At 38.6% G+C, this 576,716-nt stretch overlaps 5 protein-coding genes and 1 non-coding gene across 20 annotated transcripts; 3 read left to right on the forward strand and 3 right to left on the reverse strand.

The window, feature by feature from the left end:
- Positions 1 to 43,885: 43,885 nt before the first annotated feature.
- On the forward strand, positions 43,886 to 113,259 carry NFAT5 (nuclear factor of activated T cells 5). Of its 11 annotated transcripts, none has more exons than XM_036012102.1 (14): positions 43,886 to 44,013; positions 58,158 to 58,219; positions 58,673 to 59,231; positions 63,888 to 64,080; positions 66,590 to 66,780; positions 68,491 to 68,663; positions 82,618 to 82,752; positions 82,879 to 82,931; positions 88,345 to 88,477; positions 92,638 to 92,721; positions 100,235 to 100,383; positions 101,106 to 103,611; positions 104,474 to 104,713; positions 105,377 to 113,259. In XM_036012102.1, exons 3-13 carry the CDS (start codon positions 58,702 to 58,704, stop codon positions 104,707 to 104,709), a joined length of 4,383 nt encoding a protein of 1,460 aa, XP_035867995.1. In that variant the 5' UTR covers positions 43,886 to 44,013; positions 58,158 to 58,219; positions 58,673 to 58,701; the 3' UTR covers positions 104,710 to 104,713; positions 105,377 to 113,259. The 11 variants fall into 11 exon arrangements, with proteins under 11 accessions (XP_035867995.1, XP_035867999.1, XP_035868004.1 ...); XM_036012106.1 differs by having other exon boundaries at positions 58,673 to 58,812; XM_036012111.1 differs by having other exon boundaries at positions 58,673 to 58,812; positions 92,641 to 92,721.
- Positions 113,260 to 116,916: 3,657 nt separating this feature from the next.
- On the reverse strand, positions 116,917 to 128,146 carry NQO1 (NAD(P)H quinone dehydrogenase 1). Its single transcript, XM_028502003.2, has 6 exons — positions 127,756 to 128,146; positions 123,982 to 124,146; positions 123,742 to 123,872; positions 120,063 to 120,176; positions 118,890 to 118,991; positions 116,917 to 118,084 (listed from the first exon to the last, which is right to left on the reverse strand). Exons 1-6 carry the CDS (start codon positions 127,760 to 127,762, stop codon positions 117,779 to 117,781), a joined length of 825 nt encoding a protein of 274 aa, XP_028357804.1. The 5' UTR covers positions 127,763 to 128,146; the 3' UTR covers positions 116,917 to 117,778.
- WWP2 (WW domain containing E3 ubiquitin protein ligase 2) lies at positions 126,346 to 302,689 on the forward strand. Of its 5 annotated transcripts, none has more exons than XM_036012113.1 (24): positions 126,346 to 126,689; positions 185,828 to 185,912; positions 191,732 to 191,879; positions 192,231 to 192,352; positions 223,248 to 223,385; positions 225,130 to 225,226; positions 248,151 to 248,278; positions 259,988 to 260,198; positions 273,010 to 273,099; positions 281,282 to 281,456; positions 288,344 to 288,398; positions 291,945 to 292,026; positions 292,578 to 292,706; positions 293,112 to 293,187; positions 293,460 to 293,531; positions 293,748 to 293,836; positions 295,736 to 295,895; positions 297,216 to 297,349; positions 297,679 to 297,819; positions 298,489 to 298,609; positions 298,945 to 299,049; positions 299,966 to 300,062; positions 300,231 to 300,303; positions 300,804 to 302,689. In XM_036012113.1, exons 2-24 carry the CDS (start codon positions 185,843 to 185,845, stop codon positions 300,901 to 300,903), a joined length of 2,613 nt encoding a protein of 870 aa, XP_035868006.1. In that variant the 5' UTR covers positions 126,346 to 126,689; positions 185,828 to 185,842; the 3' UTR covers positions 300,904 to 302,689. The 5 variants fall into 5 exon arrangements, with proteins under 5 accessions (XP_035868006.1, XP_028390561.1, XP_035868007.1 ...); XM_028534760.2 differs by lacking the exon at positions 126,346 to 126,689 and adding an exon at positions 162,019 to 162,100 and having other exon boundaries at positions 300,804 to 302,688; XM_028534762.2 differs by lacking the exon at positions 126,346 to 126,689 and adding an exon at positions 162,028 to 162,141 and having other exon boundaries at positions 300,804 to 302,688.
- Positions 139,306 to 149,774, reverse strand: NOB1 (NIN1 (RPN12) binding protein 1 homolog). The gene is made up of 9 exons (XM_028501734.2): positions 149,618 to 149,774; positions 149,385 to 149,517; positions 147,795 to 147,925; positions 145,750 to 145,821; positions 145,420 to 145,548; positions 145,120 to 145,317; positions 144,455 to 144,552; positions 143,363 to 143,507; positions 139,306 to 140,062 (listed from the first exon to the last, which is right to left on the reverse strand). The coding sequence occupies exons 1-9, from the start codon at positions 149,678 to 149,680 to the stop codon at positions 139,793 to 139,795; spliced, it is 1,239 nt and encodes a 412-aa protein (XP_028357535.1). The 5' UTR covers positions 149,681 to 149,774; the 3' UTR covers positions 139,306 to 139,792.
- LOC114488465 lies at positions 177,355 to 177,461 on the forward strand. The gene has a single exon (XR_003683782.1). It is a non-coding gene; the product is annotated as a U6 spliceosomal RNA (small nuclear RNA).
- Positions 302,690 to 314,580: 11,891 nt separating the features above from the next.
- On the reverse strand, positions 314,581 to 323,411 carry PSMD7 (proteasome 26S subunit, non-ATPase 7). The gene is made up of 7 exons (XM_028501869.2): positions 323,218 to 323,411; positions 321,133 to 321,224; positions 320,009 to 320,101; positions 319,242 to 319,339; positions 318,596 to 318,676; positions 316,271 to 316,362; positions 314,581 to 315,562 (listed from the first exon to the last, which is right to left on the reverse strand). Exons 1-7 carry the CDS (start codon positions 323,289 to 323,291, stop codon positions 315,124 to 315,126), a joined length of 969 nt encoding a protein of 322 aa, XP_028357670.1. The 5' UTR covers positions 323,292 to 323,411; the 3' UTR covers positions 314,581 to 315,123.
- Between the last annotated feature and the right edge of the window lie 253,305 nt (positions 323,412 to 576,716).

A 576,716-nucleotide genomic window follows, 5' to 3' on the forward strand; every position in this document is an offset into this window, starting at 1 on the left:
CACAAAAGGAGGATTACTTTAGAAGTGGAGGATGCCATGGGACTCTCGATTTCTTTGACAGTAGTTTTATGAAAAGCATAGTAATCATTTTACCCTATTCTGCTCGTATGTTTCAGAGCCTAAGTTTGTGAAGAAATGAGCAACAGAAAAAATACTACTAATAGAGCCTCAAGAGTTGGTTTTATTTCTTGATATGGTTGGTTTTTGCTTCTAAACTTCCTAATACTACTGTTAGGTATTAAAAAAAGAGTTTTAATTCTAGTTTGGCCTTGAGACCTCATGGAAAATAGTGTAAGCATTCCTTTTCTTGTTAGAGACTAAAAAAAAAAAAGAATCTAGAGTGGTTAGTTAAAATTAATAGATACTAGGGCCACCATGGATAATGGAGAAAGCTAGAGATGTGATCTTAGTCACATTTTTTTTAAAAAGTCTTGTGTTTATCAGAAAATACAATTTTTCCCAACAGGGTTTTTTTCCCTCTGTGTTTGGGAGGATTTTGGGGGGGAAGAAGTCAATCTTAATTTTTAAAAGAATTTTGAAAAGTCTGTGCCCTACAGTACAGAATAACCAATTAATATGAGGTGAATGTGAAACTGCAAATAGACCTATTTGCTCTATATCATCTCAAGTCTTCTAACTAGGTATACTTTCCCTGGGACTTCAGTAGATTGAAGTAGGGTATGTGTGTGGGTACATGTAAGGATCGCTCCTGTCAAACCCCAACCTACAACAACTATTAAATTAATCTTGTAATTTTTAACTGTCATATTCCAGGAACAAACTTCATTTTGAAAACATAACTCAATGGGAAGTAGGACTTATTTATAGATAGATTTTAAAATACCTATGTCTTTCTATCTGTTTCATGTGCAGAAACAATGCATGGAAATTTTTTAACTTTTAATTTCTGCCCTGGCTGGTATAGCTCAGTTGGTTGAGCGTGCACCTGCAAACCAAAGGATTGCCAGTTTGATTCCCAGTCTAGGGCACAATCCTGGGTTTTGGGCCAGGTCCTTGGTGGGGAGCACGTTAGAGGCAATGACACATTGATGTTTCTCTCCCTGTCTTTCTCCCTCCTTTCCCCTCTCTCTGAAGGTAAATAGATAAAAATCTTTAAAAAAAATTTCTGCAGGGTCATTGGAGCAGTATAGCATCTAAAACACTACCAAAACTTGTATTATTCTACTGCTTTTGGAATAATTGTGTTGAGTTAAGAATACTTTTTAAACATTTTTTTTTTCTGGTAGGGATTAGCCTTTGAATTAAGAGATTTTTAAGTACAGAAGAGTTGGAATTTTTGTTTGGGAGTTTTTGATAATTTTTTCCCTATGGTTAATATTCTTTTTTAAATTAAAACATTTTAGGTATAATTGATATATTAACATTGTATTAGTTTTAGATATGTAACATAGTGCTTTGATATATGTATATATTGGGTGTGATTACCACAATAACTTTAGTTAACATCCATCACCACACATAGTTCAATATTTTTTCTTCTGTAAGAACTTTTAGCATCTACTCTTTTAGCAATTTTCAAGTATACAGTATTGATAACTATAGACACCATGCTGTACATTACATTCTCAGAACTTATTTATCTTTTTTTTAAGTTTTTTATGTTTATTTATGTATTTATTTATTTTTAGAGGGAAGGGAGGGAGAAAGAGAGAGAGAGAGAAACATCAATGTGCAGTTGCTGGGCGTCATGGCCTGCAACCCAGGCATGTACCCTGACTGGGAATCAAACCTGCGACACTTTGGTTTGCAGCCCATGCTCAATCCACTGAGCTACACCAGCCAGGGCTAGAACTTATTTATCTTATAACTAGGAATTTGTACCACTGACCACCTTCACTTATTTTGCACCTCTCCCCCCCACACCTGTCCCCTACACCCTGCTACTGGCAACCATCAGTCTGTTCTCTGTATCTATGAGATCAGTTCTTTGATTTTTGGTTTTTTAGATTACACATACATATAAGTGAGATCATACATTATTTGCCTAACTTAGTTCCTTCTGTGGTATATCCATTTAACAGAAGACTATTTGGCCATAAAATGGAGCAAATTACTACTGATATGTATTACCACATGATGAACATTGAAAACATGCTAAGTGAAAGAAGCCAATCACAAAGGACCACATATTGCATAATTCTATTTACATGAAATGTACAGAGTAGGCAAGGAGATTAGTGGTTCCTGGGGGTATGTTGAGGGTTGAGGGATTAGAGGGATGATAGTTACAGGGTTTGAGGGGTGTTTTGGCGGGAGGTGAAAAGGTGTTCTACAATTTAGTGCTGTGATTGTTGCACAAGTCTGTGAATATACTAGAGCCAAGTGTCTAAATACTTAGAGTAAGATATTATTCCCTGCCTTAGAAAGGAATGAAGTTCTGATACATCTTATAACACAAATGAACACTGAAAACATATGCTAAGTGAAATAAGCCAGACACAGAAGGGCAAATATATGATTCTATGGCTCCATGTGATATCTAGAATTGAGACAGAAAGTTGAATAGCAGTTACCAGGGAAAATGGGGAAAAGGCAATGGGGAGTTATTGTTTAATGGGTACAGAGTTTAGGTTTTGGATTCTGAAGAAGTTCTAGAATGGATAGTGGTGATGGCCACACAGCATTGTGAATAAAGTTAATGCTATTGAATTGTACACTTTAAAAGGATACATTGTTAAATTTTATGTTATGTATATTTTTATCAGAAATGTATATGTTAAAAACATAGTTAATTTTAAGAGTCTGAGATATATGAAGTGTTTTGTAAAGTTAATGAAACAAGATAATTGTGTGGTGGCACATGGAACAGACTATTTTCATTCTTCCATTTTAACAGAATATATTTTAGTTGATTTATGTTTAGTCCTTTTATGGTTTTCTTCCATTTTTTTTTCTTTTGCTTTCTACATGGGACCCAAAATCTTTAGCTTTAAATGTAACTTAAACACCATTAAGCATGCAACATCTTGGATAATAACAAATTTTTGATGAGCCAGTCTAGACTACAGATGACTTTGTGAAAAATTCATGAAGTAGACACATTAACTTCATTTAGATTGGCAAATTTTTTACTATTAGTACACATGGTTGATTCATTTTGTTGATTTCTAGAAAGCAAATGTTTATAGTATTTAATAGTAGCAAGAAGATTGTAGTTTTCCAATAAATGTCACAGAATTGTGGCAGTGAGCCAGGAAGAAGAAAAGCTGCATTAGTGAAGTGAGACAGACTTCTGTAGCTATGGAAACTGTAAACCCTACTAAGTCTCCAAAAGGTATGCCTTTTGTATTTCTGTTATTAATTAGATATTAGTAGATGTTAATGAGGACCCTGGATAACTGATTAAATATAGGTATAATGGTATTCATTAAAAGACCTGGTTAAGAGGAATTGTTGGGCAGTTTAGTATTTGTTCATGTGAACATCAAAATATTTAATTTATCTCTAATTTGATTTACTGTGGCCTCAACTGCTAGAATATTTTCTATATAAAAGGATGTTTTGGCAGATTATTGCCACAGCTCAAGTTTTAAGTTTATCTAAGAATAAATGAGAGAGTGTGAACAGAATTCAATTTAGTAAAATTAAATTAATCTCAACTGGTACTTATATGTTTATTGGTAAATGCATATTAATATGTGCACAAGCAAATTTTTTTGCTATACATTATATTATTCCAATTGAAATCCCAACTTTTTTCATAGTAGCTGAATATTTATTATAGTATTTCTTTATCTTTTTAAATTATTATTCTATTACAGTGGTCTCAATATCCCCCTATTTACCCTTCTCCGCCCATCCTACCACCCTCCACCCCTGCTCCCACAGTCACTTCCCACACTGTTGTCCATGGCTGTGGGTCATTCATACATCTTCTTTGTTTAGTCCCTTCCCCTTCTTTTCACCATTGTCCTCCTTTCTCCTCCCCTCTGGTCACTTTCAGACTGCTCCATGTTTCTAAGCCTGTGGTTCTATTTTGTTCATTAGTTTATTTTGTTCATTAGATTCCACTTATGGGTGAGACCATGTGGTATTTGTCTTATCACCGACTGGCTTATTTTACTTAGCATAATATTCTCCATTTCTATCTATGCTGTCGCAAAAGGTAGGAGTTCCTTCTTTCTGCTATGTCATATTCCACTGTGTAACTGTACCAGTTTTTTTATCCACTCATTTACTGATGGGCACTTAGGCTCTTTCCAGTGCTTCATTATTATAAATAGTGCTGGTATGAACATAGGGGTGTATAAGTTCTTTTGAATTGGTTACTCAGTATTTTTAGAGTATACTCCCAGCAGCAGAATCGCTGGGTCAAAAGGCAGTTCCGTTTTTAGTTTTGTGCACAAGTAAATTTTATGAATAAATACCATTTTAGGTATAATTGGCATACCGGTAATTTATGATAGTTTTTATATTGTAGAACTAGTGCTTTTGGCAAGTCATAATTTCCTGATGGATACCCTGACTAGCCTATAAGCTTAATATTTTCCCCAATTATAGAAACCAACTTACTCCTAAGAATATTTAAGATTAGGTCTGTACTCAGGGTTGTCTATACTTATTTAGTGGAATTATAATGGACTGTTTGAGGTGGCAAGCTTCAAAAGGGAGATGGTGGCTAATTCTAAAAAGAGAAAGGTAACCTAGAGCTGAAACATAGCCATTGAGTAATTGTGTTCTCACCATTCTAGTTTGCTTATTTGTGTGTAAGTCAAAAGGTGCATTTTCCCTTAAATTTAGTTGTGTTTTGTTCTTATATGCTTATACTAGGAACTGTTCCTTCAGTTTGCTTGGCCTTTTCATAAACATCAACTGTCAACCAGACATAGAAGCAAATGATATTTTAGAATCTCCCAAATCAAACAGATTTAGAAGTAAAATTTAGCAGTCCTTTATTGTATGAGGAAAGTGAAACAGAAAAGCTCTTTTGGAAAAATCATTTAAGGTTGGACCGTATCATAGTGCCCAGAAAAGAGAATTTTGGAAATGCCAAATTGGTGAAGAAAAGGTTTAAGGACTTCTTCCATTAAGGACTTTTAATCTTCACCACTCTACTTCTGGAACAGAGATTGACCAGAGCATTGGAGAGTCCTTCTTTGTGTGTTGGATCTCTCCTTTTCCTCCTTCGTTTTGGTAGAATGTTGTTCAGCTACTTGTCCATTAATTGTATATTGAAGAGAGATCATGGACTGTAGTAAGCATAGCTCTTCATAAAGAGACTGGATGGTGAGAAAAGGATTTTAGTAATCCAAATAGGGATATGCTATACTAGGACAGATAAGCACTCCTCATTTGGATTATAAAAACTTTTAAAGGTAGATAAAACTTTAACTCAGAAATTCAAAGGATAAAATTTAATAAAAATAAGAGTAAAAAAGTTTCATCAGTTAAAACAGCTAGAAATAGACAAAGTAAAAAAGCAATATCCCTAATTTTGGTATTTAACTAAAATTGAATAGAAACTTTAGGTCTAGAATCTGTACCTCAGCATGACTCAAATTACCCCTTTGAGTCTTCAGGGTAAGGCTTTTGCAGGAAGTTATTTTTCATGATACTGCATTCCTTTGTTTTTCATTTTTCCTTTATTGTATATTTTGTCTTCCATCTTAAGTGACTTTGTCATTCCAGGTTATCTAAAGAGCTCCTTACTTTGGCATTTGTAGGACTTCTCAGTACAATTTTTAATGAATGCTCAGTACCAGGTACCAGGTAAACACAAGTATTCTGAATGAACCAATAAATTGACAAATCTTGTTTTAGACAGTTGGGCTATGGTGTACAATAAAGTGGTTTCCAAATAATTTTAGGTTTGAGCATTTATTAAAAAAAACTATTGGTCAAAGTTCAGTATTTTTCAGGGAGAGGTTTTTCACAGTACACAGCAGTATTTTTTCCTTTGTATCATTGAAATAAAACATTTGAATTTCAATTTGTAAATATGAGAAAATTGTCATTGACAGTTAACTTTGTCTTAGGATAGAACATTGTAAGGAGGAAATAAATTCTGAAGTGGTTTAGACAAAAATATATTTTAAGTTTAATGTCCTACAAATTTCAGGTTGTGTTCTCTATCTTTTTCTGGCTCATTTTCCCCTTGACCTGACAGGATACGAAAGTTTGTCCCACATAATTATTTTTTAGTTTTGCTAAACATTTTTTAAATGGCTACCATTGACCAAGGGTAAAAAGACATTAAGTCTCTCTTGCCTCAAAGGTGAATTGTTTTCTAAAATTGTTGTCTCTTGCCTCACTCTATTGAATAAGATCACTAAGAAGTTATGTTGTGGGGCCCTGTTCTCTGTTTTACAGCAGATCCAATTCCAAGGTCTAAGGTCCAACTATATGGGAACATTTACTGTCCCACTTTGTGGGGCCTTGGAGCAAGACTGCTTGGGTTCAGGTTCTGGTTACATTTTTCACTAGTTGGGTAACAGCTTGGAAAAGTTAATTGACCTCTCCATGCCTCAGTTTCCTCATCTGTAAAATGCTATTGATAATAGAATTTACACGATAGGGTTGTGAGAATTGAATGAGTTAATATAAGTGAAGTGCTTAGAATGGTGTCTAGCATAAGCTACATAAGTTGCTGTTGTTATTTGTCTACATGTTTTTTTAAAGGTTCAAAAAAACATAGTTTTATTCTGAGATCACTAGTGCCAAATTAAAAGTAGAAAACATCACATTTTAAATAAAGAAGAATAAACATCAGCATTAGTCTTTTGGGCATTCTGTGTTTGTGGCCATTTTCCTTTGAGTGTTTTTTTTTTTTTTTAAGATTTTATTTTTTTAGAGAGAGAGAGGGGAAGGGAGAGAGAAAGAAAGGGAGAGAAACTTTGAAGTACGAGAGAAACATCTATCGGTTGCCTCTTACATGTGCCCCAGTTGGGGACCTGGTCCACAATCCAGGCATGTGCCATGATCGGGACTGGAACTGGCCACATTTTGCTTTGCGGGATGACACCCAACCCACTAAACCATACCAGTCAGTACCTTTGAGTGGTTTCTTGATTGTAGGAATAGTAACAGTGCCACAGTTTCTCTGGGTTTAAAAACAACAATTTGTGCTAGTGCAAGAGCAACTAATGCTGTCGGCCACCTCTTTTTTACTAATGATTTGTACTGACAAGGATATCTGGTCATTAAGGCTCAGTTTTCTTACTCTGGGTGTATAAGATGAAGGGGAAAAGCTTTAGATAGTCAATTCCAGGCTGGTCACCTCAGAAAAATTATGTTCTGTTGTATCTTATTTACAATTCAGTTGATATAAGGGAAATTGTGTAATAAGGGGAAAAATATAGAATTTGTAGTCAGAAAACATTGAAATGTCAGTTTCACATTTTGCTAGTTGTATTGTTTTCATCCTTTTATTCTCATTTCCTTTTGAACAGAGTTATGAAGTTTATATGAAATAATGGTTTTCATTATTTTCAACATTATTTGAACTTAAATTTCTAATTTGCTCTGGATATTTTAGAAAGAGTCCAATATATATTTCAAGGAAAGAAAATTAATTTTTTGAGATAAGTCATTCTTTTTGGGTGTTTAAAGTATTTTTAGTAATTTTTTTTAATTGAAAGCTTAATTTTTCAGATATAAAAAATTATACCTTAGTTTATTACAAAATAACATTGGGCCATTGTGAAAAGTATAAAGCATATAAAGTAGAAAGGAAAATAATATGTAATCCTTCCACTGAGGGGTAGCTACTATGCACATTTTGACATACAGTTTATCATTCTGTACTTTCTGTCTTTTCTGTGTATATATGGACATTTCATATTTATTTTTCTAAAATAGGATCATATTGTGAATTTTGTAACCTGCTTTTTTCTTAGTACATTTTGAATACCACTCTAGGTTTATAAATGGAGCATAACTTAGCTTTATTTTTATTATAAGAATGTTAAATAATATCCAAACAATAAAGAATAAAGTAAAAATCACAAAACTACATTTCATAATATTTATTATATTTCTATGCATATGCATTTTACATAAATGGGATTATTTTTATATGATTCTGTACCAGGGGTGTGAAACTCATTTTCACCAGGGACCTCATCAGCCTCATGGTTGCCTTCAAAGAGCTGAATGTAATTTCAACTCCTTAATAGTTAAGGAGTAGTTACATTTGTTTATACAGTCCTAAAATTATTTTGGCCCTTTGAAGGCAACCACAAGGCCATTGTGGCCCCTGGTGAAAATGAGTTTCATACCCCTGTTCAATGCTGTTTATAGCCTTCTTCCTTCATTCAACAATATTTTCTGTTTTCTATAACCCAAGTAGATCTATGTATGCCTTTATTTTTTTGTGGTACATTGTATTTCCTAATATTGATGTACCATCATTGCTATTATTTATTTAATGTCTTCTATTAATGACATTTAGGATGTTTCTCATTTTGTTTTTGTCAGCAATGCTGTATACAGCATTCTTATTATATGCATGTCTGGGTACTTAAAATTTTTTTTTGTTACTTTAACTTATAGAAGTGTAATTACTGGGAAAAGCGAATACACAGAGTTTTGGTACCTATTGCCTCCAAAAAGTTTTTACAAATTTATATTCATTAGCAACACCAACTTTTCTGAACTTTGTCAGTACAAAGTATTATCTTTACAAAATTATTACAATTTCATATTCTGTGCTATCTTATTTTAATTAGCACCATTACAATTGAATATTTCTCATGTATATATTGGCCATTTGTGTATCTTTTTGAATTGTCTGTTCTTATCCTTTACTAATCATTTTCTGCCCAGTTGATTCAAAAGTTCCCTAAGAAGGGAAATGACAACTAGTTTATTATGGGTAGTATGTGCTACTTAGTTGTCACTGATATTTTCCCATCAAAAATTATTATAGTATCTATAAGCTTGTAATCATTTTAAACGCCAATGGTCCACAGTTCTTAAGTAGTTTCCATGTACTTTATAAGATTAAGATTAACTTGATGTTCTATTGGTTCCTCATAATGTTACTTAGCTTCAAGTTTTAAATGGCATTAATATTTATAAAGGTGACAATTTTACCTCTTCTAATCACTCTCCTCAATTCATCCTTCTTAAAAACATACATTCTAGTTAAAAAGATAAAGTTGTTCATTTTTAATAACAACATATTGATCCCTTATTGTGAAACTAATGGCTGCAGATACTATATTCTTTAAAGCAAATAATGTATTTAACTGATATTTTATAAAATCTGAAAGTCTTCAGCTCCTGTGATATTAAAGATTAATTATTTGGAATTTTTAAAAGATTTTATTATTTTTAGAGAGAGGGGAAGGGTGGGAGAGAAACATTGATCAATTGGCTGCCTCTTGTATGCCCCTAACTGGGGACCTGGCCTGCAACCCAGGCTTGTGCCCTGACCGGGAATTGAACTGGTGACCTTGCCGTTTGCAGGACAGTGCCCAACCCACTGAGCCACACCAGTCAGGGTGATTATTTGGAATTTTGGAAATTTTATGCCTCTCCCTTTTTTTAAGGTATACATCATTGGTAGAGTGAATTTTCTTTTAGTTAATAATTTTGTGATTCTGTTAGATTGCTTCTTTGTTAGCCTCAGTTTTAGGTGCTTGCTATTTCAGAGACAGACTGAGATACTTGTGGTAAAATAACAATTTCCTCAGTAGTACCTTGTGTCATACTATTAGTGTACTAACTGATTAATTAATGTAAATCCCAAAGCTTAAGTAATTGTGCTGATCTGAGTATACTGCTAAGTTCTCAATTTCTTTAAAATGTTTATTTAGATTAGTTAGTGAAATTTTTAAGTAGAATAATTTACTTTTGGAGTATAGTAGTGTTTATACTTGGGAGTTTGAAACTGGGTACAGAGGCATATATATAAGAATAAGTTCCCATCCATTTTCTACTTGGGTAATTTAGGACTGTAATCCTTTTTAAAATTTAAAATTAATGATAATTTAATTTTATTTTTTGAAGAATCATGAAAAAAAAACAGATTTAAGTACATATTTTTGCCTGGTGCCAAAAATGAATAAACTAGTTTTAGGTGTTTAATGGGTTTTGAGTATTGTAAATATGTACATATGCTTACTAAATATGAATAAATTAATTAAACAACAAAATCGTAGGCAGAATTTTATTTTAACTGGTCAAAATTTTTTTTTAAAGATTGTATTTATTTATTTTTAGAGAGAGGGGAAGGGAGGGTGAAAGAGAGGGAGAGAAACATCAATATGTGGTTGCTCATGTGGCCCCCACTGGGGACCTGGCCCACAGTAGTGCAGGCATGTGCCCTGACTGGGAATTGAACCTGTGACCCTTTGGTTCATAGCCCACGCTCAATCCACTGAGCTACACCATCCAGGGCTTAACTGGTCAAATTTTAAAATGTGACTTTTACTGAGTTCCTGTATCTCTATCTTTCTAGATGATGTTATTGTGAAATATCTAAGAAGGAAATTAGAATGACATTTGCCATTGGAATAATTTTAATGCATCTCTAGTATTGCAGCACAGTTACATTTTAACAAAGTAATTTTGAGAATACTGATAAAAATGGTTATAATTGTAAAACAGGTGGGTGTATAGAATAGGGTGATGAAAAGGAAGAAAATGGTAAATTGAATTTTTGAGTTCATTATTACAAGAAACTATGCTATTTTTGTACAGTATAAGGATATATCAGGATTTTTAAAATATAAAGTCCTGTGTTTTATAACCTGTTTTCATGTTAGAACATTTTTTGAGATGCTATTTTCAGCTGTAGCTGTTAATGGGCTAGATTTATACCAGTCTTTCTGGTTGTTCAATAGCCTCTTAGCACTTGACTACTTTTGTAGGTTTGGGTAAATCTACTATGTGTTTGTTGAAACTGCCAGGAGCTGGAATTAGAACTAGTCTACTTCTAGTATATATTCCAAATTTAATTTCATTTTGAGAAAATGAACTTTAATAACTTTTTAACAGTCTGACTTTATAAGTTATAATAAACAACAAATAGGATTATTTATATTACAGGACAGTGGGCAAGTAGATACTGTATTTTTTGGACTATAAGATGCACCCTCCCAAATTTGGGAGGAAATGGGGTGCGCCTTATAGTCCAAATGTAGCTTACCTGGCTCGCTCTTGGGGGGGCAGTGGTGGAGCAGGGTCACAGGTTATTAAATATTTTACCACATTTTTTGCTTCACAAATTTTTTTTCCTATTTTCCTCCTCTAAAACCTAGGTGCATCATATGGTCCGGTGCGTTTTGTAGTCCTAAAAATATGGTAGCTTACACTAGTGTTATATTATTCTTTGCATACTACTTTGTGGAGCACTTTGGTATATATATTATTTCATTTAAATTTTTTGACACCTGGGAGGTATACTCATCATCTCCATCTTATAGATAATAAAATCAAAACCCCAAATGATTAAGAGACCTGCCCAAGTAAACACTGTTAATCAGTAGAAGAGGTAGGGTCTTTTTTTTAAGCACATATTCTAACTTCTGATTATCCCTTTTTTTTTTTAAACCTTAATCAAGATCATTTATCTACTGTAACTGCAGGTAAAATGGTAAAAGACAAAAATGTAATTTCTTTACCCTAAGGTTACCCTCTACTTGGGGAAATAGACCAGTAAATAATTAATTGACAATAGCATGCTAAGGGCTCTGAAAAGGTAAGTACAGATTGATGAGGTGGGGCATGGGAAGGTGCTGATGTGCCAGGGAATCAGAGGACTTTTGATAGAAGGTGACATCCAAACTCAGTTCTGAAATCATAAAAATTAGTCAAGTAAAGGTGAAGGGGCTGCATTGAAGGAAGAAAGTTCCAGGCAGAGGGAAAAGTATGTTGGAAGATTTGGATGTGAGCAAGAGCATAGTATGTTGGAGAATTGAAAGAAATTCAGTATGGCTTGATCCATAGAGCTAGAAATTGGGGAAAGAAGGGGAAGATAAGGGAGGGAAAATGTATAACCATGAAAGATATGGTCAGCCATACCAGGGCTGGATATGATAGGAGCCTGAATTAGCTCAGGGATACAAGAGCCTAAATTAATAGTAGTAGAGCAGAGAACCTCAGATATCACAAAAAGCTGAATTGATATGATAGAAATATTATGTATAGTCAACAAATGGTATTTTATACAGTTATTATATGTCTCATGTTTTCTTTATATAGTAGAGGGCATATGATGCTAATAGTTGAAGACAGATACCTCTGCACTATTCACCATGTTAAACTTTGGAGATTGGCTTTGGCTATTAGATGTTTTTGCTACCATATTTAGCTTGCAGGGGGACTGCTTTGGTATGTCTAGGTTAATCTTCCTCCAAGGTATTCTAAAGTAGATCTTGGACCTAAAGTTAATAAAGAATAGATAAGTGAGACTTACCCTTGCTAGACCTTAACCTCTGTTGTCTAGTGAAGAAGGTGTTAGGGAAAAGCCAGGGAGAAAGTAGGGATGGAGGGGTGGAAGTTATGACTTGATATAATGGTATTTAGTTATTAACTTAATATCTAAGCATAAATTTAAGTTAATACACTGAATATTAAAATACTTGGGAAGGTGGCCACTTACCATTTGTTCAATATATTTTGTTCCCCGTGCTTAAAATATAAAGAGGCTCAGCGTTGTTAATAGAGCAGATACACAATTTGTAAGTGCTACTTTAAAATAATTGTTTCGCCCTGGGTGGTATAACTTAGTGGATTGAGTGCCAGCCTGTGAACCAAAGGGTTGCTGATTCAATTCCCAGTCAGGGCTCATGCCTGCGTTGCAGGCCAGTCCCCAGTATGGGGCACATGAGAGGCAACCACACAATGATGTTTTTCTCCCTGTAAGTAAATTTTTTTAAAAAAATAAAATAATTGTTTCATACTAAAAATAAGGCAGCAGAAAATAATGAGTTTAGTTTTGTATATGTTGAAATGAAGATGCTTGTGGAATAATGAGTATCTGCTATGCACCAAGCACTGATCTGGGTCCTGAGGATACAGAAGTAAAGAAAACAAAGTCTCTGCCATCACCAGTTTATATTCTGGTGGTTGGAAATAGACAAAAAAATAATTATCAAATGTCAGAGGGTGAGAATAACTAATCCATAGAGACAGAAAGTAAGTTAGTGGTTGTTAGGCACTCAAGGGATGAGAGAGTCAGGAATGGCTGCTAATATGTATAGGCTTTTTGGGAGGGTGGTTATAAACATGTTCCGGAATTAGGTAGTGGCGATGTCTGCAAAATTTTGTGAATATACTCAAACTGCTGAATTGTACAGTTAAAAAGGTTTACCTTTCTGTTATGTGAATTATATTTCAGTAAAAAGAATGTCAGGGAGTGAAAAAAGCAAAGCAGGTTTAGGAAAAGAAAGTAATAGGGAATACTGTTTTATGTAGGGTAGTCAAAGTGTCTCAGAGAAGTGGTGCCTCATTTGTACAGAGACCTGAAGGAACTGAGGGAGTAAGCAAGCTATGGGGTTATCTAAGGAAAGAACTTTCTAGATGGAGGAATGGCAAGTAGAGAGAATTTGAGATTGTGAAGGTGCTTGGCATGTTCCAGAAACAGTAAGAAGGCCAGCGTGGCTAGAGCAGAGTGGGTAAGAAGGAGAGTTACAGTAGATAAAGTGAGAGAGGCATTGGGGTGCTTAAATCATGTAAGGACTTTGGGTTTTACTCTAAGATGGGAGCTCAGGAGTGATGTCATCTAAATTAGGTTTTAGGTGGATTATTCTGGTTACAGTGTAGATAATAAACTATAGGAATGAGGTAGTAAATCAGTCAAAAGGCATTGCATTAGTCCAGGTGAGACAGATCAGGATGGTAGTAGTGGATATAGCAAGAAGTGGTGGGATTTTGGATATATTTTGTCAGAAGAGCAGACAAGATTTGCTTATAGATTGGATGTGAAATGTGAGAGAAAAAGATGAGTGAAAAATGATACCAAAATGTTTGACTTGAACGACTAGAAGAAAGGAGTTCTCATTTAATGAGATGCTAAAGATCTTATGGATGGGTAGGTAAGTAAATTAAGAGATTGGTTTTGGACATATTAAGGATGAAATGTCTATAAGTATTCAGATGGAGACACTGAGTAGGTATTTATAGCTGCAAATCTGGAACTAGAGGCAAACATTGATCGTCATCAACTTATGGATATCATTGGAGTAATGGTTGAAGTTGAAATTAACAATCAGAAGAGAAGGAGAAAGAAGATTGAAGATTCATTTCCCTGGGACAAAAACCAAAATATTTAAGGGGCATGCAAAAAGGAGTAGACTAAAGAGGTATTAGTGAGGGAAGAAAAACAAACAAACAAACAAAGATAGTGAAGAGAGTTTTCCAGAAAGCAGTAGTCACTAGTGTCAAAAGTTGAAAGTAAATCAATTAGGATTTTATTGGTAACAGAGAAATTTTAATGAAGTTGTGGAACAGGAAGCAAGTAGTAGTTGGCTGAATAATAAATGAATAGAGGAAGTGGCCGCAACAGGCAAGGACAACTTCTGTTGTACTATGTGTGGTTGTAAAGGGAACAGAAGGTGGAAACTAGGAATCTACAATAGGAATAGGAATCTTGTAGAGAGAGAGTTGAGGATAAAGGACAGGAAAGAAAGTTTTGGAAGAGCACAAAAGAAAAGAGTATTTAGTACACAGGGTTACTTATTGAGTCTAAAGAAAGAGGTAAGGATAATTTGTATCTGGGAAAGGATGAATGGGAAATTCATGCCTGTGTTCTCGTTGGAGAAATAAACAGTCATTTGCCAAGCATGATAGATATAGGGTAGTGGGTAGTGGCTTTAAGAGAACCATTATGAGAAGAGTGTGTGTGTGTGTGTGTGTGTGTGTGTGTGTGTGTGGTGGTGGTGGTGGTGCTGGTAGGGGAACTGGGGAAGAATAAAGAAAAAAAAGTTGCCTGAACTACTTTGAGGAAGGTCATGAATTCATAGTGGTACTCATCTGTGTGTTTTTCTCCATAAAAACTTAGAAGTGATGCTATGTATGATGCCAGATAGGTACTGGAAATAGCAGCAGCAGGTGGCGAACACTTTGTAAAATGTGTTTGTCTAACCACCAATCTGTATACCTGAAACTAATACAAATAATATTGAATGTAAACTGCTGCTAAAAAAATAAACAAAAAAACCCCTTAGAAGCTATGGTTCAGGAATGTCAAAGATAAGTGGTTAAGGTCATTGAGGATTGAGCATGATTAGCAGGATGAATATGACAGAAAAATAGGGTGAGGTAAAGGATTTATTCAAGAAACAACCTCATTTTTTCCTTGAAGTTATCTCCATTGGTCTTTTTCATTTTGTACTTCTTTTCTCTGCTAATGCTGCCTTATGTTTAATTTATTAGAAATATATATTCTTGCGCTGGCTGGTGTGGCTCAGTGGCTTGAGTGCTGGCCTGCAAACCAAAGGGTACTGGTTTGATTCCCAGTCAAGGCACATGCCTGGGTTGCAGGCCAGGTCCCCAGTAGGGGGTGCACGAGAGGCAACCACACATTGATGTTTCTCTGACTTTGTTTCTCTTTCTCTCCATTCCCCTCTCTCTGGAAATAAGTAAATAAAATCTTTAAATATATATATATATATATATATATATATATATATTCCTACCTTGAATTTTAAAAATATGGAAAAGTATAAAACAAGGACAAATCATATGAGAAAGCCTGCCACGTCTATATATGACCATTGTTAATATGTTGGTGATTATTCTTTCACACATTTCTGTGCATATATACACATCTACTTACATTTTTAAATTTTTATTATTTATTTTTTAATTACAGTTTAATATTCTGTATTAGGTTCAGGTGTATAGCATAGTGGTTAGATAATCATATGAATATACTTTACAAATTGTTCCCCCTGTTATTTCCAGTACCCACCTGGAACCATACATAGTTATTACAATATTATTAACTATATTTCCTATGCTGTACCTTACATCCCGATGACTGCTATATAACTACCAGTCTTCTCAATCCCTTTACCTTTTTCACCCAGTCCCCAACATCACTCCCCTCTGGCAACCATCAGTCTGTTTTCTGTATCTATGAGTCTGTTTCTGTTTTGTTTGTTCATTTACATTGTTTACATTCCACATGTAAGTGAAATCATATGTTACATGTTGTTTTCTGACTGATTTATTTAACTTAGCATAATACCCTGTAGGTCCATCTGTACTGTAACAAATGATAAGATTTGGTTCTTTTTATTTTTAAATCCTCACTTGAGGACATATTTATTGGTTTTAGAGAGAGAGGAAGGTGGGAGGGGGAGATATGAAAGAGAAACATCGACTGGTTACCTCTACTACATGCACTGATTGGGGATGGAAGCCACAACTAGGTATGTTCTTTGACTGGGAATTGACTCACAACCTTTAAATGTATGGGATGATGCTCCAACCAACAAAGCCACCTGGGCAAGATTTTGTTTTTTTATATGGGCAAATATTATTCCACTATATATATATATATATGTACCACAACTTTTTTTTACCCACTCATCTGTTGATGGGCACTTGGGTTACTTCCATAATTTGACTATTGTAAATAATAGTGTGATGAACATAGGAGTGCATATATACTTTTAAAGTAGTGTTTTGAGTTTCTTCGCATATATATACCCAGAAGTGGAATTGCTGGGTCATAAGGTATTTCTATTTTTAATTTTTTGAGGAACCTTCATACTGTTTTTCATTGTGGCTGCACCAATCTGCATTCCCACCCGTGCACAAAGATTCCCTTTTCTTCACTTGGTTGTTGATTTGACAATAGCCATTCTGATAGGTATGAGGTATTATCTCATTGTGACTTTAGTTTGCATTTCTCTGATGATTAATCATACATTTTTGTATATACATATGTATTTGTACATTATGCATAAATGAGATTATATAGTACATCTTATTTTTTTATCTGCTTACTGATAGTAAATACAGGGTGGTGCAAAAGTAGGTTTACAGTTATTCAGATGAAAAGTAATACAATAATTAATAAAAATAACACAAGAATATACTATGTGTTTTGCATACTCACAATTGTAAACCTACTTTTGCCCTACCCTGTATAGATCTAATATAATAGCTGCAAAGTATTCCATGGTTCAAATAACAAAATAAACTTAAACCAGTCAGTTTTTTTATGATGGAATATTATTTTATTTTTTAACTGTTATAAACATCACTAGAACAAACATACAGTTATTTTTACTGTTACGGGTATTTCCCATGAATGAGTGTGCTAATATTTATGTAGCATTTTCTCTACTGTAAGCACTGATCTAAGCACTTAAGTATATCTTTTTTCCTAAATTTCTTCTATTAAATTTTAATTTGAATCCTTCGGACTTGCATCTTTCAGTGTTATCTTGAGAATGGAGTAACTAAATAAAACTACTTGATGTAATTAGATAAGACCACAACCAAACCATCCTATAATATAGTGTTGGGGTTAAGTGCTTAGGGCCTAAGCCTTAGGCTTTGTTGTTGGAAGGGAATCTGGATTCAAATTCTCTCCTGCTACTTATTTTAGTTGTAGGGCTCTACACTTCAGTTTTCTAGTTTGTTAAATGAAAGGCATATAGAATATAAGACCTTTTTTTATTGAGAAAAATTTATAACTAAGATGAAATAATTACTAAAGTATTTTCAGCTAATTAAAATCTTTTTAATGTTGCTTTTCTCTTCTAGAATAAGGGAAGCTAGAGAAATCTTGGTTATCATTTTTGTTTAATAAGTGCTCATAAATGAAATCTATGTTATTATAAATCAAAGATACTTAATGATAGAAGAAAATGTTCATTATGATTGTTAAATTTTTAAAAGGAAGATATAAAACTATAACCCTACTTTTATTTTTTAAAAAGACTGGTAGGAAATAGATTAAAATGTTAGAATGACGATCTTTGAGAATTGGAATTTGAAGGGACTTTATTTTCTCCTTTGCCTATCACTTTTATAACTCAGTAAAGCATAAAGATCTTAAAATAGAAATCTTCATATTTTAGAACATTCTTTTAAAATTATTTTTATTTTTATTTATTGGGGTAATATTGATTAATCAAATCACATAGGTTTCATGGGTACAATTCTATAACACATCATGTGTATGTTGTATTGTGTGTTCACCATCCCAAGTCAAGTCTCGTTCCATCACCATTTATCCCCCCTCCCCTTTACCTTCCTCTACATTGGCCCACCCACCTATTCCTCTGGTAATCACCATAAGTAGCAGAGTGAAAATTTGAATCCAGATCCTTTCCAACTACAAAGCCTAATCAAAGTCTGTCTGTGAGGTTTTTGTTTTGTTTTGTTTTGTTTTTTTTTGCTCAATCCCTTCACTCTTTTCTTCCAGCCCCCCAAACTCCTCCCTCCTGACTGTTGTCAGTCTGTTCTCTATGAATCTATTTCTATTTTGTTTGTTAGTTTATTTTGTTCATTAGACTCCACATGTGAGTGGAATCATATGGTACTTGTCTTTCTCTGACTGACTTATTTCACTTAATATTCTCTAGGTCCATCCATGCTAGGTCCACCCCATAAAGGGTAAGGTTTCTTCTTTTTTTGTGGCCAAGTAGTATTCCATTGTGTAATTGTACCACTACTTTTTTACCCATTCTTCTACTGATGGGCACTTGGTCTGCTTCCTCATCTTGGCAATTATAAATTACACAGCAATAAATGTAGGAGTACATATATTCTTTTGAATTAATGTTTCGAGTTTCTTCAGATATATTCTCTGAAGTGGACTGGCTGGGTTATAAGGCAATTCCATTTCTAATTTTTGGAGGTAATTTGATGCTGCTTTCCACAGTGGCTGCCCCAGTATGCATTCCCATTAAAAACAGTGCACAAGAGTTCCTTTTTTTCCACATCCTTGCCAACTTGTTTGTTCATTTCTTTGATGATAGCCATTTTGACAGGTGTGAGGTGATATCTCATTTGGTTTTAATTTTCATTTCCGGATGATTAGTAATGTTGAGCATCTTTTCATATATGTATTGGCCATCTGTATGTCTCTTCGGAGAAGTGTCTATTCAGGTCCTTTGCCCATTTTTTTTAAATTGTGGGGGGTTTTTTCGTGTTGAGTTTTGTAAGTTCTTTATAAATTTTGTATACTAACCCCTTATCAGATGTATCATTGATGAATATGTTCTCCTATTCAGTGGGTTGTCTTTTCATTTTGTTGATGGTTTCTTTTTAGTTTGATGTAGTCCCATTTGTTTATTTTTTCTTTTGGTTCCCTTGTTTGAGGAGCTATATCAGAAAAAATATCGCTATGAGAAATGTCAGAGATTTTACTGCCTGTGTTTCTTCTAGGAATTTTATGGTTTTGAGTTTAACAGTTTAAGTCTTTAATCCAGCTTGAGTTTATTTTTGTGTATGGTTTAAGAAGCTTGTCTAGTTTCATGTTTTTTCATGTATCTGTCCGATTTTCCCAATGCCATTTATTAAATTGACTATCTTTACCCCATTGTATATTTTTGCCTCCTTTATCAAATGTTAATTGACTATACAGACGTTGGTTTATTTCTGGCTTCTCTGTTTTCTTCCATTGATCTGTGTCTGTTTTTATTCAAGTACCATGCTATTTTAATTAAATATCAGGTAGTGTGATTCCTCCAACTTTGTTCTTGTGTCTGAAGATTTGTGTGGCTTTTGAGATCTTTTGTAGTTCCAGATAAATTTTTTGTAATATTTGTTCTAGTTCTGTGAAATATGCCATTGGTATCTTGATAAGAATTGTGTTGGTTCTATAACTTGGTTTGGGTAGTATGGACATTTTAATGATATTATTTCTTCCTATCCATGAATACTGTATATATTTTCATTTATTTGTATCTTCAGCTTCTTCAGTTTGTTACAGTTTTCCAAGTATGAGTCTTTTACATCCTTGGTTAAATTTATTCCAATGTATTTTACTTTCTATAATGCAATTGTAAATGGGATTTTGTTTTTTAGTTTCCCTTTCTGATAGTTCATTATTGGTATATAAAAATGAAACTGATTTCTGGGTACTTATTTTGTATCCTGATGGTGAATTCATATCAGTTCTAGTAGGTTTTTGGTGGACCTTTAGGGTTATCTATATGCAGTATCGTGTCATCTGCAAATAATGACAGTTTTACTTCTTTCTTTCCAATTTGGATGTCTTTTATTTCTTCTTGTCAGTTTGCTATGGCTAAGACTTCCAGTACTATATTGAATAAGAGTGGTAAAAGCAGACATCTGTATCTTATTCCTGATCTTAAGGGAAACATTTTTAATTTTGCCTGTTGAGTATGATGTTGGCTGTGGGTTTGTCATATATGGGCCTTATTACATTGACATATGTTCTCACTGTTACCCCTTTGCTGAAAATTTTTATCATAAATGGGTACTGGGTTTTATCAATTTTTTTCCTGCATCTATTGATATGATCATGTGGTTTTTTATCTTTCATTTTGTTTATGTGGTATATCACAAATTATTGGTTTGCAGATATTGTACCAATCTTGCATCCCCAGAATAAATCCCACTTGATCATGGTATATGGTCCTTTAAATGTATTTCTGGATCCAGTTTGGTAATATTTCATTGAGGATTTTAGCATCTATGTTTGTTAGGAATATTGGCCTATAATTTTCTCTTTTTTGTAGTTTTTATCTGGTTTTAGAATTAGGATAATGCTGGACTTGTAAAATGAGCTTGGAAGTCGCGTCCTTCCTCTTGAATTTTTTGGAACATTTTGAGAAGGATAGGTGTTAGTTCTTTGTATGTTTGGTAAAATTCACCTGTGAAGCCATTCAGTCCAAGACTTTTGTTTGTTGAGAGTTTTATTATTGTTTTTATTTCATTACTTGTAATTGGTCTATTCAGATTTTCTGATTCTTCCATATTTAGTTTTGGAAAATTTTACGTTTCTAGGAATTTATCCATTTCATTCAGATTGTCCAATTTGTTGGCATACAGTGGTTTGTAATGTTTTCTTACAATCCTTTGTATTTCTTTGTGTCAGTTATTCTCCTTTTTCATTTCTGATTTACTTATTTGGGTCCTCTTTTTTTTTTTTTGATGAGTCTGCTAAAGGTTTGTCAATCTTGCATATCATTTCAAAGAACCAGTTCTTGGTTTCATTGATCTTTTGTATTGATTTTTTAAGAGTCCATTTCATTTATTTCTGCTCTGATCTTTATTATTTCCTTTTTGCTACTTACTCTAGGTTTCGTTGTTCTTTTTCTAGTCCCTTTAAGTGTAAAGTTAGATTATTTTTTTCTACTTTTTTATTGTTCAGTTACACTTGTCCCCATTTTTATCCCATTACTTTCCCCTGCCCTACCCACTACCCGCCTCCCTAAAGTTAGATTGTTTATTTGAGATGTTCTTGTTTCTTGAGGTAGGCCTGTAATACTATGAATTTCCCTCTTAGGACTGCTTTCACTGTCCCCCATGGATTTTGGGTTGTTTTAGTCTCATTTTTATTTGTTTCAAAGGATCTTTTGATTTCTTCCTTCATCTCATCATTAATCCTTTCATTGTTTACTAACATGTTATTTAGCCTCCATATCTTTGTATGTTTTTCAGTTTTTTTTTCTTGTGATTGCTTTCCAGTTTCATACTATTATAGTCAGAGAAGATGCTTGATAGGATTTTAGTCTTCTTAAATTTATTGAAACTTCTTTTGTGTCCTAACATATAGTATATACTAGAAAGTGTTCTATGTGTACTTGTGAAGAATACATATTCTGTCTGCAGCCCTGGCTGGTGTGGCTCAGTGGATTGAGTGCTGGCCTGTGAAGCAAGGGGCTGCTGGTTTGATTCCCAGTCAGGGCACATGCCTGGGCTGTGGGCCAGATCCCTGGGAGGGGGCACATGGGAGGCAACCACACATTGATGTTTCTCTCCCTCTCTTTCTCCCTCCCTTCCCTGCTAAAAATAAATAAATCTTTTTTTAAAAAGTATATATTCTGTAGAACATTTTAGCTCTGAAACTTTTATGATACCATCTTTGAATTTTTACTCACAGATTTTAATTCTTAGTGTCTATATTTATTGCAGCCCTCTAAGTCCTCTTCACGTTTTTCATTTATATCATGTGTTGCAGAACGTAGAACATATTTCTCTCTAAAAGTCCAATTCTGGATTATCATTTCTTCTATATATTCTAAATAAAAGAGAGGGAATGTAAGACTTCCAGTCAAGATGGTGACATAGGTAAACATGGTTCACCTCCTCGCACAACTACGTCAAAATTACAACTAAACTATAGAAGAACCATCACCTGAAACTGTCAGAAATCAAGTTGAATGGAAGTCTGATAACTATGGAATTAAAGAAATTACATCCATCCAGACTTGTATGAGGGTCAGAGTGGTATAGATATGAAACGGGCTGGTCCCATATCCACATGTGGTGGATTAGAACTCAAGAGGGGTATTTTAGGAGTGAGGCATCCCAGCCCCACACCAGGCTCCCCAGCCCATGGGTCCAGTGCCAGGAACCCTGACACTCTGCTAAGAACTGGGAACACAACTGTCAATAAGAAACAGTCTCTCCCCTCTAACAGCTCCCAGTCCAGAGCATCAGGCAGATTTGTACCTATAATGACAGAGAACTTGACTGGTTATCATGGAAACAGGGAAGAGGAAGATCTCAGAAGCCTACAGTAGGGAAGGCTTCCTGGAGGAAGGATGCACAGGCTGAGCTGGTTGTAATGTTAACCTTGAGAAGATGGGAGGCAAGGACATTCCAGACAGAGGCAACAACATAAGCAAAGTGGTAGGTAAAGAAATTATATCAGGGACATCAGGGTCTTTCAGGAATGGACAGTTGGGAGAGGTCATACACCATGTTCTGGAGCCTCGCTTTTACTCTGTAGGTCAGAAGTCCTCCCAGTGTGTTCAGAGTAACCCCAGTGTCTCTCACAGAAGCTTTAGAAGACTTCGTCAGCAGAAGGGTGGGTGGGGCTGGGAATTGGTTCAGACTCTGAACCCCAGCTCTAGGACAACCAGATTCCTTTGGAAGTTTTACTTAAGATATTTACATGAAGACTTCCAGTCAAGATGGCAGTGTAGGTAAACATTGCTCACCTCCTCACACAGCAAAATTACAACCAAACTATAAAACAACCATCACTCAGAACTCTCAGAAATTGAGTTAAATGAAAGTCTGACAAGTACAGGATTAAAACAACCACATCCATCCAGACTGGTAGGAGGGGTGGGGACACGGAATGGGCTGGCCCCAGATCCATGTGTGATAGATAAAAATTCGGGAGGGCTATCTCGGAAGTGAGGAGTCCTAGCTCCATACCAGTCTTCCTAGCTCAGGGTTTCAGTGCCAGGAAGACAAGTCCCCATAACTTCTGGCAGCAAAAATCTGACCCTACATAGATATAATTTCTATATCTATGAACTATATAAATAGTTTCTACATATATAACATCAGAAAATAGACTAGGCTAGGTAAACTCTTTAAAAGTCAGATTTTAAGTTCTTTGAAAGTATATACCTTCTTTTTTTTTAATAGGAAGTGTTTTGGTACTACATCTTTATTTCACCCTCTGGAAGATCAGGTACTTACCAGCCTTCGACTATTGTGTACAGTTTTTTTTTTTTTTTTCATTAAATTTACTTTTGGAGAAGAATCAAGAAAGTTGTGATCTTTATGGTTAAGAAAGTTGAGACCACTGTTCTAGTCTTTAAGCTCTTACAAAGTTTATGAAAGACTCATCTTTTGTTTTCTCCTTCCCCCATTTCAAAAAAAGACATCAATCTTGCAACCCCTAGTGTGGAAGTTGGAAACTCAGATGCCTACAGGGACTCAGTGTAATGTTAATTGGTGAAATTGGCTGAATCCTACTTGCAGTAACTGAAGAGGACACTAAAAGAGGCAGCTTCACTTTTCCCTGTGGGTGTGTATATACTTAGTGTTGCCAGATCCTGTTGACTCATCAAGAGGAGCCAGAAATCTGGATTTTTATATAAAATCCCATTATTAAATGTTGACATCCAGTTCAAAACATTGTTCAGACCAAACAGAGCACTTTTTAAAAAATTTCTGTTCATTTGGATATCTTTATTATACACATATTTGATGTTGCTGAAATGAGCAAATCTTGGGTCTATGATTTAAAACACAATACTCATTCTTTATTGTACTGATTAAAGCTAAGTAAAATGGATATTATTTGGTTTCTTAAATTTATCTTAAACATATATTCATTCCTAGGACAATAAGCCATTGGCTCTATTGCTACCTGAAAATAGCTATAAGGTAAAACAAATGTTTGCATTTTTTAATTGAATTTGTTGGGGTAACATTGGCTAATAAACCTACATAAGATTCAGGTGTATAATTCTGTGGTACATCATCTGTATACTGTATTATGTTCACCACCCCAAGTCAAGTCTTCTTCCATCACCATTTACCCCCCATTCCTTCTACCTCCCTCACAACCTCCTGCCTCCCTGGTAATCACCATACTGTTATCTGTATGAGTTGTTGTTGTTGTTGTTATTATCATTATTTGCTTAACCCCTTCACCTTTTTCACCTAGCCCTACAAATCCACGGCCACCACCAGCTGTCAGTGTATTCTCTATCTGTGAGTCTGTTTCCATTTCAAACAAAACAGTTGTGCAGTCTGGATATGTACCGTAGAAAGTATAAGACCTGTAGACAGGAAAACTGTATTTTGAAGTGAATTCAGAGCCATTTTGAAATGGGCATGAGATTTCACCTGATTGCCTTTTGAATAAAATAAATAATGCTCATGGAATATCTACTTAACACCTCATTGCTTGCACTTTTGGGAGCAGGAATTATGACTTTATTTTTTATTAGTAGCTGTAATAAATAGATATATAACTCAGTAAGTCCTAGCAACCCCTTATTCAATGCATGTAATTTAAGCAGATGTGGCTCCATCAGTAACAGAGCTTATAGGATTATGAGAGAGACAATCATAGATTATAATCAGTGTGCATGTAAATTTATGGCATGTTTTAGGTTGGGGAAATAGCTGCAAGTACTGTGTTGTTAATGTGTGTTTAGCTCTTGTTTACTTTCCCAACTATATTTTTAGTCTTCCTAGGACAATAATTATTATTATGGTATTTTTTTTACTTTGTCTCCTTTTTGTAAAAAGTAAACTCATTTGAATAATTAGAATTTAATTGTTTTCATTTTTTAACACATTAGAAATCCCTCTTCTGAGTCCTTTTGTACTAACTGTTTCAGGCATCCATTCTTTTGCCTATCCATTCAATAAACGTTATCTTAACCTTATCAAAGGTGCCAAGGCTCTGAATGATCTGCTTTCTCCCCACTAACCTCATCTCATGCTAACACAGGGAAACCCTTAATTACTATATTTTAGCTATACTGTGCATCTTTCAGTTATTCAGATATGCTATGTCTTTTTCTGCCTAAGGACTTTTGCACATGCTGTTGCCTCAGATTGCCTTTCTTCTTTCTCTACTCTTTGAGTTGTTCTTCTTTCTTATCCTTAGGAACCACTCAGGCCTTCCCTGACCATCTTCTCTTAAAGTAGTTTTTACATGACTCTTTATTGCAAATTCCTTTTAGTTTTCTTCATAGCATTCATTTCACTTCAAGTTTTTAAAAATTATTTCCATGTTTTTCTCTTTCAGTAATTATAGGAAAACTCCTTAAGGACAGAGACCATTTTTGTCTTTCTTAATTTTGTACCCTTGGCTCACAGTAAATTACTTTTGACTAAATTAATCATCAGCATAATAATCATAGTGTATGCCTGCACTATGCTGGACAATGCATTCGAGCTGTATTGTATATTTTATTGCTAGGACTCACAACTCTACAAGGTAGATAGATATTACTGCCATGTTACAAATGAGCCAATCAAGGAAGGCTTAGTGTGGTAACTTGCCCAAAGTCAGACAGAAAATAAGTGATAGAACTGAAATGAAAGCCCAGTTCTCACTACTTTTGCCCTTTTACTATGACATGCTACCTACCTCTTATTTATTGTAAATAATATTGGTATTCTGACAGAAGGATCATATTGTTTGTACAGTGACTATAGACATTTCTAAGGAACCTTGTGGCTCTCTCCTTCCTCTCTTATTCCCTTTCATGCAAAAAAGATGACAATAATAATTGAAATGCCTGTTAATCATTTGCTATATATAGTGCATCAGGATTTTGACTAGCTGATCAAGCCAAATGAGAATTCATGTACTTTTGTTTAATAATAATATTGACACCTTCTAGTATTAGAACGTTTATCCCAGGCTTAATTCCTTATTTCTTCTGTATGATATAATTGGCTCTTTAAACATGAGTAGGTACATAAGAGTTTCCTACCTATTATCTGCATACAGAGCACAGTTACAGGCAAATAGAAATAATTAAATTCTCTGCTAGAGCACTTTGAAGCCATCTCACTAAAGTCCCTCAATTTTTTACCTCTTCATCTCAAAAATTTGTTTGTGTTTTCTCGTTTTCTATTTTCTGTGTCTCTCATGTCAGTGGAAGAAGTGCCCAGTCTTTTTCTAAGGCACCCTCAGTCTCCTGGACTTGACTTCATGACATACTTTATCTTGCCTAAATATTTTCTGACTCTCCTTTTTCATTATTTTATGTTTTTGTTTCCTCATGGCAGTAGTTTTCACACTATATTTAGCTATGATTTCTATGGAGATACCTTTGCATACAATATCATTTCAAAAGACATTATACTTAAAAAGAAAGTTAGAAAATGAATTCCGTATAGTATAGTATAGTATAGTATAATCCTATAACAATGCCCTAGAAAACTATTGTGCTATATATATTGGTATACTTATCTCAATTTCTTCACCATTCAGTTGTTCCTTAACCCTTTGTTAGCTTGTAAACATTCTAGGACATTCAGTTGTGATTTCATACTTACCAAATTTGATTGTGTTTATAATTCTATTCTGTATGTCCTCTCTTGGTTCTTCAAGCTGTTTTCATTACTGGATATTTTCCTTGTTCTATCAAGTATAAACAATCTTTTCTTCCACACAATAAAATAATTACTTTTTTTACTTTTCCTTGTCTCCTTAAGTACTTGTCTCCTTCTTTTTGGTAGGCCTTTGTGAAATAGTAGCCTATGTTCTGCTTTTACACTGCATTTACTTTCCCCACTTCTGTTTGGTCTTCCGCTTTGTGCCTCTAGCACTGTCCGCATCACTGCCTTGATAATTCTTTGGCAAAAGTGTTGAGGAGTACCTTTTGACACATCATATAAATGTATTCCTTCAAGTTTTCCCTTGTTTGAACTAAATGAGGCATTTTCACTTTTGGCAGTCCAATCCCAAGACTTCTTTTTTTGATACTCATCAGGCTCTTTTCTCACTCTTTTCTAGCTTCTTTTCTCATTCTGACTCTTCTGCCTCTTCATTCTTTATACAGTCTGTCAGCAGTCTTTATGTGTTCCCACAGCTTCTGTTTTCTTGCTCATTCATACATTCATCAAAGAAATGCCTTTTTGTGCTAGGCACCATGTAATTGCTGAGGAGATAGTGAAAGAGACGCAGCCACTGTTTTTATGATGGGTATAGTGCAATAGGAAATATGGGTAGATAAACTCACAGTTGTGGAACAGTGTGTGACAGATATTCTGGTAGAGGAAATACATAAGATGGTTACCTAAGAGTGGAGTGGTCAGAAATGTTTCTTGGAAAGGAATAACAGTTGAAAGAGGCTTTGGGAAGGTCAGTGTTTGAGGCAGAAACTATAGCATTTCCAAAGAAATAAAGGCAAAGGAGTAAGTACATGGCTAAATAATTGAAAGTTATTGAGTCTTGAGAATGTGAAGGGAAAGGAGGGAATGGAGAGGGATAAAGCTGCAGGGTCATAAAATAGGCGCTCATGTAAGTATTCATTCAGCAAATAATTAGTGCTCTGTTGTTATTTTATTTCTACACTGCCACATAATTATGCAATTCAGTAGTCTAGTTTGCACTTTTCCTGCAATGACCAGTCAAAAGCAGGTTTTATAAGATATCTGAGTCTATGATAATTGGTTATCGATATAGACTAGTGTTTGATAGGTTTGTACTGGCTATATTACTAGATCTGACTCAAAAGAGTCAAAGACTCTTCTATAGATTAATCAAGACCATAGCATCCTGTCTTTAGTCTTTAATTATAATCATTGTCAATAATGTATTGTATAACCTATTTGTATTCTCTAAGTGTTTAATATATATGCCATATTTCAATTAGATTTTTTGAGGCCATAGACTATTGTGTCTTTAGTTTACATTTTCCTTTGTGCCTAGAGTACAAAAGATACACTTGTATGTGCCTTTGTGTAGAGATTATTTTTATACTTTTACAAGATTAAGACTCATTTCTTTAAACCTTGAGAGACTTAAGCCAGTGTCTTTTACATAAGGTACATATAGTATTTATTGAGTATTTAATTAACCTGAAAAATCTTTAAATATATTGAAGGTTGTGAAATATAAAACACAATGATATTAGTTCTTCATCCTCTCTGAACAAAAATGTATTAACATGGGTTAAAATTACAATAAAATAACTTTTGCTTTTAGCCAAAACTATAGCCAAGATAGAGTGACAAGGACAATTTACTGTCCTGCCTAAAACATCTAAAAAGCCAGATAAGATATATGAAATCATGTTACTCTTTACATTTAACATCACACAATGAAGGACAAAGATCCCTGAGGAAAAAAGAAACCAATGAGATGAGTCCTACAAGTGCCCTGTCCTACTCCCTGGAGGACATTTCCAGGCTGGGATGCAGAAATGTGGAATCCAAGTTGAGCCTAGTGGTCTCTCTAAGGTACAGAGGTATAGCAAGGTGCCTGGGGAAGTCAAGATAGCTACAGTTCTTAGGGAAGGATACTGGAACAAGGAGGGAAATATACACAGAGAACTGTGGAGATCTGCAGAGGATTTGAGTGTTGGGATGAATGGTGATAATTACATGCATTCAAGAAAACTACCTAAGACTCAGAAAAAGGAAATTACCTGAAAGGATTAGGGGAAACAGTACTCAGACCTCACAGAGAAATGGGTATGGTGTCTGTTTGCACTAGCCAGGTAGAAAACCTCATAATTCAGGGGACATTGGGTAGTGTTAAGAAAGGTCTTATCTCAGCAGTAAGAAAAAATTAACCCTGGACTATACATGCTGTGGGTCATGCTTAACAAAGCTTTGAAAAGCAAGAACTGAAAAGATCAAACTATTTCCAAGTAACTTAACCATATGCCAAAACACAAGCCCAAGAATATTTATAGGACTATAAAATGTCCAGCACACCACAAGGTAAAATCCTTAGATATTTGTTTGTTTTGTTTTCCCTCACTAAGATTATGATAGTAAATTCTTGTTTTTTTGTGTGTGTAGAATCAGTCATGGTAAAAGATTTACTTATTCATTTATATATTTATTCATTAAGAACATCATTGAAGTGCTGATTATGTGCCAGGCACAATAATAACATGGCAAATAAAATAGAGGGAATTTCTAACTTTAGTGTTCTAATTGCATAGTTGGGAATGCTGGGAAAAGAATTTGTCTTTTCAGCCAGCTGTTCTGCTTAGGACCCAGCATTAATCAGTCTTGGCTATATTAAACAAGTCATAACATAATTGGAACATAACTTCTTTGTAAAATCTGAGGGTCATGCTGAATACTTCACCACTTCTACCTCTAAAATTCTATGTGTTTTTTTTTTATCCTCACCTGAGGACGTGCCTTATTGATTTTAGAGAGAGGGCAAGGGAGGGAGAGAGTGGGAGAGAACCAATGATTGGTTGCCTACCATACATGCCGCATCCAGGGACCAAACCCACAACACATGTGCATAGACTGGGAATTGAACACATCTCTTTGGTCTACAGGGAGGTGCTCCAACTAAGTGAGCCACGCTGACCAGGGCTAAAATTCTTTGCTTTTATGTGAATTTTAGACTAATCTCATGGACTACATTCATTCCATTCATACAATACTTGCCTTGCCCTTTTTATATTGATTCTATTCGTCTTTTTTTTTTTTTCACATAACCTCTATATCTTGGTATTGATTCCATTGGTTATTTATATATTTGCAGTATACCTTACTGGATTGTAAGCTATTTGAAAACAAAGATACAGGACTTCTGGTCAAGATGACAGCATAGGTAAACACAGCTCACCTCCTTGCACAACCACATCAAAATTACAACTAAATTATAGAACAACCAAAACTCAGAACCGTCAGAGATCTAGTTGAATGAAAATTTCACAAATACACAATTAAAGAAACCACATCCATTCAGTCTGAGAAACCACAGAACCACCACACACACTGGACAGCCACAGACCATGTAGAGAACCACCACACTGCCCCTGCATAGCTGATCCTCCATGGAGGATGGAGACTGGTGGTCAGTGGCCACAGCCAATCCTTTCAGCTGACTGGCCTGGGTAAATCCCTCCCACTGACCTGCCAACAACAACCAAGGCTCAACAACAAGAGGAGGGTGTACTTAGCCCACATGAAGGGTATACCTCAAGTACCCAGCTTGGGTGATAGGGGAGGCTGTGCCACTGGACACTACAGGACACCTACTGCATTAGGCCAGGATATCAAGACAGGGAGTCATAGCAGCTCTACCTAATACATAGAAACAAACACAGGGAGGCTGCAAAAATGAAGAGACAAAGAAACATGGCCATGTGGAAAAACAGATCAAACCTCCAGAGAAAGAACTAAACAAAATGGAGATGATCAATCTATCAGGGGTAGAGTTCCAAACACTGGTTATAAGGATGCTCAGGGAACTTAGTGAGGATCTCAACAGCATAAAAAAGGTCCAGTCAAAAATTAAGGATATGCTAATTGAAATAGAGAACAATTTACAGGGCAACAACAGTAGAGTGGATGAAGCTGAGAATCAAATCAATGATTCAGAACACAAGGAAGCAAAAAACAATCAATCGGAGCAACAAGAAGAAAAAAGAATCCAAAAAAAAAAAAAACCCCGAGGATAGTATAAGCAGCCTCTGGGACAACTTCCAAAGCCCAATATTCACAGGATGGGGTGCCAGAAGGAGAAGTGAAAGAGCAAGAAATTGGAAGTCTATTTGAAAAAATAATGAAAGAAAACTTCTCCAGTTTGGCAAAGGAAATAGACATGCAAGCCCAGGAAGCACAAAGAGTCCCAAACAAGATGGGTGCAAAGAGGCCCACTCCAAGACACATCATAATTAAAACACCAAAGGTTAAAGATAAAGAGAGAATCTTAAAAGCAGCAAGAGAAAAGCAGTTAGTTACCTACAGGGGAGTTCCCATAAGACTGCCAGTTGACTTCTCAAAAGAAACTTTGCAGGTTAGAATGGATTGGCAGGAAATATTCAAAGTCATGAAAAGCAGGGTCCTACAGCCAAGATTGCTCTACCCGGCAGAGCTATCATTTAGAATCAAAGGGCAGATAAAGAGCTTCCCAGACAAGGAAAAACTAAAGGGGTTCATCATCACCAAACCATTATTATATGAAATGTTAAAGGGGCTGATTTCTGTATTTGAACAATGATTAACATAAAGTAAAATTTTAAAAAAGGGGGCTGATTTAAGAAAAAGAAGATCAAACTATGAACAATGAAATGGCAATAGATGCATACTTGTCAAAAATTAAACCTAAAAAACAAACTAAACAAACAGGAAGAACAGAGACAGAATCATAGACATGGATAGCGCTTTGATGGTTGCTAGGTGGGATTGGGGTGGGGGGAATTGGTGAAGAGGTGAGGTGATTAAAAAGTACAAATAGATAGTTGCAGAATAATCATGGGAATATAAGGTACAGTATAGGAAATGGAGTAGCCAATGAACTTATATACATGACCCATGGACATGAGCAATGGTGTGGGGATTTCCTGAGGGAGTGGTGGTGCTGGGTAGACAGCTGTGAAGGGGGGAAAATCAGGACAACTATAATAGCATAATCAATAAAACATAATTAAAAATTAAAATAAAAATGAGATGACTGGCTGGTTTGTTTGGTCATCAGTAAACTCCATTTATGTCACTGATCATTTCTGGGTCACTTTCGTCCTGTATTCTTCCACACTGGCTATGAGGGGATATGAGTCTCAGTATAGTGAATCAACTTCAAAGTTAACAGAAATCCTATCCTGAGGGTGGGCACAAAGCAGTGAAAGAGAAGGGAAAAATTGGAAACTTAATTGCACAGACTCCCCACTGCCCTGCTGCCTCTTGTGGGAATTCTGTTCCCTAACTGCTGGTTGTCCAAATCCCATTTTCTACTGCTTCATTCTGCCAGTTTCAGTTCCAGGAAAAGATGAAAAGACCTCAAATGCCCATATTCCCTCAGTTTCCCCCAGAAGAGTCCAGGGAGATAAATGAAGAAAACAGCTAAGAAAAGTGTGCTTTTCTTGTTCTCTCTCAACAAAGTAACAACATTAATGATACAATTACAGCTATCATTTACTGTGCTTTTGGGACAGGGGCAAGCTCAAAATATATATATTCCAACTTAATTTCAAAACAATCCTGTGAGGTAGGTTTTACCAATAAAGAATCTCAGGTTCAAGTAATAGTAAAAAAATGAGAAACACATGTGAAAAGCAAAGGCAGAGAATGATAAATAAAGATAAAATTTGGACAGTGGTTTCCTTTGACAGGGAGAAGGAGATAGTACAGAGGAGGAGCAGATGAAAGTTGGGCTGACAGTGGGCTCACAGATAATCTTTTCACTAAAACACAGAATCTAATCAAATCAATCAATACAATAAAAATTAAAGTTATACATGAATAGTGCATAGCCTCACAGAGTTATTATAAGGCTTAAATAAAAAGATCTGTTAAAAAGAACTCTATAAATTACTTTTTCTTCTTGGAGTTTTTATCCCTATCTCACCACTGTTAACCTGATAGTATTCAATGTTCAACTGCTTTAGGGTCAGAAAGACCAAAATTATCAGACAGCCAGTCCACCTACTTTTGACTTTTCAGAAGACTATTTATTTTCAGGTAACAAAATAAAAGTTGTACACAACTAATACTACAGACTTAACTCAGGAAACAAGATGTTCCTGCTCAATTGTCAAGCAAGCAGTTAAATGGAAATATTTGTGGAAAACAGGACACTCTATGTTGGGAATGCTTAAAAATTAACAAAAAGTGAATTAGTGCTCAGCACTGATGTTACTCAAATAATGCTCCCTGATATAAGATGCAAACACTATAATACTAAAAAGTCCATTTATAGATGTTTGTATCTTGTTTTAAAAATGGGATTTCACTTTTTAAAATTATATTTTATTGATTATTCAGTTACAGTTCTAATTTTTCAGTCTTTGCTCCTTTCCACAGAACATCCCCCAATCCCTCAGGCAATTCCCCCCACCATTGTTCATGTCCATGGGTCGTGCATATAAGTTGTTTCACTAGTCCATTTCTTAAACTGTACTTTATATCCCCATGGCTATTCTGTAACTACCTATTTGTACTTCATAATCCCCTCACCTCTTCACCCATTCCTCCACACCACTCTCCCAGTTGCGTATGAGAAGTGGGTGAAATGACTGGATATGGCGCAAGGGCCAGGAAAGCCCCCAGAAGTTAGCCAGCAATGGCATTGTCCCCTTTTTGACTCTTCCCCGCCACACACAGAGCCAGGGTTCCCCCACCCTGGCGAATATCCAAGGCTCTGCCACACATGACTTAACAGGTGCACTAAAACAGAATCAAAGCAGCTGTACCAAGTACACAGACACAAGGAGGCTGCCAAAATCAGGAGACAAAGAAATATGACGCAAATGAAGGAACAAAACAGAACCCCAGAAAAAGAACTAAGTGATGCAGAGACAGCAGCCTATCAGACGCATAGTTCAAAACACTGGTGGTCAGAATGCTCAAAGCTCTCACTGAATATGGCAAAAGCATAAGGGAAGAAATGAAAGCTTTACTAAGGGAAATAAAGAAAAATCCACAAGAAACCAACAGCTAAGGAGAGAAGCTGGGACTCAAATCAATGATTTGGAATGTAAGGAAGAAATAAACATTCAGCCAGAAGAACAAGAAGGAAAAAGAATTAAAAAAAGACAAACAAATAAGGAGAGTTTAAGAAGACTCTGGGACATCTCCAAAAAGGCCAATATCCAAATCATAAAGGTGCCAGAAGGAGAAGAGGAAAAGCAAGAAATTGAAAGCTTACCTGAAAAAATAATGGAAAAGATTTTCCCCAATTTGGCAAAGAAAATAGACATATAAGTCCAAGAGGCACAAAGAGTCCCAAACAAGTTGGATCCACAGAGGTCCAGACCAAGACACATCATAATTAAAATGCCAAAGGTTAAAGATAAAGAGAATCTTAGAAGCAGCAAGAGAAAAGCAGTTAGTTACCTACAGGGGAGTTCCCACAAGACTGTCAGCTGACTTCTCAAAAGAAACTTTGCAGGCAAGAAGGGACTGGCTATAAGTATTCAAAGTGATGAAAAGCAAGGACCTAAACCTAGATTATGCTATCAGGCAAAGCTATCATTTAGAATTGAAGGGCAGCTAAAGTGCTCTGCAGACAAAGTGAAGCTAAAGGAGTTCATCATCACCAAGCCCTTATTATATGAAATGCTAAAGGGACTTATTTTGGAAAAAGAAGATCAAAACTATGAACATTAAAATGACAACAAACTTGTAACTATCAAAAACTGAATCTAAAAAACAAAAACAAAAGCAAACAAAGCAAACAACTAGAACAGGAATGGAATAATAGATTTGAAGACCATTTGGAGGGTTTTCAGCTAGAAGGGGAGAGGAGAAGAATGGGAGGAAAGGTATAGGGATTTAAAAGCATAAATGGGTAGAAAAAGAATAGATGGGGAGTGTTAAGAACAGCACAGGTGATGGAGAAGCCAAAGAACTTACATGAACAACCCATGGACATGAACTCAGGGGGAGGGAGAATCATTGGAGGGAAGGGGCAACCAGGCAGAGGGGGGAAAAGGGGGGAAATGGAACAACTGTAATGCCAAAATCAATAAAATATATTTTATAAACAGAAAAGAACTTTCTTTTTTAATTTTTTAAAATATTTTTAAAAATTTATTTATATTTAGAGAGGGAAAGGGAGGGGGGATAGAGAAAGAGAGAAACATCAATGTGTGGTTGCCTCTCGAGAGCCCCCTACTGGGGACTTGGCCTGCAACCCAAGCATGTGCCTAACTGGGAATCAAACATGGGGCCCTTTGGTTCATAGGCTGGCGCTCAATCCACTGAGCCACACCAGCTAGGGTGAAAAAAACTTTCAAAAAGTCCTTGCCAATGGTTTTGTAACTAATTGCCTTATTCTTGCATCTCTCTATTAACTCGCTCAGTAAGTTGGTGAATCAGAAGGCTATGGCTTCACATTAGACATTCTAAAACAAAATGCCTGGCACCTCCACTGTGCCAGCATAATTCTACATTGACGAGAGACAATGTTCATTCTGTCAAAAACACTTCAGGCTTGACAGTCATCATACTTGGCATCTCCACTGGAAAAATGTACTGGCTCCAGGTCTACTGGATATTTGGTTTCTAAAAGGTTATGAAGTCCAAGAATAACTGGTAGGTGATACTCTGTTTTAACAAATTTTTCTAAGTTTAAGTCAATTTACCAGTTTGCTGTCACATATTCACTCAATCATATCACTTCTTCCTGTATTTCTTTTATTATTTTCTAAAACAACCTTATGTTTCAAGGTAATTATGAATTAATATACAGCAGCATAAATTATATCGGCTTGGGGAATAAGTAAACTAACTTGAACTCCATAATCATTTTAACATAGCACATCATTTTTTTTCTTTTCTAATAGGTATTACTTTTCACTTAAAAGCTTCACATTTACTTTCCAGGTAACTTGTTAACACTTATGAAATACAGAATTGAGTATACTATTGAATTAACCATTCTGATTATCTACATTCTTTATTTATTTATATTATTTTCTGAAGAAATTAAGGCTGTTCTAGAAGGAAAGAGATGTTCTACTCATACCTATGACAAACTACTCACTAACATTAATGGTTTATTTATAATTTTCAAAGATCTTATAATAATACTTTTACAATACATATGTGACAACTGTAGAGTTCAAACAGAGTCCAAGATGGGTGAGGAGGACCCAGGGCTGAGTGTCAGAACCCTTCTGGTGTTAGGAGGGTATGAAGTGTCATGAGGAATGAGATATTTACGTGGTGTCAAAGTACAACTCCACAAAATATTTACTAATTACAAGAAGAAATAGAAAGAAGTCTGACATATAACATCTTAATCAAGTAATCAAAGTATCATCAGTAATGACACAAATAAAAATTGTATGCCACCTGAGAGGATTCAATAAGAATAAATCATTATTTTTGTGCTACTCTTGTCAAAGATGCATAATTTGAATAATGATGAGGAAACATATAATCCCAAGCATTTAAAAAGAAGCATTTCCCAAAATAACTGAATTCCAATCTTCAAAACTATCAAGACCATGAACATCCAGGAAAGGCCAAGAACTATTTCAGACTGAAGGAAATAATAAGACATGACAACTAAATGGACATGTAATTCTAAATCAGATCTGTACACTATACAGGATATTATTGGGACAATTGAAAAAACTTAAATGGGGTCTGAGGATTAGGTGGAAAAAACCAATTGATGTTACGTTAAAATTTGGTGGTTATATTGTGATTATGTTAGCAAATATTCTTGTTCATTGAAAATGCTGAAATATTCAGAGGTAATGGTGCATCATGTCAGCAACATCCTCTAAAATAATTTAGGAAATCTTTGCACTGTACTTACAACTGTTTTATAAGTTAGAGATTGTTCTAGAAGAGGCATATGTACACATTTCACTAAAAATGTAATAGTTAATTACTATATAATCAAAAATTCAGCTCTGTAACTAGTAGTTTTACTTTTTTAAATTGTAATTTCCAAAGAAATGAACATGTCAAGGGAAATAAGCTTATTTAATGTCTTCATATTTGTATATCTGGCCATCAAAAAACAATTTATGTTGTCCTCCCTCTCACTTTTGCTACTATTTCTGTCTACAATCAATGAAACAAAACCAGATACTTTAGTAGTACAATGAGAATGGAAAAAATATGAATTTAAACATGTTTGGGAAACTGATGGAGAGAGGTCTAGTAATTGATGATGTTGAGCACACAGACTGCTTTATTTTTGTTTTGTATACAAAATCTGTCCCAGACCTGGGGTGGAAAATTATTGATTTATTTAAAACATTCCTTACTTTTAAAATACAGCTATGCAAGAAATAAAAATTAAATTTCCTCATGACTTCACTATCCAAAGATAAATATTTAAAAAACTAGTATATTTATGTTTCCTTTCCATATTTTTCTATGCATTTTTAAAGTTGAATGAAAAATGCACGTGACATTAACATCATACTTTTCACAGAATGTAACATTAATTTTTCATATGTACTGTATCTTTGACATTCTATCACCATGTGTCATCTTTATGTCTATTTTCTATTGCTCCAATTAATTCAAAATTCCTCAAGGGCCAAAATTATGAAAAAAAAAAAAAAGAAAGAAACAGCCAAAAAAGGAGGACAATAAATTTGTGCCTAGCAACTGTTAGGAAAAAAAAAAAGAAAGAAATTATGGTATGCCTTCTTTGAATGACTAAAGTTTAGCAGTACCTTACTTATAATAGGCACTCAATGTTTGCTGATGAGGCTTATCAAATACTAAGGAAAGTGACTGGGTAATAATTTTAAATTGTGAATTAAGCTTCAGGAAAGTTTCATATTATTTCAGAAACACTACTAACTAATGAAAGAAGTAATAACATATCAGTGGTAGGGTGACAACATTGTACCTGCTACAGAATAAAAGCACAGTTCAATAAATATCCTCATTCATGTATTTATTCACTTAACAAATATATTCTGACTACCTACTGTATATCAAGCATGTCCTAGGTCCTTTGAATATATCAGTAACAAAAGAGACAAAATTCTGAGTCACAGACATTCCATTACATGGACTTAAACTACGATGACTGATTGCTTGCTTGCTAAAGAGACAAGGAGGTTCTGGTGTCCTATAGTTTTCTACTCTTATTAAACTCATGTTTAATTGTACTATCACTAAAATAAGTTCATTTCTGGAACATAAGCAGTAGAAAATTCTCCATGTATATTTATTTTAAACCTTTATACGAAACACTTAATATAATGAATACACACTTATAATTTAGTTGAGTGTTTACAAAACCAATACTGAATAGAGCTCATTTCCACTGTTTAACAGTTAACTATATTACATGACTATATAACAGCCATTTCTTTTTAAACTAAAATAACAATGCAGTTATAAGTGTATGAATACTCTATCAATGAAAATAAGTACAATTAGTATTATTTTATGAATACTAATTTGTTTTTCATCTTAAAAGATAATGATTTGCTCATTTACTCATTAAACACATTACTGAATGTCCATTATGCGCCAAGCAAAATAATACAGTAAAAAAATAGATGTGGTTCTTAATTTCAGTGTTATTTTTAATTTCATCGACCATACATAAGATAATCCAGGAATTTACTTTATAAAAGAAAAGCCTAACTTTGTCACCACTAATTAATTTTGTGTGCATATGTGCAGATAATAAAGTAACCTGCATCGGTTTTTTAATTATATTTTATTGATTGTATTTTTGCAGTTGTCCTGATTTCCCTCCACTGCCCCTCTCTATCCAGCACCACCACTCCCTCAGGAAATCCCCACACCATTGCTCATGTCCATGGGTCATGTATATAAGTTCATTGGCTACTCCATTTCCTATACTGTACCTTATATTCCCATGATTATTCTGCAACTATCTATTTGTACTTTTTAATCACCTCACCTCTTCACCAATTCCCCCCACCCCAATCCCACCTAGCAACCATCAAAGCGCTATCCATGTCTATGATTCTGTCTCTGTTCTTCCTGTTTGTTTAGTTTGCTTTTTAGGTTTAATTTTTGACAAGTATGCATCTATTGCCATTTCATTGTTCATAGTTTGATCTTCTTTTTCTTAAATCAGCCCCCTTTTTTAAAATTTTACTTTATGTTAATCATTGTTCAAATACAGAAATCAGCCCCTTTAACATTTCATATAATAATGGTTTGGTGATGATGAACCCCTTTAGTTTTTCCTTGTCTGGGAAGCTCTTTATCTGCCCTTTGATTCTAAATGATAGCTCTGCCGGGTAGAGCAATCTTGGCTGTAGGACCCTGCTTTTCATGACTTTGAATATTTCCTGCCAATCCATTCTAACCTGCAAAGTTTCTTTTGAGAAGTCAACTGGCAGTCTTATGGGAACTCCCCTGTAGGTAACTAACTGCTTTTCTCTTGCTGCTTTTAAGATTCTCTCTTTATCTTTAACCTTTGGTGTTTTAATTATGATGTGTCTTGGAGTGGGCCTCTTTGCACCCATCTTGTTTGGGACTCTTTGTGCTTCCTGGGCTTGCATGTCTATTTCCTTTGCCAAACTGGAGAAGTTTTCTTTCATTATTTTTTCAAATAGACTTCCAATTTCTTGCTCTTTCACTTCTCCTTCTGGCACCCCATCCTGTGAATATTGGGCTTTGGAAGTTGTCCCAGAGGCTGCTTATACTATCCTCGGGTTTTTTTTTTTTTTTTTGGATTCTTTTTTCTTCTTGTTGCTCCGATTGATTGTTTTTTGCTTCCTTGTGTTCTGAATCATTGATTTGATTCTCAGCTTCATCCACTCTACTGTTGTTGCCCTGTAAATTGTTCTCTATTTCAATTAGCATATCCTTAATTTTTGACTGGACCTTTTTTATGCTGTTGAGATCCTCACTAAGTTCCCTGAGCATCCTTATAACCAGTGTTTGGAACTCTACCCCTGATAGATTGATCATCTCCATTTTGTTTAGTTCTTTCTCTGGAGGTTTGATCTGTTTTTCCACATGGCCATGTTTCTTTGTCTCTTCATTTTTGCAGCCTCCCTGTGTTTGTTTCTATGTATTAGGTAGAGCTGCTATGACTCCCTGTCTTGATATCCTGGCCTAATGCAGTAGGTGTCCTGTAGTGTCCAGTGGCACAGCCTCCCCTATCACCCAAGCTGGGTACTTGAGGTATACCCTTCATGTGGGCTAAGTACACCCTCCTCTTGTTGTTGAGCCTTGGTTGTTGTTGGCAGGTCAGTGGGAGGGATTTACCCAGGCCAGTCAGCTGAAAGGATTGGCTGTGACTACTGACCACCAACCTCTGCCTTCTGTCATTCATCTCGTTTTTACATTGCTTCACCCTCCCACCCCAGATTGGGAAGCATTAGTTTACTTTTAATATCTGAAAATAATTTTATTTCTTCATTTCTTCCTTTCCCCTAATTGCCCTGAGCTCTGCACCATTGCGCCAAGATTAGACAAATTCTTACTCTTCTGAGCTTGTGCTCTTACTTTGCTAATTTCTTTATTATTCACTTATGTTAATAATTCATGTTAACAGAGTTACTTATAATAGCACACTTGCGCTAATTCTACTACGTGGATACTTAAGCCGTTGTATTGAGATTTCGGTCAACTAAAATTCATAATGAACCATTAAGTTGATTAAATATTATTGCACAAATTATTAGCAACATTAATAGAAAAACTGTACATATAAAACAATAGTTACCCTATCTTGGCAGACTGATAACAGAATTCCTTAGAAAACAAAAATAAAATAATTTCTAATTAAAAAAAAACGAGTGAGTGTACAGAAACAGAGATCACATGGAGGGGTTTAACAACAGGGGAGTGGGAGGAGGAGAGAGGGGGAAAAGGTGCAGAGAATAAGTAGCATAGACAATAGGGAGACAATAGAGAGAGGGCAAGAATAGTATGGGAAATATAGAAACCAAAGAACTTATGACGCATGTACATGAACTAAAGGTGGGGAATGTGGGTGGGAGGGAGTGGGCAGGGTGGAGGGGAATGGAGGGAGGGAAATGGGACAACTATAATTGATAAAATATATTAAAAACAAAATGAGTGAGTATATTTAATAAATAACTGGACGAGTAATTTTTTACCAGCTATTATATTAATCCTTATTAAATACTACTTTATTCTTTTGGGCAAATATTCTAACTTTTCTCATGATATGTGATGATTATGACATACAATATATCCTTCTTAAGCCTGTGTCATTCATAGGTTCTCTACTTTTGTTCAAGTTATTAATATAGTAACCACCTCCCTCCAAATTGAACCCATGTATTTTCAGTGCTGTTGCCTAGAATCATCTATCTTACTAGGTTTACATTTCTTCACCTTGTTCATAAGAACTTTAAAAGCTTTTCATCAGACGTTTTACTAATTTAGGGTGACTATGTCTGTAAAATTTTCCTGATCCTCTAGTAGAAAAGCCTTAAAAAGCTAGTTAGATTCATTTGCAGCTTGACCTTCTTCATAATTTTACTTTTTACAAATAGAAACTATACCATGTGTATTTATGACTACTTGTTCAGGAATTTTTTTCATGGGCTAGTGGAGGCTGTGAAAGTGTTTAAATTGGATTGAATTTGAGACTAAATGACAATAGTACTAATAGCATAATACATATTCCTTAAATCTTTCATTTTATGAGAAGCAGATTTAAGAGTATGGCCAGTATATGTGGTTGAGTTTATATAGTTACAACTCAGGGAATATCTTCGACATAATGGAGTAAAAGAAGAGTTTAAATGAGGATTTAAAGTCTTACAGAAGCTGTTTAGAATAGCAGACCCAACCCACTTCTGTCTGAAGTCAGAGCCTGTGATGGTAATGACTGTATTAACTGCTGCTGTCTTTGGAGAGAGATGATTAAACTTCTGACTTCTTTAATCTCGAAACACTTGAGTCAGTTAATCAAAAAATACCTTTGATGAGTAAATGAATCCAGTCTTTCTACCCCATCCACTTGATCTTTAATGTTACTTCATTTTTACAGTATTTTATCTATATGGGAAGGGCTGAGATATAGTAAGTTCTATATTTAGTTACTTTCCAATGTATTATTGTTAACATTGCTTTTGTACCTCTAATGTAGACTCGATCTATACCCTTCTTTGGGAAAGGCAGAGTGTTTCAGTCAACAAGGGTTTGTTTTGATTTATTTATTTTAATTAATAGAGAAGTACAGAAATAGTCCCAACCAGTGAAACACTGTTAGTGATGGAGCTATTAATAGGATAAATTTTTTTACCTTAATAAATGTATTCTATTTACATCAAAGTTAATCTTTATTTTCAAATTTCCCTTTTGTTTGGATAGAAAGTGACTTGAGTATATTTCTCTTTTATATATAAGAACTCTTGTTTTCAACATGGATTGAGAAAAATAATTGTGTTAAAATCAGTATTTGATGACATGGCATTTCTGTTTTAATTAGGTTCTCCCTATATTTTTTGAAATATGGAAGTAATTTACTTAAGGCTTTTAGCAACATTTTAATAAGCTGAAAATTTTCAGTCCGGGCATATTATATAATCAGACAGATGTCAAATTTGCCAAATGCTTTGAAGATATAAATTTTAAGTATTATATAATAGGATTTTTCAAAAAAACCTTTTATGTTGATTCTTTACTAACAATGAAGATTATTTAATAGTACAACTTATAATTCTAGCTTTCGTTCACAACTTCTTCTTTATCCCTATCCACATCAAAGTTAATATACATACTTTTGAAAATTTAAATTTATTACATTTTTTCCAATACCATGTAGTCCCCTTATACCCTCCTTCCCCACTCCCCAACAGTACCACACAATATACCTACTTTAATGGTTAACTTGGAGGATCAAAGTACTTATGAATTCAATAATCAGTTAACAAAAAGTATTGTTTTTTACCAAGACTGAAGTGTCTTATATGGCTACCTATGTTATTTTAATCACTCATACAAATAATTAATAATCTACTTGTGCTCATATATTGTTGGAATGTTGGGTTTCTTGGAATATTAGTGAAGTCCCTTAAACTCTGTGCCATGGTTCTTTGGAAACTGGGCATGTGATTCTAATTGGTCCTTTGAAGTTCTTCCAATATTGATTCTACTATCTTTAGAGAATATGTTGAGAATTATGTCTGTCCAAAAACCATATAATAATAACTATAACAGAGTTTTTAAACAGTAGATATAAATTTAGTTTTATGGATAATTAGAGTATTATAAAATACATTAAAAATAAATCATATTCTTAAGTCTGGAATGCAAAAGTAATCATAATCTAATATAGGCAATAGCATTTTCTGACTTAAGAGTATTCTATACTTGTACCTTTCTAGAGTTAGAGATTTGTCAGAGTAAGAAGTATGTCCTTGAGCCATGACATTCATTTTTTAGCTTCATTAGGAGGGAAAAATGCATTATGATAGCAAATTAAAATATTTGCTAAAAGATGCTTTGTAAAATAGCAGGACTAATTGTCTACTTGAAGAAGGTAGTTTAAAGCTGATATATTATCTAATATAGTTATGTTAATATGTGAAATATGGTAAGTTACACTCATACAGGCAAATGTTGGCACATCTTAGGTTATTTGCCATTCTCTTATTCTGTCTAGTTTTATACAGTTTTAAAATTTAGTAACTTTCTCTGGAGATCATTTTAAACATAAAAGGTAAAACCCAGAAGAAAGCAGGGGGCAGAACTAATGGAAAATGTATTCTTCTGTTCAATAATATTATATGATAAAATAAAAAATATTTGCTAGCAATTTTTACAGCAGTAATTTTATGGAGTCTGTGTGTGTGTGTGAATAATATAGTTCCCCTTGTGAGTGAAAAAGATGTATTTGTGCTCATATATGAAGTTATTGACTTACATTCTTATCACAATTTTTTCTCTCCCCTTCATCCACAGAATCTGTATATGATCTTCTCCCAAAGGAGTTACAGTTACCGCCATCTAGAGAAACATCTGTAGCATCAATGAGTCAGACAAGTGGTGGTGAGGCAGGCTCGCCTCCTCCAGCTGTAGTTGCTGCTGGTATGCATTTCATTTTACTTTATAAAGAAAACTAGGGTATTATCTGGCCAACATGAACAGTGCTGGTAGTTTATATCAAAAAGAGTGTGATTTGAGGCTTTGTTTTAGGTTTAATTTTTTAAAAGATACTTATTTATTTATTTTTAGAGAGGTGACATCAGTTGCCTCTCATACACCCCCAACAGGGAACCTGGCCTACAACCCAGGCATGTGCCCTGACTGGGAATTGAACCAGTGACCTTTAGGTTTACAGTCTGGTGCTCAGTCCACTGAGCCACACCAGCCAGGTTGGAGGTTTTAAAATACAAACTTTTAAAACTTAAAAAATTCAATATAATTTTGTTGATACAATGGTTATTTCTTAAAATTTCACATTGGCACATCTACTAATACCATGTCCTAAAATGTACCTTATTTTCAACTGTGGGAATGAGTTAAAGGTCTTCTGTTGGCTGCACATGAGAAGGTTAAATACCAAGCCATGGGTAGAAAATTGTATTTGTTAAATTATATTTAACAATTATTTTTTAAAATTTGTTTTAAGAAACAATATTTTACTTTGTATAATCTGGAAAAGGACTCATTCACTCAAGTCTCTTTTTTGTTTGTAGCATGTTTCTATAACCTTTTCCCTACTTTAAAAACTAATGTGACTTAATACTTATTGTAAACTCAGTTGAAAGTAATGTAAGATTTAAATGTAATATTTATATGACATTTTTATATCAAAAGTATGGAATTAATGTTTGAAATTTATTAAGCTTATTTTTACTCAGCTCTCAAATCATACACTTTATATAATTATAATTATGTAAAACTGTTTCAAATTTTTATTGAATTAGAATGAAAGATTGACAGACTAATAGAAAAAAGTCTTGATTGGTAATAAATTATAAGAATGCTTTCAAAAATACTACATTGCCCAACTGTGTTTTTCTTTTGGTTGGGTTTATAGACTGCTAAGTGTTTGGTTAAAAAAGAGGAAAAAATGATATACTCTGAAGTTTTATGTGTCCTAGTAATTAGAGGTTTATTGTCTAATATGATACCTCTCATCTTTTCAAATGGTACTGAGACCATCAGAACATTGTTTTCAGTATATTCTTTTTGTTTCAAAAGAACAGTGAAGTGGAAGGTTTTGATTTAAATGAGGATATTGGTACTATAGTAGAACTTCAGATATTTTTTTATATGTGTTTACCTATGCACCATTAACTTTGTGTGCCAATCTTCCCCTGAGCTGTATATTGCAGTTCGCTGCCTTCCTAGTTGAGGGCAGGAAAACTTTAAACATGGCAAAGGAACTTATCAGCCCTGCTCACTGTTCATGTGTTGCCAGACATTTTCTAACAGATTCTGTGGATTTAATTGTGAGCTTTTTGGTAATGAAATTGGTAAGATGACCTGGTTTTGCTTTGTATCCACAGGGTTCCAAAATGTCCCTGAATATATTTTCTGAAATGTAAAGTTTTAATCTAGTTTAAAATTTATATCAAACAATAAAATATGAAAAAAGATATTTTAATGAAATATTTCACGTTAAATCCACAGGTAGAAATTGACTAACTGATTTATTTTGTATCTTTTGAGATTGTTTTTTAAAGACATGTTGAATCTGTATAGAACTAAAAGTCTGTTTCTTCTGTGCTTTTTAACATCTTTTGACAGTAGATCCAGAGTTTTGTTTTGTTTTTTTAAGCTGAAAAAATGTTAGCTAGGTTTGGGAAAAGAACAACACTTACTTTTCATAACACCAAACTGAATTCCTGAAGTTTATATATATAAATATTGCAAGTTCTTGAATTTGGGTCCCTAATGGAATGTTGATCCTCTCTTCCTCCCTCTGTCCCTCTCTCCATATATTTGAGAAAATCCTCTCCAGGTAAATCAAATTGAAAAGTATCAGTTGAAAAATCCTGAAAATATGAGAATGAAACCAGGAAGTATTCTGAAGTAATAAATTCTTACTATATTGAGAAGTTGTTGACTTTGTAATGATGGTAAAGAGAGTAAGGAGGTAATCTTGACACTTTTCTTACATTCAAACACAGAAAGTTTCCATGATCTAAAGCCATTTGAAATTTTTAAGTCATTTGAAATTTTTAAAATATAAATTTAGTTTTAGTAATCAACATAGTCTTATTCCATGGTTCTAATATCTTATTGGTAGAATAGAGCCTTTGTCATACAACATTCTAGGTAAGAGAGTTTAAATTATAAAATTATTGTAGGGAGATCAATTAGTATATATCATTAGAGTTGCTTTTTTTATTTGACCTATTAATATCCTTAGTGACATAACTGTCAAAGAGAGAGATTTAGAGTAAATTACTAGTTACTCAGTGTTTCCTGCCCCCCAAACTAGATTTCTTGGGAAAGGCACATTAATTTAGACTTTTGTGAGTTTTTTTTAATCTGTAGCGTTTGCTGTTTAAGTATTAAATGCATAAAAATGATGACTCTTGATGTAGTTAATTCTTCAGAGTTTTGAAGGAGCCGGATTGGCTGCTATCAGTTATGAGGGCCTGGTGGGAACAGACTTCTAGTTCTGCCATAAAGGTTTGTGTTTCACAAATTCTAAATCAATTTAAAATTTAAAATTTAGAGGCTTGGCATGTAGGTGTTTATGTTCATTCTTTATTATTTAATTATTAAAAATGTGTTTCTCAGATTCACCAAACTAGATATTTTTCCTCTACATATTACTGAATGAGTAGACATGGTGCTGCTAATCCACAATCCAGAATATTGGGTAAAAGAGTGTCTCTCAAATCTTTTCCTGCCTCTACACTATTTCCACTTTTAAATACTCCCAGCAGTAACATCTTTCTATCCGGTAAGTCCAAGGTTTGAGGGTGGGGAAAGGAGGACTTCTCCTATACAACTCTTCCCCTTTCCATGGGATCAGGTGTCAAAATCTGGGAGGTGTAGTTGAGAATCAGACAGTCTGAAATTTGTACTCATCCCCATTTTTTAAAGACCGCTGTTTTTGTCCTACTGGTAAGGTAATTAAGAGTTTGAAGTTCAATATGTGAATGAATAAAAGTTTTAGAAATGCAGAGTTTCTGAACAGTAATATTGTAGGTTCTCAGTAGTTTAGAGAGAAGCTGTTTTCCTAATACAAAAAGAGTTATCCAAATGAATTGTTATTTTTTGCAAAAGAAGGAATTGAACAAGAAGAAATATAAATTGTGAAAGGATGCTCTTTGGGGTGTGTGTGTGAGTGTGGTTCTTCTAGTATATGTTATAAAGAACTAAAATGTAAGTATTTAGGAGAAATAAAACAATTATAGCAGAATTTGTGGTTTTTTGAAAAGAGACCTGGCAGGTATTTTTCTTAAATAACAGCTTTATTGAGATATAATGCACATACCAATTAAATGTATTTTATAATTTTTTAATGTTTTTAAATTTTTTATTTACTTTTTAGACAGAAGATAAGGAAGGGTGAAAGGGAGAAAAACATCATGTGCAAGAGAAACATAGATTGGTTGCCTTTCACATGCCCTTAACCAGGGACCTAGCCTGCAACCCAGGCATGTGCCTTGGCTGGGAATTGAACCAATGACTTTTCAGTTCGCAGGCCAGTGCTCAATCCACTGAGCCACACCAGCCAGGGCCTTAATGGTTTAATTTAAATTAATAACTTTACATGAAATGATCCATATAATAAATTTTTCTGTTAGAAGAGACATTAAGTAGTGCTTTAAATTCTGTGACAGAGTCCCGGCCAGGCCCCCTGTCGGGGTGGCTGCAATGAGGAGAAATCCCAGGAATCATATTGACATGAAGATTCTTACTGCACTTGTATTTTTTTTATTAAAGTTTGCATGGTTTCTAATAAAAGATTAAAACCTAAAAAAAAAAATCCGTGACAAAGTAATTAATAAATTTCAAATACCTAGTAGGTATTTTCTGTACTGAAAGAACTTAGTACTATTTACACAGTAGGAGAACACAATAAAAACTAAATTAATGTCATATAATTAAAAAAGTTATGCTTTATTTCATTGTAGACATCTTAATCACCTAAATTAAAATTTTAGGAATTTCTAAACCATCCATAACATTAGAACTACAAAAATTGAGTTGAAGAAAATATAAGTTGTCACTTTGAGTTCCATGTGATAGGAATTGTACCAGGTAATTTGCATGTCATCATATCTCAATCCTTCCAAACACAGTATAGTATACCTCTTTTCTTTCTTATTGGGGTCTAAGTTCTTTTCTCCTTGCCATTGTTATTTAGGGAATTTAGTGTTGTGTGCCTTCACTTCAATTTAGGAAACACAAGCTCCTAGAAGACACTGTGTAGGATATTGAGTTGAAAAAAGCTATGCCCCTTCTCCTCAGCAAGTTTCAGGATCTACAAATGGGAGTATGATTCCTAGAGGAATTTTACTTTTTCACAGCAATAGAATTATATAGCTCATTGAATTTAAGTTATAACTTAAAAATTCTACTCTTAATTATTTTTATTGAAATTACAAAGTAAATCTAAATATACACATACATATAGAAATTACTTATGTATGCATGTATGTATAAATTTATGCTAATATCTGCCTTATTAGAGTGAAAAGCATAAGCAATGTGGGACCATAAGAGTTAATTCAGAAATAACTACCAATTCAAGAGGCTATCCATATTATCAACTTTAATTTACAAAAAGTACACATGGCCTGTTATTGATTTATTCCTTAAATTTTCCCTTTTTATTCTGTTTTTAGCAATAACGTTATGAATATTGACTTACTCAGTTTCTGGTAGAATAAGCAAATTTTTATATTGCTTGAGCCTATAGAATAGCATTTTTAAACTGTTCACAGATTCTTAACTATTCAGAGGCCAAACAAATACATAAAATTAACACAATTTCTGTTTTTATGTGTTTTGTACAATTTTGCATTATTAATGCACAGAAATGGACTTTTTTATACCATTAATAAGATTGATAGTATCATCAGAAAAAAGTATTGCCATATGACTCAGTGATTTTAAATCTTTTGCATCTCATGGTATGCATACATGTAAACTAATTACTAAAATTCTGTGGCACACCAAAAATATATTTTTGCTGATCTGACAAAAATAGGTATAACTGATTGATGTACAAAAAATAATAATAATTACCTACTCTTTTTGCTTCAGAGTGACTTTTAAAATCTCAGGCAGTTGCCTAACGTGTGTGTATATAAGATTTCTGGTACTAAGAATTAACCAATCAGATGCAACTTTATTATGTGACTTGACCATTAAGATGTAACTCTATTATATGACCTATATATCTTTGATTCAAGGTGAGGAAGGGAAGGAGAAAGAGAGGGAGAGAAACATCAATTGGTTTCTTTTTGTAGGCACCCTGAGCTGGGACTGAACCCACAACCCCTTCAGTTTACAGAATGATGCCCAGCCAGCTGAGCCATACTGACCGGGGCTATTGTTAATTTTTTTTTTTTTTTTACAATATAAGGGAAAAGAGGTCAGTACCCCTGACTAAATAGTCAGGTATTGCATGTTTTAAAAATTCTTGTGGCATACTGGTTGAAAATCACTGCCATAACTGTTTTATAACAATTAGTTGTGTAAATAATACTAGTGATGTTGTATAAATAACGCTCCAGCTGGGACAGGAGTAAGAGGATAATGAGGTCTGTCCAGAAGGTATCCAGTCATATAATGTGAAAAATACAGACATTTATTGAAGAAGATACAAGATACAGGAAACATTTTATGTAGGGCAATGATGCCTTAGTCCCCTTCAAAGTAGGCCCCTTGGCACCTCACCCAGTTCTCCCAATTGCCATCAGCTGCCCCTCGTAATTTCCTGAATCTCATTGATGGTCTGAAATCTCTTCCCTTTCAAAGGTGATTTTAGTTTTGGGAAAAGCCAGAAGTTGTAGGATACCAAATCTGGGCTGTAGGGAGGCTGAGTCACCTGGGTGATTTGATATTTCACCAAAAAACTGCATAGGACGTGATGCATGAGTATGTTGTCGTGATGAAGTTGCCAGTCACCAGTTGGCCATAACTATGGGCTCCCAAATCATCTGAATAGTTTCCATGGAGGAATATTCAAGCTAATGCAAAATTTGATTTAGATTCGTTGCTGTACTTGCTCAGTCATTTTGCATGTGATGGTCACACATTACACATGTTCACTCAGTGGTGTCTACTGCCCCCATTGACTAGTATAGTGAAGTCATCATTGTTCATTATGTAACATCCCAGTCCACTCTCCTTGGCTGCCAGGTTATATGGATGTCATGCAAACCATTCTCATTATATTAACAATGGATGGATTTTTCCTGGACAAACCTTGTACATTAGGATAGGATACAACAATAGACTTTACCTGTTTCTGTGACATTTTTTTCTCTTAAAATCATGCATAGTAAAATGTTAACATCTGTTAAATATGAGCAGAGGGTACATTGGTGTTTAGTTTTAAATATTTCATAATTTAAAAAACACCAGGTGGAAGCTGATTAAAATATTCAAAAGCCCAATGCACTATGCTTTTTAAAAGTAACAAAGATATGGCATATAGTAGATACTGAATGAATTTTTTGTCATAAATAAGGGTACATTAACTTTTCATCCAAAAATACAAGTATTATATTTTTATTCATTGGCAGTGTTTACTTAGATCTCTGATGTAAAATTCATTCTTCCCGTATTACTCCCTCATAACAAGGTATTGTCAATTAAAATAAATCAGAAAACAGCCCTGGCTGATGTGGCTCAGTAGATTGGGTGCCAGACTGTGAGCTGAAAGGTCGCTGGTTCTATTCCCACAGTACATGCCTGGATTGTGTGTGGGTCAGGTCCCCAGTTGGGGGCACATTAGAGGCAACCAATTGATGTATCTCTTGTACATTGATCTTTCTCCCTCCTTTCCCCTCTCTCTAAAAATAACGAAATAAAATCTTTTTAAAAAAATCAGAATGAACGAGAAAGCATTTCAACATGCCAGGCCCATATGGCCATGATGTAGATCATACACACACATGTACATGTATTACAGTTTTATTGCTATTTTGCACATATGAAATAAAATTAGTATTGACTTTGGAATTACAAAGACATAATTTGAATTTGATTGCTATCATCATTCCTATCAAGTAGACAGAAACTTGTAGAAGTTAAATAAATTTCTTATAATATCATCCCTGTGACTAGATGATAATACCAACTTTTCCTTAATGGGACTATAAACAGAAATATATAAAATATTTAACATTACCTGATAATTAGTGACCATTCAGCAAACATTGACCTTCCTCCCATATGTTTCTTCTTTCATTTGTTAACATTTTAAAAATTAGACCTTATTTTTATAAGAATAATTTCCAACTTTGTTTTGCTTCTTTCTTTTCATTTTCACTGAGTCTGTTTTTGACCTTACTTTGAAGTTTTGCATATCAGTCGAGATATAGCCACACACATGAGCCATAGGATTGATTTTCTGACTTATTTTACATCAACACTCTCTCAGTGGGAACCCTTGTAGAAGGAACATTGACAGAGGATGAGTCTTAAAGAAAACAGCTCCCAAAGGGATGATTCTGTAAAGTTAACTAAGAGTTCTTAGAATTCTTATCACTTTTTAAAAAATGAAATGGTAAATTTACATAATCAGTTATCAAAACTTCTGGGGGAGCAATTTATGACTTCTATTTTTTTTTTGCCTAGACAATTTATTCAGTGTAGAGTTGGATCTAATACACACTCTAGTCCAGACCTAGGTGTAAAACCTGATTGACTAATGAAAGTAGAAGGTTTTAATCATACAAATACTATTTTTCCTTTTTTGGTCACCTCTAAAAAAGGAAATCTGAAGAAGACATTGAACTAGTGTTGGCAGGATTACCTTTATTATTTATAAAGTATTTTTAAATGCATTATATGATAAAGCATTGAAGTGATATTCAAATAGCATTTTCAGAACTTTCCAGCTTTTAAGTTTATGTAAGTGATAATCTCCACATTACCTTTCAAGTGGTACAAAAATTGTCCTTTTTGCTTTTTAACTTGTCCTTCCTGGGGTGTTTGACAATGTAATAAGTTTAGTTATAAGCTAGTATAATTATTTATATAACTTTTATAAACATTATGATTTATTCAGTTTCTGATAGAGTAAGCACATTTTTATATTACCTGCCTCCATAGAATAGCATTCCAAAACTGTTCACAGATTCTCAACCATTCTTTTGTGTTTAAATTATTTGAGGTGGAGGATTCTTTCTGGGCTTTAGTCTGTTCACCCAGTGTTAACAGTAATGCTACCCTCTAGTACTTAAATGACTAGATGATGGAAAACATCTTTCTTTCCCCATAGGAGGGGATTTAAAAAACAAATTCTAGCCCTGGCCACCTAGCTCAGTTGGTTAGAGCATCATCCGATACACCCAAGTTGTAGGTTTGATTCCTGGTCTGGGCACATATAAGACAACCCATAAATACATAAATAAGTAGAACAATGAAGTGATGTTTCTCTCTCTCTCTCTCTCTCTTTCTCTCTCTAATTCAATAAAAAAATTTTAAATTCTCTAATGTGTGCCTAGTACATATTTTACATTGTGCTTAGATACTTTGGCTTGAATAAGACAAAATATATATTTAGAACATTGCTCTTATAAGTGTCAGGACACTTAGAAATTTTGTAAGAATTTTTCAGAAAACATTCTTTAATACATATGATATGAATATATTGACATACTAACAAAAGAAAAATAATTATTTTAGGAGAATTCAGATTAAAAATGGGAGAGTAATTATTGTGTAATATTAGAACCCTGACTGGCAATTTGATGGACTGGAGAAGAAAAATATGGTCTCTGATAAATCAGTAACAAACTTTTCACCTTTAGCAATAGTGCTAATTATTTTTAAAAATAGAGCCTCGGGGATCAGACATTTTATGCACAGTAGCATATATAATTTAAAAGTGTAAATTAGTAAGTTTTTGAAGGGGGATGAGGAAGTATATGGAAGTTGGCCCAAGAAATGAAAAGATTCTTTTGATGCTAAAACATAAATATTTTTTACTGTTTGAGTATAGCCTCTTCCACTCTTTAAGGAACTTGGGTAAGAGGACAGCCTAAAACCACCTGTATGAGAGAACATTCTGGCTTATGGATTAGATTGCATTAGTAAACCAGAGAACAGTTTGGTGAATATGAGTTAACAAAAAGTTTGGATAAGAAATTTTCCCATTTGCATTTATTTGGTTGTGAATAATTTAATTTTAAAGGTTGTTTTAAAACACTGCTTATTGTAGCATGTAAACTTATGTTGGGTGGGAAAAGTACAAATGGGAACTTGAAACTGTTTTAAACATAAATGAAGTGATCAACCCTACAATTTTTGTTTTTTGTTCTTTTGGGGGGTTTTTATAAAATAATCTGATTGCTTATTTTATATGCTGGGATGCTAGTTGTTTTTTCTATTAATACACTTAACTTGCATTCTAGCTTCGTCATTCAGAGACAGGCATCGTGTGGTGGGTTGTGTGACAGTGTCTGTCAATAGTGAAGACAAATAGTGCCAGAGACACTTAACCCATCCAATCTCACCCAGGGTATAGGTCGGTTTTCAGACTTCTTCATAAGTCTTTTTTTCTTTCTTCCTTCCTTCCTTTCTTTATTTTTCCTTTTTGTTTTTTAATTTTTTTTTTGTTTCTAAATAGTGGATTGATACTGATTGAAACTTTTGGTAAAGTTTTAAACTTTACATTAAAACTGTAAGAAGAAGAAAAGTAGAAAATGAAGGTTGGCATGTAAGGTGTTGACAAAAGCAGGTTTGCAGCCACTTTGTGTGTCCTAGATTTTTCAATCCCTTGGCAACATTAATGTTGGCCTTATAATTTTTTCTCTAAATATCTTTCTTCTTTGATGTGAAAATATATCCTTGTATCTGGTGACTTTTATCAGACAAGATACTTAGATCTGAAGCTATTGTTACCAGAAAGAAAAATGAAATACTTAAAAACAGTACTTTGGTTAAACAGTGTTTTTTTTTTTTAGACCGGAAGTTGTTTCCAAACACCCTGTGTTGCTTTTTATGATTATTTTCTGAGCGGTCAGTGATTTACTCCTTCTCCGTTCCACTATTGGTTCACTCAGTACACTTGCAAAACGTTATAGCTTTTGTTTTTAATGGATTTCTTAGGAAAATTGATTTTTACACTGACGTTGAAAATCTAGGGAACATATTTTTATTTTGGAAGCTTAGTTAACTGTCATTTCTGTCATGTATTTTAAATCAATAAAAGGCATTTGTTCCTTCTGAGAATTCTAAAGAATGTTTCTAATTTCAAAGCTTTCAATAAAAAGTTTGGTTAGTTCCATATAAAGTATCATCTCTTCTTTATGGTATGTTAAACACTAAAATGATACGTAATTAAAATAATTTATACTTCACAAATCTATAGCTAATAATTCTTAATTTTAAAATACACTTTAAGCAAGGAGTATATAAAATCTACATGGGTTTCTATATGTGGTACCATTTAAAAATCCATTTTTGTCTTTCTAATCAAATTAATAGTATTTGCAAATCCTGAGTTATCCATGTAGATATTGTCTGCCACTCTTTTCATTTCAACTGCTTTGACTATTTGTAGTAAACCTTAACAAATCCATTTTCTTAAAAGAAGCCATATGTCCAACTTGAGTTCATCATCATTATTGGCATTTTATCTACTAATTGGCTATTCTTAATAATAGAATTATTAGAACACTATAGATGTGATGTTTCTTTTCATTTAGAAATTTTAGAAATAATCCATTCTTTTGAGAGTATAAATTCATGTTAGTAAATTGTAGAAATAGTTTATTTTTTCCCCTTAGGTTTTCTGTGCTCTCTGTGGTCACAGAAATTACTGTGGAAAAATAAAATTGTTCTAGGTTCAAAGATAACTTTTTCATTAAAATATAATAAAAATGTATTCATACATTACTTAGGTGAAAGAATAAGTTTAAAATTTTAAGAAAAACTTCAGTCTTTATGAAGGATTCATAAGGGATTTAAGAATAAATATAATTATAAAGTTATAAAATAAATACATTATAATTAGTGAGATAATACAAGCAGTTACTAAAACATTTTTTGTTGGAGTTTTAATATTTTGATATGCAGCAATTAAACATAATATCTACATTCCTAATAGATAAAAATGGGGACTCAAAACCAAACAAAGGGGAGGTAATTAGGCATATTTTGTTTATAAGAACTTATAAATAAAAAAGAATATATACATGAAGCAGGATTGCATTAGCATTTTTTGTTCAACAAAATGTCAATGAAGTTTTTTCTTGCTGTTTAATCATATAGTGACCTTAAGTATATTTATAACATTTCCAGGAATGTTCTTTAGTGCTTTTCTGGGAATGCTTAGAAATGACAAACTAATGTTTAAAAATCTAAAATGTTCTTGATATTGTTGTTATGCCTTTATTTTTAATAGCTAATATTAAAGATATTTTATTCTTAGTACATTTATAGGTTAGTGCCCAAGTAGGTAATTTAGCTTATATATAGTTTCAAGAAAGAAAATTATTAGAGCACTCTTTGTAGAAATGGTGAATTTTACCTCTAGACTCTTAAGTTACTTTTAAACCTTTTCCCACTATCATATAATACTATTATGGTAATATATAGTCTAAGGATTTTGAATATTAAATCCTTTTTTTAATAAACCTTATGTGTCCATTAGTACATTTATTTGCAAATTTAATATAACTCAGCACCCATATCAAATATTGGCTTCTCATAAATTAATTTAATAACAAATAACATACAAGGCACAATATAGGTGTTGGAAAGGCCTCAGATGGGAAGAATACTGTCCATGCTTTCAAGGGGCTCATAGTCTTATCTTCCCTCCACCTCACCTGTCATTATTAATACACTTAGGTGATGTCTTGCTAACCAGAATATAACATCTTTATGTGAAAGATTTTAAACACCATTATAATCATCATCAGAGCAACAATGATACTGTGGTAAAGAGTTTTATAGTTTTAAAAAATTGTCTCATTTTTGTAGTCTTAAAATGAGTAGAATCTTTGTAGTTTAGGGCCAAAAATGAGGTAGGCTTTAAAAACTAATAGTACTTTTTAATTAAAGGGTGCTTACTACTCCTGTCCTTTGACAGAATTTATGTTTTCAGTTTCATAGTTTTGTGCTAATGAACTTTTTAATTTAATAACTATGTCCAGGAATCTACAGGTAAAATATTAAAATTATGTGTTAGGTGTTAAGGAAAATGTGTAGAATATTTTAATTTATGTAGGGTATGAGATCACAGTTTGGCATACCTGTCCCAGAACAGACATTTGTGCATGAATATATAAATTGGGTTTTATAAACATGATTGTTTTGATAATATTTGCAAGATAAACTCATGTAGTATACCTCAAACAGCAATACATGGTTATATCTTGCAGATTAAATTTATAAACACCACATAACTTGCTTTTGAGTGCCTAATTGCTTTTCACCTGTACTTTCCACCTGTCAAGGACAGGGATCCCTGCAATGTTCATATTCTACATTCTCATGTGCATGGTACTTAGATTCAAAGAGCATGGGTGGATGAAAACTGTTTATAGAAATTCAAGTTCACAGCATTCCTGCTGCATGCTTTGTGTGTTCCACTACAAATATTGCATACTGCATACTTGTATTTCTTTGAAAATAAAGAACATGGGCTCATATACACATAAAAATTTAGTTTCATTTTTGCCAATAGTTGGAACAGATGGAGCAATATCAAACATAATACCTTTTCTATTTTTTTCTAAAATGAATTCTATTGTGTTTTTCAAAAAGCAAGGAAAAAACTTGTTATTTAAACCCAAAGTGGCTACAAATCAGCTCCTAAACTGTCACTGACATTAGCATCTAGATTTTGTAGTTTTTATAAATCTTTTAAAATATTTACTAAGAAAACATTGCATTAATGCATGATACAAAATTGATAAATTTTTCTTTAAATTGGAATGCAGTTTAAAGTGACTGAATTTTCCAATTTCAGCTACTGAATTTGACAAAGATACAAACTGGAAAATGGAACTGGTATCTTCTAATTGTTGTAGGTTTGACTTATGGTAGTTGACTATTTGACTTATGGTAGTTGAGAATAATTTCTCCAAGGGGCATTAAGTAGATCACATTATTGATGATAATACTAACTATAGTGCTCTTTAGTCTTAAAAATAAGGAAAAATTATGAGTGAATTTAGTTCTTTTGAATGATCTAACTATTTTGGTACATGTTTTCATTAAAAAAATAGATCTTTGACACATGGCTTTTGATTATCTATGCATAGGCATTCTTGAATTTCACTCTTTATATTTATAGTTGATATGAATGCTACAATTTCAGTAATTGCATATCACAATTTTAAGTTTCATCAGACTACTTAAAACTGGCATACTTGGCTGTAGACAAAAATTAATTTTAGATTTAAACATATCTTTTAGTTGTCTGTTACCTGTTTATTTTTCAGCGAGCTGTTCTGCCAGTTGCCACATATTTGAAAGGATCTACTTAAGTCTTTCTTGCTAAACATAATAGATAAGTGGTTTTATAAAAGATCTTTTTATGGGAACTAATTCTGGTGATCTCCAGAGACTTTTCCTGCTTAATTCTTTGTTGTTAGATTCCAGCCAATAAAATTTACTATTACTCATATTAGGAAATTCCTTTAATAGTTTAAATCAAGCAGGCCCTTTAAAGAGAAAGGAAATGAACAGTGGTAACCAGTGGCCGAGTATAATTAAGTACTTTGTACAAGAAATCCATCCAATAATCAGTCTTTACTCTGCTTTTCATTCTGCCATTTAGGATGGATTTATTTATCTTAGAGATCATGGTATTGAACTGCCACTTTAACTTCTAGAGACCCTCAGTGGTTAACTGCTTATCTTCTGCAGCCCAGCATGTTCCAAATCAAACCTTTTTCACTTTTATTCTTCTAGATCATACTGACAAGAATCTTAGTGATGGTACCAGTTCCATTTGCCTCCAATTCAGTTGATTATATATATTTTTCTCTTTATTTCTCATTTTATAATTGATATCTGGAATAATCAGCAGCTCTTTTCTCATTTATTTTCTCATATTTTTATTCCAGGATTTGCCTCTGAAGCAGGGAGTGTCTGCATTAAAAATGACCTGTAGTTCTCTGCTTCATAGGTTAGAAACTTATTTTAATATTTTGTGGCTAAGCACAGTCCCACTTTTCAAATTCTATAATAAATTATTTAATTGGCTTTGAATGTGGACCACAAGCATATATTTTATATTGGGGCTTTCTTTATTATTTTAAATGATTAAAATTCAACCGAACATCCAGCTGAGGCAATAAAAGCTTTATTCTTGCTTTACAGCTTAAAACATTAATTCAGATTTTTTAAAAAATCTATCAATTATAACACAAGTAACATTATGCTATTTGGGCATTTTTTAAAAAATGAATTTCTTAGGCCTTGTATTGCTTGAAGCATTTGTATTATAAAACTTAACCAAATTTCAACTATTCATTTTGGGGAAAAACAATCAGTTCACAAATTACATTTTCAATGGGACTGCTAGCCAGCATAGGTGAAAACATGTACAGTGTATTTACTTTTAAATTGTACACTGCAGATGCTTCTTCAGCTCCCTCCTCTTCCTCCATGGGCGGTGCTTGCAGCTCCTTTACCACCTCTTCCAGCCCTACCATTTATTCTACCTCAGTCACCGACAGCAAGGCTATGCAAGTGGAGAGCTGCTCCTCAGCCTTGGGGGTAAGTAACAGAGGGGTAAGTGAAAAGCAGTTAACCAGTAACACAGTTCAGCAGCATCCATCAACACCGAAGAGGCACACAGTCTTGTACATCTCACCACCACCTGAGGACTTGCTGGATAACAGTCGGATGTCCTGCCAGGATGAGGGGTGTGGATTGGAATCTGAGCAGAGCTGCAGTATGTGGATGGAGGATTCCCCCTCCAACTTCAGTAACATGAGCACCAGTTCCTACAATGATAACACTGAGGTACCTCGTAAATCACGAAAACGAAATCCAAAGCAGAGGCCGGGGGTCAAACGACGAGATTGTGAAGAATCTAATATGGATATATTTGATGCCGACAGTGCCAAAGCACCTCACTATGTGCTTTCTCAGCTTACCACGGACAACAAAGGCAACTCAAAAGCAGGAAATGGGTTGGTATTCACATTTTTTAAGTTCTATCACCATTATGCAAAACAAACAAAATCATTCCTTAATTGCTAGCTCAAGTTTGCATATAAAGCAAAGATACTAATTTTATCATTGAAATACCTGAAAATTTTAACTTAAAATTACCAAGTTTCACTAGAGAAAAAAAAATCAATAGATTTTAGCAATAGGTATCTTATTATGGGTATGATTAAATAGTATAAAACAATAATCTGTTTTGAAATAACTTAAATTTCAAAGAGATTTATATTTTAAAAATAACTAGCATGTAATGTCCCTATAGCTAAAACAACTCAAAATGTTCACAAAGGACTGGTTTATTCTCTTTCACATTGTCTCTCTATATGGTTCAATCCATTTCCATTTTTGTGAGGATTTTAGACTTTTTTTATTTCATGGAATAAGGAAAAACTAAATTGATGGCTTGATTTTCACAATTTAGATTTATGCATTTATTTTAAGCTTTGATACATTACATTGATTTGGAATTTTTAAAAATACATAATTTTTTTCCCTGAAATTCTGGGTTATGTATTTGAAGGGTGATAGAACAGGATTATGGTACATGTTTGAGTTTTCATTCATTTCTGCCAGCTCACAATACTCACTAAATATATTTCTGTAACTATATTACAGAATATTTACTGCTATATAGTACAGAATACTATGAATTATTTTTAACTTTTTAATCCCTTTAGTACTTTTATTGTAATATTTAATTGCTAGACTTTTAAATTAAAATTTCCTATAGTATATTAAATATAGTTTGATAAAATTTAACACACTGGATTTTGAGAGATTTTTTGGGGAGAGGCAGGGAATGGTCCTTCAGTTTGACCCATGATCTACAATTTCAGTTTGTCACAAAAAGTGATGGAGAAGCTCTTGATTGGTTTAGTACATGATGACATCATTGATATCTTTTGAATAGTATAATGAGCATTTTTAATGTATATTAAGCTTGTCCTTAAATATCTTCTCAATACATTTTTAAACTAATATCTACCAGTTAAGCTATAATTACTCTATACTACTTGCTTCTCTAGTCTTATTTAAAACTCCTTTAGGGTGATGCAGTTAAGTGAAAATGCACATTTAACTATGTTTTATTTTCAGAAAGTCCAGATTAGGAAATTCTAAAAGAAAACAAAGTATACCCTTTTTAAAAATGTTGCCATTAGTGGATTCAAGAGTTATAGAATATATTTGCAAAACTGTTAACCTATATAAAAATGCTCAGAAACATAGTAGCACAGATCTAAAAGACTCATGTATATCCATCATTAAGTACAGGTATATGTTTATTTGACCTTCAATAGGAAAAGGTTTTTTTTTTTAAGTTCTAGAGACTTATTTTCATACTGAAATAAATGTAAAAGTTTCAAATAAAAAATAAAATTTTTGACTTAACACACATGGTTTTCAGTTGCTATTAAAGAGACATCTTGATCTACATCTTTTCTGCTTCTCCTTTTATATGATAGATATCTTTTTGTATGATAGACCTTAGAAATGATTTGAGGTTACCCAGGGAAAGTATAATAACGTTTGTCAAGACAAAAATCTGTCATAAATAATTCATGGAACAAAAACTCATCAAGCAGAAGAAATGTTCAGCTTCTTAAGTAATGAAAAATATTTTATTTTAGCATATGGAAATGATGGAAGAAGTTTAAATTTTGAATTATTAAGAACTATATCAAGGAAGGATAAAACCATACATAAATATATAGAAAATAGGCCTTTGAAGACAATTATTAAGATGATATCAAGCCAAAGTCCTAAAGATATTTAAAAATGTTTCGAGAGCTAAGGTATGAAGTCTTAAATGTAATGTGCTATAAACTTATAATTTATATAATGCTAAATTACAGAAAATATACTCTCAAATTATTGTAGTATAACAGTTCGTTGATCTGTAAGATGGGAATAGCATTTTTGTATAATTAAAATGTTATGTAAAAGTTTATTTAAAAAACAAAACCATTAAAAAAAAAACTACTCAGTATTTAAACATCCCTAGCCATATCATTCTTAAATTCTTCAACTAAGTGTCCTGAGAATTAGTAGCTTTATGTCTCTTAGAGGTAGTCATAGAAACTAAGATATTATGTTATCTGGATGTGAATCCTGTTTTAGGCATTTTATAGTGAAAATTATTTTTGTACTACAAACAACTGGAAGGATATGCAGTGCAAAGGAGTTAGAATGTCATTTTAAGACTCCTGAATAGAAAATGCCAAGAAAATTGGTTTTCTTTTTAGGTGTCATTTAGAAGTAAAATCCATACAATTAAAGTGCTACTTTCTTATTTTCTTCTTAAGCTATTATGCCTTAAAAATTAGTAATTTGAATGACTAAGAATTAGTTGTTTTCAATAATTTTACATGTCTAGAGAGATAAATATGTATTCTATTTTTACATTTAAATCTAGAGAATAAAGATAATTTTAAGGACTTTTTAAAGTAGCATTTCATAAATTGTTTACATTGCTATTCTTCCTTAAGTCCCAATGTGTATACTTTTTCAACTCACTGAATAGTCTTCATTCAAAATGAGATTTTTTCACTTAAATAGTAAAACTCATTATCAACCGTTCTCATAAATATTAGCTTAAATAGTATATGAATATAAAAACTATTATCTTGCCAAATTGATTGATATGCTAAATTTTCCTTATATTTTAAGCAAAAGTGTTCATTTTTCTATTATAAAATTAATAGATATTAATTTTAAAATATTTGAAAAATACAGAAATAGAAGAAAATAAATAATCCATAATCTAGTCACTCAGTACAACTGCTGTTAGTCCCTTTCAGTTCATATTTGAAAGATGTTTTTATATTAGTTTCAGTAAGTGAATGTTTTTGCTTTCATTTAAAAATGAGTAAACAACAGAATATCATTATAGAATTTCATAAGAATGCACATTATATTCAGAGCAGATGTTTGCATTTCTATGCAGAATGATGGAAAGTAGAATTTATTGTCCAGCTTCAACTTGATACTTTTGTTCATAAAATCAATTTTTCCAGGGTCTTTTAAATGATTTACTCAGGTAATCTGACTTAATTATGGAATGCCTTGGCCAGTTAGGATCCAGTGCTTTCTCATCTTACTATTACAGAAGCCCCTTTTTTCCTCTCCTTTCTTTGTCCTTTTCTTCTTCCTATTTGCCTTTATCAACAAATTTTTTTTCAGCACCTACTCTTTAAGGATTGTGCAGGGAATATGAAGATGACTGAACCCTACTTTTTCTCAGAACTCTTCCTCTTATCCAGTCAGTCTTACTACATTCCTTTGTACCCCTTCTTTCCTCCATTCTTCTGCCCTTTTCTTAGCCATATGTTGTACTCTCAGTGGAACCAGGACTGGTTTTGTTATTTGATAATTTGAGGCAACAACTTGGTTAGATGTGCAGGGGTAAACATTAGAGCCAGTTTTAAGGCTGCTTAGCCACCGTTGCTCCTCTATGTTTGAAGTCATAATATTCCTCCTGAGGCCTGTTTGTGTTTGGAGGAAATTTTGTCCACAGTCATCTCTTGGCTTCTGTACCATCAATGTGAGTGTAAACTTAGGACTGGGAGGGTTGTACAGAACTCATTACAGGCCCTGACTCTATTTTTAAATGTGCATGGATAATTTCAAACTATTTGAAACCAAGAATATTGTTTTCTATTTATTTTTATCATATATTTGCAGTGCTTCAGATTAAAGGTATTTACTGAAGTCCTACACCATTTGAAATATTTTTCTTTGAATCTATATTCCACATAGAAAAAGAATGATAAAATAAATATTAGAAACACAGTTTAAAAAAAAATAAGTTAGATTACCTTATCTGTAAAGCCCAGATTATAAAATTTTTATGTGCTAAGAGCTTTAATTATGGTGGGCCGGATTGGGAGTAAAAGGGAGAAAACTGTACTTGAACAATGATTAAAATAAAAAAATATATTTAAAAAGCTTTAATTATTTAATCACAAATAAAAATACTGTGAAAATTACACTTCTGGGAAAAGTTGTTTGGATAAAGCTAATTATCAACAAACATTAAATCACTGATTTTTTAAGTTACAATTTTTTTCAGTTTACTGTCCTGAGAAAACTATCAAAAGAATATTCTACATGTGTCTTTGGTGGTTTTTTAAGGCCTTTTGTTTGCTTGTTTCTTTTATTGCTATCCCTACTTTCTTTTTTGTTGTTGTTGTTGTTGGCTTTGTAACGAATAGTGGTAGTTAATCTTGTAGTTTTGTATAATACTCACATATATATGTAATTTAAAAAATTTATTTTGACTGAAGTATAGTGTGGAAGGTTGGAAGTGGCATTAGCTATATTCTTTCCTGCTCTTTCCAGTGTATTGCATTCACTGTTCCTTCCTCCTACTACACATATGCATTCTTTGTCTTCCCTGTCTTTCTTTTACTTTTCATCATTAGTTAAATTTTATTACAAAATTTAAAAGTATACTTTGTTATGGAATGTATCTTCCCTTAGACTATATTGGATTTTGTCAGTAAGATAATCAGTTGTTTTTAATGTTACTGCCAATTCTGTTTCCTCCTTTATCTTAGATGACTTTTGTAAAAAAATAACACTTTTTAATATTTTTTCCATGTTGTGCTTTGACTTCTCAGAACATTGGAAAACCAAAAAGGAACTGGAGTAAAGAAAAGCCCCATGTTATGTGGACAGTATCCTGTTAAAAGTGAGGGAAAGGAGCTGAAGATAATTATACAACCTGAGACCCAGCATAGAGCTCGGTACCTGACTGAGGGTAGCCGTGGCTCAGTAAAGGACAGAACACAGCAAGGTTTTCCTACAGTAAAGGTACTTTTTTCTTTAGCAGTATATAGAAGAATTTACTACAGTTTTACTTATTCGTTATTTTCTTTTTAACCATCAAAAGCTGCTTGAAATAGAAGGATAGACTTGCTAACTATATGTAATAGAAATTAAGTAAAAGTCTGAACTATAAGCCAAATATTGTTACTTTAATATCATGTGAATTTTAGATTAAATGAAAGGAGAGATGAGAATGTGTTCTGATTTAAAAAAATCTGGAAATTATGACTTATCTTCCTCTTATATTTGGTATCAGTAATGACCATATTAGAATATAAGTATAAAATTTCTTCCTAAATTTTATACTTAAGAAGAAATTTTAAAGTGAATTCAAAGACGTATTTCAGAAATTATTATGGACTTAGAAAATAAGGTATGTGTTTTAAAAGATTTTATTTTCAGAGAAAGGGGAAGGGGGAGAGAAAGAGAGGGAGAGAAACTTCATTGTGTGAGACATACACTGATGAGTTGCCTCTCATATGCCCCCAACTGGGGACCTGGGCCAGAACCAGGCATGTGCCCTGACGGGAATCAAACCTGCAGTCCTTTGGTTTGCAGGCTGGCACTCAGTCCACTGAGCCACACCAGCCAGAGTGAAAAGAAGGTTTTTGAAATGGCTAACATAATTAGGACTGTTCAACTCAGAAAAGCATTGGTTGATAGGTAACATAAGTCTTCAATTTAAGGACTAGGATATCAACTGAGTCTTTATCTTTTTCAGAATTTAGACTGAAGAAAAAGGGAGCTTAAATTTAGCACCTAGGATACCTTGTTACAAAGTATATTTCTCTTTGAAGACAAACCAAAAAAAGGGGGTAGAGGATGTTTAACAAATGTTCCAGCATTTCGTATTCCATACGAAATAGAGAGGAATTTTGGCTAGTTACATAATAGATTCTTGATAAATAGTTTGTGTAAGTGTGTTATTTGAACAACATTTAGTTGGACTGCCTTTCATTTTATATTTGGATGAAATAATGCTAGAAACTTGGGAACAGGAAATTTACTTGTGACCATTTATAAGGTTGGTTAATAGTCACATATGTACTATATCATATCTACCCCTCTACCACTCACCACATCAGCTCATCCTCAGTCCCTTAAACTTAAAACAAGTAACAGACAAGTGAGAAATTATGCTTTTTGTAAATATTTGTCTAACTAGACATGTTGATAGTTTGGTTAAAATTTTTGACCTAATTGCTCTTACTTTAAGTTTTGCTATATCTAAGTACTCATCTGGTCACAAGTATTGTTAGATAATTACCTGTGATAGGGAGTGAATTGACTGACCTTGAAAGTTTGTTTATTCAGCCAACTGGTGTGCCTCAGTGGGTTGAGCATCCTCCTGCAAACCAAAAGGTGCCTGGTTTGATTCCCAGTCAGGACACATGCCTAAAGTTTTGTTTGCTAGATGCCTGGTTGGGGGTGTGCAAGAGGCAACGGATCATTGTTTCTCTCACTCATTTATGTTTTTCTCCCTCTTTCTCCCCCCCCCTCTAAAAATAAATAAGTAAAATCTTTTTTTAAAAAGTTTATTCATTCAACAAATACTGCACCCCTCTATATGCTAGACACTGTTCTAGGTACTGCTGACTGAGTTTGGGTAGATTGCTTCTGTGCCTCATTATGATATCATATCACAGAGATATAGCTATATTGGGATAGAAAAGATGTATGAGTTTTTCCCAACTATTTTGGTATACATTGTACAAGTTATTTTGTGATTTTCTGCATTCTATATTAGTAGCTTCAATGTTTAATTATAAACCTTATCAAAAATCAGCATGGGAAACATTTGTTCCCAAATGCTTTTTTAAATGTTTATTTATTCTTCAGCGTAGAAGTTATAATTTAATTTATGAAGACTTACTAGACACCTGTTATCCATATAGGTCCTGTTTCAATTTAGCAGTTTTTAAGACCATAATGTTTTGGTCTAGGACTTAATAGTGTCATATGTGTGTATCTAGTCTATGAAAATGAGCACCATTTTTTAAAATGATTTATATAGCTATACTCCAAACACTTTTCTACTCAAATAGCCTTAAAAGAGTAAAAATTTAGTATAGGTACTCATTAAATGATAACAATAATGATGCCACTAACACAGTGTAATGAATTTTCCATTAGTGGTTGTGGTAAATCCTGAGTGACCCACATGCTCTTTTGGCAGTCCATAAATTTATAAATACCTAAAGGACTGTGTATTCATTCTTATCTGTGTGTACATATTAATTATAAATGATAATTTATCATTAAACATCTAAAATTGAAATTAAATGTGATTATTGCAGAACTTAAACTTTATTTTCTATAGAAATAGCCAATTTTCCTTTAAGAAAATATTTCACCTCTGTTTTTCTTGAGGATTTAAATTATTTCTCTATTGTAACCCAGTTATAAATATAAGACTTGGTATTAAATATTTGATTTTGCAATTAGATTATTTGAAAGGCTAATTAGTGTTTATGCTTATGTTATCTCACTTCAGCTGGAAGGCCATAATGAGCCAGTGGTATTGCAAGTGTTTGTGGGTAATGACTCTGGTCGAGTGAAACCACATGGGTTTTATCAGGCCTGCAGGGTAACTGGGCGAAATACAACCCCCTGCAAAGAAGTGGACATTGAAGGCACTACTGTCATAGAAGTTGGCCTTGATCCAAGCAACAACATGACACTAGCGTAAGTAATTAGTAAAAATTTTATTTATTTATATATGGAAGTTTTTTTTAATTCCCAATGTATAGAAGATTGAGTATCTTATTTATTTTAAATATTACAAATTTAAAAATACATTATCCCAGAATGATAATGTGTTAAAATGAACTCTTTTACCATTTGTCAGAGAATTTCTGTGGTGAAAGGCAGAAAAATAAAGCCAGATGAAATGCTGGCTTTTCAGAAAGTGATACAGAATAATTTGTTGGGATTAATAATATTAACATTAAAAATAAAAATTACAATTTGATTTGCTTTCCTCAATTCTGTTTTCTTACTGTAGTAGAAACTGTTTAATAGAGACCATTCATGGTACCTTGAACCATCTTGATGTGAAAAGCATATTGCTAGTCTAAATATATATTCTGTTCTTATTTTCTTATATTACAAAAAAAAATTATGTCCTGGGATAATATATTTTTCATCTTAAGCACTTTAACTGCCTGAAAAATACTAGAAGTGTTAATGATTTGAATTAAAATTCTTTTTCCTTAAGCATTTTGTTAAGGATCTTTAATGCCAAAGTTGAACCATAACAGCACCAAATATATTGATACAGAATATACCTGTGTTGTAAGGTATACCTGTATTTGTATTGGATAGCTAAAGACTTTTCTCTTGTTGGTTTTCAGTTTCCTTTTGAAATCTATTTTGTATAGGTTAGTAGGAGGTTAACCGGAAAAGAAAATTTTGAAAAAATATTTAGTAAAGATTTATTTTTAAATTTTTGAAAATTATAAAAATAAATAAATATAGTCATAAATATAGTGGAAAAAAGGAAGTAATTGATTATAAAAATAGTACCTAATCTTTGTAAGTTGAAAATATAGAATAATTAAAAAATAATAATCATAAAAGGCTAAAACTGTACCCCTCAAAAGCCAACTTCCCAGAAGTAACCACTATTTTGATATTTATCTTTCCATCCTTTTTTCTGATAAAATTTAATATTGTACCCACTGTTTCATAACCTGCTTTTCACTTATCATGAGCATTTTTTCATAACATTAAATATTATCCTATATCATACACTTTTTAAAATGATTTTTAAAATTTTATTTATTTAATTTAGAGAGAGGGGAAGGAAGAAAGAGAGAGAGACATCAATATGGGAGAGATTCAGTTGCCTCTTGCACACCCCTAGCTGGGAACCTGGCTCACAACCCAGGCATGTGCCCTGACTGGGAATTGAACCAGAGACCTCTTTGTTCACAGGCTGGTACTCAATCCACTGAGCAATACCAGCCAGGGCTATTGTCTACTTTTTAATGGCTACATAGTGTTCCGTTCTTTGGGGGACAGTTGCTAATATTTTTAAAAGTAAAACCAATTTCCTCTATTTTAATACCTGAATTAATTGCCAAAAGAAATAGGCTAAATTTATTTATTAAAAAATAGCAAAAGTATCTTTTGTTAATCATTACTTATATTCTGATTTTGAAATAGTGATTTTACATTTTTACTGTTTTTTTTTCCCTTTATAAATGAAAAGCTGACAAGATTAGGAATTAGGAATATTCAGAATTTACTCTTCCTTACCTTCTGAAATTGGAACCTTATATTACATATTCAAAAATTAATAAGGAAGTAACTTTTTAAAAATTTTTGTTTTATTAAAATTATATTTTATGTACAACAGAAAATATTAGTTAATGTATTTTTTCCTGTGTGTAGGGTGGACTGCGTAGGGATATTGAAATTGAGAAATGCTGATGTTGAAGCCAGAATAGGGATTGCTGGTTCCAAGAAAAAAAGCACTCGTGCCAGATTGGTTTTTCGAGTTAATATCACAAGGAAAGATGGCTCTACTTTGACTCTGCAAACACCCTCTTCTCCAATTTTATGTAGTAAGTAAGAAAATATGGAGATATTAAATATACAGAGCTTTTCTCTTTTATTTTCTATTTATCTTTCAGATATCTCTAAATTTCAGATGTTTCACATACTCCAGCTTTTGATCATATAAAATTTGAATAATTAAAAACTATAGTCAGATTTTCTAGACTAAAGGTGGGTAATTTTAAATAAAATTCAGAAGACGTGTAGCATTTTGTAGTTTTCTGATGTCATCCTGTACTGATTTAAGAAGTAGTTTGAACAGGGGAGGGAGGTGGGGAAGTCTGGGGTGGTGGGGAGGGTTGGGGGGAAAAGGCAGAAAAGTGTACTTGAACAATAAAAAAAATGTTTAAAATAAGAAGTAATTTTGAATAGTTTACCAGAAGTAAATTGCAGAGTTAAAATATTTTCTCAACATCTTCATTGTGTGATAAATTGCTTTGATCCTAACTGTATTTTGTGTTGTAAACCTAAGAAACAGTAGGTAAAAGATAGGTACACCTCCTATGTTCATTGCAAGCATCATTTACAATAGTCAAGATAACGTAAGTGACCTGGGTGTCCATCAACAGATGAATGGATAAAGATGTACATGTACACAATGGAATATTAGCCATAACAAGGAAAGAAACTTGCTATTTGCAAGAATAGGAAGGGCCTAGAGGGTATTATGCTAAGTAAAGTAAGTCAGTCAAAGAAAGACAAATACCATATGATTTCACTTATGTGTGAAATCTAGAGAACAAAATAAATGAACAAAGTTGAAACAGACTCATAAATACAGAGAACAAAGTGATGATTGCCAGTGGTGAGGGAGCTCAGGTGGATGGATGAAAAGGAAAGAATAAGAGGTACGAGTTTCCAGTTATGAAATAAATAAGTCATAGGAATGCAAATACAGCATAGGAAATATAGTCAATAATATCATAACTGTGTTCAGTGACAGATGATTACTAGACTTATTGTGGTGATCACATCACAAGGTATATAAATGTGAAATCACTATGTTACACACTTGAAACTAACATCAAATTGTATGTCAGCTATACTTAAAAGAAACAGTAAGGTAGAAGCAGGACTTTGTAAATACACAGCAGTTAGGGATCTGATTACAAATTAAAGTATTATACTTTAGTGTTGGGAAATGGGAAATGAAATTTTTATCTTGCTAACCTGAGCATAGAAAGTAAATGACATGTGTATTTAAATTCAATCATGTTGTTGAATGCAAATCATCACATATTCTGGTTTCCTTCTAATGAGTATTATTACAAATAACAGATAAGAAAATATTTCCTTTATACAATGCTCAAGAAGATTTTCATTAAGCATAATTTTCTGTGGTATATTTTTCTTTGTAATTTATACCTGAATTTAAAAGAACAGAAGAGACCCATTCCATTCAGTTGAATTTCTTGTTGGATTATTGTGGCTATTATGACCTTGCTACCCCTTAGGACAATTACAGAGCCTTTGTTATTTAATTATAGTTTAGTTTTGTCAGATTATTTATCCTTGTAAATCTTGTTTTTCCTTTCCTTTTAATTCATCTCAGAAATTATTGTAGCCATTAATTAGCTTAGCAAACACCTGATTTTAAAAAGAAAGTACTAAAATATCTCTGATCTTAAGAGAACTCAAATGGATTTCTCTACTTTCCATTATTGTGAAAAATTTGTTTTGGTACTAGTATTTCCTTGGGCTATTTAATCTGGGTAATGTTCAATTATAAATAGGCTGCTTTTAAAGATCATGGGTTCTGTGTTCATTCTATCACATTCAATTAGGGATAGAATGAATACTCTATAGATGGTTTATTGAGTTTTAAAGCTTTTCTAATTGGGGTAGTTCAGTTCTGAATTTACTATAATTCACAAGATGTCCCAACTTCAATAGTATGAGGATGGAATTCCAATTTTAGCACAGCAAAGGCAGTTCTTTGAGTATGAATAACCATAGCTACACTCTGAAGGCCAGAGCCAGGGGATGATAGATAAAACTCAGACCATACTGCTTTAGCAGGGATGAGGAATTGGGTGCCAACTTTGTCCCTTCTTTCATTAGTTTGTTCATTTATTTCCTCATTTTCTATTCATTAAGGTGTTGTTAAAGTACAAATATCTAGGTAAAGATAATAGAAACGACAAAAGAAATAGGAAACATACTTTTCTTCCTTTTTAAAAGATTTCATTTATTTTTAGAGGGAAAGGAAGGGAGAAGGAGGGAGAGAAACATCAGTGTGAGAGAGACATATCAATTGATTGCCTCTCATATGTGCCCCTGACCAGGGATCGAATCTGCCACCCAGGAGTGTGCCCTGACCTGGAATCAAACCCATGACCTTTTGCTTTGTGGGACAATGCCCAACCAACTGAGCCACACCAGTCAGGGCATGACTTTCTTTCTTTTTTAAGAAACTATTTGTTGATTTGAGAGAGAGAGAGAGAGAGAGAGAGAGAGAAGGAGGGGGCTAGAGAGAGACAGAGAGAAATATCCATTTGTTGTCCTACTTATGTATGCATTCATTGGTTGCTTCTTGTATGTGCCCTAACTGGAGATTGAACCTGCAACCTTGGACTAGCCAGACAACTTTCTGACTAAGTGAACTACCCAGCCAGAGTGAAAACATGATTTTCTGAAATTTTCATCTGTAATTATTATTGTCATTTGTTAATTATTAACATTAATGATAATTATATGCCCACATTGTCAAAAAATTATATGTCCCTGGGAGGTCTGGGGTGGATATGAAAGCCCTAAGAAGCAGCAGCTTGCAGTAGAAGGCATATATAGCCAATAATAAAAATGACTATGTTCTGAACTTTCTATGCCAGGGATTTTCTTAACTACTTTATAGGCATTACATCACTTAACCCTTACCATCACATTAACCCTTACACATCCATATATGGGTTCCATTCTATAGTTGATGAAACTGAGTCTTAGATTAAATTATTTCTTCAAGGTCACATAGCTTGTAAATAGTAAGACCAGCATTCCAAGCCTGTGCTCTTAGCCACTATACTATATTGCCACCACAGTCATTTAAAGTATAGTGCTGAAGACCAAGTTTGAACAATTCATTTCATTGTAGCCATAGCCTCTGGATGGTTAGGACTATGGTTATAGTATTTTATGTTAGAGAACTGTTTCTTCTACCTAGGAAATTTATGTTGAATAATTTAAATTTTTTTATGCCTTTAGAAAGTAAATTTAAGTTTGGGGATTTTACTTGAATATTTTTATTATCCCTTCTATTTCCTTTGTAGATGTCATTTATTGTAGAGGTGTGGGACATATATTTTTATCCCTTTAGTTGACTGTTTGGTCCTTACCATCTGCTTAGAGAAACTGGATTAGATAAGCATCAGCAGTACTTTCTTTTTTAAAAAAGGGGTACCTTTTGGAGTATACTCCCCATGTCGCTTTTAAAAGAGGAAGTGTTAGAATAATAATTTGCAAATAAGCTTATGTAATAAAGAGCTTCCATACTTCTTATTAATTTACTATTTTCATAGAATTTCATGCAGACTTTTTTTCTTTAAACATTGTGTATTTAGCTTAAACCATTTCTAATAGTAATTTCTATGAATATCAATTAGATTTAATCCTTTAGGCAAGAGTGTAAGCCTCTTGATCTGTACACTTCTCCTGATGGATTAATGATTTGATTTTTTAAAGACATCTATCATCCTGCCCTGGCTGGTGTAGCTCAGTGGATTGAGTGCAGGCCTGTGAACCAAAGGGTTGCTGGTTTGATTCCTAGTCAGGGCACATGCCTGTGTTACAGGCCAGAACCCCAGTGGGGGCATGCCAGAGGCAACCACACATTGATGTTTCTCTCTCTTTCTTTCTACTTCCCTTCCCCTCTCTCTAAAAATAGATAAATAAAATATTTTTTAAAAATCTATCATCCTATGTAATGAATGTCATCATCCTGTGTTCAAAATGTAATATTCTTTGATCATTAGAGGTTTTCATTGAATATACTACCCAAAGGTATGTAGGTTGGTCAGACAATCTTACTTTATTAACTAGAAACAAAATGAAATTGCTTTTTAATTGTTTTTAATTATTACTCTAGATCAACAGGAAAGTGTATTAACTAATATTTTCACAGCAATACCTTATTTCTACATTGCATCTATGTTTTATAAAGAACTTTCATGTATGGTGAGGTCTTAGGAAGTTAATAAATGTTTCCCTTGTAATTGGAATTAGACACATAGGAGTTAAAGATATTGAGATGAAAATATTAACTTTATTACTGATAAAACTGACAGAAAAAAGACTGGACTTCTTTATAAATCTATCCACTCCATCAGAGCAGCCCTCCACATTTGTAGGTTTCTAACCAACTGACAGCAAACAGTCTAAAATTTATGCTTTATGCAGGTATGGAGATGAGTTGTTTCACTTTTTATAAAACAAGAAAGGGAAGGAATCTTGATTGTTTAAGGTAGGACATGGTAGATGAAAGAGATATCTAATTTTTATTTGCCCATTGATTTGAGCTTGTGTCTACTACAGAATATAGGTAAGGATTTTATTTTGTTTATAACATAATAGTGTATATTACTTCTTAGATTTTATAACTTATAAGTTATAATTAATTAGCAGGGTATTGGCATATAGACATTTAATTGATTATTTTAAATTTATAAACAATCAGATTCATGCATGCTTTCTTTTTTATAGTAGTTTACTAAGTTATAATTTGCATGCCATATAATTCAGAATTTTGAACTGTAAAATTAAGAGGTTTTTATTATGTTCACAAAGTTGTGCAACCATCATCGTCTAATTTTATAACATTTTTATCACCACCTCAAGAAGAAACCCTGTACCTATTAGCAGTCACTCTCCATACTCCTGTCACCCAAGTCTTCGGCAACCATTATTCTACTTTCTGTCTCTCTGGATTTGCCTCTTCCAGACATTTCATATAAATGAAATCATATAATATGTGGCCTTTGTATCTGACTTCTTTTACTTAATGTAATATTATACTTCCAAGGTCTATCAATATTGTATCATATATCAGTCCTTCATTCCTTTTTATAACTGAATGATATTCAGTTGTTTGGATATGCCATATTTTGTTTATCCATTAATTTGTTGATGGACATTGATGTTTTTTCCACCTTTTGGTTGTTATGAATAATGCTGCTATGAACATGTGTGTACAAGTTCTTTTGTGGACCTGTTTTCAATTCTCTAGGGTATATACCTTGGAGTAGAATTGTTGGATCATATGGTAGTTTCTTGCTCAGCATTTCTCTGAAATCCATCTTAGGACTCATAGAAAACAGGTTTTTTTGTTGTTGTTTTTTAAGATTTTATTTATTTATTTTTAGAGAGGGAAGGGAGGGAGAAAGAGAGAGAGAGAGAAACATCAATGTGCGGTTGCTGGGGGCTATGGCCTGCAACCCAGGCATATGCCCTGGCTGGGAATCGAACCTGCAATGCTTTGGTTTGCAGCCCATGCTCAATCCACTGAGCTACGCCAGCCAGGGCAGAAAATAGTTTTTTAAATCACCATTTTCTATACTTTTACTCCCTGTTTTAATACCATTTTTCCAAAAATGTTGAAAGGAACAGTTATTTTGATCAGTTTCAATTTGAACGTTTGTTCTCTGTTCCTCAATCATTTTCTGTGACCTATTTTTAAAAGACAGTGTGCTATGTTACTAAAATTTTTCATATTTGTGGAATCAGTCAACAAATTTTGGAAGGTAGTAAAATTGTTCAGGTGAGGTTTTTGTTTTTCTATAATTAGTTGTGCTTTTTGAGGCTACAGTTTAATTCGTAGAAACAGTACAGTGTTCTAACAAAATAATGCCTCATTGTCAGTCAGTCACTTATTCAGTATAAATACAGTGCTTCTCAGTCCTAGCTATCTGTTCAAGTCTCATTGCATTAAAAAAGAAAGACACGCCGCTTAATCTCCAAAAGTGAGTCTTATGAATGTTTTGGAAACTTCATGATTAACTTAATGGATAGTTACAGTGTGCCCAACTCTGGAAATAAAGACATGATAGCTTAAGGAGCTTACAAGTCCAGTGGGCTAGGGTAAAAACTGACAAACTCCCTATTATACTATGAAATTATATAAAGGTGTATATAAGGTACAGTGGAAACATAGAAAAGAAGAATCTCTAATCCAGACTACTTGAAGATAGTAAAATTTTACCTGTGTCTTAAAGGACAAATAGGGATAAACCCAGAAGGATAAGACTTAGATGAGGGTCATTTTGGGTAGAAGGAAGTGTATATAAATATATTCAATGAATATATGACCATAAATATATGGTCAGGATGGTGGCATAGGCAGACATGGATCACCTCTTCACACAACCACATCAAAATTACAACTATAGAACAACCATTACTCAGAACTGTCAGAAATTGAGGGGAATGGAGTCTTACAACTATGGAGTTAAAGAAATCACATCCTTCCAAACTGGTAGGAGGGGCTCAGAGGTGGAACAGGCTTGTCCATTACCTACATGTAGTGGATAAACATTTGGGAGGAATATCTCGGGAGCAAGGAGTCCCAGTTCCACACCAGGCCCCCCAGCCTAGGGGTTCCAGTGCCGGGAAGGTAAGTTCCCACAACTTCTGTCTGCAAGAACCAGCAGGGATCGAGTTGCTGGAAAAAACTGCTGGATCCCCAAGCAGTTCTTCTTAAAAAACCCACACACAGATTCACTTACTCAGGCTTACTCCCTCTGATCTCCAGCATCAGGGTAGCAGCTTGAAAGCACCAGTGGTGTACAGGGAGAAACTGAAATGTCTGGCATCAGGGCAAGCAGAGGCCATTATCCCTTTTCTAAACCCTCCCCCACAGAGTTGGCAGGCTGGTGCCATACTTGAGACTCCATCAACCTGGCTAACACTGTTTGACCTGCCTTGGAGATCCCCAGAGACTCCACCCACCCAACTACAGGCCCACCCAAGCTACTTTTCTGTATAAATGGCTGGTCTTGGCTTATGCTTCACAACTTCTTAAATCCTCTGAAGCAACAGCTGGCCTCAGTGAGCCCAAGGCCCAGCACTAGCAGCAGCCAGCCTAGATTCACAGCTTGGCTTCACCTGGGAATCTTCAAGCCCAGCATAAGTAGCAGCCATCTTAGACTGCTTTTATAGCTCAGGCAGAGTGGGCCCAAGCAAAACACAGGTGGGGGCTGACCCAGGAACCCCAGGGTCAGTGCACCCAGTGTACAGTTACAGACGACATGGAGCAACACTACACTGCCTCCGCACAGTTGATCCTCCACAGAGGGCAGAGGTTGGTGTTCAGTGGTCACAGCCATTCCTTGTAGTTGACTGGCATGGGTAAATCCCTCCCATTGATCTGCTAACAGCAACCAAGGCTCAACTATAAGAGGAGGGTGTACTCAGCCCACACAAATGGCATACCTTAAGTACCCAGCATGGGTGATAGGGGAGGCTGTGCCACTGAACCCTACTGGGAAACTTACTACATTAGGCCACATTACCAAGGCACAGAATCAAAGCAGCTCTACCTAACACATAGAAACAAATACAGGGAGGCTGCAAAAATGAAGAGACAAAGAAACATGGGCCACATGAAAGAACAGACCAAAATTCCAGAAAAAGAACTTAATGAAATGGAAATGAGCAATCTGTCAGATGCAGAGTTCAAAACACTGGTTACAGGGATGCCCAAGGAACTTAGTGAGGACCTCAACAGCAGAAAAAAAGGTCCACTCAGAAACAAAGGGTATACTAATTAAAATAGAGAACAATTTATAAGGTAACAACAGTAGAGTGGATGAAGCTGAGAATCAAATCAATGATATGGAACATGAGGAAGCAAAAAATAATCAGAGCAACAAGAAGAAAAAAAAGAATTAAAAAATGAGAATAGTATAAGCAGCCTCTGGGACAATTTCAAGAGCCCCAACGTTTGCATGATAGGGGTGCCAGAGGAGAAGAGAAAGAATAAGAAATTGGAAATTTATTTGAGAAAATAATGAAAGAAAACTTTCCTAATTTGACAAAGGTAATAGAAATGCAAGTCCAGAAAGCACAGAGGGTCACCAACCAAGATGGATGCAAAGAGGCCCACTCCAAGACACGTCATAATTAAAATGCCAAGGGTTAAAGATAAAGAGAGAATCTTAAGAGCAGCAAGAAAAAAGCAGGCAGTTACCTACAGGGGAGTTCCCATAAGACAATCAGCTGATTTCTCAAAAGAAACTTTGCAGGCAAAAAGGGACTGGCTGTAAGTATTCAAAGTGATGAAAAGCAAGGACCTAAACCTAGAATACTCTATCCAGCAAAGCTATCATTTAGAATTGAAGGGCAGATAAAGTGCTTTGCAGACAAAGTGAAGCTAAAGGAGTTCATCATCACCAAGGTCTTATTATATGAAATGTTAAAGGAACTTTTTTAAGAAAAAGAAGTCCAAAACTATGAATAATAGAAGGGCAAAAAAAAAAACCACACCACAAATCTATCAACAATTGAATCTAAAAAACAAACTAAGTAAACAAGAACAGAGGCAGAATCATGGATGCAGAGAGCATTTTGATGGTTGCCAGATGGGAGGGGGTATAGGGAAATGGCTGAAGAGCTGAGGGGATTCAGAAGAAGAATTATTTACAGAATAGCCGTGGGAATGTAAAGTGCGGGGTAGGAAATGGAGTAGCTACAGAACTTATAGCATGACCAATGGGCATGAACAATGGGGAGTGCTCAGTGGAAGGGACCAGAGGGGGAAAATCAGGACAACTATAATAGCATAATCAATAAAATTTTAAAAAATAAAGTAGAAAACTTTAAAAAAGATATACTCTTTGAAAGAGTTTGCTTCTTTTAAGGGAATTAAAAACAGTTTGATGTGATTGGAACAAAAAGATATCTATGAAGTGATAAGATTTGAGACTAATAGAGCTAGGCAGGATTTCCTTCATAAAGAGACTTATGTGTGAGCTAAAGAATTTTAATTTTATCCTGACTATTTTAAGGAGCCCAAGGCTTGAACTTAGTAAGCTTTGGAGTGGAGTGTATGAGGCAAGAGGAAAAGTAAACATACAAATAATACATAGTGAAAGAAAAGACCCCCAAAATCTTTATTTAAAAAAGTAAAAATAAGAATGTCTGTTCCATTATAAGTTTCTCATTTGTGTTTATTTCCATAAATAAAACCTTTTTGGCTGGTTTGAAAAGTTGGAGTAGAATGAGAGGTGAAAAGGAAATAGGTTAATAAGAAGGGTTAGAATTGGAATGGGAGGTAAAAGGAAACAGGAAGATGAGAGTGAGGTAGTAAATGAAGAGGGACCAAAAGGTGATAGAGGTGGAAGGGAGGAGAGGAAACAGATATTTGATATTCTATCTAGAGACACTCAATGGAAAAAGGCTTAATGCCAGAATTCATGTTGTGCCTTGTGACCTGCTTCTGCTTGTTGGTCTAACAGTGGCTATTGGATACATTGCTTGTCTTTGTGTTTATTTGTTTTTAAGAGGATGGGAGAACCATCCCCTTTTATATATTTTTTAAGTTATTTTTTAATTTATTGATTTTTAAAGAGAGAGGGAGAGAAACAGCTGTTCGTTGTTCCACTTATTTCTGCATTCATTGGTTGATTCTTGTATGTGCTCTGACCCCAGGGATTGAACCCACAACCCTGACATATAAGGTTAATGCTCTAACCAACTGAGCTCTGCTTATTGGTTAATAACCAACAAGAGGCCTGCTAGGGCCTCTTTTACATTCTTGACATCTTTAGATTTCTCCAGACAATAAAAGTATATATGTTTTCTGTTTTGATATATTGTTTATATTATTTAGTTATACTATATCAAATTAGGAATATGAATCTTCATACTTTTTTGCTGTTTACTGTCTTGGAATAATTTTTGTTACAGTTTACATTCAGTATTATTTTGTATTAGGTATACAGCACAGTGGTCAATCATACACTTCCCAAAGTACTCTGCCCAATATTTCTAATACTCACCTGGCACCATACATAGTTATTATAATATTATTGACTATATTCCCTGTGTTGTAGTTTACATCCCCATGACTGTTTTATAACTACCAGTTCGTACTTCTTAACCCCTTGACCTTTTTCATCCAGTCCCCTAACCTTGCTCCCTTTTGGCAATCATCAGTCTCTTCTCTGTATGTCTGAGTCTGTTTCAATTTTGTTGGTTCATTTATTTTGTTCTTTAGAGTTCACATGTAAGTGAAATCATCTAGTATTTGTCTTTAACTGATTTATTTTACTTAGCTTAGGTTCTCTGCCCACTTTTTAATTGGATTGTTTGTTTTTTAGATGTTGAGTTGTATGAATTCTTCATAAATTTTGTGTATTAACCCTTCTTCTTCCATTCAGTAGGTTGTCTTTTTGTTGTATTAATGATTTTCTTTACTCTTCAAAAATTTTTTAGTTTGATATAGTCCCATTTGTTTATTTCTTTCTTTTGTCTCCCTTGCCCAATCATAGCTTTCTTCAATAAAGTATATTAGATTTTATCTTATAATGCTTATTGTATTAAATAGGACTGAATTTAATAAGTTTCTACTTCCCTTATGTCTGTATCACAACTTTAAGAAAAAAGATACATTGAGTAAACTTTTTCTCTTCACAGACATTATTAAAAAGCCTTACTAATTCTTTTGACAGGTTGAAATATTTGTTTTGCTGGTTTTCAGTATTCAGATATTCATTCATTTTTTTTCAGCTTTGCCTTTTTTTTTTAATCCTTACCCAAGGCCATGCTTATTGATTTTAGAGAGAGGGAAAAGGACAGGGGAGAGAGAGGGGAAAGGTTGTGGGGGAGAGAGGGAGCAAAGCATCAATTGGTTGCCTCTGGTACATGCCTTGACTGGATACTGAACCCACAACCTAGGCATGTGCTCTGAATAGGTTTCAAACCTGCAACCTTTCAGTTTCTGGTTTACGGGATGGTGCCCCAACCAACTGTGCCGCACCAGCCAAGGCTCAGCTTTGTTTCTGAGACCATAATTTGACAGCATCTAAAAACACACTTTTTATAGTACCAGAAAAATGGTTAGTTGTGTTTTTTTGTTGTTAAAATTTTTTAAGTAGTGTGATCACTTTCAAGAGTCAGCTTACTAATTACTTAAAGATAAAACTAAAACAGTTAATGCTTAAATAATCCTGACTTTAGTTCTGTTTAGTGTGAAGTCTGTCCTGTTAGGTAAGCATTCAACTTTTTAAATAAAAACAACCATTTAAGGTCAAAACTTTAAAGTTAAATTATCTTGGACAGTAACAGACTAGCTCTTTGTGTAATGTAAATATAAATATATAGGAGGTAAATATACATTAAACCTTCAGAGGGTTCTTATTTTGCCATCTCAGGCCTTTAATACGTAAGAGGAAAAAATGAGCTAGGAAAAAAATTTCTGATAATAATCAGTGAAATGGAATTTCCACATACTATTTGAAAATGGAGGGAAAGGTTATAGACTCTCCACTCATTTTGTTAATACAACATATCATATAATTTTGTATCTCTTGTTTGCTAATAAAAAATATTTACCATATTTTGAATGTCCCTTAAAAACAAATATGTAGTTCCATTATTACTCCAAAAAGTTACAAATTAGTTCAGTGAATTAATTATTTAAAAAGGATATGTAATTGCCAGTGTCTGACCAATAACTTTCCATTGTATTCATACATTAACCCTGTGAGTTCTAGACAGTATATATGTACACATATTCATAATTTCTTTAAACTCTCAGGCATTGCTGAAAATTTCATTTGCCATTTAAATATTTAATAAGGGTAAGATACTTGTTTGTATCAGTAAGTGAGGCTAAATGATGCTGCAGTAATAAGCAATCAAAAAAAATCTCAGTGGCTTAAAATAGTTTTTACTTCTCTCTGACTTTATGATGATATTGGTGTGTTCAGGAAGCACCTCCATTCTCTTCACTCTGGGATCCAGGCTGAAGAACCTGCTAGTATTTGGGATATTGCCATTTTTGTAATGGAAGAAAAAAGAGATGGTTGAACCATGTGAGGCTCTTAAAACTTTTCTTTGGAACTAGCACATTACTTCAGTTCATATTTCATTATTCAAACAAGTCACATGGCTAATCCCCATGTGAACAGAGCAAGAATTACAGCCTTTCCACTAGGGAAAGAGGAGCAGTGAATATTTTTACAATAACAGTTTCCCACATTACTTGTAAAGATAAATTAACTACTACATATGTAAGTATCTAAGGATTAAAAACTTAGAATATCTCATTAATTTAGATGTTGATACAAGTGATATATGTTTACCTTTGTAGTGTATATGTTATAAGGGTTTACTAAAACAACAAATAGTGTAATTTCATTAACCAGTGTTACCCCAATAAATTTAATTAAAAAAAAAAAAACAACCAACCAACCAGCCCTGGTCAGGTGGCTCTGTTGACTGGAGCATTGATCATCCTGCTCACCAAAAAGTTGCAGGTTTGAGTCCCAGTTAGGGCACATATAGGAGGCAACCAACTAATGTTTCTCTCTCTCTCTCTCTGTCTCTCCTCTCCCCCTCCTTCCCTCTTTCCCCCTCTCCCTCTGTCTCTCCCCGCCTCCCTCTCCCTCTCTCTCTCCTTCTCCCTCTCTCACACTCTCTCAGACTCTCTCCCCCACCTCATACTACCCATTCCTCTCTCTAAAATCAATAAACTAATCCTTAGGTGAGGGTTAAAAAAATAATTAATTAATTTAAAAAGCCATAGTGTAACTATGTCAAAGTGCTTAACCTTAAGGGGAACAGCTTTTTGAGAACTTAAAAGGTATTTACTGCCTTGGCTAGTGTGGCTCAGTAGATTAAACACTGGCCTGCACTGAAAGGTTGCTAGTTCAGTTCCCAGTCAGGGTACATGGCTGGGCTGTGGGCCGGGTGTCCTGTTGAGCACGTGTAAGAGGCAACTGATTGATGTTTCTCTCCCTCTCTTTCTCTGTCCCCTGCCCTCTCTCTGAAAATAAATAAGTAAAGTCTTTTTTAAAAAGGTATTTACTGACATACACTAGTATCCTAGAAAGTATTCTGGTAGAAAACTAGTACTTAAGTGTCATTAAGGAAGAATGTTTTGGGAGTCAAATATATTGGGGAGACTGTAAACTATACTAATATCTTGGATACTTAGTGTGCATCAGAGTATGAAATGCTTGGAGAAATTCATTTAGCTTTGCTTAACCCAGTATTTCCGTGATATTACTTGTTTGGAACCTAATTTACTAAGCAACACCTATTAAGTTTTCTTAAGGAAATCCTGGCATGAAGAAGTTGGTAAGCTGATTACAATTTATTCATTAGATCTGGCACTTCAGTGCTTGTCAACCTCTTTGTTAATTTTAATAGTGGTTTATAGTCTTTGTAATTGAAAATCAAGTGCATTTTCTTTTTAACCTCAGGGTATTCCAGTTCAGGGAAATTTCCCTGGTAGAATTATTCTTAATTGGATACAGTCTGTGTTCAGGTATTCTTTTGGTGTAGGTCTTCTGACTCCTGGGTCTAGATCCTTAAAGGAGCCCCAGTACCACCCAGAGGCACTCATTGCCTCAGAAATCTTACAGTGGCATAGCATGTTTTTTAAGGTTAGGATTGTGGGACAAGCATGTTTTTAAATTGAAGTTGTAAAAAATGTTTTTAAGACAAAAACAAGACCAAGTCCATATTTTAAAACTTAATTATTTCTGTAATGAGAAAACAAAGATGACATATAATAAATTAAAACTTTATCTTAGACATAAATCCATTCCCATAAAACCTTATAAGAATTATTAAAAATTAATAGGGGCTTTTCTATTTTTTCTGTTCTCTGTTAGGGTAAACGTTAAGTTGTAGAATAAAAGAAGTCAAATGTAGAGGTCAACAAAGACAACAATTGAGGATTGATTTTAGGTAAAAAAAAATAAGTGTTGGTGGTTCTTTTTATGGAACATTTATGTATACCCACAGCTCAGCCAGCAGGAGTGCCAGAAATTTTAAAGAAAAGCTTGCATAGCTGTTCAGTGAAAGGAGAGGAAGAAGTATTTTTAATTGGCAAGAACTTTCTGAAAGGAACTAAAGTGATTTTCCAAGAAAATATTTCTGGTAAGTAGGCATAATACTGGTATAAAGATTGTTGCATATTTCACTTTGTTATAAAGAAACAGTCATAACTGCAAAGTAAAATTTTTTTTCAAAATTTTAGTAAGCCACTGTTTTTATTTCAATCAGATGAAAACTCTTGGAAGTCAGAAGCTGAAATTGACATGGAATTATTTCATCAGGTATAATTTAAGCCTTTTTATAGTTTGATGGTTTACTCTGAGAAATTCAATTTTGTTACGAAATTTTCTTGAATCAACAGATTAATTTTTTCTTTATATGGATTGATGTAAGTCATTTCAAGTTTCTTTGTTGAATTTCTTTAACTGAAATAGAACTATTCCACTGATGCTAGAAGTGAGAGTTCTCTATTTTAAAAAAGTTAAGAGCATTAGCAAATTGTCATTGCTAATAATTAATGAAACGTTCCTATTATTTATTTGCTCTGGGAATTTAGATTATCTTAAATCTTAACCTATTATTAGTTAAATCAAAGGAAATTTATTTATTGAATACCTGCCATGTTCCAACTGTTTTATGTTTGTTAGTCACCTTTTTGTATTCAAAAGCACAATGTGTTAGATTTGTATTAAAGAGTGTGTATTTGTAGGCCCTCGCTATGGATTGTTTTTTAGATAACAAGGAAAAGGAGCTTGAAAACAAGAATAAAGAACTGACTTAAGGATTAATATGCAGAGCAGATAGGACAAAACAAATGTTGAGACTAGCAGAAGAGGATAAATTTATATGCAAATCAGAGAGAAAACATGCAGAACAATAGTGTGTTTAGGCGTGGATCATAGAGACTAGAGAAGTAGGGACATAATAATGTGTAAAGTGCTGAAAGCCTAAAATTTAACATAAAATGCAGATAGGAATCAAAAAGCAAATGAAAATAAGCAAAGAGATAGAAAAGGCAAAAAATTGAGAACCTCTACCTAGTTTTTAAAAATAGTTCTGAATTCCTTTGTATTTTATTTATTTTTATTCCTTTGTGTTTTAAGAAAAATCTAATACAATTTTTAAATACCATACATCCAATATGTTATGTCCAATATATTGCCAAACTCAAAGCAAAGGGCATAGTACTTCCTAAGACTGCTCTCCCTTCAGACATCAGCCACAAGGTCAGTGGTCCGTTGGCCACTCTCACTTTTGAGCAGTTGGCTTCAAATTCAGTGGTTCCCACTCCCCTCTTAGACTTGCTAGAACAATTCACAGAATTCAGGAAAGAACTTTACTTAACTATTTTAACTTTGTTACAGCAAAAGGACACAAATCAGGAACGGCCGGAGAGGTTCCATAGAACAAGGTCTAAAAGAGTCCCAAAGATGAAACCCTTCTCTTTTACCTCTTTTCTTCCTCTTTTCTTCCTTCCTTCCTTCTTTCTTTACTTTTGAGGCATGAGGTAGTTATATTTTTTAAAAAAACTTTTCTTCAAGGCATTATGCCAGCTATAATAATCATAAAAATAAGATATGTGGTGGAATGGAAAGGAGTTATATCCTTATTTGGTAGCTATACCTAGAGATCCTGGGGGTTTTTGCAAACAAATATGTAAACAAATTAAATTACAATATGATCTTTCATTGATTCTGTGGTTCTACTGTTCATTTTAAAATTTTTATTTTTGCAAAGAGAACTTTCTGGATTTTTTTCCCTAAGGAGATTTCTGGGAAGTATTTAGAGTAGAATTTTATCTGAGGAATAAAGAATTGATCCTAGAGATTATATTAAAGAAAAAACACAAAAATTAAACATTTAGAGGGATGGATGATCAGAAAACCTATTAAAAGAAATGAGATTTATTGGGTATAAAGAAATATCAGGCCTATACAGAAAAGTTGAAAGGGCCTCTATAATATTAAAAAATGTTCAGAAGATGGTATAGTAGAAAAGACCATTTGAACATAACTTTGCAAATTGCAGTTATTAATAATTGTGGTAGCTATTTATTTGCAAGCCCAAAATCAACTCATTGAGTATTAAACTTTTTCCATTATACAAAAATTGAGATTAATGAAGTTGGAGAAAACAGTTCTTTGTTTAACATTTGGCTCTTTTAGTCAAGGCCATAATATGTGATAGGCATATTGCCATTATATCTACTCCCATTTTAACAATTTTAGATAAGTTCTATAGGCCATTTTTTGCTCTTACACACACACACACACACACACACACACACACACACACGGGGTGGGCAAAAAGTTTACAGTTCTATGTGAAATAGTTTATTCTTGTATTATGTATTAATTATTGTATTATTTATTTGCATTACAACTGTAACCCTAATTTTGCCACCCCTGTGTGTGTATATGTTGGTTTTGAAAGAAAGCAAGAGAAAAGATGCCTACATCAAAACACATCGTAATTAAATGCCAAAGGTTAAAGGTAAAGAGAGAATCTTAAAAGTAGCAAGAGAAAAGCTGGTCTCAAAAGAATCTTTGCAGGCTAGAAGGGATTGGCAAGAAATATTCAAAGTCATAAAAAGCAAAGACCTACACCAAGATTACTTACCAAGCAAAGATATCATTTAGAATCAAAGAGCAGGTAAAAGAGCTTCGGGGGAGGGGGGGAGCTAAAGGAGTTCATCATCACCAAGCTATTATTATATGAACTATTAAAGGGACTTATTTAAGAAGAAAAAGATCAGACCTATGAACAATAAAATGGCAATAAATATATATCAACAAATGAATCTAAAAAACAAACTAAGCAAACAAGCAGAACAGAAGCATAGATACAGAGAACATTTTGATGGTTGCCAGAGGGTGTGGTTCTGGGGGAATGGGTGAAAAGGTGAAGGGATTAAGGAGTACAAATTGGTAGTTAAGTTACAGAATAGTCGTAGAGATGTGAAATACAGTATAGGAAGTGGATTAGCCAAAGAACCTATATGCATGGCCCATGGGCATAAGCAATGGTGTGGGGATTGATTACCTGAGGAAATGGGGGTATTGGTGGAGGAGGGCAAAGGGGGGAAAATTGGGGTAACCATAGTAACATAATCAATAAAATAGAATTTTTTTAAAAAAGGAAAGAGAGCTAACAGCTTGAAATGTGGAGGTGATTTTAAAAGGGAACTAGAAGCTAAAAATCGGGTGTATTAAAAAGAACCAGGCAGAGGTATATTTGATTTAAGAGTAACTTGTTTTTAAAAGCATAAAACAAGCATTAGTGTATTAAAAATAGAAAATTGTATAGATTATTGTTTCTCAACCTTTAGTTTTCTAGGTTCTTTCTATTGCATTGTTTTGGAGTGTAAGAATAAAAACATGTGAAGAAGCTTTTGGAATTTTCAGTATAAATATGGAAAACATGTTCTTGATAGAGATACCAAAAAGATCCTCAAAATTTGTGTGAATAACTAAACTAAACAAAGGCTTGGGAGTTCAGACGTTATGTTTTTAAATTGGTTTATTCAGGAATGATAAATTATCTCTTAGGAGAGTGAAAAAATCTAGCACCACTGCTTGTAAATTCTGAAAAAGTTTATCCCTTGGGGAAAAAGAAAATTGTTATTTTTGAATCCAAGAAGATTTTTCTAAGAAATTAAGATTCAAATGTTCTCCTTTTACCCCAGAGGACATTGTACCTGCTTCAAAAGCCTCTAATCCTTTGCTTGTTTTGTCTGTACTGTACTCCTAGCCCAGTAATAGTTAACTGCTCTTAATTTGTAAGTCATATTTAAAAACAACTTTCTATCACCATTCACAATTTACTTAGTTTTTAATCCAAATCACTTGTAAAATAGATTCAGACTCAGGAAATATGAAGAATTAGTATCAAAATACATTTGTTTGGTTTTTAAAAGGTTTCAAAGTAGATTTGCTTAAGTAACTGACTTTTTGACACTAATTCTGTTACTCATTACCAAAACCAAGTTTTTATTCAGAAGAATAATTTGTTTATAGAGATTGCCAAATAATTTTAAAATGGGAGGATACTTCACATGTCCATCTGTTCAGCAGTCTTTTAAAGTGCTTTGTGTTGTAGTTGCAGTGTTTAATCCAAAGAGTAAAAACGAGGGTAGGCCAGATTTAAAAACATTTTCTTAGAAGTTGGGTTAGTGCAGTTACCTTTTTTGATGACGTATGATATAGAGTATGTGCTGTCAGATATTTTTTGTTTATAATGTGACTATTTCAGAGTATTTTAAGATGGCTTAGACACAAATTAAGTGTTCAAAAATTGGAACCTTGATCTTGGCCCTATTTGCCACATGTTCTATTAAAACCGAGTCAACCAACTATAGTTTAAATAAAAAATGTTATCAAACCCACCTCACCCTCAACTGTCACCATTGGCCTCCTGCATATCAACATCCTAAAGTAGAAAAGCATAATCACCATCCCTTGATATTCCTTCCTATTACTATATTATACCAGGGAAGAATACACAAAGTCTAATGTGGTTTATAGTGTCTTACAAGAAGATGTAGTACCCTTGAGTAAGTGCTGGTGAAGCATTTATGAACTCTTCCCTTTTCTTATAAGGATGCTTCTCCCACTTCTCTGATAAAAAATAATTTTGATTTACTGGGGTTTGGGTAAACAACCCTATTTGGCTAAAGGAGAACTAAAGTGATTAGCAAGCAGTGACCTGCCTTGTGAAATACATCTCACCTAAGGTTGTACAGAACATATGGTAACTGATACTGTGCTTGGTGAGCATATTTTTTTCCTCAAAATTTATTCATTTTTGCCCTGGCTGGCATAGCTCAGTGGATTGATCGCAGGCTGTGAACCAAAGTGTCGTAGGTTTGATTCCCAGCCAGGGCACATGCCTAGGTTGCAGGCCATAACCCCCAGCAACCACACACTGATGTTTCTCTCTCTCTCTATCTCTCTTCCTCCCTTCCCTCTCTGAAAATAAAGAAAGAAAGAAAGAAATAATCTTTAAAAAATTTATTCATTTTTTTATTCAACAAATATAGTTGTGTGTATTTTGAGTAAGGTGCTTAACAGGATAGATAGACTGAAGAACAAAATGTCTAGGTTTTCATGGAACTTAACATTCTTGAGGTTGTAGAGAGACAAAAATAAATAAATAATCACGGTAATTTCAGGTGGTAAGTGCTGTTTTAGAAATAAACAAGATTATGTAATTAAGACTGGGAGGGGTGCTACCTTCCTTCCCAAGGATAGTCAGAGAAGGCTTCTCTGAGGAAGTAACATTTGAATAAGACCTGAAAATGGTTAAGAAAGTAGACATTTGGACAGGTGAAGGAAAAATATTCCAATAGGAGAGAACAGTGAGTTGTAAAGGCTCTGTGGTAAAAATTAGTATGTTAAAAGAATGGATGGAGAACGTCATTGTGGCTAGAGTATAAACAATCTGGGAGAATGGGAATGAGATACAGTTGTCAGGGCGGGAAACTTAAAAGCCATTGTAAAACATTTGGATTTTATCTTAAAGTAGTTTTAAGGTTAATATCCTGATGCCTGTGAATCTGAGCTTTAACATATTTTTTTCTAGTAGGACTGTTAAACTTTATAGCTAACAGGAAATGTACTTAATTATAATTTTTATTTCAAAATTTGTATTTAAATGTTGCTTCTTTTCTGACTCTTGTAATTTTCTTTCCATTAGAATCATCTTATTGTGAAGGTTCCCCCATATCATGACCAACATATAACATTGCCAGTATCGGTGGGAATATATGTAGTGACCAATGCTGGAAGATCTCATGATGTTCAGCCATTCACTTACACTCCAGACCCAGGTATGTTGAAATAAAAAATTCTGAACTATAAAATGAATGATTAATTTTGGAAGGATATGAAAAAGACTAGCCAATGAAAAAGAAAAAGTTGTATACTAAGATGAATTGATACTAGTATTTTTTGGAGATAGCATTATTTCCTAAGAAGATGGCCACCAAATACTGCTTTTACTTTTATGTTTAAAGGGTATCATTTCTGCCTTATGCTCTAAAGTCAGACTCTCCAGAGTTATCATACAGGTTACTCTTTAGTAAGAATTACCATTCACTGAGTACCTCTAAAGTGCAGAAAGGTGAAAGTGACAACTTCAGGAAACTGCTAATAGTTTAGTGTGGCTGGCTTTTTTGCAGGATGCATTTTGGGAGAGGTGAGAGATAAGCTTGGAGAGATAAGTGTTAAAGTTACAAATATAGAGTTCTGTGCCTGTAACATTTCCTAATCTTTATAATCAAAATATGAAAGACTACTGGTGAATAAATATTTTAAATATAATTTTAAGCATTTAGGTAAAATAGATGCTTTAGAAACCAGAGCAATAAGAGCAATGGAAATGTTAAAAGTTTGGAAGATCTTTAGATCTTCTGGGTAAGAAGTATATTATGAGTTGTTTGCCTGCATTCATTTAGTTGCGTGAAGAAGAAAAGCCTTTTCCTGGCAGAAGTAGGGAGAACATTTTGGAAATGGAAACTCTTCACATGTTCCCATTGACCTAGGTTTGATTTCTACCATGCTTACCATTGGTTCACTTCATTCCAGGCTCAGGTATTTTCAGAATTTGCAGTTCTTCGGTATCTGTAAGTTATTCCCAAATAGTTCAGGATTCAGTGAGGTGTGAAGTGAAAAAAGATGGCAGGGAAAGAAATCTCTGGCAACAAAAAATGATGGAAACAGTAGCTAGGACTGTTTACTAGTCTACTGCTGTAACAGTAGACTAATTATAACTAGTCATGATAAATTACTTTCTATCACTTAGTTGGACCAGTTTCCTTTTTTCATTTTTAAATCATGCTTGAATTTCACAACATTGACTATTTTCCACTAGTTTGCACAGAAGTATGGTACAATGTAGCACTAATGAAATCTCCTTAGTATTTGTCTCAGAATAAAAGATCACAAGTAGAAATTTCAGACAGAAAAAGGACAAATTTAGAAATAATATACTGGCTTCAACAAAAAAAGGGAAGAGAAAACTGGCTTAAACTCAAACCAAATATTTTATAGTTTCCATTCTAGGAAACTCAAAAATCCAAGAAACTTTGATTTAAAACTAATGGTACTTTACACCCCAATAAATTCAATTAAAAAAATTAATGGTGGTTAAAGCATTTTAGTAACTGCTAGTTACTAAATATTGATACTGAATATTTTGTGTAAGAAGGTACTTACTTGTGTGGGGAGAAAGATGACATAATCAACACAAAAGAACTTTTTCCTAAGGAGCATCTGTGTCATTTGTGTGGGAAGGGAAAAGAGGAGTGTATGTATGTGTCAGGAAATAGCCGTACAGTTTTTGCTGCCTTGAAAATCTGAGGTTTTGTTGTTGTTTGTTTTTATTGATTAATTATGAAGAACTTCAGGACTTTGATGTGCTAGAATCAACACTGAGAATCCTCATTTCTGAATAAGTGCTGATTATTAATTTCTTTTTGATAAATTGCTAAATAAAACAGATTTAAGTCTTCTGCTTTAAAGCCTATACCAATTGGCTAGATTTAGCCACATTTAGGTACTTATTAATACAGGTTTATTCTTTTAAATATCTTTTATATTTTGTATGTCATAGATAACATTTACTCTCAGAAACCCTTAACTGAATACACAGTGTACAAACTTTGTAATGAGATCAAATGTTCAGCTTCTGCCTTTATGATATAGCTAATTAAAGAATCTTCCTATAATTTCACTTTTTTGTATTATGTAAAATGTAATTTCAGGTGTACATGTGAGAGAGAATATAATTTTAGGAAGACTTGGCTAGGGAGAATTTGCACTATCTCATTGTGATAAATTAGTTGCTATACACCTGGAGGGCCTTGGTATGTACCAGCCAGTGTTTCCAAGCTCTGTCTATGCTATAGGCCTAAAACTGCACACATAATGAGAGTAGTTGTGCAGAAAATTTGGGGATCTTGAGTACATGGTCTAAAAGTAGAATTGGAGCAAGGGCTCAAGTGAACATAAACTGGTATGCACCTCTGACCCTCAGTCACAAGCCCTTCTGAAGCCCGCTGGGGCTATACTGCCAAAGTACATCACATGTGCATGCTCTCAGGCATTTATACATAGCAGAGCCATAAAACCTTTGTTTCATTGCCATTTACTCACTGAAGCTTTCCTTGATCATTAAAGCACATTTTATTTTATTTTATTTTATTTTATTTTATTTTATTTTATTTTATTTTATTTTATTTTCATCAGTCATTTAAGACATAGAAATCACATTAGGTTTTTTTGCAGTGACTCTTCAGCAGTGATTCCTTTTAAGAAATGGAGGATATAATACTTACATTTTTTGTTGTTCAAAAACAAAATGACTAGAATTTGATTTAAAAGTAGAAATTTAAATTTTTTTCAAATATTTTCTATTTTTAAATCTGTGATTGTTAGAGTTAATGTTATACTTAAAAATTGTCTATGGATTTTTTTCTTTTTCTTTTTTTTTCTTTTTCTAAGTATATTTTATTGATTATGCTATTACAGTTGTCCTGATTTTTGCCCCTTTGCCTCCCCTCTACTCAGCCACCCCCTCCCTCAGAGGATTTCTTTTTCGTTAAATTCTCTGTATATCACTTGTTGAACCTCTTGTACAGCATGTTAAGGTAAATAACTTCATTGTTAGGAGATGTATATATTTTGTCTCTTTATTCACAAGTAACTATCTTTTTGTAGTCCCTTTATATAGCTATCATTTTGCACTGCCATATCAAGAATAAGAAATTGAGCCCTGGCTGGCGTAGCTCAGTGGATTGAGCGCGGGCTGGGAACCAAAGTGTCCCAGGTTCGATTCCCAGCCAGGGTACATTCCTGGGTTGCAGGCCATAACCCCCAGCAACCGCACATTGATGTTTCTCTCTATCTCTCTGCCTCTATCTCTATCTTCCTCCCTTCCCTCTCTAAAAATAATAAATAAAATCTTTAAAAAAAATTTTTAAAGAAAAAAAAGAAAAAAGAAATTGAAAATAAGCTGACTTAATTCCCATTTTGAATAAGATAAGGAATATAAAATAAAAACATTAAAAATTAAAATTAAAATCTACTTAAATAAGTTTATCATATAGTCATTTTAGGCAAGAACCTATTTATTTGGAATTTATTTAACTCTGTTAAGAAGAACTGATCTCAGCCCTGGCCAGCATGGCTCATTTGGCTGAGCGTCATCCTAAAAAGCAAAAGGTCGCTGTCTCTATTCCTAGTCAGGGCACATGTCTGGATTTTGGGCCTGGTCCCCTCTTGGGGCATGTGCAAGAGGTGCCCCAATACACCAGTCAGTGTGTTTCTCTCACACATCAATGTTTCTCTCCCTATATCTAAAAATAAATAAATAAAATCTTAAAAAAAAACAAAAGAACTAATCTCAGTTCTTAGGCCCATTAAATTTAAAGTTATCATAGTAGATTTAGTTGGTATGATTAGATATAATAGCACAGTAATTCTCCATTAATAATAGCAAAGATTTTTTCAATGCTTTGCAGAAAGAATAATCACAATGCTATATAGATGCCATATTTTTACCAGTTTTTTAAAAATTTAGCTATATTAATTGATTAATATTTCTGAATTCATATTTTAATATATTTATATAGCTGAATTATGAATTTTATTCATGCTGATGTTACACAGCTTATTTGATAAGCTTAAAAATTCTCCTATCACTCTTCTACTCATCAGATATTATCAATGTGTATACTGTAATAAGAATTATTTTTAAGCTGCTGTTGGTTTTGTTTTGATAAATGAGAATATGCTTTTGCCCAACTGGAGATGGTGAATTTTAGAGCATAGACTGGTAATTACAAAACTAATTTCAGCTTAGAATTGCTATTAATCAAATAATTTAATGATTCTTTGTGAGAAAATATTCCAATTACAGGATTTTAAAATATACATTTTGTTAAGATGAATAAGTTTAAATAAATACATTAATCTTTTTTTTTAATAGCAGTAGCTGGTGCTTTGAATGTAAATGTGAAGAAGGAAATATCTAGTCCAGCAAGACCTTGCTCTTTTGAAGAGGCCATGAAAGGTACCAAGTTGATTCCTCTCAAAAATTGTAAAATAGGTGATCCCATATATTTTATTTAGCAAACTTTACTATTTTGTTTTCTCTTATGTACTTGGCACACTTAGCAGGGTATTTTCCATGCTGTAAAATAAATATTTGTTTGACTTCACTGAATGCAGAGGTTTGTTTCCCAACTTGATATTTCCCATCGTTCACCATATAAACACCTTATTTTTTAACATGTTGGAGTGGAGGAGTTTTCTGTTTTCTATTCCCCAATATTAAAAATTTTATAAGGATATATAAAGCACAATAATGTATGTCAAAAATGGGACTATAGGCTTTTTGCTAATAATATGGTTAGTACTTAACATTGAGACTGAAGAGACCAAAATGTGAACTGCCAGCATTTGAAAAAGTTGTTTTAGGTGCTTTCTCTGATATCTTTATTTACTCCCCTGCCAATCCCAAGAGATAATGAAGATATCTTCAGAATGTTATAATGTGGTAGATTCTTTTCTTAACTGATTTCCAATACAACTATAACACTCACTGATATTTTTGTGTCATTATAAAGGAAGATGTCAATTACATAAAGGCGACTGATTTATTTCTATAACTCTGGCTTTTACTTATATTATTCTGCCATAAAATTCATGAATTTAATTAAATTATAAAATTAAAAATACTTAAGTTTTTAAGGATCACAATATGCTTAATAAATTTTATCAGATACAGTGGATTTTTTCCTATTGTCTGTAGTAAAATTTAGCATTCATGTATATAGTGTATTCAATATAGCTTGTTATTATAATTTCTGACCATGAACCTTTCCAAGTAGATTAGTGAGAAATTATGCACTGCCAAGATTATCTGAATCAACTACAAGAAAATTTACAAATCTGCACCATGGATAACCATTGCTAACGTATATTGGACATATATTAAGTGCTAGGCAATATGCTACACTCTTTTACCAGCATTATTTCATTTCAGCTTCCAAACTATGAGTTAGGTAATTTATTATTCTCATTTTATAGATGAGGAAGCCAAGGTTCCAAAGAGGTTGAATAATTTGCCCAAGGTCATTTGCTGATATTAAAATGAATAAACTAAGCTTCAGAATATAAAGTAACACCTCTAAGTAAAAATAATTCAAACTATGTTCATTGGATAAATAGTGCCATAATTAATTAATCCTTAAAGTCCAGAACATTTATGGTGTATTCTTTGACAACTTTGTGCTTTTCTACAAAAATTCCCTTATGATCTTTTCTTAAGAGTATCAGGCTGATGGAACACTTATGTAATCCAATGTGAAATTTTTCATACATGAATTGAAACAGGGGTGTCCAACCTTTTGGCATCTCTGGGCCACACTGGAAGAAGAAGAATTGTCTTGGGCCACACATTAAATACATTGCAACATGTAATCACCAAAGAAATCTCATAATGTTTTAAGTAAATTCACAATTTTGTGTTGGGCGGCATTCATAGCCATCCTGGGATGCATAAGGTCCTGCAGGTTGGATACCCCTGAAAGGTTGAAAGGTTTTAAACACTGTTTAAATTTTAGTAACAAAATTATTTGGTCAGTTGATCAAAATCTTACAAGCCTAAAAAATGGATAAGAAACAAACACACGTACACATATTATCCTTTTTCAAAATTCAGACCTCCTTGTTTTGACAATTTTATCAACTGAAATCATGATAAAAATAATTTTTGAGGAGATATAAAATTGCCCTGGCCCAGTGGCTTGGTTGGTTGGAGCATTATCCCATACATTAGAAAGGTTGTGGGTTTAATTCCCAGTCAGGGCACACTTGTGGGTTTTGGGTTCAATCCATGGTCAAGGCACATATGGGAGGCAACTTATTGATACTTCTCTCTCTCTCTCTCTCTCTCTCTCTCTCTCTCTCTCTCCCCCTCCCCCTGCCTCCCTCCCTCCCTTCCCCTAATCCCCTTCCTCTCTTTCTAAAACCAATAAAAACATTATTCTCAGGTGAGGATTTAAAAAAGATATAAAATTAAATTGAGAAGGTATAAGAAGACTAAGTGGTAATGGAAAAATATAATAAAGATTATATATTAAAAGTTAAATTGAATATCCAGGTATTTTATCAGTTTAAATTTTTCATTTGTTTTCATAAACACAACATCATTAATTAGAAATGATTCATCAATTTAAAAAACAATAGCTTTTAGAATCAGGAATTTTCCTTGACAAATGGCTTATTTTTATGATTCCTTGAAATCATAGCTTTAATATAATGTTAAAGTACCATTTGGGAGATTTAATTAGCTATACTTTAATAATAAAGACTGAGCAACATAAATGACTTTTAAATTTGTGTTATGGCATTAATCAAGTAACATCCTTGTAAATAGCCATCAATTACAATAAGATTTAGATTTTGATAGTAAAATAATGGTATTATGGTCATATATTGGAAGCTTTTACTCTGAAGTAAGTTTCTAACTCCTTGGAGAGAGTTTGGAGGAGTGGAGAGTAGGGAGGATAACTGTACAGGGACTCAGTGAGACAGTAAGTCGAGAGCCAAAGCTTTATGATTCATTTTTCAGTTTTACCCAACTAGGTATATATCCCTAACACAAGGGAATACAAATAAAATGACAAGATAAAGTATATGTGTAAACTATTAATAACAGTTTCTTCAGAATATTTCCAGAAAGTTTTCTGTATCTGTATAGGTGCAAGTAGATGTGAATGTAAACCCTAGCTAGACCACTCAAAGTCTCTGTGATACAGGTTTAGAATCCGGGGGTAAAACGTTGATGTGCATTCCTTCAGTTTCAGCTTTGTAAGGAATGGTTAACTGGATTAGTGTAAAAAATAGTTGAGAGCATATCCTTTTCTCTAATTGGTTGGGACTTTGGGAAAGGTTTAGGAATTTAGAGGAACCATAGAGATAATCTTGTTTAATCTCATTTTACAGGTAAATAAACCAAGGCCTAAAGAAATTTAAGTGATTTGCTCAAGTTCATATAGCTAGTAACTGACAGAGGTTGCAAGTTAAATTTCCCTCAAAAGTCTATATTTCCTCCCCTATAAATCTTAATTCATATTTAACCATACATACCTGTATTTTACCTAAATGCTGCTTACTGATAACAAACTTACTAGAGATTATTCTGAGTTTCCAAAGTTATTATTTGACATGGATGGAAGAGAACACTGTTTAAAAGTTGTTTGGCTTAGTGTATAAATACCAATATTCTTATTTTTAAAATATTTATTTATTTTTAGAGAAGAAGGGAGAAAGAGGAGGAGAAACACTGATCAGCCTCCTGCACACCCCCCAACCAGGGGACCTGGCCTGCAACCCAGGCATGTGCCCTGACAGGGAATCAAACTGGCGACCTTTCAGTTTGCAGGACAATGCTAAGCCCACTGAGTCACACCAGTCAGGGCAGTACCAATATTCTTTACAAATTCAAATTGATAGTGGAATGGTTAAATATGTCTCTTATTTACCTTCTAGATTTTCAAAATTGGCTTAAAAGTTTTTCCCCAACCCCTAGGTTATTTGTATTTTACTTGTTTGTATTTTTTTCCTCTTTCATTAACATGTGATTTTCACATAGCAGGGATTTATTCATCGTATTCATCATCATGGGATCCCCAGAACCTAGAATAATACCGGAACTTTGTAGAGACTCAATAAATAGCTAGCGAAAATGTAAGAAGAAAAGATAGGGTGACATTTCTCAAGCCATTTAATAGTCAGACCTTATTTACAGGTCTATTAAGATACAGTTAAGGGTTCTGGGACAAGAAAGTATAGACTCACTTTTCCCTATTCCTTCTAAATCTGCTAAATACCTTAGAAATAATTCAGCAATCATAAAAGGACTTTGAAATATAGAGAGAAGAAAATGGACTGGCTAGGGACCTCACATCTTGAAGAATGATACCAACTTGCCTGGGTTTTCTTTTTGTCTCCATTTATCTGATTTAGGCACCAGAGAGGTCTGCAACTCAGAACTGGCAATAGGCATGGGCAAAAAGTAAATCAATCAATGAATAAGCAGAGCGTACTCTCTTTGGCCATAAGGCCAGGAAAGGGGAAGCCCACAGAGACTTGTTGGGATGACTCATACTTACGGACCTCAGCTGACCCAACCCCCACTTATATTGTAATAGGAATAACACAACTTGGGAGGGTCAACCCATCCCATGCATCATACCTGCCAAGTAACAGTGGGCCCAGTCTGCCAACAGTGGAACTCAGAAAGGCCACAAACATAATGCCAGCAACAGTGGAACCCAGGAAGGCCACATATATGCTGGGTCAGTCTAATTGCAGCAATGGCAATGACAGAACTCAGGAGGGCAACCCATCCCTTGCCCCACATCAGGCTGCAGCACACATGCCCCTCCACCTGCATTGGTGGTGCCAGCAGACCTTGTGTCTCCCCATCATACCACTAAGAGCAGACAGAGACCCAGAACTAGCAGCTCCTAGCCCTCCATCCAAGAGCAGAAAAGGTCCAGGCCAAGTGTACCCCAACCCTCCACCCTGTGACAGAAGGCAATTCAGTGGTAGAAGGTGAACCAGACCCAAACCTCCACCTAGTGGCATGAAGTTGCCCAGACTCTGTAGTCTTGACCTTCTGCCCATTGGTAGAAAGCAGACCACTCAAGTGCTTCCCACCCCCAGCAGCATCAGCAGTGATAGAACAAGAAGCCCATTAGTACCAGGAGACTACAGAATATACCAGAAGAAATACTTAGCCTCCTGTAGGTCCAGCATTCCTCATCCCCACCTAGTAACACCAGGCAGCACCTTTCACTCTTGCAGGCAGCACCAACAGGATTCCAGCTGGAGTTCATGCAGAGCTAGAACAGAAAGCAGACCAGACTAGGGCTCAGAAAACTAAGTTGTCAATGGCTGTAGAAAGACTTGTATCTTTGTGTGAGCATTAGACAAAATGTTCTTACTTTTCTATACCAATAGACATACCTGTTTGTCAGTGGTCTCCTTAGGAGGAATAAAAGACTCTTGCCCAACTTACTCCACCTTTTCTTATTTTTCAGAAGGGAAAAAAGCTGTGATAAGGATCTTTCTGTGAATAAATTTTTAGGAAAATTATGTATAGACCAGTTAAGCAGTAACTATAGGTGATACATTTATTTGTCACTGGATATTTATATTCAGTTTCTAATTGAACTATAATATAAACTTGTCTTTAAATATTGGAAATTTTTAGACCAGAAATACTATTAATGAAAATATGTAACACTGCATTGTAAAATTAACCAAACAATCCACAGCAAACTAAAATGACTACAATAAAGGTAAAGAAAGATTAATTCATTAATTTCTTAATTTATTTAAAAAATATTCATTGATTACTTACTATATATCAGGCAACAACAAAATCTCTGCCTTTGTGGAGCTCATATTCTAATAGAATTCAAAAGCAAAACTAGCAGCTAAATATTACAGGATCAACTTAAGACAACACTAAGTCTTTCAAACTGTCCTGTGAGACAAGCCACAAATACTTTAAAATGCCTAATGTGTGCATGATCTGGTTTTCTCTCAGTAAAAGTTAGATTATGAGTTGAATTATATTGGTATTGGTAGAATCTAGGTGAAAATAGGTCCAGAGAACTCATGAATAAATGATGTATTTCTCAGAGTAATAAATCATATAATGCCCAAAGCTAAATTTAAGATCACTTGCCCCTCCCTCAATATAATTGGTTTCCACAGGAATTGTTTCTAGCCAATTGTCTATGAGACAAGTTGAAATAAGTTTAAATATTTTTAAATCAGAATATTTACAAATGTAGCAGTCCTACTTATATACCACATACCATTTAAAATTCCTCTTTGTAGCTAAGATTTCTTCTCAATATCAAGTTAAGAAATTTAACAGCTATCCCTTCTGGGGACCTATATTTCCATAGGGTTTCAAAGTAGTGGAAAACTTTTAGATTAGAATTTGGGTTGTGCTCAGTTCAGAAGACTGTCATTAGTGATATCATTAGGCTTCACTAAGTCCACCAGTGGTAGACTCAAGTAGATGAAAAAGAATCAAGGGGAGCCCTTTCTGGTATGGTTCAGTGGATTGAGAGCTGGTCTGCAAACCAAAAGGTTGCTGGTTTGATTCCCAGTCAGGGCACATGCGTGGGTTGGAGACTAAGTCCCCACTTGGGGGTATGCGATGTAGCTGTCACACATTGATGTTTCTCTCCCTCTTTCTCCCTCCCCTCCCCTCTCTCTAAAAATAAATAAATAAAAATTTTTAAAAAAGAATCAAGGGGAAAAAGTAGATATAATGAAGTGCTAGAACATACCTCATCTACTATATATTGCCTCTTCTTGGTGTAAATCTCTAACTACTGAAAATAGGGATAGAAGAAAGTGGAAAATACTTGTTCGTTTTATTTTGGGAATTTAATTGGTAAACTAAAGTCCTTGGAATCTAATGAACAAACTGAACTCACAAGAAAAATAAAGACAGACTTGTAGATAGAAAGCAGGCTGACAGCGTTGGGGAGGCTACAGGTAGCATAATTGAGCAAAAAAGAAAGAACTCATGGATATGGACAACAGTGTGTTGATTGTGGGGGGAGGGGTGAGTACAGATAAAAGAGAGTATGGGGAAATAAATGGTGATGGAAGAAAATAAAATAGTCCTTAAATTTCTGAAAAGAAAAAATTTTAAGTTCTATCAAAAAGGGAAAAGTGTTCATGTGTCAACTTGGTAAATTCAAGTTTTTCTAAGACATTAATTTAGAAAAGCAAATTTTATTTGACTACATGGTGGCATTTTCTAATGAGAAGCTTGATTTTGTTGAAAAATTTTCAGACAATCCTGTGGCCTTTAAAAAGGTTTGACTTTATACCACCAGGCAGCCAGCCATAGGCTAAAAGGAGAGCTGTAATTGAATAGCTTTAATCTCATGGAGATTTCCAAGTTGTATGTTATAATATATCCTGGTTATGCTGAGAAGTGTAATTCAGGACCCCTTTGAAGGCTGCTGGGAGGTATAGCTTGATAACAGAACTGCTTAAGCTCATTGATATTTAACCCACAGTCTCAGCCTTATACAAGGAATCCTCAGACCAATGCTACTTCAGAAAAAAAAGGAGAATACATTTTAATATACCAGTTTTGTATTTCATGCTGCTACTTAGCATCAAAAAACTGTGCCTTGGCTGGTGTAGCAGAGTTGGAGTGTTACCCTGTAACCAAAAGTTTGCGGGTTCAATCCCTGGTCAGGGCACATGTGTAGGTTGTGGGTTCGTTCCCTGGTCCAAGGGCTTATAATCCCTGGTCTGGGCATGTAAGGGAGGCAACCAATAGATGCTTCTCTCCCTCCCTTCCTCTTTCCCCCCCTCTCTAAAAGCAATGAAAAAATTTCTTTGGATGAGGATAAGAAAAAGAAAATTGACATTTGAATAATGGCAAATAGTCATCACACTATAGAATGAAGTAGTTGATGACTTTAATGATTTTAAATTTTTCTTTCTTTTTTTTGTGTGTGCATGTGCAGCGATGAAAAATACTGGATGTAACTTAGATAAGGTAAATATTCTTCCTAATGCTCTGATCACTCCACTCATATCAAGCAGTATGATTAAGAGTGAAGATGTTACTCCAATGGAAGTAACAGCAGAAAAAAGATCTTCCCCTATTTTTAAGGTAAGCCACATTGACTAGTGACCTATTTCTTAACCTCAGATATAAAAGTTGCTATGTTTTAAGTGGTTTGAATTCTTTTTCCCATGTTTATGCTTTTTACTTTTTCTGTTTCTTTCACATTTGTTTCTCTTTGAATGCACTTAATGATTTTTGCTTTTCAGAATAAATGCTTTTATACTCCAGTAAAATAACATTCAAAGTGACTTCCAGTATCCATTTTTGACAAGGAAGGAATTAATACATTAGCTAGACTTGTGGGGTGGGAGGGTATTAATGAAAGTACTGGTTTAGCATTTTTGAAATTAGAGACATTTTTATTTCTTTTCTTTCCCACTCCTTTCCTGTAATTCTCTTTCCCCTTTCCACTTGTTTTCCCCCATAATGTTACCAGTAAACCACAAAATGGAGGTTTTTTTTAAGCTTCCTATTAATTCATGAACCATAGAATTAATGTTCTTACCGTCTTATACATATCAATAGCTGATTATTCTTTTGCTTTCTTGTTTGACTGTCTTTGCTTATAATATGTATTTTAAAAATCTTTTGACAATCAAATATGCTGTCACCATGACTCATAGTCTTATATTTGTTTTCCAAATAAGATATAGAGTGGGAAATTGGTTCTGCGTATGCATATGTTTTTAAAATAATGTTAATTTTTAAAGTACCATATGAGTTCATTTAATATTTATATGTACATATTGGGGATTTTTATTTTTTAGACTACAAAGACAGTTGGATCAACTCAACAAACATTAGAAAATATCTCTAACATAGCAGGAAATGGGTCTTTTGCATCATCATCATCTTCCCACTTACCCTCTGAAAATGAAAAGCAGCAGCAGATTCAACCCAAGGCATACAACCCAGAGACCCTGACAACTATCCAAACACAGGACATTTCACAGCCTGGTACCTTTCCAGCAGTTTCTGCTTCTAGTCAGCTGCCTAATAGTGATGCACTACTGCAACAGGCTACACCATTTCAGACAAGAGAAACTCAATCTAGAGAGGTATTACAGTCAGATGGTACAGTGGTTAATTTGCAACACCTGACCGAGGCATCGCAGCAGCAGCAGCAGTCACCACTACAAGAACAAGCACAGACTTTACAGCAGCAGATTTCATCAAATATTTTCCCATCACCAAGTAGTGTGAGTCAGCTACAGAACACAATTCAGCAATTGCAAGCAGGAAATTTTACCAGCAGTACTGCTAGTGGCAGCAGTGGAAATGTTGACCTGGTCCAACAAGTTTTAGAGGCACAACAGCAGTTATCTTCAGTTTTATTTTCTGCTCCAGATGGTGAGAATGTTCAAGAACAGCTTAGTGCAGATATTTTTCAACAAGTCAGTCAAATTCAAAATAGTGTAAGCCCTGGAATATTTTCCTCAACAGAGCCAACAGTCCATACCAGACCGGATAATTTAATAGCTGGAAGAGCTGAAAGTGTTCACCCACAGACTGAAAATACATTATCTAATCAACAGCAGCAACAACAGCAACAGCAAGTGATGGAGTCATCAGCTGCAATGGTGATGGAGATGCAACAGAGTATCTGCCAGGCAGCTGCCCAGATTCAGTCAGAGCTATTTCCTTCAACTGCTTCAGCAAATGGAAACCTTCAGCAGTCTCCAGTTTTCCAGCAGACTCCTCATATGATGAGTGCATTATCTACCAATGAGGACATGCAAATGCAGTGTGAATTGTTTTCTTCTCCTCCTGCAGTTTCTGGAAATGAAACTACGACAACCACCACACAGCAGGTTGCAACCCCTGGTACCACCATGTTTCAGACATCAAGTTCAGGAGATGGAGAAGAAACGGGTACACAAGCAAAACAGATTCAGAACAGTGTCTTTCAGACCATGGTCCAAATGCAACATAGTGGGGACAGTCAATCTCAAGTTAACATTTTTTCATCTACAAAAAGTATGATGAGTGTTCAAAATAGTGGTACCCAGCAACAAGGTAATGGTTTATTCCAGCAAGGTAATGAGATGATGTCACTCCAATCTGGGAATTTTTTGCAGCAGTCTTCTCATTCACAGGCTCAACTTTTTCATCCTCAAAATCCTATCACTGATGCTCAGAACCTTTCCCAGGAAACTCAAGGTTCTATTTTTCACAGTCCAAGTCCCATTGTCCACAGTCAGACTTCTACAACCTCCACTGAACAGATGCAGCCTCCAATGTTTCACTCTCAAAGTACCATGGCTGTCCTACAGGGCTCTTCTGTTCCTCAAGACCAGCAGTCAGCCAACATATTTCTTTCCCAGAGTCCAATGAATAATCTCCAAACTAATGCAGTAGCTCAAGAAGAACAGATTTCATTTTTTGCAGCTCAGAACTCAATTTCTCCACTTCAGTCAACATCAAACACTGAGCAGCAAGCTGCTTTCCAACAGCAGCCTCCAATATCACACATTCAGACCCCCATGCTTTCTCAAGAGCAGGCACAGCCCTCCCAGCAAGGTCTGTTTCAGCCTCAGGTGTCCCTGGGTTCCCTTTCTCCTAATCCAATGCCTCAAAACCAACAGGGGACAATCTTCCAGTCACAGCACTCAATCGTTGCCATCCAGAGTAACTCTCCATCTCAAGAGCAGCAGCAGCAACAGCAGCAGCAGCAGCAGCAACAGCAGCAACAGCCACAACAACAACCTCAGAGCATTTTATTCAGTAATCAGAATACCATGGCTACAATGGCATCTCAGAAGCAACCACCACCAAACATGATATTTAACCCAAGTCAAAATCCAATGGCTAATCAGGAGCAACAGAACCAGTCAATTTTTCACCAACAAAATAATATGGCCCCCATGAATCAAGAGCAGCAGCCCATGCAATTTCAGAACCAGCCCACAGTTTCCTCACTTCAGAACCCAGGTCCTGCTCAATCTGAATCGCCACAGACCTCCTTGTTCCATAGCTCTCCTCAGATTCAGTTGGTCCAGGGATCACCCAGTACTCAAGAGCAGCAAGTAACTCTCTTCCTCTCTCCAGCATCCATGTCTGCATTGCAGACCAGTATAAACCAACAGGACATGCAACAGTCTCCTCTTTATTCCCCTCAGAACAACATGCCTGGAATCCAAGGAGCCACGTCTTCACCTCAACCACAAGCTACTTTATTTCACAACACTACAGGAGGCACAATGAACCAACTACAAAATTCTCCTGGTTCATCTCAGCAGACTTCAGGAATGTTCTTATTTGGCATTCAAAATAGTAAGAAACTCTAATTTTTCATTTATTAAATGTTGCTAGTTGAAATGGTCAGACTATTATTATTACTAGAAGGAAGCAAAATGCAGTGATTTTAAGAATGTAGATTGTAGTTAGAAGTAAGTTCAAGTTCCAGTTATACTACATACAGACTGTGAGTCTTAGACAAGTTATTTGACCAGCATGAATCTCAATTTCCACATCTAAACTGGTGGTAATACTACATATTTGACAAGGATATTGGGAGGATTAAATATGGTTATGTATATAAATATATGTGTTTGCCACTTTAAGTTATGAATTTAAAGGAAAACAAAGAATGACAGAAAAATATCAGCCAACTAAGTAGTTTTGAAGGAGGTAGAGACCCATCTTTAATATTTGTGTACCAAGGAAATTTTATAGGGCTTAATATGATAACTAGACAAAGTTGTATTTGCATACTTCTTAGACTCTGCGGGTCTAAAACTGTTAAATGCAGGGGTGTCCAACCTGCAGCTCATGGGCCACATGCATCCCAGGATGGCTGTGAATACAGCCCAACACAAAATTTTAAATTTACTTAATGAGATTTTTTTTCTGATTATGTGTCACAGTGTATTTAATGTGTGGTCCAAGACAACTCCTCTTCTTCCAGTGTGACCCAGAGATGCCAGAAGGTTGGACACCCCTGGGAAGAAACCAAAGAAGAATATCAGTACTTTTCAGTGAAAACCATTTGGGGGTTGGAGGTGCATCAGGTGCCTCACTTTTAGTTCTATGCTGAGTGAACACAATAATGACTTAGCCTCAGCAACTAATAAGTATCTTGTGAATCTTAACAGAAGGTAATCAGGTAGCTTCTCTATTTTAAATATCTCTGCAGACTGTAATCAGCTTTTAACTTCTGGACCAGCTGCTTTGCCAGATCAGTTGATGGCTATAAGTCAGCCTGGCCAACCACAAAATGAGGGCCAGCCACCCGTGACAACACTTCTTTCTCAGCAAATGCCAGAGAATTCTCCACTGGCATCCTCTATAAACACCAACCAGAACATTGAAAAGATGGATTTGCTTGTTTCATTGCAAAACCAAGGGAACAATTTGACTGGCTCCTTTTAACTGGGTATGTAAGTATTGCATTTTGGCTTCTTTCTTATTGAAAAGTATCAGTGAATTGTATTCTTAGCAGATTTAAGTTAAGTAATAGCACTGTTTAGACTCTAATCTTTTTCTTAAGATTGTACTTACTTATTTTTAGAGAGAGGGGAGAGAGGGAAAAAGAGAAGAGAAACATTGACTGGTTGCCTCTTGCATGCCCCCACCTGAGGACCTGGTCAGCAACCCAGGCATGTGCCCTGACCAGGAATCGAACCAGCAACCTTTCGTTTCAAAGGCCAATGCTCAATCCATTGAGCTACACTAGCCAGGGCAACTCTAATCTTTTAAAATATGGTGTTCTCACAAGATGATACTTTTTTACTCTAGGTTACTTGATGAGTGATAGCTTATGGTCATATTGTTAATGCTGGATATGCCTTCTGGCTCTAAACTTCTTTGCCTTGGAATGAGAGAAATTCCCATGTATTATATATTGGATATAATTAAGTCTCATTTTTCCATTCCTCAAGAAATAAATATTAAGCCAGAAAGTTCTTTGGAAGAATAAATATGATAGAGTATCATTTATAGTACTGTAATATACTCTGGGATCATTCCAGGTAAGAGGATCTTTATAAATGCTTCCCCTTCCTAGTTATATTAAATGTGTTCTTTTTTTTTTTTTTAGAAATTCTATGAAGAAAATCCTGATTCCAAGATGTCCCAAGATCTTGTGATTCCACGAGGATTGAACTGTTACTTTAAAAACAAGATGAAATATAAAAACTGTGATTGAGTAAATGTATAGGTTTTACTCTGGCTGCAAAAGAGCACACCTATGCTGCCTGTTGCAGTGATTAGCCACCATTGTTAACATCTTCATATTTTGTATTCCTAATAACAATGATGACTGAGAATCTGTTTGAGTTTCTAGCTGACAGAATTAATTGTTGCTATTTTCCTAGGCGCTTTTTCTTTAAAAGTACAGTTTAAATTTAAAGCCAGACGGTTCAGTTATCATTGCTATTAGAAAATAATTCATATTGTCATATTTACTTTTGTTCTTCATTATTTTCTTCCCTGTATTGTTCTAGTCAAGTAACAGCTTTTGAAAAAGGAAAATTCAAATAATAACTAAGGCTGTGATTTTTCAGTATAAAGAACACAGCTATTGGCCAAACTGAAGGAATCCTTTTCCAGTTTCATAGAAAAACTGAAGAGGTAACACGTTCTGACAAGTAAGCTGTATTAAGAGCTCTCCACAGTTAAGAGGCTTCTTTATCACAAAGGCAGACAACACAAATTGGGAACAGCTGGAATGCTATGCATTTTGTTTTTCAGATTGTTGTTAATTCTCTTCCTGCTAAACAGTTCAGGCATAACTGCATAGAAAAATAATTATCTTGCTCTATGAAAAAGCGAAGGGGATAATATATGGTAAATTATATTCCGATATCCTCCTGCAATAGTTTCAACGGACAGCAGTTTGAATCTGTTTTCTTTTTAATTTAGTCTTGGGCTGATTGTTCCCTTTTAATATTCATCAATATTATTCCCCTTTTTCACTTTATTTTAAACAGTTGGTGATATATCCCTAGTTTGTGACCCTGTAATGACTTAGAGGAAAAGGCCACTTTCATCTGGGGTAGCCCAGCAACTCCTGCAGCACAGGTGGGGGCTGCCTTTTCAGGAATAAGGAGAACTGATTCCTGAGAAACAAGAAACAATGCATTTCTTCCCATGAACGGTGCTGTTCTGAAATCTTCAAAATTTTTCCTCTAATAGGAAACATGTAAATTTTAATTTAAAGAAAAGGCAAAGTAAAATTTCTTAAAACATCACTTCTCCCTGAGCTGCAGTGAATGTAATTCACTTGTCACCTCAGTGATTTACAGTTTGAAGTGGTCACTTATCTGATGGTTCCCACAAGCCTTAGGCTTTACAGGGTCATGTCATTGACTTAAAATGAAGAATTAACTTGTGTTACATCTATTGAGAGCAAAATAACTCACTCCAGAACTTGCAGTTGCAGCATTAGTTACATGGTTTTGGGTGTTCTCACCACCCATGGGATGCCTGCTTCTCACTATAGCCTGTTGTCTGGACACATGCTTATGTTGTACTTTTCTTTTGGCATGTAGAAAGCTGTTAATACAGTTTAAGGCCAAATTGTGTGTTGCTTCTATAGGTAGCTAAGATGTTTTGGTATTCTTGTCTGTTTCATTTATTTTTTTAAGTGTACAAAAATAGCCTGTTAATTGTTTGTTGAAAGCTACTTTTCTGTTTGTTTTTTCTATCCTATACATATAGTTGAACTTAGTGGAATTGTGGTCTTGGTTTTGTTTATACAGCCAGATTTTTCCCCTTTTTGTGATGATCTTCTTTGTTTCTTTGAATGTGCTGTCCTTCTAATTTGTTTTTTCTCTTTGTTCTCATATATTCTTCCCTCTGCCCTCAACCTTTCTTTCTCTCTCTCTCTGATTGAGAGGCATTGAATTACGTTTTCAGTAGTACAGGCTTCTTGCCGATATGAAGGGAACTTTTCAGAAAGAGACCTACTCTGGGTCATTTAATTTTGAATACAGTTTTCAATCGTTCAAGTTTTGGATGGTTTATATCTAATGTGTGTTTCATTTTTTTGGAAAGCTATATTTTGTATTTAGGAAATGGTATACTATTTTGCTATTTGTACTGAGTGAGTACATTGGCATAAATATAGAAATTTATATATATACATATATATAAACTATTCTTTTTTGCCACACATTTTTGTGGTAATTTTGTGAGTTTGTCTGATGTTCTACCACAACGTGGCGTCTGATAACAGTGAGGGGGGGTTTGTTATGTCTTTATTGAGTATTTAAGTATCTTTTGAAACAAATGACTTGTTCATCAGTGGCCATTCCATCAGGCAGTTCCTTGATGTTCTTGGTGGGCTAAAGGCAGCTTACGGTCTGTTTGCTGGATCTTTCACTCAGCAAAATGTTAGCGTAAGTAACCCATCTAGGCAGTTGTGTTAAATGGTGTTTCATGAGAATGAGCCATTCAGCCTTCACTCACTATATATTTAATATTTTATTATTGTTTTTATTATTAATTGGCTTTCTGTGTTCTATGCCTTTTATTTATAAAGACACTAAAAACATGTTTGTAATTTTAATAACATTTTCCCCATCTTGTAATATCCAGAGCTACTTTATAAATTCTCTGAACTGAAAGCATTTTCCTCATTATATCTCTTCTCTCTCCACCCCTATCAGGAAAATTACCCAATATAGTTCAGGTTATAAGAAAGACCAGCCACACAATCCAGTGCTTCAGTTTTAAAATGTAAAACTCCAACTGCAGAGAGTTGATGAATGTCAGAAACCTTACCCAGCAGGTATAAAAATAAGTAGAAATAAAATACCGTAAGTTCATTTCTGAGTTTTCTGAATTTTTTTCTGAGATTATACAGGAGACTTAGAAAGTCTATTTGTTCACCAAGTTCTAATTAGAATGTTAATATTGCTCTGTGGATGAAGTGGTGGCAAGAAGACTGACTGTGTGCTGACTTCTGTTGTTTAGCAAGAGGTTTGTCATTGTAAAATGCTGATTGCCAATGCCAAGTCACCAGGGACCAATTTTCTGTTTTATAATATCTAAGTTTAGAACAGAACATACACCTGAACTGTAATGGTTTGATTGGATGAAAGCAGAAAACCCAATTTTTATTTTCATAAATTTTGTGGTTATTTGTATAAGGGCTGTGCTATGCTACCATACTACCGTATTCTTATTCAATAATGATGTTGGTTTTTTTTTTTTTAACATTGTTATATGTTCCTTGCCCCTAAAGGTCAATATTAAGTACAGCATTCTGAATATACAATTTGGTTACAAAAACTATTTGTCTTCTCATTGAAGAATTAGCTTAGTTATCAGTGGTTGATACTTGTGCTAATAATGCAGTTTCCAGATTACTGTTACAAATTACAGCTACATATAGGGATAGACCCCATCAGCCAGCAAAGGCCTCGGAAACAACAATTTATTAAATTTATTTATGGCAGAAGGACCTAAATAAGTTTTGAACCACATTTTATTCCTTTATATTGTTACATTCAATTGTTCTTTTAGCAACTCACATTAATGCTTGGAGCTTATCTCTGTGTGAGTGTGTGTTTTATTCCTATTGTCATTCCATTGTATAGCCACACCAACATGGGAGAAGATAACTTAGAAGTCATATTTTGCGTTTGAGCTTTATCATGTTACCTTTGTAATTAGAGTATCATGTTGCCATTTAGCCAATGCAAATCTGTTTTTACCAGTTTCCCTAGAAAGGTTTTTAAAGGGCTTTGTTTATTATAGAAGCAGTATTAATGAGAGATCTGCCTTCCTTCTTTTCCCTCCTATTTTGCTTTTTTTTTTCAGGGGGGGATGGTAATGTTGTATAGTATATATGCTATAGTTGGGAATTTCATTATAGTGCATTTCTGGCCCATCAGAACCCCATTTAATTTGCCTAGGAAAATCGTGCCCAAGGAAATAAGAAGTAAGTTACATTTGAGTCCCTTTAGAACTAAATAATTCCTTTAGATTATTTAAGCCATTATAAATGCTTGTTTTAGAAAAGTAAAATCTGTTTAAATGAATCAGTAATTAAAAAGCAGAATTAAATGCTTTGATAATCAAGGTCTCAAATTCCACAAGGTTGATAAATATTCACTAAGAGTAACTGCAGAATTTTTCGTTTTGCTGGTGAAATTTTTTGTTCTAGTAACTGTTTCCTAGTTGGTTTTTTAAATAACTGGAAGTTATATAAGACCTGTTAGCTTTACTCAGCTTCATGACCACAGGTTTCATCCCCAACCGGACAACCATGTTGTATCCGCACACCTCTGGTTATATGGAGGGGCTTAATGGAAGAGAGACTGAATGGTTCAGAAGCTTTTGAGAGTAGTAACTCCGAGTATATGCCCTAGTAAGTGGTTTAGTAAAATCTTATATAATGTATAAAAAGAGGTTTTCTCCTCTGCTTATTTGTATCACTAGAGCTAAAATGTGGAGATAATGTTCATAATGTAATAAATATCAAATTAATACCTACAGTGTCATTTGTGAATTATCCCAGGGCTCTAATTACTTCTTTAATCCCCATTGATTTTCATGCCATTCTAGGCTCACTTATTAATAAACTTCTATTTTTACTCTACTTTCTCTTTCAGGAAAATTTTTTAAATTAATATTTTATATCTAGATTAAATGGAAAAGTGCCTTTTACCATGATAGTGCACCTTTTACGTAATTTCCTTTTTGCTATTGCCAAAAACATGTAAATTATTTTAAGAGGTCCCAACCTTCAAATTTTCCATTTAACCATTCTTTTCTCCATTTCTTTCTTTTCTTTTTGAAAATTTAATTGGATTTATTAAGCAGTTCATGAATCAGGCAGCATCTCATCTAGCAACTAGAAGGGCACTTGAAAGGGTTGTGCAACATGGAAGGTTTTTATAGCTCCATTTCTTAATCATCATAGGAAATAACTTCATAAGTATCTAACTCCCTTTGGCCTAAGAGTAACAGAAAAGGTAGGTTACCAGAATTGTTCCTTTGAGGGAGGGTAAGTAAAAGATTACAGAATTATACTCTTTAGGCTTTATAACTAAATTTGTCTTCATTTCAACCAACTAATGAAAGGTCTTAACCTGAATGCTAATGAAAATTTTACTACCTGTGCAACTCCATGCATACAAATGTGTGTAGTTAAATTTCAGGAAGGAAGTGTTTAAAGCATCTTCTATGATCTTAATTAGATGAATGAAAATAAATCACTAACACAAAGTTTAAGTAAAACCTGGTAATGTCAGTTTTTCTAACTAGACAGAGCCAAGTAACTAATTATACTACACGTTTTGCCCATTAGACCCTCAGTAATCTACCTATGAAAAATAGTGTTAAAGGAAATGAAAAAGTTATATCGGAGTCCCTCCAGAACCAAGATAATGCCTTTCAACCAGATACAGTTGAATTGTGTCCCTCTGGTTTTTGTTAATTTTGCCTGTGTTCCAGCTACTTAACACAGTGGTGGTGCCTGAAGAGAGGGCCATCAGCAACAGGTCAGGACAGCAACAGCTTTGGGATGAGCTGCTTTCCCCCAAGTGAGTATTTCTGTGGTTAGTAACTCTGAAGACTCAAACGTTTACGCAATATTCTTAATACCCTATTAATATTATGCACTTGAATCATTCCAAAGAAGTCAAGAATGCTGTATAGTGATGATTCCTTCTTAATGACATCTTAACTGCCTAGAATATTATATCCCTTTTTATTTTGGAGAGCAACTTGGCATAAGTGCTATGTAAATATTTTCTAAAATGACTATAGTAGAGCTTAAATGGGACTTAGACTTTGAAATGTAATTGGTTATAAGGGGAAATGATTACACTTCAGGAAATCATTTTAGAAACATTAAAATGTTCAGCTTACTAATCTGTATGCTAGAAAATTAATTAAAACCAGCCCTCTTCCTATATATTTTGTGTTAATGTACATAAGAACATTGTAGTATATAATTTTCTGCATAAAACCAATGGTTCTCAAAATATGGTCCTTAGCCTACCAGCCAATTTTAGCATCACCTTTGAACTAGTTAGAAATGCAAATTCTTGGGTCCTATCCTAGACACACTGAGTCAGAAAGGGGAGAGTGGGGCTCAGCAGTCTGTGTTTTAACACCCTCCAGGTGATTCTGATGCACTCATAAAGCTTGAGAACCACCGGTGTAAACTATTTACAGTGAGATCCAGAAAGCTGGCTTTTCCATACTCATAAAGATAGGGTTATGCATTGTTCTTTATGTAAATTCAGCTTAACCTGGTTATTATGATCCTTTATTGGCAATGATAACTCATTCTCAGCACTGCCTATAGTATATTTTATGTATATATATAATTAGTTATTGATAATTCAGTTAACTTAGTTTGGCATATTTCTACCACTTACTAAAAAGTTTACATTAAGTAACTGATTTAAAGATATAGGTGCAATGTTCTACATTTCTTTTAATTGCTATGACATTTAAGTAGCTAATATAATTGACAGGTGCTAAATTCTCCTGTTCATTCATAAAATGGGTACATTGTGGGCAGTGATAATACAAGTTTTTTTTTTTCATTGCCTCTTACTTTACCAGCAGACCACAAGTTTGGTCTGGTTAGGTCAACTCTCAGAACAAAGTTGGCATTCCTATATTTATATTTATATTTGTATCTGAGACATTAAACAAGATGGCTGTCCAGACCAACAAAGCACTGTATTTCATTTCTTTTTTTAATACATGAATCTTTAAGACTAGGTTGCTTTGTATAAGAACTTCTGCAGAAGATATAACTATATTAAACAAGACAATGTGTTATATAATTTGGGCATTTGTCCCTTGTCAGTGTATGTATGCATCATGGTAAAGATGAACTATCCACAAGACAAGTAGATTTATTCATTCACTTTATCTCCCTATGTAATTTAATATTTCTGTAATTGTTCTAATCTTCCTCCCACTGTTTACAAATCACCAATAAAAGTGCACATTTCAAATTAAAAATAATTATATACTCTATAAAATTCACCACTGCTTAATACTAGCAGTAGAAATGTAAGTGGCTTACTTTACAAACTATGGTGCTGGCAAATATAAAGGCAAACTTTTGGGAGATGCTCTAGCTACATTCCTCCTTTCTTGTGCCCTTTCCTCTCTTCCTCACTTGATTGCTTAATATATTCCTGTACCCAAAGTATTCTACCACAGTGCTGTATGACTTCAACTTGTAATGTCTCCTTTGAAAGCCCCATGTTTAAGCTCCATATCATACCCTGCTCTTTTTTTTTAACCAGAAATAATTGCCTGGTTTGAGTAGTTCATAGGGATCACTTATTATTTTAGCTAATGAACCTCAGGACCATACACACACACACACACAGACACACACACACACACACACACACCCCATCTCACATGTTTGAGGGTGGGTTTGGAATCAGACATGTGTCTGATAAAGAGCTGTCCTGCACCGAAGTGTTTGACTTTAGGGGCTACAAACTGATCTAGTGACATTCAGCTCATTTCTTTTCATCTAACGAATGTATCTTCTCACCTTGTTCCCTTACTTCTAATTGATAAGCTCCAAGTAGTTGCTAATTATTGACAACTTTTACTTAGTCTTTTTAATAAATGTATTACAAGTATTTATTAACCTATTCTCAAGTGGTTTGGATACCATTCTGCCATTTAAATTTTATTTGCTTGAGCACACTGATCAACCACTGAATTGCCTTCTTCCATTGTCCTGCAATGACTAAGGGTTACATTTTTGTGTATACGGCTTTCATAGTTGGGGTCGCAGAGCACTGACACCAGATATTTTCAGTTTGTTCTCTGGGGGAATTTCATTTGCATCTATGTTTTTAGCTATCTGTGATAACTTGTTAAATATTAAAAAGATATTTTGCTTCTATTGGAACATTTGTATACTCGCAACTATATTTCTGTAAACAGCTGCAGTCAAAAATAAAACATTGAAAGTTTTCATTTTGCAGTGGGTACTGTCTTTTTTCCTCAAGCTCCGTGGGTGGATTCACATCCACGAATGCCAGTTTTGAGTAGCATGAGTATGTGGCTGAAATGATAAAATCATTAGGAAAAGGTATGAAATATAGAAACATTTTCAAGTAGTTATTTTGTGCCTACAGTGTATAAAGTGCTTTGTGTGACAGAATTTTTGTTTTCCTTAGTTTAAATGTTTCATGCTTAGTAAAGTACTACATACACAAGGCAGCGAATCATGTAGCATGGAGGTGCTTTTGATGAACACCAAGTTTCCCTAGCCACAGTCCCAATCTCTTTTTATTCTTTTGGCAGTTATTTCCCCATGTATAAATTAGTGTTTACCAGAATGAAACATGTAACAACATACCACTGGTGGTACTCAAAATGATTTCAGGTGATATACATGGGAAACACTATTTTTAAACATAGTGTATGTGTTTTAATGTTCATTAGAAAAAATATAATGTGTATCTCTACTAGACTACTTATAGTCTAGTAGCTACTTATAGTCTAGTAGGTACACTACTAGAGTCAAATTAAAGAAAATATTAAATGAATACTAACACAGATGATACATGGATACCACAATTGTAATATGCAGAAACTGATGTTTAGAAGTACTGCTTTAGACAGTACACTTATATACCTTCTTATCAAATATAGATGGTGTCGATTTTTGGAAGTGATTTGAGTTTTTAACATATCCAAATATATCTAAATGACTTGTCACTTTAGGAGGATTAAATTAATTATATAAGATAAATTATATGCATAACTTACTTCAACAATGCTGCCATTCGAAATATGCTTAAAAGTTGTCCTTTTTTGGCATTTATTGACTTCAGTAGCACTGGAAAGGAGTAATAACCAAGTAAAATGTAATAATTATAAATATCAAAAATACTTGATCAAAAACCAAACAGCATATGTGAGCAAAAGACCGATCTGGAGATGAGACTGCAAGTGGCCGCCAGAAAAGCTGATGCAATCCTGGGATCTAGAATTCAAGTCACAGTGTCCGGAGCAAGGGAAGCATCTGTCTTGCTTTACTCCAGGTCGGTAAGAGTACTGCCTGTCATCTTGAAAGGAGCAAATTCCCAGCAGCCCCATAACCAGACCTCTGTAAGACCTGGAGCACCAGTACCCTGCTCAGCACACAGCAAGGGCTCTGGAAGTATAAGAGCTAGTTTCTCAGCAGCAGCATTTAGCTGTCAGGGACAGGAGTTGACTGCTGCTCTGTGCTTTAGCTCATGGTGCCATCATCCCTGCTTCTGCTAAGGCAATGTGATATTTAAAAGCATAGGCTCTTGAGTTTGCCCTCCTGGTTGGAGCTTTGGCTTCTACACCTAGTATTTAACCTCCCCATTCTTCAATACCCTTATCTATAAAGTGGAAACAAAAATAGGACCCTCCTCTTAAGAGTTGTTATAAGACTTAAGTAAGTTAATCCATGTAAAATTACTTAGTTCCTAATACACGTAAATGCCTAATAAGTATTACCTTGTATTAGTATTACTAGTCCTGTCATTACTCTATACTCTTCTGTCTCTTGTGAACTGGATCCAATATCCTTTTGCTTTTTCAAAGACATGTTCCTTTAATTGTCCCCTTTCTGCAACATCAAAACCTTTTCTCTAAGTCATATCCACTGGTATATAAATGTCCCCTATCTCTTACAAAAATCAAATAAGTAACTTCCTTTGATCACATACCCCCATACACTCCACTTCCTCTCTTTCTTTTCTTGAACCCATTCCAATCAGGCTTTCATGACAGCACTACTGAACTGATTGTTGTCAAAACCCCCAGTGGCCTCCACATCCCCATATCCAAAGGTCAAGTCTCAAGCCTCTCTTACTTGGCTTATCAGCAGTATTTGACACACTTGATCACTCTCTCCTTGAAACACTTTCTTCACTCGACTTTCAGAGCACCCCACTCAGTCCTCTGGCTTCACTGGCCACTTTTCTCGTCTTCTAGATGTCAATCATCAGACCTCTCTTCCACTATAACCCAATTCCTAAGGGATGTCATCCAGTCTCATTGCTTTAAATATTATCCATGTGTTGAAGATTCCCAAATGTGTATCCTTAGCCATAATTTCTCCTTTAACTCAATTCCTTATTATCTAACTTCCTACTTGACAGCTTCACTTGGCTGTCTTGATAATAGATATCTCAAACATGTCTGAAGTCAGATTTTGGTTCCACCCACCCCACCCTCCCCAACTCCTGACCCCACCAACCTTTCCAAATTCTTCCTGAACTTAGCAGATGGAATCTCCATTCTTCCAATTGCGTAAGCCAAGTACCTTTCAGGCTTTTTTTTTTTTAATCTGACAGATCCAACCCATCAATAAATCGGTTACTCTCACCTTTGAAATACATCCAGAATCCAACTACTTTTGAACACATCGCCCTTGTCTCAAAACATGTACATTGCGACAGCTTCCAAACTATCTCCCTGCTTCCATCATCACCCCTTATACTTGAGTGCTCAACATACCAGCCAAAATGAAGCATGTCAGATTGTGCTACACCTCTGCTCAAAACCCTCCAGTGACTTCCTCTCTACATTCTCACAATGCTCATAAGGCCCTATGTGATCTGACCCCAGCTATGTGTCTGACCTATCTTTTCCTCAGACATACTAAGTGCTCCTGCCTCAGGGTTAGCACTCACATTACTCTAGCCTGGAGTGCACTTCCTTCAGATACCGACACAGCTTGCCCTCCCACTTTATCCAGTCTTGCTCCAAATACAATCTTATTGGAGAAATCTTTCTTGATCACCCTGCATAAAACAAGACTCCTTGTATCCCATCACTAACCCTCCTACTTTTTCTTCCTGATATTTATCACCACTTGACATATATGTTCATCTATCACTCTTCATTAGAATGTGAACTCCATGAGGGTGGGCACTTTGCTGCATTCCCAATGCCAAGCCCATTGATTGGATAAATCTGAATAGATCAGGCAAATCAGTACCCCTTGGCATTTATTTACTGCACTGTTTTTCTTGGTTTCTACACCACACTCTTTCCTGGGTCTCTTTAAAATGTCCTTTAAATTCCCGAAGAGGATCTTGGTTAGTGTTTCATTACCATCCAGTATGAACTAGCCCTGTTGGGCAACTTCTCTAGCCAGGTTACCTTACGGGCTTCTGGCCATAATTTGTTACTGAATCCTCTCACCGTATCTTCTCCAGTAGATTCCACTTTTGCCCAAATGCTTCTATTTCAAGCTTTACTGAAACTACAGAGTGTGGGTTTGTTTTGTAGAAATGGATTTTATTTCATTTAGAACTTTTAGAAACGTACACAGGACTGCAATGAGGCTGAAGGCAAAAGACAGTATTTTCAAACTGAAGCACCAAGTCATGTCACTGTGGATACTTCAAAAGGAAGAACTACCCAGTGCCTGTTGGCATCTGGCAAATGAGGTTCTCCAGACGCCATCATTTCCTTGGCAGGTAGGAAGCTATTCCCAGTTTCAGGCAACCTTGCTTTGCATCATTTGTTGTTTTCTTCCAGTACACCACAAGAGGGCAGTCTTTCATCACATTCAAGTAATTCTACTTGAATTACACCAACTGTGTGTACAGCTACCCTTAACAATTTACATGCAAAATTAGAATATTGTGCCAAAATTGTTCACCAAAGTAAATGAAACTCTAGACTTACAACTTTATCCCGAAAGTCATGGGACCAAAATACATCCTTAAAAGAAAAGTCATCAATTAAGCAATGAATTGTACAGGGGAAAAAACCTTCCAGATGGTTACACAGGTCAGAAATAAAGCAGTGTTTTGGGAAGTCTGTTTTAAGAACTGGGGTACTATTTCTTGAATTCATTCATCATAGTGACTTGTAGTATATAGACGTGTTGTTTTATTTCTGTAGACATTAAAGTAGAAGACTGAGATAAAGGAGACTTATTAACTTTTCATTTCATTGTATCTCTGTGTACTGTATACTAGCAACAAAAGTCAAAGGAAGAGTAGCATTCATATTAGGAAAGTCAGTCACTATGTAGTAATTAAAACCAAGATATATCACAAACAAGCATAGATTACTGATTACTAAACAAGTCCCCTAAGTCAGACAGATTCAGTCATTGCTTTCTCTGGACAACTCCCTTTTGCCATAAACTACAGAGAGTTGGATGCTTCCTAGTCAGATTTAGCCCTAAAAATGTATCCCTAAAAGAGGGATTAAATTGTACAGAGGACTTTACAGAATTTGACATCTTGCTATACCTTTCCCTGCTTTACACCTTAAGTGGCCTCTTGAGCCTAATCAGATTTTGCCATGATAGCAAGTGTAAGAATCAGTTATGTTTAACAGACTGATCCAAAAAATGTATCAGTAATCTATTCTTTGTCCTATGCATTCCTCATGGAAAAAGAAAAACACAGATCTTAAAAACTACAAGTCAAGGAAGCCTGAAAAAGAAACCAAGAGTTCTGGTTACATGTTAGAAGGAAATCAAGTCTTATGAATCTTATTCCCTGGCTTTGATCTGGTTGTCAGTTGGAATAGACTTGCCCAAATGATGGCCCACAGAGAGGCCACATTTCTTGTTTTTCTGTTCTTCCTGGACCTCCTTTTTCATTAAGAATCCTGCCTGGAAGTTTAGGTCAAAGAAACTACTTGGAGCAAAATACAGTGGAGTCTCATCCCAAATGTTTTCCAGGCGTTTCTTCCAGCCTTCCAGGACCTGAATTCGGGCATCTGCGGGAATGTGTCCAACGCTGTATGTCAGTTGAGGTTCTAAGACCTGGAAGCCACAGAAATGCAGAGTGCCACTCTGGGGATACACAAAACACAAAGGTGAGTCACAGTGGAAACCCCAAACCGCTTGTAGCCTATACAAACTGCAAAGGTTAATCTGGGCTTCCCCAAAAAGACACTCCAAATGGAGGCCTGGGGTACTCTGGAGAATCAGTTCAGAGCTGTATTCTCTCACCTTTTGCTCTCTATACCTAGCTGTTACCTATTTTAGCCTATTCAGTTATGCTCTTCTTTATATGAATAAAACCTTGCAACTGTGCCAGCCTGGGATCCTCTGCTAAAAGTGCCGGAAGTTCTGTACCCTAAGGGAGAGTTGCTGCTGTGCCTTCTCTGTCTCTCCACAGAAGCAGACAACTGCCTCTCAACCATTGTCCTTATCACTTATTCTCCCAGAGTAATATTAGTTCTCCTACATCCTGACAGACCAGTGGCCAACAAAAAGCACACTTTAGACTTCAGTGTTACTAGCTGAACTAAAGCATTTCTTAATTTTGGGGGGCTCTAATAGTCTGTGGGACTGTGGCAGCAACTTGCACAAGGACAGGAAGGTTGGAGAGAGATGTCAGCCATCTGGAGAGAATCAGACCATGTGGCTTACAGAGTTATCCACACTAGTCCTCGGTTAGGAGAGAGTGGTGTGTGGATGCCGGCACACTTGGGTTATTCTGTAAGCCTGGGGCCTGGGAAGACAGGTAAGTCTTAGAAGGAAGCATTACTGTGCTTTCACCTCAGGTCTGTTTTCAGTTGTTATCTTGAGGACTTGGACCCCATAGAAAGCTCAATTAATTAATCCCCCTGAAGGTTCACTGAAATTGAGGTACCTGAATTGGCCAGAGAATGATATTCATGTCCCCATGGACACCCTGCAGAGAGTACATGGAGTTGCTGCCGCCGGTGGTGATGGAGAGCACTGCCTTCTTATTCTGCAAAAGATAAGTCATTACCCTGCACATCTCCTTGGTGGCAAGAAGTTAACGAAACAGCCCCAGGGAAGAGAACACACAAGTCCACTCATCTGTTATTGACATTACTTCCCACACTGGCTCCTCAGAGCCACACAGTGGGACACTGCCCAAGTACCAGCCTGCACAGACAGGTGGTGAGCACGGGCAGGCTCACCATTTGTGGTACCATCTTTTACAACCCTGTAGAACAAGGGTTCCATATTCCTGGGTGTGGCAAATCCAGGGATGGTTGGCATAGAAATACAAAATCAGTGCTGACTGCTTGTGCCTAGGGTAAGTTATTTGTTGGTTGTTTTATTCTGTCTCCCCAAAGTGCTAGTCATGCATCTAGGCGCATAATCTAGGTCTCAAAATGTTGCTTGAGCAGTACTTGGGTCCCTGAAAAATGAAGACAGACTATTTATTTTTACTATGGAAAATTTCAAACATAAAATAGTACAGTTGACCATTGAACAATGCAAGCAGTAGGGGCGCCACCCCCACCCCCACACACAGTCAAAAATTCACCTATTACTTTTGACTGCCCCAAAACTTAACTACTAATAGCTTGCTGTTGACTGGAAGCCTTACCAATAACATAAACAGTTAGTTAACACATATTTTGTATGTTAAATGTATCATATACTGTATTCTCACAATAAAGCAAGGTTTAGAAAAGAAAATCCAAGAAAACATAAGGAAAAGAAAACACAGTATTTATTGAAAAAAAAAATCCACATGTAAGTGGACCCGGGCAGTTTAGACCTGTGTTGTTCAAGGGTCAGCTGTATAAAGATATATCTATCACCCAGCTTCATCTCTCCGAATTTTGCTGTTCTAGTTTTATCTAATCCCCTTACCTCTTTTTTCCTGGGGCATTTTAAAACAAATCCTAAACACCCCATCATAGCATCTATTAAAACTTGATTATGCTTCTCTTCTAAAAGGACCTGGAGCATGATCTTAGTATCTAATTGTGCTCAAATCTCTACCTCAGGACCAAATCTACCCAGCATCCAGCTGTTAGGAAAAAAAGAACCAGCCACCTACCCGGAAAGGTCCCTTGTCATACATGGCAGCATACGTGTAAGCAAACTCGCCGATAAACACCCGCTCAAACCAGCCCTTCAGGATGGCTGGGACTCCGAACCACTGCAGTGGGAACTGTGGGACGAGTGACAGAGAGGTCAGGTCAGGAGCACCCGCAGCACAGGAGGCCTCACTGAGGCAGCACTTGGTGGGACCTCACTGAGGAGGGCCAAGCCTTTCTTCAGGCCCTTGTCATCCCTTCTGCAGGAAATAGCACATTTAAGAACAAGTATCATCTTTGGTCAGTCAACTTGACATTCTTGTTTCTGTCTAAAGGTGCAAATACCGGTAGGTCTGAAGAAGGCCACACGCAGGTAAGATTTGCTTCTACGAAAGCGGGTTTGACAATGCAGTTTAGACAGCAGGGAGTGCAGACAAAGTTCACTTCGATGTGTGATGCCTAAATCAGTATTTTCTCAAGAGCTCGCTTTTAAGTGGGTGTGGTATCAAAAATATGAAGCATGTACCTTGTGCTCAGGGATGTCAAATCCAATCAGTTAGAATAAACAGAACCACTCAAACTTACAAACGGTCAGTGTGACTAAGGGTTATCAGGGAATTCCTATGACAAAGTCGTGCTGGGCCTTTTGTCCTGATAAAAGCAGTGCGAGAACTATACCAGTATTTCTTCTCCCTGACTCATGATTTAAAGGCAGTGACAACTGGGACAAGCCCAGAAGAAAAAAAGCTAGGACACGGAATTTGTGGGACTCAATAGCTCTCTCTCTGAAGGGTTGCTGACCTACAGAAGAGGGGCTAAGGAAGAAGGGTTTTAGAATAGAAAGAACATCGGATTGCAAGTGAGTTGTGTTCTCACCCCCCGTCTGTCACTAACTTGATGCCTGACCTTTGCCACACAAGACCCAGACGTTCTCTAAGTTTCATTTGCTTCCTCTGTAAAAAGAGCGGCTGGAGGGACCTCTAGTCGCTTCTCCCATTCTCACATTTAAGACTCTCCAATTGTGAGGGACCAGATCTCAGCTTTTATGAAGAACAGGGAACATATTTAGGCCAGATTTCCTTCCCTGTGAGTGTTCTGCAGTCAGAGTTGAAAATTGAATTCGTTGGCTTGCAGGGTATTGAGTTTACTCTCCCTCAAGTTGTACTTGGAGAAGTGAGTAAGCTGAGCAGGAGGCTAGCCCCTATGGCACTTTGGAATAAGTTAAAACACTTCTTCCCAGGACTCTATCTCCACATTGAAATACTGTCCTACAGAGTACACTGATTTTTCTAGAATAGGGCTTTTCCTGTCAACTGTCAGGAAACTGTTAAAATAAATACACAAATCTGCAGCGTTTGCATGACCCTTCAGTATGTTGCTATTTTGCCGTGATAACCTGCACGGTTGTACTGACAGTAAAGAAAACATATGTGTTGGTCTCTCTGGTTTGGGGGCAGACAGGTGGGGCACACAGAGAGGGCACACAGATGTTGCTTTCTCTGGCCTCCAGCTCTGGAGGTGGGCAGGGTCTAGAGTATGAGCCAGGGCAGAGCTGGGGGGCATGGGTGGTTGGTGTCACGTGGGCTTTGGACATTGAGACTCTGACCTCACTGCATTCCTGTTGCTTCTACCATCACCACTACCAGTCTCTTTGGAATCTTAGGGTGGGGGCACCTTTGAGGGTTATGGCCGCCGCCCAGGATTTGAGTGTGGGAAGGGAGAGCAGCCTTGGCAAATGGGGCACCTGTGCCCTGCAGGTGTTCACAAGATCCACTATCTGTAATGTCCTTGGCACAATAAAACCAAATGCCAGTTTAAAAAAAAAGAGAGAAAGAAAACATATGCATTGGATAGAAGGTAAATTAAAAGACCACTAAAATCCTTTCCAATTCTAGACTATGATTCTGAGATGCAAAATGGAAAGCTGCTGCTGCTGCTGCTGCTGCTGCCTTGGCTGCACTGGGATAAGATGCAGTAGACAGCCTGGACCACGAAGGCATCCTTTGTGGCTAATGGTGTGGCTTTGATTCACAGCAACTGGCCTGGAGTAGGAGAAGAATTCAAAGGTTGGATTCTTTGCAGATGACCGAATAAGTGCAAAAACCATAGCCATTATCATCCTTCTAGTGACATTTCCAGTGTCATATACATTCAATGTTCAGATCAAGAAGCTAGTTGGAACTGGTAGAAGAAGTCATTGAGTACAGTCTGGTATAGAAAGAAAAGAAAGAAAGAAAGAAAAGGATGACTGACAAGAAGCATACACATTTCCGGTACTGGCTGCTAAATGGTGGTCAGCTTCCAGAAGAAAGGCCACCGTTTGCTGCTGAAACACATCGAGCAGGACAATGCACATTGACTGGGAAGCTTCAGCAGCAGGGAAGTCAATCTCATAAATCACTCCACAAACTATTCAGGGTGCTTACAGAGAGAGAGAAGTGCAGGCTTTGTTAGAAATTCCATGATGGATCTAATTGGTTCACTGCAGCATTATTAACAACAGTCAAGATAGGAAAGAAATCTAAGTGTCCATCAATAGACAAATGGATAAAGAAAATATGGTACAGCACTGGCCAGGTGCTCAGTTGGTTGGAGTGTCATCACAATACACCAAGGTTGTATGTTCAATCCCTGGTCAGGGTACATACAAGAATCAACCAATGAATGCATAAATAAGTGGAACAGCGAATCAATCTTATTCTCTCTCTCCCCCTTCCTCTCTCCCTCCCTCCCTCTTTCTAACATCAGTTTAAAAAAGATATGGGCCCTGGCCAGTTGGGTCAGTGGATTGAATACCGGCCTGAGAACCAAAGGGTGGCCGGTTCATTTCCCAGTTAGGGCACATGCTCGGGTTGTGGGCAAGGTCTCTCTTTGAGCCAGTGCAAGAGGCAACCAGACATTGGTGTTTGTCTCCCTCTCTTTCTCTCTCCCTTCCCCTCTCTCTAAAAATAAATAAATTTAAAAAATTTTAAAAAGATATGCTACATATATACAATGGAATATTATCAACATGGATGGATCTAGAGGGCATTATGCTAAGTGAAATAAGACAGAAAAATAGAAATACCACATGATTTCAGTTACATATGGAATCTAAATAAAATAAATGAACAAATAAAATAGGAACAGACTCATGGTTACAGAGAGCAGACTGATGGTTACCAGAGGGGAGGAGAGTTGAGCAGCGGGGTGAGGACAGTAAAGGGATTAAGAAGTACCAACTGGCAATTACAAAATAGTCACAGGATATAAAACACAGCATAGTGAATATAGTCAATAATACTGTAATAACTCTGTATGGTGCCAGATGAGTACTAGACTTATGGGGGGGAGAACTTTATAAATGGATCTAACTACCCCATTGTACACCTGAAACTAATAAAATATTGAATGGCAACTGAAATTGAAAAATTAAAATTAAAAAAATCATTAATTAAAAAAAAATTAAACACACTGGGGGGAAGCTTAAGACTGACATGTCATCTTTGAAATCGTGTTCATATTTTCACAGAGTAATACAGCCCGATTCACAGTATCTGTGAATCTGTGTAATGCACATTTGAAGTAATCACCTTTCTTTACAGAGAATGCAGCAAAGGGGGTAAGTGACTTTTCTAAGGCCACATGGCTCCTTAGGTGGCAGGTCTAGGACAATAAGAACTCGTGTGTCCTGACATCCCCTTTGCTGTCCCACCACACCTGAAAAATCACAAGGTCTGCAGCTTCCAGCTTCTTTTGTTCAGCCACAATATCTGGGCTCAGACGGCCCTCTTTATAAGCTAGAGCAGACTCGGCAGGATACTGAAAGTTCTCAGGGTTCTTCAGTTCACCTGCAGAGAGGAAAAAGAGAGGCTGAGGCCATGGGGCCAAGGCAGGACCAGAGAACCCACGGGCAAGAAGTTCCACAAAGACCTAATTAAAGGAGGGAGCTGCTCCTACCTGTGATGTCCTTTCTGGAGAGGACGGGATTGAAGTTCATGGCATACAGGTCCGACACCGTGACCTCCCATCCTTTCCTCTTCAAAGCCTCTACAGCAGCTTCCTTCATGGCATAGTTGAAGGACGTCCGCTCGGCATGAGCCAGTACAATCAGTGCTTTTCTGGCTATTTAGACACATGCAAGGCATATGGAAGAAATCAGTTACCAACCAGCAAAGCCTGAGCTACAGTGGAGCTGAGCCGGGATCCATAAGGGAAGAGATCACTTTGTTAGACTTTAGGTCATGCAGTCCATCCACTGCAGCCAGAAATATCTTTCCTCCTTAAAAGTACCAATAAAGGAGGCGCTATAACTACTCAGTGGGAAAACAGAGGCTAATTTAATCCATGGTGTGGTACGTAATCTGCCATGTGCATAAAAATAAAATTATCCCCTTAGAAGACTAACATAAGGTGTTAGACAGAAGTCAGTATAGTGGCTTCCCTTGTTGGGGTAGCGACTAGAAGGGCACAGAAGCGGGTTTGGGGTGCTGGCAATGTTCTTTTTCTCAGTCTGATTGGTGACCACACAAGCATGTGTTCCATTTGTGAAAATTCACTTGTGCACATTTCAGTGGGTTTGTTGTATTCAATAAAAGCTTTTGTTTTAAACTATCCCACTAACACACCACATATAACAATAATTTACTGGCAGATTAAAGATCTAAGTTAAAAAAAATAAAACCATTAGGATAGTATAGGAGAAAAGAGAGTATGTGTATAACCTTAGGATAGAGAATACTTTTTAAGAAAGGCTACCTGGCTGGCATAGCTCAGTGGATTGAGTGCGGGCTGCGAACCAAAGTGTCACAGGTTAGATTCCCAGTCAGGGTACATGCCTGGGCTGCAGGCCATGACCCCCAGCAACCGCACATTGACGTTTCTCTCCCTCCCTCCCTCTCTCTCTCTCTCTCCCCCCCTCCCTTCCCTCTCTAGAAAATAAATACATAAAATCTTAAAAAAAAGAAAATAAAAAAAGTGAAAGAAAGGCTAGAGATTCAGAAACCATGAAGAAAAAGCTTGACTGATAAAGTCATGTAAAAAATTTTTAAGAATTGTGTGTACTGAAAGTCACCATACACAGAATCAAAAGAGAATCCACTAGAAGATATCCTCAACTCTTATCACGAAGAGTTATAATCTGAAAGAATGCCTACAAATAATTAGAAGACAGACGATGCAACAGAAAAATAAGTCAAGCATATGAACACGCTCTTCACAGAGGAGGAAATACAAATGGCAATAAATAATGAGAAGGTACCCTGCCCGGCTTGTCAGAAAAGCAAATTAAAATGAGATGTTATTTACCTATCAGACTGGCAAAGCAATTGAGGACAAGCAACACTGAGAGCTATCAAGATTGCAGGAAAAATGGCACTTTGCCGGACAGAATATGAATTGCCTCAGCCTTTAGGGAAAGTAATAATGTTGAATCTCTTAAGAGTTTAAAGGCACATAAATCTTTGGTCTAGCTGTCCAACTTCAGGGAGTCTGTTCTACAAACGGAACACATCGGGATATAGGAACAAGGATGTGTGTTGCACCGTTCTTTTCATTGGCAAAAATTACAAATAACCCAAATGTCTATTTTGGGGGGAAAATTTGAATAAGTTATGGTACCTGCATACTACAGAATATTGTGCTGTTAACAAGAATGAGTTAACTATATTCAGTGACCCAGAAAGATAGCCATGATATATTAACTGATAAAATGAAGTGAACGTGAATCCATTTTTATAAAAAACAAAGGAAACTACATAAATGTAGGTATATTGGCGGTATATTGGCATGAGGGAAAAAACAAGTGGCATGATCATATGACCTGTTAATTCTTGGGTGAGTAAGAGATGGCAAGGGGGTAGAGGCAGAGGGGCAAGATGAATTTTTTCTTGGCCGTCAGTATTAATGAAGTTGTTAGAATAAGCATGCTTTATTTTTGCAGCAAGAGCAATGAATGCCTGCTTATTGTGCACTTGGCACTGCTGTAAGTGCTTTGCATTCTTTTTCCGTTGTCAGTAACCCCATGAGGTAGACACAGTTAGTATCCCCCCCATACTATGGATGAGAAAACTGAGGCACAGAAAAATTAAGCAAGTTACTACCTGAATTTACATAGTAACTGGGGAAGCTGGAGTAATTTAAAAGTATAGCGACAGAGACAGTAAATCTTGCAGCAACGTGGGAGGTGTGGGGGAGGAGTACCAGCGACAGGAAGCTCCCCACCACCATTTGTCCTAACCGCGGGTGCCACGGCTTCATACCACTTTGCTTGTGCTTCACTGGCGACTGTGGGCGGAGCCGGGGGAGAAATCACCTGCAACTTTTTTGTCTTGTTTGAAGAAAATTAACTAGAAAGGCGCATTTAAGCCTTCAGTTCTCTGCCTGCTTTTGTTATGAACTACACCTGGCAGAGGCAGCTCTGATTAGGTTAAATTCAGCCAGGTGGACGCTGCAGGCCCCTGCACGCTGAAAAGGAGGGTCTCTGAGTTGGATCCTGGCGTTTCTGATTCTGTAAACTCTGACTTTGGTGGAATCAAGTGCTATGAGGATTTAAGTGCTATAGAGGTGCTTCAGAAGGCCTGGGAAAATGGAAAGGAAGTTCTGAAGCCGCCTCAACAAATTTCCAGCGCCCTTGTTATCGACTCGGACTGAACACGCCTGGGAGAAAAGTGAGTACATGAAGCGGTGACATGCATTTTCTCTGTGATCTGACCTTTGCATTAGTCATATCAGTGTTTACTGCTCTGTTGATTTTTGTTCTCTTGGCTTCCTTGCTATCAATATACACAGTATTTACTTCTTATCAGTATTAACAAGCATTTTCTAAGTAGAAAAAAAAGTTGTTTCCCAGAAAATAAGAAAATCAGGATATCTATGCCTTGCTTTCAGGGAGCTCACCATCTACTAGCTATAGGCATGCCTATTGCAGAGAGAGGAGAGAGAGAGAGAGAGAGAGAGAGAGGGAGAGAGAGAGAGAGAGAGGGAGAATATGAATATGTGTCACAAACAGGAAGAACATATTTGTAAGAAATATAACTGCCCCAGGCAGATATCTTGTTGGTTAGGGCACCGTCCTGATTCACCAGGTTGTAGTGCCATCCCCAGTCAGGGCACATACAAGAATCAACCAATGAATGCAGAAATAAGTGGAACAACAAATTGATGTCTCTCTCTCTCTCTCAAATCAGTAAATTGAATTCAACAAAATTACCCAAAGAGAGGTGATAAAACACACAAATAACCAATAGCATCAGCAGGATAGGAGAGGCATGGGACAGTTTCAGAGAGGAAAACTTTACTTTAGGGCTGGCCGGTTAGGAAAGGCCTTCCGAAGGCGCTGCTGTTGGAGCTCTGTCTTGAAGGACAAATGGGATTCTTTTCAGCACCTGCAGTTTAAGGCCCCTTACTGCTTGCTGTGCAGGCCATTTTCTATCTGATAGGCGCGCCGTGTCTAACAGCTGAGCACGTCTTTACTAAAGTATCCTTTCTCCCTGCGCTGGTTACTTTCAGACTTCAGCGGGGAGGTCGTCTCTCCTAACCGCTTACCCGATTTTGATGGGGGGTGGGACAGAAACGGGGGCTCCCCTCCCCTGGCGTCTAGTTGGGGTTCATCCCGGGACCCTAATGCGTTCGGTTTTCCAGGTTTGAGTCAAAAACACAAAACTCAGGGCCGAGTTCCTACAGCTTGCTGCAGAGGAAGGCGGGCTTGGGGGGCGGGCTCGGCGGGCCACTCACCAGCCATGACTCCGGGCGGTCCGCTGATTCGCTGGGGTGGTGGTTGCTGGAGCGACCCAGGTCGGGATAAGGTTTTAGAAGGGTTGTGAGTGCGGGATAAGGTTTTAGAAGGGTTGTGAGTGCTGCCCGCAGACCTGAGGCTACTTTATACTTGTCGGGACCCAGCCCGGCCCACATGAGGGAACCTAGCAAAGGCGGAGTCGGCCGCACGGGCCCAGGGATGCAGGGCGGAGCTCTTCTTGGTGGCTGCAATTCCAGGATGGAGGTGGGTGGAGAGTCTGGAGCATGGAATAGGGACTACCACCTTGGGACACAGGAGGAAGTTTCGGATGGAGTCCTGGCTTGTTTGGGCACGCCTTCATCCTTCTCTTAGCCCTGGGCAATATTTCCGGCTCTGGAAACTGGGGAACAAAAAGCCTGTGGTTCGTTAGTTTTAGATTCGCTGAGTCACTGTGACTCCAGATTGCTTGCCAGGCGAGCAAGTCTGAGTTGGCCTGGAATACTTGCTCTGGGGAAAGTGTCTTCCCCAGTGCCTTTGCTGGGTTCGTATTCTGTGGTTTCCACAGCTCTAAGTTATGGGGAATTCTCTTCCTGGCACTGGAAGCCTGGCCCCGGGGGGCCTGTTGTGGGCCTGGGACCCCTCGCTCCTCAGGGGGGACCTCTGTGGCCTAAATAACTCCGACCAATTTTTATCTGCCACCACACGTGGCTGTGGGGCCAGCCCACTAGAGTCTGCTCCCTTACCAGTCTACCTGTGGCTCCTGTGCATCCGTAGGTGCAGGATTTCCACTCCAGTAGATTTCAGGTGGTTCTGAAGGATGGGATAAGTGGAACAACAAACTGATGTCTCTCTCAAATCAATAAGTTGAATTTAACAAAATTACCCAAAGAGAGATGATAAAACACACAAATAACCAATAGCATCAGCAGGATAGGAGAGGCATGGGACAGTTTCAGAGAGGTAAACTTTACTTTAGGGCTGGCCGGTTAGGAAAGGCCTTCCGAAGGCGCTGCTGTTGGAGCTCTGTCTTGAAGGACAAATGGGATTCTTTTCGGCACCTGCAGTTTAAGGTCCCTTACTGCTTGCTGTGCAGGCCATTTTCTATCTGATAGGCGCGCCGTGTCTAACAATTGAGCATGACTATGGTTCTTCAGGTTAGTTGTAATTTTGATATGGTTGTCTGGACAGCAAATATTGTCTTACCAAAATGTACTGTGCAAGTTGTCTTTATCAGGACTTCGATTACCTAAGAAAACCCAGTCTTCCGCCATGATTAAAATGCCAAAGGTTAACAATAGAGAGATGGGAGGGTGGGTGTGGGAGAATGGGTGAGAGGTGAGGGGATTGAGAAGTACAATGGGTAGTTACAGAACAGCCATGCGGATATAAAGTACAGTATAGGAAATGGAGTAGCCAAAGAACTTACATGCATGACCCGTGGACGTGAACAATGATGGGGAGATTGCCTGACAGAGTGGGAGGGGAGAAAGGGGGGAAAATCAGGACAACTGTAATAGCATAATCAATGAAACAATTTAAAACAGTCTTTTGCCTTGGCTGGTGTGGCTCAGTGAACTGAGTGCAGGCCTTTGAACCGAAGGGTCGAAGTTGGATGCCCAGTCTAGGGCACATGCCATGGATGTGGGCCAGGTCCCCAGGAGGGGGTGCGGGAGAGGCAACCACACGTGGATGTTTGTCTCTCTTTCTCCCTCCCTTCCCCTCTCTCTAAAAATAAATAAATGAAATCTTTTTTAAAAAAGTATTTTCAATATTAAAAGAGAGCCAAGTTTTGTTCACCACTACGTGACCTTATTTATGTATTTACCTCTAAACTCCTTCTATTGTCGCTTTGGTTAAATAAATAATTCAGCATTATTTTATAATGACCCGTGATCCCATTTAATCAGATGTTGAAATATTTTGATATTTTTCCCCAAATCAAACTCTGAATGGAGTCTTTTGACCCCAAACTAAATTTGAGATTTCCCAGAGGGCCTCTTCTGGGGGGAAATGGGAATTTTAGCTGGGCCATTTTTAAAGCGGTATGAGCCAACTTTAAAACAATATAAAAGGACATGTTTTAAAGGGTGTAGGCAGCCCCGTCCAACAGAACTTGCTCTATCTGGGCTGCCCAAATAAGGTGGCTATTGAGCATTTGAAAAGTGGCCAGTGCAACTGAGGAAGTAAAGTTTTCATTCTGATTAATTTAAATTTAAACAGCCACCCGTGGCTAGCGACCACTCTCAGGCAGTGCACGCAGGTCTCAGTGCAGAAGAAAGACCGGAGCTGGGAGCTGGGTGCAGAGGCTGTGAGGTCAGTAGCATGCCCAGTCTGCCCTCGCCGTGCTTTTCCGCTCTCCGTCCTTCTGTGCTTGCTCTGTGCTGGCTCTGCAGGTGGGAATATAACCTTATTCTATACTTCTCATACGTTTATGTACTACTATGGAAACCCTCTCATTAATTTGTTTTTCTATGTGATCGAAAGTAGAAACCATGCTATGCTTATCCATGGACAATTCTTCTAACTTAACTATCCCATCATGTACGGAGAGTCAGTAGAATTTATTCCTTCTCCCTGCAGCATGGGAAACTCATGCTGATGGTCACTCATTTATGAAGGACTTACCATGCAGCAAGAACTGTCCTAAATACATGTACATATATTAACTCATCTTAAGCCCCAACACAACTCTTTGCTATTAATCTTTTTTTTTAAAGATTTCATTTATTTATAGCCCTGGCTGGCGTAGCTCAGTGGATTGAGCACGGGCTGGGAACCAAAGTGTCCCAGGTTCGATTCCCAGCCAGGGTACATTCCTGGGTTGCAGGCCATAACCCCCAGCAACCGCACATTGATGTTTCTCCCTCTCTCTCTCTCTCTCTCTCTCTCTCTCTCTATCTCCCTCCCTTCCCTCCCTAAAAAAAAATAAATAAATAAAAGCTTAAAAAAAAAAGATTTTATTTATTTACTTTCAGAGATAGGGCAAGAGAGGGAAAACAAGAGGGAGAGAAACATCAGTGGGTGAGAGACACACCAATCGGCAGCATCTTCCACACCCCCCACTGAGGACCTGGCCTGAAATCTTAAAAGGTTTATTGGGCTATACAAGCCATGAAACTTGCCCATTTAAAATGAACAATACAGTGGCTTTAGCATGTGTGTAGATTTCACAATGATCACAATCATCTAATTTTAGAACATTTTCATCCCCCCAAAAGAAACCTGGTACCATTAGCAATCACTTCATTCTCCCTGCCTGTCCCACCACTCACCTATTCTGTCTCTGGGTTCATCCATTCTGGACAGCTCCTATAAATGGTATCATACTTTATGTGGTCTGTTGCGATTATCTTCTTTTCACTTAGCATTATGTTTTAAGGTTCATACATGTTGTAGCATGTATCAGTACTTTGTACTTTTTTATGACAGTAATATTCCACTGTATGGATAAACCAAATTTTGTTTATCCATGTGTCGATAGATGGATATTTGTGTTGTTTCTACTTTTGGATATTATGAATAATGAATGCTTTTATGAACAGTTTTATGCAAGTTTCTATGGGGACATAGGTATTTATTTATCTGGGGTAGATATCTAGAAGTAGAATTGCTGGTAACTCTATGTGCAACATTTGAGGAACTGCCAAACTGTTTTCCAAGGTAGCTATACCATTTTACATTACTACCAGCAATGTATTAAGTTTTTAATTTCTCCTCACCAACACTTTTTATTGTCTGTCTTATTTACTATGGCCATCCTCTGTGTGCAAATTGGTATTTCATTGCGGTTTTCAGCTGCTTTTCCCTAATGACTAGCGATACTGAACATCTTCTCATGTTGCCATTTATGTACATGTTTGGAGAAATGTTTATTTAAATCCTTTGCACATTTTTGAAGTGCATTGTTCGTATTTTTATCATTGAGGTGTAAGGGTTTTTTATAGAAGTTCCTATATGATTTACAAATAGTTTCTCCCATTGACTTTCCTTTTTCACTTTCTCACTGGTGCCTTTGGAATCACATAAGTCGTAAACTTTTATGAAGCCTAACTCACCAAACTTCTCTTTTACTGCTTGTGCTTTTGGTGTCATAGCTACGAAATTATTGCCTAACCCAAGGTCATGAAGATTTGTACCTATGGTTTCTTCTGAGACTTTTATAGTTTTAGCTCTTATGTTTACATTTTTGATCCACTTTATGGTAGGTTTTTTTTAATCCCCACCTGAGGACATTTTGTTGTTGTTGTTGTTGTTGTTGCTTTTAGAGAGAGAGGAAAGTGGGTAGAGAGAGAGAGAGAGAGAGAGAGAGAGAGAGAGAGAGAGGAAAGAGGGAGAGAAACATCAATGGGAGAGAGGCTGCCCAACTGGTGATCGAACCCACAACATCACAACATTTTGGTGTACGAACGACGCTCCACCCAACTGAGCCACACCAGCCCAGGCCCACTTTGTAATAGTTTGTGAGTATGCTGTGAGGTAAGGAATAAAACGATCATTTTACAGATAAGGGAGCTGACACACCAGGCAGTTATGTAATTTATCCATGGCTGTAGAGCTGGTCAGTTGTGTAGTGCAGAATTTGAACTTAGGCCCTTGAACTCCAGAGCTGCTCCCAGCCATTACTTGCTATCAGAATTCTTGAGTCTACCTCCAGGTCAGTCACGAATGCCCTTCTCTCTGAGCTTTGGTTGCCTCATGTTTAAAAATCTGGGTTTGGGTTGCATGATCTTTAAGGTCCTTCCAGCTTTACTTTGCTGTCAGCTTAAGATTGCCCAATGCTGCCCTGGCTGGTGTGGCTGAATGGTTGAGTGCTGGCCTGTGAATCAAAGGGTTGCTGGTTTGATTTTCAGTCTAGGGCACATGTCTGTGTTGCAGGCCAGGTCCCAGTGGGGGGCATGTGAGAAGCAACCACACATTGATGTTTCTCTCTTTCTCTTTCCCTTTCCTTTCCCCTCTCAAAAAAAAATAAATAAAATCTTTTTTTTTAAGATTATTTATTTATTTTTAGAGAGGGAAGAAAGGGAGAAAGAGAGAGAGAGAGAGAGAGAAACATCAATGTGTGTTTTTTGCTGGGGGCTGTGGCTTGCAATCCAGGCATGTGCCCTGACTGGGAATCGAACCTGCGACACTTTGGTTCGCAGCCTGTGCTCAATCCACTGAGCTATGCCAGCCAGGGCTGTAAATAAAATCTTAAAAAAAATAAGATTGTCCATGGTCTTATCTGAGTAGGCCTTTGTCCTAGGAGTATACATGTCCCAGGCATGGTGTATCAACTGCAAACAGTGTTCTCAAGGCCTCCCCCTGGTTCCAGGAAGCAGGCCAGCACCACGGAGCTCGGAGCTGAGGAAGCTCTGTTGATAGCCTTCATTATCTAGAAACAAAAAGCAGGGGCAGGAGAACCCTCAGGAGTGCCCCCACTCCTCATGGAAGAACACAAACAGCCTCATTAGTCACCTGCTAAGGTGCTGTATCCACATGTGTGGTTGCTTTTTTGCACTAGAAGTCCCCAAAGCCCTCTTGCTTTTCTCTGAGCTGTGAATGACAGACTCATTACAAGAGCTCGGGGCCATACTTGGGCCTGTCTGGGGACCTGGGCATCTGTTGTCCTTTGTGGTTCCCGTGGCTACCAGCCAAGTATCCCGGGAGGGAACGGGTCCTTCGGGTTAGGGGAGAAAGGATTCTCTTGCTGTGAGCCCCATCCTGTCCTGCCATGTTGTCTCGCTACCACCGTCCCTGTCACACAGGACACACGCCCTTCTGCCGGGTGTCCTGTGGTCCTGTGTTCTGCCTAAACTTTGTCATGTCATGTAGAGTGTCAAGTAGGTCAGCCTCTATTGGGCTTAACCACATGGTTAAGCTGAAATTTCTCTTGAAATGGCATGCATTTGTTATGAAGAGATTTTATCTGATAGAACAAATTGGGCTTGGGTGTCAGATCCCATCAAAATTTAAGGAATGAAAGAGACCTGTTTTCAATGTTTGATCCTTTCTGGCCCACTAGTAACTCCTCAGCTTTTGCTTGAACACCTTCAGGAGGGGGAACTCATTCATCGTTGCCTAAAGCAAACTAGAAGAAAAGGAAAAAGCACTTTCTGCCTCTTGACTATTTTCTTCCAACTGGTCTGAGTTATGCATTCAATTCCACATGCAATTCTTAAACGTCATTCAAGACCCAGGCACCAAGCTTCATGAAGTGTATAGAAAGATTAAAAAAAAAATACCCAGTTCTCAACGTTTGAAGAGTTCTAAGCAGCTGTTAGTAAATACGCACCGCCCTTCCTCATGATTGTGGGTCACAGAATTGCAGGCTCATCATTTATGACAATGTACCTCCAAACTCAGAAGCACACAAACACAGTGATCTAGACATATTCGACATTTCCACTCTAGATACCTTCCTGTTGGTACGGACTGGGGTAAAAAACAGCTAATAATTGAGGGCCGTTCTAGACATCCGAGTTTTGCATATGCTGCTTGGCTGTGAATTACGGTAGTACAGCTTACATGCAGAGTGTCAGGGAAATGCCAATAATGTTGTCCTGTTGATGGGAGACACCTGGTTCTTCTTGCTGACGCATGTAAAGAATTACATATCAGCAAATCTGGTAGTATGTAATCAGTTTATTGGTGGCCTGTTCCCATGGAAGAGAACAGGACTGGGTAGAGTAGAGGTTGAAAGGCAAAGTTTCAGGGCAAAGCAGGGTGAGAAAAGCAAGAGAGGCTGGAGATCAGGGTGGCAAGCCCCTGGGCAGCCTGAGGCCGGGTGGCCAGAGGCCCTGAGGCCCAGGAGCCAAGAGCACCCTGAGTCCCCGACAGAGAGTGAGTCCTTCGTTCTCAGGACTTACATAGTTGATGGGATAGGAGGGAAAAAAGTTACATATTGATTAACACATAAATGTGGTGCCAGCTTTCCTGGGGGAATGTGACTACCCAAACTTAGGTATGTGTGGGGGTCTGTTACCCAAATCCTTATCTTGCTCCAGACCCCATTTGTTCATCTCGTTGTAAAACAAATATGTGACAGGAGGCAGTTAATTAAAATTGGGGCACTTTCCAAAGTTATTTATGGGCTCTTTCTGTAAGCATCAGGGACTCCCTCATAAAACAGATAGTGACCAGAGGTAGGCAATTAGCCAAAATTGTCTCATGGGCTCGCTCTTTGGGCATTGGGGACACTTTCTCACATTCAGGGACGAAAGCACTGTTTCAAGGCTTTCTTTCCCAGATAGTGGAAATGTTACATAGAATTTCAAGGACTTTCCTTCTTTCTTGCTAACATCGTGTTTCTTGTGATGTTGGAACACCTGGCAATATTATCAGACCAGGCTTAGGACTGCTGAGTTAGCCTGTGAGACTTGTCTCCTTCCTCCTCCCTGCCTTGGTTTACTATTTATTCTACCTAATTGGTAAAAGGAGTTTCCTGGCAACCAGGGTGCTAAGTGCTGGCCAGTGACAGTATTGCAGTCTCAGAGTTCTTCGTGTGCTGTCTCCTGCCTCAGTACTGTTACCTGTGTGGTATGTTAAAGAAGATGGCAGTGCAGAATTATCACCTCATTAAAAGTAACAATCAAGGAATATTTGCCAGTAGGGTATGGATTTAATAGGAGTTCTGAATACCCTGAACTGGCAATCAAAGCTTTCAAGTACAGTTTATTATACAAACAAGTGTTCCTTATGTTTGTTTTCTCAAAAACCGAGTTACGTGTATCTGATCAGGGTTTCTCCCTTTCTACTGCTAAACCCCAGACAAAAGATTTCACTTCAGACAACTAATATCCATGTCATTTGTCACACTTAATTAAAATAATTGTGTTAGAATTTTGGATTTTTTTAGTGGAAATGTTATCCTTATTTTAAAATATGGCTACAAAATATAAAACAGTCCATTTATTTCTGTGTCATTCCACCAATCATTCCTGTCTACATAATTTAGGGTTGTGTGTGTGTGTGTAACAGGCAGATTATTAGCATCTTTCTATTACACCCTTACAAATATTTATTGAGCACCGACCACATTTCAGGCACTGTTCTATGTGGTGAAGATAGATCAATAAACAAAGCCCTCTCCATAAGGAGCTGGGCTTCTAATAGTGGGAGATGGACCAAGGAGCAAATTTTCTTTTCCAAAAATTGCCACAGCGGAGTTTTCAATCTTTGCCTGCTTTTCTAAAACCTTGATACCACTCCGAACAAAATGTGCAATCAAATTCTCTTTCCTTTTAACGTGGGCAGGACTTTGTGACTGCCTCACCCATGGACCGCAGCAGAAGTGATGCTGCATGACCTCTGACACTAGGTCATAGGAAATGCTAGGACTCTACCAGGGGTGCCCAAGCTTTTGGCATCTCTGGGTCACACATTAAACACACAAATGTGGGGGTGCTCTGCCCGCAGGGCCCCTCTGGCCGGCACAGATGAGAATGAGTCTACCAAGACATGATCTGCTTGGGGAGGAAAAGTGGCTGATCTTTCAAAGAAGGGCCAAGAGCGTTTTCCTCAATGGGCTTTTATTGGGTTTGTTTTGCCCAGGAATACAGGTAAAGCTCATGAATCATTATCAGGCAGTAAGGATCCAACAATAGATAACATACAAAGAACTGTGAGGGTCTATTTTGAGTCAGGGTCAGATGGCTAAAGAGCTGTAAAACTTTGAGGAACAAACTTCTTGCTTGGACCTTTATCATTTAATTGAGAGCATTCTAAACAATCAGTTTTCACAGGATTTTACATATTCTTTGTTAGAGAATCTGCCCTTTCCAGCACAGGGCTACACCCACCACCAGCACTGTTTCAGGCTTAAATCAGGCAGGGGAAGTGAGGCAGCCAAGAGATTAGGAGACTTCTAGCAGGCAGAATGAAGACTCAGGCTACATCAAAGCCGAGGGGCGAGGGCCCATTACCCCCTTTTGTTGTAGCCCCTCAAGTCCTTCCCTGGGGCCTCCCTGTGATTGTGCCTGTCTCAGGTCGTTCCCCCCTTGGGGAAACTTACCTGTCATGTGCTAACCAATCAAGCATTGGGGGCCAGGCAGGGTGAAGAAAAAGCAGAAGTGGCACTCCTGCCAGGGGGATAAACTGTCTCCTTAGTGTTTTATGGGCTGAAGGTCACTCACTCAGCCTTAGCCCTGCTGGGGTTACAGCTCCTGAAACTAGGCAGGGCGGTTCCCAACACAAACACTAATGAAAACTGATGAGTGAAAAAAAGGTTTTAAGTAAATTTATGATTTTGTGTTGGGCGGCGTTCATAGCCACTCTGGGCTGCATGCTGCCCGTGGGCCGAGTGTTGAATGGCCCTGCAGATCCCTCTCAGGACACTTAACCTTGGAACCCATCAACTATGCTGTGAAGTCCAAGTTCTAGGAAGAGTCTGCACTTGGGTGTTATGGCTGACAGCTGCTGCTCTCAGTCTACAGCCTTTTGTCAACCACCAGACATTTGGGTAAATGGTTCTTCAGATAAACACAGCCCTCTGCCTCGCCACCACCCCCACCTTTTCAAGGCTGCCATACAAGCTGACCTTGACCCATAGAATCTGTATGCAAAGTAAGTGGTGGTTTCAACCACTAAGTTTGGGGGTCATATTTATGCAGCCATAATAACTGGAGAGGCAACAAATATGTCAAATGGTGATAGGAAGGAAGTGGGGAGAAGGGGAGGAGATGGGGTTTGGGCAGGAGAGGTAGCCAGATCACACGATTGCCGGGACTGGCCAACTACAGCTGCTGGAGCACTGGGTGGCTGTCACCACAGCCTTTCATTCCCACAAGTCTGGCTTACATTTGTGCTGCAGTGGTGAAGTTGGGTAGTTGCAACAGACCTTTTTCTTTACAAACCTGTAACACATTTTTTAAAATTTCATTTTTAAAGACTTTTAGAGAGATGGAAAGGGAAGGATAAAGAGAGGGAAACACTGATGTACAAGATATAAATCAACCGGTTGCCTCTTTCATGCCCCCAACTGGAAACCTGGCCCACGATCCAGGCACTTGCCAATTGGGAACTGAGCCAGGAACCTTTTTTCGTTTGCAGGCTGGCGCTCAATCCACTGAGTTACACCAGCCAGGGCAAACTTTTTTTTTTTAAACCTGAAGTGTTTTATTTCTTAATTTGAAGTAAACCGTGCAATGTTATGACTTGGCAAGGCTGAGTCTTGGGTGTGTGGGTGTTACATGTTACTCCTTACTTTTCTGTGTTTCACTAAGTATGACAAGGAGAGATGGCAGGGGCAGAACTCTCACCAGACTCTAGCCACCACTCACCTCTCCTCCAGCACCCAGGGGGGCTCTAGCTGTCACTCTGTTAGGTGGCACCCATGTATGAATTTCACAAAGATGGTGGGTGAGGGAGACACAAAGTGTTCGTCCCATTTTTCTGTCATCTCAATGGGTACGTCTGCTGCATAAAAGCACAGATGGACCAAGCTGAAAACTTGGCCTGGATGCCCAAGCTGTGTGACTTTGGGCAAGTCACTCAACCTCTTGTAGCTCAGAACAGCTGGTGATAATAGTCCCAGCGGCTCATAACCATGTTCTGTGGATTAAATGGGCTAATGCAGACGAAGTACTTAACACAGACCCTGCGATGTTTAAGTGCTTAAATTGTTAGCTTTTTACAACTGTGTACTAGGCAGCTGGTAAGAACAATAAGGTAGATCTCTGAGCTGACATGGAGTGCCATCCAGTGGGGAAAACTAGTTTACTGCTTTACTGGGAGAAAAAAGGAATGTAACACACACACACATTATTTTTGTAAAACAAAAGGATAAATCAGAAACAAATGACAGATTTATAGATGTTAAGGAGAAATAGGGGAGGGAATGGGCTCTAGCTCTCAGCATACATCACTGACTTTCTAGTTACAGTTTTGACTTTTGGAACTGTTTTCATATTTTAAAAAATAGGACAAGAAAAAATTTAAATTGAATTTGAACCAAAATAAAAATTTATATAAGATTACCATACAGGGAAAAAAAGAACAAACCCTAATTTAAGGAACTGAAGATAGACTTGGCGTGCACACTAACTGTACGAAGAACTGAGAGATACGAGGACTCAGCAGGTACACTTACCAAGTAATCAAAGTTGGCATCACTTACAGTGCTGCACTGAGGACCTAATTACCACCCACATAGTATCCCTGCCCACTGCGATAACCTCAGTGCAATTGAGGAAACAATGTCACACCCAAGTGGAGGGATGTTTTAAAAACCTGGCTTCTACTATTTAAGAATGTCAATTTCAAAACCTGACAGAAGGCTGAGGCACTTTAGAATGGGGAAATTGCTACAAGGGACAGTATTGGGATAATTCAGTAAAATGTGAATTGTTATATGCTATATAACAATATGGAATCAAAATTCCAGAATTTGGTCATTGTACTGTGGTTACATAAAAGAACATCCTTTCCCTAGGAGATACTTTGTGTACTTGGCTGCACACAAAGATAAAAAGCAAGTAAGGAGAAATGTTGACAATGAGTGAATCTTGGTGAGAGGGCCTATGGGAGTTTACAATGCTGAACTTTCCAGCATGACCGAGATGTTTTCAAATTAGAGAGAGAGGAAATATGTCAGTGCTTAGTTTTATTATAACAAATAGTATTATTTCCTTACAAAAAAGAGCAATCTAAATGCTTGATCTTCGTGTATACTTTAAGTGTTAGCCTTCAAATTACCAAAGAAGAAAAATTCTGGAAAAGTGCCCAGAAGCTTGCAACCACATTTATTAAAAAAGTATTATCACTTGGAAGTTCCCCTCATTCAATGTTGAAGATTTACTCCAGTGCACTGTTTGTTGTTTTCATCAGCTTCCCCTGAACATGGCAGGAACCCTGGCTCTCTGGGTGCTCACAGGCCGAGGCACAGCCAAATCCCACCACAGACCGCCCCCTACTCTCCACAGGAGTTGTGAAGCAGCATGCAGAAGTTGGGCCTGTTCTTTCCATCCAGATGGTTCTGGAACCGGCACAGCTGGGGGAGTGCAACACCAGACCTTCTCAGCAGCTGCAGCAGCTGTCCAGTTTGCCTGCGGACCTAGCGCTTCACCTTTTCTTCACAAACTTCTTTCTGGAAGCATTGGGATTTGACCGTCTTCTTCCAGCCCCCAAAGTGTTGTCTCGGACCTGCAGGATGGCTGACCGGCTGGAGATGTCGTTTTCTGCAAAGGGAGACAGCCCAGCTACGTAGTCGGGGGCAAACACATCAGTTTTCTGCCGGGCCTTACGGGAGAGTCGCAGCTGAGGGAAGCGCTGGTCCTCAGTCAGGTGAGGGTTCACAGCATATTTGCCCCCTTTGGGGTTGGGAAGTGAATACTGCAAACAAGACAAAGACAGGCCATCAGAAGGACAGTGATCCGATTCATACAAGCCAGATCCCGTTAACGTCAAGCTTATCTGACAGCTCAGGGTGCAGGCGATGACATCAATGGGATCTCTCATTAACTGCCTACTATGCACCAAGCACATGACATGCATCTTCTCACTTGATCCTCACCTCCACTCACAGATGAAAAACCCAACAGAGCATTATGATTACATACCCTCAGCTAGAGATAGGAAAAATTATGTAAGTAAAAACTCTAGTAAGGAGCCCTGGCTGATATAGCTCACGGAACTGAGTGCAGGCTGTGAACCAAAGGGTCGCTGGTTTGATACCCAGGCAGGGCACATGCCTGGGTTGTGGGCCAGGTCCCCAGTGGGGGCCACGTGAGAGGAAACCACGCACTGATGTTTCGCTCTTTCTCCCTCCCTTCCTTCTCTGTCAAAATAAATAAAATCAAATCTTAAAAAAAAACACACAAAAAAACTCCAGTAAGGAAGTACCATTTTTACAATGGTACATATTAGCAATTCTGAAGCGATGACATATATTCTAGTGTGAAACAAATAAAATAGGGAAAATGGGTGTCATGAATATGAGGGGGGTCTAGAATGAACTCTATGGTGTTGAGTTGAAACTGAAGTTATAAACTCATTGTCTAACACATGTGTGTATTTATATATACAACATTTACCATTTCTGTCCACTGTGGGCTGAGATTCAGTGGCACCCTAGACAATGAGCACACCCAGTGCCCAGATCTTTGCTTCTAAAACCCATCCTCCATATGGATGACCCAGAGCTGCTCAGAGAAATGGCTGACTCCAGGGCAGAGGCAGTGTAACAAGAGCTGGAACACCTCCCCGTGCCAGAAATAAAGTGTTTAAATAACTGGGACACAACAAAAGGGCACAGAAGCCACTTAACAGGCCTCCATGAACCGTCTGAGCATCTAAATAACTAATGACAATAATGGATCACAGCCTACAGACTAAACAAAAACCCACAAGACCACACTCATACAAACATATTAATAGGGAAAATTCCTCTTTATAACAGAATGCCAAGTAATGAACACAGAAAGAATAATGGAATTAGGAAATCACCACTGGGCAACCAACCATCACTGTAAAAACTGAACCAAGTAACTTTAGCCATGAGTTAAAGCCCGATGAAAAACAGTATTTACACAGTATTAGAGTATCTTTTCCTAAGTACCTATCACATATAATAACTTTATAGGAAATGTGTGGCAAAGTTTGAATATGGTCCACTGATTAGATAGTAGTACTACAGCAATGCTAACTTTTTGTTTTATTTATTTATTTTTTTAAAGGAAGAGGAGCAGTCCACTGAATGGTTCCTCAAGTTTTATTTTTAGAGATTTTATTTTATTTATTTATAGAGGGGAAGGGAAAGAAACATTGATGTGCAAGAGATACATCTGGACATTGGTCTGTTGCCTTTCGAACACCCGCAACTGGGGACCTGGCCCACACCCCAGGCATGTGCCCTGACTGGGAATTGAACCAGTAACCTTTAGGTCCGCAGGCTGGCACTCAATCCACTGAGCCACATCAGCCACAGCAACTTCTTGGTTTTGATCACAAGAAAACTGGACAACTGATTATCATCTACCTCCTGACAAGACGCACTGAGGATACTTCACTTCTAGTGTTTTTGCCAAAAATTGCACAGCCCAAGTCTAACCATGAGGAAAAATACTAGATAAACCCAAAGTAAGGGACATTCTACAAAATAACTTGCCTGTACTCTTCAAAAATGTCAAGGTCATGACAGATCAAAGGCTTAAGAATCCACTTCAACTGAAAAGTGACTAAAGAGACATGACAAGGAAATGTAATGTGTGATCCTAGATGGGGTCCTGGACCAAAAAACAAGCAAAAACAAACAAAAAAAACACCCTTCTTTTGCTACAGGGGAAATTTATGGTCAAGTTTAAATACAGTCCATTGATTAGATTGCAGCAATGTTTTAATTCTTGATTTTGATGATTATACTACGGTTCTGTAAGACAATATCCTTGTTTCAGGAAGTACTAATGCAGCTCGGAGCAAAGGATCATCGCGTGCAATTTACTCTCAGACAGCTGAGGACCCCCACACAGCAGCTCCCCCTTATCCATAGGGGAGAAGTTCCAAGATCCCTCGTAGAGGCCTGAAACTGTAGATTATACCAAACGCTATTTCTGCTGTTTTTCCTGTACGTACATATCTATGATAAAGTTTAAAAGATATTAACAATATAATAGAACTACTGTAACAGTATACTGTAATAAAACTTATGTGACTGTGTTTTTCTCTCAGTATCTTACTGCACTGTGCTTACCGGCGAGGGGCAGGGCGCGGGCACGCTAGGTGGCGTGAGGCTACTGCAAAGGTGACTCGGAACATAAGCACTGCGATGCTGCGACGGCTGATCTGATGACCGAGCCGGTTAAGTGACTAATGGCAGGGAGCGTACATAGTGTGAGATTTCAACATGGTGCTCAGAATCGTGCACAACTTATGGACTGCTTTTACTTCTGGGATTTCCATTTAATATTTCCAGACTGCAGTGGACTGTGGGTAACGGAATCTGCAGTATGCAAAACCACAAATAAGGGGGACTACTGTATAGCATGATAAAGCATACATGGTAGAAGATTAACATAGAGAAGTCTAAGTGAGGGGTAGATGGGAATTATTTGCACTATTTTTGCAACTTTTTTACAAATCTAAAATCATTTCAAAATAGAAAAATTTTAGGAATTCTCACACATCAGTGGCAGTCGCCACACCCGGAGAACTCAGTGCCCGGCTGTTTACACTCAGTCATTCTGTCTCCACCTTTCTCTCCAGATTCCTCAAAACAAACGCATGGCTGCCGCATATCCAGCCAGGTCTCTCTCTGGTGCTGAGCACTTAAAACCCCTCTATCTGTCCAGTCCATGAAGCTTCTGGAAATTCTGCCCATCCTCAAACACCTGTAGAAACCCCACCGCCAGACTGTACATGACCTCCCTCTCTCTGACCCCACGCGCATTTGGCCGTCACCATTTATGGAATTACTGGGTATTCTCATTACACTGCAGACTCCTCTAAAGCCTCCCGTGGGGGCTCTGTCATGCACTTCCCCCATCTGTCTCTGCACCTAGATTACAGGCTGTCAGGAACTATCTTGTAGAAACCACGAGAATTTTTTCTGACCTCCATTCTTTTCCATGCTGGTGCTAAGAGGTGTCACTTTCCCAGGCTCAGCCCGTGTCAGAGGGCGGTAGACCTGTCACTCACCCGGAGGCCCCGTGGATTCAGCACCTTAGGGTTGCGGGAAAAGTGCATGTGCAGAGTTCCATCGTCGCTGACGGTCACAGACACTTTCTTCAGGGTCTTGTTTCCGCAATGGGAACAGAACACTCGGCTCATGTCAGATGTTGTCCTGGAGACATAAAAGGAGACGCTCTGTACTGGAGCCACGGGCAGCAGACCCTATCCCCAGAGCACAAGGTGAGTCCAGGACTCCAGGAGGAAAGGACAGCAAATGGGAAAGCCTACACTGCACTAGACACATCAGAGACCAAGGCCACCCAGCCTCATGCTGATGATACGAGCAAGCTGCCGCTGCATTTCTCAGAAGGCAAAGACACCACGAGCAAGGATGCTACTATGAGGATGGAGCACACTGCTGCATTAATGATGACCTCTTACTGAATTCTGTCAGGCATTAGTCTACAAGTTTCACACGAAAACAGTCCTATGGGGTTGCCACTATCTTCAATGTACAGAGGGGGAAACCGAGGCAAGGTAAGGTAGCTTACTGAAGGTGACATAGCTTATAAGGGCAGTTACAAACCTGCAGTGTCTGGCTCCAGAGTAAGTGCTCGTAACATCACCGTAGTTTCTCAAGGGGCACATTATTATAACTCTAAATGCTGTGTCCCCAAACGTGAGCCCAGGCACCATGCCAAGAGGCAGTTCTGGAGTTGCCAAGAATCTATTAACGAATTATATAGGAAGCACAAAAGCTGCTTTCGTCGAATGTGTGTGGGCGGTGAGAGCAGGCACCAGCGCCTTGCCTTTTTCTTGCCCACTAACACCCCATGGTGGACCTCCCACCTGTGCGTCAGAGCAAATCCCGGGCATCGTTCCACCCATACACATTTCAGTACTTATCAAAAGAGGGGGCTCTTTGCTCCAGAACCCATATCCTGAACCCTCTGCCACAAAGATAAGGACCAAAAGAGCCTCCCTCGATTTCTTAGGTGGGATGAGGGATACACATGAATGAGGTACACAAAGCAAGGCTCTCCTTCAGGAAGTGTGGGAAGGGACAGGAAGAGAGGAGCGTTGAGTAGAAGGCACTGGCTCTGATGATCAGCGACTTACCTGAAACAGCCGTGGCAGCGCAAGATGTAGCTCCGGGCCTCCCGGATGAGCATGCCGTTCACTGCCAGCACGTGCAGCCCCATCTGGAGCAGAACATTCTGCCACCAACAAGTTAATGCAGAAATGAACTCAGAGCACAATTCAATTTTCTTTTAACCTCTGTATAATTACAGTTAAAGAACTTCACAAACCCTGGTTGGGCTCCCAAAGGGCTTCTGTTAAGGGAAGGTAAGCTTAGGGCAACTCTCAAGACATGCAAACTAGGACAAGGACGCAGGTTTATCTTGGTGCTGGGGTCTGTGCTCATCATCCACTGCAGCCCCTCATTACCAATCTCTCTTAACAGACATTTACTTTGTCAGAGCAAATAAACTTATTTCTGGGCTGGAAACCCTCTCTATTTTCTTTAAGTACTTAATAGAGAAAAGAATGTTTACACACTGAAGGAAATGCATCAACAGATTATTAATAGTAAGTATTAAAAACTTAATATCCTAGACATATTCTGTCACCATGACTCTCTAGCCTCCAAGCAGATGAAAAATCACCAAAGAGCACAGGCAATACATAATAGCTCCGCACCCCCCCCCCAAACCTCTGAGGGACCACTGCCTGTGACAGGTGTGACACTAAGCCCAGGGCTAACTGGTGCCCATTCCACCCACCTGCATGGCAAAGTCTGTAGTCACGCAGCCGACCCGCACGTCCTCCGGGACGGTGCACTGCTCAAAATCCCGCTGGATCTGCTTGATGTTGCTGGGCGTTATCCACCCGTCATCGTCATCACTGTCTTCATCTTTCCTTTCTTCAAATCCATTCTCTTCCTTCTCATCCTCACTTGCAACATCCTCACCTTCGTCAATCTGAAACATACATAACAGAATTCACCAGCTCCCAGCCCACAGGGAACAGCAGGGGGAGCTAGTGTGTTGTCACCAGCAGGAGATAACAAAGCAGGGCCTTACCAGCAGCTCCTGCAGGTCACAATCAATATTAGGCAAAGGGTTTCTCCAGAACATGAAGGAACTGAATTCGAGGTCCTCAAGCTCCCTGTCTGGGTGTCCGTGTTTTACTGTTTCTCGTGGGGGTTTAGGCTGAGGTTAAAAGAATAATAATTTTAATACCTGAACACTAGTGGGTTACAGACAAAGTGATACAGGATATACAAGTCAGATCAGACAGGGCTGGCTAAATTATGATATTAGTCTACGTAAATCTGGTTCACTGTAAACAATTTGTGGAGGTCTGACCTGTAACAGAAAGGGCACAACAAAACGATTTCTCTAAGGAATTACCTTTGAGGGCAGATGGAAGCCAGAAATGTTTAGAGGAGTTTCCGGGTGCTGAATCGATGAGCTCACTTTAACCTGTAAAAAGAAAACTGACAGCTCTAAGTAAAGAAATACACTTTGAAAATTCAACATGGGAAATTGAAACAAAACAGGTGCTCCCTCTTGGGGAGCACGCCCACGCCTCTCCCTTCCCCCTCCACTTCCCCCAGGCACCTTACCTCTGCCTTTCTCTTTCCTAAGCTCCAAGGGCCCTTCTTCCACCTCTGTAACTTGTTTCCTGGGCCTACACAGCCCAACTAGCTCACTCCTACTACCCCTGTAACTTTCTAAATAAACTTTCTCTTATAGCTTGGAAAAAAAAGAAAAAAAGAAAAAAAGTATTTTCCCTTGGTTAAGATGCTCAATGTTTAAAAAAACTGGAAAATATATACAGTCACGTGCCACTGAAAGACAGGGGTACATTCTGGAAGATGGGTCATCAGGCAGTTCCCTTGCTGCGCTATGTCCCGGAGTGCACTTACACGGCCTGGGGCCGCCTAGCCTGCTGCGCGCACCCAGACTATACAGCATGCGCCATTGTGCATGTGGTTCATCATGGACCGAAAGGATGTTATATGAAGAATTATTCGGCGATTCCACTACCCCATAACCACTTTGGGACATCTTTTTTTTTGTCTTTATACATAAAGCTGTATGAACACCACCATCAATAAAGCTTGGAAGTATCTTTGGTTGCATCCTTAGGATTAAGTGCCTAAGAGTGGAATTGCTGGGTGAAAAAACAGGCTGTTTTAAAGCTTCTGATAAAAAATACCTAACTCCTGCCCAAAAGGCTGCGGGAAAAGGCAATTTGTAAGAATGAGGAATAGATGGTACCAGCCAGAGTCAGTTTATGTACAACATCCCTGCCCCCCATCCCCAAGCATTCCACTGACACACAGAAGTCTGTATCTGAGGCATCGTTTTTAGATCTTGTGGACTGAAGGACTGTAAACCTAGTTGAAAACAAGTTGTAGGCAGTTTCAGTGAGTTATAGGAATGTGAGTCCGCCATGGTTTTGGTGACTAAAGACAGAGGACATTAAGCAATTCTTTGTTAACACTATTTGAAATTAATTATTATAAGGTTAATTATTTGGCTTCCCAAATCCTCTGGCCTGGAAACAGCCCATGGGGCCCAGGCACAAATCTACCATTATTCTCTTCAACCTAGCTAAGGTGGGCAAGTCCCCAACGGCCTAACAGGAACCCAGAATTCTGAAGGTATCAAGGGTCTCAAAAACAAACAAACAAACAAACAAACGGCTAGCACTTAGTGTTCTTGCTTTGAAAAGAACTGTTTCTACTACAAAAAAGTGACAAATAGTTGATTCTTACTCTTCATTTTCAAATTTAACCAATTTTCCCAAGAACCTACAGATCAAAAGGCCAACACACATTTGCTAATTGCAATGTATGACACTTATTTGGATTATGACCCAAGCAAATAAACTTTTAAAATTTTATAAAATTGGGAAACATGAATACTAACTGGTTATTTGACAATAGTAAGGAATTATTTTTTAAAAAGATTTTACTTATTTATTTTTAGAGAAAAGGAAAGGGAGGGTGAAAGGGAGAGAAACATCAGTGTGTAGTTGCCTCTTAAGTGCCCGCAGTGGGGACCTGGTCCACAAACCAGGCATGTGCCCCGACTGGGAACAGAACCAGCGACCTTTTGGTTCGCAGGCCGACACTCAATCCAGGGCAATATTAGGGAATTGGTAGTAGTAGTAGTAGTAGTAGTAGTAGTAGTATTGTATACCTATAATGATTTTGTGGTAACTTTTTAAAAGAGACATGCTGAGAAATATCTATCCGTGAAATACGATGTCTAAGTTCAAAAGGGCTGGTGGGTAGAAACAGATGGAAACAGAAAGATCATGAGTTGATAACTGTGGAAGCAGCATGACGGGGACCCTGAGTCCATTATACAATTCCCTCTACCTCTGTGTATCTGATACTCGCCATAACGAAGTTAAAACAAGATGAGCAATTCTTCCAATTTACCTTTTCTGGTTCTTGTTTTAAGTGTGACACCCCAACAAACTCTGCTTCCAACTGGTAGGTAAGTGCCAGGACTTGGATATCTGTGGCGGAGAGGCTGGGATAGTCCCCAGTCTTCTTTGAAAACTCAGTCACTGTAAACAAAAGTTTCTCAACTTCAGTTAGAGGCAAAAAGCCATATGACCTTAGATAACCATAATGAAAGTATGAAAAGAACTTAGGATCAATATGCCAAGAAAAACCTCTTTTAACACTATCATCTATTGCCTCATCTTTTTTCAATCATAGCTGACATTTGTATTTCCTACCCCAGAGATTCATGACAATTAGGTTTACAGTGATATCCTTATTGAGTACAGATGAAGGAACATGAGAACAAAGTTAGTCATTCAAAGTTAGCATAATACTTGCAGACAATAAATTCTTTATCTATGGTAAGTTTGGGTATTATGTCAGAATAAGTCTCTTCCTTCCCAGTTCTGAAATTATTTTACTTTAACAACCCGGATTAACAGAATGGATGATCAGATTCCAAAATGTGATGGAAAGTTAATCCAACCTGTAACTATTGTAGTGTATGATAAAACAAAAAATATTGGTTGCTTTGTAACAAATATTGAAGTTTCTGTGTATGAAACAAACATTCCCCCATGTTTATCACATAGTAAATGCCAGCTGTTACTACCGTTATTCTCCTGAGACATCATTGATAAACACGTGCAGTAAAACTTTCTGACACATTAACAGAAAGATGTGTTGTGCTACACTGCCGCATGGAACAGTAACTACACTGCTCACCTTTCCTAAAAAGCAGATATTAACAGAGCAATTCCATTGGGCACTGTTAAAATCTCTTCATTTCATCCCTCAACCAAGTCCCATTAAATAAATACTATTAGTACTTCCTCAGAAAGATGTAGCGACTTGTCAAAGATTTCACTGTAAGTTGGTGGAGAAACCTACAGAAGTCACAAACTAATAATGTAGCCATCATCTCCACTATCAGCCTCCAAATCCTAAAGACACTTCCAATCACTAAGACCTTTCCTGCACATCATCACCTTGATTCCCAAGAGAACAATACTAAGTCAAGTTTAGTTTTTATTTCAGGACTAATGTAAAGCCAAAAGCCATCCCCTTCCCACCCTGGTTTTTTGATTTGAAGCTGACCTCCACAACCAAAACAGTTATGCAACACAATTATCATTTTGATCTTTTGAAATAAATGGGCCAGAGTAAGAATCTGGGCTCTTCTATTTTTAACCCAAACAAATTTACTGGATGCTTGCAAAGCGCTAGACACTATGCTGAGTGACAGTCGTCATTTAGTCCTCCCAGCAACTTCTGAGGTAGGTGCTATTATTACTCCTGCTTTACAGATGAGGCAATCGGTGCCTAGAGAATCTGGGTGATATACCCAAGGGTAGAAAGCTAGTGACTGGCAAGGCTGACTCCTGACTCAGGAAGCTTCTTTTCCATCACAATCTCTTTAGAACGTGTAGTTTCTAAACCAACTGTTGATAAAGCAGCCAGTCCCCACCTCGCACCCCGAGCCAGTCGCATCTGCGCCCTGGGACCCAGCTTTGCACTCACCCAGCCGCACATATTCAGGGCAGGGCTCCTTGAAACGCAGCTCGTAGGGCAGGACGGCAAGTCGCCGGCGCGTGGCCTTGTCCCGAATCTCGCTTACTACATCCCGGATGGTATAGATGTTCTTCCCAATGTCCTACGAGACACCGGCCCAGGTCATCATACCCACCAATCTCCTGCGCTCCTGCAGGGGCTGCCAGGCCAGACCCTACTCCTCCCACCCTAACGCCTTGTACCTGCAGAGCCGCGTCCCGCAGGAAAGCTCCAGCGTCCGCCACAACGTGTTCCACAGGCGCCATCTTAGGCAAATAATCCAGAGTGCGCTTGCGCCAGCCCCTACGTACTGCTGGGGCCTCTGGGAGAGTGTTATAGCTGCCGCAATTTAGTACCGCCTCCGGGCGGCAGACTCTGTATCTCCCGGCTCAGGCTATCAGGACGCATGCGCTCTACGCCAGCGGCCCACCCACGGGCTGTGGGCGGGGCCAGACTTGGGGGCGGGGACAGCGCAGGGCTATCTGAGGACACACACCTCAGTGTCCCAGGCCTTGATGCATTTTTGTACTCTTAAATATAAAATCTGTATATATTCTCACTGTTAAAGTCAGTCAATACAGATAACCTAATTTAATGATCACAAGCCTATAAGGTACTGTTTTACAGTCAAGGGATAGCTGCTCAAGACAACTAAGTACAGCTAGTAAAAGCTGTACTTAGATTACACCCAGACACCAAGACAAACCAACTTGGGGCCACTTTTTTAACCATTATCCTAGTGCAGTGATTTTCAAACTTTTCATTTCATGGCACAACTACTAAAATTCTGTGGCACACAAAAAATATACATATTTTGCAGATCTGACAAAAGAAAAGGTATAATTTTGATTCGTTCACAACGGACAGCTATTGTTTTGGCTGTTGTCATTTTTAAATTTGACAATCTAAGGGAAAAGAAGTCAGTGCCCCAGACTAAATAGTCAGGTGTGTCATGTTTTAAAAGTTTTCGCAGCACACCGGTTGAAAATCACTGTGCTCTAGTGACCAATGCTTACATGTCCCCACTTCATTGTGAATATTTTGAGGCCAAGGGTCTATGTCTTATGTACTTTAATATCCTCACCTCACTTCCCTAAGCAAAGCACATTCAGTTATCGCTGAATTGGACTGAAAGGGGTATGAGATGATTGCTGAATTCCCTATCAAACCTGAGATTCATCCTTTCGAGATCTGACCTAATACAAAATCATGCTGGTGACTTTTGGTGAAATGTTACTTGGGTTTTCAGTCACCAGTGTTCAGTGTTGTGTTATTACAAACCTTCTTTGTCAGTCTTAACCCTTGATTATAATTTATGCATTCTACTTAACAAAAGTCCTTCAGTTGCCCTTCAGCAATTGCCTAAATCCTTTTTCCTTCCCTAGCCCTCTATCTCAACTGTTCTTATCACTTAGCCTCTTCAACCTCCAGAGCCACTCACTGGTTCCTGCCCTACCTGCCCTGCCTGAAACAGCCCAATCAAAGGCTGTTTTTCTTTTTAAATTGAATGGGGTGTGGGGGAGAGAGAAACAACATCGATTTGTTGTTCCACTTATTCATTGATTCATTAGTTGACTCTTACATGTGCCCTGACCAGAGATGGAACCTACAACCTGGGCGTATTGGGACAAAGCTCTGACCAACTGAGCTACCCAGCCAGGGCCTGAAGGCTGTTTCTAATTTTTGAGTTCACCATATCCAATTTTTTGTTTTTTATTTTTTGCCATCTCATTTTCTCTGCACAATTTGACATGGCTGCACAACTCTTTTTTTCTGGACTGTCTCTCTTTCCCTGACTTTGGTGGTATTTCACAGTCCTGATCCCTGTAGCATCCAGAACACGCGAGAACCAATATCGGAGACTTCAGGGGTTCAAAGATGTTATTTTATTGGCCAAGTTTAACCTGCGCAAGGGTGAACTCTCAAAGTGTCCAGCGACACAGTGCCCACAAGGAGCTGCAAACGAGAGCCACCCCGAGCGCGTACAACTACTTTCTTATATAGGGGCGGGCAAGCAAGCGTTATACAGAAGCAGACGTGGCAGTTAGCAATTCGCTTACAGAGACTGCGCGCGGGAATTTCAAACCAAGCATTTTTGCATAAGGCGGGAAGGCAGGCTGTTTGTTCATTAACCTAGTAATCTCCTGGCTCTAGCTAGCTAGTTTTCTATTTTCTCATTAAAAACTACCAAGCACTGCTTATCTAGCCTACTCAGGGGAGAGCGTCTGCTAGACACAGGATGTTTGCTTATCTGCCCTGTGTCTCCCTTATCATTTCCTTTTAGCTACAATGTGGTTCTTGTCTATTAGAGGAAATTTAGTTCTTAATTTCATTATTCCCAACATTCCCCCGTTTTCTCTTGGGGGTTGTCAAACCCTTGACTCTTCATCACTAGGGATAATGGTATAGGGTTGGGATAAAACCATTAGCTTTACTACTTCTATTCTTTCTTTAATAAAGGCTATGACCCTATTTAAAATTAAGGCCCTATAGTGATTGCTAGCAGGAGTATATCTTAAGGTCTAGTCTACTTTTCTTCTAATTGATTTTCTGGGGATTTTTGTCCTCCAAATCTCTATTTGGGAACCCTTTGGCTGCACCCTCCTTTTAGATATACCCACTTTAAATTCTTTTAAAGGACAATGGACGAAGGTCTCATCTTCTTAAAACTGCTTCCAGCTGGAAACGGACATTGTTTTACCCACCCATGGGTCAGGGGTGCCCTGAAAGGGGGGTGCAGCACGGAGGGAGTCCTTCCTGTAAGGGGAAGGACCTTACAGAATCCTGGTCAGTTGGCTGTCACTAGGAAGTCACAGGCTCGGTGTCCAAAGGCTGGCATTACTGGACCATTGGCATCCTGGTTATATTCTGGAGGTGACAGACTTGGAAAGAGTTGGAAGGCACAATTAAATCATAACCATTAAATGACAAAGGCAGGGGCTTAGGTATGGCTTATCTGGAGGAAGGTGTACAAGGCATGCTACACCTATCCAAAGCTTTTGTAGTCCATTATACTTTACTCAGGCTGAGGGAATATATTATGATTTCCCTCCTTTCAGATATCTAAACTTTTCCTGTTCAAGCTATTAAGACAGAAAAGGGAAAATCAGTTTTAAAGTGAAGCCCACAGATCGCCCAAACTGCTTACTAACCCAACCACTTAGTTTAGCCAAACCATTGAGTCTCGGGAGTGATGATGAAAATGGGCTCCTTAAGCGAGGTTTATATTCATTCACTCATTTAACCAATTACTCAGGTAATGAAGTCATAGGCATATGCCCTATGAAAACAGAAGAATACACAGGTTAATTCACACAACAATCCCCAAACCAGTCTCTGTGCCTGTGAGACTGTCTTTTGGGAAGACATTCAATTGCAAGGTTCTTCCTGCAATAACATTTAGTAATAGCAATTTCACAGGTCCTCCATACCTGTAAATTGTACATTTTTGGTGATATTACAAACTCAGTTTCAACTTTCAAATGAAAACAAACTTTCAAGACAGTTAGCTGCACCATTCTGATGTCCAATACTAAGCATTGTGATTTTCCTTGAACCACAATTTTTCTCCTTAAGATCACCCTCACCGTTATTACAGGGACTACTTTGAGTCCTGCTTTTAATTTTGACTGTTTGTTTGCATAAACACACCAAGAGCAGCCTGGATCACTTATGATCCTTGAGTCTACCTTGCTGGAATTCACACAGGGAGCCTTTAGATTGACTTCTCTGTCTGCCCCCCTTGGAGCACAGAAGCAGAGCCACACATCTGGCTTCACCTGTACCAATTGTTTCACTCAAAACCTTGAGGCTTCCATTGTGCTTACAGGTTTCTTTTGGCCATCTTTCAGGAAAGCAACCTTCGTTCCTTCCCTGGAAAGGCTGCCATGAACCACACAACCAACCAAAGTACCAGGCTTTTTCGTGGGCTTATGCTAGCTTCACAAGTCAATCCCAGTTCCTCAGGGCTTTCTGGTGATGACCAGAACCCATACATGCCTCCTTCAGGCGTGACATTCCAGTCAAAGTCATGGTTAACAAAACCACTATTAATGACTGGTCTTATTGGTTTTATGCAAAGAAACCTTATATTATCACTCACTTCTTCAGAATGCCAAATCTGGAAGGATCAGGTAGGGAGAAAAATACAAACCCTGAAGGAAAATCTTTTCCCTTCTGATATCCACCAGGCTTCTTAAAACCTTTTCTTCCACAGACTTTCTGCAACATTCACAAACCCTTTATTTTATACAGCTTTTGATATCCACCAAGATTGCATTTTTATGCCTTATACCTTCTTTTATAAACTAACACCACATAATTCCTTTCTAAAGCTTTCCTACAGAGTGTGAAGTTTCAACTTTCCCTGGAATTCTCAATTTCTTTTTAGAGCAGATACAGAGTGAAATCCAAAACACAGAGTTTCCAGAACAGTACACAGGTAGGGGCATTCTCTTGCACAGAGACATGCTTCTTCAGGCCCAGTCTTTTGGCAGAGACATGCTGCTTTGCCCATGGCTGAAGCACTTATCAGCCCCAAATGACCCTGTCTGGGTCCCGAGTGGCAAAAGCATTCTCCCCAACCGGTTACAGGTAACCTTTCCTAGGTCTTAAAGTACAGAAGGCTTCTGATCAGAAACAACACCAATGTTAGAAATCTTGCTTGTTTCCTACAAAACCAGAAAACAATTCAAGTTTCCTTTACTCCAGGTTTAAAACTTTCACATCCTTTACACATAATTTTTACATATCCAGATTTAACCATCAATCTCTTTTAATCCTGGTTCCTTTCCCACACTGGGAAGGACTATACTTAAACTCAGTACTCAAACTCAGTATGTGGCAGCCAAAAGTCCCTAACACTACAGGTACCTTCCACTAAAAGTCCCTAAATTCGCAGGGACATCCTGCAGCTTTCTGAAGCTTAGATCTTGCAAACATCCTATAAATCAGACGGTCACCTTTGGACCTCAGTTCATGACCTTCAGAACCAGAGCCATTCCTATCAGAACCAGTTACACAGAGAACCTGACTGATGCAATGGCAACACAGCAGCAGCATACAGTCCATAATCTGGAGAGATCCCTTAGCCCACCACCTTGTCCAGTTCCAAGATGGTGGCACCCATGCATGCCGGGTCATCCAAGATGGCGGCGCCCATGCACAACCCACCCTCCATGGTGGGGCACTCACGCGGCTCATCCTCCATTTTTCCCAAAATGGCGCCACACCCACATGGTTTGCTGTCCGATCCCCACCATACATGCAGGCTCGGCTTACAGAGCCTAGGGGTTTGCTTCCTCCCCAAATCTGAGCATAGGTTTCCTTACTGCCACCTGGGCTCCCCGAAACTGTAAGTGAGCAGACAAGGGCAACCTGGAAGCAGGATACTAACCAAACTATTATTCACAGCTCCATTATTCCAAAATGGTATTCAGAAACTAGTTTTCAACCAAAACACTTTCACGTTTCTGCTCCCTCCCCGTTTCATTTCCTTTCCACCTTTCCAGGCGTGATAGGCGGCCAATGCCCTCAGGAGGAGCGCAGAGAAATTCTCGAAACGGGGAAAACTCCAAAGTCTCACTCTCTCGTACCTGAGGGGGTCGGTCTGCCATGGACAATTATCGTCCCGGCAGAGATGCCAAAAACTTACAGAACAAACAAGGGGGGCCTGGGACGATATACTATTATTGAAAGAAGGCCCCGGGTGCGTTACGTCCGCCGCCCTAGGAAAGACGTCTCTCAATGCCAGAGATTCGTGAAAAGGAAAGAAAATGTTTATTTAATGCTATACTAACTTAAAGTAGTGACCTAATGTCTTTATCAAAAAATCCTAAAGTCCCTAAAAACACCCACAAACAGACACAGTCCTTCCTTAATGTCAGGATGGGCAGGGTAGGACAAGTGGGCATCTAGTTACAATTAGCATTTTGGACTACAAATATGGCCACCATTTGGACTACAAGTAATATGGCAACTGAACTCTGACCCAGAAGAGGTGACTGACATCAGACCAGGAGCCACCAATGCTAAGTTGCTTCTTTGTTCACCAAGACCCAATCCTTGGCTCCTGCGCGAAGTCCAGCCATATAAAACTCCCAGCCTTTCCCTTCTCCCGCGCTGTCTTTTCTTAGCCCCTCCTCCGGGCGGGGAAAACGTCGCCTGGGAGAACAAACTTCCACAATAAAGCTCATCTGCCTGTTTCCATGGCTGATTGGCTGTTTATTTCCTCGGCGGGGTCTAAGAAAACCTTACATTTCCCCCTTTGCTTAGTCCAGAGTACCGTATTTCAGGAAAGGAAATAGAAGTCCATGACTCAGGTAGTCTTCTGGTCCTCCCTCTCTCAGGGCTACAGGAGTCTCCACTCCGTGAAGGCCGCGTGGTTTCTCTCCCAATGGCTGCCGTGTCTGGGTTTAAATCCCCGCGCCAATCTTCTTCTGCAGCCCCATTTCCGACTCCTCCTACACTCAGCCGCACTTACCCTCAGTCTGCTGTCTTCTCCAGCTTTTCTGGTCGCCATCGTGGGTCTGGGCAGGTGTCACCCCATGTCCTGGAGCCAATCTTCTCCCAGCTCCCACGCAGGCGCTGTAACTCAGGGGACCTGCCTCCCAGGTCCCATCTTGCGGGGGAGGTCCCTTTCCATCCCCCTGGCCTTGAGCATGGCCATAGCTATTTAGCATATCTAAGTGACCAGCCAAAGGCTATAGGTATGCTAAATGACCATGCCATGGATTAGCTGCAAAGCTGCCCTGTATGTTCTTGCTCTGTGTGCCCCTTCCCCCAACTCATACCTGTGGGGGAAGGGGTGAAGACACCTTAAAATCTCCTGGACACCTTGAGTTCCGGACCCCATTTCAAATGCCTATTTGGGGTCCCCCCTCTTGGCTGCACCCTGTAACAATCCCTCCTTTCCAAGTACAGATTTTGCCACCTTTCTTATAATATGGTCTCTTTCCTCTGATGTAGAGAGTCTGCAAAATCTGCTGACAATCATCCCAAATTGGCTGGTGAGTCCTAAAATGGTTTCTAGGAGGGAAATCAATCCCTGGGGTTTCTCAGAAAACGGGGGATCCTGATGCTTCCAATTATACAGATCATTAGTGGAAAAGGGAACACAGATTAACCGTGGGGGTGCCCGCGGCGGGGCTTCTGGTGCCAGGGGCGCCTCCCAGAGGAGGCAAGATGGCGGCGCCTCCCGCGCCCATTCCACAGTGAGTTCCCCCTCGTATATGTGGCGGGCTGGAAACTCCACCTATCTCCGGCAAGGAAGAATCAGGCTCCTCCTTGCGGGGATAAGGCAGGGGTGCATTCACAGGATCTAAATGGTCCTCCAGCAGCCCTGGTAAGACAGGGTACAGCTTTGACCATCCCGGGGGCCCACCTAATGCGGTCACTGGGGTCTCAGTTCCCCTCCCTTTCGCCTTATTCCCCGCTGATGCTAGGCACACCGCCCGCCTCCCTCTCTGATTTCCACCCTGACACTTCTTGATGTATCGGGGCCGCTAGGTGGCAATGTCGACCCAGACATCTATATAGAGGAACTGATCTGGATGGGGAACCCTGTATACTGTGGCTCGAACAGCCACAGAGGGTGGTAGAACAGTAAGAGGGTGGGCAAGTCAAAGGTCCTCTCCGAGGGTCATCCAACATCAAAAGTGGGCCACTCGAGCTGGCTAAGGGTGCGGAGGAACTCTGGATCTGGCGAGAGCCCACCATAACCCCTCGCCCTCCTCTGGAAATCTGAGAAGTTCTTTAGCAAACAGTCGAGGGGTGATCCTGGCACCGATTCTTGTTGTCCCATCTGGACCTGGTATGGGGGCTCTAGGATTAAAGCGACAATCACAAAGACAGACTACCCAACAAAGGCAAAACCAAACAGAGTTCGGACACAAGGATCATTCACAAGTTTAGGCATGAAATTCAGCAATTAACTTGTGACACAACGTGTAGACAAAACAAGACACAAAATACAATCGCTCGCCCGCCTGGCCTGCCCTCTCGCGAAGTGATGTCGATCTTGGCTAAGGCTGCCCGATCAGAGTCCGGGTTAGACTGCCAGCCGTTATGCCGTACGATCTGACACAGGATCCGCAGGTTAGGGCCCTCTCATGCCCCGTAGGTTTCCCTGTGGGGCTACAAACACAGTCATTCACGAGCTCGTTCACTCACACACTCAAATATTTCAATCGCAGCGTGGTGCAGCGCAAAAGGGAAGGGAATCTAACGTGACCGGTCACTACTTAATTTCCAAAACCAAATTCCAGGGGTGGCGTCCCACCTCTGGAGGTTCCTGGGTAGGTTATCAGCGGCGTCCCACCTACTACCTCAGGATTATTTGCTCTGGAGCCCAGAAACCAGAAACCAAAAGAGTATCCTCAGCGAATACTTACTCAGCTTAGCTGCCCATCCGGTCTCCGAACCAAAACACCAATAAGGGAGATATCTCACTGGGGCCTCCATATGTAGCATCCAGCACACGTGAGAACTAATATCGGAGACTTCAGGGGTTCAAAGATGTTATTTTATTGGCCAAGTTTAACCTGCGCAGGGGCGAACTCTCAAAGTGTCCAGCGACACAGTGCCCACAAGGAGCTGCAAACGAGAGCCACCCCGAGCGCGTACAACTACTTTCTTATATAGGGGCGGGCAAGCAAGCGTTATACAGAAGCAGACGTGGCAGTTAGCAATTCGCTTACAGAGACTGCGCGCGGGAATTTCAAACCAAGCATTTTTGCATAAGGCGGGAAGGCAGGCTGTTTGTTCATTAACCTAGTAATCTCCTGGCTCTAGCTAGCTAGTTTTCTATTTTCTCATTAAAAACTACCAAGCACTGCTTATCTAGCCTACTCAGGGGAGAGCATCTGCTAGACACAGGATGTTTGCTTATCTGCCCTGTCTCTCCCTTATCATTTCCTTTTAGCTACAATGTGGTTCTTGTCTATTAGAGGAAGTTTAGTTCTTAATTTCCTTATTCCCAACAATCCCCTACCTCCCTAATGGCTTCTCACCCTCCCTAACTGGGCTCTTTCTGCCTTGCAAACAGGACAACCTCCACATAATGGTCTTGGTCCCTTTTTTTCCCTAAGTTCTTTTCTTCAGCAATATTATCTATCCTCAAGGCTTCATCTATCCCATTTAAGGAATGTCTCCCAAATCTTTAGGTCTAATCCTTTTTTATTTCCCCAGCTAGCCTTCTAGGCACATCTTTCAAAAAGCTTTTTGGCATTTTCACTTAGGAGGAAGATTACAACTGAAGTAATGATCTCTCCCACCCCAGCTTAAACTTTCTTCATTTGTTAGAGTTTCAATTTTTACTTGTTGGCATTTTACTAATGCCAACAAAGGCATTCAAGATAAGAATCTCTGAGTTATCTTCATTTCCACCTTCACTTTCAACCTGTATCTCTCTTGCTAACCTTATTGATGTCACTGCTGAAATGTTTGTGGTGCCTGGGTCCCTTCTACATTCATCCCTGTTACTCTAATGAAGTTATCTTATGCCTGAAAAATGTAGTCCATTTAATACTAGTATTCCTATCTCTAGTTTCTCCTTCTTCAATTGGTTGCTCCTGTTGCTTTAAAAGGAAGGACAGAACTTGACTCCATAATAAAAAAAATTTATTGAAATTGGCAGTGATCATTCTGTGAACCCTAAGATGGAGAAGATCTCAGTGGTTCGCACACTTAAGTGTGCCTCAGAATCACCTGGAGAGCTTGCAAACACAGATTGATGGATCTTAGTTTTTGATTCAATAGCTCTGGGCAGGGCCTGAGATTTTGCATTTCTAATAAGAAGTTCCAGGTGATGCTGACGCTGCTGATCTGGAGGACACACTTGAGAACCACTGATTAGGGAAACAGTGAAAGAATGATCAGGCTTTGAACCATTCTGGTAAACACTAAGAATACTTATTAATATGCAGGCATACCTTGGAGATACTGTTGGTCAGCTCCAGAGCACTGGAATAAAGAGAGGGACATAATAAAGTATTGTAATCTTTTTGCTCTTGGGGAGGTCTTGCCTTCAATTTGTAGAAAATGCAACACTCTGTAGTGCAATAAAGCAAAGTGCCATAAAATGAGGTATGCTTGTAAAAAGATTCTTGACACTGTAGCTTTTATCATTTACATAGTATTTTCATCTGTTTTCTGCTTCCCTGTAAGTCTCTACACCCCCTAAAGCCTTAGAAGCACTTTCATTTACTTAACAAATATGTATGGACAGCTAATTTATTACATCACCCAACAGCAATGAACAGCTATGAACAAAGTGATATTTTGTGTAGCAACTAGGGGCACCTTTACAGTTTATGACTTGGAAGCCAGGTCTCAAAGGATGAGTAGGGCAAAGGCACCAAGGTATGAAAGTCCAAGGAGATGTTCAGGGAACTCGGGGTGGTGCCTGTGGTCACAGGGACCTGAGGACTGGGGCTCTCTGAGGTGGGGTGAGCCCTAACACACCACTTTTTGAAGCTCCTGGTTTTTTAAAAAGTGAAGCAATCTCAAACACTATTAGGAAAATTGTGGTCAGTTTAAACAGTTCACATTAATAATATTTTCAAATTCATTGGAAGACAATGTATAACTCATTGGAGATAATGTCACCTTTTAGATGTAAGGCCCTTTACAAAGGAGAAGGCACTGCTTTGGTGCTGGTGAAGATCTGAGTTCATTTCCAGGACTGGAAAGTGTAGAGGCTATGAGGTTCTATGCTTAACAGTGGATTAGGGGAGAGAAAAACTTGATGCAGAAGAAACACTATGTGAAATCAGTAAGCATCTCTACCATTACCCCTGGATTTCTTGCTGCTGCCTCTGCCCTTGTTTATTCCTTGGCCTGAAAATTGTGCCTGCCAATCACTGCTTAGTCTCTAAAAGTGGCTCAATTTCTCCTTTGTAAACTTGTCCCTGATTATCCAAAGGAGATTTTCCCCTAAGGACAGATCTGAACACTTCTTTCTCACTATACTTTGGACATTTCAGCTCTGGCTGCTGTGGCTTAGTGGATTGAGTGCTGGCCTCTGAACCAAAAGGTACTAGTTTGATTCCCAGTCAGGGCACATCCCTGTACTGTGTGAGTCAGGTCCCCAGTGCAGGGTACATGAGAGGCAACCACACATTGATGTTTCTCTCCCTCTATAAAATTAATAAATAAAATCTAAAAAAAAAAGACATTTCAGTTCTGTCACTCAATGAGCAGTTACTATATTATTTCTGCTTTGCATTGTAGTTAGTTGTGTAACTTCTTTAAGTAGGTTGGAAGTCAGGGACTAGTTTTAGGGGTCTTTTCCTTAAACAAACATGTCAATTTACCTTTTAACTTTTGGGGGGTGTTTTTATGATGACATACTTCAGATTTTTATGTGCCTTTTAAAAAAGTCTCATCTGCAGGACCTACAACAATGAGTTCAGTGCTCAATAAATGTTGATGAAATCTATTCATTCAGCAAAGTATTTAAAGAGGCCTCCTATGAGCCAGGTACTGCTTTAGGAACTGGGATATGCAGGGAGGGAGCTATGGAAGGGGAAGGAAGAGATGAGTTGTGATTGTAAATAGGGTGATCAGGAAAAGCTTCACTGAGACAGACAATTGAGCAAACATCTGAAAGCCATGAGAGGGTGGGCTTTCCAGACAGAGTTTAGGTAAAGCAAGTCCAAAATCCCTGCGGTCAGAGTGGCCGAAGCAAAGTACTGAGGGGAGGATTAGTTGGAGACAAGATGAGAGAAATACAGGGGGAGCTATGGGGGAATGGTTTTATAAACCACAATATATACTTTAGCTTTTATTCCTTCCAAACTTAAAGACTCAATAATAACAATAATTAGTACAGTGCTTATGGCTAATTTGTAGTACTTTTAATCAATGGTGATTAAAGGTGAAAAACTGGGCCTTCATTCAACTTGCAGAAGCTGAAGGTCCAGACCATCAGTAAACAATCTTGATTTTAATTCATAAATCTCTATCTACTCTCTAGACTGAGAGAACGGGAGTTAGTGTGGTGTGGGGATAATCCACTCAGGCAGGGATTTTGAAGCTTCTCTGCTTTTGCTTTTTGTTACAAGAACAGATGCTCCACAAAAGCTGAGAGTTTTGTGTTTCTAGAGCCTAGAACAGTGTCTGACTCGTAGAAGGCATATTGTTGACAGATTTAGCAAATAAAAATACAAGGTGTCCAATTAAATTTGATTTTCAGGTAAACTTTTTTTAGTGTAGATATGTATGTCCCAAGCACTATTTGGGACATACACATTACATAATGGTTTATCTGAAATTTGAATTTAACCGGTTCTCCTATATTTTATCTGACAACCCTACTAAGGAGCTCAATAAATATTTGATGAATTGAATGGCTTCTTCTCACCTGTAAAGTGGAGCCAATAATAGACCCGCCCACAGGGTCGACGCAGGGAGCTTAGGAATCGCCTGCCACTAGTGAGTCCGCAATTTATTTGATTGCTCGGGAGCCGTCCAGCGAACGGAAAACACTTACACTTCAAAACATACAAAAGATAAGAAAGCCTTTCTGCAAAGGACCCCAGGCCAGGCCTGGGTTGCTCACACCTGCGGGTGCGGCCAGCCTCTTCCGGGTCAGTTGACCGCGCGCGGCCACGTGACCCGGCCCGAGTGCGGGCGGTGGAAGGCGGAAGTGGGAGAGGAGCTAGGCGCCGCTTCTGTGGTCCCTGCAGGTAGCGAGAGTCGGCACGCTGGGCTTGGCGAGCTGGCGGAGGTGCGGGACAGGCCTGGGGTGGCAACGGCTTGAGGTGAGCCGTGGGCGGTGCGGTCTGGGAGCCGGGGGGCTGTGGCTTCCTGTGGGAGGGGCCTGGCGCCGCGGTTCCGGCCTCCAAGGAGGGGTGTCCCGGCTCCTGCTCTGGCGGGGTGGGCGCGCCGCGGACCGTGCACCCGGGCTGCACCGAGGTGGGCGCGGAGGCAGCCAGGGGTGCGGTGGCTGACTGCAAGTCCTTCCGGAAAGGGAATGGCGCTTAAGGGACAGGGATGGAGAACGGTGACCTCTGTGGAAGGGTCTAGACAGGAGTAAGGGGCAACTTGGAACTGAACTGGAGGGGACGCCTGAGAATGGCTGTGCGCCATGGAGGGAAAGAAGGAAAACTCGAGATGATACCTGAATCCCAGTTGAGAGTCTCTTCCTTCTTTCTTCTGTGGACATGATTGTTACCCAAGAGTTTAATTTCGGTCCCATTCAGTTTTTAAAACTTTAGGAGGGATCACGGAATCTTTTCTTGCTTTCGTCACACCCACATGGTCCTGCTTGGGGTAGGATTTCCACTCTTGGGGACCCAGCCCTTCAGATCATCTTTCTTTGAGATTTTCCCCAGGTCACATCAACTTCTAGACAGAAAAAAATGTGGGCACTTTGCCCTGGCCATAAAATGGCTTTTAGCCTAAGCTGTTGAGCATGACCTACCTTAAGCATTATAGTGACTGCTGAAACCTTGGACGGTGTCTATTTTGACTGCTTTATGACTTTTTTTCCTTCAGTCTAAATTATTCAGGTTCCCTTACCATGTGACTGCTTATCTTAACACACTAGAACTAGGTAGGACGCTGCGAGGTCTGTGTTGTGCTCCTTGCAACTATGACCTGGATCATGATTTTGAGATTAAATGCGTTTGTGAAAACCTGTTTATCCTTTTTTCCTTTGTGTTTACTAAAATTTGCAGCAGGGAAATGAATTTCATGGATGCTGTATAACCAGACTGAACGTTCAAACCGGACATTCACAGGAACAGACATCATTTTGAACCCAAATGTTACAAGTAGGGGGAAAAAAGTTCTTTGCTAATTAGTATTATGAGGTCAAGTTTTTGAAGTATTTGCTACACATTTAAAATGGATTTCTGTAGCTGTTCTGTGAGTTAGTTTGGGCAGGTGTTATTGTCATTTCACAATGAACAAGCAGAACTAGGAGAGATGGCTTGATTTTTCAACAATTTATTGCTATTTCTTGTTTACTGGTCTGTTTCTCCCTGTTAGACTGCTAATTCCTCAAGGGTAGTATTCATATCTTATTTGGCTACTAGCCCAGTCTCTGGCATGTTGTGGGCACCTGGTAAGATTGGCGAATAAACATTTCTGAAGGTCACAATGCTGTAAGTGGAAGACAAGGGATTTGAACCTAAGTCCTGGTTCTCCTTTTGTCATACTTGCCATATGAAGATGATAGGCCTGAGAAAAAGGCTTAAATGGGCTTCTCAGTCTCTTTCACTTAATGACTACTTTCCCATTTACAAAGGGCTTAAGTCAACATCTCTTTTTAATTTTTACAACGGTCCTGTACAGGTCAGTATTGTTCCTATTCTACTGATGAAGATACTGAGGCTTAGCAAAGTCCTTGCTTTAGAGTCCAGAGCTAGTGAATGACTTAGCTGGGACTGAAGCCCAGGCCCTTTATCTTTAAACCCATACTCTTTCATTCACAGAAGCAATATAAAGTTTTATTTTAAAGTATCTTTCTAGTATAAAATATGTCATTTTAAGGAAAAATAGTAAGTAAATAACAGCAAAAAGTGTGAGTATAGAGTGCAACTAAAGTTCAGAAAACTCTGTATTCCACCATAACTGCCTCTTCCTGGGAAAACATTCTTTCATTCAATGAATATTTGTGAGTGCCTACTCTACGCCAGGCATTGTTCTAGAGCTGTCTGGTATGCTGGCCACTGGCTGCCACATGGGGCTGTCTAGCACTGGAGGTATACTATTAGTACAAAATACTGTATACACCTGATTTTGAAGACTTAGTATGAAAAAAAATACTCCCATTGATATTTTTATATTATAGTAAATATAATTTTAATACAGTGTAAATATATGCTGTATATGATACTTTTGGGGAGTTAAACAGTATAATTGAAATTAAATTCCCCTGTGTCTTCTTAGTTTTTAAAATGTGTTTCCTAGAAAATTAAAAATTATCTTGGCCCTGGCCGGGTAGCTCAGCTGGTTAGAGCACTGTCCTGATATGCCGAGGTTGCAGATTCGATCCCCAGTCAAGACATACAAGAATCAACCAATGAATGCATAACTAAATGGGACAACAAATTGATGTTTCTCTCTTCCTCTCTCTCCCTCTGTCCCTCTCTCTAAAGTCAATAAATAAAAAGTAATTAAAAAATTATGCTGGACAGTGTTCTAAACTCTAGGAATATGTATATAGTACATAAGAAAGGCAAGAATCCCTGCCCTTGTGGATATTTTAGTGGGGAAAGGCACAATAAACAAAACAAAATAAAATGCATATGATATTACAATAAAGCAGGGAAGCAGGGAAGCAGGGCGTGGAATGGTGGCTGGGGTTGCAATTTTGAGTTTGGGTCCTCAGAGAAGCCTTCCTGAGACGGTACCCATTGGGTGAAGATCTGAAGGAGGTGAGGGAAGGAGCTGTGTGGCTGAACGGGGACACAGTGTTCCAGGCAGAGGGAACACGAAATTCAATAGCCCTAAAGGAGGATCACTCCTGGTGAGTTTGTGGACCAGCCAGCGTTCCCTGGATGTGAGTGAGGGGGGATGCAGAGGATGGGGTCAGAGAGGTATTGAGGGTAAGGGGAGAGATGGACAGGTGGTGGAGGGCCTTGCAGGCCATTGTAAGGATGTTGGTTTTCACTCATATAGTTGGGGCCTTCGGAGGGTTTTGAACAGTGGAGTGGACGTGATCCTTCCTACCTTTTAGCAGGCTCACTCTGGTTGCCGTATGGAGAAAGAATAAAGAGGAGCGAGACTAGAAGCAGGGAGACACTTTCAGAGGCTATTGCCATGTTTCAGGTGAAGGATGGACCCAGTGGTAGTGATGGAGGTGGTCAGGAGTGCTTGGGCCCTGGGTGTATTTTAAAGTACAGCCAACAGGGTTTGCAGATGTGGAATGTGTGTAGGAAATGAGTCACAGGCAACTCCACGGTCTTTGGCGTGAATAACTGAAAGAATGGAATTGTCATTAATTGAAATGGGGAAGAATGCAGAAGGAACAGGGTTGGGGCTCAATTTTGTTCATGTTGGTTGTGAAATGCCTATAGAAATCCAAGTGCCAGTTTTGTGGACAGTTAGATAGGGAAGTCTGGAGACAGGCCTGGACCGGAGATGTACATGTGGAAGCAGTTAGCCTGTGGACAGATTTTAGAGTCAAGAGACTGGTCGGAGTCACTTAAGGAGTAGTATGGATACGTGTCCAAGGAGTGCTTTTTATCGGAAGTTAAATTTTGACATAAAATCTCAGTGTATACTATTACATGAGTAGGTGTTTTAAGTGTAGCAAAGTATTGTATATCTCAGGAAACTTGGTTTTCCCTCCTTTTTACTTTTCATCTAAAGACCCTTTTGAAAATCACAAGCTAATGGGTTTCCTTTTTTCTTTTTTTTCCTGAGGATGCTACTCTTCCAAGTGTGCTTATTTGTAGTGCTGCTGAAATCAGTTTGAGTGCCAATTTCTGGAATTAGTCTGGCTTTCTGAGTTGGCAACCAATTTAGAGACTTCCAAGAAGGATAGGAGAGAAAGCCTGGATGGGTGATTGATTTTTAATGTTTAAAATACTGGTTTTACCTTACACATATGGAGTGCGTGTTACTTGTTAGGTACCCCATTGTTTTATAGATTTGAAACAAACAGAGCCTCACTGAGGTGAAGTGGTCCACATGAATGAGGTCATGCAGCTAAGACATGGAAGAGCTGGGATTTGAATCTTGGTCTTCTGAGTCCAGACCTGATGTTTCCATCAGTGAGACGTGCATCAATGGGTGCATGGATATAAACTCCCAGGGGAACCAAACCAGTGTGCTGCTTTTGTGTGCTTTTGAGTCACTTTGGACAGTTACAAGACTGGAATTTCTGAGAAGCAGGAAGAAAAGGGAAGATCTTGTTTACCTTAAAAAGAGCTAACTGAATCTTTTTTGGAAGTTTGCAGGCCCCTGTGCCTGCTCTCCCCACAACCTTATAAACAAACATTTTGTGATGTAAGTCAAGTGTTAAATTAATGCCTACTTCTAAGAAAACACCAAATACGAAGATTTGGCAGCCCTGACCAAGGACATGTCCTCTTCTTTGTCATCCATGCTTTTTGCTTCCTGTTTTGTGGTGAGATCTGCTTTCCAGTCTGTTTTATTATTAACCTGTAATTCCACTGTGCTCTCCTGTCTCTGCCTGTCTCTCCTTTATGCATTTGGTCTTTGTATGGATGTCAGTTGGCAAGGTTCAGTTCTATTCTATTGTTTTTCAGTATGGGCCTTTGGAGAGTGGAAGGTAACTGGGTGAAGGAAGGAGGCCAAGAAAGAAACATAAGTGTTGGAATGAACTGGAAAAGCATGGGAGTGTGAAGGAAAGGAGGAAGCTTTTGAGCAGACCCTTCTCTTCCAAATCTTTCAAGAAGTGGAGGCTGGGTGGGTCTATTATAGTTATAAATAAGAGGCTCTGCCTGTTTTTACAGCTGGCTAATTAAACATAAAATTTGAGTGCTGGTGAGTAGTTTTGCTGTTCCCTGGCTCATCTGCTACACAGGCCCTTTCATCTCGAGGTCAGTGTTCAGTGGTTTCTTGACTCAAAGCTGGGCCAAGAATTTCAGGAATCCCAGAGCCTAGAATTACAGCATCAAGAAGAACCAGTTTAGCTTGTACTTAATACTCCAGGAGCACTTACTATGTGCTCTCTGCTTTACCTGAGTTAATTTAATTCCTACAATAAGCTTATAAGGGAAGTAGTAGTATTAGGTTCATTTCAGAGATGAGGAATTGAGTTTTAGAGAGGGTATGTTGCTTGTTCAATATCACTCAAAGGCTACTGGGCATTTAAACCTTTTTCCCTGTAAGAAGTTGACTGGTCTGAAAGGTTCTTGCTGAACTTGGGTAGTAAGAATGATCAGGTGCTTTACATGTTTCGAGAGTTATCTGATGTGTGGTTGCTTTCTCTCGCCAAAAGCCCTTTGAGGATTTATTTAATGGGGGTCCCTCAAAACAAGCTATCTGAGCTCCCAGAGGGCAGGGGCCCCTTGGCATTCACCTTTGGATTCCAGAGCCTTGCACAGACTGGTTTCTATGAGCATTTGTTGAAAGACTGACCCTGGTGGAAGACTGGACAGGGTGGGTAAAAGGGACCTGGAGGGGGCACAGTCAGAATACTGACTGCTTGCCTGCTGAAGGTGCACTCGGCCATTACACTTCCCTGGCTTCAAGAATCAACCCATCCTAACCCAAATGTTGAGGTGTCCATCAATTGTTGATTGGATAAACAAAAAGTATATTCATACAATGGAATATTGCTCGGCCATAAAAAAGAATGAAGTACTAATTCATGCTATAACATGCGTGGATCTTGAAAACATGCTAAGTGAAAGAAGCCAGACACAAAGACCACATATTGTATGATTCTGTTTACTTGAAATGTGCAGAATAGGCAGATTCATAGATACAGAAAGCCCGTTAGTGGTTATTAGGGGTTAGGGGGCAGAGAGGAATGAAGAGTGACTGCTGATGGGTATGGGGTTTCCTTTTGGGATGATAAACATGTTCTAGAGCTAGATAACAGTGATTGTTGAGCAACTCAGACTATGCTAAAAACCACCAAATTATATGCTTTAAAAGGGTGAATTTGTGGTATGCAAATTATATTTTAATAATAATAGAAAGAGTCCACCAGTCCTGTTTTGAATGCACCCCCTGTGTTTTGTGGCAGCCAAGTGAAACTTTAGTGCAGGCAGTGGCAGCTGCTCTCCCCCATCTTCTGGGGCCAGGGCACCATGTGTTACTCAGCTTCCTCTGATGTTCCCAGTTGAATGAGATACAAGATGTTCTCCCTGCTTTTTTGATCTCAGGTGTTTCAAGTGTTTTAACCAAAAAGAACTGGGATAGATCTTTGTTGTCTTTTGGGTGTCTCTGGAAACTGAACCAGTAGGTGGACCCTTGATATCTTTCATGTAAGCTAATGAGAAGGACTCAGAAATTAACTGCCCTAGCTAATAATTTCTTCTCTTTATAACAGCCAGTGAGTTATAGGCAAAGAAAGCTGGCATTTTTTTCTTCTTCTGAGTTTCTTATTTAAAATTAAAGGTGGAAGGGTGCCCTTTTTTTTTTCCTATCACCAGTCATCCCTCTTATTCCCTCCTCCTCCTCCCCACCCCCCACCCCATTTAAGGGCACTCTTCACTTCAGGGCAGAGCTGATAAACCTCTGGAAGCTGGTAGTTCAGGTTGCACTACAATCTAAGTGTGGGTGGAGGGCAGCTGTCCTGTTGGTTGTGAATCCACTGATGCAGGGCCTGGGGCAGGTCTGCACCGCAGTAGGGGAAAGGACAAACTCGGAGGGGAGGAAGGGCCTCGCAAACTGGAAAAGGAAAGAGGCAAAAAGGAGAAGGAAGATGGGGAAGACCAGAGAAAGGCTGCCTGTTACTCTAATGGAGCCCTTCTTGCGTCATTCTGTCACTTGTCATTAAAATACATACATTATTTTCAAGTTCTCAAGAGCTAATCAATTGTGTCGGTAGTGACGTCAACAAATTGCTTTGAAATAGAGTTTCAAAAATACTTTTTTAAATAGTGAAAACATACTGATATGTTTAGGATCCTGCTTTGTATTGGAATCATAATTAAGAAATGGGCAGTTTGGGCAAGACCATACCCCCTCTGGCTGCAGGTTATTTCTTAACGAAGTTACTGAGGGGCCTGGATCCAGGCGGGTTTGGGAGTTGGGCGCCCCAGGGATGTGTTGCTGATGTGCGGAGGGCTTCCAGCTTCAGCCTGATGTCAGTTGAAATTCACATTTTCTAAAGCCTTGTCGCTAATTATACTATTTTTTTAATTCCTAATCTGAGTAACAAGTTAACACAAATTTCAAATTTATTCTTTCATAGTTCTGGAGGCCAGAAATCCGAAATCAAGGTGTCAACAGGGCTATGAACCCTCTAGGATCTTGGGGGAGACTCCATCTTTGCTGCTTCTGGGGAGTGTAGGCATTCCTTGGCTTGACGCTGCACGACTCCAGTCTCTGCTTTAGTCTTTCTCTAGCCTCCTCCGGTTTCCTGTAAGAACACTGGGCCCACCCTGAATCCAGGGTGATCTCATCCTAAGATCTTTAACTTAATTACATCTGCAAAGACCCTATTTCCAAATAAGGTCACATTCACAGGTTCCAGGGGGGTTAGCACTTAGACATATTTTTTTGGGGGGGGCACATTTCAACCCAGTACACTAATTGAATATATATGAGATGTTCTTATTAAAATTAAGGACATTTTACTTGAACAACAATAAAAAAAATAAAATAAAATAAAATAAATAAAATTAAGGACATCATCCTATGACCTGATTTGAAGAGAAGCCTTTTCCTTTCTTGGATTTAAATTTTATTTATGCACAAAATAATACATGTTCATAGTTTATCTTAGCAATCTAAGACTTATAATGTGACAGCATTTCCTTGCTTCACCTCATTTTATTCTTGATTCTTAATCCCTGGAATCAATGACCATTAACTCTTAGGTTTCTTCTGGTACTGATTTCTGCTTTCTAATTTACATTTACTCTGTTCTTCTACTGTTATTTCTTAGCTTGTCAGTTTTATCTGTTGTTTTTTAATCATTGAAGATGAGAATTTAGCTCTCTTTGCAGCCAGTCTCCACAAACACACACTTCTACCCCATCTTCTGATCACAACCATAGCACAAGTTTGGATTAAATTGTTTGCTATTATGATTATAAATATTACAGCTGAGCCACGTTGTGTATTAGGATTTTACTTCCTTTCTTACACAACTTTTGTTTTTACTAGAGTTGCATATTCTCTGTTTTGTTCATTTGCATAATTTGCAGTTTACCTATCACTAGTTCAGCCCCAAGCATTCTGATGGAGCTAAAATAATGCTTCCTTCAGTGCAGTGAGATGCACCATGTAACCTGTTTCTTCCATTTTCTTTTCACTCATGTAGAGATGACAACTTCCTATAAACTGTCAAATCTGGTTGCTTTCTAAACTGTTGCCACATAATGCCTGGACTTCTCTTCATCGCTATTCTAGGACTTTCTTTTGCCTTTCCCATGTGAGAACAGCATCCTCCATCTTTTCGTTTACTCCCCTGGAGCACATTTTCCAGGAGCTTCCTGAGAAAGCTTTGGAAGCAACTTTTTTTGAGACTGCAAATCTGAAAATATTGTTTTCCTGTCATGCTTGATTGATGGTTTTCTTGGCTATATACTTCTAGATTGTCAATAGTTTTATCTAAAATTTGAAAACATCTGATTGTCTTCTCACACTCAGTATTGCTATTGAGAAGTCTGATGACGTTCTGATTCCAGTTCTTTGTAAGTGTGACTGGAAGCTTGTTCTGAAATTTCATGCTATTGTGCCTTAGTGTGGTTCCTTTTGCATTCACTGTTTGGGCATACAATTGGGTCCTTTCTGTCTAGACATATATTTAATTTTGGAAGGATTTCAGCTTATAAAAAATCATAACATTTCTTTTATAATTTTTTTCTCTTTTTTGTATCTAGATTTACAGTAGTCAGGTATTGGACATTTTAAAGGAATCCACTATTTAAAAAACAAGTCTTTTTTCTCCTATTTGTCTATTTTAGACATTTCGTATAATTGGAACCATATGACAATTGTTGTTTTTAGTGTGACTTCTTTCACTTAGCATAAGGTTTTCAAGGTTCATCCATCTTATAGCATGAACTAATACTTCATTCCTTTTTATGGCTAAATAATACTCTATTGTATAGATATACCACAGTTTACTTATCTGTTTATCACTTGATGAACAATTTGGGTTGTTTCTGCTTTTGCCTGTTATGAATAATCCTGCTAGAAACATTCATGAATAAGTTTTTGTGTGGATACACATTTTCAGTTCTTTTGGGTATATATTTAAAAATGGAATTGATGGGTCTTAAGCTAATTCAGTGTTTAACTTTTTGAGGAATTGCTAAACTGTTTTCCAAGGCTGCTCTCCATTTTTCACTTGCATCTAGCAAATACAGTTTCTTCAAATTTTCACCAACACTTGTTATTGTATATGTTTTAGTTTTATCTGTTATGGTGTATCTCATTGTGGTTTTAATGTGCATTTTTTTAATGACTAATGATGTTCTACATCTTTTCTTCTGCTTATTGGTCATTTGTATATTTTCTTTGGAGAAATGTCTATTCATGTCCATTGCCCATTTTTCTTAAATTGGATTATTTGTCTTTTATTGTTGAGTTGTAAGAGTTACATATATATATTCTAGATACAAGTCTTTAATCAGGTACATGATTTGCAAATATTTTCTCTCATTCTTTGCATTCTCTTTTCACTTGATGGTGTTCTTTGAAGCACAGTTTAAATTTTGATAAAGTCAAATTTATTTAGCTTTTCTTTGTGCTTTTTGTATCATATCTAAGAAACCATTTCTTACCCTAAAATTCTGAGGATTTACACTTGTGGTTTCCTCTAAGAGTTTTATAGTTTTGCTGTTATATTTAGGTTTGATACATTTTGAGTTTATTTTTGTATAAGGTATAAGGTAGGGGTTCACCTTCATTCATTTGCACATGGATATCCAGTTGTCCCAGCACCGTTTGTTGAAAATGCTATTATTCTTTTCCCACTGAATTGTCTTGGCACCCTTGTCTAATATCAGTTGAACTTAAGTGTATGGGTTTGTACCTGGACTCTCAATGCTATTCCATTGTTCTATATGTCTGCCCTTGTGTCAGTACCACAGTCTTGATTTCTGTAGCTTTTTGACAAGTTTTGAAATTGGGAGTTGGGACTCCTCCAACTTTGTTCTTATTTCTCAAGATTGTATTGGTTATTCTGGGTCCCTTACACTTCCTTATGAATTTTAAGATCAGCTTTTCAATTGAGTTTTCTCCCATTGAAGTATTAACTAGGCCCCGACCCTGCTTAGTTTCCGAGGTCAGTCAGAGGAGATCAGGAGCATTCAGGGTGGTATGGCCGTAGAGGAGTTCTTTTTTCTTTGTTTGTTTTGATATCTTTTATGTCTGAGGCTTTCCTCAAATAGTTGTTTACATGTAAGCCAAGTACCAACAGGCTGATTTGTGATCAGGTGAGGGAAGGTGAGTGGGGTTGGGGGATACTGACTTGTCACATTTCATGATGTAGACTTTGATGTATCTCCCTAGATCAGTATGGTGCCTTATCACTACCCTCAACTGTGTCCGAAGTCCTCAAGTCTGGGTTAGCCTATTTAAAAGCTAAAATGTAACTCTCTTGTCTGAGATTCAGGAGGGTTAACTGCCTAGGTGAATTGAGTGGGCAGGGGAGCCAGGGACCTGTTTCCCATAGAAGCTTTTACCTGTCCTCCTGTTTTTACTTTCATTTAGGCTCTCACTTTTGGAAGTACTTGGTGCAACCAATCATTGACCTGTTCTGGGGTTTCTCAATGCCAGTCATTTTGCTTCCTGTTGACTTCTCCCATTGCAGGTAGTTAGGTTTCAATGTCAACTGACTTGCCATTTCCAAAATGTTGCTGCTGTCTCTGTTATTTCCTTTTCCATTCTTTTTTAAATGGGTTTATGTTTTTGTGTTGTCTTCCTGTCATTTTGTTGGGGTTTGAGAAGGGAGCAGAGATAAATGCGTGTGTTTAATCTGTCATGTTTATCAGTAGCCCCGGAAAACTATCAGGGAAGGTGGTGCAATACTTGGTCTCGTTGAAACCACCCCAGACATAGATCTCCTTTACTGTATTCTGTCCCTATTATTATTGATAATATTGCATATTATTCCATGTAAATTTTTCATATAATTTTAGTTTAGCCTTAAACATTCTGATAGAGGTAAGTCCTATTTCAGTGCAGTCAAATTTGTTGAGGCCTCAACTTACTCAGTAACACTAAGCCAGTGATTATTACCTGGAACTTTATATTAGAATCACATGGTGAACTTTTAAATAACATATCTGGCCCTGGCTGGTGTAGCTCAGTGGATTGCGCGTGGGCTGCGAACCAAAGCATCGCAGGTTCGATTCCCAGTCAGGGCACAAGCCTGAACTCTCATTGTTCTATGGCCCCCAGCAACCGCACATTGATGTTTCTCTCTCTCTCTCTCTCTCTCTCTCTCTCTTTCTCCCTCCCTTCCCTCTCTTAAAATAAATAAATAAATAAATAAATAAAATCTTAAAAAAAAAATAACATATCTGTCCCCACATCACTGCAGACCAATCAAATGGGAATCTCTGAGGTTGGAATTTGGTTGTCAGTAGGTTTTTTTTTTAATTGCACTTTAAAAAAATACTTTATTTATTTTTAGAGAGAGGGGAAGGGAGGCAGAAGGAGAGGGAGAGAAACATCAATGTGTGGTTGCCTCTACATGCCCCCAAATGGAGACCTGGCCCACAAGCCAGGCATGTGCCCTGACTGGAACCGAACCACCGACCTTTTGGTTCCCAGGCCAGTGCTCAATCCACTGAGCCACACCAGCCAGGGCTTTAAATTGTACTTTAGATAATTCAAATGTGAAGAAAGAATTGAGACTCACTGCTCCAAGGCATTTCATATTTCATTAGGGATAATTTTACCCAACAAGGTAAATTCAATTACATGTCTTATGCCTGTCATTCTCCTCTTCCTTCATAACTCTCCAGCTGTGCTGGCCCTGTTTTGTCCCTTGTAGTCCCAAGACACACTACCATCTCAGGAACTTTGCTCTTGCCCTTTATCTGCCTGAAATGTTTTTCCACAAATGTCCTCAGTTACCTCCTTCAGCTTCTTCATATCTTTGCCCTAAATTCACCTTCTTAATGAGACTCCTTGTCCACAATTTTTAAAATTTCCACTTCTGGAGGACTGCCAGTCAAAATGGTGACACAGGAAGATATGTTTCACCTCTTTGCACAACCATATCAAAATTACAACTAAAATATAGAACAGTCATTACTCAGAACCATCAGAAATCAGGTTGAATGGAAGTCTGACAACTACAGAATTAAAGAAACCACATCTATCGAGACTGGTAGGAGGGGTGCAGATGCAGAACAGGCTAGTCCCTCACCCATGTGAATCAAAAGGTTACTGGTTCTATTCCCAGTTAGGACACATGCCTGGGTTGTGGGCCAGGTCCCCAGCTGGGGGCGTGTAAGAGGCAACCAATTAATGTATCTCTCACACATCGATGTTTCTCTCCCTCTTTCCTTTCTCTTTCTCCCTTCCTTCCCCTCTCTCTAAAAATATATAAATAAAATCTTTTAAAAAAAAAGAGAAATCCAAAAAAGCGAGAATAATATAAGCAGCCTTTGAGACAACTTCAGTGGGTCCAACGTTCATATCACAGAGGTACCAGGAGAGGAGCAAGAAATTGGAAATATATTTGAAAAAATATAGTGAAAGAAAACTTCCCTAATTTGGTGAAGGAAATATATGTGCAAGTCCAGGAAGCACAGAGAATCCCAAACAAGATGGATGCAAAGAGACCCACTCCAAGACACATCATAATTAAAACGTCAAAGTTTAAAGATAAAGAGAGAATCTTAAAAGCAGTGAGAAAAGCAGTTAGTTACCGATGGGGGGGTTATCATAAGACTGTCAGCTGATATCTCAAGAGAAATTTTGCTAGAAAGGATTGACAAGACATATTCAAAGTCATGAAAAGCAGGGACCTACAGCCAAGATCGCCCTACCCAGCAGAGCTATCATTTAGAATCAAAGGGCAGATAAAGAGCTTCCCAGACAAGAGAAAACTAAAGGAGTTCATCATCATCAAACCATTATTACATAAAATGTTAAAGGGACTCATTTAAGAAAAATAAGATCAAAACTATGAACAATAAAATGGCAAAAATACATATCTATCAGCAACTGAAACTAAAAACAAGCTAAGCAAACAAGAAGAAATGGATACAGAGAGCATTTTGATGTTTGCCAAATGGGAGGGGGGAGGGGGAATGGGTGAAGAATGAGGGGACAAAGGGGGACAAAGGAGGACATATAGGTAGTTAAAGAATAGCCTTGGGGACATAAAGTACAGTATTGGAAATGGAGTAGCCAAAGAACTTACACACATGACCCATGGATGTGAACAATGATGGGGGGATTGCCTGAGCGAGTTGGGGTGGAGGAGGGTTAAGGGAGAAAAATTAGGATAACTGTAATAGCATAATCAATAAAATATAATTAAAAAAATAAAATTTCCACTTCCTCATCCCAAATCCCTCCTTTGTTGTTCTACTACTTGTTATCTGTGTTGTTAGTTCTCTTCTTTGTTTTCTGTTTGGCAGCCCTTCTCAGCACATGCCCTTTCCCTACGTATCAGTCTTTTAGTGTGTAAAGAAGCCAGTGGGTGGGGCTTTGTTCATGCCTTCTCCCGTGTTCTTATTATCTGTGTGTAGATACAAGTTTCTGACCCATATCATCTTCCACCTCCCTGAAGAATTTCTTTTTAACATTTCTTGCAGAACAGGTTTTGTTTGAGAAAGTCCTTTTGTCTTCCTTCACTTTTGAAGGATAACTTCATCGGATACAAAAATTCCAGGTTGGCATTTTTTTCTTTTCTTTTTCTTTCAGTGCTATAAATATTTCACTGCACTCTCCTCCTGTGTAAGTACTGCGTAGTGACCAACTGCGCCACTGGGGCTCTGCACTCTCTTCCTTGTATGGTTTCCGACAAGGAAGCTCCTGTGATTTGTATCCTTACGCCTCTGTAAGTAAAGTGTTTTTTCCCCCCTCTGCTTTCTTCCCTTTCCCCTTCCCCCTTCCCTTCCCTTCCCTTCCCTTCCCTTCCCCTTCCCTTCCCTTCCCTTCCCTTCCCTTCCCTTCCCTTCCTTCCCTTCCCTTCCCTTCCCTTCCCCTTCCCTTTCCCTTCCCTTCCCTTTCCCTTCCCTTCCCTTCCCTTCCCTTCCCTTCCCTTCCCTTCCCTTCCCTTCCCTTCCCTTCCCTTCCCTTCCCCCTTCCCTTCCCTTCCCTTCCCTTCCCTTCCCTTCCCTTCCCTTCCCTTCCCTTCCCTTCCCTTCCCTTCCCTTCCCTTCCCTTCCCTTCCCTTCCCTTCCCTTCCTCTTCTCTTTTTCTCTTCTTTTCTTTTCTTTTCTTTTCTTTTCTTTTATTTTTAGAGAGAGTTGAAGGGAAGGAGAGAGGGAGAGAAACCTCAATATGGGGTTGCCCCTCACCTGCCCTCAGCTGAGGAACGCAGCCCAGGCATGTGCCCTGAGCGGGAACTGACACTGCGACCCTTTGGTTCACAGGCAGTGCTCAGTCCGCTGAGCCACGTCAGCCAGGGCCCTCTGCTTTCTTTCAAGATTTGCTGTTTGTTATGTGTAGGTGTAGTTTTTTGTTTGTCAGAAATTATTATTTTTTTGGTATTTATTCTGTTGGATGCTCTCTGAGTTTCCTGGTTATGTGGTTTGCTATATGTCATCAATTTTGCAAAATTCTTGGCTGTTGATACTTCAGATATTTCTTCTGCTCTGTTTTCTCTTTGTCTGGTATTCCATTTATGTATATATTGTACCTTTTGAAATTGTCCTAAAGTTCCTGAATGTTCTTGTTTTTTCTGAAGTCTTTTTTTTCTCTGTACATTTCAGTTTGAGAAGTTTCTGTTGACATATCTTCAAGCTCATTCATTTTTTTCTCAACCATGTCTAGTATACTGATGAGCCCATCAAGGCACTCTTTATTATGTTATAGTGTTTTGGATTTCTAGCATTTTCTTTGGATTCTTTCTTAGAGTTTCCATGCCACTGCTTACATTGTCCATCTGTTCTTGGGTGTTGTCTACGTTTTTCACTGGTGCCCTTAACATATTGATCAGTTATTTTAAATTCCTTGTTTGATAATTCCAAAATCTTTGTCATACTTGAGTCTGGTTTTGATGTTTGCTTTGTCTTGCCACACTTTTTTTTTTCTTGCCTTTCAGCATAACGTACAATTTTTAATTAAAAGCCAGATGTGATATATTAGGTAATAGGAATGGAGCTGAATAGGCCTTTGGTTCGGAGTTTTGTGTTAATCTGGCTAGGATGTGCTTGCTTGGGCAGTACACATACTAAAATCAGAATGATAAAGAGAAGATTAGCATGGCCCCTGCACAAGGATGACATGCAAATTTGTGAAGCATTCCATATTTAAAAAAACAAAACAAAATAAAAATCGGGGTGGTGTTTGATAATTGCTATAACTATAGATACTGGAGGCCTCAGATTCCTCTAGTGTTTTTATCTCTCCTGTTATCTTTAGAGAGAGGGCAAGGCAGAGAGAAAGAGAGGGAGAGAAATACCTGTGTGTGAGTATTGGTTGCCTCTCGCATGCCCCAGCTGGGGACCTGGCCTGCTACCCAGGCATGTGCCCTGACTGGGAATTGAACCTGCAGTTCTTCAGTTTCCAGGCAGGTACTCAGTCCACTGAGCCACACCAGCCAGGGCTCTTTGGTGATTTTTTAAAACATTGGTCTTTCCTCCCATCTCTCCACTCCCCTGCCTGTACCAGGCTTATGCTAACTCCGTTTCTTTGGAGTGTTTTGGATGCAAATGCTGCCCATTCCTTATTACCAGGGATGAAATTACTTGAGTCCACATACAGTTGTGCTGAGGTAAATGCAGAGTAAATTCTGCGTCTCAGGTTTTGTGAGCTTCCTGTAGTAGGTGGTAGGGGTGTGGACCTTATGCCCATAAGAAACTATATCCAGTATGCACTCGAGGCAGAAACTAATAGGTTGAAAATATTTTGACGAGGCTAGGACCTGATTTCCCTTCTATGTAATGCTTACTTTTCTTTTCTTTCTTTTTTTTTTTTAAATGTTATTTACTAGAAAGAGGGGAAGGGAAGGAGAAAGAGGGAGAGAAACATCAATGTGTGGTTGCCTCTCACATGCCCCCTAATGGGGACCTGACCCACAAACCAGACATGTACCCTTACTGGGAATGGAACCGGCAACCCTTTGGTTCACAGGCCTGCACTCAATCCACTGAGCTATACCAGCTAGGGCATGTAATGCTTATTTTTCTTTATATGTGGTTTGGAAAGGTTTTACAGTTGAAGATATCTACCTTGTAATGTCAGAGAGGTATCTTGCTAATTGGATCTGGAAAGATAGACAAAGCCCACAGAATAACATAGATTATGTTTAATGAACTGTGGGCTCTATGAAAGACACCAGCGATAGAAAACGAGGTGGTGTTATCTGCTGTTTCTCTTGCTTTCCTAGTTGGTTTCGTTCTGAGCCTCCTTTAGTATTTATCTGATTGATTTTGTTTTGGGGCCATGAAGTATAGATCAGGAGGTTGGGTTGTTTTCCCATTTAGTCGGCCATGTAGGACCTTCAAGCTTTATCCTCCTGGATTCTCTTGAGTTCAGACCAAAGGTTAAAAGCAGCTGATGCTCAGGGAGAACAAGCTGATTTAAAAACTACCCCCAGCCAAGTTAGGGAAGAAAGAGTCCCAGTAGATGTGAAGACTTTAAAGATTCTTTTATTTTTAAAGTCTATAAATAATGGATTTCCAGCTTTTAGTGCTTTAACCTCTGTTTCTCAAAGCCTCTAGGCTTAATTTATACTCATTAGTTTTTCCTTCATTACTCAAGATAAGATCTCCCCCTCCTTAAAATTATTGTTAAGTTATGTAAAAGATCAAACATTTGAAATGGTTCAGAGAATAAGATAACAAACAGTCACAACAACTACCATCTGGATTTAATGAATATTAATATTTTGCCATATTTGCTTCAGAACTTTTTTCTTTAAAAGATAGAGTATTGCAGATAAAGTTGAAGTTCCCTTGGTCTCTCTCCTCACTCCATTTCCCCATCTCCATCTTCTGCTACCTTGGACGCTAGAGGTAACTTCTGTTCTGAATGGTGTGGTTCCTTCCCATCCACGCTTCTATACTTTTATTCCATTTGTGTATGTTCTCAACAATATACACAATTGTTTTGTGTAAGTTCAAGTGTATTTCAATGGCCTCATACTATACTTAGGCTGCCACTTGTTTTTTTTTTTTAGCATATTAATTTGGGATTTGTGCATATAGATTGAATTCATATATTTCAAGTATTATATAGCATGTCATTTTATAAGTATATCACAATTTGTCCATTCCTTCATCAATGGGCATTTGGGTTGTTTATAAAATTTTGCTATTATATACATTGCTGTGATGAACATATCTGAATATGGTTTCTTCTGCATGTGTTGCAGGATTTTCCCCTGGAAAATACCTAGGTGTGGAATCCTAGGAGGTACGCTGTATACATCTCTAACTCTACTGGTGGTTGTCAGTACCATCTAATTGGCATATGAGGCTTCTCACCAACACTTACTGTTTTTTGTAAAAAATGGCTTCTCAGCCCTGGCTGGCGTAGCTCAGTGGGTTGAGTGTGGGCTGGCAACTAAAGTGTCCCAGGTTCGATTCCCAGCCAGGGTACATGCCTGGGTTGCAGGCCATAACCCCCAGCAACTGCACATTGATGTTTCTCTCTCTCTCTCTCCTCGCCACACTCCCTTCCCTCCCTAAAAATGGATGAATAAAATCTTTAAAAAAAATGGCTTTTCCATTTCCTATACTGTTCATGACCTCCCACTGTCTATTTTGTGCCTACCGACCATACTTCTTATTCCCTGTACTTTTTCCCCCTATTCTCCTCCCTGGTCCCTACTGATTACCCTCCATTCTTGTGACTCTGTACCTGTTCTAGTTGTTTGCTTAGTTTTAGTTTTTGGTGTTTTTTTAGGTTCAGTTGTTGATAGTTGTAAGTTTGTTGTTATTTTACTGTTCATATATTTTTTAAAGATTTTATTTATTTATTTTTAGAGAGGGAAGGGAGGGAGAAAGAAAGAGAGAGAGAAACATCAATGTGCAGTTGCTGGGGGCCATGGTCTGCAACCTAGGCATGTGCCCTGACTAGGAATCGAACCTGCGATGCTTTGGTTTGCAGCCTGCGCTCAGTCCACTGAGCTATGCTAGCCAGGGCTACTGTTCATATTTTTGATCATCTTCTTCTTCTTAGATAAGTCCCTTTCACATTTCTTATAATAAGGGCATGGTGATGATAACACCTTTAACTTGACCTTATTTGGGAAGCACTTTATCTGTCCTTCCATTCTAAATGATAGCTTTGCTGGATAGAGTCATCTTGGATGTAGGTCCTTGCTTTTCATGACTTTGAATACTTCTTTCCAGCTTGTTCTTGTCTATAAGGTTTCTTTTGAGAAGTCAGCTGATAGCCTTATGAGAACTCCTTTGTAGGTAACTGTCTCCTTTTCTCTTGCTTCTTTTAAGATTCTCTCCTTATCTTTAATCTTGGGTAATGTAATTATGAGGTGTCTTGGTGTGTTCCTCCTTGGGTCCAATTTCTTTAGGAATCTCTGAGCTTCCTGGACTTACATGTCTAGTTCCTTCCCAGGTTGGGGAAGTTTTCCTCCTATTATTTTTTCAAATAAGTTTTAAATTTATTGTTTTTCCTCTTCGTCTGGTACCCCATATGATTCAGATGTTAAAGTGTTTAAAGTTGTCCCAGAGGTTTCTAAGCCTCACCTCATTTTTTTTGATTCTTGTTTCTTCATTCTGTTCTGGTCGAATGTTTATTTATTCATTTTCTTCCAAATCATTGATTTGAGTCCTGGTTTCCTTCTTTTTGCCGTTGGTTCCATGTATATTTTTCTTTATTTCACTTTGTATAGCCTTCACTTCTTCTTCTAATTTGCAACTGTACTTGGCTATTTCTGTGAGCATTCTGATCACCAGTGTTTTGAACTCTGCATCTGATAGGTGGCTATCTCCTTGTCACTTAGTTCTTTTAGTGGAGTTTTGACTTGTTCTTTCATTTGGGCCATATTTCTTTGTCTTGGCGCACCTGTTAGGTTATAAGGGATGGAGCCTAGGTATTCTCCAGGGTGGGGCAACTCCCTTCACTACATTTTGGTGCTGTGTGTGGGGGAGGTGTCAAAGAGGGAACAATGCCTCTCGATGGGCTCTCTGCTGGCTTTCAGTCACTTCCCTTGCTTCCCACCAACAGATTGTGTCCTTTCAGGTGCTGATTCCTGGGTGGATGAGTTGTGTATGTTCCAGAGTCCCCTGGTCCCGTCTAGTGGATTCTCCTGTGAGACTGGGAGTTTCTCCCACTGCCACAACCCCACAGACTTTTACAGCCAGAGGTTTTGTGGCTTTCGTTTCCAATGCTGGAACTGTGGGTTGTGCGGTCTGTCTTGCTCCCCAGTTGTTTCTCCTGGCTTATCCACATACAAATGGGGTATCCTGGTCCACCAGCCTCCTCCTCACCCTCCCAGTTTGCCAGCCACTGCCTTGTCTTGCGTCCTCACCGCCCTGGCTTCCTGTCTCCACCCCCCTTACTAGTCTGGATGAATGTTTCTTCTTGAACTCCTTGGTTGTCAGACTTCCATACAGTTTGATTTTTCTGGCAGTTCTGGTTGCTTTTTGTTTTTAAATTGGTTGTTATCCTTCTTTTGGTTGTGTGAGGAAGTGAAGCGTATCTGTCTACACCTCCAACTTGGCTGGAAGCCTGGACTAGATATATCTTATAATAAGGCAAATTCTTTTTTTGGGGGTGGGGGGGAGGAGGGCAAACATCTTGAAGCAAAAAAATTGTTCGACTCTTATCTATGAAAAATGTCAAAATCAATTTCACTGAGCCATAGCTATATTTAATTCTCTTGTTCTTCGAGTAATATAGTCAGTTAATAACCATGTTTTAAAGCTGAACAACTTCAAAATAGAAAGTTAGGAGGAGAGATCAGATCTAAGTAGGATGAAAGAAGGTAATAATGATGTTAAATGGAATCGGAATTTTATATTGTTTTTATAGCAGCAGTTCTCAAGAGTGGTCTTCAGACTCTGGTGTCCCTCTGAGATTTTTAGGGTTTTGCAACAGCAAAACTACTTTCCTAATAATTTTATTTGCCTTTTTCACTGTTTTCATGTTTGTGCCATGGTGTAAAAGCAAAGGTGAGTCAAACTGTTGGTGCCATGGCATGAATCAGGGCAGAGCCACCAGGCTGTGCTGCTGTCATCGTATTCCTCGCCTCAGCACACTCAACAAAAAGAAGAGAAAAAAGCCAGTTTCATTAAAAAATGTGCTTGATGAAGCAGTATAAATCACTTTTATTAAGTCCTGACTATGAGCACATGTCTTTTTCATATTCTGTGTGATGACATGGGAAATATGCTTCGAGCACTTTCGCTGCATCCTGAGGCGTACAGATTGTGTTGAGGAAAGGCATTTGTGTGATGGATGGAATTGAGAGCTGAAGTAGTTGTTGTTGTTGTTGTTTTTTTTTGAAATACATTTTTACTTAAACTAACACACCAACTGAAGGTACTAGATTTGAGTATTCGGCAGTATTTCATTCAAAATGAATGAAGTGAGCCTGTCACTTCAAGGGAAACAACTGACAGTGTCTGCTGACAATGATAAAACTGAGTTTTCAAGTGAAAATTAGGATTTTGGAAAGACTTACATCTACCAGCAGGAGCCATCAGCTTCTCAGTACTTACAGGCTTGTCTGATGAGATCACTGGTAACATTCACAAATGTGGTTCTTCTGATATTGTATAATGAAATGAACATAATTTGTTACTTTATAATGACATTTGGAAATCTGCATATCTCAAAGAACTAATATTTTCCAAGTGACAGTTTATAATGTTACAAAATTATATGAGTAAAGAGATCCATTCAAAGCACAAAATGGACTTCTAGCCAAGATGGAGTGACAGGGATGGCGGCTATATTTTTTAAAAATTATATTTCATTGGTTATGCTATTACAGTTGTCCTGATTTTTTGCCTTTGCTCCCCTCTATCCAGGGCCCCCACTCCCTCAGGCAATCACCCCATCATTGTTCATCTCCATGGGTCATGCATGTAAATTCTTTGGCTACTTCATTTCTTATACTGTACTTTACGTCCCCAAGGCTATTCTGTTATACCTATTTGTACTTCTTTATCCCCTCACTAGTTTACCCGTTCCCCCACCCCCCTCCCATCTGGCAAACATCAAAATGCTCTCTGTATCCATGATTCTGTCTCTGTTCTGTTTGCTTTGTTTGTTTTTTGGTTCAATTGTTGATAGATATGTATTTTTGCCACTTTATTGTTCATAGTTTTGATCTTATTTTTCTTAAATGAATCCCTTTAACATTTCATATAATAATGGTTTGGTGATGATGAACTCCTTTAGTTTTCTCTTGTCTAGGAAGCTCTATATCTGCCCTTTGATTCTAAATGATAGCTCTGCTGGGTAGGGCAATCTTGGCTGTAGGTCCCTGCTTTTCATGACTTTGAATATGTCTTGCCAATCCTTTCCAGCCTGCAAAATTTCTCTTGAGATATCAGCTGATAGTCTTATGATAACCCCCCCCCCATCAGTAACTAACTGCTTTTCTCTTGCTGCTTTTAAGATTCTCTCTTTATCTTCAATCTTTGGCATTTTAGTTATGATGTGTCTTAGATTGGCCCTTTTGTATCCATCTTTTTTGGGATTCTCTGTGCTTCTTGGACTTGCTCATCTATTTCCTTCACCAAATTAGGGAAGTTTTCTTTCACTATCTTTTTTTCAAATAGATTTCCAATTTCTTGCTCTTTCTCTTCTTCTTCTGGCACCCCTACAATTCAAATATTGGACCCACTGAAGTTGTCCCAGAGACTGCTTATACAATCCTCCCTTTTTAAAATTCTTTATCTTGTTGTTCTGATTAGTTTTTTTCTTTCTTATGTTCCAAATCATTGAATGTTGGCCTCATCCCCTCTACTGTTGTTGTCCTGTAAATTGTTCTTTATTTCGATTAGTGTATCCTTTGTTTCTGACTGGGTCTTTTTTATGCTGTTGAGGTCCTCATTAAGTTCCTTGAGCATCCTCATAACCTGTGTTTTGAACTCTGCATCTGATAGATTGCTTATCTCCATTTTGTTTGGCTCTTTTTCTGAAGTTTCGATCTGTTCTTTCATTTGAGCCATGTTTCTTTGTCTCTTAGTTTTGTCAGCCTCCCTGTGTTTGTTTCAATGTAATAGGTAGAGCTACTTTGACTCTGTTTCTTGGTAGTGTGGTCTAATGTAGTAGGTTTCCCTGTAGTGTCCAATGGCACAGCCTTCCCTATCATGCAAGCTGGTTATTCGAGGTATGCCCTTCATGTGGGCCGAGTACACCCTCCTCTTATAGTTGAGCCTTGCTTGCTGTTGGCAGATCAATGGGAGGGATATACAGTCAGCTACAAGAATTGGCTGTGACCACTTACCGTCAACCTCCGCCCTCCGTGCAGGATCAGCTGTAACAGGGGCAGGGTGGTGGTGTTCTGACATGGTCTATACCTGTCCACTGGGTGTGCAGGCACTGAGGTTTCCCAGGTGGTGCAGATCAAGGTCAGCCCCCACCTGTGTTTTGCCTGGGGCCACCCTGCCTGAGTTATAAAGAATCTGAGAAGGCTGATACTTGTGCTGGTATTGGAGATTCCCAGGCAAAGACAAGCTGTGAATTTAGGCTGATTGCTGTTAGTGTTGGGTATGGGGCTCCTTAGCAAGAGATATGGAGGCTGAGGACTAAATGAGGCTGACTTTGGCTTGTTTGAGAGGATTTGGGAAGTTGTGAAGCATGAACCAAGAGCAGCCATTGTTATAGAGAAGCAGCTTGGGTGGGCCTGTAAATTGGGTGGGATTGAGTCTTTGGGGATCTCCTAGGTGGGGCAAACAGTTAGTCAGATTGATTGAGTCTCAGATATGGCACCAGCCTGCTGGCTCTGTTCTTTGGGGAAGGGTTCAGGAAAGGGTCAGTGGCCTTTACCCGCCTTTCTGTCTGAAAGAAAGCTGTCACCCAGTTCTCACCTTGATGCCAGACACTTCAGTTTCTCCCTGTATGCCACTGGTGCCTGATTAAGTCCATGTGTGGATTCTTTAAGAGGAATTGCTTGGGATTCTTGTGGTTTCTTCTAATGACTCAGACCCTGCTGATTTTTGCAGCCAGAAGTTATGGGACTTGTCTTCCTGGCACTGGTACACTGGGCTTGGGGGCCTGGTGTGGGGTTCACCTCCTTGCTCCCAGATTTTTATCCACCACAGGTGGGTGTGGGACCAGCCAATTCTGTGTCTCTGCCCTTCCTACCAGTTAGATGAATGTGGTTTCTTTAATTCCATAGTTGTCAGACTTCTATTCAACTCAATTTCTGATGGTTGTTCTATATTTTAGTTGTAATCTTGATGTGGTTGTGCAAGGGGGTGAGCTGTGTTAACCTGTGCCACCATCTTGACTGGAAGTCCCCCTGTTCCCAGACTTTGATATAACCGTGTTCTTCTTAGGCTACTCAAGACCCATCCAGTTCAATAGTCATTGTAAGACAGACACACACCACTCTACTGAAAGTAGCATAGCCACAGTTGCTTTGAGGTTTATATTTTCTTGCTTCTGTCTCTTTAAACTCAGATAGTAACATTGGGTCCAATTCCTCAATCTCTCACCAGATAGCCTCTAAATCTACTGCTGTGTTTGTCTTGCAGTGTCCTGGTGATGACATGGCATCTGCCAGCTCCAGCCGATCAGGAGTGGCCCTGCCTTTTGAGAAGTCTCAGCTTACTTTGAAAGGTAAGTGGCACTGTGTGAAGTGTTAGTCATTTTGAGGTCCAGCCCACATTATGGGGAAGATGTGGAGTTATACCACATGTTGGTCTAGAAAACCAAATTCTGTGAAATGGCTAAAGATTGTAACTGTTCATTCTCTTAGGGTTCTTGTGTTGTAGCTGGAATTATTGAAGAAGAGAAAAAGGAACTTTTGGCAAAAATGATGTAAAATGGTGATTCTTTCATGCCCCAGGCCTCTTTTCTGTCTACACTCATTCCCTCTGTGATCTCATCCAACCCATTGGCTTTAAGTGCCACCATTATGAAACCAATGCCAGATTTGTATCTCTAGTCTGACTTTTCCTCTGAACTCCAACAGCCCACTTGTTCATCTCCATTCGACTGTTTAGTAAACATCTAAAATGTGACATGTCTGGAACTGAGCTCTGAGTTTTTCTCACATGTCCTGTATTCAGTCAGTCAGCATATCTGGCTGTGTCTATCTTCAAAATGTGTCCAGCGTTCAGCCACTTCTTACCATCCCCCCCATCCCACAGGCTGCCATCATCTCAACCCTGGACTAAGGCAACAGCCTTCCTGCGTCTGCCTTTTGCCCTCTTTCATTCTGTTGGTCGCTCAGCAGCCATTGATTTTGTTAAAATATACGCTACCTATTGTTAGTTTTTTTCTCAAACATACCGAGGGCTTTCCATGTTACTCAGAGTAAAAGCTGAAGATCCCACGTGATATGATTCCCTAGTTTTTCATCTCACGCTTCCACATTTACTCAGCTCTAGCCACATGGCCTCTTTGCTATTCATTGACAATGCCAGTCACGTTCCTACCTCTGGGGCTTTGCACTTGCTGTTCCCTTTGAGTGAAATGCTTTTGGCTTGGATATCTACCTGTCTTGCTTCCTTACTTTCTTTGGATATTTACTCAAAAGTCACCCTCTTCAGCCAGGTCTTCCTGCTCTCCCCAGCTAAAGCCTCCCCAGCCCAACTTCCTCACTTCCACCCCCTTCCCTACTTTGTATATTTCTTCTCAGCCCTTGTCACTATCACAACACCTATTTTTATGTACTTCATTTATTGACTGTCTCCTTCAATAGAATAAAAGCACCATGATAACAGGAGTTTTTGTCTGTATTGTTTACTTTTGACATCTCGATGACTAGAACTATACTTGACACATAGTAGGCCCTCAATAAAAATTGCTCAAATGAAAGAATATTGCTTCAGAAGCTTTAGTTCTGCAGAAGAGTCATGGACTGAGAGACGCCCAGGGGCGGGGGGACAGCACTCAGTATCTGAGCTCAGGCTTCACAACATGGTCATCTCGAGTCATACTTGTGTCTCTTGTTATTATTTTTGAAATGTAAATGTTATTAATGTATTTAATATATTTGCATACTTTAACATTATTTCTTTCCTTAGCCTCCAGTGCCCCAGCTATGAGGAAACTGGTATTATCAGTTTCTTGTGTGTCCCTTCCAAGAAACATCAGAGGGGGATATATTTTTAGAATTTCAAGAGCCAGGCTGTCTTCCTTGGAAGGAACACTCTTTGAGCAGTGTATGAGAGCACCTGTTTTCCACCTCTTTCCCAACACAGTGCATTGTCAGACTTTGTCCTTTGTCAGTCTTATTGGTAAAACGCTGTTTTCCTCAGCATAGTTTTAGTTTGCATTTCTTTAATTATGGTACTGTTTAGCATCCTATCATACATTTAAGGGAAATATGTATTTTCGTTTTCTATAGATTGCCTGTTCATGTACTTTTACCTCTTTCTTTTGAGTTATTTTTTTAAAGTGTTGAAACATTTTAATGATTTTTCTTGATGTGTCATTGCTGTGCTGCTCCAGCATGTTGAGGAAGAAGAGGATTAGAATGAACTGATAGGGTTTGCAATTTGGGACTCCAGCCTTTACTGCCTTACCTAGTAATTAGCAAGCCTAGGTTAAAGCAGAAGCCCGTCGATGGAACTTGGTGATGTCCTGAGGTCCCTACTTTGGGTTCATACTATTGAGGAACATCCACTGACTTCTAACAGATTTCCCTGTTGCCTTTCTTCAGTGTGAAGTAGCATACTAATGTGGAAAGAGCTAACTTGATAATATAGGTGCTTCTCATTATATGCATTTAATCTACAGGGATTTGATGCTGCCATCCAGGAAAATGGTGGGGGAGAAAGAGAAAGAAAGACATAATAATTTGAATAGTGTGGGTAGTTCTTCTTCCTCCCATGCATTTCACTGACAGAGCCTACAGTGCAGTTTGGGAGATGTTACTATGCTGTTTCCTCTCTTTGCCTCTGTACCTTCGTGCCTCTTCATATTGTAATCCTAGAGATTTGAGATACACTTTTTAACTATATCAGGCCCTTGAACATTTTATCTGATATTTAACTTAAGTAACACAAAGCACAGCAAAGCAAAAAACTGACACCTATTGAAAGGTAATATGCCAGGTTCTATTCTGGTGCCTTTCTAAGAGCTTTTCAAAGGGTATAATTTTGGCTGTATGTGATTTTTGCTTTATTTGTTGATCTTAAAAGCTATATAGTATGTGAAGATGTGATTCCATGTAGAAGAGACTGGCATTTATACTTCATCAAACAGTAAATGAGCTTTCTAGATAAACTTGCTTGTGTCTTGATGACTTTACTTTGGCTTGTCTTTTAGAAAAAGAAACACTCGATATATCACTCTGCTGCTTAACCATAAAGTAGAGGGAAGATGTTTCTTTATGGTGGAGAGACCTGGAAGACCCCACCTTACCCGAGGGATTAGATTTAGCATCCCCAGCAGGGCAGGCTAGTGTGTGCATAAGTATACAATGTAACCTATGTGGTACGTTCAATGTGAACATTCTTGGCAAAAACGTTCAATGTGAATGTGATCATGAGAAAGTCAGAAATGTGCAGAATATGGCATATTTCTAGATGACAGCTGGTAGAAGTCTTTAAAAATCACTGTCATTGGAAAAAGCAGGGAGAACATTCTACATTTTCAAAAGTTAGGGAGGTAACAATCAAATGCATTGTGCTCATCTTGATTGGATACTAGATTGGGGGAAAACAGCTATAAAAATGTGTTTGGAACAATTTGAGGACATTTGGATATGGAATGGATATTGGAGTTGATAGAATAATTGATTTTTTTTGGTATATTGATGGTGTGCTTAGGAGGGATAATGTTTTTATTCTTAGGAGTTGCATTCTGAAAGTATTTGGGGCTGATCTCTCATGAGTCTGCAATTTACTTTCAAAAGATTTTACAGAAAAAAGTGTGTAGACACACACACACACACACACACATCTAGACATAAAATATGTGTTTTTATCTTGTGCATTCCAGCAGGGTAGCCATATAGCCCCATAGAACTATTTACATTAAAAATAAATTAACTAAATTAAGTTGATAATTCAAATCCTCAGTTGCACTAGCTGTATTTCCAGTGCTCAATTGCCACATGAGTCATGGCGGTGCACTGGACAGCACTGCTGTAGACCATTTTTGTTATCACAGAAGTGCTCCTGAATAGCATTGATTTAACATAGAGCAGGGAAAAAGCAAACATGGCAGAATGGTAACTATTGGTGAAGAGCAGGCAATTATTTATTCCTTCAACTTTTCTATAGATTGGGAACTTCAAAATAAGACTACTAACTGCAACCTGTGGTCCTAGATTGGACCAAAAAATTCTCTTTTCTCTTTTTCTATAATGAACTTTGATGGGACAGTTGGCAAAGTTTGAATAAGATCTGTACATAAGATAATAGTGTTAAGGAATACAAAATTTCCTAATGTTGACATTATACTACAGTTATATTAGAAAATATCTTTATTCTTAGAAATATACACCAAACTATTTAGGGGTAAAGGGACACAGCATCCTCAACTTGCTCCCAAAGTTTCAGGAAAAAAATGTGTATGTGTGTGAGAGAAAGTCAGGGGAGAGAAACAGAATAATAAAGCAAATATAGTAAAACAGTTGGTGTGTGGAAAGTTTATAGGAATTCTTTATATTATTCTTGAAACTTTTCTAAAAACCTTGCTGAAATGATGTAAAAATTTAAAAAAAGGGAAAACGTAGGAAAAAAGATAGGGGGAAAAACTAGAGGACAGGAAAGGAAGCATCATGGCCAAGTTCAAAGAACTGGGCCGGGAGCTGGGAGGCTCAACTTGGGGCTTAGCTCTGGCTCCAACTAGTTCTAGGATTTTGTCATTTTACCTCCCTGTATCTTAGTTGGCCAAATTATTAAATAAAGGGTTTGAACTTGTTGATTTCAAGGAAACTGTCTAGATCAAAATTATTAGGACTCATCATTAATCCACCCCTGACTTTTTTTTTTTAAGAGCTTGCATGCAGAGCTACTCTTGTACCACAAGGTGGCCTCAGTTAACCTTGATCTATCTGGACAGTATTTTTCTACTCTGGGCCACATTTCCTGTACCCGGCCTTTTTTTTTCTGGTACCCTCCTTTGTTGTTCCTGAATCCTAGCCACAACCTATTTTTTTTTGTCCTTTGAATTTTCTCTACTCTTCTTTTGGGCCTGGAGAGGAGAGCCATTGCTAAAAACAATCCAGAGGTGGGTTGGTTGTTTGCCACATTGTGGACCCTTATAGGACTGTCACCTCTCAAAAGGGTCTGGGAGGGAGAGGTTTGCCAACCCTTGACATGGAGGAGCTCAGGCTAGGATAGTCCTGCCATCGTGGGTTAGGCATGTCAGTAATATGTTCTGACTTGGGGCATTGGATTGAAGCCACTTAGATGTGTTTCATCGCAGCGACCTGGCTGACATGTGCTCTAAGAGGAGCTTGTCTAGTCTCCTGCAAGTGCTTGCTTAGCTTGTGCTGAGTCCCTGGCTCGCTGGTGCCAAGTGAACATCAGAAACACTGCCACATGAAGAGGAAATGCAGATGGTTAACAAACACATGGAAAAACATTCAGTCTCACTAGCAATTTAAGAAAAGCATTAGAACAAATAAGCAAAGTCTGGTAATGGCATACAGCATGGTGTAGTCAGACTGCCCAGTGGCACATCCTGGCCCAAAGCTCCCTGGCTGTGTGGCCTGGGGCAGGGACCTGGCTTCCTCAAGCCTGTTTCCTCCTGGATGAAATACATTCCCTGCCTCAGGGGTTCATTGTGAGGGTTCAGTTAGAGAATGTGTGCTTAGCATAGTATCTGTAAAAGAAGTGCTCATTAAATCACAGCTATTATCTTCATACCAATTTTTTTTTTACCTATATCATATTTACAAAGAATGAAAAAACAGTGGACTCAGTGTTATGCAGTGTTGGGTGAAATGGAGATATTCTTATAGCTTTCATGGACATTTACATAGGTTTACCCTTTTTGGAAAGGAAATTAAGCAGTTTTAAGAATTTTTAAAAATGTCCATATCCTTTAGAAGAATACTTGAAATGCAAGCAAATACTCTATATACATTTGTGGTAATTTTCCCAGAGCAAAAAATCGGAATCAATCTATTCATCAGTGAAAGAACAGTTAACTAAATTATGGCATATTCTTATAACAACCTTTTACAATGTATTTTGGGAGGAGAAGAGTTTTTAAAGAAAGAATTGGAGATATAAAAGATGAATGTCTGAAAGTCTGGATTTACCAGTGTCTTGTTTTTGGATAGGAGTGATTTTTATTTCTTATGCTTCATATTTTTTAATGTCCTCACATTTTAAAAAATAAGTTTTCTTAGAATCAGGAAAAAACAACATTTATTTTTTAAAAGAAACAGCTAAAAAGAGTGAGACCATCTGCCACAGGGGGGCAGCTAGGAGCCCTCCGCCTCATCCTTCACTTCTTTCTTTCCCATCCAGTGGTGTCAGCAAAGCCCAAGGTGCACAATCGCCAACATCGAATTAACTCGTTTGTGGAAGTGGCAGTGGATGGACTCCCCAGTGAGACCAAGAAGACTGGGAAGCGAATTGGGAGCTCCGAGCTTCTCTGGAATGAGATCATCATTTTGTAAGAGAGAACCCCTTCTCTTTGAATGCAGTAACATGGGGGAAAGAGAGAAGGCGCTCCAAGGGGGTTGTGGGAGACCCAGGTGTCCTGTGGAGCCTTAAACTCTTCTGCCCTTCGTACCTGACGTGCTGCCTCTCTCTAAGTGTTTCCACTTGATCGAGCTCATAGAGTGTTCATTATTAGCTAGATGGTTACAGGGTCAGCTTTGAGGGTGGGGGAAGGGGTCATGTGAGCATCTTCCTGTTTGGGGTTTTCTTTCCCCCTTCCAGTTGTCAGCAACATCTGTTTTCTTCTAAGCGGTAAGGGTGACTGATTTGCTTGGATGTGATGAATCAAGTATTTTTTTTCCAGGAATGTCACGGCCCAGAGTCATTTAGATTTGAAGGTCTGGAGCTGCCATACCTTAAGAAATGAACTGCTAGGCACCGCCTCTGTCAACCTCTCCAATGTCCTGAAGAACAATGGGGGCAAAAGTACGTATGAGGAAGGGGTGGCTGATGTGGTTCACTTATGTGGGTGGGGAGAAGAATTCAGAGGCATGGATTTCTCTCAGCAGGGCCAATAAACCCGGTGATGCCGTTTCCTCCAGGACGGGGGGCTGCAGTGGCTCTGCTCCCCTTGGATGCTGTCTGGAGTTTTAGAAAGGCTGAACACTTCTTTCTTCCTGCTGAATTCAGCCCCTTTTCCCCGGGGCTGTAGTGGTGGGGTACAGTAATGTGTCCTCTTGATCCTTCGTAAGGTCATTGCTTTTCCTCTGCCTCTGCCCCTCTTTTTCTAGTCCAGGAGAGATGGGACGTGTAGAATCAAACTGTCAAATGCCTCCAGCCAACACCATTAGTTCCCTAGTCTGGGTCCTGGAACAGAACAAAAGGAACTGTGTGCACGCGTGTGTGTGTGTGTGTGGGATGGTGTTACAAATATTGCCCTGTGCTTAGTAGGCACTCAATAAACATTTATTGGATGTTAGAATGGGATGGAAGCTCTATCATAATTATTCAGGGTGCCTCTGCTGCGTGGAATTCTAAACCCTAACATCTATTTATTGTTGTTTGTGGTCGGTGGCATAACCGTGGCTGTGGTATCTGAACCCTCTCTCATAAAAGCCTCTATTCATAGCAGTTCCATATGTGGCGAGGGAATGCCACAGAAAGAAAGGCGCCTTTTTCTCTTGAAGGCTGCTGTCTAGAAAATATTTTCTGAAAGTGGATGTAGCTAAAGAGAGGTGTGGGGGTGGGGTGTGTTGAGTCCCAGGGAGAACGCTGCATTGATTTGCGTCCTTTCCGAGGCCTGGTCCTTTCTGCCGGGCACACAGAGATGTGGTGAGCCCACCCTGGCTGTGGGAATGGCTCAAAACTAGGCTTATGTCTCTGTTTCAGTTCTGCAGGGAACTCACTGATGCTCAGTCTTCCGAGCTGGTCTTTATTATCCCAAACTTTAGGCTGCCTTTTATGATTGGATTCTTAAAGCGGATTACATCCATTATGTCATTTGGAAACATATTTGTGCGCGTTCTCGCATTCGGGTCAGCGGCCCGCTGATTCAGGTCGGCTCACAGGATGAGCGTCCTTTTCTTTCCTTCTGTACTTGTCCAGTCAGCATACTTTTTCTTTTGATTATAAAAGTTACTGTAGAACACCTGGGAATTACAGAAAAGCACTCAGACACACGAAGAAAATAAAATTCTTCTGCAAGCCCAGCACCTAGTGATGATTATTAGCATTTTGATATATGCCCTCCTGAACTTTTTTCCTGTGTGCAATTGTATATTGATATTTAAGGCATCAGTGAAACAAAATTGAGATCATAGACAAACGGTATTTTGCAACATGCCTTTTTCTATTGAAAATGTATCAAGTATCTTTATTTTTAATTATTATAAAGTATACATAATGTCAAATGTATCATCTTAACCATTTTTAAGCGCACAGTTTAGTAGCATGAGGTACATTCACATTACATGCAGCCTTCACTGCCATCCATCTCCAGAGTTTTTTGTTTCCCAAACTCAAACTCTGTACCCATTAAATACCAACTCCCCTTCCCTTCCCTTTTCTCAGCCCCCCATTATTCTGCTTTCTGCCTCTGACTCGGACTCCTCTAGGTACCTTGTGCAAGTGGAGTCATGCAGTGTTTGCCTTTTTGTGACATGCTCATTTCACTTAGCATAATGTCCTCTAGGCTCATTCATGTTGTAGCAGGTATTGGGATCTCCTTTTTAAAGGCTGAATAATGTTCCATGGTATGAACATACACATTTTGTTTATTCATCCATCCAAAGACGCTTGGGTTGCTTCTACCCTTTGCCTGTTGTACATAGTGCTGTTTTGAACATGGGTGTACAAATATCTCTGTAACTTCCTGCTGTCAATTCTTTTGGATATATACCTAGAAACAGAATTAGTATTTGCTTACTAATACTAATTACTCATGTGCTATTTCTATTTTCAATTTTTTGAAGAACCACCATACTGTTTTCATAGCTGCTGCACCGTAAAATATATCAATATAGCTTTAATTTTTCTTCTGAAATTCAGTTTTTGATGACTGCCTGGTACCAGTCTATCAGATGGCTGTGTGAAAAAAATGAATATTTGGGTAGATTTCAGTATTTAACAATCACAAAAAATATTGATAGCCTCGAAAGTGTTAAAGTCTTTGTGCCCACTGTTTTAAATTTACTTGAGATAAATTATTGAAACGGACTTGCTGGGTTTAAACATTTTTCAAGGTTTGTGATGCAGTACATACTGTCAGATTACCCTCCAGAAAAGTTCTACCAATTTACTTTCCCAACAGCAATGGCCGAGATCGCTGGTTTCTGTTGCACCTTGGCATTTGTTGGATTTATCTGTAGGGAAAAAATTATTATGTTTTACCTATTTGATAATTAACATTATTCCAGAGTTGGTTCATTTCTGTCTTCCTGGCTGTAGTATTTTAAAGTAAATTAGAGATGTACTGGCATTTTATCCTAGATTCTTCAGCATACATCCCTTAAAAATAGGATGTTTTCTTACATAACTACCATATCAGCATCACACCTTTCAAATTGACATGATTGCCTTATTATTACCTACTACCCAGTTTATATTCAATTTTATGAATTATCTCAGAGTGTTGTTTTAAAGTTGGTTTGCTTGAATCTGGGTTTGGACTGGGTCCTCTCATTCCATTTGGTGGTTACTTCTGTGAAGTATCCCCACCTCCACCGCACTGATTCAGTTTAAAGTGTGTTTATTGCCTTATCCTTTGCTCATCCTTGTATTGAAGTGTGCAGTTTTCGCTTTTAGTGTTAAAAGAGCTCTTTATATGTTAAGGCTGTTATTTTTTGTCTTATAATTTGTAAATGTTTTTCCAGCTTTTAATTTGCATTTTAATTTTGAAGATTTTCTTTTTTCAAATAGATATTTTAACCCTTTGTATTTTCAGCCTCTTCTTTTAGGCTTTGAAAGGCTTTACCCATTCTGAGATCAGGTAGACATCTCTATTTTTTTTCTAACTCATTGTGATTTTAGTTTTTCCAAATGAATTTATTGTTATGTACAGTGTAAGTGGGGAATCTACTTACGTTTTCCCAAATAGTTAACCAATTACTTTAACACTGCTTATTGAATAATCTACCTGTTTCTTCCTAGTGATTTGATTTGCTACCTTTAGCATATATTAAAAACATATGTATACTTGGGCCTGTGTAGGGACTTTCCATTTTATTTGTTGTTTTAACATCACTCTGTCTTAGCTGTTGTGGCAATGTATTTTAATATCTGACAGTTCACGTTTCTCTTCTCTTCGAAATCTTCCTCCCTCTTTTCTTTGCACATATGACATCATCACATGATGCAAATTATTTTGTCAGGTTCTCCCCTCTTCCTGCTTTCCTTCCCTCAAATCCCTTGAGATTTTACTAGAATCCTACCATTTGTAAAGCTCCTTTCTGGAGAATTTCCATTCTGACTCTTCCTATCCAGGAATATGGGATGCATTCAATTCATTTTGAAGTTATCTTTAGATAGACTCTTTTAATTTTAAAAATAACTTTGCTGTTACTTTTAATAGTATCTTTTCCTATGGTGTTGTCCAACCTAGCGTTTCTAGTATATGACTATTAGTTTCTGCATTTTCTTTTATATTCTATCAGTTGCTGAATTCTTCATATACGTTTAGTTTCTTTTGGCTTTTCTTTGTAGGCATTTATGTGGTTTCTAAGACTGATAATTTTGCTCACTTTTACTTCTTTTTCTTGTGAGTTGCTTCGTGTACACTTTCCTGTTTTAGTGGTGCTGGAGCAGGTGTCCTGCCCTATCTAATAACCATGCTCCTAGTGACTCTGCTTGCGTAAGATTGGGTGTTAGTAACCTGTTTTCCTGGTTTATTAATTTTTTTTTTAAGTCAGGAAAGGGGTTGAATTTTTAGCAAATACCTTTTAACCAACCATTGGAATAATTATATGATTTTTCTTCCTTCAATTTATTACATTAGTTTCCTAATAGTAACAATCTTAGAATTTTTATAATATACCTAATTGCTCATGCTAGATTATTTCTTGAAAGTTATGTTAGAATTGCTTGTTAATATTTTATTTGGGGGTTTTCCATCTATACTCACAAGTTACATTTGTCTGTAGTTTTGTACTATTTTTGTCAGGTTTGGAATTGAGGTTAAGCTAATTTTATACACTAAGTTGCAGTGCTTTCCAACTTTGGGAACAGACTGTATAACATGGGAATTATCTGCTCCATGAGCACAGGAAAGAGCTCACCCATGAAACCCACTGGGTCTGGCAGATTTCTTTGAAAGAATTCTTTGATGGCTTTTCCAGTATTTTACCCCATAATGATTGGTTTGTTCAACTTTTCTGATTCATCTTGCATCGATGTAGTTAATTTAAATATTCTAGAAAATTGTTGCATGAGAGTCTCAAATTTATTAGTATAAAGATATTAAACAGCATTCTCATTTAAGAATGTTTCTCCTTTTTCCACTTATAATTTTTGGTATTTGTGTTTTTCTCCCAGTTTTTTTCTTGACTAGCATAAACATTTTGTTTTGGTTTTTAATTAATATTTTACAGGACAATGTCTTGGATTTATTTATCAACTGTACCATATTTTCTAAGGATAATTTCCACTTTTGACTTTATTAATGTTTTTCAACTATTTGCCCTTAGGTTTGTTACATATATTTATTTAATCAGTCAATAAGTCATTTATAGCTTTTTTTTTTTTTTTTTTTGTGCTTGGTATAGATTTTATTTTATTTTATTTTTATTTTTTTAAATTATATTTTATTATACCATTACACTTGTCCCAGTTTTTCTCTCTTTGCTCCCTTCCACCATGCATCCCCCACTCCCTCAGGCAATCTCCACACCATTGTTCATGTCCCTAGTTCATGCTTAGAAGTTCTTTTTTTTTTTTAAAATATATTTTATTGATTATGCTATTACAGTTGTCCCATTTCCCCCCTTCTCTCCCCTCCACCCTGTACCCCCCTCCCACCCACATTTCCCCCTTTAGTTCATGTCCATGTGTCATACTTATGAGTTCTTTAGTTTCTACATTTCCCATACTATTCTTGCCCTCCCCCTATCTATTTTCAACCTACATTCTATGCTACTTATTCTCTATACCTTTTCCCCCTCTCTCCTCCTCCCACCCCCCTGCTGCTAACCCTCCATGTGCCCTCCATTTCTGTGGTTCTGTTCCTGTTCTAATTGTTTACTTAGTTGCTTTGGTTTTGCTTTAGGTGTGGTTGTTAATATTTGTGAGTTTGCTGTCCTTTTACTATACATGTCTTTTCTTTATCTTCTTTTCTTAGATAAGTCCCTTTAGCATTTCATAAAATAAGGGCTTGGTGATGATGAACTCCTTTAACTTGACCTTATCTGAGAAGCACTTTATCTGCCCTTCCATTCTAAATGAGAGCTTTGCTGGATAGAGCAATCTGGGATGTAGGTCCTTGTCTTTCATGACTTGGAATATTTCTTTCCAGCCCCTTCTTGCCTGTAAGGTCTCTTTGGAGAAATCAGCTGACAGTCTGATGGGAACTCCTTTGTAGGTTACTGTCCCCTTACCTCTTGCTGCTTCTAGGATTCTCTCCTTCGTTTTTACCTTGGCTAATGTAATTATGATGTGCCTTGGTGTGTTTCTTCTTGGGTCCAACTTCTTTGGGGCTCTCTGAGCTTCTTGGATTTCTTGGAAGACTGTTCCCTTTGCCAGATTGGGGAAGTTCTCCTTTATTGTTTGTTCAAATATGTGCTCAATCTGTTGCTTTTCCCCTTCTGATTCTGGTACCCCTATAATTCGGATATTGGAACGTTTAAAGGTGTCTTGGATGCTCTTAATCTTTTCCTCAATTTTTTGAATTCTTATTTCATCATGCTTTCCTGCTTGGTTGATTCTATCTTCCTTCTGGTCCACTGTATTGTTTTGAGACTCATATTCCTTCCTTTCACTATTGGCTCTCCTCCGCGTGTCTTCCTGCATCTGTTTTATGGTAATCTGCATTCTTTCATCTAAATTTCGTCCAAAATCCACCAGTTCCGTGAGCTTTCTGATCACCAGTGTTTTGAACTGCACATCTGATAGATTGGCTAATTCTTGGTCACTCAAAAGGATGAGTCCCGGGGGACTGATCTGCTCTGTTGAAAACATATTTATTTTTTCTTTTTCCCCTGCCTCTCCTGTTTTTTTTCCGGTCTGGTTGCTCTTGTTACGGTGCGGGGCGCAGCCTTAGGTGTTCACTGGGGCTAGACGCCCCAGTCGCTAGATTATGACGTTATATGTGGGGGCGGGGCGGGAGCGGGAGCGGGGTGGGAGAAAACAATGGCAGTAGTTCTGTTCCCCTGGACTCATTTATAGCTTTTGAGTTGAAAGCCTAGTGCATTTATTTTTGTTCCCTCTTGTTTAATAATGCAAACTTTTTTTTTTTAGAGTATAAAGTGAAAATGAGTTTATTAGTGAAGCCATGAGACAGAGAGGGGCTTCTCCACAGACAGAGCAGCCTGCCTCCTCCCCCCCCCCCCATAGCAGATTTTGCTCTCTTTATTGAGATTCATTTAATAGGGGATGGTAGCATATTCAATAGGGGGAGAAATACTCAGATTCTTCCAGGAAAAAGAGTCGGGACTTCTCTCAGAGGAGCCCCGTCAGCCATGTTGTGTCCTTATATGGGCTTCGCATTTCTGATCATGGCATGAGGGGTGTGCCGTTTAGCATGCTAGTATATTACAAGGAGCATATAATAATGGTAATAATGTATTACAAAGAGCATATAATATGTTAGGTGAAATTAGTCACAGTGTTGGATCGAGCTGGTCTCTGCTGGTTTTGAGCCCTAAATCCAGTGGAGTATGGTCTTCCTCTAAAACATTGTTGCTTTGAATTTGACTTTGATTTATTTCCCCCCGAGCATTCAATTTTTTTCTTTTAAAGTCCACAAATCTTCAGTGATACACAGCTCAATGAATATTTATATTTGTTTACACTTGTGTAATCACCACTCAGATCAAGACAGAGAAAGTTTCTAGAGCCCCGGAAGAATCCCTACGTGCCTTATAATTAATATCCCTTTCTCCCACCCTGAGCTAACTACTCTTCTGACTTCTGTCACAATTGATTAGTTGTGCCTATTCTTGAATTTCACATTAATGAAATCATATAGTATGTTTTCTTGTGCCTTGTTCATCATCATATCTGTGAGATCCATCCATGTTTTTACATGTAACAGTAGTCTTTTTTTCATAGGGGTGTAGTATCCTAGTATATAAATATACAAAGATTTATTTGTCTATTCAGTTGGTGGACATTTGGGTGGTTTCCAGTTTGGGGCCATTATGAGCAAAGCTGCTATGAACATTCATATACATGTATTTTAGAGGACACATACATAATTTCTGTTGAGTATATTTATACCCAGGGGCTTTGGTTCCTGTGGTGGATGTGTGTTTAGCTTTAGTAGATGCTAGCAAGCATTTTCTGGTGGTGAACCACTTTCCCATCTCATACCTTTTGCTGTGTTCTTCTCACTGTTCGTAATTACAGTTGCGATTTTCCCTTTAAGCCCAGAGTATTTACAAGGATGTTTTCTAAGTTCCCGAGGACTTCTGTTGTTTGTGAAAGCAGCTACAGCTCCTGCCACTCTTTCCAACACCAGCCTTAGTGCTTTGAGTGTGTGGTTGCATTGAGTAGTGAGGTACTTCAGATGCGAATTTAATGGAAAATGTGGGTTATAATAGGGCAATGGGCTGCTTTTCTTAGAAAAGCAAACCTTAAAGGATGATAATGGCATAGCTGATATGTATATAATATCCCAGCCATGTTTTTAAAAGTCTTCTCTTAGCTCAAGACTGTTTCTGGTGATTGTAAATCTGTCATACAGAGAAGTGGTTATGAACATGTAGACTTTGGAGTCAAACTACCTGGGTTTGAGTCCTGATTCCACTAGCTTTGCAATGTGACAGTAACTTAACCTTCTGTCTCCTCTTCTGTAAAATGTTGTTTTGAGATTAAGTGAGCTAACTTGGCACTCATAAGTATATATAAGCAGTAGCAGTAGTAGTGGTTACTGTCTCCTTCGACACTTTTCTTCCCAAGATTGGGAGGTTCAGATTCAGAGATGGACAACAAAGATCCTATTTCCTAATGTAGGACCTGCTTGCCTGAATGGGAGGCAGCCAGTAAGTTTGCCAGGACAGAATTCTACGACTGAACACAGGCCAAAGCTTTGGGAGTTGTGGAGTGGGGAGTCTGACATTAATGTGGGACGTTTCAGCACCATTGTCTTGGTGCCTGCACCCCTTGAGGAGCTGCTGGGCTGGATGTTTCCAGACTAAGCATCAGTAAAATTACGTAGGGTAATGGGTTGCAATGTGTTAGGTGACTTCTCTGACTGTGGCCTGGTCTTCCTGAAACCACCTTTCCTGGGAAAGGGCCTGATCAGTAGCAGTTGTCCTACCTGGAGTTTTTCTGTCCCACGAGACACAATTCCTTCTTTCATTTGCTCCCTTGTTTTCTCCTGGGTGGACTTGGAAGTTGACTGGGAAATGCAGCTGGTGTTTTTTGCCTTCCCCTGGCAGAGGGTTGTTATGGTGGAGGGTTTGACTCAAGTCCTGCAGTTGCATAATGGACAGCCTTGGCTGACTTTCTGTGGGGACACCAGTCTGGCTGTGGCTGCAAAAAGGACTTGACCAAAAGTGCTGGTTTGGCTCTTAAAGACAGCTCTAGTCATCTCTGCACAAGACACACTTTGAGGTTGAATATTGATTTTCAAAAACTATTTTTTAGGGGAATTTTCACACAATCCCCATCATCCAGCTTCTGTAGTTATCAGCATTTTTTTGACTGTACCTGCCCACTGGATGATCTTTCAAAATTGATAGCAGGTAGGGCCCAAGACTCAGTTTTCTTTTGGAGCTCTCCTCTTCTGCAGCTGGCCTCATTAACACTACGGACCTTGGCATGGCCAGGTTGTCCTACTTTCAAGGAGGGAAATGTACCTTGAGATAGATTTAAAAAATTTTATTTATTTTATTTTTAGACAGAGGGGAAGAGGGGGAGAAAGAGAGGGAAACATCAGTGTGTGGTTGCCTCCTGCGTGCCCCCTTCTGGGGACCTGGTGTGCAACCTAGGCATGGCGCTAACTGGGAATTGAACTGGTTACCCTCTGGTTTGCAGGCTGGTGCTCCATCCACTGAGCCATACCAGCCAGGGCTGAAGTAGATTTCTTGAAAACTTCTTTATTTCAAAATAACTTTTTAAAAGGTTACAAGAATAGGACAAAGAACTCCCATATCCCTCAACCACCTATTAATATTTTGATTCATTTGCTTTAACATTGTCTCTAAACATACATGTATAATAATTTTCTGAATCATTTCAGAGAAAATTATAAACCTTGTACTGCTTTATCCCTAAATACTTGTGTCTATTTCCTAAGAAGAAGAGTATTTTCTTACATAACCACTGTACAATTAACCAAATGAAGAAATTTAACATTTTTATAATATTATTATCTAATTCATATTTTCTTGTTGTTGCAGTCATGCACATAGAGTGAATTTCCCCCCCAGTCCAGGATCTCAGTTAAAATTATGCATTGCATTTAGTCGTCATGTCTCCTTAAATCCGGGGTCAGTTCCTCAGCCATGTTTGTCTTTCATGACACTGTCATTGTTGAAGAGCACAGGCCAGCCTTCTGGAGAATAGCCCCTCATCCTGGCTTTGTCTGATGTTTCCTCATGCTTAGATTCAGGGCATGCAGTGTTTTGCAGGAGCATGCAGAAGTGATGTATCCTTCTCAGCGCCCTCATGTCAGGCGCACGGCTTTACTCGTTTCATTATTTATGATGTTGATTTTGATCATTTGGTTAAGGTAGTGTCTGCCAGGTTTTTATGCTGTAAAACTGCTGTTTCTCTTTGTAACTAAAAAGTCATTTATGGGGAAATACTTTGAGACTGTAAATAATCCGTTCCTCATCACAACTTCACCTACTGGTTTTTGCATTCAGAAATGTTCATTAATGATTTTTGTCTGGATCGGCTATTACTGTGATAGTTGCAATCCCTCCCACCCCCAATTTTATCGTTCCTTCCACATTCATTAGTTGGCGTGCTATAGCAAGGAAGTGCTTTTTCTTTTCCTTTAGGTATGCATGTATTACTAGTCTTAACTCACAGATTCTTATTTTGTTCAGTGGATTTTCATTTATTACGGCCATTATTTTGATGCTCGAACTATCCTTTGTTTGGCTAGTGGGTGCCTTGCTCCTATATCCTTTTGACATGTCCCCATCTTATTTTCCAAACATAATCCAATATAGATAGAATTTACTATATGATAAAGGTGGCATTTCAGATCAGAAGAGATAAACAATGGCATTAGGACCATCAGCTAACCCAGACCAGCAGCATGGTCCCCAGACCTGGAAGCATGTCAGAAATGTAAGTTCTGAGCCCTTATTCCAGAAACTCTGGGTCTGGGTCTGGGTTTTAACAAACCCTCCAGGGAATTCTGGTGCATGCTTTAGTCTGAGAAACGCTGAGCTACCACTTGGGAAAAATAAAGTTAGATACCCTCCTTATACTGACACTTATAATGGTTCTCTTTATTTAGTTTTTTAAACATTTAACCCTTTAATCAGTCAAGTTTATTTTGGTATATGATGTGGGATAACGATCTAGTTGTTTTTTTACCATAATACAATAGATTTACAGTCTCACTATTTTCATTCAGGGGTGTGTCATTAAGATTCTATTATTTTTAGAGAGAGGGGAAAGGAGGGAAAAAGAGGGGGCAAGAAACATCAGTGTGTGGTTGCCTCTTGGCAAACCCCCCTCTGGGGGACTGGCCTGGCCTGCAACACAGGCATGTGCCCTGACTGGGAATCAAACCGGCAACCCTATGGTTCCACAGGCCCATGCTTAATCCACTGAGCCACACCAGCCAGGGCTCTTCTCACTGTTCTTCTTCTTTAAAACTTGGCTCTTGAGCCTTCGTTTTCCCTGATAGACGTTATATATACACATATGCACACATATCTACACAGACATGTAAATATCTATTTCTGTGTTTCTATATTAAACACCATGAGTTCATACTGAAACCTCTGATTCTAATTCCACTCCACAGCGTTCTTCCTAACCTTCCTTCATTCCATATGAGAACCCTGCCTCTTAACATCATCCATATGATAACTCATTCCCTCAGTTCTACGATGCCCAGAAGGCGGTTTGAGAATTGCAGTGCTCATAGCACTGTGATCAATGAAGTAGACTTCGAAAAGCTCCTTGTTTATGCTGCTGTCCATTTTCTATATGTCTCTTTTCTTTACACCATGTGTATCTCCCAGATTAAAAAAAAATAAGAAGAAAGCAAACATCTCCTTATTTCTTTAAAAATCTTACAAGCAGAGGGTTGTTCCCACACTTTATGTTCCAAGAACAGAACAGATAGGCCAGTCAGGAGGGTACACTGCCTCCCTCGCTCTTCTATGAGGATGGCGAGTGGTGGTGGGTGGGCTGTGCACCTCAAGGAGGCATGGCTGACAGACAGTGCGTGCATTTATTTCAGAGTAAACACAGCACTGTTTTTCCAGTTTTTTAAACTGAAAGATAAACAAAACTACCGATCCTTGGAACTTGAGTCAGAGGGAGAAGAGGGAAAGTGAAAAAAAATTGCTCTACAGTTAAAAAACAATTTTAAACTTAAATTTGAAAAATCGTTCACTGTTTCTTCAGCTGAGGAGGAGGTGGGCAAGGGAGAAATGTGAAAGGATGGGACATAGCTACCAACTTGAAGGGGCCGGGTGATAGAAACGGCCAGACCAGTCCCGCATAGCCAATTAGTTGTTTGTATGAACCCGATAAACCACAAGACCCGGTTATTTCGGTCTTGAGGAATGCTCACAGGAAATTCCTGAGGAGCTTTCTCTTCCTCCCCGAATTGCAAATATTAATATTTTTCTCATTATAAAAGTAATATATGCTCCTAAAACTGAAAATATTATTGCTATTTTTCCGATATTCATGATTGTTGAAAACAAAGGCAAAATATTCTTAGTGCTTCGTATGTATGAGGCATTGTTTTGTTGAATCCTTGATCTATATTAAAATATATTCAGTACTTCATACGCATGCGGTGGATTGTATCACCATCCATCCCGTTTGCTGAGGACATGCTGGCAGACGTTATATAATTTGCCTAAAACCACACAGTAGGTGGTGGCAGAATCGGGATTTAAATGAGGCCTTTCTGTCTCAGAGATTTTGCCTGTAATCTCTGCATATACTGTCTTCTAAGGAAAGAGAAGGTTAAAATCACTTGCAATTTGATTTTTCAGAGCTAACCCTGTTAATATTTTGTTGTATATCCACTAAGCTTTTTGTTTTGTATGTAAGTCATATATGCATGTATGTGTGTATAAACTATTTTTTTCCAGAGTGGAAACTCACTATACATATTGCTTTGTAACTTGCTTTTTTTTTTAAACCCAGTTTTTTCCTCTTCAATAAAAGCAGATTATTTTTAATGGCTGCAATAACCTTTTTTGTATGAAAGCACCATAATTTAACCAATCTTTTATTGGCCATTTCTGATTCTTCATTACTATAAGCAAGGCTTTTTTTTAAAAATTGAATTTATTGGGGTAACAGTGGTTAATAATATTATATAAGTTTCAGGTGTACAGTTTTACAATACATCATCTGTATATTGCATTGTGTGCTGACCACCCAAAGCCTAGTCTCCTTCCGTCACCATGTATTTGACCCCCTTTACCCTCTCCATCCTCCTGTTCTCCTGCGTCTCCTCTGGTAACCACCATAATGTTATCTGTGTCTTTAAGCTTGTTAGTTTTGTTTGTTCATTTGTTGCTCTTTGTTTTATATTTCACGTATGAGTGAAATCATATGGTTCTTGTCCTTTAATGTCTGACTTATTTTACTTAGCATGGTGCTCTCAAGATCCATCCATGTTGTTGCAAATGGCAATAATTTGTCATTTCTTTTTGTTGCTGAATAGTCTTCTGTTGTATATAGGTACCACGTCTATATCCATCATTGGTTTAAGGACACTGAGGTTGTTTCCATTTCTTGGCTATTGTGAGTAATGATGGGATGAACATAGGGGTACACATATCTTTATGAATAAGTGTTTTGAAATCTTTCAGGTAGATACCCAGAAGAGGGATTGCTGGGTCATATGGTAGGTCTCTTCTTAATTTTTTGAGGCAACTCCATACAATTTTTCACAGCGGCTGGACCAATTTACATTCCCATCAGCAGTGTTCAAGGGTTCCCTTTTCTTCACATCCTTTTCACCAGTTGTTTTTTTGTCTCATGGATAATAGCCATCCTAACAGGTGTGAAGTGGTATTTCATTGTGGTTTTGATTTGCATTTCCCTTAGAGCTAGTGTGGTTGAGTACTTTTTTACCTACCTGTTGGCCATCTGTATATCTTGGAAAGTGTCAGTTCCTCTGCTCATCTTTTAATTGGATTTTTTGTTGAGTTATATGAATTCTTTATATATTTTGATTAGTAGCCCCTTATCAGAGATATTGTTTACAAATATCTTCTTCCATTCAGTTGGTTTCCTTTTTGTTTTGTTGGTTTCCTTTGCTGTGCAGAAGCTAGTTTGATTTGGTCTCCCTCATTTATTTTTGTTTTACTTTCCTTGCTTTTGGGGTCAAGTTCTCAAAAACCCCTCTGAGACCAAGGTCCTTAAGTTTATAAGCAAGACTTTTTGGTAAATTTTTGTAAAGATATCTTTGTGCTCTTTTTCTTTCTTTTTATGGTAGTAAATTTTTAGGAATGCAATTGCTGAACATCCAGTGTTCAGTTTTCATCCTTAGAGACTGGGTGCAAGGAATTGATCCCTCCCTGACTTTGTTTTTTCACTTGGTTTTCAGGACACCACATCCTACTGGTTTTCTGTCTGTCTTCCTGGTCACACTTTTTCAATCTCCTTTGCTGGTTTCCTCTTTGCCAGTCTGGAAACACTGGAAGTCCCAAATTAGTGTAATCCTGTATCTACTTATTTTGTACCCCTTTCTTTCATCATCTAATCTGGCATTGAGGCAGGTTAGTTAGAAGCTAGGAAAATTCCTTGACAAGTAGGATGGGGAAACTGAGACAGATAGTTAAATACATGACTGAACAATTCTATGGCCAGCTAATAAATCACAAGATCTTATCTTCCCTAATCAAGGACACTCAGCAGGAAATGGTTTGCACCTTCCAGACCCTGCCAGGAGCAGACCTGCCATGGTCCTGGTGCCTTTCCCGTGATGTTCTCTGAAGGCAAAACTGAGCAGAGAATGACCCTGACCCCTCCTGATGCATCAGCGTATCAAAGGACAGATCTGATTGAATATTCTGATTGAGACCTTCCCTAAAATTCCCACCTTCAGAAAACAGATAAAAACCCTTAAGACAAAGGACTCAGTGCATGGCTCCTTTGAGCATGCCCACGTCTTTCCCCCACTTCTTTCTATAGGCATGTGTGTTTTGCCTTCTTGTTCCTGAGCTTCAAAGCTTCCCAGGAGACTTGCAACCAGAGGGGCAGTGAGCAGTGGTAGCTTGTCCTGGGCTAACCCCCTGAACCGTCTCCAAGGGCCCTCTTTTTCCTCTGAAACTTCTTTCCTGGGTCCATGCAGCCCAGCTGGCTCACTTCCTCTGCCTCCATGACTCTCTTCCTATAGGGCTAAGGCAGCCTCGCTTAGGCTTAACTCTTTTCCTTATATTTCCGAAGGGCCAAGGCAGCCCTCTCAGGTCACTCCTGTTGCTGTAATCTTGCCTTCCTTGGTTTCACTGTCCCCAGCTTTAATAAACGTACTGTCAGAAATCACCTGGACTTGTGTCATGAAATCTCTCAAAGTTAAGAACATGCACATTTCAGACCATGCCGGAGTAGACCTGCCTCAGTTCTGGCTCCTCTCTGGTGACAGTATCATGAGCATAAAATTGGTTTGTACATTTGTCACTCACAGCCTGAGCCTCCCCCGGCTTCCTCCATCTCAGGCAGTGGTGATTCTCTGTTGTTCAGACTGAAAACTCTGGTGTCCTCCTTGATGTCACTCTTTCTGTTATATCCCACATCAGGTCTGTCAGCCAGTCCTGCCCATATTACCTCCAATATATATTTGAGGATCTGACTGTTTCTTACCATGACTGCTCCTATTTCCAATGTCCACGTCACTGTCACTTCTCAACTGCTCGAGGCAGGACCCCCTAGATGGCCTCCCTGCATCTGTCTTTGTCTCAGTGCAGAATACTTTTGAAAGAGCAGCTAGGATAATCCAAACTGTAAGTCAGATCTTATCACTTCTCCATTGGGGTTTCCCATTGTGCTAAGAGTAAAAATTAATGTCCTTCCCTAATCGGTCTAACAGACCCTCCCTTCTCTTCTTGTCACTTCTCTGTTACCTCATTTCAACCATTCTCCTTCCCCCTCCCAGCCCCTTCTGGCCCACAGGCCTCCTAATTGTTCCTCCACCCACCGCTGCTCTTACCTCAGAGCCTTTGCACTGGCCTTACCTTCTCCCTAAGATACTCCTCCTCATGTGTCCTCATGGTTTGCTCCTTCACCTCCTTCCAGTCTACCCAGATGTCACCTCAGTGAGGCCTTCGCTGACCAGGTTGTCTTTTAAAACAGTGTACAAGTCAGCACTTTTTGAAAAACATACTGAGTTGTGCAACATCACCATGAACTTTCCTATCACCCCAATAAGACCCCTCACGCCCATTTATAGTTCATTCCCATTCCCACCCCCAGTCTCTGGCAACCACTCATCTGCTTTCTGTCTCTGTGTTTTTGCCTTTTCTGGTCATTTCATACAAGTGGAACCATACAGTGTATGGCCTTGACCAAACTATCTTCATTGTGATGACTCCTCCCTATATAACATTTCCTATTTTCTTTCCCTGATATGTATTCTTTTTTTTTTTTTTATCAATATCCTTGTATAATTCTACTTATTTTGTTGATTGATCTCACTCACTGTCCTCTATAACAAGAATGTAAGCTGCATGGGGGCAGGCATTGTTTGATTTTTGTTCACTCATGTGCATTCCTCCACCCCTGTGCTGAGAACACATAGAAGACACTAATATATAATATTATATAAAAATAATGTAAAATAATATCAGTGGTGTGTTATGTGTATTATATTGAATTGGATGAGTGAGGATGAACATCTTTTCTTGTGAGTTAGTTTCTGCGGCCAGTGTCATGGCTCACCTCCGAGGCAGAGCTGGGACCTGGGCAGTGCTGGGTGGCCACTCGGGGGAGTCCCCAGGCCACATCTGTCCCAGCCTCCAAATGTCAGCCTTTGTTCCACTTCACCCCATCCTGTTGCAGTTACATCAGTGACTACTGTTTTCCTGATTGGCACCAGATGCCAGGCGCTGGGATTTAAACCGTCTTTAACAGTCTCTGAAAAGCTCCCTGTGTATTGCTTTCCATCACCCTGCACCTCAGGCAGATATGGCCAAGCCAGAACCTCAAGGAATTCCCGAAGAAGCCCAAAGCCACCCCCTCCCCTGGCCCCACTCCCCAGCTTCTCAAAGTTACAGTGGGACCCAATTCTCGGCTTTAGTATCAGTGGAGAGCTGTTTGGAAGAAAAGGTCCTTTTAGCCAGGAGTCTCAAAAGTAAACACACAGGCCCCTGCAACAAATCTCAAAACAGACCTGCTTTCTGTGTCACTGGCTAAGAGGCTGCCTTGTGAAATGTTACTTGAAGAAAGAAGAAAAGCTTTCTGTCAGGATCCGTTTCCCATATGCCGCCTCTGTGTAGCCTGGGGTTTACTGCTGTCTCTAGAGTATGCCGTGAATGTATCGGCTTTGGAAGGTGGTCAGCCTCATGGGGATGCGTATTTTAGCAAAGAGTGATTCCACCCTTCCAAACATGACTGTAGGTATATTATGGCATTTGCATTTTGGTCTGTTGTAGGTGGTCAAGACATCTTTTCTATGTTTTTTTTTGTGTGTGTGTGTAAGAATTTCTCACTGTCGAACCATATTTTTGTGTGAGAGGGGCTTTGTGTCTTCTCTATAGGGTGTTTTCTCAGGCTTGTGAGACCCTGCCTGAGCAGGGGATGGGTATGAAGTTCATTTCCCAGCATCGCACAGTGAGTCCCTTTGAGCCCCAGGCTAGGTGCTGAGGTGCAGTGGTGAACCACACTGACCAGCCTGGAATTCAGGATGCAGAGAGGAAGGCAGACGGACACTGAGCGGATAACTGGTGCCCATTGCTCCTGTTGTGACAGGCAGGACAGAGGAAAGTGCAGGATCCTCTGGGAACGTATTCCTGGGGGCTTAACCTTGCCAGGGCTGGGGGCATGTCGAGGAAGGCTTGCTGGAGGAAGTGACACTAGGACTCCAAAAGGGTGAGAAGGGCCAGGCCAGCAGGAGAAGAGCATTCCAGGCTGAAGGAACAACATGGGGCAGCTTTGAGGCAGGAACAAGCTTGGTGTGGGCAGGTCACACAAAGAGGCCCCTTTGTGTTTCACACCCCAGTTCAGGTGAGTGACAGAGTTGCCCAAGGTCCTGACCAAACAGTGGCAGGGAGGAGGTGCCCAAGCAGTGCTGCCCACATATGTAATTTCAAATTTTGTAGTAGCCACGTTTTAAAAAATAAAAACAAAACACATGAAATTAATTTTAATAATAGATTTACTTAGCCCAGTATAGCCAAAACGTTATCATTTTACTATATAATCAATATAAAAAATAATTAACAAGATACTTTACATTCATGTATCTTTTTGCATCAGGTCTTTGAAGACTTGCTGTGTCATTTACACTCATAGCGATCTCATTCGGACTGGCCACATGCCCAGTGGCCATGTGTGGCCCACATTGGACGGTGCAGGTCTTAGAGGTTAAGTTACTTAGGGAAGACTTGGGAAACTTTTCTTTCAAATCAGGTTATTGTTCATGTAGGAGTGTACTGTTTGTCCATTTCTAGAAACTTCTTCCATTCCTCTTCAGCCTGCCCCACATAGGTGTCGTGCCATCTCTTCGAGGATCTGCACTGTTTCTAATCAGCCATGGAACATTCAGCTTTTAAATGACAGCTGTTATAGGCATGAAATGGTGGCCTTGCACAGAGCGCAGAACTGGTGATAGGAAAATGAGACTGTTGCCTGGATATGAGCTGTTTCCTTCTCCTTGCCAAAAAAAAAAAAAAAAAAAAAAAAAAAAAACCACCAAAAAAACGCAAAGCCCAAACCCTGAACATTTCACATCTGACGTTGTGGGCCTCTGCTTTGCGCCAGTTATTTGAGTGGCTCCCGCCTGATTGCCCATTGCAGTCTCCCAGCTTCTCCCGGGGGAGACGCTGCGGCTGCTGGAATCTTATTAAGATCAAATCTCATTTATCTCATTTGAGTGCTTTATTTTCCCTTTTCCTTTGGTCTTCCAGGATTCTAGGAATATTTTTCTTAGAGTAGGAGACTTAATCTTGTAGGAGAGCGGTATGTCCGGAGGGAGCGAGATCCTGGCCTCGAGGAAGAATGCCACAGTTACACGAGCGGTACAGTTGGTACCGCTGCTGGGCATGGAGAGGGGCTTTTCCCCTGAGTGTCAGGCCAGGCCTGGGTGAGGGGTGCTGTTTGTTACTTACAGCACAGCAAGGCACCAGTTTCTCAGAATACGATGTCTACATCTTCCCTCCCTCTTTTCCTTTCTCCCTCAATTAATGTTTATTTGCACATGTATTAATGAATTCATTCTCTCGGAGAGGGCACATTGAAGTAAAGGCTGAATTCACCTTGAACATGCCCCTCCCTTGATCCTAAAACTTTCCTCAGTGGATAGTTGCTTCTGTATACATTTTAAAAGATTTGTGGAATACATTAAGTGAAAAATTAAAGGGTCCAACTCCTGGGTCTAGGCTAAAGCCAGTGTTGCACTAGTACTTTGTAAGTGTGTATTTGTGTTAGTGTTTGCAGGTACAATGGCTTCCTCCAAAGTTGTCCACCGTGAGTTACGTCATGGTGAACAATTTGGCATTTGTGCACATATGTGGAAGGTGTCAAAGTTTACCTTTCTGTATTGATTTAATTTCTTATAATGAGCATGTTACTATTTTTTAAAAATTAAGTTATATTATTGATTGTGAAAATAACATAGCTTACATGGGACAAAAGTTTAAAACTTCACTATGGAAAATTCCCAATATAAATAAAAATAGAGGGAATGGTGTAATGAACTATCCTGTACTATTACCCACTTTTAATAGTGATCAGCACATGTCCAGTTGTCTTTCATCTTTATCCCCCACTTTTTGGGGGTATATTTCAAAGCCCATCTTAGACATCATGTCATTTCACTTGTAAACACTTAGGTATACAGGTATAACTGATATGGAAATTAAGAAAAAACCATCCACTATGCAGATAATGGAAATAAAAAATAAAACTTATTTATTTCATATCTTACTCTTTAAACAGAATGTATTATTTTTCCCTGATTCATTTATTTCCTTGCCTTTTTACCTGTTTTTACAGGGTTTTAACAATAGAGTACATTCTATAACTTCATGTTCTCTTTTTTAAAACTTAACATTGTAGTATGAATAATTTTACATGTTCTTGTATACTCATCATAACCATTAGTCCAAATCTTAATGTGGCATATTTCAGTCATCTGAAGTTGTAATTTTTAAAGGCAATTTTTAAAAAGAGAAGAATCTTAACCATAAAAATTCTCTCTTAGCTGAGCTCCTATATTTGCTATTCAAGACCATTTAGAAGGAGGTTTGTTCATTGAAAGCCTGCCTCTATCCGGTGTTAAAGCATGGCTTTCGATCCAGGGAGACATGCTGGATCCCAAAGTTCCCTGAGGGCGGGCAGAATGGACGCACTGTTGCAGTGGGCACATCGAGGAATAGCTGTTAATGGGTGATGAGGATGTCCTCTCCTGTGGGGGGAGGACCTCTAGTGACAAGGTGGCAGCAAGTAATGTGAACTGACAGTTTATTCTTAAGATTTAACTTTCCCAGATCTGTATTTATTTTCCCTAAATTACTTAAAAAATTTGAAAAACATTCTACAGCTTGACAAACTGAGATTTACCAAGACATGAAACCTTTTGTGTCCTGTGTTAAAGGGACCCTGCATTTGCTTGAGAGAGACTCTTTGTCTGTAATGTACCAGTACCTTATTAGGTGGGTCACTATGATGAATAGCCAATTCTGAAGTGTGCACGCATGTGCACTTTTTTTTCTTTTGTAAAGTAAAAATGTGTGTAGCTGTATGGGCCTTGGTTATAGATCACTGGGACCCTGAATCGAGAGAAATAAGGACGTTGATGATTGACCAGTCTATCATCTACCATAATGAAGATGCATGTGCCTGATCTCTCCTCCCTCTTTCCTGTGGATATGAGGGAGCTGCATCTCTCCTATGAGGAAGGGCAGGCTGTCCATCTTTGGAGCCCATTCTTTCCTGCCTTTTCAGGATTCTTCCTTATTTTCCTGCTGTCTCTTTGATTGTTCTTCTTGGTCTTCTTTGCCAGGTCATCTTTGTCTGTTTGACTAATAACTGTGAGAGGTTTTGTTTTTTTTTTAATTGTATGTTTTTCCCATTACCATTTAGTCCCCTTGTACCCACTACCTCCCCACCCCCTGAAATCACCACACTGTTATCCATAAGTCCTTTTTCCTTTTTGCTCAATCCGTCTACCCCCTCCCCACCCCTCTCTTAAACTGTCATCCTGTTCTCTATCTGTGAGTCTGTCTCTATTTTGCTTGTTACTTCAGTTTGCTCATTAGATCCCACATATGCGTGAAATCATACAGTATTTTTCTTTCTCTGACTAGCTTATTTCCCTTAACATAATGTTCTCTAGGTCCATTCAGACTGTCGCAAAGGAAGTAAAATTTTCTTCTCTTTTTTTTACAGCTGAGTAATATTCTCTTGTGTAAATGTCCCATAGTTGTTTTATCCACTCATCTATTGATGCACACTTGTGCTGCTTCCATATCTTGGCTATTGTAAATATGCTGCAATGAACACGGAGTGCTTATGTTCTTTTGAATTAGTGTTTTGGGTTCCTTTGGATATATATTTCCAGAAGTGGGATAGCTGGGTCAAAAGGCAGATCTACTTCTAATTTTTTTAGGTAACTCCACACTACTTTCCACAGTGGCTGTACCAGTCTTCATTCCCAGCAACAGTGCAAAAGGATTCTCCTTTCTCCACATTCTCACCAGCACTTGTTGTTTGTTGATTTATTGATGATAGCCATTCTGACAGGTGTGAGATGATACCTTATTGTGGTTTTAATTTGCATTTTTCTGATGATTAGTGGCATTGAGCATCTTTTCATATGTCTATCGGCCATCTGTATGCCCTCTTTGGCAAGTATCTATTCAGGTCTTTAGCACATTGTTTAATCAGGTTTTTGGGGTTTTTTCTGGTATTGAGTTTTATAAGTTCTTTATAAATTTTGGGTATGAATCCTTACCAGATGTATTGGCAAATATGTTTCTCCCATTCTGTGGGTTGTCTTTTTATTTCATTGATGTATTCCTTTGCAGTGCAAAAACTTTTTAGTTTGATGTAGTTCCATTTGTTTATTTTTTTTCTTTTGTTTCCCCTTGCCTGGGGAGAGAGATGTTATAAAACATTGTTATAAGCTATGTCTGAGATTTTGCTGCCCATGTTTTTCTTCTAGGATTTTTTATGTTTTGGGGTCTAACATTTAAGCCTTTGATCAATTTTGAATGTATTCTTGTGTATAGTGTAAGAAGGTAGTCTAGTTTCATTTTATGCACATATCCAATTTTCATAATACCATTTATTGAATAAACTATCTTTAGCCCATTGTATGTACTTGCTTTCTCTGTCAAATATTAACTATAAAGGTATGGATTTATTTCTGTGCTCTCTGTTTTGTTTCATTGGTTTATGTATCTCTTTTTATGTCAGTTACCATGCTGTTTTGATTACTATGACCTTATAGTATAGTTAAGTAGTGTGATTCCTTCAACTTGGTTCTTCTTTCTCAGGATTGCTGTTGCTAAGCAAGGCCTTTTGTGGTTCCATATAAATTCTGAAATAGTCATTCTAGTTCTGTGGAATATGTCATCACAATCTTAATAGGAATTGCATTGAATCTATAGATTGCTTTGGGTAGTATGGACATTTTAATGATGTTAATTCTTCCTATCCACGAACATAGTATGTGCTTCCACTTATTTGTATCTTCTTCAATTCTTTCTTCAGTGTCTTACAATTTTCCCAGTACAGGTCTTTTATATCCTTGCTTAGGTTTATTCCTAGGTCTTTATTCTTTTTAAAGCATTGTAAATGAGATTGTTTTCTTAATTTCCCTTTCTGTTAGTTCATTGTCGGCATATAAAAACGCAACTGATATCTGGATATTAATTTTGTATCCTGCTACTTTGCTGAATTTAATTATCACTTCTGGTAGTTTTTTGGTGGAGTATTTGAGATTCCCTATGTACAGTGTCATGTCATCTGCAAATATTGACAGTTTTACTTCTTCCTTTCCAATTTGGATGCCTTTTATTTTTCTTTCTTGTCTGATTGCTGTGGCTAGGACTTCCAGTACTGTGTTGAATAAGTGAGGTAAAAATGGACATCCCTGTCTTGTCCCTGATCTTAAGGGGAACCCTTGTAGTTTTTGTCCAAGAGTTTTCTAGTATCCCATTGTCTTCTGTGATTGTATTCCCATTTATATCTCCTCTTTATGCACTCTTTATGCCTAACCACCATGTGCAGGTGACCCACAGATTTGAAACTCCGCCTTGACCTTTCCTTTGAGTTCCAGATGCACATACCTAACTGCTGTCTTGCTCTCTCCTCATGGATGTCAAAAATACCTCAAAGTCAACATGCCTAAATATGAACTCATCCCCTCTTCCCCAGACTTGGTTCTCTTTCAGAGTCCCATATTTCAATGTAGAAATCCTCCATTTGTCCAGTTAAGTAAGTTAGAAACCCAGGATTCATCTTTGATACCTCCACCCCTCTTGGCCACCCCCTTTGCTAATCTGTTTTCAGGTTCTCTTGGTTTTTACTTTTGCAAGTCTGCTAATTTCTGTCATCTCTATCTCTATTGACCTGGTCCTTTTTTATGGCTTCCTGTCTGCTATGGTTTTATCTACCCTTACTTTTGTCTATTCTATAAGCACAAAGTAAATCTTTTCATATCTTGATTAAAAACCCTTAAGAACCATGCTATAGTTTGTAAGGTAGAAAAAAACTCTTCAATATGCCAGATCCACAGGGTACTACACTGGCCACCATATAGATCTCCTACCCAATTTGGATCACATTCCTTTTGAGTTCCACTCATCTTTGTTCAGTTTCCTGAAAGCATCCAGCTCATTGTGCCATAGTGCTTTTGCACATGGTATTTCCTCTGTCTGGAGTGGTTTTCCTCCTCCCTACCTCCCCTCCCCAAACCTGCTAGTTGTCTGCCTGAAGCTTCAGATCCCAGTGGAGTAGTCAGTTCCTCAGGAAACTTTCCCTGATGCCATGCACAGGTCAGTTATCCAGCTGCTCATGGGACTGTGGATCTCTTACATGCAATCTGTTTCATAGCTGTCAGTTTACATTTTCTTGTGAGACGGTTTACTTACTTTTCTTTCTCCTGAAAGCAGAGACTATGTCTGTATTCATTCTTCATTATAATCCAGCATTTAGCACAGTGTCAAGCACATAGTAGGCATCCAGAAAATGCTTCTTGTATAAATGAACAGGGAAGAAAGAGAAGAAGAAAAGTTTACAACCTGGCTTTGTAAAATGAAGCTATCCTCTCTGGAAGAGTTAATGCAACCCTCAGTAGGCCCAACTTGAGTTTGGAGATGATTAATGGTGGACCCCCCACAGCAGCACACAGAAGAGGCTTCAAGGCCAAGGTAGACCCTTCCTTAGACCCTGTGTTCTGGGAGAACCTGCCAATGTGGGGGACTCTGTGAGTGACAGGGGCAGAGGGAGTTGAGGTGAAGCAGAATCCACATTGGTACCCCAACAAGCATTCCAGTGTTTACCACCTGATGCTTGGTAGAAAAGACTTTCTCTTGTTAGGCTCTGGGTAAGGTCGGAAGCCAAAAAGACATCGTAACAGTAAATCCTGGAAGCCTCAGGCTTCCTTTACTGCAAAGGGAATGTGAACGAATGTTCTCTTTAAACCTGGAGTAGACTCCAGCCTATGTGTGTCAGAGTTATGGGGAACCGGGGGATGGAAAAGAGACTGTTTACTCTCTGCCCTCTTGGAATTTCCTCCGGTTTCATTCCTCTGTGCACCAGTGTTTCACAGCTATGTGGAGAATGAACACTCACCTGTTAATGAATGCCCTGCTTATTTTCACTTTCTTTTGATGGGCTTATGGGGTTGAGGGCAGGGAGGCAGGAAGGAGGTTGGTTTGTTCCACTGAGCAGCTCTGTTAAGGCCATATCAATCACATCTTCGTCAGGCTTCCGAGACTCTTAACCTAAGAGTACTTGGTCTCCCTTAAAAGTATCATACTTTCGTGTTTTGTTTTATTTTCCTCAAATTTCCAGGTAAATCCTTACACTTGACTTTGAGTTAGGAAGAAAAAAAGGTTTTTTCTTTTAATAGGTATATGTGTGTACATGCATGTACCTTTTGGTAATGTGGGAGTGGGGAGGGACAGTGATGACAAAAGATTCTAAAGTAGAAAGTTTTGTCACTCACTACCGTGAAACTGTCCAAGCAGGAGTTCTGGATTTCATAACTGAGTTGCATTATTACAGTGGCACAGTTTGGCAGTTTGGGTTTACATAGTTTTTTCTTTTGTTGGAACAAGGAAGGCAACATCCATGCCTCATTTATCAATACTTATTAGTACCATATGCAAAAAAACATGGAAAAGTCCACATCAAGAAAGGAGAAAAGTAATTCTTTGAAAAATATTACTTATTCTTGTTGCATGTAATAGCTCTTCCCGGTAGGAAATTATTAACCTGAGCCACTAGCAAATCTGAGGCTTTGAAGTCAGGAAAAATAAGGGTGATTCCCTAAGCATCTTGACTGGTATATTTTCTGCCCTTTTGTATTTCAAACTGTATAAGTACTGTTAAATTCTTGTAAGTTTTTTAGTTAGTTTAAGTCACTGTTTGTGCCTAGGCTGTGCTTGCCTAAACAAAACTATTATAGACAATGTCAAGTATACAAAAAGGTAGAAAGTGGGTGTGGGTGGCTCAGGGGAAATATGTGGGGCAACTGAGATTGAACAACAAAAAAAAGTGGAAAGAATCGTCTGTGAACCCCTGTGTGCCCGCCACCAGCTCCACGGCTGTGTGAGGAAAGGCTGTTCCTGTTTCATCTCACTGGATTATTTTCATGTGAATCCCAGACACATTTCATCTACAATATTTTATTTAATTAAATTAATTAATTAGTTAATTATTTTTTTTTGTCTGACAGCACAGGTTTGTTTATTCTGAATCATGGGGCTAATAGAAAAAAAACTTATCTAGAGTAGCGTACAAACAAGGAGATTCTCAGATAGAAAACCACACATTGTGTCATGCAGCAAGCACCCTTCCATTCAGTGCACTAAGTGAATTACAATGGCGTCTCTCTTTCAGAGCCTGTCTTCTCCAGACATATTTAAAAGTTAGTTTCATTGAAATGTACAGTACAGATAAAGACTAGGGAAAAACTGTTGATAGGTATCAGCCCATGTGGCCCTCGTTAAAAAAAAGACTGCTCTCTCTGAGTCTAGATGTATTTTGTTAAGGCCTCTTCCATAAAGGGGGACTCTTCAGCAGCCTGTTGACATGCTAATAATGGCCCAGTTAGCACTCCTATTAGGGCATATGCAACCAAGTGGGTTCCATGTTCTCAGCTATCTACAAGTATTTCAGTGTGCATCTTTAAGAGATACGGAGTCTTATAAACCAGGACACCAATTTCATACCTATAAAACTTAATGGTAATTATTTTAATATCATCAAATATTCAGTCAGTTTTTACATTTCCCCAATTATTTTACAGTTTTTTGTTTTGTTTTGTTTTTTCCCCACCATTGGTGTATTTGAGTCATATCCAGACAAGATTGATCTGTCTCCTATGGCTCTTTTAACTGACAGGTTCTTCTTTTTTAACCCCTTGAAATTTGTTATTGCAGGAACTGGACAGTTTGTCCTGTAGTTTCCCACATTTTAGGTTTTACTGAATTGTAGGTGAACACGTTCCTCTGTCCCTCTGTGTTTCCTATAAACTCATGGGTAGATCGAGAGGCTTGATCATCAGATCAAGGTTCTCTTTCTCTCTTTTTTTCCTTTTTGATGAGGTGGTGTGTGATTCCATCAGGAGACACCTAATGTCTGTTTGTCTCTCTTGGTATGCCAGCTTTTGAAGGGATCTCCTGGCATGTTCCTTAAGATTTTCCAAATTCTTTCCCCCTGGATTCTAGTATCCATCCAGCCCTACCACTCTCTGTTGACCTCCATAAAGCAGCATTGCAGCATATTGGTTACCATTGGGTACTTTGAACAGAACAGAGGGGCACAGTCCCATAACCAAAGAAGAGTGTTTGCTGATTGCTGAAGTTAGCATGAGCTCAGGACTTTGGCTTTCTTGGTGGAACTAAACTCTCTTGCCAGCGGAATATTTTCATTATATACGTTCCATTTGGTTGTAATCGAATCTGACTTCCTCTAGCCATGCTATAAGTTAGCCCTTTTTTCAGCCCCTGCCTGTGATTTGCTCAAATCTTTGATTCCAAAAGACTGGTGGGCCTTTGAGGCCTGGCTGATGTGCTGGATGGGAGTCATGGCTTTTTATTAACACGTAATAGGAAGGAAGCCAAGGTAGAGTCTCCCTTGGGCACCCTGTTCCCGGAAGACACTGCCATTGCCTTGGCCCAAGCCACCATCTGCTCCTACTTGGAATATTGCAGTCATCTCCTACCTGGCCTTGTCTGCTTCAGCCTTTGCTTCTCCCGCAGCTGGAGTTGATTGTATTACTATGGGAACCACGTCCCTTCCTTGCTCAAAACCCTCTAATGGGTTCCGATCTCACACAGAGTAAACATCACAGACCGTGGCAGGGCTCCGAGGTCTTCCTCGTGGACTCTAGTTACTGACTGTCCTCGCCTCCTGCTCCTCTCTTCCTTTGTTCCCTCCAGCCACACCAGCCTCCCTGCCATTCCTCACACCTGCCAGGCATGCTCTCACTTCCGGCCTCTGCTTCCTTTTCTCTGCCTAGAATCTTCTTCTTCTAGATACTGATATGGCTCCCCTGCCTCATCCTTCTTTAAATTTGCTCAGTTGTCATCTTCCCAGCAAGACTTTCTCATCACCCCAAACCCTCCTCCCACCTCTGGCACTCTCCACCTTCTTGCCTTGTTTCATTTTTTTCTACTACATTTGCAACCTCCCAACAGATTACGCCATTTACTTAAAAAAGAAAAACCCATTGCTTATCTCCTGTTTCTCTCAACTAGAAATTAACACTCAGGAGCACAGATTTTTTTTTTTTGTCTGTTTTGTTTCTGCTGACTCTCCATGACTAGAACACTAGATGCTTAACACTGCAGGACTGCAGATAGAGCAGGACTGGGTGAGGCTGGGAGTAGCTGGTGAGCTCCTCTGCTAAATCTGATTCTAGTTACAGAAATAAACCTACTACACCCAATTTTTCATTGGTGTCTTGATTTCTGAGCTGTGCCTCAAAAGGCAGTAGGAAGACATGCTTGCAGAGAAAGGCCCTTTGTAGAGTTGTCGGCGTTGGCTGTAGTGAAACCTGAGGGCCCCAGAGGCAAGGTGCCTAATGCTGCTATTTATAACTAAGATTCCAGTATATGTTTTCCAGCCACACTTACTCCTTTCAGCCTCCCCTGTATGCTCAAGTCTGTCACTCAATTAGCTAATGGCGTCTTTAGTCCCATTATGCATTGTAGGGCTCCCCTGGCTCAGCTCTTTTTTTTAAAAGAGAATAATGGGGTGTTCTGTTCTCAGAGGTTTAATTTTTTAATAGCCTTGCCAATTAAATGAAAACCTTTTTCCAACTTTTTATTATGAAATTTTCAAACATACAAAAAAAAAAGAATGGAAAGAGTAACACAATGAACACCCAGATGCCCTCCCTCCACTTAGGCCCGACCCTTTTTAACATTTTGCCTCATTTTTTTAACCAGCATGTGTGAGCCCGTGGGTGTGGGCATTTTCCTCTGAACCGTGTGAAGGTAAATTGCAGATATCATGGCACTTTAGTCCTAGAAACTTCAGCCTCTTCTCCTATAAATCCATTTAAGACTAAGTGCTGATACCATCCTAATCTTCTCTTGAATCTCACAAGAAAAAGAACATTTATATGTAAAAGCATAGTACCATTATGGAACCTAAGAAAATTAACAGTAATTTCAGAGGTTATTTAATATCCAATCTGGATGCAGATTTCCCCACAAGACTATTTTTTTGAAGCCCAGGGTTAGTCAAAATTCACGCATAGCATTTGAGTTATGTTTCCTTAAATCTAGGAGAATCTCTTTCCTGTCCATTTCTAAAGAACAAAATGTATTTAATAACACTTTAATAATTTTTTTTTGTATTTTTAAAAAGAGAGAGAGAGAAACATTGTTTTTTTTTTCCACTTATTCATGCATTCATTGATTCTTGTATGTGCCCTGACTGGGGATCTAACCTGCAACCTTGGAATACAGGGATGATGCTCTAACTAACCAATGAAGCTACCCAGCCAGGGCTGATACTGACTATTTGAAGACTCCAGGACAGTTGCCATATAATGGTTTGTCCCTGTGATGGTTATGTAGCTTTCCTGGAAAGATTTTGTGGAGTTTGTTGCCACAACCTGAAAAAGTCTCAGAAAGGTCAAAAGAAGAGTGATTGACTATAGAATGAACAAGGTAGACCAAAGAGAAATTGGGACTCTTCAGCCTAAAAAACAGGGAATTCAACAGGGAGATAATAAAAATGACAGTGTATTAGGACCTTCCTGGGTGCTGTTTATTTCTTTACAAGTGTTTTCTGAAAAATGTACTCTTCCCACTCCCTGTTCTCTAGGGAGACCGGTGGTCATATGAAGTCATTTGTGTTGTGCTACACAGCTACTGGGTAGTAGGACTGAGGTCGAGCCCAGTCTGCCTGGCTGGCACCTACCCCCCACCTCTGTGCTGTACTCCCTGCTCGGGACTTCGGCACAGGATCTCAGAATGACAGAGTAGGGAGCCACTCCTTGACTTTCTTTTTTTGAAACAGTAATAAACATTTATTATCTCACGGTTTCAGTGGGTCAGGATTTGGGAGTGGCTTTTCTGGGCAGTCAGGCCTGGGATCTCTCATGAGGTTGCCGTCCGTTTTTGGCTGGGCTGCAGTCCTCTGAAGGCTGGACCAGGGCTGGGGGCTCATTTGCCTGGGTGGAGAGTGGTGTTGGTGGTCGTCAGGCCTCAGTTCTCCCTCTACCCCAACCACTCATAGACTTTGAAGGAACTTGTTTTTAGATTATCTGTTATTTTATAGAAATATTTGGAACTCACTAAGCCCCTCTGTGAGACTGACTTGAAAATAGCAACAGACTCAAAAAGATTTGGAAAGATCCTTTATAGGGAAGAGAGGTTAAGGGAGGGGAGCAATGCTTAGGAGAACTTAAAAGTCTGAAGGGTAACTGGTTTCTACTTTATTATAATAGATCATTGAATTGATCCAGACTTTTAAAAAAATTTTTTTTTGCTAAGTTTAAAGGGTTGTGTCTGTTTCTTAGAGAGATTTGGGGCAGGCTTTCCTATGTGGGGAGGTTGTTTCTAGCAAGTGCTTGCTTGCCTTGTTCTAGAAATTCAGTGAGACAGCTTATAACAGTACAGTCACAACTAAGAGATAAAACTAAGTGGTAGGTGGGAGGGAGGTTGGAGTGTGTGGCACTTTCCTGGTCTGGCTTTGTAAGGTGGGGGGAGGCATGGAAGGGCCGCACACCCTTTGGAAATCCTCATAAACACTGCTCTCTGGGTGACTATTGAACAGCCCTGAACTGGAGGTTACAGCCCCCGAGCAGTGACTGGCTGGAAGCTATCGGTGTGGCCAGGCCTGGTGGTGGGAGTCAGGGGTGTGTGTGTGTGGCAGTTTCCAGCCCACCTAGGGTGTGGGGCTTCTGCCTGGTGCTGGTTTGTGCTGTTTTCTTGCTGTGGTTCCCCAGCTCTTCTTGCTCGCCCACGGGGCTGACTTGACCTGGTGTTCTGGGGACTATGGGAATCTGAGCTGCCTTCCCGCCTCAGTCGCAGAGCCAGGGGTTGACCGGTCTCTCCTTCTGGGACGAACCCAGGGCCATGCGACTCTGCGGCTGACTCTCTTGTATTGAAGTTTTATTACTTAAAAACTTTTTCCTTATTTCAAAATGAAACATTTTCAAGTTTGAAAACAACAGCACTTTTTAACACAAGTAAGAAAAGAATAAGCCCCTGATATCCTTCATCTGGAGATGACTCCTGACGACATTTCCTCAGGGTTCCCTAACCTGTTTCTTTTCTTTTTGCCACTATTTTTTATATGGGTAGGGGGATGCTGCTTGACAGAACTATTTCTTCCTCTGTGTGCCATCAGTATCTCTATTTTTTTCATGGTCCCGCATGTATAAGCAAACAAATAAGTAATGTAGATGTTAGGTAGTTAACCTAATAATCTAAAATGTTTAGAAGAGTACAGCCTTGCTTATCAGCCTAATACAACAGTGATGACAATTGGACAAGTATTCCTTCCCTTTCTTTTTTCTGTGCCACAAGACAGATTTGAAGATGCAGAAAAACGTTGCCAGGGGAGTCGGAGTAGGCGAAGTGGGAGCTCATAACTTACAGAATCTTAACTCCGGGCGCATTTGCTTTCTCCCATCCATGTTGCCTTTTGTGTCCAACAGTGGAGAACACACAGCTGACCCTGAACCTGCAGACGGAGAACAAAGGCGGTGTTGTCTCGGGTGGTGAGCTGACAATTTTCCTGGACGGGCCGACTGTTGATCTGGGAAGCGTGCCTAATGGCAGTGCCGTGACAGACGGTGAGTGCTGCCCTGCTCCCAGGGGTGGGGTGGGGAGTGGAGGAGGTGTCCAGGGTTTGGTTCTGTCCCAGGTCCCTGGGTTTGGGTATGGCTCAGCCAGCCCTGGCCATAGCTACCCTTGATTCTTTTTAGCATCCATAGCGTGATCAAAATCATGACATGATTTTACAAGGACAGCTTTCTGATAAAGGACCAAAGTAAATGTCAAGTCTTTGTAAGCGTTGCTTGGTTTGAGAGCAGAGAAAAACAACTTTTCACCACACATGGGCTTTGGAAAATAAAATATCTTTATTTAATGTTACTTGGCCCATTTTTCTTCATCTCAGTACAGTTAACCCTTCTAGGGAGCTTGAAGGTGTCTTTTATGAGATGGTTTGGTTGGGAAAGGGGACTCTGTGTCTTAAGAGATTCGTACTAGCAAAATATATACAGAAGCAGGGAATTTGGAGTGTTTCCCGTTATGTCCTGAATGTGGGCTGTTTGTTTTTTGATCTAGTCTCAAATTAGTCACCTTTGGATCTAGCAGGAAATTATTTCATGAAGTCTGAGATGGGTTGGGTTTCTCCATAATTTTTCTTGTTAAATGTGATGTAACTAAGGTACTTTCCAGGCCCGAAACAGGCTTTCTATAGCTTCAAGGGAGTGAAATTTGAATTCTAATTCAAGGGCACTTAGTGAATGGTGGGGCCTTAACTTGAGATTCCTCCCTCAACTGGACTGGATGGTGCTTGGGTACTTTTGGTGCATGGAGAAAAACAGCACCTGTGTAGATAACTGAGCACTGAGTATGTGCTAGATCTTCGACCAAGTGCTAGCTAGATGGCAGGGGCAAAATTCACATGGTGTCTCCTCCTAGGAGGTTATAACTTACTTGGTGGGGGCAGGGGATGCTTATCATCAAACAAGTAAACACACAAATAATTGTGTAACTATAATGGCGATAAAAGCTATGAGGGAAAGGTAGTGGGTGGTATGAGATTCGTGTACTTTAGGGGGTCTCATCTAAATTGGAGGGGGCAGAGAAAATTTCTTTGGGGAAGCTGATACCTGTGGGAGTATAAGGAGTTTAGACAGGCCAAGGTGGGGGTGTAGGTCAAGAGGTGGCTGAGTTAGAGGTGGAGGGTCCCATATGCAAAGGCTCTGAGGTGGGAGTGAGCTTGGCCTGTCGTAGGAGCAGGATTGGGATGTGGGGAGCAAGGAGAGTGGTGGGAGGTGAGCCCACAGAGGCAGGTCGGCTCAGATCACACAGCCTTGAAGGCCTTCATAAGGATTTTGAACCCCATCCTAAGAAGCAGGAATCTGTCAAAAGGTTTTTAGCAGAACTGGATTATAATTTGATTTCAATTGAGTCTGATTTGGCTTTTTAAAAGCTCGAGTTGTGATACGAAGAAATGCCCCAATTCCTTTCCCCAACTTTGGGTGGATAGCATCATTCTCTGTGCCATGTGGTTGGCTGAGGTTCATGTAATGTGGAAGGCAACAAGCTTGTAGGTGCCTTAGACATTCCTGAAGGTCTTAGAGAAGAGGAGCTGTTTCCCAGGTTTGAGCCCCTCTGATTTGCAGCCCTGATCAGATCTCACTTGGCCGCGGTGCCAGTTCCTTCTCGTGCTGCTTGCTTGACTGTCTGTGTCCCCCCCACAGTGGGTCACTAATACACAGGTGAGCTCTGTTCCCCTAGTCCTGTCTCAAGCAAGGGCCGAGCTTCTCAACGTTTGTCTGTTCTTGTGACGGACCCCCTTTCCAGGATCACAGCCATGTTCGAGAGAATCCAGCGGGACAGCTGTCACTTCAGAGAACCGGCACCAGCCCCCCAGCACAAACTGCTTCGGAGGGAGATCCCGGTAAGACCCCTGTGGATGAGGAGGAGCCTGGAAGATGCTCAGAGCCATTGAAAACATGCTGGCAAGTGGCGAGGAACAATTTATGTTAGAAACTGGTGGAAATTTCCAGAGAGCTTATAACTGACTCAGTGTGCAAAGGAGGCCCAGAGAGGAATACAAAATTTGGGATTCTCGGAAGGGTCAGGGGTTGCTTGTCAAAGATCAGGACTGGCTAGGTTGGTTGTTTGGGTAAGAGGAACTGCTGAACAGAACTGGACTGCTTTCTATGCATCAGGTGCAGCGGCCACAGCTGCCCTTCCAGGATACACACAGAAATGCACAGTGCACTGCTTCTCTGAATGCAATGTTTTCTGCCTGTCTGTTTCTACTTTGGGGGCTGATCCATGGTTCTGTCTGGAATGTTGGCTAAGACCTCCGTACTTAGAGTCTGAGTTGTATTATATATGTTATATGTATCACGGGTGACTTCATTTTATTTACTGATGTTCCCATCTTAACGCCTGTGTTCATGGTGCAACCTTATTTTCGTGGCAACTGAATTCCCAAGCAGGAGAGTAGTTTTAAGTGTATTAGGGAGATGGGGAGGGGGTTGGGAACCTGTTTTTATGGTTTATTACAATGTATAAAAGTCCCAGGCATTTTGTTAATCTGTGGAGAGTAGGTGAATAATTGGTAAAATCTTCCCAAACAAAACCCAAGGAGTGGAGAAAAACGCTTGGAGAAACAGTATGACCTCAACAGATACTGGAAGGGTTCCTCCGAGGACAGCCGTCAGCCTCTCAGGATCTGGTTGTTCTGAGGATTTGTGGTTTCGGTGTCTGGAGCAATAGGGGGTTGGGTGTTTGGATCTTTTGTCTGTGGCATCATTAGAGGTGTTGTTTCCCTGTTGTCTTTTCTCTAAGCCTCTGCAAAGGTGTCACCCTGCACTCTAAAGACCAGTTGCCCATTTCTGTGACTCGCTGGGTGACTTACAGATCTGGACGAATAGTCAAGTGGCACAGCATAAGGACTGACACTGTACCTGACAAGTCTGTGTCTGCCAAGGAATGATAGACACCCAGAACTAGAGAAAACAGAATGTCTCCAGCGGCGAGTGGCTGGCAAAGAGGGACACCTGAGCACTTCACTCTCTGAGAACGATGCTTCTTCTTCGCTTTGCACTAACCACCCTCTTGGCCTTTAGCTGACTTGGAAAGTTTGTGTCAAACAACTGATACTTATTTGGAGCTGGAAGGCAGAGTTCAGCTTTTAACAAGTGTGGACTTCAGTTCTTGACCTATTTATTGCTCTCTGAAGTTCTCTAGTTGAAAGACCTAGAAATCCATCCACAGTAGGCCGATAGCCCTTCTTTGTTGTTGTTTGTGTTGAGGATTGGTGACTGCTAAAGCAGCAGCCAGACGTCGACAGAAAATCGCATGCATTTTTGCCATCACACACAGTACACATCCAGTGCTAGTTAATTGTTGGTGGGCAAAGTACCTTCCAGCTCTTTAAACCACATGGGAGTCCCCCTCCATCCACCTGGTCACTGCAGCTTTTTCATGCATGGCCTCGAGTTTTCACAGGCCTCGGCCATCTAAGTGTTTATTTTGTGGTCACACGGAACCTGCTGCCATTTAGCAGCAAACGCTTTTGAAAGTATCACCTGAAGGTAGTATCTTCTGTGTCCCTAAGAACCCTTTCCCTGTTGCTGCTGGTCAGTGTGCACATGCAGGTGGTAGCAGAGCAGTCGACTCCGTAAGAGTACTCCCAGTACAGTTTGCTGTGTGATGCTGGACAAGTCACTAAGCCTCTTGGTGTCTCAGTTTTCTCAGGTCTTGCACACTGGGAGTGATCAGGGAAAGTGGTGGAGGTTTCTTTGCTCTGGAGACTGTCTCTTGCACCGCTCCACCCACTCCCCTAACCTGAGAAATGTGGCATTACTGCTGCATTCACATCAGTTAAGAGGGTGATGAATCAAACCTTCAGGATTCAAGGACAACCCTCTGCTGTTCTTGGGTGCCGGGGCAGAGAGAATGATGGGCTTCTGTCTGCTGCCTCCCAGACTAAATATTTATCTTTCACTGTCTGAAGGGTAGGTTTTTCTTGGACTTGGGTGTTATTTGCCATGATCAAAGGTGTTCTGACATGCCTGTGAAGGTGAAGATTGCAATGACAAAGCAGCCTTTTCCTCTCCTTTTCCACTGTGTTATTAAGCCATAGAACTGGAACCATGTAAGGGTTTTATCTTAGGGGTTCATCTACCCAAGGTCATCTAGCAAAGGCACCTTTTGGTTGCTGATCAAAACCTCACAGCTCCATCTCTCAGTGAGATTTTGCCAACTCCTTAAGAATAATTGAGTGAGCCCTGGCTGGTGTGGCTCGGTGGATTGAGGCTCTGCCAACCTGTGAACCAAAAGGTCACCGGTTTGATTCCCAGTCAGGGCACATGCTTGGATTGCCGGCCAGGTCCCCGGTTGGGGGCGTGCAAGAGGTAACCAATCAATGTTTCTCTCTCACATTGATGTTTCTCTCCCTCTCTTTCTTCCTCCCTTTCCCTATCTCTAAAAATAAAAATCTTAAAAAAAAAGAATAATTGAGTGAAACAGCTTTAGTTATTTTATCATCTGGTCTGCCACATGAAAACCAGCGTGGGCTTGCCACCAAGAATTCACATGGCATAAATGTATTTGCAGACAGACGGTTAGTACATAGTCAGTGGGTCTGGTTGATTAAAGAAAGAGTTAACATCAAAATTGTTGTATAGTCCTTCCTATAATGAAGTACTGACCCTTGTGAAAATGAGAGAATGATAGTTACATTAATATGGTAGAATCTTGGAAACATAACATCGAACAGGAGAAGCAGGTCAGAGAAAAAAAACATACAATATGATGTAATTTATATAAAGTTTAAAAATGTAAAATTAGATCATATATGTTTTTTTATGAATGTGACTTTATATTTGGTAAAACTATAAAAAATAGAAGAGAGTGATTAACGCTGAATTCAGGAGAATGGTTATCACTGGGGGATGGAGATGGGTGTAAAGAGGAAAAAGCACACAGAAGCTTCCAAGTGCTGGGAATGTTACCATGGTTCTTAGCCTGCGTAGGTCCCTGAGTGTTCATCTTATTGTTTCTTTAAACTGATATACAGGGTTGGCAGAAGTAATGCCTGCGTGAGTGTGGTTGAGGGGGTGGTAATAATATAAGTGTAATAATAACTAATAGTTTTAATTTGAACATTTCACCTAAAATGTCATATGGTGTGCTTGAGTGTGATATTGTTATGTTACAGAATTACATGCTTATGATTTTATAATAAAAGATTTTGTAATAAATAGGGGTGTTATTTGTGCCAGACCCCATATATTTAATCATAGTCTTTTGTTTACATGATACATTTCACAGTAAAAATAAAAAAGTGTCACATACTCACAGAAAACTGAACTACGATGGAGAAAATGTTTGCTGTCGAGGCAGATTTCAGAATCTCGGATTTCTTCAGCCTCGATAATGACCACTTACTTCTGTTTTGCCCAGTTTATACACATAGCAGTGTAGCTGATGATTCTAAGTCAGTGTTCCACGTTGGCCTTGCGTTCCTGTCACTTAGAAACCTCAGGCCTGCGGATTTAGTTTGGGAGGTAGGGGAATGGGTTCCAGATGAAAGCTGGTTACTGCCAGGTAATGTGTTAGCACAGCACTAAACTTGGTGGCCTGAGAGGGCTGGCTCACACCATCTGGTGTTTGATTGGAGTGGGACAAGCCTGTGGCATACCCAGGATTCTGTTAGTGTGCCACCCTGCCCTGTGTCTTCAGCCAGAGTGCCTCATTCCAGTAGTAGAGAGTGCCCAGGGTGTCACGGGTCCCTGGGGAGAGTGTGTGCTCGTTGGCTTGGGGAGTACCAACCACACTCTTTTATAATCCCCCTGTGCTTGTTTTCTTTTGCCGGAATGAGGGCTGGCTTTGGGAGCCACGCCTAAGTCAATCCAGGTTTTGAAGATCTAATGATGTGTGCCTGGTATGGTGCATACGTTGCACAGGGCTTGCCTGAAGCACTTTCCACAGCCGCTCACAGTGTCGTATACACAGGATGTATGTGAATCAGGCAAATAAAACTGTCAGTGCTGGGGGAACTCAGAGGAGAGAAAATCAGTGGAGAGGGACACACTGAGGGGGGAGTGTGGTGTGAGTTTGCAGAGAGACTTATCCATTGTCCGTTGTTCAGTACAGACCTCGGGGATTAGTTGAGGCAGTGAACTCAAAAACTAGGGAAGCTAACAGTAGGGCATACATGGAGGGAAAGAGATTCCAGCAGAGGGTATCCGCACTGGTGCTGGCAGCTCTGTTCAGAGTTACTCTTTTGGTTAGAAATAGCTGTGAAATTCCAGACTGAAGAGTGGAAAGCCAGGATGTCTGAGTCTCGCTGTCGTTTGTTGATTCTTCATCACCTGTGATTTTTTCCTCATCCCCAGCTATTTATGTGAAAGCAGAGAGTGAAGGAGGAATCAACTAACAGGTGGAACCTGTAGAACTGTCTTCTAGCGACACTGCTCCTCCAAGCTCAGCCTTAGAGATTTCTTCAGACTTGAGTAATTAGCTTCTCAGTCTAGAATCATTGTAGATTTTCCAAAGTCGTATGGGGAAATGATACAAAAAAGTAGAAGAATGCATTGAATTTGCTTCTAGGTTCATAAAGTTTTTCATTAATAGGTCTGAAAACTGTGAAAGGGGTCTAGGTAAAGAAGCTGTATGTAGGGACTTAAGTGATTCATTTTTCTGTATGTATTTAAGTTATTTTCTGCAAGAGTATATGTACGTGTGCATGTGTGTGTATGTGTGTTTGGTGAAGGGCTGGAGGCCTTAAATTTGTCTACATTTATCATCAGCTCTGAGTGTTGGCCAGTGTTTGGTCAGAGTCTGTGTTTTAACAAGCCCCGCCACCTCCCCAACCCTATGATTTTGTTAACATGTAAAAGTTTCAAACCTCTTATGAGACAGTTTTCATCCACTCTTCTCCCCTCCTTTCCTTTTATTCTTGCTTTGATTAAAACACATCAAATTTATTGACTCTCTTGTTTTGGCATTCAAGACCTCTGAAGATTTAATAGAGGTATAATCTCGGAGACTTATAAAGCCCATGGTCTCTGGTGAGCTCTAAATAGCTCATCAGCTGTGTCTGCAGACATCCTAGCCCAGAAAGGAAAGAAAAATAAACTTGACAGGGCGTGATTCTGCTGGGAACACTGCTGGGAGTCCTGGGAGGGCCAAGGGGTATTGGGAAGCAAAACTAACAGGGAAGGAGGGACGGGAACTGAGCCTTCGGGCACTGGGCCACTCTCAGTGATTGTTGGCTGCCCATGACTCCCTCAGTTAAGATGACTAAAGGCTACTTGATTTGGAACTGCAGTTAGTTGCAGATGTCACCCTGTCAGCATGAAGCTCAATTGAGCACCTTTACAGTTTCCATTTGGCCTTCCACCCAACAGCTTTTACTTAAAGTCTGGCTATGAGAGCCTCGATGCAATTGTTGGGGAAGTGGATGGGGTAATGAAAGGAGTAAGTGTGAATCATTTATTCATTCAGTGATAACTCAGACACAGTCCCCGCTCACAAGGAGCTCACAGCACTCTCTTTGAGCAGTTGGCTTCTGTGGAATAGGGTTGAGGCTGTGGACAGGAGCCCTGCTGCATTCTCAGAGCCAGATATTCAAAAGTAATCATGAGGATTAATTATACATTCCTTTAGGTGCTAACTTATTAACTTTTACTAATTGAAATTATATATTCTACCTTATTATACATTTGTTTATTCAGATCTGTTTATTTCATAGGTGTTTATTGGTCATTTTTTTCCAGGGTTTTTTTTTAATGTTATTTTTCAATTATAGTTTACATTCAATATTATTTTGTATCAATTTTAAGCATACAGCATAGTTCTTCTTAGACAATCATATACTTTATTTTTTTAATGTATTTCAGTGATTATGCTATTACAGTGGTCCCAATTTTTCCTCCTTTGCCTCTCTCTGCCTGGTACCCCCATTCCCTCCAGCAATCCCCTCCCTTAGTTCATGCCCGTGGGTCGTGCATATAAGTTGACTTCTCCATGTCTTACACTGTTCTTAACATCCCCTGTCTATTTTGTACCTACCAATTTGTGCTTCTTAACCCCAGGACTTTTTCCCTCATTCACCGCCAGTCCCCTCTCAGTTGATAACCCTTCCTGTGATCTCCATATCTGTGATTCTGTTCCTGTTCTGCTTGTTTGCTTAGTTTGTTCTTCAGATTCAATTGTTGATAGTTGTGCATTTGTTGCTGTTTTAACATTCATAGTTTTGATCCTCTTTTTCTTTTGTAGTTCCCTTTAACATTTCATATAATAATGGCTTGGTGATGATGAATTCCTTAGTTTTTACCTTGTCTGGGAAGCACTTTATCTGCCCTTCCATTCTAAATGATAGCTTTGCTGGGTAGAGTAATCTTGGATGTAGGTCCTTGCTTTTCATCACTTTGAATATGTCTTGCCAGTCCCTTCAGCCTGTAAAGTTTCTGTTGAGAAATCAGCTGACAGTCTTATGGGAACTCCTTTGTAGGTAACTATCTGCTTTTCTCTTGCTGCTTTTAAAGTTCTCTCTTTATTTTTAACCCTTGGCATTTTAATTATGATGTGTCTTGCTGTGGTCTTCTTTGAGTCCAACTTGTTTGTCTGTGCTTCCTGGACTTACATGTCTATTTTCTTCACTAAATTAGAGAAGTTTTCTTTCATTATTTTTTCAAAAAGTTTTCAATTTCTTGCTCTTCCTTTTTTCCTTATGGTACCCCTACGATTCAGATATTGGTACATTTGGAGATGTCCCAGGGGCTTCTTATTCTATTCTTGTTTTTTTGTTTGTTTTTAGTTCTTTTTTCCTCTTGCTTTTCTGATTGAATGCTTTTTTCTTCCTTTTGTTCCAAATTGTTGATTTGAATCTCAGCTTCATCCCCTACACTTTTGGTTCTTTTTTTTTTTTTTAAGATTTCATTTATTTATTTATTTATTTTTAGAGAGGGAAGGGAGGGAGATAGAGAGAGAGAAACATCAATGTGCAGTTGCTGGGGGTTATGGCCTGCAACCCAGGCATGTACCCTGGCTGGGAATCGAACCTGTGACACTTTGGTTCGCAGCCCACGCTCAATCCACTGAGCTATGCCAGCCAGGGCCACTTTTGGTTCTTTGTGGATTTTTCTTTATTTCACTTAATGCAACCTTCATTTCTGCCTGGGTCTTTTTTTCTGCTGTTGCAGTATCCAGTGATTTCTTTGAGCATCCTGACAACCAGTGTTTTGAACTCTGCATCTGATAGGTTCCTTATCTCCATTTCATTTAGTTCTTTTCTTGTTGTTTTGTTTTGTTCTTTCATTTTGGCCATATTTCTTTGTTTCCTCAATTTGGCAGCCTCCCTGTGTTTGTTTCTGTATATTAGGTAAAGCTGCTTTGGCTCCCTGTCTTAGTAGCCTGGCCTATCATGGAAAAGGCACCTGTAAATTGTGTGGGGAGGAGCCTTAGGTAGTCACCAGGGTGGGGCAACTGTTTTACTGCTTTTGGCTCTGTGTGTGGGAGGGCTCAGAGAAGGGACAATGCCGCTGCCTGGCCTCTGGAGATTGCTTGAGAGGAAGCTGTCTCCTGGGCACTCACCCCCTTGCCAGTCACTTTGCTTTTTCCCCTTCTTCCTGTGTGCCACTTGTGCCCTGCCAGGTGTTGCTGTGGCCCCGAATCCCAGATGGGGTGGGTCTACATAATTCCAAAGTTTGCTGTGAACCCTTAAAGAGAAGTCTCTTGAGAATCCTGCTGTTTCTTAAAAAAACTGAACTGGTTTTTGGAGCCTGAAATTATGGGGACTCATTTCTGGCACTGCAGTCTTGGGCTGGGTGGTCTAGGCTAGGGCTGAGATCACTCACTCCCAAAGTATCCCTCCTGATTTTTATCCCCCACACATAAATGTGGGGTTGCCTATTCTGCCGCCTCTCCATGCCTCTCTGCACCTCCTCCCCTCCTACCTGTCTGGATGAATGTGGCATCTTTAATCCTTGATTGTCAGACTTCCATACAGCTTGCTTTTCTGATGAATCTGAGTGAAATTTGTTTTGTAGTTTATTTGTAGTTTTTACTATAGTTGAGTGCAGAGGCAGTATGTGTTTACCTATTCCTCCATCTTGGCCAGAAGTCTGGTCATTTCTTCCTGTGAGCCAAGTGAGGCGTGGTGTGTGCCAGAAAGCTTGTGAGGCACTTTTCATGAACTCTGAGAAAGAAAGGCTGGAATCTGCAGTCGAGGGCAGTATTCATTCCACAAACCTACATGCCGGGCCTGTGCTAGGGTGTGGTGAGAAAAAGATTAAAATGGTCCCTCACATCAAGGTCTATGGCATCTAGTAGGAGACAGATACATAGGTGACAATTAAAGTTCAGTGTGATGGACCCCACAGTGGGGGTGAGTGAGTATACCTGCAACAGGAAGATAGTGGGAAGTTTACCTAAATCCACCTGGGGGATTTGTGGAAGAACTCACATATCTGAGCTATACTCTGTAGGATTTTATAGACCAGTGAAGTGGGGTAAGGGAAGTCACTCCAGGCAGAGGGTACGGCATGGGCAAAAGCAAGGCAGGGTAAGAGACGTTGGCATATCCGAGGAAATATTGGTCATTTGGTAATGTTGATACATCAGATATTCCAGGTCAGAGCTGTTGCAAACTGTGGTTCATAGGCCAAATCCAGATTGCTACCTGAATTTTGGTTTTGTTTTTCTTTTAAAGGATAGTGTTAGATTCACAGCAAAATTGTGCAGAACGTACAGATATTTGCCATATACCCCTCCCCCCCATACAGCATCCCCTGCTATGATTATACTGCACTGGAGTGGCACATTTATTGCCATCAGTGAACCTACACTGGTACGTTATTATCCCCCAAAGTCCTTAGTTTACATTATGGTTCACTCTTGGTGTTGCACATTCTATGGGTTTTGACGAATTTGTAACAACATTTACTACCATTAGAGTGTCACGTAGAGTAGTTTCAGTGCCCTGAAAATCAGCTGTGCTCAGCCTGTTTATCCTTCCTTCCTCAACTCCTGGCAACCACTGATCCTTTTAAAGTCTCCATAGTTTTGCTTTACCTAGAATGTCATTTGATTGGAATTATTAAGTATATAGCTCAGATTGGCTTTTTTCACTTAATGTGTTTAAGTTCCCTCCATGTCTTCTCATGGCTTGATAGCTCATTTCTCTTTAGTACTGAAGAACATTCCATTGTCTAGATGTGCCCTTGTTTATCCATTTACCTATTGAAGAACATCTTGGCTGCTTGAGTTTTGGCAGTTATGAACAAAGCTGCTATTAGCATTTGTGTGCAGGTTTTTCTGTGGACCTGTTGTCAACTCCTTTGAGTAAATACCAAGAAGAGCAATTACTGGATCATATGGTAAGAATATGTTTAATTTTGTAAGAAACTGCCAAACTGTCTTCCAAAGTAGGTGTGCCATTTTGCATTCTCACCAGGAAAGAAGGAGATTCCCCTTGCTGCACATCCTCACCAGCATTTGGCGTTGTCAGTGTTTGGATTTTGGCCATTCTAACTAGTGTGTAGCGGTCTCATTGCTTTTTAATTTGCATTTTCCTGATGATATGTGACCTGGGGCATCTTTTCATAGGCTAATCTGTCAAATGTATACATTCTTTGGCGAGGTGTCTTGTTCAGGTCTTTTGTCCAATTTTTAAATTGGATTGTTCCTTTTCTTATTGTTGAGTTTTAGGAGTTCTTTGTATAGTTTGGGTGATGCTTCTTTATCATCTGTGTCTTTTGTAATGATCTGTGGCTTGTCTTCTTATTCTCCTGACCACCTAGTTTTGTAGATGAAATTTTATTTGAATACAGCTATACTCATTCATTTACATATTGTCTATGGCCACGTCTGTGCTACCATGGCAGAGTTAAGTAGTGGTGAGAGAGACTGTGTGGCCTGCAAATCCTTGCTATCTGGCCCCTTACAGAAAGTTTGCTGAGCTGTACTGTAGGAGATGGTAAGAAGATAAACCCATTTACAAAGGGCCTTTCATGCTTTACTGAGGAATTCTGATTTTCTTTGGGGATAAGGAGCCTCTGAATTTTGAGCAAGGGCATGATGTGCTGTTTCGGTGGTAAATTATTCAGGAAAGTATCTGATGGATGAATTTGAAGCTGTATCAATTAGGGTTCATTGCAGAAAACAGAAATCACTCTAGGTATTTTGAGCAGAAAGGGATTTAATATGGGGAATTGGATATTTATAAAAGTCATTGGGTGGGCTGCAGGAAGAGAGCTGAGCCCTTCTCCATCCCTGGTTTCAGGGTCACAGCCCTTCAGCTGCAGTCAGGTGTCAGGAAACTGCTCCTGCCCCATGACCAGTTTGCATGCAGGAAGCTGGTATCCAGGCAGTGAAGCATAGGGTCTGCCAGAGCCCCCGTAGTCGTCACTTCCACAAGAAGAAGGGTTTCTGCCTTCCTTCTGCTTCCAAGTCTCCTGCAAGAGATTCTCATCATTGCAGCCTAAATCACTTCCAGAACATACCTGCAGGGGAGCTGGAGAGCATTCTAGCCTCTTGCAGTAGGTGGGCAGGAGAAGGGAGGCATGTAGAATGGAAGAGGATGGGAACGTCTGACACAGTGAACGTTGAGACTAGAATCAGGGACCAATAAGAGTACTCTTGTAGGAACTGGTGGGGTAGGAGTTAATGACCAGCCTTTAGCAGTGGCAGAACTGAGAGGAGACAAAAGTACCTAGGAGGTATAATCAATTGAGCAAGACTGGGTGACTGACTAGTGAGACAAGGTGAAGAATGAAGGTGTATAGTGGGGACTCCTAGGCTCTTGGACTGAGAAATGCAGGAACAAAGGAGCTTATGAAGCTGTCACTTGAAAATGGCATCCCCCATAATGGTTGGGGTCCGTGTTTAGCAGGCTCCATGGAACAGTAGTTCTGTGTGCCCCCCAGGACAGATCTATCCTCCTGAGTGTATCCATAGTAGGAGGAATGAAAACCTAACTTAAGAGATACGGAGCAAAACAAAGTATATTCCTGACATTGAATAATGGGACCAATAGAAGGGTCACCACAATTGTGCTGTTTCTACAATAGTCAGATCTGTATCTGGGTTCCAGGACTTCTCAGTCCTAGAACATTGTGATTAAAGGGGAAAGAACTTAGGGAGACACAAATTAAAAGAGTATGGGTCTGGAGAAATAACTTTTTAATCATGGGAGCTTGGTCAGCTTGGGTGTGTGATGATGGAGGACCAGGACAGAACTGGTAGCAAATGCTTTGGGCAGATATGGATGGCGGGGAAAAGGGTTGCGTAATCCATGGTGTTTGTAGCAGTGGTTTGGTTTTGATGAGGTCAGACTTCTCATTTAGGATTCTGTTGGCAATCAATGACTTCTTGAAAATGGCAGGTCTGTGGAGGTAGAGAATAGGAGTTTGGTTTAGTAACTGTATTTTTGACAGCATACTCAATAGCCTAAATAGAATGACCCCTTTAAAACACAAACAATTCCATATTTAGGTTTTACATTAGATGAAAACTGTCATAGAACCGAAATACAGAATTTATATTACTTTATGTGTCACATACCACAGGGTTTTCTGAACTTATAATGTAAGTTGACTCATTGAAAATATTTGTCTAACTTTTGGGGGGCTCCCATTCTTATTCCCACTTATGTATCAGTTTGCCTCATGATGGCATTTACCTGAACCATTCTGCCATAATTATAGCCTAAAAGGCCCACCTGACCTATCTGCAGATTTAACTGTGGATTAGTCTTTTCTGGGAACATTCTGTGCCTTGGCTTGTATAGTAATGCAGAATCCCAGAGTATTTCTCCTTTTTCTGGTTTTATTGATTTTTATTACTTAAAAAATAAATTTGATCCATGCAAAAATAGATATGAATGTACCACATAACAACAGGATGTAGTATTAAATTGGACAGTCAAGAGAGGTGTTGTTAAGAAGGTGACATTTAAGCAAAGATTTGAAGGTGAGGGATTTAGCCATGAGGTATCTGGGGGAATGGCTGTTAAAATGGGCTAAGATGGGAGCATGACTTTGGAGTTGAAGGAATAGTAGGGAGGCCTGTTTGGCTGGAGTGGAGGGAGGGATGGGAAAGTAGGAGATGAGGGTGGTAATATGTAGGGCCAGATTATATCTGTAAATTTCTGTTTTATGTATTTCAAGGTTATTGTATTGGTTCCACAATGCAAATTTGAGATACGTCTTATGGGCAAATTGAACTTTTTATCCTTGTTCATGATCCCCTCCTTTTTTTTTAGTGCTTTTTCTCTTAACATTTATTTGGTCTGAGCAATATAAAGAAATGACCTATAACAACATGGGAGATGCTCAAAGGCATTATGCTAAGTGCAAGAAGTCAGACACATAAGGCTACATTTTGTGTGATTCCATTTATATGACATTCTGGAAAAGGCAAAATTATAGGGACAGAAATCCAATCAGCAGTTGCTGGGAACTGAGGGAAATAATTAACTGCAAAAGAGTACCGAGAAATATTTGGGGCAGTGGAAATGTTCTATGTCTTGATTGTGGTGGTGGTAGCATGATTGTATACGTTTGTTAAAACTCATTAAACTGCACCATTAAAAAGGGTGATTTTACTGTATGTCAATTATACCTGAATTTTAGAAATCATTCTTAAAAAATCTGTTTTGACATTAGCATAGCTACCTCAACTTTCATTTGTTTTGTATATGCTTGGCATATTTTTTCCCCATCCATTTAGTTTCAACCTTTTTGGTTCTTGTATTTTAGATGGTGTTGCTTACAGCAGCATTTAACTGGATCTTTAAGAAACCAATATGATCATTTCTGTCTTTATACCATCATGGTTAGTCCATTTATGTTCCTTGTGATTTTTGATACCTCTGGAGCTGTCCTCATCCGCTTGTCTTGTGTTCTTTGTTTCTCATCTCCACTGTGTGTGGCCTGCCTTTTCTCTGTCTTGATGAGCTGAAGTTTTCTTTGGCTCGCTGTTTGATAATGGAGTGTAAAATTCTACATCTAATGGTGTAAAGAGAACAAGAATTATACACTGGCTGCTATATGAAGATTTTCTGCTTTGCTTCACTCCTAGTTTTATAGCATGTCTATGTGCTGGGTCTACATATAAAAAATTTTAAGTGATATTAGTGAAAACCTAGAGTAGAGTATGGTGTGAATAACTGTTTTAATGTGATGGAGAAAGGGAGATTAGGGCCAGGTTGGTTTTGATCTTTTGTGGGTATGTTTTTAGTTTTACCTTAAAAGGTTAAAGGTTAAAAAAAGCTTTATTTGAAACCAGTTTATACCACTTAGAAAAGAATAATGAGTTGAGGAGTTACTTCTTTTCTCTTGCATTTACTTTTTTGGGGGTTGGGTATAGGGGGTGGTGCTGAGTTCTCAAACACCACTTCAAAGGCACCTGCACCTTAGTCATCTTTGTGTCCCCAGCAGGGCCTAGAACAGTTCCTCACTGCACGTAGCAGCAGCTCAATAAATATTTGTTGAGATGAAAGAGCCTTGTGTTGATGCTCCTCATTTGCCAGACCTTCCGGGCAAATTTACACTCCGTGGGACCCCTCCTCTTGAGAAACGATGGTCTCAGGGGCCCAGGGAGTAGGGGGACTTTTTATGAGGACTGCCTGGTGCTTTGCAAGGCTCAGCCTAACCACGGAGAACATGGTGGGTTCCCACTGCCTGTTCGGTCTCTCCTGTTTCATCTGGTTTTATCTTCATGATGGATATTTCCACATTGAGCTCTTTTCATGGACGGTTCTTTTCAAATCTGTGCAACTTTTAAGGTAAACACTGGACTTAGAGGTAAGCTGCCATGTAACTGCATCTTGTTTGAAAAAGAATGAGTCAAGTCTGTGTACCTGAGTTCTATCAGAAAAGAGTGTTACCCCCTAAGAAGAGCAATATCTTACTCGTAGGTAGTTGTTCCAATTCCCAAGTGATTGTTGAGTTTTAGAAATGTGTCTCGTACAGGACGTTTGGATCACAGAAAGGCTGTCCCTGTGAGATGAGCACCAATTCTATAGGGCAAGGCCCCAACTGTATAAGGCCCTCTAGGAGAGCGAGGTTGGGCTATCAGCAAGAATCAATAGGCTGAGGCTATTACCTAACCATACATTTGAGAGTTAATATCCTCTGGGGAAATTGACATTTATTTGTATGAAAGGATATATTAGTTTTCTGATGATGTGTAACAAATCGCCACGAACTTAGGGCTTAAAACACCATTAATTAGCTCATAGTTCTATAGGTCAGATGTCTGGCACTGTGTGGCCAGCTGGATTGTCTACTTAGGGTCTCACGAGGCCAAAACCAAGGTGATGGCAGGGCTGCTTGCTCATCTGAAAACTCTAAGGGAGAATTTGCTTCAAAGCTCATTCATTCAGGTGATTAGCTGGATTTAGTTACTTGTGGTTGTGGGACTGAGGTCCCCTGCCCTTGCTGACTGTCAGGGCCTCTCTTAGTTCCTTAAGGCCACCCACATTTTTTCTCATGTGCCCCCTCAATGTTCAAGCCAGAAAGATGTGTCAAATCTCCCTCTTGCTTCAGGTTTTTCTGATTTTCTCTTTTGCCCTCTACATTTGACATCTTCTGGAGAAAGCCTCTGCTTTTAACAGATTACGTAATTAAATCAAGCTTGCCTGGACGATCTCCCTTTCTTGAGGTCAGTGGTGCCGTAGGATGTAACTTAACATGGCATGACATAACATAATGTAACATAATCAAGTGTATGGCGTTTTGTCACATTCACTGGTTTTAGGTACTAGGGTAGAGTATCTTTGGGAGGAGGTAAGAAATTCTGCCCACCACGGAAGATCTCTCTTAATTCCCATGCTTAATCACTCGCCTAGCCTCTACTGTTGGAGGGCACTTGCAAATTACAGCTAGAACAGAAACAACACAAAACCCATTTGGTTGGATTTGGAGAGCGGCTTGCAATTTTAGTATTGAACACATGGGCACAAAATGAGTCTAATAAAAATTTTAATAAAATTTTTATTTATTTTTATTTCTAGGCCCTGTTACTAGACAATGTTTTCACATGATGCTTAGGGCTCAACTTTTTGGAAGACAGCAGCTCTGACACTTGCCAATGGCTGGTAGATGAGAGAGTCCATCCTGTGGCATGGATTTCATTCTTTAAAGGGTTTGAGGGAGATGGGGTGGAGTGATCGGATTGTAAGGAACATAGGAGGTACTAGAGATTGAGGTCCAAAAGTGCTTTTGAACTTGATTCCTTGCTTCTTTTATTCATTCAGGAAATATTTTTATATGCCTATTAGGGGGCCAGGCACATACTGGGTGCTGGTTCTATGAAGGTACACAAAACAGGCATGGTCCTTGCCCTCATGGACCTTACTTGAGACAGACATTAAACCAGTACACAAAACAAATGAACAATTACAGATAGAATTGCTATAAAGGGAAAGATTGGAATACTGTGTGAGAAGATGCATGAGAATTGACTGTAACCTGGGAAATAAGGGACATCTAGACCATGTTTTGGTTGAGGAGCCAGCTGGGTGAAGAGTCCAGACAAGGGTATGCCATGAGAGTGGATCAGCAAGGGCTCTGGTTTTCCTCAGGAGGCGTTTGGAGGGATGTCTTGAGGAATATCCATGGAACATTTTCTTTTTGCAGCTTCTCCCTCTCCTGTCTTTAGGATTTGCTGTGTCAGAATACTTAGAAATAACGTTGCAATATACTATCATCCCCTGTACCTGCCCTAATATCTGTCATCCTCAGGACTTCAGGGTCCCCTGTAGTCCTTCCTGGCCTGGAGCTGCAGCACAGGGATGCTCTGAGCTGGCCCAGGTTCAAAGAAGATGTGATGCCAGTAGGAAGGAGTTTGGAGATACATTTCTGCCCACCTGTGTAAACTGGAGCCCCACGCAGATTCCAGCTACTAAATCAGAGGAGGTTGATGGCCCATGACGCTGTCTCCGAAGCTGTGCTAGCCTCCTATGCCCTTATGCCATCTCAGGCTATAGGACAAATAAATCATGGGCTGCCGTCTGTGTTCAAGGAACCTCTAGTCATTAACTGCTGCACCTAGGACAGTGGCGCAGAATGTGACAGTGAGCACTTCCCCCGAACTTCGGCTCTCTTTGAAGTTTGTCTGGGAGGCTGCTTGAACATTTGTTTCTTTTTTTTTTTTCTTTTTTTTTGGAGGGAGAATGGGGGAGGACAATTGGCATCTTTACTTAATTGCCCCTTTAAACCCATGAATGTGATATCATTCCATTTATTAAGGTGACTTTTATCTTTTTTTTCCTTAAGTTTAATTTTTTATAGACTGAACATTTATATAATGCTATAATGAATGTAAATAGTAAAAATAACTTTAATCCTAGATTCCAAAACAAATTTGATCATTCTTTTCGAGTAAGCCCAATGTGCAACCTGGAATTAGATTAGATAAGTCAAATTTTATTGTATATTCTCTCTTTAAAATGAATTTTTAGTCTCAAAGCTGCCACCATTGAGAGGACTGCTCTGCACTCCAGGCTGGGCAAAAGTAAATCATTTGTCTTTCTGTAATGGAGAATGGACTTGGCAGCAGCTTTATTTTTACCTTTCCTGTCATTTCTGAGGCTGGCAGCTAGAGGTAGGGTGGGGAATGGAGCCGTAAATTACCCTTGGAATGGCTAGAATGGTCCCATTTTAACTCTAAATTGCTCCTTTCCCTTTTCACCTCTTCTTTTTATCCCCCTCCTTATTTTATTTTACTTTTTTTTCTAATCTGCTTTTGAATGAGAAGGAAGAATTGAGGAGGGTGTAGGTGGGAGTAGGTTTGCTTATTGATGCTTCTCTGAATGGTGGAAATTATTTCTTTTCCCATCACCGCTTCCCATTTCTTTGCCATGCTTCTATTTTAAGCGTCTGTTTTTTTGCTGGTTCTGTCTTGCTGGAAACTGGCCCAGCCTCACTCAGTTTTGTTTCCATGCTGCTATTAAAAGACAATGCCCAGTTAAGAGGACTCAGAGGAGGGGCGGGAGCCTCCCTTTGGGGTCTAGTTATCCAGGCAAATATCCCTGCATTGGAATGTGAGAAGAGTTTTAAATTTGATAGGCTATTTTAACTTTATGCATCTTTTTTTTTTTTTAATGGAGGAAAACACACTATTACTTGGTATACCCTGAAACTTTTCTTTTGCTGAGCTTGGAGACTAACAGAGCCTAACTGAGGTCAAAGAACCTCCCTTTCATATCCTCTATCTCCTTTACCAAGATGTAAACAGATGCTGGTCACCGGGAACTGGTCAGTCGTGGAGTCTTGACATTTGGGAGAGATGTGTCCCCAGTTTGTGAAGAATCCTAATATTATTAATGCATAGTGTTTCTGGAGTCCTGAATATTGCCTAAATTACATTTTCATGAAGGTGCTTGTTATCTGTTATTTTTTAAAGCATATTCTACCACCATAACTTACCTGCCTTTCACAACCTTGGTTCATTTGTTGAACTCTTTTGTGGTGGCTGAAATCCACAAATTGCTTTTTAGAATTAAGTTAGATTTATTGGGGTATAATGTACATACAGTAAAATTCACCCTTTGCAGTGTACAGTTCGGAGAGTTTTGACAAAAGCATATGGTCTGGTAACCACCACCATAATCAAAGCACAGAAAATCTTAGCTCCCCTAGAAGTTCCCTTGTTCCCTCCTTTTAACCCCAGCCACCAGGAAACGCTGATCTGTTTTCTTTTCCTGCAGTTTTGCCTCTTCCTACATGTGGTAAAAATGGAACGATTTATATACTACACAGCTTTTTGTGTTATTCTTCTTCCCTTTAGCATAATGAATGCATTTGTGATTCATCTATGTTGTTGCATGTATCAGTAGTTTGTTCCTTTTGTTTGCGAAGTAATATTCCACTGTTTGGGTACACCACAGTCTGTGTGTTCATCCACCATGTGAAGGACTTTGGGTTGTTTAAAGTTTTGGAAATTGTGAGTAAAATCACTATAAACATTTGCCTATAGGTTTTATGTAAACATATATTTTCATTTCTGTTGGGTAAATACCAAGAAATAGGATTGCTAGTTTATATGCTAAGTGTATGTTTAATTTTATAAAAAACTGTGAGCTGTTTTTCCGAAGTGGCTGCAACCTGCTGCATTCCTTGTGGCAGTCAGTGTTTGAGAGTTCCAGTTGCTTTGCCTCCTTGTCAGCACTCGTTCCTGTCAGTTTTCCCCTTCTTTGTCCATTCTGGTAGGTGTGTAATTGTATGTCACTGTGGTTTTAGTTTGCATTTCCCTAATGGTTAATGATGTTGAACATCTTTCATGTGCTTATTTGCCATTTGTAGATCTTTTCTGAAGTGTCTGTTAAAATCTTCTGATTACTTTTTTTATATTGGTTTGTTGTTTTTGTATTACTGAGTTTTGAGGGTTTTAAAAATATATTTTAGATATAAGTTTTTTATTGTGTATGCATTTTACAAATTTTTTTTCCCCAGACTATGAATTTTTTTGAGTGTCCTTGGAGAGCAGTTTTGACCTTTGATAAAGCTACCAACTATTTTTTAAAATCAATTTTCACATAAAGAGTATGATAGACTTAAGCCCTGGCAGGCATAGTTCAGTGGATTAGTGCGGGCTGCGAACCAAAGCGTTGTAGGTTCAATTCCCAGTCAGGGCACATGCCTGGGTTGCAGGCTACGGCCCCCAGCAACCACACATTGATGTTTCTCTCTCTCTCTCTCTCTCTCTTTCTCCCTCCCTTCCCTCTCTAAAAATAAATAAATAAAATCTTTAAAAAAAAGAGTATGATAGACTTGCTAAAAATTCTGAGTCACCACCACAATTTGAATTTACTTTTTAACTTAGCGGGAAAATTTTGTGTCTGGCTTGTGAGCCATCACTTTTTTTGGCTCTTCATTTTCACTAATGTTACCAATGCTAGGACTGACTTCCTTTTTTTAACTAAACAAACAAAGTTTGTTGGTTGAATTATTCCACATAAAGTATTACATATGTGACAATGGTCAACAAAGCTGCAGTGGGGTGACCGTGCCAGGTTGTCATTCCAGGCTCACTCATTAGCCAAGTGGCTCCCACACACCAGCATTGCAGGGTGTGATGCAAATTCGTGTCTGAGCAAAATTACAAGTTACTGCATTTCTACTACTATGTAAGCTCCTTGAGGTCAGGGACTGTTTCTGTTTTGCTGCTAGACCAAGATCTGGGCCTAGTGCTGAGAGAATAGTGACAGAATGGAATTCAGTGGCCTTCATGAAGGGTCATGTGAGATGTGCCAAGGTATCCAAGGCTCTGGCTGTCAGGGTCAGCTGCGGACTGAGGCCAACATTGTGAATGTTAAAACTTGCATGTCAGGGGACAGTCCGGATCCTGGTCCTGGGGACCTTACCTGTATCAGATCGGCTCTGAGAAGCTTGGAGAGAAAACCTTGGGCCCTGGCCTTGATGGTGTTGCCTGGGGAGGCCTCAGACTCTTAGGGAGGAACTTAGGTAAGAACATGCCAGCATTAGAAGTGCATGCCGCAAAGAGAGCTGAGTGTCTGTAACGAGATGACTTGAAAGCATTTGTGGAGTTTCGCTGTTCTACCTTCTTCCAACTGCCCTGGGGCTGCATAACTTCCCCCAACCCTTCACCCTCCACATGGTGGAGGGATCGGGCCAAGGTTGAAGTCACTGGCAGAGCTGAAGCCAGGCTGTCTGTGGTGGAGCCCAGCTCATCCCCACCCCATCGCCCCACTTTTGTCCTGATACTATTTTGGCTTATGGTGTGTGGTTTCAGCGTTTGGGCCAGCTTTTAATCACGACACAATCCCATCTTTTGAGGGTTGAGTGAGTTCTCCAAGAGAGGAAACTGCCAAAGAGAATGTTTTTCTCAAATGCTGAGGCCTTCTCTTCCTTATGAGAATCTTATTTTAAAGGTAGTTCAAGAGGAAAAGTGGAAGCTCCAGATTTAGGACAAAGGAAGAGTCTGGGGGGAGGGTGCGTGCGTACATGCGTGTGTGTGTGTGTGTGTGTGTGTGTGTGGTGGTGGTGGTGGTGGTGAGGGGAGCGGGGGTGGCAGTGGGCCACGGGCAGGGAGGCGGCAGTTCATGCAAAGTGGTCCCAGCTGCCCCTGGTTTATGGGCTAATCCCGGCTCTGCTCCAGCCTGTCATTCAGGGTGAGCTGCTGTCATTAGTGGTTAAACATTTCTGAAAGTATTCTCTCTCAACTCTGACCGCACACCCTTTCGGGGAAGAGAGGGAGGAGCCAGGAGAGTAATGGAACCCACCCTGTTGTCATGCCCAGCTGCTCTGCCGGGGGACACAGAGTCTGGCAACTGGACATAATCATGGGCTCGTCAGAGCCTCAGGAGTGACAGCACTGATGCTGCATTTTCCATGCTGCCCACTCGGCCTGTTGCTCCTTCAGGGACACGGCCCTCCACCGTGGACGGAGAGTACCAAATCAGAGAGGCTTTTTTGTCCTTTTAAGGGGATTCTTGGCTGAAGCAAACCTTCCATTAACCAATTTTATCTCTCTCAAGCTCTCTGCCCTCAACACACAGACACATTCACTAGCGGCTAAAGCCTGAGCTTCCCTTTGGAACTCGTCTGCACCCGTTCAGCTTTCGATGAGGAGTTTGCGGTAAAAGGCTCAATACTAACATTTCTTCCCATGAAGTGGGGACTTTGAAATATTTTTCTTGACTGAGGTGTGGTTGACAGCTTTTGATTTATGAAATTAGCTCAGGGAAAAATAAGATGGAAAAAGAGAGTCCAAATTAAATCTTTATTTCCATAGCTCAGCTGTGCCCTCTCTGTCCATTTTTAACTGCCACACAGTCTTTAGGTAAGAAGGACTCCAGGGTTTGTTAGGTTTCTTCTGCTTCCCCCTCCTACTCCCTCTTCCTTTTTCTTCTTCCTCTTCTTCCTCTTCTTCCTCTCTCTCTCTCTCTCTGGGTTGTGTGGGCACCCCCAAAAAACATTTTTTTAAACTTAATGAAGAACACTAGAAAAATTTAGAAAAGCACCAAAGGAAAAGCTAAAGGCATCTGCATTTTCAGCACCCAAAGATAATCACTCTGAACACTTTGGCTTATGCCCATCTTGTTGGAAAATTTTTTTCCTTGTGCTAGAGGTGGTAGTTGGTGGAGGCACTTCTTCCTCTAGGGACCTTCTAGTTTGTTGTGCTGCAGGCTTGTCCCTACACACAGGGCTCAAGTCCAACCAGCAGAAGTGTTGTGGCAGGGACAGCGCCTCCCAGTGGGGGGAACTTTCTGTTAGAGCTCTTCATTTCTCCATTGGCTGAACTACTAGTGAAAGAACCACCAGGGACAGACTCACCTAAAGTCTGGGCCTCCGTCCCCAGGCTGCAACCAGAGAGCTTGGTATGTTGACCTTAAAGGACCTGAATTTGAGTCTTTTCTCTCTTTCGTTAAAAAAATTATTTATTTGATAGAGAGGGGAAGAAAGGGAGAAAGAGGGAAAGAGATATGGATGTGTGAGGGAAACACTGATTGGTTGCCTCTTGCATGCCCCCAACCTAGGGACCTCGCTGGCAACCCAGGCATGTACCCTGACTGGGAATCAAACCTAAGACCTTTCAGTTCACAGACTGGCATTCAACCCACTGAGCAACACCATCCAGGGTTTGAGTCTTTTCTTGATTGCTTACTCTCTACTGGACTTTTCTGTGTCTGTTTTCTGGTCTGCAATATGGGCATTATATAATAGGCTACTTCTAGGGTTGCCGTGTTAAATGAGATAATATTTGTAAAGTGCACAACACACCACAACTGGACATAATCCTGGGTTTGCGCATAATCACGGGTACCTGAAATGTAATATTGCAGCTCCATGTACAGGATATACTTCCATGGTCATTGTTATTACTTTTATTGTTAATAGTATTCTCACTGCTCCATGTCACATAGTTTAGATTGTTCTCTGGACCTTTGTACCTCTGCCTGGAGAGGGGTGGTCTTTTCTTTCCTGGATACTGTTGATTTATTTTTTTTAATTAATTTATTTTTTTTCTATCACCATTTATTCCCCCCATACCCTCTTCTATCTCCACCCATACCTCCTTCCCCACAGTTATCATCCTCGGATACTCTTTAAATCATCTCACTGTTGTGAAGTATTACATAATGACTAAGTGGTAGAATAATCTCCTTTGACAAAAATGCTGAACTGAAAGGCGTGGAAACTCAGGCACTGTCACTGAGGAATGAAGTCGTCACAATAGGATTGTGAGAACACTTCCTGCCTCGTGTTCTCTGAAGATGTCAGATAGGTTTGCTGTTGTCAGGTCCCACCGCTACCCTTGTGATTTGACCCCTTTCCGCATTGTCTCTCATTTACTTGGATGGGTTGTGGGGTCATCTTTTCTAGATGAGCTATGTCCATGTATGCACTAGCTGAAGTTGTGTAATGTCCCTTGACTTCTGTTCCGAGGGAAGCATCTTTCTAACTATAGAGAAAATGGATTTGGATAAGTTCCGGGCTTTGCGTAACAGGAGAAATATGTCATCTGTACTCTGTCAAGTAGTCCATTGATTCTTGTTTATTTCTTACATTTGAGCCCAATAAAAATAATGTGATGGTCTCAGGATATTTTGCCAGTTATTTCAGATGTGGGAGCAATTTACTCTGGATTTGTTTACTTCAAGTGGAAAAGTTTACCCAAAGTTGCCTTCTGGGCTTTTACCAAGAAGGATGCTTACCTGGGTCTCTCTCTTTGGAGCCAGTGTCTGCTAAGTCAAAGACTACGGGGGCTGTTGAAGGTCTTGCTTCCAATAACTAATGAGGGAGGGAATATAGTTACTTAGGTGGGTTATCCCTCTTTTTTTTTCCACAGTGATTTATATCTGTCTGCTTTATACTTTGAACCCCCAGGACGCACAGACATTCAGGTGGTTCAGCCAGAACAACCACAGCAACCAGCGAGCGAAGCCCTGGTACTAGCAACCGGCACCGCCAGCCCATCAAGAACCCGAGCCACAGTGGCTTGGCCAATGGCACAGGTGAGTGACAGCCCGGAATGCCAGCCCAGACTGAATCACAGGCCTCTAACCTGTTTTCACATGGAGTCGGGATTCTGTCTGTGTCAGAATGTAGGGTGGGTGGGACAAGACTCCGATATTAAGACGAATTTGAATCCATCCGTCTTTCCATTGACCCATCTTCCTTTATCTCTGGCATACTCTGTATAGCTGAGGTTCGTTTCCACAGGACTCTTCTAAAGTATTCCTTTGCACGGAAATAAAAAATACTGATCTTTATAGTCATTGTCTTATCAATACTGGATTTTATTGGGAGAGGATATCTTATTTATACATGACACATTTTTTTTTTCTTTCCTTAATTTAAGGAATGATCAGATTTAGGGAGAAAGAAAACCAAGTCTAGTTGCTAGGAGCCGAGTAGAGAAAATGGCAGCACTGTTGGTGGGTGGGATGCCGACCAGGGGCAGGGCCGCACCGTCAGTGGGGGTTCCAGGGAGGGTGTTTGTGCCACTGGAGGAGAGACAGCCCGCTACATCCACATAGACTGGCTCTGCACTGGGCTCGGCTTCCTTGTAAGTGGGAAAGGAGGGACCTACTTCAAAACAGTTCATTTTTTGTAATGCTTTCCTTCTGTCTCATCAGGTCAGGGGTGTATTGAAATGGAGAAAGAAAAAAAACTTCATTTTTCTAAGTGTCTTAATGTCTTAAACTATCAGATCTTTAGTGATTGCTGGTCATTTGGTATTTTTGTCTTAATTTGGGACAGTTGGGAAGGAACATGGATGTAACTTTGATAAACTTGTCAGCGTTTCACTATGAGTGTGACATACACTTGAAATAGTTTTGTAGATGATTGTGATTGGAGAGGTGTGATGTGAAGGATGGGTGATCCGGAGCAGCATAGCTTCTTCACATGAGTGTTGTCATGGCCTTGTTAATGCCCTTCGTGTGACCGCCTTGAGTAGGAGAAATCCACTGGGGCTACTTTTCAGTGACTCAGTTCCCTGGCAGCACTGTACGAGGGCTGCAGCGCCCTCTGATGGCTCGTGGTGCTCAGCTGTGCTGTTGCTTGTGATGGACTGCGGGGTGGAGTGGTCTTTGTCCTGCAAGGCTCACTGAGCGTGTGGGGCCTGACTTTCTCCCCGGAGCTGGGGAACTGCCTGAAGGAATTGGGTTAACCAGCTCAGCCTAAGCCCCGAGGACGAGGATGAGCTGGAGGAGCTGTCTCTGCCCACCTGGCACTCCCGTGCCACCCCGTGTTGGAATGCTGGAACCATCTAGTCAGAGTGTGGCTGTTCCTGCCTGTGTGAAGGGGATGGCAAGGTGGTGGCGTGGGCCGTGTTACAGAAAATCCTGTGAAGCTCTGGAATTCCAGTGTACATGCTTACCTTAGAAAAATAAGTCACTTGTCGGGGAGGGCCAGTGTTTACAAACTGGGAAGGGGAACTGGCCCTTTGGAACCAACCATTTCCTGGAGCCTGGGCCGTACACCAACCACTTCGTTCTTCCAGGCACACTGGTTTCTCTCAGCCACCTCTGCTTTTCTTACGAAAACTATCAGTAAATTGACTATATATGGTGGTGGTCTTTGAGTCACTCTTGACGTTTCAACAGATGTGTGTTTCCCTGACATTTATTTTTAGGTACCTTTGCATATTGTCTTTATCTCCAGGAACATTATGTTTCAGCAGACAAGGCAAGGGCCAGTCATGTCTTCAGAAAGCCAAATATCTGTAACCCCAAAACGCCTAGGAAATGTTTTCTGGTGGTGTATCTGAATGCCCAAACTGTTCCCCAAACCCATCTGTGAAGGACAGTCACTGCATTGAAGGGATTTCTGCCTGTTAAAATACTAAGCTCTTGGCTGCTCTCCTCTCTCTCCTCTCTCCCTTCTGCTGTGATGACAGCTCACCTTTGCCTCCCAGCCAGCCTGGACTTTGTAGGCTCTTTAATGTCTATCCAAGGGGTACAGAAGGACCTTCCCTTTCCTTTGGGGAGCAGGCAGGAGCCCCTGCTGTGGCAGCGCAAGAGCAGAAGGGTTTTTGAGGAGATGAACGTTCCATCCTTCACCACGGCGCCCTTGGAGCTGCGAAGACCGGTTCCAAAGTGGTGGTGGTGGTGAGCCTCGCCTCCAGGAAGTGTTTCCACAGACATCCGAGGTTTACTGAGCAGGCCCTTTTGGCTGTGCTCTGTAGTTATGCATGAAAAAGACATTCGGGGCAAAAATGGAGCTGAGTTCCAGGTGGTTTTTTTGTGTTGTCACAACTGTAAGGTAACCATTTTTAATAAAATGAAAGTGAATGGCAGCCCGTCTATATAAATATAATGTTTCTAAGTTTTAGAAGTGGCGGAATCGAGAAAGAGAATAATGGTATAGCACTTCATTGAGACTTGTGTGAAATGATTTATTTTTTTATTTTTTATTTAAAACTTTATCCCAAAAATTTACATCTCTCCTTGACTCCCTTAAGCGTGATTTCCATGCACACAGGTCGGGAGCCACGCTGGCTGCGGTCAGATTCCGATTGCTCGTGTGCATGCAGTATGTGTACATGGCCCAGGGCCGTCCTGGGCCTTAGTTCTCTCGTTAATAAAATTGGGACAAGATGTAGATGTATTCATAGGTTGTTACTGGAATAAATTATATAAAACATGAAGAGTGCCTCCCATGGTGCCTGGGATAAGTAGCTCTCAATCAATACTAGTTTTTATTTTTACAAATAATTTCATATGGGTATAATTATGCATCGTGGATAGATTTTCTTTTATTTGCTGTTATTTTTTTATACATGCTTCCATGTATCTGGGGTCTTTTTGTTTACCCCCTTTTAGTGGCCTCATACTTCCTTTAACCATTCCTCAGTCCTAGAGTTATTTCCCTATTGTAAAGCAAAATCCTGATATAGACACCTTTGCACATAGCTTTTGTTTCTTCTTGAATGAAGTTCTTGAATCAAAGGATATGAATTTTTAAATGGGATTGATGTATATTATCAGGTGGTTTTCCAAAACATTTGAAACGGTCCTGTCACAAGGCCGTGTAAAATTTTCCTCAGGTGGTAGAGAGGTTTATTTTTTTCTGCGACTTTGTAAATACTGGTTTGTCTGTTTGCCAACAGGTTCTGAGAGCCACCTCGTTGTTTAACCTCCTTGCATTTCTTCAATTTTTAGTTGCTTGACTGTTTCTTTTCTCTTGTGTGACTTTTTTCAGTGTTTCATTATCATTTGGAGATTTGGAAGTTTATTTATTTATCCTAGGTTCAAGGGGTTTTTTTTTGTTTGTTTTTTTGTTCACTTGTTTTTTTACAAATTGTGGTAAAATATCTGTAACACAAAATTTACCATTTAAACCATATTTTGAGTGTACAATTCAGTGGCATTAAGTACACTCACAATGTTGTGCAACTTTTCATCACTATCCATTTCCAGAACTTTTTTCATCATCCCAAACTGAAATTCTGTACCCTTTACACAACAACATTCTCCTTTCCTCCTAAGTCCGAGCCCCAGCTCCTGGTAGCCTCTATTCTACTTTATGTGTCTGAATTTGCTTATTCTGTGTGCCTCATACTGTAAGTGGAATGACTTGTCCTTTTGTCTCTGGCTTATTTCACTTAACATATTGTTTTCAAGCTTGATCCATGTTGCAGCATGTACCAGAATCTTGTTTCTTTTCAAGACTGAATAATATTCCATGTGTGTACATACTATGTTTTATTTAGTCATTCACCTGTTGATGGACATTTGGATTGTGCCCACCTCTTGGCTGCCGTGACAGCCTGTACACCCGTACAGGTATGTGTCTGTGTCTGAGTCCAGGCTTTAATTCCTGTGGCTCGGCACCCAGGAGTCAAGTTGATAGGTTGTATGGTCATTCTGTGTTTAACTTTTTGAGAAGCTCTGAAACGTTTTCCAGAGCAGCTGCACTTACATTCCCCACAGCAGTGAATGTAAGGGTTCCAGTTTTCCACCTTGCCAGTTGTTTTTGATAATAGCCATCCTAATGGGTATCAAGTATCTAGGTACATGCTTTATCTATTATATTTATGGTGGTAAGTTTTTCCCTATATCATTGTTTTACCTTTTATCTCATTTTTTAAAAAATTTTATAATGACTCTTAAATTTTTTAATAATGACTCTTTAATCATTGTTCAAATACAGTTTTCTCCTTTTTACTCCCAATCCAGCCTCCCCCACCCCTCCCCACTTCCCTCCCATTACCACCCTCCCCTTAGTTTATGACCATGTGTCCTTTAAGTTTGTTCCTGTGAACCCTTCCCACTGTCCCCTGAAATTCCCTCTACTCTCTTCTGTGGGCACTGTCAGCCTGGCCTCTATTTCAGTGTCTTTGGTTGTATTTTGCTTGTTTCTTTGTTTTGTTGTTTAGGTTCCTGTTAAAAGTGAGATCATATGGTATTTGTCTTTCACTGCCTGGCTTATTTCGCTTAGCATAATGTTTTCCAGCTCCATCCACGCTGTTGCAAAGGGTAGGAGCTCCTTCTTTCTTTCTGCTGCATAGAATTCCATTGTGTAAATGTACCATAGTTTTTTGATCCATTCATTTACTGATGGGCAACTTGGTTGCTTCCAGCATCTAGCTATTGTAAATTGTGCTGCTATGAACATTGGGATGCATAGGTTCTTTTGAATTGGTGTTTTAGTATTCTTAGGATAGAGTCCCAGCAGTGGAATTGCTGGGTCAAAAGGCAGATCCATTTTCAGTTTTCTGAGGAAGTTCCATACTGCTTTCCATAGTGGTTGTACCAGTCTGCAATCCCACCACCTTTTATCTCATTTTTATGGCTCTCATAGAAAATTAAAAATTTTAAAAATCATTGTATGCGAGCATTTTTAATGTTTTTTAATTTTACCTTTTGCTTCAGTAGTGAAAAGAGCCTCTCTTGTCTATAAATGGAATAAATACTTTATTCTGTTTTACTTTTTTCCATGATGTTAAAAAATAACTGTTCCACTGGAATTTATAGTGGTATATCTATATCTATACATATAGAAATATAATGAGGGCTGGGTTAAATTAATTTTTCTCTATATCAGGGTCCTATTTTCCTATAAACATTAATTAAATAGTTTTCTTTTCTCACTGTGGTTTTACTTAGTGTTTATCACTTTACCACATCCTTATATGCAGTGAAAATTCATTTCTGGACTCTTTACACATTTCATTTATTTTATTTCCAGTTTGGAGCCAGTGTCATGTGATTTTGATTATTGATATGTTATAGCATGTTTTTCTAATGTCTGGAAGGGCTAGTTTTGCCTTATTGAATTTTCTCCATGATTTTCTTGATAGTTACACATTTTCAAAACAAATTTCAGACTTTGAATTCTTCGAAGCATGGTAGAATACAAATGGAGATCTGTATATTGACCGGGGAAGGATTGAACTTTCCCATCAGTTAACAAATGGCACTGTCCATCCTTAAGTTTTTTTGTTTTCCATCTAAGTGTTTTAGTTTATTCCACTGTTGGTTGCTCTCGTGAAGAGCTGAGTGATCAGTTGCACTGGAGGTGCCTTCCTTGTGATGAGAGATACCGACTGCTTTACTATGGAGCGTATGTTAAGAGCTGATCTTCAGTTTAAAAAGCTTTCATCATTGGCTACCACCTTCTCCTTGCCTAAGTGGGGGTGCTGAAAAGACAGTCCTCCATCAAATGGACCTAAAGATCTTGGAACACACACAGAGTTGGCAGCATGTCTAGGATTAAGAAAAAGAATTTCCAATTCCTGATCTCTTTTTGGCTAACTGTGACTAGCATATTAAAGTCTTAGTCTGAATGAATATCTGATTCATGAAGTTAGAATGTTTAACCAACTCCACAGAGGGAACCTTGTGAAATACTCTTCATTGCAGAAACCAGAGGCCATTCAGCTGCCATTTTACCTGCTTACCCCATTTCCTCTCTCATCTTGGTAGCCAGCTTTTCTTCCCGTACAGGGCAACTATCTAAGTCATTTTCATTTCTTTCCTCCCCCACCCCTTCCATTGTTTTCACTTCACGGTGTTCTGGATTTGAGTACTGGTTATGCTGCTTGCTGACTGCATGGCACCTTTCTGAATGGTACCTCTGTGAGCCTCAGTTTTGTCTTCCATAAAGCCGGAATAATATCTTCTTCACGGGGCTATTGGGAAGATAACTGAACTCATGAAAGTGAACTTGCTAAAAGCAACACAGGATCCTGGACTGGATCTTGGTATAGTAAAAGGACATTAGTGGAAAAGCTGGTGAAATCTGAATAAAGCCTGGAGTTTAGTTAATAGTAATGTACTGATGTTAATTTTTTTAGCTTTGACAAATGTGCTATGTCAAGTAAGGTAGTACTATTGGGGGAAACTGGGTGAAGGGCATGCTATCTTTGTAACTTTTCTGTAAATCTAAAATCATTCCAAAATTAAAATTTTAAAAACCATTCCAATTTTAAAAACCAATCTGGTTTATAAATGGTAGTGTTACCCAAATGTGAGGTGGTTTATTTCAAATATCTTTTGCTAGGCTATTAGGATTATTGAATGAGTGTTTATTGAACAAATATTTATTGAATGCCATTTTGCTAAGCACTATGGACCATAGAAAGTACAAAAGTAGGCATCGGCCCTATAATCTGTTTCAGGGGGGAAAATGCTAAAACGACACTATCAGCCAGGTACCAACCAACACAGCAGATGTCACAGGGGCTGTGTGGCTTAGCTGAGCCCACAGGTGCTGTGGGCTCTGCAGAGGGGATCCATGTGGGCTGCAGTGGGGGGAGGGCCTTCAGGGAGAAGGACTGAGCTTAGCAAAGATGTGGAGGTAAGAACAAGGAGGTACAGAGTGGAAATAATGCAAAACAAAGGAAATGAATTTGCCCCCATTCTCAAGAAGGGTACTGCCTTTTGAAGAACATAAGTTGCATACATCAAATCATTAGGATTAGTAAGGGAATATTAGCTATATTGCATAAAGCTAAAATGTAAAATACAACGATTCTCTAAGGCTTGATGAAATTGAAAGTTCTTGTCTTGACAATCCAGTTTTTCCTCTCTACTTGAAGTCACATCGTGGCTCAAGTATGGTGCTCTGTCACTGGTTTACCAGGTGACTGTGGGCCAGTGACTTAATTGTCTGAACTTTAGTTTCTTCTGACTATAAGCTGTGATGTAGTAGATTTTACCTTTGAGGTTCTTTCAAGCCCCCATTTTCTAAGAATGTGTGTCAACGTAGACACACTCTTTTAGAGCAGAAGAGTATAAACATGGACACAGAAAGTTTGTTGACGCTAGAATACCCAGCTTTTATATTGTTTCCAAACCTGAACTTGAGGTGCAGCACAAAACTCTTAAGCAGATGAGCTACTCCAGTGAGGGAAAGGCTCTCGGAGAGGTGGGTAGACAGGCACAGCACTGGTGGGAGTCCTTCTAACTACATCTGCAGCTTCATGAGCAGCAGGGTCTAGATAGTGGCGATTCCGTTGTCATGCTGTACACTCTGCTTCTGTTCTTTTTCTGGTCAATTATTTCATAATAATTATTTTTAATAGGCAGTACAAATAGGTTATCAACATTTCAGAAGTATAAAAGCTTAAACCATATAAAGAAAGTCTCCTTTCTGGTCTAGTCCTCCAGCCTCTAGTTTCCTCCCCAGAGGAAGTAACCATAATGTTTCTTTTATGATTCTTTCCAAGGTATTTTTTGAATGTACAAGTATATGCATATTTATTCTTTAAACACACACATGTAATATATATGCTGTCTGCACTTTCTCACTTAATAATTATCTGAGAAGTTTTTGCATAGAACTCGAAGCCAACTTGAATAGCTTTACTCCTCTCCTCTTCTGCTAACTGTAGCCCATGATGGGGGCAATTTTAAAGTCAATAAGAACAGTAATCACAACAGATGGAAATATTTTAAATACATTTAAATCTAAGAACTCATAGGGCTTTTTAAACAAAATTTCTTTTTATGTTTTAAATTTTATTTTTCGATTGTGTTTTACATTCAGTATTATTTTGTATTAGCCTCAGGTGTGCAGCATACTGGTTAAACAATCATAGACTTCACAGAGTGTTCCCTTCATATTTCTAGTCAAAATTTCTTTGTTCATTTTTGGAGGATCGAAGAAACCAACTCATTATTCTGAAAACTGGTAAATAAAAGAAGAGACTCAAGTATTTTCCCTGCCTTTTCTTTACAAACTGAACCTCAAAGATAGCCAAATAGTTGATAAGGCAAAGTTTCTTTTATAGGCATGATAGAATTAGAGTATTACTGTTTTGCATCTAACCAATTAATGGATTTAGGCAATAATCATCAATGGCTGCTCACATTGCAAAAGAGAGACAACCAGACATCATGTGCTTCCTGTACCCAGACACTGAATATATAAGAAGTGAAGAGTACTGGAATAAACTCATCATCCCCCTCCCTCACCCATCTGCATCACACCCTCCCTTACTTCCCCCCACCTTTTAACTATTGCATTTAAATTTTGGATATTGCCCAACTGTGTTCCACAGAGGTTCTAGCAATTTCTACTCCTACCAGCAGTATGTGAAAATGCATTTTTCTTATACTTTTATTAGTATGTGATTAAATATTTTTACTCTTGTCAATCTGAGGTTAAAAATGGCATTTTGTTATAGTCTTGTGTACGCCCCCCCCCCACTTTTTAAAAAAAGATTTTATTTATTTATTTTTAGAGAGAGGGGAAGGGAGGGAGAGAAGGAGAGAAACATCAATGTGCGGTTGCCTCTTGAGCACCCCCACCGGGGACCTGACCCACAACCTAGGCATGTGCCCTGTCTGGGAATTGAACCAGCAACCCTTTGGTTTGCAGGCCGGCACTCAATCCACCGAAGCACACCAGGGCAGTATTTCACTAGAGTCTTAAATTGTATTTTGTGTCTTGTATTGATATCTAGCATCTTTTCAGATTTTTAAGGGTAATCATCTTATCTGTAAAGTGTCTTTGCATATTTTTGGTCTTTCCTATTGATTGATTTGTGGAGGTTCTTTTCATATCAGAGAAATTAGCCATTCAGCTGTAATATAAGTTAATAATAATTTATCCCACTTGGTTTTCTTTTTATTTTAATTTTGCTCATAGTGGGGTTGTTTTTTTCCATTTAGATTTTAAAAACATTTTAATGTAGTTGAATTATCAGCCTTTTATGACTTCTAGATTTTGTGCTATCAAAAGCTAGATTTCAAAAGTCCTTTCCACTTTGAGATTGTAAAAATATTGTTTTTTTTTAGTTCCTCTGTAGTTTCATTATTTTTTATGTCAAAATCTCTGATTCATCTGGAATGTATTTTGATGTAAGGAGAGAGAGAGGGTTATAACTCAGTTTTTGCTCAGTACATACCGAGTTGTCACAGAACTGTTTATTGAATAACCTATCTTTTCTACAGTAATTTAAAATGTCACCTTGTCATATACTAAATTCTAATATTTATTTCTGTTTCTGAACTTTCTTGTTTATTTAATTGACATCTGCCTATTCATATATCAGAGCCACATAGTTTTAAGTTTTGAAACTTTATTATTAATACTTTAGAGAACTAATACCACCCCCCTTACACAGACACACACACTGTCTTTAGAATTTTCATGGCTATTCTTCTATATTTAGTTGTCCTTATAATATTTATAATGAATTTAATTAGTTCTCAAAAACATTATGATTTTTATTGGAATTGAGTAAAATTTACAGATTTTCATAAAGAGACTTGCCATCTGTTGTGCTTTACTAACTGAACTGAAATAGAATAGAAATATAAATTACTGCATTTTTGTTGGGGAAACATCAGTTGCATAAGATGTAGTCATTTTTTAAACAACTAATTCAGCCTATGTTGCAGACCATCTATCATTTCCTGGGGAGAAAGCAAATAAGTTAATTGTAGGTAGTCCCCTAGGCTCTTATCCATTTGTTAAGGTCAAGGTTCACATCATGTGAAGAAATTTTAGTTTCAGCTGACCTCCAGTGTTGTGTTAGCCAACAGAGTCGTGTGGTTGCTTCAGTGTCATTATAATCTTGAGTGGCATTAGAGAACGTACAGAAAGGGGGAAGTGGATTGTAATGAGTGAGTGGTTCTGGCTCTGGAATCAGACAGCAGTGGTACCCTGTGACCTCGGCAGGTTATTTAATCTCTTCTTTTCCTCAGCTGCAAAGTGAGGGGATGTTAGTTGTACCTAACTCCTGGGATTGTGTATGAGGCTTAAATGAAAGAATTCAGAATGCTTTTGCACTTAGCCTGGTATACACTGGTGTCTTGTAAATGTTAACTAATATCATTTATGTTGAAAATCTGACTCCAGTGGTCTGACAGTATCTGATTAACTAGGTTCAGTTCCTGATGTCATTACTTAGGAGAGACAGTAGGAAGTGATTTCTACTAGAGGGCAGCTAGGTGATAAGAAGAGGGTGGCCTAGAAACATTAAAGGTATGGTGGGCCTTTTTACTGGAAAAGAGAAGGTGAGTGAGAAACAGGGAGTCCAGATGCTTATTTCGTATTAGTTCGGGAGCGGGGACTAAGACCAGCTAGTGAAATTCAGCTTAATATGAGAAAAAACTTCTGGCAGCTGCATCTATTCAGCAATGGAAAGACTGCAGTGAGCTGCCTGTCAGAAGAAATGTTCAGGAGGAATCTGGGTAGCCATTTGCTACAGGAACTGCAAAAAGAATTTCTGAATTAGGAAAATGAGGCTAAATGACAATCAACTACAGCATTTTCCTACAAAATTCTAGTATAAATAAATGTATGTAGATGCAATCTCATATGTAGAAAATTCTTTGCATATGGCTCATTCAAACCTTTTCGATCCTTTTTTTAAAGATTTTGTTTATTTACTTTTACAGAGAGGGGAAGGGAGGGGGAAAGAGAGGAAGGGAGACATCAGTGTGCGAGAGAAACATCATTGATCAGCTGCCTCTTGCACACCCCCAGCTGGGGACTGGCCTGAAACCCAGGCATGTGCCCTGATGAGGAATTGAACCAGTGACCTTCCTGTTCGTAGGCTGATGCTCCATCCATTGAGCCCAGCCAGGGCTCAATCCTTTCAAGAGTAAGACTGTTTTGGGGTGAACAGAGGTGACCATCAAAGAAATGAAGATGTGGAGAAATAAGGAGACTCAATGAGCTTGTTTCACTTCTCTTTTGTTGTCACCTTGGAGACAAGTCCTGTATCTTCGGAGTCCCCTTCTCTTCATATTAATCCTTGAGCATGAGTCTTTAAAAGAACAAGCACATTATTAGAAGTTTTCTGCCTCTTAGTGTGTGTGGGGCTTTTTGAATAAAGGTGCTATTTGCACTTAGCAGACAAATGACAAGTTTAAACAAAAGAATATGATCCCATAAACTTGACTTTGCTCCATTTATTGTTTATCACCAATACACTTCCCTGTTATCCTTAAGTTTCCTGCTACTCTTTTATTTTAGTAAATGTAACCATAGTATGTTAGAAAAATTTAATAAGTTTATAAATAGAGGTAATATTTAATAGCCTGTTTTTTTTTTTCAGATTCATCTCCTGATTTCTTTCTGGCAGGCCATTATTAGTGACTTGCCCTAATTTCCGAAGTTAGGTTCTGTGAAACCTTTCTGCTGTCAGTGGATATACGTGCCTGTCACATTGGGGGTACTGTGTTATCACATTAAGTAAAAAACCTAGTAGAGGAGGATATAAATCTTAGTTGATCTCTAAAATATTTCTGTATTTTTAGTGACTGATGAATCTGCTGGAGCCACGGATCCCGAAGAACCTTCTGTTGTTGGTGTGACATCCCCACCTGCTGCAGCCTCGAGTGTTACCCTAAACTCTACCACCGAGTCTCTCCCTGCTCCGGCCACGCCAGCTGAAGGAGAGGAGCCCAGCACCTCGGGCACACAGCAGCTCCCGGCGGCTGCCCAGGCCCCAGATGCTCTGCCTGCTGGGTGAGTAGCCTTCTGTCCCACAACAGTGCTTCCCACCCCTCCAAAGACTGAGGCTCCTTCAGCGAGGCAGAAACAACGTGGTTATTTATTACCTAGTGGCTAGGAGTCTCTGGGGAGGCTGCTATGCTTAGGACTGAGGGAGGTGTGGAAGAACTGCTTGTTCTACAGAAATCTTAAAAGAGAATCTAAATCATCGGGGGCAGAATCAATGCTACCTTATACTGTGACTAGAAATGAACAGCTCGACTCAAAGCATGTGGCTTTTATAGAACAAGAAACTTATTTTGCCTTCTGAAATCATTGAAGAGTGTTTGCCTAGATCCTGCTTAGAAAACTGCTTTTCTCTCTTGAATTCTATCTTAACAGCCTGTGGAGGACTTTAGGCTCTGAATATTACTGTATGTTATTCCCACAGCTGGTGCTGGTACTAGCACGGACTACTAGTTTCCTTGCCATCCTTTAGTTCAGAATTAAATCTGATGGTACAGACCTTGGATGCTAAGAAGATGGCTCTGGTAAGCCAAAAGGAAATTCAGTTTGACTGTATAGTGAGTGTGGATTAAAAACGGGGACCCAGGAATCAAACGGAACTAGGTTTGAATCCCCACTTGACTCTATTTGACCTTGCCTCAGGGGCTTACCATCCTGGGAAGGTGGAGATAACAATGGTGCACACCTCCCAGAAAGTTAAGGGACTCAGATAAGGTGGTATATGTGAAGCTGTCACCTCATGGTGGGCATTGCACCTGGTGAGTGATGTTTTTGAAGTGGCTGTGAAAGAATCATGATGGAAGGGAATGGTTCTGAACTGGAAATGAAGCCTACTCTTAGGTCTACCAGTCATAGCGAGGCTGGTCCCTCTGTGGACCTGCTGTGCATCCTGGTTATCACCGTGGTCCCGAGGAAACCAATGTCTGTCGCCACGGTCTCCACAATCTGACTGGTGGTGGTGGTGGGGTGCGGGTGGGTCCTCTGAGCCCTGTAACTCATAAAGGAAGAGGTGGATGGTCTCTTCTTTGGTGTGTAATCTGCTGTATTGTCTTTAAGCTACTTTACAAAACCCAATTATTAAAACAAAAATCCGGAATCTGAAGGCACATGCGGCTTTTTACCACATATATATTCCATCCCCTTACCATTTGGCACACTACTTGACTCATATTTCTTAATAACGTGTGATGAACAAATGAAAAGTATTGCAAATAGTTCCTAATCCCTCAGACCTGGAGTGAATTGAGGGTATTGAGAGGTGGCTCAAAAGTTTTTTAATGATGGTTTTGATTTTGTGGAAAGATTAATAACCAATTGCTGTGTCCAACTCCTCCCTACTGAGATTTCTGTTCTCTTTTGTGTGGTGAGGACTACTCAAAAGACCTTCGTTTGGTTAATAATTTCAAATCTGTATATAGTTTGGGGGGAACAGAGCAAAATCGTTTTGGCAGAAAGAAGAGAAAATGGCCGCCTGGGTCCCCTGTGAGCTGTTTGTTTTCTTCCCGCCGAGCGAATGCCTGGAAGGCCGGCTTCACTCCTGTGTCAGTCACAGGCAATTAGGGCTAATGGCTCAACGTGTCTTTATGTAGGGCGTGTGTGAGGCTTACTGTTCTCTGGGATTGGGCTCTTCCTGTTTCCAGGCAGCTGGAAAACTCCAGGCTCTGAAAACACTCTTTATTCTAAGTTTGGCGGATGGAGTGGCCCAGGGAAGCGACTCTCCTCCCTCGCCCTGCCAGAGGCTGCAGCACTTTTTGGAGGGAGAGTTTGGACAGCATCTTTTCCTCAGAGTGCTTAGAACATGACAAGGCCTGTGTGTGGGTCTGGGGAGGCTGCTGCCTACTCTAACATGTGTGCCGGTCCAGAAAAGGGTGCTGGGGCCCTTCCCGGAGTGCCCATCCATCCCTGAGACATCAGGAGGCCGGAGATCCTGAGCTGCCTGTCCGGGCGTTGCCACCAGCTGTTCGGAGTGCACAGCAGTGAGCCAGGCAGGCCTTCAGCCCTCTGCTCTGTGAAGGCAAAGGGCGCATGTTCTGCAGTGACCCTGGCAATTTCTGACCATTGTCCCCACCCCAGCTTGTTTACAAGCTAGGCGATCCAGACAGGATAGGTTATTCCTATACTCCTGGTATCATGGCTTCTGGAGTCAGGACCAATTTTAACCTGTTTATTTGTTTGTTTTTTTAATCCTCAGCTGAGGACATGTCCATTGATTCCAGAGAGAGGGGTGGGGAGAGAGGGAGAGAGAGAGAGAGAGAGAGAGAGAGAGAGAGAGAGAGAGAGAGAGAAACATTTATGGGTTGCCTCCCAAACATGCCTGGACAGGGACCAACCCGCAACTTTTAGGTGTACAGGACAGTGCTCCAACCAACTGAGCCACGCCAGACAGGGCGATTTTAACCTTTTCAAATAAAACTCTGAGCCTGACATTTCACCACTTAGAATGCCTCATTGGCTTCATTGTCTTAAGGCAGCGATGTTCAACAGTTTTGTGCTGAAAGAATTTTTAAAACACCTAATACCCGACTATTTAGTTAGGGATACTGACTTCTTTTCCCTTAGAGTGTCAAATAAATGACAACACAACAGTAGCTGTCCAGACTGAATGGATCACAATTACACCAATTTTTAGGTCAGATCAGCAAAAATAGATTTTTTGGTGTGCTACAGAATTTTAATAATTAGTTAATGTGTGCCACGAGATGAAAAAGGCTGAAAATCGCTCTCTTCAGGGTTAAATTCGCCCTCAGTGAGAAGCCCTGAGAAGCCCTGCACGATAGACCGCATCCGCCCCTCAGGCCCAGCGCTGCTCTGCTCCCCGCGCTCCAGCCACAGGAACTGGCCTCAGTTCGTCGGCTGTACTGCTCCTCCTCTGTCCTCGGGGCCTTCTGCCATGCTAGTTGCTGTTTTTGTAAACTTCCTCACTACTTTGTGCGTTAATTCCTATCCATCTTCGGGTCTCATCACCATTTTAAAAACCAGCACTTCTATGGGAATTCTTCCTTGATTCCTTGTCCCCCCCGGGGGGACAAGGTTAAACATGCCGGGTACGGTACCTCTGCTCACTCGTGTAATTGCTTGTTTCACGCCTCTCTGCCCTGCTGGGCTGTAAACACCAAGATGGCAGGGAGCCTGGCACGGAGTAGGCCCCAGTCATATTTGTAATGAATAAATTTAAATGCCACCTTTTCTTTTCTCCAACTGGATGAATGTTTTCTGCTTCTTCAACACCTCAAAGAAAGAACTGTGACAGGAGTATTGCATTCCTTCCCTAGAGCAAGAGCTTAAGGATCGTTCACTGGGTGGACTGGCTTTGTGTTGAAATACGTGTCTGGCACAGGGTCAGGAAGCCCTTCCCTGCTCACTGGGGGTCCTCATGCACTGGGAGATACCTTGGAGCTCAGCTCCTCTTTGCTGAGGCATCCCTGAGTCCCAATAGAGGGCTCTTTCAAGGCGTCCAGCTGACTTTGTCTCTTTCCAACTTTATCTTCTCAATTCCTTCAGTCTCCTTCACTGAGCAATCAAGCAAGGTTCACTTGGGGATCCCAAGGGCTTATTTTTCCAGTTGCCGAGTTGCCTTTCTGAAGCTTGCAGCAGAGGAAACTAGCCATAAAGAGGTCACACATGCCTGTATGTTTTAAGAACTAAAGGCTACCGAAGGCCGGGCTGCTTAAGTCCAAATAGAACTCCCCTGATCCCCTTTCTCCCCGTCTCTAAACCCTCCTGCTTTCTGTGCTTTTAAATTTAATTAGCATGAAAGAAGCCAACTGTAAGGGTGTCTTCGTTTGCAGCTTGCAAATGTCTGTTAATGGCAGGGATGCCAGGAAGGCTCAGGAGACATGGTGAGATAGTGTGGTCCGGGCAGTGGCCGCGGGGAGTGAGGCCACTTTGATCAGTTGGCCCTGCATCTGGTTTTTATCAGCACTGAGCCCACTTTGGGGACTGAAGGCTCATTAACAGACCCTGTGTACAAGGCTTAGATAAACTCCAAGCGCGTCCCAGGCTTTGCAGCTTACTCAGTGCCTCACACACAGAGGCACATTATTTCACCCTGGCAGCCCGTGCTCCGCTGTGGTTTCTTATATAAGGGAGGCCGTTGTGCTTGGACTGCCGGCTTACCTCAGCACTGCCTTTCACACCATCCCTTCTCCCACAGTCATTGGCCGCCCTGTCCCTTCCTGCCTCAGGGAAGAATTAACTGAGGAGGGGTGTTTTCTGGGTCTTTTTGATGTGCCATCTCCCCTACCGCCAAGCCCAGTTATGGAGACCCAGAGGCCCTTTCTCCAGGTGGTCTCTGAGACGCTGTCAAGGATGACAGCCTCGTGAGAGGTCTTCGGTGTTTTATTTGTAGACATGCTTTAAGAGATGTTGGAATTTGGAGCTTCTCTGCTGAGCTATAAACCAGCCGCCGCCATCGATTTTCATTCCAAACAGTTTTGGCACTAGCCAAAGGTCCTTACCCAAGGAGTTTAAAACAGTGCTTCTAAACCATCTGTGAAGAACCAACCCTTTTCCCCGTTTTCTTTGTTTTACTTTTTTTTCAGTCTGTTACAGGTCTTTGCTTTTGTTCTCTATTTGGTGAGACAAATCTATTGATTACACATTTCAGTGTGGCAATGTCAAATTGATATGAAAGTTTCTCAATGCTCAGAAACTTCTGAACTTTTCTGGTGGCTGAACAATGACAATTTGGGCCATGGACCATACTTTGAGTAGCACCATTTAAACGGATTATACTGGCAGAATCTGTGCCTTTTTGTTGAATAGGGTTTAGTTTTTGACGTACATGCTTAAGTAATACCAAGTAGTAGATGTTTCTGACTTCCTCATCATCATCTCAAAGCAAAAGCTTTTTTTCCAAAGGTTCTACTATTGCTTGGGCTGGTCCATGAGATGTTCTCAACCTATTATATGTATGTATTCCTATGTAATAGTGAATTTTCTTTTTTATTAAACTTTCGTGAGAGCTGCTCAAGAGCTGGGATGGTTGTGTCCACCTTTGTAACCCTAGCACCCAGCATAGTGCTTGGCTTCTAGGGTGATGGAATGGGAAATGTTTGTTGAATGACATGATTTCATTCTCAGTAGCCCTTAAAGTTTTGGCGGGGGGAGTGGGTAATAGAAGAAAGAATAAGGAGAACAACAACAAACAGCCAGATTTAACCATTGGTGTTTGTTATGCACCTTAAATTTTGTTTGTTGTAAAATATTTTAACCATGCAGGTAAGAATAGATGACACTTTAGATTTAGTGAAAAACAATATGTTTATATAATTTTAAAATAATTTTGATTACCTTGTGTTACTTTTTATTTGCTTTTTCTATCTGATATACTGTAAATATCTGAACAAGTCAATATAATCTACAATGTTACTTTAAATGACTGAATACCCATTACAGAAATAACATCATTTATTTTATTAACTCTCCACTTTGGGACATTTAGGTTGTTTCCAGTTTTCTGTAACATTCTGTAACACAGTGTGACAGATAACTAAATCTTTGACACACTTATAGCTAAATCTTTGACACATAATTGTTTCCTTAGGGTGTGTCCTAGAAGCAGAGTTGCTGAGTTACAGGGTATTCACATAGGAAAAGGTTTTTGACCACAATGTCAAATTGTCCTTTGGAAAGAGTATACCATTTTTGCTCTCACTAACGTTTTTTTAGAGAGCGACTATTTATCTGGAAAATCTTGCATGTGCAAAATGTTTAATTTTTTTTTTACTTTTTATTGATTTTATTGGGGCGACATTGGTTAATAAAATTATATAGGTTCCAGGTGTGTACACATCATCTGTATACTGTATTGTGTGTTCACCACCCCAAGTCAAGTCTCCTTCCATCACCGTTTATCCCCTGTTGTACTTTCTCCTACCACTCCCCACTCCTCTCTCCCTCTGGTAATCACCATGCTGTTGTCTAGATCTATGAGATGTTTTGTTTCACCTTTTCAGCGAGTTCCTCAAGTCCCCTCCCCTCTGACAACTGTCAGTCTGTTCTCTATCAATGAATCTATTTCTGTTTTCTTTGTTAGTTTATTTTGTTCATTAGATTCCATGTATGAGTGAAATCAAATGGTACTTGTCTTTCTCTGACTGGCACGTTGCATAATGCTCTCCAGGTCCATCCTTGCTGTCACAAAGGGCAAGATTTCCTTTCTTTTTTTTTTTACAGCCAAGTAGTATTCTATCATGTAAATGTACCACAACATTTTTATCTACTCCTCTGCTGAAGGGCATTTCAGCTGCTTCCAAATCTTGGCTATTGTAAATAATGCTGCAGTGAACAAAGGGATACATATATTCTTTTGAATTAGTCTCTCAAGTTTCTTCACATATATTCCCAGAAGTTTCTTCACATTTAGTATTTAGTTTTTATAAATACTAAATTCCCAGTAGTATTTATAAAAACACTTTTTTTTTTATAAATACTACTATCTCCAGGAATTGTCTTGCCTGTCTGTGAAAGCATATCTTTTAATGTCGCCAACTTCCATCGAAGAACTTTAGAGATATTTCCAAGGTACAGAAAATGGGATTATTGAAGAAGGAGAAGAAAAACAGATTTAATTTAGATGCCTCAGTAGCTCCTGCTGTGCTACCCTGTGCTTAAAGGGCATAAAGTGCTGGTTGTTGCGAGTTTTAAAAATGGAGTTAGTATGCTAAGATTTAAAGGGAAGCTCAACATTTCAAGAAAGGTTCTTGGAGGAAGGACCAAGTTTAACACATTTCCTACCCAGTTTGCAAAGGACCTACTGAAGCAATGAAACAGCGAGCCGAAGATATGTTCCACTGCATGCAGATCTCTGACTCATAAAACAGTCTTTGCGGAGGATGTCCTTGCAGAGGATGTAAATCTTATGGTTCACCCGGGACACGGCCAGAGCTTGGGGAATAGGATTTGGTTCGGTCATTTATTATAGGAGCATAGAGTAAGAAAATATGAGTCCCATTTAGTTTTATGTAGGAAATTGCACTTCTACTCAGGCAGCTTTCAGAATACTTGAACACTTTCAGTGTGTTTTTCTGAAGTTTAGATTTTGTCTCAGTAACCAGCAAGGCATCTTTTTGGTGGGGCAGGGGTGTGTAGGGGTGTTGGCCTGACTTTGTTTTCTAAGTAGAGAATATTTTTTGAATGAGGATTGGGTTTACTAATGACCAGTGCCTGTGTTAATGTAAGTGAGCAAATTAATAAATAATGCAAGTTAATAATGCTCTCATGAAGATGGAATTTTTGATGTGTAAATTTGTAAGGGCCATGTAAAGAGACTATCTATGCTACTAACCTGCACCCCTGGCCCAGCTGTAAGCCTTTCCCAACTTAATCCTACTCTTGGTGAAACTGATTTTGTTCAAACATCGGGGATCGAGGGGTGTGTTGATCAGGATCGTCAAATACAAACTGCAATGGCAGGTCATTGAGAATTAATTTCTTGAAGACCTTTTAGGGAACCTTCCCCAACAAAATGTGGTTCAGGTGACCAGAGAGTGTCCTTTCAGGATAACACAGGAGAGAAATGGTTGCACGTCATCCCAATAAAGTGATTGAGATTTTTAGCCTTCACCCTTTTAATGATGATGATGGTGAAGGATTGGGGCATGCACCTGGAAGATGCACCATTGAATAAAGGACAGTTACGATCCTGAGGAGCAAAGGTGATTTAGGTTTCAAAAAGTATCTGGGATTAATTGAATTTGGAGACTACTTTTAAGTGCTTTCAGATACAAAGACCCTGTGTAGTCTGTGGTCAGACTGAATGTTACTCATTGAAGGCCAAGGAGCAATGTGTTGGGAAGGGACCTGAATCAAGCGTGATGCTTTGAACACTGTTTCTGAGAGCATATCAAAGACAGCTATTCAGTGGGAGAGGATGTGACCCACGTGACCAGAATGCAGTATTGAGGCCCATGGGTAGTTTGATTGAAAAGCCTTTTAATCTCAGCGGGAAGAAGATGCATATAAGGGACAGCAACCTAACCCCTGACAGAGATGTGCTGATGAAAGGTCGCTGCTAGTATCACTTTCTTGGCACCAGGAGACAAAACCAAGACAGTTGGAAGGCTTAATCTATGTGGGTCAGCAGGTAGTGAGGAGAAATGAGAATCAGAAGGCTCGTTTGATTGACAATAGAATTGACCGACTGTGCTGCATGAATGAAGGGAAGAGATTTGTATGAATTCTGAGGAGTCGTGCAGGTAAGGGAGGAGTTGAGAGTTCGCTAAGAAAAGCAGCTAGGCCAGGTCATGGATGAGGGAGGACCCACATTGACATTTAATCTGAGCAGGAGTCCAATTTTTAAAGGAAAAAATGTAGGTATCAAAAAGGTAATGGAAGAAAGGTCTTATTTCTTTGGTAACTATTTTTCTAGCTAAGCCAATTGAGAGAGAGTGTTCATAGAAGGACACTGAGATTTCCTGGACAATGACAGTCCCTGAAAGAGAGACTTTCATTTCTAGGATCAGCTGGGATCAAAGATGGGATGGACAGATCTCATCTAGGCTTGGAAAGAGCTGCTGTAACTCTTGAATATTAGCAAAGAGGACTTCACACCGATTTCTTGTCTAGCAGTGTATGTGGGAACACTGCTGTGTCAATTAAAGGCATTTACTTCATGGGATTCTAAGTATTACACCATCTTCAGATGAAAATATTAACCACAGTGTAGCCACTTTTCAAAGCCAAAGTTTTCTCCTTGCCTCAAATGAACTATAAAAGAAGTCAAAAGTAGAATGTACTTATCAAATGAAAGTTGTAACAAAAAAACTGTTAGAATAAAGAAGAAGTTCCTTAAGTGTCTTTTATCTCCAGTTGTTACAATAAATATTTTGTCTTCACAAAGGGGGCAGACCCACCCACATATTATGGACAGTTTTCCAAATAGTGACCTCAAAATGAGCAAACTAATTTTGTTGGTGCTTTGTGCCACCAAATTGCCAAGGAAAGGAATTCTGAGGCGTTCTTAGCTAAGTAAGTTTATTGGAAGCAAACATGACTGTTTCCTGCCATTGCCTCAAGGAGCTTCCATATTTTAGTATTTACCCTAAGCCAAGTGTCTTTCTCAAGACTTTCCTCGTTTCCAAATTCAGATGAATAAAGAGGGTTTCAGATTTGCTTCTCAATTCCTGAGCAGGCAGGAGGAGTTTGGAGAGCTGGTGTGAAGCCGCAGCATATTATTGGCCTGCCTTTCCTGCCCAAAGGTCACTTCCACATCTCCATAGATGGGACATTAGCCTCTTGAGCTGGTAAGATCTGTTACTCTTTTGTCTTTAGAGGGACATCCACGAGGAGAAGATCTTTAACTTTACCCATTATGCATTTTCATCTGGTCACTTCCACCAGAGGATTCTGTCTTTTTAATGAAATACTGGATGAATCGTGAGGCTCTTCCTTTCGCAGTGGCAGGAACCAAGGCACCTGGGTCAAGTCATCAGTATCCACTTTGACCAGAACCTTGAGCAAGAGTACACAGTAGAGCCCTGACTGGTGTGGCTCAGTGGGCTGGTCATGGTCCTGCAAACCAAAAGGTCACGATTCAATTCCTGGTCAGAGCACTTGCGTGGGTTGTGGGCCATGTCCCTGTTTGGAGGCATGTGGGAGGCAATATTTCTCTTCCTTTGTTCCTCCCTTCCCCTCTCTCTAAAAGTAAATAAGTTAAAATCTTTGAAGATTTTAACCAGGATGACTGCACTGATCAGCCCCTCTGAGACTAGTTCAGTTTACTAGTTTACTGAGACTAGTACAAATCTTTGAAGATTTTTACTTATTTACTTTTAGAGAGAGGGGAAGAGAGGGAGAAAGAGAGAGAGAGAAATATCAATGTGTGGTTGCCTCAACTGAGCCCCGTAATGGGGACCTGGCCTGCAACCCAGGCATGTGCCCTGACTAGGAATTGAACTGGCAACCCTTTGGTTTGCAGGCCGACACTCAATCCACTGAGCCATACAAATCAGGGCTAAAATCTTTTTAAAAATACTGTAAAAAGAATACCTAGGAGAGAAAATGCTCTCAAGTGTAATTGTTGGTCTTCTCAATCCAGTAGTTGATTGCGTGTGAGGGGTGGGAGTGCGGAACCCCTGGCCTTCACTGCTGCCAGTGGTGCAAAACGTGCCACCCCTTCCAGTAGATCATATCTGAGCAGAGGACTGTAATCAAAACAGAGCCTGGAAATGCACACAGTGGACTCATTATAATTCCTCCCCAGTTATCCTGATTCTGCAGGGTTCCCCATCTGGAGTCTGTAGCTAGGGAAAGCTGTTCACTTGGAGGTGGGATTGGGAAAGCACCTGGCATCTGTCTGCTGGGTAGTAAGTTCCTATAAATTCCACTTGACCTTCCTTTTCCTCCTGTCTTTCTTCCTTTCAGCATGATGTGGTGGTAAAACTCATGGATTAGAGAGTCAGAGCGGAGTTTGAAAGCCACGTGAGAGTTAGCTTTTCTGAGCCTCAGTTTCCTCAGTGGTGATGGCATTTTCTACCTTAAAGGGTGGAGGCAAGGGCTGCATGAGATTAAACATGAGTTGTGGCTCATTGTAGATGTTCAGTGGGTGTGTGATGGTGCCCCTCTTCCCTTCCCTGTCTTAAAAACCTCATGCCTCTATCTGAACTAGTCTCAGAAGGGCTGATCAGCGCAGTCATCCTGGTTTAAATGAAAAAATGGTATTGAACAAAGCTAATGTTTACCAGAGTAGACACACTAGGCTTTGTAAGAGAAGTTAGGACACTTACTTCATTGTATAGTCAGCTCCGCTATAACGTGTGTTCCTGAAAATCGCCAGGCTATGCACAATCACACAAAAACCGCAGGGCTTATGGGAAGAAATGGGTTAGGGGCATACACTTGAAAATTTGGCAGTGACACATACAAAAACTAGAAACTAATAATGATGGTAGTACAGCTTTACATGTTAAATTGTTGAGAGACATAACATTGCATTAAACATGGAACGTTTCCATAAGAAGACCTGAAATTTGCTTGTGGAAGCAGATGTCGGAAGGGTTGGAGTTTGTTGGTGTTGCCCTGAAGTTGTGTAAGGAGTGTTATTGGAAATCAGATGGGAATTGTACTGCCAGATGGGTGTGGTGTATAACCCGGTAAACTGAGGTAACTGGTAGATGTGTGAGTTTTGTATTCCTATGCAACTGGGTTCAGTTGGGGGAAGACTTCTGTGTTCATCTAGTGTTTCTCAAAGGCAAAATAATGTATAAGGAAACACAGAGTTTGCATTATGCTCAAATTGTTCCCTCATGTATCAGTCACATTTGAATAGATATGCATTTTCAAAACATCTGTTTCAGCAGAACCAACTGTACCAGCTACCTGGAAAAGGTCACCTTCCCCTAGGCAGTACCCTAAAGACAAGTAAATAAAATCAGTGTAGCTCTGCTGGTGTAGCTCAGTGGATTGAACACAGGCCTGTGAACCAACGGGTTGCCAGTTTGATTCCCAGTCAGAGTGCATGCCTGGGTTGTGGGCCAGGTCCCCAGTAGGGGGCGAGTGAGAGGGAACCACACATTGATGTTTCTCTCTTTCTCCTTCCTTTCCCTTCTTTCTAAAAATAAATAAGTCTTTAAAAAATCAGTTGTAAAACATAAAAACTAATGGGACCATTAACATATTTTATAAAGTGGTAATTATTTTGTAAATATTATTTTTTTGCCCTCGCCAGGAGGCTCACTTGGTTACAGCATCATCCCGTGCACCTAAAGGTTGTGGGTTTGATCCCTGGTCAGAGCACATACCTGGGTTACAGGCTTAATTCTTGGTCAGGGTGCATAGGGGAAGCAACCAATCAATATTTCTCTCTCTCCCTCTCCCTCCCTCTTTCTCTCTCTCTCTTTCCCCCTCTTCTTCTCTCTCTAAAATCAATGAAAATATCCTTGGGTAAGGATCCAAATAAATAAATAAATAAAATGTTTGCGTTCTTTATATACCGGTTGTTGTATTCTGGGTAAGTGGAGTAATTATCAGACTGTTGACTGTGGGAATAATTGGGAGTGTGGGGATGGGTATCCTTGGCTGTATTTTGTAGTGATTTTGCTTGTAGGTTACCTCTTTGGATCATCAGCTACCTTCCCATTCTTGGTTAGCACAGATGAGCCACCCTCAGGGCCCTGATCTCGTGTGAACTGACACACAGACTTGCAGGGAAGGCAGTCAGTCAGTAAACAACATGGGTACAGTGCAGTTGGTGAATGATGTGTTGTGCTTCTTTGAGTCATCCCGATCTCTTTGTAAAGGTCCTCTGTAAATGAATCCTGTATTTTAAAAACAAATGTAATCGTGACTATATATGGTGCTAGGAGAACAGTGGTAATCATATAAATTGTGATGTTAGCAGGCAGTGTAGGCTAAAAAGGCTATGGAGTTATCTATAGATCAATTTTAGGAGAGGTGTGTGAACCTCAGAAATCCTACACAAATTTTTGTTGGTGAGTGCATTTTGGAAGGAAAGAGACCTCAGCTTTTATCACATTCCTAGGTGGATCTTTGATCTTGAAATGGGCAAGAAACATTGATTTAGGAAAATCCATGGAATTTTCATATGGGTCATTTAGAGGAACTTAGAGCAATTGATGGCATATACTAGTACTGTGAGTCCATAAAGGGGAGCTGTTACAGTTTTCTCAGGAAGCACTCTGGGGAGGTGTCCACTGTCTATGACAGCATGGAGCTGGTTTGACCAGTGGGTTGACCTTGCATGTCATCTTTGATGTTTTCTCTCAAATTAGCCACCTCAGTGGTGAAGGAATCAGTTGCAAACAAGGGCTTATTGCTTTTCACCTGTGTATTTCATGCTTCCCTTGACTTTATTTTTCAGATGGGAACAACGAGAGTTGCCCAATGGCCGTGTCTATTATGTTGATCACAATACCAAGACCACTACCTGGGAACGGCCCCTTCCTCCAGGGTAAGGCATGGACTGACAAGCCTTGAGACTCTAGAACTGGCACCAAGATCACCCAGTGGTTCCCTGACCAGAGTGGTTCTGGTGGTTGGGTGTTGTCCTGCAAACTGAAAGGTCACTGGTTTGATTCCCAGTCAGGGCAGATGCCTGGGATGCGAGTTCAGTCCCTGGTTGGGGCACATATGAGAGGCAGCCAATCAATGTTTCTCTTTCCTATTGATGTTTCTTTCCCTTTCTCTCTCCTTTCCTCTCTCTCTAAAAATTAAAAAAAAAAATAGAGAGAGAGACCCAGTGGCTTCTCTACCACTAACTGCTATGACCTCGTCTTTATTTGTCCGCACTCTCTTTTTCCCCTTCTCCCTTGGTGTTCCCCTTCTAAATTCCTTCCCCTGTGTTCCTGTTTTCCCTTCTCCTCTCATGCATTGCATTGGCCGTGACTGATGGCCATGGGCTTTATTAAGTGGTGTACAGAGCTGCTATTGGCTGTTGGATCCTGGAGGAAGAAGGGCGTGGGAAGTGTACTGGGCCATAGCTGTCTCAGTGCCCTCAGTCATTTCACCTGCAGAGATATCCTATTAGGGCCAGGTTTTCAGTCTCTTTCTACAGAGGTAGCAAAGTACAGGGACAATTTATCCCTGGTCCATTGATTGCTTTTCCTATTCATTTACCTTAGTTTTGCTCTTATTTCTTAAGACATACTAGGATTTTCAGAGCATCTCTGTGAGAAAACTGGGCATGGGGAGGCCAAGATAGTAAGAGTGGTGGTGAACCGCATAGCACCCTGTGCCCAACCAGACCGTGAAGGTAGTGTGCTTCTTGTTAAGCTGGGCTTCGAGAGAATGCAGCTTATGTTCTTCAAAACCAAAGGGTGAGTGAGGCTTCCAAGTGAGAGAAGACTATCCAGGTTCAAGGAGAAGAGGTTTGGTTCCCTCTCTGCTAGGGACAGAATAATCTTTCTGCATGTGTCTGCCTGTCCTTAGAACTTTCAAAAGGAACTCAAGCAACCACAAAGGGCTGCTGTGTAAAATATGAACAGTTGCCCGCCCCTCCGCTTGTGGAGGGACAGGATGTCAGAGGTGGGGGAGCCCCTGTGGTTTGTTTGGCTCAGCGGGCAGGCGTGTGCCAGGTAGATACCACCTCGCCTTCTGTCCTGCAAGTTTCCGTGGATGGGCTGCTCTTAGTTCATTTTCCAGTAGAATGCTTGTTTTCTTTTTTTACCTTATCCTTCTGGAAATGAAATTCATATGTCATCTTTAGTCTTCACTTTGTTTCTACTTTGACTTTAAGTCCAGTGAAGTTACTGAAGTTAAGCATAGACTTCTAAGGGAAAAAAACTAAACATTTTATTATGGAAATTATCTCATTATTATGGAAACTTTCACATATGCACAAAGCAGAGAAAAGCCCCATTTACTCAACATTTCGCTTCAGTAATTATCAGCTCATAGCCAGTCTTGTTTCATCTGTACCAGGGCTTGGAAACCTATGGGCCTGTGGACAAAATCCAGCCCTCTGTCTATTTTTGCAAATAAAATTTTATTGGGATACGCCACACTCTTTGTTTACCTATTGCCTATGGCTGTGTTTGTGCTCAGTAGCAGAGCCGAGTAATTGTGACAGAGACTTTATAGCTCGCAAAGCCTAAAGAACAGGAGTGTGCAAAAGTAGGTTTATAGTTGTGAGTATGTGAAACACAGAGTTTATTTTTGAATTATTATTTATTAATAATTATTTATTTGTATTACAACTGTAAACCTATTTTTGCATGTCCCTGTATTTACTTTGTGGCCCTTTATGGAAAATAGTTGCCACCTCCTGATCTGTAATCCTCACTCACTCTTCCCCCACCACCATCTGAGATTATTTTGAAGCAAATCAGACATCCTGTCATTTTATCCATATTTTGTATATATTTCTTTAAAAAGTTATTTTATTAAAAATAAAACCACTATAGCCATGGCTGGGTGGCACAGTCAGAGCATCATCTTGATATGCCAAGGTTGCAGGTTCGAGCCTCAGTGAGGGCACATATGAGAGTCAACCAATGAATGCATGAATAAGTGGAACAACCGATTGATGTCTGTCTGTCTGTCTGTCTCCCCACCTTCCTCTCTGTCTAAAATCAATAAATTTAAGAATTAAATAAATAAAATAAAACCACTACATTATTAACAGTATTTCCTTGCTATCATCAGAGACCCAGTCTATGGGACCCAGAGACCCAGATTTCTCCAATTGTGTTACAAATTAATCATTGACTTTTAACAGGATGCATTGCACACACTTGTACTTTGTGTATTTAACAGCACATCTGTTTAAAAGCAGAGGTAACTCTGTAAGTGCTGGTTGCTGCCTCTTAACCTCTATGGCCTATAAGCTGTATAGGCCTTGACTTGGTGAACTTTTGGATGGAATCTAAATGAAGATATTTAATGGTGTCTTACAAGAATGGCTGAGGTTTTACTCTTTAAGGATTGAGGTGGGGCACTAGATCCAGCTTTCTTATTTTCAGGATAGTTTTAATGTTTTATTGGGAAAGGGCTTGACTCTATATCCCACATAGCCTATTAGTTCTTCCTGAGTTTTATACCCAGACCTGTGAGTCCCTGGCACGCACTTCTGTGATGTAACAGGGGAACCCAGAGAAAACAATGCTTAAGCTTTCATTGCTAGTTGGTGCGAAAAGTTCCACCCAGGGAAGTATTACCGAGGTGCGAGCAATCTGGAGGCTACAGATGATCTCAGTAGCCTCCAGATTGGAGGCTGAGTCACTGAGGAGTGAGACTGAGCCACTGGATTCACGTTATCATAGCCACCTCCCTCTCCCAGACCCCTGGAACACTTGTTGGATGGTAAGTTATTCTGTCCAGAAGCAAAAAATACTGGACCTGGACTAAGGATAGGGGGTAATTTGCTGTTTAGTTACTGTTAGGTGGTGCTCAGAGTGGAGGCGAGGAGGGAGAGTGACCATATCATAGAGCACAGGGTTGGGGAGGCCTCACAGAGGGAGGTGGATCAAATGTGGTCTTGCAGGAAAGACTGGAGGTGGACTTAAATAAGAAGAGGAAGGCGATCTGGGTTGGGGAACAGTGTGATTGGGAAAGGTATGATTAAGGAATGATGTGTGGAGCAGTTTTGCTGAGGTGGAAGGTTCATGTAAAACAGAGATGCTCAAAGTGTGTCCTATAAGGCTTGTGGGTTTGGTGGAGATGCCCTGGAGCTGAAGAGTGTGAAAGGGGCCACCAGGCCTCCAACCACTGCTCTATGGCTGTGATTCTGCATAAGGTTTCATCGGATATCAAGGGCAAGATTATGCTGCTCAAAAGTATAAAATTCACCACTACAGAGGACTTCTACTTAACGTGGGGATTGAAAATGTGTTTATTTCTATACCTTCCTGAAAACTCACCAAAATGGCAATAAAAATATAAAAAAGTTATAAATCATCAGTGATAAAGGAATGGAAGAGAAGTAGCATATGGGAAATGTTACCCAAAGTGTAGTTGCTGATAGATAAATGGCCGAGCTGAGAAAGCTGAAACCCAAGCCTATAGTGTGGAGTGTCCACCAGGAAGCCAGCTGATTCGCACCATGGAGCCCTGGAAAGCCTCAGCCATGGGAGACTTTGGGGGGATGTGTGTGTGCCTGTGTTTAATAAAACCAGAAGCCTGAAGTCGAGTTTTAAGATTTGTGCAGTTAAGAGTTAGATTCCTAGGTTGTCATCCCTCATTCCCATCCCTCTGCCACATGTGTGTGTAGGTATATACACACCTGCACACACATTCATGCATACATGCATACCTCAACACAGCCCTGTGGCTGCTGCTGGCATGAGAAGCAGAGCAGAGTGTGCCTGGGGGACAGAGCTATAGCTGAAGGTAGGGGTGAACTCAGAAAAAAGAGATGAGGTAGGGATGTTGTTCCCAGGCTAAAAATGGGAGAGGAGTTTTTTTGTTTGTTTGTTTTGCTGGGGAAAGTGACCAGTCTAAGGGAAAAGAGCTACAGATTGTGTTATTTAGGGGTCTTCTAATGAAACAGCTGAGTGAAGCCACTGGTTGGCCAGCCCCTACATGGGCACACAGAGCTTTCAGCCAGTGGGTAGTGGCTCACTTTTAAATGTGAATGAACAGCAGACAGAGAAAAAGGGACTTGGTGAAAACAATGTAGGGAGTGGAAAAAATACTTCAAAAAGTAAAACCAAATTATAATTTATATGCTCAAAGATTTGGGAGAAAATATGGCATCTGTGAAACAAGAACAGGAGACCATAAAACAAACCATGTAGGAAAAACAAGAGCTTTTAGAAAGTAATATCTGTGAAACAGCAACAATTTGGAAGTTCAATAGGATTGAAAAATAAAGCTGGAGCTAAGGAAATTGGATGTTGAGTCTAGGAGATCCAACATCCGAACAGTAGTTCTAGCAAGAAAGAAAAGAGAACAACTAGAGGGTAGGAAATTACCAAAGAAAGAGTAAAAGGAGGCTGACAGAACTGAAAGATAGAGTATCCACATTCAAAGGACCCATCAAATTCTGAGCCCAGAGAATGAACACAGACCTATCCCTGTTGGAATTTCAGAATGCCAAGAGAACATCTCAAAAGCTTCCAGAGCAAACAAACTGAGTATATATCAAGGATCGGGAATCAAGAATGTCATCCTTCTTCTCAACAGTATGACCCTTAAAAATTTGGTGAAAAATTATTTCCTGCCTAGAAATCAAGTTTTAGTTTTTACACGGAAGTGTGAGATTTGGAATAAAGGCATCTTTAGACAGCCAGAATTTCCAAAAATTAACTTTGGTGCATTCTTTCTCAGAAGCTACTACATGATTTACCCCACCAAATAAGAGGGAACCAAGAAAGAGGTCATGAGATGAGGGCACAGGGGACTCATTCAGAGCCCAGAGAGGTTCCCAAGAGGAAGGTGCCGGAAGATAACTTAGGACAATAATGTAGAGTAGGCCCGGAGGACACCTGTGTACGCTGGACGAAGGGTTCCGGGAGGGATAGGCCACCTGCCCTGTTAGAATCTCGGGGTACATTAGTGACAGCTTCCAGAAAACCATGGAACACAAAACAAGGCAGTTCTTAATTCCACGGGGAAAAATGTTGTATAAGTAAGGAAATGTATTTATAGTCTGCAAAGTCATAATACAAACTCTGAATATTGATTTGATGATTTTCCATTTGGGAGGATGAGACAAAAGACAGCTTTGTGTGGATTAGGGGGTAGAATACAGTAACTAAATCCTCGTTTATAGTGGAAGGTCCATAAGTAATATCTGAATGGCAGAAGTCCAGAAATCATGGGATAAGCTTGTTATTTAGAAATGCAGATATAGGTGGTAGTAGAAGAAGCAGGCAAGAGTTGAAAGTGGTTGCTTCTGGGGAGCAGGAATCAGCACTGGGGAGAGGTAGGGCAGGAGACACTATTTTTCTTTATATACCCCTATAGTACCTTTGTTTTTAAAAAAATATATGTGTGCATATATGTATACACACACATACACATGTGATTTCTTTGATTATAAAAAATAAATAAAAATCACTGGTTGAAAGGATTTATGATAAAGGTGGGAAGGTTCCAGATTATTGTCAGCCTTGCCTACTAACTAAACAGCATTGACTTGAGGGCAGTGGGGAGTCAGTTGAAGTTTTGAGTGGGAGCATGATATAAGGGGTCAGCTTGGTATGGTTCTCCTGATGGCAGATGATAGGCTGGACCAAGTGGGGAGGTTAGTTCTGTGATAGTTGGATGTAGAAATGCAAGTCAAGGGCAGAGAGACGACAACAGTAGGAAGCTCTCGGGCCAATTGGTTTATTGACAGCAGAAAAGGAAGAGTCAGGAATGATAGTGTGGTTTTACCCCTGGGAGGAGGACTGACCTAAAAGAAGACTGGGAAAGACTTCTTCTCATCAAGTTTCTTTTTCTCAGGTTTAGGGAGAGAGCTGTGATGTTTAGTTTAATCCAAAGTGACAGCAGGTCATGAAGGCATGGCAGTCTAGTGGGTGAAATCCAGACAGAATCTGGGAACTAGCCATGATCCTGGGAGATGCTTGCGGAGAAGCTATATCCAGGGAGGCTTTGTGTTGAAAAGAATCATTGATGTGGTCACAACAAAAGTCATCTGGGAGTTTAATGCTGAAAATTGAGGAGGATCCAAGCTGAAGGATGATAGTTACTAGAGTAAGATAAGAATTCAGAGAAGATGAAATGAGATGGTAGTCAGGGAACAAAGATACTCCAGTGGTTTGGAATCATACAATCCAAATCTGTATTGGCTTCTCTTTGCAGTGGGCTAATCCTAGTTTCTTCAGTGATATCTCTTTTTGAAACCCCTTTCCTCTCCACCCTTCTGTACTTAGAATGGAAAATTTCATGCATACACCAAATTTAAGAGAATAACACAATGAATCCCTGTTAACCCTTACCTGCTCCTAACAATAACATTTTGTTTCATCAGATCTCCAAGGACAGAGGATAAATGAATTTTAAAGCAAATCCCAGACATCATGTCCTTTGATCCATGAATACATCACATATGTCTCTCATGGACTGGGTGTGTTTTATTTTTAATAACCAAAATACTATTATCCAACACAACAAAATTATCACTATTTCCTTATTTCATATCATACCCAGTCCACATGTCATTTTTCCAGTTGTCTTACAAGACAACTTTTTTTATACTTGATCTATTTGAATCAGATCCAAGCTCAAGATCAAAAGATTGCTTTTGACTGATATGTCTCATAAGTCTCTCAACCAGTAAGTCCCCCCCACCCTTACTTAATTTTTTCAGGCCATTTATTTGTTGAAGATCCTGGGCATTTATCTTGTAGTTTCTCATAGTTTGGACTTAGTGGATTGTGACCTTGTGGTGTTGTGTAATATGCTTCTCTATCTCTCGTCTTTCTTGTAAGGTGGCAGTTAGATACAGAGGCTTGATTAGATTCAAATTCACCTTTAAAATTGACAAATTAAGGTAATTTACATACAGTGAAATATACAAATCTCAGGTGTACTGTTTGCTGAGTTTTGACAATGCATATGCTCGTGTAACCCACACCCCATCAAAATGTAAAACATTTCCATCACCACATGAAGGCCCCTCTCTTACTTTCTTAGATCACTTCCTTGTGTGTGAGAAAGTGCAGTTAAATATGTGAAGCACAGCTGAGGTTTTTACCATCTACTCCAGCTCTTCCTTGCCCATGGGTGTTTCAGGACCAACTTTGGAAAGGTTGTTACTCACCAAAGACAACGTGGAGATTCTTGCTATTATCTATACCAACCTTCTCATGCAGCATGTTTCCACTGGCGCCTTATATCAGGATCATTTCAGTTGCCAGCAAAAAAATGTGGGATCCAAATGTGAATTTGTTGGCTCATGAAACGAAATTCTAGATTCTGTAGGTCCTGGTTTCAAGTGAAGCCTGAACTGGTGGCTCAACAATATCACCAAGGGGCTGGATTTTTCCCCTTTTTTCTGCTCTGCCATCCACTGGGTCAGTTTCATATAGTATTTGGGTCCAAGATGCAAGCCAGTTGCTCCCAGGACTGCATGCTTTCTCAGTCATATCCAGCAAGAAAGAGAGACTGTTTTTCCAAGAATTCCTAGCAAAATTCCCAAGGTTCACCGAATGACCAGCATGTGCCCACTTCTGGTCCAGTCAGCAGTTCAGCTCCTAGGTTGAGTGTAGAGTCACCTTCCTTGGAGCCATATAGATGGTCTAAATGGAGATCAGGAGCTAGTGGTAAGGAGGGATTGGTTTCTAAGAATGTAGTCATTTAAGGCTTCCAGGGGTGTCCTTTCAGCTTGAGGGCTGCATGTGGCCCAGGGTGGCTTTGAATGCAGCCCAACAGTAATTCATCAATTTACTTAAAACCTTTTTTTTCCCATCGGTTTTCATTAGTGTTTTTGTATTTAATGTGTAGTCCAAGACAACACTTCTTCCTCCATTGTGGCCCAGAGACGCCAATAGGTTGGACACCCCTGGAAGCCCCGAAGCCTCTGTGATTGGGGCCTGCCTTGCTGTGCTTCCCCAAGCAGCCAAGCTCCTACACCAGACACCAGTTTACCGCCTCTTGGCCCGTCCTTGTCAGCCATGCGGAGATTTTGCTAGAATTTGAAGGGAGGGGTGGGGTGATCACTATGTTCATGCTGAGCTTAATGTTTCCAGCTGGGAGAAACGCACAGACCCCCGAGGCAGGTTTTACTATGTGGACCACAACACTCGGACCACCACCTGGCAGCGCCCCACAGCCGAGTACGTGCGGAGCTACGAGCAGTGGCAGTCGCAGCGGAATCAGCTCCAGGGTGCCATGCAGCTGTTCAGCCAAAGATTCCTCTACCAGGTGAGAGGGCAGAACGTGCAGCCTCGAATTATCTCCACTGACCTGTTCAGTGAGCAGGGAAAATGTCAGTACTCCAACCCTGGAGGTTTTACTCATCACAGTGAAATTCCTCAAACTCCAGTGTTTCTAACTTAGTAACTCAAGACCCATCCTCTGTGTCTAGAGACTTAATATGTCTGCAACTAAACTTACCATTTTTCTTCCAGCACTGGATTTCTCTTCCGGCCCTTCCTTCCAAGTCCATTAACCCTGACTTGAAACCTGAAGATCAGCAGTGACTTCTCCTGTAACTCGACTTTTTAAATCAAAGCAATCACACAGATCCTTCTCTTTCCACTGCTGTTGTGTTTCTTTAGGTCTTTATTATCTGACAGATACCCAAGGATGGCCAGTGGGCCGAACGGGTCCAAGCCTGATTTTGTAAATAGTTTTATTGGCACATATGCATGCCCTGTAGTTTAGGTATTGACTGTGGCTGCTTTCACACTATAACAGAAAAATTAAGTAGTCACATCAGGGACAATCTACCCCATAAAGCCTGAGATATTTACCCTCTGAACCCCTGACCTAGATCAGCTTCCTGCTATCTGATTGCAGATTTTCCTTTGTTCCTCCCAACTGAATGGTTAGGGCAACTTCTGAATTGTTCTCTCTGCTAGCATTCTCTCTCCTCCAATCCATACTGCCTGTTCCCACCAGAGCAGTCTTCAGATATCATTGTCATTTCATCATTTAAAAAAAATCACTGTGGAGGGTTTAAGGAAGGTGGGTGTTGCTCTACATTTATTACTGTCATTTTCATTACTGTCTCAAAAAGTTCTGTGGTCATTCCTTACAGAATAGAATTTATTTTTTCTATACCAAGATTCAGAATGCTGTGGTCCTCAATTAACTGTCTAACTGTCTCCCATACTGTAAGTCCTCTTAGCACCCCCTTCCTGAGTCTCCATTCCATTAGAACTTCCACCAGTAACCTGGTAGCTGGGGAAGCCCAACCACACAGCGTCTTTGGCAGGAAGAGGAGTGATTCCCAACTTGGAACTCTGATTGCATTTTCTCAGAGCACCTTGAACATGAAGCTTGGGATCTGCACAGGATGTGGTGGATTGGAGGTTGGAAACTTTTTGAGCTGGTTCACAACATTTAATCACCATGATTAATCCAAGTTGTTTCTACTTGAAGTGAATTTTAACCCCACAATCCATTTCTAAGTCAGATACTACCCTAGTTTGATGCTCAGAAAATCTTTTAATTCCATTTAATTAAGTAGAGTTCATTATCAGCTTTGCCTTCCTTTGTAGCTATTTCTCTGCTCTCCCAAGGCAGGAGCTCCACCATGAGCCATAAGGAATGGTGGCATCTCCCTGGGCTGGCTTGTCCCCTCTTCTGTCTGTGGGGGCTGATTGCTCATCATATAGTGAGAAAACTGCTGAGGACCTCAGTTTCCTTACTATGGATGAGCAGAAAGCACGATGTTTGTGACACTGAGTTGCCTCCAACGAAGAGCAGCGGTAATGGCCTCCTGGTCTACCAGGTGCAGCACTGTTTATGCTCTTATGCCAGGCCTCCCACTCCACAACTTCTTTCACACAAACCTGGCATCCGGCGCTGGCCTGTTCAAGCTTAGCTGGGCTCTGGTCGTTTTCTGCATTTCAGAACTTGTTCTTCTTGAGCTGGGCCCCGAAGAAGTTACCTGCCATTTTCTCAGGTGGTTGTGGCTGCAAAACTGGGAAGATCTGGGCATCTTTGTCTTTTGATTTTGAGACGGGGACTCATTTTAGGAGTCTCACATGGTTCTGTTTCCTTGCTTACTCAGCTTCTCAGATTAAAAAAGAATCCATTAAAGGAATCTTTTTTTCTTCTATACCATGTACCAAGTAGGTTCTGTAGGTTGACTGAGATGTTTGGTGTATGAAAGGGAAGATTCTGGAGTTCATGTTCACTTGGTCTTTTGGCACATTCACTCTACTTACCTGCCTCTCTCATTTTAGCAGCATCATTCTGGCCTGCAGAGGAAGAACTTTGACTTGGAAGAATTTTGACTAGAAGTAAAAATTAAGTGCTAAATTTTTTTCCCCCTGTTGAGATCCCATTTGTTTATTCTTTCCTGTATGGAATTCTATGCAGCAGAAAGAAAGAAGGAACTCCTACCATTTAGGACAGCGTGGATGGAGCTGGAAAGTATTGTGCTAAGCGAAATAGGCCAGGCGGTAAAAGACAAATACCATATGATCTCACCTTTAACAGGAACCTAATCAACAAAACAAACAAACAAGCAAAATATAACCAAAGACACTGAAATTGGGAACAGGCTGACAGTGGCCAGAGAGGAGAGGGGAGGGAGTTTCAGGGGAAAAAGTTAGGGTTTGCAGGAACAAGTATAAAGGACACATGGACAAGTATAAAGGACACATGGACAAGTATAAAGGGGTGGGGGTGGAAACAGGAGGGAGGTGGGGAGGGCTGGGGGGTTGGACTGGGGTGGAAGAAAAAGGCAGAAAGCTGTACTTGAACAACAATTAAAATTTAAAAAAAAATTAAGAATAAAGCTACTTTATGACTCAGAAAAAAATTTTTTTTCTCCCTGCATCCTCTAATATGGTTTTCTCAGCTTTGGTTGGGGACTCAGGAGACTCTAGATAGAGGTGATGGTTCCCTTTTCTCCCTGAAACAAAACTTATGCTGAAGAACCTGGTGGGATCCTTTTCTGTGTCAGCTTTCAATGTCTCTCTGTTGAATTACCTCCCTGCTCGCTGGGCTTGGTTTGCCCCTCTTATTTGCTATGGTGCCATGGCCTGGTTACAAGTAAGAAGAGTCGCTTTCATGGAGTTATTTTGGGGTTTGGCATTGGCCCAGGATTTGACTTGGTAGACTTAAGGGCTGATACTATACCAGTGGCTTCCCCTCCTCCTCCTCCTGCAGGGCTGAAAGCAAGACCTGTTCTTTGCTGTCCTGCAGAGAACACAAAATACAGTTCAAAGTGGAAATCAAGGGAATCCCAGATTTCAGACTCCTGCAATTCCTTCCTGTTCTCTGCCTCAACACACACCTTTTTCAGTTTGTTGTTGCTCCCTCATTTCAGATATGATTTTCTTTCCTAACCATCCCCGACCCCTGGCACCTTTGTTGCTTGTGATTGCAATGCACACATTTGTGTTCACCTGTGCACTTTCACTCTGCCCTCTGTTTTGGGTTCCCATTGAGGCTCACCAAGGATGCCTGGCCCAGCTGTGAGCATTGCATATTGCAACAGGACCCATCTCAAGCTACTATTTCTGTGACACCTTTTCCTTTATTCCCACTTTGGCCCTCTCCTAAGAACTGAAGGAGCTATCTAGTGTCGGCAGGACTGAAGCAAATCATTCTGTGGCCACTATTGTGAGGATGCCAGATTGCATTATCCAGAAATAGACAACTTGGTTCTTAATCTGAAGAGGGCCCTACTGGATTGCATTCTCAAGCACCTGAGTTCTGTTCTGCACCTACTGGGTGTATCCTTTAAAAAAAAAGGAGTATGCCTTCCACACTATAACCTTTATGCCCTTCTCAGAGCCTTTCTTGCCCTCAGTTGTATTTGCTAGACATTCTTCATTTTTGAGTTTGTATCTTAAAATATTACTGGAACTTAGTGCTTAGTCCCTGAGGGACTTGAACTCACGTGGGCTGTCTGGCTCATGGCCTGTAACACAGATCTCCCAACCCAAGGACACTTACCAAAAAAATTATTCAACTGTGTTCCTTTCTTTTCCTAGTAATAAATGAAACTGTCTTGTCTGTTAGAGTCACCTGCACATCCTAGGATCTCTCTTCTGACTGTAATCCCTCCTTGCTCTTTTCTCTGTGCTGTTCTGATGTTGTGCCTGGTAATGCTTGGGCTCTCTCACTTCAGGGAAGTGTGGTTGCAGAGAAGGGGCAGTTGGTTGGCTCATTAGAGATGTGGGGTTTTCTGGCCACAATGCGTAGCTTTTATTTTTGTTTCTCCTTGGCCTCTGTCAACTTTCTTTTCATGTTTTTCAAGTTGTACTATGTACATTAGGGAAGAAAACTAATCAAGCACTTTGCTTTAACTCTAAGAGGTAAAATCCTTATGAGTGTTTGCTTCCAGTGACTCCATTTCATGTGCTCATGTTTATTAATCTCTGGTCTTTCCCCCTTCCCTCTCTGTTTCCTCTTCTCCCTTCTTACAGGTGTTGGGGGTGTGGGCCTGATAGGATGAGAATAGGAGGATGCTGAAGAAATTTTTTTAAAAACCACTTCGATGAAAGAGAGCCAACATTGTATGAAGTTTGTGACATTGAAAAGTTGAGGATGAAGAAAAGGGCTGGCCCTGGCTGGTGTGGCCCAATTGGTTGGAGCATTGTCCTATGACTGGTTCAATTCCTGGTCAGGGCACATGCCTGGGTCACAGGTTAAATTCCCAGTCCAGCACGTACGATCTCCTGTCCAGGTGCATACGGGAGACAACTGATCAACGCATTTCTCTCACTTTGACGTTTCTCTCTCTTTGTTCCTCTCTAAAATACAATGAAAAAGTGTCCTTGGTGAGGATAAAAAAAAAGACTGATAATTCCTTTTTATTCTTCTCTCTGTGTTTTGTATACTAGTCAAAGTTCATTTTGATAAATAATAGAAACTCACTTGGTTAAACTTAAGCAGAAAAAGAATTTATCAAATGGTAATTAACAGAACTAACAGAACGATGAAGGACCGAGCTCTGGCAGAAAACCAGGGACAGGCAAGGAAAAGGAACAGTTTGCGTAGGACATTACCCCATCCTTCTGCCATTAATCACTCGACGTTCCAATGGGGGCTGTCAGTGAGGAGTCCTCAGCGGCCCCCATGCTCTCATGCCAGTCCCTGCAAGTTTGGTGTGGAGCATCGGGTTGGCTGCTAGTAAGTCATGTGCCTACACTCTAGGTGCCATGGTATTGGGAGGGAATATTTGCTAGCTGATAAAGATTTTTTGTTTGTAGTTTAATGCAAATCACAGAGGCCATCAGTAAAGACATTTGGTCTGTTGATTTGTATAGTTAAGCAAAAGATGCCTGTTAATCCACTGAAACCCAGTTGGTACCAGTTGGGAGCTAATTTAACTGAATGCTTTGTGGATTGTCCACTCATTCTAAAAAGACCTGAAGCAACAAACAATTTTGGACCAAATACCTCTCTTAGATTCTTAAAATGACCTTTTCTGTAGTTCCTCCCTCCTGCAAGGACATTGCTGCAGCTTGGTACTTACCCCATAGCATTGTATTTGGTGCCATTATCTGAAATGCATGCATGTTTCACATGTTAGGCCCTTTCCTTCTGTTTCCAAATGCTTCTGTACCTACTATATCTCTGTGTGAACTACAAAACAAACTTGGAGGAACTTGGATTTTGTGAAATGCTTCACCCCACCTCAACAAAATGACATCTGTGAATTTGGGAGAGCTTTTTGAGTAACCATCAGACAAACCTGAATTGTGGCGGACATTGAGCACGTCCTCCACGTTACACTGATGGTAACATGCCTCGGTCGAGGACAGCCCAGCTTGGTGCCGTTTCGTTCTTCTGGGTTGGGGGCCCCTTGCTGAAAGGGGCTCTGTCCCATCAAGGAACCTATGGTTTCAAGACTTAAACGTCTTTGTTGGAACTTGCTTTGGAAGAGTTGCTTGTGCTGCCACCTTGAAAAGAAAGTTTCTCTGTACTTTCAGCTGGGGGTGGAGGGCGGCCGTGAAAGGGGGTTCGTTGGCAGTTGAGTTCCACCAATGTTTTCTCAAGCCGAGACTGAGCCCCATTCATCCTCATGCCTGTGTGTGGCTCCGAAGGGGCCAGCCAGGCAGCTCGAAGTCTGCATTGAGAACTTGATCCCCTAATGTAACGATTAAATTTTAGTAAGTGAAATAAAAATGTTTCAGAAAAAGAGAGAGAGGGAGAGAGAAAGAAAGAAAGTGCAGAACAATACTTGTTTTATTTAACCATGAAGAGTTTCTGACAGCAGCCCCCTTCCCCACAGGATATGAGAACTCTCGGTCCACTGCAGCCCTCCTGCCCCAGGGACCGTGCAGCAGAATTAGGCTGGGGGTGGGGGATTCTAATGTAAACAGAGACCCTGAAGTCCTAGAGTCAGCTCCCCCTTCTTTCTCCTGTCTCCCCTTCTCTCTTGCCACCTCACCCCCAGCCCCACCTCTCCAGACAGGCACACACAGAACACTGAGCAACTTCAGGTTCAGGCTGGAGGAGAATAAAGGTGCTTTGTGAAGGGAAGCAAAACATTCCTGGGGGAGGTGAGGGGCCTGGGGCATGAATGTGCCCTCAGTCTGGGCTGATGCTGCACACCCTGCTCCCTCTCCTAGCGCACCCAGGAGGGAGGTGGAGGGAGGAGGGCCCAGCCCCCAGCCAGGAAGCTCTGGGCGTGGGCAGGGCTTGTGGGAATGATTTCATTGGAAAGGCCTGCAATATTTTTTCCCCTCCCGTGTGTGGTTCTTGGAGAAAGTTGGAGGTGGTGGTGATTTCAGTCGCCTTGGCCGCGGGGAGCAGGAGCTGAGCAGAGGCACACGGCCGAGCATGCAGGCAGTCCAGCTCTGGGCTCTTCGGCCATGCCTGCGGCCGGCCGCTGCTTCCCGGCCCAGGCCCACCTTCATCTGCGCACCTCTTCCTCCCCCTCACTCCACCCCACTCCAAAACCTATTTGGGTCCTCAGTGCTCAGGGTTCTTTTTCAGTTTTTCTTTTTTTGGAAAAGACTTTTGAGGAGAGCAGATGCCACCTAAGGCCCCACTGTCTCCTCTAAAAAGAGCCCAAATGTGGAAACGAATTGTTGGCATTTTTAACTTTTATCTATCAATATATTTTTAACCAGCAGCTTTTTTTAACCTGTGTGTTCTGCTGTGTTTCTTGTGTTTAGTCTTCGAGTGCTTCAACCGACCATGACCCGCTGGGCCCCCTTCCTCCTGGCTGGGGTAAGTACTGAGACCTACCTACTCTGTGCCCTCAGTGTCCCTCAACTGATGCTCTCCCTGCGTGTCCTCTCCCTGCGAGTCTTCCTTATGCCCCTCCCTTCGTTTCTCTTTTCACTTCTCTCCCGCACACTGTCTGGGGATGCCCAGCCAGAACAGTGAATTGCAGGCAGTGGAGCCAGAGGCTGGGAAAGTTAATGGAGTTCCCCTGAGCTGCTGTAGCATCACCTGCCATAGATGAAGGAAGGTGTCCCTATGAAAGAAGTCCCTAAGTGGCTGTGATACTGTTGGGTTTTGGTCCTGACTTTCAAGGTCTCTACTCAACCATCATCCTATCAATAAGACATTTTGATGCTGGCTGATTCCGAGATACATTTGTTTCGGGTCTGTGGCTATGTGATAGAAAGGGGCCACTTTACCAAACCTTTATTTACAGCTGAGATGTTGGAGGACTTCAACCTAATTTTGACTAATGGAAGCCACTTTTTTGGTGGTGGGGGACACAGCTATGAAATGGCCAGAGGCAAGCCTGCTGAGCACCGGGTGGCGACTCCGTGAAAGTACATCATTGCTAGTTAATAGCACCGCATGGATTCTCCTTGTCATATGCAGCTGCCTCTTACTTATTTTCAGCCCCTGGTGTGATTTGCAAGAATGAGTTAGCACGATGGACATCTATGACTTGAAGGGAACCACAGAATTTATGGCTATTCTGGGAAGGAGTGGCCCTGCAGATAGGGGTCTTTAGAGACGGTGAGACTCGGGGCTTTCTGTAGCTCTCTGAGCGGGGCCAGGCTTTTGTTCAATAGGCCAGAGTTCCTGGAGCTAAAGAGGGCCGTTTTTGCTGGAATCGGTACGTGTCGGGTTAATGGATTGGTCAGGTGAGCAGAAGGCAGTAAATGCTGGTTTGGTGGTGTTCACAGATGGTATTAAGTTGGGCAGGGTTGTGCTCCCCAGAGAAGATGGAGAATGACAATGATAGGATGAGCGTCTGATACTCTTGGTGCAGACACAACTACTCCCTGGTAGTAATTTATGAGGTTGCGTCAACCCCTTTGGACCTGCAGGGTATAAGTTAGTGAATTACCACTGTGTTCCAGAGCACTCACAGGACCTCCTAGTCCTTGAGTGGGATAGATCAGTTAGGGAGGCCTCCACACAATTCTTGATTTTCTGCTAGGGAATCCCTCATGCATGCAGAGGATCCACCTTGCTCCCTGAGCTGATGAAAGCTCATTGCTGTCTCAGAGATGGGCAGCAAGTCAGATGTGAGAGAGTCCAACGTAGGGTCCCCTTCTAGATAGGGGGAGACTCAACAAACTAAACCAGAATTGTACTGCTGTTTGGCAGCCAGTGGACGCTGTGACCTAGAGCGGGGGACCTGGAGTCGTACCTTTGTCTGCAGAGTCAAGCAATGTATGTCTGTACCGGTTTTGCTAAGTGTTGGTCACCAAATAGGAACAACTATAAGGACTTGTAAACAGCTCCCAGAAGCCAAGTGTGAACTATTTGAGGTGGGAATAGGAGCCATGGTTGGCGTCAGTGCTGTTCACGAAGGATGAGGAAAACACACAGAACGATAATGGCATGTGACTGAGAAGAAGGAACATCTGGCCGAGGGCCAGGGAACCTTCCTAATCAAGTCCTTCGTGTTTTGCGTTGGCTTCTCCAGGGCTGGGGCAGGGCCACCTGCCCAGGGAGAGTTAAGATTGAACAGAAAGAGCAGCAAAACTAAATGAGAATCACATTGAGCTTGAGCCTGCTGTCAGGTCTACTGTGTCCTCCTGCTCAGTCCTGTGTCCCTTTCTGTTCCTCCATGAGACATCCCATGGTCCCCCCTCAGCATCAGCTCAGGGGTCAGGACATCTCACTTTAGATCCACATCTCCTCAGCTGCCCTCACCCTGGGCACATGACTGAATGTTTCAGAGTCCATTTCTTCCCGAATGAGGTTGAGCTAGATGCTCTTAAGGACTCTCTCAGCCCCCAAACTATGAAACTGTGTGCAGCAACGCAGTTCCAGTGGACCATGAGGGCCTCCGCCCCCACGCCCTATGCAGGGAGCAGTGCCAGAAACCAGGCACAGGCCCGAGACGAGCCGGACAGATCCCCCAGCCTGGCGGTTAGTGTTGGCCGTGGCCTTTGGCAGAGCAGATGTGGAAGATCTAGTTCAAAGCAGAAGCTTCTGGCCGGGAACAGCCCCTCTCTCCCCTCAGATCCCTCTTGGGAAGCCTGTCTTCTGTGGGACAGTCCCACAGCTGTCTGGAGGTGGTGGTAGCTCTGTAGCAATTCTGGGCACCTTCTTTTTTTCCTTTCCCTTTGTTTGCACTTTTGAAATGCTCATCAAGTAATGGATACTGGGTAAGGCAAACAGACCTAGCCCCTGGGTTGATACTGAAAATGTTGCAGCCTTATACTGAGGCGATGGGGCTGGGCCTCCCAGTTCTGCTTCTTTATACTTTCTGGTTTCCCTGTAGCTTCTGGAACATGTTACTTTTATTTCTTCAATTTTGCCGTGTCATTGTAAGTGAGAGAGGGCCATTAGCATCATCTTTTTTTAAGAGAGAAACAGATTTAAAGGCTCAGGAACTTCTTGGGAAAGGTGGCCTGTCTTGGGTTCAGAGCCTTGACCTTAGTTTTACTTTCCATCCACCCAGAGCTCATGGGGTGACTCTGTTAACCTCTTTCAAGGTCCGAATCCCCAGCTAGAATTGGGTCTGCCCCTGAAGCCTGGACTCCCTCCCTGGAGGACACCAGAGCCACCATCAGTGCACCTAGTAAAGGTTGTCCAGAGAGTAAAGGTTGTCCGGAGAAGAGCAGGAGTGCCTGAGCTCCCCCAAACACTGCTCTGTCTAGAAGCACACACTTAGGTGTAAGAACAAGATGGGTGTTTGAAGTGCCACTGTCCTTGGCATTTATTTGTGCATGTGCAATGTAGAGCTTTTGCTGGGATGTGAGAGTTTTAGAACAAAACTTTGCCTATAAGCAGGAAAAAAAGAGACAAAGTACATGCTATGCGGGCTCTGAGCACTGATCAGAGAGGTATGAGGGAAAACACAACCCTCACAGGGGCCTGGGTCACTGCTTCCTGTGGGCAGAGTGGTGGCGGGACCAGAGACCAGCTGTCACAGACTCTGTGGGGGTAGGGGCTTGCGGGAGGCTGTCGGTGCCTCCACTTTTGCACACAGCTGGATGCAATTACGCCTCAGGAGGTGGTTTCAGCTGGGCTGCTCCCCCTCCATGTTGCCACACTGCCCCCTCCCTCCAACCAGCCAGCCAACCAACCAACCAACCAAAGATAGTGCTTGATCGAGTTAGAAATGTGTCTGTCCCTCCCCCACTCCCCAGTAGGGAAAGATTCTCTTTGTCCATTTTTGCCAATGACAGATGTGTGTGTGTGCTGGGCTTTTACTGGTTAAACTTCTCTAATGGGTTAAGAACAGGGCCAGAAAGTCGGACCCAGCACATGGAAAGGGGCACCCTGAGGGGAGAGAACGTGGCTCAAGATATCTCAATCTGATTGTCCTATTTTCCTACTTCTCCCTGGCAGAGAAGAGACAGGACAACGGACGGGTGTATTACGTGAACCATAACACACGTACTACCCAGTGGGAGGACCCTCGGACCCAGGGGTAAGGACTGGGGCTGGGAGGGGGCTGGGCCCTGTGCAGCTCTGGCATTGGCTGAGTGGTCTTGGACTGCATTTATCCTCTGTGGCCACACAAGTGCCTGGAGACCCTCATGACATAGCTTTAAAGTGGCTCCTTAAATTGATCTTCCTGGTAGGTGGAGAGTGGCCTGAAGGGTCTCTGTGCTGATTGTGCAAGCTGCTGAGAGTGTGATTTCACCCTGTACTCACCCTGTACACCCTGTACTCCCAGAAGCTAGTCCGGTCTAGGGCAGTTGGTGCCTCAGGATTACTGGTGGCCGCTCAGTCCATGGCCATGGACACCTTGGGCTGATTCCTTAGCCTTGGGACAGTAAATGACCTCTCTCTTCTGCAGAACAGTTCTCATGACTTAAGTGTACCAGCTACATTTCCTCAAGGCCCTTGCTTTTCCTCAAAGGCTTTACAGAGCCTGGGTGACAGCAGAGCAAAAGGAGCACAGTGGGGACCCTGGCCTTCTAAGCACAGCCCAGAAGGTGAGGCTAGTTTTTAACTCCCCTCTTCCCGTGTCTCCAGGATGATCCAGGAGCCAGCTCTGCCCCCAGGATGGGAGATGAAGTACACCAGCGAGGGGGTGCGCTACTTTGTGGACCACAATACGCGCACCACCACCTTTAAGGATCCTCGCCCAGGGTTCGAGTCAGGGTAAGGACTTTGCACAGGCAACAGCAGTGTCTTAGCACCAGAGTTTATCTGCTTTCAACTGTACTTACTGCCCTCTAGTGGCCAATTTCCATGCCAGGTTAGCAGGGCTGGGGAGGGAAGGGGCCACCCTATTTATTTATTCAGAATAACACCAGTGGTCTCTCGGTGTCTGTCTGTCTGTCTGCCTGCCTGTCTGTCTGTCTCTCAAAGCAAGATTCTGGCTTTGTTTCTAGTTTTTCTTTTTACTTCTTAAATCTGCCAAAGATTTTAATGGCAGTCACCTCCTTTCTTTCATTCCTTACCTTACTGGTCTGTAATATAACACCACCTTTCTGAAGGGCTAACAGGCACCTTGCTAATTTTTGAGAAATCACACAGATTCCAGATCATCTTTGCTCTTCCCAGGACGAAGCAAGGTTCCCCGGGTGCCTATGATCGAAGTTTTCGGTGGAAGTATCACCAATTCCGTTTCCTCTGCCATGTAAGTTCTGGCGCCGGGCCCTCCCCTGCAGGTTGGGGTCGCAGGGTTATTTCAGCACGATTTCTCAGCCCAGAAATTTCTCAACCAGACTGCTGTCTGGTCAGGTGGGGGAAGGCCCCTGTCTAACCCCGAGCAATTGTTGGGTGTTGTCTCCAGGAAGCCCGTTCATATGTCTAGGAACCAAGCTCTTCTGTCAGCCCAGGATAGAGGAGACCAGACTGAATAATTACCTCCTGAGGTCTGAATCAAGGTTTTTTTTCCTTTCTTTTCAGTCAAATGCCCTCCCCAGCCACGTGAAGATCAGCGTTTCCAGGCAGACACTTTTTGAGGATTCTTTCCAACAGGTTAGAAAATAATTGTGTTGTCTTAGACCAGAGGCAGACAAAAGGCTTCCTGCCGTCACCCCATCTTCTGTTATGTGGCCTGCTGAACCCACACAGCAGAGTGTCCAAGACCTGGGCCTTGGGGAGCGCTGTCCACCAAAAAGCAGACCCTGGAGCCCCCTCAGCCTGCCATGGAAGGCAGAGTGGCAGGCTGGCCACAATGCTGTGTCTCCCCAGATCATGAACATGAAGCCCTATGACCTGCGCCGCCGGCTCTACATCATCATGCGTGGCGAGGAGGGCCTGGACTACGGGGGAATTGCCAGGTGAGCTTGGCACCCCACTTCTCCAGGCTACTGGGCACGTGGCCAGAAAGCTGCCTCCTCCTTGCTCAGATTAATTGCCAGTGCTCTTATGCTTCTTCGGGAGCGGGCACCGGTATGGCCAGTTCAAATGGTATCAGAGCAGTGTCCCAGGGTCCCCTACTGGGCTGGGCACTAACCCTGTAGTTACTGGGTTATGGGGAGGCTGGGCGCTCCGGGGGAAGGGCCCAGGACAATGGCTCTTTTACCAACCAATATGTCATTGTTTTTATACTTTAATAACCAGTCTGGCTGCACCGTGGGTAGTGGCTAAATATTGGTGCCATGTGGTTGTTTATTAAAATCAGCTCTGGGCTACTCCTAGTCTTAAGGCAGCTGGAGCATGTTACGTTGAGCATCTTGGTGTGCACCTGACAGGTATATGCTGTGTCACAGTCCAAAAGGCCTTGATCGGTACTCAGCTGCATGTCATGGGCACAGGGTCAATAAAATTCAAACAGCTGGCACAACCCTCCAAAGAGACCAAAGCATTGTCTTGCCCTCACCACAGTCTCCCTACAAAAGTTACAGACTCTGGCAAAACGTTGCCTTGGACGATGGAGCTGAAGGGCCCCCGGCAGAGAGAACGCGTATCTTATACTGTGGTGGTCGCTCAGCTCACTCACCTCTCACGGAGTGGGGACGTCTTGCTTGGTGTTGGGTTAACTCACTGCTGGCCCTCTGTTCGTTGGTGGCTTAGCTCTCTGTGTTGGCCCTGGTGGATCGATGGCTCTTTCTCCCATGGTGACTGTGGTGACCTCCTCTCCAGGCTCTGCTTGGTGGGCTTCTGGTGTGGCTCCCGCCCTGTGTGTGTCTGTCTCTCTGTGTCCTGCCAGTGGTTTTACCCTATGGTAGGTTACGTCATGCTGTTCTACCACAGGGTAGAACCACGGACAGGATACCGGGGCACCCTCTGCATCGAAGGACTCCTCGTCTGCCTGGCCACAAACAGCCCAGCAGCCAGGGACTGGCCCCGTTGGGATGTCCCCCTGCTGGTTTAAGTGAAGCCCAAAAGGACTCTGAATTCTGGTTGGGGGCTTGTTCCTAGGGTGCAAAGAGATGCAAAGGCGTGGGTGTTGGTTCAGATGAATCTGCGGAAGTATGAGAAAAGGTCTGGTAATGAGGTCTGGGGTGAGGGAAGGGCAGAGTGCAAGGGAGGTAGGCACCTGCAGCAGGAGTGAGGTTTATAATCTACAGACTGCATGGGTTACAGAGTTCATGCATCAGGAGTTAGGAATGTATTACCATATATTCATTCATATTATGCTGCCTGTTCAGGTAGGGTGGAAGCAGGGTGGCTGCTATTTATACAGTACCTTTGGAAGATTTAGAAAAAGATGCCCTTTGTCAAGACACTTCCATGTTGGAAAATGCTCACAATATTCTGGCTTTATCAGGAAAAAACAGCTTGGCTGCTAGTTGCAGGAAAATTATTACAATAAATGTGCAAATCTGTGATATTTTACCATAGTACCCTTATGTAGTGCACAGCCTACATAACTGTGCATGGTGGCCCCAGGGTACAAGGAGCCCCTTTGCCATTAAGATGTTCTGGATGTCAGATGTAAAGTCCTGCAACGAACCCACCTCCTGGGAGCTGACACGCACCCAGGCACGCTCACTTTCCTGAGTGTCATCATCAAGTGTGATTGTCGTCCTCCTTCGCCCTAGCTCTGGCCCCACCCTGTTCCCTGACCAGCTGTTAATGCAGGTTAGCCCCGGGGCTGATCCCTGGGGAGGTAGACTCCCCAGTACATGAGTTTCCAAAATAGCTGAAAGAGGACGGCAGAGGAGAGCGGCACCTCCAATGCGGGTGTGCAGGGAAGGGTCCATTGGTCCTGTTTTTTCTCCCTTCTCTCACAGAGAGTGGTTTTTCCTCCTGTCCCACGAGGTGCTCAACCCCATGTATTGTTTATTTGAATACGCTGGGAAGAACAATTACTGCCTGCAGATCAACCCCGCCTCCTCCATCAACCCCGACCACCTCACCTACTTCCGCTTTATTGGCAGATTCATTGCCATGGTAAGATTCATTGCCGTGTGTTCTCCAGGGGTGTGACAGCCAAGGAGGCCAGGACCTACAACACCAATAGCAGTCCCACCCTTATCCTCACAGAACTCCTAACTAAAAATGCAAAAAGCTAGAGGGTTCTGGAGATAGTTCAGAGTTCTCTCAGTGCCCATGCAGGGGCCTGGCGAGGTTTTCTGCATGTGGATTTGTGGAGAACTTGTCGAGCAAAAAGCCATGGCCCCCGAGTCATGGGCTTCACTTAACATTCACGGGTGTTCCGTTGAGGGTGTTGGGGTGACGGGGCTGAGCACTAGTATAACTGCCCACCTGCTGCCCATCTCTTGGGGGTGCCACTGTCTGTCACAGGGTGGGGGCAATTGGGAGTGTCCTACTGTGGCACTCAGGCCTCTGTCGGGGGATTTGGAATCTGCAGTAGCTTAAAACAGAGCCCTCCCAGACCAGTTGGCGGACGATGTGGGAGGCATTTGTCAGGAGCTGGGTGAAGTCGGGAAGGGGGAGTTTCACACGTTATCTGTATTTATCTGGAAATAGGAACATAATGTGAGTAGGGAAGGGGTCACATCACATGCATCCTGTTGTGTATCTCCTGAGTGTGGAGAACCAGGACTGAGGACAGGAGCCCATGGGAGCCACAGTGCCACTGCCATATTTGGTAGTTTGAGACGTTTCACTTCTAACTTTCCTTTGTCCTGTTCCCCTTTCAGGAGGACCCAGGGCCCAAGAGCCCATGACTAAATATGTCCCTTCCCGGGTCTGGAAGTTTTTGGCCAAGGTGTTGGGCTCAGGAAGTAGGCAAAATTTTCCCAGGTCTAGCAGCCGACAGAACAGGCCAGTAAAACTCTAGACTATTACTCACCACTGGCTCGCCAGTGCTCGCTGTCAGCGGCGTCTGCATTATTTTTGGCTGCCTATGCTGCCCAGCTCTGAGTGTCAGTGAGTCAGGGCTGCCACCAGGCGCTGGGCTGACCAAGTCTTCTCTGTGAGTGTGGGGCACATCTTTGCTAGAGCAGGGAGCCGGCAGGCAGGTGTGCTGGGCAGGCAGCAGGCCTGGAGGTGGGTTCCTGAGTGGGCCAGCTCTGCTCCATCCCTGTGGTCTGTAGGTGAGAAAACCGTCTGTCCCCAGGGTTCTAGTCAGGACAAAGAGTGTTGCTTATTTCCCAGACCTTCCCTTTGGGCCCCTGGGGTAGCTGAATGCCAAGGTGCTCCCCAGGATGGAGGGCAGCTGGCAGTAGTAACCAGGCTTTGACACAGAGCGTCCTAGAGCCTGCCCCTGGGAACACCAAACCTCTTTGGTGTGTCTTCCTTCCACAGGCTCTGTACCATGGAAAGTTCATTGACACAGGCTTCACCCTCCCTTTCTACAAGCGGATGCTCAACAAGAGACCAACCCTGAAAGACCTGGAGTCCATTGACCCTGAATTCTATAATTCTATCATCTGGATCAAGTGAGTTCCCTTGCATGCCCCATGTTGGGAGGAGAGGGATCTCTGGTGGCCAGGTAAGTACCCATGGCCTTTATTTACTCTGCTGTAGTGCCCTGTGAGCTCTTACCTACACTCTGTAAGTGCTTGTGGAGGTGCACAGCTTCTCGGTCCTCCTTAGGGCAGCTTTGGAATTCTCTCCTCGCATCAGGGAGCGGGCCGTGCCGCTGCCCCGGAGTCCTGGTCGCCTATGTGTCTTCATGTCCCATGGGCACTAAAACAGAGGTGGCGCAGGATCCAGGGGAGACCCTTTTAAGACAGACATCTTCCCTCTTGTGCTCTCGTGTCCCCAGAGAGAACAACCTGGAGGAGTGTGGCCTAGAGCTGTACTTCATCCAGGACATGGAGATTTTGGGCAAAGTGACAACCCACGAGCTGAAGGAAGGCGGTGAGAACATCCGAGTAACTGAGGAGAACAAGGAGGAGTACATCATGTGAGTCTCGGTGCTGGGGAGACCGGGGTGGAACAGAGACATGGCCAGCTGTTTCTGGGCACCCTCTTCAGCCAGGCCCCATGTGTGGCCCATAGGTCACCAGGGATTGCAAAACCCCCCCTTTTTGCGTGGGCTTCAGTTGGCTGCCCGTGGCTGGTCGCACTGCCCAGAGCTGGGGGAGCCAGAGCCCAAAGCCCTTTTACAGCCCCGTTCGCTCTCTTTTTCCCACGTGGACTTCATGACTGCAGGGCTGAATTTCTCTGAAGAGTCATGAAACGGCGACATCTTTCTTTTCTTTCCCCTAACTGGAAGGATTTCTGTGTCCTGTGTGCTTGATCTCCTCTCTCACGTGTGTGTATGCACATATTCACCTGTGTGCACATTCTTCAGGTCTCTTGGTTCAGTCTGTTAACATCCACACGTCTGACGTTCAGTTGGTGACAGTATAAGGAGGAGGAGGTGGTGGTGATTTCAAAGACCCACGTAACTCTGGGTTGCTGCGAGGTTTAAGAGTTTCTGCTCTGGGGCCAGCAGCAGCCGCTCCTCGCGGCACCGGAAGTCGAGTCAGCCCATTCCTTGCTGCCTGGTGACACCAGCCTCATGGCAGGTCCTGAGCTGCTCCTGGGCAGTGCGTCTCAGGCTCCACTGACAGCCAGCCTTTGTTTTTAGGCTACTGACCGACTGGCGTTTCACCCGGGGCGTGGAAGAGCAGACCAAAGCCTTCCTGGACGGCTTCAATGAGGTGGTCCCCCTGGAGTGGTTGCGCTACTTTGATGAGAAAGAGCTGGAGGTGAGAGCTAAGGTTGTCGGGACCCTGAACCCCTGCCTCTGGGGCGATTCTGCCCTTTGATAGCTTCACTGCGTACCCGTGGAAACACCCAGTAAAACTCCACACTCCCGAGGACGGCAGAAGCAGGGGAATAACTTTGATTTAGGTCCTCACACCCACCCCTCCCTGGGCCCTGGTGTGAGGGGGTCCATGTTCAAGATTTGTGTCATCCATGTGATTAAAATGGCCAGCAGAAATAGTTGACAGTGTTTGGGGTGGTTGCATCTGCTGGTAAGCTGGAGAGACATGGGTGGGGAGGGCCCGGCATTGAGTGGCTGATACCCTTTCCCCTGCAGCTGATGCTGTGCGGCATGCAGGAGATAGACATAAATGACTGGCAGAAGAATACCATCTACCGGCACTACACCAAGAACAGCAAGCAGATCCAGTGGTTCTGGCAGGTGTGTCCTGCCAGCTGTTATTGCAGCCCACCGGAGGAAATGAGATCTGCTTACACTCAAGCCCAAGGATCCTTGTTGTGTTATCGCCTCCCCCATCTTTGACCCTTACCTCGCTGCCCCCCACCCCCTGCCAACTTGCAAAAGGAGATGAGAAACCCAGTTTTGGGACAGTGGCGTTGTTGCAGCTGGGCCGTGCCCAGTGCATTTGACAGGAGTGTCGGTGGTCGGGGGGCAGAGGGTCAGCTCTGAAGGCCGGTGTGCGACAGGGTGCCCGCACACAGGAAGGAACGTTCCCATAGGTTACATAGTTTCCTTCAAGGCAGGTGGAATGGGAAAGCATGTGCTTGGATTCAGAGAAACTGAATGAGCTCGTTATCCTGGATATAGTGAATTGGTTCTTTTATATATGTAGGTCTTGTTGTCATTATCAAGCACAGCAAATACACAAGCAGAGAATAACTATATGTGATATTTTTGGCATAGGTGAAATTCACATACCATAAATTCACCTTGTTAAGCATTTTAAGGTATACAATTCAGTGGCTTTTCACAGTATTGTGCAGCCATCAGACTAATTCCAGAACAGTTTGTCTCTGCCCTGCCGAATAAAAAGCTGTAGCCATTAAGTAGTCACTCCCATTTTTAGTTTATTTTTTAAAGTAGAACTTGAAAGGGAAGAGAATACCTGGCTCGAGTTGTTCCTGAGACAGAGAGACAGCCCATGGACTGTGGAAATGTTCTGTAGACACAGCCTCTTGGAGTAGCTTTGGGGTTTTCCCAGTTGGTAGCTGTCACTCTGTCCATCCCAGCCTTTGTGATCTCAGCCCCAAAGAGCAGAGGTGTGGGAGAGTTACAGGACAGGGTAAAGAGCTGGGCCAGTGGCGTCGCCTGACTGCCTTGACTTTTGGAGTTGCAGGTGGTGAAGGAGATGGACAACGAGAAAAGCATCCGGCTACTGCAGTTTGTTACAGGGACCTGCCGCCTGCCTGTCGGGGGATTTGCCGAACTCATTGGTGTGTCTTCCCTTGCCATGCTGGCACCCCTGGGTGGGGGTGAGGGCAGCTCACAGGGAGGGTAGGATCTAGTGTCTCCCTGGAAGCAAGTCAGTGGGAGGGGCAAGAGGGTCCTGCCTAGGAAGGATCACGCCTGTTGTATAAGGTGCATTTTTCTTTGGATAATAGGTAGCAATGGACCACAGAAGTTTTGCATCGACAAGGTTGGCAAGGAAACCTGGCTGCCCAGAAGCCACACCTGGTGAGCCTGCTGGTTTTACTGGGATGTGGCTGGAACCTCACAGATGTGATGATCCCCTAAGGGCAGCCCAGTGGACAGGGTGACTTTGGGGCCCTGACTCCGGCAACTTTTTGCATGGCCCTGGGGTGTTGGGTGGGAGAGGAGGGCCTCTGATCTTTTGGGAGTTGTAGCAGCAGGTGTGCACTCCGACGGTCACACCAGGTATTAAATCCTGGAACGCTGTTGTTTCAGTAGGCAAAGACTGCTGCGCCAAGTGTCCTCTTGCGCAGTTCCCCATTTTCCCAGCTGCCTGTCCTCCCTCCTAACCTCTCTGTGGTCCAGGAACCTGAGGCATTAAGGCCCAACAGAGCAGGGTCCTTGAAGTCCCTGTTCTAGCATCTCACCAGCTGGTTGGTACTGTGGTCGAGCCACAGTCACGTGAATGCTCTTGACCTCCTTGGCCAGCAGCCCTGACCTTCCCTGACCTTCCACGCTGACTGTATCGTGCCCTCTCTCAACAGTTTCAACCGTCTGGATCTCCCACCATACAAGAGCTATGAGCAGCTGAAAGAGAAGCTGCTGTACGCCATCGAGGAGACTGAGGGCTTTGGACAGGAGTAGCTGAGGCTGTGCCCTCCTGTGTCCCCCCCAGCACACATGTAGTCATGAGTCCTCCCTGCCTGAGAGGCTGCTGGCTGCAGCCCCTGGGAGGCCCCTGCGGATGGTAGCCCTGCGTGGGACCACAGTGTCATCAGGTTGATGGCAGCAGAGCCCAACCTCAAGAGGGCCTGCCCCCTCCTCCGTCCTACCCACTGGTGGCAGTCTGGAATAAAGCCCCTTAGTCGCCTTAGCCCCACCACCCGCTGCAGTTTGGAGGGCTGACCCTCTGCAGAGCTCACACTCCTTCTCCCCTGAGGACAACTGTAGACACGTGTATGTGTGTGCAAGCCCCTGCTGAAGGGCTGCAGCACAAGCCCTGGCCCCTGGGCTAGCGAGGTGAGGAGGAGACTGGCCACTCGGGGTGGCTCTCTGGGTTGAGAAGGCCTAGGGTCTTTGCCAGTATAAGAGGTTCTGTTTCGATAGAACTTTCCCAGTGGCCTGTACAAAATGAAGGTCTGAGAGAGAGGAGCGTTTCCCACACCCAGAGCTCTGGATCAAGACTGTCTTGCTTCCTTCCCTAGCGGGCTCTAGCCACAGGGGTGGAGCAGCAGGCCCCTCTGTCTACTCAGGGCTGGCCAGTTCACTCTTCCCAGCCAGCAAAGGGGTGTGCCAGCTGCTTGGATGTCAGTGGGATGGAAACAGCAAGTCAGACTTTCTTTTCCCTTTACATAAACTTGAAGCATTTTGTGTGTAGGGTTGCTTTGTGTTTTGTTGCTGGTATGCTGCTGTCACGTTCTGTCAAGGAGCTGGTGCACCAGGTGTTGCTGAGACTTGGGGGACTTAGCACCGTTAGTCCAAGAATTTCCCAAACAGCTGCTCCTCTTTGGAACCAGCTTAGCAGTTCTGTGAGCTCAGGCAGGTCGACGTCACAGCAGCCTCATCCCTGAGCCTTGACAAACAGGGAAGGGGTGGTGCCCAGACCCAGACCACCCAACCTTGCTGCCTTTGAGAGAGAAGAACTCCCTTTGCCAGACGTAGTCACTCAGGCTCTAGACCTCCACGTGGGTCCGTTAGTCCCCTGTTGAGAATGAAGAGCACCCCCACCACCCCAGCGCGTGTTCAGTCTGTGTAGAAGTGAGGATTTGCCTGCACACAGGAAACAATGCTCTGGGAAGCCAGCTGGAGGGCCCTGAGCAACTGCACACATCTGCCTTGATTTCTGGAGCCCCCGTGGGGCTCCGTCGTGGACATTCTGCCATGTATTGATATCTTTGGGGTGAACACACTCCTCTGGGATGCTAGAGCGGCAATTGTCCTAAACTCTCCAATCCATCCCCCCAGGGTTCTAGTGCTGAGCACTAGCTGCAGACTAGCTCCAGCTTCCTGGGACCCCAGGCAGGCCCTCAGACCAGTCATGGGCCTTGAGAGGATCGTTTTGTATTCCCAGATCCTCGTCCTTCCCCCTGGCCCAAGGAGGGACTGCCCATGTCCACTGTGTTGGGTGTGCCGATTTGAGTGGCTCAGCTCACTGCAGCTGAGCCCTTTTTCTCCCCTGGAGTTGTTTGCTGTGCTTCCCTGCAGTGTCTCGCCACGTCAGGGGTTAGGGTGTGAGCTGCTGTGCACAGTTGGAAAGCCTTGGGCTCATGTGTGTTCAGAGTATGTTCATGTGCGCATGTGTGTACATATGTGTATATAACAGGTGTCTACAGAATGTCCTTCGGTAGCTCTGGGTTGGTCATTGGATTGTTTTGTAATGCCTCTTGCCACGGCATTGCCATGTTCCTGTGCAATAAACAGTTAACAGCTGTGGGTGGTGGTGGCGTGTTGTCTCCAGAATCACTGTCTGAGGTGACAGGCCTCTGAGCCCCATGGACACTCCAGGTCCAGACTGGGGTGGAAGGTCCATCACTTTGCTGGTTTGGAGAAGAATGTACGTCATTAACCAAGACAGCCACAGTTTTAATGGGTGGCTGAGACCTGGTCCAGGGATCACTGGCTTCAGCCCTTGGTCAGTTCCCTTTTGGCGTCCTCAGCCTCCCCTGACAGGCCTGGGTTTCTCTGAGCAGTTGCTGTGGGACCAGAACACCCAATAGATAAGGCTGCATGTTGAACAGACTCCGGAAACCAAGTCCGGAGTCTGTTTACTCAAGGAAATTCCAGTAGATTCTACCCAGTTGCCCTTCAAAAGGTTCTTGTTTTACTCACAGTCGTTTACTCAAGGAACATCCCAGGTGTGTCTCAGGTTCCATACAATAGCATGACTGATCCTGAGTTCCTGGTCGCTCGAGGGCTCGCCGTCTACTTTCTAAGTCCTTAAGAGTTCAGATGGGACAGGTTACCATGCTGCTGGGTCTCGATGTATTTGACACAAAAGTGACTTTGTCATGGATCAAGTCTTGGCCTGATTGTGCTCCTAAAGGGAGGCAGAGGTGTTTAGAGGAGGTCCTTCCTCTCAGCTGAGTTCACTACCCTGCTGCCCAGATCCAGAGCCTTTTCCACTTGACAGGGTGACGCCATCCTTTGAGAACAATGTTGACTAAAGCCCACGTGCTATACAGATGCCTCATAATAAATTCAAATGACTCCTCACTCTTATCACTATGGGTAACTGCTGTTCAGTTTGCTGTGGTCCTTCCAAACTATTTTATGTGCATATGCAAGTCATATATACATATAATTTTTAAATAGACCAAAAATGAGCTCTTGTATGTTGCACAACTCACTTGCCTCATTAAATGAGCTATTAGGGAGACCTTTCCATGTTTGTCCACATACCTATCTGTAATTGATTCTTCACTGCGTGACATTCTGTACTGTGGTGGTTCTCTGATAACCCCGCCTGTGTCCTCCCAGGCGCTGTGGTGTGTCCATCAGTTTGCTGGTGGCTGCAGAGTTTCTTTGTGTGCCCTCGGGCAGGTCTTGGGCACTGATGCTGCTCTCCTGGGAGGGGGCAGTTGTCTTGGAAGTTGGGCTGTTGATGATATGCCTTCATTTTTTACTTAAAAATTTTAAGAAGGTTTAAAATTGAAAAAAAATAGAAGGGGCCTTCAGTGAAAGCCCCCCCTACCCCTCCATACTCTTGTTCCTCAACCACTCTGATCACCTTCTAGAGGCAACTATTGTTTGCTGGTTTCTTCTGGGTCCTTCAAGACATACTTTAAAAATTCTAGTAGATTCTACCCAGTTGCTCTTCAAAAGGTTCTTGTTTTACCAGCCTTAGGGCAGGACCCCTTGGCACCCCAGTGGGTGACTGAATTTGTGAGCGCCCCGTCTCCCCTCTCTGTTCCCTTTTCCATCTCCTGACTCTGGACTTCCGTCCTTTTACATGATCATTTTTTGTTTTTTGTTTTAACATTTACATTACTCCATAACCATAATGAAATCTGTACTTTTTTTTGGAGGTTTATTTGAAAAAGCAGCAAGAACATTTATATGACTATGATCATATAAATACTGCCTACTCCAGAGCTAATTAGTTAAAGTCCGATAATTATCTCTTCCCCATAAGCTCTTTCACCCTGGAGGCTCTAATTACTTTTCTTTGCTGTTATTATGTCCACTTTTTTTCTTACTCTGAAGTGCTTCAAGTGAAACCAGTTGGCAGAGAGTACCCATACCCCTGCACATTGTAATAAGTTCCTGATGTAATTAGCCAAAAATGAAGACCAGATATGTCTCCCTTTGTTACCCAAGGTCTCTCGTGGGTCTCCCAGGTGCCAGTAAAGCTACATAAGGTGAAATCTCACTGGGTCTGGAAAGCTCAGTTCCAGCTTCCCCACTGTCCTTTGATATCAGGGCTCACTTTCCCCTTCTAGGAAAACTTCCCCTAATGATCTCTCTGCTTTCATTTAGAGGAATGCTTATAAATAGCAGGCTGTCCTGGTTCTTGAGCCAAACTCAGCATCAACGAGGCCCCGGCCTCATCTTGGGGAAGAAAATTGAGTCAGTGCCCAAAGTTGTAAACTTGGTTCATTTTCCTACAGTCTACCTCTCGAATCCAGTTTTCAATACCATTTTATCTTGGTCCCTCTGAGGCTGAGGTTGGTGCAAGCACACAGTCAAGCCTGCTTTGTTGTGGCCCACACAGCACGAGTCGGGCACCCTCAACGGACTCCTGCCAGAGCATGTGACTTCTCATTGGTTCTTGTCTGTTATCTGTACTCTGCGCATCAATGTGGACTCAAGGCCCAGCTCCCAGTGAGCTAGTTCCAGTGGCAATAATCACTGTTCTCTTTTCGAAGCTTGTTACCATTTGATTCTGTTTGTCATCCCACTGGATATCTTTGATGCTCTCTCAGGGGTGTCCAGTTTTTTGGCATCTCTGGGCCACATGTGAAAAAGAGTTGTCTTGGAACACACATTTAATACACAAACACTAACAAAAACTGATGAGCAAAAAAAACGGTTTTAAGTAAATTTACAATTTTGTGTTGGGCCACATTCATAGCCATCCTGAGCCGCATGGAGCCTGCAGGCCGCCAGTTGGACACCCCGAACACAGAATCAGCTCCTCCACCAGGAGCCCTGTTTCTTGGGTGTAAAATAGTATTAGGAAACAAGGCGGGTTCTATCAGTATGGCACCGTGAATTCATCATTTGATCAACCTCTCTGCTCCAAACACGTATAAAGACCCACAGAATGTAAGAAGAAAAGCAAGAAGGCTGATTTGAAAACAGGATAAAGGATTCCATGGGTCATAAACAGAACTAAATGCAAAAAACTGAGCAAGATGGAAGCTGTGGGCCTGCCGCACCTGAGCCTGATGGTAGTGGGTGGGAGTTCAGCTGCTGGGGGGTGAGCGGTCTGAATGTGTCCCTTATAGACTGGGGATGGGCACCAGCCTGTGGCTCCCTCCTGTTTCATGAAAGAGGCCAAGCAGCAAACAAAACCACACGTGCTGCTGTGCACTGGGCTATGGTTTTGAGAAACACAGAGACCTAAGGAGGCACAAACTCATTGAGCCAAGAGACCCCAGTGATTTTGGCCTGGATCTGTGATGTTCCTAGGTCACCCCTGGCCAGGCTGTCAGGCTGCTGTTCACAGGTCAGGATCGAGAATGGATGTCCCTCAGGACAGGAGGAAGAGGCAGCTGCAAAACTATTAGGCAGATGGAGAAGGAGTGAAAGAAAATTCCTTACTCAAAGTTTTTGTCTCTGTATTTTGCCTGCTGGCGTTTGGTATAAGGGGATTAGGTGGCAAATGAGTCTTTTGATACTGGGGCCCTAAATGTCACTGTTCAGGGGTCTTTGGGGTGATCAGTTTTTCCAGAGGTGAATCCTCTGTTCCTGCCCGAGGAGTAGATTGTACCTGCGACAGGTACACCTGCGTGTAGGCTTCCCGGGAATAAGCAGCAGGAATGAGCTGAGGTGCTCAGATTCCCAGCCACCGTTGACTTCTCACTCTTTTCAGCGGTTGCTTCCCCCAGCCTTCTGCTCTGTTGGCCCCCCAGCCTGGAGCTCCACTTGAATAACCTCTGTCTCCTGCAGCTGGGAGAGGGGAGGTAGTCAGGCTGTGAGGGACTTGGGAAGGACCTGGGTGTCCAACCTTCTGTATGGAAAATTCACTGCCCCAGGCTTCAGCTCTCCTTTTGCCTTCCTGCTGCCAGCAAGAATCTCTCTGGGGACTTGCACATTTCTTAGGTCAAGACTTCTGCGTGGTCAGGTACACTTGTCCACCTTCTTACCACCTTTGAAAGCTTCCTTGTGTCTTTATTCATCACTGAATCCTGAGGATGGTTAATCGTTAACTTCCTTTTCTTTGATAGGTCTGTGTGGGGGCAGGCCCCCCCCCCCACCCCCCCCCCCCCCCCGCCCCGCAGCTGGTAGCTGGCAGTCTGTGCACACGGGTTCTAAAGGGGACTTGACTCTCTCACTATATTGAATTTCAACTGATACGCCCGTGCTTACCCTGTGACCATGACTCTGACTCCTCTCAAGCCTGAGCTTCTCCCAGGTTCTGCAGGGCTCAACAGCACGCTCCTTCCTGTGAATTCTTGGCTGGGGCTCCTGCTACTGGCTGCTCCTCCCACTTTCCTCTCTCCAGAAATGTGTTAAAGTCCCTTGTCCAGCCCTCAGATGCTACCTCTCAAATAGGCCAAATGGCCAGGGAAAATGAGAAATCTTTTACATTCATCAACTATCATTTTAATGGGGTCTTGGGAGGGGGAAAAGATAAATTCTACATGTAGGAAGTGACTTTTTGCCAATCAGCCACGATTAAGCCCATTGCACCTCACTTTTCTCAGAGACTGGGCTCCTAACTGCTTCACTTTGTTTGCTTTGCTTTGCTATCTCCAAAGCAGTGGTGGCAATGGATAGTCCTGTTTATAAATAAGAGGGATGTTTTACCTCTGCATTTTTCTACTAAGACTGTTTTTATTCTAAGACAGTAGTTAGGCACTGAAATGAAAAAAGAAAACACACTGTAGCCTATTATGGATTACCCTGGTGAATTCTTGTTCCTGTCTGAGAGGCAGACTTCCCGTGTGCCCCTCCTGCCCCACGACCCCCTCTTGGTATTCACACCCTCCTGGTGTAATCTCTTTCTCCCTTTGAGTGGGGCTGGGCTAGTGATTTTGCTTCTAACCAGTTGAGAGTGGCAAAGGTGATGGGCTGTCACTTATGTGATTAAATTACAAAAGATCGTGACCTACCCACTTGCTAGCTAACTCTCCATTGCCTTCTCGGCTTGTGCACTTTGATGAAGCAAGCTTCTAGAAAGGCCCATGTGGCAAGGGGCTGAGGGCAGCTTCCTGTCAACAACTAGTGAGGGACTGAGGCCCTCAGTCCAACAGCCCACGAGGAATCGAATCCTGCCAACAACCACATGTGCTTGGAACCCTGAGATGACTGCAGCCCAGTTGACACCTTGATTGCCACCTGTGAACACCCGTGAGTGGAGGACACAGCTAGTCCATGCCAGGCTCCTGACCCACTGAAACTGTGAGGTAATAATGTGTGTTAAGCTGCTGAGGTTTATGGTAACTTGTTACGCAGCAATAGATAACTAATGCACGATCCTGGGTCAGGATCGTTCATTAACCTGGGTCAGGTTAAGTATCTTTGGATTAACATCTCTTTGGTGCTCTGGGTTATGCATGTGGCCATGAGTTTTAATAAATGGAAGAGCCATGAAGATGATCTTTAGATGAAAAACATCACTCTAAACCAGGAATATAGGCAGAAAGGGACTAGTGCCACTCTTGTTCCTTTTCTTGGGGAAAGAAATACTGGGAGGTGGGAGGAGTTTCCATCCTTGCCCCCAGCCCACAGCGGACTTCACTGGCCTGGCAGCACTGATGGTCTCCGGGCCTCGAGTCTGGCCCGGCCTATGTCTGCGGCACTCTGCCTTGAGACGTCATTAGTGCTTGTCTGGGCCTCCAGCCAAACCCACTTGGCGAGAGTCATGTCCAGTCTCTCAAGGACAGTTTTGGGTCCATTTCCTGTGCAATTACAGGGTGAACAGCAAAGTAGGTGGTGCCGTTACAGCAGTAAATTAGCCTGAAGGACAGACAGCATCTGCAGCTCTGGGACTCCGGCTGAGGTTGGCGTGAGGGGCACAGCTCCCGCCTCAGTAGCAGCCTCCTCACGGGTGGCTGGGCTCTGGTGGGCCCTGGGTTCGGAAGTGTTATTTCTTCTGGGAAAGTTCATTTCACCCTTAACTTTTGGATTTTGCGGTCATGGTTCTTTGCCAAGTCCTTGTATTTGGTTCACATTGATAAAGATACAGAGTGTGAGGGGTAGGGAGAAGTAGCTTATGTGTTACACTTTGACTCTTACCCACCCCTGCTCTCCAACAGGGCACATACCCCAGGGGGAGCAGTTGTCTGCCACCGGGTAGTGGAAGCCCCTGAATAAAGAATTTTTCCAGCTTTGTTGAGACATAATCGACATACAATGTTGTATAAGATTAGGGAATACAGTGTGACAATGCGATGCATGTATATATTGGGAAATGATTGTCACAATAAGGTTAGTTAACACATCCATACCTCACATAATTGCCATTTTGTTGTTGAAACTTTTTAAAGATTTTATTTATTTATTTATCTATTTTTAGAGAGGGGAAGGGAAGGGGAAAGAGAGGGAGAGAAACATCAATGTGTGGTTGCCTCTTGCATGCCCCCTACTGGGGACCTGGCCCACAACCCAGGCTTGTGCCCTGATTGGGAATCAAATCGGCAACCCTTCGGTTTGCAGGTTGGTGCTCAACCAACTGAGCCACACCAGCCAGGGCTGTTGTTGAGAACTTTTAAGGCTGTGTTGTGGTGAGAACATTTAATATCTTTTTTTAGCAACTTTCAAGTGTATGCCACAGTATTATTAACTACAGTTGCTATGCTGCACCCTGCATGAATGTGACAGAGAAGAATATGGGAAAGTATTGTAGAATAGGGCAAGTGGGTCTACTTTAGATAGGGCTTTAGGGACAGTGACTCTAAAGAGGTGTTACAGCCTAGAGACTGAAAGATGAGGATGCAGTCACGCTGAGAGCCACATCCATGGTTGGGCCCATCAGGTGCAACGGCCTGAGTGGGAGACTGGCATGTCCCAGAAACTGCGGAGGTTGGTGAGGCTGAGCACGGAGGAAGGACGAGCAGGAGTGGTGTGCATGAGATCGGCAGGCGAGGGTAGATTCCAGCATGTCCCTCCTCTATTGCCACGGCACCGGAAGGTACAGATGGCAGGGACTTTCACTGCCAGTCCCCGCTCACGTCTCTTCATCATCTAGGACCAGCCTCATGGCCCGCTCTAACAGAATAGATGGGAGGTACAGTTTGTGGTCTATCCAAGAATGAGGGCTATGAAATGGGATTTGAGAAACATGTAGATTATCTCTACTATGAGCAGTTAAAAGTTATAAACTGAATGGGTCTATCCATAGAGCAATGAGGATAGATCTTTAAAATGTTTTGGATTAAAAGGGTAGGCTAGGAAAGAAAGAGATTTAGCCCTGGCTGGCATAGCTCAGTGGATTGAGCGCGGGCTGCAAACCAGGCATCGCAGGTTCAACTCCAAGTCAGGGCACATGCCTAGGTTGCAGGCCATGGCCCCCAGCAACCGTACATTGATAATCTCTCTCTCTCTCTCTCTCTCTCTCTCCCTTCCCTCTCTAAAAAATAAATAAATAAAATCTTAACAACAAAAAAAGAGATTTAAACAGAAATATATCAAAACACATGCAGATGCAAAGTTATGCTGCATATTCTCCCAGGATCAATCCATATCTAAGAACAATAATTAAACCCATTTAAGTGTCTACCAGTTGTGTAAATACGGTGTGTGTGTCGGGGGTGGTTACAGTGGTAGTGGGAGTCAGGATAAAGGAAACACTATGGTATGTTGCCAGTATGGTAACAGTATCGAGAGAGGGGCCCTAAAAGTGATGACGATGATAGTGAGTCATGAAACGAGGTTCATCATCTAGCTGAGTGCCTCTGGCGTGAGAACAGAACATGGAGCAGAGGGCAGGTGAGAAGGTAAGTAGGAAATACAGGTAGGCAACTCTTGCAACAGAAGAGCAGAGATAGATAAATGTGTGAATGTCAGGGGGGGCAGTGGGAATGCGCACGGCAGGTGTCAGAGTTGGTCCACGTGGTAGGACAAAGAGGTGGCTAAATGTAGACAACGAAGGTGAGCAGGTGACCAGTGAGACTCCCAAATTCTGGGTGAGTGGGTAGGATGGAACAAGTATTAGAATTAAAGGTATCAAATATTGAATAGATTGAGGATTTTAAAAAATATATGTGATACGTTGAAGAAGAAGTTGATACGTTGATAAGATGAAGCTTATATGTGATACGTTGATAAGATGAAGCTTCAAAGGAAAACGGGGAAAAGGGGACTGAGAGGGTCCAAGAGAAACAGGGACGAGTGTCATGACAGAAACCTTTGGAGGTCAAGTCCAGCAAGGTCATGGTGGAGAAGAGTCACCTGGGTTGGCACAGTGAAAGCCATTGGTGACTTTGGTGAGCACTATTAGTGGAGTGGTGGGGAATAAAGTCAGACTGCATAAGGTTAAAGGCATGCCTGGAAGATAAAGGAGAAAAAGCCACAAAACAGATGGCTGCTGAAGTTAACTGGGAAAAGGACAGAGAAAGGGCTACAGCGGAGGATGCAGAATGCAGGGCTGTGAGATGGGAGAGAATTGAGTCTTTATGTACTGAGAGGTAACAGGTAGGGGTGACACCAGGGTTGAAAAGGAGGAAAGAGGGGACAACAGATGAACTAAGGATCTGAGTTGGCTGTTTTGGTTAAAGATGAACTGATTCTGTTATTATTGATCAGACTTTAGCTGTAGCATATAGGCAGAGGTCGGACATCGGTGCTGGGAAGGAAGACATCGTGTGGTGTGTAATAGACGTGCATGTATGAGAAGATGTCTTGAGCTGGGAAAGGACTCCAGTATGATCTACAAAGTGGTAACCATGAGGCAAAAGATTGATAGATTCATCTACATCACAATAAGGGTTCTCTCCCATCCTTTTGTGCAGGAGCCACATGGAGGGCATCGTAAAAACACAACTTCCCAGAGATTCTAATGCAGTAGGCAAATTGTATAAACTTACGATATAAATTATACCTAAAAAGGTAACACTCAAAATGCATCGTATCCTTGTTATTTTACTACATTTTACTATCTATTATGTGTGTTCTTGAGGGTTTTTAATCCATGGTGTCCATAGTTAGGTGATACTGTGCAATGCTGTCTACTGTGCAGCTCTTCCCAACTCAGGCTGCTGTGCTGAAGTCAGCCATAGTGATTTGATTTACACCAGGGAAATTGGCAAAGGCTACGAATCAACCCCTTCCCCCTCCTTTTTGGAGAACTGGTTGTTACACATTTACTAGTATGCCAAACTAGTAAATGTCTTTAAAGAAATCAGTAGTGGTATTGGCAGTGAGGGAAATCAAAGCAGGAGCTATCTGAAGGACAGCGAAAACCTTCTATATTCATTGCCCAAGTAGTGTGTGTGGGTGGAGTACAGTGAAGGTAGGTGTATGGCAACTCCACCCTATGTTTTTGCACCCATGCAACTCTCCAGCTTCCTTCAAAATCTTGCCTGGACGGCTGCGACCAAAAGCAGAGGTGACTGGAAGCGACTTTGGGGGAAGCTTTCCCAATTTTATGTTGAACTGGCAATCAAATGTATCTCTTGCCAAGAGATGAGATTAGGCAATGGTGCCATCTAGCGTTGAAAACAGATTGGCTTGAAAGAGGAATGCTTAAAGGTTTCTGTTGATTTGGCCCTGGAAACGTACTAACTTCTGTAGTCTTTCTTCCATTCTTTTCTTCTATTTTCTTTCCTCACTTCTGTTTCCCTTTCTGAGTCCCTTTCTCTTTCTACCTACTCCCCAACAAGAATACCCATTAATTTTTTTTGGAAAGACTTTAATTCTTTGTAGCTCCTAGGCAAGTATAGATGATGCCAAGTTGAAGGCAGAGATATGCAAATCAGTGCTTGCCTATATTATGTATAATTTGGAGTGTGTTTGTTTAGGGAAGTTGTAGAAACCTTCTCTTGTGCGTCATATAAATAAAATGTTCTCTGCCTTCTCAACTTGCCCCATTTCCTTCCCATTTCCTGGGACAGGGGCAGATGTTTTATTAGTGTGCTGCAGTGTAACAAACAACCCTGATTCATTCTCAAGTCTTACTTCTGATTTATACATATTGTAGGAAAATGAATAAAAGGCTTGTTCATAACTTCCCGGTAATTGGGATATTTCATTATTTTAGGAGGACCTGTGTTGTCACTTAATTGAAGTGAAAGTAATTGTATATGGTTGAATTCTCATAGCTGGAGGGTCCTCTACAAATCGGAGCTGCTGATTTCTTCTGGGGTTGCTAATTCCTACAGGAAAGGTTTACTTTGCATGGAGCACATTGGAGAAGTAATATGGTGACCTCTCAGTGAGGTTACTTCCCTTTTGTCCCTTTAGTGATTAATGGTCTGAGCAAAATTAAATAACATTTAATTAGTTGGCCCAAAGCTGTTCCTATAAGTCCAGGGAAATTTCAGATGTTAGTTATCCAACAAAGGCAGTAAGGAATAAATACCATTGTCTCTGTGTGTAGCAGAAGCAGCCCGGCCTCTCTAACAATCCATTCTGAAGTAAGTCTTTGGAAGTGGAAGTGAATGCAATGTTACAACTATAGGTATGAGATCCAGACTTGGGATCAGACTTTTTCCAGGATTCTTTTTCAGTGTTTTCAAACTAATAAAAGTAGTTTAGAAATCTCATCCTGAGACTGCCAGGCTATACAAATGCAGGGTTTCATTTTAGGTGAGGGTCGTGGGTTTTGTAATCAAGTCAAAGCAAGACTTCTTCCACCATTAGTCTTACAACGCTCACCTTTATATAGGATGGCAGCAGCTTTGCCTTAGGAAATGAGCCCAAGTGACTCTTGAAGCTATAAACTTTTCGTTAGAACTGAGGATCCTGTTAGGCAGAAACCAATTTTGCCCATCTATGTGGGTCAGACCATGGAGCATAAGAAGGCCTAGGTATTCTCGTTCTTAGATGCTCGATAAACATTCCAATTTAACACATGGTGGCAAACCTAAAAGCCAGTGGTATTATGGGTAGACCCTGGAAAGCTTTTAAAGTCTGAATTGTATTACTGAAGGCAGACCTAAATCCAATGTGGCATGATTGCTACCTGACCCTTATGTCAAGGACCCCCTCCTTGGGGTGACACCTTCATTCTTCCCACCTTGCCACCATTGCATCCTGGCTCCTTCCTGCCCATCCCTGGAGATAATGTTCCAGGTTTCCTTTCTCTCATTGGTCTGTTGTGAACATGGCAACCAAACTGCAAAAGCTTTAACACTGCTGTGATTTTAAATACATCTCAAGCTTTGAACTACATATTTCAATTTTTTTACTTGGTTAGATAGATGCAGAGACATCTGATTTTTGACTGTCATTAACAAACTCAACTGTCTATAGTTCTTCCTTTACCATCCCTTTTCCTCAGAATCTTACTGAACCTTTAAGTAAACCCTCATCTGGGCATTTTCTGTTTATGTAAAATAAAAGCTTGGTTATACATTGTATTCTTGACCCTCAAATTTCCACTAACTAGTTCTTTATCAGGTCTGTGTAACAAAAATTGGTACTTTCAGTAACTTTGAAGCATACTATTGATTTCTGAGATTGACTTAGTTGTGCTTTTTTATTGTGTTCTTAAATCTTTGGACATTGGTAACCCAGATGGTACATTAGAACTTTAAGAGTTCAAGAAAGGAAATTAACAACCAAGTGACTACTGTATGTCAAATGACCAAGTACCTTATTTAATCTGTTCCAAGAGGAGCCCTGAGCACTCATTTTGGGGGAACTTTATTCCATCCTCAGTCACATCCCTGTTAACCTGGTGGTCTGATGCACTCAGACCTACTGCAGTAGTGACTGGGTGTCCCTCAGGAGAAACTGCTCTGGGTTTCTCACAGAAAAAAAAAAACCTCACAGATGGGAAACGTGAGACACAAACCGGGACCTGGGTCTCCTAGGCTTAGCGGAGTGCTCTCCTCACTACAGCAGGCTGGTTTTAAAGGAGTAAGATTCTCTTTCATGAAGGGTTCCAAGTCTAAAATAATGCTCTAAGGCAGCTTCAACTGAAAACTGTTTTTGACTGTTTCTGAATACAGCAGAGTGCCACTCCCAGAGTCAAAAACGACTAGAACACCAGACTTAAAAACCAAGCAATTTAATTGTCTTTGAAGGTAAATAATACATGGAGATGGATCCCAAGCCCTGACAATGCCAGAGCTACGAGTCCAGAAGTCCCGTGGTGTGGTATTCCCAACGGAGCTCAGAAGGTCAGAACTCGAGGTGTTCGAGGCAGAGCGCTTTTGGAATTCATGCATTCCATTTAGTAATTTTGCAAACTGCCAGAAACAGACCCCAAGAGTCTTTGAGATGGGGGAAATTCAACTCCTGGTTTTACAGATAAAAGAGTATAAAAAATGTTGTTTACTTCCCTTCACTTTCGTCACACAATCTGAAGTCTGAGGGGGTCATATCCCCAACTCATGGCAGCTTAAGCTGCAGTTTAGGTACAAGATCAGTCCTTCTATCCATTCACTTCCATGTAATGCCACAGCAAGAGAGACCTGAGACAGAGAGTTCTCATCAATACAGCTTTTTAACAAGCACTTAAAATGAAAAGAACCCTCTGGCAGCACACAAGTTAGTTTATATGATTTTAATTTACAAATTAAAAAGCTACAAGCTTTATTTTTTCTCCTTTTTCTCTTCTTTCTTTACATCACTCTTTTCCTTATCTTTCTCCTTGTCATCTTTTCTATCCTTTTTGCTCTCTTCTTTTTCCTGCCCTTCCTTCTTCTCTGCATCCCGGTTGGCAATCTTGTTGTTGATGAGGTTGTGCAGGGCGACCACAGAACGGATCAGGGAAGCCAAATACACCACAACCATCTGGTCATTGGTCTTTAGGTAAAAGGCCTTGACAAACTCCTGCAGGCTGACATCTGGCAGCAGGTTGAAGACATCTTGCAGCTGGTAGATGATCTGGTGGTTGATGGGCAGCTTGCCTGTGGCCACTTTCTCCAGGTAGCTCCTGATATCCAGAAGCTTGGAGTTCAGTCCCTTCAAACCATGCACCTGGTTTGTGATTCGCTGGGAAAGAGTGCCCACGGTAGTGTCTTTGATGTCTCTGAAATGACCCAAGAAGGGTGGGAAAAAACATCAGTGTACTTACTGTATTACCTCACAGGGTCTCACATTCTAAGGAAACACCCAGCTTTGAGGGGCAAGTTTTCAAAAGAAAAGTGTTACCTATTTTGCAAAGATTTAAGTATAAACTGCCTTAATTTTTATGTTTTCATTGGAGGCACATATTTTACTTTTCACATCAGAGGGCATTTTTAAAACAGAACTAAAATTAAATTATTTTCACTTAAAAAAAAGACCCCCCCAAACCCTCTCTCCTCCAACCTCCTTAACAAAAGGCAGCATTTTCTTCACCTGCATCTATACGATGTTGTGTAATTTAAATTAGTCAGTAGTAACTTTTTCGAGCCTAAAAGAATCTTGAGAAAAACTATGAAACTTTTAGAATAAATCAGGATTATGTAAGTAGAGTATTTGAAAATAAAACCCATCCCAAGTAGACTGACTGCAGAAAACCAGCTAGCTACATACACGGAAAGGGATATCCCGGGAAGAACACATGCCTATCCTTACTTCGCACGCCTGTTCCTGTCACAAGGTGTACTGTCCACAAAGTCATAAATCATAGTGCAAGACACTTTAGAGATGATCCAGGCCTAGAACCCAGATTGTTGTACTCCTGATACACCTCCCTCCCTTACACTGAGCAGCCTCCTGGGCTGCTTATGACTGTTAAGTTGTTAATTCTCACCGTAACAAGTGTTCGACTCCAACTTCTTCAGCTTCCTCTGCTCCAATTTCACTGGTCACATGCTCAAATGTTTTTGAGGTTGGGGTTCCATCCTGGGAGAGAAGGCTTAACTATAGTTACTTACTTACAAACTAACTGGCACATGTCCTTTCCACACCCTGATTCCCCTGCTTTAAGTCAAATCACTTCATGGGTGCAACACTGAGTTTTCCATGGCAAGGGTGGGTAAGGTTTGCTTTGAAAGCTTAGTCTTCTAAGCTAACAGCACAGTGGCCCTGCTCAACGACAAAGTCTGCTGGGGCATCATTAGCTTGTTTCTGAGGTAATTCTTGATAATCCTCTGATTTCCACAGTGGAGAATTAGGGTTCGGTTGATTTTCAAAGTATTATATACAGTTCTTTTCTAGCAAAGGCAATATACAGAGTGATCTATATTTGAGGCAAGTTCATGTCAGAAAAATAACTTTTAACCATCTATTGTCCTTTGGATCAAATAAAACCAGAGCACCAAAATGATGCAGTGAGAACAAATGGATTTCTGGTGGCCTGAATTTATCAGAGGATTTGCCCAGGGATGTGGTTCACTGTACCACCTAGTGACTTCTAGATGGGAATGGAGAGAATTTTCTCAGATCTAGGGCCAGACTGCCTGGATTCAAAGTGTGGCTCTGCCATGTATGTGATAAAAGAGTTGCAGGACCTTGGGTAAGTCACTTAGCTTCTACCAAGTGGTATAAACTTTAGCTGTTATTATTTTATCCAGGATGGTGAATCCTGCCAGCACAATTTTCCCTTTGGCTTTGTATGCTAGGATGGTCAGAACCTTTAACAATCTTGAGAACATCATGGCCTTTTCAGGTACTATTTTTTTCCCTGGTTTCATCTTATAAATGACCCTTATGTCTTCTCTGTACACTATTTAAAATTTTGCTTCATTGGTATGTGTATACTGCATGCATACATGAGTGTAAGCTGTCTCAGATTCCTTTTGAAAGAGGCAGAGTAAAGATTAACGTGAAAACAGCCCTGACTGGTGTGGCTCAGTTGGTTGGGCATCTTCCTGCAAACCAAAAGGTCATTGGTTTGATCCCCAGTCAGGGCACATGCGTGGGTTATGGGCCAGGCTCCTGGTTGGGGGCCTGTGAGGGGCAACTGAGATGTTTCTCTCTCACATTGATGTTTCTCTCCCTCTTCTTTTCCCTCCCTTCCCCTCTCTCTAAAAATAAATAAATAAAATCTTTTTAAAAAGATTAACTTAAAAACAACTGAATCAAGACAGGAATGAAAGCCGTATGGCAACCAGACAATAGACTGGGATCTAAGCTCCCTGGTAGAAAGCAAAAAGAAAAACAGGAGGACAGAGCTCAGTGTAAGGAATATTTGCAGAAAGCTAACCTAATGTATCTTTTTCCAGATTTAAAACTAAATGTAAAAATAAATGCTACATATCTTAGGCTTGAGTTTGAAAATTCAAGATTAAGCTATCTGCACACTCTAAGTGCAAATATTTTATGCTCCTAACAAAATACATTTTTCACCTCTAATTCTAGCCTAGAATCAAAGTTCAATTTTCATGGAAATAGAGAAAAGACATATGCTGGGAGCTCTTTATGCTTACACCTAAAGCACAAGCTAATGAACCCAAGAGCAGTGGCTGAGTATTCAGGTGGCAACTCACATAGATGGGTATTGCCATCTAGCGCCAGGCAGGCAGCTCTGACCTCTATTTGAAAACCCATGGTCTAGTCTGTAGGAATTGAAAATCTTCAAGGAGAATGGAATATTGGCCCAGAGGGTGCCCAAGAGTGGAAAGGGCACTAGACTGAGGCTAAGCTCACCAGGCTCTGCATTTTTGCACTTACTTTGCCGTGAATATCTCTGGAAAATCGTTTGAGTACTTTGGGCCTCAATTTCATTTATAAAAGGGGACTTTAGGTTTCTTTCCGTCTCTGTTTCTTTTTTAAAGATTTTATTTATTTATTTTTAGAGAGGGGCAGGGAGGGAGAAAGAGAGGGAGAGAAATATCAATGTGTGGTTGACTCTCGAGTGCCCCTTTGGTTCACAGACTGGCACTCAATCCACTGAGCCACACCAACCAGGGCTAGATTTCTAAGGTCTTTTCATTTTTAAAATGTGGCTATTCAAATGCTCGAAAGGAAAAATGATTTAATATCAAACTGTTAACAGAAATCAACAACCTTCTCTTTGTTATAAAGAGATAAAAGATTTGTTGACTTGAAAATGCAACAAAAACAAACAAATAAACCCCAAACTGCTGCCTAATAAGTAGCACATCTATTCAAGGTACATAGCAAGATGACTCACATCATGAACTTCTTCCACTGAAATATATGCTTCTGTGGGCAGTCCCAGGTCCTTTGGCTTCACGTCGATGATGACTAATACCTTGCAGAAAAACATATCTTAGCAAACCACCTTACACTGGGTACACAGGAATAACTGCAGTCATTCTTCTGATCATGAGTACTGAAGGAATTTTATTCAATCAGACATGAACCAGAATTTCCAGCAAAATGCATATACATTTAAATTATCTCATCATTTGTTCTATTCTTCACCTCATTAACAAGCTCAGAGGTAGTATGATATAGTGAACAAGCCCAAGGGAATCAGAGCTAAGACAGCAACATTTTAATCCCAGCCCCACTACTTATGAGACCTTGCTAACCACTTTAAACTTCAGCTTTCTCATTGTTAAACGGATAACAGCCCCCATATAGTTACTGAGGGGATTAAGAAAGATAACTTATACACCTGGCACTTAGCAGCTGTTTACCGTTACTTATTAAACATATTGGCTTATTGTATACGACACAAAACAGTACAAATTAATACAGCTTACAGAGAAGCAGTGAAATGATTTGTTACCAAAACCCTTCTTAGGATGCTCGCTCTTATGTAAACTGGCAAAGAATATCATTCAAGAATTTTAAAGGCAGAGTGTACTCACTGAGTTAGGGCAGTATCTTTTCATGAGTTCATTGATGGCGATGTCATTCTTATGTAATTTAGGGCCTGTGTGGTACCACCCAACTATTCTTTCCCTGGCTGGGAAGGGAAAAAATTAAGTGAGTTTGAATCATTGCATGAAAATCTATGTAATTCCCTCAGAAAGGGTAAGAACTCCAGCTGTTATGTTCTCTACCTTTGCAGAATTCAAACATCTATTTTAAAACTTGACTTATGAAATCTAAAACTCAACAAAAGAATTCTCAGAAATAAGCAGTAAGGAAAATCCAGAGACATCCACGTCTCAGACTAGTTTAGGAGACCATTCAAACATGACAGCAACTAGAAAATAATTCTAAGGCAATACATAAATGCAGGTTCATGTCACATAGACTGTTAACACTGTGTGCATTTCCAAAGCAATGTGATTGCCGTAATGAAATAAAATGGCAATGATACACATGATGGAGAGATGTATTTATCCTGGTGGTATCAAAGCTCTAAGAGTGGGTGGATTTTATTTCATAGTTTTTAATTTTCTACTACAGAGGGCTAGCTCTCTCCCTCCAAACATAGGTGGTCTTAAATTGGTATTCCAGTTTCTCATTTATCCTACCTCATTCTTCTACTACCATTAGTCTTAAGTCTAGCTGAGAAAAGGATCCTTGACATTAGAACAAAGAAAAGGGAATACTTAAAAAATTAAAAAATGTTACACACACACATCAATGCCACAGTACCTTCTCTAAATAAAAAATCAAGACATACCATTGACCTTCTTAAACATTCCATACATGTTTTCCAGGTAATCATGGTCTAAAAACCAGACAGAATCATCTTTGTCATCTTCATCAAAAGGGACTAAAGAGAAGGAAAAAAAAAGATTTAGTTTAGGGTGCCAGGTAGAACTCTAGAGGACAGGTCAAAACTGGAGACCCCCTAGGCCAGATCTGATACACGTAGGTCGTTTTTCCAGCATTGCATTAAAATTATTTTTGAGTTGCTCTCATTAAAAACTTGGGAGATTTCACATAAAAATCCAGACTTCCAGCTGCATTCAAGATATCAGAAAATCTGCCAACTGGCTAGAGCCAGATAGAAGCTTACCCCTTTACAAACATCATCTTCTTCAATTTGTTAAAAGCCCCTTCACATCTAATGGTTCTCATTTGGCAAATTACATTACCATCTGGTCCTTTTAGACACTGGAATTAGTTACCTCTACTTGGGGAACATGCCAACAATTATTTTCTTGTTTTTGTTGCTTTAATCATACAATATGTTGATATGTTCCAGTAAAGATTCAAGAAACAGAACAAAAGGGTCGTGGTCTCCATCTCCTGCTTGCTAACTCATAACCATGGTTAATAGTGCATGGGTACAAACTATACCAACTATCTATTTTTATAAATTAAGTTTTATGAGACTACTGCCACCCATTTGTCTACATACTCTCTATAGTGCTCTTGCGCTCTAACAGCAGAGATGGGCAGCTGCAATGGAGACTATATTTATTATCCACTTCAGTGTGTAGCTTTTAGCCTCCCTTTTAATACCACAGCAATTCTTAATTAGAATCCTGGGTTGTAGTGAAAAAATGGAAAACACAAAAAGTTTCTTTCTTTCTTTTTTTAAAAGACTTCTTTATTTTTAGAGAGAGAGGAAGGGAGAAAGAGGGAGAGACTCATCAATGTGTGGTTGCTTCTCCCGTACCCCCAACTGGGGACCTGGCTTGCAACTCAGGCATGTGCCCTGATTGGGAAATGAACTGGCGGCCCTTTGGTCCACAGGCCAGCGCTCAATCCACTGAGCTATACCAGCCAGGGTCTTTTTTATTTTAAAGTTAACCAACATTTAAACCATACTTGAAGAATATAAAATTCATCTTTTACCTGCAAAACTGTTGGATACATCAAGTACTTTCTTTTGCCATGACCCCAAAAGCACACCAACAACACGCTTCTGGTTTCCAACCTTGCCTATTCTGAAAGAAAAAGCAGAAGGTCAACTCAGAAGATATGCCAACAATTAGATACTCAATAGGAAACATTAATGGTACAGATACAATTGAGCGGGTTTACCTGGGAACTAATCTCACTGAACAAATGCAATAGTTACATTAATCCTTGATATGAAACTCTAATAAATATAATGAATAATTAATGAACTTTGTACACTGGCAGTTTCTACTCACTGTTAACTGCCAAGTAATACAAGTTTGGAAAAAAATCTCAAACTCTATAGAAATTTAAAATGGAGAAAATGTAAACACTCCTCATCCCAAGAGTTTTAAAATGTTATTTGGTTGGTATATGAAAAACACATTTAAGTTATGCTCCTACATTTAACTTTTTTTTTTGTTGCAGCTTACCTTTCTCCCTCAAACTTTCCCCACCTTCCCTACCCCTGAATCCTTTCAGGGATAAAGATGCCAAGGTAGAACAGTTTTATGGTCCAGCTTCTTGATAACTGTTCTCTGGTACTTCTATTCCATGTTGACAAGCCCCACTAGATGTTATAATTCTTTGAACCAGCTAGGGGCCCAAAAAGTGATTCTCACCCAGAGGCATAGGTACGTCATTTCTGGTCTTTCTGAATGGTTTAATTGGAAAGAAGTCAGAAGTGAGCTGGTGACTAATCACACCGAGAGCAGGCCTGAATGAGTAAGATTTTACGTCAGAATTTCTATCTCTGTATCAAAGCACAGTGATTTTGACCTAAAGAGCTAAAAGTGTAGCAAGTGAGACACAGATACAGTACAACTCTATGTCCAAGGGAAAGATAAGCTAGTGTGAAATTAACTATGATTCCCCAGCAATGGCAGCTTCACATTGGTTTAACTGACTCACATGGTTTGGCAAATTTATAAATGTTTACTAAGTTTGGGGTCTGTATCAAACAAAGTTAAGGATTCTGTATTCTTAGTGGTTCTGATTTTTTTTGAAATCTTAGGTATCAAGTTTCCACATGTGATGTTAACTTCCACACTTACTGGCTTTTCTTTCGGTCTACAAAAATCCATTTTACAAAACCCTACAGTTTGTTGAGTTTACTGAACAGAACTTAAATGGTGACTGCCCCTTTAGCATCCCTAGTATCCTCTGGGAGAAAAGTAGTAATTACTGTACAGTGGGAAAGCAAACATATCCTGTTAGGCTGAGGGTCCTACAAAGCAATGGAACTTAACTGGGGACCCTAAACATCATGAAGTTTGTTTTTGGCTCTGAATTAGGAACTGCACAAAGCAAGATGTGAGAGAATGAGTCCGCTGACAAACTGTGACTCTACAGCAGATGTTCCCCACTGGGTCTTTACATTTGCCAATTCAAGCAATTATCTTGTAAAACTTGTAACACGTGTTAACAGGTCCAGCGGGATGAACAACTTCCAAACAAGGGAAGGCGGGAGAAACATCTGTGGATGTTTTATCTTATTCATTAATGCCAAAGTCTCCAACTGATCTCACTTAAATTTTTTTTGACACCCTCATCTACGTTTTGTGCTATCGTTAAACCCGACTCCTGCTTGGAAACTTTCACAAGTTATAACTACAGTTCTTCCAGGGCGCTAAGACCAGAATTTTCGTGACAGCCTTCAAAGCCACATAAGCTCCAGTCTGAAGGGCTTTCCTACGACACACCTAGTCTTTTAGGTAAAAAAGGGCGGTTGAGGTGACAGATGAGCACGGGGCTTGGGGGATCAGGACCAATCGAAAGTTGCCCCCCTATACTCTGGCAGCGTACGGGCTAGGGTAAAAGAAACGGGCAGTCCCTAGCCCGGAGTGCCTGCTGGGACTGGGGGACGACGCTGGGTGACCTGGGCTTTCAGCACCGAGATTGGTCTGGGTCCCTCGACGAAGCAGGGCCGCCCTCCTCCCATCAGAGCTCCGGCAGCCGCGGCGCCTTTCCCAGAGCGCCCGTGACTCAGCAGTGAAGGTGCCACCGGCCCCACTAAGCTGCCTCACGCCGCCCGCTCACCGGTTGAAATGATCCACCACACTGAGCAGCACCAGGGGGTGGACCACCACCTTCTGCACCGCCAGCTCCGGCATCGCGACACACCCCGCCCGCCAGGCTCCGCTCGCCGCGACCCGCAAACACAGACAGCCACAGCAGCAGAGACTCTCGCAGATCTTCCAGGCCCAGCTCCTCCTCTTCCGGCCCGGCTGCCGCCGCGCGGCCCTTTTCTTCCGGTCCCAGAGTGCCGCGCGCGTCGTTTCCCGGCTGTCGTTCGCGGGGTGGTGCTCCCGCTGCCTGTCTGAGGAGGGGAAATGCCGGAAAAAGGCGGGACCTGTTTTGGGTGACTGGCTACGAGTTTCCCTGGTCTTGAAAGCTAAGGGGACACTGAAGACTGATAAAGGTTGACTTCCTTGTATTTGGCCTGCACAGTTTTCTGCAGTGGCTTTTCGCCTCAGAGCCCTCTCACTGTCCCAACCCCTCCTATCTGACGACTAGGAAAAAAGTGCTAAGAAAAATATAAATAGTAATTAATATTGCCATCATCCAGAAAGTTCACTTTTGCTTCAAGTCAAAATCCTCCAGAATTTCTTAGAAGAACTAACTTTAGATCTCTAGCATTAAGGAGCGCCCTTACAGTAAATTTGGTAATTTATTTTTAAACTCATTTTATTTGTCGGAGAATAATCCCGTTAATCTTTAGTATGGACACTTTACAGATACCCAACCTGTGTTTATATTCCCCCCCTGTCTTTGTATTACGTACCATTTAACTAGGGCTAGAAGAACGCAATTTGTGCCTAGAGTCGGACTATTCATGCCGATTTTCAAATAAAATCTTAGAAAAGGGTTGAAAAGATGGAAGGAAATACGGGAACATGTTTTGATCTTTAGCTAGGAAAGAGGAAAAAAACGACTGAATGGGGAAATGTAAGAGGCAAATTACTTAAAATCCACCCAGTTATAGTTCTGTCTAGTTTTAAGTTGCTGTTTCTCTAAACAAAAAGAATGCTCCAGCAACTTGAATCGTTTACTTACTGCTTTTTCTGTCTTTGAACATCTCTCACCTTCCTGATAACATGAGGATCTGACCTCTGAAGAGTGACTAGGAGACTTTTGCTCTTGGCCTGCTTCCAGTGTAATTGGGGAGCTTTTGATATTTCTGGGTCCTACCCATCACTTTTATTACAGGTACTCTTCCTACTTTTGGGAACATTACTTGGCTTTTCCTCATTCCTTTGAAAAATTTTGATTTGGCTATCAGATGGAGTGCTACTACTTCTTAAGATACCAGAACTTTTAGATTAAGAAAATTTAAGCCAGCCATGTTGTGTGTTGTGTTAAAAAGCATGCTTGCTGGTGTTTCGTGCCTGACTTAAAAGTAGGCATTCTTGTTTCATCTCTCATGTGATGTTATTCCACACACGGTAGACATGCAAATATTAAAGAAAGCTTGGAAGGATTTTCCTTCCTGGTTTTATAAAGATTTAAAGCTATCAGAACGTCAAAGATTGAGTTTGATTTTTTTTTATGTGTCAAGTAAGGCTTAAGAATTGGGTTAAAGGAAATATTATTTTGGATTAAAATATATAGAATTTAATAAAGAAAATGACGTGAGATCATAAGGAATGTGTTTTCCATGTTGCCCTATTTTTTTTTTAACGGAATTGAAATCTTGCTTGGTATTGTAGCCACTACCTGGGGCTCAGTTTACTCAGAGGAAATGCAGTAGGAGATAGAAGAAATCCCTTTCGTTTGTTCATTGAATTCTGGACTTCCCTAACTTTACAGGACCTGATGAGAGCTTAAGGGTGATACTTTTTCCTTTGATCAGGTTCTTTTTTTTTAATTAAAAAATTTCTTTTTTGTTTTTTAAGATTTTATTTATTTATTTATTTATTTTTTAGAGAGGGAAGGGAGGGAGAAAGAGAGAGAGAGAAACATCAATGTGCGGTTGCTGGGGATCATGGCCTGCAACCCAGGCATGTACCCTGACTGGGAATCGAACCTGAGACACTTTGGTTCACAGCCTGAGCTCAATCCACTGAGCTACGCCAGCCAGGGCTGATCAAGTTCTTTTTTTAGTGTTAAATTCTTTTCCCAGATTTATTGAGATGTAATTGACATATAATATTGTGTAAGTTTAAAGTGTAAAACGTAATGACTTGATACACCTATATATTGTGGAGAGGTTACCACCATAACAGTTAAAACCTTTATCACCTAATATAATTACCTTTTTTTTTTTTTGGTGGTGAGAACATTTAAGATCTATTTAATCAACTTTGAAGTATATAATAAATATTGTTAACTTTAGTCACCTTATTATACATTAGATTCCAGTCTTATAAATGGAATTTTGTACCCTTTGACCAAAATCTCCCTATTTCCCTCAACCCCAGTATCTGACAATCACTATTCTCTATATTTGTGAGTTTCGCTTTATTTAGATTTCACAAACTGGGTTGGGCAAAGTAGGTTTACAGTTGTGAGTACTGACACTATTTTTGTATTATTATTTATTAATAGTTGTATTATTTTCCATAATGGTAAACGTACTTTTGCCCACCCCTGTATAAGTGAGATCCCATGGAGTATTTATCTCTGTCTCACTTATTTCACTTAGCATAATGCTCTCAAGGTCTGTCTATGTTGTCCCAAGTGGCAGGATTTCCTTTTTTTTTTTTTTTAAAGATTTTATTTATTTTTAGGAAGAGGGGAAGGGCGGGAGAAAGAGAGGGAGAGAAACATCAATGTGTGAGAGAGGTTGCCTTTCACATGCCCCAACTGGGGACTTGGCCTGTAACCCGGGCATGTGCCATGATGGGGAATTGAACAGGCAACCTTTTATTTCACAGGTTGTTGCTCAATCCACTGAGCCACACCAGCCAGGGCAGGATTTCCTTCCTTTTATGGCTGAATAATATTTCACATTTTCTAATCCATTCATCCTTGAATGGGCACTTAGGTTGTATACAAATCTTGGCCATCATGAATAATGCTACAATGAACAAAGGGTCCCGACTTCTCTTTGAAAGAGTTATTTCATTTTCTTTGGCTATATACCCAGAAGAGGGGTTGCTGGATCACATGGTAGTTCTATTTTTAGGTTTCAAGGAATCTTCACATTCTTTACCATAGTGGCTGTACCAATATGCATTCCCACCAACAGTGCACAGGGTTCCATTTTCTCCATATCCTTGCCAATACTTGTTACCTCCTTTTTGATATTAGCCATTTTGACAGGTGTGAGGTGGTATATCATTGTGGTTTTGATTTGCATTTCCCTGATGGTTAGTAATGCTGAGCATTCTTTATGTACCTATTTGCCATTTGTATATCTTTAGAAAAATGTCTATTCAGGCTCTCTGCCCATTTTTTTTTTTAAGATTTTATTTATTTATTTATTTATTTTAGAGAGGGAAGGGAGGGGGAGAGAGAGGGGGGGGGGAGAGAGAGAGAGAGAGAGAGAGAGAGAGAGAAACATCAATGTGCAGTTGCTGGGGGTCATGGCCTGCAACCCAGGAATGTACCCTGGCTGGGAATCAAACCTGGGACACTTTGGTTCCCAGCCCGCGCTCAATCCACTGAGCTAAGCCAGCCAGGGCCCATTTTTTAATTGGGTATTTTGTTTTGCTGTTGAGCTGTTTAAGTTCTTTGTATATTTTGCTTATTAACCCCTACTTAGACCTGTAAACTTGCAGATTTTTCTCTCATTCATTATGTTGCATTTTATTTTATTGACCATTAACCAAATTAAATTAATAGATTTATTTTTTATCCTCACCTGAGGACATATGTTTTTCATTGTTTTTAGAGATAGAGGAAGGGAGAGAGGAAGGGAGAGAGAAGCATCCATTGATGGCCTCCCGTACACACATGGACTGGGGATCAGTGCCTGACCAGGGATTGTGCATGTTCGAACTGGGTTTGCATGCACTCATACCCATACCAGGGATCAAACCTGCAACTTAGGTATGTGCCCTGACTGGAATTGAACCCACAGACTTTTGGTTATGGAGCGATGCTCAACCAACTGTGCCACACTGGCCAGGGCCAATAATTTATTTTATTATGTGGAGGCTTCTTAGTTTGGTATAGTTGCACTTGTTTATTTTTGGTTCTGTTGCTTACAGTGTTGCTTGAAAGTGTTGCCAAGACCAATGTCTAGGAGCTATTTACCTTGTTTCCTTCTAGGAATTTTACAGTTTCAGGTCTCACATTAAAGTCTCTAATCCATTTCAAGTTAATTTTTGTGTGGTATAAGGTAAGGGCTCAATTTCATTTGTTTACATGTGAACATCCAGTTTTCCCCACACCATTTATTGAAGACACTGTTCTTAGCTACCTTGTCAAATATTAGTTCACCACATATGTGCAGATTTATTTCTAATCTATTTTGGTCCATTGGTCTATGCGTCTGTTTTTATGCCAGTACCATGTTGTTTTGATTACTATAGCTTTGTAATAAAGTTTGAAATCAGGAAGTGTGATACCTTTGGGTTTGATGATCTTGCTTAAAATTGCTTTGGTTATTTGGTGTCCTTGTGGTTCATAAAAATTTTAGAATTGTTTTTTCTATTTCTGTGGAAATTATCATTGGAATTTTGATAGAGATTACATTGAAGCTATAGATGGCTTTGGGAGGTATGGACATTTTAACAATATTAATTCTTCTAGTTCATGAACATGGGATATCTTTTCATTTATTTGTATCTTCAATTTCTTTCATCAATGTCTTGGTCCTTCACCTCCTTGGCTAAATTTATTTCTAGTATTTTACTGTTTTTGATGCTATTGTAAATGGGAGGTCCTTCACCTCCTTGGCTAAATTTATTTCTAGTATTTTACTGTTTTTGATGCTATTGTAAATGGGATGGGTGAGGGTCCTAGAAGACAGGGAGGAGCTCCTATCTTGTGGCCTGCTTGGGACTCAGGAAGATCTTAAATTGCCATGCATCTTCCTGTGTACAGCTGCATTGATTTGACAGCACAGTGAGGGAAGTGGAATGAAGGTTTTCAGGTGTGGCTGCCTGAGCCACTATGGTTATAGTGTGTGGCGTAGCAAGAGGTGATGGCTACAGTGGGGGTAGATCTCTGCTCTGCACTGAATCCCACAGCACAGGACGCCTGAGTTGGCCCTAACCACAGTCACAGGTATACCCCAGAGGTGCTGAGGTGAGGCCAATTGGCCTGGAAGTACTCACAGAGCAGCCTAATCACAAGAAAAGGTCCTGAGTGCACCAGCCATGGAATGAACTTTGGAGGCCAGAAAAGTTTGCAGGAACTGGGCTACAAGAGACATTGTATTAGAGACCAACAGACTCTAGCAAATGCACATGCAAGGACCAGTGTGAGCCCCTTCACTGCCACCAAGTTCTGTAGATGCCACACCTTTCTCCCCAGATGCCAGCAATCTAACTTAGGGAGAGAAGGGAGGGCAAGGAGAACACCAGCTAAATGATGGAAACTGTTCTAAATGGATTGTTTAATTTAAGCCAGTTTAGACATTTAATTTTTAAAAAGTTATTTTCCCATGCTAATTAGCATGTGGAGGCTTGTGATGGAAAGTTAGTTATAGGCAAAAATAAGAGAACAGGTTCCCTGCACATTTGAACGTCAAATGTAATGTGAGTTAAGTTTGTGACCCTGATGTTAGTAGGTGCTATATTCCTCAAACCCAGCACTTTTCCTTATTTAAGGCAGTATGTGGAAACTAGGTGTACCATATCTTGGGTGACAGAGAGAAAACTCTAATTTCTGTTGAAAATTTAGGTGTGCCACTCTGAGTTACTAAGTATTTTGTATGGATTTTCTATAGGCATGTATAATCTGGTTGATGGCAATAGGCAGTTTATTAAAGAACCTTAAGCCTATGACTGTTTCCTAAATTCCAGGTAAGGACAGACTTCAGACTACAGGATCTCTCCACCTGGATATTCTATGTCCCATAAGCATCTCAGATTGAGCAGGATAGAATTGAACTTGCCATTTTTCCTCCCAGACTTGCTGCTGCTTCTGTAGGAGCTTAGCAGATGCCCCCACCATCCAAATAGCTTAGTCAGAAACTTGGATGTCATTCTAGATATTCTATTCCTATTTTCACAGAAATTTAATTGGTTAGTCAGTCAGTCCTGCAAATGGCTTAAGAGACTCGTCACTTTTTGGCACCTGCTTGCTCTTCTAGCTTCTGTACACACCACCTAAGCACCAACTAGAATGGTGATTTTTCTGCTGTGCCATGCTCACTCATGCTTTGGTGCCTTTGCACATGTTTTCTTTCTGCATTCAGTGTTTTTCCTTATGTTGTATACTTATAGAACCCCTAAGTCATTCTTTGAATTGTACTTCAGGAATTTTTGTAAAGACCTTGGTCCCTAGACATACTCAAGCATTTTGTGCATGGTCTGCTCTTGTACTTATTTTACTATTCAGCCCTTGTTTATTTCCAGGCTCCCAGAGTAGAACAAGGGGCCCTGGAAAGTAGGGGTTGTATACTATTTATCTTTGTGTCTCAGAGTAGGTTAGTGCCAGACCTTTAATAGCAGTCAGTAATGAACAGTTCTTGAATGAGTAAAATTCTAAAAGCCATACTTTTAGAGACTTCTAATAATTTTTGGTTTTATTTTTGATTCTCTTCAGGAAGGTAGGTGAATTAAGATTTGTATTATGAAGAGACCTTATGCAAACTAGGCCGACCTTTCAGTTGATTCTGAATATTTTTAGTTTTTCTACTTTTGAATATGCCTATATGTGTAAATATAGTTTAGTTTGCAAAGGTGGCCCTCAACTTGTCTACTGCCCTCTGCTTATAGTTTAACATCTTCAAGGGTGGAGTTTGTTTAGCTACATAATATACAGTAATGTGAGGCTCTTAATAAATGTAAGAAATATGAAGTATTGGTTTATAAAATTGCTCGGTGAATACTCAAGTATTAATATGAACTATTACTAGATAATGCTTCAGAAAAGAGCCTTGAAGGCAATACATCAGATTGTTTACAGTGGTTGTCTCTGGGGACAATGAGTAGTATATTTCCTTTTTCTCCCAATGTTTTCCAATATTTCTGTAGTCAGTATTATTATTGTTGTTGTTATTGTTATTTTAGTGGAAATCGCTGGAATTAGATAGCTGTATTAGCAGTGCAGAAAACTGTAGTGGTTAACAGTGTGGCCTCTACAAGCAGAAAGACCTGTGCATTCAACATTCTCTATTCTAAAATAGAGAATGTAAAAGTGGATGGTAATACAATTACTAATGTACCTGTATTAACCAGACCATTCTTTGATTACTTTCTTTATATATTTTGTGTTTCTTCTGTAGATTTTTGCTTTATCGTTACAATGAATCTTACATAAGACATCTTAATGCTGTAAGTTTTTTAAAGCTTATAACAACTTTGATCACATATAGATTACCCTTTTGTTCTTCCAACCGCTTTTTTGTTTTTGATGCCACAGTTTACATCTCTTTAAGTGTGTGTCCATTAACAATTGTTGTAGCTATAGTTATTTTTAATGCTTTTGTCCTTTAACTTTTATACTAGAGTTAAGTGGTTAATATACCATCATATTACAGTATTAGAATATTCTGAATTTGACTATATACTTACCTCTACCAGTGTGTTTTATATTTTCACCTGTTTTTTTAAAAATCTCACCTGAGGATATGTTTATTGAGTTTTTGGTGGGAGAGAGGGAGGGAGGGAGGGAGGGAGGAGAGAGAGAGAGAGAGAAACATCAGAGTAAAAGAGAAACATCCATCTGTTGCCTCCCATATATGCCCCAACTGGGGATCAGACCTACAACCTAGGTATGTGCCCTGACAGGGAATCGAACCCACAACCTTTTGGTATATGAGATGATGTCACTCCAACCAAGTGAACCATCTGGCCAGGGCTACATTTTCGTATGTTTTTATGTTACTAATCAGTGTCTTTTCATTTCAGCTTGAAGAACTCCTTTTGTCATTTCTTGTAAGGCAGGTCTAGTGGTGATGAACTTCTGACTTTTGTTTGTTTGGGACAACTTTGCCAGATACCATATTTTGCCATGTATAATGTGTACTTTTTTGCCTAAATTTTTGAGAGAAAAATAAGGATGTACATTATATATGGATATAATGATTACATACCATGGGCATACTAATCCTGTGTAGAATGTTCATAAACATGGGTGCGCATTACACATGGCAAGATATGGGTGGTGCATTGGCAGTTTTTTTTTCCTTTGAATACTTTTAATATATCATCCCCACTCTTTTCCAGCCTAAGTTTCAGTTAAGAGATCCTCTGATAGCCTTAGGAAAGTTCTCTCATATGTGAGGAACTTTTTTTTTTTGCTGTTTTAAAGATTCCCTGTTTGTCTTTGATTTTGACTATTTTATTATAATGTATCTTGGAGAATATTATTTTGGGTTTGAATTTTGGTGTGCCCAATGAGCTTCATGAGCTTGGATGTCAAGTTTCTCATTAGATTTGAGAAATTCTCGGCCATTATTTCTTTAAATAACTTTTCTACCCCTTTCTTCTCTCTTCTCCTGCAACTCCAATGATGCACAGATTGTTTGTCCCATAATTCATGTAGGCTTTCTTTAACTCTTTTTTTATTTTTGCTTCTTTAACTGGATAATTTCAAATGACCTGCCTTTGAATTCCACTGATTCTTTCTTGTGCTTGGTTATGGTTATTGTTGAAAGCTTGTTATTGAGTTCTTCAGTTCAGCCATTGTATTCTTTAGCTCCAAAACTTCTGTATGGTTCTTTATGTTTTGTATCTCTTTGCTGGAGCCCTCATTTTATCCTCCCCCACCCCCATTTTGTTAAATTATTTATCTGTGTTCTTTTGTAGCTCTCTGAGCATCTTTGGAATAATTATTTTGAACTATTTGTCAGTGAATTGTTTGTGTATCTCCATTTCTTTGGAGTCCAGTACTGGAAGATTACTGTTTCCCTGATTCTTTGTGATCCATATAGCTTTGCATATGTGTCTGTACATTTGAAGAAGCAGTCACCTCTTTCAGACTTTATGGACTGACTTCAGTAAGGAAAGACCTTTACCTGTGGCTGAAGGCATGCTGGAGAGTGCTGTGGCCCTGGATATAGCGGTGCAGAGGTGCTAAGTCTGAGAGCAAGTGGTGGCTCTGAGTCCAGGGGGTTTGATGTCTTACTGGTTTAGGCATCTGGGATCCACAGCATCAACAACTGCACGATCCTTGGCAAGAGCTGTTTAGGGCTCTGCTGTGGTTGCAAGGGTTGTGGGGGTCCTTAGCCGTGCCTCTAGGTTCAGTAGCTAGCACCAGGGCAGATAGCAATGGTGGCCAGAGCTGGTGGGTATGCACGTGTATGGCCGCAGGGGCCAGCTTCAGGTGCCTGCCTAGAGGGGTGTACTACAGACAGATACACAGTGGTGAGGACCAGAGACGGCATCAGGGGCTAATTTTAAGCACATGAGCAGCAGGGGGGGCCCTAGCTGTTAGTGTATACTCATGTGACTGCAGGGGCTACCTGTAGGTATGTGCAACCAGACTACTCTTGATTGCTAGTAGTGGAACCCTACTCTCTCCAGCTGAAACACAAAGGGAAATTTATTACCTCATGTAATAGGCAAATTCAAGGGACCTGTTGGTTCTAGGGTCTTAAATGGTGTTTCTCTGGTCGTCTTTAAGCATCCTTCTATATTTTGGCTGCATCTTCAGGTCAGTTTCCTATCAGTGACAGGGAAACATGTTGATGGCCACAGATAGTCACAGGTTTAAATCTTTAAAGGAAGTGAAGCCTCGAACTCCAGATCTTTATTTATGAAACTTGATTGGCTTTTCTAGGACTAGAAACTAACCCCTGTACCCAGGGGAAGGGAGTTCTCTAACTGTCCAGTTTGGGATCAGTTTGGGAATGAGGCAAATCAGTTTGGGGATCAGCTCACTATGAGCACATGGAATCAGGAAAGAAAAAGAGGATGTTGTAACCAGAAGAGGGAATTGAATCTGAGAAGAAAAAAACAAATCTATCCTGTGATATAAAGAAGTTAGCACAGTTTTGGGAACACAGAACTCAATAGACGTTAGACATGATTATCATTAGAGTATAGAGTCATCATCATTATTATATTATATAACATGTTATAAGGATTTTGCATTTTTACTACCTGGTGTTTCTATTGTAAGTAATCCAGCAGTACAAAAGTTGAAATTTATCTTTTGTGTTTACTGAATATTTTTTATCTTTATCTTTCCCCTCAGGCTTTTTAGTTTATGAAAACGTGTTTTTTAAAATTTCTTTTTCTAAATGTATTTATGATCATTTTGATTTTTCAAATGACTAACTGTTGCAGACTAGATTAGTTTAAAGAGGTTTTCCTTGTCTAATGCTTAAGTGATGGCTCTATGCGGTGGCCCTGGATACCTGCATGGTTGTTATTCCTCTTGTCATTGTTGTATTTCATTTAACTGAAAATTAAAAAGAACTAAAAAAAATTACAGCAATTTCTAGTTTATATCCAGGAAATAGAACTCTCCACAGGAACCTTTGCATGGTACAAATATGTTAGAAAACCATTTTCCATTGTGCTTTGAAAGCCTGTAAAGAGGCCACAGTGGAGCACAGTTCACTTCCCTTGGATGAAGCCCAGGGAAACTGTGGTGCTCAGCCTGTGGGAGATCTCCCATCTGAAGAGTTAATTTTCTTTCAGGATCAGTGTTAGGGGCTGTTGCTATTAAAACAAGACACTTTAAGATTGGTACAGGAACACTTATAACAGTTGACTGTAAAAGAAAACCCAGGAGGCCAGATTCAGCCCTGGGAGTTACTTTTGTTTGAGCCTCAGACTTTTATTTTGAATTTACCTCTTCCTTCAATTACATAAGCTTTCAGCTTTAATAAAAAAATTTAGTAAATTAATATAACAAACAACTATTTTCATCTCTTTAATGTTTTAAAATGACTTGAAGGCCACTTTCATTTTTGTCTTCTCTTTCCATTCTAATTCTTTTCAGAGCCACTCTTAATGGTTGTGTAAAATTAAACATTTGTTCTTAGTTTTACCTGACTTTAAGATGCAGATTGATGAATGTGCCATCAAAACAGGTTTGGAGAGAGATGAAGCTTTTCATCTTTTTAAGGAGAGATATTTTTTGTTTCCTTATTTTCTTCAAGACAGTAAATCAAAGAAGCTTTCATGTTTTAATTTGAAAAGCTGGGACAGTAGTATTAAGTAACTGCTGTTAGATGAAAAAAATTAACCATAGTCCTAATATCAAGTGTAACAACTCATTTTTGTTTTTATGTACCTTCTGTTTGGGCCACATGCACACATCTTTAGTTGAAGGTGAAGTTTTAATTCAACAAGAACAACTATCAAGGAGGAATTTAAAGCAAGTTGGATCCATTTGAATTGATGTACTTTGATGTCTTAAGAATAGAACAATGCTTGTCAACAGTAAACTGTAATTTTTTGCTTTCTGCAAGAAGCTTAAAGGGCAAAAATCTTTAAAAAATCAGTACATTGCTCACATAATGTAGAAAATTTTCTTCATCTTGACATGGAAGTCTGAAGAGAAGAGTTAGCCTGTGCTTGTAATGCTTCAGTATCACTGACATCCTCTCAAGTCTTCCAAATATCTGTAGTTTGTTCTTTATCTTAGTAGTCATAGTCACATGCTGTGTCTCATCTTAGCTTTCACCAAGATTATTGCAGGAACCTTTTACTTGCCTTCAGGAGCTTCAAGCCATCCTCTACATTGCTGACATTTCCTGCCGACTCCCCCAGTGTGACTTCCTTAAAATCATTCAAAACCTTTCCAATGCCTCTGGGATGAAACCTGAACTTTAGGAAGACATCCAAGACTCTTCCCAACCTCACCTCAACCAACCCATTAGTGCCTCATCTTCTACTGCTCTCACCTTCTGCCAAACCAACCTGAAACTCTAACATTTCAGCTATTTCCAACCATTTGCTTTCCTCTGTGCTATTCTAGTTCCTGTTCTCTGAATTGCCTTTGACCCCCTTATACACAAGGAGAAATTCTACGTCTTTCTCAAAGACCCCTACTAAGAAGGTCATCTTTTCTGTTGTTTGCCTTGCCTTCCCCAGACAGTGTTAGTCCATCCTATAAGTCCCTACTGCACTTTGTGTGTATTTCTCATATAGTGCTCATCATGCCGGATAGTAATGGTTCATTTGACATATGTGTCTTTTTATCCTAGAGTATGCATGAAGGCCAGGACCATAGATTACTCATTTATTTAGAACCTGCATCTAGCATAAGTCAGACAGTTGTTAACTGTATCGTGTAACTTAGTAGTACATCCATAATGTGTTAGTGATCTTTCAGCATTCAAAAATTAATGATATTCTCTCTAGTTTCCTATTTTGTTTATTTCCACCATAAAATAAAATCAAAATGATTTAGAAGAGTTTTATTAAAAATATATGGAATTTCTGATTAAAAATCTCTCCTGCCAATACATGTAATTATATGTATACCCATTGTTTCAAATATAAATGAAACATGTTGAAATGTGAGTGAAAAAAACATATGGGTTATTATTAACAAAGCCATTCAAAACCAAAATGGTATATTCTGAGGTAGCTGTACTTTTTCAAAAGGTACTTTGTGTACAGTTTTAGGTTAGTGTCAGATAACCTTGTCACCTTCATTTCTCTCTTAATACCTTTTATCATAATTTCTGAAGCTTCCCTTTGTAGTTCAAGTTAAAAGTCCTGAGGCAAGCTCTTTAGAACTCTAACACCTACTTAGGGCTGAACTGGCAGGGGGGGAGAAATTGAAAAGCAGTGAAGAGTCTTTTCACTAAAGTACTTAGCATTTTAAATAGTAGATATTTGAAAAAAATAATGGTAATAATAGTACTGGAAACTCTCATACTACCTCACACAGGGAGAGGAATGTCATTTGCAAAGACAGTTTAAACTTTATTTGGTAAAATCAAACTACTTTCTCATTCTCTTTTAAAACATAAACCTTTTTGCTCCTGACATCAGAGAGAAAGGATTCAAGCCTTTTGGAATCTTATTCTAAGATACCGAAGAACCCTGAAATAATAGTTAGAAAATTAGGAAGAGAGTTTTGAAATAAATTTTAGTTCTCATCTGCTATATGATATTGACTGTAAAGTACCATGTTTCAAGTTAATGACAAAGTTTTTAAAAGGTACATGTGTTTTTTTAACCCTTAATGATTTTGTGTTATTCCCATCAATTTCTGGAGTTTTTTAAGTTTCAGAGATCTGTGGTGGGCTTTTTGAGATCACATCTTTTAATTTTTTAATCTTTTTGTTCTGTAACTGGCATAAATTGTTTGATTTGTTTTTCCAGCAGAGGGAGACATCTGACCATGAACGTGGTATTGCTACTTGCCAAGAGGATTCTGTAGCGTTTTTTATCAATATACATAAAAAACTCAATGTTCAAATTAACTAGTTCAATAAGTAATTTAGCTCATTGATTTTTGGGCATATCCTAAGTGCCATTACAAGCTACGGATATTTTAAATGCCATTACCTAATAGAAGGAATGTTTTAAGCACCTTTTATTGATTTTATTACTGCTTTATTTTGCTGTCTTGGTTTAAAATCATTTTAACCACTCTGTAATCAAGAAGAAATATATCGTTGGTGAAATACAGTCAATTTCCTAAAAACCTTTGACATCGTTAAATAAGGAATTACAGTTGTTAAATCATGTCAGGCAATAACTGAGGGACAGAAGAGATATAAAATTTGGAGCAGCGGGCCAGCATACCAGTAAGCCATACTGACCTTTAACATTCAGATTCTGCATGTGACAGTCACACTTCAGGTTGGCTGTGATCTTTACATCAGCAAGAAAGATTTAAAATCTTAGGTAACAAGGAAAGTGGAAGAATGATAGCAAAGTGTGATCTAGGAGCAATTATAGTGTTTTTCAGTGACCTCTTGTGACTGGTTAAAATGATTCTCTAAGTAATTTTAAAATTTCACTTGCTTTTTTGCCAAATTATAGTATATTGATATTTTGCATAAGAGGAAACCAGAGTGCTCAGAGATTTCTTTTTTAACCACTTCCTTCTTTTGCTCATTTGAATTTGTATTAGCCATATTACTGAGCTGATCAGCTAGCTGGTAGACAGACAAGGAATATAGTCCACACACTGCTTAATCAAAGAGGTGCAGAAGTGGGTAGTGAGCACTGAAGCTCTATACGAGCCTGCTAATGAGTTGATTGAATTGACATTTGATGTAATTCAACTGTAGAGTGGTGAATATCAATACCTGTGTATGATTTGGCAGATGGTTGTTGAACTGTGATTAGAAGTTTAGAATGATTCCCAGTAAAAGACCACCTGGCAGTAACCCAAGAACAGAAAACTGAGTTTTCCCCATTAAATGGAATAGGTCCAGAAAGTCAAGTGTTTTGATCATTAATAGAATCTTTCTTTTCTTTCAGCAAATGTTAGCTTCAGAGGAAATTGATAATTATGCATAGGTCTATTAAATGATCTTAGATAAAGCTCTTTTCATTCCTTCAAATGAGCTTATATCTACAGTTGTGGCAATTATTCAATGGCAAGGAAAGAAAACTAGTTAAATGCTGATAGGTATCATTTCAAATAAACTGGGAATGTTGGAAGCATCTTTGTATAATTAATATACTAATTTGAGGCTGAAAACCAGATTCAGTTTTAACATTATTGATTATTTTATATTATTTTATAAATTATGTAAGTAAGTTATAATGACATAATTTTTAATTTAATCTTTATTGTATTTTTCCCCATAACTTAAATTATATTGAATATCTGTTATATGCAATACTCTCTTGTAGGTGTTTAAAATATAAAGAACACTAACATGATATTTTCCTTTCTCTCAGTGTGGGAAGGGTGGTGGATGGACACATGCAGTGCACGTCTGTGGAAGGGTCAGAATGAAGGTCAGGAGCTATATCCCAGAGAGGAGTAATGGGTTCCTTCGTGGGAAGAGGAAGTGCTGTGGAGGGCCCTGTGCAGGTGTCACTTAAAATAGATTTTGAACAATTGAGGATGAGAATTCAGAAGTAGAGAGACTAATAGTACAATACAAAAAATTTTTTAAAAAGTAGGCTTTATTTTTTAGAGAAGTTTTAAGTTCACAGCAAAATCAAGTGGGAGGTACAGAGAGTTCCCATATGCCCTTTGACCCCACACGTGCATAGCCTTCCTCACTGTCAACATCCTGCATCAGACTGCTACATTTGTTATAATTGATGAACTTAACATTGACATGTCACTATCACCCAAAGTTCATAGTTTACATTAGTGTTCACTCTTAGTGTTGTACATTCTGTGGGTTTTGATGTATGTATAATAACATATATCTACCCTTACTGTATCACATAGAATAATTTCACTGCCTTAAATTTCTGTGCTCTGCCGATTCATCCTACCGTTCCTCGTCACCCCTAGCAACCACTGCCTTTTTACTGCCTCCATAATATAAACACTTTTGAAAAATTTGAAATGTTTAATATACATTATGTAGGTGTGACATATAAACAACAATGAAATAAATAAAATGCGTTCACTTTCCAGCTGAGATACAGAATATTACTAATATTGCTGATGCTCTGGTGTTCTTCCCCAGCTGTTCCCTTCTGCCCTGCCAATACTTCCAGTTATTTAATATTCTTTTTTTTTTTATTAATATTCTTATACCTAGTTGGAAAGCACACAAAAACCTGGATCTTTTAAGACTTACAACCCATTTATTTTTATTTTTGTTTAGATCCATGCAAGATAAAGTGAAGGAGTGGGTTGATATTTGTCTAGTGAATTTAAATTATGTGGAAAGCTATTTATTTATTTACTTTTTGGTGGAGAGGAAGTTATATTTTTGGCTAAGTAGACTGTCAGTATAATTTGAAATAGGAGATAGTCTGATTTATTCAAATTATAGGTTCTGCTTCACTTTGAACTTTATAGGCCTTTCTTTTCTTGCCCAATATATCCACATTGAATGACTAAACAAATTCCAGTAGATTATAGGAGTTACATATTTGGCTATGGAGACTCATACAGAATTTTCATGCATGTATTTTCATGTAAGTATTTTCGGAATTACTCTTTAATTTGGTTGATGTCCATGCTCTTTTTTCATCCATTTTCTAGTTTCGTTGGACTTAAAGGTGAATTAATTTTATATTAAAGGCAATGGTTTGTTGAATAGTAGAACCCTGTAGAGTACCAATGTTCTTTCCCTCACTGTCAAACCTCCTCTTTGGGCCAGTTCTTTGCTTGCATCTGGATGAAATCTCAGACACATCCACTTGGTTTTTCCAGACACTCATTTTTTTTTTTTTTTATAAATAAGGCATGAGGTTTAATTCTGAAATTCAGTAAATGTTCCATGCTATACATTTTTTGATAACATTTTTAAAATTTTAATTGTTATTCAAGTACAGTTTTCTGTCTTTTACTCCCATCCCAGCCCATCCCCCACAGTGCTCCCCACCTCCCTCCCATTTCCACCCCCCCTAGTTTTTGTTCATGTGTCCTTTATACTTGTTCCTGTAAACCCTTCCCCTCTTCCCCTGAAATTCCCTCCCCTCTCCACTCTGGTCATTGTCAGCCTATTCTCTATTTCAGTGTCTTTGGTTATATTTTGCTTGCTTGTTTGTTTTGTTGTTTAGATTCCTGTTAAAAAGGTGAGATCATATGGTATTTGTGTTTCACCACCCAGACACTCTTAGATTAAAGAAATATACTCTGGTTACTTGTAGTCATAAGAACAGTCTAATTTCAGTAATTAAAATGACTAGCCCAAATTTTATTAAAGTTTAAACTACTCTTCTTGCTTTCTTTGTATTGTTTCATGTAGAGAAGCCCACAGTAGGAGGTGGGATGGGTTGACGGATGGGTTGACTTCTTTATTTCCCTTCCGGCTGCTTTTCTTCCCCACCCGTCCTTCACCAGGGTAGGGGCTGGGAGGGCTGAGGAGGAGGGGCAAGGAACAGGAAAGTCTTCCTTGGTAGTCCTGATCTGCTTGCTGTTCATGTTCTGGGGAGAGAGAGGGCATTGGCCGATGCTCAGCTATGATTCCTGAGACACACTCCTGGGTTCCTGGTCTGGGACTGGCAGACTGCAAGTCACATGCTTCTCCTCTGGCTGAATTCCAGGGTCCATCTCCAGCCTGTTTCTGCTGAGGTACCCTGACCCTTTTAGATTGGGATCTTTTTTAAAATAACCCCCTGACTGCTGCTGTTTTACATAAGGGACAATCATACAATTGCTATGGGGATTAAATGAAATAACATATGTAAAGCACTTTTCTTCCTGGCTCATATTTGTGGAATAAATTATTGAGTGCTTTCTTTACTGGGTGTCTTCTCTGTGGGGCACTTTGCAAGTGCTTTATAAATCTTATTATATATCATTTCTATAGATAGCTTTACAGGGACTTTCATATGTTAGGTTATTTTCAAGGTCACAAAGCATGGATTGGCACTCAGCTCTGGGCAACACTGGAGTCTCTCTGGTCCTTTGGACTATGGCCATTGCCTTCTGAAGCAGCCTGGCTTGGGTATTATTTTAAACCCCAGGAAATCTGGTTAATACCCATGGATCATAGTGCCCATTCTATTTCATTAGTCTCTTAAATGTCAAGTGTATTGTAAAACTGCAGGGATGCTCTCTTGGACACTTTTTCTTGACCATACCTATGTGACATTTGGACAGTTTTTACTTCCTCACCTTGAGTCCTTTATCTGACCTGGACCAGATTTCTACTGGTAAACTCAATGAGAGATTTAAGGAAATTCATCCTGATAATCCAGACAGAACCTAGGTTTTTCTTCCAGACAAATGTCTTAGTATTTCATAGGAGTTGATAGGACGCATGGAGTTCTGGCCCTCATGGAATAATTTCTGATAGTATGGAGATGGCAGTGGAGAGGTAACCACAGATCTGTCTTCTGCCTCCAGTGTTTCAAGAACTGATAATCAAGTCTGAACTTGACTGCTATGCCAACTGCCCCAGATGACTCCTGGGATGACCTGTGCAGATTGGAAATCTCAACAAAGAGGCCTGAAAGAATATTGATTCTTGTTCATGGTTATTCACTTGGCTCGATGGATGTGATTGCCAGAGGGAAGAGGGGGTGGGGGACAGGTAGGAGAAGGTAAAGGGGTGATAAATGCTGATGGAAGGAGATATGACTTGGGGTGGTAAACACATGATACAATATATAGATGGTGTATTATAGAACTGAGTGTCTGAAAGTTATATAATTTTATTAACCAATATCATCCCAATAAATTCAATAAAAATAAATTTAAAAAGTAAAGAATGACAGGTAACATTAAAAAAAAGAAAATCTACTTTGTAAAGAATTGGCAGGTGTTGGAGTAGAATAAAGCAAACCATGGACAGGAAACAAAACCGCTGGGACATTAGTTCTATTTGTTTCAGTAAAATGTCATTTAATGAAATCCTAATGATAAAGTCAGGTCCTAGATATATACTGCTATGAAGTGTGTACTTAATCAGAATGCTCTAAAAACCTACACTAAAATTAGCTATTGTCTAGCCACTTTCTGCCTACCAAGATGCAAACTGCTGTAAATAGATAATTTAGAAGTCCGATTTTTATTTGCTCTTATTGCTTGGGGCAAAGTGGAGTTGAACCCCAAATTGTAAACTGGCCAGTTCCTGGTGTACAGATAGTTATTCAGCCAATTTATATGGATTACTAACCCTTTTTTATTCTGCTATGGAGATATTGTCAGAGGAAAATGCACTCAAAATTCTTATTTTGTGGACTGTAAAATGTCTTATGAGAAGAATACCAATTCTAGCTAGTTCTGTTTTTGGGTCTCTGGAAAACTTAGCAATAATCAGTAAAGGACATTTCTTACTTTTTGTGCCTCAGCCTCCGCTGCAAGAGAACACAAATTATAAAACCTGCCTGCCCCCCTAAGATTTTGTAAGTCTGTTGTGGCAAAGTATTTTGAGCTCCTTGGAGAAAAAGTCTACTCAGTGAGATAGCTTTGTTATTCCTTTTAATGTCAATTATATTCTGAAATATGATTGCAGAGTTCAGGATCCCAGGACCTATGATTGACCCAGCAACTGATCGATTCAGTGGAATTTAGAGTTCTCTTTCTCGACACTGAACTAAAGTTTGCATTGGCTAAAAGAGGTAAAGCATGTAATTATGGTCAGAAACATAATAATAAATCTTCTGTAACGACCTTCTTTCCACCACATATCTTTTCTGGTATTTATCTGAATATCCAGCTTATAAAAACTAGAAGAGATTGTAATTTCAGTAGCACCAGCAACTCTGTGAGTATGTGAAGCCATTTAAACTATGATCTGTTTTTATTTTTCCAATGTGCATGTTTGAAAGGTTTTCCTTTTTGTTTCAAAAATTAAAAAAAGGAGACAGACAGTTAAAAGTATGGAAGTTCTACGTGTGCTGCTTTTTCTACACCTTGAGGACTAGCAAAATCTTTAATATGAGACTTTATTTGTACAAAGCAAAACTTCAAAACCACTCAAAAGCTTTTCTTATTAACTGCTGTCAGTCCTGTGATTTACAGAGGCAATAAAGAACTAGAGGGGGCACATTTATCATGGAGTTCTGCACACCAGGAGCCATTTTCTCCAGCGGTAAAGGCAAGTGATAAAACGAATTCTTTTGTTCTATAACCAAGACACATTCTCTGTTCCCTGTTCTCTAAACCTGGGCACGCCAGGTTTCTCTGGTGGCAATTTGGCACCACCTTGTCCACACTTAATGATAAATTGTTAACATGAAAACATTGATGATACACCTGGAACACCTGGCTGTGAACAGGGCTATGTGTTTATCTTTAGCACACAATAGTTAGCTGCCAACATATTTGTAGTATTATTTCACAGTTTACTTTGAACAGTACTATATGTGTGTGAGCTTTCTGGTTTCAGAGGGAGTAGAAGGGAATGTTAAATAATGCAGATTTGGTTTGTTTAATAAAGAGCATAAAAGTTTGGATTTTGATCACAATTTTCTTGTATCAAAGAATGCCTCATCTAAATTTTGATGCTGAAAAGCAAAATAGTTCCAATACATATGTTTTCAATTCACTTTGTATTTGATTTTGTGTTTTAGGCAGGTATGATCTGTAGAGATACTTTAAAGCTGTCTCTAAGCACTGATTATACATTTGGGGTTTTTGAAATGAATTTGTCAGACTTTGGGCTAAGCAGTTTTTCTGTTTGGGAGACTTAAAAAAAGGAACATTTTTGAATATTCTATAATTGAGTGTATCTATCATCCAATAGTATTTATTAAGCACTCACCTATGCATGACAGTATGTTGGGTATAAAGATTACTGGGGAAAAGGTCAATGACTTGGAACCAGAGACAGTGATAGTGTTTATACTTATGTAAAAATGAACACTAATGGAGCAAGTTATGTAGTTAATTTGGTCTATGAAAAAGACAAGGACACTCAAGTAAAATCTCTTGACATTTCCCAATTATACAATCATTAACTATGCTTCTTATTGGTGTATTAATGAAAAATAATATGTTTGAAAGAGAGTAAGGCAGAGGACATGAAAAATCCAGGAAAATAATTCAGGTTAGGTACTTTTGTGACTTGTTGGCCATTCTTACAAACTCTTAGCTGCAAATGTATTTGGAATGTTATTACATGGGAGTTTCATTCATCTATCCATTATTTATAATGTATAATTTAGTGGTTAAAGTTATTCTCTTGCTTCTGTCACTATCAGTTTCTTTTTCTCAGGCAGGGGAAATAAGTTCTTCTGTCAGTAATTTGGCAAAAGTGCTGAAAAGCCCATTATCCCTGTTGGAGAGAAAGCAAACCACCCCTGGAATGTGAGGACCTGGCAGGCTTCTTAGAAAGAGATGAGCCCAACAAGAAGCTTCCAGTGAAAGATGTTTTTTTATTATCTGAGAGACACTGACTTGACCATTAGATGTTCATGAATCCACCTAGCATTTTCTTGGAACAAAGTTATCCACCCCCTCTCCTGCCCCCCAAACACATTCATTGGTCTAGAACAGCAATTTTCAACCCTTTTCATCTCATGGCACACATAAACTAATTACTAAAATTCTGCTGCACACCATAAAATGTATTATATATTTTTTGCTGATCTGACAAAAAAATGGGTATAATTTTGATTCATTCACCTCTGATGTCTATTGTGTTGGCTGTTGTCATTTTTTTATTTGACAGTCTAAGGGAAAGGAGGTCAGTGCCCCAGACTAGTCAGGTATGGCATGTGTTAAAAATTCTTGTGGCACACTGGTTGAGAATTGCTGTTTTAGAAAATATGTGATGGAGAAGGGGGTAGTATTTATTTGAATAAAGAAGTCACATCTTTTCTGTACTTTGTATAGTCTGTGGACTTGGGAAGGGACCGAATCTGCCTGGTAGATGGTGGGAGATTGAACACTCTGATTCATGGTGTGTTTCTTATAGTATTTCTTTAACCAAAAGGGAGCAGCTGTTGGATAGTAGAAAAGTATTGTTACTAACCTGAGCACATGGAAGCCTGAAGCTTTGGCTGATTTGGATGTCTGGGCACCACTGCAGAAAGACTGCTATAATTGTTTGCTGTGATTTTAGGACCATACTTCACTATTGGAAGAAAAAACTTTATACAGAGGCTTACTTTTTTTTTATATGGCTTTGAAGGGAATTGCAGTTTATTTCTGACACTTATTGTATTGTAAAATCTCTAGTCTCTGATATTTAAAGGTGGAAACTTTTAACTTTCTTTCTTTAAAAAAACAACTCTAGGGAATTTTTAGTACTATAGCTTCTCGAATAATCCTAAGGCTTTGAAAAAATGAAATACTTCATTTTATGAAGCAGTTTTGGGGTCAGTTTTTTCCCCTAAAATGCATGCTTTTATGTTGGGTAGTTTAAAGACCAGCTGTTAACTGAAACCAACTGTCAACGAAGTTGCATAAAGTTGTGTTTCCTATTAGTCTTGTATCTTTCCTATTAGTCATTTATGAAAGGATACAGGAACATCTAAAGAGAACTCTGAACGAAAATTGAAAAAACAGATGTTGAAACTATATTGGCTTGATGGTTTGCTATTTTTTTAAATAAAAAAGGAGCCGAATAATTATTAGTGGATGATGAAATAAGGCTTGTATCGCTAACTTAACACAAAATTATTCATAGTAGCTTGCAGTTGAAAATTGATGTTTTACTAGAATTTCAGAGAATTAAAAAAATGAATTGAAGTTTATGCCTGGGAGCACCATGAAGGAGGAACCATGACATTTTCAATAGTTGGGCATGTATAGGCCTCTAAAGGTGTGTTTATTATGTTGTTATGGTAAGCAATGAATTAAAAAAATAACAAGACTGCTCCTTGGGTAGTTGTGACTTATTGGTGGTTACCTTTACAAGAGTTCCATGCTGACTTAAGTAAAGATCTTCAGGGGAAAAAAAAAACAAACTTTATTTTTCAAATAAATTCGGCTAAGAGCCTACAGGCTTCCATGACACTGCACTGAATTATTATTAATGTGCACTGCTGAGAGAATAATGCTTGCTGCTCTTTAACAATAACCCCGTCCTCTGGAATTTCAGGAAAGTGGTAGGAAAATGAGAGGCAGATTTAAGTGCTGCTCCTGAATTAAACGTGCTGGTTGATGGGCACAACATTTTTATCGTTACTTGTGCAAGGGAGTGTAGAAAGAGACTGTTATTTGGGGTCAGGTCACATGGGGGACTGGTTAAGCTATTTGAGAGGCATTTTTGGCAAGCAAGGGCATTCATTGCTCCAGGCCAGGAAAAGTTTTGTTCAACCTATTGCTTTTACCTTGGATGCCCCATTTCCATCCTTCTCCTGAGGGTTATGTGTGCTATTTCTTGAAGGCAGAGATATGATCTTTCAAGAGCCTTCCTCCCTGATTTTAGGAGTCTTACTAAAATAAAATGTTGGGCACATCATTGCTCATTAGTGTTTTTAACTTGGATGTTTAGTAGACTTACTGTGAAGTTTGTTATTATGGTTACAGATATCTTTTCATATGGAATTATCTTTAAGTCAAGGTTTCCCATCCTATATTTCCGAACATAGATTTCACTATTTCTAGTAGTCTTCCCTCCTCTATTTCTTTTCTCCCCCACCTCCCATCTTCTAGCCATGCCATTTGCTATTCCCCAAAATGCCCTCTAAGATCTTGCCTCTTGAGTGCCTAATACCTTGTGTGTCTTCACTCATGCTGTATTTGTGGAATACTCTTACTCCAACTCCTATGCATTTTATAAGGTACTAATCATTTTCTGTCACTTGAAAGAATGGTTCCCAAATCCCTGCATGTACTTCCATGGAATAAACTTTTCCCCTTCCTCCTCTCAACTGTATTTTATTTGCTACAATGTATTCTTTGTTAAGTTAATTGTGAATATGCCTCTATTCTATCCATAGATAGAATGATCCTGGAAATTTGGGACAGTGTGATTCTTATCTTTGTATCTTGCATATGGTCAGGCGTAGCACCTCACGTAATTATACAAGGTAGGTAGGAATAAATCTTCAGCAATTGGAATTCAGTCACAGGTGATCGAAGATACCTTCTAACATGAGACAGTCACTGAGTCTGGAAGCTATTAGTTAGTTATTTAGTTGTAATTCTAGTGGGTGGAGTTCAAGTTTATTTTATTAGGAAGGACTCTTGGCTATTAGGGTAAAAGGTGTCACTGAATGGTGGGGTGGTGTGGTTCCTTCTGTTGTGCAATTTTTTTTCTTCCCCTTGTGACTTTTCAGGTGCCGTCTAAGTGCACTTTCAGATGAGGTGAAAAAACTTCAATAATCTGAAAGCTAGTGTTTTGGAAAACAGTTAAAATACTCATCAAAGGTGCATTTGGTATGTTTTTTAATTACTTCTTAATTTTCACAAATTCATAGGGATCTAGAGATCATTTAAAGCCACCACTTTACCTAGTCAGAAATCTCTTCATTGACCTTTCTCCTTGTGTCTGCTTCAATACATTGGTGAAATGGAGATTGCTGGTCTGACCATCAAGGAAAGAAAGGGGTAAAAAGCCTCTTCCTCTAATAGCTTCACCATAGTTTAAGTCATTTTTCCTCTTAAGCATTCTCTTTTGTAGTATAAATAATTTCTATATCTCCCTCCATCCCCCAATCAGGTGAATCCAGCTCTCCATACAATGCAGCTAATTGAGATGGACAACTCATCACAATCAGCCACTCCACTGGCTGGCCAGTGACCAATGCAGTTTACTCTCTCTTGAATCTGACTCAGAGACAGAAACTGTAGCCAGTTAGCTATAGGAAGTAGAGCTAAAGAGGCATATGGGCTAGAGGCTTGAGTCAGCACCATGGCAAGCCACAGTCAAATGAAAGCTAAAGTTGTGGTGGAATATAAACCACAAATAGCAGGAAGCTGCATGTAGAGAGGATGGAGCAGAGCCACATGCAGAGAATCAGTGACAAGACTCATGCAAACCCAGCGAGAGGCTGTTTCAGTTCCCAAAGATGGGGCTTCATGGGAACTGGAACTGGGAAATGTTTTTCCAGTGGCATCGCCATACCCGTGGGTTGCATAGGAGAGAGAATACCAGCAGTTACTCAACAGGCAACAGTGGTTAAGATAATGAATTCTGGTATGAGACTGCCAGGGTTTGGGCCATATTTCTGCCGTTTATTACTGTGTGTCTTTGGGTTAGTTACTCTTTCTCTGGGCTTTAGTTTCCTCATAAGTAGAATGGGCGGCACTAAGACCTACATCACAGGGTTGTTGAAGGATGAAACAAATTAATGTTTGTAAAGCATTTCACTTGAAAGAGTGCTTGGTCCCCCAAATTTTAGTAATTACTATTATTAAAAATAATAGCCCTGGCTGGTATGGTTCAGTGGATTGAATGCCAGCCTACGAACCAGAGTCGCTAGTTAGATTCCCAGTTAGGGCACATGCCTGGTTTTCGGGCCACATCCCCAGTTGCATGTGAGAGGCAACCACACATTGATGTTTCACTCCCTCTCTTACTCCCTCTTTTCCCTCCTCTAAAAATAAATAAATAAATAAATACATAAATACATAAATAAGATCTTTAAAGAAAACAATAATAGTTGTGCTTGTTTTAGTGTCTGAGGAATTATTCAGGTTATATTTCAGAGAGAAAGTGAAATATAGTGGTTAAGATGGTAGACTCTAGAATCTGACAGCCTAGTTTCACATTATACCATTTCTAGCTGTATGACACAAGTTACATAAGCTTCTTGTGCCTTGGTTTCCTTATTTATCAAGTAGAGATAATAGTAATACCTATTGCATAGAGTTTCTGTGAATATTAAATGAATTAATACATGTTGAATGTTTAAAAAAGAACTTGTATAGAAAGAATCTCAATAAATATTATTATCATTATCATTATCATTATCATTATTACCTCTTGTGGCTTCAGCATGTCTTTCGGTTCTCATTAAGACAATTATCTTTATGAAGCTGTAGGACACTGAAGTATTCTTATTTGGATGCAACTCTGTCTCATTTTTCTCTAGGGATATCATAGTCTCTCTGATGGTCATCTCTAGCCCATGTAAGGCTTCACCAGGAATCTCTGAGGTATAGCTTAGAGATGTCTAGTAGGTACTGGAAAGTGTGGTTTTGGAGTTTAGAAAGAGATCTAGAATAAAGGTATAGTTTTGTGTAGATATATAGCAGAAGTCATGGGACTAGACAAGACTGTCTTCAGAGAATGTGCAGAATGAAAAGAGAAAAGGCTTGGGAAAGATGAACATGAGCCAGCAGACAATACTCAGTATAGTCAGACAATCGATAGAGATAGTAAACACGATTACAAATGCACTATGTGTCAGACATTGCTCCATGCTCTTTTATTCATTCGTTTAATCTTTTCAACAAGTTTTAGGTAGATATTATATTCTCACTTTACAGATGGGAAAATTGAGATACAGTGAGATTAAGTAATTTACCAAAGGCTGCAAAGATAGTAAATGATAAAGCCAGAAGAACTTGAACCTAGAAAATTTGATTCTAAATCTTATAATCTTAGTGATTTTAACAAATGGCTTCCAAGGGCCAGTAGAAAAGCAACCAGAATAAGTAAAGGCTAAGAAGTTGTCTCTGTTGGTACTTAGATTGTGATATTTTCTATATTGGTTTATTTCTTTTATTATTAACTGTTTCAAACCAACAGTACATAATGTTCTTTAGCAATAGCAACTTCAGAAGCTAAATCATTGAATTGAGAAATGAAAGTGTGTTGGTCAGTTTTTGCTGTAATGATAATGCATAACAAGCAACCCCAAGATGTCAGTGATTTACAGTTATAAATACTATTCTTGCTCATGGATCTGTGGTTTGGTTCTGCTTCATGCTACAGTATGGCTTAGGTCTATCCATGTGTATATTCACTTGCTTTGGCTACCATAAGAAAACACTGAAGACTAGTTGGCCTAAAGAACAGAAATTAATTTTCTCACAGTTCTAGTAGTCCAAGATCAAGGTGCCAGAAAGTTTGGTTTCTTCTGAGGTCTTTTTCCTCGGCTTGCAGATGGCTGCAACTTGCTGTGTTCTCACTGTGTGCTTTCCTCTGTGTGCGCATCCCTGGTATCTGTTTGTGTGTCCAAATTTCCTCTTATGAGGAGACCGGTCAGTTTGGAGTAGGACCCACCCTAAGGGCCTCACTTTAACTTAATCACCTTTTTAAAGACCCATCTTCAAATACAGACATATTTTGAGGTACTGGCAGTTAAGACTTCATTACATGAATTTAGGGGGACAAAAGTCAGCCCATATTAATGTGTCTCCTCATTCTGGGACCTGTGGCTAAGTGGGGCAGAAACAGAAGATGTTTCATAAGGCTTTAGCTTGGATCTGGCACATTGTCCCTTCTATCCACATTCCATTGTTTAAACCAGGCCACATGACCAAGTCCAAGGTCAGTGGGATGGGGAATTATACTCCATCCACAAGATAGCTGTGGGATGACTGAGGAGGGAAGGAAACATTGAGGACCAACAACACATTCCATTGTGTGATAGCAAGTATTTTTCAAGAAGTTTTGTTAAGGGAAGTAGATGGGGTAATAACTAGATGGGTGTATCTACTCCCACAAGCATGTAAATGGTGTGTAACAGACAGGTTTTATTAATGGTCTCTCAGAACAAACCTGCTGATGGTGTGGAATGAAACAGGAATGTCCTCCCAACCATAGCTGGCTCCTGGGCAATCTCTAAATGCTGTCTCTTTGTTCACGTTGTTCTGCTGAATGCCTTTCCCCATTTTTCTTTTCTTGGATAACTGCTATTCATCCTTCAAGACTCAGTTCAAAAGTCACTTTCTCTGTGATGCTTCTGTTTCCCTGAGGCAAAGCAGATACTTCCTTTTCTGTTTTAGCTTTTATTACTTTTTTAAATTATAACTTTTTGTAACTCAGATTTCAACTTTTCTTCTTTCCTTTGGGCCCAGCATCATCACTGTCAGTGTAGCCCTGGGCCCACGAGAATGCCAGGTTCAGCAATGCTTTGGGCTCACAAATCACCCCCACAAAACACCAGTTGTTAATCACCACCATTTACCTAGTACACAAAACCAAAAACCAATAGTAGAAATTTAAGTTCACTTACATAAAAGTTTTAAAAGTAAATTTTTGGAGAGGAGGTGGAAGAAGGATTGATCTCATACTCCAAGGCAAATAGCTACAGAAATCCCTTCTAGACATTCCTCCTGCTCTTGCATCAAATTCCTCTTGGCCATTAGGGATTTTTAACTACCCAGCACTGCCCGGTCCCTCTGGCTCTTGCATTTGTGCATTGCCACTCACATAGAATATGGTATATGTGGTGCACCCTGGAGTTGTGTGTTGTGGCCCTGGGCCAGTTGTGTCTTCTCCCTTGCATGTCTGTCTGCATCCCTGGGACCCTTGCTTCCTGTTCTGTGTTACACAGAACCATTTAGCATGCTCCATTTAGTCCTCCAACTGCACAGTGGTTCTCAACCCAGAAGAGGGAAAACCAGACCCATTAACTTGAGAAGGAGTTTTAGTGACAATTTGTGGTTATTTTAGGGTGCGTTTTGATGGACCTATACCCTTAAGGGCTCATGAAGGCATTTTTCAAACAAGAGTTATGTCCTTTTATGAGATATTGTTAATGTAGCTCTTAGGATACAGCGACATTACAGTTTTCTCCATATTACTACACCTGTTCACTTGACTATTTCCTTGCCTAGATTATGATATTCTTTAAGGCAGGAATTTTGCTCTGTTCACTTTTGTGTTCCAACATCCATGACACTCCCTGAAACATAATAAGGATTTCAAAAATGTCCAAATACCTGTTTTTTAATTTAAATTATAATCAGGAAGCCAGTGGAATGTGAATCAGAAACTAGTAAATATGTTTCCACTTTCCCAGAACTGAACTGCAAATTGTTATTGTATTGAACCTGAACCTGAACTAAATTGAAACAAAGTTTCTTGATATTTTCATTGGAAATCAGAATTGCTTACTGGCTTGAACCAGTAGTAAACTGCAACACTGCTGAACTCAAAGTGGAACTAATCTGAAAAATGTACTGGTTTATTCTCTAGTTACTTAGTAAGGTACTTGGACATTCTATGAATATGAAATAGCCATTTCATTAACAGTGGATCTAAATATACTAACTCATTAGGTGAGATCTTTTCTTACTTCTGCCTGTAAGATAACAGGATCTCTTACGAGATCCTCTTACCTAAAGGAAATTATTGCAGGGAATTATTGCCAAAATATTGTTGATAGTCTTCTCTCTTCACTCCTTGCCCCTCCCTCCCTCCCATGATTCCTTGCCTTATTTCCAGAGTTCATTCTAGAATAAGATGAAAATTAGTAGAGAGGAAATCAGGAGATGAAAGCAGGAGATTTTGGGGGGAGTGGGCAGGGAGGGTAGGGAAGCAAATAAAGATAAGAAAAAAAATGGAGCTAGGAAAACCATTGTATCTAAATATGTGTTCAAAAGTCTTACTCATTTTGCTAAAAGATAATTATAAACTTTAATAAAGTTAAAGTGTTTGGAGTCAATGACACTAATATACAGTTAAATTAGATCTGATAGGATAAAGTTGGGTGCATTATGAGAGAAAAATGTTTGCCTAAATTTTACCAACTTTATTTTTCCTTCCTGATTGGTGAAGGATTCACATTTGTTTACTTACTATTCAACATATTCCCCTTCAGTTATTTGAATTCGCTTGCTAGGCAAACTAAAATTCAGTAACATAATTTCAAAATTGTGTGCTTTAATTTGGTTACGTGGGTCAGTCCACAGAAAACATTTGTTAAAAGTGTTTTCTTTCTTGTTAAAAATAATGTGAATGGCTTCAAATAGTCTTATTTTAACCACATGTCTCACTTGCTCCCAAAATATGGTAATAGCTCCTTTAATTTTCTCATGATCTTATTATAATTTAGAAAAGGTAAATTAGATATCCACTGATGATAGTGGAAGAAAATTTCAGAAAATATAATATGACAAAACATCCTAATAGGGTATGAAGGTAACACCACAAGGGGGTACTATAATTTTATCAAATTTGTCCTGGTAAGTTGGCTCAGAAGGTGAAATGATTAGAGTGTGCTGAGTTAATTTTAATATGCTAATACATCTCAGCAAGTTGGGAACTTAAATAAAATGATACAATTAATATACTTTTATGGATGTGGAAAGACTTAGTAAGGTCATTTGTAGATTATATTAGAACTACATTTAGACTTACTGGGTTTAAAATTCATCATTCTGGAAAGTAGCAGATATCTGATGTATGCATTTTAGTGACCTTTGAATAAAGAAGTGAATGTCTAATTGTGTGGATTTTGATCTGGGTTCTTAAAATAAATTTACTCTCTCATCTGCCCTCAAAATATAGCCAGGATCAAGCCTTTAGATATTAATTTCCTTAGTGTTGCAATATAGAAAATGTTGCAGTATGTTAATCCTGGAAGGGATTTTTTTTCAAAAAGATATTTAATCATAGAAAACTTTAGTTTCTTAATGTGCCTTTGGAAGTGATTCTGCAATTTTGCTTGGTAATAAACTTGAGTGGCTTATAGTGCTCTTGATTGGACAGTTCTCTTTTGTTGAAGGTGCTTGTGGAGCCAAAGGTTCTTTTTTTTTTTTTTTTTTTTTTTTAAGGTAACATCCTGGTACTCTGTGTGTTTATGTGCTAATTTTAGCAGGTGTTGTTCATTTGATGAGTGAGGTAGACCAGTGGTATTTGAAATAAACTAGTGATTCAACTATGTAAAGGGCAATTACATGTTTACAGACTACAAATAGAATTGCTAGGTATTCTGTCTTTTGTCACATACTTATCCAGTGTTGCTAAACTTTGTGCCATGAGAATCAATCTCTTTCTAAACTTTGATGTTTTAGGCTTAATGTAAATGTATCTTTATATATGTTTATAAGTTTATCTTTCTATCTTTGTAGACTACAAAACAGCATGTACAGAATCAACCTATTTTTACAAAAATAATGTCTGTTAGTATCATGAGTGGATCTTAGGAGGAAATGAACTATTGAGAAATAAATTCTTCTGATGGAAGATGGAATTGAAGATAGAGGCCCCTGTCACTTAGCAGACTGTCACTTATGAATGACAGAATTTTAAGTGTTGATGTGGAAATTAAACTGCAAGTATCATGGCAGAAGGAATTGGGTCTATTTTGCTCACTATTGTTTTCCAGAGCCTAGCATAGTGCCTGTCATATGATAAGTCCATAAGAAGTATTTAGTGAATGAATGAGATGAAGAGCTGAGTCTTGAGCACATAGTGACGTATCCCACCTGTTCAAATGACTTGGCTCCTTGGCTTTCCCAGAGCAATAATTTCCCAGAGCTTTGATAATAACCTGCAGCATCATGTTCTGGCCCCAGAGGATCACTAACATGTCATCTGAAACTAGCCATACTTTTTTTGACAGAATATTTATACAGGTGTCTGGCATCATTCCTTCTGATCAAAAAGGCTTCTTTTCTGAAAGGGACTGATATTATTTGATCAGTCTTGAAGATGGTTTGGGGTGATTGGGATAAACTTTCACCTTGCCTTCCAGCTACTTTGGGGACTGACTGGTGCAGAGTAGGAGTCCAACACATCTTGCTTCCTGGCATGAGAAAAGCTTGAATATCTTATAGGTTGTGATAAGAGAGTCATTGGAGTGAAAAAGGGGTAATTGATGGGGAAGGGCCTGGGCAGGCAGAGGGTGTGATGGGGTCAGAATCACAAGGCCAGAGGAGGAACACCTTTTTGGAATCTCATAAGTCAGAAGCTAGTCAGAGGCTAGATAAATCCTAGTGCCTTAGTCTGGAACCCAAGGTTCTTTGTCGTCTAGAATATGCCTGCTTATTTAGCCTCACTTGTTATAGCTCCTTGTAGCATACCCTCAACACCAGCAATCTATCCTGTAATTTAGCAGCTCTATTATCCCTTCTTCCTTTATTGTGCAGTTTCTTGACTTAAAAAGACCTTTCCCCCAATTCTCTGCCTTTATACTTGGTTATGGTAATGAAGTCTTGATGGTGGATGCCATCTTTCTTTGGTGCCTGAGTTACATTAAAGCTATTGCAGCGATTTTCAACCAGTGTGCTGCAAGAATTTTTAAAACATGCAATGTCTAACTATTTAGTCAGGGGCACTGACCTCTTTTCTTTTAGATTGTCAAATAAAAAAATGACAACAGCCAAGAGATCAATAGCCATCTGGTGTGAATGAATCAAAATTATATCTATTTTTGTCTGATTGACAAAAAATCTATTTTTTGGTGTACCCCCAAATTTTAGTAATTTGTTTATATTTGCCATGAGATGAGAAAGATTGAAAATCACTGCTCTATTGGTCAGAGACAGCCTGCCTGCTTCCATTGGTTTCAAAGCCTGTGCCTTGTTTTGGGATATTTACAATGTTTCTTGTTTTCTGTTCTTCTACCTTTAAAATTTTGGTGATTTTTGTGATTTACTTAAGAAGTAATATTTCTAAATCCTACTGTGTATAATATCAAAACTCTTAATCATACAGTAAAAATCAAAGAGATAATTTCTACCAAGTTAGAGGCTGTTCTCTCACATTAATTGTCAAGAGACAGTCTATTTAATTTGGGAATCTTCCTAAGGGTAAGGAGGTGAGGCTAACAGAAATGAGTGTGAAAAAAATGGAAAGGAGGAGGAAGGATGGACAGAGAGTGATTATTTAAGAAAACTTAAAGGTCAAATATACTCATTGGATAAGTTTTTACTTATAGTAAAACTTTTTCTTTGATGCCTATTTCTGGGAATAGGTAGAGAAATAAAACATCTGTTTTTGACTTTCTATGGAGTTGATAAATATCATAAGGTTAATCTTAATTATCTGTGTGAAGCTTTATTAGAAGAACATAGTGATGTATTTTTGAAGTAGAAAATTCATAGTAATAAAAAATACTTCAAATAATTCTCAGTTTCTATTTAGCAAGATCTGATACGAGCAGAAATAATTAGAGTGATAAAGTCTAACTAGCACTAGTAAATTTGACAAAAAGCCAAGAACAGCACAGCCAGGACACTTATGTTCATGTTTAAATTACTCAAGTGCTTAATTATATAATTTCAGTTTCAATTACCAAATGCCCTTACTTTTAAAATTAGTCCTTTGAGTATTAGCTGCATGATATTGTTATTAAAGTTGAAAATCTGCTATTACAGTTTAGAGGATTATTGCAAAGTTGTTGGCATATGTCTTGTTTAATAAATAAGTTTAATTGTGCATGTAATCTGGTAATTTAATAATGATGAATTATTTTTTACAGAAATGTAGAAAGACTATTTTTTTTCTTAGGGTACAACACAATCACTTTTTAATACATATTTTCCAGAGGAAATATTTTACTATAAAAATTCCTAAGATACCTCTCATACCAATTTACTCTTGAAATAGTGATACTTAATGGAGCTTTTTACATTAAACCCCCTCCCATATAAAGGAGGTTGAGAGTAGGGGAATGAAGTTCAATTAACAAGGAAGTGATGTTTTCATTTAATGCTTTCTCAGTTTGTCTTACCTTACCCCTAGAATACTGAAAATATGAATAAGTAGTCTGTAGATTGGTGTATTTTACTCCATGAGGCATTTTCACCATTTGATTATGAACTCACAGCTGCTATTAATGTTAATGAGCATCACTAGTCAAGAAAGTCCCTTGAGCTCATCCTGAATTACCTTCAGCAAAACCATCTGATTGGCTATTATATTGTTCACACTTCCATTAGCTATTGTTGTCTGTTGAATTACAGGAGGGAAAAAAGCCAATTGTTTTAGACTTATACCTCAGAATAAGAAATTTCAGAATTTTAGAATTCAAATATATTTTCTTTTCTAAATTACATTGGCCTCTCAGTTTATTCTTAGATGAAGTCTGGGTCAGGATTCTTTATTAACCTTTGCCTTCATTTGATGGGTGAAGAAATGGAGGAACAAAAGGTTTCTTCACCATTTGTAGAAGATTATAGAGAAAGTGTTAAAATCCAACTCTAATAAAAATGAAATGATAGATTACCTCATTTGGTTCAATACGTTGAGAGGAGATTTAAGAATGTTTTCAGAAGATTTGCATTTAAGTTTAAGTGATGGGCTCATAGAATATTAAGCAGCTAAAAATGATAATTTTTACCTCTAGGGAAAACAATAAGTTGTAATAGAAAAGAAATGAAATAAATTACACCATGAGACTTGGTTGTAAATAACAGTTACATGGTTATGTTGATTGAAACACTGATTATTGATTTAACCAAAAATCTAATACAACTGTGTTGGAAAGCTGAGGTAAGAGGATTTGGGGTAAGTGGGTGGGTGGATAAGTAGTAGGAAGGTGTTAAATCCTCATTTTCTGCAATAAAGAGATGATAATCCTATTAGTTAAAATGCAAGTAGAGAAATTAGAAGAAGGAGCTAAAAACAGGTGGCAAACACAAGGCCCGAGGGCCGAATGTGGCCCTCCACCTTGCTTTATCCTGACTAGCACCTTGTTTCTACCCAGTGGCACTGCCAAGCTCCTTGCCCCTAGTTAAGGAGTGGTTACATTTATACAGTCCTAGAATTATTTTGGCCCTTTGAAGGCAACCTAGAGGCTGATGTGGTCCCTGGTGAAAATGAATTTGACACCCTTGATCTAAGGTTAGTCCTGAACGTGCAGAGCTTCTCAATTGACATTCCCGCACTAAGGACTTTCTCTGGCTTTGCAGCATCTGGGCTGGGCCAGGTGCAGCCTCTAAGGGTGAAGTTTGTTCTGTATTTAACACTCAGCCAATGAGGGTTTGGAGTTGGTAGATAAATCCCCCTTCTCCCATCTCTCAGGTGTGTAGGTTTGGAGGCTTATGCCACAGAGCATTTCAGAGGGTCCTAGCAGGACTGTGCTCCGGGTGTCTGTCAGGTAACCTTGTTGATGCACTTTTGTATGGCTTTTTTCTTTTCCCCACTTCTTTACTGGTGCCTTCTGACATGATTTCTCAAATTACCTCCTTGCTGCCTTATCTCAGGATCTGCTTTTTGGGGAACCCTAAGATGCCATTACATAGATACAAACTTTTAACTCTCTATATGTAGTGGAATCAACCTCCATGTATTTTTTTTAAAGATTTTATTTATTTATTTTTAGAGAGGGAAGAGAGGAAGAGAGAGAGAGAGAGAGAGAGAGACAGAGAGAGAGAGAGAGAGAGACAGAGAGAGAGAGACATCAATGTGTGGTTGCTGGGGGTTATGGCCTGCAACCCAGGCATGTACCCTGGCTGGGAATCGAACCTGGGACAATTTGGTTCCCAGCTTGCGCTCAATTCACTGAGCTACACCAGCCAGGGCTAACCGCCATGTATTTTTAAGCCTAAGAATCCTCTACATAAGTTTTCCTTGTTAAATACAGAAACAATTCTTTTTGAATTTAGCTTTATAGAAAATTAGGTTAACTTCTTGATATTTTGGATTAGTTTGTGAAATGGGGTTTTATAGACTATTTTCCTTTAAAAATGCTAGATGAAAAGTGCTGGTAAAGCTACTCTTTCTTTTGTCAGTTTTCTGATATTAAAATTTAATTAAAAATTGTTTTTTATTGATTCCAGAGAGAGGGGAAGGGAGGGAGAAAGTGAGGGAGAGAAACACTGACCTGAGAGAGAAACACCAACTGGTCGCCTCTTGCATGTGCCCCAACTGGGGCCTGAACCTGCAACCTCAGGCATGTACCCTGAATAGCAATCAAACCTGCGACCTTTTGGTTTGCAGGATGATGCCCAACCAAGCCACACCAGCCAGGGCTAACTTAATTTTTATCTTTTAAACAGTTTTAGAAGTATCCAAACTATTAATTGGTCTGGAAAATAAGTTGTAAATCTTTCTAAAAATTTTATAGATACAGGAATGATAGCATAAAGTGATAACTACTGTTTTAAAAAGTGAGAAAATGAGTAAGTTAATTCAACCCTCTATAAATTAGGAAGGAGGCTATATTAATATTAGTAAGGGTTCCACCTGGTACATGTTTTTGTTGTTGTTGCTGTTGTTTAACCTGTTATATATGTATTTTGGAACACAGAAGTGTTTTTATTTGCCTGTTAGTTTTGTGGCTTTCTTTTGTACCCATCATTGCAAACTCAAAGTTACCTTTTATTGAGCAGCTTTCAGGTGTTTCCAAAATTGAAACAAATAAAACTGATATATGTGTAAATAGCTTTGAATTTTGTTAGACATTGGTGATTCAAGATTTCCTTGGTGATGCTGGAATATGTTTTGAGCAAGTTGGGGGGTCATGGAAGGACAGAATGGCAGAGGAAAGGTCACATGACCTTTGAACACAATTCTCCATCCCAGCCTCTTGCTAACAGTATCTACTTGGACAAATGCTCTTTTCTCATCTGAAAAACCTACTTTTCAAGGTAATTATGAATATTAGATGAGATCATCCATATGATGTACCAGATAGAGTGCCGGGCATATAGAAGTTAGAAATGTTGAAGTAATCCAAATAGGACGGATATCTTCCATTTCTATTTATGCATAAACAACTTTATTTTCTGAAGAAATGTCTGTTTTAAAATTTTTTAAAAATTATTTTATTGTTGTTCAGTTACAGTTGTCTGCATTTTCCCCCCACCAACACACCCTACCCCAGGCAAACCCACCTCCCTCCCTTGCTTCCATCCTCCCCCTTAGTTTTGCCCATTTTTCCTTTATAGAAGTGGCCTTAAAGTTATAACTTTACATGGACGCTTTTCAGACTTGGTCAGTTTAGTGTACTAACATATTATTGTATAGTTTATTTCTTCTCTTGAAACATATAGTCCTGAAGCATAGATTGTCCCTCAAATTGTAATTTCAACTGTGGCATCTTTTCCAAAATTGCTTTGGCCATGGGTTGTATTCCAAGCACTGCTGTAGCTCCTGTTTTTTAGACTCCATTCCTTTTGAAAATTCATTTTGCCTCAGGTCTAGGATAAGTTTCTTATTTCATGGTTCTCCTAGATAATGTACCTTAGTCCCCATATTCTTGAGAGTGGCTTCCAAGTGTCATTATAGCCCCCCAAATGTCATTTTGGGGTTCCACATTCCTTAGTTTCAGGTAGTATCATATTTGTGGAAACACTAAAAGTTGATTCCAATGTACTTGTTCCCTCAGTAAAGTATGTTTTTTTAAAAAAGATTTTATTTATTTTTTAGAGAGGGAAGGGAGGGAGAAAGAGAGAGACAGAGAGAAACATTGATGTGAGGTTGCTGGGGGCTATGGCCTGCAACCCAGGCATGTGCCCTGACTGGGAATCGAACCTGCGACACTGTGGTTCACAGCCCGAGCTCAATCCACTGAGCTATGCCAGCCAGGGCTCAGTAAAGTGTGTTGATTAGTGCTCACCACATGATGAGTGCTTGTAGCCAGTGAGCTTTATTCTTGGGCACTTTTGCTCTCATCATTTGTGTTAAATACCTACCAAGAGGTAAGTCTATTCTCAAGCCAGTTTTACTTGGTATTAAAACTATGTAATGTAGTTAAATATTATGTAAACTGATGAACTGTGTGCATATAAGTAGAGTTATTTCCATGAAAATTGTATTGAATACTTTAGAAAAACAGGAACATCGCTGAAAATGTTTGTCAAATTAAATGTTTAATATTGGAAAATAGCACAAATCTAAAAGTGCTCTGTTGTTAGATTGCTGTGCTAGCATTTCTACATTCTGTAGTTTAAATAAATGAACTCGATATCATAGATAGTGTATATTAGGTGCAGCTGATGCAAGTAGTATGATACTCTAGTTGGTGGGCTTCTACTGAAAGAGAGTGTCTTGTTTTTTTTTTTAAATTTTATTTTAATCATTGTTCAAGTACAGTTTTCTCACTTTTAAAGAGTGTCTTGATTTTATACCAAAAGTTTGGTGGTAGCAAATATTTTGTAGCAAATAATAGGTAACTTGGATGGTGGAAAAAAAATCAAAATGCCCATATATTGGGCAATAGAGGAGAGCAAGTATCCATTGAACTTGATTAGTTATCTATAGGTAACTAATATTATTGACATTTTTACAATATTGATAAATAGGCACAAAACGTATGATGTTGCTTAAAAAAACAATGACACACAAAGTAGAGCGTGCATCATCTAGATGCAGAGAAACATCACAGCAGTGGCTTGCAGCCTTTCATCTGGAGCTTAAATATTGCCACTTCAGGTTATTGACCAGCCAGCAAATCCTAGAGCATTTAAAGGTATGGATTGTTTGTCTTTACCAGTTTGCTACAGCTCACAAAATATGGTGTGGATGAACTCAGTACAAAGGATTTGTTTTTTATGAAGTTATATATTTCTTCAAGAAAACTGTGCCTGAAAAAAACACTTAAAAAGCCATGTCCTTCCAACCACTATTCCTTTACATGCTGTTTTTGGCTTTTATTTTGGAAATAAAGATAAAAATGTAGGTAGCAGAGAATTGAGTTACCACTATATATGTATTTATAATATAGTATTGGAGTGAAATAATTTCCAGTTCAGTGTATACTACATCTTGGAACAAACTATCCTGGACTTGACAACTACTGCAGAAAATCCAAATGTACAAGAAGAAAATCAAGGACATGGTTTATTAGTTAGCTGACTGCAACCAAATCAGGTGTTCTAGTGATTTTTAGGAAGATGGTGTACAATGAAAGATTGAAGGTGACAATTTGTTGGAAAGTGAAATTGTGATTAGTATAGAAGTCATACAATGCTAAACCAAGAAAAATGGAACTGAATATGAAGAAAAGGATAAAAACAAATCCAGGAGCAAAGTTTATTCATGTTGTAGCCAAAATGTGCTGCTCTACAGTATACTGGACCACAGCCTGAATTGACAACAATCAACAATATCGTATAAAAACTGGAAGAACTACATGTGAAAAATAGTATTCCATCCTCTGACAAATTACTATTAGATTCTGTTAAGTGAATTTATATTTACATTTTAAGTTAAAAGAAAAATTTAAGGTGAATTTTTAAAAAATTATTTTTCTTTAATTATTTTTTTAAAAAAGTTAACCTGTCAACCACTGACTCTAAATCAGGTAATAGGATTTGGATTGTATTCTGAAATATCTCCTCTAAGTTTCTGTTGTCACTCTTAGTTTGATTCTTCTGATTGGATTCAGTAGTATGGACTGAAGCCGGAATAGAAGATGGAAAGTATTAACCTATTCAGTGTTGAGGGAGAGTTGAGAGATATCCAGAATCAGGAAACTTAGTCCCAGCATCTTCCCAATGATGTGGTAATTCCTTTATAGGTCAAGTGCTAGGTGACCATCTTAAGTGTTGTAGGTGACTTGAAACTGTCATCTTGACCCATACCTCTTAGACTGCACTGGGGCATTTCCTACACGAATCAATTGAGTAAGCACATATTCATAGCCTTGGGAACTGAGAGCTTTTAGGATAGCCCCAAAGTTAGTCATATTTGAAAATCTGACTAGTGCATTGACACCATGCATCCTATAACTGAAATCACACATTCTTCAACTATAGTTTTGCTGTGATGCTAGTAGGTGAAGTCGGGAACAGTGGCAATTTTGTGGGCTAATGAAAATTACTATGGGGTTATAAAGCTCAATCTATATGCATGGCTTTTATGTGCTCTTCTTTTAGGGACATTGTGTCTTTTTTCTCTTCTACCCCTATCACCCTTTGGCTACTACAGAGTTGAGGGGGAATTCCCTGTGGATTGTGTGAGCTTCAGAGAAATAAAACAAACACAAAAGACAGAAGACTTGGTTCTCTGTTCTTATTGTCTACATGAACATCCACCCGCTGTTACCTCTTCAGAGTCTAATATGCATCACATTACAGAATACAGAGCTTCAATTAAGTGATTCAATCACTCTGTTTTGGTCATTATGCAGAATTGACAGAAAATTTTCCACTTGCTCCCAGAAATTGCCAAGATTCCTTTGGGAGAACTAAATAAAGACACTATTAAGAGAAATGTTAAGAAACCTGACAAATGAGAACAACAGACAGCAAAAGTCAGCACATGTTCAAAGGAAAGTGACTACAACCCTGTCACTGCATTTTCAAAAATCCCCTCCTCAGATGATTAATAAAATGCATATTTTCTAATGTGTTTTTCTCATGACATGATGTATTTCAGTAGGCACAGTTGTGGGTGTTTTGGGTTTTTCTTTTTACAAAAGATCTGAATCATAAGATAAAATATCTATTTAAGTGGTTTTGTTTTGGTTGTGTTGATGTAATATTGAAATATAACAGTAGTAAAACTGTACACTAATAGCTAACCCTCATCCTCCCCAACTTTGGTTCAGAATAGCAGGTTGCTGCATCATCACTGTTACAGATATGAAATTAATACAGATGACAACATGGTTGTATCTCTTTGAGCTTAAAGGAATGAAAAATAAAAAAAATCAAGCCAAGATCATTATTTTTCCACATCCTTGTGCATCCTTTAATATAAAAATCCCTTGTTAGTCTTATATTACTCTTCTTCTTCCTCTTTGATTTTAAGGTCTTCAGTTTCATACCATTGTAGCCCTAGACCATCATGATAACACCTGGCCCTTATTGTTCTAAGGAGCTTCTCCACCAGACTGGGTTGTTGGTAGGCACTTAGTAAATTTGTTGAATGAATAGGTTCAGACTCATTCTCTTTTCTTATTGTTTCTCCCTCAGCCCATACTATCTACCAGTCTTGCTTTTCTCTGCCTCTTAACTGGCATCTCCAATCATCCTAGTCTCCCAGTTTCATTCATTTTATTTGATAGTATTCTGATTACCCAACTCAGGGGTTCCTTTTCCAGTACCTTTGGTCTAGTATAGATACTTTGCCTTTTGTAGTTTATCAGCCTTTCTTCTCTCTATGCACCTCACCCCTATTGTACCAATAGACACATACCCAAATACTTTGCCTCCTAACTCCATAGCATGCAGTCCTCAATGGAATACACCAAGCCCTGGCCTCTTCTCTCTGCTTTTTCCAATTTATACTCACTGCAAATAATTTATAGCCTCTATTAGAGTGTGACTTGACCTCTTAACTTAAGAGGCATTAGACTACCCAGCTGAATGACATATCCTATATTTGATATGTTATTTCATAGCCCTTATGACTTTCCTATCATATTTTTCTAGCACTCTCAGGGGATGTTTCTTTTCTCTTTAAAGCTGATCCCTATATTTTGGAACCTCAGCCCCATACTTAGTCATATTTACTGCTCTCTTGAAATATTCTGTTTTTGTAGTCCTCTTTTAACTTACTTTGCCCTTGGCTTAGCATTGAATAGTTTTCATCCAGTTTTGTTTTCTTTCCCAAACTAGGCAATTAATTAATTAATTAATTAATTGGATATACATTTAAAAATGCTCCTCCTTATCTGTTTGGTTCAAATATGAAAGAACAGGCTAAATGCTTGATTCATTCTCATTATTTGTTTTCTAGATAATGAATTAGTTTCTTATGCTCTGAAGGTGTCTAATTTCTGAAAAAATATTTTGTCATGAGCTCATGGATTGAAGCATTTGATGGTTTTCTGTTCTTATTGAAGCTCAAGTTATTTCAGGTTTGGCCCGAGGGAGTTAAATTTGCTCCTGAGTCTTTTGGATATGACCCTAGTAGTCTTCGATAGCTTTCCTGCTGAGATAATAAAACATTAAGATTCATCTTATTCATTTCCCACTAAAGACATAGAGCCAATCATTTCTCTAAGAAGCCCTGTTTTTTTTTGGTAGAAAATGATATTTCATCATTGCTTATTGCATTGTTTCATTTATACAAAATTCCTGCTGGGATTTTGATTGGGATTACCTTTAATCTATAGATCTATATGGGGAGATTTGGCATCTTACCAATATTGAATCCTCTGGTATATCAAGTCAGTTATTTAGGCCTTTTAAAATTTTTCTGTCAGAATATTATACATTTTTTTGCCAAATTTATACTTGTGTGTTTCTTACTTTTTGATGTTATTGTAATTGGTATTGTTTCTTTAATTTTATTTTCCAGCTTTTCTCCTTACTAGTATGTAGAAATTAAACTGATTTCTGTATGTCGACCATGCATTCTGTAAGCATGTTATTTTTTAAAAAAAGATTTTATCTATTTATTTTTAGAAAGGAAGGGAAGGAGAAAGAGAGGGAGAGAAACATCAATGTGTGGTTGCCTCTTGCATGCCCCCTACTGGGGACCTGGCCCACAACCCAGGCATGTGCCCTGACTCGGAATCGAACCAGCAACCCTTTGATTCGCAGTCTGGCGCTCAATCCACTGAGCCACACCAGCCAGGGCTGTAAGCATGTTAAATACATTTATTAGTTTTAGTTGCTTTTTAAAATAGAATCTGTAGGATTTCCTATGTAGATGACAACATCTCTGAATAAATAGTTTTACTTATACTTTCCAATCTTACTCCTTTTGCTTTCTTTATTTACTGGCTAAAACCCAACAGCTTAACCTTGAATAGAAGTTGTAAGAGTGGACATCTTTGCCTTGTTCCTGATCTGAGGAGGAAAGTGGTTATCAGTCTTTTAATATTAACTGTGCTGTTACATATAAATTTACATAGGTATCCTATATCGGGTTGGGAAAATTCTTTTCCGAGTTTGCTGAGAGGTGTTTATCAGGAATGAAGATTGAATTTTATCACATGCTTTCCCCCATCTATTGGGATAATAGGTTTTTTATTTTTAGTTTGTTAATATAATGGTGAGTTACATTGATCAATAATTTGAATATTAACTCAACCTTGCATCCCTGAAGTAAAATAAACTTGTTCATGCTGTATTAACCATTTTATGTATTCTGGATTTAATATGTTAAAATCTGAAGAATTTTTGCATCTATGTTTATGATGTCTGGTTTTGGTATCAGGGTAATGCTGACTTCAAAAAATGTGTTGAGAATGAACCCTCTTTTTCAATTTATTTCTGGAAGAATTTGTGTGGAAATCCTTATTAAGGATTTGGTAGAATTTATCAGTGACACTATCCAGGCCTGGAGTGTTCTTTGTGAGAAAGATTTTAAACTATAAATTCAGTTTTAAAAATAGGTATAGAGTTACTAATGTAATCTATTTCTTCTAAGTGAGCTTTGGTAATTTGTGCCTTTCAAGGAATCCATCCATTCATCTAGGTTATTGAATTTATTGGCATAAAGTTGTTTATATTTTTATTGGTCTTTTCATATGTGTTGGATCTGCAGTGATGTCGCTTCTCATTCCTGATATTGACAATTTGTATCTTCTCTCATTTTTTCCTGATTGGTATGGTTAGAAGATTTCTGAAAAAAGATTACCAATGATAAAGAGAATAATTTCATAAATAAAGAGATAAAGGTGTTAATTTGTCAATAGGATATAACAATGCTAAATATTTATATACCTTATAACAGAGCTTCAAGATACACTAAAAACTGTTAGAAATACAGGAGAAATAGACAAATTTACATTCCAGCTAGAGATTTCATCACTTTTCTCTCATTCATAGGAGACAAAATGATCAGGAAGGACATAGAATCCTTGAACAACATTATTAACCAACTTCATGTTATTAACATTTCTAGACTATTCTACCCAACCGGAACAAAATATACATTCTTCTCAGGTGAATAAGACATATATGCCACGTTAGACTGTCTTATGGTCTATAACAAAAGCTTCAATAAATTTAAAAGGATTCAAATTATATAAAGTACGTTCTATGGCTTCAGTGGAATTAATTTAGTAGTAACAGAAGGAAATATGGAAACCCCCCAAATATTTGGAAACAAAATAATATGCTTCTAAATAAACCACACGTCAAAGAAATCAATGAAACCTAGAAAGCATTTTTAACTGAAAAAGAAAATACAAAATAGCACAATTGGTGGCTACAGCTGAAGCAGTGCTAGAAGAAATTTATGGCACTAAATACCTATATTAGGAAAGAAGAAAAATCTCAATTCAGTGACCCCACCTTACAAAATTTCTGCCTTTCACCCTAGAAGGAAAAGAGAGAAAATGAAACCAAGACAAAGCAGAAGAAATAAAGGTGAGAGCAGAAATCATTGAATAGTAAACAGAAAAACAAGGAAAGCCAAATTGGTTTATTGAGAACTTCCCTTCTTCCTGTCAAAAGATAATATTGTGAGTCAAAAGTATTCTTAGTGCTGAGAATGGAAGACAATAACAGTCCTATAAAAAATCAATCAAGAGATAAAAATAAATAAAATGGAGATGATGGTGTTTTTAGAATTAGTAGTCATAAAGACCTATCTGGGTGGGAATGGTGTCACATTTCATCCAAGCACTGAATGACAAGGAAGTGCTGGTTTGGTCAATATGGAGGGGGACATTCAAGGCAGAACTAAAGGTCCCATGGCAGGCAGAATAATTTGAGGAAGAAACAAACATATCTTTTTAAAAAAAATGTCTCTATTACCTGTGGTCTTTTTTATTGATGCAGTTGACCTGTAATGTATAAGTTTAACATGTAAAATGTATTGATATGATACATTTATGTCTCACAATATGATTAGCACCATAGAATTAGCTAGTACCTCTATTATATCACATAACTATCATTTCTTTTTTTAATTATGTTTTATTGTTTACACTATTACAGTTGACCCAAATTTTCCCTTTCCATGAGCACCCCCACTCCCTCAGGCAATCCCCACACCATTGTCCACATCTATGGGTCCTGCATATATGTCTTTTGGCTACCATATTCCCAATGCTGTACTTTACATTTCCATGACTATTTTCTGACTACCATTTGTACTTCTTAATCCCTTCTCCTTTTTCACCCATCCCCCCAACCCCCTTCCCATGTGGCAACCATCAAAACATTCTCTGTCTCTATGATTCTGTTTCTGTTTTGTTTATTTTGTTTTTTAGATTGAATTATTGATAGATATGTATTTATTGCCATTTTATTGTTCATGTTTTTTATTTTCTTCTTAAAGAAGATCCTTTAACAGTTCATATAATGCTGGTTTGGTGATGATGAACTCATTTTGCTTTTTCTTGTCTGGGAAGCTCTTTATCTAGCCTTCGATTCTAAATGATAATTTTGCTGGGTAGAGAAATTTTGGTTATATGTCTTTGCTTTTCATCACATTGAATATTTCTTGCTAACCCCTTCTAGCCTGCAAAGTTTCTTTTGAGAAATCAGCTGACAGTCTCACAGGGGCTCCCTTGTAGGTAACTAGCTGCTTTTAAGATTCTCTCTTTGTATTTAACCTTTGACATTTTAATTATGATGTATTTTGAAGCAGACCTCTTAAGGTCTGTCTTGTTGGGGACTCTGTGTGCTACCTCAAGTTATGTGTCTGTTTCCTTTGCCAAGTTAAAGAAGTTTTCTTTCATTATTTTTTCAAACAGAATTCCCATTTTTTGCTCTTTCTCTTCTCTTTTCGGCATCCTTATGATACAAATGTTGGCACACTTGAAGTTGTCCCAGAGGCTCCTTACACTATTCTCATTTTTTTTTAGATTCTTTTTTCTTCTTACTGTTTTGATCAGTTTTTTTTTTTTTTTTTGCTTTCTTATGTTCCAAATTGCTGATTTGATTCTTGGCTTTATCTACTCTACTTCTGTTTCCCTGTAAATTGTTCTTTATTTCAATTAGTGTATCTTTCATTTATGACTGGGTCTATTTTATGCTGTTGAGGTCCTCACTAAGTTCCTTAAGGATCCATATAAACAGTGTTTCGAACTTTGCACCTGATAGATTGCTTATCTCCATTTTGTTTAGTTCTTTTTCTGGAGCTTTGATCTGTTCTTTCATTGGGGCCATGTTCTTTGTCTCCTCATTTTTGACAGCCTCCCTGTGTTTGTTTTTATATATTAGGTAGAGCTACTGTGTCTCCCAGACTTGATAGAGTGGCCTAATGTAGTAGGTGTCCTGTAGGGTCTGGTGACATAGGCTCCCTTATTATCTAAGCTGGGTACTCACAGTGCATCCACTGTGTGGGTTGTGTACACCTTTCTCTTATAGTTAAGCCTCAATTGCCATTGACACATCCAAGGTCAGCCACTGCCTATGTTCTGTCTGGGGTCACACAGCATTAGCTATCAAGCAATCTGCAGATGGCTGCTACTTGTGCTGGGCTTGTGGGTGCCCTAGAGAGGCCATGCTGTGAACTGAGACTCGCTGCTGCTAGGGCCAGGCCTGGGGCAACTTAATGAGAAGTACGGGGCTCAGAGCTTGCTGAAGCCAGATGCTGCTTATCTGAGAGAATTTAGAAAAATCTGAAGCATGGGCCTAGACAAGCCATTAAAATGAAAACGATACTGCAGACATCTTGGATGGGACTGAAATTTTGTTGGGGCAGGGCCTCAGGGAAGCACCACAGTTGGGCAAACAGTGTTAGCCAGGATGATGGAGACTCAGATATAGTTCCTGCCTGCTGGCTCTTTGTGGGGAGGGCTCAAAAAACGAACAATCGTCTCTGCCAGCATTTCTGTCTGGGAGAAAGCTGCCTGCCAGCTCTTGTCTTGATGCTGGATAGTTCACCTCCTCCTTGTATGTCTCTGATGCTTTTCAATCAGCTGCCCCAGTACTGGATCACAGAGTGAGTACAAGTAAGTCTGTGCTTGGGCCCTTTAAGAGAAACTTCTTGGGATTCCGGAAGTTTCTGTCTTCCACAGTCACAATCCCTGCTGGTTATTATAGCCAGAAGTTATGTAAACTTATCTTCCTAGCACTGGAACCCTAGGCTGGGGGGCTTATTATGGGGATGGGACCCCTCAATTCTGAGATATCCCTCCTGATTTTTATCCAGAACATGTGGGTGTGGGGCCAGCTGTTCCACATCTCCACCCCTCCTACCAGTCTTGACGTGGTTTCTTCTTTAATTCTGTAGTTGTAGGACTTCAGTTCAATTTCTGATGGTTTTGAATGATGGTTCTATGGTTTAGTTGTAATTTTGATGTGGTTGTATGAGGAGATGAGCCGTGTTTACCTACATTTCCATCTTGACTGGAAGTCCCTCATTTCTTTTTTTGTAGTCAGACAATTAAGATTTAGTCTCTTAGCAACTTTGAAGTTTATAATACAGTGTTGTTTACTATACTCACTATGCTGTGCATTAATTCTCCAGGACTTAACTATAAACTTCTATTGTGTTTACACCACTATAACTTGGAATATCTTATTTCATCTCTTTGTTCCCAACTGTCTATGGAAATTTGTTTTAGGTATATTTCATTTAGATAGCATGTAGCTGGATTTTCAACCTGGCTTGAGAGTTTCTGTCTTTTAAAATAGACATTTAACTTATTTATAGATAATATAATTATAGACACATTTAGTCTATGCTTGCCATTTATTTTTTCAACTTACTATGCTGTATTGTTTAAAATTTTCCTTTGTCAAATTTATAACTTTTCCCCCACTATTTTCTATACTATTGTCTGTTTTTGGAATTATATATACTTTTTAGAGTGTTTTTTAAAAATAATGACCTTTAAATTTACATTTTTCTTCAATGCTTAAAATTAATTATTGTATATTTATTGATCATGTACAAAACAAGAATCTTAACGTATTTTGACCTCACATTTGTGATCTCACCATTTTATATATTAAGATAATCTTGGATTTTAGTTCTAAATTGTTATTTTAATTTAAACATTTATTTTTAGATATATGTCAATGTGATTAGCTTCTTTGCTTAGCACTTTTTATCTGCCCTACCTTCCTCCTGGTCCTTTGTGTTCTCACTCATAGTCTAATGTAATCACATTACTTATTCACTTGCTCTTTTGCTGGGTGATTGGGTGAAGACACACTTTTGCATCTCTGGAGTTTGGCCTGTGGCAGATAAATTGTAAATGTTCATTGAATGATTGTAAGCCCCTCTACCCCATGTCTGCCCTGTGCTTTGATCCACCTTCCTGTGTTTCTACCTTACCTCATTATTTTTGGCCTAGATTCTTATATTATTATCAGAACCACAAAGGTGTCTGTTTGCGGTACACCACTGGGACATCAGAATTGTCAGGAACAGACAGAATGTGGGGCTCAAGGAGCTCTGTTGAGAGGAGTCATGTTTGTTCTGCCCTTTGACCCTCAGTCAATTGCAGAAATTTATTTCCCTAGACATTTATAGGTATGGTGACAGAGTACTTTACAAAGCTGAGATTGTAGAGGAATAGGAACACTAATGAAGGAGCAGCAATGCATTGAATATTTACTTGCCAGATGTGAGAACAGAACAAAAGCACATCTCAGGGCTTAGATGTAGGAGGAATCTTCAGATGGTATATCTATTTATCTGGTCATATAGTCTGACTATAAGACTAAAGGCAGGATCATTCCATATAGAATATTAATGACCAACTTGTTCTGCTGTGATTTAATTGTCACTTAGAGGGAAAATGATTTTACCACATGGGAAGAATATTCTACAAAATTCTAGATGTATTGGGAAGTTTACCCTAAGCCTACATTATACATTGGTTAAGTTTCATTCTTTTACTTTATCACTCCAAATACCACACTGAACTTTTTTCCTCTTTGTTTACACTTTTAAAGACATTTATTGGCCATCATCATGGGTCCCGAGTTGGCTCGGTTTTTGTTTGGCCCTGCAGTTCATTATTAATTTTTATTTTTATACTTCTCGTTTCTTTAGTTTTGTTACCTATTATTTTTATTTTCCTCTCCTCTCCTGACTTAACTTCAGGCTTTGCTCACAAGGCTTAATAGAGTTCTTTGAGCAATCCCTTTTGTTTTTCTTTTCCTTAGGTGGAAGGTACCTCCAGGAACCAAGAGCAATGTTGTCACAGAGCAGGATAAATTAGGGCACTCATCTGGAACCCTGTGCTGAAGGGGGGATCCTACAGTCTTGGGGTGGGAGAACCTACAATAAAGTGAATCCATCCAGTACCAACATGGTCCTGCCTACATTTCGTTTTCCATCTTTCCTTCCCCTCACCTTCCCAAGTCTTTGTGGAACCTAGTAGAGGATACAGACCTAGTCAGGCATTTGGAGCCTCAAAGAGTAACCCTAACTTTCTGTTCCTAGTGATCATTAACATTTACCTTTTACCTTCATCAACAATGAGAAGAGACCCCGGAAAAAGCAGCCAACTTGAGACTTTTTTGGCAGGGTGCTGTAGGATAATATGGTGTGTGTGTGTGAGAAATGCATTTTGCCATAGTCACAAGTTCAGATCTGCAATTAATAGCCTGATAGTTGAACAAATTCTCGCCTTTCTCTATGGAATGCCCAATCTCTGAACTATGTAAAATATTCAAGCATTTTAAATGTACATTCACATGAGATTTCACTCAGAATAGGCCTTTATGAATATTCATGTTGGAGTATTTAGCCTTAGGGTGTAAAATATTAATCTCTTACCTGAGTTTTACATCTAATTCTTTTTCAATGACATAGAGAAAAATTAAATGTTACCTGCCACAAGGGGCATCATTAGGACTAACTTTTTAGGATAAAACTCTAAAAGTTAAAACTCGTAGTCTCAATTTTTTGCTGTCTCCCATCATGCAACAGGCAAAATTTATAAAAGCATTACCATTGTTTTTGTTCAGTGTTGACCTCCTATCTATCCAGATTTGACAAGCAAATATTAAAGATCATTTTCTACTGTAGTGAGTATGAGCAATCCAAGTATTTTTATATTAGGATTTGTTATGAAGAGTGCATTTTTAGTGGTTACAATGCTTATCAATGGAAACTATAAAGACAGACTCACTATGATGAATAACCATTGAAATTAAGTACTCTAAATTGGACAGGAAAAATGAATAGCTTTGGATAACATTTCTGTTGTGGTGCATGTTTGTATTTTGTTTGTTGGTGCTTAGTTTGAGAGTTCAGGTGGGTTTTTCTGAAAGGGCATATGAGGAATGGAGGGGATAAGATAGCTGAAGGGTAGATTTTTTTGTATTTTCTTTTTTCTTATTATAAGAATAATATTCATTCATTGAAGAAAATTTAAAAATAATGGATAATTAAAAATAAAATAAAATATACTTCTGAACTACTAAGAAAAATCACAACTGGTCCTGGCCAGATGGCTCATTTGGTTGGAGTGTCATCTCCATACACCAAAAGGCTGCAAGTTTGATCTCCAGTCAGGGCACATACCTAGGTTGCAGGGCTCATACTGTTTGGGGTACATATGAGAGACAACTGATGGATGTTTCTCTCTCTCTCCCACATACACATACTTCCTCTGTCTCTAAAATCAAGGAACATATCCTTGGATGAGGATTTAAAAAAATAAATCACCACTGTAATTTTGGTTTTTTAGTTTAGTTTGCCTTTTATACTATATTAATAATTCAAATATGTGTATTTTACAAAACCAGAGTCACACTGTACTATTTTATAATCTGTATTTCAATAATTATTAAGATAATTTTCTTGGCATCATTTTAAATAACTATAACATCCTATTATATGAGTTAAAGTTAATGTAAATAATTAGGCATTTTGATATTTAGGTAGTTTCCAATTTTATGTTACTATAAATTGTATTTTAATGAACCTCCTGAAAGCTATTTTTTGTGTAAATCTATTACTATATTCTTATTTTTAGGATATCCTAAAATGGAATTGCTTAATCAAATAATATGCATATTTTAGTGTTTTATATATATATATATGTAAATTACTCTCCAGAAAGTATGTATCAGTTTATGCTTCCATACCTTCTTGAAAGCCTATCGTGATCATTTAAATATGTATATTTGTTAATTTTTTAGGGAAAAATCAGTAACTTCTGTTTGATATTTTAACTGATTTGAAATTTGCTTTTAGTTCATTTAAAGCATATATTTTTTAAAGGTAACTTCTTGAAGAATAAAAGTACAAAAGAAAATCTTCCTCTCCTTTTCTGTGGCAAGGATCCTTTCAAAGGAAGCAATGACTTCATGTCAAGGATTATTAATAATTTCATAGTTGTGGAAATCATTGCATTGGTAGAATCAGGAATATAGTAGAATTATCTTTCTCCTGAGACATGAATCTTTTTCCAAACCTCTTTATTGTAATTAAATTGATTGTGATGAGATTTTACCTATATATAATTGAGCAAATTTACATTTAGAAAAAACTAATCATGGGTTTGTAGATTGATACTATACTATGAGTCTAATGACTTCAATAGTCTGATTTGGGGTTAAAATTAAGAATCAAATAGGTGGCCTTGGATAGAGGATAACCAAGAATAAGTAGACTACTTTGATCTTTTTGGCTTAATCCCAGGTGTAAAGAAGAATGTCAGTATTCTAATTAATCAACATTTGTATTCTTCTAGAAGAATTGCTATTATAATAAAAATGTTCGGGCTGGGATATTTGCTGATAAGAGTTCATCAACATATGCAAGGATGATGTCACTGCCTCAATTTTGAATTCTGTTAAAAGGTTATAGCCATTTATTTTGGCAGCATTGTTTGAAGATCACCTTGGGTATTGGTAATTCCAATGAGAAACTGTAGCCTGGAGGCATCCTGCTGGTGTCTACATATTTAAAGTGCCACTGGAAGTCTGTTGTCACTTGCACTTCTGAGATCATGGGATGTATTTGGCAAAAACACGATATTTGATTATCCAATTTGTTTATCACTGTTGATCTGAGACTAATTGTGATTGCTTAAGAGAATCATTGTTTCTGTAACCCCCTACTTGCCTGTTGTAATCTTTTTTGTCTTTCCCCTGTCCCAAGCACATTATTGCCAGATTAACTATACTAAAGAACATGAATTTGTCAAATTATAGATAGGTTATTTCTTATCGTACCAAAATCCTGTTTGGAATCTTGGGTAGCTGCCTTTACATGTGGAATGACATAGCAATCATTTATCTGCCAATCAAAGTCCATTGTAGTAATGGCCTTTCCTGTTTCATCATTGATAGTTCATCTACAGTGTTTTGAACTCAGAATAGAACTCTTGCTTTCCTACCTTTTTGCCTTTTAAAAAGGCTTCTGTCTCTCAGGTTGGAGTGTGCTTTCCCTTCATTTGCACAGATAACCTTGGTATATAAAGATTGGGAAAGACTTTCAACATTTCATGCTATCTGATTTTCAAGACCCAGAATATATATTCCTGTTCCTGTCTTCTAGATGAAATGGTTTATTTCTCTGATTTTCTGTGTACTTTATTCATACTCCTTTAAAGACAACATTGATCACATTCTGCCTTATTTTATAGTTGTTTATGTATTTGTTATATTCTTACGGGTGAAAAATTGTGTGGGATCAGGGTCTGCATTTTATTTTTATTTTGAAATTCCTTGTAGTATCTAGTACAGTGATATATTTGATTATCAATAAATGCTTAAATTAAGATGTATTGAGAAATTATTGGCATTATTATTATTAATGTGATCTTGTGGATATTTAATTATGAGAGATGATAAATTTTGATGGTATATAGAACCCACAGTTTTTGCACATGGACACAAAAACAGTAACTCTGCTGAGTTTCTTTTAAGGCAGTTTGAAAACAAAATTTTTAAAACACAGTTTGGAGGGAAAATTACCCCTCTTATAAAGTAGCTTTTAAGGCTGATCTGAGAAAAGCCAGTGAACATAAAGTATATGAATTCTCTGTTTGCACAATTTCTTGATTCTGTCAATGCCATGTCCCATTCTTCCCATGGGATTTAAACCTCAGGCATTTTTTGGTTCTCTTTCCTATAGTCAACAATCACTGTACTTAATTTATCTGTTTAGATAATAGCTTGTGGATTCATTGTTTTCCCTCTAGCTCAGCCTGAATTATTTTAACCCACCAAACTGCCTCCCTTCCTTGTGCAGACATCCCCATTTTCAGGGTACTGGAAACACTCTTTTCAGAATTATCTGCAGAAATGTCATCATTAAACCCCTACCCAGATGTCATTTGTGGCTTTGTGATGATGAAATCCAGACTTAAGCTTTGCAGTCCATGCAAATCTGGTCCATTCTACCTGTGCAACCTAATTTGCCTTCTTTTGCTATAGGCACATTTACTTAGAGAACTGTGTCTTGGAGGTCTTTCAAATCCAGCACGCTTAGTATTTTTATAAACCATTCCCATCTTGCGTATGTGGAGCAAGTTTCTCTCCTCCTCCTCTCTTTAAACTTTCCCTCTGGCAAGGTCTTACTTTCTGCCCAGGAATTCCCTGATGCTCCAGCTTTTCATCTCTGGCCCACTTATTATTGTTTGTTTGGCCCATTTGGACCTTGTGGTCCAGCTGTTGCATATACCTTTCCTCCCCACATAGACTTAGCTGTTTCACACAGTTGGTGCTTTGGTAAATATCTCATGAATCAAGATTTATGTTTTTTCTGTATGTGTGTGTTGCCCGTGTGCTTAGCACCATGCTAGGGAATGCTCAGGAAACATCTGAGTGTCTATAACTTCAGAAAAAGTTCTATCTACAGCAGATCATGCTGCCTTTCAGAAGTTTTAAGACATTGCCAAGACAATTTTATCTATTGTAATGAATTTTTCTTTTCCTGGCCCCAAGTTATAAAACCCCCCATAACCCCCCCCAAAACCTCTGGATTTTACCGAAGCATCTTTCACTTGATTAAAACACAAGATAAAATAAAACGAAATTTAGCATCTTGTGCGTCATCAGGGTAGACTTGTATCTAAATCATAGCATATGTTTGCTGTTGGTTGGAGTAGGGCACTGAATGTAGGGCTCAGGATCACCTGCCCCTGTCTCCTGTCTGTTTAAAACAATAACTTCAATTAAAAAAAGAAAGACTACAGTTTTTTTTTTTTAAAAAAACAACTTAAGATGGGACTTCTTTGGCTTTGCAGGAGTTGGCTGATGGGATGTGTGTATTCTTTGTCTCAGGTTGGTTTTGCCCAGATGACAAGGTATAATGGCAGCCCCCAATGAGAGATGATGACCCATTCTCTGAGTAGAAAGATGGAGACAGAACTAGAGTTTTTGATGGCTACTTTAAAAACTCTGCTTTCTCTTTCTTCCTTCCTACTTGTTTAAAATATTTATTTATACATCTAACTATTATTAAAAACTGACCACTACAGTTTTCCCTTGCCACAGATTAGATGGTTTCTTGCAGCAAAACACCTAATTTAACTCTACTTTGTTATTCAGATTTTGTTTTATTTTGGTACATTATTTAATAGCTAGTAAAGTTCTGTGGACATTAGGCGATCCAACCATGGCAGTAAATCACATACACCATGGGAAAAGTCAACTGCAAGTTTTAAAAAGCTATCATCATACTTATATTGATAGAGAACTCTGTATTTTCTCCACAAGAGGGCAGGAAAGCCTGGGCTGTAAATAAATTTTTTCTTAAAAAAAAGTGTGTGGGAAAAATCGCTTTACCTTCCATACATACTTTTTAAAATACAGGGCTGGGCAAACATAGGTTTACAGTTGTTTGTATGGAAAAAAGACATGCAGGTTATGATTATTACAATAGCTTCGTTAACTCTGTTTTGCTTACTTAAAACTGTAAACCTACTTTTGCCCACCCCTATATAAAAATTTTTCTCCTTTTAAAAAAGTTCCATTGAGTGGATACTTTTGAATGTTTTTCTTATTTTTTGGGCAGTTGCTTTTCAGCTTTTCTCATTACCTTTCCTTCCTCTGGATTTTAATCATAGGTTCTAATTGCTTGATTTAGTGTTGTTGGGCTAGTGGTACAGTGACCAAGGTAGCACACTTTTATCAACTTATGATTTTAGATCCTTAATATATTCATGGGGAAGGGAAAAGACCCACATTTTACTAGCTGTTTCTGCCAAGGAAAAAATACCTGTGTTAAAGGAAAACAAAACTCATATAATAATTTTGAGCCAGTCCTGATCATCCATACGCATTCATACATTCTCCTGCTCATATTAGGTTTCATTCTTTACTGCTTCTCACCAGCTCCCACTCCTACACTGCTTTTGTCCTTTTTGTTCTTCAAGATTTAAATTACAGGCCATGCTACAAAACCCATCTAAATCTGTGATATCAAAAACTGAATGCTTCTTTCTGGCAATCACAACACAACAGGGTTGGCTTGACATGTTAGTTCTCACTGTGCTGAGATAACAACAGGATAGGCTGTGAAGGAGGAGACATTTGACAAATTCAGTTTGTTTTCATAAAAATAAGTTGGGGAAATATTTGCAGGATTCAGATTTTGGGGTTGAATGCTCCTTGAATACCCAGTGCCAACTGAACTCTCCCTCCCTCCCTCTCTCTCTTTCTCTCTTTTTTTTGTTTTTCTCTTTCTCTCTTTAGACTATTTGAAAGATAAATTGTATGAAACAATAAAGCATTAAAGACTCAATTTTTGTTTAAGGCCGCTAGTGATCCCCCCTGTTGGGCATGAAATTAAAATGTGTGCACAGAACCAAGTGATTGCTTCAGTACCATGTTTTTAGTGGCAGTTGTCCTCTTGAAGCAGTTAGTGCTGCTAAAAGGAAGTGAAGTATAACAGTGCAGGTGGCAAAAGATTGATTCAAAGAGGATGTTTACATAGAAAAATTATTGACAGCTACAGACATAATTGGTTAGCATAGCTTGGTGATAGGCATGGCAAAAAAAATGTGAGAAAGGTATCATAGAAATAACAGACTTTTCTTACTTGTGATATGCAAGTGAAACTAATATTGCTAGCTTACATACCACAAGCATAAACAACATGGCCACCCACATGCTCCATTTGTTGTGATAAGCTTGTCCAGAAACACACAAGTCATGACACCCCTTCCTTTAAATACTATGGCAATTTGCACCCTTAGGAAAGGTTTACCAGAAAAATCTCTTATTATTTTACTCCCAACTATAGATACAGACAGCCACATCAGTTTGGGGGAAAAAAGTTAAGCTGTAGAGCATTTAGAAGTTTTAGAAGTTTATTTCAATCCTGAACACTTTGTCTTTTTTCATAATTTGTCTACTTTTCAAAACACAGACAGTGGGAGTTATCTGTTTTTCTTTAGAAGTAGTATAATGGGCAAGGTGTGTGTGTGTTTTATATATATATATATATATGTATACATATATATGTATGTGTATATATATATATATACACACATATATGTATACTCATTTTTCATTTACATTATAACTCATTTTTGCCTGAACTTAACATGGTTAGTCTTGGTTGAATAAGTGATATTACAGCAATTCTGGCTTCCTGCCAGCAGGCAGCCCTTTGCAGAGGGAAAAATGACAAAGTTGACTAAGAATTCCATAGCACAATGTACAAGGGAATGTACTAAACAGATTTTACCCAAGGAAACATGAGGAAAACATCTTATTATAAGATATATATTTAATATGTTTTTCATATTTGGGAAGAGAAATTAATGTCTGGGAATGTCCTTTGATTCACCGGCCAGAAGGATTTTTGTTACCCTGCCCCACCCCCAAGTCTTTAGAAATGATTTATTTACAGAGAAAGAACAGTGCTTTGATATGCTATACTAATGTTAAACATTTATGGGGCTTAAAAATATTTATGAATGTGTAAAAGTTATTAAAGTGAATGTGTTTTAGGTTCCTTGTGATCAGGTATAGTATGAATACAAAAACAGGAATTTTTGTAAGAGAGAAAAAACGGTAAAGAGAAAATTCATATGAGTAGATTTGTATAGTTTAATAATCTTAGGGTATGTGCATGTATCTATTTGGTGTATAATTTAAAATATATAATCTTGTATAATATAGATTTAATATACGTGTACATTTTTGGAGTCATGATAAATTATAATGTTAAAGCTCCAAGGAAATTTCCTTATAACTCTCTATTCCTAGTTACTCAAAAATATAATGAAAAATTTTCTTTTTCAATAAACTTCCACAATTTGCTCTTTATGAAAAAATATCTGGAGAAACACTGGACTGCTTTTTGGGGGCATTAGTTTTAGAGGAATAGAATTTTTATTTGCTCTGTAAGATTATTCAGGCCTTATGCTGTTAGTTCGTAAGAATGTTCAATAAATTTACCTAAAATTGCCCATAAAAGTAGAATACAAAGGGAGGCCATGCAATATTTTACATTAACCTAAAAGTAAAGCTTTCTTCTAAGTCTTTATTTTAACTTTATTTTTCTAGAAGCATCTATAGCCCTTAAGAGGATAAATGCCCTTCTAAGCAACATTAATGGCACACCTAACACAAATCAAGCAATGATCTCATTTTTTTTCTTTTAAGTTTTTCAAGGAAATCAAGACCTCAAAATGTATTACTCCAAAATAACAATCCTTCTTAGTTTTCTTTGCATCTGATATTTTTAAGCATAAAATGACACTTAAAAAAATACATCCTGGTCTTTGTACAGTCATCAGAAGAGGAACCAGAGATGTGATGAGAGCAATCTGAGCACGTTGAAGAGACATCACCTTCTTCCTTTCTCTTCTCTCATTGTCCAGGCCCCTTTTGTGGCTTTACAGCCAATTAGGGCTCAAACGAATTAAAGCTTCTCACATTTTTCACCATGGCAGAGTTGGAGATGTTCTCCGTGCAGCCAAACTCTACATCCTTATAATTTTACCACCTTAAATTATTTCTATTGATAATTGTTTAACCCTAAAGACAATTTTCACACACATCTACAACTGTTGTGATTTAGTTTATGTAGGAAATGAGTATTTTGATCCTGATCCCATTATTAGGGGTGGAAGATGAGGTGTTGGGGTGGACATTGTAAAACTCTGGAATTTTATGCTTTGGACCAATACCTGTGGTGTACAAATTTTAATTATAGAGCAAATGAGTAGGACATACAAAGTAGATTTTTTTAAAAGTTGAAATTCTAACTGTATAAAGAATAACCACATTTAGTTTATCAAATAGAGTTGTGAAAAATCTGTGTATAAAATGTAGGTTAAAAGGCCAGAGTTTCTAGCCTTTGCCTATCCCACTTGTTTAGCCCACTCATATACTCTTCTTTTTGCCTGAATAGTCATCTTATTTTTTGAAGAAGTTTAGCTGTGAAGGGAAGATGAGAGTTAAAAGGGTCAGGATGAAAGTTAAATATGAGTTTGTGTGGTTCTCCTTGCTGATGTTGTGTATTTTAATGACAGCCATGTATTTATTTTGTAAGCTGAGGGAAAAGGTCAAAGAAACTGGAGAAAGATATAGAGGAGGAAGGCCATCAATGGAGAGAGACTCCTGAGGAGGACAGTGGGGATGAGATAAGGGATACAAGTGAAGAGATTAACTGTACAATGCAGCCAGGAAGATTGATCAGTATGCATGCCAGAAGTTGAGGGAATTTGATTTTGCTAGTCTCTACTTTTCACTGTGAAATAGGAGGCTCAGTCATTTGTTTGGATGCTCAGAGTGAAGAGGCTAGAGTTGAAGGGAGAATGGAGGGTGACGGTAGATGGGCAAAATCATTAAATGTGAGGAATTTGGGGATAGACAATACCTGTGTCCTTGTTCTTATGTGGGAGCTCTGGAAAGCAATATGATTCTAGAAGCTTCTTGCATGTATTCTAGTGTGGGAACAAAAGAAGTATCTGTGTAGGGTGCCTGAGAGAGGCCCATGAGATCCTGGCCTATGGGGGAACAGCTGAGTTTTCCTATGTGGCTAGGGTGGCACAGATCTAATACATGTGGCTTATGGGAGTGAAGAGGAAGCTGCAGTGATCTGTGAGAGCTGACCAGATGAAAAAGAACATTTTAGAGGATGCCAGCATAATGGATGAAACTGATAACTCAATTGTTTTTCTCCATGCCTTAGTCCTATGTAAGATCCCTAGTGGAAGATGATAAAAATCTGGGCAACAGTAATGGATTTTCTTCTGAACCCACACCCCCTAATTAAAAAAAGAGCATTTGGCTTAGAAATAATACAGAAAATATCTTACAAGGCAAACCCTAGTTCAGCCCTAGCTGTCTTTTAAATAGGAAACACTTCTGTTAGTGTTATAAGGACTGAATTTGTTGAGGGATTTCCACTGAGAATTGGAACTGAAAGAGATGTGCAATGATAGAAATGGAAATCTTTCTCTTATAAGCCTTTTGAAGATGGCCATTTTACTTTCCAATAATTTTATGCCTGAAGCAATGCAATGTCTAATTAATAATAATATTCTATTAAACAGTATGATTAATCTGAGAGATCGTTATGCACAAGTAGATTAAAAAAGCAACCTAAATCCCCTTGGTCTGATTTAAGATAAAATAAACCTGAATTTCTTATCCACAGAGGTTTCTTTTTTTTCCACCTTGTGATATAATTTTATGGTACATTCTATTTCTGTGATACTTCCAATATGTTATCTGGTTAACTTAAAGGAGACTTTTGAGTAAATAGTACCTATTCAGTTACCCCCTAATTTTATTATAATTTTGGATGAACTATTTGCACATGAATATTATTTTTGTAGGATATACCATTTATATAATTTCTTTCTGTTGCTAGCTTCATATGGGGCAAAGCTGTTAATCTTAATATTTTACTAATCTGTCTCATTTGGAAAATGAGGCAGAGAAGGACCCCCAACAAGATATTTCAGAGCAAATTCCAGGGCTTAAAATGTGGCCTGATTCCTGAGCTGGAGAAGTGGCAGCCATATATAATATAAATTTAGTGAGTAAAAACATAAATGGTCTTGCTTTCTCAAAGGGCATGATTTTAGAGAAGTCAGTTATTTTTAGAGTTATTATATCTTAATTTTTTATTCAATGGGAAGATTTTTGATAAACCTTTTCACTGCCAGACACTGGAGTATAGTAATTAAAATCTAGGCTTGGGAACTTCCTGGCTCTAGGTCTCAGTTTTGCCACTTACCATCTCTGAGATTTAGGACAAGTTGCTTAATGCCTTAAGCCTCAGTGTGTCCTCATCTATAAAATGGGTCAAGCACCAGTTTCCTAGGCACAACCTCCTCAATTGGTGGTGTGCCTCTCAGACAGAAGGTCTAAGATGTTGATCCTTAGCCCCGTCACCTCAGGCCTCCAGCAGTGGGCCTTTCCTCAGTTTCTATATGTTTTAAGTAGTGGGAAAGTTGAGGCAGAGCCAATCATGAGATTTAAATGGTGTGACGAAAGTAAAGCCTTTAGCTCTGTGCCTTGGACCTAATCATTGTTAAAAAAAAAAAAAAAAGCCATAATTCATCAGATTTCTAGATCATATCTAACTTATTTTTAGATATTATTTTTCTTTTATTCAGTTGTCTTTCACTTAGAATTGTAACATTCTAAAGACATATCCAGCACCTAAACATTGGAGCCATATAGTAGTTCCAAAATTTTATAATAGTATGTGGACATATATGTAATATCTTACATTGAATAAAACATTTTCCTCATCACATGTATTATCATTTTAGTATATGGTCAGTACTAAGTATGACCAATTTTAGCATTTGATTTTGTCTGCACTGATTTTCTCTAGATACCTGTCAAAGACCAAATTTTGAAAGTTTGTGAAAATGCTACTCATGCACACACACAACTCATCTATAGATTGTTTCAGTAAAACACTGCTTAGATAGTGATATTTACACATGTTGATAGAGATATAATAATTTGTACTGTTGTGTATTAAAACCACTGATTGGCATTGGGGATAGTTCTTATAATTCCTTTCAGTAACTATAATAGAGGGGAAAAGTAGAAAACAAAAATGGAAGAAACATCTCAAAATGTAGAAAATGTAAATGAAGTTTTAAAGTGTCTTTGGAAAATGAAAAAAACAATTGAGATGCCAAGAATTTAAAGATACAAATTTGAAATAAAAATATACTTGAAAATAATTGAAATACATTGTCAAATGAAAGTTGTTTAGAAGATAGTAAGACAAAGTATAAACTTATAAACATGAAGTACATGCTCTTAAAATGAACTGAAATTGATGGTAATATTTTCATTACAAATATTGATCTGTTTTTAAAGTGTGCAAACATTTAATCAAAGTGCTTGTATGTAAACATGAGCACATATAGATGGTCTTAAGTTTCAGCTATGATAGAAATTCTTCCCATGACAGATGAAACATGGACCCCAGAGAAGTGACTTGCCCAAGGTCACATGGCTTGTTCATGATTGAATAATCAGAACTAGAGCCTAAGGAACTCTAGTGCAATTTCTCCTACTTCCTCCTTTGTGAGTGATTTCACGAGCCCTTGAGAAAGCCAAGTGCCTCCTAACCCAGCTAATTGATTCTTTAATTTCTGTGATCAGAGATTCATACTTTTGGTTTTATTACTGCTTAGTGTTGTACAAGTAGCTCAGGCTTTAAGTCAGATTGACTTGGGTTCAAAATCTAGCACTGACACTCAGGGCTGTCACACTGCACAACTCTAGGGGGTGCCATTGTAGTTCATGTGAACAGATTAACAAGGGACACCAGAAGTGTTAGGCTTGCACATACCTTAATAATTCCTTAGGCATAGCAGCAGAAACTGCTTTTTGATTTTGAAGGCTGACCTGAATAGAATTCTTGACAGGGACATATACATGCCTTTACCACATGTGCTTTAGACAGCCTCATAAAATATACCTAATAAAAATCGTGTTAGATCAGACTCCACTATTTGGAAGCTCTGGTAATGGCAATAAGAGTTAGAACAGTGGCCAGTCTTCGCTCTCTGTCACTCAGCTTTGGGAAGTCCTGGCCTATACTCCTCTTTCTATTCAAGATCTTGGTTGAAGGCCTGGCCACCTCTGCTGACATGGTGATCAGCTAATGAACCTTTGGAAAATTACTGAAGGAGGAGACAGGTTGTATGTATGATTTCTGTTATCACCCAGAGAGCAGAAATGAATGTGGGAGGGCTACTCTGGACACAGAAGAGCGTCTCTGTTCCAGCTCTGCTCTCTATTTGTGAGTTTGGTGAGAACTTTCTGGAACTCTTCTACAACCTCTTCTATTGTCTCTCAGTTTACAGAACCACCGTGATCTGAATCTGGATTTGAGAGGCTGCAAGTCAGTGGGAAAGATTGAATTTTATTTTTGTAATGTTTTTGGTCTATTAAGCAAATTAATACCATAATAAAATTGCAAACCTTTTTAAATTAAAATAAAGAACTGATTTCAAACCATCTTGTTTTGCCCCAAACAATTTTTTATTCTCCTCTCTTATCTTGCTTCTGCCCCTGAATCTTCCTTGTCTCAGTTGCTTTATCCACTCAGTTCCTAAAGCCGAATCCTAGGAAACAACTTGATCTGTTTTCCTCACCTGGCATAGCCAACCCATAAACAAGACCTGTCAACTCTACCTCTAAAATGGACCCTGAAAGTTTCCGAGTTTTCTCACCTGCATTGCCACCTTTCTGGCCCAAGCGATTTATAGTCTAAATCATTGTAAGGGCCTTTGAGTTGCCTCTCTGATTCCTTTTTACTTTCTAATCTATTTTCCAATGATCTTTTTATTACTCTTCTGCTTAAAGGCTGCAAAATTTTTATGTTACACTTAAAACAAAATCCAAACTCCTTACCTGGCCTATAAATCCTATGTGATTTGTCCCTGCTCGTCTACCTCTATGATTTCAGTTTTGCTCACCGTGCCACAGCTGTCTTGGCCTTCTGTACATTCTTTGAACCTGCCCTATTTTATTTTATCTAGAGCACTTATATATTCCAATAGTTACTTAACACATTTGTTGACTAGTTTTTCATTTGTCCTCCCTAAGTTTAGTAAGTTGGGTTTTTTTAGGATTTGTTCCCTGTTATGTCTCTAGCATATAGACTAGTGCCTGGCACCTGTTGGAGTAACGAGTTGGGTGAGTGATGCCAAGATTAGAAACCTGGGATTCATCCTATACTCCTATCAAGCTCTTGCTTTCTGCTTGTAATCAGTAGCCAAGTCCTGTAGATTTTGTACTTTTGGTTTTTCCAGAATCTGTCTCCTCTTACCTAGCTTTATCACTACTGCTTTGGTTGATGTCATCAGCACTTAGATAGTTTCCAAGCCTCTGTCAAGGACTGACTCCTGGATATAACTTTTTCTCTTCTCCAGGAGGAACCAATCAACTACTCTTTGTGCTACCATAGTATCTCCTGCTTTTGCCATAGAATCTCAAGGCTTTATCACACTGTTACTGTGTTCATCTCCTTGTACTGTATTGTAATCCCTCTGGAGGCAGGGACTACATCTTTCTGTATTTTCATTCTCAATACCTGCAACAGTAGGTGGCATGTAGTAGATGTTCAATAAATGTTTTAAGGAAGAGAATGAGTGAATACAAATGAATGAATCTAGCTATATGGGGCCATATAAAAGCAATTATACTAAAACAGAAACCTGAAATTTAGATGTTTGTTAATGATGTTTTTAAAAAAGGTTTTATTTGTTTTTAGAAAGAGGGGAAGGGAAGGAGAAAGAGAGGGAGAGAAACATCAATGTGTAGTTGCTTCTCATGTGCCCCCTACTGGGGACCTGGCCTGCAACCCCGGCATGTCCCCTTACTGGGAATCAAATGGGTGACCCTTTGGTTTGCAGGCTGGTGCTCAATCCACTGAGCCACACCAGCCAGGGCTTGTAAGTGTTTTTAACCTCTGAATATAAAATTAAATTTAAATTTCACCTGTTAAAATTAAATAATGGTTAATAAACTTGCTTTTGAGATTACCATGCTTTCTACTCTAGTATCTTCAGATAGAGCTCTTAATTTTTTTTGAGATACTTCTATACATAAATGTAAAAAAATCAGTCATCCTTATATTTTTCTTATAGAGAAATAAAATTAGATAATGTAGGGCAAAGAACCCCAAGATATACACAAGTTTTGGAAAAAAATTTTGTTTGCCCTTTGTTCCCTTTAGTGTTTTTAAAATATCCTTTACATATTTAAAACAATTCAGGAAGACTATGAATAAAATGGTTTACACATTCTATGACCCTATTCTAACCTTAGGTGATTTGAGTTTCATTCTTGTTTTTGCTACAATACTCACTCCATATGTATCTTTTGTGTTTCTAAATATTAAAATCAGTCCATATTGGTTGGTGAAATATTGGAAGCTGTAACTCTACAGTATTTTCAGACAATGAATATACAGTATTATTTTGCATGTAATTTTTATCTGCTTCCATCAAGTGTAACAATATGTTGAATTTGCCATGGGCCTTTACAGCTTCGATGTTGTGAAGAGCTCTGCATGAAATTTTAAAGAGACTGGACCTTTCATCTGCACAGCAGCAGGGCACCTCACTATAGGGACAAGAAAGGAAAAGAGAGAGGGAGAACATTTCTGAAGCAATAGCAAAAAATAACAGCAGAAGCAATTATTTCATCAAAGGTTATTTTTTTTCCTAGTCGCTATTTTTTTTTTTTTCAAATTTCTTAGCTGGAGGTTGTCTGCCTTTTGCCTTCATCTCCTGGTACACATTTAATTTGCAGTTCTACATGGTCAAGATGGGAAAAAAATCATAAATGAAAAGATATTTATTTAGAAGGCGATGTTATTGATAACAGCATTTAAATGTATTTGCAAGGGATATGCAAGTTGGGAACAATACAAAGAACTAAATGTGACATTCCATAGAGTTCTTAGCCTATTTACCTGCTTGGGGATGTGAAAGATGTGTATGTGTCTTCTTCATGACTTTGCTTCCTTCCTTCCCTCCCATAAACATTAGCACAAACTTTGAGTGCTCTGGGAAGGGTAAGAGAATTCCCTCCCTCCATCTCTGTGGCTAATATGAGCACATTTTCTTTTTATTCAGGGTGGGCTGGGCATTCCTGGCTGTTAGTCAGTCAGTACCAGTTTTTGTGGTATGTACATCATTCACCTGGTAGTAAGAATAACCAAAAGAGGCCATCATCTTCCTTCACTGTGATCCTAAGAGATCATCAGAATGAAATGCCCAGGCTACCCATTGCAAGGATCTGAACCTCTCTCTTAAATGGAGTTTAGGAGTCCTCCAGAGAGCTGTATTTTTGGAGTGGGATGATCATGTCTTCCTCTGAGCATTAAACGTGGTATTTTTTCCTGTTTTGCTGTTTATTCACTTTAGTATTTGGTGACTTTCTCTAACTTCTTTTTCATTTTTTCCCTCTTCTCCAGGGTGCTGAGAAGATTTATAAAATATTTGCTTGGGCTTTGAGGTTTTTGTGGAAAACACTTCTCATCTGAGTTTCCTATTTATGCTGTAACAAATTATTATAAACTTAGTGGCTTAAAGACATACATATTTATTCTCTTACTGTTGTGGAGGTCTGAAGTCCAAAATGAGTCTTATGTGGCTGTGTCAGCAGGGCTGTGTTCCTTTTAGAGGCTCCAGTGAGGGGTTAGAGGGTGGAATATATTTTCTTGTCTCTTCCAGCTTGTGGAGACCCTAAGCTTTCCTTGGCTCATGGTCCCTTCCTCCATCTTTGAAATGCCAACCTCTGCTTCTATTTCCCCATCTCCTCCTTGAGATCCTTAACTTCATCACATCTGTAAAGTCCCCATTACCATGTAAGGTAATATATTCTAGAGATTAGTATATATGTATATACACACATACGTGAATATGTATATATGCTAATCTTTTGGGGAGTATTAAGCCTACCGCCCCCTTCAACATTACACTACATAATATTTTTGTAATTCTCATCCTGTTCCTATCTATCCACTTGTGGATACATACTTCATTCTATCTTCAACTAGCAATGACTGTAAACCTAAATGAACAAGAGAGAGAAGTTTTGGTCTCATCTTCAAAGTTCATCCTAAGAGTCAAATAGTGATCAACTTCAGGGGACTAAGTTTCTTTCATGTGTGGTTCCCTAATATTTGGGACTATTATCTCTGTATCTTTAAAATATTGAGGAAGCAGAGTTTTAGGGTTCATCACTTTAGGTTTAAAGTCTGATGCCTGGAGGTACAAATATTTTAGGCTCCAAGCTATCCTAAACTTCCTCAGTGGGAGAAGCTGTTTCTTCTTTTCTACTTATATTTATTAAAGATCTCTCTTCATTTGGGGGGCAATCCCATCTCTGACCAACTGTTCATAGTTTCAGGAAGATCTCTCTCTCCTTTGCCAAATGTAGTCACTCCATCCTTTGTGTTCCTGTAGCACATTGTACATGCTTTTATTGTAAAGCTTATCTCTTAGGATTGTGATTATTTGTGTTTTCTAATAAATGGAATTGCTTGAGGGCAAGAATCTTGCTTATTTACCTTTATTTTTTCCCACTAAAGTGTTGCTTAGCATAGATTAAACATATTTTCCTGAAACAGTGAATTACTAAATATTCTATAGATTGAAGCCCAAACCTTGATTACAAAATCTCCTTTAGTCCCCTGTCTCTCCACTTCATGCCCCCTTTTTTTCTGTTTACTTCATGCCCCCTCCATGTTGGACTGCTTTCTATTCTACAAACGACATTCCATTTTATTGTTAAATCTCTTCCCACTGTGCTAATGTACAAACTATTAACATTTGAGGAGGCTTACTCTGTGCTAGCCTCAGTACAAAGCACTTTATGGGCATTTAACCTCACAATACTTCTATGTGGTTTACATTTTATTTATAAAACATAACTTTCTCCAGACCACACAGCTAGTAAGGAGTAACTCTGGGGTTTGAACTCAGTGGCTCAGGTCTGGAGCCCTTGTTGATGACTATCACTGCTTCCTGATAATAGGCTTGTATTCCAAAGGGATTGCTTAGCATTTCTAGAAAACTCTGCACTCCCTGTGCCCATCATAATGCTTAAAAGATCTACATCTATTCAGGATTGAAGTTTGAGTGAGGGTTTTAATTATGAGGGCCCTTTAATGACTTTAAGACAGACTTTTAAGAAAATACTAAATATAGCCATTCAGGAGAACTCCTAGAAACCTATTTCCAGCCATATGACCCAATCAGCCATCACCATGAATGCCTGCAAGTTGATTTCCAAAGAAACAATAGTCATTACGTCACTGAACAGAGCATTAGCATTCCTTTCCTTCTATTTCATTGGTGTCCAGACTTTTTGTTTAAATGAATGTAATAAATGAACTTTTTGTTTACATTCATCAATATCACATAGATCCCCAATATATGACATAGACATATATAAAAAGTGGATGTGAATTTTTCTATCAGTCTATTCTGTCAGAATTGTTCCATAAATCCATTTCTCAAGTTTAAGGACATAGCACCCTTTCCTGCAACTTCTTTTGCTTACTCTAGTTGCTCCAAATCTTTTTGTATTAACTCTGGATCTGTGGGGAGAATCTGGTTGGCCTAGGTTTGTGATGGATTTGTGATATATATATTCTTCACTGATGTTTTGTGTCAATCTCTTAGATTGTGTGAATTCAAAATAGTCCTAAAATAGCAAAAGTTAGTTGAAGTAGATCTAAAGAACTGTAGAAGTCCCAAATTGGAAGAAAGCTCACATAGAGCTCAGGGAGGAGCTATTTGTTTTTTAAAGAAGCCTCTTGGGTTGACATTGTCTTCAGTGAATCCATGATCCAGGCCCTGAACTTTATTCTGCCAGGCTGAGAAATCTGATTTTGTCCACACATTGTGTGGTTCAGTAGATGTGATAGTTGAACCAAATGGATCCCTGGGAGAGGGTCCCTATTGTTTGGGGTACATTTAAATAGGCACTATTAACATGTGCTTGTCTGCAGCCTTTGTTCTGTGCTTGCATGGCTCAGCAGTGTTTGTTTTAATAGACCCATTACATCCTTAGCTATATTAATGCATTCAGCAAGGATATAGTCAAGTATTGCCAATCCAGAAGCATTTTTGCCCTGTTACAGGAAAGAGTATACTATTGTTAGTTAAGAACGTAGGTGTTGAATTGAACAGGACTTGGTTGAAATTTCTGGTACTGCCATATACAAGCTGTGTGACCCTTGCTAATTTCCTTAACCTGTCTAAGCTCATTTTTGCTTGAATAAAATAAAAACAACTGAGGGTTGCTGTGAAGATTAAGTGAGATGCAGTGTGTAAAAGTCCTCAGTGCTTGACATAGGAGGTATTGGTGATTGTCGGCTGCTAGCTTTGTTATTATTTTAGGCGGCATCCCATCTCTCTCTTCTCTGATCCAGTTTGTATTGATGTTCAAGTTTAACTTTGAGAGGCTCATCTTGTTTCTCTTCATTTCAGATTCCAGGAGGATTCTTCATTGTGCTTCCGAGAGGCTGAGCAGGGGTTCCCCAGCACACTATCTCCTCTTCTCTGCCATTGAGGAAGTCATGTTACAAGGGCACCTGATGGTGGTCCCTGCTTACATTTGTGTGCAATACCAACCAGTTCCCTTCCTTGAGCCAGGATAAAATTGGACACCTCTTGCATAAATGCATGGCTTTTTTTTGTTGTTCTTCAGTTGAAATCATCTATGCCTCCTTCTGCTGCTCAGGTATGTGTAATATAAACAAATTATATACATATCACATAAATCCATGCTTTTTGGAAATTCAAGTGATATATGTGTAAGAATGTATTGTCTTTCTTCACACTGCCAACCACATTCCTCCCTATTAGTGTGTATCATTCCAGATATTTCCTATGCATTTGTCTCCTTATTATTTAAAAAATGGTATAACACAATTCTTTGGTGACCTGCCTTTTTAACTTAACATTTCTTGATCTTTTTCTGTCAGTATGTACAAATCCTTCACATTCTTTTAAATTTTTGCTTAGTTTTCAGATATGGGTGAATAATTTTTTTCTTTGAAAGTGTTGATGAATATTTATATGTCCAGCAGGGCAGTTCTGGCGTTGGCCAAACTTGATTAATTTTGATTGGGCTCACTTATGAATCTGTAGTCAGCTGATCAGTTGCCTGTGCTGAGTGGCTTATTTTGGTCACATCTGGGACAGCTGAGATGTGTAGGCCCTTTTGTCACATGGACTCTCAACCTCTGATAGGTTAGCCTGGGTTTGTTCCCATGGTGGGCATAGAATTTTAAGAGTTTGGATTTAGAGTTAAGAGTTAGAATTTTAAGAGAATGGAAGCTGTAAGGCACCTTGAGGCCCTGGCTCAGGATTGGTATACTGCCATTTCTGTGCATTCTATTGATGAAAGCTACAAGACCACCAGAGAGTCAAGGTGTGGGAAAACATACTCTGCCTCTTGATAGGAGTTGTTAAAGCATTGTGGCCATTTTTGCCAGCTACTGCAGAACCCCAGTTCAGACTCGTGATTACTGAGTGGTTTAATCCTTGAAGTTACGTGTGATGATCGTGCTTAAAATCTCTCTTTGACAAGACCAGGTAGGAATATAAATTGCAATAGAGTAGAAGTCTAGAAATGCCTTTTTATCTTGGCCAAATGTGTACTGACTTTTAGAGAACCTTTCTTTCATTTTATTTTTAAAAAGATAATTAGGAATATAATGTGTGGATTTCTAGACTGGCCAGAATGATCTATGATAATCTTGCTCCCCACCCCCTTTCTTAAACACATACTGGAAGAGTGAAGGAGATGTGGTCTTAGTTCTGGCAACAAAAGCCATGATCATGAATGCAAAGCATTAAATTTAAAAGAGGCTGCACATCACAATTTTCCAGTTTTAAAAAACCAGCTTTTAGTCTTGATTTCTTGCATTCATCTTTATTTTCAAGTTAGTTGACTTTACTTGCAATTTATGATTTAAATGATTTGGTATAATTCTTATCTTATTTTGGTCTTAGCAACAATTCTAGAAATTCCATCAATTATTGTTTTTACACTTTAGAGGTGGCCAATAAGTTCTTTCTTGAAAGGACTTTCTCTAGGGTTCTCTCCTTTTAGTGATCATGACAGCTTCTTAGTTCAGACAGTAAATGTGAGGTTTAGGCAGAGCCATATAGACCTGCTGGTTCATGTCTTCATAAAAAGTTGTGATCTCTTGGCCAAACCCTTAACTCCGAATGAGTTAAGCATGAGTAATGTGAGGGTGTAACCAAAAATACTATATATAGAGATGGTGCTTTTTATTATTCTACATTGTTTTCAGTTCTTTCTTTCTTGAGGAGAGACACTTAAGACTTATATATATATATATATATATATATATATATATAAAGCCTGATTTCCTTCTGATTTTTGTACATGTACAAAATGATGCTAATTAAAATAAATATGCTGTTCTATAGAGGAACAGTGTATTATGGTGGAGCTGTCTGTGAATGCTGGAGCCAGAATCTTGTTTGAATTAGGAGGATGTCTGCTCAGTTAAGGCACCCTATGGAGATGTATAAGGCCAGAATTTCTAGCAGTCCGTACTGTCTTTATTGAGAGACATATTTATATCTTCCAGACTAGTAATTAATCACTCAGTGGGGTTTTTTGGGGGGGAAGTCATGCACTCACAGAGAATCTTTTTGTTCTGCCAGGAACCACAAAGCATGGGCACAATTAAAATGCTGATTTAATTTATTATATTGAGGCATGGAACAGGAATGTTTAAATGATGTTGACAGGGCCAGAATTTCAGAACCACCTTTTTAAAAATAGAAAACAAATGCTTACCCCTTAAATTAAATTATATTAATAACATGTTTCTGTAAGTTGCTTGGAAGCAAAATAAAGCATTTGACAGTAATTAAAATTTAAAGATGTTGTATTATTTGTTGTTAATGTGCACTCTTTGTTAGGGGAAATAATTTCAAAGTGATCTATTTATGAAAATTAAATGGGGGAAAATTGCCTATTGAGCAAATGTCTCTTAATAAGGCCATTTTTGTTAGAACTGTGGATTCTTAAGTAACTAAAATGTTTTTATATTCCAATAATGGTTTCTATTTTTGATCCTCTCAAAAATTGTCTTTGTTACTTGACTTTTGATATTTCCACACAGAATTCCATTGTCAAGGGGCTTATAAACTCTAAAAACCAGGAAGGCTTTCATATATCTTGGGGTATTGGGTAACATGTATTTGCAAAGAGAATTTCATCTGAAATCAATGTGGTTAGTCACTTGGACCTCCTCCAAATACCTCTGCAGGACTAGAAGCCAAATACCTCTGCAGGACCATTAGCAGCCTCTAACCAGCTCTCTTCTAATGAATGCTGTGTTCTGTGTCTCAAAATGGCACTTTCCTGGTTTCACACAAACTAGAAAATGGCATGAGATAATGGGATAGTTGTTTGCCCTGCTGTACCACAGTGAGGGGGAGCTAATAGAGTCACCTCTGTGTGGACCTCACATGCAGATACTATTCTGTAAAGCTACATATCTCCACTGCCTTGGGGGAAAGACAGTTTCTGACATGGGTTTAGGTTTTATTTTCTTTTGGCATTGGCATAGATGTGTTTGATTTGGGCTTTCAAAGTTGATATTGAATAAAATTCTTAGATGATATTAAAATGATGTGTTCTTCCATGAATGAAATAAACAATAGATGATGGCATGCTGTTTCTTACCATGTTACGGCCATATTCATGGACCTTGATAGTGCAATTACAGTGTGGGAAGTAACTGACCCCTGTTGGTTTTGATAATTCTGGTGACAGGAGTGCAAATTGGATGGAAGAAATGGAGTAGTTTATCTATGTGTGTTTCTCCACTGGTTAAAATTAAAGCAGTAACAGTGAGGTCAATATTTATTTCATGAACATTTATGCGGTTTTCTTTTGGGAAATGTTCCTGGTTTTGTGGAAAAACTCTTGACTCAGGTACTAAATAATAATTAACTATTGTTGATATACTGTTTTTCTCTCCTGTCTTCATACTCCATGTCCATCTAGTCACCAGTCCCTGTGTATTCTGCTTTTTGAATGTTATGATGATCATCCTACCTTTTCCCTCCCTGCCTCACTGCCTTTCAAACTGCCATCATTGCCAACCTGGCTTTGTTTATCTGTCTCCCCTACTAGGCTGTAAACCATTTGAGGGTGTGAATCATATCTTATTTGACTTGGCCACAATGTCTAACATATAGTAGATGATCAGTATATGTTTCATGTATAAATAATGCCTTTTATATAAACCATTTAATTCAGTCATTCTCTACCAGGGGGTGGGGGTGATTTTGGTGCCCAAACTCCAAAAAAGGACATTTGGCACAGTCTGCAGACATTTAGGTTGTTACAGCTGTGGTGTATGGGGGTGTATATGTGTACAGTACTGGCATCTTGTGGGTAGAGATCAGACATGTTGCCAAGCATTCTACAATGCATAGAATTGCAACAAAGAATTACTGGGCCCCAAAATGTCAATAGTACCAAGGTTGAGAGATCCCATTCTAATTTAATTTTCAAAATATTTCTCTCAAGTAGATGGATAGGTAGTAGAAGTTTCTTTACTTTAGATATGGGTAAACACATTAAATGATTATCCCAAGTCCACCCAGCTTAGGGTGGTGACAGAACCAGGAACTGAATCCCTTGATTCCACATCCAGATAATGACTACATTATTTCAATGTAGATTACTTAGTGTTATTCAATGTAGTATTACTTAGATGCTTATTGTGATTTTTGAGCTTAATTATCTGGAAAGTTGTCTTAGATTTTTTTGGCCTTGGAAGTCTGTCCACATTCTACTTGAAAGTAATAATCAGAAATTAACATTTGAGTTAATTGAAAACATTTGAGTGCTTATTTGAAAGGTATATCTCCTATGGAGATTCCTTTAGTTCTGATATAAAAAATTTGAATTTCTCAGCCTTGTATCTTTCCACAGAGTGTGGGTTTCTTTGGCAAAGTTACTCAATCCATATATGAATCATAACAGTTCTAGAAGATTAACAGTATTAAATATTTTTCAGTTACTAAAATTAAGACCTGGATTACCTGAATTGGTCACTAGATGTTTTGAGCTAATGCCTAATTAATTTTTCATGTAGGACCTATGTTCATTCTGGGATTACACAGCTACTTTAAGTGCACAAATATGTTTATCACCTGAGTTGTAGGTTTGAAATAAAACCACGGTGTATCTGAACTTAGACCACTGTATATTGTTTAGCCATTGTGTGTCTAGAAGTAGCAGAGATGGAATAGGAAAGATGTAGATAACAGTAATTAAATTGGCCAAGGGGAAAAACAGTGTTCTTTTTAAGCAAAGGAGACAAAAGTTCTGTCTGGGGTGCAAGATTTTGAGGGAGAAACAGATATTTAATACATAGTCTCTTTCCTTAGGAGTATTCAAATAGATGAGTTATATGTATATATGTATCAAAACTAATAAGACAGCATCAGGGTCAAATGAATGGTAATAGCAGGCAACACAGAAGATGAAAAGTATTTTATATTGGTGAAGTCTGGGAAGGAATTAGCCACTAAAAGATGTAAAACACATATATTTATTCCAAGTTGGAAAATGTAAGTTATAAGCATTAGTCAAAGAATAGTTTATAATAAAGTATTCTAGATAGTACTTTATTTTTTTTATATTGACAAAAGAAATATAACTCTTTCCCACAATCTGTCTTTATCTTCTTCTTGGTAACCAATGTTATTCAAAGGTAAATATTTTTATGGAAAGATTTTATTTACCATATAAAATTCTTTCTGTATTATCAAATCCTGATCTTTGCAGGTGCTGAAATTTTCCGGGTTCCTTAGGGCTCTGTGCCACATCATGAGAGAATTATAAGTACTCTCTCTACAAAAATCCTTAAAGCCTCTTGAAGGAGAATTTAAAGGATATTTAGAAGAATATAAAACACCCTTTTTCCCCATCTTACCTTTGAATGTCATTCTTGACTTTGAATGTAAACTTGTGGTTCCTTCAAAATTGGGATGGATAGCCATTCAAGAACAGCTGAGTCAAAATGGTGAAAAATGGTCTTAGAGGCAGATTGAGATATGTTTTCAAAATTATGAAAAAGAATGCCTATAATAGAAGCTTATATATTAGTTCATAATAGTGAGGAAGGTATCTTAAAGTTATTGAATGGGAGGCAGAAGTAAAATTGCTAATTGACAGCACTTCTGCTTTATCTTTTTTCAAATTAAGTTAGTATTAGGTTGAACCATGAAATTGCTGTTTTTCTTGGCCAAAATGGTTCAATCTAATAGTAGCCAAATATGCCTGAAATTGATAACTCTTCAATTTTGAAACTAGCAGTTGAAGAACCATTATGAATACATTAGCAAAATGTGTTATAAATATTAACATGTATATCATAATGCATATATACATAAACATTATGTATATTAACAAGGACATCACACTCATGAAAAAATGTATCCCCTTCAAGATACCAAAGTTTATAAAGGTTGGACTGATGGCACAAAAGTTAAACTATCCATCTGATTCATGGCAGAATATAATAATATTTCATGTAAAAATTATAAAATTGAGAAATCTCAAGTGTGCTGTATGAAAAAAATAGGAAACTTGGTGATTTCATCCCTCAAAAATTTATTTTAAAAATCTTTCAATCCAACTTGTTTAAAGTTATGCATTTAGCAGGGATGTTTGAACATACTCAAAACAGCAAAATTAAACAGACCTTGAGGTGACGTTATTTTCCAGAGATATTACACAATTTTCTTTAGTTCATGGAATATGGCAGCTGAAAGGATTAATTTTAAATTTCAGACATTTCTAAATTATAAATACTAGAAACTGTAGTTTTCAGATGACTTGAAATCTTTTATTTGGCTGAATGGAGAAATACAGTATCTCCCTTTAGGTTCCATTTGGTTCCAGACTTTTTATGTTTCTTAGTGTCCAATTCTGTCAAAACCTACTTTCAGGAAAAGATCTGACAGACTCATTCACAAAGTAAAATGTGAGATTTACTTTGGGTCTACTTTCTGAAACAGTGAGGGAACTAGAAGCCATGTCACAAAAAGTTCACAAAAGTTGAAGCTACCATGACTGCTTGATGTAGAGAAAGAAAGAAAGATGGGAAGGAAGGTGGTAGTGGAGGGGGGAATATATGAAATTGAAAAGGCTGCTGTGAGATAATGCACATCGAATGTAGCACAAAACATGCTACCTAATGATGTAATGAACCATTATAATGAAAGCTATAATTATAATAATGAGGGAGGAGGATTCAGTTTATGGTTCCAAAAATAAGAATAGATGAGTGGTAGATCCCAGGAAGGTAGATTTTAGTTTGATCAAAGGAAAAAAAATTGAATAGCTCTCCAAAAAATGAAATGGGCCAACCCGAAAGAGGACTTGTCAATCATTGCAGTGGTTGTAGATAGTCTAGATCTGTCATTCTCAAATCTGGTCACACATCAGAAAACCTGGGGGAGAGGTTTGCTAAAACTATTCTGTTGGTTCTGACTCAGTAGCTCTGGCTGGGACTTGGAATCTGTATTTCTTTAAGTGTCTAAAATAATTTCAATGCAGCTGGTCCACGAACCAAATCACTGCTCTAAATGATCACTTGATGAGGATATCATGGGGGGAATTCAGGCATTAGGTGGAAGATTGGGTGGCCATTCCATTTCACTAAATATATGTTCAGGACATTTTAGAACATAAAATTTCTGTCCCCTCACAAATGTTTTATTAAAAACATTTTCAAACATACAAAATAGTTGAAAGAATTTTACAGTGAACACCCATATACAGTTTCTGTCATCAACAACATTTTACTTTACTCCTTTTATTACATACCTAGTGAGGTAAATCTTATATGCCATGAAACGCACAAACTTAAATGTACCATTTTGTGACTTTTGATAAATGCATGCACCTGGATACCAGAAACCCCTTTCAAAATGCAGAGCATTATCATCACCTCAGAAGAGTCCCTCCCTCTCCATCCCAGGCAATCTCCAACCCATGTCCCTCCCAACCCCCAACTAGGGAATCACTGTGATTGTTTCCTACTTTAGATTAGTTTTACCTATTCTAGATCTTTGTATCAATGGAATCATCCAGTATGTGTTTTTTTTTAAGAATTCTTTTTTTTTTACTTACCATGTTTTTGAGAATTGTCCAGATGTGTTATGTATCATTTATTTTATTGCTTAGAAATAACTAAATATTTTTCAGTGTTTATAATGTGCTAGGCAAAGTATAGACGTTGGGCTCACAAGGATGTACAAAAGAAGCCTAGATCCTCCTACTATGATGGTGCCTACAGTTTTGAGGTAAAGACCTTTAAGATCCCTTCTAAACTTTAGACATGTAAATATTGTATCAGAGATATCTTTTTTTTAATGTCCTGTAAGCATTTCTGCACTCAGCTGTTAAGCAGCCCAAGATATCTTGACTTAAATGCTTTAGTTTTCCTGTTCTCTTTCCTCTCAGTAATAGAAGGAACTAAATCAGTCAGTACAATAAATTAGCTTACTGGTGAATAATCATAGTTCATTCTATCTATTAATTTTTATGGACAGCTTCAATATACCGAAAGAAGGCAGAGGCCTGTAGACTTAATACTTCTCTCTGGAGAACTAGGGGTAGGTAATATTTGACCAAATAGATTAGATTCCCTTAGCAAAGGGAAGTAGAGTTGGGGTAATTGTGGAGGATTTCCTTAGTTAAAAAAATATATGTAAGTGACCTAAGTGATTTAGAACTAAATGATCCAGATAATCATAATTATTTCAGAGACTCACCTTTTAAGCTTTTTCAGTGAGAGGTTATAGATTCTGAAAATATAGTAGATTGAAGAAGAAAGCAATAATGGGCTGTGAATTTAGATTTTTAAAAAATATTTTATTGATTATACTATTACAGTTGTCCCATTTTTCCTTCCCTTTATTACCCTACACCCTGCAACCCCCCCACCTCCCACCAGCATTCCTTCCCCCTTAGTTCATGTCCATAGGTCCTACATATAAGACTTCTGGCTTCTCCATTTCCTATACTATTCTTAACCACCCCCTGTCTATTTTGTACCTACCATTTATGCTTCTTATTCCCTGTACCTTTTCCTCCATTCTCCCCCCTCCCCCTCCCTACTGATAACCCTCTATGTGATCTCCATTTCTGTGATTCTATTTCTGTTCTAGTTGTTTGCTTTTTATTTTTTTTAGGTTCAGTTGTTGATAGTTGTGAGTTTGTTGTCATTTTACTGTTCATATTTTTGATCTTCTCCTTTTCCTTAGATAAGTTTCTTTAACAGTTCATGTAATAAGGGCTTGGTGATGATGAACTCCTTTAACTTGACCTTATCTGGGAAGCACTTTATCTGCTCTTCCATTCTAAATGATAGCTTTGCTGGATAGAGTCATCTTGGATGTAGGTCCTTGCTGCTCATGACTTTGAATACTTCTTTCCAGCCCCTCTGACCTGCAAGATTTCTTTTGAGACATCAGCTAATAGTCTTATGGGAACTCCTTTGTAGGTAACTGTCTTCTTTTCTCTTGCTCCTTTTAAGATTCTCTCCTTATCTTTAATCTTGTGTAATGTAATTATGCTGTGCCTTGGTGTATGCTCCCTTGAGTCCAGCTTTTTTGGGATTCTCTGAGCTTCCCAGACTTCCTGGAAGTCTATTTCCTTTGCCAGATTGGGGAATCTCTCCTTCATTATTTTTTCAAATAAGGTTTAAATTTCTTGTTCTTCCTCTCCTCTTTCTGGCACTTCTATAGTTCTGATGTTGGAACATTTAAAGTTGTCCTGGAGGTTTGTAAGCCTCTCCTCATTTTTGTGAATTCTTGTTTCTTCATTGTGTTCTGGTTGAATGTTTATTTCTTCCTTTGTTTCCAAATTGTTGATTTCAGTCCCAGTTTCCTTCCCTTCACTGTTGGTTCTCTGTATATTTTTCTTTATTTCACTTTGCACAGCCTTCACTTTTTCCTCTATTTTGCAACCATACTCAACCATTTCTGTGAGGATCCTCATTACCAGTGTTTTGAACTCTGCATCTGATGGGTTGGCCATCTCTTCATCACTTAGTTCTGTTTTTGGAGCTTCGATCTGTTTTTTCATTTTGACCATATTTCTTCTTGGCATGCCTGTTATGTAGTAAGGGGTGGAACCTTAGGTATTCTCCAGGGCAGGGCAACCCACGTAACAGGGTTGTGGCACTGTATGTGGGGGAGGTTTCCGAGAGGGAACAATGCCACTTGCTGGGCTCTCTGCTGGCTTTCAGTTTTTTCCCCTATTACCCAGAAGCACATTGGACCCTTCTGGTGCTGATTCCTGGGTGGGTGGGTTGTATAGGTTGTAGGACTTCGTGGTTCTCTCCAACAAATTCTCCTGTGAGGCTGGGTGTTTCTCCTACTGCCACCACCCCCACAGATTTTTATAGTCAGAGATTTTGAGGCTTTCTTTTTCCATGCTGGAACCCTAGGTTGCATGGCCTGTTGCTCTCCTCAGTTGCTCCTCCCAGTTTATCTGCATGCAAATGTGGGACCACTAGCTGTAGCCTTGCCACACATCCTCTCCGCCTCAGCTGCCTGTCTCCACCCTTCCTATTAGTCTGGATGAATATTTCTTCTTTAACTCCTTGGTTGTTGGACTTCCATACAGTTTGATTTTCTGACAGTTCTGGTTGTTTTTTGTTTTTAAATGTGTTGTTATCCTTCTTTTGGTTGTGCAAGGAGACAAAGTTTATCTACCTACGCTTCCATCTTGGCTGGAAGTCTTGAATTCAGGTTTTGTATGGATGTTGTTGAAATGGTGAAAATCATGAGCTGTCCATGAGCTGAAGTACTTTCCATGCCAGGGCCTATGTGTGAGGCAGGATGTGCCTTCCCCAGTCTTATCCAAGTGAATGCATTGCTGGGACAAGGACCTTGGAACCAAGCAATGGTTAGGAAGAATGAAGATATACATTGAAACCAAGGGGTGAGGCTGATGAATAAATAACAGGAAAATTGAGACGTGAGACAAGGTTGAAGGTATATATTAGATTGGGCCACTGAGCAGGACATTTGAAATGGAATTATGGTTGATCTTCATTATTCATAGATTCTATACTTGTGAATTTTCCCACTTGCTAAAATTTATTTGCATCTTTAAAATTAATATTCACAAGTGCTTTTTCAGTCAGTTGAGAATATGCACAGAGTAACGAAAAATTTGAATCACCCAACAACACATCTTCCCAGCTGAGGCTGAACAAACTAAAAGCCCTGTATTCTTCTCTCTGTGCTTATGCTGTAAACAAGTATTTTGTGTTTTTTGTAGTCTATTTAGTGTCACATTTCCCACATGTGTGTGCTCTTTGTTGGTGATTTTGCTGTTTAAAATGCCCCCCAACTGTAATGCTGTTGTGCTGTCTAGTGTTCCTAAGCACAAGAAGGCTGTGATGAGTCTAACAGAGAGAACACATGTATTAGATAAGCTTCATTCAGGCATGAGTTATAGTGCTGCTGGCTCTGAGTTCACTGTTAATGACTTGACAATATATATTAAATAAGGTGTCTTTAAAAACAGAAACACATAAAACAAGATTATGTATTGATTGGCTGATGAAAATGCAACCAAAAACTCAAGAACTCAGTTCTGTATTTCCCCTAGGGACAATGATTCTGTATTTGCTAATTCAATATTTGTAGCAACTTTATTGAATGTAAGCACCATGAATAGTGAGGACTGACTGTAATACCTTGGGTGGGTCAAAGAAATAGGTTGGCACTTTAGTGTTTCTCATCTTTTAAGCTCAGATCCTTAGAGTTTTCTTGGTAGTGCTTATTTTCTAGAACACACTGGCAAATCCTAGCCTTTAGGATGCTGTCCTACTTTTTGTAAATTAACTATTCTACTTGATGAGAAATTGGTAGGCTTTACATTCCATTTATTTAAACATTCTACTAAACTACTAATTTTGGAATTATGCTCTTTGATTTTATAAATGTTTTTGTATGAAAATTTGCTGCATTTTTCTTAAATATAATTCTAGTAAAGAATGATTTATAGCCCTGGCTGGCATAGCTCAGTGGATTGAGTGCGGGCTGGGAACCAAAGTGTCCTAGGTTCGATTCCCAGCCAGGGTACATTCCTGGGTTGCAGGCCATAACCCCCAGCAACCGCACATTGATGTTTCTCTCTCTCTCTATCTCCCTCCCTTCCCTCTTTAAAAATAAATAAATAAAATCTTTAAAAAAACAACAACAATCATTTAAAAAAAAAGAAACATACATACGAATATATAAATAAACCTAATACATGGCAGTTAAAAAAAAAAAAGAATGATTTATATACCTGGGAATATCACCTTCCTACTTTGACTTATGTAGGGATTTGTTTGTTTTTATACCTTTTAAGATTACTTCTTGTCCAGAGCTTGACTACTGGGGCTAGAATTAGAACCTGGCTTGTGGCTTATAAGGAAGATTCTAGAAAGCTTGTCTGAACAAATATAGAACTTAGAAGAGAATAGGCCATAGACTGGGGAATAAAGTGATTGTGGAGGAACCAGAGAGATGAAGAAGTAGATCAAGGGATCTCAAATATAACCATGGGCTGGGACAGATGGGAGGCCAGAGAGGTAAAGCTGAGGGAAGGTATTTACTTATGAGGAAGAAGGAAAAGCAAAAATCGATATTTCCCTGGACTCTAATGTCAACAGGGTTCGTTGTCCCTTCTTTATTGCTTCATCAAAGAAAAGGGTCCACTGAGGTATCTTTCCCAGGAGCAGCAGATGTGCCACTGAAAAGGGCTCTTTGAGATTTTCTATCCTGCCCCCAACTGTCTTGTGACTATGAGTACCTGGTGGATGCTGCTAGAACAGATTGTGAGTGGAAGACTTCCTTGGAGTCTGGGGCTCAGCCCACACTTGCCTTTTAAGAAGTCACTAAAATTTTGGCTGATTCCTTCTTTTCTTCTTATCTGCTTTGGAGGTAACCACTTCTTTCTCCCTTGCTCTACCAAAGGCTAAACAGTTTGTGTGTCCAGTCTCTCTTTGGAAAGGCTCATCCCTCTTTAGAATTTAGGTTACTTGATTACATTATGATTTAAGCTTTCTAATGGGCTTAATCATAATTAAAATTTTGTAGATCACCTGTTCTTTTTTTTTTTTTGGTTGCTGTCAGAGTGGGAGCAATGTTCTTTTATGGCCTTCAACATCTTATGGGAAAGGAAACTATGAGTTTCCTTCTTTTTTTAATTTAATCTGTGTGCATATGTATTACCATGCCAATTAAAAAAATTGGGGGATCCACTAGAAAGCATTAAAGAACTTGGAAGAGAAACATAACCATACTTTCTTCCTTCCTTTCCATAGGTAGTTGAAATAGTTAAAACAATATTAATAGTGTAAACCTTGAACTCCTGAAGCTGTTTCTGAAAACCAAGTCCTAATATCTTTGAATTCTAATCAGCGCCTATTCCTTCTACTTCCTTCAGAGGAATCAAATGGGAGGGTTGAGGGTGAATGTTTCCAATTGCAAATTAGGAAAAGGCTCTAGAAGCTGGGTGAGCAATGTAGGGGTTAAGGGAAGCTGTAGCAATAACTAACAGCTGGGAAGGGGCCACATGGAAGTAAGGAATAAGAGGAGAGTTTTCATTATAGTGTTTGCATCTTTGCACATCAAAATCAGGCAAGATCTTTATCAGACTCCTATCTTTTTTACATTTTCTGAAGTTTTTCTTTTTAAATTATAAATATTTTTACTTGTATAGTCAGCACTAAAGTTAAAATAAATAGATATTTAAGGCCACAGTGGGAAAATTGTATTGGAAAGTTCAAACAGAATTCTGAACCTGTATAGACAAGTTAACTTTCTATGTTACCTGTGAGATATCTTTCTTCTTCTTTAATGCATTTATTATACATTTGATATTCCTAAGAAGCAAGCATTCAATTGTGTTTGAGAACTAGGATTTTGTTTCTATGTGAATACTTAGGAAGAATGTTCTTGTATTCTCCAAGTCTAACATGTACATTTTTTCACATTTTAATCTTTCTGAAATTGGGATGTGTTTTATAATTGATGGATGATCATAACTCAATCAGCGTGATTTTTTTTCTTAGTAAATAAAATACTACTATTTTTTACAATCGATGGCATCTTATATTTGAAGAAATATGCTATTACATAGGCAATTTCACAGATTAAGAAACATAACCATCTGACTTTTTTCTTTTTGGTAGAAATGAGTATAATTTTTTTGACATCGTCTATAATGATCCACCCACAAGGTAGTACATGCCTGTGTTTGAGATGTTTAAAAATTGTATGTTTGAGTATTTAAAATGAACTTAATTGTATTAACTTTCAATGCTGGTAGAAAATAAAATGCCTTTCTTCCTATAGATTTATAGTATTTTTATTTTTCTCCTCTGATTTTCATTTTAATCATAATCTCCTTAGAAAGTTGACTGCTCTGTTTTTATGCCCCCTATTATTTTTACAGCAACCTGCTGCCTGTGTTTTATACTAATAAAGGAACCCTCCAGTATTATATACTCATAGAGAAGCAGTGCTCAAATGATGATCGTTACTGCAATTCTTCCCTTTTAAAAAGGGGACCAATGTTCAGAGAACAAGATTTTAATGTCATTGCTATGTCAATGATGATAGAATTCTATAGCAGGAAAAACTCATTAGTTACTTTATGAATTCAAGTGTTGTTTATTCTTATGATGGGCTAGATTATAACTTTCAGCCTTTGCCTTATAGGAATGCAGTTATCTTGATCACAGTGTCTTGATATCAAAGGATGACTAAGTCTCACTCCCTTTCTGAAATGAAAGACCTGTGAAACAATAATTAAAAAAACCCTTAAGTTATTCATAACTACTGATAGCTTTAATTAATTAAAGGCAGAAAATAATTCATTACACTAAGTATTATGCACAACTTTGACATCAGAAAGTACCCTCAGATCTTTAAAGGATTTGTTCATTGTCTTTGATGTTGGGGCATAAATGCATATAGCTGATAGGTCAGATAGTTTGGGAAGTAAATATTCTTCTTGCTATGAACATAGAATTCAGAACTCTTCTCTGAAAACCTGTCACTTTTACACAGAAAAATATGGTGATGTAAAGAAAACTGTTTCCTTCTTTGCTTTGATTTCAAACATTTTATTTGATTTGGTGGCTTCTCTTAGACACAATCTCTATCATTCCCCTTCATATATTCACTATTTTCTCCAGTAACACACAAGTTCTTTGACTAGGTATTTTGAATAGACATGTGAAGAAGGGCAATAGGTTAGAATTCTGGTAGAGCAAAATAAGCATGATAAAATCAGACTTTATTGATGTGTATTGAAATGATTGCAAGGAGCCATAACGGGCCCTCTTTTCAAGCCAGTTTGTCATCTTGATTTAAGCAGATTTAAAAAAAATGTGTATAGAGTCTCCTTCTAGTGCTTTAAGGGAATACACCTAGAACCATGTGTACTGAATCAAAAACCGAAAAGAATTCAAATTAATATTCATGATATTTTAACAATTGGAATGAAAAGAAAGGCCAAAATGAACTCTGACATGTAAATATAAATGAAATGCGTTTGAAGGAGCAATGTGATTGGTGGGAGTTAGGAAGAGGTAAATGTCTGGTAAAATTTGGAGTTAGGGAGTATAGTTTGGTTCTTGGCATTAGCAAAGTGAAAAAAATTACAAAGCACCTCATTAGGAAATTGCAGGATATCAATGAAAAGCTTTATGTTAGTTGGGGGTGTGGGATTATAAAGAAATGGCATGTTAAGCTCTTATGTCACAGTTTTTAGAGCTAAGTAGAGAATCTACCACAAAATAGTCCTACCACCAGAAAAGCTGCTTCCCCCAACATTTAATAACTGTGAAGTGTAAATATATTTGATAGTGAATGTTTATACATCATCAATCGTTTTTAGTTAAGAAATCAAAAATGAAAGGAAAATAAGGAAGAATGGACCCATAGATGTGTCTGAAGTGGTCTTTGAGGTTAGTGGGTGTTTTTAAAGAAATTCAAAAGGATAACTAACATATCAAAACATGGCACCAAACGGGTGGAAAGTATTTAAAAGCCTAATCACTAAGTATCATGCAACAATTCCAACATTTCTCAAATGTTTAAGACTGTATTAAAAATAAATTACAAAGTTCTATGGCTTCAATGCAGGTTCATTCAGAGAAGGAAAAAAAAAGCTCTTTGTAAAATATGGAAACCATCTTGAGTCAAACAAATGCCAGAGAAAATTATAATTGTAAAAATGAGATGTCGACTATCGTTATTACAGTGGCTGTGTTGTTTCCAATAACAATTTGGCGTTTTATTTAGTCTGTAACAATCTACAATTGAAATATAAAATAAAGATTTTTCTTTTATTTCCCTCTGAAGTTCTGTGCCAAGCTAAGCAGAACTGAATGAAACATCTGTGGATGATTAAAACAAGCTTTCCTATGGGGTTTTGAATAGAAAGTAAACATGGATTTTATCCATAGTCAACAGCATTTACAAATGTAAAGGGAGGAAGCTACTGAGTTTTTGAAGAATGAGCTGTTAGAGAGGAAATAGAAGTATGGAACGGCAGATGGCGATAATTAGTTCCATACGGTGAAAGGCTTCTATTAAAAAAAAAAAAAAAAAGAAATGACAGTGAGCAGCTCTGGTTGGGTGATATTTTATTGAAACAATTTTTGTGTATTATTTCCTATCTTTGTCTTTCTGGAGTAGTTCCATCTCACAAAACCAATCAAATATGACTAACATGTGATATATTTTATTTGGTAGTCTGTGTTCATGCTCATGAATGAGAAAACCCTGTATTAGGGGCTAGCCAGACTGGATACCCACTCATCTCTTCCTCTTGGGATTTTCAATTCTTCAGTCTTCTCTGCTTAACTTTATTTTGGGTCAGTCATAGTTTCCTAATTTCTTGAGGCTATGTGGTTTAGTGCTTAAGAACCCAGGCTTTGGTGTCAGACTGTCCAGATTTGAATGCTGCTTCCCTCTCACTAGCTGTTTGATTGTAGGTAACTACCTAACTTTTCTATGCTTGTTTTCTTATCTGTACAATGGGGGCAGTTATAATATCTGCCTTAGTGTTTATATATATATATATTTTTTGCCTTAGTATATTATGTTATGCAACCTAGTGGTATAATTGCTGTAAGGATTAAAATGAACTAATATATATGTAAAACACAGTCACAAGAGTTACCTGGGCCCCACCACAGACCTACTTAATCAAAGTGTCTATACTCCCTTGATCATATACCACTTGTCAGTAAATAATTTTTGACTATTTATCTTCACTATAGGCTTGTTCATATAGTTAGTAATTTATACATACTGTTGTTCTATTATAGTATATACATTTTATAACATTTAGGTATTTTAAAAGTGAGATAAAAATAAATGTAAAAAATTTGAGCATCCTTTTCTCATATCTTAGTGAGTTAGGATTCATAGGTCACTGGTTTAGAATGTATTGGATGAGTTGAACTAACCTGAAAAGAGTAGCACTGAGTTTAACCAAAATCTTCAGGAAACAACGTAGCCCCAAGCACTTTGGTGATCAGTTTCTCCATTCACCATGCATGTGCCAAGGCCAAATGTGAAATTATCTCTACAGTTCCCTGTGTTTTTCATTTTAAAAATATTTTTGTTTACTTCTATTCTTTGTTCTTTGTACTTTTTTATGTTGCCAACCAAGTCATTATTTGCCATTGTGACCTTGACAGTATTTCTCTGTTCTTAGCCACAGATGTCTGTAGCTTTCAAAAAGATGAAATAAGCTCTTTGTTTTTAATTGTTGATAAAGGTTTTCTCACTTCCACTTTATTTCAATTTTCTTCCCAATTGGGAGTGGTTGCAGCAGCTTTCTTAGTTCTGGGTCACCTGTGACTCTGTCTCAGTTATGCTACATCAACATGCAGAGGTGTTAATCTTCTTTTGTTCCCTCTTGCTGCCTTTCTTTAGCTTTGTAATTATCTAAGATGGTAACAGCTCTTAAGAACATACTCTGTCACCTTGAAATCAAGTGGGTTTTAGCTGAAAATTCAGGCAAGCTCTTAAAAATGTCATTTCTCTCAGCTATGAATAGTGAAGGAGAATTTGAACATGACAGTCCTTAGTTATAATGCTATTTAGATGATGGATTCTCATTACCCAGCATAATGTGGAATGTTGACATTTTATTCAAACATGTAATCCTTGTCATTGAGTGTAGGAAGTAGAGAGATTACTACCTGGAGTAGGGGTAACACAGGATGGCACTACAGAGAAATGATAGAAAGCCCAAAATAGTAGCAATAATCATTTTCCACTTTTGGTCAGGTCATTTTTAGAATTTAAATGATGTCCTATGGTACTTATCTTCATGATTCTAAGTAACTGTTCTGGTTCTGAGTAATGTTTAGGACACACCTTATTATATAAATGCCTTTATACACATTAACATTTATTATATATACTTATCTAAACAAAGTATTTTATTTATGTCCTTAGAATCACATTTTGTAATCAGAAGAACTTCATTGTTGAATTAAGGTAAATTTGCACTTGGGTTATAATACATAGTCTTTCACACTGTTAATATGTTGAAGATAGAAGAATTTGTTGCCATCTTTTAAAAATTAAAAAAAAATCCTCACTGAGGATATATTTATTGATATTAGAGAGAGAGAGAGAGAGAGAGAGAGAGAGAGAGAGAGAGAGAGAATCATTGATGTGGGAGAGAAATATTGGTTGGTTGCTCCCTGTACATTCCATGACTGGGGAATGAACCCTCAACTTAGGTATATGCACTGACTGGGAATTGAACATGTGACCATTTGGTATATGGATGATGCTCCAACCACTGAACCATACTGGCCAAGGCTCATTACTATCTTAATGACACCAACTTTGTGGTAAATATTTAAGAACAACAATATAGTGGTACACATTGCTGTTTGTCAGGGAAGATGTTAGAAAAGGGTTTTTACTTAATTTCAATACCCCATATGTACTGTATGCCAACTAATAATTTATAAATAATTTGAATACAATAAAACACAAATGTATAGAGAATTCAGTCTTTCAGGGTTCTTGTAGGAACATAGGAATAGCATAGAACTAAATATCCCTACTGCCCCTCCTAAAATTTATATAAGGAGAAAGTGACATAATATAGATTCAAGAAGAAGGGGAAGCTTGGCCTTAGTGATGAGGAGTTAACCATAACCATTGAGGATTTGTGGGAAGACCATTTCAGACAGAGTCAATGGTAGTTGCAAAGACCCTGGGGTAGAAATGAGACCATACTGAAAGAACAGAAGGAAGACCTGTGGGGCTTTATGAAAGTGAGGAATGGGGAGAATGTTAGGAAATGAGGGTGGAAAAGTAGGCAGGAGCCTTAATACACAAGGCTTTGTAGGCCAGTGTAATGAATTTGGATATTATTACGATATAATAGATAGCCACTGGAACATTTTAAGTAGAAAAGTGACTGAGTTTGATTTACTGTTTAAAAGTTGTTATTGGGACAATTGGTGAAATTTGAATAAGGTATGTAGATTAGATAATGAAATTATATCAGTGTTAATTTCCTGATTTTTATAATTGTGCACTGTTTATGTAAGGGAATGTTCTTGTTTTTAGGAAATACATCTAGAATTATTTAGTGGTAAAAGGGTGATATGCCTTAAATGCTACAGGAAAAGGTATGTGGAGAGGGAGGAAGAGAATGATAAGCAAATGTGGTCAATGTTACTTCTTCTTGGGATTTTGGGGGAAGGTACCCAGAGATTCTTTGTTCTATTCTTAGAACTTGTCTGTAAGTCTGAAATGATTTCAAAATAAAAAGTAAAAAAGAAAAAAATTACACTGGCCTGTGTGAGGAATGATTTATAGGTGAGCAAATCTTGGGGCAGGGAGATCAGTAAAGGAATGATTGCAATGCTCTAGGTGAGCAATGGCAGGGGCTTAGAGTGAGGTAGTGGTGATAAAAGTAAAGAAAAATGTCCAGATTCAAGATATATACTGTTGATTGGACTTGCTCATGAGTATGTGTGGTTTGTGAAGGAAAGAAAGGAATGGTACATGACTTAGGGTTTCTTGGCTATGGTGATGCCATTTTCTGAGATGGGAAGACTGAAATTGTTCAGAATATAGAAAAAATCATCCTGATCATTTAAGGTTTTGGGTTACTGGAGTTGATGGTAAAGGACCTTACAACCTGCTTTTTACAGAAGTTTATTCCTTAATCTGACAAAACCTGAGGTTAAATTCCTTTAAAGATTGACCAGTTTTCCTCTATTACTCTAGTGTGTTTCTGTCTTCGAAATAATGTAATATTTATTGCAAGAAAATAAACATGTGAGTGGATTGGTGAAAATCCATTACCACATTTAGCTAAATAGCTCATATCAGTACCTCACTATTACTGACAAGTCAAGAAGATGATACAAGAGTAATTACAGAGAAAATCTTCAAGAAAATACATATTGGGACTAAGAAAGTAATAAGGGCTTATTGTAATAAATTCAAACAGTATGGAAGTAAAAAGTATACTTTTTCCTCTCTCCTAATTTCATGCTTCAGGATAAAAGCCTCCATTAGCAGTTGGATGTTCTCCTTCCACATACCTTTTTATATACCACTTCTCAACCCTTTTTACACATGTTCATAAATAACATAGTTTAACTTTTTTTGGATAAAAATTGGAGCATATTAGTTATCTATTGCTGTGGAACAAATTCCCCCCACATGTAGCAGCTTAAACAGCAAGCATTTATTATCTCATAGTTTCTGTGAATCAGAAATCTGGATATGGCTTATTAGCTGTTTCCTCTGCTTTCAGGTTTCTCATGTGGCTGCACTAAAAGTATTGGCTGGGGCCGTGGTCTTATCTGAAGGCTCAATTAGGGATATGCTTCTAAACTCACTCAATTGATGGTTGACAGGATTCAGGGATTTGTGAGGCTCTTGGACCTACCTCAGTTCTTTGCCACATGGGACTTTTCTTATGGCAGCTCCCAACATGGCAGCTGGGTTCCATTATAGTAAGCAATAGGAAGCCACTGTGTCTTCGTAATCTAATCTCAGAAGTGATATCCTGTGACTTTCACCATATTGAAATGGTGAAAATGATCAGAAGTGCATCATTAGAAAAATCTGAAATAAACAATCTGACTACACTTAAAGGAACTTGAAAAACAACAACAAACAAGGGTCGAAGTGAGTAGAAGGATGGAAATAATAAAGATCAGAGCAGAAGTAAGTAAAATTGAGTCAAAAAAAGAACAATATAAAGGATCAATGAACCAAGAGCTTGTTCTTTGAAAAGGTAAACAAGATGGACAAACCTTTAACAGATTCATCAAGAAAAAGAGAGAGGACCCAAATAAATAAAATCAGAAATGAAAGAGAAGGAACAACTGACATCAAAGCAATACAAAAGATTGTAAGAAAATATTACAAATTGGACAATCTGTATGAAATGGATAAATTTCTAGAAACATACAATCATCCAAAACTGAATCAAGAAGAATCAGAGAATCTGAATAGACAGATTACAACTAGTGAAATTGAAGCGGTAATCAAAATACTCACAGCAAACAAAAGTTCTAGATTGGATGGCTTCACAGGTGAATTTTACCAAACCCTCAAAGAAGAACTAATACCTATCCTTCTCAAACTATTCTGAAAAATTCAAGAGGAAGAAGACTCCCAAGCTTGTTTTATGATGCCAGCATTATCCTAATTCCAAAACTGATAAAGACATTACAAAGAAAATTATAGGCCAATATCATTGATGAAATGAATGCTGACCAGATCCAGCAATACATCAAAAAGATCTTACATCATGATTAAGTGGGATTTGTTCTGGTGATGCAAGGTTGGTACAATATCCTCCAAATCAATAAACATTGTATATCATGTAAAAAAATGAAGGATAAACACCAGAGGATTATATCAGTAGAAGCAGAAAAAGCATTTGATAACATTAAGTACCCATTTATGATAAAAACTCAGAAAAGTGGGAGTAAAAGGAACATACATCAACATAATAAAGGCCATATATGCCAAACCCACAGCCAACATCATATTCAATGGGCAAAAACTGCAAATGTTTCCCTTAAGATCGGGAACAAGATAGGAATATCCGCTTTCACCACTTTTATTTGACAAAGTACTGGAAGTCTTGGCCGCAGCAATCAGGCAACAAGAGGAAATAAAAGGCATCTAAATTGGAAAGAAAGTAAAAATGTCATTATTTGCAGATGACATGATACTGTATATAGAGCACCCTAAAGATTCCACCAAAAAACTCTAGAACTGATAAATGAATTCAGTAAAGTATCAGGATAAAAAATAAATATCCAGAAATCAGTTGCATTTTTATACACTGATAATGAACTATCAGAAAGGGAAATTAAGATAACAATCCCATTCACAATTGCTTAAAAAATACCTAGGAATAAACTTAACCAAAGATGTAAAAGATTTGTACTCAGAAAATTATAAGACACTGAAGAAAGAAATTGAAGAAGATACAAATAAGTGGAAGCATATACTGTGTTCATGGATAGGAAGAATTCACATTAAAATAATGTCCATACTACCAAAAGCAATCAATGTAATTCCAGCAAGATACCAATAGTGTATTTCACAGAACTAGAACAAATATTCCAAAAATTTATATGAAACCAAAAAAAGACCCCAAATAGCCACAGTAGTCTTGAGAAAGAAGAATAAAGTTAGAGGAATCACACTACTTGATATCAAATTATTCTTCAAGGCCATAGTAATTAAAACAGCATGGTACTGGCATAAAAACAGACATATAGATCCAAGGAACAGAATGGAAAGCCCAGAAAACCAACCCACACCTTAACGGTTAATTAATATTTGACAAAGGAGGCAAAAACATGCAATAGAGTAAATATAGGCTATTATAAATGGTGTTGGGAACTGTATAGATACATAAAAAAATGAAACTAGACTACCTTCTTATACCCTTCACAGGAATAATAAACTCCAAATGAATTAAAGACTTAAATCTTATACTTGAAATCATAAAAAATTTTCAAGGAAAATTTTAGAAATTAAAATCTCGGATATTTCTTGTAGCAGTATTTTTTTCTGATATATCTTCTTGGGCAAGAAAAACAATAGAAAAAATAAACTACATAGTTTTTGCACAGCAAAGGAAACCACTGACAAAATGAAGAGACAACCCACTGAATGGGAAGAAAAATTTGCCAGTGATACATTTGAATTTATGAAGAATTCATACAACTCAACACCAAAAAAACCCCAACAACAAATAATCCAACTAAAAAATGGGCAAAAGACCAAAAAGATACTTGTCCGAAGAGGGCATACAGATGACTAATAGACATGTATAAAGAAGCTCAAAGTCACTGATCATCACAGAAATGCAAATTAAACCCCAATGAGATATAACCTCACACCTGTCAGAGGGGCTAACATCAATAAATCACCAAGAATGTGTTGGAAAGGATGTAGAGAAAAGGGAACCCTTGTACACTGTTGGTGGGAATGAAGATTGGTGCAGCAACTGTGTAAAACAGTATGGAGTTTCCTCAAAAAATTAAAAATAGAACTGCATTATCACCCAGCAATTCCACTTCTGGGAATATATTTGAAGAAACCCAAGACACCAATTGGAAAGAATATATGCACTCCTATGTTCATTGCAGTATTATTTACAATAGCCAAGATTTGGAAGCAGCCCAAATGTCCAAGATGAGGTGATAAAAAAGCTGTGGTACATTTACGCAATGCAGTATGACTTGGCCATAAAAAAAAGGAAATCTTACCCTTTGTGACAGCATGGATGGACCTGAAGAGCATTATGCTAAGTAAAATAAACCAGTCAGAGAAAGATAAGTACCATATGGTTTCACTCATCTGTGGACTCTAATAAACAAAATAAGCTAACAAACAAAATAGAAACAGACCCATAGATACAGAGAACAGATTGACAGCTGTCAGATGGGAGGGGAATGTGGGGCTGGATGAAAAAGGTGAAGGGCTTAAGCAAAAACAACAACAACAACAACAAAGCAATATAAGATGATATATTATGGAATCATACACCTGAAATCTGTGTAATTTTATTAATCAATGTCAACCCAATAAATTCAATGAAAAAAAGTGAATCACTAGGTCCAGCTCACACTCAAAAGGAGGGTATGACACAAAGGTGTGAATATGTTGAATACTGGGGACCATCTGAGAGACTGGCTACTATAGTGTATATAGTTATGCAACTTAAGTTTTTCACTTAATAATACACTGTGAATATTATTCTATGTTAATATAAATATATATGCCTTAAGTTCTTAATTGTTGGTTTGTATTTCTTTATGTGGATATGTCACAATTTAATAATTTGCCATTGGTTAAAATTATTTTTATTATTTTCATAGTGAACAACATATATATTTCTTTGATTTAGTGTAAAATTGTTCTAAAGACTATTTTTAGTTTTTTTTAATCTTTTTTTAAAATTTTATTTATTTATTTATTTATTTATTTTTAGAGAGGGAAGAGAGGGAGATAGAGAGAGAGAGAGAGAGGGAGAGAAAGAGAGAGAGAGACAGAGAAACACCAATGTGCGGTTGCTGGGGGTTATGGCCTGCAACCCAGGAATGTACCCTGGCTGGGAATCGAACCTGGGACACTTTGGATCCCAGCCCATGCTCAATCCACTGAGCTACGCCAGCCAGGGCATTTTTTCTAGTTTTTATGTTAGTAACAAAATTGAAAAGGTACAGAGATTTCCCATATATCCTCCACCCCCACACATGCATAATCTCCCCAATTATCAACAAACCTCACCAGAATTATACTTTTACCTTAGTTTACTTTGGTGGACATTCTGTGGGTTTGGACAAAAGTACAATAACATATGTCTATCCTTATAATGTTATACAAAGTATTTTCACTCCCTTAAAAATTAGTACTTTTTTCTTCTTTATGTTCCAAATCATTGATTTGATTCTCAGCTTCATCCCTCCATTGTTGGTTCCCTGTCAATTTTTCTTTATTTCACTTAATGCAACCTTCATTTCTGCCTGGGTCTTTTTTATGCTGTTGAAGTACCCAATGAGTTCTTTGAGCGTCCTAATAACCAGTGTTTTGAACTGGTTTGCCTCTGATAGGTTGCTTATCTCCATTTCATTCATTCATTCATTCATTCACTGGAGTTTTCTTGCATTTGGGCCATGTTTATTTCTCTTACCAATTTGGCAGCCTCTCTGTATTTGTTTCTGTGTATTAGATGGAGCTGCTTTGACTCCCTGTCTTAGTAGCATGACCTATTGTAGAAAAGGCACCTGTAAATCATGTGGGATGGAGCCTTAGTTAATTGCCAGGGCGGGTCAACACACTTCACCACTTTGTGGTTCTGTATGGGGGTAGGTCTCAGAAAGAGGACCATGCCGCTGCCTGGCTTCTGGAGGTTTGTCCAGCACTCACCCTATTTCCAGTCACTTCATTGTTGCGACTGGTGCCCTTCCAGCTGTTGCCTGGTGCTGAATCCCAGAGTCGGTGGGTTTGCCTACGTGTTAAAACCATGTGGGCCCTTTAAACAGTTTCCTGAAAACCTGGCAGTTTCTTCTGCCACTCTAGCTTACACTGGTTTTTATACCTAGAAGTTATAGGGATTTATCTTCCCGGCACCAGAACGCTGGGCTGTGTGGTTTGGCCTGGGGCTTGGCTCGCTCACTACCAAGGTATCCCTTGCTCCTAAAGTATCCCTTGCTCCCGAGGTATCCCTCCCTATTTTTTTTCCACCACATGTGAATGTGGGACTGTCCATGCCTGTTCTGCTGCCACCTCTCCATGCCACACCATGCCTCTCCACTCATCTCCACATCTCTGCCCCTCCTACCCATCTGGATGAATGTGGCGTCTTTAAATCCTTGGTTGTCGGACTTCCATACAGATCAATTTTTGGACACCTCTGGGTGTTATTTGTTTTGAGATTTAGTTGTAGTTCTTTTTGTGGTTGTATGAGGAGGTGAAGCATGTCTACCTATGCCTCCATCTTAACTAGAAATCTTAGTCATTTATTTTTATTTTTTCCACATTTTTTATTGTTGTTCAAGAACAGTTATTTCCATTTTCTCCCTACCACTCCCCACAACTGCAGCCATCCCCACTTCCCACCCTTGATCCTACCTGCCTTTGGTTTTGTCCATGTGTCCTTTATACATGTTCCTGAAAACCCTTCTCCCTTTTCCCCCATTATCCTACCTCCCCCTGGTTACTGTCAGTTTATTCTCAGTCATTTTTTTTTTAACTTTGAACCTGCTTATCCCTCTCTGCTCCTACTTGAACTCCAATAATTCTCACACTGATTGTTTAGATGGTATCCCATAGATCATATAGGCTTCCTTCATTCTTTCTATTCTTTTTTTCTTTGTTCTCCTCTGACTGGTTAATTTCAAAGTTTCTGTGTTGTGTCTCATGGATTCTTTCTGCTAGTTGATACATTCTGTTACTGATGCTGTCTAATGTATTTTTTCATTTCATTCATTTTGTTACTTGGCTTTAGAATTTCTGTTTGTTTTTCTTTGATTTGTCTTTGTTAAACTTTTCGTTTTGTTCATTATTGTTTTCCTGACTTCACTTAGTTGTCTTTCTGTGTTTTCTTGTAGCTCATTAAGTTTCCTTTAAATGGCTGTCTTGAATTCTTTATCAGGTAGTTTCACCGATTTCCATGACTTTGGAATCTGTTGCTAGGTAAATTATTGTGATCCTTTGGTAATGTTATATAGTTCCTTGAATTTTCATATTTCTTGAAGCATTGCATTGCTATCTTCACATTTGAAATAGCAGTCATCTCCTCTGGTTGCCTTCAGGAGAGGAATACCTTCTGTCAGCTCTACTAGTGATTGTGAGGCTTTCTTCGATTTTCTATGTGCATACCTGCTTCTCTCTGTTTTGTTCCTTCTTGGTAGGACTCTTAAACTTGTATGTCTTGTTTCTGTCCTGCACTACACTAAGCCGGGTGCTGATAGCCTCCCTTTTGTTTTTTTAAAAGCACTAAAGCTCAAGTTTGTGGTCTCTCCTGGCCCACAGCTTTCTGTGTGTTTTCACTATCCATCTGCGAAAGCTGGCTCTTGTATCCACATTTGGGACTGTGTATAGGGAACTGGCCACAGAGTTGGGCTGCATGTGGGTGAGGGATGCTGAGCACTGGCAGTGTCAGCAGGTCAGCTGAGGTGGGGATCTATGGGTGAGGTAGTCCCAGTGGACCATGGGTGGACTTCTTGATGGAATCCACAATGAAGTTGGTGGAATCAATGTCTCTTTAATGCCCTCTGAGGATCTCATCTGTTGCATGTTTGCAGCCTCTTCCTGCTCCCCTAGTCATGCAGCTCATGATTTAGTCCTCTGGATGGGGCAGGAGAGAAATGAGCCTCTTTGGCAGTGTCCCGTATGGCTGGGGAAACTGTGTACTAACTTTACATGCTTTTGTATTTCCCAGCAAAATCACAGATTGAAAAGCTCTCTCTTGGCCCTAAGCTGTGCCACCTTGGGGGAAATGTGATATAGGTAAAGTTAAGCTGTTTTTCTTACCCTCTCCAGTGCATCAAAACTCATATATCTTTTTTCCTTTAATTGTGTACTAGAACTTCTCCTCTGGAAACCTCAACTTCTACAAAGGCTCTCTTGTCCATGAGTGTTAGTCAAAAACAGTGTTTTCCAGGGACTCCCAATCATGGTCAAGAGGAGCTGGAGCCAGTTCATGGGTCACTGCAAGGTACACATCTCATACTGAGATCTGTATGCCTGTTACCAGATGCACGGGTAGGTGCGACTCCTCCTTGATCCATTGCCTGTGGTGCTGGATCCCATAGCTCCTACAAGGCACTTCTGCCTGTGGAATTATTGTGGGGGTGGTGGGGGACAAAATAAGGGATGTCTTATTTTGTCATGATGCTGACATAATTCCTCATCTCATATATTTTGATGTGTGATCTTGTCATTAATTTATTAAAAAAACTTTTTATTATAAAAGTTTGTAATCATTACAAAAGTAGAGACTAGAATATTGAAGCTGCAGTTTTATACCACCATTTTTCATAAATATGGCCAATATTGTTTATCCAAAACATATTCCATCAACCACTTGGATTATTTCAAAGTTAGACATATTATTTTATCTATAAGTATTTTTATTTGCATCTCTAACAGATTTGAATTATTAAATAAACATCATTATTCCAAGTGAAAAAGTAACAAACATTCTTCATATCATTTAACTGCTAGTGTCATTAAATTTTCCCCACTTAGGAAATTTAAATATCATTAAATTTTCCTCTCTTATCTCATGAACATCTCTTTACACTTGGTTTGTTTGAATCAGCAGTCAAATAAGGCCCGTGTATGGAATTTGATTGGTGTGTCTCTTTTTTAAAATAATATATTTTATTGACCATGCTATTACAGTTGTCCCATTACCCCTTCACTCCCCTCCCCTCTGCACATCCCCTCCCACCCACATTCCCCACCTTTGGTTCATGTCCATGTGTCATAAGTTCTTTAGCTTCTACAGTTCCCATACTATTCTTGCCCTTCCCCTGTCTATTTTCTCCTTACCATCTATGCTACTTATTCTCTGTACCTTTTCCCCCTCTCTCCTCTCACTCCCCTGTTGCTATCCTTCCATGTGATCTCCATTTCTGTGGTTCTGTTCCTGTTCTAGTTGTTTGCTTAGTTTGCTTTTGTTTTAAGTGTGGTTGTTAATAACTGTGAGTTTGCTGTCTTTTTACTGTTCATATTTTTTATCTTCTTTTTCTTAGAAAAGTCCTTTTAACATTTCATATAATAAGGGCTTGGTGATCATGAACTCCCTTAACCTGACCTTATCTGAGAGCATTTTATCTGCCCTTCCATTCTAAATGAAAGCTTTGCTGGATAGAGCAATCTTGGATGTAGGTCCTTGCCTTTCATGACTTGGAATACTTCTTTCCGGCCCTGTCTTGCCTGTAAGGTCTCTTTTGAGAAATCAGCTGACAGTCTGATGGGCACTCCTTTGTTGGTAACTGCCTCCTTATCTCTTGCTGCTTCTAGGATTCTCTCCTTCATTTTAATCTTGGGTAATGTAATTATGATGTGCCTTGGTGTGTTCCTCCTTGGCTCCAACTTCTTTGGGACTCTCTGAGCTTCCTGGACTTCCTGGAAGTCTATTTCCTTTGCCAGATTGGGGAAGTTCTCCTTTATTATTTACTCAAATAACTTCTCCACTTGTTGCTCTTCCTCTTCCCCTTCTGGTACCCCTATAATTCGGATGTTGGAATGTTTAAAGATGTCCCAGAGGTTCCTAAGCCTCTCCTCATTGTTTTGGATTCTTGTTTCTTCATTTTTTTCTGATTGGTTGTTTCTTTCTTCCTTCTGGTCCACTCCATTGATCTGAGACCCAGTTTTCTTTCCATCACTATTGGTTCCTTGTGCATTTTTCTTCATTTCACTTAATGTAGTCTTCTTCATTTTTTCATCTAATTTGTGACCAAAATCAACCAATTCTGTGAGCATCCTGACCACCAGTACTTTGAACTGTTCATCTAATAGGTTGGCTATCTCATGGTTGCTTAAAGGTATTGGCTCTGGGGCTTTGATTTGTTCTTCCATTTGAGCCATTTTTGTGGGGAGGTCTGGTCACGCCTGTTACATAGTGAGGGGCGGAACCTTAGATGTTCACCAGGGCGTGGCAACCCAGTCACTGAGTTGTGATGCTGTATGTGGGGGCAGGGTCAGAGAGGGAACAATGGCGCTTGCTCCAATCTCTGCTGGATTTCAGTCCCCTCTGCCACTTCCCCCAAGCAAACTGGACCCTCCTGGTTCTGGTTCGCAGATGGGTGGGCCTGTGTACATTCTAGTACCTTGTGGGTCTCTCCAACGAACTCTCCTGTGAGGCTGGGAGTCTCTCCTGATACCTCAAGCTCCATAAGTGTTTTCAATCAGTGCTTTTAGGCTTTATTTCTCTGCACTGGGGCCCTGGGGTTGTGCAGTCTGTTTCACTGCTGTTTTCACTTGGTTTATCTGCACGTCAGTGTGTGACTGTGGACACCCAGCTGCCTTGCACGCCTCACTGGGTCTGTTTGTTGCCTCCCTGCACCCACGCCTGGGGTCTGCCACCGGGGACTGCTAGCTGCCACCTGCGCCCTATGTTCCCTGGGTCTGCCAGCCACTGCTTTTTCCTGCTGTGACCCCTCTCCGCTGGCCGCCAAATCTGCCCATTTTACCAGTCTGGATGAATGGTTGTCGGGACTTCCATACAGTTTAATTTTCTGTCTGTTCTGGTTGTTGTTTTGTTTCTAAATTTCTGTTGTCCTTAATTTTGGTTGTGCGAGGAGGCACAGTGGGTCCACCTATACCTCCATCTTGGCCAGAAGTTCTGATTGGTATGTCTCACAGTTTATGTCAGACCTTCTTCATCCTTTTTGTTTTTGTTTTTGCAATAAAATGGGCATTTGTTTTGTAAAATTTGGCTGAGTGTATCCCCATACTGTTGTTTAAAATATTCACTTGTGCCTGTATTTCCTGTGAATTATTGGTTACAACCAAAGGCTTGTTCAGATTCCGGTTTAAGTTTAATACTTTTGGCAAGTATCTTTCATAGGTGGTGCTGTGCACTTCCTATTTCATCATATCAAGAAGCTCATAATGTCCGATTCTTTCTCCTTATGATATTAAGATAGATTAGTAGCTCAAGTATTTCCAGCTTGACCATCCATTATAAGGTTCCTCATCAGTCTTATCTAATGGTCCTTATCCATGATCCTTGCTCAGATACATTATTTCATTAGGTGTTGCAAGATGGTGAGTTTCAATTCTATTATTTCTTTATATTAACTAAATGATTACTCTGAAGTAGATTTCATACAGAACAGGATCAATTCTTGAATCTTTTATTTACCATCTTTTAGAATGGGTTGATGCTCTAGAAACCTCCAGAAATGACCACTTTTAAAGTATTACAATTGCATAGATTTTAATGTTTGATATATTTTAATCCATTGTAGCCATTATTTTTTCCAGTGTTCATATTGTCCCATCTTTGGCAGTGGGAGGGCATTTGCATTGATTTGTAGTTCCATTTCATGTGACACTTGAACTCTTTCATAGTTTTCTTGTTTTCTGGTACAAGATGTCCTAGGCTTATCTCTACAACATTGCCCCAGATCTGGAATCTGTCATGTCTTTAAGAAATTGTGGTTCTTACCAGTGGGAATCATCATTAATTTCTAAATAGTCTATACTTTCCTTCTTAGATGTTGAGTTATTCAGAGCACTGTTTTAAAATTTCTGAGTGGTTAGTTTTTGGCTTTGCTTTTGTTAATTTTTTAATTTTATTTTCCCTATTGTCAAAAAATGTAGCTGTGTGATGTTCTTTATGGCTTACCATTGCCATTACCAGTTAAAAATGTACTATGAACATTTGAAAAGAATTCTAGGCAGTTATTAAATCAATTCTTAAATTGTTATTCATAAACGTTACTTATTTTTGTGTACTTATCTGTAGATTTTTAAGAGAGCTGTGTTAAAAACAAATGCTATTATAGTGGTTTATCAATTCTTTCATTTCTAAAAACATAGTTTACTTATTTTGAAGGGTTATGATTTAGTGTATAACATTGTGGTCTAGAGAGAGAATCTAATTATTCTCATCTGTAAGATGGATAATTTAAAATAATAGAAGATTAAATTTTCTTCTCTTTATTAAGGGTTTGACCCCCACAGAGTACAAACATAAATGTTTGCTGTTGTGAAAGAGTACTTGGATTTTGTTGGTAGCTTCAGGAGAAGTAAAACATGTCATGTTTTGGGAATTGTAGTGCTAGTTAGTATATGCAGTAATTTAATAGTGTAGTGAAATGCAAATATTTGAGTGAATAAATGAGAAATTATTGGACAGTTATCAATATAATTATTATTGGTTGCACAATATAATTATTATTAATTACACTTTTTCTTTAATACTGCTTCTTGGTAATGTGGTAGTCTCAAGAAAACAGACATTTGCAAAATGTGAGTGCAATAAGCATTCCTTCTCAGTTGTGCCTTTTCCTTCCATGGAATGCTCTGAAATTAAAAGAGTACATTAGTACTCTTTTAAGAAGGCCCATTATATTACCTGAACACCCCATAGTAAGGCCAGACTCACTCATGCTAAGATAGGATATGTGACAGACAATGTTCACGTGACATTTCAACATACTAGGTTCTGGCTGAGTCAAGACAGCCTGCGACCTACGAGTCTCTTTTCATTTCAGCTGTTTAAAAATACAATTTCACACATTCTTTCATTTTATTAAAGAAATGCTATGCTTCCAACCAAGGGGCCTGCCTGCCAGGTGGAATTATAATTATGCCTGGGCAGTTTGCAGCTGTGCTTAGTTATAAAGCTTTAACTAAAGAAAATAGAATTTGAGTGCTTTTATGCATCTCATAATATTTTCCTAAATCAGTATATTTATATGACAGTTAAATAATTTCTAAGGAGCTTACTGACATTTAAACTTTTTTTTTTGTCAGAACATCGGAAACTTAATACTAAAAATGACCTTTTTTTCTTTGGTTATCTTTCAGCAAAACTAATTATAAATTATTCTTTTCTTTTTCTTTTTTTTTTTTTGGCAATAGCATAATCCATCTCTTTCTTGACTATTTGCTCTTTTCCACTCACTACCCTCAATCTATTTGCAAATCTACTGGCTCTGGTTTGAAATAGATCCAGGATGTAGCTTCTTCTCACCCTTCCTGACTATTACAACTTGAGTTGAAGCTGCATCATCTCTTGCCAGGACTGCTGAAAACACTTTCTATTTAGGCTCCTGCTTCCCTTCCATGATGTATTCTACACCCAGGAAGAATGCTCTCTTGAAAAGGTAGATCAGGTTATGTTTCTCCTCTATTCTAAACCTCTTGGTATCTCTTCTAGGGTTGTTGCCATGCTCCACCAGACCTTATTTGACCTGGACCTTTCTGGGACTCTGCCCTCATTTCCTACCTCTCTTCTCCTTATTGCTTCCATCTCAGTTGTACTTCCCTCCTGCTGGTTGTGGACACATTGAGCCCTATACCACCCCAAGGATTTTGCACTGGCTGTTCCCACCACCTGGAATATCCTTCTACACATATGTGCATGGTTTGCTCTATTACTTTATCCAAATAAATTTCTCTTTATCAGAGAGGACTTCTTAAAACTGTCCCTTCGCCTCCTGGTTACTGTCTGTCTCTTTACTTAGGTTGATTTTATTTTTCTTAGCACTTAGTAGCACAATGATGTGTCTTTAGTCATGTTTATGAAAGTTCCAAGAGAGTCTAGATTTTGTTTTGTGCATGCTGCATTCCTGTGCCTAGAACAGTGCCAGCCATATCATTAATGTCCAGTCAATATCTGTTGAGTGAATACACGAAGGCCAGTACCAGCTGTGTCTCCCATACTTGAACTTGGTGTCCTAGTTCTGAGAAAGTTGTAACCCAAATTCATGCTTCCAGAAAGCTGGATACAGCAACCCAGAGCCACTTCTGTGGGATTACAATCTTACAATGTACTGAATGGCCTGTTCAACTGAGAAATAATAATTTCTCACTTTCTTTTTTGTACAATGTCATACCATTGACATGCCCTTTCCTACATATTATCTTACTGAATTTCCATAATTTTTTTATTTGTTAGGTGAGAAAATATATTAAAAAATGTGGCATAATTGGGATTCAAATCCAGGTTTTTATAAAGCCCAGAGGATTTTTCCCACCCAACCAAATAAAAAAAATGAAAATGTTTGGGCCCTTTTTATTTGGATAGCTTTTTCAGAATTTTAAGGAAGTTGACATACTTTTTATTTTAGAAGAATTACTTTAGGCATTAAAGCTTATTGCTGTTGGGATTTGAAGTGTCCCTAGTTATTTAAAACCATCTCCAGCAATAAATAAGATGGGAAGAGCATTTTCCCAGGATGGGTTGAACACTTCCACTTGCTCACAGCATGGTAGCTGGTTTCACATGAGGCATTTTGGAGGTCAGACAAAGGCTGTAAATCTCTTAAAGCCTAGCTTGTGATGTACAATGTCACTTTCACCACATCTGGATTGGTTCTGGGATCAAAGTAGGTCACAGGACCAGTCTAGATTATAGAAAAGTGGAATAAACTCTACCTTTTGATAAGAAAGTGTTGTCTCATTGCAAAAGGTGTGTCATAGTGATCTTTGGAAACATAACCTACCCCAAAAGTCATCATGAAAAACTGTCATCATTTTACTACCAGTAGAGAATGAAGAGCTTAAGACAATGATGATAGTCACTGTTTTTGAAAAATTGTGGGTTTTCTTTGGTGTACTAGGTGTTGAAGAAAAACTTCACCTCTGAATAATACCCTCCTCACTGGGTATGCCATTAGATCTAAGAGATTTATTGTCCCTCTTAACTTATTGTCCCCCAGCATTGATAAAATACTTTCAAAAGAAAAATAGCTGTATTATAGAATTGTGCTGAGCTCTTCATATTTCATATATGTAGCTGGCAGTGTACTTTGCAACAGGATTTAATGAAACCGATTTTATGCTATGTGTCACAAGGAAGCATGGACAAGTAAATGTAGACCATCATCACCATTCACTTTGAATAGTAGAATATAATTCAAGGTAATATTGTAATTTTGCTACTAATACATGATCTTACCATGTTCAATAAATCTATAGAAATGGAGAACTGACCTTCTATTACAGAAGAATAGTCTTTCAAATTAAAAACAAGCAACCATATACAGGTAGTTTTAAATCCATTATTTTCACTAACATTTATTTAGATATACTTCTAGCACACTACTAGGCACATGGTAAGGCACTGCATACATATTTGCAAATATTGGATAGTATAATATCTACAAAATCATTTCATTTTATCTTAGAAATGTCTTTGTATGGGTAAGAAATGAAATACTATGATTAACTCTGATTGTAGAGTCTTACTAGGCACTACCATTTTTACAGACATATGCAAACTATATACATTTAGTGTATCTAGTCATTGTTTTAACTTTCACTGAACACTATTGTTTTTAATTTGTGGTATTCTGGTCTCATGTATTAATTTCTTACCCTACTCTATCCCCCCCATCTCACTCTCTACTCCTTGGCAGGACACTCTGTCTGGAATTGCTGAGTTAACAACTTCCTCTGCTGTGATCATGTAATTCTAATCTTTACCCTCACGAGAGAACTTTTTGTGAATTCTAAGCCCATATGCAGCATATTCCATTTTGCCTCTGAAGTTAGTTCCAGACACGTGACAAATGTGGCCAAACTATTTACAACAAATGTCCACAGGAGCATTCATACTAAGCGACTGGGAAGCGGGTTGATTCAGAGAAAAGTTTCTGTTTGACTTGACTGTCATAAACAATGAGATCACAAAAGTAAATACTCCACATCTGGCTGTCTGGATCCTTACTTGCATGGATATTTCTGGAAAGAAAAAAAGGAGCCATGTGGATCACTCAGCATCATATTGTTCACATAATTACAATATTTGCTAAGAAGTAAAAAAAAAAATTCTTGGTTGATTCTTTGGATAAGTTTCACTCCATGAAAAGTAAGAAATTTCTGTATTTCGATCTGCATTGTGTAGGCAAATTAAAGTGTTTGGCTATTTCAGTATGACATGAGAGTACTTGTGGTAGAAGTAATTATTAGGTTTACAGGTTACAGTCTTGGCTAACTGCAAAAAAACCCCAGTTGCTTAGCTGCCTCATAATGTATAGCTATCTTGGTTTTTCCCTTTGTGCAGGATATTTTCTTAAGATGACATTTAATTAAAAGAGACAGGAGTTTGTCCACATTCAGAAATATTCCTCAATATTTAATTTCATAATAAATTAGGTATAATGCCAAGTGGATTATGTCCTTATGCATTAACCATTCACATAGTTAAAACTTAACTGGTAACCATTGAGTCATGGAAATGTAATTTAGTTAAAGGTAAAAGGAAATGAGAATTCTCCTAATAATAGGTCTGAGTATGTGTTAAAATATATACATTTTTCTTTAAATACATTTGCATTAGGAATAAACTATATTTGTTGATCCGTTAGCATACTATTTGCACTTCAAATACTTTTTCTCTCCTTATAATGCACAGTAATAAAAGGTAATATTATATTTGGAAGTATGCTGGCAAGGCAAGGGAAACTGGTAGACTTAATCCAATAACTTGGAGCACCTTGGCAAAAAGGTGCTATAGAAACACAAGGAATTATTATCACCATTATTATTGTGTTGTGCTGGAAAACCCACCTGCCCTTTGTGAAAGCTGGCCATTTAAGAAGGAATGCAGAATTGCCATAGCAGGAGTTGAAAGCATTTCACAATTTGAAAAACTTACTCAGCTAAGTAGTAAGAAAAAAATTTAAAAATAAATGGCTTATTCAGATTTCTTGTTATTGTTCTTCATTTTCAAAGATGATGTTATCAGTTATTTTCCAAGTATAACATGTAAGTGATAATTCCAATTCTTAGTGGTATTAGAGGTCAAACTGGAAATAATGATTTTCTAAAATAGAAGTTGACCTTGAAATTTATATGCAATGGTCTCCAGGATGCACAGAAGGATATACAGTATTACATTAATATCAAAACACTTGTGCATAGGGACTGTATACTTCTGTACCTTGGCTTAGGATGTATCAATATTCAAAAGGAAGTAAGTGTTGTGGGTAAGAGGATCATCTCTGTAGTTAGATTGGTCTCCATTCAAGTCATGGCTACTGGCTCTGTGAACTTAAAAAAAATCATTAAAGTCTCCAGCCTCTGTTTCTTCATTTATATATTGAGGATAATAAAATCACATCAAGACCAGTGCTTTGCAGGTAGATGAGTTCTCAGAAGTAGAGGCTGTCATCTCAACTAAATATTACCATCATCCTAATTCAAGCTATAGCTCTTAACTGAATTATTACCAATATATTTATGTAATTTCTGTATCATTAAGATCTTAAGCTTTTACTTTCTGTTGCTCCTCACTTCAGAGATTGAGAGTAAAGAAAGACCATGGAAATTCTCTTATTTTGATAGCTATTAATTATTACATTTGAAGGTAAGAGGGAAGTTATTAATAAAATAAACATGTTGATTTGATGTAAGTTTCTACTATATCAATATAATTTAAGGGGATCAGATGTGTAAGTTAAATGCGTGTTGGTTCATTAACCAGATATATGTATTGTTTTGATTTTATTATTACCAGTGCTATAGTTATATTTCCTTGGATATTGTGTTGTTAAGTGATGTGGTTAGGGCTATATTTTCAAAATTGCTTTAGCAATAATTCAGCTTATTTACCAGGTATATCTGCTTATTCCAGTCATTTTAGTTATCCTACAATTGACAAAGCAGAAGGAAACATGCTTCAACTTTTTTTGTAGATATCTTAAAAGAGGGTATTTTGATGTTCTTAGTATCCTGTGCCTGAAAATATTTATGAGTGCAAACATTTTGCTTGTCCAAGTATGATGAATATATTTAGGGTATTAGACCAATTATTTAAAACTATGCTGGCTCAGCTACATATCTGACTATAGCTTTGATGAAAATTCTGGACTAATATTGGAAGCAGCTCATTTTATTGTTATCGACTGCTCATTAGATGTGTCCTTATTCAGATGAGAGAAGTGATGAACCAAGTTTTTATTTCAAGATGGTATTTAAATTGGATCCAAAGAAAAACCTTAAAATGGCTACATTTCACTGAAGACCACCTACCTACCTTCTTTTTTAAAGTAATATTTGTTGATTCCTTTTCCTATACAATTTTATTTATGTCTTCTTGTTATGTATACATGCACACCCACATATACTCATTTACTTTGTTCTTGCCATTCTCTTTTGTTTAAATTATTTATTCAGTCAACCTTAATTTTTCTCTTGTCTTCTCCCTGCTGGTGTCAAATGAATTCCTTTTTCTGCAGAAGCTCAGCAGGAAATGGATTAATGCAGCTGCAATACAACTAGTGTAGTGTCAGGATGCTGGGGCAACCTCCATATTTGAAAAATAAAAGAATTGAAAAGCATCCAGCAGCTGAAAGTCAGAAGGAAAACATCTTATGCATCCACCAAAGATGTGTTTGCACCATCTCTAAGGTATCCTGTGAGGGAATCATCACCATCATCATCATCATCGTCATCATCATCATCATCTTAAATGATGATGAAACAGACATAAATTCTGAGTCTGGGATATATTTTAATATGTTTCAAGTTAGCAATTCACAAGGGACATGGAATATTTGAGGTGCATGATTGATACGAACAAAAATGTGACGTTGTCCCTATCCCATTCACTTATATTATTTCCAGCAGTGAGAACCACCTCAAAAATTCATCTTCCAGTGATAAAAGAAGTTCATGTTTCTAGCCATTCTTCATCAATGTCAGGCTGTGACAGTTGGCCACTGCATGGGTATGCTTGCTGCTGAGGCCAAAAGCAACTTAGAAATGAAAGGATGTCCATTTTCCCTGCTACTGGTTCACTCACTTGCCAACAGTATCCCTTTCCTTCACCCCCATGACTAGGATTTGTGAAATATCTGATGTTTAAAAACAAGATTGCTTACTCTTGCAGTTGTTATTAAATTCTTTTCCTGGGCTATGATGCATAGGCTTTGATCTAAAATCCTATCGTTGCTAGGACTTGTGTGATTACTATAATGTGTACTCCTCTTTTTGTTATTCCTATAGGGGAAATAAACCCCACATTAGTTCCATATTAGTACCTGACTTGGAGAAGTTAAAAAGCACCAGAAAAAGGTTAAACAGAGTCAAGTACACATAAGAGAGCAGTGGTTATTAGTGTTCGGGGAGCCATTAAAAATTTCTGCTTATACAGAAGAATTTATTGGTGCTCCTGCTTCTGGCTGCTTTATGCATTTTAATAAAGAAGTAGGGTGTGTGTGTGCACACACATGCACTTAAACACATTTATGGCTATGATTGGACAGGGGCTTTAGTTATTTGGTCTGTCACTAATTTCATCTTTTTTCCCTCTTTTCCACAAGTGTCTCTTTAATTTCCAGCTTCTGAAAATTCTGAAAATCCTTCAGTTTTATTTTTATTAAGGCACTGCAGAAGGAATATACCTATTAAGTCTATATATTTTCTTATGATACAAATTTTTACATCTCTAATAAGAAATTTAAAAAATGTAACAATATAAATTAAACTAATAGCACAAAATGGTTTCTACAGTATGAGTACAACTATTTAAAAGCTTTTGTAAAAATATTCACAAAATAAGTAAAAAATAAAATAATCACAAATACACAAAGAATGTTAAGTACTCACAAAAAAGTCAATGTCAAAAGGTAAAATTGAGTGCCTTTTGACTTTTGGCCAAGATGGAGGCATAGGTAGATACACTTTGCCTCCTCACACAACCAAAAGAAGGACAACAAGTTTAAACACAAAAATATAACCAGAACTGCCAGAAAATCAAACTGTATGGAAGTCTGACAACCAAGGAGTTAAAGAAGAAATATTCATTCAGACTGGTAGGAGGGGCAGAGACAGGCAGCCAGGACAGAGAGGAGGCACAGCAAGGCAGTGGCTGGCAGACCAGGGTGGCAGCTGGCAGACTGAGCACACATTTGTGTGCGGTTAAACTGGGAGGAACAACTGGGGAGTGAGACAGACTGTGAAACCAAGGTTACAGAATGGGAAAAGAAAGCCTCAAAACCTCTGGCTATAAAAATGTATGGGGGTTGTGGTGGTGGGAGAAACTCCTAGCTTCACAGGAGAGTTTGTTGGAGAGAACCGTGGGGTTCTAAAACATACACAAACCCATCCACCTGGGAATCAGCATGAGAAGGACCCAATTTACTTGTGGGTAGCAGGGGAAGTGACTGAAAGTTAGCAGAGAACCCAGCAAGCAGCATTGTTCTCTCTTGGACCCCTCCCCCACATACAGCACCACAACCCAGTGATGTGGGTTGCCCCACCCTGGCAAATACCTAAGGCTCTGCCCCTTACAATGTAACAAGCATGCTGAGACAAAAAAAAATATGGCCCAAATGAAAGAACAGATCCAAGCTCCAGAAAAAATACAACTAAGTGATGAAGAGATAGCCAACTTATCAGATACAGAGTTAAAAACACTGGTAATGAGGGTGCTCACAGAAATGGTTGAGTATGGATGCAAAATAGAGGAAAAAATGAAGGCTATGAAAAGTGAAATAAAAATATATAGGGAACCAAAAGTGAATGGAAGGAAATTGGGACTCAAATCAATGATTTGGAACCAAAGGAAAAAAACATTAAACCAGGACAGAATGAAGAAATAAGAATTCCAAAAAATGAGGAGAGGCTTAGGAACCTCTAGGACAACTTTCCAACATCTGAATCATAGTGGTACCAGAAGGAGAAGAGGAAGAGCAAGCAATTGAAAACTTATTTGAAAAAATGGCACTGGCTGTTGTGGCTCAGTGCATTGAGTGCTCATCTGCAAACCAAAGAGTCACTGGTTTGATTCCCAGTCAGGGCACATGCTTGGATTTTGGGCCAGATCTCCAGTAGGGGGCACGTGAGAGGCAACCACACATTGATGTTTCTTTTCCTCTCTTTTTCCCTCCCTTCCCCTCTCTCTAAAAATAAAAAAATAAATAAATGGTTAAAAAAAAGAAAAAATAATGAAGGAGAGCTTTCCCAATCTGGCAAAGGAAATAGACTTCCAGGAAGTCTGGGAAGCTCAGAGAGTCCCAAAGAAGTTGGACTCAAGGGAGCACACATCAAGGCACAGCATAATTATATTACACAAGATTAAAGATGAGGAGAGAATCTTAAAAGGAGCAAGAGAAAAGAAGATAGTTACCTACAAAGGAGTTCCCATAAGACTATTAGCTGATGTCTCAAAAGAAATCTTGCAGGTCAGAGGGGCTGGAAAGAAGTATTCAAAGTCATGAGAAGCAAGGACCTACATCCAAGATGGCTCTGTCCAGCAAAGCTATAATTTAGAATGGAAGGGCAGATAAAGTGCTTCCCAGATAAGGTCAAGTTAAAGGAGTTCATTATCACCAAGCTCTTATTATATGAAATGTGAAAGGGACTTATCTAAGGAAAAGAAGATAAAAAATATGAACAATAATATGACAACAAACTCACAACTATCAACAACTGAACCTAAAAAAAATAAAAAGCAAACAACTAGAACAGAAATAGAATCACAGAAATGGAGATCACATAGAGGGTTATCAGTAGGGAGGGGGAGGGCAGAGAATGGAGGAAAAGGTACAGGGAATAAGAAGCAAAAATGGTAAGCACAAAATAGACAGGGGGAGATTAATAATATAGGAAATGGAGAAGCCAAAGAACTTATATGTATGAACCATGGACATAAACTACGTGGTGGGGGAGGGTGGAGTGTGGGTGGGAGGGATTAAAGGGGAAATTGGGACGACTGTAATAGCATAATCAATAAAATATATTAAAAAAAATCTTTTCCTCATAGTTTTAGCTCCTGTATGTTTGGTGAAAGTCTATGAACATTAAGTCATCTTTAAAAATTCTATCTTATTATTGTATAATTTAACTCTTTATTTTATTTAGTACTAAATTTATATTTTATCTTTTTTGCTATTAATGTTGCTATTCCTGCTTTACTTTGTTTTCTATCTTCAGATATCCTTCACAATTCTTTTATTTTGTTTTATTGTTTGAAATTTACATTTATTTTGGTCAAGGTATATAATATTACATAATACTGCATGGCCTTTCATACATAATATTACTGGTCTCCTATGGTTTTCTATGGAGAAGGTTGAGGCAATTGATACTAAATTAAGGACAGGTAGAAGCCTTTGATCAGTATTTTTTTTTTTAAAGAACACATTAAAAATACAGGGTAAAACAGAGTGGTGAATGGCATTATCTTTGTATCTCCATAGGTTGTAGGAACAAATCTTCACATTGATATATTTCCCAATTAACAGTGCTATTTAAGACTTTCCATTTCTTTTTTCCCTCTCCTCACTTGAAGATACGTTTATTGATTTCAGAGAGAGAGAGAAAGAGAGAGAGAGAGAGAGAAAGAGAGAGAGAGAGAGGCAGACATTGATATGACAGAGAAACATTGATTGGTTGCCTCCCATATGTGCCCTGACTGGGAACTGAACCCAAAACCTAGGTATGTGCCCTGACTGGAGAGAGAACATACCTTTTTCACATTGGGTGATGCTTCAACCGACTGAACCACCCGGCCAGGGCCATTTCTGACTTTTATATAGCACTTTCAACAAAGTTAAACTAAACATGCTTCAGCATGTTCTTTTTTCTCAAAGAGTAAATAAAAGAAAAATATGTGTGAATAAAGATATCCCTTGGTACAGTACATATCTCCACAGTACAATGTCATCTATCTGTAACCTGTACAACAAAGAATAGGAGGAAAAACCAAATGTTTATATTTGTATATAGGAGAGATTTTTGCTTATTAACAACCGATTATGAGGAGGATTTTGAATGAGTAATTTCAAGTCAATGGAAAATAGAAGTCCTGGCTGGCATGGATTGAGTGCAGGCTGTGAACCAAAGCATCACAGGTTCGATTACCAGTCAGGGCACATGCCTGGGTTGCAGGCCATGGCTCCCAGCAACCGCACATTGATGTCTCTCTCTCTCTCTTTCTCCCTCCCTTCTCTCTCTAAAAATAAATAAATAAAATCTTAAAAAAAGATTTGGTTCTCTAAAAAAAAAGAAAATAGAAACCATTAAAAGAATAAAAGGACACAAAGCCATTTCTTGAAAAGATCATAGAACATTTATATTCTTTGTATTTTTTCTTGGTATTCATTCCTGCTTATTTTTTAGAATCATTCGTATTGAGTTCAAGTGTTTCTTTATACCTTCTGTGTGATTTTTGTAACTTTAGTTATTTTTTCTGTTCTCTCAGTGCCTAGAACTTATCTGAAATGACAGTTTCCCTCATTGCCCTATAAAATTGTTATTTTATTATTAGTTTTAATTTTAGGTTAATTCTCCAGATATCTAATTTGTGGAATTTTGTGAGTGAGGGCAAGGGAATGAGTTCTTGGTAGTTGTTTTATTCTTTCTTTCTCTGTTTGTATGTGTTTTACCTAGGTGGTTGCATAGCCTTTTATTTTGTACATGTAGGCTTGTCCTTAACTGGAAGAAAAGCAGTTGTCTAGCTTTCCCTTTATATTAAAAGAAAGACTACATATTATTTTTCTGTTTCTATTATGTCCTCCATCTGCTGCTTTAACTGTTACCATTGAATTGAACTGACTTATATGGTGATAGCCCACAGAAATATAATTAATACCAGTGTTATTTCCAGTATATTCAATCTTGTTTTAAAGAAAACATTACTGTTACATTTTTTAAAGGAATATGAGTATATGAAGGATGATGAGTAAATACTTTCTTATCTTAATACAATATAGGATCAGAGAAGATGGAATTCATTAGGACTAGTAAGATTTAGCTGACAAATTGTTGGAGTCTGTCTCTGGTTGGTGGAGTAAAATCAATTGTGTGGTGCTGGGCAAGCAAAGGAGAAAATAAAGGTTTTGGGAAAGCTAAGCTAGCTTTTGGGACCTTAATAGGAGTAAGGATAGCAGATGGATTCTCTGTTACCCCAAAGCAGTGGGTGATGCTAAAATCAAGGGCGTGATTAGTAAGAGTTGATCAGAAATCCAAGGTCTATTGGCCAAAGCCAGGAAGCCAAATAGATTATTTGATCAATGAAGAAGTCAGAGTTAGTTATCAAATTCCAAAATATGGAACCAGGATATGAAAACAGGAAGCAAAAAGGCTAAGTCTAGGCCCTGGGTCATCTGGATGGGCCTAGTACAGATGCAAGTTCATTTGGCCTAAATTTCATTTATTGGCTTGTCGAATGCCAGGTAGTATGTGGGATGTTTAAAGGGCCAGAGACAAAGCTGAGGAATAATATCAACTTCTCTTATAGTAGGGACTGTTGAAACACTGGACCAGCAATGAAAGATCAAATATCTTGTTCCCTGGTACCTGCTGAACAACTGACTTTAAATGAGGCCCTACTCACTGGTGGGAATTTGAATTAATAACTTACTGAGATTCCTTTGGCTTTAAGAATTCTATGATTTTGTTTTTTTTCCCTTTCTATTATTGGGGTATAGAAGGTCACTTTCTTACTCAGGAAGCATATGTCAAATACTGTTTTTAATAGAAAGTGTGTTTGAGTAGTTGTAGAGGTAACAAATGCTCTTGCTCTAGAATAGGCAATTGTAGTCATAAACAGCTCAGATTTCAATGTGTCAAACAACACAGCAAGGAGAGTGTTCCTTAAACTGACATATAGGGCTTTCCCCACCTTTCAGAAACAAGATGATGCTGGTCTAGCTACTTTTAAACAGTATACATCTTGAAGGGAGGAAAGATTTGCTAGGTCCATTGGTTTGTCATTATTTCACTTTAGAGGGGACAAGTGGCAGTGCCTGAGCCTGCTCTCAGTTCTGACCAGCTTCTGAAAATCTACACTGTATATGGCACATATGCTCACCTGCCACAAAATCGCCTTGGTAGAATCACAACCCCCCTTTCTCTTGAGATCCATGACAAGGCAGATATATAGGTGTCTGTATTAGTTAGTGGTCAGACCATTTTATAATCATTGTAGTGTCCTGCTAATTAAATATGAAGGCTTACCTGGGACTTTCAGAATGGCCAGATCCTGTAAGAAAGCAATGGAAAACCAGTGAAGGATTTCAAGCAAGGAGGGTGTTTATTTGTTCAACAAATATTTATGAAGTGACCAATAGTATCAGGCATCATGCTAAGATCTGGGGATTGATTCAAAAGTGAAATAGTAGATATGGTTCCTGTTGTCTATGGAAAAATATAGATAGGAAAAAAATAGTGTGATAGATACTGTGATGAAAAGAATTACAAGATAGGAATATTGAAGCAAGGAGATGTTATATAAGAAAAAGGAGCCAGATGACAAATAAGGAAGTGTGTACTTGGCAAAGGATGAATGGTTGCAAAAGATCAGGGGAGGTGGAACATGGAGCACTGTGAGAAATGAAGGTGGTTGAAGGTGATTGGAAGGTCAAGTGCTTTGATCAGAGTGGTCCATTTGGACTCACAAGTCAATATAAAATGCTGGTGTGCTGGTACACATGAGATGATAAATATAAATATAAACATGTCAGTATAGTAAAAACAAATAGACTAAATTAAAGGACAAAAGTTACCAGATTGAACTAAAAAAAAACCCCATAAAATCCAGCCATGTGCTATTGGTAAGAAGCACATCTAACACATAAGCTTACACAGGGATGGAAACGGGCAATGGAGGCAGAGAGGATGTGTGGCAAGGCAGTGGCTGGCGGACTGGGTGGTCCCACATTTGTGTGAGATAAACTGGGAAGAACAACTGGGGAGTGAGACTGTGAAACCCAGGGTTCCAGTCCGGGAAAATAAAGCCTCAAAACCTCTGGGTATAAAAACCTGTGAGGGTTGTGGTGGCGGGAGAAATTCCCAGCCTCACAGGAGAGTTTGTTGAAGAGATGCACAGGGTCCTAGAATGTACACAAAACCACCCACCTAGGAATTAGCACTAGAAAGGCCCAATTTGCTTGTGGGTAGTGGGGGAAGTGACTGAAAGCCAGCAGAGAGCCCAGCAAGCTGAAAAGCCCAAATGAGGTTATAGTATCCTATCATTGAATCCGTGTCTGGATAACGTTAATTTCTCTTCTAATTTAGTAACAGTCCCATTTGGATATTCTGAACCTAAAGACTATATTGTAAATTTAGGTACTACTAACATGCAATGAAATGATATGGGAAAAGGAAAGGGGGAAAAGATCAAAATATGCATGATGCGTGGGTCACTGGCCAGCAGTGATCACAGAACGCTGCGGATGGCTCATCGAAAACGTGAGAAAAAACATGCACAGAGACAACCAGGTCCTGTGGGGGAATAGGAACAGCAGGGCCACTCCTCACGTGGGGAGCGCCTTGGCCACCCTCTCTCCTGGAGGGCGCCACTTGGCCACCCTCCCAGGTGGAGAGAGCACGCCAGTCCCCCTCTGTAGAGACTTTTTTTTGCTGTAGCCCCCAAAGTCCTTCTTTTGGGGGCCTCCCACGTGAGTGTGCCTGTCTTAGGTCATTCCCCCTTTGGGGAATCTTACCTGTCTTTGGCTAACCGACCAAACTTTGGGGTTCAGTTATGAATGAAGCAGCAGAAGCAGCACTCCTGCCAGGGAGATAAGCTTTTTTTTCCTTGCTGGCTTACGGTTCCAAGGGCATTCCCTTAGCCTTAGCCTAGGTGGGGGTTACAGTTTCTGATACCAGGCAGGGCGGTTCCCAACATATGCATATATGGAGAAAGTAAAGAACAATATACTTGGCTACTATAATGCAATTAACTTAGAAATCAGTAACAAAAATAAAACTGGAAAAGTATATGCTGGAAATTAAGAGCTTCTAAGCAATTAAAGAGTCGGTAAAGAAATCAGTGAGAATTAGAAAATTTTTAGAACTGATTTATAATAAAAATATTAAATGTCAAAACTGGTACAAAGCTAAAACAGATTTAGAGGGATTTTTATGGCTTTAAATGCTGTGATAGAAAAGGTGAAAACTTCACACAGAAACATTTTTACTGACATGTCCCCTAGAGCAAGGGACATAAAGGAAAGAATAAGCAAATGGGACCTCATCAAAATAAAAAGCTCTGCACGGCAAAAGAAAACAGTATTAAAATAAAAAGAGAACCAACTGTATGGGAAAACATATTTGCCAATGATACCTCAGACAAGGGTTTAATCTCCAAAATATATAAAGAACTTACACGACTCCACTCTAAGAAGACAAGCAACCCAATTCAAAAATGGGCAAAGGACTTGAACAGACACTTCTCCAAGGAGGACATACAGAGGATCCAGAGACACATGAAAAGATGTTCAATATCGCTAGCCATCAGAGAGATGCCAATTAAAACCACAATGAGATACCACTTCACATCAGTCAGAATGGCCATCATAAACAAAGCAACAAACAACAAGTGTTGGAGAGGTTGTGGAGAAAAGGGGACCCTAGTGCACTGTTGGTGGGACTGCAGACTGGTACAACCACTATGGAAAACAGTATGGAACTTCCTCAGAAAACTAAAAATGGAATTGCCTTTTGACCCAGCAATTCCACTGCTGGGACTCTATCCTAAGAACCCTGAAACAACAGTCCAAAAGAACCTATGCACCCCAATGTTCATAGCAGCACAATTTACAATAGCTAGGTGCTGGAAGCAACCTAGGTGCCCATCAGTAAATGAATGGATCCAAAAACTATGGTACATTTACACAATGGAATCTATGCAGCAGAAAGAAAGAAGAAGCTCCTACCCTTTGCAACAGCATGGATGGAGCTAGAAAGCATTATGCTAAGTGAAATAAGCCAGGCAGTGAAAGACAAATACCATATGATCTCACCTTTAACAGGAACCTAAACAACAAAATGAAGAAACAAGCAAAATATAGTCAAAGACACTGAAATAGAGGACAGGCTGACAGTGACCAGAGGGGAGAGGGGAGGGAATTTCAGGGGAGAATGGGAAGGGTTTACAGGAACAAATATAAAGGACACATGGACAAAAACTGGGGGTGGGGGGGTGGGGTGGAAATGGGAGGGAGGTGGGGAGGGATGGGTGGGTGGGCTGGAATGGGAGTAAAGGACAGAAAACTGTACTTGAACAATGATTAAAATAAAATAAAATAAAAAAGAAAAGGTGAAAACTAATACAATAAACTTCTGTCTTAATTAAATGTAAAAAAGTGGAAGAAGGTAATAAACATAAAAGCAGAAATCAATACAGTTAAAATAAAGCTTTTAATGAAGAGGATCTACAAAGCTAAGTAACTTATTTGAAAACATTAATATAATTGACAAACCCCTAGTGAGATTGATTATGAAATAATAATCACTATCAGGATTGAAAAAGGAAACAACAGAAATGTTCATGCTATTACAATGATAATAAAAGGCTATAATGATAAACTTTAGGCTATAACTTTGAATATTGGTAAGAAATGGATAAAATCTTGTGAAGAAAATCTTTTACCCAAATTGACTGTAGCATACATAAAAACCCTAGCAATAACAAAATCACTAAAGAAATTGAATCCACAGTAAAAAGAAAGTTTTCCCACAAAGGAAACTCCAGTCCCAGCAAAATCTACATTCAAGAAAAATAATTCCAAAATTACTCCATAGACCATAGAAAAAAAAGATTAGCATATTTTTGATACTAAAACCTGACATAGATTATATAAGAAACAATTATAGGTCAATGTTATAATAAAAATACATGCAAAAATTCAATGTATAAAATATGTACATATGTATAAAATACAATGTACAAAGTATTAGCAAATCAAAATCTCTAATATATATATATAAAAGCTAAAGAATCATGAGAAATAGTGTTTGTCCCAGGAATATTAGGCTGGTATAATTTTAGAAAATTAATGTTATTTATCTTATACATTCAAAGAGAAAAATTATGTTACCTCAAGTAATGCAGACATAGCATTTGCTGAAATTCACCATGATAGAAAATAATCTTAGCAAACTGAGACCTGAAGGGAAATTTCTGGCCAAGAGTTTCTAAAAATAGTAACTGTTGTCCTTAACAGTGAAATTTTGAAGACTTATATTTGAGATTAGCAAGAGACAAGCATGTCCCTACGAGCACCATGAAGAAGAACAATAAATAAAAAGTATCAGGAATGGATGGGAGGAAAGAAAACTGTCAGTCTTTACAGATACTATGATTGTATAAATACAAAATCTACAGATAATTTATTAGAATTAATAAATCAGTTTAGAAAGGTAGTTGATTTTTGTGTATTGATTTTATATTCAATTGTATTTCTACATGCCAGTAAGAAACATTCAGAAAATGAATAAAAAACATGCTCATAATAGCACAAAAATATGAGAAATACATCTAACAAAAGAGATGCAAAAGCTTTATGGAAAAAGTTGTAAAATTTATTGAAAGATATTAAAGAGGACCTAATCAAATGGAGAGATTAGCCATGCTTATGGATCAGAAGAGTCAATATTGTGAAGGTGTCAACTCTCCTCTAATTAATTGACTTAGATTCAACGTAGTTCTGTTTAGGATCCACATAGGATTTATTTTTCTTTTGTGAAATTTGATAAGATACTTATATAGCAATGCAAGGGACCAAGAGTTTCCACATTATTTTTAAAGACAAAAAACAAAGTTCAGAAATTTGCCCAGTAAGATCAAGGTTTTTATAAAACCATAGTAATTGAGAGACTTTGGTGTTGATATAGGGACAGAGAGCTACAGGAAAACATAAGGGAGCCCCTGTAGAGATTCACACATATAATACCATTTGATATGTGACAGAAGCAAAAAAGAGGCAAGGAGTTTGGTGGCCCAAGGAGTTTGGTGGCCCTCTTTCTGTTCTTCCCCTACCTGTCCTTGGATGGGTAGTACATAACCTTGACATTCTCTGTGCAAAGCACTGTGGGTCCTTCCTTCCAAGGGTGGGTGACTCCTTCAATGTGCACATCTTGCCTTAAGGAGTGGCTGTTTGTATATAATTTCTCATGTATGGGGGTGAATGGAGCTTGGCTATGTGGGATCACATGTAAGTACTTGAGACCCCTAATGGAGCAGAATGGAACTGGGTGAGAAGGGCCCGGGGCTGGGTCATGGGCCAGGGCTTTGAGGATAGAATATGGCTCTCCCCACATTTTGGTGGGTGCTGCTATGTTCTGGCCAGAAATTTTGGAGAAGTTAAAAAATTTAAATCAGTGCTTCTCAAATGTGATAAGACTCTAGTTTTTTAAAAATTTCAAATGCTTTTATTAAATATAAATAAATTGCAAGAAAATGAAATTTTAAAAGTATGTAACAATACTCTGTTAAATTGATATAAAAATTTTTAAACACTCAATTTCTATACTTATCATGGACCAATAAAAAATAATTTGTTGACTTGCATTGTGGGCTGTACTTGGAGCACCATTCATCTAAATTCAACCTGGCCTTACAGGATATTATAAAGATGTATTTGTCAAAATGTGATAATAGCACATAATTTAACAGTTTATATGTAGACATGTAGTATGTGGGCCTACATCTATACTTTCAACCCCAATCCTGTTTAAGTGTAGGCATGAGTCTTCTTCCAGCATCAGTGTTCTATACCCTGGGAAGTACCAAGGAGTATGCAGTGGCCCATCTTCTTAAAGCTGGAGTGCCACATTCCCTCACTCCCCTCTGGATTGTCTGAACACGCACTGGATCTAAGTATGGTCTGATCTCCCCAAGGTTCAGAGTCTCATCTCTGTTTTTCTTCATCATGGGAGCATAAACTACTTTCTGATATCATTAATATCTGGATTACCTCAGAATACCCCTCTCCCTACTTTATTTTTGTTTTTTCAGCCATTCAACACTTGTATAACCATTCCCAGTATTCAGTCTCCTCTGTTTAAAATACCTTGTGTAGCTTTAGTTTTCCTGACTGGATCTTGACTTATATAACTTATGAATCAACAAGGAAAAGAAACCTGGGAAAAAGTCTTAAACAGGCACTTCACAAAGAGAGGAAGGCCAATAAATGTAGGGAAAAACACTTCATCTCATTAATAATGAGAGAAATGCAAAGTGAAAGCCCAGTGAAATAACATACACATTTGCCAGGTTGGCAAATATGAACAACCTGACAAGTGTTGGGGATGGTGTGGAGGAAAGTGGGTTTGGGTATGGACTGGCATAGCTACTTTGGCAGACAGTTGAGCACTGCTAGGGAAGTTGAGATTTACATACTTTCAATAGACTACAAGTCTCTTCTCAGGTGTCCACCCTTGAGAATCTCCTGAATTTGTGTGTACCAGGATTCATATATGTAAAAGTGCATAGTAACATTGCTTATAAAAGGCAAACAAAACAAAAGAACAAAACTAGAATGACTCAAATGCCCATCAGCAACAGATTGGATAATTGAGTTGTTGTATTTGTACAAGGGAAGTGAATGTGAGACAAACTATAGCTCTGTGTCATCAATATGAATGGTCTTAGAGGTATAATGTTCATTCATTCAACAAATATTTATTGAGTGTCTACTAGTTGCCATGTATTGTTCTACATTCTGGAGTTACTTAATAGAGCTTATATTATAGTGAGAGAAGACAGAAACAAACAATAAGCACATTCCAAAGTGATAGGTGCTGTGGGAAAAGAAACGGAACACATGAAAGAGAATCTGGCATTTCTGAGAGTGCGTTTGTGTTTGCCATTTTCAGTAAGGAGATCAGGTCAGCTTCACTGAGAAATCAGATAGGCTTCACTGAGAATGTGACTTTAGGGAAAAAACTTGAAGGTGGTAATGTTTGTGTCATGGGGGTTGGGGTCGTGGGCAAATGGGTGCAGGCAGAGGAAACAGTTAATGCAAAGACACAAAGTAGGGGCATTTCTGGAAAGGAGGAAGGGTGGCTAGAGGGGAGTGAGATTAGATTAGATAGGTAGCTGTGTGCTCAGATCATGGAGAGCTCCACTGACATTCTTGCTTTTACTAAATTGAGCAGCCATGGCAGGATTGTGAGCAGAGGCAGTGCCTCAGCTTGACTCCTCACTTTGGCTGCCATGGTGCAAATAGTTTTGGAGAATAAGCCATATTGAGCAAAAGAAGCATGTGACTGAAAGAATGCATACAGTATGTGTTAGTTTATATCAGGGGTGTCAAACTCATTTTCACCAGGGGCCACATCAGCCTCATGGTTGCTTTCAAAGGGCCGAATGTAATTTTAGGGCTGTATAAATGTAACTACTCCTTAACTAAGGGCAAGAAGCTTGGTACTGCTACTGGGTAGAAACAAAGTGCCAGGCTGGATAAAACAAGGTGGAGGGCCGGATTCAGCCCATGGGCCTTGTGTTTGCCACCTGTGGTTTGTAATAAAGACTCAAAGTAGCTAAACTAAACAATATCCTGCCTGGAGGATACACACACAGGTGGTAAAACTATAAAGAAAGCATAGAGTAAAACAAAGTTAGGGAAAGGCAGATGATTCAGTGCGGCAGGGGCACACAGGGGTACTGAGTGGTCATGTTCTCTTTCTTCATGTGGGTGGAACTTTTACTGGTAGTCACTTTATTAGTACTGTTTTAAAGCAAATATTGGAGACAGATATTTCATACACAAAAGTAAAAATAAAAGAAATAAAAGGGGAAAAACAGAAGCCTGTTATTAGTAATTGCCAAAACTGTTTTACTATTCATTTATATAACAAGTTAGTATTTTTCTAAAGACAGAATTTTAAGTTTTTAAAAAAGATTTTATTTATTTATTTTTAGAGAGAGAGGAAGGGAAGTAGAAAGAAGGGAAGAGAACGTCAACTTCTCACACTTCCCCTACTGGGACCTGGCCCACAACACAGGCATGTGCCCTGATTGGGAATCAAACCAGCAACCCTTTGGTTTGCAAGCCAGCACTCAATCCACTGAGCCACATCAGCTGGGGCCAGAATTTTAAAAGTTTTGCTCAAATATCTGAGAAATATAAATAAAGTGTGGATGCATTATTTGGGTATTATTTATATTGTCCATGACATGTAGATATCAACTTTTGTCTATTAAAATAACACAATAAAAAAGAAAATTGGACGTCAGCCATGTACTTATAAGCTAGAAACCTCCAGTTTAGATAAACATGCTTATCTAGTATTTTTCAGCACCTGCTACACATGTAAGGAAATTGGGAGTACAGAGGGAATATTTAATCTTATTAGCAAGATGAGATCAATATATCAAACAATTATCTAAGACATTGTATTATTAATTGCTAAATTGTGTGGCACTAGATAAAAAGTGCTGACAAAAATATCTGAGAATCCCAGATGTAAAGCACAGATACAGTCCATGTCTTTATTTTAGAATCAATAGTAACCTGAGTATAGAGTTTTATAGCCAATTTTTATTATTGCATTAACACAATAGATTATAAAAAGACAATTTGCTATTGTGCACTTATGTGAATACCAGGTATCTTTGATGTTTATAATTTCACAAACACTTTGGCCAATGTGCTCAACTTTTTTCTTGATTTCTCATCTGTCTAGAATATTCCCATGTTTCTCTTTCCATAGTAAATAGGTGTAAATAGCCTTAGAAAAGTGAACCATTCTTTCTGCTCTTATGTTTCATACATTCTTTGATGTGAATGAAATTATTAAGTATTTTAGCTTAAAACACTCCTGCTGGGCTGTACAAAATATAGGTAATGCAGAGGTAATGAATACAACAACTTCAGGTAGTTTTAACTTGGTCTTGTTAATTATTTCAATAAGAACTTGAAAACAACATAAACTGGTAATTGGGAATTTGCTTTCATTAAGCAAATTTTAAAAAAGGATTTAAAGTCACTTTTGGGGAAAATTTTGTGTAGTACTTTGTTATGTTTAAGATATTGATGAAATACATGAACATAGCTTAATATCTAATTACTGTATTATATATCATAAAGTTAATATAGTTGCCAATTTGTAACCAGGCAAACTGGGGCTTGTGCTCATGGCACCTTGATGCATGACCCAACAATTAGTGTTGGAGGAAACAGGTTTTTATTTACAGGATTCTAACCTTGGGGTGAGGGATGCTGGGAGCACTTCTGCTTGGAGGACTGTTCTCCCAAGTGACCCAACACTTTCCTTGCTCCCTGCCAGGCATAAGCCAAAACGAAGCCCAGTAGTTCCCCATGTCTTTGTCTGTTCTTAAGCTGGCTTTGCAAACAGTTTTTCATCTCCTCTGGAAAGTACACTCATGGGTTTCAAAGTCACCATCCTCTAGCAGTAGCTTTCCCCTTCAGGATCTGGGTGCATTGTCCTCAGCCTCCATGTAATAGTACAGGGAAACACATGCCATATTGCATGGGATCATGGTGAAGTCCAAGAAGGCACAAATCCCAACAGAGTGGCCTCTCCATATATCCCTCAGAGAAGCAGAAGTCTACAGTCTCTGGTCATAGTTCAGCATTCCAGGCATCTCCCACTCATCCATGCTTGGTTAGGCAGGTTCCCATAATTCCTAGCTTGATTAGCCTTTCCAGATCCCTTCACAGCTCCATCAGCTCTCTCCTTACACCCTCTTCTCCTACATGACTGCTACTTTGCCATAGACCACATGCTTGCTCCCTGCACTACAGACTGCATAGCTGCATCTCCTCATGGCTACCTCCCTTTCAAACTGCATGGCTGAATCTTTCTGTCTCCTATGGCAGATCCTCTTTATTACAGACTGGCCTGGCTTCTACTCTTCCTCCTCCTTCCTCATGGCTGAACCTTCATGGCTGCCTCCTGCTACAGCCCCCATGGCTCCTATCTCACTACAGACCTCATGGTAGACCAAAATCCCCTTCTCTTCAAGACTGCCCTTATTTAAAATGCTGACCAGGAGCTTCCTACATGACCTCATATCTGGCCCCTCCTACAGTGGGATACTTTTGCCAGTTGCCCCATATCTTTACCTTCATTTGGCTGCCATCTTTAATCAAGGCAATAGTGACTCAGTGATGCAAGGGCCTCTGCCTCCCCTGGCTATGTCACAAGTCAGGACACATTCTGAAAGTCACATATACCTTTTGCCTGGGGCAAAAGGCACAGCTATTAACTTGCCTTTTGTTATGCAAAGTATCTTGTCCTTCCCCCCCCCCCCCATTCCCTAACCAGGGGCTGTGGAGACTTTGGGGACCCCTCACTCTGTACTCCCTTACAGATTCACACACATATATCATCAAGTGATAATTTGGCTTTGGAGCTCTGGAAAGGAAAACTATTTTAAAGTCTTTCACTCAAGTGTATTCTCCCTTTAATTGTCCATGGCTGTCAAAATCCAAGATATGTTGACTGCTTGACATAGCTCTACTTTTCATAAGTACATATTGAGAAGCAAAAAGGATTAGCCTTTGTGCTGTGTTTTGATGTATGTCTAGAGTCCAAAATAAATGGTATATTTCAGTAAACTATTGAAAAATCTGACTTTACTATAATGGTGACATAGTGCTTTGTTATGTATGGATTTGCCTTGAAATATTTTATCCTTAGAAACATTTGCATATGCTTACAATGGGTTAGCAGGACCATTTGCTTTTTGTGTGTTAAATTCTATTCATTGCCTTTTCCCAATTCTGGTCAGCCTATCCTCTCAAGCTGTGTTAATATTGAGAATTTTCCAGGAGGAAAGGTGGAAATGAGGAAAGTATGGCCTCAGAGGTATGTGTTTATCTTTTGCTTTATTTTATTTGACATTGTTTTGGCCTTAAGCAAAAACAGGAAATTTGCTTTTTTTTTTTTTTATAAGCAATTTACTTGCTTATATAAAGGAAAAAGAACCTTCTGGTGTTTTTTTTTTTTTAAAGAAACACATCTTTAATAATTCTGTTTCAAGATTTCTTCAAGGTACGACATATACCCTAGATTAAAAGCTTTCATATGCTCAGCATACATCTAACCTCAGTTCATGTTAATGCCCCTAAGAGTCAGTTCTCCAACATTATTTCTAGCAATAAAATTAACAGCAAGGTGCAACAGCTCATAGATGTCAGAAAAATAACTGACCATCTGAGTGTTAAGAGTTGGTTGGATCTGCTTGGGAATTTTAAATGTCCTAAATGGTTTATAGAAACTTGGGTCAGTCTCAGTTTGACTCTGTCCCCACCACTACACTGTCTGAATCCCTGCCCCCAGTTATTCTCACTGGGAAATTTATTGTAAGTTCTCCTCTGTGTTTTAGTGGGTATTCCTTGCAATGTGCCAAAGGAGCAGCAATTATGTGGGAAATAGATGTGTGGGAATATAGTTTAAGAAGACTGCAGTGTGCCTTAGGTAATGATGTTTAGATAGATTGAAATTCACGGAGTATGAAGGGTTCTTTGGCAACCTTCCAAGCTGCCCTTCCAGTTTGAGATATTTTATAGGAAGGCCCTCTTAAAATTTACATATTAAACACTTCCCATTCTGATTCCTGAATTTCTAGGCCTGGTTAATATTTTTCCTTTCCATAGACTGAGAGTTCTTTAATAACCTCCTTGAGGGTATGGATATTGTCACTTGGACTATGTGTCCCTAGGATGTTCAGTAATAGTATGTGGAATGTAGAGCCAGATGAGAGGGCCCATTTGGCTTAAGGTAACACTTGCTTTTCCATTTTAATGTAACAACTACTGAAATAATTGTCCTTTTCCTTCTTCATTATCTCCAGAAAAAAATCCTTGAAAGTTGGTTAGGTTTTCACAAATGATACTACTCATCTTGTTGGCTAGGTTGTATCAATAATTTCAACTGGAAAAAATTTCATGTTTAAAGCAATGGGATACTATGCAAGGCATTTGCTTGTTTGTTCTAGACACTCCCTGCCCTTTCCTGCTCTTTGTATTATGGGCCAATACCTCCAGCCTGTGTTTCGCAGGTTCCCTTGCTGATTGGTTTCCAGATAGGTTTGGCCAATGGTAAGAGAATGATGGGCAGTAGGAAGGGAGAAGCCAGGGTTTCTGTCTTCCTGTCTCCTTGGCTTCAGGATGAGTGCCTTGGTCTCCTCCCTGGTTCCAGCATCCATCGCATAGACCCTTCTTTACTGGCCACAGTTTATGCTGGGTCCCTCATTCCCAAGTCCTGGTAGAGTACTTTATCCCTTTGTCCCTCTTGCTCAAAGTGAGACAATGGCTCCTTTCTCACTTTCCTTCTTTCTTTCCTCTCTTCCTCCCTTTATACTTTCCTTCCTTTTAGTTGAAATATAATTCAGATACCATAAAACTTAACCTTTTGAAAAGTGTACAATTCAGTGATTTTAAAGTATATTCAGACTTATACAACCGTCATTCACTATCTAATTCTAGAGCATTTTCACCATCCCAGAAAGAAACCTTGTACTCATTAGCAGTCACTTCCAATTCTCTTTTCCTCACAGTCTCTAGCAACCACACATCTACTTTTGTTTGTATATGTTTGCCTATTCTGCACAGTTAATACAAATGGAATTATATAATAAATACATAGCCTTTGTGACTGGCTTTTTTCACTTAGCATAATGTCTTCAAGGTTCATCTGTGTTGTAGCTTGCATCAGTACTTCAATTTTATGGATGAATGATATTCTATTGTATGGATATACCACATTTTACTTATTCATCTATTCATCAGTTGATGAACATTTGGCTGCTTCCATTTTTTTGCTATTATTAATACTGCTATGAACATTAATATACAAGTTTTTGTATGAACCTGTGTTTTCAATTCTTAGATTGAAATTCTCAATTCTCTTAAGCAAAAAGAGATATCCAGGGCTGGGCAAAAGTAGGCTTACAGTTGTAACACAAATAAATAATACAATAAACAAATAGTCATTTGAGAATAAACTGAACGGTGTTTTGCATACTCCCAACTGTAAACCTACTTTGCCCACCCTGTACTTAAGAATAGAATGGCTGCATCATATAATAACTCTACTTTGAACTTTTTGAAGAACTAGATAGTGGCTTATTTCTGTTGCAGACCCCTGCATTGTCTCATTGTCCTTTCTTTGTCATTTGGCCTGTTTATAACTAGTCCCTGTATAAAATATCCTATCAAAATATCTCAGGCTCTATTTCTTTGATTGAATCCTGACTGAGATGTTTTCATTTATATTATACATGAAAATCAAGGTTATTTTTCCTCTCAGGTTTCTTCATTTATTTTTTCATACCTGAGAAGCCACAGTTATGCGAAAGAGGAAAGGAAACGAAAAAGTTATTAGCATTGTCAGGAACAGAGTTTGTTTGTTTAGGTTTTGTAACTTCATTTGGTAATTTGCTGGCCTCTTTAACCTGGCGATAGTTCTTTTGAATGTGTGTTGCTTCCCCAACAGTCATGAATGTGTGTTGCTTCCCCAACTTTGAGTGTAAGTAGCTGATTTCGAAAGTGATTCCAGGAAGCTCCAGGAGAAAAGTGGGGAAGTGACACAGGGGAGGAAAAAAGTCAACACAAGGTGCATTGGTGATCAAGTGACTTGAGGGGATCAATTTTGCAGAGGACTTTGGAGAAACTACGTGCATGTGGAGGAGTTGTCTCATGTGAGGGCATGGAAACTGGGGTATCTCTCCACTGTATTTGATTTGTCACATTGTACCAAGTGACTTGAGGGCTGCTCCTCTGGGAATTGATTCCCTAAGAACTTCAGATCTGGTCATGTGGTAAGAAAAAGCCTGCATGCAGGGTCCCATGTGCTTGCAGGAAAAGCCAGTGTAGTGTGTGTTCACACACACATGTGTATGTTGACAGGGGGGTTTGGAGGAAGAGAGTGGGGAGCAGGTTTTGTAAACTCCTAGAAAGTAGAAACCTTGCATTTCTATGTATAAATTTTACTGGCAAATGATAAAAATTAGTTGATTTTATGCATTCATGAAGGAAACTGCCTAGGGAAAGAATCTTCCTGAATCATATATTGGAATTGTCACCTTGTGTTCATACTGAAACTCTTTTTTCAGTTATTGGTTGATCTGGAAATTGTTTTTTTAGAAAGAACCACAAATTCTCAATTTGTAACCAGACCATCAGCTGTGTTGTCAACAGCCTTTGAAAGAAGCCTCATAGAAATAGAGTTAAAACTTCCCTGATGCCTTTAGCTGCAGAGAATAAAACCTAGAAGGGAAAATAAAATCTCACCCCCAAACTTTTCATAGCCACAAAGCAGAATGCTTCAGAAGTCCACAAGAAATGATGGGTATTAAACCAAATGTACATATATTTGAGACCAGGAAGTGGGTATTAAACAAAAAAAATATATTGATTAAAACCCAGGAACCTAGAGGAGTTTCTTAAAACAATGGCCCAATAGACTGCACATGTTTAAATCAAGTTTAAAAGGGGTGATAAAAATGTAAATTAGTAGTTGCCTCCGGATCTCTTAACCAGTAGAATAAATTTAGATGCAATCAATTCTCTTCCCTCAGATAAGGTTGAAATCAAAGTGATAGGAAATCGGTGAGTTTTAAAAGTTATTGAGGAATGAAAAAATACAGTAAATGAGAGATGACATGTAAATAGGTTAAAGCCACTGACATTAGGGAAACTTCTCTCCCATTCTTGAATCTAGCTCAAGGCTCCCTTAGGGCAAGGCTTTGCCACTTGAAAACCATTTTAAAGACTTTCCAGTTTCCCCTGGTCATCCAAACAGGTAATGGCAATCACTGTTATACAAGTTAATAATGGAAACTTTGCTGTGCCTTGACCACTACAGTGTGAAGCAGGAAATGGTATTTAATCATATCTGGCATGGTTTATCTTCCCATTCAGAAAGCAACAGCAATTTATACTTTGCATGTAGCATCTTCTACCTTGTATTTAATGCCTTCAACTCTTCTTTCCAGAATCCAGCCTCTTTTCTTGTGAACAGTGTAAAATTCAGCAAATCTCACCACCTCAGATTCCTCAGCGATAGACAGCAGATAACAGTAGCTACTTGGTAGTTGTTGATAAGAAAGAAAATTCATATTGAGAGCTGCATGCAGTGGCTGAACCACAGTAGTACTGAATAAATAATGGCAGTTATAATCACACTCAGGGCCCTTCAGCCCTACTCATCTGCCTGTTTTCTTCTTTAGTTACCCCATTACTTGCTGCTTCAACCTTCTACTCATCCTCTTTTACATTCTTGGGATCTTTTTCCAGAAATTGATGTCCTTCTTTCTTGCTTTCAGTCTCTTCCTCATTTTTGTGGTTCTTCATCTCCTCCTCTGACCCTAAATTAAAAATATAACTAATAAACAATGTCTGTTTCCACCAGTTGGCTCTAGCTGAAGTTACTGTTCATTTCCCCTGCACCCCTTTTTACTGTTAAATTTCTTGAAACAGTTGTCTGTACTGGCCACATTCACTTGGCTTCCTAGTTACTCTGCATCCTCATGTCATTGATGTCCCCAATATCAGTGGCTTTGACATTGCATTCTTGTGAATTTGACCCTTCTCAAAGGTCACAAACAAACCCCTGCAGGTTTACATCCCAGGACTTCTTTTAATTCTTTATACTCCTTCACTTCTTGGCTGTATTTCATATTGGCATTTACCTCCTCTTTAGAGATCTTTGTGCTTTTGGCCTCTGTGGCCTTGTTTTCCAGATCCCCTTTATTTTTGATCACTTACCTTCATTTGTCCTGTTCCTCTCATATTTCTTTAAGGCTGGTAAACTCCAAGTTTTCTGGGCCCGGGAATCTTACTCTTCCTGAGATTGCTGACTGAGTGCATCCATATCCAAGGATTTGGTTATTATCTCAGGGTCAGAGCTTTTCCTGATTATTTCTAACAGGCTGAGCACTGCCTCCAAATACACCAATTATCTTCTCACACACAATCCTTCCTTTATTTCTTTTTACCTTTTCATTTATTTATGTATTTTAATTTATTGGTGGTTTTTTTTTGAGAGAAAGGAAGTAATGCCAATTTGTTTTTCCACCCATTTATACGTTCATTGATTGATTCTTGTATGTACTCTGACCAGGGATGGAACCTATAATCTTGATGTATCAGGACATTGTTCTAACCATCTGAGCTACCCAGCTCAGGGCGTCCTTCTTACCTTTAATGACATCAATATCCATCCAGTTGCTCAATCTGAAAACCTATTCAGTTTGACTCTTCAGCCCTTCACACCAACTTGTGTCCCACTATTTACTTCTGGCTTTTAGATATGCTCCTTCCTCTTTTTCTTCCTGCCATTTCTCTATTCTAAGCCTATGTGATCTCCCAAACCGATTGTCCTGGTAACAACTTCAGTGATCTCAAGACCTAAAGGTCCCAAGGATTGCAGACACCATCAGGAGCTAGGAGACACACAAAATGCAGATTTTCCCTTAGGGCCTCCAGAAGAAACCAACCTTGCTGAAAATTTGTTTTTTAAACTTCTGGCCTCCAGAGCCATGAGGGAATTATTTTTATTATTTAAGGCACCCAGTTTGTGGTAATTTGTTATGGCAGCACGTAGGAATACCAAATTTGTTATGGCAGCACGTAGGAATACCACCTTTCTTCCCAAACCTGCCCATTGTAATCACTCTTAATATTTCTTGATGCATGGTGCTTTCAGGTCTCCGTTCTGGGCCTTTGCCTCTTTCTAGAATGTGCTTTATTTTCTACTTCTCCAGCTTCTTTCCCACCATCAAGTAAACTGACCAGGCCCTGCTCAAATTTACTGTCTCAGAACCCTTTCCTCCTTCTCCTGCCACGTCATTTCCTTTGTTTATATCACATTGTTCTATTTTCTCTTCCCAAGATGTAGTATCTAGTTTGTCATTCAGTGTCTGTGTCTCTGTTAACCCATGAACTTCTTCGGAGTTGTGGCTATTTTATCTATATTCCCACAGCTTGGGATGTGATAGACACATGATTGACATTTATAAATAGTTATTTAATTAATGAAAGTTTCTCTTTTTGTTTGCTTTTATTTTTTAAAGTCCAAGCCTATTGTTTCATTCTCCTTGGAAGATGTGTGTAAAAATAAATGCAACTTTGAATATCAAAACAGGCCATAGTGAGGTCAAAAGTTAAATCTTCCTGGCCTTGCTAGTAGAAACTGCCATTTAAAAATTGTTTAATTTACAACTAATTTTGTTTTATGAAGACAAATGATGGAATAAAAGGAATAAACCAGTAAATAACTGTTGAAATTCTGGAAAGTTAAAGCTGGATGACTTCATTGAAGGTTATTAAGAGTAAGGTTACTGTCAGAAAATTAGAGAAATATTTCACCTAATTAATTGAAGTGAGTTCATGATATTAAAGACGTGAAAAGCTTTTATGCCAAGAATTATTCTTCATGCTATCTCCTGCCATAGTGTGTGGGAAATGGGTTAGGGAGAAAATTTGTGGGAAGAGGTGTGAAACTATTTTTTATTCCTCTTTTTAAAATTCCATAATCAGTTGAAAGTAATAATAAGACAACCATTATTTAAAGATCTAGAAAGGGGTTTACTTTAAGGAAAGGAATTACAAAGATGGCCAAACATTTCAAGAACTCTTGTTTATTGAATTATCTTGTATTTTCTAGCACCACAGCATTGATCGCTTGTTAGGATAATCAATTTATTCTTTCCAAAAGGGGGAAAAGCCCTGATTCCAAAAGGTTCTGAAACCATAAATAAAATCCCAATGAGGTTATGATTTGAAAAGACTGAGTATGGTTGTGTTCTTAAATATCAATTCTATGTAGGGAAAGAAAAAATATTAGCAAAATGACTTTTAGTAATAAATTCAGGCTTCCCAAAATGACATATTATTGCAGGTTGTTCTTCTATGGTCTGTCAGGAAAAGTTTTTTTTTTAAAAACTTTATCTATAGCTAATTATCACCCCTCTATTAGAGGCAGTCTGACTGCTTTCACTGGCTGTATCCCTTTTGCAGCCCTTACCCAGTGAATCTTGGGTTGTCTTGCCAACAGAGTGTTTCTGGAATTACAGGTCTCTCTCTTCTACTTCAGTGCACAAAGCTCATTTTTAGCATTCTCTGAAACTCCTAGTGTATACACCTCAATAAAAGTTTGTTAAGAGGAAATTTGATATGCAGTGTCTGTCATTCTCTGTTTACTGATAACTGCAATCAATAGTTGGCAGCTTTAGACTCTGTTTCAGTTATTTATTGCCCAAAACTTAAAAAAAAGAATTTTTCCCCTCATAATTCTAGTAGGAGGTGTTTTCTGCCTTATATGTGAACCAGGGTTACTCAGTTGGTTGCATTCAGTTGGCATCTTGGCAAGAAAGCTTCACTCAAATGTCTCATACTTTGTGTCTCTCATGTTCTTTTCCTGTGGCTAGTTCAGGTCTCCTTACAGAATGGTGGTCTCAGGTTAGTCTACTTCTTATACTTTAACTGACTTCAAGAGAGAAAGCAGCAATTGCCAAGTTTCTTGCAGGCTAGGACTAGATCTGGCACAGTGTCATTTCCACCCAAGTTATAAAACCAACCCAAATTTGAGGAAGGGAAGTAAACACAGCTTCTAGGTAGAGGGTGGTTTGCTCATATAGGGAGGGAAAGAATTGACAGCAGGAACTGGAGAATACCTACCTCTGCCTCATTACTCACTTTAAATTAGTGCTACTTTATCTTATAAATTAGATTTTCTCATATATCTTCAGTTCCCTTTATTAGAACAATATTACATTCACTTGCCACTTTCTGCCATCATTTTCTGGCCATTTAGAAAAGACGATCCTAATTATTCTTAGTATAGTTAGTTAGGCCTTACTGTGTGTTCAGGACTGAATATAGTCCTTTATGTATGTGATGAAGCCTTACAACAACACCATGAGGAAAATTTTATTATCTCTATTTTCTTGATTTAAACAAACAGACAGCATAAACAAAATTGCCCAAATTCTCAGCTTATAAAGTGCTAGAGCCAGCTTTAGAAACTAGAGATTTCTGATTTCAAAATTGGTGCTTTTGTATAAAACATGATAGTTTTTTTAGGTCCATTTTGAAGTTTCTATTTGAAACTTTTGTCAAATCCACCTGCACTAGACTTGTTGACGTCCCTGAATTCTGCTCACAGAATCCCTGAAATAGATGTTCCTGTTCTTGGCATGTACACCAGGACAAAGGTCTGTGAGGTGCTTCCGTTAACAGAAACTCCTCTAAGCCTTTTGATTTATAGATTCTCTAAAACCAGTAACATTTTTTCTGGACTTCTACTATTTCTCCACACTACCCTGAGAAATCTTTTGTTGTTCAGCTGCTACCCACCTGAGTGGTATGGAAGACATTTCCACATCCTCAGGTCTTTCGGTTTTCTTGTCCAATATTACCATATCTTAATTACATTTTCATTGCTGAAGCCTTAGACTGTGGCTGCCCAGACTACAGAGGATTTTTCAGTAGGTTAAACAAATAAAAAATTGGCTTTTACTATTTTGAACGTTAGATTCTTGTCATGTTCTCTTGTGAACTTTATAGTCTGTTAAACTCTACTACATTCCTTTAGGCCATTAATATTTTCTGCGCCTTTCTATATTTTACTTTGATGTTAATATTTTATGTTTCTGGTCATGTATTTACTGTTCACCATCATTAAAAATAGTTAAGTTGCTCAGTTGCAGGCTTTGGATTTTTATTATAACTCTTTAATTTCCTGAAACATGTTCCTGTGATAAAAATGACAAATAGATCCAGAAATTTGTCATATTCGGATCTTTGTTTAAATATTGCAATTCCATTATATTTTTTTGTTTGTTTTCAGAGAGAACAAAGAGATAGAACTAAAAAAGCCATAAAAAGATTGACTTGTACCCTTTTATACTGTGAGCACAAGAGTTGGGCAGTCATGATGACACCATCTTCTTGTTTAAATGCCAGGATGAAGATTTTAATTCAAGGTTAAAATTGGTGATGCATTACACCTAAAATACAAGACACTGTTCCTAAATGTAACCTTAGTTACATGCATTGTCTTGGAAGTTTTTGAGTCTAAGAAATACAGTGCAGGAATAGAGCCACAAATTTTGATATGCTGTGTTTTCATTTTTACTCACTTCAAATACTTTGTAATTTATGTTTGATTTCTTTCTTTACCTGTGGATTCTATAGAAGTATTTTCTTTAGTTTCTAAATGTTTGGGGATTTTTTCAGAGCTCTTTCTGTTACTGATGTATAATTTAATTCCAATGTGGTCAGAGAACATACTTTGTGGACTTGAATGCTTTATAATTTTTAAAGACAGTTCTTTCATAGCCCCAAATATGGCCTATCTTTATATAAGATAAGCATGTGAAATAAACTATAAGCATGTGAAATAAATGTATATTTTGTTGTTGGGTGGAGTATTCTATGAATGTCAGTTAAATCAAGTTGATCAATAGTGTTTTTTATCTCTTCTTTGTCTTTACTAATTTGTTTATTCTATTACTGAGATATTGGAAATTTTAAAGTATAACCATGGACCTGTTGATTTCTCTTTGTAGTTCTTTATGTATTTTGAAACCTGCTATGAGGTGCATAGACGTTTCTGATATTTATGTCCTCTTGATGAATCAACCCCTTTGTCATTATGAAATGACTTGTTTAATCCCTTACAATCTTCTTTGTTCTGAAGTCTACTTTGTTTGATATTAAAATACCTCTTTCTACTTTTTTCAACTTGTTAGTGCAGAATATCTTTTTCCATCCTTTTTACTTTTAATGCTTTTTAAAATTTGCAATAGCTTAGAGTTTGGTGTTGCTTTTTTCCCCTCCTCATATGATAATTTTTTGTCTTTTAATTGTTTTTTACATGATTTATATTAAATATGATTATTGATATAACTGCATTTGATTCCATCATTTTGCTATTTGGTTTTTAAATGTACCTTCTGTTCTCAGTTCCCTTTGTCTTCTTTTTTCTGCTTTCTATGAGATTATTGTTTTTATGATTCTTCTTTGTCTCCTTTGTTGTCTTAGTAAGTTATAACTACTGTGTGATTTTATTTGTTGCTTTGGAGTTTTTATTATACATATGTAACATATCATATTTACCTCCAGGGATATTTTACACTTATAGTGTAAGACCCTTACAACAGTACTTTTTTCATTTACTCACCATTCATTATCAAACCATTATTTTTCTTTTTTAAAAATCATTTATAGTTTTTCAGTTATAGTTGATATTCAATATTATATTAGTTTCAAGTATATACATAAGTGATTAGGCATTATATAACTTACTAAGTCATTATCCTAATAAATCTTACACCCATCTGAAGCCACACATAGTTATTAATATATTATTGTCTATATACTACATCCCCATGGCTTTTCTGTAACAACTAATTTGTTCTTATTAACCCCTTCACCTTTTTTACCTATCCCTCCAATGCCCCTAGCATCTGGCAAGTATCAAAATGTTTTCTGTATCAATGAGTCTGTTTCTGTTCTGCTTGTTTATTTATTTTGATTTTTAGATTCAATTGTTGATAGATACATATTTATTGCCATTTTATTGTTCATGTTTATTATCTTTTATTCTTCTTAGAGAAGATCCTTTAACATTTCATATAATATTGATTTGGTGGTGATGAACTCCTTTAGCTTTACTTTGTCTGGGAAGCACTTTATATGTTCTTTGATTCTAAATGAGAGCTTTGCTGGGTAGAGTAATTTTGGTTGTAGATCCTTGCTTTTCATCACTTTGAATATTTCTTGACAGTTTTTTCTGGCCTGCAAAGTTTCTGTTGAGAAATCAGCTGACAGTCTTATGGGAGCTCTATTGTAGATAACTAACTGCTTTTCTCTTGCTACTTTTAAAAATTCTCTTTGTTTTTAATCTTTGGCATTTTAATTATGATGTGTTTTGGTGTGGACCTCTTTGGGTTCATCTTGTTTGGGATTCTTTATGCTTCCTGGATGTGTAGGTCTATTTCCTTCACCAGGGTATGGAAGTTTTCTCTCATTATATTTTCAAATAGGTTTTCAACTTCTTGCTCTCCTCTTCTACTTCTAGCCACCCCCATGATGTGAATGTTCGTACACTTGAAGTAGTCCCAGAGGCTCCTTACACTAGCTTTACTTTATATATATATATATATATATATATATATATATATATATATTTAATTTTTAATTTTTATTTTTATTTATTTTTAGGGAGGGAAGGGAGGGAGATAGAGAGTGAGAGAGAGAGAGAAACATCAATGTGCGGTTGCTGGGGGTTATGGCCTGCAACCCAGGAATGTACCCTGGCTGGGAATCGAACCTGGGACACTTTGGTTCCCAGCCCGCGCTCAATCCACTGAGCTACGCCAGCCAGGGCTCATATTTTTTCTTTTTGCTATTTGGGTTGTGTGATTTCTGCTTCCTTATATTCCAAATCGCCGAATTAATTCTTGGCATCATCTACTATTGATTGTTTGTACATTATTCTTCATTTCAGTTAGTGTACCCTTTATGACTGTTTTTTCATGGTTTCATATCCCTTTTCATACTGTTGTAATTCACTAAGTTCCTTGAGCATCCTTATAACCATTATTTTGAACTCTACATCTGGTAGTTTGCCTGCCTCATTTTCATTTAGTTCTTTTTCTGGGGAGTTCTGTTTCTTTCATTTGGGACCAGATTCTTTGTGTCTGCATTTTGGTGGCTTCCCTATGTGTATTTCTATGTATTAGGTAGCACTGGTATGTCTCTTGGGCTTGGTATAGTAGCCTTGTCTAGTAGGTATCCTGTAGGGCACAGTGCTACAGCCTCCCCAGTCACTTGAGCTGGGCATTACAGGTGCATCCCTATGTAGCTTGTGCCCATTGTCCTGTTGTAGTTAAGCCTTAATTGTTGGTGGTGGCACTAGGAGGGATTTCCCCCCAGGACCTATTGGCTGTGAGGATCAGTGGAGGAGCTGCTATGTAGTGGTTGACCCTATGGAGCAGAACTTGCTTCAGTGGGGCTTCAGTACTTACTGAGTTCACTATTTGAGTGTGTTGCTCATGGAGGTGGTAGAATTGTAATGCAGCGTGATGTGAAGCTGTGCACTGGATACATTTACTCTGGGGCCTTCAAGGAAGTGCAATGTCAGCCATCACCTATACCCTGCCTGGGGCCATCCAGCATGAGCCTCAGAGCAATCTGCAGATGGCTGCTACTTGTACTTGGCTTGGAGGTACCCAGGAGAGACTACCCATGAACCAAGGAGCGCTGCGCTAGAGTTGGGCCTGGGGCCACTGAGAAAGTTGTAGTGGGTATGCAAAGGCCAGATGCTGCTTGTTTGAGAGATTTTAGGAAAGTTCAAAGCATGGAACAAGAGAGGCCAGTTGTGTGGAAAAGCTGTTGGAGATGACTTGGACAAGCCCACAAGTTAGGTGGGACAGGGTCTCAGGGAATCAGCAGAGTAGGGCAAACAGTGTGGGCCAGGTTGACAGAGACTCAGATATGGCACCTATGTGTCATCTTTCTGGTGTGTGTGGTCTCAGAAAAGGACCAATAACCTCTGCCACAATTTTGTCTGCCAGAAAGGCATCCTTCCAACTCTCGCCCTTACGTCAGACAACTCCGTTTCACCCCTGGTGTCCCTGGTTTCTTCCAAACTGCGGCTCCAACACTGGAGCTCAGAGGCAGTGAGTCCAAGTAAGTCTGTGCATGGACCCTTTAGGAGGAACTGCCTGGGGCTCCAGAAGCCCTCCGTCTCACTCAGCCACAATCCCTGTTGGTTTTCACAGACAGAGGTTGTGTGGACTTCTCTTCCTGGCACTGGAACCCTGGGCCAGGGACCTAGGCTGGGACCCTTCATTACTTATGGGGGACCTCTGTAGCTGAGATATTCCTGCTTGTTTTTATCTACCAACTTGGGTATGGGACCAACCTAATCTGCATCTCTGCCCCTCTTACCAGTCTTGATGTGGCTTCTTTTCAAAATCCTTAGTTGTAGGATTCCATTCAGCTAGATTTCAGGTAATTCTGAATGATGGTTGTTGTGTTGTTTAGCTATAATTTTGGTGGTTGTAGGAGGATGAGTGCTGCATTTACTTATGCCACCATCTTGATCTGACCCAACAGTATTTTTGTTTTCATTTCTTCTTCTTTCCCTTGGCCTTTAAGATATTGTTGTCATACATTTCCTTTTCACATATGTTAAAATTCCTAGAATACATTGCTGTTATTTTTGCTTTAAACAATGATCTTTTAAAGAGATTTAATTTTAAAAAAGATTGTTTATATTTACTTCTGTAGTTTCTGTTTCCACTGTCCTTTCTTCCTTTGTGTACATCCAGATTTCCTTCTGGTACCATTTTCATTCTGTTTGAGGCATGCACTTTGCTATTTCTTTTAGTGCAGGTCTACTGGTGGTGATTAATTCTTTGTTTTTGATGCCTAGAAAAGGTCTTATTTCATCTTCATTTTTATATCTATTTTCAGTGCATTTACCCAAGTCAGTACTTTAAAGATGTTGTTACACTAATTTCTAGCTTATGTCATTTCTAGTTAGAAATTTGCTGTCTTCATATTTATTCCTCTGTTCATAATCTGTCTCTATTTCTCCCCTTTAATTCTTTTTCACATTTTTTTCTTTGTCACTGATTTTAAGCAATTGATGGTGCTGTGCCTTAGTTTTCTTCATGTTCTTCTTCAGGGGTTTATTGAATTTCTTGGATTTTTTTTTCCTCCAAGGAGTTTAATTTGACAGACCTGGGTATGGGGTGGGCCCTGCATTTGAAAGAAGGCATTGGGTCTTTTGATGGTGAAGCTTGGCTTTTGCTGATAATGCAAAACCCAGTGAGGCAGTGGGAACTTGATTTTGGAGTTGTGGAACTGCTTGACCACTGTAAGTAGCACCTGCTGGTGATGATATCTTCCACCTTCATGATTTAAATTGAGTGGGCCTGGGCATGGTGCTGGACACTCATGTCACGATAGCACTGAGTGACAGTGTCCACAATGGTCATGTCCGGATATACCTGGTGGATGGCCAGGTATATCCAGACAATGTAGATGCCATTGTGAGAGTTTCACTGAAGCCAGTTTTCCTAGTTCTTCACTTGCAGGGAGGATTTCCCAAACACATGTTTGCTGGAGACACAATTGAATGAATGATATGGTAGAGATATGGTAGACATGGCAGTGTACAAGTACACTAGGGTAATGGTGAGACTGAAGTAGATTGAAGGTTTCTTCTTAGCTGAGACACAAAATATCAGAAGTTGGACCTGGTAAGGACAATATTAGGTGTAAAGATTCACATCTATTGCAAGATGGCATTTGGGGGTGGGCAGGAAAAGGCCCCCTGCTTTGTACTCTTACTTGAGGCTTTCATGGTACTCTCTCTGTGCTTTCCTCTTCCCACAAATGGGGTTAAAGTTTTCATCAAATTTGAAATATTTCAGCCTTTACTTCTTCAAATATTTGTTGCCTCCCCATTCTTTAAGGATGCCAATTACATTATATGTATTTTCCCAATTGAGGTTGTCTCATGGTTCACTGATGCTTTTGTTCATTTTTTCTTTCTAAATTTTTTTTTGTTTCAGGACTTCTGGCCAAGATTCAGGCATAGGTAGACACACTGTGCCTCTTCATACAACCAAAATAAGGACAAAAAAATTTAGAAACAAAAAAACCCCCAGTACTGACAGAAAATTGAACTGTATGGAAGTCTGACAGCAAAGGAGTTAAAATAGACACATTCATCCAGACCAGCAGGAGGGGCGGAATTGGGTGGCCGGGTAGAAAGGGGTTGTGGCAAAACAAGCGGGGGCTGGTAAATCCTGGGCACATAGGTGGTGGCTGGCAGGTTCCAGGAGCGAAGTGGCAGTGGGCAAACCCAGCGAGGAGGCAGACTGTGGATGGGTGTGGCATACAAGGCAGCTGGAGGACCAGGCAGTCCCACATTCCCGTGCAGATAAACCAGGTGAAACTGGGGAGCAAGACAGACCACACAACCCAGGGCTCCAGCTTGGGGAAATAAAACCTCTAAACACTGATTGAAAACACCTGTGGGGGTGGAGGTGCCAGGAGAGACTCCTAGCCTCACAGGAGAGTTCATTAGAGAGACCCACAGGGTTCTAGAACATGCACAAGCCCACCCACACAGGAATCAGCACCAGAAGGGCCCAGTTTGCTTGTGGGAAGCGGCGGAAGGGACTGAAATCCAGCAGAGATTGGAGCAAGTGCTATAGTTCCCACTTGGACCCCTCCCCTACAAACAGCATCACAATGCAGCGAGGTGGGTTGCCCCACCTTGGTGAATACCTAAGGCTCCACCCCTACTATATAACAGGTGCATCAAGAAGAACAAAAAGAACAGATCAAAGCTCCAGAATAAATACAACTAAGCGACAAAGAGATAGCCAACCTATCAGATGCACAGTTCAAAACACTGATGATTAGGATGCTCACAGAATTGGTTGAATTTGGTCACAAATTAGATGAAAAAATGAAGAAGACTACATTAAGTGAAATGAAGGAAAATGCACAAAGAACCAGTAGTGACAGGAAGCAAACTGGGACTCAAATCAATGGAGTGGACCAGAAGGAAGAAAGAAACAACCAATCATTAAAGAATGAAGAAACAAGAATTCAAAACAATGAGGAGAGGCTTAGGAACCTCTAGGACATCTTTAAATGTTCCAACATCCAAATTATAGGGGTACCAGAAAGGGGAGAGGAAGAGCAACAAGTGGAAAAGTTATTTGAGTAAATAATAAAGGAGAACTTCCCCAATCTGGCAAAGGAAATAGACTTCCAGGAAGTCCAGGAAGCTCAGAGAGTCCCAAAGAAGTTGGAGCCAAGGAGGAACACACCAAGGCACATCATAATTACATTACCCAAGATTAAAATGAAGGAGAGAATCCTAGAAGCAGCAAGAGATAAGGAGGCAGTTACCAACAAAGGAGTGCCCATCAGACTGTCAGCTGATTTCTCAAAAGAGACCTTACAGGCAAGACAGGGCCGGAAAGAAGTATTCCAAGTCATGAAAGGCAAGGACCTACATCCAAGATTGCTCTATCCAGCAAAGCTTTCATTTAGAATGGAAGGGCAGATAAAATGCTTCTTAGATAAGGTCAGGTTAAAGGAGTTCATGATCACCAAGCCCTTATTATATGAAATGTTAAAGGGGCTTATCTAAGAAAAAGAAGATAAAAAAACATGCATAGTAACATGACAGCAAACTCACAATTACTAACAACCACACCTAAAACAAAAAACTAAGCAAACAACTAGAACATGAACAGAACCACAGAAATGGAGATCACATGGAGGGTTATCAACAGGGGAGCAGAAGGAGGAGAGAGGGTGAAAAGGTACAGAGAATAAATAGCATAGATGGTAGGTAGAAAATAGACGGGGAGGACAAAAATAGTATGGGAAATGTAGAAGCTAAAGAACTTATAAGTAAGGCACATGGACATGAACTAAAGTGGTGGGAATGTGGGTGGGAGAGGGTGGAGAGGAGTGCAGGGGGGAAAATGGAACAACTGTAATAGCATAATCAATGAAATATATTAAAATTTTTTGTTTTATTTTGGATAGCTTCTATTGTTATTTTTTAGCTTATTAATCTTCTTTGTCTAATTCTCTGTTAACCTCATGTAGTATTTTTTCTTTGTTTTTAACCTGAGGACTTATTTATTTTTATTTTTTTAGTATGTTTTATTGATTATGGTATTCCAGATGTCCCATATTTTTCTCTCCTTTATCCCTCTCCACCCAGCATTCTCCCTCCCACCAGTAGTTCCTCCCCATGCTTAGTTCAAGTCCATGGGTTGTACATATAAGTTTTTTGGTGTCTCCATTTCCTATACTATTCTTAACCTCTCCCTGTCTATTATTTTGTACCTACCAACTATGCTTCTTATTCCTTGTTCTTTCTTCCCTATTCTCTCCCTCCCCCTCCCCACTGATAACCCTCCATGTGATCTTCATTTCTGTGGTTCTGCTCATGTTCTAGTTGTTTGCTTAGTTTGTTATTTTTTTTTTAGGTTCAGTTGTTGATAGTTGTCAGTTTGTTGTCATTTTACTGTTCATATTTTTGACCTTTTTTTCTTAGATGAGTCCCTTTAACATTTCATATAATAAGGGCTTGGTGATGATGAACTCCTTTAACTTGAGCTTATCTGGGAAGCTTTATCTTTATCTGCCCTTCCACTCTAAATGATAGCTTTGCCAGATGGAGTCACCTTGCATGTAGGTCCTTGACTTTCATGACTTTGAATACTTCTTTTCAGTCACTTCTTGCCTGCAAGATTTCTTTTGAGAAATCAGCTAATAGCCTTATGGGCACTCCTTTGTAGGTAACTGTCTTCTCTTGCTCCTTTTAAGATTCTCTCCTTATCTTTAATGTTGGGCAATGTAATTATGCTGTGCCTTGGTGTGTGCTCCCTTGGGCCCAACTTCTTTGGGACTCTCTGAGCTTCCTGGACTTCCTGGAAGTCTATTTCCTTTGCTAGATTGGGGCAGTTCTCCATTGTTTTTTCAAATAAGTTTTGAATTTCTTACTCTTCCTCTTCTCCTTGTGGCATCCCTATGATGCAGATGGTGGAACATTTAAAGTTGTTCCAGAGGATCCTAAGCCTCTTCTCTCTCTTTTTTTTTTTTTGTTGTTGTTTTTGAATTCTTGTTTCTTCATTGTGTTCTGGTTAAATGTTTATTTCTTCCTTTGGTTCCAAATTGCTGATTTGAAACTGGTTTCCTTCCCTTCACTGTTGGTTCCCTGTATGTTTTCCTTTGATTCACTTTTCATAGCCTTTACTTCTTCCTCTATTTTGCGACCATATGCAGCCGTTTCTGTGAGCATCCTAATTACCAGTGTTTTGAACTCTGCATCTGATAAGTTTGCTATCTCTTCATTGCTTAGTTCTATGTTTGGAGCTTTTTACAAAAAGATTATATATTTTAATTTTAGAGAGAAGGGAAGGGATGAGAAGGAGAAGGAGAGGGAGAGATACATCAATGTGTAATTGCCTCTTGCATTCCTCGTGCCGGGAACCTGACCCGCAACTCAGGCCTGTACCCTGACTGGGAATTGAACTTGTGATCCTTTGGTTCATTGTTTGGCACTCAATTCACTGAGCCAAACCAGCTAGAGCTATTTTGGAGCTTTGATATGTTCTTCCATGCAGGCCATATATATATATATATATATATATATATATATATATATATATATATATATATATTTTTTTTTTAGTCTCAGTGCAGTTGTTACCTTGTAAGGGGTGGAGCTGTAGGTATTTGCCAGAGTGGGGCAACCCACGTTGATGCATTGTGGTGCTGTATGTGGGGGAGAGGTAAGAGAGGGAACAATGCCACTTACTCAGCTCTCTGCTGGTTTTCGGTCACTTATCCTGCTACCCACAAGGAAGTTGGGCCCTTCTGTTACTGATTCCTGGGTGAGTGGGTTTGTGTACATTCTGGGACCCTGTAGGTCTCTTCAACGAACTTCCCTGTGAGGCTGGGAGTTTTTCCCAGAAACGCAACCCCCACAGGTTTTTATAGTCAGAGGTTTTGAAGCTTTATTTCCCTGCACTGGCACCCTGGGCTGCAAGGTCTGTTTCACTTCCCAGTTGTTCCTCCTGGTTTAGCCACACACAAGTATGGAACAGCCTGGTCCTTCAGCATCTGCTTTGCCATGAGTCCTCTCTGCCCTGGCTGACCATCTCAGACCCTTCTATCAGTCTGAATAAATGTTTCTTCTTTAACTCCTTGGTTGTTGGACTTCTATACAGTTTGATTTTCTGGCAGTTCTGGTTATTTTTTGTTTTTAAATTTGTTGTTATCCTTCTTTTGGTTGTGTAGGAGTTCAAGTGTGTCTTCCTCTGCCTCCTACTTAACTGAAAGTCTTTTTATTTCTTCTAAACCTTTTGGTTTATTATTTACCTTGACACAAAAATTACTAAAAATCTCTAAAATTATTACACTACCAGTTTTCTCCTAGTCAGTGTTTGCCTGGCAAATGTTTCCCATATGTTTATCTTAAAGTTTTCAAGGTTGACATTTTTTAGGTTTATCTCTTGTAAGCACTAGATAGTTGAATTTTATTTTATTTAATCTTGTCATCAGTTTTGGAAAGTTAAATCTGTTTATAGACTTAGTCATCCAAAAGAATCAGGCAAGGAGTTATAAAAATAGATAACATGGGACAAGAACAGATACTTAAGAACTCTTACTTTAAAGGCCTTGGTCATGAGTCCCAATTTAATGGTTTCTGACTTCATTTCTTAAATAGATGCTAGAATTCCATTGGCTCCCATCAGATTATCTTCTCAGCTCATAGGCCTGAACATGCTGACAGAAAAAGATAATCTCACTCTCCTAATATGGGAGATTATACTCAAGGTGTTCTCTTGGTCTCCTGCCCCACATGAGAATGGGTCTTTTAAAGCATTCATGCACAGTATTATTTTGTATTTTGCTTAAAAGTTAATTTTAAATAATGTCATTTTTTTTTTAGAAAACTTTCTTTGTGTGTAGATTTTTAATTGTCTCCATATTCTTTAGTTTATGCAGTTGTTCCTTTGGCCATTCTTTTTTAGATAGTCATATACTAAGTTTACTTGATCACTGTTAGGGTGAATTTTTTAATTCTAATAGTCTATGTACTGTTCAGGGCCATTTATAATGAATAAAAAGTAACATTCCTATTACATAAAAATAAAATAATTGTTTTTGTGAAATGAATTGGAAGATGTGGCATAATTAGACAGTGGGCATTTATATTCTCCTGTTATTACTTTAGAGCTGCAAAAAATGGAAGTAATTTATTTCATCTTGGTAATGCTTCTTCTTTCTGGTCCAACAATTTATCAGAAATGTTAATCCAGCAAGCAGTAAGTGGAGGAGGTGGGTGTTGAGAGAAGAGAGGGGGATTTAAAATTAGCTTGGCAATATTGCACATCTCATTAAAAATGTAATCATGCGTAAAATGAGATCAATGAAAATTTATCTAAAAGTGCAGGAAAAAGGCATTTTCTAGTATGATACTGGATTTAATAGACTGGATTTTAATTTAGTCAGTTTTCTACAAAAAAATCTCTCCCGGCTAAATAAAACAGTTTTCCCTCCCAGTTATTGTACAGACAGCTAATTTCAGACCCTTTCCTTCTGATATTCAATCTTATCTCTTGCTGGATATGGGTTCTGTATATTGCAGAATTTGTTTTCTTTACATTTTCCATTACTGCTTTCATTTGCATGATAAATGATTAGAAGTAGAAACAGGAAAAAAAACCCATGCAGAACATTTCTTTATTAATTTTGTTTAAATTAGAGTAACTTTTTTATTCATCCTTCCTCTCCCCATTTAACAACCAGTGTATCTGAGAGTTATTTTAATATTTTGTTGTACAGCTAGAAAAATGGGTTACACATTTTTTATCTTGCACTTTCTTCAAGTAACATTTTATTTCATTCTCATGTTTGTAGTTTATGTTTTGGTTTTTGTCTTGCACTGTTAATGATACTGATTTTTTTTCCCTTAAGAGACCTTTGTGTGTTAGGGGTTTAAGCTACTGAGGTTTAAAATATGTTGACATTGATGAACTTGAGGACTTTGAAGATTTATTTTGCGGATGATATTATCACAATTCTTGAATAATAAATAAGGCTTGTAAAATTAGGCTTCATTTATGTCTTCTGCCCTTTCTCTATTATTTTTCTAGTTTGATAATTTAGAAATGTGAAATAATGTAACCGAACACGTTAATGAAAATCATCTAATGGCTTCCTTTCCTCCAAGGTTCTAAGTGAAAAGAAACCAGCTTTACCAATAAAAACGTGCTGGGGCAAAATTTGCCTGAGCAAAAATTATTGTACAAGCTGAGTGAATGGCTCCAGCAAAATTGGTCTACAAGAGAGACATCCTACATGATCATTTTAGGATCATTCACATAGATACCTTTTCTATTTATCTCACACAAATTTGGGTAAATACTTTCCTGTTGTAAACAAACAAACAAACAGTACAGTTAATTGAATATTCTCTTGATTATTTTTCTTATCCTACTCCCTTACATAAAAGTAACACACTGGTCAGCAGTCATCCTCCCTGAGATTTTTCTCTGTAAAATATGTGCCTGTAGTAATATGTTCATTTTAATTTTTGTTAAATTAATCTGTAGTGCAAGGCATTATACCATTTTATTTTTTATCATTTTACTTAACATTATATCTTTGAAAACTTTCCATTTCAGTACATGTAAGTCTACTTTTTTCTGTTGATCTGTTACATAATATTCTATAACCTGGACCTAGAAACATGTGGAAAGAACCTAAATATCCTTCAATAGGGGAATGTTAACCAGACAAACAATGATGCTATAATGACCTTTATACCTCTGTGCAGAGTGGAAGTATTTCTTTGGGACACCATGAAGTAGGAGAACAGGGTCAATGATTGCACTTAAATTTTTCTGAGTACTGTTTTACCTAAATCCCACATGTTTTAAATGTCTGTATTGTAATTCATTTCTAATCTGCATTGATTTTTCTCTTAAATGTAAGACTTATTATTATGAGGCTTTACAGTTTCTAAGTCTAGATTTTTCTGGTTGTCTTTTTGATGATTAATCTAATTTTATTGTGATCAATCAGTATGGCTTATATGATTTCTGCTTTACAGGAGTTGATAGGGTTTTTCTTCATGACCTACTATGTGATCAGTTTTCTTTTGTCAGTGCCCCAGGTGAAGAATGATTTTTTATTATGTTCAATGTTTTCTTTTATACCCATTAGATCACACTTGCTAATTAACTTATTCAAATATTCTATATTCTTTTGTCCATGTATTTTGCCTGCTGGTTCATAAAAGCTATGTTGTTAGACATACACAAATTTCATGAGTTACATCTTCTTGGAAAATATCTTTTTCTGTCCTTTTAGTGTATTTGCCTAAAATTTTTCCTTTTTCCTGATACTAAGAATTATTTAGTATATCTTTTATTATACTTTTATCTCTTTGTGTGATATCTTATTTTAGATATGTCTTTTAAATATAGCCTTTGGCTTTCTATTACAATATGAAAGTGTTTTTAAAAATATTTTATTTATTTATTTTTAGAGATGGGGAAGGGAGGGAGAGAAACATTGATGTGTGAGTGAAACATCAATTGGTTGCCTCTTGCATGCTCCTAACTGGGCATCTGGCCCACAGCCTAGGCATATCCCCTGACCGGAAACTGAATTGTCAACCTTTTGGTTTGTGGAATGATGCTCAATCCATTGAGCCACACCAATCAGGGTGAAAGTTTCTATTTTTAGTAGATAATTAATCCTTCACCCAAATTATCATTACCATTTTATTTAGACCTATTTATATTTTCTGTGTGTTTTTCTGTTCTATGCCTTCTTCACTCACCCTTCTGTCTATTTTCGGTTGATTGGATTATTTTTTCATTTTTTTCTCCAGTGGTGGTTTAATTATACCTCTTATAACTATTCTTCCATTAATTACACTTATATTTTTGAAATAACATACACATTGATTATATATCTTTCTGCTATAGTGTAGACTACCTACCTCTATCTTGTCCCCAAATAAGGTGAAAATATTGGCGTATTTTTATTTCTGTTACTTTCTACCTTCTCTGACACTTTTCAAGTCTTTAGTTCCAAATTTAAATTTTTTTGTTTGAAATCAACATTGGTTTAAATTTAATTAGTTTTACTATTTTTTGTTTGTTTGTTTTTCTCACCCTTTATATCCTCTCTTCTCTTGTTTTCTTCCTCTTTGTTTTTTTCTGGAGTACATTCTCAAGAAATTCTTGTTAGACAGTTTGTATATGAATGCTTGCATATCTGAAAATGTCCTTATTTTGAAAAATAATTAGAACTCTAAAATACTAGGTTTAGATCTTTTTCTCTTACAGCATTAGTGGTATTGTTCTGTTAGAAATCTGAAGTCAGTTTTTTTCTTATTTTCTTTTAGGTTGATGTTCATATGGTTTTTTTTCCTCTGTGGAACATTTCAAGAATTTTTAAATTAAAGGTTATACTTTTGCCTAATTCACAAATAAAAATAATAAAAAGTTACACTCAGAATTTTTGCTCCCACTGCTGTTCCCACCTTCCTATTCACCCCTCCACAGGTAACAATTTTCCATTAGATTTCTGTTTATCATTTCTTTGTTGAAAGGAAAGCAAATGTATATTTCTATTTCCCTGTCTTTGTTATAGAAAAGGTAGCATACTACATAAGTTGCTTTGCATCTTGCTTCTTTTCAACAATGCATATCCTAAAGGTCTTTTCACATCAGTAAGTGGATATTCTTGAGCTTTTTATTCAATTGCATAATATTTATTATTTTTATTTTTGATTTTAATCCTCATCTGAGGGTATGTTTTTATTGATTTTAGAGAGAGAGGGAGTGAGAGAGAGAGAAACATTGATTGGTTGCCTCCCATACACTCCCCACCTGAGGGTTGAACCCACAACATTTTGGTATATGGTATGATATACCACCATTGAGCCACCTGGCCAGAGCCAGATGCATAATATTTAACTGGGCAGATGTATCCATAGCTTTTTCAACCAATACCATAAAATGGACTGCTGGATCATTTTCAATATTTTACTGTTACAAGAATACTGTAATGAATAATATTCCACACATGCCGTTTTATATGAGTGCAGCTATATCTATGGGATAGATTCTCAGGTATAGGATTGTTATATCAAAGGGTAAAAGCATCTTTATGTCTTGTAGAGAGACTAAGAGCAAGAAAGAGAAGCACATTTATGTGAAAGAGAAACATTGATTGGTTGCCTCCCGAATGCACCTTGACTGGGAATTGAACTTGAAACCTTTTTGGTGGGCAGGACGACAGTCCAGCCAACTAAGCCAGGGAGTATGGTCTTGGTTTTAACAGGCCCACTTGGATAATCCAGGATAATCTTCTTATTTTAAGGTTAGATGATTAGCAGCCTTAATTCCCTTTGCCAGGTTATATAACATATTCACAGATTCTGGAAATAAGACACAGATATCTTTGGGGAGGAGGCATTATTCTGAGTACCACACACTACTTATGAGAAAGAAGAGTAATCTCTAAAGAAAAACAAATTCCAAGGCATCTGCTGAAATGGAAACTATGTATGTACTAATAATATGTGAGAACAGTCACACTTGTTTTAAGAAAAAAGGTGACAACACATATTCTTTTGGTTTATTGAATACCAGCTCCCATAAAGGGCAAGCAAGGTCCCCATTAGATGCCTGAAAATGCCAACAGTTGGGGATTTGTTTACCAGATTTCAGGAAACCATCGTGATCCTAGAATTCTTTCCTTTGTCCACTAAGCACCATCTTTCATGCATTGAGTTTGTGGAAAGTTGGCAGTCCTGTTTATACAGATATGTTGCCCATAGAACATGTTCACAAGTATAGTTTGGCTGAAACCCCTCTGCCCTGCAACTCTGGCCTCAAATGACTTATGCACGAACCTACAAATATAACAAACCACACAATAGAAACCTATAATATCCCCCTCAGGAACAACAAATGTAACTTTCTGCTTTGCTTACCTGGTAGCAAGATATACTGAGGAAGGAAAAGTTAACTTCTGAACCTGATTCATCACTTTTATTGAAGTTAAATTCTTTTGTTTTAATGCACACTTGATTGAGCAAGCATTTATTGAGGCAGTTAGGGTTTGTAGGAGAAAGACAGTTGAAGAAAGAACAAATGAATCTAATGTAAATCAAATACTTAGCCCTTTTATAGGAACTACAAAGACTTAAATGTGTGTTCTTAATGGTAATTTTTACAAAACTCCAATAGGAGGCTTTGACAGTGATTGTTTCGTTGGGGAGATGGGTTTTTCCTTTCACATGCTAATCCCCTGCTTCTGGTGATATTTCTCTCCTGACTGCAGTCACGGAATTGAATAATTTATGGAATAAATTTTGTTGTAAATTTATTGTGTCACAAGCAGGTTGTAATTTCACTAACAGTTCACTTAAGTTATTAAGTTTAAGAAAAATGTGGTTGATAGGATAGTGCTTTTGGAGGATTTTCTCCCCTCCCAGCAAGTTCACATCTTATATATTTTCAAAACAGAGTACTTGCCTAATTTTTATTCAGAATTTGATATGCAGGAAGGAAGTGTACATTAACATAAATGGAATTGCATTTACACACTGTTGTTGAATTTTGTAAGTCGTAAACAAATTATTGAAGATTTTCTAGAGACAGAAGTAGCATTAAACTCACAGTGCTGTGGTGCTGCTGCCATTGTTTCCTGAATTACTGCCCCCAGCTTGCTGATGAGGAACGAAGAGTTGGCAGCATAGAGGCGAAGATGCTCCTGGGAGGGAAAAAGTGCCACATAAGTCCCTTTGAATTGTGCTTCTACTCTGAGGTTAAAACAATGGCAAATTATTATTCCCCCAAGTCTTATGCAATCTGAATGGACTACGAGGAGAACAGGAAAAAAAATCTTTAAAAATATCTCGCAGGGGTATCTGATTGGCCTCCATCTACATTCACAACATTCTCAGGCTTCTTTTTTTAATGGCTGTTCCACTGTGATAAGAGGCAACATTTGGCCACTGCAGAAACCTTTGCTTAGTTTCTCCCCCCAATGTTTCAGCATTCAGCAAACACACATTTAAGGTCTCCTGTTATTTACATTGAAATTTTTCTATTGACCCTGCCAGTGTGAATGAATTTCAAACCAGTTGTTTCTTTCTCTGTATAGATGATTTCCCTATGTTCCTGGTGGGGATTACTTTTAATGCCTCCAGGAATTGCCTCTATTCTTGTTAACACCCTGAGGACTTGCTTTCTGTTTCCCTCCCTGTCGCCTGGTGTGTGGCCCCCTCTCCCCACAGTCTACCCTGGGTATTCCAACCCTGCACAGGGATGCTGGATAATAGCCACTATTCTTAAACAGAAATACATTTTAGGTCTTCAGAATAAACATTTCACCATCTTTTATGTACAATCTAAAAATGTGATGTGAAAACAGGTTATAATTAACTAAAAATGGGCAAAACTCTGTGTCTTAATGCATTTATGTAATGGGGTGCAGAGCGGGGAGAGGGGGTTGCCTGAAAATAGCAGAGGTATCCTTTACAGCCCTTGACTGGGGAGAAGGGGAAGTGGATGATATGGCCTTTAAGATGCTTTCATAACAGTGGCAAGTTAATAGCTGTGCCTTCCCTGAAGGGAAGAGGATCACAGCCTAGGGTGAAAGGTAAAGTAACTTTAAGAGCATATAGTGACTTGTGACATAGCCCGTGGAGGCAGATGCCCATCCTGGATGCCTCTGAGTCACTGGGAACTCCTGCCCTGACTAAAGATGGCAGCCAAAAGAAGGTAAAAGGTACTGGGGAACTGGCAAAAATGGCAGACTCTAACACATGATAGGAGGGGCCAGATATGAGGTCACATAAGAAGTTCCGGGCTGAACATTTAAATGAGGGCTGGCTGAAAGAGAAGAGAGGGTCTGCCACAAGGTCTGGTGTGTAAGGAGAGAGTCTACCATGAAGAAAAGAGGTCTGGAGTAAGTGAGAGAGACATAGGAGTGCACCACAAGTTCTGGGGAAGATCAGACCAGAGAAGACAGCAGTAGAACTGATGGAGCTGTGCGGGGGACCTGCCTAACCAAGCATGGATTCATGGGAGATGCTTGAAGCTGAATTGTGACCAAGAATCCTGAGTTACAGACTTTGGCTTCTCTGAAGGATGTACAGAGAACTCACCCTTTAGGGACTGTGCCTCCCTGGGCCCCACCATGACCCAGTGGAACATGGCGTAAGTTTTCTTGAACCACACTTTGGAGGCTAAGAACAGTGCACCCCAGATCCTGAAGGAGAGGATGCTGTGAGGGGATGGTGACTCAGAAACCCACAAATGCACATGCCAGATAGAATGGAGATCTGTCTGCACAGCAGGCTTAAGAACAGATAAAGATATGGGGAACTTCTGGGCATGGTTTTGGTCTGTAGCCTTTTGGGGAGTAAGGGAAGTGCTGGTTCTTGTGGGAGAGGAGGGCCCTGAGCAGCACCCCCAACCCCCTAGGTTGGAACACTGTTATTAAAAAACTGTTTCCTTTAACACTAATTGGTGGGTCATGTGTCAAGGCATCACGTGACCCAGCCCTGGTTTGCTTAGTTACATTAAGATTGAGGAAATAGCTCCTCAAATTTCCAAAAAAGAAATGCAGCTTTTACATTTTTTAAAAGATTAATACGCTTTACCTTTTGGATCAGTTTTGGGTTTACAAAAAATTGAGGAAAAGTATAGAGCTTCCATATCCCCCTCCTACCCCCTGCCAGTTTCCCTTGTTTCCATCTTGCCCTAGTGTGTTATATGTATTATAACTGATGAGCCAACGTCAATACATCAGTATTTACTAAAATCCATAGTTTATGTTAGGGTTTACCCTTGGTATTGTACCTGGAGGGGAGGAATAAACTTTACCCTTGGATGTACTTTCCAAGGATGTACCTTAGATGTCCATTTGCAGGACAGTTACAAGAATAGATGTTCAGTAATTAGAAGTTTGCCTTGTTCTGTTGATAAGTCATACAAAGTCATTCCTGGTGTTAACAGTTACTGCAGGCAAGGCCCCTATTTTACATTCTTTAAGGAGAAGTAAAAGTGTCTCATGAGCCTGTAGGGTCTTGATTACCTTCAGCTCAAAGTAATTCACCTGCCAAAGTGGCACATTTTGGGCAGGCCTGTTCGGTACCTTGCACATATTCTGTGGGTTTTGACAAATGTATAATGACATGTATCCACCATTACAGTATCAAATAGAACAGTTTGACTGCCCCTGTGCTCCATCTATTCATCCCTACCCCTCTCACCCTGCCCATCCCCCCATACATATCAAACCTCTGGTAACTACTGTTATTTTTACAGCCTCCATAGCTTTGCCTTTTCCTGAATATCATATAGTTATGTCACCAGTGAAGGGTGTTTTTCCCCCTTCTCTAAGATAGAAATCAAGAGAGAAGGGAAAACAGATTCAAAAGGAGGTTTTATTGACAACAAAGTGGAGGTAAAGGAGACAGGGAGAGAGCTTGATACATCAAAAGCTCATACACTAATGAAGAACATGGCTGCCTGAACCTCTGCCAGAGTCTGGCTTATGTAGGGCTGGGTTCTTCACACAGGTGCAGAGATTTCTTTGCTTTCCAGGTTCCCTTGTTGGCTGTTGTGGACCAGTGCAGGTGGAGAGTGGAGTTCTTTGGTAAGTGCCTGAAGAGAAACTTTAAACTTATCTAGGAGAAGCTTAAAACATAATTGAAGAGCATCCCCATTTATTTAAGAGAGGCTCAGCCTGTCTCAGTTGGAATCATGTAGTAGGTAGCCTTTTTAGATTGGCTTCTTTCACTTAGCAATATGCATTTAGAATCCATTTATGTCTTTCGTAGGGGACAAAACTCCTATTCTCTCCTAGGGTCTTTTGGCCTAATAATTAAATTGACAAATTAAGAGGAGAAAAACAAGTTTAATTTCGTTTGTAAGGACTCTCACATAGACATGAGAGATTCAAAAGCAGTCACTTGAGGCTTACATGCCATCCTAAGTTAAGGGGAGAGGTGAAAGGGGTAGGGGTCTAAGGCTCCAAAAAAGAAGGAAAATTCACAGGAAGAAGGGAAGAGGAAATGTTTGGAAAACAAATGTTTGCCAGGGGTCTCAGAGGAATTTGAACAAACAGGCTCTGCTGAGCTCCACCCCGCCCCCCCCCTTTCCCCCTCCCCCAGCTTGTGACACCTCGCCCATACTCTTTGTAATTATCTCTGGTGACAGCTCTTCCTGGATCAGGCCTTTTGTCTAAATTCTTTTAGGCAGTAAGGGGAAGGTAAAAACTCTTCCGTAATCTTTTGGGCCTTGATTTGTCTTCAGCTCAAAATAATACACATGCCAAAAGGGCACACTTTGGGGCTGCCTGTTCTGTTCCCCTTCAATAACTCATTTCTTTTTCATTGCGGAATAATTAACTTTTCACTGGGCAACTGAGTGGGAACTCAGATTTTCTGATATGGAAGTAAACCTACAGAGATTGATCTTTGCTCTCCTGAGTCCAGTCTAGCATGTTGTGTTTTCTTCACCACTGATAACTCATTATCAGTGGTTATCAGAGTTAAGTCACCAGCATCAAATACTCCACAAAATAATGAGACTGATTTAACAATCCACATGGGAAAATCAGACTCATTAATCTGATCACATTTTATATATTCCTGTAGTGGTTTCCCTTGGTTAATTAAAATGACATTTTATGTCTATTCTCTGTCTATCTGAGAAAAACAGATTTGTTCTTAATACTTGAAGTATAGATTTGATCTGAAACCGGCTCAGGTAAGTAATAATTCTTTGTGTCTAAACCTCTCTAAAATCAGGCATGTAGTCAATCCACAAATACTTTTGAACAAATACTGGATATTAGGTACCAATATATATACTGGGAAGAAATTGGTGACTAAGATGGAGCTTACAACATTACATTGTAAACATTAGAGAGGTAATAAATAAATAATCAATATAATTTAGGTCCTGAAAGGAACCTAAAAGAAAACAGAGTAATGTGGTAGAGTGGGCATGTGTGTGCACACATGAGTATATGTATATTTTGTGTGTGGATACATGTGTGCAATGTGTGCATGCATGTACACACATGTGTATTTGTGATGGTTGCACATATGTGTGTCTCAGGAGGCAGGTTGTAGCTGCTTTTGTTAGGGTATTTAGGAAAGACCTTTGTGAGGAGGTAGCATTTAATTTGGTCAGCAGCAGACAACTGTGTGAAGATTGGGGAAGGGCATTTAGGCAGAAGGAACAGCAAGAGCAGTAGCCTTCAGCTGGAACTGGATGTGTCCCAGGAACTGAGAGAAGGTTGATATGACTGGAGCAGATAGGGGCCAGATCTTATTTGACTTTGCAGGCTTTGATCATGAGTTTTTGTTCTAAGATGTATTGGGAACAATTAACCCTATCTAAAGACTCCCCTTTGCCCTCTGCTCCTGAAAGCTCCTCAGAATGCCCTGCTTAGTAAGATTGTCTTTGTTTACCAAGGGGTCTTGAGCCATACTGGATAGTCTAACAATGTAATTTATGGTGGTGACTTTGGGCTATGTAGTCACCAGTTCAACCTTCAGAGGGACTAAGGACTGAAGATCAGTCACATGAGCAATCAACCATGTCTAGGGGACCAAACCCCAATAAAACTCTATGTACCAAGCCTCAGATGAGCTTCCATAGTAAAACACCATGAGTATTGTCAACCATCATTGCTGGGAAAACTTAGTGTTATACATGACTCCATCAGGAAAGGACAACTGGAAGCTCTGTACATGGAACTACCCTAGACTTGAAGAGGAACTGTGCCATGTTCCTCTTCATTTGGCTGATTTCTTTTCATCGTAACAAACCATAACCACGCATATAAAAGCTTTAGTGAGTTCTGTAATATTTTTTCAAAGCAAAATATCAGACTCACGGGTGGTCACGGAGACCCCCAAACTTGCAGTTGGTGTCACAGTGTAGGTGATCTTGAGGATCCCTGAACTTCGTGGTTGGTGTCAGAAGCAAGAGCGATCTTGGAGACTCCCTCTATCTGCAGAAGCCATTGAAGTTTAAGCAAGGAAAGAGCAAAGTTTGATTTCTACTTTAGGAAGATGACTTTGCTCTTTTAGGAGGCTATTATAGTAATGTGGAAAGAGATGATAGAAGTTTAGTCACATGATTAGATATGGCACATGTTTTGTCAATAAGTGACTGTACTTATTGATGAATTAACTATCATATTTTTTTATCACAGACAAGTGTTTGTGACTGGTGGATCAAATGTGTTTGGTTGCATAAGAGGAAGACTTTGAGAAATCTAGAAAACCCTTCTTAGGTTTTTCAAGCAAGGCCTTTGAGCTCATTCTCTTTTTAGGATTGTATTCTTTTTTTTAAAATATTTTATTTATTTTAGACAGAAGGGAAGGGAAGGAAAAAGAGAGGGAGAGAAACATCAATGTGTGATTACCTCTCACATGCCCCCAACTAGGGACCTGACTGGCAACCCAGGCATGTGCCCTGACTGGGAATCAAGCATGTGGCCCTTTGGTTCGCAGGCCAGTGCTCAATCCACTGAGCCACATCAACCAGGGCAGGACTGTATTCTTAAAACATGTATAATACTATGCTATTAGTGTCCACAGACCTTCTAACAACATTTCTCTTTGTATGTAATTCAAAGGTTTATAGTTTAGGAAAATTGGAGACTACATAGGTTTTATGATTGGGTGTCCTTTTGGAAGCAGGTAATTTCTTTAAGGTTGTTATATTATTGTGTCATGCCTCGTGTCCCAGGGCACTCAAGAGTTTCATGAAACTTTCTTTTTTACTGTTGCATTGGATAGAAATTGAGTGTTAGCTTTGAAGAAATGTATTCAATGTCTAACACTGGGTCTGGCATGTGAGAGGTACTAGATAAGTATTGGCAGAATGAATGAATGAATGGCATTTGAGCCTTGTCAGTCATCCTAAGAGCAAGCATGCATAGAACTGACAGGTCTTCAAGTGTTTAGCTTTGGAGACAACCGTGTGTCCTTACTACAGTCTATGCTCAATTGAAAAGGATGTTATGTGAATTAATACCAACTGTATTATTTGTCCTAATCCTTTCATTGCATGAAAATATTATTTTGCTGACTCATTATACCTTCACTGAATTCTTGCTGGGTATCAAGAGTATGCTGTCCCTGGGTATTAGGGAAGCAATAAAAAGACATCATCCTTACCCCAATGATTTTATGTTCTCAGGGAAATACTTCCTTAGAGGGTAGGGAGATGGAGAGAATGGGAATTATTTTTGGAGGACAAACATTTCCTTTGGTGTTGAGGTGTTGGTGGCATGCTATGGTGACACAATAAAAAGCTGGAGGCAAATGTGTTAGAGTTTGCTTTAATCCCTCATGTGACCCTCTTCTACCTGGTTAGATAAGCAGGATCAAGCATTCAAGGGAACAGGGTGTCAGTTCTTTTCTACTAAAGGGATACATTTCATACCTTTTCTTCTGAGCAGGTAAAAACTCCTTCTGAACATTCCCTATGAATCCTTGTTTTTCTATTTCATTTTGCTTGGGGCCCTGGGAAGTTGATGTGTCAGAACTCTATCATCTTGGCCCCCTTGCTCAAATTCTGTAGGGGTTTTTAACAAGGAATCAAACAATGAACTTGCCCCGAAATACTCTTTACCTCACACCCCAACAGGGAGATAAAGCAAGTTCTTAAAGAAATACATAATGAAGTGAACAATTTAAATACAAAGTGCTATAAAGGAAGAGGAAGCTTGGGGAGTACAAATCCTATCTGGTGGGTGGATGAAGGAGCTGGGATGTGTAGGGGAGGGTTAGGAAAGGTGGTATGCTACAATCAGCGTTATTGCCTCCGCAACCACTCATTACACTTTCAAGAATTTTGTCTGCTGATTGATTATCACCTTAATAACTTGGAATCTTCCAGAGTGGGAGTATATATACCACATAATTGACAAACTTTGCAACTTAGGGTTCCCTCCACCCAGAGCTATTTGTTAAACACTTACCAGCACCCCACTGGAAACCTGGTTGGGGACGCTGGCTCTTAGATGAACCTGGGATGAGAAAGGGAAAATTCTCTAGGTAGAGGACCTAGCTCAAGCCCAGGCAGGGAGGTAAGAAAGGATGTGTGCGTGTATGTGTAGAACAATGCAAGGTCGGCATAATTAAACAGTAGGAGAAACATAGGGGAACATTAAGAATGAGGCTGGAAGGCAGGTTAGGGTTTCGAATATCCCAGTATTCAGCTAAAAGATTTTGTACCTTTTTCTTCATTTTATAGATTGTAGAGTCATGGAAGTTTCTTAAGCATGAGAGTGAGGCAATCAGAGATGATGGCGTACAGGTTGTTTAATCTGTCATACAATATCAAGGTCACAGAGTCTTCTGAAACTTAAATTTTTTAAAAATTGATTTTGAGAAAGAGATATCAATATGTTTTTCCACTTACTTATGCATTCATTGGTTGATTCTTTTTTTTTTTTTTTTTTTAATATATTTTATTGATTATGCTATTACAGTTGTCCCATTTCCCCCTTCACTCCCCTCCCCCCTGTGCCCCCTCTCCCACCCACCTTCCCCCCCTTTAGTCCATGTCCATATGTAATACTTATAAGTTCTTTAGCTTCTACATTTCCCGTACTATTCTTGCCCTCCCCCGATCTATTTTCAACCTACATTCTATGCTACTTATTCTCTATACCTTTTCCCCCTCTCTCCTCCTCCCACCCCTACTGCTAGCCCCCCCCTTGTGCCCTCTATTTCTGTGGTTCTGTTCCTATTCTAGTTGTTTACTTAGTTTCTTTTGGTTTTGCTTTAGGTGTGGTTGTTAATAATTGTGAGTTTGCTGTCCTTTTACTATACATGTCTTTTCTTTATCTTCTTTTCTTAGATAAGTCCCTTTAGCATTTCATAAAGTAAGGGCTTGGTGATGATGAACTCCTTTAATTTGACCTTATCTGAAAAGCACTTTATCTTCTCTTCCATTCTAAATGAGAGCTTTGCTGGATAGAGCAATCTGGGATGTAGGTCCTTGTCTTTCATGACTTGGAATATTTCTTTCCATCCCCTTCTTGCCTGTAAGGTCTCTTTGGAGAAATCAGCTGACAGTCTGATGGGAACTCCTTTGTAGGTGACTGTCCCCTTATCTCTTGCTGCTTCTAGGATTCTCTCCTTCGTTTTTACCTTGGCTAATGTAATTATGATGTGCCTTGGTGTGTTTCTTCTTGGGTCCAACTTCTTTGGGGCTCTCTGCGCTCCTTGGATTTCTTGGAAGACTGTTCCCTTTGCCAGTTTGGGGAAGTTCTCCTTTATTATTTGTTCAAATAACTTTTCCACTTGCTGGTCTTCCCCTTCTGGTACCCCTATAATTCGGATGTTGGAACGTTTAAAGGTGTCCTCCATGGTCTTAAGCTTTTCTTCGATTTTTTGAATTCTTATTTCATCATGCTCTCCTGCTTGGTTGATTCTATCTTCCTTCTGGTCCACTGTGTTGTTTTGAGATTCAGATTCCTTCCTTTCACAATTGGCTCTTCTCCGTGTGTCTTCCTGCATCCCTTTTATGGTAATCTGCATTTTTTCATGTAATTTGGATCCAAAATCCACCAGTTCCGTGAGCTTCCCGATCACCAGTGTTTTGAACTGTGCATCTGATAGATTGGCTATTTCTTGGTCACTCAAAAGGATGAGTCCCGGGGGTCTGATCTGTTCTGCTGGACACATCTTACGTCTTTCCCCGTCTCTCCTATTATTTTACTTATTTATTTATTTTTTCTCCGGTCTGGTCGCTCTTGTTACGGCGGGGGGCGGAGCCTTAGGTGTTCACCGGTGCTGGGCGCCCCAGTCGCTAGCTTGTGACGTTATATGTGGGGGCAGGGGTGGGAGCGGGGACAGGAGGGATCAATGGCGACCCTTCCGTTCTCCTGGAGTCAGACACTTCCCTGGGCTTCTGGGCTGTGAGCTCTGCCCTGATCCCCAGTCGCTGCCCCACTGATTCCCCCAGCCACCGCTTGCGTACTCAGGGATCACCGCTACACCGCTGCGCTCGCTCCTGCGTCCTGGATTGCTGTCGCGCCGCTTCTGCGCCAAATTTCCCCCGACCTCCGTGCGCCTGCGACCCGCGCCAGCCCCACGCCTGCTCGCTCGGCTCGTAGTCCCCTACCAGTCTGGATGTGCGGGTCTACTTCAACTTCTAGGCTGTCCGTCTTCCTTTTAGATAAATCCTCTGACAGTTCTGATATTATGACTGCAAATCATTGTTGTAAATTGTTGCTCTGTTCTTGGTTGTGCGAGGTACGGTGCGCCCACCTATTCCTCCATCTTGCCGGAAGCCCCTCAAATATATTTTTAAATGACTTGTACAAATATGGAATGAACCAGGCACCAAAAACCATTACACATCAAGGAGAGAATGAGTGTGTGGCCAAGCTGGTGACAGAAGGTTTTGGGAGGCCGGGCACTGGTGCGCATTCTGAGAAGCGAACACTGGGATGAGACTGTGACGTTCTCTACGGGGTGGAATGTGCACGTTCATAAGTAGCTGCAACGTCTGGATTGAATAGAAGAATAAATATCAAAGTCAAACACAGGTCCACTCCCCAAGATCAGGAATTGGCAAAGTTTCTTTTCCTTCTCTTTTTTTATTTTTATTTTTTAAATATTTCATTTATTGTCAGAAGGGAAAGGAGGGAGAAAAAGAGGGAGAGAAACATTGACGTGTGACAGAAACATCAGCTGGTTGTCTTCTGCACGCCCCCAGCCGGGGACCTGGCCCGCAACCCAGGCTTGTGCCCTGACTGGGAATCTAGCCGGTGACCTTTCTGTTCACGGTCCCACGTTCAGTCCACTGAGCCACAGCAGCCAGGGCAAACTTTCTCTTTTAAAAATTTTATCGTATCTCAGGAACAGAAATAGAAGTCCATGGTTCAGGCAGGCCTCGGTTCTTCTCAGTAATCCATGCTCGGCTGATAGGCCTCCCTCGGTTCCCAGCACCATCAGCTGTGTCGCCAGGATCTCTGCTAAAGCTGAGAGGTGGTTCCCCTTTCTAAAGCTGCAGGGGTCCCCACTCTGGCAAAGCTGTGTGGCTCTTTCTATTGCCACAGCCAAGTGATCCTCTCTGCACAAGGGCCTCGGGAGTCCCCACTCTGGCAAAGCCGCATGGTTCTCCCTCCTATTGCCACAGCCACATGGTTCTCTGCAGTACCACAGCCGTGTGGTCCTCTCCCATTGGTTGATTCTTGTATGTTGCCCTGATGGGGGGTCGAATCCCTAACACTGGTATATTGGGACAGTGCTCTAACCAACCGAGATACCCAGACAAGGCTCTTCTGAAACTCTTTATCTCAGGTTTTCCATGTGCAATCAGTTTCCACGTCTTGTTGCTTCAACTTTCACAATTTTTGTTCATTCCATCCCCTCATTTCCCATTGTAGGTGGGAAGCCTGGGAGCTGACCTTGGGATGTAGGAATAAGGTTTCTGTCTTTAGGCTTTTCCATGTAAAAATGACACATTTGTCATTTGTAGGGGTATGAGGTAAGAGATCTAATTTAATTGCTCCTCAAATATGCAGCTCATTGTTCCAAATTACTGACTAGTTATCTTTTCCTCACCAGTTTTAAAGGCCAGTCCACAAGGATGATAAGGGTTAAGATCCAGACATATCGTCAGATTATTTGGTGCTTTTCCCCATGAGCTCTAATTATACTAGCATCCCTAAGATGATCTAAAGCCCTTTTCTGCAGTGTGGAGTTTTCTAAGTTGTCATATTAATCTACTTGTTTTAATTTGGGTTCCCCTAGAAGCAGGCTCTGAGACAGAGTAGGGCATTGGGGAACTGAAACAAGGAAGGGAAGGTAGTCAACAAACATGCCTTTATGATGCAAGTTACTATTGTGGATAATTAGTTTTGGTCTTAATCTGTGAAATACAAATTTTAATAACTAACACTTACATAGTACTTATGTATTAGGCACTGTTCTAAAATCTTAACTTGTTTATTCCTTTTTTTTTAAGTTTTTATTTATTTTTAGAGAGGGAAGGGAGGGAGAAAGAGAGAGAGAGAGAAACATCAATGTGTGGTTGCTGGGGGCCACGGCCTACAACCCAGGCATGTGCCCTGACTGGGAATCGAACCTGCGATGCTTTGGTTTGCAGCCCGTGTTCAATCCACTGAGCTATGCCAGCCAGGGCTTAACTTGTTTATAGCAACTTAATTTCTCCATTTTATAGATAAAGAAACTGAGGTAGGAATTGATGAAGTCTGTGTCCAGAGTCACATAGCTTATAAGTGGCAGGTCCAGGAATCTTCAGGACTTTATCATTGAATGCAGGACTGATTATCCAGGGGTAAATATTCTTTATAGTGAAGTGGTTGAAAAGCCAGGGCTTCTGAAATTACATCACTGGTGAAAACTGATGCAAAGTACTGCCTTTGCCTTCTATTAGTTAAATGTTTGTGAAAACCCAGGTATGACTCATATATGCCATTCTAATTTGAAATGGAGTAGGTAATAATTTCCCAAAGAAAGCCATTTAAAAATAGTGATTAAAGGAGAGTATCTGCTTGAATGATCTTACAATGGATTTATTATATCGTTGTGTATAGAATAAGGAGTAGGGGAAAACATAAAAACAAAAACATTTTGTTTTTGCTGGCATTGGTTATATATCCAGCTTCTTTCCTGATTACCATGTTTCAAAAATTAAAATAGAGAAAACATTTTTGCCTTTCATTTTTTATTAAAAATACTGTTATGACTCTAATGTTGTCAGGATATGTTAAATTTTTAATTTGCATTTCATTTATCTGTCCCATTGATGTAATTGGTGCTCACTCACCCTAGGATACAGATTAATAACTTCCTAACCTGAGAAAAAAAAGAATGATAAAAAGAACACCTCATGGTTTAAGTGACCATTTAAGTCCCTGTCTCTCCTTTTAAAATAACCTATTTCTTGCCCTGTCTGTCCAAGCCATTTTGGGCTTTCCAAAACTCTGCTAGCCATTAAAAGTTAATTACTTCAAGGTATTATTTTAAAATATATATACATAAATTACCTTAAAAAATTAGACCTTGGTTTGCATAATAATGTCAAGAAGATAAAGTATTTCTACTGTATGTACCTATCTTCAAATTAGAGCATTGTTGTTTGTGATTTGAAATATACACTTAGCTATTTTTCTTATTTATATCTTAAAAGCAATGTTAGTTCATGTGCTTCTTAAGCATATTAGCTAATTAATCTTATGGAATGTTATATAAAGACAATAACAGAGTTTTAAGAAATGTACAAAAGTTGTTGGTCAAAAACTATGTTAAATTAGTGTAGTTATCATCATTATGTGTTATAAACAAAAACATTAGTGTAATAGCTAACATTTTTGTTCCAGCTAACTTAGCTCAGTGGTTTGCACATTGTAGCACTGAATAAAAGCTTGTTGAATGAACAGATGGATGAATGGATATGATGGTTGATTTTATGTATCAACTGAGGTAGACAGTGCTTCCCAAATATTTGATCAAACATTATTCTAGATGTTCCTGTAAAGGTACTTTTTAGATGAGATTAACATTTAAATTAGTAGACTTTGAGTAAAGAGGTCACCCTCTATAGTGTGGGTGGGCCTTATATAATCTGTTCATGGCTTTATTTAGTGGGAAAAACACTGTCTTCCCTTGAAGAGGGAATTCTGCCTCTCGACTTGAGATGAAATACCACTTTCCTTGAGTCTCTAGCCTGCTAGCTTATCCTGAAGTCTTGGGATTTGCCAACCTTCACAACTGCATGAGCCAAATTTTTAAAATCTATCTATTCCTTCCTTCCCCCTTCCTCTTCTTCCTTTCCACCTTCCTATTTACCTTCCTTCCTTTCTTCCACCTGTCCTTTCTGTGCACACTCATGCAATTAGTTGATATTGTCTCTTTTTCTCTGGAGAACAATGAGTAATGTGCGATGATAACCATGAATAAATATATTACATTATGGCTTGTGCAATTAATGTATTAGAGTTGTGAAGGTAAAAAAATGTACTCTTCCCAAATCTTATATTGATATGAACATCAACTTGGTTATTATCACTGAGATGATTTTGAAGACTTTCAGCGAAGATGGAGGTGTAGGTAAACGCATTCCTTGCAAAACCACAGCAAAAATTACAATTAGACTACAAAACAATCATCACCCAGAATCATCAGAAAATCAAGCTATATGGAAGTCTGACAATCAAAGAATTAAAGAGGTCACATTCATCCAGATAAGAGGAGCAGAGAAACTACTCTCTCACTCTCTCTAGACACCAGCACAGGGGCAGCAGCTAGAAGGGTACCAGAGGAATATGGGGATAGATTTAAGTGTCTGACATCAGGGACAGTGCTGGGGGACAGCTTTTTTCTGGACAAAACTCCAGAGGCTAGGCAGTGGCATTGTCCCCTTTCTAAGCCCTCCCCCATACAGAGCTACAGAGTGGCAACACCATGTTGGAGACTCCATCAACCTGGTTCACACAGGTTGGCCCATACAGGTGATTACCTAAGGCTCCACTCCATCCAACTTACTGGTGAGCTTTACTCCAGTAGGCCATGCTACTAATACAGGGAGTCAAAGCAGCTCTATTTAATACATAAAAACAAATACAAGAAGGCTGCCAAAATGAGGAGACAAAGAAATATGGTGCAAATGAAATAACAGAACAAAACTCCAGAAAAAGAACTAAATGGAGATAAGCAATATAACTGATGTGGAGTTCAAAACACTGGTTATTAGGATGTTCAAGGAACTCATTGGATACTTCAAAAGCATAAAAAAGATCCAGGCAGAAATGAAGGTTACACTAAGTGAAATAAAGAAAAATTTACAGGAAAGTAACCATGGAGTGGATGAAGCCAAGAATCAAATGAATGATTTGGAACATAGGGAAGAAAAAAGCATTCAATCAGAAAAGCAAGAAGGAAAAAGAATCCAAAAAAACAAGGATAGGTTAAGAAGTCCCTGGGACATCTTCAAACATACCAACATTTGAATCATGAGGATACTGGAAGGAGAAGATAAGGAGCAAGGAATTGAAACCTTATTTGAAAAAATAATGAAAGAAAACTTCCCTAATTTGGTGAAGGAAATAGACATACAAGTCTAGGAAGCACAGATAGTCCCAAACAAGATGGACTATAAGAGGACCACACCAAGACACCAAAGATTGGGACAACTGTAATAGCATAATCAATAAAATATATTTTAAAAAAGTAATACATATTTTGAAAGTAATTTTCCTCTTGGTGAAATTTTCTTTTTTTTTTCATTTCTTTATAAAAGTTTTCTCATATCCCTTTTCAATTTTTCTTTTCTTCTCCATATACCCTTTGGGTTTACACTGACTTGTTTTTTTAAAGGTATTGGATTTTATCCCCCTCTCAGAATTTGACTTGAATCTAAGGGTATGGGAAGTTCTGTCAGCATTGGGAAGAATTTTTTCCCTGTGTTTTCCACTAAGTAGCACTGGTGACTTTGAACAAATTGCATAAACCTCTCAGTCTTGTCTGAAAAATGATGATCTCTAAAATGTGTTATAGCTTTAAAGTGTGTTATAGCTTTTAAAATGTTTTAATTAGTGACATTAATAATGTCACTAATTTATTTGGCTATCTTTAAAGAGTTATCACTGGTATTTTTGGAATGCAACTTAGTACCTAATTTTATTTGAAAACAATGATGGCAACATTAATTTTTTTGGTATTTATTTTGAATTCTACCTATCTAGGTGAGATTACAAATTAGAGAAAGTAAGAGAAAAATAAAACCCTGTGTCCATCTTTTAGACATCAATGTTTATAGAATAGGGGAATGCAGATGGCACCATAACAGAACTGTGAGTGCCAGAGGACAGCCACACAGAGAGCACCCATGGATGAATTGCAGAAAAACATTCAGGAGAGGCCATTTCACTCTGATTGCTGCCACATGTCTTTGACTTATTTCCACTGTGAGGCCATGGTAAGGGTTTGGGTACAAGTAAGGGTACAGATTTAGGGCTAATCATTCTGTCTATACTCTATATGGGATATATTATTCTGTACCCTTAAACATTATTTTAAAAATCTTTATGATATATCTGGCAAAGCAAAAGAAATATTTGTTTAGGGGATTTCCTTTTAGTTCATCAAAACTTAATCTGTATAGGTTAGCATTCCATTGGGTAGATAACCAATAAGAATATAAATTAAAGGGTTGGGTGAAGAGCTCCCTTTCCATTTTAAGCTGTTGTGATTTCTGATGCGTAGTTTGATTAAATGTTTCGTGAGGGTAAAACCTTCCCATTAGGAGTTTTACACATTACCTTAATTCTTTGAGCCAGTTGTTTCTTCTGATGTAGACATCTTTACAATATTCTTGCACTTGAGGGAGTATTGATCAGTTTGCCAGCATTACAGATTTTCATTCAGCAACAGGGCCCTTGAAACCAATGCAGAATTGTCTTTGAGAGAAACTCCTGTCCCATAAAAATTTTAAGAACTGGAACAATGACTATCTTTTGATTATTTTAAGTACAGCTCTTTTTGGCAGTCTGATGTAGTAGATAACCTTTTTTTTTTTCCAGCCCTTTCTGTAGTGTGATTTTTAAGATTCTTTGCTGGAAAAACTGACCAAATCTCTTGCAGAAATAGGTCCACAAGGGACTCATAAGTGTTCATTGTTTTACATTTGAGTCTTTTGCTGCTCTGAGGATAAAGACTGGCTCACTGCTGGGGATTAAAGGGTTTCAAGGCAAGCCAAATAATAACCAGCTGGCCACAAGTAAAGTTTATATTCTAAGACTTTCTTTTAGTATCCCTCAAAGATTTTATGTTTACAAGAGAATTCAGAATGAATTTGCCATTGGTGAATGTTGGTATCCTCCAAGTCTTATCATATAGGAACCTAGAGAGGAAGTTTTTGAAGACAAAAGGCAGGCAGTGTAATATAGCACATGTGAGTGAGAACCAAGGAAATTTTATAGGCTTGAAAAACAACTGTGGACCTAATAATGTTTTTGGAAATACTGAAGGCTAAACTTGTGAAAATCCTGTATTTTCACCAACCTAAACAAAAATCTAGAATAAGGAAAATGGAGCTTGATAGTTTAACTCTCTTATGTGCTGTATTTCCCCCAGTATTAATTCTCTGTGCTTCAGAGGGGGAAACATCACATGATATTAAGATGGCTTGTGCACATTTCTTTGGACATGGTGTTTTGTGACATTAGCTGAGGATCAATAGGGCAATGATTAAGAAAGCACCAATGACTTTATTTCTAGGCAAAAGCAAGGGTTGCTGTTGGTATTTTGGAGGATGGATGTATTCACTGAGATACAAGGTCAGTCCCATTCTCATGAAGAAGTTTCCCTTTGATCTTTTTGTCCCATCAGGATTCTGAACAACAGCATGCTCAGGCAAACCTTGCTTTGTTGTGAACATTTTCCTACAGTCTTCTCTGTAACAAACATGCATACTTGAAATAGACAGTGGGGCTTTGAGGCAGAGACAGATACAGGATTTGTTGGGGCCAAAAGCTTATACAATTTTAGAGCTCTCTTTAAGAAAACATGAACTAATGGGTACAAATTATGTAAGAAAGTAAATATTTAGATTAAAAAAATACAAAGCTTAAAAAGCAGACATATACAACATAAGCCCTAAGAATAGATGATAATATAGCATTTTTATTAATTAATTGCTCAACACACCTCAATGGTGCTTTTTTTCGTATAGTTTTTGGCTGCCTAATCTTGACAACTAATTAAGTTTTAATTTTTTCCAGGTTTATTGAGACATAATTGACATTTAACATTGTATAAGTTTAAGGTGTACATGATGATTTGATAACGTAATGACAATGATTTTAAAATTTTGCTTTCTAGTCAGAGGACAGAAAGATTATTCAGTCTTTTTCTCTAGCATAGTTGGTTGGCATTTGTTTTTTATTGTTAATATTTAGGGAAATTTACTTTAGTATCCTAAGTCTTTATTGGTAATGCAAACATTTATTGGTAAATTTTAAAAATTGTTTAGGATTAAAATTTAGAAAACTTGCTCCCAAGTTTCTTTTCTTTTTGGGCTATGAGTTTGCAAGGCATTTCAAATTTTCTCAGAATAGCATGTCTTGAATTGACAACACTCATTCTTGTCTATGTCCTGTACATTGTAAGTTTTATGTTATTTTCACCAATATCAGAACTTCCTGTCAAATCAGGAAGAAATGTAATCTTCTTCCCAGTGTGGTTATTTGGGTTCCTCCTCATGAATTTAATGATCAAAAATCCAAGAGTATGTTCATTATGACTAGTCAACATTTATCTCTTCCTTTAATGAAGTACTGCTTTTGGTGTGATCTAAAGACTTTTTATGCAATTCTTTTCATTATGTCAGAGTAATTTCTACTGATTTCAGCTCTCATTTTATCTCTTTTGTTGTATATTCCATTAATTTTATCTGAAATTTCAGTTATTTAATAAATAACTTTAAAGTCAAAAGAAGATACTCGTTATATACATCCAAATCAGGAATTCTAAAATTTCTCTAAAATGATAAGACATCATTCTAAATTATAGTTAAAATAGTATGTTTAAAGTTTCCTATTAAAAAAAGGAAACTGTGTGGGGTATTTCAGTTGTGCACACTGTTTCGTTTCTGACTAGAGAGAGTTCCTCTTTTGACTATGCATTGATGAGAACTGAATTTTCTCCTTTCAATGTTATACATCTCATGATTGGGGGAATTTTTTGCAGACTAGCTTCTGCTTGATACCTTTCACACCTTGTCATATGATACAACTCCTGAATTTGCCTCTTCATGTCATCTAGATGGATGAGTGAACACAGTGGGAAGTATGGATATTCCTGGAAGTCATTCCTCTGGGAAGATGAGAAACATCTTAACTACATGGAAGGGACAGCAAAACACATTAGTATATCCCATAAACCCCAAATCGATGTATTCCCAACTCAAATCTCCTTTACCAAACATTAAAAATGGCTGCAATCTCTCTAATGCCACCTGACCCAGGTGAAGTGTGACAGAAAAATCAGAGTGGAAACAGACAGTGTCTTAACTAATTATGGTTAAAAATATATTGGCTTTGAAAATTTTATAAAAACATATTGCTAAGGTCTCTCCAGAGCTTTGAAAGGGGCTGTGCAAATGAGAGGCACTAAAGCTGAAACTCTATTAGCTTGGTAAAGTTGCCTTAGCTGTAAAGATAAAACACAGTGTTGTATGTTTTACTGAGGTCTTCTTTTAGTCATCAATATGTCTTTCTGGGGCATACATTTTTCATATGGTACTACCTAAGGTAATTTTTATATCTAACTATTTTCTAGAATGCTTATCTCCTTTTTCTGGTGTCCCCTCTTTCAGTTCCCTCTATCCATGTGTTAAAGGAAACCTCTCTGGGCATATGTACCCTCACGTACTTAGGCAGTTTTAACTTTGAGAGTGAAGCCAGCTGTTTCCCCTGTCCTTCACAGTTGAACTTGAAAGTGGTTCACTTATACATTGGTTTTGATAGTGTCTCAGGGGCTCACTTAAAGTTAGCTTAAGCATAATGTGCATACTGTTTTCTGATGATTTTTATGTTTGTTTTAAAGATACTACTTTAAGTTTGTCTTGAAATTTTTATTATAGTTATTTACAAGTTTTATATCCAAATGGCTTGCCTCCCTTTGTATATGAGGATGTGACAACTGAGATGATGGTCCCTCATCAAAGATTTGCCACATTATCATAAACAAATGCTCGTTTCCCTTGTACTATGTGCTTGCATGGGTGTGTGTAAAGAATCTTCTAGGAGGGAATATGAGGGCAGTGGGAGACAACTTACTCATTCATAGTTACTTAAGTACCAGTGATGCAGACACATGAGACTACTAAGTGAGTGAAAGCCATAAACTTCAGAGAGCCCTTGGCCACCTATTCCTTAGTTTTTGGCTCTATAATTTTGTGGGATCAGTCTGCCAGTTTTAACTCTAGGCTATATAGTAGCTGGGTATTGTTTCCTAGTAAAGTATTTTTTTTCAATGTAGTGAAGTTACTTTTTATAGAGATAATTTTCTTATGTTTTTTGTTTATGTTTCTCATGTTTGTTTATTCTCATGTTTATTATTTCTCAGGGAAAAATAGCTAAAGATTTTTAAACAGATAATTCATAAGGAAAGCTATATCTGATTATGGCGATTTTTTGAGATTATCTTCTTAATTAAAAAACTAAAACTCTCATTTTCTAGGAAATTCAATGCATTTCAGATGAGAGAAGCCAAATGAACAGTGTTTATTTTCTCACTCTTACTCTAATCTCTTTCTTTAGGTCAAGGTTAAGCGGGTCTAGAAAAACAGATATCTGTGTTTGTAATGCAATAAAGTGTAATGAGTATGGCAACTTTTTCTAATTTACCTCAGCTGGGTATGCAAATAGAATGATTAAACTTATAACCCATAACTCTGTGGGGGAACCGATGGGTAACAGAAGTGCACAGTATTTACTGTAGCTAATGGGAAAGTTGTTAGATGATAAGAATGTAATATGTTCTATTTGCAAATGTACTAAAGAGGTAGTTAGCAGTGTAAATGAGGATTTGGTTATTTAGGAATAACCTTCAAATTGGCAAAATTAGTCCCAACAGCACAATTTAAATTAAAAAAATCAATCATTTATTTAATGGTGTTTAAATTTACTAACTACAGCTTGTTATGTATATTTAGAGATGTAGTTTTGTAAATGGGAAGTCAGTAGTCTTAAATGGACATAATACACCATTGCAATGTACTAGTTTCTTTTATTTTATGTGATATTTTTCTTCAAAAAGCTTAAATTCTTCACAGTGTTTAACTAGCTAATGTCATACTTGTCAAGAAGGCAAAGGTCAGGGTTATAATAATAATTTTTTAGATGTAAAAAATATAGATTCAGTCTTATGCTCAAATTCTCTCGTTAAGGACATAGAGTAAAATTTACATATTTGGTCTCAGCCAATATTTATTCATTCATTCATTCATTCATTTTTATTGTTATTCAAGTACAATTGTGTCCATTTTCGTCTCTGCATGACTCCCACACCCATCCCCGCCTCTCACCCTTGAACCCCCCCCCACTTTGAATGTGTCCATGTGTCCTTCATATGTGTTCCTTGATGGTTGGACCCATTATCCCCTATTACCCTCTCCCTCTTCCTCTCTGATTACTGTCAGATTGTTCTTTATTTTAATGTCTTGTATTTTGCTTGTTTGTTTGTTTTGTTGATTTGGTTCTACTTATAGGTGAGATCATATGGTATTTATCTTTCACTGCTTGGCTTGTTTCACATAGCATAATGCTCTCTAGATTCATCCATGCTGTCACGAAGCATAGGAGCCCTTTCCTTCTGCTGCATAGTATTCCACTGTGTAAATGTACCATAGTTTTTTAATTCACTCATTTACTGATGGGCATTTAGGTTGCTTCCAGCAGCTGGCTGTTGTGAATTGTGCTGCTGTGAAGATTGGGGTGTGTAGGTTCTTTTGAATTGGTGTTCCAGGATCCTTAGGGTATAATCCTTAGTGGTATTCCTAGGTCAAAGGCAGTTACATTTTTAGTTTTCTGAGGATATTCTACACTGTTTTCTACCTTGGCTTTTCTGCATTTCTACCAACAGTATACTAGGGTTCCCTTTTCTCTACAACCTCTCCAACACTTGTTTATTGATTTGTTTACGATGGCCATTCTCACTGGTGTGAAGTGGTATCTCATTGTCATATTAATTTGCATCTTTCTTATGGCTAGTGATGCTGAGCATCTTATCATATGTCTCTGGGCCCTCTCTGTATGTCCTCCTTGGAGAAGTATCTGTTCAAGTCCTTTGCCCATTTTTTTAATTGGGTTGTTTGTCTTCCTAGAGTGGAGTCATGTGAGTTGTTTATATATTTTGGAAATCAGACCTTTGTCTGAGATACCATCTGCAAATATGTTTTCCCATATGATTGGTTCTGTTTTGATTTTAATGCTATTTTCTTTAGCTATGCAGAAGGTTTTTATTTTTATGAGATCTCATTTATTTATTCTTTCCTTTATGTCTCTTGCTCTAGGGGGCGTTTCAGTGAAAATATTGCTGCATGTAATATATGAGATTTTCCTGCCTATGTTTTCCTCTAGGACTTTTTGGTGTCCTGATTTATATTTAAGCCTTTTATCCACCTTGAATTTATTTTTGGGTATGGTATAAGTTGATGGTTGAGTTTCATTCTTTTGCATGTAGCTGTCCAGTTTTCCCAACACCATTTGTTGAAGAGGCTATTTTTGCTCCATTTTATGCTGCTGCCCCCTTTGTCAAATATTAATTGACCATAGAGACTTGGGTTTATTTTGGGGCTCTCTATTCTGTTCCATTGGTCTGTGTGTCTATTCTTATGCCAGGGCCAGGCTGTTTTGATTACAGTGGCCTTGTAATATAGTTGGTATCAGATATTGTGATCCCTCCTGCTTTGTTCCTCTTTCTTAAAATTGCTGTGGCTATTTGGGGTCATTTACAGTTCCTTATAAATTTTTGAAATGTTTGTTCTATATCTGTGAAATATGTCATTGGTATTTTAATAGGGATTGCTTGAATCTACAAATTGCTTTGGGTAATATAGACATTTTGATGATGTTGATTCTTCCAATCCATGAACACGGTATATGCTTCCATTTACTTGTGTCTTCTTTAATTTCTTTCTTCAGTGTTGTGTAGTTTTCTGAGTACAGGTCTTTTACCTCCTTGGTAAGATTTATTCCTAGGTACTTTATTTTTCTTGTTGTCATAGCAAATGGGATTTTTTTCTTGATTTCTGATTCTGATCTTTTGTTGTTGGTGTATAAAAGTGCCTTTGATTCTGAATATTGACTTTGAAACCTGCTGTTTTGCCAGATTTGCTTATTATGTTGAGTAGTTTTGGGGTGGAGTCTGTAGGGTTTTCTCTGTACAAAACAATTATTTTATTTCCACAGACAGTTATAAAATTTTCCATTTTGTAACCTGTGTGTGTATAAATGTTCCAGCCTTTAGGAGTCACCTTTTCTCTTTACACCCAAATTGCCTGCTCTGAGTATTCTGTAGTCACAGGGATAAATGAGTAAATAGTTGCAAAACAACAAAAGAAGTGAATCCATCATGTTAAAAAGCAGAGAGAAGTCCCTCTTCAGACTAGCCTGAAAGAGGACTGTGCATAAACCATTCACGAAAACACAGACTCTTATGATTAGAAGTGGTGTTAGGGCTGATTCAGTCCACCTACCTCATAATGCTGCATAGATTGCTTTACCTTGTAAATCCTCCTTGACCTGGGATCATCTGAGGCGGGCCCTTGCAATCACAGGAAGCTAGCAGGTATATAGAATTGCTGATATGCAACTGTTTTCGACCTATAAAGTAGCAGTTTCATATGGTTCATCCTAATAAGTTCCTCTTTGTTAGAGGCAAAATTCTAACTCTGTCCTGTTGCTACATAGGAATATTTAAAAACCTGTTTAGGAAAAGAGATTTAAACTCTGCCTTAGGTACACTATCCTGATATTTCTGTCACATTTCTTCTGTTTTTATTTTTTTTTACCCTACTAAGTATTGAATAAAAGTAATTTAAACCCAATTTATTTCAAAATTATGTCTTTAAAAATGATCTATGTATCCTCAATAGAATTGATTTTTGCCTCCCTTTGCCCCTGTCCTACTTGTACTCTATTGGTCTGTTTATTATTCTATTATGCTCTATTGGAAATAAAATAGGATAGCACAGATAAGAGTTCACAATCCACCCTTCCCTGAATTTCTCTAAATAATAATAATTTTTTCTCAATAAAGCTGGAAAAAAGTCATGTTCCTTCCTGTAGCTCTGTATTTCTTCAAACTACTTCTCAAAAATAATAATATAGCACCATAAAATAATAAAGAAATCTCAATGGATATGATATGAAAAACAAGACTCTAGAATGAAATTACTGGTAGGATCTGCTGAAATCTTTCTTGAAAATGTTTTATACTCATTCTAGTAATAAGTCAGTCAAGAATCATCAATGCTAAAACTATTGGATGAATTAATATTTGATGAAAATACAAGATATTTACATGGTCGTAAACTATTTTCATACAAATTATAAAGGGAGAAACAGTAACTTTATAGTGATGAAACCACTTTAACCAAGTCATCAAAGTTACTATTACCACCAATGGGGCAAAATGATGGTGTGTGTCTCCTGACAGGAAATGATAAGCTAATGACATAGTTTTGCTTCGGTGGTATTCTTGCCAAAAATGTTTTCAGTATAACCTGAATCTGATCCTGAGGAAGCATTATTAAACCCAAAGTGAGGGACATATTTTGTTATCTTTAAAAATGTTTGTATCATGAAAAACAAGGATGGGTTTCCAGACTAAAGCCTAAAGAGCATGGCATCCACATGTAATATGTGAGGCTGGGTTGTACCCTATACTAAATGCTATACAAGAAGATAGTATTGGGACAGCTGGAGAAATATGAATATGGACTGCTTAGTGGCTAATGATATTAATATTAAATTCTTGACTTTGATAACTGCACTATAGTTATATAAGAGAATATCTTTGGTTTTAGGAAATACACTCTGAAGTACTTATGTGCTACAGGGAATGATATCTCCAACTTACTCTCAACTGGTTAAGAAAAAAATGTTATGGAAGGTTTTTACACTAGTCTTGTGAATTTAAACTTAAATTATTTCAGAATAAAAAGTTCTAAATTGTTCTCCATTTTAAAAAAATCTATAAATATGCTGGAATTCCTCTCTTTGATTTCATTAGCCCTATATGCATTAAAAGTATCAGCATGTTAGCTGCTTATAAGGAAGCTTGGTCCTTTGTGGTTGCCTTCAAAGAGCTGAATGCAATTTCAACTACTTAACAGTTAAGGAGTAGTTAAATTTATACAGTCCTAAAATTATTTTGGCCCTTTGAAGACAACCATGAGGCTGATGTGGTCCCCGGTGAAAATGAGCTTGACACCCCTGCCCTATGCTTAATTGGTTACCTGGGACATGTACCTTTTTTAGAAGGAGGGACAATCTCCACTTGTTTGCTTGAGTTGATGGCACAGCACAAGTGCTTCACTTAGGTGAGACGAGTGACATGTGTCTCAGGAAACACTTGCCATTGTGTTTCCAGCATGAGCTGGTCAGCAGTATTTTGAAGCAAGTCTGCAAGTTTTGCTGTTTTGATCTTAGCTGTCACTTTATTTGTGGTTTGTTTCTTCTTTTATTTATTTTGTAAGGTGTAAGGATGGTATGTACATTATGTAAGGTTAGTAGATTTGATTTTTTAGTGGTTTTAGCTTTTTTTTTGTTCAATGAGAAAATTTTATACTATGCTATTGAATTTGATGCAGGTGCTGCCATGAGAGTTTAGTCTGAATTAGTCCCTCCATTGTTTCTGTTGCCACACAGAAAGCATCTCTTACTGATTTTAGTTTCAGGTTGGTTTCAATTGATTGGTTTTCTCTTCATCATGGGTCTTGTCCTATTTCTTTGCATGCCTGGGATTTTTAAATAAAAATTGTTTTTGATGTAGACATTGTAAATTTTACTTTTGGGGGTGCTGGATAGTTTTTATTCTATATATATTCTTGAGCTTTATTTTGGGACACAACTGAGTTACTTTGAAGTTGTTCAGTTCTTTGGGTCTTGCTTTTAAGATTTGTGAGGCATGATCATAGTCATATTTAGTCTGAGCCTAATTATTCTGCACTCCTGTGGTAAGACCCTCTGAGTACTCTGCTCAAAGCCCATTGATTTATGAGGTTTCCCAATTTGGCTAAAAGGAATAGGCATTATTCTTGGCCCTGTGTGAGTTCCAAGTTTTGTTCTATTTAACCCTTAAAGTGTTTCTTTACCCAACCATAGTGTGAGGGTAGTTGCAGTTCCCTACTGCAAGCTTGAAGGGGAGCCTCTACAGGTTTCTGGAATTTTCTCTCGGTAGGAGTTTGCCCTGAGAACTCTAGCTTTTTGGCCTCCCCTGATTCTCAGCTCCATTTCTTCATCTCAGGACATCATTAGGCTGTGCCTGGGTTCTCTTCTTCATGCACTGTGTTCTGGAAGCTCTATGCCCAGACAATGGGCAGCTCAGGCAATGGTAGGCTTACCTATTTCTCATGGATTACTGTTCTTTGTTACCTGATGTCCAATATCTTGAGCACTGTTATTTTATACCTGTGTCCCAATTTATAGTTGTTTCAAGTGGGCAAGTAAATCTAATCTCAATCACTCCATCTTGGCTGAAATAGAAACTCTTAGTGATTTTATATATAGTCACAGAAGTAAAAACAATCATTTTAAAAGATGATATTTTTATTAAAAATATACAAAATGCTGGCTCAAGCTTAAGAGATATAGGGCAGTTAAAACACTGTACATTTGTGGGCAGTCAAATAAGTGCGTGCACATTTGTGTATACATACACATAAAATTCATTGCTCTGGTTAAATATTATAAATGCTAGTACTCTGGACTGTATATTCATTATAGCAAAATCATCTGTGGAAACATATCCCCTCTCTGGGTTCCCTCTTTATTTTTCATTTAGTGGTGCTTTCTCCAGGTGATATATTTGGACATTTAAATGTGTCACACTCCTATAACCAAAATCAAAGCAGAATGAAAACCACAAACCTTTCATAGCTATCTTTTCTTTGGTTGTATCATCATTGTAATCAATCCCCAAGTAGCAAAATTTCCCAAGTTTGTTTGTATAAAAAGACCACACACTAAACTATTAGTGAGACAGTCTTTGATTCTAAATGGAAGTCCTGACGTGGGCTGGAAAAGTCAGATTAGGCCTTGGAAAACACCTGAGTCAAGTAAAAAAAAATGAGAAAGAGAAGAGGATATGAACAAATTTTTAGTTTACATGTGCTGAACTCTTAAATAAGAATGTGTAGTTTCTACTTAGAAGTGGATTTGGCGCTTCATTTTTGTCTTAATCAGGAATTATATTGCTTACAAGAGAAAATTGACATGATTCAAAACATGCAGTTAAGTTAGTAAAATGGTTTGTTTTTACTGAAAATGCCTGGTGAACCAATGGGGTGTTACTGAGTACATGTATTTCTGCTATGTTCAGTTATTCATATCTGAAGTTCAGCTAACCACTGAACTTACATGATGATAAATAATCACTAAAATTTGCCTGGAGGCAGTTTCTTAAATACAGACATGGTTGGAGAGTGTTAATTTACTCCTTGAAAGACTTGATTTGAATACTAATTCTGCATGTAAATGTCACAGTTTTCAAGCTTCAAGAATTACAGTGGTTATTTCACGAGTATAATATTTGAGTAATCATAACATTTTTTTCATTATGGAAGAGACCAGATAATCATTCAGCCAGCCATAAGTATCAATATCTATACTCACGTTAGTGGAGATGTGGGCTCTCAGTTCTCAAGTTTGGCAAAAAAATAATTTAGAGCCAAGCACTTTAGTGTATGAAGTTTAAATAGAATGCAAAGTAAAAGTACACTTAAAGAGAAGATTTAAGTAAGCTGCTCAGAGTACTGCCTTGGCCTTGTAGAAAGTAAGTCATAGAGGCAGAACAAGTGAGCCAGCTGGGGTGTATGGACTAGGGGGCAAAAGAAGTGCCCTAGAAGCTTAGGGGAAAGAAAACAAGGATATATGCCTGAGGAAAGAAGAGGGGAGGGAAAGGTACAGGTGTGTTCTAGAGAGAACAAGAGCACACACTGGATCCTTTGTCTTGAGGGTTTTAATCTGTTTTCTAAAGGCAGGAATTTTAGGGGAGATCTTAGGAGGGGTGAACAGCAACAGAATATTCATCAGTTTTTCCAGGTGTGTCCTTTAATATGCTGCTTCATCAAAATGAGTATATAGGGTCAGGTTTGTGGTCTGTACTGATTAGTTGGAGCTTTGTCTGAGTTTACTGATCTTCTTGGCCTAGAGCTGAAACACAACTGAGGTCTAGATGTTATCTCTAGTTTGACCAAAACTCTGCCTCTGTGGTCAGTAGATCTGAGGCTTTGTTCCTAAGATTATTTGATGCTGATCAGAGCCTCATTGTTCTGAGGGCTTAATGCTTAAGGGAGTAGTCTGCAAAGGAGAAGGAGGCAGGTGGAGTCAGGATGAGGCGAGTGTGAATCTGTCTCAGTTTTCCCATTCCACTTGCCAAGGAATTTTCTTGGCTTCTTAGTATCCTGCCTCAAACATAATCTCAATTCATTGTTTTAATTATAATGTATGCAGTCTATAATTAGATGTTAATTACTAAATAACATAGCTTTCAAGTTTTGATCTCTGATACTTGACTTCATGCATTTACAGAGATATATGCTAACTAAATGACGAGTTTTTTAAAAAAGATTTTATGTATTTATTTTTAGAGAGAGGGGAATGGAGGGAGAAAGAGAGGGAGAAGAACATCCATGTGAGAGAGAAACATCAATTGGTTGCTTCTCATACACACCCCAACTAGGGACCAAACCCACCAACCAGGCATGTGTCCTAACCAGGGATTGAACTAGCAACCTTTTGTTTTGTAGAATGACACCCAGCCAAGTGAACCACACCAATCAGGGCATGACACACTTTCTTAAAATAATTCATAAAAATGACATTTGAAAATAAAGTTATTAAACTATATCCAACTTAAGACAAATACTATTTTGGGGCATTTCTTATGCTAATGAAAGTTTGATTGTCTGAATTGTCTTAAATATTAAAGTAAAGCACTTCTATTACTGACTTTGAAAGCTCATTTTACTAGATTAAAAGTACCTAAGACAGGCATGTATCTAAAGTGATTTTTCTCAAAGTGATGTCCTCAAGATCAGCTATATTGGTATCATTTGTGATACCTGTTAGAGATGCAAATTCTGCAGGCCTATCTCAGTCCTACTGAATCAGAAACTTTGGTGATGGGAGGCCTAGTCACATGTATTTTACCAAGCCCAAGGTAATTCTGTATTTGCTAAAGTTGGAGCACCTGTGATCTGAAAAAGTGCCTCTCCGATTTCAGATGCCAGAAAAGCTGCTTTTCACAAGAATTTCCCCCATGTTTGCATCTCAAACCCTTGTCATAAATCTGGTTTTGAACTGTTAGTTGAGGCTAATTAGGATTTAAACTTATTTAAAGTGAAGAAGTGCAGCCTCCTCAAACCATTTTTTTTTCAATTTAATGCCCAAATAATCATTTCATTGCTTTAGATGAAAATAACTAATTTGTCTCATGATTTCCAAACTGTAACTATCTCAAGTTAAGTGGGAGAGTTTCATTTAATTGGATCAATTCTTGATAGATAAACTCACCAGAACTAATCTGAAAGCAGATATTTACTTTTTCATTTGTCTTTTTCCACCCACAAAAGTGGGAAAAGAACTATCTGCTGATAGTTATTGCTTTCATCTATACTATTTCTAGCTTGCATTTACTGTCATGAAATGCACTTAGATTTGCCTCCATGTAGGTTTGCTTCAACATAGATTAACTTCAGTGTCTTTAAATAATTGCTGTAAGCTAGAGGACTGGGAGTTGGGTTGTAGCTCTAGGACAACCAAAACTGATAGCAGGTTACTGGCATACCTCATTTTATTGTGTTTCACTTTATTGTGCTTCACAGATGTGCTTTTTTAATTTTTATTTTAAAATATATTTTATTGATTATGCTATTACAGTTGTCCCATTCCCCCTTAACTCCCCTCCACCCTGCACACCCCCTCCCATCCACATTCCCTCTTTAGTTCATGTCCATGGGTCATACATATAAGTTCTTTGGCTTCTACATTTCTCATACTATTTTTTGCCCTCCCCCTGTCTATTTTCTACCTACCATCTATGCTATTTATTTTATGTACTTTTTCCCCTTCTCTCCCCCTCCCCTGTTGATAACCCTCCATGTGATCTCCATTTCTGTGGTTCTGTTCATGTTCTAGTTGTTTGCCTAGTTTGTTTTCGTTTTGGGTGTGGTTGTTAATAATTGTGAGTTTGCTGTCATTTTACTATGCATGTTTTTTATCTTCTTTTTCTTAGATGAGTCCCTTTAACATTTCATATAATAAGAGCTTGGTGATCATGAACTCCTTTAACCTGACCTTATCTGAGAAGCACTTTATCTGCCCTTCCATTCTAAATGAAAGCTTTGCTGGATAGAGCAATCTGGGATGTAGGTCCTTGCCTTTTATGACTTGGAATACTTCTTTCCAGCCCCTTCTTGCCTGTAAGATCTCTTTTGAGAAATCAACTGACAGTCTGATGAGCATTCCTTTGTAGGTAACTGCCTCCTTTTCTCTTGCTGCTTTTAAGATTCTCTTCTTCATTTTAATCCTGGGTAATGTAATTATGATGTGCCTTAGTGTATTCCTTCTTGGCTCCAACTTCTTTGGGACTGACTCTCTGAGCTTCCTGGACTTCCTCAAAATCTATTTCCTTTGCCAGATTGGGGAAGTTCTCCTTTATTATTTGTTCAAATAAGTTTTCCACTTGTTGCTCTTCCTCTTCCCCTTCTGGTACCCCTATAATTCGGATGTTGGAGTGTTTAAAGATGTCCTGGAGGTTCCTAAACCTCTCCTCATTATTTTGAATTCTTGTTTCTTCATTCTTTTCTGTTTGGTTGTTTCTTTCTTCCTTCTGGTCCACATTGTTGATTTGAGTCCCAGTTTGCTTCCCATCATTATTGGTTCCCTGTACATTTTCCTGTATTTCACTTAGCATAGCCTTCATTTTTTCATCTAATTTGTGACCCAATTCAACCAATTCTGTAAGCATTCTGCTTACCAGTATTTTGAATTGTGCATCAGATAGGTTGGCTATCTCTTTGTCACTTAGTTGTATTTTTTCTGGAGCTTTGATCTGTTCTTTCATTTGGGCCATTTTTTTTTTTTTTGTCTTGACATGCCTGTTAAGTAGTGAGGGGCGGAGCCTTAGGCATTCACCAGGGCGAGGCAACCCATGTGGGTAGAATGTAATGCTGTATGTGGGGGAGGGGTCCAAGCTGGAACTATGGCACTTGCTCCAATCTCTGCTGGATTTCAGTCCCTTCCGCCACTTCCCACAAGCAAACTGGGCCCTTCTGGTGCTGATTCCCATGTAGGTGGGCTTGTGTATGTTCTAGGACCCTGTGGGTCTCTCCAGTGAACTCTCCTGTGAGGCTAGGAGTCTCTCCTGGCACCACTACCCCCACAGGTGTTTTCAATCAGTGTTTTGAGGCTTTATCTCCCCAAGCTGGAGCCCTGGGTTGTGTGGTCTGTCTTGCTCTCCAGTTTCACCTGGTTTATCTGCACAGGAATGTGGGACCACCTGGTCCTCCAGCTGCCATGTGTGCCACACCCATCCACAATCCACCACCTCACTGGGTCCGCCAGCCACTGCCTTGCCAGGAGCCCTCTCTGCCCTGGCTGCCCGACCCCACCCCTCCTACTGGTCTGGATGAATGTGTCTTCTTTAACCCCTTGGTTGTCAGACTTCCATACAGTATGATTTTCTGTCAGTTCTGGTTGTTTTTTGTTTTTAAATTGTTGCCATCCTTCTTTTCGTTGCGTGAGGAGGCACAGTGTGTCTACCTACGCCTCCATCTTGGCCGGAAGTCTGATGTGCTTTAAAAAAAAATTAAAGGCAAGACCCTCTGCTAGCAAAGAGATTATGACTTGTTTTATTGCTAGGCTTACTTTATTGTGGTGATCTAGAACTGAATCCACAATATCCAAGGTGTATGTCTGTATTTCAAAGCCAGGAAGAGGAAAATAATACCCTTTGTCTGCCAGAGGAAAAGAAAGACCTTTGAAAGGTGAGTTTGAGAATTTTTCTAGTCTTGTAGGACCAAAGTTCCTTAAATAGATGCTGTAACACCTTAAAGTATTAATAGTATTATGAAAATTTATAACTGTGCACAGTGATAGAAAGTCAAAGCTTGTGATGGGAAATTCCTCCTGTGAGTGGCAATGAAGGATATTTGCTCTCTTTGAAGCTTGCAAGGAGTGTTGGATATTAATATTATGATATTTAATCTGACATTTAGGCAATTGTCATGTTCTTTACTCTTATTTAGATGGCCTCATGAGATTCATCCTCTGATAAGCAATGAAAGTTAGCAGTGGCTAAATCTTAGCATGGTTTTCAGACATATCTACAATTCTTGTACTCAGAGATAGCTGATGAGTGCAGATAGGTTCTGAAAAATGGGTTAATTTTGGTAGTCATGTACTAAACACCCCAAAGTAGCCATTATAAAGCAACAAGTTTGGAAAAGGAAATCCCTGGCAGATACTACAGAAAATGATCAAGTAATTTTTTCCTGGTGATTTCATGTGTGATCCTTACTGAATGCCTTGCTATTATGTTTTTATTTATGCAATTAAATCCTAATAAAGCCATCTATTTTGGCTTCTAGTCGGTTTGCCAATGTATAATGAATACAGTTTTTAAGGGTCTGGAGAGCCTTAGCATTATACATTCGCACAGCTGTATGTAGCTCTCCATCCCCCAGTTCCACCTCTCAAAAGCAGCTGCCTCCAACTTTTTTACCTATTTTGTTCAGGATTTTCCCACATTTTTCTCCTAAATGATCTGCATATATCTTTACTACTTATCCCCACCCCTGTTTTGGGAGGCATTATCCTTGACTTTTTAGTAGAAATTATGAAGAATTTTTAGTCTTTTTACACTACTCACCTCCCTATCCCACACACATCCCTTTTCTTTATTCTTCAAATGTAGCTATGCTATAATTTTTGGTTAAATTAAATTTTAGTGTTTATATTATTTTTATTATATAAATATTGTCCTTAACTGAGCCATATAATATTCTGCAGTTTGATTTCCTTTTGGGGGCCACATTTTTGTTCCCCTGGAGATAATATCCTTTTTTATTTTTTTGCATAGTTTTCTGGGCATATGTCACTAAATTTCATCAAAGTTTTTGTTTTGGTTACCTGTTTTGCTCACCCTATTTCTTTCCTTCCTTCCTTCCCTCCTTTCTTTTAAAAAAAACCAGTTTTGTTGAAATATAGTTCATATTTTATTCAAGTCACCTATTTAAAATGTATAATTCAGTAATTTTTAGTATGTTCACAAATATGTCAGTCACAGATATGTGACCACAGTCAATTTGAGAACATTTTGATCACCTAAAACTTATTTTTGATACTGCTCTCCTTTCCTGAAGTTTCTTACTCTGAGCAGATGCTGAAAGATATCATCTCTCTATAAGTCTCTTCATCCCACCCGGAGAGCCACTGCTCTAGACTCAACCCCAATCTATTACTGCAAGTATTAGTTTTCTAAAACAAATACGCTTTTGTGAGGGACCAGATAAGCGTTCTAGTGAACTCTTATCATATATGGGTTGGCATCCAAACTTCCTGGCATATCCTGGGCAGTCATAAAATGAGAGAAATCAGTTTGCCTTTGGTTGGCTAAAGACCTCTCCCCTGAATCCCGTGGAGGTGGTAGCTAGACCTCTGTTTTCCTTTGCCTCAGAGTACATCATTTAGCCCTGGCAGACCTGACTTTGGGGTTGTGGAGAGCAAAGCAAAAGTTTTGTATATATATATACTGTACACACACACACACACACACACTTTCATTTCTGGCTTTTGTTTTCCTAAATGTATATACTAGAGGAGTAGGCCAGGGTAAGAGAAAGGAGGAACTAGGAAAGAGATTCTTTGTAGCCTAGAAAAATGCTGGATGGAGGTGGAACCCTTGCTTAAGGACCTTGCCAGAGTTCCAGATATTCACCATGGCTAAGAAACTGCCTGGGAAAATGTTAGATGGGTATTTGCCATGTGCTTTGATGACATTAAACTTCTTTTGACACTGATCAAAAGATGCATTTTTAAATCATTTTTAATCTTCAAGTACAGTTGACATATATTAGTCTCAAGTGTACACCCCAATGATTAGACATTACATAACTTACTAAGTGATCATCCCGATAAACCTTGCACCCATCTGACACCATACATAGTTATTAGACTATTATTGACTCTATTCCTTATGCTGTACTTTACATCCCCATGACTATTCTGTAACAACCAATTTGTACTTCTTAATCCATTCAACTCCCCCCACCCGACCTCCCTCCCATCTGGCAACCATCAAAACAGTCTCTGTATCTAAGAATCTGTTTCTCTTCTTCTTGCTCATTTATTTTGTTTTTTAAATTCAATTATTGATAGATAGGTATATATCGCCATTTTATTGTTCATATTTTTTATCTTAAAGAAGACCCTTTGATATTCCATATAATACTGGTTTGGTGGTAAAGGAAATAGACATAGAAGTCCAGGAAGCACAGAGAGTCCCCAAAAAGGTGAACCCAAAGTGGCTTACATGAAGACACATCAGAATAAATGCCAAAGGTTAAAGATAAAGAAATAATCTTAAAAGCAGCAAGAGAAAAGGAGAGTTACCTACCAGGGACTTCCATGAGACTGTCAACTGATTTCTCAAAAGAAAGTTTGTAGGCTAGGAGGGATTAGCAAGAAATATTCAAAGTGATAAAAAGCAATGACCTACAACCTAGATTACTCTACCCAGCAAAGCTATCATTTATAATTACAGGATCAATAAAGAGCTTCCCAGACAAAAAAAAAGCTAAAGGCTCCTCACCCCTGCCTTTAACAGTGGCTGTTTTCTACCTTTTCTCACTGCTACCGTTTTTATGCCTTTTCTTTGCAATGTACATTGGCTTTTCTCTGCAGAAGTTCATGTAAATGTTACTATGATATATATTGTTTGCTAAATAAAAATTTTGAATTTAGGACCCTGGGGAAAAAAAGAAAAAGGTAAAGGAAAGAAGCATTTTAAGTAGAGGAACATTAAATGTAAAACCAGTAGGCCATTGAGAGTCAGCTATATTGATTACTAGTATTTGTTGGCTACCTTACTTTTTCCAGGGATCAGGTAAGTGCTTTCAATGTATTATCTAGTATTACTGATTATCTTTACTTCTCAGATGAGAAAACAGAAGTACAGAGAGGCATCACTAGCCAGTCACATTACAGATGTGACTCACTTCACCTGTGACATGAAACCTTCCCAACAGAGTCCTGTTCCCCTTCTTCCAGCACACAGAGCAGCTTTTTCACCCTGCTCTTAAATGAATTTGTGCATACATCCCTTCCCATTTTTCTTTGGAAAATTCTAGTGTGTGAGTTATTTCTGTATCATTCTTGGCAACTGAGAATTTCACTTCCAGTGTATGTGAAGTGTGAGTCACTCCTGTTACTGACATTTACAAAAGTAGAAGCTGAGGCTTGGGAATAGAAGTTGGGGCAATCAGAGAAGCTGAGGAAAGAGTAAGCTGGGTCTTGAGGTAGTGTTGTGATGCTGTGGGAAGAAGTAAAGCGTGTTAGCATGGACATACAATCCCTGAGGGTCAGGGCAGGGAGGTTCAGAAATAGTCATCCATGATGAGTAGGTTAAATAAGTGTCCAAAGTAGTGGTTGTTGCTGCTGTTTTTCTTCCTATCCTCCTCCTCTTTCTCCTTATTCCTATTCCTATTTCTAGTTCTATTATTAATCCAGTTGCTCTGCAACTCAGTTACTTTGTAGAGCTTGAGAAGAAAGAATTTGAGTTATAAGATCAGAAAGGGATTGAACATTTTGTTGAATGACACAGAAAATAATTACATCTGAAGCAAAGCAAAATGAACTTACAAGTGTAGAACATCCATAGATATTGTGGTAAGATGGCCCCCAACTTGTTCTTGCCTCACCAAGTCTAATCCTGTATGGACTCTTGTCTTGGCTATGGAACTTACTTTGGCCAATGTGATAATAGCAAATATGATGCCCAGGTTGGAAAAATACATGCTCTAGTTGCTGAGAACCCTTCTATCACTGTGTAAATAAGTCGTTAGAGGATTAGAGACTATGTGGAGTGACATCCAACCATCCATGACATCCAACAGAGGCCACAGACATTAGTGAGGCCATTTCTTTATCATTTAACCTGACAGACCTGACTCACCCCAGATCACAGAGTCATCAGAAGTACTTTGTCTATTTTAAGTACTAAGGTTTGAGGTAGTTTGTTCTGTATCAGAAATTGATAATGTATCATAACCTTTATTTCATATTTTTGCTATATGAAATATTATTCATATTCACTTCATTTCACATGCTACCTTTGTTGTATGTTCATCAAGTTCTATAGGTTAGTTATTAAGAATGTGGGCTCTGTAGTTGGACTACCTGAATTTCAAGTTTGACCTATCTGCTAGCTACATGACTTTGCACAAGTCACCAAACCTCTCTGTGCTGTTTCTTTATGAGTAAAATGGGTTGTTGGAAGCATAAATGAGAATGAATGAAAGGTTGTTCCTAACATATAGTAAGTGCTCATTAAATGTGAGCAATTAGTAGTCTGCAATATTCATAAAGATTCTCATTGGTTGCTAGATACTCTGACCCTATTTCTCCCTAACTTCTGTAAGCTTTCTTTTTTAAAAGTATATTTTATTGATTATGCTATTACAGTTGTCCCAGTTTTTCCCCCTGTGATCCCCTCCACCCAAACCCCCCCTTCCCTCCAGCAACCCCCTTCTTAGTTCATGTCCATGGTTGTGCATATATGTTCTTTGGCTTCTCCATTTCCTATGCTCTTCTTAACATCCACCTGTCTATTTCATTCCTACCAATTATGCTTCTTAATCTCCACACCATTTCCCCCATTCTCCCCTCTTCTTCCTCCCAACTAATTACTCTCCAAATGATCTTCATACCTATGATTCAGTTCCTTTTATGGTTGTTTGCTTAGTCTTCCTTCCTTCCTTCCTTCCTTCCTTCCTTCCTTCCTTCCTTCCTTCCTTCCTTCCTTCCTTCCTTTTTTTCTTTCTCTTTTTGATTTAGTTGTTGATAGTTGTGAATTTGTTGCCTTTTTAATGTTCATGGTTTTGATCTTTCCTTAAATAAATCCCTTTAACATTTCGTGTAATAATGATGTGGTGATGATGAACTCCTTTAGTTTTACCTTGTCTGGGAAGCACTTTATCTGCCCTTGAGTTCTAAGTGATAGCTTTGCTGGGTAGAGTAATCTAGGTTATAGGTCCTAGCTCTTCATCACTTTGAATATTTCTTGCTAGTTCCTTCTAGCCTGCAAAGTTTCTTTTGTGAAATCAACTGATAGTCTTACGGGAACTCCTTGGCAGGTAACATTCTGCTCTTCTCTTGAAATTTTTAAGAGTCTCTCTTTATCTTTAACCTTTGGCATTTTAATTACGATGCATCTTGGTGTGTTCCTCTTTGGGTCTGGCTTGTTTGGGACTTTCTGTACTTCCTGGACTTTTATGTCTATTTCCTTTGCCCAATTAGGGAAGTTTTCTTCCATTATTTTTTTCGAACAAGTTTTCATTTTATTACTCTTTCTCTTCTCCTTCTGGTATCCCTATGATTTGGATGTTGGCATGTTTGGGCATGTCCCAGAGGTTCCTAAGCCTATCCTTGTTATTTTTTGAATTCTTGTTTCTTCTTTCTGTTCTGTTTGAATGTTTTTCTTCCTTATGTTCCAAATCATTGGTTTGAATTCCAGCTTCCTTTTCTTCTCTGTTGGTTCCCTGTGGATTTTTCTTTGTTTCACTTAGTGTAACCTTCATTTCTTCCTTTATTTTTTTGACATACTGAAAGAGTTCTCTGAGCATCCTATCAACCATGTTTTGAACTCTGCATCTGATAGGTTGTCTGTCTCTGTTTCTCTTAGTTTTTTTTCTGGAGTTTTTTAATATTCTTTCATTTGGGCCACATTTCTTTGTCTCCTCAATTTCACAGCCTCCCTGTGTTTGTTACTGTGTATTAGGTAGAGCTGCTTTTTACTCCCTGTGTTAGTAACATGGCCTATGTAGAAAAGGAAATTGTATGGGGTGAAGCATTTGGTAATTGTCAGGGTGGGGCAACTCTCTTCACCACTTTGTGGCTGTTGGGGAGGGCTTGGAGAGTAGACAATGCTGCCACCTGGCTTCTGGAAGTTCGCCCCATTTCCAGTCACTTCACTTTCTTCCCGAGTGCGACTGGAGCCCTTCCAGCTACTGCCCTGGTGGTGGGTGGGTTTGCGTATGTTCTAAGACTGTGCAGGCCTTTCAAGCAGCAAAAAGCCAACAGTTTCTTCCACCACCCCAAACCCCACTGGTTTTTACAGCCAGAGATAAGGGGGATCTATCTTTGTGGTGCTGGAACCATGGGCTTTGTGGTCTGGCCCGGGGCTGAGATTGCTTGCTCCCAAGGTATCCCAATTTTCATCCACAGTATGTGAATGTGGGACCATCTGTTTCACTGCTATTGCCTGGCCATGCCACACTGCCTCTCTGCCCATTTCTGCGACTCCACCCCTCCTATCTGTCTGGATGAATGTGGCTTCTTTAAATCCTTGGTTATTGGACTTTCCTACAGATCAATCTTCTGATGGTTCTGGGTGTTACTAGTTTTGAGATCTGGTTGTAATTCTTTCTGTGGTTGTGTAAGAAGGCAAAGTGTGTCTACATATGTTTCCATCTTGACCAGCAGTCTATAAGGTTTTTTAAATGTCAATTTTACTGTTGGAATTTCAGGAATAGACTGCAGGGTCAATGAAGGACTGTATCTTCATTAGCATTTATTATATTTTTTGTTTGTATGTCTCTTGCCCTCCATGAGTCATGGTTCCCCAGGACTGAGATCAGAAATAGCTGTGTTACTATTATCTAGCATGGACCCTGGCCAGTGTGGCTCAGTTGGTTGGAGTGTTGTTCCATGAACTGAAAGTTTTGAGTGCATGCCTAGGTTGCAGGTCTGGTCCTCAGTCAGGGCTCGTGCAAGAGGCAACTGATCAATGCTTCTTTCTCACATTGATGTTTCACTCTCTCTCTCTTACCCTCTATCTTTCCCTCCACTCCCCTCTCTCTAAAGTTAATAAGCATGTCATTGGGTGAGGATAAAAAAATGTATATTATCTAGCATGGTTTCTGACATGCCATAGAATAGACAATGTGTCCATTGAATGACTGGAGCCAGCAGGCATTAAGTGGAAGCTCCAGCATTCTGCTTGATTTTGGCAAGACTTCTTCCAATGTTCACGAAGTTGACAGCTGGTGCCTATAACTTGGGGCCATCAGGATTACTCTCATTGGGTGTTTATCCCTGTTTATGATGGCCATAAAGCCAAAGCCATAGAAGGCCTTTGAGTTTGTGACCTCTGACCAGAACCCATCAAATATGAAATCTCAGTGACATTTCTAAACCTTCCTGTACCTTATGGTAAAAGCCATCATCATGTACCATTTGGAGGAAGTTATCTAACATAGAGGGATGTAAAGTGAAATGAATCTGAAATCAAACAGGAGGTACAGATAGGACTATGAGTAGAAACTAGGATTCAGTATCTGTTGGCCTGACAATGATGATTAATGTAGATGAATCATTTGACACTCTGCCCTGTGTCCCCTTGATTTACAGCTGAGTCCATTTGGGTTTTTTTTTTTTTTTAAAGACTTTATTTATTTTTAGAGGGAAGGAAAGGAAGGGAGGGAGGGAGAGGAACATCAGTGTGTGGTTGCTTCTCGCATACCCCCTACTGGGAATCTGGCCTGCATCCCAAGCATGTGCCCTGAATGGGAATTGAACCAGTGACCCATTGGTTCACAGGCCAGCATTCAATCCATTGAGCCATACCAGCTAGGACTAGGGCTATTTCGACTGGTTCTTGTGCATTGTGACAGGTTCCGTTTCTAGTCCTGTGTTTCTGCTTCTCTCCCTGGGAGTTTTCTCTAGCTCTGTGCATGGCTGTCCAGAAGCTGGGAATGTAACTTTCCCAAGAGCAACCCCTTGCTTCTGAGAGATAGGAGTCAGAAATACATTCTCCTGCTTTTCCATCCTTTGGAGCTATACTTCTGATCTACATGGCAGCTTGGGGAGTCCCTAAGAGGACTGAGTCCCAGTTGCCTATGGCAATAGCCCCTCCTTAAAATATCGTTTTTGGTTTTTCTCTCTCCTTGTGTCTCATTTTTCTCATATTCTCAATTGTGCTTCCTGAGGTCACCTTCCAAACAAATTACCTGTGTTCGACTTGCCTGCTCAGGACATGCCTCCCAAACCAGGAGAGTGCCTGCCAGCCTTTTTCAAAAGAGCATTGAAGGCAGAAGATGTAGTACTGTATTTTTTTTTTACATTAGAGCATGCAAACAATTGGCTTTGTTCATAACAGAAAAATAAGGAGAATAACTGGCAGTATCATGTCAGATTTCTACAACATTCCATGGATTTCATAACTCTCTAGAGAAATCCCAGGGTGGCAGATATATTCATTTGTTTTCTAGATCCCCCCGAGCCTGTCTGTATATTATACCAGGTATCCTGCCCATATGAAAAAAAAAATAAAACTAAACTAAAAACTACCTCAATGGAGCAGAGTTGAGAAATCTTTCATAATGAAAATGACTGCTATTGACTATTGAGTAATGTGTTAACCATCTAGGAAAAAAAATACCTGTCCTTATTGCCTTAAAAATAGTGGGTATTTAATAGATTTTTGCAGAATTATGCTCACAGATTTTAACATTACAATTAAGGGGCAAGATATGCATTTGGTGGTTAAGCACTTCTTAAAGGTGTTACTTAATTAAGGATAGTAATAACAGAATAGGTAACAAATGCCTAGAGTCATTGGGGTCTACAGGCTGGAGTGAGTAGAGGAAAATTATACAACTGATTAAAAATGACCAGGTCTGTTGATTTTACAGATGCTGAAACAAAGGATGTTCTTGCAGAGTCCCTTGTCTTAGTTAAACATACTGATATGGTTGAGTCTAGTTATAATCAGTATTTAGTGCTGTACTTAGAGCATAAACCCAGTCAAAAGGATGGGATCATTTAAGCATTAGTAGCCTTCCCTCTATATTTTCAGCTGTTTTTTTAAAAAATAGTAGCTTTTCAGATAAGCTACTGCTTATCCTTATACTTGATGTGGGGTCCCCTAATAAATCTGGGAAGTGTCAGAACTGGCTATTAGTGTCTTAACTTTTTTCTCCTACTATTGACTTATCAGCAGAAAAAAAAATAAAAAGGCATCCTTTTTTTTTCTATACATGTGCTCTGGTTCCATGTAAGTCCCTAGGACAGTAAGTCTGAATGTCCTGAAATGCTCAAGTATTTCAGAGGCAAATAGGGAAAGGAATTAGGGAACCCCCCCTGGAATTTGGAGATATTTGTGACTTGTTTAGAGGGCAGTATAATAGGATGACTTGTTCCATATCCATATCAAATCAAATCAGGCTCTCTGCTGTCCATGGTTGGTAAGAGGTTCAGTATTGGTTTTCATATAATTTCCCTTGAGTTGAGCCTGCGACTTCTGCCATCCAGGACAAAGAAGGAAGCTGGTCAAGCCCATCCTGTGCACCATTGAGACCATTCCTTAGGGTCATTCATAGATCAGCTGTCCTGGTGTTGTCTATACCAAGCTTGTCTATGGATCCCAAGGCTGTGGCACTGAGCCATGGAACCTGCTATTTTTTTGTCTGGGAAACAGATCTAACCTGAGGGGAACATAAGGCTGGACATTAGACACTTGAGTGGGCTGTCTTCCTGGAATGAGGTCTGGGGAAGAGAAGAATACATTTTAATTTTTGCTGGTGATTCAATAGTAGGATAAAAATGTTAAGACATCCATTCATGTCTTTCTATTTCCAGAGTGGGATCCGCTTTTGGTAGAGTAATTGAGGGTAAATTTGTTGGGGACAGATTAGAGAAAATCCTTGATTACTAGATCACAGAAAATTTTGCCTCAGTATCTGGACTTTTTCCTAAAAAGAATGTGTTGCATTTTGATCCTGGGGTTTGATATAATGAAATCAATGTTTCAGGAGGTTTAAGCTGGTGTTCTTCAGGACAAGTTAGAGGAGGAAAGGATGGAGTTTACTAGATATAAAGTTTTATAGTAAGTCTTGAAATGAGATGCCTGGTTGCTGGCAATATGATTAGAAAGAACTCACAGAATGGTTCGATAGATGGAATACTATTGACTTATTACTTATTCTGTCAAAAGCTCATGGTGAATAAGATCTAGAATGTCCTTATTGCTATGGAAGGAAGACAAATGATAAACAAACAAAACACAAATAAATGAATAAGAATTTTCAATGGTGATACACACTCCAAAAAAAATAAAAGAAGATGATGCAGTAGAAGGTAACTGTGGAGTAGGTGAGGATTTCTGCTTTATATCGGTTGGTTAGCATAGGTCTTCCTGAGCAGATAACCTTTGAGCTATAAGCCTCTTTCCTTCCCTTGCGCCTTCCCCCTTCCATAATGCATGCACTCCTGTTCGTGCATGCATGCCTGTTAGTGTCCTCCACCAGAGCACTTACCACACTAAGTTATGAATATGCATTGGCTTGTATGTACAACCCACAATGCTATTATGAAGACAAGAAATTATCTTATTTATGTTTATTACCATAGAACCTAAAACTGTACTTAGTATATCATAGACATTAAGTAAAGATTTGTAGAATGAATGAGTGATTCAAGTCACCAAGAGAAAGGGTTTAAAGAGAATGGGACAGTGGGTAAAGGATGAAACTTTAAGAAACTCCCATAGTTGGGAATGAGAACAGAAAGAAGAGGGCAAAGGAGGAGTGTTAAACATTTTCTGCTGTCCCTGCCTGGTTAGTACAACAGTCTGTGCCTGCTTTACTTTCATCTGTCTGGAGTTGAGCTTTCTGTGTGGTAGCCAGTAGCCACATGTTGGCTACTGAGCATTTGAAATGTGACTAGTCCTAGTTGAGATGTGCCATCAGTATAAAAATACATATTAGCTCTCAAAGACCTAGTTTTTAGAAAAGGGATGTGAGATATCTATTGAATACTTTTTAGTTGACAGTGTTTAAAGGTGTATTAGATACATTGGGTTAAATATATTAACTTTAATGTCACTGTTAATTTTTATTAATGTGACTACTAAAAATTTGAAATTAATACTTGACTCACACTATATTCCTATTGCACATTAGTGGCCAATAGTCTATACTAGATAGGTTAGTTTGTTATTAGCTTATCATTTCTGAAATGAATGGTGCAAAGAAGAGTGACATGTCACTTTATTTACTTCTCAGCAATATAAATATCTCAACACATTAAAAATAATGGGATCAGATATGGGAGGTGTAACATAAATTTTATAGCAAAGAAGACATGTCCCAGTGCAAAACATATTGGGAAATACTATATTAATGTTTAACTTTTATCACCTTTATTAGAAAGCAGCTTTCAAATTTTGGGGGAAAACTCATAATTTTATACTGAAAAGTTCATTTCCTAATTTTATTTCTACTCTTTGCTATTTCTGCTATAGGGTAACTGTATGACTTAGTTTTTTGTTTTTTGTTTTTTTTTTTAATTGGTGGAACATGGTTCCTGAAGACTCAGTGAATGGTGCCCCCAGAGCCCATCTTATCCTGGCCTCACATGAGTGATAGCGACATAGAGATTCTTAAAGAAGAAAAACAGGTGTTATGTAAATACTCTATCTGTATCCCACCAATAACATTTTAGGATTGAGCTCACAGTGCCTGGATGTTAAAAATCTTTCACTGATCCCAAATTATGAATGCTCCATGTTACTTTAATCCATTCCCTTGCAATGGCTTTATTAGATGAAACACCCTGTTGAGCATCTGAAGAGCAGTGGGATTATCACATTTCCCTTTGAAAATCCAGTAAAGACAAAATAAATGGTTAACAAAACAGAGCAAATTCAGTTTGCAGGTGTTCACGGGAAGTGCAACCCCTGGTAGAATCTGTGTCTCTATTCTTCTTTCCTTGTGAAATGCCTTTTACACAGGCTGAAGATATTCTTCAGGAAAAAGAAGTCATGGGGCAAAAGTTACTTTCCTCTTTTTTGATATGTTACTAATTGCATTGTGTAGACTGCAGAGACAGTGGGTAAGAAATCCAAAAACTTTGTTTCATTAAGCTTCGCTTTTGACTACACCCTGGGTGTGCCAATAACAGTTCTTCATCATCTGTATCACCTAGAGTGTTGACTCTCAACAATTGATTTTTTTTTCTTGGCAAATCTAATTAACTATTTGAAGTATTTCATCAAACAGTACCCAGTTACTATACACATTTGGTGGGTGACTCCTAGAGATTCTCTTAAAAACTCCGTTACGTCCCAGCACTCTAAAAGTTCTTGTCTGCCAGAGCAATTTGAATTTTGTGATTAGTGTCTGCTGGAAATCATAATTCAATAAAGAATAACTCATTTAAAAAGGTTTCATACTGGGCATGCATTAGGTAACTTGGGTAACAGGAGACACAGGAAAACATACAAACGTCCAGGTCTGCACAGGAAATTGGAGTGGTAGTGAACAATTTAAAGGAGGCTTTTTATATTTTTTAAGCAGCTGTAACCAGATTAGGAGTGTGTGTGTGCACCCCCCACCCCAACATACACATTTAAATCAGCAGACACAGTAGTCTTTTCTTTTACTCCCCTAGTACACTAGCATCTTCCACGAATCCCCAAATGTAAGCTAGTGGGCATAAAAAGAGCCTCTATCAACATTTAAAGTAATGATAATGACAAACAAGAGCCCCTGCATATTTCTTTGTGTAACTCTTGTATGACCCTGGCTTCTCCTCTTGAATGAGATTATATCCATCTCCCGGCCTCCTCTTTCTCTTTCTCTTGTTCCTTTTATGGACATAGGATTATTGCTATAGAAAATATGGCCGTGCCATAGGGGAATGTACCTCCTGCTCATGGTTGTTTTATTTTTTTTTCAACTACATCTGCAGACCGCAGCTGCCGCAGTCTTTGAAAAAAAAAATCTGGGTCCTTATGAAACTAATTCTTGAACAATGAATTCTTCCTTACAAGACACTCTACTTTTCACTGCTGTTTAGCACAGTCTGCCATTAGTCTTCCCTGCAGTTTATTTGCTGCCCAAATTCATCATTTGAAATATGTAGGGATATTTAAACATTTTTTCCCCCAGAGAAGTTTGTTTCATCTTTGGAACCACAGGGCTTCCTGCTGTCTTCACAGGACCTCTTCTACTCTACCCTCCCTTGTTCTCTGTGCTGCTTATCTGTGTCCACCCCCACATGTTCCTTTGTTATGATGAGGTATCTCACACTGTTTTCCATTTGCCTCCTAAACTACATTCAGAAAATACCATCCCTTGCCCATTTTCCCCCCTTCCAGTCTTTATTTCAAATCTATCTTTTGCAACGTATCAACAGTTGAACTTCCAATTTCTCTTTCATTTTTTACTGTTTCAGTACATTATGTGCTTTCGTGAGTTGTAATTTCCCTTGCTCTTAAAATTAAACCCAGTGCCTAGAGAGATTATGAAGTTTTTCCTGAAATGTGGGAAAATAAAAGTATAGGTATTTTATTTTGGTACATTTCCCTCTTTTGTCCTCTAGACATTATTAGATATTTGAAAAATAAGAGGGACCCATCCTAATTTGATGAATGGAAGCCTGCAGCCTGCATGTAAATAAAAAGAGAGCTAGACTGTGGTTGATAATTCATCATATAGAGAGATACATTTTTGTTCTTTGTACATATCAGACCAAATAAACCGTGATGTGTGATTTTGTAGCTCAACTTAGCAATTAAAGGTTTAAAAACAACAGAGACCAGTTAGTTCTTATTTCTCCTTGAAGCTTCAAGAGCAAGTAAAGCCAAACTATTGATTGCCCTGTAATGGTTGTATGGTATTTCTTGTAAACCCTTTAAAAAGAAGAATTAAACTGAGAAAGAAACCTAAGGTTGTTACTTTCTGATTAGTATAGAGATCCTTGCTAACATATAAGCTTCTTGTTAGTTAATATTTTTATGGGGAACTTTTGGTGCCTTTTCCTTTAAAGAGTAATATAGAGAAAGCAGTTGGCATGTTGACATTAAGCTGTATTGAGGAAAGTGGGTCCCTACTCCCCACATCTGTTCAGTGTTTCTGTTGCCTTTCATTTTCTAAAGTGTTACATATGGAATACATATGTCTTTCTGTTCCAGTATCACAGGAAAAAAAAGGAAAGAAATAAAAAAGAGAAAAATCACAAAGAAATCAATAAACACCTGTTATTCCCAGATCTGCAGTTATTTGGGCTCAGAAGTGCCTGCAGGCAAAGTTAGAACAAAAAATCCTAGGATGTCTATATATGTCTTCATAGATTTCTTAGCCTGTATGAGGTTTTTAAATTTTATTTTATATTTATTTCATTTTGTTTCATCTTATTTTATCCCAGAGTGGACCCTTCACCTTCTGTTATTTTACTACCCTGGATTTGTTCTCTCCAATGTATATTTCCTCTTTCTTTATACGCCATATTTTGTATTCAGCAAAGTGGAGATTTTTTTTTTCAGACAGCTCCAGAATGTGGCCTTGCTTTAGCTCTCACTAGTTTCACAGCAGGTTTCCTACGTTAGATTGCCCCCTGCTGCTTCTGGAACATTAAAAATAAAGCTAGAAATAAAATGTTTGGGGACCTACTATTAAAAAAGTACATATTAAGTGAAATATATTGGAATCTAATCATTTGAAAATAGATTCAAGTGTAAGTCATAATTGGTAAATGCTTTGGCATGTCATATGGAGATTTTAAATTTTGTGTGTGAGTGCTCGCATATGCACGCAATTCACACATTGCCCCTTTCCACTGAAAGTCACCTATAATTTAGAGGGCATCCTTTTAAATAAGTATGAAGTATATGGCATGTTTTTTCCTTTGTCTGTGACAGGCAATGTACTTCCCATAAGCATGTTCTTACCCAACTGTACAACATACTTTTTCTTAAAAAAATTATACTTTTTCTTAAGGGTAGAGACCATATCTTGTTTGTTTTTGTCTCTTTAGTCCAGTGCCTGACACATGAAAGGTACTGTTTGTTAATTTTACTAGGTTTAGTCATTCAACAAAGAATAAGATCACTCGAGTTTAATTCATCAAATTAATTTTATTGGTTTTAGGATTTGGAAGAGTAAATAACGTTGTTAACATTTTGACAGAAATAACTCCCAGCAAAGGTACAGGAAATTTTTAGTAATCCCTATGTCAGAGGGAGATTCTACCTTAGTGGCTTGCATTTTTGGCTGTCAATTTTCATTCTTTTGATTGCTTTTTCCTTCTTTCCCAGCTCAGGTTTTATATATAGATTTGACCTTATCTGCTGGATATTCCTCCCCTACCCCACATATATTTTTAGGACACCACATTGAATACTTTGGTTACTAGAACTTGTCTGCTTTCTCTGCAAAACCTTTAAGTGACTTGAGGGCAGGGACCATGTCTGATTTGTTTCTGCATCCCCAGCAGCTATCCCAGCAACATCCATTTGTTATTAAATAGTTGACATTGAATTGGGATTCAGATATCCTCCAAAGAAAACAAGTACTGAAAATAGAAAAAAAATAATAAAAATAGAAGTGAATTATTAGACATGGTATTTAGTTTTATGAGTGATCCAACTGAAACAAAGAACAGCAATAAGGTATAAAATCACTATGTTGTCAAAGGCCAAGATGGGATGATAGTGGACTGGAAACATGAAATTAATCATGGTTGACTGCCCTAATCTCTATTCTCTTTTCCTACCTGTAATCATTAGAACAGCTCTATGTATACATCTGGCATGTCTTCTTCCCTCTCCCCTCAACAGTTGAGCCCCACTGGATCTGGTATTCTGATTAATCAGCATTATGACTGACAGCTTAATTTCAATAGAATTATGAGACTCTAGATTGGGAGTGAGGGATCTGGGCCCCCTCACTTATCTGCATACTGTTTATCTAGAGTATAACTATACTCTAGACCTTTTGCTTCTCTTTCATCCTTGGCCTACAAGGGGTGAGTTCCTAAGGTGTATTTATTGGGGTAATATAAAGAGAAGCCAGACCCCTCATACTGGTGTCTGATCAGTCATTAAAGGTTCACTCTTTGTGACCCCAGGAATGTCCTCTACCACCTCTGGTTTCAAGTATGTGCAAATGAGGTTTATAAAAACCATGTTTCATTTTAACCTTTTGCTACCTAAATAAAGAAGAGTTTATTAAAGAAAATTCCTTTGAGACTCATTTTTTTTCCTTACCAGGCAGAAGTAACTACTTTCCTGAAAATTATTTTTCTCCGATTACCTTGTAAAAAACAATAATTTTAGCACTGTGTGATATGTAGGATTAATATGTATGTATCCCTAAAAATATTCTTTAGTTTTGCTTATTTTGAAACTTTTGAAGTGGTATCCTATTTTAGGCACTCTCTTGTAACTTTTTTTAAACTGAAATTTATACTTCCAAGATTCATTCATGCTGTTGCATGTAGCTTTTAATTCATTCCTTTTCACTGTTAACAAAATATTTCATTGAATGAATGTAGCCCAGTTTATTTATGCAGGCCCTTACTAATGGGCAGTTGGGTTACTTCCACTTTTGTTTTTTCCAACATTGCTATAAGGATCATTCTTGCACATGTGTAAGCATTTCTTTAGGGTATGTATAAAATATGAGAATTTCTCGGTTGTAGGGCATGTTCATTTTCAATTTGGTAATGCCAAATTATATTCTAAGATAGCACCAATCTATATTCCCATCAGCAGCATGTATATAATAGTTCTTATTGTTTCATATTCATGCAGCCCTTGGAAGCATCAGACTCCTAAAATTTTGCACATCTAGTAATCCAGAATTGTTATCTCACTGTGGTTTTAATTTGCATATCCTTGATTACTAGTGTGGCTGAGTTTTACATGAATATTGGCCATTTGTGTTTCTTCTTCTGAAAAATGCTAGTTCATGTCTTTTGTCCATTTTTCTAGTAAGTTATCTATTTTTCTCTTATTAATTTGTAGAATTTTCTTATATATTCTGGATACTAACCCTGTGTTAGTTATGAGTATTCAAATGTTTTTTTCCCCATTCTGTGGCTTGCTTTTTCACTCCTTATTGTTTTTAAATTAATTTTTTTCCTTTTATGGTATCTTTTGATAAAGAGTAGTTCTTCATTTAAATAAATTCTTACATATTAATCTTTTGCTTTGTGGTTTGAGTTTTTAGTGTCTTGCTAAGAATTCTTCCCTATACGGGAGCCATAAAAACATCTGCTATATTTTATGGAATTTTAAGAATTAAAATACTTTTGAAGTTGCACTTTTCATGATAAAATCATTAATCTGCCTGGGACTGGTTTTTGTATATGGTATAAGGTAGGGATCTAAGTTCATCTTTCCCCCACATGGACTATCAATTAACCCAACACCATTCATTAAATACTCCATCTTTTCTTCACTGATCTGCACAGTCAGCTCTGTTATCTGTCAACTCTTCATAAACATGGGGTCTGTTCTAGGCACTCTATTTGGCTTACTGGTCTAGCTATTTGTCCTCTGCCTTATGGATTTCCTTTCTCTTTTGTTTTCCAAGACTGAAAAGTAATAGTCCTTGTAGGACAAAATCATTGTTTGCATCACTTTTTGTAAATCTGCCTGAATGTCTATTATGTAAAGAAGCAGTTAGAAAACTATTTGTTTATATTACTGTGTGTTTTAGCAGCTGTTTTTAGGCATATTTTCCTGTACTTTAGTGATAGCATTAGTTGTTTTTATTATCCAAATCCTTACCTCAAGTATCCAGTCTTTTGATATTTCAGGCTCTTGTTTTTAAGTCTTGAGTGAATTTTTGTTATTGTGATTCAGTTCCCTAGGTGGACCTGTTAGAAGTGTTGGATTTCGCTCTTTTATATCCCTGTGCAGAAAAGCACACAGAAATAATGTTGCTTCCACTAATGAAAATTCAGTGGAATCTCCTCATAATGCTGATGTTGGAGAATAAATGTAAAACCTGCTCTGTTGTGGACTTACTCAGTTATGGTGTGAGATACTATGTGTAGATGGGAAATTTGGTGGTATACGATTTGATTCATTTGAATCCTTGTAACAGCAAGACCCATTATGATTGTTTTTGTTTTTAGTATATATGAAACTTCATACCGAGGACCATAAACTTCAAATTAATTTTTTTGAGAAAGGATTTCTTAGAAATGGAATATTTCATTAAAAGATTAATATGGCAAGTTTCAGGAATGTTTCTCACTTGGGTTTTAATAAAAGACATATTTATTTCAATTTTATACTAACTTGCATATGCACTTAATTTTAATAAATCATAAGAAAATGGTGACTAAGGGATCCACACATTTCAATGGTCTAATGTAATCATAAACTACTCAGTATTGACTCTCTAGCTAAGATAATGTGAACTGGAATTTCATTGATGTATATAGCACTGTTCTCTTAAATCATAGCTGTGTGTGTATAGGTATACCCATACAATTTCAGTAGATTATGGTCTCCATGCACTCTACATATTTCATGGAAATTTATGCACTGAATTTTGTGACTGTACGATTCAACCTGTGCATTGAATTTAATTCTGCCTGCTTGCTGAAGAGAGTAGTTTTTCTTTCAAAGTCAGTTTTGTTCCTAATTTTTAAATAAAGTATTTGTTATTCTATTTTATTGATATTACATCCAGCATTATATTAGGCTTAATGGTCATTTTAAGAAAGGTACCATGAATTCCATGATCTCTGATTTAGAAGCCATCAATGTAGAAAACTAACCAATTGCTGGGTATCAAGGAATCTGGATTTATGTCCTTGGTAGAAGTGCTGCTATTCCAGTCTGCAATCCTCTCTCTTGGGTACTTCCCATCACAGTAAGGAAATCTAGTTGAAGCACTATTTTGAGTTCCTTTTAAAAGTGAAGGACAGCATTAGAGACTGCTAAAACCATGTCTGTATTATTTGAAACTTAACTGTTACATATATTATATTTCTTCTTGAATTTCTAGCTTTGCTGAGAGAAAGAATGTAGGTGGAGGGAAGAGTCTTTGTGTAAAGGTCAGGAAGCAGGAACCCATTCTGGACTGACATTTCCAGTTTCATGTTTTGATGTCCTTAGTGTAATCAAGAAAACGAAGATCCAAACCAGTGTTCTCAAGGTATTGTCCCTGTAGCAGGGGGACGAGTATCACTTGGGAACGTAATAGAAATTCACACTCTTGGGTCTCAACCACACCCACTGAATCAGAATCTTGGAGAGGTCAGGTCCGGCAATTTGTGCTTTAATAACCCTCCTGGTGATTCTTGTGTACACAAAATTTAAAACCACCCATATTATTAAGTATTTAACTAATTTTTCCTTTGGAAACACAAATGAGGTACCTCGATATACATGAATAATTATCAAGTACTTTTTGTTCCTTTATCATTGGTAAATAATGGAAGAAAAAGTGTTCCATATATATATATATATATATATATATATATGTTTTTTACATTAGCTTTCCTCTAGTACTTTTTCTTTTCTGGCTAATTTTGTTGTTCAGTCTCCTGTTGTTTTTAGGTATTATAAAATTTTATTCCCATTTGACTCAATCATTTTTGCAATAACTCAATTTTCTATGTGAAAAATACTATCCTGAGTGCTTTGAAAATAACAAAGGAGAAAACTTGATCTTTTTCCTTAGGGAAAAAGAAGAAAACCTAGTTAGGAGGGCATCAATTCCTTGACTTGAATTTTCTCTACAAATGTAATAAAATGGAATAGACAGGAAAGAGCTACCTGAATTGGGGTGGACTAGCTTGTTGCATGAAATAAGTTATATTTTTTTGCATTAAAATATTTTTTAAATTGTTGTAAAATACACTTAAACGTTGTGTATTTTAGTGATTGGATTTAGAAGATTGGGTTGCCAAAGGGGAGGGGATAGAAATAAAAAAAATACATGTATACATAAAATGTACTATCTTAACCATTTAAAAATGTACAGTTCAATAGTGTTAAGTACATTCACATTGTTGTACATTCAATCTCCAGAACTTTTTTATCTTGTAAAACAGAAACTGTGTAACTATTAAGCAGCAATTCCCCATCCTCCCCTGCCCTCAGCCCCTGGCAACTACCATTCTATTTTCTATCTCTATAAATTTGACTTTTTTAAATGTATTTCATAGAAGTAGAATTATACAGTAGTTGTCTTTGTGTAACAGTCTTACCTCAGCATCATGTCCAGAGGTTCATTTAAGCTGTATCATGTCAGAATTTCCTTCCTTTTTAAGACTGAAAAATATTTCCTTTTATTTCCTTATCATACTTCCTTATATTTTCCTTTTATTTCCTGTATTACATTTTGTTCATCCATTCATCTGTTGATGGACACTTTGGTTGCTTCTACCTTTTGGCTCTTATGAATAATGATATTATAAACATGGGTGTGCAAATAGCTCTTTGAGATCCTACTTTCAACTCTTTTGGATATATAGTCAGAAGTGGAATTGCTGGGTCATATGGTAATTCTATTTTTAATTTTTTGAGGAGCTTCCACACTGTCTTCCATAGCAATTACACCACATTACATTCCCACCAACAAGTGTACAAGTGTCTCAATTTCTTCACATCTTCGACAATACTTGATATTTTCTTTCCCCTCCCTTCCTTCCTTCCTTCCTTCCTTCCTTCCTTCCTTCCTTCCTTCCTTCCTTCCTTCCTTCCGTCTTTCCCTCCCACCCTCCCTCAGTCTCTCCTTCCCTTCCCTTCTTCCTTTCTGCCATACTGATGGATGTGAAGTCATGTCTTATTATGGTAGAAGATTGTGAACTTGGCTGATGAAAGATGGAATAAGTTTCCCAGGTGAGCAAAGAGCCATGAGAAAAACAGAAATTTAAATTTATATTACCGGGGGGGGGGGGGAGAGACTATATTGAAGGACAGGGGATAGTGAGGTAGGTGGTGTGAGGAGTTGTTAGTACCAGATGATGGAGGACACTGTGTACCACACTGAGGCATGTGCTACACTTCTATTATAGTTCCTTTTGAAAGTGAAGGACACTTCACATTAGTATAGGAAGTTCCTGAAGAGTTTTGCACACTGAGATTATCTGAAAATAGTAGAGGCTATCTAGTCATGTTATTCTGGCAGCTGTTGATCGACTCTCAGTGGCCAGAGATGGAGCCAGTTGAATGTTTTCCTAAGAGCTGTCACTCTTACTTGTATTTGAGGTTTTGAATGACAAATCAGGGATCTAAAAAAGAGTGTTAAGCTATAGTAAGTAGTCTTTAGAATTTTGATGGAATTTTAAAAACTATTTAAAAGATCTCTAATTTCATATTTGCTTTTTTAGCTGCTAAATTGGAGTCTTTCAATTGATTTATTTGCAAAAACAATGTACATTTTTTTTTAAAAAGTGCTTATCCAAGCCATTGAAAACTATTATAGCAAATAGAGTGGATGTGGTAGACTAAAAATACACCACCCCCCAAGTATAGATAAGGTCTTAACATCTGGAATTTGTAAATACTGCCTTATTTGGAAACAAAGTTTTTTCAGATGTTAAGGATTTTGAGATGGGGATGTTTGTTATCCTAGATTATCTGGGTGGGCCCTAAATGCAACCACAAGTTTCCTTAGAGAGAGATGAGGAAGATTTCACACAGAGACACAGAGGAGAAGGCTCTGTGAAAACAGAGCCAAAAGAGATGGTGGCCTTGAAGACTAGAGTAATGTGTCCACAAGCCAAGGAAGCTAGAATAGGAAAACAACAGATTCTCTCCTAGAGTTTGTGGAGAGAGTGTAGCATTGTTAACATCTTGATTTTGGCCCACTGATACTGAGTTCAGACTTCTGGCCTCTAGATCTGTGAGAGAATAAATTTTTGTTATTGCAGGCCATGAAGTTTGTAATAATTTGTTATCATTACTGTAGGAAAGTAATAAGATGGATGAGAATATTGCAACCAGAATTCCTGAATAAACAGGCTGGCATTGCCACTTGCTGGCTTTGTGAAGTTTTGCATTTAACTTAATTCTCTTTTCCTCATCTGTAAAATGAGGATGATAAAAATGGAGTGTTATCTATTTAATAGGGTGGTTCTGAGGACTAAATTAGCCTTCCCAGCCATAGTAAGTTCTATCATCACGATCACCATCAACATTGCTGATATCATCATTTCTTTTTGTCAGTTAATCCTATGCTCTTCAAGATTGGATATTTGCTTATCTTCTAATAAGTATAGTTCATATTCCTTACTTTGAAGACTTTACCCGTTTTCTTATTCTGTATCTAAGCTCATGGTTTAGCTCATGGTTTGGCTCATTAAAATTTTTATCATTTTGGCAAAGTAAGGCCAACTTCACCTTCAGCAAAAGACTGGAGGATGCTGCAAAAAATCTAATTATGGCCAAGGTCACCCTAAGCATCTGTAAGGTTTTTCTCTCTCCTCTTTCTTATCTTCTCCTTCATCTGCCTCTTCCTTCTTTTGCTTTCTTCTACTATTTCTTCTTCCATTATGTCATTCTTCCTCCTCCTGCTCCTATCTAAAGTGGTTCTAAACCCTTCCCTAGCAAAGTATAGAGTCAGTTCTTGATTATGAATTCTAGAGGAAGAAAACATTGTGATGATAACACTAAATGTTAGATGAAGGCATGCCTTGTTACATGGCAGCCCAACGGGCTATGTGGGTTTATAGAATTATGAAATTAATTGACTGACCAACACATTTGGTTTCTAAATTATTTAAGAATTCAGATTTTGAGTAAATGATCTCTTCCTCTCTTGCTTATTTCTACTTCTAGGCCTCGGGTTAGCTTCAGACTACTTTGACCTGCTGAGAAGACTGTGACTGCCATTAGGGTTACACTTGCTAAGAGTCACCACCAGACCCCCATCTCCAAATGCCAAGCCCATTTACTGATGCCTACAAAGGATTTGGCCTCATGAGAAAATAAATATCCAAGACCCAGAGAGCTTGTGCCCTGTAATTTCTTTAAAACCTACTAGGTTTTAATTTTCTCCATCACCCATCTGGGAGTTATTCATTTATAGAATAAATGCTAATATAAGCACCTACTTTATGCTGTGTACGTTGTTCTCACTAGTGACCAAAACAAAGCCCATGCTCTCCTATGTATAAGGAGATACAGGTAATTGAAGGGACAATTAAAATACAGACTAATGATGATTACCACTGGGATAGTTAAGGGCAAACATATAGGGACTCTTTTCAATGACCATGCTTTTACTGGAATTGAAAATAGGACTCTACTCTTTTCTAAAATAGCTATCTATCTGCTTTGCTCAAAGCTGGGTGTTTACAAGATGCCTTTGAAAGGCCATAATGATATGCTTTCTTAGTTACAGAGTGAATTTCCGAGTATTTACTTAGCTAAAAGTAGCTTGGGAACAGATTTTTCTTCTGTCACTTTGGGACATATGGGGGAGTACTCAGAAATTCTGAAGAGGCATGGAAATGGCAAATAATGAGATCTGGATGGAATGTTTCATTGTGGTTGAATTTTAAAAGCATTTTTGTTTATTAACAAAGCATGAGTTTATTCAGAGCAACAAACATTTGTAAGTAGGAAGAAAACTATCTTTGTGAAATAGAGCATTTTCCTAGAACTTATTTTTGGGAGTTTAGGACTGACTCTCACAAAACCTAGTCTTAATAGGTCATCCAGTGCTCCATGTACAATGTTGCTCTAACTTAGTTTAATGTAGGAAAAATAAAAATAAAATTATGGACATATTAGTAATGCTATTATTACAGTTGGTAAGGTTGGTTGTAAAGAATTATGAAAATCAGTGAAGACAGTCTAAGGACCTTTCTTTTTATGGTCAACACATCTAAAACTTGTTACATGGCCAGTGCTTATTACTTATCTCATGATTTCATGGAGCATAAGTGACCTGAAAATTTAATACCATTGGCAATATGGCAAGATTTCAAAGAGTCACTTGTTCATTTTTCAACAGAAAGACTAGGGCCCATGCTCTAGATAGAGCAAGATTTCAATTTATAATGTTAAATAAATTCCCTTATTGGGTTTAAAATCTTGGGGATTAAAAACGTTCATTCTACATTAAAATTGATTTATGGGATGTTTGAAAGATAGGATGCTAGGATGAAGAAAATTCAGCTGCATATTTGGATAATTTTCAGATAAGCCAAGAACATCATTTTGGGCTTGTTTTTGTTTCTGGGGATTAGGGTCTACCCTTTCTGGATTTTCTATCCTGTTATTTATCAGGGATTTCACTCTTTATCCTCACCCTTTGGACCATTTATTGTGTTGAACATTCTGGGCTACAGCTTCATCATGAAGGTGATGCCATTCAAGGTCAATTTATTTACAGCCCTAGGCAGGAATTCTTATGGAGAGTCTTGCAGGACCCAGAAAACTTCTCTCCCCCAAATAACTCTATTTTCCATATAACATCAGCTATTATTGCCTGAATTTTTTGATCAGTGAGTCATTCCTCTGGGTTAGCAAACACCATTAGGAAAAATGCAAGCAAGCAGCTATCAATCACACACGTCCTAATGCAAATCATCTCTTTGACTCTTCCCAGCCAAGAACTGAGCTTCTTGGTAATGAAATTTAAATCTGAGATAAGGGAAGGGGATCATCTGAGGTAGAAGCTCTGTTAGAGATCAGGCTTCTGTGGGGGTGATTGGAAGCTAAACTTAAGGCAGCATTTGGGAGTACAGAAAGGGAAAGATGTATTTCAGTGACCTCATAGTTTCCTTATTTAACCTCATGTTAGTGATTTACCATGTTGAGATTACCACTGCATAGATTATAGCTCTGCAGGTCTATTCATTTAGTGGTGTTTGTCAAATTGTATGGTGCCAGCACATAGTATGTGCTCAATAAACATAAATGAATGAATGAATAACTTGATATGCAAAGACTACTTTCAATCTATATTGCTAAAGCTATTTTTTTTCAACTTCTAAACTGCCCTTATTTTTTATTCCAACCCTCAAATGACTTTTAATAAGGTTCACTATACCAGATTTAAGTAATTTCTACTGTCCCTTCATATTTAAAATACTAAGGATTAGATGCCTTACTAACTAAACAAGCTTATTATAAGAATTAATTAATGAGGTATTTATTGACAACACATTGTGCCCAGGATGATGATGATGATAATGATGATGGTGATGATGATGATTTTTAGGTCTGGAAGAAGGAAAATGCCAATCTGTTGATCCGTATTTTGCTTTTATACTTATAAGAATCCATGGAAAGCAATTAGGAGTTTTACTACTCGGGGATGCAAATATTCATGATAAATAATAGCCATCATTTTAATCTTTTGGATTTGATTTTATGGTTGCATTATGACCATTTGTCTGATGTATTTAATTTTCTAAATTTCTATTACATGAAAAATGGAAACTGTATTGATTTAACATCAGAAAAATGTACAACAGTTAATATAAAAAAGGCTGCATCTAATTTTGTTAATAAACTATAAATGGTAAAATGACATACAGTTTAGATTTTAAAGCATGGGGGACCTACATTTTTCTGTAACATTAATTATGTAGTTTTAGTTTTGGCAGCATCATAATTCTACAGTGTGATATTTCTACTTTATTGTTTCTCAAAGTAGCCCTAAAATGTTAATATAATATGGGAAATTTTCCCCTGGTGAAGTGTGCACTGAGCTAGGGGATGTAATGTTTGTATTACAAAGGTAACTCTTGCAGATATTTTCAGACTAGACACACTGGTCATCATAACTACCCTTAACCCTGACATTGAAAGATTTTATTAATGTCCGGTGATACTCATTTGTCACTATGTGTTACAAACTCAAATGTAGTTTGCTCTTCTTGACTGTCTCTGGAGTAACAGACAAATTCGTAGTTAACTCTGGAATCTTATGCTCTAGATTTGAATTCTGGCTTTTCCACTTATTAGCTGTGTCTCAGTTTTCTCATCTATGAAATGAGGATAATAACTAGATCAACTCATAGGGTTGTTCTGAGGATTATAAATTAATATAAATAAATGTTTAGAACAATGACAAGAACATTGTGCTTGATAAATATTAGAATTTCTATGATATATTATGAATATTCTTGTTCTCTGAAATTTGAGCTCCAGTGAAAGAGTAATATAAGAGTACTATGAATAAGATTAGTTCATGAACAAAATACAGCGAGCTGTATCTGTGTGATGTTTCATGTCTTGGAAGAGACTTAGTTTAGTCTCAGAAGGGGAGGTTAGATTAAGCACAGAAGGCTTTAAAGTGAGAAAGAACATGGGTCTCTGTGTTTAGGAGTGCAGAAGTTGTCAGGTTGTGAGAGATGAGGCTTGGTAAGAAAGCCAGGGGTGAATCCTGAACATGTGATTGAGAGTGTGGCTGTTATCTTGAGGGAAGTAAGGAAGCCTCTAAGATTTTAAGTTGTAGAGTGACATGCTAGATGAGTTTTGAGCATTAGCATTGTGCCTGCAGTACAGAGAATGGAGCAGAGGGACCTTGACTGGTGCAGGAAGTCAGTTAAGAGGCCATTGAGAGGCAAGAGTGATCTGGATGAAGCAGCTGGTGTACCAGTGGAGATAAAGAACTGGACAGGTTTGAAATCCATTTAGAAGAGAGAATCAGTAGCATCTACTGATTGTTTTGATGTGGTGGGTGAGAAAGTGGTAATGAGTTGAGGATGATGGCAATGTTCCAGGCAGTGGCCAACTAGGGCAATACTTACCTCCCTGAACAGGTGCCTAGAGTTGTGGTTTACTACTTGGCTACAGGAGTAATGTCAGATGGAGCTGCTGTCTTGGAGAAGTCAGCATCACAGGTAAAACTGAAGAATTTGGTCATGGGCTGGAGGTAGGGAGGCTATATAGAAAGTAAGAGATGTATGATGTTAAAAACAGATAATGAGGACAAATCTGAGGCAAGTGTTCAGGACAGCCTAGGGCACAGCTTCCACACTCTCAGGGTTCCATGTGACAGTAGGCAGTTTTTTAATTTTTAAAAAATGTAATGTGACTTTTTCTAGTGACTACTGTCCCTAGAACAGTCCTTGTAGGCTTTAAATGCTCTGAGCAATTTCAGACCTCTGTTGGCTCTTTTCTTATTTCCCCTGGAGCCTTGGCATTAGCAGTTAAGGGTTGTGTCTCCCACCCGGAGGCAAATTGGAGGTCACCTTGAATCTCCAATTTTTGGGCGTTCATACCTTCAGGTTCTGAAGATGCTTTTTTCTCTCTGAGACAATGGACCCTGAGGAGTTAAAGTAGAGTTCTTAATTTTTTTTTCTTTATCCATATTTGTGACATATCCATTCCACACCTCAATTGTTAAGGTGTCTTAGATCAGTGCTGGAACCTGAAACTTGATGCATTTTGGCTAGGCATTTCTGCCAGCTTGGCTCTAGAAATGAGGTTGAATTCAGCTAATTGCTAAATTAACTTTCTAATTTCACAAAGTTTGAGTTTTATCAATTATTGCAACACTTTTATGATAAAATATAAACCGGAACACAACGTGAATTGCAGCACCGGTAGGTGGGAATTAAAAATTTAATGTTCAGAAATTAGCAACCTAATATTTCATGAGCCCTCTAAGAATAGTAGAATTGTTAATTTATGTGAATGGAATGTAAATCTTTTTTCAGTTTGTTTAATATTAGAAATTCAAGAACAGGAAGATCCATAGCATTTCAAATATTACAAACCTTCTTAAGGTGATCATTATAGCAAGCCTCACTGAAAGTAAACAGACCTCTCTTGCTTTTTCAATAGACAAAAAGTGAGGGTAGGAATGAAATTAGCACTGAAAGTATTAAAATATTGATAGCAATCATTTCATGTCCACACTTTTCCAATTAATAATTAATTTTACCTTGAAGGTAAGAGTCAGACATTTTCCCCCATGCTTTCGCTTGGCAAGAATGTTTGACTTTTTTACCTCAATGTTATCAAGTCTCTGTTATCATAACTCACATTTTAATGTGGTTAGTGGCTGAAATTTTTTGTGGCTTCATGAAATAAAAAAAATTGCTGTGAATGATTTAAAGAAGGCCTGAGTTAATCATCTCTGTGATTTATATGTGGCATCATTGCATCCTTATTAAGTCATTGCCTATTATGTAGTTGTCAGTATATGTGTTGTTTTAAAAAAAAAAATTTAAGGGCTGTACCCAAAAGTAGAGGGAATGATTGCTATGCTCTGCACATTGACAATTACAAGAGGATTATAGATTGTTACAAAATGGATGTTTTCTCACCAAAACAGGAATCATTCTTCAGTTTTTGTGGCTTTTTATTTGAGCAAGGCAAGTTTGTCTTGAATTTCTCTCAATATCACGTGTTAACAACCTTTTTGCTGTTGTGTTATTTTGGAGTTAAAAGAGGTAATGCTCTTGCATTGAGCATGCTCTGTGTTGATCTTGCCCTCAGAGTTGGTAGCAAAACTATGTCCTAATTGGTTTTACACATCCAAGAGTTATCTATTCAGAAGTACTTTGGAATGAATTCTATGTTGTCTTTTATTTTGGTAAAATAAAAGTGACTAAAATATTCACTCATTCTCTGAACAAATATTTGCTAAATGCCCGGTATGTGCTGTTCTGAAGAAAAGCAGATTTAAAGCCAGTCCATGTCTTACTAAAAAGGTTATTAAAGAATACTACATGCTCTGTTTCTCATTTTCTAAAATGGGACAAGATGTTTATAGTCTTCGGGCCTTATACAAAAATGTCCCCCATTTAAAATGTCCATCCCTTCCAACTAAAAGCATATTGTGTTTTGCAAAAAAAAAGCATTTATTTTGAATACAGACATTTAACTGTAGTCATCTTCACTCCAGGTTTTAGAAATATTGTATTTAAAAATATTTGTTTATGTGCAGCTACAGGAAAATGTGTAATTTTTCTAAGTGACCCTGTTCAAATGTTTGAAACAGCACCTATCACTGTGCCTGGCACACATGTTTGACAGTGCTGAGTGTGCCTTAATTCCAGTCTCCAGAATTTAGTAATCCAGTACCCCCACTCTATTTAGTTACTTATCTTCTCAGTGGTGCTTTCTTGTCTTTTTTATCGTCTTGGTGCCTCAGCTCCAAGATAACCCAAGCTATTTAATCTGTTACTAGCTAGCATAACGAGCAGTTTTCAGACTAATTGCAACACTAACATAAGACTTGCAGACATTGATTATTTTGAATAAAAAGTCAGGAACAGGAGATAGTATTTTTATTTGGGTGACCATATTTATGAATGAAAGTAGGCTACTGGCAAGGTTTCATAAATTACTACATTTATTAGTAGGATTTGTGTGGCTTATACTGTTTCTACCAACTCCTATAATGATTCAATGACTTAAGTATTGAGACACTTGCAAATGAGTTAGACAGAATTTTCTGCAGTTACACAGGAGATTTACATGGTCATGCCAATAATTTAATTTGTGCAATTTTAAGGTCAATAGACATTGCCACTTATGAAATGAAAGTGAGCCAAAATTTATAATAGCCTTCAGGTAGACTTTATTTTGCTCTTTATAGTTACTCATGGAGAGAGTATCTTTGAAAATAAAGATGTACTAACACAGTATAGTATTTATCATTTTTCCAGGCTGGGTGGAAAGTACACATCTAAGTTATTATAGGTCACAGAAGAGTTTTCAATGTAAGTTGGGAGGAAATGCTATAATATTTTGTGTTAAACTTTTAAAACTTATTAATTATGCATAAGATAATACTCTCAATAGTATCATGAATAGATAAATGAAATCATTAGTTTTATATTCCAGACCCCATGAACATCTGTTATTATTATGCGTTAGAATGCCTCCACCCCCATTTCTCAAAATGACTTTTTTTTATTGTTGTTCTATTACAGTTGTCCCAATTTCTCCCCATTGCTCTCCCCTGCCTCGAACATCCTCCTACTCCCACAGTCAGTCCCCGCTCTATTGTCCATGTCCATGGGTCATTTATACCTGTTTCTTGACTAGACCCTTCCCCTTCTTTTGCTCCTCATCAAAGTCATTTTTTCATACATTATAATGTGATACCATAAATAAATGTGAACATTATTATGTAGTGGATGAAATATACAAAAAAATCTTAGCTTTTGAAAATTATAAACCTGTCTCATTACTTGGAAGAGACAATTTTCTAACAGTCAATCATTTACCATTGTCTTCATTTTGTTAAATGGGGCCTCTGATAAATTTGTCATCCACTCCTGCATGCTTAACATGCTGCCAGGGCAGTATCAGTAGTGTAGATAGACATAGATGGGTCTTTGGGGTGGTACCTTCTAGGAATATGAAGTCTAGCTGGAGAAAGGTTCATCTGCTTCCTGTAAAGTCTGGTTATGATGGGATATCCAGGGTGTATCTGCATATTCTTTTAAGTTCCAAGCATTCTAGAGAATTATTTTGAGAGGTAGGAGAAGAAATACAGAATGTATATTTAAAATGACTTTGTAAAATGATATGATTAGCCAAAATGCACATTACTTTAATTCAGCCAAGATAGGTGGCCAATTAGATGTTCTTGCAACTGTAATTGTCTACATGCTGTTTGCAAGTCCCTTTCTGATAGAGCTAGCAAAATGCACCTTTTTCTTTCAATATCCATTTGGTTAGGAATGCATCTGTTACTTATAAATGATAACTTATTTTGGCTCTATAAATATCGGTGAAGGTAATTTCTAATAATGTTTTTTTCTATTTTTGTAGTTGTGGAAATTATTTTTAAATGTACCATGTGTTTATCTTAAAATTCACTCTAAACTGTATATTTGCTTAAAAAGAAAAGGGAGATATAATCTGAGGACAGCCATCCAGATAGGAGCTAGTTCTAGCCAGGCATTTTATAGCCAGAATTTGAAAACATGGATGGAAATATTCTCTAAGTTTTCAATATTGAAAGTTGGTTAAACTTTTACATACTTCACCTTGCTGACACCAATCAGAAGCAATTAAAGTATGACAATAGAATTATATCTGTTACAGAATTTTAACCTGAAAAAGCTGTGATTTATTCATTGGTAGACACACTGGTGCTTTTGTTTTATGTTTCTGAAGTATAAACACATGAACCAAATTATAGAAAGAAATTTTGTCTATGAATTCCACTATTAGTAGTAAATGTTAAATATATCTTCTCATTGAAATATTTTTATTGTAAAAGATAAAACAAAAAATACAAAAGTAATCTTTGTAAATTCTGAATTGTGTTTTATGTATTAGACTTGATATGTCCAGTACACATAGTTAGTTATGTTTCTAACCTAGTACTGTCTCTACTAGCTGTGTGACCTTAGGCAAATTATTTAAGTCTTTGTGCCTTTGTTTCCTCATGTGCAAAATACAGCAGAAATGATATTTCCATCAAAGTTGTTATAAAGATAAATGATTTAATACATGTATTTTGTTTAGAGATTCAAATAAAATGCAGTGTTGGGGATTCTAAGTTATGTTATATTAATAAAGTTACTAATAATTAAAAATACCTATAGGGGAGTTCCCATGACTTCCAGCTGATTTCTGAAAAGGAACTTTGCAGGATAGAAGGGATTGGAAAGAAATATTCAAAGTAATGAAAAGCAAGGACCTATAGCCAAGATTACTCTACTCAGCAAAGATATCATTTAGAATTGAAGGGCAGAAAAAGAACTTTCAAGACAAGGAAAAAACTAAAGGAGTTCATCATCACCAAGCCATTATTGTATGAAATGTTAAAGGGGGTTATTTAAGAAAAAGAAGAAAACCAAAACTATGGACAATAAAATGGTAATAAATATGTATCATCATCAGTTGAATCTAGATGGACAAGAAGATTTGAAATAAAAGAAGGGCTTTCAGATGGGCAGGCATGGTATCTCTGGCTCTGAGGCTCTCTTCTTCCTCCAGGATGCCTGGATGATCACACTGAAGCTGCCTGTGTTTCCCCATGGCTGAGAAGAGGTGAAAGACACTTGTCTGATTGCAATAACTATCTTGAGATGAGAGCAACTATAATCATCTATGAAAAGGAAAGCTACCTGTGACAATTTTTCATCCAGAAAGGCAATAGGGTTGCATTGAAATGAGGGACAAAAAGGACTTCTGGCCAAGATAGACACACTTTGCCTCCTTGCACAACCAAAAATGGACAACAACAAATTTAAAAACAAAAAATAACCAGAACTGCCAGAAAATCAAACTATATGGAAATTGGACAATGAAGGAATTAAAGAAGAAATACTCATTCAGACTGCACCACAACACAGCTATGTGGGTTGCCCCACCCTGGCAGATACCCAAGGCTCAGCCCCCTACAACGTAACAGGCATGTGGAGATAAAGAAATATGGCCCAAATGAAAGAACAGATCAAAGCCTCAAAAATAGAACTAAGTGATGAAGAGATAGCCCACTTACTGGATGCAGAGTTCAAAACACTGGTAATGAGGATGCTCACAGAAATGGTTGAGTATGGTTGCAAAATAGAGGAAAAAGTGAAGGCTATGCAAAGTGAAATAAAGAAAAATATGCAAGGAACCAACAGTGAAGGGAAGGAAACTGGAATCAAATTAACAATTTGGAACCAAAGGAAGAAATAAATATTCATCCAGAACAGAATGAAGAGACGAGAATTCAAAAAAATGAGGAGAGGCTTAGAAACCTCCCAGACAATTTTAAACATTCCAACATCTGAATTATAGGGGTGCCAGAAGGAGAAGAGGAAGAACAAGAAATTGAAAACTTACTTGAAAAAATAATGGAGAGCTTCCCCAATCTGACAAAGGAAATAGACTTTCAGGAAGTCCAGGAAGCTCAGAGAGTCCCAAAGAAGTTGGACTCAAGGGAGCACACACCAAGGAAGCATAATTACATTACCCAAGATTAAAGATAAGGAGAGAATGTTAAAAGGAGCAAGAGAAAAGGAGACAGTCACCTACAAAGGAGTGCCCATAAGGCTATCAGTTGATTTCTCAAAAGAAACCTTGTGGGCAAGAAGGGGCTGGAAAAAAGTATTCCAAGTTATGAAAAGCAAGGACCTGCATCTAAGATTACTCTATCCAGCAAAGCTATCATTTAGAATGGAAGGGCAGATAAAGTACTTCCCAGATAAGGTCAAGTTAAAGAAGTTCATCATTGCCAAGCTCTTATGATATGAAATGATAAAGGGACTTATCTAAGAAAAAGAAGATCATAAAAAATATGAACAGATGAACAGTAAAATGACAACAAACTCACAACTATCAACAACTGAACCTAAAGAAAAATAACAAAAACAAACTAAGCAAACAACTAGAATATGAACAGAATCACAGAAATGGAGATCATATGGAGGGTTATCAGTGGGGAGGTAGAGAGGGGAGAATAGGGGGAAAAGGTACAGGTAATAAGAAGCATAAATGGTAGGTAGAAAATAGACAGGGGGAGGGTAAGAATAGAATGGGAAATGGAGAAGCCAAAGAACTTATGTGTATGATTCATGGACATGAACTAAAGTGGGGGGTAGGGGGTATCCTGGTGGGAGGGAGGGTGCAGGGCAAAGGGGAATAAAGGGGAGGAAAAAATTAGACAACTGTAATAGCATAATTAATAAAATATACATTAAAAATTGAATCTAAAAATCTAGCAGACAAGAACAGAGACAGAATCAGGGGTTCAGAGAGCATTTTCATGGCTGCCAGATGGGAGCAGGATGTAGGGGAATGGGTGAAGGAGGTGAGGGGATGAAGTACAAATAGGTAGTTACAGAATAGACATAGAATGTAAAGTACAGTATAGGAAATGGAGTAGCCAAAGAACTTACAAGCATGACTCATGGTCATGAACAATGGTGTGGGAATTGCCTGAGGGAGTGGGAGGTGCTGGGTGGAGGGGGAGAAAGGGGGAAACATGGGGACAACTGTAATAGCATAATCAACAAACTATAATTAAAAATAGTCAATAAATGAAATTTTAATAAAAATACATGTATTATTTCAAACTCTAAAAATAATGGCACTTAAAATTTGTGGAAACTACAGAAAGATATAAAGAACAGGATAGAAATCACTTATCATTCCCCATAGAGATAATCACTATAACATTTAGTTATAAATTATCTTGTTCTTAGCATTCTGCTTTCTTTTGGCTGGTATTTGCCTACTATACCTTTCTTTATCAGTTTATTTTCAGTCTTTCAGTGCTACCCTACAGTGTCTCTCTAATAAACAACATATAGCTAGATTTTAACTTCGGTTCAATTTGAGAGTCTTTTTTTTTTTAATCTAAATCATTTGAATTTATTATGGTCATTGATACTTACATTTTTTTTGGTATCTTCATTTCTTATTTTCTGTATTTTTAATTTTCTTTTTTCTACTTTCATGCCTTTAGTTGAATTATGTTGTTTTTATTTCCTCTGCATATTTTCTCCCCTCTACTGAATTTAAAGTTTGCTTTCTATTTCAGTTCTTTCAATGTTTACCCTAGAATATTTGACATGCATACTTTAGACTTACCTAACACACTATAAAGGTGATGAAAATCCTATCCTACTCTTAAATACAATAATCCTAGAACCTTGATAACATGTTATTGTTATCAAAGATCCCATTATGATTTGAAACCCTCCAAAATGAGCTATTATTGACTTAGATTCACCAACTCGTACTAGTAATTTCTTTGCTTGCTCTTATTTCTTGTATCCCATTCTTTCCTGTGAGATTCGTTTTCCTTCTAGTTGAATACATCCATTAGTAGTTCTTTCAGATGGGTCTCTGCTTAGCAAGCTCTTAGTTTTTATACATTGCTAGTCACCTTTGCTTGACCTCAACTGATTGTTAACTGGCCATGGAATACTAGGTTATGCTATATTTCCTTAGTATTTTGAATTTACTGTTGTCTTTTTGCACTTATTGTTGCTGATGATAGAACTGTTGTTCTGATTGTTGTTTCTCTGAAGGTAGTTTATTTTTTCTCTTGTGGCTTTCTCTCTCTCTCGTGTTCTATAGTTTACTTCAGTGTTTTAGTTGAGAATTTGTCTTTATTTAGCTTTGGAACTGATGAGCTTTTTAAAACTGAGAATTTATGTCTTTCTTCAGTTCAGAAAAATTTTTTATGGTCCCTTTTTTTGTTCTCTGTAGTTTCATTTTCTCAGATAACTATCATATGCTGGATCTTTTCATTCTCTTCTCTTTATCTAAATCTCCCTTTCATATTTGTTATATTTTTAACTTTCTGTTGTAGATTCTGGGTGATTTCCTTAGATCTATTTTCCAGTTTACTAAATTTATCTTCCTTTTTGTCTTACATACTCTTTAACATATTCCTTTGTTTTCCAGTGATAGTCTTTTAATTTCAGATTTTTTTTTCAAATTTTCTACTTTTCATAATACCCTGTTCTTGCCATGTGGAATCTATATCTATTATCTTTTTCATCTAGTTGATGGCTGTAAGCATTTATTTTAAAGTTCCTCTTGAATTGGTTTAGTATCTAAAGTTATTTGATTATGACCTTTGTTGTATTTGCAAACTTTCATAACATCAAATCTCCATGCATTCTTTGCAATCTTTTTATTTGGGTTCATCAGTAATAATTATATATTTATAGGTTACATGCTGGCTTGTGGAATCATCCTTATGGGTAAGTTTTGTGCTTCACTCTGTCGTGAATGTATGAACTCCTCAGCTTTGGACATCTTTATGTACATGTCTTTGTGATTATCTCTGCCAAAGCTGCCTTCTTAGAGGTGGAAGAATTAATGTGTAACAGGACAGGATCTTAACTATCTGAATGACCGATTGAGCAGTAGTAATGTAAAAGTATAATGGATGTATTACAAAAATTCTAAAAATTACAAAAAAAACCCCAGATAGCCCTGGCCAGTATGTCTTCATTGGTTGGAGCATTGTCCAGTGACCAAAAGGTCAGGGCACATACTTAGATTGCTAGGCTGATCTCCAGTCTGGGTAGTCACCATCTCCTGTGTGGGTGTGTATTGGAGGCAACCACTTGACACTTCTCTTTTGCATTGATGTTTCTCTCTCCTCTTTCCCTCTCCCCAGAGGCAATGAAGAAAATGTCGTTAGGTGAGGGAAAAGCAAAACAGGATAAAATGGTCGGAGGAAGATAAAAGTACAGTGGATTAAAACTTTATACCATTATAAACTTCAAATCTGTTAGTTCATTCATACAAGTATTTGAGATACTGTATGGAGTACTGTCATTAATGGAGTGGTATAAAAGATGAATAAGACATGGTTTCTGTTATTTAGAAGAATCTAGGTCAACTCTCAATGAAGATAAAGAGAAGTACAAGAAACTCTAATAAAAAAGGCAGGCATAAATAATATACTAAAGGTAACAGGAGATCTCACAGAATTTGACTCAACCCATTTGGAGGAGGGGCCAAATCTACCTAATAATTTATGAAGTTTCCATCTAAATGTGATGAGATGGCTTGTATTCATGTTTTTAACTATGCATTTTAGAAATAAACACTATCTAAATGAAGAATTAAGATGACATAGTTTTTGTAACCCCTTAAGTACCTCATCACAGTTTGAATTTGAAGATCACAATTTTTTGAAATTATTTTTTACAATATATCTCACATTATGGAACAAAGATTTGATGAACTTTTAGTGTCCTTGAGCTTTTTGAAACCACAGCTTGTATCTCACTCCTGATTTTAGGCACCCAGTTTTACTTTTACATGGTCACCTGTCATTAGACCAACTGAGAGCTTCCTAAGGTAATATCCCTCATCCACACAGAACAGTGCTCACTACGTGGTAGATCTATGGAATGAATTGTATAACACTCTGACAAACATTTCTCTGCCTATTCTGATCTATTCAGTTTATAAAATACCAACTTAGGGGTTGGTCTTATTAACACTTAAAGTATATGGGTGCATATCTATTTATGACAACTTTTGTTGTTCTCTTCATTTTGAAGATAGATAGATGCTCATTGTAGAAATTTAGAAAGTATGGAAAATTACAAAGAAAATAATCATTGTGAAGCTTTTGCATTTCCTTCCAGTCTTTCTTCTTTTTATATATTAATTATATAAATGATGAAAAATCCTGCTTTTTCACTAGCTTATTGTGGCATTTCCCTCTGCCATTAAAAAGTTCTCATAAACATAATTTTAACTGCTTTGTGAGCTATTACATCTTATGAAAGTACTATGGTTTATTTAACCCATTATTTATTGTTAGAAATATAGTTTCTAATCTGTTTTTATAAATTAAGCATTACACAATCCTGTGGTATTCTTGCATATAGGTGCCAACTGTGTAAGGATTTGTTTGGGATAAGTTCGTAAAAAAAAACTGGGTCAAAGGTACAAATATTTTTAAGGCTCTTATTATATTTTTGCTTTAGATAAATTTGTAAATGTACCTATGATATTGGAGAAGGAGAAGTGATATCTGTTTGGTTGCAGTTGGACAGTTGTTGATGCCTTAATAAATGAACCCTTCTATTAAGGGTTTTGAAATTTAGATGATAGTAAAAACAACATCCAAGTTAGATTTATCAAATCTAGCAGGTAGGAGAACCAGGCTACCTTGTTATTTGAGAGAATTGGCTTTGAGACACTGTCTTGAGTCTCATTTCTTTGGGGATTCGCCCTCCGGGGCCTTCTGCATCCCTAGCTCTTTGTTTACATTTACATTTCCTGAGTTTCATTTGCATCTGACCTCTCCCTAAAGAGAACTTGATAGGGCTTTATACTCCACTTAAGAACTAGCACCCATTTGCTTTCTCACAAACTGACCTTGGTTTCTGGACTGAGGAATACAGTCCTGATTTCGTCTCTTGATTATGTATTAACAAAGCTTAAAGCTCACATATGTGGAAAGTCTTGATATAGTGGGAACATCATTTTGTTTCAGGGGAAGAATGATACATATAAGCAGAAATGCTGAAACTAAATTCTTACATATTAAAAATATTTAAACTATTTACTCAGAGGCAGAAATAATTTGGGCTTAGAAAAAATCACAGGTAACTTGAAATTCATACATTGTTGTTTGATTTAAAGTAATATTTTTCTTCATCTAGATCATATCAATTTAATCCTAAGAATCATGTCCAAGGGCTTTGAAAGTTTTTTTAATGTAAAGAACTAGCACTTAAAAAAATCAGCTTTTCACAGTGACAGACTTGCAGCTGTTAGCTAATCCCATAACGAGTGGTATTTACCCACACATTTTCCAAATTAAATATGGGTATATGCAGGCCTGGCTTAAGATCCTGTAATACAGATACTTTACCTGCCAAGGAAAAAAAAATAAAACCAAAATTGCCCCAAGGATTATAAGCACTGAGGAATAGGTGAGAATAAAAAAGCCAGAGAGAAGGGAATGTATATGACTTTGTAGAATGCCCTCTTGGAACAGAGAGCAGAGGAAATTGCAGGGATGGTTAAAGAATAATACAAGTGCCTCTGAGAGCATTGCTTAGAAGACCTGATCAGTTATCCAGAAGAGACCATGCTTGCATGGGTATTAGGAACTGCCATTTTGGGGAGCACTGATTTTTTTGTTTGTTTTTTGCTAGGAGGTGTTAGAATTTTTTTTTTCCAAAGTACTTACTTCTATTTGCCCTTTGCTTTAAAATTCTTTTTCAGGTAGTGAAATGACATTTTTATATCTTTAGTTTAATTTGGATTCAGTTCAATACAATTTTTGAAAACAAGAAATTAATCCTGCACTGGGCTAAAACTTGATTTGCTAGAGTGGCCCATTATGGCATCTCCCCCTAGCCTGCACATTTTTTGAGAATCCCATTAAATTTTATTCAGGAGTCCCTTACCAGCCAAATGTATTGTTTCCATGGATACAATTAATGGGGAAAGCAATTTTATAAGACTGATGTAAAAAATGAGCACTTCATCAGCCCCCCTGCTGGTTGCATTTAGAGACTGGAGGAAGGAAGTCTGCTCTTGTGGGGTTGGCAGAAGCTCTGTGGTATGAAGGGGCAAAACAATGAAGGCACAAGTCAGAAGTGTCTTTTTTAAGTGTAAGGAATTACCCCTGAAGACTGTATTAGGTATTGGAAAATGCCACTAATTTGTGACACCTTCTCATACTTTTTTCATTTATAGAATCCACTCTATGACAACTTTAAAAAACAAAAAGCAACCCATTTCTTAAAAATACAGACTTCTCCTTTAATTTCAGGAAAGGTTATAGGGTATTTGGTACAAGATAAGAGGCTCCAAGAAAGAATCAAAGCCTTAATGATTTGAAGAATGCACTAATTTTCACCACAGTATTTAAGTTAATGTAGTTATGACTCGATCATTAAAATTTCTCTCCATTAGTATTTTTATTTATTTTCTGAAATACATATGAGGTAAAATCAATAACACCTCATCTCAATTTCAAAATATTAAAGTGAAAATAAAAGGACCACAGTGTAATTTCCTAAGCATTGAAGAATTCTTTCATTCTACCACCTCCAGTCTAAGCCCAGAGCAGAAATCTAGAGATTTCTTGGAGAAATCATGGTCCTACTGTACAGTGGTCACATCACATTTGGATGACTACTAAAAATATATTTTTTGTGCTTATTCTAATTTGGGGAAGAACTTAGACTTCAACAATCATGTGTTCAGTGTAACATCGTCATGAGGCTTGTGACAGTAATGTTGCCCTTTTCCTATTTTTGTGTGACTAGAAATGTGAGTTAAGCTAACTTTATAAAAAAATAATAAAGTATACACAAGTACCATATTTTGCCATGTATAATGCACCAACATTTTTGGCCCAAACTTTCAGGAAAAAAATATTTTGTTTTAATTTTTTAATTCAATTTTTTATTTATATATAAACCAATTATCATATTCCAAGGTATTATTTTGCATATGGGTGTCATTATTGCTTTCTAGAGTTACACTTTTAATACATATAAGCATAAATAAAAGAATTAAAAACATTCATATAGGTATGGAATTAGTACTACCCATGTATAATGTGCATCCTTATTTTTCCCACAAAAATTTGGGCCAAAAAAAAATACTGTATTTGGACACATTATACACATCAAAATCCAGTATATTTTAGGGGAAATACATATAGTTAAATTGCTTATAAGCAAATCCATTTAAGAAATTATTTATGTTTTCAGTATCAATGCTATACTGCTTTTTTTTTCTTTTTGAGATTGCTTGAGACGCGACTGTTAGAAAGACATTTCCCCCTGCAGAGGGCACTCTGCCTCTACAAAATACACCCGACCCAGGCAGCATTTGAGCATAGAGAACAAGTATGTATAATTATTTTTTAAGCTGTGAATGTAAATAATTCTTTTTCTTTTGAATGGCACTATGGGAAAATTTTTTTATATTAGAAAATTATGGATTGTATACAGCTCTATGAGTGTGTTCTCCTCTTGCCCTTTTATGTATTGTCTTGCTGACCAGTTTTTTTTTTTTTTTTTAAAGATTGAAGGCATTTTTGAATAAGCACTGAGCAAGAGAGATAACAAATAAGGTCCCAAATGGAGGGGGGAGGGAAATGGTAATTGGGAGAATAAGAGGAACATCAGGCTGGGTTTTAGATTAAAAATGTGTTTATATTAAGAATTTTAAGGCCTGCAAATTGCACCACAAATGCAGAGAAAGTAAAACATACTACCTGATTTTTTTTTAAGTGCAGAAATTAATTTCAGTTTAAAGAGGTTTCTCTCTGCAGCTGGAGATATTTAATCTGAGAAGTGTGAGGAAATAGGTATTTCTTTCTGTAATATTTCTTTCCTGTTTGATGTACGTCTCTGTCTGAAAGAGGAATGGATTAAATAGAGGCAGCTATTCCAGAGGAGAATCGGAACCTTTCAAGAAGAGGGACTGAAATGCATGTAACTGATGCACAGATAAATACGAGACAACAGAATTCCCAAACAGTTTAATTGCAGGTTTCCTGGACTTCAAAGGGGAGGTCCCACTTTCTGCTGACCAGGAGAAAAGTGTTTGGAGATATAGTGAAGGCTTAGTTTAAGGTGTGTGAAAAATGATCAAGTGGCAAATGATCATTTCAATAGATCAGCTTCAATGGGCAGAATAAGCCACCTTCTTAGTGTAGAAATTCATAAATACTGAAAAAAATTATATGGCTTTTGTTTATTGAAAAACAGAAAAATGAGTAAAACACTCCTTAAAAACACAATAACTAATATAGGGGAAAATGCTTAGAAACTTATGTCTTGGGAATATTACAGGAATCTGCAGCTCACACCGATTTCACATCGTGAATGCAAGTTTGGAAATACCTTTGAGAATTTCTTTTGCTGCTTGCCTGCCTATTTACTTGCCAGCATTTTCTCAGTTCCTTTTCTAAAGCAGTTTGAAAAATGTGATTTTGTGTCGAGATGCTTTTGTGAAGTGCAACTTATTTATTCGCTTCTCACCACATATGTTTTTATTAATGTGCAATTGCTATTTAGCAAGATAACACCAGCACAGAATTTATTGTCTTAAATGAAGGGGAGGAGCTGTGAGTGGTTTAATTTTTGAAACTTATATTTTTGGAGCTGGCTCTCAAATCATGCTCCTTTGTAGTCTGCGATTTATGACGGCTGCGGTCGAGCCAGGTGGAGCAAAAGCCGCAAAATGGCAGGACAATTACTATAAGGGAAGATCATGGAGGAGTCTTGTCAGTTTCCAATGTGAAATTCAATCAGGTTACATAGAGTGATGTGATGTATATTGTTAGCCCATCTGAACTATTTTGAAAATGTAAATTATGAACCTCTCAAAATTTAAAACAGGGAGATTCAGCACTGCATAGGTTATCGTCCAGATGTTTATTTTACTGTCCTGAAGTTTTATATTAGCAAGTTTATTTTAATCAAGTCCATTCCATATCATGTTGATATTGTACATGCAATCATGGTTGTTAGTTTTGTCCATTTATAAAAAATTTTATTTTAGCAAGTTTATTATGGTCAAATACTCTAGTCTCTATTGATACTTTTTTTATCTTATCATAGTTGCCAAGGCCAACAACATATAATTATTCTTTTCCAGAACTAAAAACCAAGTATAAAATGTTTATATACAATAAAGCAGCTCATCTTTGAGGGATATTTTGCCTTGTGCTATGAACATTGCTATGTCCTTAATCTAAACAAATCTTAAAAAGTTATTTGTGTTGTGTCCTTTTGTTTAAATGAACACTACTTACAAATTCTTGAATATTAAAAATTAAATATGATAACAATGTACAAAGTACTCTTGAGCCTTCCAGATCTTTAAAGGATTACAATATTAGGTAGACTGGCTATTTTTCACTAAAAACTGAAGACTTTCAACCTGTGAAATTTGTGTCACAAATACTGATACAGTTTAAAAGAATGATACTCTTTCTCTCTTCATTCACACACACACACACACACACACACACCCCTATATGTATATATAAAATACATAAAACCCTTTTTTACAAAAAATATGTGTACTTTATTCCATGGCTAGTGAGGTATCCCTAATCAACTATTTATAAATTAGTACTGTTCCAAAATATGTTAACTCTTATGGTCTGTCAATTGCATCATGAATGCTACAAAAATCACATAGTTGGATTTGCGTTGTTCTTCCTAACACCTCAGGAACAATGCTTACAGAGAAAAGGGTGGGTGGCTTTTACATGACTTGGAAATATCAAATAATATTCCAATGTGTATATGTATGTGCTATTAAGTAATCTTAATGCTTTGACTTTCTAAATGCCTCTCTTCAAATTTTTAAGTACACATTGAATTATGAAAAAGTGTACTAAATATTTTTTTCTGTCATCTCGAGAAAACTCAATGTAACCAACTTTCACATTTGATTAGAAAATCAGAAGCATTCGGTGCTGCGGTTACATCTGTGTCCTGAGTCTGCATTGTACTGTGTTTTCTTGCCACCATCCACAGCTGAGTGCAAAAAAAACCCACAGTGTGAACCCTGGTTTTTCAGCCATTCTGTATCTTTGTTGCTGTTAGAGTCTTAATTCTGCTTGAGTTTATAATATTTGCGTTTGCTCTTGTTACACCAAAAGAAATTCCTTGGAATGCATATTCACTTTCTCCCCATTCCTTTCATTTGCAGATGAAAGGCAAATGCAGATTTTAAAAAAATAAATAAATACGATGTGGTTAGGACCATTCATCACACTCCCTGTCTGCTGGGTCTTTGTTTCTGTTTCATGCTGCGTGCATTACATTACATTTCTGAACCTGTTGTGAGTTTTTTCCCCAGCATTTTTCTTTTGTAGTTTATTAAAATAAAAATATTTTCAGTCAGCAGAAATCCCATTGGTTCTTCTGGAAATCTTGCCCCACAGGCCTTTGCAGGGCAAGAACAGATTGTCTGGGGCCTAATTCTGAGCATTGTTTTTTATGAGGAAATCAAAAGTATAATTGTTAAAACCCAGTGTGTCCTTTTATGTCTGAAAAGGAGAATTAAATTGCTGGTGGCAAAGCAACAGGGGATAGAGAGAGAATGGATGTGAGGCAGGCCCTCTGGAATTGGGGGTTTGTTGTTGAAAGTAAAGGGAGAATACACTTCAGAGTGTACCCAAGTGAGTATGCATTTGGCAAGTAGATCATGGGACCCACTGAGTACAATGCAATGGGAATTGAAAAGGAATAAATGTAATAAAATGGTCTCTTTGACCATTCAGTTTGCTGCTGTCAAATTCTTTCTTAAAACTCCCAATTTGCAAGTGGTGGAGAAAACATTTTGATTGAAACTTAGACCACAGACTATCAGATACCAACTTTGGTTCTTTCTGGGATAAAAATCTTTATTTTTTTAGGGCTTTTTACTTAGGCATGCACTTTTTCAGCATTATTCATAACACTACTACTCTAGCTCTTTGACTTGCGCTTTCATTTTAAGCCTGAGGAAAATAGGTTGAAATTTCTATTTCATTTGAGCAAATTTCACTTTGTGGATCTGATCACTTAATGATATGTCTTGATTTGGGGTTTGTAGCCTAACTGTTCTAGATTCCTAAATTTCATGAAGTTCTAAGACCAACATCCCCAGAGGTCTGTCTTTCATTGGAATATTCACACAATTTCAAGTGACATATAGCATATCTGCATAGTTTAGGGTACACACGTGAGACAAAAGATCCTCTGAAAGTACTTTATTTTCCAAGTTTCGTTGGGATGTAACAAAGTAGATTTTTAAAAAAGAGTGCTGTGAATCCTGGCAAAGACTTAGTGGTATGCTGTGGTGGACAAATGGTTAAAATATACACTCATTGGAGTATGAAGGCAGTTCTTCTTGGCTGTCAGATAGTTTGACCAGTGTCAGGCTATCCTGACGCGTGCAGCATACCTTCATTGCATCATAAATAAAACAGACAAATTACTTTTTTTTTCTCCCTAGGATGGAATAAGCACCATGAGAGGGGAGGGAAAAGGATTAAGGGGGGGTTGTTTGGAAGGTCTGTGGTGGGGGGAGGTGAAGAATTAGAAGGGAAAGGAAAAAAGAGAGATCCTTTCAGCCCCTCTATGAATCTCAGAATGGCAGCCGAGAACAATGAGAAAACCAGGCAATTACCTAGAATCCTGTTCCCTTATCCAGACATAGAAAATATATTCTTGCACCAGCCTTCCTTCCATCCCCCACTCCCCCACTCCCTCCTCCCCTTCCCAGTCTATCTAATTCAGTTCCTTAGTGGAAGGCCCAGCAGATGTAACAAAGGGAAGGTTTTCTGATGATGGGCCACTCAGGACTCGAGGGCTCAGCCTTCCAGGTCTGCAGTGGGAAACATTTTTTTATATGCTGTGCCCTTACAGACTTTTGTAACCTCTGAAGCTGCAGCAGTGAAAAATGAGCAGAAAGGTATTTTATAGCTTGAACTCTTTTCCTGATTCCCAGAAAATCAAGTGGTCAGGATGCTAAATCACCTGGCTCAAACACACCAAGTTGGCCATATCTCTTTGGCCTGTGGAAATTCAGCCCTAAAGTGTGCTAGGAATTCTGGGCTCTGAAACAGTTCTACCAGAAACCTTCCTGAAATCCACTGAGGAGTCCTGCTTTATTTCTTATTTAAATCATTGCAGTCCTACAAGAGGTTGTTCATCCCCCCTCCCCAACTTTTTCACTTCAGTTGAGCACCAGTGAATGTAGATGCTTGTAATATTGGTGATTTGAGAGGTTTTGCCAAGAGTGACTAGAAAATCTGCATTTTCTTCACTCCTGTGCTTCCTGGTCTCCTGGCCAAAGCACCGAGAATATGTGTGGAGGGATGAACTGCAAATGATTGCTCTCTCTCAGGCCTTTACAGTTGGAATATATGGGTCCTATTATTTGCTGAACAGGAACTTTAGGTTAACCAGTACATTGAAGAGTAACATTTCAGTGAGAATGTGTGTCTGAACCCTTGTCGTTTATAGTCCAAGATGTTATCTATAGGTTCCAAGACATATATATGATTTTCTGTGTCCTTTATCCACCTTCTCCCACAATTGGCAAGACTTACTTTGCATTGTTTTGAATGATGATAGTTTATAATGCACCATCCACACATCTTGTTAAGACCAGCCCTTCATAAAGCTAGACAGCTGCCTGGGGTTAGGGTGTGGTTGGCAGCTGCTTACAAAAATTCCTCTCTGCACTCTTTACAGTAGCTGTGCAATCACTATAAAAAGTGGAATAAACCGGACTTTCCCATGACAATGCTTATTCAAGATAGTGTCTGAAGGAGACTTAAGTATCTTCTTGGAAAAACAATTAGCGAAATCTCAGAGGCCAGGAGATTGCCAAGACCACCTATCTATATTAGCCAAAGAACACTTGTTGGTATTCACTGGCTTGTTTAACCTTTTCCTTTAAGTAAAATTGCTTTACTGGAAATGCCATTGTTTCCAATGGAGTGGTGTTTAGTTTCAAAGTGGATGTAAAGTGCTTTTGTACCTCTTGTGCCTTAAAGTGTGACTTTATCTTATATTATGTAGTTTTCACTGTATTTATTTTTACAACTTGGTAGTGAGTTAGGAGGGGCTGGAACCCTGGTTTAGATGTCCCTGCATCATTCCATAGGACTGAAGGCTTCCAGTTGGAGTCTGGCATTGAGAATTCAGTTTTGCCTCTTGCCTGGTATGATGTCAGGAAAATTGATGACTCTTACTTAGGTTCGGACCCAACTTCTGTAGGAGACCAAAATTCACCAGCAGTCTGGTGAGGTTGAATAAAATAAAGACATATCACCTGGTAAACTACCACATGCCTAGAAGTGTTAGTTATGATCACTCCAATACGTACTCATAAATACTTGTTGATTGAGGCTCCAGTTAAGTAAAGATAAGCCTAGACTAAGAAGCTACTTTCTTAAGAGTGTTGTATTGTTCAGGCAAACCCCTAAAAATAAAGGTCTTTCTGGGGAAATAGTAGAAAATATGTTGGAAGATGACAGTGTTCAACTTTTAAAAATATGTCACCAGAAACAGCTATATATTGCCAGATACAGCTTTTCTTTTTCTCCTTAGAAGTCACATCTGAATTTAACATAAGTTCTAAAACTCAGTGCTGAGACAAACCATAAAATAATCCAATTAATGGGTCCCTAGTACTATTTGTAAGCTTATAGCAGATTCATCATTAAAAAAAACCTCTTGATATTCTTTATGAGTGATATTTCTGATATTTAGACCAATTTAATTGGACCCTGTTAAATGCTTCCTTAGTGTCATCTTTCCAAGATTTGTCTACTACTGTCTATTACAGATAATCCTTTATTAGGTGAGATTACCTAGTATCTCCAAATTTAATTTCTATAAACTATATTTTAATAAAAGTTTACTACAGTTGAGGCTTTTACTTGTTGAGATCATTGTTTTCAACCTCACTGATTTTTTAATTCCACAATCCAATTCACTCATATTATAATCACCTTCACTCCCCATTGTTGACAATGGGGGTGGCTGTGCATGTTGTATAATACATCATATTAGATAGAGCCCACAGAGCTGATCAGAATGGCTTTTGTGTACATATCTCATGTATGAATAAAAATGTATAAAATCCTGAGAAATTCCCCAAGTCTAATAGAATGAGACAGAATCTGGGTGATTTGTTGTATTCAAATGGCTCTCACCCACTTGTTTTGCTAGGGATGGAAGATGCCCTGGGAAGGTTTCAGCCCACCAAGGACAGTTGAAGTCCTTAATTATGTGAACTTAAATGATTATAAGACACTTATTTGGCTGAATAAATTAAAAATATTTAAAACTATTAACCCATTTTTAAAAACAGGGCTATAGCATTTTTGTTTTTTAAAAAGGCATTTGACAAATCAAAGTTTTATTGAAAGTATGGCTTTCACCTTGGGAGAAGTGCAGAAGCAGAAGGAAAGAGTTAAAGATCACACATTATGTAAATATATATTACTCTCTGTAAGATGCTTCCTTGGATGTTGAGATTTGCTTTTTAAATGGTGGAGAATGAGAAGTAATTCTAGAGGAATATCAAAGGATACGGGATGCTATATCATATTAAGATCACAGTTTGGTGAATCTGCAGGACTTTTCTTTAATCTAATGTAAAGGTTTGTAAGAACCTGTCATCTCGCTGATGTTCCTTGGCTACATTTTACATAATGCTTTTCAGCATCATTGATACCAACCTTGATGGCATTATTATTATTGCTATTTACAGTTGTATGATAGCAATGTTAAACCCAAATGGGATTAATAAAGTAAATTATGTGATAAAGATTTGAATGATATTAACAATCAGTAATACTTCTTGACAGCACAAGAAAAGGCATAGCATGTCATTAGTCATCCGAGATAGACTATAAGGTCGGTTTATAAACACAAAGATTTTTGGTAATTTTTGTTGATAAAACTTTCTTCAAGTGGCTTTCCACTCTGCTTTTATATTCTTTTCCTCCCTTTGCTTCCTTCTTCCCTTCTTTCCCTTTCTCCTTCCCTTCCTTTCCCTGACTTTGTCGTTTCTTTGTGTGTTCCTCACCATCTCTCATTTTACTGATTTGTGGTTATTAGTGTCTGGAAATTGACCATTGCCTAGCAATCGTGTGTGTGACTTCTGCCAATAAACCTGCTGTCTCAGTCTGCCTTCCTCCCAGCTCTCTTTGCCTTCCTTAGCTAGTGCTTTCCTCACTCCCACTGTCTTCCAGCTTCTGCCTCAACACTCTTCATCCTCCCACAGATGCTTCCTGGGGTTCTTTTTGAAATGGATGCTAGCCTTTTGTTCCAGTCCCACTTTGAGCCGCTAGGGTCAGGCAGCTAGCAGCCTCCCTGGGGCAGTGCTATGATGAATTTTGGCATGGCCAGGCTGTTTAACAACTCCATCGCAGAGTGCCAGCTTCCTCAAAGATCGAAAGCTGTGATGAGCTTTTTCCAAAGGCTCCACTCATGTTTTGAAATGCCAAAGATTCCCGTGGATCTCTAAATTATGTGGTAATTTTTCAAACCACACCTTTCCAATAAAAATGAATTTTTTTCCAAGAAACATAGTTACTCTGTGATCTTATTAGTTAAGCACTATTTTTTTTTCTGGAATCTGTGTTGTTTGGATTTAGTAATTTTCTTTTCTAAAAATGTTCAAGTCCTGTCAACCTTTTTATTGCTGATTCCCAATTATGTCTCTTCTTTGCTATCATTCACATGTTTTGCTTCTTTTTAAAGCCATGATTGTTATACATAACTCCTTCAACTAATTTAAAAAACCCTGGTCATTTTAGAAACATTTAGAAAGCTGTCCTAATTGAGTACAATTTTTAAAGCAGGTAGAAACAGTGATTTCAGCCCAAATTATTTATCTAGCTCTGTGTGTATGTGAAAAAATTGTTTAAACTAGAATACATTTTACTTTCTTTCATTGTATCAAGAGTTTACCTTTCAATTTTTAAAAATCTTTTGGTATTGACATATTTGGGTTGTAATGTGACTGACCACTAAAGAGGCAAATAGTGGTCTTTAATTGGGACTACTTAAGTAGTCAGACAAGGAGATACTGCTGGGGACCTTCTGATGTTAGCCATGAATGAAAACATTTAAACATTGCTTATGTACCCGAAACAAGCCCATGACATGGCCTCTCTGCAAATCAGGCGTACCTTGAAGTGCTACTTTATTGTGATGACCACCCCCACTCCCTGTTCCCACCCCAACCCTCACCTTTTTTGGAACCAAGAATGGAGAAAAAAGTGCTTAAAGGTGTGTGTGTGTGTGTGTGTGTGTGTGTGTGTGTGTGTTTCCACTGTATGTGATGAGTGTTCTCAGGAAGGATAACTTGGGCTGAGTTAACAGCTCTGTGCCTTCCTTCTTATCCTTACTGGTATTCATTAAGTTAATATACTGTTGTCTGCATGGGACACCTTCTTTGATGGTGAGTACAGTTAAATGCCTATTTAGACATGTCATGGACTAACCAATCCAAGAAGGTGCATGAATGTGGCAGAGAGAGAGGGAGAGAAAGAGAGGGAGGGAGGGAGGGAGAGAGAGGCATTGCTATATATTTTTTAACTTAAAAATGCTTCTTCTTAACAATCCTTTGCAGCTGGCAGAAGGCTAAGGTTTCTCACACTATGAAAGGAAGTCAGACCATAAATAAGCCAGTCAAGCACACCTGGAACGAATAAAATGCCTTTCTAGACTTTACACTGTGCTCAGAATGGATGCCAGCCTGATGAGTGCATTCAAACGGTATGGAAGAATGTGTAAATACCACATTAGTATAAAGCTAGGGAAATGTTTCCATTTTTAATCTCCAACTTTTAAAGTAATGGCTTATGGGAGAAAATATGGAAAGGCATTTTTCAAACTTTAATATCTTGCTGTCATGTTTGGGGCAATGGACCTCTTTCAAAAAGTAGTGACAGAATGAGACAGAAAGGTATAATACATTCAGAGGCAGATAGAGACTAACAAACATTGCAGAAGTTGTTACAGTTTTCACACTTATGGATCTAATTCAAAGAGCAAAGATAAGCAATACATTCCTCATCTGATGTGCATAAAAGACCTAATGTGATCCAGTGATTACTAGCTCTTTTTACCTTATCCCCTTTCAGGTCATTACACAAGATTTTTTCTTATCGCTGCGTTGTTCAGACATGTACTGGTACAGTTCTTGGGTTGGACATTGTGGATGCTTCTCTTTAGTTATTTGGCTGTCAGTACTGCCCTTAAGTTGTATTTCTTTTGGCTTAAGTGTTTTTCTAATTTTGAGATAGGGTACTCAACCCACCCAGAAGTTGGGTACAGATGAAACAAGTCAGCAAACTTATGGTTGTGTTACTTTTGTCTGAAAAGTGTGCTTTGTGGCCTTCCTGATCTGTATGATAAATAGGGTTCATGTCTAGGCCATGAGATGGAAGGGCAGAGGGAAGGGCATCAGTTGCCAGGCTGTGAGATAGATACTTCCTAGGTTAAAAAAAGAAAGAAAGATGGGCTTATACAACCCATTTCTTAATTCTACTAACTTTGTGTTCAGATTCTAAAGTCTAGATGGGGAAGAAAGCTTTCTCTTTATTTGGTCTGTGTCAACTTTTACAGATTGATGCCAGTGACAAGTTGATTTTTTAATACATTTTAAAACATTTATGGCTATAGCAGCAAGGTAAAAACAAGTATGTCTGGATCTAGCTGCCTAGTAGTCACATTCTTCCCTTTCCCCCAAATTTATCTCCTATCATTGCCTCCTTTTAATGTCAGACACATTGTTCGTGTGTCCCTGGCCTGTTCACTTCATTAGCACCCCCTGGTACAGAGGGAAATAGTGAACGGAGGAGGGCTTCTGAGAGCCAGCAGAGTGGTTCTCTTGTAGAATATATTAATCTTCTTTACCCAGGTAGCCTCTTCCCAAAACATGGGCTCTGCCTCCCACAGTGCAGCCAGAGGGGATGGGAAGAAATGAATAATTATTAAGCGCCTGTTATTTGACATGCATTGCCAGAACCAGATGGCATTCAGTTTTTCTTGAATCACTGTGATTGTGTGAAGGGTTTTCCTTGCTGGATTTCAGACTTTTCAGGGAGTCCATACCTTTCTGAACCTTCATGAACTAAGACTTCTGATGACTGCTTTGTGCCAGACACTTTGTTAGAATATCACATTATATTATACAACTTGATATATTTGAGTGGAGGGAAGTCTTAACATTTGACTTTTTAAATACTAACTTAGCCCTTCAAAAAGAAGAGTAGGGAGGAAATAAATGACAAAAAGAGCTTATTGTCAGTTTGTTTGTTCTGTGGAATAAGTAGTTGCATGTTTTAATTTTTTAATTCATTTTTTTTCATTCAGTAACTATGCACTGGGCAACTCATTTATTCAAGACATTGTTCATACTGCAATGGTGGAATGAAAGAACCATACAAGTCATGGTCCTTATCCTAGAAAATATGTACCTTAATTGCATCATTTACAGGAGTGTCTTGTAATTATATGTCAACAACTGAAATTACTGAGTCAAGATTTTATTTTGACAAAGGAGTCAAGAAACAAATGAAAATACTTGTTTCCTTTTTTTCAGAGTAATGATAATTCTTGCTGATCTTAAGTTTTAAAAAACCCTTTAACTTTGAATTTTTAAGAATGTTTTTGTTTCATTAATTTAAAAATAAAAATGTGTTGAATATGCTTAGAAAGATGATAAAAGAATAGATATCTTAGCTGTAAGACTAGAAACTTAACTTGATAATTTACATCAATAGTAATTGAAGTCAGGGTCCATTTTAATACAAGTTTGTTTGTAGATCAAATGCTGAGAAGATGGAATTCATTCTTCATGAAGTTACTATATTTTAAAAAAAGAGTAGTATTTTTAGAGTAATGTGCTGCTAATATTTAAAGTGTTGCTTTTCTGATATTATTGCTTAAAATTTCCAGTGGTGTAAATTAGACCCTCTAATCCTTGTCTCAGCAGTAGGCAATAATTGAGGATATTTGATGGTTTTTATCCACATGGGAGAATGTACCACATAGTTCAAAGGCAACAAATCTCTGCATTCAGTTTATTTATATTGCATTTTTTAATTTCAATATTTTGAAGGAAGAAGGAATGGGTAAATAATAATATTTTCTTAAGTGACCAATAACAGATATAAATTTAATAAAGCAATAAATGGGGATAATCTACATTAATATACATTTCTTGTATGTAAGGTCAGTATATGTTCTCTTTCAGCAACTATTTTTCCACTCTTCTTCATAACACTTGGTTGATTTTGGAAGTATGTATCATCTTTCTGAATTTATGATCTATTTATTTCTGTGTTTTTAAATATTGAAGCATTTTTGTTTATAATCTTTTAGTTCTTTTTTTTGGTTTAGAATCTTATAGAGAAGCCAAACATGAGAGTGAAGTGGGCAGTATTCAATATTATTAGTTAGGAATGCCACATATCACATGTGGGTATTAAATGTGATGGTGTTATACATAAATCTTTTTACTATGTTTATAACTTGACTGTCAAAATTAACCTGAGGCTGACACTCTGTAGGTAAATCTTAATTGAAGAGAGATTTATAAAACCCAATCTTAAAGAAAACACCAGACAGTGTTTTTAATTTTTCTTAGCACAGTTTTTATATTTGTATTCCCTCTAATATGGCATTATGATTTTTAACACTAAATTTGACAGGCAGTAAAGCTAATTATTACTGAGCAATGAAAAATATATGTAAGAGAGCTGGCATCTAAATATTTTGCTTTCACATTCATGGAATATTTGTTAACAAAGTTTCATAAGGATTTTAAAATTATTACATATCACAGTTATACCTCTAATAAACTAATTATATCTGTTGTTTCTACTCTGTAATTAGGTATAATTACACTAATTGCATAAACAGATGATAATCAACCTGAAATTACTTTATAAAACAAGAACATTTACACAACAATAATGTCATTAAAAAACATAAGCCCTCAAGATTGAGACAAAGCTAGCACCACCAGGAAATTCAGTTAGGGATTAAGTGTCTAGCACTGTAGGTATAATAGGGACGCTGTCACCTTCCCATTACCCTAATGCACTCCATTCCTCTTAGATATAGTATGTTTAAATCCTGAGCTGTGAATTTCTAGGCCTTTGTGCCTTTGTCTCACCACCTTAACATTTTTAATGTAGTTTTTGTTGTGTAAATCTATATAAGTGCCATCACCCGTCAGCAGTGACATTTGATGGCATGAGGCCGACCCAGTCTGCATGTATTAGGCCTTTTTGTGTTTGTGCAGTGGAACCCACTTAAACAAATTCTAGTTGAAGGAATAAACCTGTAAAAGGAATACATTTTCTCTGATCTGAAACAATAGCTCAGTGTTGAATGGATTCCCATGAAAAGAATAAATCACAAAGAAGGATAAAGTTCTTTTCCTCCAAAAGGCGAGAGGAAGGTAATGATGATTTTGACCTACTGAAGAAATAAATCTCTTGATTTATCAATTTAATGTGGAGACCAATCTAGAACATATGCCAGGAAGCCTCCTTGGAATTATTGCTCAATTTTGGATTATCCTAAAAGAATTTCGAATAACAAAAACAACATCAAGAATTCAATATTTTTACAGAAAAATGTTGAAAACCCAGACCAGGCAGGGGCACTCCTGACATTCTTTGAATAACTTTTCAATATTTAGTAATTCTATCAGTGCTAGACACCAGTAAACCAAATACCTGAACTGCTGTGGTTAGAGGTAAAATCAACCTCCCTTAAAATGTGGCATTTACATTACAACTGATCTTTTGTGTTATCTGTGAACAATAGTTTAGGAACTCTAGATCTGTTATTATATATACTTTGGGTAGAATTTTCTGTGAATTTGTGCTTTCAAAATGTGTAGATTCCTGAGTCTTCATCTCCTAATATTTGAGGTATCCATGCCACGTAGAAGTTCAGTTCCCATTATCACCTTAATTTGTAGCAGAGCAATTGGAGTATTGTTAAGAGCATTTAGGACTTGAGATACCAACTTAAGTTCAATTTGAGACCTTGAAGATGCTAATTTATATTTTGGTTTCTCTGGCAATTAAAATATGTAGTTGGCAAAATAATGTAATTTTCACAACTACCAGGTGCTGATATAAAGGAAACACATACCCAATAGCAATTTGCTGAACAAATAAATGAATATATGAAAAAAAAGAAAATATAATATTTGGTGGTTTTCTCCAAAGGAAACGATAGAATGTGAGCTGTGTTTTGCCTGAAAGCTTGGGAATGTTACTTACTTTTTAAAATAATAACACTTTATATTCTGTGATTACAAGACACTATTTACTATAAAAACTTTGGAAACTACAGATAGGCACAAAAGAAGTTATGGAAAGGCTTTGAGGTGTGTACTGCCTCATTGCTTTCCAGAAAGCTTCCATTCCTGCTAGAATAGGAATAAGAATGCCATTTCCCCACATCTTACCAATATTTGGTATTTAAATTTTAAAATCTGTTAATTTTATGCACAAAGTATTATTTTTATGCATCATTTTCTTTTTTTTAAAGATTTTACTTATTTTTTATTTATTTATGTTTTTTAGAGAGGGAAGGGAGGGGGAGGGGGGAGAGAGAGAGAGAGAGAGAGAGAGAGAGAGAGGGAGAAAGGGAGAGAGAGAGAGAGAAACATCATTGTACAGTTGCTGGGGGTTATGGCCTGCAACCCAGGAATGTACCCTGGCTGGGAATCAAACCTGGGACACTTTGGTTCCCAACCCGCGCTCAATCCACTGAGCTACGCCAGCCAGGGCTTGCATCATTTTCAATTCTAGAAAACTTCTTTTGGTTTCTGTTTCCACTTGATTCTCTTGGATATAGTTGGTATTTTGATAAATATCTGAATCTCTTTTCTATGTTAGAAGAATTATGCAATATTTTGAGTCTTAGGGACAGCCTGCTGTCCACCATAAAAACTAACAAGCTCTAAATTTTTCTTATTATGAGAATGCAGGTCTGCCTAACAGGTTCTCACCTATCGATTCAGAGGTAACCATGAGGAATGCTTCTTTGTGACAGTTCCTGGGGAGTGGTGGTAACTGTGCTGGTATATTCAGTGTCCACTGATGGGACCATCTGCAGTAGGTTTGCACTATCCGGTGCTCAGCAGGGGCATCAGTGATGTCTGCCCAAAACCCCACTGCTGGGCTTCTCAGCATTTTACCTCTAGCTCTGTGGCTGTGAGCACCTACTTTCAGCTTTCACTACAATTCTGTGAGCTAGACAATATTCTTTCAATAAGCATCATTTTTGCTTAAATAAGACAACATAGGTTTTTATTACTTGTGACACCAGATTTTAATTGGTGAATAAAAGAATGCTAGGACTGGTTGCTTCTACTATGTTTACAGTTTGAAGAAAAGAACAATAAACTCAAAGTTCTAAATTCTTGGTTCTAGAAAGGAATTTTCTATTACAAAACAAAAGAATATCTTCTCGCTTATAGCCACAGAGCTGAGACAATTCAACGTAAAGGATAATTGACCCCCATGGTGGTTGAATTACTAAGTCATTACTATACATCATTCTTGGTGTAGAAGTGTATTGATGGAAAAGGACTGAAACCTCAGAATTAGGGTGGAGATACAGGGAAGGATTTAAGTGATTCAGAATATAATGTGCTCCCAACCCCATGATTTTTTTTATTGTGGGCTGAAGGAATCTTCTTGCCCTATCTTGCTTGAAAATCCTGGAATGACCTCCTTGCAAATGGGATCCAGTTGTCCCTATGGCCCATTCTCAACATCATACACCATCCCCAATCCCATACCTAGAGACAGATCCCTCTATGCTCTGGAATACCAATTACAGAATCAAAACTGCAATATTTTGCTATTTTTTTATTTGTAAAATCTGATGTATATAAATGGATTTGAAGGTACAAGAACAAGGAAGAAGGAATATAATTTTAAATTTGGCTGAGTTAATTGATATGGATATATTTCATACAGATTCTGGATTAGAGATAGTAGCTTAAGTGCAAATGCTCAATGTCATACTAGGTATTCAGTTGCTCAGGATGTTAAAAATGTTGGATTTATCATGTTCACCTAACTCTAACCATGTCCTCAAAGTGGATTCAGAAGATACTCTCTTTAAGTGTTTAGATATAGATTAATGAGAATGTTCCAGGTCTTAGAAGAGTACAAAAATGGCTGCCATTCTCTATAAGGCAAGGATACTGGTGGGAGACACAGCAGGGTTCCACAAATTCATTGAGGTTACATGGAACCCAGGGTAACAGAGGCTAAGTAGCAGCTCATAACCGTTAGAGACAAGGTTTCTATTGTTATCATAATATGCATCAGAGCTAGTATAATAATAGTTTGACTAACTACAGTGTTTGGTAGTAACTAGGATTAAAAGAGATGGGTAACCCAATTGAGTTTTACTTAATATACATAACAGAAGCAAATGCATACTTGAAACTAAGGCCTAACTTGAACCACCATAAGAAGTCCCAAACCTGTATAAGTTTACAGTTTCAGAATTCTTTTTTTTTTAAACTTGCTTTTCTTTTTTTTAAAAAGGTTTTATTTATTTATTTATTTATTTTAGAGAGAGGGAAGGGAGGGAGAAAGAGAGAGAGAAACATCAATGTGCGGTTACTGGAGGCCGTGGCCTGCAACCCAGGCATGTGCCCTGACTGGGAATCGAACCTGCGACACTTTGGTTCACAGCCCGTGCTCAATCCAAGTTTCAGAATTCTTAAATGAGGGGGAGACCAGATACCCTTGAGAGGGAGACATCTACAATTACGTCTCAATTAGTATATATAACATCCACCAGGGTAATTGGGCACTTGCAGGAAAGGCAAATACCTAGATCTTTCAGAAAGTATTAGATGTTAGTCCTGAGCTAACAGTAAGTCCCAGGGCCAGAACACAATGTAGTTATTCTGTTAGAATATGAAATTTATGGAATTGAGATGATAGAGATTTGACTCAACTGTTTCATAATAGGCCCCGTGGGACCCTAAATGCATCCCTCATATTTATTTATTTAATTAATTTGTTGGAATGTATATCATCAGCTATAGAAGAATCCATTATGGCTTCTGATACTTTAGAAAGGACCAAGTGAAAACCACTGGAATTCATCTCACAACCAAGAGAATAAATGAAAAACAACACCACATCCCTGGGAACTTCAGAGATAAATGTCATCATCAAAAGGCAGGGATGTTGAGTCTTATTTCTTTTTTTTTTAACTTTATGTTTATTGTTGACACTACTACAAATGTCCCTGCCCCCAACTTTTCCCACCTCCACCTGTCCCCCACCACCCCATCTTCCCTGTGGCCATCCCCACACTATTGTTTGTGCCTATGTGTCATGCATATATGTTTGGCTAATCCCTTTACCTTCTTCATCCAGTCCCCCAACCCCCAACCAAGTCTGTCTTCTTAACATACTCTCTAGTACAGATAATCCTGGCGAATGCTAGCAAATTATTATCATAGTTTAAAAGATGGTAACTTCAGTTAAATCAAGTACTCCAGATGTGGTATCTTTACTGAAGTAAGTGAATACAACCTTAACTACTAACCTCCCAAATTTTTCTCTATTTCAATATATGTAGAACACCAATAGCATATTTCTTACACTTGGCATGATTAGCAATATAGTTTTACCACTTTGCCTCTAAGTTATGTAAACTCTCTGATCTTGAGCCATAACTTAATCTCTAGGGAACTTGGTCATCTCATTATTCCAAAGGACATCAAGTTAGGCCATGACAATGATTTTATTCTGATATGATCTGGAGAATATGAAGTAGTAGACGCTCTAGATACATGCATACTAGAAAGTGGGCATGATATCCATAAAAATACTAGGGCTGAGTTGCTCAATGAAGTGTGTTGAGGGTTCAGTGGTTTGAAAACTTAAGAATATCTGCTGGAGTTTGAATCCTTTACCATCAAGAAAGAGACACTGAACTTAGTGGGTCTGTTTTCATTTTAAAGTCAATATGTAGTGTACTTGCCATATAATTGGTCTGAAGCCACTTACTAGGTGTAGCAGATGCTGTGAGGACCTCACCCATATTCCTATACCTTTACCCTCATCACTGCTTTAAGAAAACTTAAAACTGCCCACACCTGCATTCTTTTTCCTGAGGGATTTCTCTGACTGCCAGAGCATTCTTTCTTGCTCATTACTAAAAGTGTCTGACAACTTGGGATACTATATGAAGATTGTATTATTTCTCATTAGGAGAAGCATAGCAAATGCCTTTGGGGCTTGTGATTAAGACCATACTTTCTTAGTCAAGTAACTAGTCTTGAGAAATAGCTCTCACTTTGCTTTAAGGCACTTATAAAGACTCAATGTTTTACAATGGCATATCAGATAACTATTCAGCCTGAGTTGCCCATGATGTGTGTTATAATTCACCTACATTTATAAGTACACCTATATATTGGGGTGTGCTAAACTGCAATACATTTTGCAGATGGTGGTGGCATACAGTGGATCTAATCCAAATGGTTTTTTTTCAGACTTATGGTCTCAGGGAGAGGTTCTTGTGACCAATTGATTAAGTGGGGAAGAAAAATGGAGGCTTAATTACCACTGATTCTGCATGATAAGTTAGTACCAACCAGAAGTAGACTGTTTTAGTTTTACAAATACACCTAGGGAGAGCCTGGCCTCAGTTCTTAAACTTCATCTCATCAAGGCTGACTTGATTACTGTCATTGCTGAATGCCCAGCGTGCAAGATGTAGTCCACAAGCAGTACCATACTCAAAAGAGACTAGCCAGACACCTAAATGTATTAGACTATATCACCATGGAGCAAAAATAATTTTAAATTTGTATTTTCTTTTATTGCCTGCCATGTATTAGCCAGCCCCACCATCCTTAGATTCACTCAGGCTTTACTTTATATCATGGTGTCCTATACCACATAGTTTCTGAACATGAATTCTCATCAAAAGAAGTGAGGCAATATGTGTAGCATATGAGATTCATACAGTTTCACAGAAACTGCAGTGGAGTTTGTGAAATATGATTTTTTTATTTCCAGCCTCTGGAGTTCAGGGAAGCATATAGAAGGTAAAATGAATGCTAAGGATCAATCAACCATTTTTTGAAATGTATGCTATCATCTAGAAAGCTGCAATAGCCTATTGAAGACTCTGTTAGAGCTTCAGCTCAGACACTACTTTGCCAGGTCCTATGGGATACAATGTATGCTTTGAATGTATGATCAGAATGTGATTCTGCATCATATATATATATAATTGTTATATATATATAAGAATATATAAGTTTGGGAACCAGTTGGGAGGAAAAGGGAAGGGTACATCTCATAGGTACAGCTAATGACCAACTCAAATGTTTTACTTCCCATATCACTCAGGGTTCAGTGCAGCAAACAAAAATCACTTCAGGTATTTTAGGCAGAAAGGGCTTTAATATAGGGAATTAGGTACTTATGGAAACATTGGAAGGCTGGAGGAGTGAGCATTAGGAGTCATTTTAGGAACATTAAGGTTCTAGAAACCCCCTTGTAGCCACAATTCTGCAATTCTTGAAATGAAGAATAGGTTGGAATGGTGAATGCCAATCAACTATAGCAGGTCCTCAAATAAGTGTTTCAGCCTTCAAGGTTTTGTTAAAACATTGATGAGATGCCATAGGAACTTAACTCTTATTTATATCAATTAGCCAACAGTAAAACTGGTTTTGTTATACATTGTTTCACTGCAGTCCAAGAACTCATCAACAACATTGAGGACTTTCTCAATTCAGAAACTCGGGTATCTGCCACTTTAGAGGCCTAGTACCTAAAGAAAGATGGCTTCCATCAGGGGAACAGCAGTTAACTCTACTGAACTCAGACTGATCCAATCACCCAGTCATTTCAGATTTCTCATGCCATTTGACAGATATGTGTAAAAGGGTGTTCAGTGTTGGCATGGGTGATTGTTCCTGTCAATAAGGTTACTGCTATTATTATAACAGCATGAGGAGTTGGGAACCCAGGGGATGCTTTGGGGTAGATTCTTATACTACTCTAGTGATAAAACTTAAAAGACTAGATCAGTATCTTGAATCTCCATGAACAAAGGTTTAGATCTTCACACTGGGTAAAGAAACCCGGTCAGCTGTGGCATAGGGTGAAACTGAACCTGGAAGGAGGTGTGGAGGAGGGAAGGCAAAAGTACCAGTGATAGATAGCATCATGTGCATTTTCATACAACTGTAGCATCTGCCCATAGTTTTGTACCTGCTATGATGCCTCATGTATGTTTATATATTTTAAAATTTCTTCTCTTTTTCTCTCCCTTCTCCCTATGATCATTCGTATTTACATATATTTCTATACCTATATATTATATTTTGTATGTTAGTGATTATTAACTTTATAGTTTAGTCCATAGATTTGAGAGTATTGAGTAGCTTGGACTTGGTGCTGGGTGCATTAACTAAAAGGTCTTTGGGTTGTCCACTCTTGGAGGAGAGAAGTCATGCTTTTAGATTAGATAAGGATGCTTGTATTTGGGAAAGAAAAAAAAATATGAGGAAGAAAAATGTATCTCGACGTGGAGCAAAGTGGTCTTTCAGGGTACATGTGTCATCTACTTTGGCCGCTGAGTATCTAAACCTCCTTTCCATGTCTTGGGCTCTCACTCATTTTATGAATTTTGTGCAGACACTGTCTACCTCTGACTGGAAAAGCTGAAAATGCCAGTTATTGGGTTCTCTTCCCCCACACCCTCTTGGGCTGTCTTGCAGCTGGAGTGCATGCACATAATCTAGACTCCAGGGACAACTATCTTAGAGTGACAGGAAAGGTACACCCTCAGGATGTCTTCCTGGTAGGGGCAGTGGCTGCAGAAAGATTGAATTCCTGGGACAGCAGTGATGCTGCATCATGAGAATGTCCTATGTTCCTTCCTCCTTGTATTCAGCAGTGACAGTACTATCTTCTCTGTCCACTTGTTCTGACAATGTCATTTCAGGAGTCCTTTTGTCTCTGTGTCCCAAATGTAGCTCTCCAGCCTTTCTCGGAGTTCTGTGCATTAGCCACTATCTCCTCTTTTTTTCATCATCATGTTTGATTTCTGTTTCTTGCCACAAAGAAAACCAGACTGTTCAATGACATAATAGAAGGAGCTCTAGACTTGCAGGCAAGAACCTGGATTGTGTATATAGGGGCTGCCACCTCATGGCCCTGTTGCCTGGGGCATAGTATTTAATTCCTTGGAGCCACAGTGTCCTTATCTATAAAACGGGAATAAAAATGCCCACCTCAACTGTTTGGCACAAAAACCACATTTGTGAAGGTTCTTAGATGTGTGCCTGTCACATCTTGATTTCATTATTGTTGGTGTTTTTAAACAAGCAGCGCAATGGGAAGATCCAGTGTTGAGCATAGAGCATCTGTGCTCTTATTACAATATATGACTATATTTAATATTGCTTTCATTAAAATGTCCTGGAAAAAATATGTTTTCTTGCTTGCTCCTGAGAGTGAACAAGTAATGAAGTTGTAGTTGCCAGTTCTGAATGCGAGTGTTCTTTACTTTTTTTTTTTTAAGTTCTGCCATATGATATAGTTCAAATTTCTGAGGGTCATCTTGGGAACTGTAGAGTAGCAAGATGCACTTTTATATCTAATTGTTGTAAGAAAGTTCAATAACAAGTATGACATTTTTTGGTGAAAGAAGTTTGTTTATTGTCAATTAAATTATTTTATTCTTACAAAGAAATAGAATATAGAGAAAATATAAATAATAATTAAATCAACACCTACATACCTACCACTCAACTGAGGTCTCTAGTGTAATTCTTCTTTTCTTTGCATTCCTTCTAGTAGTAGGAACAATAAAGTGTTAGCAGGAGCAGGAATCATGGGGTGCTTTGCCTTTCTTATTTCTTTGTCATTTGTATTTTTTTAGGACAGGGTATTTCTTCATTTAGAAAAATAATACATTAAAAAAAAGAACAACCATATTAATTGCATTGAAACAATAGGAATTAGCTAAACATAAATACGGTGGGCTTGCTGAAATAAATACGTGGAATTTCAAAAGCACATTAGCAATGTTTGTTTATATTTTTGGATTGTCTTAAATTGTTTATTAGGTAGGAATTTTACAAACATTACTTATATTAGCAGTGACAGTAGAGCTGGAGAGTATTGTGTCTTCTCCATGCTGAGGGTGAGAACCACTAATATTGTGATGGGACTGTGGCCCCTTCCAAGGCCACAGCTCCCACCCAACCTGCAGGTATCAGCCCTCTCATCTTCCTATGCTTGTGGACTGGTTTGGTGATGCATTGGGTGTCAGGATTCCTTCTGATAGCCTTATGGAATGGATCGATGAGGATAACCTCAAAGAATTTGTATGTGAAATCTTCACCAACCCAGTAAGAACCCAGTTCACTCCTGGGCAACAGACTAGAAGCTTCCAGCAAACTTTAGCTGGTTAACATCATGATGGACAGGCTTGCACTAGGTCACACCTTTAAGGAACAGGGTGTTTGCAGCTACTATGGCACCCAAATCTGACATATGACATAATATTGCTTGGCTTTGTATCCCAGCCTGAGTGCTTTGTTGGGCCAGATGGGGCAGGAGGACCTTATGGAGTGCAGAGAGATGGTGGTACTACCAGCAGCACATCCTGAGAAGGAAGCACATTATATTGGACTGCTTTTTTCTTCATAGCTTTTGGATGTACTTGTAGTGCCCATCTTAGCTTACCTATTGGCTGCAGCCAGATGGAAAGGAAGAGCCTAAGTAACAATTATTTAGACAGTAATTTATTTTTCTGGTTTAATTGCTTCTTGAAATTTGTAGTAATTAAAGGGGTAGACCCTGGAGTCAGTGGGTGTAGTTTCAAACCCAGCTCCAACGTTTACAAATTGTGTGGCCTTGAGCAAACCACTTATGTATAAATCCCTTTGTGCCTCAGTTTCCTTACCTATAAACTGTGGATAGTTATAGAATCAATCTCATAAGATGGTTGTGAGGATTAGATGAATAATTAGAACAGTGATGCATAAATAGTATGTATATATGTGTATACATATGTATGTATATATGTGTGTGGCTATATATATGTCTGTTTACACACATGCACACAAGAAATGGAATTCTGGGGAATGTAGTTCAGCTACTCAAATTGCAAAGCCATCACACTCCTCTATTTTCTCCATTTGCTCTTTTAAACTCTTAGGAGGTGGAGAATTTTTCCTGGCCTCCTTATTTTCTCATTCAGTTTTGAGGAATTTATATTCAGCTCTTCACTGACTTTATTGAACGCGCCACCCTCTTTACTCCCTCTCTCCCTTTCTTCCTCAATTTCTCTCTCCCTCATCCCTTCTTCCCTTTCTCCAAATTTCAAAGAATTCATTCTTGTTCTCGGGTAGTTTCCTTTCCACCCCTGCCCCAACCTCCTCCTTCCTTTTTTATATTCTATTCTTATTTCAGTGATGAAATAGCTTCTTTAATCCTACTGAGGCTGCAAGTGAAATATCCTCTACTGTTTCCTGAATTAACATTAGGTCTATTCCCTCTGACTTCTCAGTTGTTTCCCCTCTTCAGTTTACTCATAATCTTCATGTGTTTAGTAACTTTTTCTTCTCGTTCATTACTTAAAAATTAAGATCCATATCTAGTGGTTCCCAGAAGTGTCTATACCTTAAACTCACGAGAAGGCTTTACCAAAAATACAGACTCCAAAGTCTTATCACTGGGGATCCTGATTTGGATGTTCTAGGGAAAGACCCAGGAATTCTGGTTTAAAAAATAAATTTTAAATACTTTGACTCTACTAGTTTGTATAGATCAGTGTTTGGGAACCCCTCATCTAGATTTCTCAGATTTATAGCTTTTATAATTTCTTGCTGGCTGCAGTTGTATATTCTGTTGAATTTTTTTTTGTAGAGTTGTGTCTAGACATATAAGTTGGTGCATAATTGATAGACCAGGTCTTCCTTTTCCAACCCACAAAGAGTAAACAGGAGCCAGCATTTGTGAGCATTTCCGTGTAAGTATAGAGGTTGATTATAATGGGCTTCTTTAATAGTATAGCATATACATGAAATGCTGTTTTGATTTGTTACTGTTTAATAAGCTAACAATTAAGGCCATTAATTTGCCTGTGGACATAGCTTTAGGTACACCTGATAAGTGTGGCTGTAGTAGTGTTATCATTGTAGTTATATTCTAATCTGTGAGTGCTTTTATTTAGTGTTCAGGTGTTGAAGGTTTTCTTTTTGTTTTATTTTGTTTATGCTTAAAGATTTACTATACTATGGACAGATAATAAAATACAATGCCTGCATCCTTTTTAGAATTTGGAGTTTAATCAACATTTCTTTGTTGGTGATATATAGTAAAATAATATTAATATTGTTTGGGCATTTAAGTGTTTGCTTTGTATGGAGGTAATCGGATGTATTGTTAATTATGTTTTGACTAATCTGTCTAACTTACACTCTGGTATTTCCTGTATTTTTGTTGCTTTTTCCTTTGCTGCTTTTAGTTTTATTTCTCTGTTTCAAGGCAGTGTTATTCTGTGTATAAAAGCTAGTGATTGTTATAGATTTATTATATATTATACCTTTTATCAATTTAATAATATCTTCTTTTTTCATATAATGCTTTGTCTTGATTTAAGCTTCTACTGACACTGATATAGGTAGTACCTACCACTTTGTTTTGGTTTATGTTAGTTAGTCTATTATATCTTTATCCACCCTTTTACTTTTCAACTTTCTGTGTCACATTCTAGTGCTTAAGCAAATTTTGTTGCTTTCTGAAATCCAATCTAAGAATTTTTGTCCTTAATAAGCATGATTTACTTATTTATATTTATTATTATAACTAGTAGGTTGATCTATATTATTCTTGTTGCCTTCAGAGCTTCCTTCTTATAATTTATTTTTGTTGTCTTCTCTTTTTTAAACCATGAACTGTGTATTCTTTGTGTCTATTTTTGTCAGTATTTTAGAAGTTATATATCTAGATGTTTAATCCAAGAAATGGTAACCATGTTCTTTAAAAAATATTTATTACTAAATATGTTATTTTAAAATATTTTTCAAAGCTGAACGAAATAATAGCTTAAACAAAACTCTAATTGGCAGCATTCTCTGGCTCCTATTACTAAGAAGTTAATGAGTAAAAGAAAGGAAACTTTCCCCATCTTGACTCTTGCCAGTTACTACAGGAGCCAGCAGAAAAAACAACACCCGTTGCTGCTACTGAGAATAGTGGCAGGAAACAACTTGAGTTTTTGTGCAGATGTGTACATAGGACTTGTCATACTTTTTTAGCATATGAGAATATATCTATTTTAAGATCATAATGTATCTGCTTTTAGAATAGCCATCACATGTTGCTTTGCTGTAATGAAATAAAAATGTATGGAGCTAGAAAAGATTCAGGGAAGGAAAATGAAAATTAAAAGCAGTTGAGAAGCTTCTATATGAAGAGAAAATTTTTTAAATTTTTTATAATAATTCTTTTTTTAAAAGATTTTATTTATTTATTTTTAGAGAGGGAAGGGGGGGAGAGAGAGAGAGAGAGAGAGAGTGAGAGAGAGAGAAACATCAATGTACGATTGCTGGGGGTCATGGCCTGCAACCCAGGCATGTACCCTGACTGGGAATCGAACCTGCAACACTTTGGTTCGCAGCTTGCGCTCAATCCACTGAGCTACGCCAGCCAGGGCTGAAGAGAAATTTTAAAATAATAGATTTATAGTTCCACTGACAGAACTCTGAACAAAGAAAGCTGCCTCAGTATGAAATTTTAATTGTTTTTAATGTAATAAATTTCTTTTCAGAATGTTGTTAATTTTTCAAGAAATCATTATATGCATATCTCTTTGACCCCTATAAAAATGGGGTATAGAGATTATTATTGCTTCTTTGACCAGACAGACAAAAATTAGCTGAAGTCATTTTTTATTGTTGTTTGCTTTGAATCAGGCCTGGCTAAATACATGACTTAGAGATAGTCCTTTGAGTTAGAAGTAATCAAAATGGTTCAGTCTTCACCAAACCTGTCACCATTTGAATTTAATTCACTTTAAACAACTTTGAGATTATTATTAATGTGTTTCTCAGGTATCCAAAGTCCACATTTCTGCCTTGGACATGCTCTGAAATAACACAAATGAAGACCTAGAGCAAAAGAGAGAAAAAGTTTTAAAGGAACTCACTGAAAAAGCAAAAGAAATGAAGAACTGATTAGCTAACAATAGGACTGTTGGTCATTTTAGTATGGCTTATTGTGGGAATTCTATAGGTGACAGTCATTTTTCTGTAACTTTTCAATAAGCCAGAGAGATAAGTGATAGGGTTGACTTGCCGGTTTTGGTAAGCAAAGTGTATAATATCAAAATGCATGTTTAAGCCCTGGCTGGTGTGACTCAGTGGATTGAGTGCCAGCCTGTGAACCAAAGGGTCACAGATGCAATGCCCAGTCTAGGGTACATGCTGGGTTCCAGGCCAGGCACCTGATATGAGGTGTGGGAGAGGCAACCACACATTGATGTTTCTCTCCCTCTCTTTCTCCCTCCCTTCTTCCCCTCTCTAAAAATAAATAAATAAAATATTTTAAAAAGTGCATGTTTTATTGCAGGGCCATAATTTACCATGATATTTTGCATCTAGATCAGCGATTTTCAACTGGTATGCCACAGCATACTGGTGTGTCACAAGAATTCTTAATTTTTAATTTTTTTATTGTCAGCCAAGGACATACTTGTTGATTTTAGAGAAAGAGGGGAAGGGAGGGAAAAAGAGGAGAAAAACATCAATGATAGAAACAATGATTGGTTGCCTTTTGTATGAGCCCCAGCTGAGACCAAACCAGGACCAAATCCAGAACCTAGGCATGTGCCCTGGTCAGGAATCAAACCCAGGAACTTTTGGTTTGTAAGACAACACCCAAACAAGTTAGCCATGCCAGTCAGGGCTGTTGCAAGAAGTTTTAAAACATACAATACCTGACTATTAAGTCAGGGACATTGACTTCTTTTCCCTTAGACTGTCAGATAAAAGAATGACAACAGCCAACACAACAGTAGTTGGCCAGTGTGAATGCCTTGTCTTTTTCTTTTTTTAAAAGGTTTTATTATTTTTAGAGATAGGGGAAGGGAGGAAGAAAGTGGGAGAGAAACCTTAATGTGCAAGAGACATTTTGATCAGTTGCCTTTTGTATACCCCCAAGTAGGGACCTGGCCTGCAACCCAGGCATGTGCCCTGACTGGGGATCGGACCCATGACTTTTCAGTTCCCAGGCTGGCACCCAATCCACTGAACCACACCAGCCAGGAGAATGTCTTTTCATGAACCATGAATGTATAGATCATATAATTGAGTTATATCTTATTGGTCACATTGTATAATAAGGTTGTGCCTGATTGATTAATTCTTTGTACCAGAAACCCTTATATACAAGTATAGGCACCTGAATTTTTAAAAAAGATAAAAAAAACAAGATTTTATTTATTTATTTTTAGAGAGAGAGGAAGGGAGGGAGAAACAGAGAGAAACATCAATGTGTGGTTGCCTCTTGAGCACCCCCTACTGGGTACCTGGCCCACAACCCAGGCATGTGCCCTGACTCAGAATTGAACCTGTGACCTTTGGATTCACAAGCTGGCACTCAATCCACTGAGCCACGCCAGCCAGGGCTGACTTTTTTTAAAAGGTTGCTTTGAAGTAAATAGGGTAGATGATACTATTATTATTATTATAAATTAATAAAAGTTACACCTATTTTTGTCAGGTTGGCAAAAAACATAACATTTTTTTGGTGTGCTGTAGAATTTTAGTAATTAGCCTATGTGTGCTATGGGATGAAAAAGGTTGAAAATTACTGGTCTATTTGATGACCCAGTGAAAGTCCTAGATACTGTAATTTACTCACATTTTTCACCCTCAAGGGAATATTTTATGAGTTTGTTAAAAAGGAAGTTTATGTCAAGCATTTTGTCAATAGTACAATATTTGTAGCTGTGGGACAATGTTACTAGATTGTTTTTATTGTTAAGTGGTGTATTCTTTAAAAAGTGCTTGTTTTCCAACACCAATAGGTGAGAATATTCTGATGAGAGTGACTCTTCAAAGTACATCTTAAATAAAAAATTTCCTGGCTGTGGAATTCAGAATATTGATAAATTCATTTGAAAGCAATTATTTGAAGCATTTGCACATTAGTTACTGTGAAGAAAACCATTTACAAAACGTACTAATAGTTTTTCATATTTTAAAGAAAAACATAGAACTACTTTGGAATGTAGCCCAGTGGAAGGAAAGCAGACATATGGAAGACAGTTTCAGGACATTTATTTATTCCCCATTCACAAACAACACATTTTTCCAAGTTAAAAAGGTCTGAATATGTCTTTGTATTTTTTGGCATCTTCCACTTTTTCCTAGTAGTCGATGAGTTATATAATTTCCTTCTGCTCGGGTTCTGTAACAGGAAGGGTGTAGCATGAACATGGGATGGTTGTTCCCAGATATGGATATCAGTTCCTGAGGGAAACAACCACATGCCAGACAGCTTTGAAGGTCAAGTTGCATTATGTCCATTCTTTCTTTTTTTTTCTTGCCCAGTTGGCTACCTACTTATAAAGGCAAATAGGTTTTGTGGTGACTTGCCATGGTTCTCATTGATGTACTATGTTTTGTTCAGCCTTAATTAATCAAGAAAGCCACTCCAGCAGAATTTGACTATTTAGAAAAAAAACTATTGTATTTTTAAAAATTGAATTGTGATTTTCCTGGGGGCTGTAGTAGCAGGAGATACCTGTTCCTGAAAAAAAGTTGAGAGACAAAGAGGGTTTTTAAACAATCAAATGAACATGAATTTAAAGGAAATGAAAAGAGGGAAAACCAAAATGACTGCTAGTGTTTTGCTTGTCTCAGAGCATGCACACTTATTGAGGTTCCATTGTTTGTGACATAGCATGTGATGTCACCCGGTACTGGTCCCTGGAGGGGAGCCTAAGTGTGTCCAATGTTAACCATAGAGCAGTGGACTTTGCCAAAAGTTTAAAGAGAAACACATGATTCCTGGATTGCTGCAATATCTAATTAGATACTGAATAGTGGGAGAATGTTGAATAATAAGAACAGGAAAAAAATCTGGCATGTCTTTTGTTGAAATTCAATCCCCTTGTTCCCCCCACCCCACACATTCTCTGCAATAGTCTGAAAACTTTTCAATCACTTTTTTAAAGGATGCAGTGAATTTTATCACAATTTTGTCTATCAAAACCACATGTGCTTGCTCCACTGATGATAGAGAATAACAAAATCATATTTGTTAAGACCAAAACTCAGGTAATAAATAACTGGGATGAAATGTGAAATCTAATGTTCTTTAAAAGAAACAATGAATGTTGCTGAAAAATTTAATTCAGAGAGTAAAATTAACTTTTTGAAGAGAAAACCATATGAAAGTTGTTCATGTGACTCAGTGACCTTTCTTTCCCTATCAGATCAATTCTATTTTTCTGTCTTGAGGACATAATAAGAACTCTCCTGCCAACTGCCCAGTGTTAATGTGATCTAGATTGAGCTCTGTAAGTGTAGGTTATAGTTATGACCATGTTTTAGAGCAGAGAGTAGCAAAGATTTGCAAGATCTTCAGGCAAATCTTGTCCAATGTTTGTTCAGTGTGTGTGAATAAAGATTTATTGGAACACAACCACATCCATTCATTGACATGTCATCTATGGCTGTCTTCATGGTATAATGGTGGTGTTGAGTAGCTGCAAGAGACTGAGTGGCCCACAGAGCCTAAAAATATTTACTATTTTACCTTTTACATACATAGTGTATTAGTCCTGTCTTTTTTTAGATGATCAAGAATATTCAGACAGAGTACAATGAAAATAGCTGACTCCTGGGGAGCAAGAATTGAGAAGGGTTGTGGTAATTTAAGAAAAATTTCCCGCTGATTCTTGGGCTATGACATCATTTTATTTTGTTAGTGGTATAAGGAAGACTAATCCTATGTACGTGACAAAGGCCATCAGCAGCCACTCAAGAACCTCTATTCTGTATTACTGAAATTATTTGCTCTTGGGTTTGGCTTTGGCAAGTAACCAGAACTTCTCGGTCTACCGCCTTAGTGAGGAGGGCCTGGCTATAATCTAAATGCATAGTAGCTGCTTTAGGAGTGTGGAAGCTTCAAGTTCCTCCTTTGGCATCATCACTGTAGAATGATTTGTCCTAGCATGTGTGTCCTAGGATAGTTAAGAACCAGTCATAGACTTGACTTTAGAAAGTGATGAATGTTAGGGTGTCATTTGTCTGTTTTTATTTTTAGCTTTAGAACCTGTTTGATTTTAGGAATGCTATCAATTTTAATATGATTGTGCAAAGAGAACAAAAGAATGTAATCGTATCTTGAACAAGATCTTTGATCACTTAATTGATGAATTAAAGACTCTCAAAGGCCGTGCACCAGGTGGAATGCTTCAGATTTACCGGTAATTTTAGAAGCGCTTTGTTATTAGTTCCGTATTTCCAGCTATCCTGCAAAAGGTATTTCAAAATGTATATTAAAGTCAAAGCCAAGCTGCCTCTCTTCTCCAACAGCTACAGAGCTCCAGGGACTTTTCTAGGAAGGCAATGTCAGGATATTTGGAAAGGTTAATTCATCTCTAGGTGATAGGAACCAGGTTCTGTCCATTTAAAGGAAAAGAATAGAAAGGGGAGGGGGATAAAAAGAGACACTAGGAAAAATAATAAAGGCTACATAACTAGAGAAAGTAACCATGAAATGTGTAAGGCCTGTGGGTGTTTGATTAAAAGAAATCAGGCTGATGGCAGTTAAGAATTTGAATGGTAATAGAAAATGTCTCACTCTCATTCAATATTTTTAGGTGATTAACACTCTCTGCTGCCTACTGCATCATTGCTGGTAAGTATGAAGATGGTAATAATTTTTAGCAGACTCTTTTGGTTTTATATGTTGCTTATCTAACATAGTGGAGATAGCAAGTGATTCCTGAGCTGCCTCTTCTAGCTCTTTCTTGTATACCTGAATTGTAGAACATCTTTTCAACTTACCCCTGCCACTTGGAAAACAAGCTAATCTGTTTTGTCCAGGGAAATCCCTGGGCCATGGGGACTCCTGGTACTTTTGTGTTTTGAAGCATGAAGAATGAAGAGGAAACAAACTAGTGAGCCATCATGCATCTTGGAGGCAGGATAATAGAAATAGTTTTACATAGTGCATAGGGTATAGTCCCCCCTTATCTGTGGTTTTGCTTTCAGTGATTTAAGTTACCTGTGATCAACTGCAGTTTGAAAATATTAACTGTAAAATTCCAACAGTAAACAATTCATAAGTTTTAAATTGCTCACCGTTGTGAGTAGCATGATGAAATTTTGTCGCACCCAGGAAGCGAATCATCCATCTTCCAGCATACCTACATTATATATGCTACCCATCCAGTAGTCATTTAGTAACTGTCTCAGTTGTCGTGTCGACTGTCACAGTATTGAAGTGCTATGCTCAAGTAACCCTAATTTTATTTAATAATGGTTCCAGAGCACAAAAGTAGTGAAGCTGGCAATCAGATATGCCAAAGTGTTTCCTTTAAGTGAAAAGGTACGTATGTATAGGGAAAAAAAAGTATATATATAGGGTTTGGTACTATTTGCAGGCATCCATTGGTAGTTTTAGAACATATCCCCTGTAAGGGGGTACTACTGTATTCCCTATGGCTGACATGTTGAAATATTTTGTACTTGGGGACCAAAGTTTAACTGGGGACATCACCCAATTTTAGGGAGGAAGTAAAAAGAACACTGAATAGTGAGCTGGAGACTAATATAAGTCCATATTCAGAAGCTGTCTTTAATTGTTGATTTACTGCATACATGAATGGTCACATTTACCAATGGCAGAGACAGTGATTATTAGACCACTTTCTTGGGAAATTTTGTGAGTAGGCTTTTTGATATTGGAAAGGAGAGAAGAATTGGATAAATGTGGCATGCCTAGACTGCTCTGAAAGGGTTAGGCCTCATCTGGAACTTTGATTTTAGTTTTTGGGACTATATCTTCAAAGGTATATTACACGTTAGAATATGTCCAGGATGGTGAGAGGACTTGAAACCACATATTCATTCAGCAAATTTTTTTCTTGATACATGAATATTTATCATGTACCAAACACTGTACCAGCCACTAGAAATACAACAGTAATAGAAAAATATGGAACCCACCTTTGTGGAGCTCATAATCTAAAGGGGAAACTAGAATAAAGAAACATACACACACCAGCTAGCTAACTAATTAACAAGTCATGAGTGAGCTGTGATAAATCAGGAGTGGGGAGTAAGTTCTGAACTTGAAAGATTGTCAGCGACAGTATCTCTAAGGAAATAATATTTAAACTGATGACTAAAGGATGGGAAGGAATCGGATGAAGAGCATTCTGGAAGAGTGCAATGGTTCAGAAATGGGAAAAAAATTTAATGTGTGCCAGGAAATAAAAACAGGTAGTTGCCACTCTAATGCAGTGAATGAGGGGAAGGGAGAGCGTGAGGTAGTACCAGAGAGGAGGAGTTGGGTCAGATCACTCAAGGTCTTAAGGAGCATGTACAGAAGGTTGGAATTTTTTCTGTCATAGGAAGCCATAGACAGTTTCAGGCAAGAGGGTAACATGATCTACTTTATATTCTAGAAAAACTGCTCTTGGCTCCCATGTGAAGAATGGCAGAAAGAGGGGTAAACATGGAAGGGGGAATGCAGGAATTAGGAGACTGCATTAGCCCAGGCTGGAAATGAAGCCAAAATGAAGAAACATGTATGGATTCACGTACATTTAAAATAAAAATTAACAGCTTTTGTTGGGTTGGAGGTGAGCACAAGGGATACTGAGGAATCAAACATGACTGTTATGTGACTGCCATCTGATTAGATGGGGGAAAGCAGAGAAGAACAAGTATGAGGAGTAGAGTAGGTAAAATCAAGAGGCATGACTGGAGAAACTAGGTATGTTTAGTTTGGAGAGGTTAAAACTCTGAGACAAAAGACATGCTTCATAGTCACCTTTAAGACAATGGTTTTTTAATATATGGGAAGCCACAGATTATCTTGGAATCTAATGACTGCTAAGGACCCTTTCTACAAAAGAAAGAATTATATATCTAATACTGAATGCTTTTTTAAGAGCTCCATGGACCAATAGTTGGTGTGTGGATTGTTTATGGATCCCAGCTTAAGAACTCCTCCTTTAAATATATAAAGGGCTGCCTATGGAAAAGAAATTGGCATAGTATCATCATTGTTCATTAGGCAGTCTGGATTAAAGTCTAAATTTGCTAGCCTCAGCTTCCCAATTGTTAGATGAGATTAATAATGTTTATTTTATCAATGTAGATAGCTATTCTAAGGTTTAAATGAGATGGCATTTTTTTACATGTTTAAAACAATTTTTAACATGTTTCCTTCATGTTAAATGTCCCCATTTTTCCTTCATTACTCTCCCCTGACCTATCTACCCCTGACCTCCCACATTCAATCCTCCCTCCCATTGTGTTTGTCCATGGTTCCTTTATACATGTTCCTTGATTTGACCCTTCCCCTTCTCTTTCTCCTGTTATCTCCCAGCCCCCTCCCCTCTGATCACTGCCAGTTTGTTCTTTATTTCCATGTCTTTGGTTCTATTTTGCTCACTTATTTGTTTTGTTGATTAGGTTCTACTTATAGGTGAGATCATATGGTATCTGTCTTTTACCACCTGGATATTTCACTTAGCATAGTACTCCAGTTCCATCTATGCTGTCATGAAGTGTAGGAGTTCCTTCTTCCAATGGAATACATAGTATTCCATTGTGTAAATGTACCATAGTTTTTTGATCCACTCATTTACTGGACACTTAGGCTGTTTCCAGCACTTGACTATTGTAAATAATGCTTCTGTGAACATTGATTGGGGTGCATAGGTTCTTTTGATTTGGTGTTTCAGGATTCTTAGGGTATAATCCCAGCAGAGGAATTGCCGGGTCAAGAGGCAGTTCCATTTTTAGTTTTTTGAGGAAATTCCATACTGTTTTCCACCATGGCTGCACCAGTCTACATTCCCACCAACAATATACTAGGGTTCCCTGTTCTCCACAACCTCCCCAGTACTTGTTTATTGATTTGTTTATGATGGCCATTCTGACCTGTGTGAAGTGGTATCTCATTGTGGTTTTGATTTGCATCTCTCTGATGGCCAATGATGCTGAGCATCCTTTCATGTGTCTATGGGCCCTCTGTATGTCCTCCTTGGAGAAGTGTTTGTTCAAATCCTTTGCCCATTTTTTAATTGGATTGTTTGTCTTCCTGGTGTGGAGTCATCTGAGTTCTTTATATATTTTAGAGATCAAACCCTTGTCCAATGTATCATTGGCAAATGTATTTTCCCATAGAGTTGGTTCCCTTTTCATTTTGCTGATGTTTTCTTTATCCATGCAGAAGCTTTTTAATTTGATGAAATCCCATTTGTTTATACTTTCCTTGATTTCCCTTGCTTTAGGGGACATATTGGTGAAAATGTTGCTGTGTGGAATATCTGAAATTTTCCTACCTATATTCTTCTCTAGGACTTTTGTGGTATCATGACTTATATATAAGTCTTCTATCCATCTTGA

The sequence above is a fragment of the Phyllostomus discolor genome, chromosome 12 (assembly GCF_004126475.2).
Source record: "Phyllostomus discolor isolate MPI-MPIP mPhyDis1 chromosome 12, mPhyDis1.pri.v3, whole genome shotgun sequence".
Lineage (NCBI taxonomy): Eukaryota > Metazoa > Chordata > Mammalia > Chiroptera > Phyllostomidae > Phyllostomus > Phyllostomus discolor.

Excerpts from the sequence above, each read along its gene's own strand:
- NFAT5 (XM_028534743.2), top strand. The coding sequence starts at position 43,956 with ATGAGTCAGACAAGTGGTGGTGAGGCAGGCTCGCCTCCTCCAGCTGTA. Across the intron at positions 82,932-88,344 it reads ACATGGAATTATTTCATCAG|AATCATCTTATTGTGAAGGT; the intron begins GTATAATTTAAG and ends TCTTTCCATTAG. Across the intron at positions 103,612-104,473 it reads CTTATTTGGCATTCAAAATA|ACTGTAATCAGCTTTTAACT; the intron begins GTAAGAAACTCT and ends ATATCTCTGCAG.
- NQO1 (XM_028502003.2), bottom strand. Across the intron at positions 123,873-123,981 it reads CTCCAGAAAGGACATCACAG|GTGAACTGAAGAACCCTGAG; the intron begins GTAGGAGCAGCT and ends TCCTCTCTGCAG. Across the intron at positions 118,085-118,889 it reads TCATTCTCTGGCCAATTCAG|AGTGGCACTCTGCATTTCTG; the intron begins GTACCTCAATTT and ends GTGTATCCCCAG.
- NOB1 (XM_028501734.2), bottom strand. The coding sequence starts at position 149,680 with ATGGCGCCTGTGGAACACGTTGTGGCGGACGCTGGAGCTTTCCTGCGG. Across the intron at positions 147,926-149,384 it reads CCCTGAATATGTGCGGCTGG|TGACTGAGTTTTCAAAGAAG; the intron begins GTGAGTGCAAAG and ends TTTTGTTTACAG. Across the intron at positions 145,822-147,794 it reads TAAAACAAGAACCAGAAAAG|GTTAAAGTGAGCTCATCGAT; the intron begins GTAAATTGGAAG and ends TTCTTTTTACAG.
- WWP2 (XM_036012113.1), top strand. The coding sequence starts at position 185,843 with ATGGCATCTGCCAGCTCCAGCCGATCAGGAGTGGCCCTGCCTTTTGAG. Across the intron at positions 248,279-259,987 it reads TGGCTTGGCCAATGGCACAG|TGACTGATGAATCTGCTGGA; the intron begins GTGAGTGACAGC and ends CTGTATTTTTAG. Across the intron at positions 281,457-288,343 it reads GCCAAAGATTCCTCTACCAG|TCTTCGAGTGCTTCAACCGA; the intron begins GTGAGAGGGCAG and ends TCTTGTGTTTAG.
- PSMD7 (XM_028501869.2), bottom strand. The coding sequence starts at position 323,291 with ATGCCGGAGCTGGCGGTGCAGAAGGTGGTGGTCCACCCCCTGGTGCTG. Across the intron at positions 320,102-321,132 it reads TGTATCCAACAGTTTTGCAG|TCCCTTTTGATGAAGATGAC; the intron begins GTAAAAGATGAA and ends CCTTCTCTTTAG. Across the intron at positions 318,677-319,241 it reads AAAGATACTGCCCTAACTCA|GTATTAGTCATCATCGACGT; the intron begins GTGAGTACACTC and ends TTTTTCTGCAAG.